A 505,361-nucleotide genomic window follows, 5' to 3' on the forward strand; every position below is an offset into this window, starting at 1 on the left:
ACGAAAGAAAATATGTATATATATATTTCATTATGATTTACATAAGTCTAAAATAAAGATTTAAATAATTGTTTTATGCATAAGCATAAAACAATTAAAATCGTGTGTTTCTGGGCAGGCCCGACAGATGTGATAACTTAAACAAATCTAAGTTGAACTATTTAATATTGATATAGTTTCACTTGAGAAAAGCTTAGGTTATTACTTGAATTTATAATAAACTAGCTGACCCAGCAAACGTTGTATTGCCATATAATGACATCAAAAAGAATTCTAAAGGAATCAATTTTGAGAAAATAAATGCCTTATATGCCTTTTAAAGTAAAAAAAAATTAGGGATGTAACTGATTCTCAGACCTTCCTATCGTTCTACAATTATTGTCTTCGATTGCCATCTTGCAACCCTATTGCGGATCTGTGGATGGAATAGAATGTTATAAAAATCGCGATACAAAAATAGGTGTTGATCGTAAAGGGTTGAAAATTTAGGGTTGTATGTATTTTTTTGTTGTATCATAAAAAAATAAAAACCAAAAATTACGACCAAAAAAAAAAAAATGAGGTGGACCTTAACATTTAGGGGGATGAAAAATAAAAAAATTTGGTAAAAATCAGTAAAGCCGTTTCGGAGGAGTAAGGTAACTAACATTGTGACACGAGAATTATATATATATAAGATTAACATGATAATGTAAGAAAATGTTATTTATGTAAGTATAAAATATTTTATTAATTATAAAATGTAATATATTCTTAGTTACAATTCTTGAATTATTGAAAATTAGATATTGGTGTATGTAAATTATAAGTATCATTATTTAATCCTATAAAAGTAACAATTGGCCTATGATAGCTGAAATAAGCAACGAAATTTTTACATTGTATGTCATCTAAAAATCTTGACAAAGACGGCTTTGACAATTAAATATTGAATATTAACGAATATGGCTGCATGGGCTTGACCCTTTCTTTACCTGTCCTAATAATAGACGGAGAAACAACAACCTTTTATATATTATCTATAATAATATTATAAAGCTGCAGTGTTTGTTTGTTTGTTTGTTTGTTTGAACGCGCTAATCTCTGGTACTACTGGTCCGATTTGAATAATTCTTTCAGTGTTGGGTAGTCCATTTATCGAGGAAGGCTATAGGCTAGGTTTTTTTTTCAAAATTAGGGATCCGTAATAAAATTGCTATTTTGTAACACAAGGTGTAAAATCGAAAACCTATTTTTGCGTGCGCTGCAAAAACTATTGACAATAGAACAAAATGATGTACATGCTATAATATAGGCAATATTTTATAACTTATAAAACTATCGCGTGAATTATACATTATATGGCAAAACAACGTTTGCCGGGTCAGCTAGTTTATTATAAATACACTACACACAATTTTTTTTTGAGGAGCGGTAATAAAAGTTTCACTTTAAAATATTACATTTTACATAGAAATCCATCTTTACAGGGTATAAGAGTTAATAGTTACAGAGTCTAAATCTTATAAAGTGCATAATAAAATAATTCAATTTAAATTAATTTCAACTTGATACTTCCACGGACAGACAGACAGAGTAAATCTCACATTAGAATGTTAGACTTACCTATTTAAAAATTTTAATGAATTAAGTAATCAACCAATATTAAATGCAGAATTCACACGCAAACATACATTCAGTATTTGTGCAAGAAACAGTGATTCATTTCAGTACAATCTAAAAGCTACTGACACGAATCGAAACATGAATCGAAGCCGAAAAACCTCTTTCAAACAATTTCATGTATAAGTTCAACACGGCCCGGTCTACTTACACTACTGTTGGTTACAAGTTGAACATATCTTAAATACTATCAGTTCATGTTTTACTGTTATTTTGACGTGGTATTTTAAGATATAATCTTATATATATATTTCTTGTGTGCGTGTGTATGTCACTGAACTCCTCTTAGACGGCTGGACCGATTTTGATGATATTTTTGGGTGTTCCAGTGAATTTGAGATTGGTGTGTGTCTTCAGGTGGTTTCGAGAATGGTTTAGATTCACAATTAAACTCCATCCTAAACGGCTGGACCGATTTTGATGATTGTTTTGTTTGTTTCAGTGAATTTAAGATTGGTTTAGATTCTCAATTCCGTCCATGTTATATAATTCTCCTGCTCATGTGTATGTTAGTGAACTCCTCCTAACGGCTGGACCGATTTTTCAAATTTAAGACGTGTGTACAGGACTACGTCTGTCGAGTCCACTAGTCTAATATAAAATTCTCGTGTCATGATGTTAAACATTGAACTCCTCCGAAATGGCTTGACCGATTCTCATGAAATTTTGAGTGCATATTGGGTAGGTCTGAGAATCGGACAACATCTATTTTTCATCCCCCTAAATGTTAAGGGTTTTTTTTTGACATTTTTTTTTTAATTTGTTTGATTATGAGTCAGCATTAAAAAATACAATTTTCACCCATCTACCATCAACAGCTACTTTTGTATCGCGATTTTAATATCGGCAATACAACGTTTACTGGTTCAGCTAGTTGTTATATATAGATATCATGTTCTGGGTCGTTAACTTTCAAATCAAATCAAATAAAAAATAATTGAGGTAAAAAAAACATGAAAAAAAAGTTACACTATCATAGTTTCTTGCGCCGCTTCTTCTCTCTCAGAGCGCCATTTGTTTCTAAAGCGGTATTAGTATGTAATATATTAGAAATGACATCAAAAAGAATTCTATAGGAATCCATTTTGGGTAAAATAATAATAATAATAATGACTTTATTTCCCAAACATTACAATAATTAATGATAGTATTACAAGTTAAAAATGTTTCTAAATTATATTATAAACATACAAAAGAGAAACATACAAAAGCAAAGACAGCTGTCAGTGACTTCTCGATACCAGACATAATTACTTACATTGTCAAATCAAATTATCAAAATCAGATAAAATAAAATAAAAATACTGTCTAAAATACAAAAGTGAGAATAAAATTATAATAAAATATATAATAACTTCTAAGAAGCGTGTGTGTGTGTGTGTTTTTTAATAATAGTATAATTTTTTAATAATGGGTGTGTTAGTGTTTAGATATGTTATTATGATTTGTATATATTTATTAAGATTGTATTAAAACAAATGCCTTTTAATAGTTCGGGGACTACTCTTCGGACTGTTACAGTAGTAATTACATATTATATCGTGTAAGTTGGAATTTGCTATAAAGAGAATATTAGGTACTTATACAGTTCTGACAATTCTGTCAATTTTGTTCAAAGTGTCGTTTCAACGAAGCAATTCAATTCAGTGTGAGCCGATTATAGCTTTCAATACGATCTTTACAAAGGTTGTTCTATACATATATACATTATATAAGGCCTTTATATCTAAGCTTTTCATTTTAGTCGCTCATCTTTTGTTATGTTTTCAATCCCAATATAATATTATGTAAACTATTGTGTAAATTATATTTAAAAAAAATTGTAAGATGTCTAAGCTGGAAATATTGATTTAAACGAGTGCAAAGATTTTCTTGCCACTTCTTCTGAATATCAACATTTTCAGTAGTTGTAAATGGTAAAACATATTATTTTGACTTTCATAAGTGTCTGTTTTTTATCTACCAACATAAACAATACGTTTCGGTTTATTTTTAAGATTTAAAAATTATAATATTACAATAAAACTTGATTTAAAAGTGTGATAATAACTTATGTAAGATGACACTAGGCTTTGATTAATTTCAAGATATATTTAACAAAACGAAACAGAATTTAAAAATGACTTATTGAAAGTTAAAAACCACCACCCATTCGAAATAGTACTAGTAACTATCGTATCCGAGGTTCTCGAGGGTGCAGAGAACGAATTTGGAATCAATTTTGATCCAAGATGGCCGCCGCGCAATTTTATGATTTCAACAATATGGGTATCGAATCCGAGGTTCTCGAGGGTGCAGAGAAGGAATTTGGGATCATTTTTTATATCCAACATGGCCGCCGTGCAAATTTATGATTTCAACAACTGGGTATCGAATCTGAGATTCTCGAGGGTGCAGAGAACGAATTTGGGATCGATTTTGAAATCCAAGATGGCCGCCAGACAAGTTATGATTTCAACAATATGGATATCGTATCCGAGGTTCTCGAGGGTACAGAGAACGAATTTGAGATCTTTTTGAAATCCAAGATGGCCGCCGCGCAAATTTATCATTTCAACAATATGGATATCGAATCCGAGCTTCTCGATGGTGCAAAGAACGAACTTGAGATCGTTTTTGAAATCCAAGATGGCCGCCGCACTAAATTATGATTTCAACAATATGGATATAATATCGGAGATTCTTGAGGGTGCAGATAACGAATTTGGGACATTTTTGAAATCCAGTGTCTATATGTTCCAATAAAGTTTCACGAAAATGTGGGGCGTTTATATCCAAGAAGAGGGAGAGGGAGATTGAGACCGATTGAGATAGAGTGAGAAAGGGCGAACGTAGGATGAAGCACATGGCACCGCTAGTAAGTAGAACAACCTCCCTACTAGAGTTATATTGTACATGTTCAGCGCGCGGTCTCGAAAACGAAAGAACATCTTCCCCACTAGCTTTGTATAGTGCAGGCTTAGGGCGCGGATGCGAAGAAGTTGAACATCTTCCCTACTAGCGTTGTATCGTGCAGGTTTATCACGCGGCCGTGAAAATGTAGAACATCTTCCCTACTACCGATGTATCGTGCAGGTTTAGCGCGTGGACGCGACTAAGTAGAACAATAATTTAGAAGGATAATCGATAAAATCGAGAATTAAAAATTAGTTTTCCAAAGAAGTTTCACTTCTGACATGTGTACTTTGTACGCACGCCATTTTTTTTTAAATAACATTTCGTCACAATACTTCCTACTAACCGTAGTCCCCCTGAAAATGTGCTCTGCCGCTCTCAGCTATCCTGCTGCTTTTAGGCCAAAATAGCCGCTTCACTGAAGAAAAAAAAATTCACAATTGAAGAATTACGACAAGCAAGACAACAAAATGTACGCTAAAAGCACCAAAGAAGCTTCAGAAAAAATGCGATGTTGTCATCATCCTGCGTTTGTCGTGGTTTGGTGGGGAGCCTTATCAAAGAGTTAGAAGTTTACATTTTTGAGACAAATTAGTCAAGACTCCAACCAATGTATATCAAGAGACTGTAACACTTAGACTTATGCAAAACTAAGCATCTTTGATTACGATTTTATATTCGGGCAAGCCGACAGAAGTGTAAAACATTAACGTTGTGCATTTTTGAAAGGTTTGGGAATAATTTCGCATGAATTGCTTTATTTATCACTATAAAAGTGCTAGCATTTATATGGTTAAATACAATATTCATTTGTTACACTATCGTACACAAAAATAACAATTTATATTTATTACAATTATTTTACATTAAGTTTATGTCTCAGAACAATCAACTTTCATCCATAATTTCAATGACTGTCTTACGAATTTTCGATCAGATCACGTGTCTGGACGCGTGTTTAACATTTTATACCCAACATTTGTAAATGTTAATCAATCTTTAAAATAATTTTACTTAAAATTTTAATTTTTTTTCTTTTTTTATTTTTATAGACACTACCTTCAAGCTTGTCTTCCTTTGTGGTTGTAGGTCAAAATCATTCTCTTAATGCAATATTTTGTGTAGGTATACGTATTGTAATGCAATACAGATTATTCGTATTATATTAATAATTATTTGTGAATAAAATAATGTATTCTTATTTCGAGCATTGTATGTAAACGTGGTGGAATTACTATTATTATTTTAGATCGAGTCAAATCAAACAAATGCATCTGAATCTCTACAGCTATCTAAGATTTACTCAGACTTACTCATGCAATGTTCCACTCAAAACTTAGTAATTGCATAATTCAAATTAGCACAACAGGAGGCAGGACAAGTTAGTTCGACTATAGCTTCAGTATTATTAAGTTAGCAGTGAGTTTATGTTACTGACTCAACATCACACTATCGTCTATTTCACGAGCTCAACATAAAGTTACAACTGCATACAAACACGTTGAATGCTTTAATGTTGTATTTTCTTTGATTGACGCGAGTGTTACTCTTTTAAATAAAACACTTCAATGAAAATGTGGCGTTCAATTAAATGTTCTTGGGCGTTGATGAGCTAGGTATTGATGTTCAGGCGTGAACATCGCGCCTTTGTCACTGACGTGAAGACGGCAGCGAGACAGCGCAATACGGACACCTATCGTGCACAACTTCGGCCCATTACGACAGAACTCTGGCGCAAGGCGCACGTACCTTTGTTTAAAATATAACCTTATGTAAAGATATCAAGTAGTTGTAAAACCATTGAAATTATATATTTATAAAGAATTTGTGGACGTTTTACTTATTCGCCCACTATTGATTTAGGGCTTGTCATGTTTATTGACAATAAGCACCAAGCTCCTGGTATCTTTTAAGTATACGCAAAAGAGACTCGAGATAAATTACTTTGTGTATTTGTATTATTATTTCACCGAAATAATAAACAGCCTTTTAGTTCTAACAACATGCGGCCGCCCGATTTTTACAGCTATATTTCACCGGGACACCATGGCGGCGCAACCAGTCGCCGCCATCAACAAAATATATACAACTCTATAGAGAGTTACTCACCTGGTCTCCGTCTGGCTGCGCGACCAATATGGTGGACCAGCTCGGACGCGTCCTGACTATGGTGTCTGTATGGTGTCTAATCTAGACATACCCACTTTGTACAAGGCATACACTGTAATTCTTTTTTCTTTATTCCATTACCTTATATTACATTTATAACCCTACACGCATACATAAATTTACATTTTTAACTTTGCCAAACAAAGTCTACAAATTAAATCTACAGGCTGTTAAAGTTGTTCCTAGATTCATATAAGCCTTTACTATACATACGATTGCGAATAGAGGCTTTGAAACTTTTAAACTGAACTCTTTTAATTATTTCACACTCGAATGCCGAGGATATTTCGATATGGAAATTGAATTAAAATCAATGTCTCATTTAAAGTATTTGTTATATAACTAAGAGTCATGTATTATATTGTTAGTGTCAATGGTAATATTATCTGCACAACGTTTGCTACAGACTATCCTTTTAAATTCATATCCGATCAATTTCGTCAATTTGCAATATTGTCCGCATATTATGTTCGTGTATATCCTTGTATTGCATCCACTGATATTTCAACTTAAGGTGCTTGATGGTGATGATCATCTTTGAGGGCCTAATACTCTGCTATGAGTTAGTTAGAAGGGAGATTTAAAAAAATATATATGTTAGGGACTGATATGTAATCTCCAATCCGAACGTGTAAATATTTTATAAAACGTAAAATACCATGTAATAAAAAATATTTAAATGAAGCTTTAAATTTGCTGGTCCGTGTGCGGGCGACTTTCAGACGAATTATATTTCTTTAGGATTGTGCGTGCGTCAATTGAGACAGCTCGCTCAAATGCTGAAGGTCGTTGGTGTGATCCTGAGCATTAATGCGAGATGGACTACAGTATTTACCTTGTATTGGATCTTACATTGCAATTTTTTATTTATGACTTGCATATTATTCTTATAAGCAGATTATACATTAAAATCCTATTGGCTGCGGAAGTTGGAGAGTTAAATTATTTCCTTCGACAACTTCATTGTACGTGGATTTCGCCTCTGCGCCGCAGTTTTCCATGAGTTATGAAAATCTTTATGTCTATTCCAATGTAGTCCAGTCCATAGACGATGAACACAAACTTGATACTGTAAAGTGTGCCATATTTTTTATTTCTTAAATATTTCCTGTTAAACTTTTGTGCAACTTTTAAGATCATTATTTCTGGAGTTTACTCTTCATAAATCGAATTTAATTGACGTAGCGCGTTAGCCTTAATCAGAATTTTGACACCTGACACCAGTTCAATCAACTCGTTTGTTCCTAGAATCTATTAGAAGGATAATATAATAATTTCATTTCTTCTATTTTATCATGCACTTTATTTTCATTTGTTGGTCCTATTGGAAGCACAGCGTTGGTTGAACTGGAAGATGATCAGCATTACGCTGTTGTTTTACCAATTTGAGACATGCACTTTATCTGTAATGGTTTGTTAGCCTTGTATATGATTAGTCTGTTAATATTGAGTTTGTTGGAAATAATAAATATACAAAACTACTTTTTTTTTAATTTTTTGAAAATACGGGCGAGACGAGAAGTACGTTTAGCTGATGGTAATGATAGGCCCTACCCATTACAATGCAGTGATAGGATTCTTGAAAAGGCTAAAAATTCTGAGCGGCACTACAATTATTGTGCTCGTCTTCTTGAGACATAAGATGTTAAGTCTCATTTGCCCAGTAATTTCACTAGCTACGGCGCCCTTCAGACCGAAAGACAGTAACGTTTACACATTACTGCTTCACGGCTGAAATAGGCGCCGCTGTGGTACCAATAATCTAGCCGGTATCCTATACAAAGGAGCCTCCCACTAGGGAGCTGAGTGAGAACCACAGAATAGGATTCCATGATTCTGAAAATATTGCTTTTATAAAAGTATTCCAAAGCATTTATTATACTTTTATAAGCACAGCCATAAATATAAAAGTTTGAACAATAATAACGGCAACAGCTTTGAAAAGCAAACAACAAACTTACACGCGATATTACAATTCAAACAGAAAATTGAAATAACCTAGTCGAAATATTCACGAACGTAGATTTAATGTTTTATTATAATATCTACTAGCTGACCCGACAGACGCTGTTCTGTCAATAGAAAAAAAATGTAGTCTTAAGGCCGTCGGAAATTAATTATTTTTATGTAGTAATCGCTCTTAATAGTGATTTTCATTATTATAACACTAGAAATAAGGGATTGCTTGTAACTAATTCTAGTAGGCTTCATGAGATACATAATAGTTTTAAGGGTAAATGTATACACTTTTATAATATAGTCCCAGCCACTGTTCTATCTATAAATAAATTTAAATGTTTTATAAAAAAATGGCTCCGTCGTAAATCCTATTACTCCACTGCTGAATATCTAAATGATCGGACAGCCTGCGACTAGATTGTGATTATTTTATAGCGATAGAAATTACTGTACAATATTGTATATTTTTATTGAAAAGAGCGCAAAAAAAGAATGCTGGGAGAGTTTCTTGCGCCGCTTCTTCTATCTCAGAGCGCCATTTGTTTCCGTAGCGGTAGTAGTAACTAGTAGTTATTAGAAATGACATCAATAAAAAAATCTAAAGAAATCAATTTTTGAGAAAATAAATGCCTTTTAAAAATGATAATGATTAATATCGTATTTGTGTAAACTGCTTTTGTATTACCGCCTTATAATTGCAATTTTTTTAACGTAAAAAAATAGATACAGTGTGCTATCCTTAATAGACATATGCATTCGCGGATTTTTCTGTAGAACTATGTAAGATACGAGTACACAATTCCATGATACATTATTTGTTATATTGTTATATGTATATCAAACTCTCCATTAGAATACTCTCTGATAGCAAATCGGTATTACAATCCCTTCAAGGTAAGATAATCAATTCCAGCCTATTACTTGAATGCCACTCAGCATTAAATAAGGTGGCTGGTAAAAACAACAACCTAACACTTCAGTGGATCAAAGGTCACAGTGGGGTCAGGGGCAACGAAGCGGCAGACCAACTAGCTAGAAGTTCTGAGACCCAACCGGTTGGACCAGAGCCTTTCCTGCCTCTGCCACATAGTTGGTTCAGGAAGCACTTAAATCAAAAGATAAAAGCACTACTTCAACAATACTGGGATAGCCTTGAGGAGTGCAGGCAAGCCAAAGCAGCTTTACCTTGCGCCGACTTGCATTTTACCAGGGAAATCTTACAACTTAATCGGTGTCGACTAAGATTAATATTATGTGCGGCCACAGGTCACGGCAATTTTAACAGGCATCTCTTTAATTTAGGTGTCACGGACAGCCCTCTATGCAGAGGTTGCCTGGGGGCAGAGGAAACAGCCGCTCACGTTCTGCTGGAATGCAGTGAGGTGGCAAACTACAGGGCGAAGCACCTAGGGTCACCAGGCGCTCTTCGGGAAGTCTTCCGCGACGTTAAGAGGTTGGGTGACTTCTTGGAGGAGCTTGCCTGGTTGGAGTAGCCTCTACCACCCTCGCACGCAAAATAGGCGCATATGGACGTCGAGTTGCGGAAAGCGCCCGTATGAAGAAGAAGATGTATATGACAGCGTTTTCATTGAAAGCTCCCAGACGGCCATTTTTCCGACACCTCAAATAAATATCGTTAATGTATACAAAAACTCAACAAATTATATACTAAAACCTTCATCGAGAATTATGCTATCCATTGGTGAAAACAGCATGAAAATCGGTGTAGTAGTTTATGAGTTCATCGCGAACGCGCATACGTACCAGAGGACTTTGTTTTATAACATATAGTGATAGTGATAGGCATAACTGACGTAACGAGTAGATGGTCGCAGCTGATGTAAAGCAATAAAGGCGTTACATAAAGATTGAAGGTGTAGCGTAACGCTATACTATGTACAAAACACAGATGTACGAGTCGAACATCGTTACACCCTGTCAGCGGTTGCGCTGGCACGTGCCGTGTTTCCACATTTTCCCCCAGTTCACATTCGAGCATCAACCGGTTCGCGTGTGCTCATAACCATTTACCATTTTAACCATTTAGCCCTCGTTAAATAAACCAATTATTCTTCAGTGTCGTTTAGTTAATGAACTATACATGAATTAATCTGTACGGCAACAATAACACCGTGTAACATACAACATGATCCTTCGAGCCGTGTACGAGTCGAACATCGCACAACAGCTGTTTTGTAACAGAAATATATAGCATGGAGCTATAATGGCAACACTAAGTGAACACATGGGTTACTGGCCTATGGACTTGCATCCCGTGCCACTAAATAAATTAAAAAAAAAAAAAAAAAACATGGGTTACTTAATCTTATTCATAAAGAAGTTAACTTTGAAATTTTAAACAAACAATCTTTAAATTTAAGAAATAAAATTTTAATCATGAATTTCACTTATGTCAAAGTAATTATTGTTCTGTGGTTACATAAGGTGTAATAATTCGGTCCTGTCCTTCAAACTAAAAAAAAAAAACAGATATAGGGCTGTCCAACTAGCTTATATTAATATCATCTACTTTCTTGAGTTTCTTTCTAATTTTGTGATAATTTTAAATGCGTTAGAAAGTGTTCATTATTAGTTGATTGTACACGAAGGTAGTAAAGCATTTAAAATCAAAAATCAAAATCACTTTATTCATGTGGGTCACGGAGATGACACTTAGTAATGTGAAAGGTTTACTTTCCTTTTTACATTTACCGCCACTTCGTAAAAGGTTGAGCTTTCATGGGAAGAAGTAGCAAAAAACTCATTGCCACTCTTTTAAATCAACATTTAAATTATAATATATTATGTAAAGTGATGCAATAAAAGTACTCAAACGTCAAATAGTCAATGTATTACACGAGTACGTAAAAAAGTCAATGTAAATTAATACAAAACAAACTTTATTGAGTACAGTAGCAGCTGCATCATCCACACACACACTGTAAGTAAATAAGAATTTTTTCGAGCATTTTAATTGCGTTTCGTAACTCAATTGTGCCGTCATAGATGTCAAAATTAGATCGTGAGCGTAGCCAAGGGCCCTAGAGTTAGCTCTTGAGCGAAGCGACGGTGTTGTATAGAGTCCAGAGTCAAGGGAGGGATTCGAGCCACCCAGGATGAAGACAACATATATTCCAGAAAAAGATATATTTGGTAGGTCTGCAAAGCAGTTCTAATCTATTTTTTATACCCCAAAATTATTTTTTACTAGCTGACCCGGCAAACGTTGTATTGCCATATTAATTGTATTGATCTTTTGCTTGCTAGTTGATAAGAGATGGCGCTAGTTGTATTCATTAGTAACAATTACACTTCTTTTATATTTTGTATAATTAACACTATAGTTTTATAAATTATAGCCTATTTGTTATTCTGGTGCGTAAGCTATATTATTGTAAAGTTTCATCAAAATCTATTCAGTAGATTTTGCGTTAAAGAAGTTCAAACATACATCCAGACATACAAACTTTCACATTTATAATATTAGTAGGATTGTAATTTTTTTATTTATATGAGAATATAACGTTTGTATTACATACTTGTCCTGTACACACGACATAAATTTTAAAAATCGGTCCAGCCGTGTTCTGTTGGAGTTACCTTACACATGGGCAGGAGAATTATATATGGACTAAATTGATAATCTACACCAATCTCAAGAAGTTGGAGGAACTCGAGGAAGCTGTGAGCAGATTACTATTGGATGTCGTTGGGTTACCTGAGGTTCGAAGACAGAGTGAGGACTCGATAATCCAAATTCCGTACATATGCTCTACTTCCGGGAGAGTGACCAACTGTCTCAGGGTGGTGTCGGGTTCCTCGTTCACAAGTCTCTCGTCATCAATGTAACTGAGGTGGGGAGCGTGTCGACTAGGGTAGCGTACCTAATACTCAGAATTACTAAACGATATTCGTTGAAGGTCATTCAGGTTTACACTCCGACTGCAACACACTCAGACGACGAGGTGGAGGCCATGTATGAGGACATCTCAACAGCCATTTACACTCCGAAGACCCACATCAACCCTGTCATGGGAGACTTCAATGCAAAACTGGGAAAACGTTGCAGCGATGAGTTGAGAGTGGGGAAATTTGGTTATGGACGAACGCCCGAGGACAGATGCTGGCTGACTTCATGAACCACATTGATTACTGATACATCGAAGCGTTGAAGTGTTTGTATAGAAACGCCACCATGTCAGTCCGTCCCCAGGATCAGATCTCGAAGCCTATCCCACTACAGCGGGGAGTCAGACAAGACGTATGACATCGTCTTGTCTAACTCGCCCAAGCTTTTCACCGCTGCGTTGGAAGATGTCTTTAAGCTTCTGGACTGGAACGGACTGGGCATCAACATCAACGGCGAATACATCACTCATCTTCGATTCGCAGACGATATCGTAATCATGGCAGAGACCATGGAAGACTTAAGCCATATGCTCGATGGTCTCAATACAGCTTCCCACGTAGTAGGGCTCAAAATGAACATGGACAAGACGAAGATCATGTCAAATGTCCATGTCGCACCTGATCCCATAACAATTGGGAACTGTATTCACGAAATTGTTGACGAGTACCTCTGACAAACAATCCAGTTAGGCAGGTCCAATTTCCAGAATGAGTTCACTCGTCGAATCCAACTCGGATGGGCAGCGTTCGGGAAGCTCCGTAAAATCTTCTCGTCCCAAATACCGAAGTGTTTGAAGACGAAGGTTTTGCAACCAGTGTGCCTTGCCAGTGATGACTTACGGTACACAGACGTGGTGTCTAACTATGGGCCTTATGAGAAAGCTCATGGTCGCTCAGAGGACAATGGAGAGGGCTATGCTCGGAGTTTCCCTGCAAGGTCGAATCAGAAATGAGGAGATCCGTAGGAGAACCAAGGTAACCGACATAGTCCAAACAATTACGAAACTGAAGTGGCAGTGGGCAGGGCACATAGTTCGACGGACAGATGGCCGTTGGGACAGTAAAGTCCTTGAATGGCGACCACGTACCGGAAGACGCAGTGTTGGCAGGCTCCCCACAAGATGCACCGTCGGTCTGGTCACGATTGCCGGAACACGTTAGATGAGGGCAGCGCAGGACTGATCGTCGTGGAAATTTGTGGGGGAGGCCTTTGTCCAGCAGTGGACGTTTTCCGGCTGATGATGATAAACTTTTTATTTTGGTGTTTATTTTTAATTTTAACATGATTACGGTTAACTAGCTCTATCGTTCATTAAACATCCGTCGTTGCAGCTGCACGCTGTGTATGGCGACAATATGGACGGATGAACACACATACCGTTACTTCTTCTGCTAATTATTGAAATAGCAGCCCGTAATATACTCTTAATTAGTAATATTCTTGTTCTACTTAGAACAAACTCGATACTAACACTAGCCTAGAGTTGATTCCATAAAGTGAATGTGAGTTGCAAGAAATTTCTGGAAAAACGCGCGGTTACCATACGTCAACGTGATGCGGATGGTATTTTGTATTTTGGCGTAAAATCTGGTAGTGTAATTCATTAAAACATAAGGCATATATTTAGTATCCACTTTTAAAATATAGGTCAGTGTTTATATGAAGGTTTAAAAAATCTAATTATTATTTGCTAATTAAGCACATGCGAATATTATTAATATCTAACGCGAATATAACATAGTTGGCTATGTTTTATATGTTAAAAAAATACCCTAGCAACTAAACTAAAATAGAGGACAGTGATTAAAAAATATTGGAAGAGATTTGAATTTCGAGAGTTAAAGAATAATTAAAAGAGCTGAACTCAAAGCTTCAAAGTTCTTTTCCGCGCTTTTTACAAAAGGCTGAAAGGGATGCTTCATTAAGTACAATTTTAAGCTGAATGTTCAAAGTGAATCGTGTTTTATTTATGCTTGTTGTCTCCTCGAGGTCTCAATTTGAAATGGATTCCGGAAAGTAATTTTATTTACTTTCAAGTCGAGCTTCGATCAGATACGAACTAGTTAGGTAACCAAAATGTGGAATGAGCTTGCTTGTGCGGTGCTTCCAGGACGTTACGACATGAGTAAAAAAAAAGCGTATATCTTTCTAAAATGTTGGCAACGCTCCTGTAATTCCTATGGTGTTGCAAATGAATGTGGGCAGCAGTGATCACCTAACATCAGGTGACCGTACTCTCGATTTTCCTTCTCCTCATAAAAAAATAGGTTTAGTGTTTACTAAAAGAGCCAAGTTAAAAGCCAAAATTATATTTTTGTTATACGAGTATTAAAATCTGTGTGATAAGGTTTGGTTTCGAATAGAATTAGAATTAGATCGTACAGGTCTGTGGATCTGTGGCTTGGCGAAACTCACTCAGAGCGGTGGGATTTGAAGGGATTGTCGGACTAGGATGTGAGGCAAATGTAGGGAGAGAAAATTGTGGCTAGAGTTGTAGCAAAATAACAATTAATCTAATCTAATCATGTAAAATGATCGTAAACAAAACCGCATCCAAGAAAGTACTTTATAGAATTTTTGTATGCCTCCATAAATCACAAATACTACTGAATAGATTTAATTCAATTAAAGCAACATATTATCACGCTAATTGCAGTCGTAGTATTTTTTCTGCAACTCGTGAAATAGCTTAAATATTAACAGAATAGATTCTTAGCCTTTCTAAACCAAGGAAATCGTACTTACAATATAAGGTCCTTTTAAATTTAAAATATAACGCCTACGAGAAATTGGATGCATAATTTGCTTTGAATTAATTCATGACGACTCTATCTAATTCAAACGCGTTTTATACGAAATTTGCTATGAAATCACTTATTGAAAGTCAAAACTACCACCCATTCAGAAAGTTATGCCTTAAAACTGCGAAGAATGGTAAGTTGAACATTACATTGGTTAAGTATATTATGGGGATGGTTATTTGGCACTCTAAGTTATCAGAAGGTACCATAAATGATAAGTGGCGTGTTTAAGTAATATTATACGTGTAATTTATTCGAGTACCAGCGACTGACTGGCGCAAAGATTATAGCCGTCACCTGTCAATCTAAAAATCACTGCACGATTTATCTTCTTCTTCGTTGTTACACTCTTGACAGAGCGATCGTGGTCATCACGAAGTGACATCTTTTGGGGCAGTTGTGATTCGCCCCACGAGCTTTCGCCACTTTTCCTTGCTGGCCGACAGTCTGGTGCACTTGTTCAATGAACTGCCCACAGCAGACTTAATTTGGTCGGTCCATCGCATGGGCGACCTTCTCCGCCCTCTGCTGCCCTCCACTTTGCCCTGCACGACAAGGTGCTCAATGGACTCACTCTCGCGCCGGTAGACGTTTCCGAAGAACTTAAGTATTGTAGTGTATTTCAGGTATGGATACTTTATATATATTATCTCCAACATACATATTGTAGGTACGGTAAAATACTCTTTCTGTATAGTATGCCAGGCATTGGTGCTCATTATATCAGGGTTTCTGAACACAGCAACAACACAGAATTTGGTCAGGTCATAATGTAATTTGAAAGTTTAATACTATTAATGGAAGAAATTGCTTAAAAGTACCTACGTCATAGGCTGTTTTATTAATCTGTATTCTGCAAGAAATTGAAATTGAAGAAGAGTGTTATGGATAGGTGTCTGTTCCCCTGCATGTCTTACGGTTCACAAACTTGGATATCTTATAAATATGAAAGGGATAAAATATAGAAGACCCAGCCTGCATTGGAAAAAAGCATCATGAATATAAAGCTGAAGGATAAGGAAAAATCAGAAAACATCCGCAATAAAACGAAAGTGATAAATACCCTTCATCATATGAAAAAACTGAAGAAGAAACGAGCTGGTCATGTGGACAGATTAACAGATGGTGGACAAAGCTGGTCACCAATTGGTCTGGACCACAAGGCAAGAGAGCCAGAGGACGCGCTAAGCAACGATGGCTTGATGAGATCAAAGAAATTGCTGGAGAAAATAGGACTCAGAAAGCAAAGTCAAGAACAACCTGGAAATTGTTGGAGGAGGCCTTTACCCAACAGGGGCCTTAGCTATGAAAATATTATTTAAATGTATATATTTCTTATTTTTTTATATTACTAGCTGACCTGGCAAACGTTGTTTTGCCATATAAATTATATATGTAAACCTTCCTTGAGCTTCAACGAAGCTATTACAAAATATTTCATTGAGATCGGTCGAATAGTTTAGGAGTTATTAGGGAACATACAAACATACATTCTCTTTTATATATATGATAATAGATTATGTTAGTTAAGGAAATAAAAAGGCTTTATTATTATTATTATGCAAGACGAAACTCTGACTGAAATTGGAAATACTCCATCTCATCCAGACAAAGTTGGCAGCTCTAGCGCTACGCTTCCGTGTTTACATACGTTTTTCGTTACAGAATTTCCTATATGAGTCTAGGATATCGTAAATACGATGAATAATAACAGAATATAGATAGCTCTACTTAGTTTTGCTAAGAAAAGTGAAGGTACCCAAAAATTTAACGCCTACAATAATTTAAAGACACTATGGTTATCATGAAAATTGCAATACTTAAATAATTTTAAGACTACAATCTTATAATGTACTGTAACAGACAACCATCAATAATGAACTAGGACGGTCAGTATATGGGGCTCTGAGGTAGTAATAATTATTTTCCGTTATGACAAAAAATCGATAAGGTTCGATAATGTTATGTTAGGTACCTACACAGTATAAATAACTGATATCAAATTATATGTCAGTAAATTAGTACTGTATTAGGTATTGGTATGAACAAGTGCAAAAGATTTTGCATGTACACTTGAAAAAGAGATTGGAACAGTCTTTTTGTTCTGTGATTTGATACAATGTACTCGATGGATATCGCATGATGAAACAGATTACCAGAAACGACTGCGTATAGAGTGGTGCTTTTTCTGATAAACAAATATAACGGATGACAATCACTGGCTGTGCCTAAGGGCTATATACACTGGGACTCCATGTTTCTTTTTTATAGAACTTTATTTTCTAACTTACATACAGCAGCTGTGATTCGAGGTACATTTTGGTACCGTCTCAGTGTGGTGTGATGATTCTTGTGTGCTGTATGGTGCCTAGTTTGGTAGCTTACGGACACCACGGTGGTGTGACTGGTTGCACCGCCATGGTGCCCCGGTGAGATATAGCCGTAATACTGTAACCGGAAACGAAACCTAGGTATGCTTTAAGCCTGAAATAATAAACCCAGTCGGCAGATTGGGTCGTTCCTTTTGGAAATTTTTATTTCCACAATTTACAGATAAGCTAAGAGGTATTGGTACGACTTACCTACAAGCCTTGAACATTGAACTTGACTTACCTACAGCGTTGAATGCGTTGCCATTCACGAGGTCCCTCAGGAGAACTTGAACAAGATCTTTACACAATAGTTCCAAATAAAAGCGTGTAATCGGGATGTCATACACTTTGAAAAATGTGTGGCATTATTACTGAAAATCCAGAAAATTAATAGTATGACCTAAGTACCATCAAGTCAGTTTGTGTCGACATAAACTTCTAAATATTTATTTTATAGATTTGTAGGATAGTATGAATGAGCTTGCTTTTTCTGTGTTTTTGTGACATTCATCTTCAAATAGAAACGCGTAGATACACTCACCAAAAAAACCAGCTCCTGTGATTCCTCTGGCGTTGCATGAGAAAATAGGCGGCGGTGAATACTTGCCATCCATTACTCATACTCAAAAATGTTAGAAGAATAGAGAAGGGGGCTAAATTCTTGTTGAAAAACATTCATGTTCACATTTTTCCTTAACTGATCGGAATACAGAAAGAAACTTATATATATATATAATATACAATAAAACAAAATATGAGAAATGAATCTGCGTAAGTAAAAAACATTAATTAAATGGACATATTTATTATAATACATCTGATTAGAAATAAAAACCAAATAAATTACAATTTCTTCAAATTATCACAGAAAGTTCTGAGCGAAACAATATAATAACAGATAAAATAATATAATTGTTATTATATAACAGCTGTATCTGGAATAAAATGAGTGCATAGAAATTAAAAAAAAATACTAAGTAGGTATATATTTAACATACATGTAAGGTATGTAGGTATGTCTACAACTACTTAAAAAAATTACAAGTACTTTAATTTTCTTCTAACAGTACGCCTTAACTTAGTCCAGGCGTCCAGATTTAATTTTAATGTACCATGTTTAACCTAGACACAGAACTTAAGTAACTAAAGGCTTATAGCGAATTTTCCACCGGGCATTGTTTTACGGTCGCTCAAGCCACAGTTAAGTAGTAAAACAGAACTTCAACTTAATACTAGCACAATACAGTAATAGGAAGTATTGTAGGTACTCTAGGCTCTTTTTGAACAAACGACAACGTTTTTATTAGAGGCAAAAATTATTTCGCTACTTAACATGTTAGATTTACTATGACACTGCGATGAAATGACGTGTATGTGGTATTTAGTTTATTCGTACATAGGTAGATTTAAGAACAAAAATTAATTAATACCTTGTAAATAATATAAGAATAACATTGAGACATTATAATAATAAATCTATAGGTAAGATGTATATATTCTGGAATCTATCCAACAAATAATCATTGCTATTGATAAATATATTATTTACGACTGACGTTTGATACAAACTGGGTGGGCGAGATAATTGTTATTACAATTTAATGTACTTTAGCAGATTAGCTGAAAAGTTTGTAATTTTTTAAGAGATACCCTTCACTTCTGGTATTAAATATACAAATTAAACAGATTACCTGATTCATATTTATAATGATTTATATCTAACGAACTTATGTAGATGCTTAATAGTACTGTTAAAATTTCTAGTTATAACCACCAGAACACAATCGCAACTTTTTGTAGTTAATTTCTGTAATCAGGAGACCCAAAGCGAAGGTAGTTTGAAGTTTTTTTCGTTCTAGTTTAGAGTTTTTTTTAAATCTCTGTACTAGACCACGGCGCACTGGCAGTCAGAACAGAGCAGCCATTAAAACATTATAGAGTATATTAAGGGGCCCTTGCACTTGGCTGCCACTTATATCTGGTTATGCGCAGCCAGACAGAGTGTTGGTCGCCGTCTCTTGGTCTGTTGGTCTCCACTCTTCGCGCGCTTGTGGTAGAAGCCATACTTAAGTTGTGTTCCGAATCGCTTGTTTTGTATAGTCTTAGTTTTTCCGAATAATCAGAACTGACTGCTCAAGACAGCGGCTGCCTAGTGCGCAGGCGTTCTTAATTAAAACTTATTGCAAAAATGGCAACCATAATACACAATTAATATTAACGGGAATAGGATTTTGTACATTTGGTAAAACTATCTGCAATCCAACATACTCAGCTGCCTATTAAGGGTATAATTAAAGATTACTTAATTAGGAACGGTTTATACAATTCTAAATGCCATATTGTTTACTACAACACGAATCCAATTCGTATTCTTTGGCATAAAAAACATTGGATTATTTATAAGTATACTTTTAAAACACAAATAATTTATGTCTAAGCTTATTATACTTAATACACACTATATTTGATATTTACGTATTCGTCTAGTAAAATAATAAAACATTTCTTTGATTAAAGACCGATGTTTTATACCGACCTCAGAAAAAAAGGAAGTAATTAATTTCTGTTTGTTAAAAAATCATGATTTGTTGCAATATTAGTTACGGGATACTGAGCATAATAATTCAAAAATTCAAGTTTCACGATATTTCAACGTTATTTCAAACGTCACTGTGCGATTAGTCCAATTTCAATCTACCCTCATAGTCAGTCTTTTACTGTGTCGAACTTCCGGTATCTCCTACGGGTATATAATGCTGCAATACTTGGTTTCTTTTCAAAGACAATTTCAAACCATTCTCGGGTGAAATCCATGTGCTAATAAATTCAGTCACCCAGTAAGCATAAGGTAATAAAACCACCGAACATTAAGTCAACATGGTAATAGATCAAACATCTGTAGGTATGCCTATCTCAAACTTCGTGGATTACTTTTAATTAACAAACTTGTTTAATATTTATTTGAGGTCGGTTTTTCAATCTTTACGTCTATAAATCCAATATAAAACTACTAACAATACCTATATTTTGCTAATTATAAAATATCTCAAAAAGTTGTCTTAGACAGCTATTTGATGTTCACATACAACTCGGCTTGAAGCCATTCCACTTTCAAGAGACACGGACATAATTGGAAAACTGAAATATACACTTACAGTTTTATTATATATTATATAGATTTACGCGGGTACTAATGACGACATGTAAGGGATTAACGTCACTAAAGTGGAAATTGCCAATAAGAGAACATTGAAGTGACTCGTTTTAGCGCCGTCTGCAAAACTGCATTCCTGTTCGCGGTATTCGGAGCAAAAGTTCTGCGAAAAAAAAATTATCAAACATACAGGACAATTATTAGTTCAAGTGTGACTTGCAACAAATTAGGTATATCAATTTCAACGGGTGAAAGCCGAGGGTATCAATAAAACCGAGTAGGGATATCGCAACCAACCACTATTTATGATAACCAACCATTTGTCCAACGTGATACGTCACGTAGTAGAAACATAGATACTACACCAAGAAATCAACCATGGAAAATTGTTACTTCCAACTTAAAGGACGGCAACGCATCCTTTGAATCATGGTGTTGCGGATAACGTGACCATCAAGCCCGTTTGCCTCCTTTTATATTAAAAATTGCAGTTATAAAGTCTAACTATCACCCTTTTAAGAATGTATTTTAAAAGCTGTCACATTGTTTTTAAATTGTAACTGGCCAGTATCGTTTCCCTTTAAATATTCAATTTCTTAATTATTACAAACTATTGTTCTAAATGGCGCAGTTTGTCTAGTTATCACTTTCAGTCACAGTAGGTGTAGTTAAAAACAGCAAATACGAGAGATAGCGAGACAACACGTCCTGAGGATGCCTCGTGTAGAGGCGAAACACGTGTCGAATTGTTTTAAAAACAAATATTGGCGGAATTAACACTAAAGAAAACTTAAATCATTTGTATAATTATGGATTTCCGCAAAGTAACGCCTAATTCAATAAATTTTCTTAAATACGAGAGACACTTTTCACATAAATATTTGTAGAATCTAAAATCTAACAAACTATCTATCTTTAACCAACTGCATATTTTTTATTAAATTATTAAAATAATATATTTTTAAAGAGAAATGTAAAATATTATTGTATTTGCATTGACTGCATAAATTTAAAAGCTTTTTATAGATTTGAGGGATCGCTGTTGTAAATATTAAATGTTAATTTCAAATAAATAACTCCAAGCATTCCTGAGAAAAGGCGTTTTATGAATCGGACGTATGGAGAAATAAATGATCATATTGTTTTCTTTTTTGCCTGTAGATGTACGGAACCCAAAAAAGAGTACAATATGCAGCCCGTGCTTAAATTAAAAATCTTTTATCTCTGTATCTGACAACATCAACGAAGCGAAAATGATTGTGAAGCTTCTTAGAAGTCGACTGTGATTTAAACTCCTGCCGAGCATTGAAATTGTACTTTTGTGTTTGGTAGTCGTTTTGTAATATTATTAGAGGTACGTCATATAAATAAAACGTTTTCAAATTATATAAATAAAACATTAAAAAAAAACCCGCTGAGTTTTGGCGCCCGTTCTTCTCAGGTCTGAGGCATTCGTTTTGGAATTGGTGGTATTTTGAATTTGAATTAATTTTCAAATAATCTATCTATAAATCTCGACAAATTATTTAATTTATTGATGTTTAAAATGTATAGAATAGAATATAAAATAAATATATCTATTTACCATAGGATTTTTTTATGGAAGAAGGGGACAAACGAGCGCACGTACATCTGATGTTAAGTGATCACCGCCACCCAAATTCTCTTGCAACACCAGATGAATCACAGGAGCGCTACCGGCCTTTAAAGAAGTTGTATGCGCTTTTTTTGAATGTACCCATATCTTATCGACCCGGCCACCGCACCAGGAAGCTCATTCCACAGCTTTGTTGTACATGGAAGAAAGTTCCTTGAATAACGCACTGAGGAGGAACGCCACACATTCAGATAGTGGGGATGATATCCTAATATGTGGCGTGTCATGAGAAGGTGGAATACGGAGGCAGGAATCAAGTGAAACAGTTCTTCGGAACAGTCCTGGTGATAAATGCGGTAGAAGACACACAATGCAGCGACGTCTCTACACAACGCCAAGTGATCGAACCGTTCACGAAGCACTGGTTTCCCGATAATTTTAACAGATGTGCGTTGTATTTTCTATGGGTTTTATACAATTACACTTCTTGCAAATAATGTATGTTTTCATTACCTTAATAATATTAGATGCCATTCGCTTGAGGAAAGCACTTGTGAACAAGGCCGCTTCATCTCCACACGTCCTCTGCACGGTCCTCTCCGAACACGTCAGGTATTCTTGAAAGGAACTGTAACCAGTCAATATCTTAACTAAAATATTCGAAAGCAGTCTTGTATTCAGACAAAGCCAGTTTAATTGATTAATGGTGCACTCGGTTAACGTCAACTATTAACTATATTAACTATTATTAACTATAACAATCCAACTATTTGTTCAAATAATGAAAAATAAATACAAAATAATAATAAACAAATATTATCTACTTTAAATACCAAATGCGTAAAAGTATATATTATTATGATATAAGGATCAATTTGTAACTATTTTTTATTTTATTTATGGTTCACTATTGTCGCAATAATGCCTTAAACATAAAAGATGGAAGATACATGCTGTCGCAAGCTTTTTTCTAGAATTATTTAAGATAAATACGTTAAGTATATTATACACTATAATATTTAAAAACTGTTGTAGTTTTTTGCAGTACACGCATGAATAGCTCGCAGATTGCATATTTTTATCCTACTTACTGATACTTATCGTATTATTTTGGATAATACACACTATATCTTTTTAATTTGTAGCCTATGTGTTATTCTGATCTGTAAGCTATACTACTTTAAAGTTTCATTACAATCTATTCATTAGTTTTTACAACCAGACATCCAAACATTCTTACAAACTTTTGTATTTATAATATTAGTAGTATATGTAGTATCGTAGAATAAAATATAAATGTATATTTAGTCACCGTGGGGAGTGACGATAACATGACATATTGCAACAACACTTGGTAAGCGTCATGAAACTATATCAGGTTGTAAAGGGTTACCACATGGGGAGAAGGATAAAAAACTGATAAGAACTGATAGGAAACCCAGACCAACTTTTCATTCATTTAGGCCCGGTATCCACAAAAGCGGAGAGGAGATATGTATTTTGATTACAACCAATCAGATTTTGTTATCTCCACACCTCCTCTCCGCTTGGCTTCGGTGGAAATGGATCAAGCGGAGAGGAGAGGAGAGGAGATGTCTCATTTCTTTATAGAATATTCTACCGCGTCGAGCAATCAAGCGACGCGGAAGTGCCATGATACATGCGGGACTTTCGTAGACATCACTTGACTGAGAGCTTGACATCATCTCACATTTCCACTACACACAGCTCACATCTCCACTGTGCTTTAGTGGGAATAGCCTGACAGCTTCGCGGCTTAACTCCTCTCGTCTCCTCTTCGCTTTGGTGGATAACGGGCCTTAATATCAAAATTACTTAGCCTACTTAATAAAAATATTATGCCATATTAGGAGGCCTCGTAGAATTTAGCTTTACTAGAGATCTCAAATTTAGAACAGTGAAATGGAATTTTTTGTCACATACAATATACATGCAGCATATAGTCACACAAAGTTTGCATTACTATTCACCAACAATAGTCCCCTTTGTACGTTTGCAAAATACTGTTATTCTGCAGTTCGCACAATTCGCTTTGCAAATTTTTAACTGAAATAGTTTTTGTTTTGTTTGTCTGCCCATTGTGCCAATGCGTGTCCAGTGATGTGAAAGTTCCGTGATACGGGTTGGATAATTTTAATGGACTCTACAATTTATTTATGAATTAAGAAATGTATTGTTTTAAATTTATTATAACTTAAATAAAAATTATATTTAAAATGTTTCAATGGTAAACAATTAAAGAGTTAGATTGTAGTTCAATGATAGAATTATATGTAAATAATAATTATAGTGTAAATGAACAATATTACAGTTTTTTTTTATTACACAGACAATAAACTAACCATAATATTTTTGTCAGAATTATCAAACAGTTTTATTTTACAATTATTATTAATATATGTAATATTTACATGATTAAAATAAAATTAAATATCTTCTACTAGATAATAATATAAAAAGTGCAAAAAATCCGAGCGACACATAGAGAGAAGACTCGACCAGATCAGATGAGGGATATAGTGAAAATACAGCAAGATAAGAGTGCAATAATAGCAGCTAAACTTGAAATTGATGCCAGTGGAAAAAGCCAGAAAAGAACATCAGAAGCATGGGTAAGGTAATCCTACCCCTTTGTGAGACAGGTTACATTAACGCCAGCGTGCGAACAACGACGGAACTCTCTCCTCATCATTTTAGGCCGAAGACATCCTCTACTGAACAAAGGCCTCCCCCAAAAATCTCCACGATGGTCCTGCGTTACTCCCATCCAAGGTATTACGGAGATCTTGACCTAGCGGTCCATCTTGGGGTGGGCCTACCAACACTATGTCTTCCGGTAAGTGGTCGCCATTCTTCGTACTATGTGCCCTTCGCCCACTGCCACTTCAGTTTTGCAAACAATTGGGCTATCGGTGACTTTAATTCTGCTACGGATTTCCTCTTTTCTGATACAATCTCGCAGGGAATCTCCGAGCATAGCCGTCTCAATTGCCCTCAGAGCGACCATGCGCTTTCTCATCAGGCCCATAGTAAACGACCACGATTGCGTACCGTAAGTCATCACTGGCAACACACATCACTGGTTGAAAACGTTCGTCTTCTGGCACTGTGGATTTGTTACGAGAAGACACCAGTTTTGAAACAGTACTTTAAATTGGTGATTAGTGAAGAGTATTAAGTTTCCATCTTAGACACTTTAGATCCAGGTATACCATACGAGGGTAAGATTAGAAAAACATTGTGACTATAAAAGTGAGAGACGAATCTTACCAACAAACAGTACGTAAATAATCATCGTGGCTTGCTCCATCCGTTTCGTACTGATCTTTCTTCTGATGGTTGCTTAGGGATGTTAAAGTAACCTCGTAGTTTTTGCTGCAAGTCTCGTACTCCGACCGGACGGTCTTCACACAATCAGCGTGCCTTAAATACTCGTCTTGATAACTGCCTCGAGTACACAGGTCTTGTACAACATCTGTTATGCCTGCATATATTCTTCTAAACATTATCTGCTCGCTTTTGTCCATACACTGTTCTATATAGTTATAGATACATTTGATACCCGATTGAAGTTCTCTGTAAACATCATTTTATTTTAATAAGACTAAACAATTTGTAATGTTTTTAAAGTGATATTCCTCACTTATTGGGGATTAATTATACAAATTAAACTGAAAACAAAATTTTATGAACGATGCGGGACTCGAACCCACGACCTCTCGCGTTCCGTGCGAGCGCTCATTGAGCATCAAATGAGCCAACCGTTCGAGTGACGTGTCCAACGAATGAACGAATGACGAATTTCCAGTCACAGACTGGATATCATTAAGAAAATAATTTATGTAGGTAATACCTTTACCACACAAACGTTTTTTAATAATTCTTTTAATCAAACTATTATGGAAATTTACTGAATTTGGCGTCAGGTGCGGATAGTGAAGACAAAATCGTCCCTGAAATAGGCGAGTCAACATGTACTGAGCTTAACAAATCTTACCGGAATTTGTAGTAAGATAACATTTACGATACATTTTTTTTTTATATAATTGAGGTTATATTGAAGGTAAGACGTGCTATTTAATAGAAGATTAAAATATTTGACTAATATTAGTAAAAATGATGTTCGAGATTGTCCTGAAAAAAATGTACAAAATGCAATATCCTGCAATTCAAGTTCTCTATAGAGATCATAGTTGTTAAAATTAGACTAGCAACAGCCTCTTGAACTTTATACTAAGATTGAGCACTGAAAGTTTGTCGCGAACGCTCCAAGAGACAAACATGCTGAGATTTACGTAATGCGTTAGCCCAAGCGAGACTATAACTATATTACGTCAACTTGGAAGTGTAAAAGTTTATCCAAAGGGATCATTTAATAGGTGTCCCGGTGGCTATTCAGCCTCCCAATCAAGCGTTAAGTAAAGTTAGCGAGTTGAGCCACTAGTTCCAAATTACTATTTACCGCAAACAAGAACGCTAAATTAAGATGAGCTAACTGCGTGGCGCGTGCCATTTCCTCCCAACTTACTCCTTGGTTGGTGCTGACGGAGATCTTTGCGAAACTTATTCTATTCGTTGAAGTTCTCGGACGTAAATGAGTGGGCGGTAAATTTCTCCCATGGTACCGAGAGCGAAGTCTAAATTAATTTTGTAAAATGTTTAGCGTTGCTCGTTAACTACATTTTCTTGGTTCTAAGACTTGATTTTATGTACAAAGTTTAGATGCATTGTACTAAAATATAACTTTTAAAGAAAACTAATTTTTCCATTTTATAAAAACATATAAATCTTAGGATGTAAATTATAGAAATACTGTAACAGCTGTGAAAACGTCGAAAAAATTGAGGTTAACAGTTAACCTCTATTTTGAGTAATTCACGCACAGTGACACAAAGTGATATACAAATCGCGCGTGTAAGACACAGCTTGTCACGCACTAAAGTAATATACCTGGCCTGTTTTCATCGTATGTTTAAACAGCAAAAGACTGTATCTAGACGTATAAATTTTCTTTTATTTCATACTTTACGAGGTTAAGTTATGGACGTTTTGTGTGGAATATACAATAGACTTCTTATTTTGTCGTAATACTCACATGCAGCTTTTGTCTAGTTCTTCTCTGGTAAGCGCAAAAGATATATCTGGTGAACTGAGTACTGGCAATGTCATTGCACATCTCTGCAGAAGATCTTCTTCCTTATTGCAATTTTCTTTAACAGCATCTATAACAATATCATAAGATTAATGAAGATAATAAACTGGTTATTTTATGTAAAATTATAAATTAACGAGAAACGTTGGCTGTTTCACATTCAAAAATTCAACAACAATATTCTCTGGTGTCTTTCATATTATATCTTTAAACGAGCAATTCTAATATATATATATATATATATATATATATATACCTATATATAATCATAATCTCGGAAACGGCTCCAACGTTTTTCATAATATTTAGTATACAGGAAATTTGCAGGGCGATAAATCGAAGCTAGATTTTAATATAAAAATGTAGTTTTATCCGTGTTATAATGAGAAACAGCTACAATAACATTAGAATACAAAGGTAAATATAGGGACCGGAAAGCAGAAGACCCCGGTTCGAATCCAGATGTCCTATTAGTTTGTTCAAGTTATGTGCTTACTTAAAAATCTGAGCAAGGCTCGGTCGCCCGGATATTACATATTTATAAAACACGAATTTGTTTGTAAAAGAGAAATCCTCATTTGATTAAATGATTGCGTTTTTTTTTAAATATCTCTGACAAACTTTTTGGCAAATTGGCTTGCGCTCGGTTTACTTATACATCAACCTTTTACTTATCATTAAATGTCCGTTATTCATCTCTTTGTTGATTGAAACTTTCACTAACAATATTTACATTCCAAATTCAAATCACTTTTTAACCTACGGATAAAAAAGATATTTTACTCCACAGGTGTACAGATAATCAACTCGGTCTTTTTGGTGTGATAAAAAGATATTTGGTAAATGTTAATTATAATATTTTCTTAATATTGATTAAAAAAGCTCTTAAATATCTACTACCTTCGGAATTATTCAATAACTTATCTCATGTTGCACTTCCTTGATGAGCAGGTTTGGGGAGCATTTAATCTTAATATTACAATTATTCTTGCTTAAATAACAATTGTAAAGTAAATTATTACGGGTTTGTGTTATTACAATTAAAAATTCTTATAAGTTATAAAATTATATATTATTATGTATAGAAAGATATTAATGTTATGAAGAGAACACTCTTTATTAATAGTGTAATAAAATTCTAACAAAATTTAATAGTCTGCAAATAAAAAAAAACAGGCAGATATGCAGGCCTTTCTACAAAAGAAAGCCCTGCAAAAGTACCGGAAAGGTAAAGAGAACCACGCGTGTTCGGGTAACCTCATGGTAAGTAATAGCCGAAGCTGAAATCATATACTCTCGTAACATTGGGGAAATCATAGGAGCCAGTCTTATAAGTAGATATATTTTTTTAAGGAACCCATGTCTTGTCGAGGTGGAAACCAGCTGTGTGTGGAATAAAGTTACATGAAAACCACACTGTGGAGCCACACATCCAGATGGTGTGGAAAATAATTAAGTTAGTGGTGCGATGGAAGAACTCGGCGATACGAAACAACATAAGGTCAAATACCTATTCGGAACAATCCACGTGTATTTAACAATCTCACAATATAGATCACGCCCCGTTGGTTTTCGGGTAATTTTATTGCGAGAAGCCAGTATTCGAAACAATTCACGTATATTTAAGAATCTCACAATATAGATCACGGCTTTATTGTTTTCGGGTAATTTTATCGCGAGAATCCGGTGTAAATGACTTATCACATATCAGTCATAGACTTGAAATATACTAGCGTATAGACTACGTGACCAATTTTGATTTGTCAGTATGTGCGTTAGCTAGTTTTATATTCAAATTACTAATTCCAAGTGTGGCTGACTGGTTACGACTTCTCAATCAAAATCGGTTACAGTAATTATTGATTCACTTTTTGTCAATGAGATGAGAATTTCTTCTCTTTTACCCGCTTTAACTGGCTCTACGCTAGTGTTTTGTAATTTGTTATGTTTTTAAAGTAATAACCCTCACTTTTTGGTTAGAGACCCGCATCGTTCCGAAAACAATTTGTTTTTCAAATTTTATTAGTGTACTAGCTGACCCGGCAAACGTTGTTTTGCCATATAAAGTATAATTCACGCGATAGTTTTATAAGTAATAAAATGTTGCCTATATTATAGCCTGTACATCATTTTGTTCTATTGTCAATATTTTTTTGCAGCGCACGCAAAAATAGGTTTTCGATTTTACACCTTGTGTTACAAAATAGCAATTTTATTAGGGATCCCTAATTTTGAAAAAAGCAGCATAGCCTATAGCCTTCCTCGATAAATGGACTACCCAACACTGAAAGAATCATTCAAATCGGACGAGTAGTACCAGAGATTAGCGCGTTCAAACAAACAAACACTGCAGCTTTATAATATTATAGTATAGATTATAAGTTTATGTTGTCAATCTTGGTATTTATAGTAACTACTAGCTGGCCCAATAAACGTTGTATTGCCATATAAAGTAATGAAAAAAAAAATCTATAATTAAAATTTTTGGGGTTTAAAAATAGTTGCAACACATTCTCAGACCTACCAAATATATCGTACTACAGTAATACAGTAATAATTATTATTACTGTATTCGATTGCCATCTTGCAAACCTAGCGATTGTGGATGGAACAGAATAAAATAAAAATCGCGATAATAAAATAGTTCTAGATCGTAGAAAATCATAGAAAATAATATATATATATATATTGGAGGTTATCCTTATCAATTATGGGAACATTTCCTAGTTTCCTGGATTCTCCCCCCCACAAACCTCATGTATTAGCTTTTTAAGCATAATAAAGTTTTATCCCTCAATACGTAGATAGGGTTGTAGAAATAAGTTTTCTGATACCTACATATATAAGGCTTAATTGTTAATTGCTTTAATAAGTAGATTATAAGTGATTTTGTATATATAATTTAATACCAAATATAGAAATTTTGAATTTTAATTTTTTTTTTTTTTATCAATGATGGGTATGAAGGCTTACCCGATATGCGCACCGGGACACGAGAATTTTACATACTAGATTATTTTAAATAGTTTCTATTTTGGTTTATATAACCGACACTGATTTATTTTCATTGAAATCGTATTGCAATGATATGTATGTAGTAGCAATGTAATCTATATTAAAAAAATCCACAGAAAAAATAATGTCTAAGGAAATAATATTTTATTGTCAACAAGCTAACTGTTATAACAATAAGCCTTAATGGTAAATTGTATTATTTTCAATTAAATTTTATAATATACTTTACGTGGATAGTTTCGTAGAGATATAACACTAGGTACTCTAAACCGCTTATTGGCGAGACACAAAGTTCCATTTAGCTCAGTATTAACTCGCTATTATGTTCGCTTCAGAGGCGATTGGAAAAATTCATCGAAGGTCTTCTCGCTTCAATGGAATCGTACAACGTTGTTATTGAGCGAACTGAGTCGATTGAAATTGTTGTTTATTTTGATAATTATAGCGCCTGATTCACAGGCGCCCGTCCAACTTGTACACAACAGCCATATTTACAGTCTGTGATGGATTTACACTATTCTTTTACATGACTTCCTCATATTTAATTAAACTTGAAGGCTGACAAATATTTTCTTTTATTTTTCCAATTGTCAATTAGTGCTCGACCGACAGGCCTGATTTTAATTGTATTTTTTATTTTTAATATTAAAAGCCAAAGCACACGAAACAATTATACCTTTGACAGATTTTTGCGGTTTTCAATTTTCTTTAACGAATAGGCAAGTGCAGCGCATGTCTGGCTGAAAACGAAATGGTCACTCACGTTATCCCGGAATGTGCAGGAGTGGCCAACCATCGGGCAAAACCCTAGTAAATACGATCATACGGTCGAAATGCGAACACCCCAGAATTGAGTGAAGCCATAACGTGAGAGTTGAACAAAGCATACAAGATTTTATGACGATACGTCACTCGAATGGTAAGTTCAGTTGGCATAGCACTGGCACGGAACGCCAGCGGTCGTGGGTTCGAGTCCCGCATCGTTCATAAGATTTTGTTTTCAAATTTTATTTCTGTATTAATCCTAGAAGTGACGGTTATCACTTTAAAACATAACAATTTGACTGACCCCAGAGATGTTCTGAACTTCTGGAAGGAGGTGGGCTGGTTGGAATAACTGAGAGATTTAGAACAAACAGGAACCCCTTTATCATTTAACATTTTACCAACGTACAACCAAAGTGCAAGTTGCAAGGGAACTCATTCTAAGTGTTACCTTGCAAAAAAAAGCCGCAAAGGGGTGTAAATACCGTCAGCTAGCTGGATGGCTGGTAACGCTGCTGAAAATCTTCTAGTATTGTTCAGGGTCTGAGCGGAGATAATTTTTGACTATCACGTAACGTGGCTGTACTTGTTTTGTTTTTTGATTCGATTAAAAAAAAATTCACTAACTATAATTACCTACTTACATACACCTATAAGAAATTAAGTAATCTTAGCATATAAATAGTGTTATTGGAACTGCAGAAGGTAATATAAGCATTTCTGTTTAACATAATATGGCGTAATCGACTGAAGCTTCTAGAAACACACATCTCTTTGAAACGCTCGTAATTGATCCCAATAAAGCCCTTTCACTATTATGTTGATAATGGCCTCAAATGTCGTATCACGTTGTGTGTTCCACTGTCTTGTTGGACGAGTTTATTTTTACCGGTGCCAGTCTAAACGTGCATTCCAACGAGAGTGGGGTGCCGAGCCCACCACGTCACCGCTTCCCATTGGCTGGTTCACATCGTACGATAATCTTCAATGTGTGTGTAATAATTTATACGTAACAACCGCTTGACGTATATCGACGATGTATTCAGAAGTATCTGTTGACTATTTAATTGATTTGATACCATAGGAAGTTCTTCAGCGTAACATCAATTGATTGATGATTTGACCTTTTTATATTAGTGCATGAAAACAACTGTTATTGATGAAATAATCTGTAGTCAAGGCTTACACTTAGGTACCATCAATGTTCGGAAAAAGAGCCTGTGGTTGAATAATAATTACTAGTATAAAAATCTGAATTACGAATGCTTCAGCACGTAAACATTACTGTATTATTACTAGCGACTCGAGCGACACGTAATCAAGGACGCTTACGTATTCAAAAGCTTATGATTTATGAATAACACACAGTAAACGAAAATACACACTCACTAACAATTCAGCAAAATTTTCACGAATAAATTTTCACAATAAGTAACGCACATTTGTCGTTAATACCCGTTGATTGCAAACATTATCAGTAATTCAGTATTAACATAATAATCCGACCGTAACAACCATTAAAAGTCCAGTGAGAATAATAAATTTGAAGTACTCGCTAACTGTGTGCGGCGAACATTTTAATAGGATACTAAGCTTTAAATAATGTTAGGATTAAGTCTAAAACACGTAAGCGTTGACTATTATAATAATTATGCTTGAACAAACTACGGGAATTATTACAATTTCAGGACGTTTTTGTAATTTGATTTCATTATATTAATTTTATTGTTATCAGGTGTATTATTACGTTATTGTATCCACAAAATCATTTGATTAGTTATGTCTGATATATCTGAGTCACCCTGTGCTTAAAAAGAATAGGGAAGTCCAAGGCCCAAGGGTGTTGGGTTAGGGGCGACGAAGGGCATTTACCATTGGGAAGATGCCAGATTAGTCAAATCATGAGGTAAGTACCCCCTTTTTTATATTTTTTTATTTTATTGATTTGACGCAAATGAGTCAATATTGTTGGTAGAGAACGTTAAGCCATGCCGCTAATTCCTGGTTAGCTTGGCTCGGATCGGCTTTCACCATCTCTTTCAATTCATCGTTATTCACCTGTGTGGGCTTCCACGTGGTTCGTTATTCAAATCCAAGTTTCCATCACGAAAGTGTTTAAACGAAAATGGTACGGTGCGTTCATTAACAGTCCCCTCTCCAAACGTTAACTCCAAACAAACAACATCGGTATTGCGAGCTGCCACGTTAGTTCCGCGTCGGAACTTGTATTCGTGTCGAAGCTGAATACAAAAACAACTAAAAGTCGATAATCGATTGTTGCACATTTTTTAAAAGAAGAACTACATAAAAAAAATCCCATGTCAATCCGGAGTACCTATTATAATAAAACGGCAATTTCAATTGCAATTTCAATACATAAAAATTAAAAATATCTACAAAAATAGAAGATATTCATACAATTGAAATAATTTGCAATAAACTGCATTGTCTTGCCTAACTAACGAAAATTATTTTAGTCGCTTTTATTATGATATTATGTATTCTTGTGATTTAAAAAGCAAACGCGTTATATATGACTATATCCGTTAACTTCACTGTTAACTTGTTCTTGTGAGGTACCTACTAATGCAACTTCTATCAAGTCTTATTTATTATTTTATATCTTATTATCATTTCGATATTAAATAATAAAAAAATGTCTATGGTAAGTCTTAAGCTTGTTCTGAAATTTTGGTTGTTTTTAATTGAGAACTAAAGTTTATTGATATAGAGGCAAGAGAATGAAGAAGACAAGAGAAAGAAAAAAAATAATGATTAATTATATTATCTTATCCACTGAACGAAACCATAACCAGTTTTTTTAAACTGATAACATTATATTTACCCACCCAGTTAAAAGGTAAAATATCAAATCAAGGAAACTATTTTCATGGTTTGAAGAATAAGACATCTTACTTTTGATGATATTTTAATGTTCCTGATAATAATTATACCAGTATAAGCATATAAGTCGGCGCAAAACAGGAAAAAAATTATGAGAAGTATTGTACAACAACATATGCTTAAGAAAAACAGGTTTCAGTCAATCAGTTATTTAGTTGTTGTACATTGCTCGAACCCGAAGCCCGTGAACGCTGGAGTTCCCCAAGGGTGTGTACTACGTCCTACATTGTTTCTTCTACATATCAATGATAAGTTGGAGGCCAAATAATATCATTGATATGCAGATGACAGGGCCCAGCAGGTCTCTCTCGGGTTTAGTGACCAGTGCCGGAAAAAACTTGTGTCTTTCATCGACTTCTATCGAAAAGGAGTAACATGAACCTTGTCCAATTTAACACCCCGAAAGACTCCACTTTTCGCATTAAACATATGCCACCGCTCTTCGAAAACACTTCCCTTAGTGCCTCGTCTAGTATCGGAATACTGGGTCTCGAAATCTCGAGCAATTGTTAAATCCGCGGTCATGCATTTGCAAGGAATTTCTTCCAAGTACAACCACACTAAAATCATTTTTGTACGTCGTTTCCAAGACAATACGATACGACACGGGTACCTTCTTCCAAAAATAGCGCGTACACTTGTGGCCGACAACCTGTGATTCCTCTGGTGCTGCAAGAGAATGTGAGCGGCGGTGATCACTTAAGATCGGGTACCCTGGTTTATCCTCCTCTCCCCTAACAACAAATTAAGTTAATTAATTATTATTTAGTATATAGATACGCAATAATAAACAAAATTATAAGGTACAAAAAATATTTTACATAATAATATAGCATCTGAGACCATTATCTTGATCAAAGTAACTCTTGCCTTGAGAGCAAGGTAACTGAAATACAATGCATTTTATTTTGGTAATTGATAATACCTCCGATAATATTTCGTTACTGAAATCGACCCACAAGAGTTTGTCTTAATTGTCTTAATTTACATGTGATTGCTTGTAACAGCGTCATGAGCCGGATCGTAAGGGGTCGTGCTACAACTAATTCATCTCACTCATAATGCATAAGAAGATAAAAAAAGATGTTAATGGAACATACTTAAAAATGGCAAATGCAATTCCACCTATTAGAACAAATTAGACATGCCACATTGCCACCGTTAGGATGTATGGCATTAGTCCACAGTGCGGTTTTCAAGGATGTTTCTTCATCGTACAACCAAGCTGTGGAATGAGTTTCCATGTGCGATGTTTTCAAGACACTACGACACGGGATTCATAAAAAAGCGCGTACACTTTTCCAAATGACCGGCAACTCTCATGAGATACCTCTGGTGTTGCAAGAGAATGTGGGCGGCGGTGATCAATAAACATCAGGATCTCTTCCATAAAAAAAAGGCCTGTATTAGTTCACGTAAATTCACAGCAATGATTCATGGCAATAAGTCTCTTGTGCCTCCTTCCTCTCAGCCCTTGTGAAACAGTGGCAATGGTAAAATGTATAATTTTTTATATCCATAAGTGGCATTTATGACCTTAAAAGATGACTAACTCAACCGAAATTGCCGGAACTAATAATGTGTTTGTAACATGTTTAACGTGTAATCATAGAACGTGTGTTTAAATATTTAATACCGTGCAGTTAAATATAAAGAAAATTGATTAAAATTTCAAATGTGTGTCAATGTAAGCTGATAATATTTTCACCGTTACATTTGATAACAAGATTGCACATTTTAACGTGTACACAAAGCCGTGTATCCGACGTTTCTAAACAGAGATTTTTTTAACAACATGGATTTTTGGAGCTTTTGATGGCACTATAATTTTATTTTACCAGTGGGAGGATCCTTTGCACAGGATGCCGGCTAGATTATGGGTACCACAACGGCGCCTATTTCTGCCGTGAAGCAGTAATGTGTAAGCATTATTGTCATTCAGTCTTTAGGGCGCCGTAGCTAGTGATATTAATGGGCAAATGAGACTTAACATCTTATGTCTCAAGGTGACGAGCGCAATTGTAGTGCCGTTCAATATTTTTGGGTTCTCCAAGAATCCTGAACGGCACTGCATTGTAATGCGCAGGGTGTATCAATTACCATCAGCTGAACGTCATGCATGTCTCATCCCTTATTTTCATACCTAACTCAGAACACCTATAAACATTTTTATAAATAAGAGGGGCAAACGGGTAAGATGCTCACGTGACGGGAAGTGGTGAGGCAACCGCCCATGAACATCTTCAACACCTGAGGTCTTGATGCGTTGCCGGCCTTTAAGTTAGGAGTATGAGCTGTAAGACGTATCAGTTCAGGAATAGTGCAGCTGATAATTGATTCCAAAAAGATGCTGTGTGAAGAAAAAAGTACACGCGGTTGTTGAATGCTGGACATCGACATGATGCAGGTGAAATCGGCTGCTGGTATCAACCTGAACAGCTTCTCTAAGAACTCCCCGTGCTATATATGGTAGAAGATTCAGAGAGGATCCCCATATATTATATATAAGACAAATCATTATTTGAACATGCTGTTGAATGACAGAGCGAAGGGCATCAGTCTTACAATCACTGGTACCTCGTTTGTCTGTTGTTATAAAGCTAACCAAAATAGAACTACTCAAATGTTAATCCAACCCCTAGACGCACGCTTGCCATAAAACTTCTTCACTTGGGAGTGCATATGGAGGCCAAGAAGATTATGATACCAGGTGAAGGCATACATATCAGACTAAATATCAAGAAACCGTACACAATGAAAATACTTATGAGTGTTAAAAGACCAAAAATATTTCAACAGATGAACGTATGGTGTACGAACGGATCAAAATAGGCGAAGATTTACGTTGCGTCATGTGCGGGAAGAAAACAAAGCTAAGCAGCTTCTGCACTGAAAGAGGGGCTTCAATATTTCAAAGTTTTTTTTTCAACTAACAAATGTGCTATTATTAGACTTGACAATTTTAAGACACCAACATATTACATCAATTCAGATGGAAAAGTTGCTTTGCTAAACCTTTCAAGTGTAATTCTAGCGTAAAAATGAGCTTAATGCCCTTAGATACCTGGACATAACGTAGATGGATGTGTACATAGAAGAGAACAATGCATGCCAAGATGTGAGTGGTTGAGTTCGCTCCCCAGTCCCAGTTCCGTTCTGTGGCACCACCAAACAAACAGTAGGTAAGCATACTCTCTGCGTAACAACTTTTTAAATACAAAGTTAATCTGCTAAAAGCTATAATCTTCGTGGAAGAACGAAAACAATCGTGAGCATTAATCAAAGGTTTTAATACAATGCTGTCCAAACAGTATCAACAATAAAACAAACTGAACAAACAATTGGAAAAAAATTGGTATAAAACAAGGGATCTGTAAAAAGGGGAACATCGTACAGACAGTCACTCAGCTCACTACGGCCCAAAGAATCTGGTAAGTTTGAATGGGCACTATAAGGGATATATTTCACCGGGACACCATGGTGGCGCAGCCAGCCGCCGCTACCAACAAAATATATACAGCTCTTTAGGAAGTTACCAGTGTCCGTTTGGTTACGCAACCAATTTGGTGGCGCGAGCAGCTCGGACACTTCATGACTCTGGTGTCTATATGGTGTCTAGTTTAGTAGCTTATGGACACCACGGCGCGATGGCGCGACTGGTTCCGCCACCGTAGTGTCCCGGTGAAATTATAGCCCTGATACTTCCTGGTCAAAGTGGCATATGTAAGTCCCAAAATAAATAAATAAAGCAAAATTAAGGACCGTAAGATCACATTACCAATATAGTTAAAAACTTAGGTACTTTTAAAAATCTATCTATGCCGCGGTCGCCCATAATCAGTTTGGCGTGGCAAAGTAACTTACTCCTATATTAAGTCCGTCATTAATATAAAATTTGGCAAATTAATATAAAGTACGTAGCCAAAGGACAGACATTTTCGTTAAGTTCCAATAATAGTATTTTATGGACATTAATTGCTTTGGAAATTAATCAATTAAATTAATTAATTACTAAGTAGTATTTTTATGGTGAATATCTACGCTCCCCCTAGCAGTCACTAATTGGTGATTATGGTGACATTGATTGCTTTGGAAATAAATCAATTACTTAAATGCTTTTCTTCAAGCTCTCGCGAACAACCTAACCTTCTTCATATGAAGGTTAAGATCATGTTACAATCGTATATATAATAATGTGGTATGGAATGTGCATTTAATAACGTTGTAATAACCACCTCTTTCAAACAGAAACCCAAAAAAACTATAAAAAAACACGGCTTTTAATAGTAGACCCTAGAAAGTAGAAAATCATTTTCGATAAGTTTAAAATATCTATTCTAAAGTGTTCAATTCGTCTTAAATGAAATTATTCTTTTTTAGATATTTTAAAGTTTTAGCAGTGACGCAGATAAAGTTTGAGGAAGTAAATAGATAAAATACTTATCTAATCTCTAAAAATACGTAACGTAAACTGAAGTGTCATATTATTTTAAACTTTGTCGCATAATTTTGTAGTACGACACACGATAGGGTTACGTATTACGTGTCAAACTGTAGAGTTCGGAAAACACCAGTATTATTCCGCAAATAATTTATTATACCTCTTAGCTGTCAGTCATACACTCTTTATTAGGTACCAATAACACAACTACACATCACATCTTTCATCGCTTAGTTACTAATTGAATCAACAAATCAATGGTGCTTCTATTTATACAAGTACAGTGTAAGTAGTGCTGAAAGACGTCCACTGCTAGATAAAGACCTCCCTCAAAGATCTTCACGCAGATCGGTCCTTCGCTGCCCTCATCCAATTTATTCCGGCGATCTTTTCCGGTTTTTAAAAATAATATTCAAGTTTGGAATTGAAGATTATCTCTTGTCCTATTCCAGTTCCGGTTCCCGTTTTCGCTCCCATTCCCAACATATTATATGAATCTTATTTCGAGGAAAATTGCTATGGCAAACTAAACCTACTATTGGTATAGTTATAGGTCATCGACGTGAATGTCAATTCTTCACAATGCCTGCGGGAACCATGGAATTTTTTCAGGGATATAATTTCCCAAGCTCTAGTCTATCGCTGTATCACATTTCATCAAATCGGATCAGTAGGTCCGGCGTAAGAGCGTAACAAACAAACATACATTCACATTTATAATACTAGTAAAAATGTGTAATATGGTAGTACTTATGTACCCAAATAAATAAATAAGACTGTCTATGTCGACATTTTGTAAAAATAAAACGAACAATATGTGGAACTGTATGAATGTGGTTGTTGCAGCATGTTGTACAAATTCTTGAACTTTGTAGACGATTGTTCGAAACTCCCAAACATTCTCCACTGCCATACTTCCAAATCTTCTTGTTAGCAACTGTTCCTGAAGCGTTCAAAAATTTTACTAAAATAATAGTTTATACGAGCCTGCTTTTCATGCCAATGTTTATGTTCATTAATATATATACATATATTTAAGATAAAGCTTCTTTAGGTGCGTTGGGCTACCGTTACCGACAACTATAATATGTACAAAGAGGAACATGCATGTTGGCATTTTTTGAGACGGGTAAAAATCAATGAACTCGCGACACTGTTACCGTTAGCATATACACTTCATTTAAAAAAATATATTTCCTGCAGAATAAATATATCTTGACAATTTAAAAAATACACACGCATTTTTTCAAGTTTTCATTTCTGCCGCCATTCCCGGAGTGTCACTGTTTATACGTACGTTACTTTTTATACTTTTTTTCTCTTTTTGCTTTTCTTTCTATCTACCGACCTATCTCTCATGTGTGATCAATTTTTATATGTTGAATAAATATTGTAATATGAAGTATATGAAGACAAAAATATCAGAAATTTAATCAGACGTAAAACTTAGGTACTCTTCCTACCTATCTTCCCTTTCTTGGCATGTGTCTATGCAGAATGGGATGTCGCTATGTCAACTTAATTGCTGACAGGATTGCCCTGCATGTTTCAGTAGGTATGACAACTGTTTCTGTTATCCCTACTTAAACTTTATAATGGGGTACATCGAAATACCGGTAGTAAATTCTACATGATTTTTTTGTAGACTACGTTTTTATTAGCCAAATAAACTATTTGTATTTGCTCATGTGACTAATAGCTGCCACATATAATAAGTACAATAAGAAAGAGAGCAGAACACCTAGTAAATATGCGGTGATAAAAACGTAATAAATCAGTGTTATCTCAATGAAGTCGGTCCCCAGTGAATAGCTGAGCCACACAGAATTACAGATCATCGTGAAGCAAAGCGGCCATTTGCTGACGTCTGCGTTCAGTCATTTGTCATCACAGCCGCACACGAAGGATAACTTTTTGCACGGACCGCTGAGCTCTCACAACTTTTGTCGGGTTACGAGTTAGAAGCATTATCGCGACAAACATTACTGCTTCACGTGTTATTTAATGACCCTTCATTATATTATATTTGTCTTCTATATATATATATATATATCAATTTAGGTATATTGTTCAAAACAACTTTATACTATACCGACGACCTGTATAGCCGAGTGGTTAGCGATCCTACCTACTAAGCTAGAGGTCCTGGGTTCGAATCCCGGCAGGTGCAAGCATTTATATGATGAATATTGATGTTTGTTTCCGAATCATGGATGTTTATATGTATTTATGTATGTTTAAGTAAGTATATTGTATTAAATATATCGTTGTCTTGCAACATATAACACAGGCTATATATATGCCTTATTTGGGACAAGATAATTTGTGTAAAAAGTGCGTCAATATTATTATTATTACTATGAACGCATCATGATTGATACTTATTTTCTCTATACATTTGACATTTCCTGGTTTGCAATCCAGTTCATAATGGGTTCTCCTACGAACTTGACGGATATCGTCTCGTTTGGTGATTTAACAAATTTGTAACTCAAGCTTTAACTTGTTTCCTGCCGAATTAATGTTTAGGGGATCACTCACTTCCACTGTTTTTACATCTCGAATACCATCGACAGTACCCTATAAATAAATATTTTATTCCAAATTGACATAATAAACTGTAATTGAAATATTTTTTATTCAAAATAGGATTTATAACCCCTCATTGAAACTCAAAAACTACCACACATTCGAAAAAGCATGCCTCAGAATAGAGAACGCACAACAAAAGACTGATTTTAGGCATAACGTCATCATCATCACAGTTTTTAGTAATTCGTTAAGATGTTTATATACACATAACATTATCAATAATATTGAGAGGCAACAAATTTTTCTTCTTTACGTAAATATTAAGATCAACAAAAACAGATTAAAATTATGACAAAGCTGTCAGTAAAATACTTTACTACGATAATTACACTGGTTTATTTTAGTTACGTTACGTTCACTGTTTTTTAATGAAGATATTCGAAAAACTTCGAAAATGGCGGAATCCGGAAGGTTATTTAATAAGTGCTTTATTTACATAATTGAAGGTCATTGAGACTGTCGAACTGATCATAATATGTCGTATTTGATTATTTTTTATAATCATTTTATTACGTTATCTTATGCATAATGATTTTTATCTCGTGTCTAATAGTGTTTGTGCTTTATCCGGGTAATAGAAGATTTTATTAAGGATAGACTTCTAAAATACCTAATGTTAAATGGCATTTATATTTATATTACACATACGGTTAAAGATAGTATATATATTATGTAATACATACAATAATGATATGCATGCCTTTTTCGAGTTTTTGTATCTGAAAATGGACAACTCTTTGTGTCAAAATTACCCAAACAGAAATTGTCAAAAATGTATACAAAGAAGATAATTTCAAATTTCCTTGGGAAGAATCAATTATTAAATACTGGGCTGATATTTCAACGCGTTATGAGGCCAGAATTGTTCCCTTGCCTTATGTGACCCCACCTTAATATAATAAACTGACTTACATCGAAAACCAATGGCAATTTATAAACAGCTAACCGATGTTGGATATCGTTTGCTATCAAGGTCTTAAAATAGGTTTATATAAGGTAGTTTATAGTCCTAGCTTCTTTAAGTTACATTAGAACTTTATCGTAAAAGTAATGAGTATTTTAGCTCTAATATGATATTATTAATACCATTTTTAACAAGTATATTAACGACGTTTTTAGCCTCCAAAAATGCATAATGAATGAGACCATTAGAACGCTTACGATTTTATCATATTTATATACAAATTAATGGCAAAACTAAATAATTTTAAATGTTACACTGAGGTACATATCGAGCATTCCGTTGCATTTGAGAAGGAATAAGGTAAAGAGGGTTGAAATAAATATACTTAGAACAAATGTATTACCAATTTCAAAAGAATTGCTAAAAAACGTTTGTGTGGTAAAGGTTACTATAACATAATTAATGATACCACAGACTGGAATTAGAGCGACATCCCAAAGGCTATTTAAATATAAATTTAACGATACTACATAATATATTGTAAAGCCCGGCTATAATTCTTGCGCCCGTTCTTCTCAGGTAAGGCATACTATTTCGAATGGGTGGTAGTTTTTTAACGTTCAATTAGTGATTTTGAATCGCATTTTTGAATAAAAATATTTTAATTTTAGCAATTATAGGTTTCGACATGATTAAGAGACATCGCAGGCGTGTTGACTCATTCGGCGAACCAAGAAAATCCATCAGTCTCTCAATATGGATAAATTAGTGAATTATATTGAACACACGCGTTATAAGACTTCCTACGAGGCCGCGGCCATACTCCGCGGTATACTCAAGGCTATATCTTATTAATAATTCATAGTTACGTTTCTACATAACCTAAACAGGCAATCAGTTTAATAATAATAGATTTTTTTAGCATAGATAACTTATACATCTAGACAGAGCCTCATGGTGATGAAACAAGGCCTCTTTTTATGAAAATAGGGGATGAGACGAGCAGGACGCTCACAGATGATAATTGATACGCCCTGCCCTGTATAATGCAGTGCCGCTCAGGATCTTGAAAATACCAAAAATTGCGCTCGCCACCTTGAGACATAACATGTTAAGTCTCATTTGCCCAGTATTTTCAAACGGCGCCCTTCAGACCGAAACACAATAATGTTAACACATTACTGCTTCACGGCAGAAATGGACGCCGTTGTGTTACCCACAATCTAGCCGGCATCCTGTGCAAAGGAGCCTCCCACTGGCTAGGTTTATTACTGTAGTGTGCGTGACAAACTACGTCTTACACTCGCGATTTGTATGTTACTTTGTGTTAATGTCAGCCTCATTTTTTTTGACGTATTCACAACTATCATAATTTATCTAGACGTTTTCATTCATTCATTATATTTTATGAAGCAATTAATAGAACCAAAACAATAAACGGTATCGATAAGTATATAATTTTTGAGGACAAAACATGGAAAGTAATTCATAACCCTAAACAGGACGCACATAAATAAAAGTATATCAGCTGACATAAAACGCAAGAACACATTATGGCTTCAAACCAAAAATAATCCTGAAGCATTGAATACAATTTGAAGAATATAAAGAATGTCGTCGTTATCAATATACCGACATTGAATGCGCAATCTAATATATAAAATTCTCGTGTCATGGTGTTAAACTTTGAACTCCTCCGAAACGGCTTGACCGATTCTCATGAAATTTTGAGTGCATATTGGGTAGGTCTGAGAATCGGGCAACATCTATTTTTCATCCCCCTAAATGTTAAGGGTGTTACACACGAATTTTTTTCATTTTATTTTTTTGACATTCTTTTTAAATTTGTTTGATTATGAGTCAGCATTAAAAAATACATACAATTTCAAATTTTCACCCATCTACGATCAACAGTTACTTTTGTATCGCGATTTTAATATCGGCAATACAACGTTTGCTGGGTCAACTAGTAATGTTATAAAATGATATCGAATTGTAAAAATAAACCTTTTAAAATGTGGACTGTAATAAATTGTTTAAACCATAACAAAGAGAAATTACACACTAAACTAAATCATACATAGAATACTATTATATCTGTATCAATGGAAATCATATTTGCCAGGCTTGTAACTGTTTAATTTTTATCTAATTACTCATAAACTATTAATTTCCAACAAACGATATTATAAATAATATTCATTTTTTACCAGTGGGAGGTTCCTTTGCACAGGATGCCGGCTACATTATGAGTGTGGTACCCATCTACCTTTACTAGTACTACTACCCAACGGCACCTTTTCCTGAGGTGAAGCAGTAATGTGTAAAATTTGTTGTATGTTTTTGTGTTTCGGTCTGAAGGGCGCCGTGAGAGGTGACGAGCGCAATAATTGTAGTACCGCTTAGTATTTTTGGGTTTTTCAAGAATCCTGAGCGGCAATGCATTGTAGTTGTAAATTAGGCAGGGCGTATCAATAGCAGGGCGTAATAATAATAATGAGCTGAACGTCCTGCTCGTCTCGTCCCTTATTGTCATAAAAAAACAAAATTTTGTTAATAATATTTTTTTAAGTACCTAAACAAAAAAATATAAAAAAAATAATTTTGCATTGCTATTGCAATCTAATTGCATTGAAATTAATTACTCAAATTAACTTTTATCGCGTGATCTTGCTAAGTATATCTTTGCATAGGAACGTGGAGAAGCCAAACTTAATAGATATAAGTATTATAAAAACTTTTATATTTAGTTATTTAAGATAACAGAGATTGGGAAATAAATTGTAAATGAACATTATAATAATAAATTCAATTAAACAATAATATTTAATTTTATATAAATGTTATATATACATTTTATATAAAATTTAATTTAATATAAATAATTAAAAAATTAAATAGTAGCACAATGAACAAAAATGTTTTTTCAACGGCGATTTAACAATTCTTTCGAGTTTTTGAGTGATACAAGAATTTAATAAAATTAAACCTACCTACTGTCGGCGTTGAATTAAAATTATAAATAATAGAGATAAATTTCTCCTCTTTAAAAACCTTCGGAATTCCTTTGAACATTTAATAGTTTCTGAGTCATTAACATGAAAATAAATACTATCCATTTTCATATCATTTGTTAATAACAATTGCACAAATGATTTGAGTTTTCTTTAGTGTTCATTCCGCCAATATTTGTTTTTAAACAATTCGACACGTGTTTCGCCTCTACACGAACCTCAGGACGTGTTGTCTCGCCAAAATCTGGCACGAGATAGAGGCGAAACACGTGTCGAATTGTTTAAAAACAAATATTGGCGGAATTAACACTAAAGAAATTTTAAATAATTTGTATAATTATGGATTTCCGCAAAGTAACGCCTACTTCAATATATAACAATTTTATTTCTTTATGCATACTTTACATTTTTGTAGATGCCATTCCAAATCGAATGAACAATCGCTCATACGGTCTTAAGGAAACGCATACCATACATAGCATGCTGAACAATTTACCCTCGCATATCAGACATGAAAGTAACAATAATAAATTTAAAACAAAGCTGAAATAATATCTCTTAAGTATTTTAACCTTGAAAACACTTCATCAATTACATATTTATACATTTGCGCACAAATGTCATACAATAAATATTTCATGCGATAAACACAGACGAGTAAAAAAAGAAGGAATCCGTGTCATCTTACATAACAGAGAAGCACCAAAACAAGCCGGTAAACGTGTAAGTACATAGCACCACACTTACACTAATACATGCCGATCGGCCGCCATTATGAGATTTGCCGTCATCTGTGACAGTTCAGTTTGCGGCGCAATAAAATATTTTAAAAATGCCATTGTGCGTTGTGAAAAAGTGGCAAAACGATGCCATAAAAGAATTTGTGGCCACAAATTATATATGATTATTTAAGGGTGAAAAAATTGTGTAACTAGTATCCCCCGTATATCACGGTGCGGAGTCCTTCTTTTTTTACTCGACCGTGGCGATAAATTGTTATGTATTTAATGTTTCGGATCCGGGACAGTTTAATACATTATCAACTTCATGTAGAAGTAAGAACACAGAATTACTTAAAAGCGATTAAAAAAAATAATTTAAAAAAACAAATAAACATGCTTTGGTTGAAAGATAATGGCTGACATTTAAAATGAACATCAATACCTGCCTTTTCGACGAAAGATGAAAAAATTATATAAATTAATAAAAATCTTATTTTGCAAATTGAAAACTGTAATAATTTTATCAAATTAATGTATTGTCATAGGTCCTCGACATATCTTCGAAATTTGAAGAAAATCTGGCCGTTTCAAGTGGGTCAAAATAGCGACCAAACGAGTCGTTTACAAACAAACATACATACAGGTGAAGCTAATAAAAAGCGTGTAAAAAATCCTCACATCTTATTATATTCTCAGCTCCATCCAAAAATAACACATAAGCATTAATATTTCAATTCAAATAAGTATTTTTATTCAAAATAAGTATTTTTCATCAAAAGCCTTGAATTCGAAAAAGAATGCTTTAGAGCTAAGAAAAATGAGCGCAGGGAAATGAGCGAGTTTCTTTTTTTTTATAGTATTTCGTAACAATATAATATCGTAAAATAAAATTAATTACTAAATAGCCTGAGTAGGTCGCTCCATTCCCATTCTGTAATATCATTAAGAAAGTCATATCATGTTATAGTAACCTGTACCACATAAACGTGTTTAATAATTCTTTTGAATTTCGTAACACAAATAAATAAAAGGCATTTAATGCAGGCATAATAAGACCCATAGTTACAAAAAATTTTAGACACTGTAAAGGGGTGCCAAGTAAAAAGTAAAATTAAAGTAACTAAAATGTGCTAAATTTGTCCTCATGGGATTGGGATCATGTTGTAAAACACTATATATATAAAGACTTACTAACTCAACTTAACTGAGTAGTAAGAATAACGTGGTTAATATGTTTGTTCCAGGTGTTAACATTATGATTATCACTGCGTTTCTAGCAAATTTGCTAATGTGCATATGAACGTAAATTATTATCAAGAATATCACTAATAAATATGTAATATAAAGTCACTCACTGACTGTCTGACTGACTGGCAAATCATCAAAAGTCAGAGGAACCACAGGAACGTCGCCAGTCTTTAAGGAGTGACTGAGGGTGTACGCGCTTTTTTTGAAGTTATCCATGTTGTATCATTCCAAAAACACAGTTCAAGGAAGCTAATTCCACATCTTTGGTACGTACCTACTAAGGTACATACCTACTAAGGTACGTGGAAGAAAGCTGCTTGAAAACCGCACCGTGGAGGACCGCCACACATCCAGATGGTGAGGATGATATCCCAATAGGTGGCGTGCGAAGGTGCAATTCCGGGGCTGGAATCAGTTGAAACAGCTCTTCGGAACACTCCGCGTGATCCAACTCAGTTCTTCTACCGGAAAAAGATGTGAGATCCATGTAATGCCCATTCGGTCAATTTATTTAGTATACAAATGATTTAAGTTTTCTTTAGTGTTAATTCCGCGAATATTTGTTTTTAAACAATTGGACGCGTGTTTCGCCTCTACACGAGGCATCCTCAGGACGTGTTGTCTCGCCAACATCTGGCACGAGACTCAAAGAGGCGAAACACGTGTCGAATTGTTTAAAAACAAATATTGGCGGAATTAACACTAAAGAAAACTTAAATCATTTGTATAATTATGGATATCCGCAAAGTAACGCCTACTTCAATAAATTTATTTAGTCCCTACTTGGGTCCTTCTGTATTAAGTTACAATAACGTATTTAGCTAGCCTAACAACATCTTATAGTGACCATATTAATATTGAAAATATTTTATGTATAAATAGAAAGATTTACTTCTACCGTCTTATACTATACGTAAGTAAAAAATCTTAAAACTATAAATTTGTAATTACTTGATTATATCATAAAAAACAGCTTAAACAGATTCTTAATTATTTTGATGATGCATAGTTTTTTTCAGTCATCACTAATAAATTTGGATTAAATTTAATACTTAAAACTTTAAAAATACTATTTGTGATAATATGTATTTAATTTTTTTTATATTATAATTATATTATGTAGCTACAAATTATGTTAGAAACCTCAATATCATTTTTGAAGACCTATCCGCAGATACCCCAAACGTATGGGTTTGATGAAAAAAAATTGAGTTTCAGTTCTAAGTATGGCAAACCCCCAAAATTTATTGTTCTATTTTTGTTAGTTAATGTTAATGCGGTTCACAGATTACATCTACTTATTCATCATACTCTAACCAACTGAGCTAACCGTTCGAGTGACGTATCGTCATAAAAATATCTTGTATGCTTTGTTCAACTCTCAGGTTGTGGCTTCATCTACAGGATCTACCTTACAGTTGATAACCTGCTCAACCCCAATATTTGCATATTAGGAAATTGATTTGAGATGTCGCTCTTGTAAATCTAAACAATTTATTATGTTTTAAAGTGATAACAATCACTTCTAGGATTAATACACAAATAAAATTTGAAAATTAAAAATTTTATGAACGATGCGGGCCTCGAATCCACTACCTCTAGCGTTCCGTGCCAGTGCTCTAACCAACTGAGCTAACCGTTCGAGTGACGTATTGTCATAAAATCTTGTTTGGTTTGTTTAACTCTCAGGTTGTTTTTCAAATTTTATTTGTTTATTAATCCTAGAAGTGAGGGTTATCACTGTTTATCTTTTTGGTATTCAACAGTATTGCTGTTCAGTTATTTGTTTTATATATGTTCGTATCATTATGTTATTTCGTATTATTATGAGATTATAAACGTATTACTTGAAACAAATAACAATACTTTTAAAGTATTGACCTTAGATTAAGGATTGGTCTCCGCTGCGCTACAACTAGATACCGCACCACCTAATAACAATTGCTTTTTTGTGGCATCTTTCAAATCTTGTAACACACGCTTCGTGTTATTTTTAATTTAAATTAATAAAATACAAAATAATTATAATCTGTTATGCCTGTGTGTTTCTTATTTCTTTTAGTATTCTTTTACAAAGTTTTATTTCGCAACCCGGTATTTTAGTTGCAATTATAATTTATAAGCAAAGTTTAACAGAACATGAGGCACGTTAACGTCACATACTGTTCGAGACTGGCCTGAGAATGCCCATTTGGGCCTAGTATTAGTTGCCGCACTTATACAATGATTCCAGAATTATGTAGTTTCGCGAAAGTTCGAAAGTTCATAACCACTGAGCAACTGTCATGGCGATAATTGTCTGTTATCACGTTTTCGTTAAGTTTTATTGTGGTGTCATAGTGCAAAATTTGATAATTACTGCAATTGATAAGGATGTGCTTGAGAGCAATAATTAAGCACACGATAACCTTTTACACGGGTAAGGTAATCAAATTGTTCTATGGCGCGACCATCTTGTAATTACTGCCGCCATCACAAATTATTATACTGCAAGTTTTAATTTGAACAGAATTTTTTCTCTGTGAAAAAATAATATTTTTATGCGTCATTGAAACTTGAATTCAAGAAATAAAAATTAGTATAACGATGCGACAGCCCCATTTCTTATTCTCAACATCAATATAGGTAAAATTTATGATTAAAAAAATGTTGACTTAAGGGGGAATGAATTTTCTATTATTCACATGCATTTACTCAATAGAAATTATTTTCCTATTGTAACAATCGAGAAGTTTTTAGTTTTAGATTTAAAACATAAACGTTCTATAGTATTTTTTAAACTTAGATCATGTATTCGTCTTGATACACTATGACAGCTGTGAAAACGTTGAAAAAATATACACTTTAGAACTAACCTCTATTTTAACCAATTCACGCACACTAACACAAAGTGTCATACAAATTGCGAGCTTGTCAGGCACACAACACTAATATAACAAGAGACTATCTAGACGTATAAATTACCCTTTCAAACAAAAATTTAGTGTTATTAAGTTTAAATTTACATAATTGGAAAAAATAAATAAAACATATTTGGGGTGCTTCATGTCACTTTCCTATTAATATTTGATTTAAAATATTGGTAAAATAAGAGTCAATTTGAAGATATCCTAAAATAAACCCCACACTTTTTTATGATAAAATACATTTTCGCAAATGATGTAAAGCACTACCGAATAAAAAATCGCTTAAATCTGGAAGATGTCGATACGAAAAATGGAACAGAATAAATTACTATATTGACACCAATACTTGTTAAAAGTGGAAAGTTTTACATTAATCCGACGTTTTGAAGGAGTCGAAAATCACATTCAAATATTCCGTTACCATGTCCACCTGCAAACAGCCCGCATTACGCGCGCGCGCTGCATGCGTGATAGGAAACGCGTCATGTATAAAATGAGATGAATTTGAATTTTTGAAATGAATTTGAATGTGGAACGTTTTTAGTGAGATCTGAGATTGAGGGATATGGGCAATGACGTTCTATAGACATATAAGGACATATCATGAGCAGTCTGATAGTGTAGCGGAAAATATGTGCTTTTTGAGAATATAAGCACACTTTTCTTGCTGTCATTTGTGGCATGTTACATATTTCAGCTTTGTTTTTATACGACGTGATTGGTCTGCATGTATCTAATGTCATTGCAGGCTGCTGATGTTTAACAGTACACTATATTTAATAACATAATAAACATATTATTATATTTTATTTAACAAATATGACATTGACATTACACATGACAATCTCCGTCGGGATCTCTAATATTAGGTATATATTATATATATGTAGCTGACCCAGCAAACGCCGTATTGCCATATAACATATTAAAAAAAAATCAATTATTAAAATGTTGATGCAACCGATTCTTAGACCTACCATATATATTGTACTACAATTATTGTATTCGATTGCCATCTTGCAACCCTATATCGGTTGGGTGGATGGAACAGAATAATATAAAATATTGATACAAAAATAGTTGTAGATCGTAGAAGGGCGAAAATTTTAATTTGTATGTATTTTTCAATGTTAATCATAATAAAATTAAAATAAAAAAAAATGGGGTAAGGGTAGTCCACCCTTAACATTTAGGAGGATGAAAAATAGATGGTAGCCGATTCTCAGACGTACTGAATATGCATATAAAAATTGACAAATATCAGTAAAGCCGTTTCGGAGGTGTAATGTAACTAACACGAGAATTTTATATATAAGATTAAACTACCTGATCCGACAGACGTTGTTCTGTTCATAATAAAAAAAAAATTAAGCCGACCTCTACTCAGCGAAAGGAATATTCGTACCATATTTCAAGTCTCTACGCCTTATGGTTCCAGAGATATCGTGATGAGTCAATAAATAGGTGGAAATCTCTTATTTAAAGATATCTAAAAACGTTAATGGTGAATGCTTACTAAGTACTGAGATGACGGGATTGACATTTAAAGTATGCACTTGAAAGTAGCAGATTAATTACTAAACCAAGAACATATTGTATAACTAAGTTATATTTAAACTAAGTTATACAGGTTGCATTGTAGCAGACTGGTTTGCTTCCGCATTTTAACTTAAATCGAATTTTATTGTACATTTGCATGTTTTTAAGGATACGTACGTACTTACATTAATTATTTTAATTTAAAAAAAAAACTAAACGAATAATTAACGCCAAACGGATATCAAATATTTTAGTGTTATTGTGCATTATTAATATTAAATTAACGTTCATCATAACAATTAATGATGGTTACTTATCTTAAGAAATTCCCTCACTAGTTGGGTTATAAATACAATGTGTTAACAGTCTTTACCTAAGGTATCAGCATATAAACTGTACCATTGAGTGTATTGGCTAATGCTACGGACACACTATCGTGATATGACATAGTTTATGGTCAAAATTATTAAAGCGACACCCACGTGTAGACACGATTTATGGCAGTAATTTAGCAATATCAATCAATAAAGCTCCAGCGGCGATATTCTTTCTCGTATCGACGAAAATTGACGCGAGAATCAATGTAATATCCCACAATACATTATCCCATATTGATGTGCATTCCTAAATTATCACCATAAAACGTAGACACACCTATGTAATGCTTTAATTAATGCTATAAACTTTAGCACTATCATGCTAGTGTGGATATAGCATAAGACATCGCCTTAACTATGATTTCTGAAGTAACGTCAGTATCGGTCACCGTAACAAAGCAGATTGATTAAAAATATAATCTGCGTAACACATTATTTTATTGCTGGAATAAAGTTATTTTCGAATACATCAGACAAAGCTTGTCTGAGGACACTGAAGTTTAAATAATTTTGTTACGAAAGATTTATAATTTTTGATATATTCGCAAAATCATCTATCATATCGTCGTTAGAAATTTTATTTATTAATTTTAACTCTGCACAATACACGAGAGACTATTAGTCAGATCTTCGATAATTGTTTACCCGTTTTAAGCAAGAAAAGCTTCTCTTATCTGTATAATTTTTCTGGCTGGCTTTAGATAGAGCAACGGAACTAATTTCAATTTTTAAATAAGAGTCTCGTGGCAGAATTTGGTGAGTCAAAATCTACTGAGGATGCCTCGTGTAGAGGCGAAACACGTCTCGAATCGATTTAAGACAAATCTTGGCTTACAAACAAGAAAGCTCACAAAATTTGGATAATTATGGATTTTCGTAGCCTGTACGCATAATTAATAAATAAATGTATTGCAAACTGTTTTTGCAGAAACGAATAATACATACTTATAGACTTTTCAAATATTCACAACCTGGCATGCATTCTCCACCCAAGTCTGAAACCATTCGCTTATCTTTCAAATATTTTTTAGCTTACAAGTCGATGATGACTATTTATGCATTTTGGTTTAAAATGAAAACTTTTCATTGAATCTGTAGTAGGCCCAATGCGTTTATTTATTTCAATTACTTCCGGATATTCTTGAGGGTATAGAAGGGTTGCCAACCCTACTATATATACATTATCTTACTACTATTTAAGGTCTACCTAGTATTATTTTAAAAATATGTATTTTATCGTCATAGAGAGCGCATATTTTATCCATGATGAAAAAACCTATTAATAAAAGGGCAAATCAGAAAAAAGTATACAAGGAAAAGATTTTAAAATATTTTGTTTAGTTAATTCCCTGTCTAGTATATTTTTTTGGTTAGTTACCGACTCCAAAAATACTATATTCGCACAGAAAAAAAAGGTGGCCGCCCTAGTTAGCCTGAACTTGCAGTTATAATATATATATTTCATCTGTATTTTGCGTACTAATACCTACTTTAAAAAGAATAATTTGATTTTTAACTATCTGTTTTAGTAAAAAATCCGTCGGTTCGTTTCGGGTTAAGGGTTTTTGAACTATATCTAGGATGATTGATTCTGAAGTTTTACTTGGATACAAGACTAACAGTTCTACGTTCCTTCTCTTTAACTTAACGAACACGTCAGTTATACATTCTTTTGCAATTTATTTAATTCTTGCAAAAGTGGCGTCATACTTTTTGTATCAACGGGTAAAAAACATTAATTTCTTTTAACAACATCAGAAAACAAAAAGCTAGTGTGATAGATTCATCAGCCACAGTTGCCACTAAATTTAACCTCTGATACGCCAAAGAATGAACAGAGCAAAAATTGATATCTACCCACTTATTCCCAGTGTTGTGAGTTCTGAATGGAAGAAAGTATTTTTCATTTTCAGGAGTGTAAATAGTTAGGAAATCATTCACACAAAAAGTTACCACGTAGGTACTAACTAAAACGAAAATTATGAGTGTAAGTTGTAAACATATTTGTATAAAGGTAGGTAATATAGGTACACAATATGAATCAACTAGTATCTGTTACATTATACAATTACTTCCATACCTACCAGAGTATAAGTCGCTTCTGAAATCTGCTGCTGCCCTAAGCAGTAAACTTCATCCTACGCAGTCTATTGAAAAACCGCCACTGGTTTTGCATAGGTGGGTAGGTAGGTACATCGTTTACGAACTGACTTCAATAACAGAAGGAGGTTCTAAGGTTTTAGTTTTAAAACAGCATCAATATTAGTGTAACATCAAGATCGTATAGGTACGTATATTTTTCTAATATATTAATTATTACTCCTACATAATATGGATTAATAAAATAATATCGGTTCTTGATACGTGCGAAACATTCGGCTGACCGAAGGTAGTGAATATTACGATAAAAGATTTCGTTTAATACCTATACCTAAACTAAAATTTCAATATTAATAATAAAACCCTCTGTATTATAATTAAGATATTATTACCTATACATATATATATATTATAGGCTATACATAGAACCTTGAGCCTATTTAGTCGTAAAACATTAATCTGTATAAATTAAGTGTCCAAATTACCTAAATATTATTGTAACGTAATACTGGAACTCAGTAATTCTTAGGATAAATAGGATATAAAACTATACAGTAAGTGAACTTTTTCCACTTACCGATTTTGGAAAACACTAACACAGTTGTAGAAAAAAAAATGAAAATATCTAAGAATGAAATCATATTAGGTATCAGTTTATTCAGATTTATTTAAAAATCCCTTCCTTGTGCTGGTAATTTATTTCAGTAGCAATTTCACTTTAAATACAAGTTAGTGTAAGCACACGTAAATGATTCGCACCAAAACTTTTATCAGGTAGAAACGTAATACCTCCGCAACACACGATTTCAGACTAAATATAAATTTGTGTTTTGAATTGTTGTGACATGTAATAAAATGTCAAAATAAAGAAAATAATTTTCGGACATGCAGTGTTGCTACTATAAAAAATTACCACTTTTGCTATTTTTCCCATGTAGATTAGCATTATAATTTAAAGCATTTATTATTTATTTAACGAAAGAGTATTATTTACACAGGGATATTTATTTTCATTGAATAAAATCTATCAGGAAACCAATAATATACAATACAGCATATTTTAAAGCTTAACAACTTGCATCCCTTTAAATAAACATAAAAAATAAATTTAAGACGACATTGAAATTTGACACATTTCCATTTTATATTGTAAATGTAAATAGTAGGTTCCTTCTACTCCTATTCTAATTTGAAATTTCTAACCTAAGAAATCTTCAATCTTACAATCATTGATATTTTGTTATAAAAAAGAGGCTTGTATTAATATTATTATAAATTTTTAGACATATAATTCATAGAATATTATGTCTTAAATTATTAGTCAAAGCAAAGGATGGCTGCGAACCTATTTAAAAACATTCTTAATGTGAGATCTTCGAACTTACTTTTTAAAAAATGGAAAGGTACAGACAAAAGTGTTATAATTCGTGACCCCTTTGGAAATAGACCTCAAAAGACAAAAGACTCATATCTGCAGGTAATCAAAATGTTTGAAGATGGAGATCCGAGACGACGAGGTCATGTCGAATTTATTTATGCTGCTCTTAGTCGTATGAAAGAGTTTGGTGTTCAGAAAGACTTGGAAGTCTATAAAGCTTTAATTGATGTGTTACCAAAGGGAAAGTTCATACCTACTAATATATTTCAAGCAGAGTTTTTGCATTATCCAAAACAACAGCAGTGTGCTGTTGATCTTTTGGAACAAATGGAAGACAATGGTACATTATATTTACTACTTTAGAACATGGTTCATTTTGATTAATTATAAATTTATTTTATGTTATATATGCAAATGATTGTAGCTGTAATGCCTGATATTGAAATGGAACAAATGCTTCTTAATACTTTTGGTCGACGTTGTATACCACTGCGAAAATATTGGAGAATGATGTACTGGATGCCTAAATTTAAAAATCTTAGTCCATGGTACTTACCTGATGAACTCCCAAGAGATGTCTTAGAACTGTCTAAGCTGGCCATTGCAAGAATAACATCTGTTGACCCAGATACTAAAATAAATGTGTGGCAGGTAATACAATTTTGTGATACACTATTATTTCACTAAGTTAGTAGCCAAATCATATAATAATATCTGGAGGACCGAGCCTTGCTCGGATTTTTAAGAATGTACAAAACTTGAACAAAAAAAACTAATAGGACATCTGGATTCGAACCGGGGTCTTCTGCTTTCCGGATCACCCAATGTCCCATCTGAGCTATAATAGTCTTGTATATAGTGGCGAAATTTACCTTTGTATTCTAATGTTATTGTAGCTGTTTCTCATTCAAACATGGATAAAACCATTTTTTTTTAATTGAAACCTAGCTAGATCGATTTATCACCCCCGATATCCCCTGCATACTTAATTTTATGAAAATCGTTGGAGCTGTTTCCGAGATTCAGATATATATATATAAGAATTGCTTGTTTAAAGATATAAGATATATATATCATAAAGCAATGTTTCCTACATTATTGCCAATCAATCATCATCATGTTTAATGTGTTGGCAATTTTAGTTTACATTTTAACTACAAGTATTCTCCTAAAAAAAATTGTCTACTTTCTTTTTTAATGTATAAAATTCACTATCTATATTATTTACATTTAATCAGATGTTTTTGTCAGACAGAAGAGATACAAGCTGCCATAGATAAAACTTGGATTATCAGTGCACAAAGCCGAACACAGCAAGTTTTATTAGCAGAGCAACCTCTCAGTGAACCCCTAATAATAAAGGGCCCATATAATGTCTATTTACGAGATCAGGTTGTTACATATTTTACTCTCTTAGGAAAACTCAGGCAAGAGCCTAAAGATGATATAAATTTGGATGGTAAGTATAATTTGGCTTGAATTATAATAACAAAAATAATAATACTTGTATGTTGAAACATGTGGAAGTGTATTGATGTAGAATATAATTGTGCTTAAACAGACTTATTAATTTCTTGATTTCTTAAAGTATATTATTATCCCAGAGAAGTAGCTAGACCATACACTTTTTCCTGAGGAAAATGTTCCCTGATCCGCACGAATTTTGTAGATCGGTACGATTTTGGCGCTCACACAGTGTCCTGTCAATGTGTGTTATTTTACATGTAAAATAGATTGCTCATAATTAGGATGATTTGAGTAAATGTATCTGAAAGCTTTTGGAACAAGCTATAAGACCTTGCAAAATAAACCATCTTATACACAAAATAAGGGTCAAAACTTTGTGAGGGAATAGGGTGCTCACTTGGTTTTGGTGTATCTGAAAAATCTAGCTCTATCTAATGCCGATTTTGGAACTTTAATAGTATTATTTTATTGTTACTCTCATCTCCAATTCAGTATATAATTTCTCAACTCTTCTATCCACATTCACTTTGTCTATTATGAAGTCCATCTGTACTTTCATGCATCTTATGACAAATCTGTCAAAATTTCATTTAAAAAAATCCCTTGTATAAATTTGACTAAAATAGTAACAAACTAAGAGCTTCTGTATAAAATAAAGTATCAATGATATAAATTTGTGGTATTAAGTTCTAGCTATGCTAGCCACATTATTTGTGAAAAAATTTCAGATGTGTCAAAAATTAATAAACCCAAAGGAATACCAGGGTATATTGGAAGAGTAACTTTACCATCAGTTAAGTGTACTGTTCATGAACAAGATGATGGAACTGTGCTGGCTGTTTGTGCAACGGGTAATGCTATTGTTAAATTATGATTATTATTACTTATTACCAACCATTAAGTAGATAGCCAATATAGTAATATAGGTTAAAGATGAAATGCTAGTCATTTAGGTTATAAATAACACAAAATAATCATGGTGACTACAGTGAACCACTATAGTTAATGTCGTCAATTGTGGCCATGGTGCATTGATAGCTTTTTTGTGTTCCAACAGTGTAAAACCAAATGAGCTGTAATAAAATATAAAGGTTTCATGTTTATCATTATTACTTTGTGATGAATGCTATTTTGTCAGTTACTATTTGTTAACACTAGTCAATCAACAGTATGTTGTAAAGGGATGATTCATTTTCTGATTATCATTTGTAATTCTATGGAACTCTATTACTGCTAAACTATTAAGGTGAGAATAATTACTGATTATAATCAGCCACCAAAGATGTATCAATAATTGCATCACTCATATTACCTCTCCTATTGGCAATCTGCATGATGCTCGCCCAACATAAGATTGTATATAACAATTTTGGAACTATTCTGGTTTGTTGTGCTAATAATTAATATTATAATTGCAGGAACTTCCTCCAGAGATTCTTTGCTGTCATGGATAAGGCTATTAGAGAAGAATGATAATCCATTATTAGCTAATGTACCAGTAATATTTACACTCCTTGCCCCATCTTCTGATGTCTCCTTACATGAGAGCCCAGATGCCATACCCGATGACAATACACAAATAGCAGAATAACATTAAACTTGTAAAGTAACACAAGGCAATTAAAACAAACTAGATTAAATGTGAAATATTTATATATTGAATGTTGTTTAATTTTAAAACTGAATATAATACACACATTTTTTAATAGTTAACACATATTTAATCGCTGACAATGTAGGCAGTGATTGTTGCCCACTTTCACACAACCATTAGCATCAGCAATACAGGCAACACATTTTGACTGAAGAATGGTGGAAAATGTAAATGAATTATCAATTCAGTTGTGTCTACTGTTAAAACACATGTTAATTATGCACCAAAGACATTTTTGAATATTTGCACTGTCACATTCAGATATCTGTCTACCATGAGCAATGCATTAATGTCAAAGATTGCTGGTTTTTGTTGATTTTTTTAAAATAAAAATCCCTATATATATATCCCTGATATATGTAAACTAATACACAGGTACGACTAACTGAGCAACTAAATAATATTCATTACTTTTTATCATAGAATTTGTGTTTATAAAATTTGTTGGATTGTGTTATGATGACATACAGGGCCTTGTTATCAAAAAATGAAGGTTAGGCTAACAAGGAGTCCTTTGTCTCATCAAGCTATGAGTTTATAAGTTTGTGTGAACTATTTCATAAAATATAATAGTTTACAATAAATAAAGCTAATCAGCAATGCTAATTAGTTTGTATTGATATCAAAGCAGCCTTTGGCGACATTGAAGGTCACTGAGTGAAGTAACCTCAGTATCATAACTTATTCTGTTATACTTGTGTTATACCTCAACCTTAGGATTAACTATTTACTTTAACATCTTAACACTGAAGTTATTGCTGGCAAAACAAAATATCTTATAGTGTAGTGACAGGTTATTGAAGTTTAATTAAAACTAGTTAGACTTAACAACAAATACCTCTTCAAACGCCTTATTGCAGTCTATGGATGAATGCGGTATACGAGAGCCTATTAAAATCTGGTTCCAAAACTATTTCAAAAACAGGCTTACTATTACTTAAAGTAAATTTCCTTGGAGCAGAGAGTGATCCAGGTACAGTATTAAATGGTGTTCCAACTGGCTCCATATTTGGTCCGATAGGATATATTATTCATGTGAACAGTATGAGCAAAGTTATAAAAAATTGTAAAGCATATATGTATGCTGATGACACATGTTTATAGTATAGTAGTAGAGACCCAAACCTTATTCAAACCATAATGCAACAAGATTTTAATAATATTAATAAATGGGCACATGACAATGGAATTATTATTAATATGGAAAAGACAAAATGTATGCCTATATTCTCACCATATAGTCAATATAAAGATATTAAAATTAAAATAATAGGACATAGTTACTCTTGCTTGCATAGCTCCTCACAAGTATGTCAATGTAGTCAGTTGGAACGGGTAACATCGTATAAATATCTAGGGCTCATTGTTGATAAAAATTTCTCATGGAATGCACATGTTAACTCAGTATGTTCGAAACTCCGCACAGTATTTGGTAAAATTTATCACTTAAAGTCATCGGTGAGTAAAAATATTTTGTACACCCTGTATCACTCTTTGGTCGAGGCAACAATTAGTTACGGATTGAGTAGCTATGGACTAACTTTTACTACGAATAAAAATAAAATCAAAACTTTGCAAATAACATTGAAGCTCTTAGTGAACAGAAATATAAAAAACAAACTTAACGGGAACTATGAACGCTTGTTTAAAATATGTAATATTATTCCAATTGATAAAAAGGTAAAATTATTAATGTTAATCGAACAATATCGAGATATAAATAAATTCGTAGTACAGAGAGTGCATACCTACTCAACTCGGCTATCTAACAAAAACAAGCTAGTGTCACCTAAAATATGTAATTATTATGGTACGCGTAACATGCAATGGGTAATACCTACATTAATAAATGAATTAACTACCCATATAGTGTCACAATTGTTGAATTGTAAAACAAAAAATCAGGTGAAAAATTTATTGCGAAAGTTCTACTTAGCACAATGTCCATAATAAATAGACTTAAGAAATACTAGTAGGGACTTTTAAATTGTCACACACAAAAACATAATATTGATTTGATAATTTGCGAAACACAAGAATTACTGCCGACAAACTGCTGGGCAGTTTGGTAGAATAATATGTATACATCGCTTTGTAATGTTGTATCAAAAATAAATGATTTAAAAAAAAAAAGAACAATGTAAATTTAAGGAATATACAAAATATGTTTTATAGTTGCACTTATTCTGCTTACATCATTTATATTCATATCATATATGAATTCTGAACATATTGTTAAAAAAATGTAAACAATTCACTAGGTCCATTCATAATCATCATCCACTTCAGAGGATGTGATGGCCCACCGTCAGGTAATGTTATGCCAATCTGCTTGGGGCAGCAGATATGTTTCATTGTCACTCCGGACTACAGAGATCCCAGCCCCATAATATGGTATTACATATGCAGAACCATCTGATGGTCCAACAACCTGTAACAGAATCAATTTTGATCATTTACATACAGTGATTGTGCCCCCATAATGTAGAACTAGAGCAATAGCTATACTTCTAGTACAATAGAAACTTGATTATCCAGCCCTCATTTATACGGTTTCATGATTATTCTTACTACTAACCGTGACCAATCACATACCTACAAATGTATGCAAACATGAACACCACCCCATATGAATTTGAAGTGATGTAGGACTAATCTCATGATGAAGCAAACAGGAGAGTTAAAGCGGCTTACAAGTTATGTTAAATGACAATTACCAAATGTAATGTAAAGAAAAAATATATGTACTGAAATAAGTGCCTACATCATGTTAGAAACTGTATCTCTTCAATAATTTCTTAAAAAACATTGATTTTTATTGATATGTATTTGTTTTTGTGTGCACAAACCCACTTTTCTTCATACATTTGATTATCCTATTGCCTAACAACAACAATTAGTCTGGTTAATCAAGATTCTACTGTAGTTTTGTTTTTAAAAAAATACCTAAATAATTATGTTCTTTATGATAAATTGGGTACTGTTTGGTCAAGAACCTTTGAATATGTCTTCATACTTTAAAACAGAGACTTCTATATATTATGTTTCATGCAATCAACATACCCTCTGTGTTCATTAATTAAAAATAGTGCCATTTGTCACTGTACTTACCTGTGCTGCTATTAAAATTATGTCCAAGAGTTGGCCCAGAAATAAAAAGCCCAGTGTACACATTTTTGCCAGTCCAATACCAGGATATCCCAAGTAGAATCTATCCAAACCAAACATCCCAAGGAAAACTGATAGTAATAGTGTTATTTCTAGTGAGTAACCATTCCTGTAACACATTGATTTGGTAAATATTGCATAAATGCAAATCATCCTGTAATAATAAAGAAATAATGAAAACTCTTACGTCCATTTACAAGGCATTTTTCTAGTAAAGGTTGAATTGTTTGTTTCATTGCAAATAATACCATCAGCAGCTATACATTGAACTGAAAAAAAATATATATTGCATTCTTTGGTATGATGCATTTAAGTTAACAAAAACTGCCACAGTCCCATACCTTCAGCTTCCCCCTCAGAAGGTTCAGCTTTTCCTTTAGTACATCCTTTTAATTGCTGTGTCTCAGGATCAATGTGATTAATACTGGGGTCAGGACAAATATATTGACCTAGACGTAAACTATTGCAATCCACAATGAAACTTTTGTCTAATTTGGCCTCGTCTGAAGCTACGGTATAAGAAAAAGCCACAAGAAAACTGAACGCTAAAACAGACCAGCCAAACATAATAATAATATTGCTAATTGACCCGTTTGTTTTAAAATATGTAATAAGTATATTTGACTCGTATTTCTCTAGCTCTAATATTACATGATTGTGCTAAACTACTGTTTATATTATAATATTCAAAGTGCTTAGAACTATTAAAAATTATTACATATTGCCATTTGGCATCTGCCCTGAGATATGAAAATGTTAAAGTGCTGTCAGTGTCAATGTCAAGAGCAACTGACGAGTGACATCTGACAATAATAGTTTATTTTTCACGTTCAAATGAAATGGGATGTACGACTAGTCTTGCATCACTAGTCAACTGTCACAGGAGGCCAAGATATTAGACGTGATTTTTAAAACCATTATAAACGATAGCTAAAGATATGTTTTTCAAAATGATTACAATTTCGAGCGTGTCTTTGAGGACAACATTTGGTAGAGATTTTACTTGATATAGGTACGTGTTTCTGGAGTATATCTCAGTTTCAACGATCATAATATGTGCGGATAAATTGAGACGGGTGGGGACAGGGACTGAATGAATTGATCGACTTGGTATTACACGAATCTCACAACTTTTTACGGAAGAAGTACTTAGTAGCGAGTTTTAACAAGTCTGCACGGCAAATGCTTCTTAGTTTATTGTATTCACAAATTGAGGATTCCTGCGCTTTAATACTTCCAAAGTCGATATTAAGTAAATGTAAGCCAGACTTCTCGATAGGGCCACACAACCACCAACTGCATAATAAAGTAAATCCCATATAAAATCCTTTTAAACTAAATAATATAATAATAACTAAATAAAATAAATCAGATTACAAAGTTTTTTAAGCATGTGGTGTATCTATCTAGAAAACTGGACTGAAATTGCAAAATATTTGAGTTTTTTATTGATTCATATACTAAATACTTATTGTTTTAAGATATTAAATTTCATATCAGCTCCGCTATCGTAACAAAATTAAAATTTCTCATCGTACACATTGTAATGGCATACCACCAAAACATACCAAAGTTTGCGCGTCTATCAGCACATCACGTAAATAAGCATGTACATTTGCCACCCTGCAGCACCACATCGCAGCGTCAATAGCAGATGTCGCGATAAAATAATCAGCAAACGTCGCACCTCACGATTCTCCATGCCTCTTCTGTAGAAGCTACTCATTACAACAGGCTAAGCAGCAAATGCAGTTTCCACTTTGTAGCACTCCGAGCCAGTGGCACGTCAGTAGATCCATTAACCATGAAAATATAAAAAAATCCAGGTGTTAAGTCATCACCGCCGCCCACATCCTCTTGCAATACCAGAGGAATCACAGGAGCGTTACCGGCCTTTAAGGAAGGTGTACGCGATTTTATTTTAGGTACCCATGTCGTAACGTCCCGGAACCTCCGCAGAAGGACTCTCAATCCACAGCTTTGTAGTACTAGGAAGAAAGCTTGAAAACCGCATTGTGGAGGACCGCCACGCATCCAGATGGTGGGGATGATACACTAATTTGTGGCGTATCATGCGAAGGTGGAATTCGGCAGCAGGAATCAGGTGAAAAAGCTCTACGGAACACTCCTTACCTTAGTGAACTTGAATCCATTATCCCTCTTCTGGTGGCGAAGAAAGTGATCATCGGAAGAAAACTGCACGAGTATTTGATCATCTTCGTATATTCAACAGGCAGCGTAACAACATCCCAGTGCGGTCCCTACCACTACTCAAGCACGAATGCATCGAGTTTCGAAATCGTGGCCGTATTTATAGGGTCTGGCGCACGTGCACATGTTTTCGATTAATACTTATTATTGATTTATATTATAACTAGCTGACCCGACAGATGTTGTGCTGTGCATAGTAAATAAGATTTATGCGTAAATAAAATACTATTTTTATGAATTTGTCAATAATATTTCATAACACCAAAAATTATTTTGTAAAGTATGCTCCCTGTCAATAACGTTCTTATGTATATAACGTCATTGCTCCCTGTTGTTAACTATAATGAAATTGTTTCACATCAGAACTGTCAAACCGTGCGCCAATAAATTTTCTCATAGAAAATAATATGTCCATACAAAATAAATATTGGAATTAAAAATAATGGGTCTCAAATCGAAATAAAATCTATCCTATCTCTCAAGTTGGACTAAACTGCACTCGATGTAGTAATTCCCATTAAAATCCGTTCATTAGTTTAGGAGTCCATCGGGGACTAACAACGTGTCACGTAATTTATATATAATAAGAAGAAGATAAATGAATTATCACTTATAATATTAGTAGGATTTAGATTAGACGCCTGACTATTAACCACATGGTTGCTTGCTCAAAATAATTATTAAACAGACGCTTAAATAACCAACCAAATTGAACTAACCGAATAACCTATTGCCGTGGGGTATCCGGCAGAGTAGAATAGACCTCCCTCACTCTTACCGAGGCGTCGTAAAAGCCGACTAAGGTATTTTGACGTCCGTAATATCATCAATTTTGACGTCTCCAATCTTAGAGAAGGAAAACTTGAAATAAACCCGGTATTCTGTCCCGCCGCTTAGGGGCTGGCTGTCAAACCCCAAAGACATCATACAGCCTAACAAACAATTACCGTCGGGAACATGTCTGTAGGAAAAAATACTGTAACTGTACCCCAGGGGGGTACCGGCAGAGCCGGAGAATCGCCATACGTCACGCCAAAACCTAAGTCAAAATTGTTCTCTCCTGGGCGGAATGAAAGAAAATTAGATGTGCTGTGTGTGAATGAGACAAAACGTAAGGGGAAAGAGATACTGACGCGCGGCCCGTTCACAGTCAGTAAAGGCGTCGGTATACTTCTTTCAGAGCGAATATCAGAATGCATGCATGAGTATGAGTGCGTAAGTCCCCGTCTTATCTGGGTCCGATTGAAAGTAGGTCTGACACCTCTATTTTTGGTAGGTGTATACGCTCCGGACTCTTCCCATATCAAGGCGATAAGAGAAGAATTTTGGGAACAAACGAGAGAGGTTCTGTTATTGCGTAAATTGAATGATCGTATTGTCATGCTTGGAGATTTCATAGCAAGGGTTGGAGTGAAGCGTGATGGGTATAAAAATGTGGTTGGGACGTATGGGGATAAGAGTGTGAATGACAACGGCGTATAATTGTTAGATGTATGTGTGGAGACGGGTCTGTCTGTGAAGAATACGTGGTTTCAGCATAAGATGATACATATGTACCCGTGGCAAAAGAAGGAAGGCAATGTTGTGTTAAGGAGTATGATAGATCTTGTGATAGTCGCTGAAGGAATGAAAATCAAAGTATAGTATAGTATCCACTACTAGAGCCTATCGTAGACCAGATGTCGGCACAGATCACTATTTTGTAATTAGCAGAATTATTGGTTTGTTTAAAGGCTGGCGGCACAGATCAAAAGGGTCAACTACTGAATTAGACCGTATAAAAGTGGAAAGATTGAAAGATCAGCGTATAAAAGTAATTAAGTGTAAGGCTAGAAAAAAGCTGGAGTGATGTTAATGAGGAAAGTATGAATGATGTATGGTCGGTATTTAAAACCAACATTATAAAATGTGCTGAAGATGTATGCGGTGTGAGTAAAAGAAGGAGCAAGAAATGCCAGAATGCCGACTTATTTAATTTATGTTGGAAACAGGGCCAAGTTCCAGACGATTGGACGACGGCAGTGATTGTCCCAATTTATAAAGGTTCGCAGCAGGAATGTCAAAATTCTCGCGGGATCAGCCTTCTTAGTGTTGTTGGAAAAGTGTGTGCCAGATTATTGATTGAAAGAGTAATGAATATGATTAATGACAAGGTATGGGATGTGCAAGCGGGATTTCGGAAAGGAATGGGATGTACGGATCAAGTCTTTTCCTTACGCTGCATCACTGAAAAATGTCTGGCAAAAAACCAGAAAGTATATTCCGCGTTCATAGACTTGGAAAAGGCATATGATAGGGTGAATAGAAAGGAATTATGGAAGGTCTTATCTATGTATGGGGTGCACAATTTCCTGATAAGGGCTCTGAAATCTCTGTACAGGGATTCTCAAGCCTGTGTTCGTATTAATGGTGCCTATACGGGCTGGTTTGATATCTCCAAAGGTGTCAGACAAGGTTGTGTAGCCTCGCCTTGGTTGTTCAACCTATTCATGGATAGATGCATGAATGATGTGAGAGAAATGCAATGTGTATCTTCGGTGTATGACCACCTTTTTAGCGCCCAGTCAGTACGCAAATTAAACTCATAATTAAATAAAGCTCCTCCAAAGAAACTGGTGGTCGCATACCAAAAGACCTACTTATAAAGAACGACTTTTACATCGCTACACCCTAAATTGTACAAGTCTCGTATGAAGCATTGGGATGGGGCAAAATAATGCTGTAGGTAATAATGGGTTTTCGATATGGCCGCACTCTATCGTTTTTGATAAATACGCATTTCGATCACCCACTGGATTTTATCTGACTGTCAAGCTTAAAAATAGCAAAAGACTACTAAATAACAATGAAAACTTATCGATTTTACAATTAAAGATATTATTTATGTGTAAAACATGAAAGCAGTACAAGTATCAGTTCAAATCTTACCTTTGAGCATCGTGCACCGTGTTTATTTTTCATCTCCCGCTACATTGAAACACCACTCAGTCAACAACTAATAATAATATACTTCTTCCAGCGATGGCCCAGTGAGTTAACTAATTTATTCCAAAATTCTCATTTCAAATTTATTTAAAAAACCTCGTCAGATTTTATTTTTACTTACGTTACTTACTTCTAGAAATACTGGTAAGTAGAAATTGGAATTTCACTAATGTATAAATAAAGTGATTGAAAACTATTTACGGTTATTTTAAGTTATTTGGATTTAAACAATTTAATTAGCAGTTTTTATTCTGAGTATTTTATAAACTGAGGTCTAAAAGATTTAGATAGGCACTTTTTAATTGAATCATCTTATCCAGATGATAGTGATCATCATAACTGACGTAGATACGGCGCGACTAGTTTACTTAAGTTATTTTCATAGTATTATGTCCTATGGTATATTGCTATGAGGCAATGCTGCCGATATCAATAGCAACTTTGTGCTGCAGTAGAGGGCTATTCGCGCTATTTATAACTTAGGTGTTAAATAATATTTGAGAGCAATATTTTAAGAATTAAACATCTTGACTGTTGCCTCACAATATATTATTCATAATTTTATGTATGTACGTTAGGCACATAAGTGAATTTGCTAGAAACTGTCATAACCATAATGTTAACACCAGGAACAAACATTAACGTTAATTCTCTTTATATTTAAATCTTTCTTAATCTAAATACAGATCGAACTTGAGATAAATGCAGACTAATATACGTTTACGTCAAACATAAACTTATAATGCCTAATATTCGGCTAAGTTGAGTTAGTAAGCCTTTTGTGGGGTGTTGCATATGCTTTTACAACAAGAAAATTTTCAAAAGAATTGTTAATAGACGTTTGTATAGTATACATACATACATACATGTATGTACGTTAGGCACATAAGTGAATTTGCTAGAAACTGTCATAACCATAATGTTAACACCAGGAACAAACATTAACGTTAATTCTCTTTATATTTAAAGCTTTCTTAATCTAAATACAGATCGAACTTGAGATAAATGCAGACTAATATACGTTTACGTCAAACATAAACTTTTATTGCTTATATTCGGCTAAGTTGAGTTAGTAAGCCTTTTGTGGGGTGTTGCATATGCTTTTACAACAAGAAAATGTTCAAAAGAATTGTTAATAGACGTTTGTATAGTATACATAATTAGTATAGTTTGTGAAGGTTATACATAAATGACTTTCTTCATGATACCACAGATTAGGAATGGAGCCACCAACAGGCTACTAAATAATAAATTTGATTGTACGATTTTACATTGTAACCATATTTTTATAAAATAAAGCAGCCCGCTGAGTTTGTTGCGCTAATTCCCGTTCTACTCAGGTCTGAGGCATACCTTTTGGAATGGATGGTAGTTTTTGACTTTGAATAAGTGATATTAAATCCTATTATAAAAATATTTGAATTTGGTAGTTTGTCGAGTAGTGCCTACTCGACCTAGTTTAAATCAATCAATTAGTTCATTATCAAATGATATTATATTTATTGAAAATATTTAGTTAGTATGATAATGAAACAGATGAGTTATATTTATTTTATCCAAACTATACTGTTATTATTTCCAAAAACTACGATGTAACGAAAGCTTTAAAATTTTTTCAGCTGTCAACAATATTAATAACGATAATAAATTAATAAAATTTCAATCAATGCCAACTTAAAGAAAAAAGTATGTGTGTGTAATCTTTACGCGCGATTGAAGTAAAACTTAATAACAATTAACTTTTGGAATAATTAACAAACGCATTAATATATTACATTAAATAAAGCCGTGTTACTGAAGAACTAAGAGCATTGTGAGATTTATTGCATTTTTTTTCTGGGAAAATCTGACGACATAATTTTATCTTTTGAGCAAAGTTGGCATTTTCTCTACCTAAAATAAAAAATGCCTTTATTACTATATAATATAATTTAATAATATTATTATTCATCAGAATATAAACATTTACACTTTTTACAGGTCAGGTTCTTGATTTTCTAATTTATTGATGAAAGAGTAAAATGTTCCTGGGATTCCGCCATTTTATTTGACTGATTATTATTTTATTATATATTCTATTTATAATTCAGTAATACCATTCGCACATTTTAAAATTTTTACTCATTAATAAAATAATTGCAATAAAATAGCAAGAAATTGAAGCTTATATTATTATTAGCACATATAAATGTGACGTTGTTATTGAATATTAACAAATATGGCTGTATGGGCTCGAACCCTTTGCCTATCCTAATAATGGAAACCCAAAACAAAAATCGAGAACAAATTAACGAATGTCAGAAAATTTCTGAAAACTTATATATTACTAGTGGACCCGACAGACGTTGTCCTGTACACACGTCTTAAATTTGGAAAATCGGTCCAGCCGTTAGGAGGAGTTCACTAACATACACATGAACAGGTGTATTATATAATATGGACGGAATTGTGAATCTAAACCATTCTCGAATCCACCTGAAGACACACAGAAAGTTTCATCAAAATCGGTCCAGCCGTCTAGGAGGAGTTCATCGACATACACACGCACACAAGAAATATATATATTAAGATTTATTGCAATAGTAGTAATAAATAAACAATAAAAACACTCGGAGATTTTTTAAAATATTACTGAGCAATTTGACATTTGAAATATTTTTTATAACCATTAAATTATAACGGCTTAAAAAATTCTTTCTATTGACTTTTGTACTGAGCGTTTCTTCCGTCAGAAAAAAATTCTGAGTTACCCCCAAGTCGCACCTTAAGATGTTTTACTTCAAAAAACATTTAATTTATAATTCATCATTTTCTGCAACTGAGTTGGTATCCATTGCACGTATCTACTACTAGGTTTTATATCGGACAATTATTAAACTATCACAGCGTAGATACTACATAAGTACTTATATTATAAAACGGTGTACATACGGTGGATGTCATTGGTTATGAATAAATAATTATTGTTATCGATTATTATTGGTATAGCTAAAGCAGTAGGTATTCAATAATCCACCTATTTAACAATTACTTTCTGTATTTGGTTGGATCAGTGGTTTATACTTTTAAAATTACTTACCCGAAATTAGTATATCAGAAACCATTACTGAATACTACGTCAAAATATAATCCCAAGAAAAAGCAAATCATTCGTTCAATTCACTATAATCTTATTCATAAATCGTTAGTTCTTCATCTAAATCACAATTCACACACTCCCCGGTACTCGCTATCGGCATTGATACACACTGTCACTAAATTATAATTAACTAAGCCTACCTACCTATAATATCCAAATTGTAATTTGAAGCAGGATTTTTAAGAATTGCATAGTAAGACTGTCTATATATTTACGATTCCTTAACTCTTTTATAGAACGACCTTTTTTGGTAAATACTTAATAGTTTCTCATGTATTTACTTCATTGTAAATGTACCTAGCTCCGTATCGTACAGTAAAACAAGTAAGTAATCGCAATGGCAATAAAACAAACTGCTGCGAAATTGCGCACATTAGTCTCGTCTTAATTACAACGGTCTTACAAGCTCACCTAGTAGATTGAACACAATTCTGTTCAAAATTGCATTCGCCGTAAAAGTTTATTGCGCAAAAACTTATATAGGTAGTGATCATTACAGACAGGATCGAAATTGTTTAAATATGTTAGTAAATACTTACCCCCTTATTAATAATAGTCTGCTAACTTAAAGCATTGCTAATTCTCACTCTGTCTTCTTCTATTGACCTAAGTTAGAATGAGAAAAAACACTCCTTAGCGGCTGTTTTAAGTTAGCGGACCATTATGAATAAGGGGGTTATACTTTAGTGATATTATATTTGTAATTTTTATTTTTGTCCTCTTAGAAAATATTTGTAAATCGTCGATGTAAAAAACGGCAGAGAAGATGAAAAACAAGTCATCCTGTGAGTCCTTATGAGTCCATATTACGCATCTGATGTCGGTTGAATTTTAGGTAGGTAATAGGTATGAACAAACTACTGTAGGACAGCTGTTATAGCCTAAACACATGGTCGGATTTGGTACGGGCGAACCATCGGACGGTCATGTGGGCACCTCGCAAAAATTGGTCCGGCATCGTACTCGGTACGATGGTTCAGACCCAGCCCGACCATCTGTTTAGGCTTTAAGTGATTTGTTCACACTAAACAAAAACGAAAAAAATTGAATCTCAAGCGAGGTTTTACAATTTTGGCAACATGGTTGTGTGTAGAAGCTTAGGACTCGAATCAAATTAAGAAAAAACTAAAAATAGAACATCTTTGCCATTAAATAGGCGACTGAAGTGGAAAGAGGAGGGGTGGGGGTGGAGGCGGCGATCAATTCGTTATAGTCTAAACACATGATCGGATTTGGTACGGACGTCTGTGATTGTTTTCAACAGAAAACCTACACAACAGTGTAGGTAGGTAGGTGATGGAGTAAAAAAATAATGTTAGTAACTTTAAGTAAGTATTAAAAATTCACAGTTTATGTGTGTCAACAACAACAACGATCGATAGAAGCTTTGTTCGTAGATATACGATGTCGAAATCGCTAAACGCGTCTCACGCTAGCAATAATAATTAACAATAATATTTAAACGACGTTCTTATGCATAGAATATCATTGACGAAACCCCATAAACAAAAATATAAGCGTTTCAGGGCGGGAGATTACCAATTATTTTTATCTGTGGTGCCGGTCACATACAACGATATAGCGTGGCTGAGGAGTGATCACAAACTTAAAAAACTTGCATTAAAATTTAAACTGAATATATGTCTATGTCTGTCAACATACTTCAATGTAAAATAGAAAAAAATAAATAAAAATAAGCATCATGACTCGATAATAACCAACATTAAAAACGAACGATTTCATTAAAGTTATATTTAAAAACCTCGACGCATCAAACATTTAAAATTCAATTAATTGCAGTGCGTCCTTAAGTGGCGGCTACAAAAGTATGGAGAGCTATCGGAGGACCCTCAATCATTCGAAGTACCGGCAATTTGATGAAGTATACTCTTGTTTTTCGTTACGCTCTCGAACGAGATGCTGCAACTGTACAATATAAATTAATCATTTCGGGTTCCATACCCAAGTTCCCTCTGCTGTTCGTGCGTCTAACAGCGAAAGCTGTATCCTACGTTATTTTATATCGCTCTTGATATATATATTGTATCGTTACAAGACCGACATAAAATAAACGCACGGGAGAGCTACTTACCCCTTAACATAAAAAATAAATCTTAAACTAGATGATGCATAATTATCAAACAAAAAAAATTACTATATGTACGAGTTTTTTGGAAACAAATATTTAATCACCATTAGATTACACGGTCGCACAAGTAAGCACGAAGTGGGTGTCAGTGTCGTCGGTAGCGCGCGGCTACTAAGGTAATTAAGTATTTTATTTAAATTACCTGTAAGCTGAAGTTCGTAAGCATTTTACGTATTATTATGCTTAATAACACAGTTTATTACGTTACGGCCATTATAAGAAAGTTACCGCACCATGGCCGCGATGTAAAGCTAGGCTGGACCCCACGGGCCAAGTGTCTCGACACCAAACGGCCTATTGTTATCGTCGATTCCTGTTTTAGGAAGTCAATGAAGTAGTCAATGAACCAATTAAAGTTGCCTGGAGTATGGTAACACTTAAGGCTCCTAGAAGCTGTTGCAAAACCAAGGTTATAAATCAAACTAATGAAAATATTTTAACACTAAACTGTACGTATAGAATCTGGCAAGTTTTTGAGAAACTTAATTTCCACGTACAACAAAATTATTGATGATTTTCCAAAAAAAAGTAAGAAGTCGAGGAAGCAGAGGGTATTGTCGGTGGTAATTACTTACCATTTGGTTACCCGATATGTGGAAAAACGAGCAAATGTAGCATCTATAGGTCTGATCTGTTGCTAAGTTTCCCGAACAGAACAGGGTCCGAGAAACACTAGTATGATTCGAAACTGTCAGTAAGACATTTCTTACTAGGTATCTACCAAAAACTCGATAGAAGCATTATGCTGACCACCGACACCAAATTAGCAGCTGTTGCAGCTGCAAAATTTTCACATTGAACGATCAGGTACAAATAATAAGTACTCGTATATAGGTTATTTTTCGAAAGGAGGAAATTTCACGCATTAAAGCTGAATGCTTGCAAAGCAGCGCGAATGTGTTGGCCTCGGATTGAAATCCATTAGGTGCCGACTGAAAACCTCCGCCTGTGGCAGTGGCTTCATAGCTTTTCCAGCGAAACGGGTCCTAAAAGCTATATGAGCTAACAGATGGCATTGAGTCGGGCCCCGGGGTCCCTAAGCTTCTCAAACAGGACCTGAAGTGCGCTTTGCATCTTATTTATACCTCAAAAGATTATTTGTAAATTATGTCGAACAGTGTGGTAAATAGTAGGTAAACAATAAACAAAAAAAAAATAAACAAGTTGCTTAGGTAACAGCAAGGTTTGTCGTACGTCGAGTACTTATGCTGCAAGAAATAAGGTCGAGATTCTCTTACATTGGTACCTATAATATTATATATAGAATTTTGACTTTCACGAAAATTCAACGTGAGCTACTGTAACAATATTATATACCTACATCCCTTGCATTAGTGGTAGACTCTTCACCACAAAATATCCTAATCAAGAATATCTCCATTTTTACCAGTGGGAGGCTCCTTTGCACAGGATGCCGGCTAGATTATGGGTACCACAACGGCGCCTATTTCTGCCGTGAAGCAGTAATGTGTAAGCATTACTGTGTTTCGGTCTGAAGGGCGCCGTAGCTAGTGAAATTACTGGGCAAATGAGACTTAACATCTTGTCTCAAGGTGACGAGCGCAGTTGTAGTGCCGCTCAGAATTTTTGGGGGTTTGAAGAATCCTGAGCGGCACTGCATTGTAATGGGCAGGGCGTATCAATTACCATCAGCTGAACGTCCTGCTCGTCTTGTCCCTTATTTTCATAAAAAAAAAAATATTCGAGAAACATCTAGAAGTTATTCTCCATAGATCATTAGGCGAATGAGCCGAAGCAATAAAGTTTTTCTAGCGGTCTAGTTTACAAACTTGACTGGACTCATTATACTTTCAAATAACTCGATAACAAACCAGATATCTTTTCAATTTTCTGCTCGGCTTTAGAGTGAATGCCTAACGAATGAAGTTTTGCGGATACGAATAAAATTACCAACGCCCAGACTTAACTAGGTAATAATAAAATTATCCTATTCTAATACAATTATTATTATGGGCACTTTGAATAGAATAGTTTGCTATTTGATAATCTGTCCAAGTAGGTATTTGTTTATCAAGTTTTCTTCAACTACCGAGAAGCAACTAATCTATTGCTAGGTACCTATATTAATGATTTCGTATCAAGAAAAAAACTGTTTGATGTAAGTAAGAAAATAAGATAGATTTTTAGATGTAAAATAACATTTATTTTTTTATTTTATTTATTTATACTTTAATAAAACGGCGTAAACCAATTACAATATTAAAGTAAGAATTAATTACAAACTAGACATATTACACAAATAATAGTTAATAAATACAAAGTTTACTGTAAATAACTAACAATTAATTAACATCCAAATACCGTTCATCCATTTCTCTCACAAAAACGCAAGCACTCAATTAAAATCGTCTGCCATCCATCCGCAAATAAATCACAAGCAGGGTTGGCTTCGAGAAGAGCGTTGAGAGCAGAGAGAGACCTCGGTATAGGTGAGTTGGTGCGAGCCACAGTACGATGTGTCGGACTTGAGAACAATCTATGCTTGCGCCTCGAACAGTAATTGTCCGGTTCAAAGATTCTACATAGCTCAACATGCAAACTCGGCGCATCTATATCACCTCTGAGAACTCTGCACATAACTGTGAGCTGCTGTCGTTTTCGTCTAACCTCGAGAGAGTTGTAGCCTAATGTACCCAGAAGAAAGTTTGTGGGATACATAGGGGTAGTATCCATGCGTACGTTGTAAAGTAACATAAGTAACTATTGTTTTTAAATATAAGTAGGTATACCTACTTACTTATATTTACTTACAGTATTTTACCCCGTCACCTACTGATTTAAATACCTACCCATATCCTTTAAAAATAAATACTTACAAATTTTACTTTATAGCTAGCTTGTGGAACGACTCTATCCCCGTAAATTAAGTTGTTAAATTGCATTGTTCCTGTTTGTCTCTCGGTAGCTCAAGAAGTTGGAACAGCTAATGTGCAGTTCTACCACTCGATAGCTTACGGATATAATAAGAAATTGTTACTTTTATTTAAATTGTTTATGTTAGTTTTTTTATTATTCAATGATCTGTACAATTATTATTTACAATGACTAAAAGTACCTATATTAGTTAAAGCGCAATCTCCCATAAATACACGCGTTTATAATGCAATTTGATGACGCGTTTTTTGTTTTTAAGACCCAGATTTTATTTCTGCTGAATATAAAAGAGTGAAAGCTATAGGGTAATTAATTTAATTTTAAAGTTTTTTCAATTCATATTTTCTCTCATTAATTTGTAAAACTAAACATAATTTATAAATACAGAAAATTGAATTTAGAAAATTGGATTTACCCAATGTTATTTCTGCTTACTTATAAAGATTTCAACGAGAATCATGATAATATAAATATATAGTAAAAAAATATAGTAAAAAATAATAAACTAAATAAACATAACATAATTATTAAACTCGCATCAAAATGATACCTTGAATATACCTATATACCACAACAAATTACGTAAGTTTTTGGAGATACTTTATCTCTTCTCACTGATTTTCTTTTTTTATGGAAGAGAGGACAAACGAGCCTACGAGTCATCTGCTGTTAAGTGATCACAGCCGCCCACATTCTCCTGCAATACCAGAGAAATTATAAGAGAGTTGCCTGCCCTTTAAAAAACAAGATTTTTTAAGGTACCTATGTCGTATCGCACATCACAAGGGCTTCCTTGTGATGTAAGCTTTCATTCCACAGCTTCGTCGTACGTGGAAGAAAGTTCCTTGAAAACCGCACTGTGGTAGAACGCCACACGGACGTGTGGTGTTGAAATATGGTGGGGATGATATCCTAATTTGTGGCGTGTCGTGCGAAGGTGGAATTCGAATGCAGGAATCAAATCAAACAGCTCTTCGGACTACTCCCCGTGATAAATGCGGTAGAAGACACTCAATGAAGAAGAAAGAACACACGTCCCTATGCACTTCAAGTTATCTAGTCGTTTGCAGAGCACTGGGTCCCCGACAATTATAGCAGCAATGCGTTGCACGCGGTCAAATGGTAACTGTTTACACCACTTTGCTCGGATTGTTCAGTCTCTTGAAACTAGAAACAATACTTTATCTAGTGCTCTTTTCGAAGTATTTTTGCATAGAGGCACCAGAAAATACTCTAAATAATACAAGCAGGTTTTTGCTTTGATCACACGGCCGAGTAAAAAAATAAGGACTCCGTGTCACCTTACATAACAGTGAGGCACCAAAACAAGCCGGTAAACGTGTAAATACATAGCCCCACGCATACACTTACACTAATACAAGCCGATCGGCCGCCATTATGAGATTTGCCATCGTCTGTGACAGATCAGTTTGCGTCGCAATAAAATATTTTAAAAATGCTATCGTGCGTTGTGAAAAAGTGTAAAAACAATAATATTAAAGTATTTGTGGATATATGATTGTTTAAGGGAGAAAAAATTGTGTAACTGATATACCCCGTAACCGCACACACGCTAGCATAAAGGTGCTTCACTTGCTAATATTATGGCGCGGAGGCCTTCTTTTTTAAGTGTCCGTGTTTGATCAATGATTTTATAAATCACAAAATGTAATTAAATTTAATACGTTTCACCAGAGTTATTACATAATATTTAGTTAGGTATACAAGACAAGTGCAGACCCGAAAAATATCTACCCGACGCCCACTCATTATATGAATTATCATATTGTAATGAAACTCTTTGTATTGCGCTTTTAGCGAGTTTATAGACTCGCAATACAAATAATATCTTTATATAGGTATATAATTCTTGTGTGCGTGTGTATGTCACTGAACTCCTCTTAGACGGCTGGACCGATTTTGATGAAACTTTCTGTGTGTCTTCAGGTGGATTCGGGGATGGTTTAGATTCACAATTGAACTAGCTAATAAACGGGTGGACCGATTTTGATGATATTTTTGTGTGTTCCAGTGAATTTGAGATTGGTGTGTGTCTTCAGGTGGATTCGAGAATGGTTTAGATTCACAATTAAACTACATCCTAAACGGCTGGACCGATTTTGATGATTTTTTTGTTTGTTTCAGTGAATTTGAGATTGGTTTAGATTCTCAATTCCGTCCATATTATATAATTCTTCTGCTCATGCGTTTGTTAGTGAACTCCTCCTAACGGCTGGACCGATTTTTCAAATTTAAGACGTGTGTACAGGACAACGTCTGTCGGGTCCACTAGTATATATATATATATAAATGAATTGCTGTTCGTTAGTCTCGCTAAAACTCGAGAACGGCTGGACCGATTTGGCAAATTTAGGTCTTGATTATTTGTGGAAGTCCAGAGAAGGTTTAAAAGGTGCATAAATAGGAAAATGCTGCTAAATTAAATAAAAACAACAAATTTGTTTTTCCTTTGACGTGTCCATACATAATTTCTGTGAGAGAATTTATTGAGGCACGATTTGACAGTTCTGCTGTGAAACAATTTCATTACGACAGCAGTGTGCATATTTTACAAAGTAATTTTTGATGTTATGATATATTATTGACAAATTTATATAAAAACATTATTTTATTTATTATATACAGAACAACAATATGTATATGTATATGTATACAACAACAGTATGTATATATAAATGTACCTTTGGGCACTTTGTGGCTCCAACGTGCCGTATAGATAGTAATTTGTTGATCCATTTTCACTTGTTGATCCGGGTGTCTTTTGTTGATCCAATGCCAGCTGAAGATAACTATGTAGCTCCGTTCGGAGCCACAAGTGTCACAATGAGTAATAATAATAATTAAGGGATTTTTATACAAATCTACCTTTTTGGCGAATAAGCAGTTGTTGATGCAATTCAAATGGGCCAATCAGGGCGCAGCATTTGCCAAGGGCTTCCTCATTGGCACGTTTGGGCTACTATATTACTGGCTACAGTAACTTAATAATGTCTCGCTAGTATTAAAAATTCTCCTTAAAATAATAGAGAATCTCGCCTTAAGAAAAGAAATTAATAATATACAGTATACTGGCTGACCCTGCAAACTTTGTATTGCCGATATTAAAATCGCGATGCAAAAGTAACTGTTGATCGTAGATGGGTGAAAATTTGAAGATGTATGTATTTTTTAATGCTGACTCATAATCAAACAAATTTAAAAAAAAATTATAAAAAAAAAATTGCGTGGACCACCCCTAACATTTAGGAGGAAGAAAAATAGATGTTGTCCGATTCTCAGACCTACCCAATATGCACTCAAAATTTCATGAGAATCGGTCAAGCCGTTTCGAAGGAGTTTAACTACAAACACCGCGACATGACAATTTTATATACTTATTAGATATGTCCAGAAACTTCAAACTAGAATCTAGATAGAGTTGAACTTTGGAGTAGATACTAGACAGTAGATAGTGTTTACTGTTTGTATTTAAAGTTAATATTTTAGTTTGTATTGTAAAAGCGATTAAAACAAACCAGGAATATTAGTTCAGTAATCTGTGTACTTGACAAGCTACGTATTACACTCGCAATTTGTATGACTAGTGTACATGAATTGCTCAAAATAGAGGCTAGTTCTAGACACAATTTTATTCGACGTTTTCACAGCTATCATAGTCTATCTAGACGTATAAATGATTTAAGGAAAAGCATATAATATGTTATATATTTGTATTTTATACCCTAAAAGTTCAAATACTATCGTTTACTATACTCCTTTCTTTTATACAATATATACTAAAACTCTTACTTGTAATAGGGATGCCCAATAATTTTAATTTTATCGATATAAGCATCGATACGCTACATTTTCGCTTCCGTTTGTGTCGATATCTTGCATTAAATCAATATTGCATGCTTAGGTTAAGGATTGGTCTCCGCTGCGCTCAAAAAAGATACCACACTACCTAAGAACAATAGCTTTTTTATTACGGCAACTATTAGATGCTTGTTTGCGTGGCATCTTGACACTCAATGGCATCTTTCAAAGGACAATATTATATGGAATCCCGTACAATCTTGCATCATCAAACATTGATTTTTAGAGACTACATATATTATATTAACACCCACAGAAGTTCTTTTTGTAAAAAAATACCCGAGTTTCGGAGTTATGGCGGTGGAAAAATAGATGTTGGCACACGAATATTCAAACAAATTGGTTTAGCCGTTTCGGAGGACTTTGCTAACAAACGTCAAACACCGGCCTGATTTTATCACTTGACTTTATGACTTAAAAGTTACATAATACAAAGTTACAGCAGTCAGCAAAATCTCTATCTAGTAGCGATGGGCGTTGAACAAACGGACCACGGATCTAAATCCAACCTAAGTAGGTACACAACTAAATAATTTAATAAGTACAAATTATTAAAAATACCATAAAGGTATCTGTCTGTTGATAATGTTACTAGCGGTGGGCGATTATGAGATATACTAATGAAATAATACGATTATAAAAATGTCTCGAGATATCTCGATTATAAAAATTAGTAGTTACTCATGAAGTAGGTGTCTGTGAGTCGACGCAGATCAAAGCAAGCAAACAGTTGGTCGGGTGATGGATCTAAAACCAACATAAGTAGGTAACTAAATAATCTAATAAGTACAAATTGTCTTTATTATTAAAAATACCATAAAAGGTATTTAGTTGTGTATTTCATAACACTAATTATTTTAATTATTTTCTAAAAATTACAAATCCAGTTTCTGTCTTAAAGTCAAACAGCTGTCAGCGACTCTGGACTTCGAGTCTCTCTATCTCTAGGTATTGCAACAGGAGTAGTAATACTAATTAGTAATGTCATTCGATTATGAAAATAAATTTGTTACTTATTTTATAATCGGTTATAAAATTCACACTAAATACTTCGAATCACTTGACTTTATAACCTACAGTTAGTATTTCCTAGCGGTGGGCGATTATGAGATATACTAATGAAATCATTCGATTATAAAAATGTCTCGAGATATCTCGGTTATAAAAATTAGTAGTTACTGATTAAGTAGTAATTGTGTCTGCGAGTCAAAGCAAGCAAACACGATGGTTGGTCGGGTCTACGGTCGAGTGATGGATCTAAATCCAACCTAAGTAGGTGCACAACTAAATAATTGAATAAGTACAAATTGTCCTTAGTATTAAAAATACCATAAAGGTAATATTTAATAATACTAATCATTTTAATTATTTTCTAAAAATCACAAATCCAGTCTTTAAGTCAAACAGCCGTCAGCGACTCTGGACTTCGAGTCTCTATCCCTAGTTATTGCAACAGGATTAGTAATACTAATTAGTAACGTCATTCGACTATGATAATAAATTTGTTACTTAATATATAATCGGTTATAACATTCATATTATATAACAATAAAAAACACGTACAGTTAGTAATAACACTTGACAGCGGTAATTATAACTATCTCTAGACAAGTATCTTTATAATTTATTTGATCAATAATGAGATCAATGCATTGAAGCATGACTCATGTTACAAAAAGTCGATTTCTTATTTTTATATTGTGTCGACCTACGCTAGAGTATCACTTACACCAAAGTGGAATAAATTATGATAGCGTGTTTTAAATCCAATGTAATTGCACCGTAGTTCTATACTAGCGCCATCTATGAATGCTATGCGAAATCATATCTTTAAGTTACCAAGTAGAACGAATAGCACATTTCAGAGGAAGTAGCGATATTAATGCATGCGCTATGACAATATTATCTGGTGTTACGCTTGATATGAAATAAGTTATATTAAATATAACTTAAATATTTTGGAAATTTGTACGATTTTTGGTTATTCCTACGTTACTGGATAAGCAAATCCCAAAGGGACTTAATAAGTATTTAATATATATATATATATATATATATATATATATTATTACTATATTATATTATTTCTAAGTCAAAAAATATAGGTTCCAGATACTAACATATCACATACTGAATGCATATTAATTTTTTAATTCAATTAGAATGTTTTTATCAATAACTAGCTGACCCGGCAAACGTTGTTTTGTCATATAAATTATTCTAAGTGTCGACCTATTTTTCTCCGACTTACTTAACAAATCCGACTTCTACGAAAAAGTCTTTTCATTCTTCGGGTTAATATATTAAAATAAATTCAAATTCAAATAATACTGTTATTCAAAGTAGGATTTAATATCATTTATTGAATATCAAAGACTACCACTATGATACTCAAATAATTGTAGTTTTCTATTGGTAACAGAATTTTAAATGAATTATAAACGCTATAGTTTCAAGGGATGGATAGGTAAGGAATGCAAAAGTTATAGGAAGCTACTGCAATATACTCCTATAAACTATGTTAAACGATTTATTTCGGTCAGCATAAACATGCAGGTTTTGCGATTTAGAAACGCTTGAGCAAGCCACGTAAAGCTGGCGTGGGAAAAACATGGCGTGCCCAAATGTATGCCTGCTATCTTCAAGGTTTGACCCTACGATTTGTTGATCGTCATTGAAAATGCAACTTTTAGTGGGCGCTGTAGGCTTCAAATTAATTGGTAAGTTATTAGGTATTATCAGTAATATTGCAGCGATCCCAGAGGAAGCCACTGCTAATGCAACATTAGAATCCTTACGAATTTTCGCAAGAAGCAAATTAAGCATAAATGTTTTGCCTGTACCCCCAGGTGCATCAAGAAAAAAAAGGCCACCTTCACCAAGCTCAACTCATTGTAATATTTTAATGTAAATATTTTTTTGCTCAGGTAGCAGGCGTGGCTCAGTTTCGCTTACCTGAGCATCTAATAAAGCGGTATCGTAGCTTAGCTCTTTGATCAAAACGGTCGACAGCTCTCGTCGATGCTGTGGTATGGGCATATTGAAGTCGGACAATTTCTTTCCAGAAATGGTTATTATTTTATCCTCTATAAGTCACAGTGCTTCATTCAAACGTTGTTGACTTGATCTATCCTTTCAAAATATCTTCTGATAATGCACTTTTATACTTATTCCATAGTTGAAGAGGATTGGATAAGCCGCAAGTACATATCAATATTGCAAATAGCTCCCTTTTTTGCAAAGGAGAGCGACACAGTACGGCCTCCTCCATTGTGGCATCCCAGTGGTTGTCATATTCCAACAATCCCAACATCTCACACGCTTGTCGAAAAGTTTCAAGTTCTTTGCCATCAACTGTTATTAGATCCGAGAAGTTAGTGGGGCCCTGTATTACATTTAGCAGCATTAGCAAACAGTAACATTCGAAGTTACTAACGTGCACTGTGTAAATGCGCCCAAGAGCATCTCCTGCCTTTACGCCTGGCTAGCCGTCCACAGGTGTTCCTTGTAAATGACGTTTCCATTATTTCAACGACACGTTCCACGTATAGTAGCGGGGTATGTCAACATAAAGTAATGTTTTTGCAAATGCGTCATTTTGGCAAAGAGGGAAGAATGCAGTTAGTGTCGTCGTAGGTGGTATGGCCATTCTCTCTCTAAAATTGGTTTCAGTGAAATAAATCCGCTGACCATTGGGCAGATGTACCGCCAGGTGAGTGACTGTTGGTTGTCTCTCATGGAGAGGCAGACCCAAAATCCGTCACGCTGCTTCGTTAGTACTAACATATCGACCGGCTCTTAATGTTTGCACCTCATCTCTCGGGTCAATATGAACGTTCCCTTGCTGTCGGATGTTAAAAATAGCCTGATCGCTACCTTTCTTAATATATTTACAAATATATTTTTTCACTCAATCGAATACATGAAGCACTTCATATCACCAAATATTTTGCCTTTTGCAAGTAGAGCAACTAATTTTTGAACTTTTATTTTAAATACTCTAGCAGTTAAGTCATGTCTATCCGTTGAATTTTTACCTGGAAATCAAATACCAACCTAAGTAATTAAATTCGCATTCAGGACATCACCTTCAACGCTGACTGCCCGCGGTCGACAATATTTACATTCTCTTGCATCATGCGTTGATGCAGCTATGAGCGACCCCTTAATCTTATTTTATTAAGCTATATTATTGTAATATTTCATTAAAATCCATTCAGTAGTTTGTGCGTGAAGACGTAACAAACATATAGACAAACTTTCGAATTCTCATTGAACTATTAACCACAAATAAATTTATTATATAAAAATCAAAACAAAACCAAATACTAACCTATGTAATTAAAATAAAAACGAAGTAATCCCTTATTATTCAATATTCTTAACTATTCAATACATGTTCAGATAAGTTAAGTTTTCATTTGTATAGATCTTTTGCTTGCTAGTCGATAAGAGATGGCGCTAGTTGTATTCATTAGTTACAATCACACTTTTTTTATATTTTGTATAATTCACACATAGTTTTATAAATTATAGCCTATTTGTTACTCTAATGTGAAAGCTATATTATTGTAAAGTTTCATCAAAATCTATTCAGTATATTTTGCGTTAAAGAAGTTCAAACATACATCCAGATATACAAACTTTCACATTTATAATATTAGTAGGATAGTAAGTAGGATTTGATGTGCGTGATAACTTTTATGATGTAAATAATCAAATTTGAGTACTTATATGAATGATTTTTATTACGACAACATCGACAAGTTTTTTTGAGCAATATCTTATACTAAACATTTCTGGGAATTAAAACATTTGAAAAGCGACACCATTGGTCAGGGCGAATTTGAGTTTTTTAACCAATCGTCTCTGCTTGTTTAGTATCGGTTTCTGTCACTATAGAACTTAGGTAGTAGGTATATTACTTCAAGCCGAGGTGACTGAAAATGTTTTGAATTGGCCAGTTAGAAATATTGCTAATGAAAACTCTTTTTGAATTACAATTTTAGAACTCTTTGATAACCTTATGTAGTATATTGCATTCATTTGTTATTTGTTTTGTGTATTGTCGGCAAATCTAAAACTCTTGATACACGTGAAAATGAACCTAACGCGAGAAAATTTTCGGTCAATGATTTAATATGACTTTCGTTGTGGGTTAACTCAACAACAAAGCTATGATAGGCTGCGATTAGCATTTTTTAATGAAGCCTCATCTCGTGCCACTATTTACAATTGGTTTAACGAGTTTTTAAGCGTGGACGTAGCAATCTCAATGATGATCTGCGTGATGGACGTCCTTAAACAGCGACTACTGAAGATAGCATCAGTGCTGTGCGACGCGTGATTGAGGAAGATAAGAGAGTGACCTTTCAGCAGGTAGGGGCAAGCCTAGGCATTGCTATGAGTCAAGTTCAAAAAAGATTACACGAACATTTGGGCGTCAGGAAGCTTTGTACCAGATGGATTCCCCGTACTTTAACCGACGACCAGAAACACCTTCGCATGGACTGGTGTCGCCAAATGTTAGATAAGTTCAACGGCGGTGACTCAAATGCTGTATTTGACATCGTCACAAGTGATGAAAGCTGGATATATTGCTACCAACCCGACACCAAAAGACAATCAGCTCATTGGGTGTTTCCTTTCGAGGATCGGCCAACTAAGGTAAAGAAAGAAAGAAGTCTAGGAAAAAAGATGATTACCTCATTCTTTGGTCGGAAAGGTCATTACGCGACAGTTGCGCTAGAAGATGGAAGGACAGTCACTGCAGTCTGGTTTGTCAATCGCTGTTTTCCTGTTGTCTTGGAAATATTCGACAGCAGTGCCCTCGAAGCAGGATCCTCCTTCACAACGACAATGCTTCAGCGCACTCTGCAAAATGGACTGTTGAATATTTGACTATGGCTGCAGGTGTCCAGATAATGGGTCATCCGCCATACAGTCCTGACCTGGCGCCCTGCGGCTTTTATTTATTCCCAAGAACTAAAGATAAAATTCGAGGTATTCCCTTTACATTCCTTGAAGATGCGGTGAAAGCGTACGAAAATGCCATAGAAGAGACCTCTAAGGAAGAGTGGGCCCACTGCTTTTCTCAGTGGTTCCATCGAATGCGACGATGTGTAGAGAGGAACGGAGATTACTTCGAAAAACAATAAAAGTATTGGCAACTTTCTACATTAAGCCGTTTTTCATTATCTAAACATTTTCAGTGTTACCTTGTAGTAGTACTTCGTCTTGTAGTCTACTTGTAGTATTGGACCACTTTTTTTAAAGCTCGATTTCTCAAAAAATCTTGATCAAAGAACTCCGGTAATTATCATGACGTTTAACAAAATGAACGACCTTAATTATTGAGATCTAGACTTTTTATAAGATTGAGTTAAAGTGACATAGATTGAAATTACAAACTAAATCACCGTGAAACATAAAACAAAACTTTTTTCAACAAAATTGACTCTATTTCTTATGGTGTAGGGTCCGTCTGAACCTTTTGTTACACTACCTTTGGATTTCGGTTACTATCTAACATCCTACAATGGCCTTTGGAACCCGTATACTTTTGCATCTCACAGCCTCGATAGCTAATTTCATTGGTCGCATTCTACTCGTAATATTTTCCTCTATTGTTCGATTGGGATCATTAGTTTCGTTGTAATCCATCCTGTTGAAAAAAAACCATTATGATTTTCATTTTTTTAAGACCCTATCATTGGACCGGTCCAATTGAAGAGATCAAAGGTAGTACAATGATAGCAACTATGTACGAAGTAAATTCGCTAAATTTAAAAAAATAAACGTTATATCTAGATATTCAAATTAAAATTTAAAAGAACTTCGAATCAATATAATGTTAGTCAATACCAAAACCATAGCGATAAATAAAATACTTACTGCCCATTTCGTAAACGTGACGTAATAATTTTTGAGTTCGCCAAGACACACTTAAATACGTACACTCTCAACGGCAGCCACTCGGTCGCTGGTGGTTACCAAGTATGTGAGGGGCCTCAGGGGGAAATGTTTTTTCTATTTCGTTTCCGTCTAGATACTGTCATTTGCGAGAAACTTTGGTGGTTCAAAGCGTCGGTTCAAATATGGCAACTTTACCCTATGTGTAGAACTCTAGATGGTGCCTCTTGCTGCTAGACAACCGATGAAAACAGGTCAGGTTTATTACTTCAGTGTGCGTGACAAGCTACGTCTTACACTGGCGATTTCTATGTCACTTTGTGTTAGTATGCGTGCCAATGACGTTCTATACATATAGATAATGCACCTCATACAAAATCAAAGCCGAAATATGGCACATGCCACAAATGACACCATAATAGCTTCGACAGCTATGTCTATATTTTTTTGCGTTTACTCCAGTTGTTTAAAATATTATTGGTCAATAGGCAGCAATTCAAATTCAAATTTTTTTATTCAAAATAGGATTTAAAATCACTTATTGAACGTCAAAAACTACCACCCATTCAAAAGAGACTGCCTCAGACCTGAGAAAAATGGACGGAAGAAACTCAGCGGGCTTTTTTTTTAAATATAAAATATGGATTACAATGTAATATCGTCCAATATACATTTATAATTAAAGAGCCTGAGGGTGTTCGCTTTATTCCCAGTCCGTCGTGTCATTAAGAAAATCATTTATGCTATAATAACCTTTCCCACACAAACGTTTTTTTAACAATTCTTTTAAATTTCGTAACACATTTGTTTTGTAATGTACAAATTCTGGGATCATATTGTAGAAGCATATACATCGCCCAACAAAAGACTTACTAACTCGACCCAACCGAGTAGTAGGCATAACAAGTTTATGTTTGTTCCTCGTGTTAACATTATGAATGTCACAGTTTCTAGAAATTTCCTCAATGTGCTTATGAACATACAGAACATTATCAAAAATGTATTGAGAAGCAACAGTCAAAATGTTTATTTCTTTAAATTTTTCTCTTAATGATTCTTTAGGACCTAGGTTATAAATCGCGCGAATAGCCCTCTTCTGCAGCACAAAGATAGTATTAATATCGGCCGCACTGCCCCATAACAATATATCATAGGACATAATACTATGAAAATAACTAAAGTATACTAATATCGCCGTATCTATGTCAGTTAATCGTCTTATTTTCTTAACCGCATATGCTGCAGAACTAAGGCTATTCGCCAATCCTTCAATATGGGGGCCCCACTGCAATTTGGAATCAAGAGTAATGCCAAGAAATACAGCAGATTCCACTGGTTTTACTACCTCTCCATTTAATAAAATATTAGACTCGACCCCTACTGTTGCAGCTGTCTATAGGCGGCTGCCTCACCACTTCCCACCACACGAGCCTCTTGCCCGTTTGCCCCCTCTTTTTCTTTCTTTTTACAAGAAATATATGCATGTTCGATATTATAGCACATTACCAATACGTTAATTGCAATAAAATCTATGGCTTCTAAACAAGGAGAAAAGGCAACCGGTAATGAAATTTAATTATTGCTTCGAACAGAGTTATACTTCATAGATTCTTCTCTTTTTGTATTATTTGTAGACGGTCACTTTTAAGACCTATAAATAAAGGAACCGTGTTGTCTACGGCTGCTGTCAACAGGACGACTTGGTAGGTACCTACTGAAAATCAGTGTTGGAATTGGGGTGATCCTTATTTCAATTCCAAAAAATGCTGAGTGGGTGTCCTTTTCGTGACGCCGTATTTTTAAATTTGTTAATTTTACTATGTATATATGTTTTGTGTTATCATGAATAAATGAATACTTCACTTTACTAGATATTAAATTTATTGTAATGTATTCTATTCGGCTAATTTAAATTATCATGCAAAAGTGTTTGTGTAAAATTAAAAAAAAAATCATTTTTTGTCTATTAACCATTTAAACAGCTGGTGTCCAGAAAATCGTTTCTGTGGTGTGTTTTTTAATTCTAGCGGTAGATGATTGAATAATTTTATACACATCGCGCTACTATTTAAGTATATTCTCGATGGTGTTTTAGCTGGTATGAGATGATTATAAAAAGAGTTTAGAAAAACATCCAGTAGATATAAAACTCAGCGAAGGGGAAAAATTTCTCCCACTACCATGCCTTAACGGCAGTCTGAGAATGGCAGGGGTACAGAAAAGGATACGTACAATATTATTATGTTTTCGGTATTTGACCCATCGCGTTGGCGACTAAACCAATTGGGACAGGCCGTACGACAGTGCAAAATTATGCAAATATCGCCCTGCGTAGGCTATAGTGCGTGACCCAAGGCATTCGGCATTGTGCCCGTTGAAATCACCCAAGATTACGATTTCAGCGGAGGGGATCTGTGCAAGTACTTCGTCAATTGCCGCTTGAACGCAGCCCGTGAGGTGATCCGTTTCTGCGTTACCACTATGGGACCTGTAGACACACGCACAGATGCGGACGCGGTCCTCAAAATAGGCAATATAGGCAGCCAGAAAGTAGACAGGTATTGAAATCCATAATATTATGTAGGTTCTTGTGTTAAACGCTTTTTAGGTCAGTAATGGTGTGTATGCATACCATGTAAGATACCGAGGGATATGAATTCCCACGCAGAAACCAGTTTTTAATGTTATGGTTAGATTCAAGGATACAAAGCAAAAAAAAACTGTCATTTAATTTATTAATATTCTTCGATTACTAAGCCATATAAAAATATTTTATCAACAGTTACATCAATATCATAATAACCCCGTAATTCGTTTCTTGTATCAGCCACGCCAAGCGGTGAATGATGGTGACCTGAAAAATATTACGATGTTATACAAAGCTTCGCTCAAAAAAGAGCGTACACCTTCCTTAAAGGCCGGCATTGCTCTTGTGATTCCTCTGGTGTTGCAAGAGAATGTGGGCGGCGGTGATCACTTAACACCAGGTGACCCGTACGCTCGTTTGTCCTCCTATACCATAAAAAAAAAACTAAGGCGAACCCGTGCGGGACACGAAATTTCACAAAATGACACGAATTTCTGCGTTTCCTTTCAGTTACGTAATCGAAAAAGATATAGTACTCCGGGAGCTACGGGCAATTTTGGCTCATGGAAGTATACACCATAATTTATGAAGTGAAACTTCTATATCGACGTATGAGAGAATTTTTATTACAAATCGTCACGAATTTCGGTTAGGCGCCATGTTGCTTTCTTCTGATAAGTCTATGTCTAAGTATGTCAGAATTAAAAATAAGAATTTATATTTGTACCAAAATTTATGGAAAAAAAATTTTATTTATGGAAATAAGGGACGAGACGAACAGGACACTCAGCTGATGGTAATTGATACACACTGCCCATTACAATGCAGCGGCGCTCAAGATTATTTAAAAACCCCAAAATTCTTAGCGGCACTACAACTGCGCTCGACACCTTGAGGCATAAGATGTCAGGTCTCATTTGCTCAGTAATTTCACTAGCAACGGCGCCCTTCAGACCGAAACACAGAAATCCTTCCACATTACTGCTTCAAGGCAGAAATAGGCGCCGTTGTGGTACCCATAATCTAGCCGGCGCGGGCGCCCGTTGCAAAGCAGCCTCCCAATGGTCATACCTAGCACCAAAGACATTTCTCGTCAGTTGATGACTTGCATAAAAGAGATGGGTTTATAGTTTATATGAAATACATTGTAAATTAATTACACCCGAGAAAAACGTTAAGCCATACCGATGGACTTCCGGAAGCATATTTATATTTTGTAAATGTAACTTACGCGTTGAAGCTAGGAGCGGGCGGACTGCTCGGGCCCGTCTGTTGCGCGAGGTTTCCGAACGTCAGCGTATTCTGTGTTGCCAGGTTCTCAAATGTTGCATTTGACTGTGTTGGAGGACTAAAACCTGCAAAAAAACATTACATTAAATATATTAAAACTCACGAAGTGGGATGAGAGAGTCGATTTATTATTATCGCTTTAGTATCACACCCTTACCTTACCCAACTATTTTATTCATCTTATTTATTAATACGGCTTTACTCACATTTTATCGGTGTGAGTACCGACTAGTTTCGGACCATTCTACTTGGAAATCAGTGTTACTAAACGCATTTCGCAATAATGGGCATAGGCAGATCGGCGATGATCACGTAGTGGACATTGTGAGTACATTTTGTGCACCCGTGGACACCAATAGTGACACGGTGTTAGTGATACCGTGCTTGTCATCACCACCGGCGCCCTCCACCCTGTCAAGCCGCGCACTACGACCCCAAGTCCGCAGTAAGCGACAGGACGTCATCGCGAACCCACTACACTCGCCCTAATGAAGGACCTCCAAATGGTCCGAGATTAGTCGGTACCAACACCGATAAAACGTGAGTAAGACCGTATTAGTAAATAAGATAATAAAGTCTTAATAATTTAATTTTATAAAGCGTGGAGCATGGCGTCATTAAGCCCGATTTCACCATTGAAGAAGAACGCGATTAGAACACTTTGAACTAGACTTACGCCTGTAAACGAGTTTATTGATTCAATTCGAATTTCACTAACACAAATTAAACGCAATTATAGACTAAACCCGTTTAATAGCTGACGTTCAACATATTTGATCGCATTCAAGAGCCGTCTCTTCTGTTGTTATTGTAATAGAAACATTGACACATACAAATTTTCAATTTGTTCATACTTATTATCCAATGGGAGGCTCCTTTGCACAGGATGCCGGCTAGATTTTGGGTACCACAATGGGTTCCGTGAAGCAGTTATGTGCAAGCATTATTGTGTTTTGGTCTGAAAAGTGCCATAGGTAGTGAAATTACTGGGCATATGAGACTTAACATCATATGTCTCAAGGTGACGAGCGCAATTGTAGTGCAGCTCAGAATTTTTCGTGTTTTCAAGAATCCCGACCGTTACTGCATTGTACTGGCCAGGTCGTATCAAATACCACCAGCTGAACGTCCTGCTCGTCTCGTCCCTTATTTTCATAAAAAAAAAACTTATTGATGAATATTTTGACTGGTATTTGATACATTTTATTCTTTATGACATGTAAACTCAGTTTACACCACACGCTCAAAAGGTATCCGTGAAATCGCTTTACGTTTATTCGAGATCAGGACTGGTATTTGAACTCGATTACGTAAAACTGAGTTTTATGAAACTCAGTTTAAAGTGTCAGTGGTGAAATCGGGCCTAAATGAATGCAAGGCTATAACTACTTCAACAAAAAAAAATACAACATTAACCTACATAAATCAATTTTCCGTCACCCACATAAGGGTGATTAAAATTTAGTTTATTAAATACAATTTTTTTTTTACAAATTCTTTGTATAAATTGTCATATTACGCAATGAAATTTCTTGTTAGAATTATTTGTATTGCCAATATATAGGTATTTCTTAGTCACAAATAAAACCTTCTCCTAAACACTCTCGATTCAGTGGTTTTCGCAGTACAGGAAGAAAAAACAGACATTTATTAGTAGTATAGATCTGTTAATCATTATCTTTCCGATTGTTAAAACTATAAGTACTTACTTGGGGAAGATCCACCGAAAGCTTTTGGTGATGTATTACCGAAAGCGGTCCCACCGAAAGTCGCGCCACTACCGAACGTGGCGGAGGAACCGAATCCAGGATTAGCGCTTGTGCCACCGAAACCTGAACCTCCAAAGCTGTAAACAATGTACCAATCAATTTTAGCCACGCGCTAAGCTTCTATCATTTTTGTATCAACCATTGTTTTGAGACGAGACGTACCACCCGGTTACATAATCTCTGGCCCTGAAGTCGATGACGTCACATCGCCGCTTTATTACGGTGAGCAAAATAAACATTACTAGGATATTATTATTCACTAGCTGACCCGATAGATGATGTTCTGTTCATAATAAAAAAAACTCTTGCGGGTGGAATTTCGTTAAATCTTAGCTGACCTTTACTCGGCGAAATGAATATTCCTACCAAATTTCAAGTCTCTACGCCTTATGGTTCCAGAGACATCGTGATGAATCAATATATAGGTGGAAATATCCTATATACTTAGTCTGGCCATAAATACTGTTACAATTAAAAATAAACAAAATATCACATTTGAATTTAGAATCTGTTATTTTTGTATGATTGTTCATTGAGTTTTCTCATTTTGGTGCCAATACATTGTGCAATATTTTGCGATATTAAAATGGAGTGGGGTGATAAAGAGAACCGAATCGCTGTGATTGCATTACGCAAAGTAGGTATGGAGCCAAATGCAATTTTTGAAACTCTCCATACTTGTTATTAGTAACACGTTTGTGTACCGGGCTATTAATAGGTACAATGAGACAAGGAGTGCCTGAGCCATACTTTTGTGAAAAAGGTATCAAAACATCGGCACAAGTGTATTCGTAGTGACCTTAACAAACCATCTTCAATAACCAAGAATGGTCCTTACAACAAGACTTGTTGCCGGGTCATAAAGCTCGGTCTACTCAGTCTTGGTTGGAAACGAACGTATCAGACTTCATCAGAGCTTAAGACTGGCCGACGTCTACTCTCGATCTCGTTCGGCTTGCTAAACGCAATTAGGAGTCCCTAAAGATTTTCCCATGGAGAGAGTGTGTGCTTCTATTGATAACTGGCCTCAACGTTTAAATGACTCTTTTTATATTTTAAATTGTTTTATATATGTGTTAAACTAAGACACTGTTAAAGTAATAAATGTTATTTGCAAATATTATTTTTTGTCTTTGTTTCATTATTTACGGCAAGACTAGGTATGTAGATGTAGTGGGGATTATAATAATCCCTTCACCGCCTTTCAAACCGATGTAAGCAGTATATTTGTATTAAGAATTACAAAAATATGTTCAAATAACAAACAATTACATCATTCTCCTACCGAAAAGTAAACGTGGACTTACCTAGGTGGCGATCCGAACGATGGTTTACTTCCAAACGCGGGTGATCCACCAAATGCAGGAGAAGAAGGCTGCGGTGAACCGAAAGCTGATTCACTTTGTGGATTACTGAAGGGTTGTGCAGTTGATGGCTGGCTGAAGCTCCCTCCTGGACTGCCGAACACTGAGGGCTGGCTTGATTGTTGGCCTGAAAATAAAAGCTTAAAGAGCTTGTCGCGTCTACGTTGATAGCACTATTCATAATGTCCTTTTTGTACAACCCTTAACATTCCACGTAGTTTATATATCTTTTGATATATTAGTACTTTTCTAAATCAGAATTATAAATTAAATGCGAAACAATGTGTACACTACAAAACTATTAAAACTTCCGCGAGAAATTATTAATTTTATTTGTCAATCGGCTTTCATCATATATATTCATATTTCAGTTCTCCCGAGAGCGTTATCACTCACTACATTCACCCTAATGAAGGACCTCCGAATGGTCCGAAACTAGTAGGTACGAACACCGATGAATCGTCAGTAAAGCCGATTTATATAAATAAAATCTGCTAACTAAATAAAAACCCTAACAAATATCTAAAACCAAAATAACCTAAACCAAAATTCAAGCCTATTTTGTTATTTTTTTTTATATATAATAAAAGGACAAACGAGCCAACCGCGTACCGCTGATCAAGAGTAGATCTTGCAACATCAGATTTTGTAAGAGCGTTCGTGGTTGCACGTATTGTCTTCTTTTCAATGATTTTTTAAGAATACGCGAAATTAGTATCGATGAGTTTTACTGAAATATATTGAAATACAAACCAAAACCAGATCCAAATCCACTTGTAGTATTACCGCTACCCCAGAAGTCTTGCGCCGGTTTCTGGGCAAAAGTTGATGATCCACCGCCAAATATATTTGTGGCAGTTGAATTTGACCCATTGAACGATGCCTTTCCTCCAAATACATTCGTACTACCGAATGCTGATCCAGGACTGAAAATATCCACCGTTATTTTAAATTACCAAAAAAACTAGTTTATCATATATATTAATGAAAAAAAATAATACCCCGAAAATAGCAAATCAATGAGAAACAAAAACTGTTGTTGTGTGCGTTCATACAATTCACTAATTCATTTATAAATCGCTAATTAAATGTAATGATATCGCCAACTTTACAGAGATATTATTAATCTCCAATGTATATTACTATTATTCCTTCTCAAATTAAATGTAACGGTAATTTAAAAAACTATTGGAGTACAGTATTCTAAATATAAAAATATTACCAACCTGCCAAAAATACTGCCCCCACTCTGAGGAGAAGCTGTTGTTGTCGATATACTAGCAGAAGCAAACAAATTTGCGCCACCATCGCCAAATAGGGACCCACTCTGAGTAGTTGTAGTTGATGTCCCAAAAAGTGAACTCTGTGTTGAAGAACCGAAAACCGAAGGTTGTGAAGATCCAAAACCTTGTGTTGGTGGCGTTGATGACCCAAACACGGAAGCTTGTGTTGCTGGAGTCCCAAATGCTGAGGCTTGACTGGTCGTTGTTCCAAAAACTGACGTTCCATTTGCATTTAATCCAAAAATAGACGTTTGTTGTGGTGCTGCACCAAAAATGGATGATTGTGTTGTAGTGGCTTGACCAAAAACTGAAGTTTGCGCAGGGGACCCAAAAATGGAACCTTGGGTTGTATTAGCTGACGCGAAGACAGCTGCAGGTGTGGTTGAAGGAGATGATCCAAATATAGTCTGAGACGTCGTATTTGGAGTACCAAATATTGAAGTTTGCTGGGTAGCCGTGCCAAATGGACTGGATTGGCTTGTACTTAATGTTGAAGCTTGAGTTGTGCCACTACAATCTGTCGCTGGTGCCGATGTTGTGCCAAAAGTTGATGTATTTGATCCAAAACTTGGTGTCGTTGAACTTACACTCGGCGCTTGAGAAACATCTGGCAAAGCTGGTATACCAAACACCACCTTATTTGCAGCACTAAATACACTTTGGGCCGACGTGGGGCTAGTACTATTCCCATTTGCTGGAGTTGGAGGTTCAGATGCAATGATTGGTGGAGATGGAGATATACTAGAAGGCTGATTCGTATTGGAGGTTGTTGAGGCTAACATAGAAGTTGCTACGGTTGAAGTATCTTTTACTACTTCTTCTTGGGTGGTTGCGGTTGTAGTGATTCCAGTTTCAACAGTTTTTTGCGAGGCTTTTTCTGTTTTTATTGAAATATCTGTAAATGCACTTCTCGCACTACTTGAATCTGGTTGTGGCTTCAAACTAATTTTTACTGTAGCAGAAGTCTCAACTATTGGTGAAGTTGTATCATTATTTGATGCCACGCTTTCAGCTTTGGAAATCTGCGGTAATTTTTCTGGCCCTGTTTTCGTTGCCTCTGGTGTTCTTGACGTAATAGTAGATGACACTGGTACTTTGAACGTATCTGTAGTCGACGTTGTACTTTTTGCTACTGAAGTTGCTGTCGATTGTGATGAAGGAACTCCAGTAGAAACTGCTGAAAAATATTCCAAAAAAATATTATAAATAATGACATCTAAAAGAAGAAAATTTATCATATTATAATAATTTAGACTTACGTGGTGTTGTGGTTTGGGTAAAGAAAGTAGATGGCAATGATTTTTCTATTTTAATTTCATTTGGTTTCTTTAGGTCAACTGCAAATTATAACGTTTGCTTAATTAATACGTTTTGATGATAAGAGCAAAACAAACAAAAAATACTAACCTACAAACACCGGATGAGCAGAGGATGAAGGAGGTAAGTTTGTCATAGATTGAATAGTAAAAGGTTTACTAGTTTCTTTCTTATCTCCACCCGCCTTTAATGAATGCAACTCTTTTTGATTTTCTTTAGAGGCTGATTTCCCAAAAATAACATTTTTATTGCTCTTTAAGACATCGGGAACATTTTGAATATCGCTTAAAGGTGACGATGATTTTAAACTTAATATATTTTGTATGGGTTTAATATTTGCAGCTTTAGGTGTTTCAGGTTTCGTTACGATAACCGACGGCTCTGTGGTTGGCACAGCCTCACCGGTTTCATCAGATCTCGGTATAACCTTTGAATCTGTTTTCACTTCTGGTGCCAGCTGTTGTGTAAATTTGCTGAACATATTTGTCATATCCGCGATGGGTTTTGAGGTGAAAATGTTTGTCTGGGTAATTGATGTTGGCGCATTGGGACCTAAAAGAAAACTTTTAACATCGATTACCTCAAAACATGAGACAAACAAATCAAATCGAATCTGTTTAAGCTGTGCTTACTTGTGTACATGCTTACAATGTGTTTTTTTTAGTGAAAATAAGGGACGAGACGAGCAGGACGTTCACCTGATGGTAATTGATATGTCCTGCCCTATACAATGCAGTGATTCTGAGCGACACTACAACTGCGCTCGTCACCTTGAGACATAAGATGTTAAGTGTCATATGCTCAGTAATTTCACTTGCTACGGCGCCTTTCAGAACGAAACACAGTAATGCGTACACATTACTACTTCAAGGCAGAAATAGGCGCCGTTATGGTACCCATAATCTAGCCGGCAACCTGTGCTAAGGAGCCTCCCACTGGTAAGTTTGTTGTATGTGTTTTGATTTAAGCAATTTTATGATTGATACTTACAGCTGAAAGCGAAGGGAGAGCATATTTTTCGGTTATCAAAGACATTTTCAGAATTTTTGTTATCATTTGTAGCCACTTTTGTGTTTCCAGAATCAGATATGGCTGCTGGTTTAGAATCATTTTTTGTTACAGGCAGCTGAGCTTGAGGTTTGAATTGCGGTTTTGCAACAAAAATATTTTCAGCAGGTTCTTTTATCGGCTCTGGAACTATAAAAAAATATCAACCCAAACTGTGTAATCAATGTAGAAGGGGAAAGAGGCTGGAAAAGTCGAGACGCATTAGGTACTCATTAAAAACATAAAAAAATAATACTATAATATTGACTCAATTTTTGCCATAATTTCCCGATCAGAATGAATGATTTGAATAGGGGATTCAATTCAAAATTAAATAATACATTATATAAATTTTCCTGTAAATGGCGGTGACGGAAATGAAGCCATCAATTTCTTTGAGTGTTGTGGTTTAACAAATGATTATAATTTAGGTACTGTGGACATTTACTGATTCGAATCGATGTTTTTGTTTTAGAATCGATTTTGGCAACACCATATACTCTGAAACCAGTCGCGTAAGTCTTTTTTAGGTAATCGAAACTAACTAAAAATGTTAATTTTTATCCATAAAAGCCTTGGTCCCACATTATGTGGAGTCGGCACCTCAAAGTCTCAAATAAAAAATTATAATATCGAATTATTATTTATGACAGTAAGGGTAGAGACGAGCAAAACGTTCACCTGATGGAAATTCGTCGATCATCGGGTTTTTACTCTCACCTCAATCTTCATAATTGTAAATATTACTTTGTTTTCTGGTGTGAACTATTTACAGTTTAACGTATTTACTTACGAAAGGACATATTTTCATACTTTAGGAATAGGATAAGACGTTTTAGTTTTATTTAGTTTGTGTGGTTTTTTAACAGTGACTGTATACATACAGGGTGTCCCAAAGTTATGGGACATGAAGGGAAAGTACCTTAAATATCGAAGATAGGCTATTTTACTAAAAGAGGACTTTATGTTATTTTTAAAAGTTAGTACTTCTGCATCCAAAGATTTTCTAAAATTTACTTGCCTCGTCTGGGAATCGAACCGACTGAAATGTAAAAAAAATACATCCCTACATTTATAATGCCAATCGAAAGAATGACCAAAAACTTATAACTCTTCTTAAGTAACATAGTATTTTAAAAGAAAAGAACAACGTAAAATGAATGTTTTTCCATCTTGGATTAGTACGAATGGACCGATTAGATGGCCGGCCTGATCCCCGGACTGGTGTAAGACCATTAGATGTCTTCTCTTCAAAAAACGATACGAGAACGTGGGCGAGTTACAAACTCGCCCACCATTGTGCCATATCATATCGAGTATTCACGATAAAATGATATTCTTATCATTTTATGAACAGGCAGCGGACTCATTAAAAGATTGGCGATAAGACAAGAGGGATCACATTTTGAGCATTTAATTAATTAATTTACAAAAAAATACCCACTTAATTGACTACTTTCTTTTAAAATACTATGTTACTTAATAAGAGTTATTAGTTCTTGGCCATTATTTCGATTGGCATCATAAGAGAAGGGGTGTTTTTTTCTAAATTTCAGTCGGTTCGAATCCCAGACGAGGCAAGTAATTTTTAGAAAATCTTTGAATGCAGAATTACTAACTTTTAAAAATAACAAAGTCTTCTTTCAGTAAAATAGCCTATCTTCGATATTTAAGATATTTCCCTTCATGTCCCATAACTTTGGGACATCCTGTATATATGACTGTGAACACGATCAATAAAATCTCCAAAAGTTGCACTAACTACCTGAGTAATAGTGTAACCCAAAACATGTTTTATCTTAATAAACGCGTTTTTATTCATGTACCATGCTGTTGCACATAAAATTGTAAATTATTTGATTATTAAGTATATTTTTATTAAATAAGCTATGTGTTTTATTCCACAGTAGTGTAGTTTATTTGTATAAGGAAAGTCTACTAAATCTGCAAGTCTGCTAAGTAGGTAGGTAAATATGTAATGTCTTTGGTTTGGTAAATCCAGTCAATTCTTTTCGAAATGTTATAAAATTAATTTAATGAAAAGTATTTCGTAGTTTATGGGTTCAGTTATGTCAACATATCATTGTACATAAACTAACGAATTGCTTTGAATTAGAAGTTATGTTACATTTTATCAAAATAACATCAAAACCCGGGTTTTGATTTCAAAAATAATAACTGGGGGGTAATCAGCATTCTCCTTTCGCTGTGATCGGAGTCGCTAATAATTAGCAGCTTTTTTTAACGTAAATTTGATAGAATATTCTTAAATTAATTAAAAATGAGGACTACTAAGCATTGAACTATGGAACTCGTCAAATTCGCCGCAGTCAAGTCTTTTTTATTAATGTGAACATGTAAGAATAATTTTAAATTAATTAACAATGATAACTTAACATTAAACTATGGAACGGGAGGATTCGGTCTACAGTCTTCAAAGGCACCGATACCCGAACACGAAACCCAACTCTAAGGTCTATGATATTGCTAATGCTCCTGTTGGGGTTCTCATTTTCTCTAAAATCTTATCGTTATCAGTATAAAGCTTCTTTGCAAAGGATGCCGGCTAGGTGGGTAACACAATGGCGCCCTTTTCTGTCAACAAGCAAGCGTTTCCGTTTGAAGGGCGTCGTTGCTAGGGAAGTACTGGGCTAATGCTAAGCTAGATAAAAATACTGATCGTTCCCTCACAATAAATATAATTTATGTTAGAAAAAATAAACTTTACGTGCCGTTTAATGAATTAACTAGAGTTAAAGGCTCCTTCATTCTTGTTATTCAATTTTAAAATAAAATACCAGAAAGTATACTAGGACTCGCTGAGCGCAAATTCAAGAAATATATTAAAGCTTCTTTGACAAAGAAGTCCTACTATAGTATAAAAAATTATTAAGAGGACAATGATGCATGGTTCTTGTCAGGTTCTGCGCAGGCCACCTAAAATTGTATATTATATTAAGTAGGCTAGGTTGTTATATGATTTAAAAAATGGGCTGGGAGTCCCTTTTCAGTTCTTCTCGCCAAGTCAAAGCCCCTTTATGATCTGATGCAGCTTCATGATATTTACCAAGTGTTGTTGTAAAATGTTATATTATTGTCACTTCCGACGGTACATACAATTTCTAATGCAACTTAAAAAGATGCCTGAAAAAGACGAGGGCGAATGCGATGAATTACATGTTTTTACAATAAACCTGAGCGGCACTGCGATAAAATGGGCAACGTCTTGTTTTCTCATAAAACAATCTTGTAAAAGAGTAGGAAGTTAAATGAACCAATACGTTATGGACTTACTAAGTGAAATATATAAAAATATAATACAAGTTCAACCTGCCTTAAAACCGTTTACACCTAAACATAATAAAAATTTTGGTTATACAATGGAATACAAATAATTTAAGTTTTCTTTAGTGTTAATTCCGCCAATATTTGTCTTTAAAACAATTCGACACGTGTTTCGCCTGAAAAAATCTATACACATCGTCTCGTGCCAGATTTTGGCGAGACAACACGTCCTGAGGATGCCTCGTGTAGAGGCGAAACACGTGTGGAATTGTTTTAAAGACAATATTGGCGGAATTAACACTAAAGAAAACTTAAATAATTTGTATAATTATGGATTTCCGCAAAGTAACGCCTAATTCAATAATTTTTTTTTTTATACAATGGAAGTTTTAGGGTATGCTTGATACCACCACGTATTAATAGTTCGAATCGTACATCAATATTAAAATTAAAATCTATACACATCCAATTTATAGCAAATTATAACTTAATATTATTATGCATAAATTTTAAAGAATAAAAACTTACCCTCAGTAAAATTCAGAGTTCTGACAACATTTGCTACTGCCGGCTTGATATTAGTCGCTGGAACGGTTACAGGATGTTGTTTTACAATGTCTAATTTCTCTTGCTTAATTTCTATAAAACGTTTAGAGAAAAATATAATAAAACAATAAACAGAACAACGTAAATAAAATAAATATAAAAAAAAAAAACAAAAAAAAACTCAGCTCTACTTTTGAAAATTAATTTTCAATAAAGATTGCTCTTGTATGCTCTATTAAAAACAAACTAACAGATATAGATCTGCTAGCATGCTCAGGTAGAATGTCTTTATGACAAGATTTGTTGATTTAGCATCAAGCTATTTGTATCACGGACACTTTATCATATTTACTATGTACAAGTAACTATGCTTCAAGCGTAATACAGTAACACTGTTGCACTAATAATAATAAAAATAAATAAAATTTAGGTACATAATTCATAAATTTTTAGATCAAAACTATAATGTTTTTTTTTACAATTTGAACAACCCTAGCACAGGCTTCAGTCTAATTGGACTATCAGTTGCAATCACCAGCCTTAAGTCTTAGTCTAATGCTTTGGTCTATAAATAATGGTCCAAATTGCGTTCACTTTTTTAAGTCTCTAAATAAATAAATTAAAAAAATTGATAAAGCAGATATATTGTGGATACGTCGTATAGTTTATAAAACAGATTAAAAATTCACTATAACTCTCACTCATTATGGTATCTAGCCGGCACCTCAGCGGCACGTGATGTTATGACGTCACTCGTATGAAATATTCAAATAATGCAGAAACGAATATTATCGTAACTCCAAAACCACTCTCATGATGTAAAAAAACTGTTATCTAGGTATATATATATATATATATATATATATATAAAGTATACACGCTCATTCGCTCCATTGACAATGAAACAGGGCACATGGGAAAGTCATTGGTGAATAAGTTGAATTTCGATACGTGCATATCTATCGGAATTGTATGGCGTTCTATATTATTATAATGTCTAATTTATCTTGTTTAATATCTATAAAAAATCAAACAAATGTACCAAACCAATTACATGAACAACATAAAATAACTATATTAACTCTATTGAACATAGTAACTACAAGGATTCTCTAAAGTTTTAAACGCATAAATAATTTTGAAGTAATTAGCAAAGACCCAAACGGTCTTATGAAAAAATTTGTGGAGTAGAGATGTTGCGATAAGGCATAGTTAACTATGACAGGTATATTATTATAAACACTTAGAGGCATTTTGGCGAAGGCTAATGTTAGAAGACTATTCAAAAGTAATTGCGGTTTAAAAATTTATAAAATAGGGTTTTGTTTTTTAAATTTTATCAGACTTTTGAGTTCGCAGAGCTCAAAATAACACAAATTATATTATATGCGTTTATGTATGGAATAAGCGAGAAGTTGCAGGGATGGCCTTTAGGGTTAACCGTTCTCCTAATATTTTATATAGAACATGAGAAGAAACAAAGCAAACCTGTTTTTAGTCCCGTATTTATCTCATTTTTTATTTCCTTTTGCATCGACTGTCTCTGCTTGTCTTGTTCTCGTTGATCTTGTATACTTTTCTCATATTTTTGTTGCATCTCTCTCTGAGCCAAGTGCTTATGTAATTCTATATTCACTGGTTTAATTTTTTTTGGCTTGTGGTTGGACAGAAAGTCGCGCAGTGCGTCTAATTTATGCGTTGAAAGCACTCCTTTCTTTTTGGTGTCCTGTGCCTCGATACTCATGTTTAGAATATTTTTTGTTAATTTCGATAGTGGATCTCTGAAAATATTATGTTTCTTATATTAGAATCTCTTTCATCAGAGCAAGTCATTTCTAATATACTAGATACTACTACCGCCTCGGAAGCAAATGGCGCGCGTAGAAGCGGCGTAAGAAACTCTCCCGGAATCCTTTTTTTTGCGCTCTTTTTAATAAAATATACAATAATGTACTGTCATTGATATTGCTATAAAATAATCATAACCCAGGCTGTCCGATCACTTAGATATTAAGCTGTGGAGTAGTACGATTTACGACGGAGTCATTTTTAAATAAAAAATTTAAATTTATTTGTAGATAATGCCTGAACAGTGGCTGGGACTTTTATGAAAGTAAATATATTTACACTTAAGGCTATTATGTATCTTATGAAGCCTACTAGAATTAGATACAAGCAATCCCTTATTTCTAGTGTTATAATAATGAAAATCACTATCAAGAGTAAAAAGGTGTTTCCCTCCCATTCCCCTTTCACCGCCTTGCCCTCGTCCTCGTATTAGTACAAATTCGTAACCGTTTATATTTTCGTGCTATCACTGCTTCATTTTGAAGTTTTCATTGTTACGTTTTGACTTTTGCTGTTAATATTTGCTTATATCTGCGTTGCTTATCTAATAGTTCTAGCAGAAAAATAAACACTATTTGTACTTAACCTTTAATTTTTCATCATTATAATAATAATAATTATAATAATCAACATCACAACACAAAACCGTTACATCAAACTATAATACTTGAAAAATAAAGAGTTGTTTATATATACATATAAATAAAATTGGAGTATCTGTTTGTAATATTGAAATAACCGTTTTTTACTACATATATATATATATATATATATATATATACGGACAAACGGATAAACCAAAATAACATTTTTTACAATTTTTGCCTGTCTGTCTGTTTGTTCCGGCTAATCTCTGGAATAGTTGGACCGATTTTGACGGGACTTTTGTCTTTTACATGTAGCTGATGTAATTAGGAGTAACTTAGTTAGGCTAAGCTTCAAAATCTTTTATTTTAGAAAAATACATAATATATTTATTTGCTAGAAACACAATACCTACCTACATAATAATACAGAACAAACACAAACAAATCATACGTTATAGTGTTTGTCACAAATTGGTCACACTTACTATCGCAACCAGCGCTGATCTTCCAGTGGGACTAATTAACGCCCCATGAAGCAAGCGCCTTTTTTAAAACGAAATAACAAAATAAAACAGACATTGAAACACATTTATGATGGACAAAGTTAAATTATTTGATTAAATGTGATTCACTGAGACCAACATTCACTTATTCTGTACAGTCCCTGCAATTCTTTTATGTCATACCTTAAAGCTCTGTTCAAACTGAGGCGAATAACGCGCGGGACGCGTTTTAGAGCAATTCGCTCGCTCGCTTAGACTCTCACACTGACGCGACATCCCGCGTGTCATTTTTGTTTCTTCAGTGGAGAAACATCATGTCTCTTGATTTTGAAGATGAAGTTTTACTGTTGTTACCAGTCGCAGGAGAAGAATCAAAAGATTCCAGGTAAGTAATACGCATTATGTAATTTGAAAGAGTAGTAAAACTCTTTCTCCAATACACATAATATATGCCAGACGTCTATTATTTGCGATATCAAACATTCCCGACGGGCGTCCCGCTCTTGTTTCGATTCAACTTGAGCGACTACTCGCGTCAATTTGAACATGTCCATACAAGTTAGCTGACTCAATCGGCGCGAGCGCCATACGTCGCGCGTCCCCCGCGTTAGTAGCCTCAGTTTGAACATAGCTTTACAGACACGTGACTCGGTCATTGAGTTATAATTATATTTCATATAGTTAGTCAATTCCGGCGTCCCTCTCCTAACCGCGACGTAGTCTGCCGTAACGATTTGTACTCGTATTTAGTGTGTTTTACTCGTATACGGAAGAAAATGGACGAGGCCTTCACCAAAAGTGGGGGCCCATACTATAAATTAAAACATTAATTACTAAGAAACAGACAAAAACTCTTTTTAATTCTTAAAATATTAGTCTAAAGTTAAGTTGAGGTTACTAACAATAATAAAGTTTTATTTATTTTAAAAGTTAGTTTAATTAAATTATGTGATTTAGTATGGGAACAAAATGCTTTTTTATTTTATTTACTCCTATTTAGGCGTGTCACATGGATGAATACAACTGCACGTGTTTGTTTGTTCATTCTACAACACGAATTTGCTACTTACCAACAAAATATTTAAATTTAAATATGCGTATCAACTGTGCTTTAAGTGAAAATGCGTCAACAAGTTATGTGTTTTTTGTGACAACCCTAGCATATTTTAGCGATAAGACTCGAGCACAATATAGTCATAGAACAGTATTTCATTTTCATACTAGAGAGCGCCTGTAACGACGCACGCAAACATACACATGATTTAGACAGCCGCTAAACAATCATGGGAAGACAAATATATGTAGAGCCATGTCATGCAGCGCTGAGACAGTCTAAGTCAAATTGGCTGCACCACGTCGTTAATCTTTTTGTATACAGGTACCAACCCTAGCACTCCGCCCAGACGTAGGTATATATTTCAAGGAGACAGCTAAATAATACTACTGTTCTATTATTGTATTGTGCGTCGAGTCAGAGTTGTATGTATTTAGCTGCAGAACATATTTGAATTTATTACACAATGGATCAGACAGATAAAATATCAACTTACGTGTTTTTAAAAGGTGTGCATCTAAACAACGAGGCGGTTTTTATGAATGGCATTGTGCTGCACTCCTTCAAAGTGTTCCTCAATGTTTTCAAAACTGCTTGATGTCGCGTAAGGATATTCTGTTGTTTTACCAGCGGCTGATATACATCATCTAGGATTGGATGGATCATGCGATGACCCGATCTAAAATGAAGAATAAGCTATTATTGACAAACTACTGCAATTAAAAATTGCACAATAATATTGTTGTGGTATTATTCGATATTTTCGTAACATGCACCTGTTTGTACAATTAAACACCTCAATAGGGTCCATTTTGTGAGGCACCCTACGATAGAATACCTAAAGCATATATCTTTCAAAAGAATTACCGCATTCAACTGTTTGAAGACGATGCAGAGTAGTCAGGAGTGAAAGAACTAAGAATTTACACAGACGGCTCCAAAATGGTAGCCGGAACTGGAGCTGGCATCTGCTCACAGGAACTGAACATACAAACACCAATACCCTTAGGCACACACAGCTCCATTATGCAATGTGAATTTGAAGATATCAAGGAAGCTGCAAATGCAATACTAAGAAGGAAAGTACGCCGGCACTGACTGCGTTAGGGAGCAATACCTATAACTAAGCGCTCATATATGAATGTCACCAGTCCTTGGAACGAGTTCCCTCTAACAGCTGGGTAAGTCTGCAATGGATCAAGGGACAGAGCGGTTCATTGTGTTGTGTTTGTTGGTTCGGGACCCAAGTGGCTGGCCCATTGCCACTCCTGCCGCTGCCCTTTAGCCAAACGCGTTCATTGATGCGCTCTCTCACCAACAACCTACACAACACCCAATGGATAAATGTCTCGAGCTGTAGACAGTCGAAAGAAACGTTTCCTGCACTATCACCCAAACTGACACGTCAGCTTATCAGCCTAAAAAGACACGATATCCGAATCATGGTGGGCACCCTAACCCTAACAGACACACACAGACAGTCTTAAATGCAGAAGTTTTCTCTGTTACATCTTCAGCCAGACATGCTCTGCGCAAGGGTAGAGTCCTACATCCAACATTGTGTCCCCAAAGGGCCGTCATAATGGCTCTGATGAAACGTGGCGATCAACACCACCATACTGGATTTACAGGTATAGTTAAGACAATTCTGAATTGACTCACCTCTTGTCTTGGTATTTTAACAACTCCGCCCACTTATAATCAATAGCTTTCTGTGCTTGTTCCAGTTGATTTTCAACATAGAAGGCAAGTTGTTTGATTGAGTTAAAGCGTTTAGTTGTAAGAGGATCAGCTTGTGTCCACTCATGTTCTTCTTGCACTCTGAAACAATTGTCTATTTGTATAACAAAAACATTTAATACTTTTCAGATATATGATTAAAATATACTAAAGAGTTACTAGATTTTATATTCTATTATATAAGTTCTAAGTATAGAATTTGTACTAAATTTTAAGATTAATAACTTATAACATTTTTGTTAGTATTTTACATGTGGTTCAAAAAAATGCAACAACAAAAATAAACAAATATTTCAATGATAAGTTTGCAAGAAAGTGCTCGAGAGATATTTTACCATATGTATTCAAAGTGTTGTTTTGCGTTCGGATACGAAATTACCAGCCGTGAATGAAAAAAGATTTTATTTCTGACATGGTCACTTGATGGTATATGATTACAGCGGCCCATACTCTCTTGTAACAATATAGTAATCACAAAGGCGTTAACGAACTTATAGGGCGTCGTATAAATGTACATATGAATTCGAAAAGAGAAAACGTATTGGTTCGTGGCGGGCGAGGAACCAGGGCCATGGTGGTGAGTAGTGTTGTCATTGTCAATGGCTCGGCCTGGTAGTGATGTCTATGATTTCTCAAATAGGCTATGAGTCAGAGTGGTGTTTCAATGACGTTCTATACATACACATTGTGTTAAATAAATAACCAAGAAAGTTATTGATTGTATTAATTAATTGACGACCCATATAGCCGAATGGTTAGTGACCCTGACTACTAAGCTAGAGGTCCCGGGTTTCGAATCCCGGTAGGTGCAACCATTTTATATGATGAATATGGATGTTTGTTACCGTGTCATGGATGTTTATATGTATTTATGTATGTTTAAGTAAGTATATTGTATTAAATGTATAATTGTCTTGTACCCATAGTACAGGCTATGCCTAGTTTGGGGCAAGATAATTTGTGTAAAAGAGTGTCAATATTATTATTATTACAACTACCTAATGGAAAGATACAACAAATAAACTGCTCTTGGATTGTTTCAGTTAAATAATTGTTAAGTGGAAGATAAGAGACAGGTGGTACAATGCTGTGAAAATTTCAAATCCAAAGAGAAAATATTCATACTCAGCCTGCGTCCTAGCCTCTGCGACTGCTGCGCAAGTGCGAACCAGCTCTAACTTCAACTGAATGATGAAGTCTCTCAGCTCTTCCATTTCACTGTCCTGCTTCACCTGATCCGGGCTTAGACCATGAAGCTCAATGTTGGGTTGCATGCTGTTGATCTCTTCTTGTGTCTATGAAATATATTTATGCAGTTATTATGTTACCAAAATAAATTATAGTTAAAAAAAAACACGCAATAATAACAGAGGGTAAAATTTAAATGAAAATCGACTTTTTGGTGAGAGTCTAATCGATGCATGAGCATGCGCCTTGGTTTTTGGCACAAACAGAATGCAATGTGTACTCGGTAGTGACCGAGTGTCGGACATACACTGCATGCATGTTAATCCTGAAAAAGAATGGCACTTACTATTTAAATTATTGTATCTTCGTAGCTTAATAAGTGTGCACAATTTCAAATAAATCGAACGATTTGAAGGGAACAAAAATAACTTTCAAAATTCCGTTACATATATACGAGAACACACATACCAAGCTAATATTATAAGCGTATTTAAAAGATTGGGTAAAGTAGAATATTTAAGAAATCGTAATTGATGAGATTTGAGAATAATTCGTAATTTTTGTTTTTTAATATTTTGTACAGGCACACATTAATGTTAATATGTTCGGCGGCAGATTAGGTACTAATTTTTACCAGGTCTTTTATGGTATTATAAAAATATATAAATAAAACTGCAGTGTAATGACAAATGACGAAATAACAGCTTCGTTTATAAGGCATATGTTTTTTCACACAGTAGTAATATCAGACAATCATAGGCTTATCTCCCACACGTCTTGATTAATGCCAGTTTTATTATACTTTTATTGGCATATAGCTCATGTCATAATAGGTATACGGTTTATAAATAAAGCATCCATCCACCCAGAAAATAGTGAATTTGCACTCAGTCATTCATTAACTTTGGTTCACTCTGGTAGCGCAAGTACAAATGCCACCTAATCCATTAATTTTATCACAAAAAAATTTTGGACAAGAAAATCTGTTTCAAATACATTTCGATAGGCATAGTTGACAAACAAATTCCGTCCAACAATTGAAAGCTTTTATATAAAAGGAAAAAAATATCGAATATCATAGACCCTTATTTTTTACTTACTTCATTTAGATTCTCCATAATAAACTTCCTAAACTTGTACAATTCCATTTGAAAGTCATTTACTTCTTTGATAAGCATGTTTTGAAGCTCCTGGTTCACTTTCGCCTTGTTAATTTTCTCCTGTTCACATTTCAAAGCTGCATTCATTTCTGCTTGTGCAATCAATGTTGATTGGACCACAAGAGATGTATCGTGAACTTTGTCTGGTACCTGGAATTAAATTAGTTTTTGAATTCCGGTACTTTAATGTTTTAATTGGAATTGTGTAACTATTACTACCAGTGCTTCTCAAGCCCCCACTTCGAACGCATCCCGAAAATTCAGAAAAAACCCCACAGGACAGACTGACTAATGATGCCAGTCCAAATGCCGGGATAAGTGTCCAGATAATATCTGGATATATTATATCTAATTCTATGAACAACAATAAGGCTAGAGTTTATTGATAAAAATTCCTAAAAGCTTCGCTGTAAGGGAATAGTCAATCTAGCAATATCATTTGATGCCATTCTAGGAGTGGGATACACAGACCCAGACCTATGCACTCTCCCAGATCATAAATGACATCCAAACTTATTCTATAATATTACAATTAGAAATTATTTACTTACTTACATTTCAGGTGCCTACCGATTATTTCCAAGCTATTCGAAAAGATCCTACAGAAAAGACTAAACAGTAGTTTGAAAGAAAAGTCCAACAAATTTTATAAAATCAATGCGGGAGTGCCTCAAAGGTCTATTATTTGATTTATCGCCGCCTCATGGTCACTTGCAACACAGAGCGCTAACGCGACCGTTAGAGCGAGGCGGCAAAGGTTTATTTTAAAAACACCCACGCGATTCCGACCACGGAATAACGCAAAAAGAAATTTCATTGTTTGTGGAAAAAAATCATTTAGCACTAATTTAGCACATTAATCAATATTGCACATGAATGGCACAAATATAAATGGCGAGATGGTAAACGAAGTTAGTGGATTGGTAAACTTACCAATTGCTTACTGATGCTATTATTTGCTAGAGGGGTAAAGGTTAACACGGCCTTCGTTATGCGTCTAGTGCTAATTTACAACACTGACATAAGGAGACAAACAGGCTCTCGGGGTGAGCGACCAGTTAATATTATTTTACGTATATTAGCATCAATTTGATGATAATACTTAATTAGATTGATTCCGTTAATTATATTTTTATTTAATAAAATTAAGGGACGAGATAAGCAGGACGATCAGCTGATGGTAATTGATACGCTCCACCCACATTACAATGCAGTGCCGCTCATGATTCCTGAAAAGCCCAAAAATTCTGAGCGGCACTACAATTGCGCTTGTCATCTTGAGACATAAGATGTTAAGTCTCATTTGCCCAGTAATTTCACAAGCGCCCTTCAGACCGAAACACATTAATGTTTACACATTACTGCTTCACGGCAGAAATAGGCGCCGTTGTGGTACCCATAATCTAGCCGGCTTCCTGTGCAAAGCAGCCACTGGTAAATACATGTCGTGGTCAAGAACATTGAGCACAAGAAGCGAGTAGAATACAAAGATGATTGGGTATTCGTTTTAGTTTGGGTGTAATTAATAGAGTGCGGACGAGCGTTGAGCAGGCAGTCAGGGAAGAACTATCGAGCGAGGCGGTTGAGTCGCACGCGCATGCCGGGAACACTGAGTTCTGATTACGATTATTATTATTATTAATCTAATTGTGTTAAGTGACAGATTCTTGTTGATTGTAAGACTGTATTTAGTTAAGTGTGTGTACTGTGTTAAGTGTTTCACTTGCCGTCGTGTTCAACATCAATGAACAACCATGAACATCCATCTGACCATGTGACCGACCTTGCTCATACTGATAAAAATTATACAAGAATATTGAACTCACCTGAGATTTAGATTGAGGTGTCATCTTTATTTCTTGAAACAGTGATGGTGCTAAAAATGAAACAATTTTTAAAACAATTATAACGAACAAACTAACCAAATGGAATTGCAACTTTTGTGGGTTATGTTATTTCTAGCGGCTAACAAATAAAATTGTATGTATTTCTATCAAACATGCTGATTATCTTTTGATGCATATTACTTATGGAATCATGTTGTAACTTACAATATAGTAGAGTCTACACTCTATTATATGTAGTATATTTATAAAATTTATTGAAGTAGGCGGCGGAAATCCATAATTATCCAAATGTTATGAATTTTCTTTAGTGTTAATTCCGCCAATATTTGCAAGCCAAAGTCTTGTAATCTCATGCCAGAGTTTGATGAGTCAACATCTCACGGCATCCTCAATGCCTCGTGTAGAGCCGAAACACGTGTCGAATTGTTTAAAGACAAATATTGGCGGAATTAACACCAAAGAAAACTCAAAACATTTGGATAATATGTACTATAGACAAATAAGGTATATTGTGAGAGTAGGTTATCTCTAATAAAGATACAGCAAGAAAGAAATGGAAAGCAAATCTAATATTACTGTAAGCTACTTTGATTGATAAGTCGTAAAAAGTGAGTCACACTTGGCAGTAGCTCCTTAGTATTTTGAATACTAAACAACTAGCTAACACACACATTGACAAATCAAAATTGATCACAAATTAAAATAGGTCACACATTATCGAGCTGTCTATCAGGTCGATATTCTAAGTCCATGAGTTACTTGTGGCACTTCGTCTCTCTCAGAGCGATATTTAATGATCATCAAAATTCGCCATGAAAATAAGTCTCGAGGAATTATTTTTATAGTCAAATGACATTCAGCGAAAATTTTGATGTAGTTCATTTAAGTGTAAGTGCATTTAAATGTACACCCACATGCTTTTTTAAAGTACCCATGTCATATCGTCCTGGAAGAACCACGCAAGTAGTTCCATTTGCGTGATGGCGAGAATAATAATTATGCTTATGGTTTGTGGTATGAAGGTGGAATTGGCGGCCCTCTGAACAAGTTAAACAGCTTCAAAACATCCCCTGATTACCTGGTGTCGTTTTAGCCCTAATTGGCGTAGAAGATTCCACTATAATTGGTTGTGAACTTCGTGGCATTTCTGGTGGAGTTACTGCTTGGTATGAAGGTGGCTGTTGGACTGCTTGTGGTTGTTTCGTAAATTGCTGCGTTGATTGCAGAGCCTGTCGGAGGTGGCTGATTGGTTGATTGGCTGGTTCCGGTGATGATACAACATCAGGGATAGCACTGTAAAAAGATGTAAGAAGAATCATTATTTATTTAATTGAAAGAGTGGCTATTTGTCTAGTCCTAATGAGTCCCAGTAGCACCGCGTCTTGAATTGAACTCATGTGTTCGCCCCTTATATTTATAGCCCATCGTCCAGCCCGCATGCAGTCGCATTTACGAAACGCAGTATCTTTTTGTACAAAGAGTACCTGGAAGCAGGATGTAGTCATCAAGGACGCTGTCGCCATCGCAGAAGAGATGAAAAGGCGTATCATCGGCCTCAAAGCAAAATCTGTTTTGATTCCGACCACACTGAGGTGCCTGTTTAGGCGACAGTTCCCAGTTACCATCCTGGTGAGTATGCACTTGTACTATAACAAGATCCCACTGCTCGATTCTGCAGGTACGTGATTTTTTGATAAAACTACTACTATAATTAAATGAACGTTTAGGGAGCAGTGTATTAGCGATAGGTTTCCTATAAATAAAAAATTGGCCGCAAGTACCTAGCATGATAAGAGGCAGATAGAGGCCAATAAACTAAAAAAAAGTTTATACATATATATTCTATGCACCTTAACTTATAAGCGATAAAAATTATTTAAAGGATACCGGATGATAATCCAATATTTTATTTTTGAGTGTATCACATACAGAGGCTTATTACAAATTAAAGCATTCACAGTTACAGAGTAGTATCGTAAAATTAAACTTATTATTTAATTGCCTAAGGGCGGTTGCTCCATTCCCAATCCGTGGTATCATTAAGAAAGTTATTTATGTTACGAATATCGTATTTTTTTTATGGAAAAGGAGGACAAACTAGCGTACGGGTCACCTGGTGTTAAGTGATCTCCGCCGCCCACATTCTCTTGCAACACCAGAGGAATCACGGGATATACGCTATTTTTTTGAAGGTACCCATGTCATATCGTCCCGGAAACACCGCAAGGAAGTTCCTTCCACAATATTGTAGTACGTGGAAGAAAGCTCCTTGAAAACTGCACTGTGGAGGATCGCCACACATCCAGATGGATGGGTGGGGATGACCTCACTTGTGGCGTGTCGTGCGAAGGTGGAATTCAGCAGCAATAATCAGGTGAAACAGCTCTTCGGAACACTCCCCGTGATAAATGCGGTTCACAGATCACTGGGTCCCCGACAATTCGAAATGCTCTGCGTTGCCCGCGGTCAAATGGATCAAGCTGATATTGGGGTGCGCCAGACCAGAGATGACAGCAATACTCCATATGTGGCCGGACCTGCGCTTTGTACAGCGCTAGAATGTGGGCCGGCTTGAAGTATTGCCGTGCCCTATTTATGACGCCCAGTTTCTTCGAAGCCAAATTGGCTTTGCTTTCCAGATGGCCGCGGAATTGGCAATCGCTCGAGATTTCGAGACCCAGAATTCCGATACTAGGCGAAGCTGACTTAATACTTTTGTTTTGAACATTTTCTTGGATCTTGTTGTAAAAGCATATACATCGCCCCACAAAAGACTTACTTACTCGACTTAGCCGTGTAGTAGGCATTATAGGTCTGTTCCTGGTGTTAACATTATGGTTATGACAGTTTCAGTTTAAGATAGTTTTTTTACATTCATTGAGTGATTTTAAATCCTATTTTGGGAAAATGTTTCAATTTGAACCTAGAAAAATCACCGCCGGCAATTGTCTTGATGGAAATAAAATGAAGCATAAATTACCTTGTTAATGAAGATGCAGGTAATGTCAGAGGCTGTATTGACGAACATACTTGGCTAGCATTTCTGTCTATATTAATTATGTTGAAGACCGTCAGAAGGCCAGTGTGTGAGAGAACCAATAAGAATGGCATTGGTGGGAGTACTTCGTTTTCACCTAAAATTATTACATAAATGAATTAGCTATATCTGTAACTAACAAAAATAATACCTATTAATCATTACATAAATTTATTTAGACCTACACCAGAGCAAGGAATATATAATAGTACAAGTACGGAAGTCTCACTCAGCAAAATAAATTAAAGAAAAGTGACTCTCTTGCGGTCACAATGAGGTGTAATTCAGATCTAGATTATAATTCACCTACAATTTGCTTCTCTTTCTGTCGCGTTACTCTTACCTCTTTTGACGACATTAGGGTTGATTTCTTTACCTAAAACTGTACATACCTAGTAAAAAGAGCTCAGTTTTTTTTAAATAATGAATTCGTAATTTTAAATCAATATTATTTCGTTGTCAAGCCTACATTAGTTGCAGATAGTAATGTATGCGTGTGAATACCACAACATTCCCAAACATACTTAGTCCCCCTTATTCATAATGGTCCGCTAACTTTAAACAGCCGCTTAGGAGTGTTTTTTCTCATTCTGACTTAGGTCAATAGAAGAAGACAGAGTGAAAAATTGCTAATTCAGCAATGCTTTAAGTTAGCAGACTATTATGAATAAGGGGGAGTATATATAGGAAATAAATAGGTAGCTATCATGAATGGTAATTTCATTAAAATAATTATCACTTTACATTAGATTGTTTCAGTGTCTTAGGGACGCTTAAAAATTTAAATTTTGTATCTCAATGATCTTTAATATGCTTTGCTTTATTTATGTTCATTATCCATTTTTAAAATATCGATCGGATCGGTCAAGTAGGTGACAACAAAACTCGCGCGTGCGTCACCGAGCGTGATCGATTTCGATACCTACACGGGGAGCGAAACAGGCCTAACCAGACACAGACTGTATTATGAGTGTCTGACAATGATATTTATAGTACGACGTACGACACACATAATATACGTTAACAGGACTCGAATGAAACATTCAAACTCATCGTACAAATGTGAAAATTAATTTATATATTTTTTAAGAACGAAAATGATAGATAGGCCCTTAACAATCTCGCTGGCGCGGAAGGCATCTCTAGCTGAGATAAATCTAAACTGAAGATGAGAATAATCATTCTAATCTCTATTATTTCTGTTGTCACAACGCATCAACGACCTGTAGCCTACCGCAATTTGAGGCACACTCACAACCTCAGTAGATCACAGTGCGCCCGTCATACCGAGACCAAGAGTTGAAATATCTCATGTGATACCAACTACTATACTAAAGGAATATTTCCTAGGTAACCTTTGATCGCATTTGTAATTAACAAGATGGTCATGGGATGCCTGGGAAATGTTTGAAATATCTGTTTTTTGGTTGCTTCGGAGATGGTTTCCGTGTTGAAATAAATATAAGTAAGGTACATAATATTATCTGTAGTTGATATCTTGTAGTTTATTAAGTAAGTAATGTACTTGCAGCCGGATGTTACTGTAACTTCTATAGGTATAGAATTTAATGTAAAGTTTATATTATATGTATTTATTATGTAAAAACTAACACAAGGCGTAAACTAAGATAGTCCATTGAGGTCAAACCTCTGTGGTTTTTACAAGGTACATTAATTGTTCACAATTTGTAAAATATGTATTTCGATAAGTAAATTTAAAAAACAAATTATGCACAAATAAAACTATACTTGCCCCATGGAAGTTGATGAGCAGCACTTGTACTGGTACAAATACCCACCGGATAATTTTCTATATTTTTATCTGTCAGTGGAAGTTCCGGTCTGGCTTCATCGTTCTGTAAAACAAAGCATTTGCTATCAAATTATATTTGATGAGCCTGCTGCTTGAGTAGGTTGAGAATCAACCTTTGAAGTAAAAGACTGCGGGTTTCATTGCCGCTTGCAGACGATCGAAACATTTTTATCTGGGTTTTCTTTATGACAGTAAAGGACGAGACGGGCGGGACTTGATGGTGATTGATACGCCCTGCCAATTACAATGCAATGCCGCTCAGGATTCTGGAGTAACCCAAAAATCCTGAGTGGCACTACAATAATTCGTCTTCATACAATATAAGTCGCATTTGCCCAGTAATGAAACTAACTTAACACAATAATGCTTACACATTACTGCTTCACGGCAGAAATAGGCGTCGTTGTGTTACCCATAATCTAGCCGGCATCCTTTGCAAAGGAGCCTCCCATTGGTACGGGCTGTATAACTTGTAATTTCATAATAATGTAATTTTTGCAGGATAATGACCACATACAACAGCGCTTTTGTACCGCCCATATTATCTTACAACACCATCGAAATTACAGAAGCCTCGCCTGATTTTAGAAAGGTTTACGCGCTTTTTTGAAGGTGTCGTATTATCCTGGAAACACCTCACAAGAAATCACATTCCACATCAAGGTTGTGTAACAATTCATTTGGTTAATATTTTATTTAAAAATCCTCTTTTAATTGTGAATTAATAAAATGACCGCCAAAACGCAAGATCACTTTCCAGTTACGTCACGGCTCAGTAAACATAAAAAATATTATACATCTGTCACCTCTACAATTAGGTAGGTTATCGACTTATTATAAAAGTACAAATGTTTTTATTAGAACTCATACTAACTATTTGTGAGCGCGCTCCATAGTCCAAAACAATTGCCAGCAAATACTGTACCTGATCTATCTAATATATAAAATTCTCGTGTCCCGGTGATGGTTACCAAACTCCTCCGAAACGGCTAAACCAATTTGTTTGAATATTTGTGTGTATATCGGGTAGGTCTAAGAATCGGCCAACATCTATTTTTCATACCCCTAAATGATAAGGTTCACCCACCCCTAAATTATACTATGATAGATAGTAGACATGAGTTATTATTACCCACCAATATGTAAGAATTATGTTTACACTGTCCGGAAGCCCTTAAACTACCATGGAATGGGAAACAATGGCGCAAAAAGCCACACATTTACAAATAAAAGAAATATTTGCACACAATACACAGAAAACAATTATACAATTGATTAAACATTATAAATTCATCTATTATTTTAAATATTAAAATCAATAAAGATATTTTTCCATGCAACAAGTTCAACCTCTAAATGCTATGGAACGCTGTGACCAAATTCCTATATTTAGCGCACTAATTATAGAAATGACATAAATGAAATAATATTCGCTGAGCGCTTTTTTGAGCAGTAAACAATTAATTTGAATATTTAACGCTGGAGTGTGCGATAACCAAATTACTCTACAAATAAGCACATTTACATTCTTTGAAATGAATGGCAAATTCGCAAACAACTGTAATAAACTTATATTTAATGCAATGCCAGAGGGCTCTGTAACCCAACTCACTCCAATAATAGTAAAACTGGTTGTGATAGTTTTTGCTATGACCAAGACGTCATGTCATAGAAAGTGGCTAATCGTAACTGAGCCAATTTTGCGGACCACCGCATAATGGCTGTGATATACGGGCGATAGCTGCACTTACACTAATTGTTTTTTCTATTCCATTACAGTGACGATTATTGTAAGAAAAATATACAACATTTCTATAACCTATATAAAGAAAAATTCACATTAATTTGTTTTACTAGAATGTTCCAAATTTCTAAAGAAAATATAATAACTTTGTTTTGTCTCGTCAAAAATAATTCTACTTACTTGACACCACTGAGTCCAAGTAGCACCATCTTTAGAGCCAAGGGTACCAATTTCAATACTGTTTGAAGAAGACGTTAATATTAAATTCCTGAAAAAAAAAGCATTGTTTTTAACTTTCTTTTTTATTAAGTCATACATATAACTGAACATACTAATAACTTCTACTAATCAATTAATGTTAACACGAAAGTAAGTAATCCAAACTTAAACTAAATAGTGAATAAGGATCTCATTCCAATCTATTTAATAAAAAAAATTGCTGCCCAAGAGATGAGTATAAAACCCAATATGTAAAAGAGTAGAGTAATGGTAAAATCTAGAGAAATTTTCGAATACAAGGTTTTAATGTATTGCCAAACATAAATACGAACCGAACCGAACTGAAAGCAGAACAGAATGTGAACCGAAGCGGAGACGTTATACTACAAAGTAGGCTCAGTAACTGAAAGAGGAGCGTTGCGGGACCCCTCTCGTGTCAAAGTTTTGTAAATAAACAGAACCGCCGCGATTCGCGTTCTGCATTCGCACTCTGTTTGACGTCGTGCATACAAAGCCAGCTTATACAACTATCTCGCTCACACCTCGCTTCGCGCGCTTTTTTTTGGTGGCGTAACACGCGTTTTGGGTTAACGTATTAGGTTTGCGTTCGCTTTTTAATGTGACTAGATTCAAACAATAATATACATAAGAAATAAAATTGCTACTTATTAAATTAAAAATTTTAAATAGTTGCCTTACCATTGTGTGAATCCAATGAGATAATAATACCATGGCCTATTAGAGCCCAAGCTATAACAAATATCTTCAAAATTGACGCATATTGGTGTCCCAACTTTTGGAGTGTTGACTATAGTCACCGCTAGAATTAGTATAATTGCATTAATAGATAATATGATATTAATTGTTTTATGAACTAGCTTACTTTTGAACACTATTAGCACTACTAAGAGAAAAAATACTATGATTCAATGATTGTTGAGTGACAATGAGAAAACCGGATGTGAAACATCACAGAGCAACTGGAGTCTCCCGTCTTTTATTTTATTCTCCTTTAAATTAGGTTAAAATTATTTTTAAGATCCCATTTAGTATAGACCTGAAAACACCGAGCTACAAAGTTCATTTCATAGTTTGGTTTTATGTTGAAAAACCGCTACGTGAGTTGTATAATTGTTTGAAATTTATTATTGTCGTGAATATTTAGTTGAAAGAGGGTAGATCAATATATCAACTACCCGCTAATTACTTCAGTGATTGTGATGAAACAAAAAACACATTTTATTTAATGTTTACAATAACAGTTGTCAATTTAATAATTAAGTACTATTAAATACTTTTATGATTATTTTTTATAATTATAATAACTTTCATGCAGCCACATTTATTTAATTGTAATCTGAAAAATATATAGCTTCTGGAAAAAAACGTTCTCCGAAATGATTAAAATGACGTCAAGATGTACCTCCAAAAACTTTATTTCGTAGAAAAAATGGTTTTTTATTTGGTGGTCATAACCAATTAACTGATGAATGACATGAACAATAACTGGTGAAAAGAACATGATGATGATTATTGTGTTAACACATTGCAATTAGGTTATAAACCTATTGAATTAATGGAACTATTTCATCCGCTCAGACATTTTTTGACGACATTTTAATAGGCTCTTGGGAGTCTAGTTCGTTATAGTATGCCAATGGCCCAACTATATAGAACAAAACATAACTACATATTGAATATGTATATTCTAATAGTGTCTTTATGAAAAAGTCAGTTAATATTGTTAAATAAAATATATCAAACTAACCTGGTCTGCTATTATCGTTCAGTTTCTTATACACAATAGCAAATTGATAAGTTGAAATCCAATGAATAGCCATTGCTTCGTGAGGAGCATTTTCAAAAATATTTGGGGCTGGCACAGTTTTCATTAGTGTAAGATCTGGTTTATATTGACATATTGTTCCATCCATATTGCCTGTTACAAGTTGCTTTCCTTTAGGACTCCAACATAGGCACCTGGTAAATGTAAGATTAATCCTTACCAAATATTAATATACCAACATTTGAGAGACCTGTTGCTCTTTAAACCATGATATAGTAATTATGAATACTGCTGGTATCTAATGAATAATGATATTCAAATATGATTCTAAATGTCCAGTAAACAAATAAAAAGAATCGAAGAGGCAAACTGAAGCTAAGAAATAAAATACACACAGTGCCATTACATTTGTCAATTCCAAGTATTTATTTAGTAATTTATAAAGGAATGGAATCTTCTCTTACAACATCAGAGGACTATGGCAAGTAATGTCAGTTTACACACAGCACAAGATACACACAGATATGTCAAACTCAAATAAACTATGTTCAAATAGGCTTTAACTACACACAATCCTCGTAACGGACAGTCCTAAGTGCAGATGCTGTCTAGCCCAGGACAGTCACTCATGTAATCCTGGAATTTGCAGGGGTGCCCAACAGGCAAAAATCTTAGAGCTGGGCTGGTTGGAATGACTGGCCAACACTGCACGCAGGTTTATAGCGGAAACAAGGGGCTCCCCAATAGGCTTAAGCTAAGTTCTTTTGAATAATAATTATAAATTTAAAATTAGAAATGAAGACCTGAGACAAAAAACAAGAGTAACCAAGATACTTAATAAAATAGATCAGCAGAAGTGGAGATGGACTGGCCACATGTTGAGAGATAGCCAGGAGAAATGGAGCAAAATTGTCACAAACTGATATCCAAGAGGTTGCACATGGAGCCAGAGGAGACCTCGAACAAGATGGGAGGATTAACTCAAACTCACAGCGGGCCCGAACTGGAGAAGAGTGACCCATGACAGTCTAATGGAAAGACCTAGAGTCAAGATCAAGTTCTAAGTTAACTTCAATAAAAGACTGTATAAATATAAATTATCGTATAAGTCATTGTTTGTGTAAGGATTTGTGAACATGATGGTTGTGGTTACTGTTACATTTAATAGTATTTAATAGCATCCAAGAAACACAATGATTTATTTTTATAGCAGGTCGACTAGGCACCGCAAACGGCACCCATTCATGAGTTGCCACATGATCATGACATCATAGCGCCTATTTTGTGTGGTGAGCTCCAGGTATTGGTATTGTATCAAATCAAATCAAAATCAGTTTATTCAAGAAGGTCACGAAAATGACACTTATGAATGTCAAAAGAAATAAAATATTTTTCTTATTGAATCTACCGCTACTTCGTAAAGGGTTGAGCTAATGAGAAGAAGTAGCAAGAAACTCGTTGCCACTCTTTTATATCAAGATTTACAGATCATTTCAATTACAATATATGTAAAATGTAAAATGATGCAACAAATACACTCAAACGTCAAATAGTCAATGTCTTACACGAGTAAGTCAAAAAAATAAATGTAGATTAATACAAAAGTTATTGAGTACAGTAGCTGCATCATCCACATACACCATAAATCAATAAAGGTATTCTGTGAGCATTTTATAAGCGATTATAAATAAATAAACATGTATATATCCATACATATATATGTATACACAATAACTTTAAAGAATCTGAAACCGAGTCCCCGGCAACAGGATCATCCCGCCACCACAAGCAGCGCCCGTTCACGAGCATGACGCATGAGCCAACTTTTACCAGAGGCTTCTTTTTCAGCTGTGATGCTATAATGTGTAAGCGTTATTGTGTTTCGGTGTGAAGTGAAATTACTGGGCAGATGAGACTTAACAACTTATGTATCAAGGTGACGAGCACAATTACTGAAGTGCCACTAAGAACTTTTGAGTTTCTCAAGAACCCTGAGCGGCACTGCATTATAATGGGCATGGCGTATCAATTACCATCAGCTGAACATCCTGCTCTGGTCCCTTATTGCCATTGTCTTAAAACAAATACTAGACTCACAATCACGCGTGTTTTAGCAGAGTTTTATACAACAGACTTTGAATATTACTGCCACATAATAAGGTTTCAATTTTAATGAAAATAATTTTAAATAACTACAAAATTATAAGAATAATACTCACAAAGTAAGCCCATAAAATTATTCTTATGTAATGCAATTAGATGTGGAAGGAACATCCTTCAGAATTATACAGTGGATGCACACTATTTCATTGTAAAGTTCATTGTTGTCAACATCAGTTTCAGATAAGCAGAAAAATATTTAAAATGTGTTGCACATTTGTAATCTTACCTGGCCTTAGATTGAATTTTTTTCGTCTGCATTGTATTAACTTGACTGACAACTAAAGTGCCATCAAAATAAACAATACCAATTGTATCGGATATACATGGATTCCACTGAATTGATGAGACAAATGTTGATGGTTGTACATCTATTCTAATTGTTGCTGAGGGTCGAACATTCTGAAATTGACAAACAACTTTAAAGTAATATGGTTGAGTGCACATTGGTGTAACTTGTTAATATATTTTATTATTTATATTTTTCTTTCAGTTAAACCAACCTCCTAAAGCTGACCAACATTATCCTGTGCTACACACATCTATCCATTTAGAAATTTTTAATTTTTTTGAATAAGTTGTAACAGTTTGGATAGTTTTGATGAAAATTTTAATGAAAATGTTATAACATTACATCAAATGTCATTAGATGTACAGTTACTACACATGGCATTGGAATTTGACCAATTGATATATTGTCCCAGGCCCAAGTGTGTCGTAAGAGGCAACTAAGGGCTTTTTAAAAGTGGGAGAGTCACGCTGCCGTTTTACGGCGTCAGCACAATCTCTCTCTTGCGGATAACTTACCACACTCGCACAGAATACCGGCCAGGCGCCCGCTATTTTTGGCATAGGTTAGTGTCGAGGACCGGATGCCATCCCCACCCATCTACCAAAATATGACAGGTACCGGCTCCACCAGAGTCGGAGAATCCCTCCCCGAGCATTCTCGCTCGGGCTGCCCATCGCTTCCTGGGGAGGGCACAGAACCGCGCATGTCAAAGGACAAACAGGGCAGTAACACCACGGCACCCCACTCCACGCTTAATGTGGGCTTTTGTAAGATCAGGGGAATTCACTCCAATTCAGATGCCGTCCACCATCACCTTGAGCCGTACACTTGTTTGTCCTCCTATTCCATAAAAAAAGCCCAGTTGTTCGCAACCTAGTGATCATACCTACCACACTGCAAGTGGATTACATTATGATAATTCAACAAGATAGTTTGTGCCGTTCTCAAAAATAGACACACCAGTTCACACCAACACCTCTTGCAAGATGAGAACAGAGTAATACCAGGTATGTTGTTCCTTACATTTGCCTGTCCTTTATTTCCCTTCTTAGCACAATACTTACCACACAATACTGTACTATATAAATATCATTATTATTTATCTTCAGTGCTTGTAGGAAAGTATTTGTTTTGTTCAAATCTATAAAAAAATACTTACAGGATTTTGAAAATCAGGAATATTAAATATCATGAGAGTGTGTCCACCAATTACTGCAAGCCATTCTTGATCACAGTTGGTACCAACATGTGTTGGCTCTATTGGAAGCTTTATGGGGATATGTTTTGGATTATTTTCGCAGTCAATAACTTCTTTGATGTTATAAACTGTAAGATACAGATAGAAAAAGGTTATAAAATAAAATTAGCAATGCTCCTTAGTATAAGATAGGTTATGGGTACCACAATAGTGCCTTTTTCTGCTGTGAATCAGTGACTGAAGGGTGCAGTAGCTAGTGCTTTTCTGGGCAAATGCGAATTATCGTCTTAAGTCTCCAGGTGACAAGCGCAATTGTAGTGTCATTCAGAATTTTTGGGTTTTCCAAGAATTCTGAGCAGCACTGCATTGTAATAGCAGGGCATTTTATCAATTACCATCAGCAAAACAGCCTGCTTGCCTCATCCCTTATTGTCATAAATATTTAAATTATCATAAACAAACAGGCATTAACTGATTTGTTCCCATCCAGTTTTAATATTTAAATATATAACCTTTCTTCTTAATTTTCTTTATATATAGTCAATATATACAATGTGACATGCCATAAAAGATTGATTGCTCAATGGCTAATGCCATCGTCTCACATCCGAGAGGCACTGTTTCCTATAGCCTCCATGTAACAATGACTTTCCTGAATTTATATATTTTTTTTTCTTAGGGACAACAAACAGTTCACACAATACATTTTACAATTTCAAATTAAAGTAGATATTAAATTAATTTTAGTGAGAACCCACACCGTTATCCACAGGTTAATTTTATAGTTACTGGTATCTTACATGATGAATAACAAAGTTTAACATTAATTAAAGAAATATGTACAAACATAAAGAGGAAACAAATATAAAATTAGATGTCTTAAAACTAAGTTATTTACAAAATTTACTTTATATTTAAACAAAAGAGTTACCTAATGAGATTTTATATATATATAAAAAAAAAAACTATATATATATTAATCCAGTTCACTTAAAATATCATTAACTTGCTTTTTAAATTTTGGTTTTGTTGAAAAGAAATTATATATTTACAATGCTAGAAAACTTCTACACCTGTAAAGAAATTCATTTATCCCAAAAAGGGTTTGAACCCAGCAGTGTTGTTTAGTTCTGGAAAACAGTTGCGAATTTGTATACTATAATGTAGTTATTATGATAATCTACATAGGTGTTTGGTGCCATTGACCTGAAATTGCTATTATAATGAAGTTTGAAATTTGGTCTTTGAAGTATCTCACATGTAGGTATATTAACTTCACATAATACCTAAGTAATTGATTTGTAACTGCTGATTTTTACTTAACCAGCCATATATTTATTGTTTATAATGCATCACCTTAAATATGATTTAAAGGAAGCCTATAATTTTTCCACTTATGTTTTGTATTAAAACATATTATATATATTAAGTAGGGAATTAAAGTCTTTACATTATATTTATGAGTTTTAAATAATTAAAAAAACAGCAATGAATACAGGCACCACCACTAATTATTAGTAATAATATATTATTTTATTCATCTATAAGCATTTACGATGTAAAGGTTTAATCTACTTTCATTTTAAATATGTGTGTATGGATATGGATTTCAGTGCAGCCTTGTTTCACTGCGACCTGCGACCAATGTGATCTATTGTGATAGTCATAGCCATGCTTACTATAACTGACAGCTAAGATAGATTCATTTCATGAATCCTTTTTTTTTTTGCATAGAGCTGATCACGTGCTTGAAGAATTGGACTTCCCAAATATGCTACATTTACACATTAAAGGAGATATTCAGAGAGAATGTGTAACAGGGTTTCATCATTACAGAATCTACACACTCTGCAAACTCTTTAGTGTTTGTTTAATCTAAAATATGTGTGTATTACTATTATGTTCTTGATTTTAAATGCACACTTTGGTATCAATGTTATCTAGGCACTTAAGATATTTATTGAAACATTATTTGCAGATAAAATAATACAATTATAGTAAATTAATTAAGACTAATACAAACTATAGTAATACATACAGTACAGGTCATTTAGATAAAATAAGTAATTATCATCTGAATACATTACCACATAATATTCCTTGTGGAGATGTGACAAACACAAGCCCAAACTTAGTAGATGTTGCTAGCAGATTGTAGCCACGATTAGTGAGATTGTTTGATGTATTGAACACTTTTAGTTTACGTTGTAGTTTGTAAAGGAGACTCTGAAATGCCGGCAATTAATTATAACCTTTTAATATTTCACCATTTCTTAAAACACATACATACATACAAATAAATTAGTTTAGAACAATATTATTTATATAATTTATTATCCTAATTCATACCGTTTCATCAACAGAAGATGGTGCCGATTGTACTTCCATTTTCAATAAAAATTATCACCTCAGCTTTTCAGCGCGGGTACATAATATTTTTATAACATAACTTATTGAAATAAATATTTTTTACGCAAAATTAATGGCCGATTTTTTCCTATATTGATTTCTATTAGTAAAAGATATAATAATTACTTGACTAATTCGAAATAAAACAACACAATAATATTAAATATCACAAGTTGTACAGCGCCAGCGCCCAGCCGCCAACTGCCAAGTTGCCAACAATTTTTTTTTCTAGTTTCTTTGTCCAATATTAAGACAGGCAAAGAGTTTAAGCCCATACAGCCATATCTTCGGCGATGTTATTGTTTTTTTTTTTATAATTTCTTCGAAGTATTGTCAAGTCCGTCATATTCTTTATAGGCAGTAGTGAAGTCTCTTGTCTTAAAATTCAGAGGCATATCAGTATATAATGCCGAAGGCAAGTCTCTAGTTAAAATTCCCTTAGAATATTAACGCTACAGAAGTAACGTCGGTAACTTCATCATAACTAGAGAGGACAAGCGATATACAACTAAGGCTGATATAGAACGGGACAAATATTGATTGATCTTGCATCTGTACCGAGAAACTAATTTATTTGTTTGGCCCAATTTCAACTTTGGGGCAAATAAACGAAGATCTGTCATGTCATCGAGTTGCATAGTATTTTTGTGATTTTATTGTTTTGAAACATATTTGGTGTGAGATACGGATGCCTTTCAACTTATAGAAATTAAGGTCATAGTTGGGTGTTATGTGTCTAGTTGCCAAAGTCGTAAAGCCGAAAAATATATAGGAATCGTGAAAAAATAAAACAAAGACATATTGTCGTATTTAATATATAATTAAAATTCATAAACAATAATAGTTAATCTTAAACTGCAAGATATATTTATATAATAATTATTATACTTATGTTAAATATGTGCTTAAAAGATTAAGCACTTACATAAAAAACGTAAACATAACGTAACAAAAAAATAAAATACGTGCTGCTATGAATATAATTTTCTTACACCCATCCAAAAAGTAGTTTGTTTAGAAAGGCAATAAGTATTCGCATAAAATACCAAAAATTACTACTTGGGAAAACACAAGAACTTATTAATAATCCACAAATAAATAAATTCAGGCAGCGGTATCTTAAATAAACTGTAGTAAAATGTATAACGCCAGGGCTCAACTTTATACAAAATTTTAGGTCTATCATCAAGTAAGGCTTTCATAAACGTTTCAATAATATTTTCATCTTTCAGCGCATCGTAGCTGTTTTCTTTTTCAGAACCCCGGCATAAATAATTGTTTAGAGTTCTTATTTTTGCTTCGTAGTATGATTTTTGCTCCTCAGAAAGAGCATCTAATATCTGCCTCACGTTTCTTGTCTGTGTGACCATTATGTTACTAGAGCCAACGAATCCACCTGTAAACAATTCCATTACACAATATAGTAATAATTAATTGCCGTACGCCATATTGAGAAGTTAAGGAGGGTACTCGATTCTCTTTATTACGTCATAAAATTAGGTACATAACTTCTTAACAAAATCCATATAAATAAATAAAATGTGGATACTGCGTCACACTTTCGTTCTGAAGCGCAAGTGTCGACGGGTTCTTTTGTCAGCCTCACCGCTTCATACTTCACGTCGACTAAACATTAGCATAATATGATAAATCAAATCATAAGGTTACTGTTTTTAATTAAATTACTTTTTGGTGCACTATATTCATTTCCAAGTTTCTAACTTGTTCAGATGTTCTAAAACGGAAAGTAGGCAAGAATTTTATATGGACAATACTTAACATGACATAATTAAGTACATTAAATTGAATGCGAACTTCCAAGTCTAATATACTATCTACTACTACATCCTGGAAAAATGGAAAGCTTAGTAAATAAGTAGCAAATGAATGTCCTTAACATAATTATGTTCTGTTAATGGTAAAAATTACAAAGGTTAATTAATATAGCGGATATGCCTGAAATTCCTAAAAATACAAAATTATTGAAGGCTATATTGAATTATGAATACCAGGAATAAAAGCAGTAACTCCAAGTCCTGTATTGGAGAACTCCAACCGCAGAGCTTCCGTCCAGGCTAATAAGCCAGCTTTGCTTGCGCTGTAAGGACCAAAACCGGGCAATGGATGCATACCACAGTGGCTGGAAACATTTATGATTCGAGGATGCACGACGCCCTGTAAAAATGGTTTTGTTATTTTTAACCCAAAGAACAGCAAAGGATCTTATACAAGAAATTCACAATTCTGAAGGAGATTCCGACAGCGACAGATACAAAGTACCTATGTCACTCTAGCTTCAGTGATCCCAAAGTGGCATCGAGATGGCCACTCCATTTTTTTTTTGACCTTTATTAGAGAACAGTTAGTGAATATAAAATAGTATGAATAAGAATATTCGTTTATTTGTTCTTATGGAGAGGAGATTCACCACCACATTCTCCATCAACACCAGAGAAATTACAAGCGCTTGGCCGCGTTTTTTTTTGTATCCACGTCATAATATCATCTTGAAAACACCGTACAAGGACGCTCATTCTGTAGTTTGGTTGTAAAAGGCATTTAGTTTCTTAAAATTGATTCCTTTAGAATTCTTTTTGATGTCATTTCTAATATACTAGATACAACTACTGCTTCGGAAACAAGAAGCGGCGCATGAAACTATCCCAGCATTATTTTTTTGCGTAATGATGCTGTGAAAATAACTTAAGTACTTACACTAATCTAGTGGTCACAACATTCTTGTTCTCTCTAATCTTTCTAACGGCAGCCGCAGAGCTGAGTCTATCTGCTAGTTGGGCAATATGTGGACCCCAACCCCAAGTTATTCATTGACTTACACTAATTAATATCGAGGCAACCCCTTGCCAGACATCCTTAATGTTTATGAAATTATAATTTTACTTACGTATATTATAAATTACGTATATATTACGTATAGTATAAAAGCTGATTTTTATATATCAGCTTACCTACCCTTCATTTTTGTCTGGCAAGGGGTTTGGAACTATCAAAAGTGTCTGGCTAATGAAACATCATCTACTTATTACCTAAGTATTATATATAAAAATAAGCTTTTTTACTATGATGTAATTAAATTATAATTTCGTGAACATTAAGGGTGTCTGGCAAGGGGTTGCCACGATGTTAAGTGTCTGGCAATGAATAACGTGATTTTTAATAATATTCTGAAGGTAATACCGAAAAATCGCATTTTACTCTCTGATGTATTTAGATCGGTATTTTACACACCTTTAGCACCGTTATATACTACTAGCAAAGCCACTGTAACCCAAACTCCATAATGGTCCTTCGTTCTTACCTGTGTTGAGAGCAGGCGCTGACAAAGTTTCAGCTTTTAAAAATGACGTGCTCTTGCATAAGAAATTCTAAACGAAATATTTATGCCTTTTCTCAAACCGTGGTTCGAAACAAAACAGGATAAAAATATCTTCCTAATGCAAATGTTCTGACATAGATGGCGTTGCACCTATAATGTGATAATTGACTTACTTCAATAGCATTTCGCCTAAGCTCTGGCAAAAAAACAGAGGCCATTTGCATGGGTCCTAACAAATTTATGTTAATAGTTTCTTCTATAATTTTTGGTGTTTGAACCTCAAAATCCGCTATAGTCATAACTCCAGCGTTGTTGACTAATGCGTACAATTCTGTAAGAAGAGGAAGATTTATATTAAGTAGGTAGTCAAATTGATATAAAATTACATATTAATTTAAATGTAAAAAAACAATACTGTAATTCTATTCGAATTTTGTACAGAAATATATTTCTCTTATTTATGTATTATTATAATGTAACGTAGCGTCCAAATAGTAATTCAGGTAGGGCCGATCATGAATATAAAATTATTTTTTTAGATTCAATGCATTTATTGAATAAAGCTCTGGCTTTGGTTTGAAATAACGTTATAATGTATAATACAACTATGAATAGCTATTAATTTATATTTATCCATATTTGAATTAGCTTTTTTGACTGTTCATAATTGCTAGTTTATTCATCTTTTATACTGATTTACCTGATGACGATGTTTTGTCAAATGTAGTGTTTTTCAACTACATTTATTTTGCGACCTCATTACAGTTTAAAAATTCTAGCAACTTCCATATCAGTCAAATAAATGATTTGTAATTTAACCTTTAAAGACTACCATAATTATGTTATGCACAAAATGTCGACTTGTTTGGAATGAAAAGAAAACAAGTATATCGAGAGCTGGCAAGGGAAGTTCCAGTGTGTACCATTCGCCACCTCATTCCTGTGTGAACTGACATTGTCTTCAATGGTAGACATTAAAATTAAAAAGAGAAATATACTACAATTAGAAAATAATTCGCTTCTTAACATTTCAAAAATAGCATCTTCATAATAAAATTGTTATTTTTCATTCTGCCGGCGACCTCCCAAGTAAGGCTTCATCAACCCCCTAGGAGTCGCGACTCACAGATTTAAACTAACACTGGATTAATGTAATGTGGTCCTTCTCAAGTTATATAATAAATCAAATCAAATTGAATAAAATTACTTTATTCATCTAGATTCTAGGTCAAGGATATGACACTTAAGAATATCAAAAGGTTTTTTTTTACCAGTAAAGTGGCAAAAAACTGATTGCCACTTTTTTTAAAACATTTTTTTCAGCTTCTTCGTGTTACAAATTATTTTAACTACACACAATACTTTTAACAGAGTAATGGATTCGTTTTCCTCTTCTATATTGCTTAATCTCCATTAGGATATTATTCTCTCTTGCACGCATTATTCGTCTATACGCTGCTATATTGTAAGTCTAGATATTAGCTGACAGAATTATTAGAGTGATCATCATAATCTTCAATAGTTTGAATTCATTGTATCTTGAGTAGTAAAACCATAAAAAATGTACTTTTAAGGTTCTGACATTGTCATTTTCATATTTAATGTAAAAAATAAGTTAGTAATAAAAAGGAAGTCTATCAAAGTACTTACTGTAGTCGGGATTTTTACTTAAAAGGTCTTTTATATATTCATGAAAGTTGGCGATGCTGCGAGGGTTAGTAACATCAAGTTGATGTGGATGAACACTTAAGCTTCTTAGAGCTCTGGCAGCCTCCGTGTCAGTCCCGTTGTACATTCCTGCAACAGGAGTATATTATATTAGGGCGATGTAGGTCCTTTTATAATATCGATAGAGAGACCATCAATATATAAAACATATACAATAAAAAATTGCATATTTGATATCCATTTACTACCTACTATGGAGTTAATTAAAAAGCCATATAAAATCGCGGAAGGCAAACAGTCAATCCCAGTGATTGTAACAAATAAAAAAAGGGCTATTAGTAATAAATGGATTTAATATTGTAAATAATAAAACCTGCAACTGTAATAAGACCCTCCCGGGACATCCTAGCGGCCAGAGCCCACCCAAGACCGCTGTCGCATCCAGTTATTGCAACCACTCTCTTGAAGGTTATCATTGGAATTCTATTCTAAAAAATAAAAAAATACATAAAAAAGTGTATTATCGCGCGAGTTGAATGCAGAGTTCAGGAATGCAATGCGTAAGTACGATAACTATTAACGATAACGATGACTATTTATTGAATAAACATTTATTTTCATTAAATACAAAAATTTACGAATTTATTTCAAATCGTGACTACTTAATTCGTTTAATCAGTGACTTCGGTAATAGTTATATTCGATGTTGCCTCTGAGGACGGTATTACTGTGACAAGGCGACGCGTCGCCACGGCATGCGTCGCCACGATAATTATTCCCTAACGAGCGAAAAAAAGTACAATTCAAAATAAAATTAATGTAATGTAAAGTGTTTAAATAAACATAATATGGATTGACGATAACACAACATATTGTGACGACACGAGAAGAATTGAAAAGAAACTCCCAGTCCCTCTTTTACATCATAAAAAAAATTGCTTAGCCAACTATGTATGAGCTATGCATTAATATCTTGTATACAATCTGCTTTACTTTACTTCTTTATCAAAGAACCTTTAATATATTTCTTAAATTTGTACTTAACGAGTCTCAGTATACTACTATCTATGCTATCTATTATAGAAGATCACTAACAAAAATATAAATATAAATAATTCGTTTTTAAAAATACAGAATAGGAGCACAAAAATCTGTGACCCGTATCATGATTAAAAAAAAGCGTTACTTCAAAAAGTTAACAAATAAAATAGCAAGTAAACCAAACACATCATTGCAAAATAAAATTCAATGTTTCATTTGCTCGATGCACGTATCGAGCCAGATATATCAATTCAAGTATTGATGTCTAACATAAAGCACGAACAATCAATGATTTCTTTAAACGTTTCTCGCAGCAATTATAAAATCCACAAGATTTTAATAATCATGATATTATTATGGTACATGTAAAGAAATTTCTAGAACAATTTTTGTACTTAAATCAAAATAAATTTGGACTTACGTGCGTCGTAGAATGAAAAAACGGTTCAAATGATCCAGTCCCACGGCGCTGACGATCTTGAATGATAAATCTTGACCGTGGCATATGAAATGGGCATCGCATTGCATATGTAAAATGATTTTCATGTTTAAATTATCACATGAAACACGAGATCAACATAACATCCTTGACAACTATCAAGATCAATTTTACACATTGAGGGTAGATGCTGTTTTATATTATATTCATTTATAGTGAATTTATTACTTGAATACACTAATGCTTATAACATGTAAAAGTATATCTATGCGTCTGTAAATCTTTTACAGCTAAATTAGACAACCGCTTTTTGATGAAATTTTGTAATAGACATAGTCTTGGGTAAGGGGATGAGTATTTAGAAATTTTGAAGAATTCCCTAGAGTTTTAAGTACTAGAGACATAGATTAAGTCTCAGGCATTCTTGTATTTTACAATTTACTACGAATAACTCGTAATGTACAGGTAAATAAAATACTTTTTGCTGACAATTGATGACAATGAAATGACAAAAATTCATTGATATTTTAAATACTTAGATCATTTATACATCTAGACAAAAATAGCGGTGAATTGTTAGCCTCTATTTTCAGCAAACCACGCACACTAAACAGAACAAAAAGTGATTCACGTATCACGAGTGTAATACGTAGCTGTCATGCATACTAAAGTAGTAAAACTGACCTGTTGTTATGCTTAGCCTAACAACAAGACGTTCTATCTAGACGTATAAATCATCGAAGTTCATATTGTGTGAAAACATAAATAAGGTCAAAATAAATAAATAATCTTATATTAAGGATTCGTCTGTGCTGCGGTCCAACTAGATACCGCAGGCGTAGTCGTAAAGTGCAGCAACTAATATTACGCTCAAGTGGGCGTACTCGATCCAGTCCCGAACAATGTGTAACGTTGACCGGCCCCATATTCTGTTAAACTTTGTTAATATTTTTTTTATGGAAAAGGAGGACAAACGAGCGTACGGGTCACCTGGTGTTAAGTGATCACCGCCGCCCATCCTCTCTTTGAAACACGAGAGGAATCACAAGAGCGTTCCCGGCCTTGAAATGAAAATTAAAACTAAATTAAAATTGCCGGGCTGCGTAGTAAAAACTGGTAAAAATAATACTACCTACAAGAAATAAGAAAGACACTGGGATCACATAATATCATCAGTAAGTATTTTGTATTTTATTAATTTCAACGTAAGATGTATGTTACAAAATTTTAAAGATACCATTGAGTGTCAAGTTGCCACGCACACAAACATCTAATAGTTGCCATAATAAACAAGCTATTGGTCTTAGGTTAGTTTTCTTTTTAGTTTTTGGTCTTAGGTAGTACGGTATCTAGAAGTCACTTTTTCGCACCTACGACTAACTGCCCCGGGACAAAAAAGGAATAGGTAAGTCCCAAGGCCAAGGTGTAGTAAGAGGCGTCTAAAACGCCGCGCCGGCTAGATTATGAGTACCACAACGCGACGGCGCCTTTTCTGTCGTGAAGCAATAATGTGTAAGCATTATTGTCTGAAGGGCAGTCTGTAGCTAGTGAAATTACTGGGCAAATGAGACTTAACATCTTATGTCTCAAGGTGACAGAATTTTTGGGTTTTTCGATAACACTGAGCGGCTTTGCATTGTAATGGGCAGGGCCTATCTATTACTATCAGCTGAACGTCTTGCTCGTCTCGCTCCATAAATTGATAAAAAAAACCACAGCGGACACCAATCCTTAATTTAAGTAAATAATATATCAACAAAGAGTCATGAAAACATTTGAGGATATTGTCACCCAGGGTGCTAAATTATATGAGATTTAGTCAAAGTTAGGTTATGCTGTGATTCTGCCAGCTTTCATTTGCCAGAATATCTCAGGTTAACCAGTTGAAGACCCGACTTATAACGCACATATGACAATATATACCGACAAGTCATACACTTGATGAAAACTCTACTTGATGCACTAAACTTTTTGCTCGGGTTATTGTGTTAGATTTAAGGAAACCAAACCGAAATGTTAAAGATTGATCAAAAAATCAATTAAAGCAAGAAGAAGAATAAGAAATCTGTCGAATGAGATAACTAGAGGGCAGGACGCGGTCCATTTTGGATTCCGTGGATTGCAGTGCTTGATCTACTAGAGTCTTTTAATACCAGCCTTAATCGAAATTTAATAGTCTTTGACATCTAAACAAGCATGCATGAAATTTATTAACCCTGCACAGCAATTTGCTGTCTTCCCGGACCCTCTAACGACAAAGGGCAGGCTTAGAGCAGACCCCTGGTATTGCTAATGCACATGGGCGCGACACCCACTTCCCTACAGATAAGTCAGTTCCTGTTTCTCCCCCTCCATCTAATAAAAAAGCAGTTGTCTTCAAGTGGTAAGTCAGCTAGTCAGCTAGAAGACGAGACGATCGAAAACGGTCGATGTAGTAGAACACTCGCAAGATGATAATCGGCCACCTTTGTAATGTCACAACTACAATGGGTAGTGGAACCTGCGGCAAGATAAGTTCGTGCGCCCATACTAATCCAAGCCCACACCATTATCATACCACCTTTATCAGAATGCACTGCGTGGGTGTTCGAGACGGCTTTCCCTTCCTTGAGTTCGCCAAACTCTTACTCTTTGTAAATCTGGATGAAATCAAAACCGAGACTTGTCAGAAAAGAGTATAATTGACCACTGAACGTCAGCCCATTCTAAATGTTCTTCAGCCTATAAAAATCTTCGTCGGCGATTGCCACACCGTAGAGCTATGCAATCTTCTCCGAACGGTTTGATTGTTGACTAACAACTGGTGGTCGGTAATGTAGTCTTTGCACACTTAATGTTAGGATCTCTTCTGGCTATATTATAAAGAAGACGATCCGGTTTGGGAGTTGTGCCACGATTTCTGCCCGAACGCCGTTTTGCGAAATCTCCCATGACACGATAACGTGTTCATAACCTAGAGATTACGGTTTCCTTGGTTCGTAAAGCCTCAGCCTCTGCCAGTTATAACATGACCAAAGCTCTAATCTTTTCTTCTCTTGTTAGATGTTACGTGATATAACTAGAAAAATTACAGGCTCAACTAAAAATAAACAAACAAAACAAAAATAGTCAAATCACTAAACTTTTTGCTGTTAAATTATAACAAGAAAGAATTCTAAACCCGGACCGTTTTTTCTTTTCTTATGTTTTTTCATTTTTTTATTTAAATTTAGAAAGAAGCTATTGAAGAGATTATTTTTTGCATAGCATTTTTGTACTCCAAATTGTTTTTGAGGTTTAGAATTTTTAATGAATATTTACAAAAAGTTGATAGTGTATCTTGAAATCTATCCTATAGGTAACATTAAGTGACCGCTACGTATACTACTGATACTCCTCCATAAACAAAATTTTTAATAACTTTCCTAGCATAATCTTCCTTTATAAAAATTTCATTTTTTTTAGTTTTTTACATTTCGTTCTGTGTTTATTCAAACGTATTATTAATTATAAAATATTATAGGAGCCCCAAATTATTTCAAAGAAGATAGATTGCAATGAAAAAGATTCAAGACATACTCAATAGCAATAATTTTAAGAGTCCTTTTAAGATTTTAACGTAACACGATGGCCATTCGACCGGTAGTTCAAAAGCGAATAGTCCTCTGGGAAATCTGTGCCCCCGGCTACATTTTGATAATAGTGTTTGCCCATTTAAGTGTACTGCGGCTCTTACCGAATTGTTTTTAGCGACGCTGTTTGCTTGAGTACTTGCTATATTTGTTCAAATCTTGCAAATTCTCTTTCTAGGCATTATTAAATTTATTTTAGATATATTTTGTTCCTTTAAGTGATATTAATGTTCTCAAATACTGAATGATGAATTACAAATTTATCTAACATTTTACCATTTTTTTTTCAATAATGTGTTTCATAAGGTCCCATGACAGTGTTTTAAAAGTCTTAATTAGTACCAATTTGGGTATTAAAGTCCCCATTACAGTAAGATTTTAATAAGCATAGGTTTTAATTGTTTTGTTGAAATTGTTGTAAATATATTCAACTTCTTTAACCTTATCTTTGTCTGTGGGTTATGTTTAATTATTGCTTTCTTATATCATGTTGAGGACTGCTATTCGTGCTGACACTCCAACTAATTCGGTTATATGATCTTTGCGTATATGTTACAATATACCAACTCCGTACTGCTCAGAAATTTGTACGATGGCGTAAAATATGAATTTCCCGTAGTCTTCGACTGATTGATATATCTACCTAAATATTAAATAAAGGGAAGGAAAACAGATCAGATCTGATCAGGTATGACGTATGATCAAAACTAAACATAATGCCCCATCGGCAACAATAACCCACTGTAGACAGTTTATAGTTTTTTGTGATTATGGAGCGACCGCTCTCAGGCTTATAAATGATAAAGTACGCCATTATATTCTGACGAAATTTTATTTAAAAAAAGAGGCTCGCTGGGTTTTTAGAGCCCGTTCACCGGTTGGTAGTTTTTGACGTCCAATAAGTGATTTTATATCCTACTTGGATAAATAACCTAAATTTGAATTTTAACTGGCCAAAAGACTGCTCAGTCTTTAAAGAACACTCAATATACTTGCCTTGAATGTGATAGACAGTCCATTGTGCAGGGGATGTCTGAACGAGGAAGAAACCGTAATATAAGTATGGAATGCTGTCTAATGGTCACAAATCTTCGGTAGGCGTAGGTTGATCCTAGAGGCCTCTGAGCGTCCCAGGAGACTTCTTGGCTTCTGGAAGGAGCTTGATTGAATTTTCTAATAGACTGTCGTTTCCCATGCATAACCGACCGCTTATAAGTCTAAATTACCAATTAGAAAAGCATAAAATTGCGCCAATCTTTGTTCGCGCTAATGCGCCATTACTAACTGTCACAATGCGTCCCAATTAGTACGCTATAGAGGCACGTGACGCGCGGACTGATAAATTATTATGTTACACACGTTTTAAAGATTATTGAAACTTGGACTACATGTTATGTACCTTACCTTATTTTATATGTACATGTGGTACTCGTTTACAAAATTCTTGAATTTGCTAAATAACTAATACGCAACTATAGGGTATTATATGTCCGGTGCAATATACCTAATCCAGTATAACTTAGGGACCTTCAAGCTAAAAGTCACGCATCTCTAAAGTATTAAGTTCTCACCTGCCATTGGATGCCCCCTCAAATATATACATATAAAAGCAATTGTGTGGATTAAATAAACCACGATGCGAGTTATATTTGTTTTCGCAATATTACATATTACTATCAGCATAATATAAATCGAAATAACAAAACACATTTACATATTATTTTATGTTAAAAAAATATTTATTCGTTGTGGGGTTCGAACCCACACTCATTCTCGACAAGCAGCTTAAGTCCGGCGGCAAAGACTATTCGGCCTACCTGACTTGAAAACAGTAGTTGAATTAATGATTCAAGTTCACCCCTACTCCGCGGTTGGCTGTTGCGCGACATGTGGATATGATAGATGGATGAAAAACTATGAGTCGACGTAATAAAAGTGTCACTTTAAAATCTTCATAAACACACATCGCACACAAATAACGCCATAAAAATCAACAACGATAAGTTATTGCCAAATATTGTAGCACCCGTAACAGTTCTAAATTTGCATACTGTCCGAACAAAATTTCAATATTAATATTCCAGTTAGTATTCTGAAAAGCAATATTCACATAATTTATCATCTCAAACTAAGTAAATAAGTTACTAACTAATTTTGAGTTTTCGTGCCGTATCCGAATTATTACAAGCAAAGTTGTGACGCCCCTTTAAAATGCGTCCTTTTTGTTAAAATCCCTACTAATATTATAAATGTGAATGTAAGTTTGTTTGTTACGCTTTCACGCCTAAACCACTGAACCGATTTTGATGAAAACGTATACAGAGATAGTATAGAGCTTGGAAAAGGACATAGGCTACCTTTAATTACGAAAAAATAATTGGAGGGGTTGAAATAGGGGATGGAAGTCTGTAAGGGAATTCGTCATTTTCGGAGATAAAACCATAAACTTTATGCTTAGGCACTTGATAAGTAGTAATTTATAAACATGTGTCCGAGCATTTTTGAAATTTTAACCTACATGGGGTATAAAAGTTCGTAGGGTTATACTTTTAAAGAGACTGTTCACAATGACAAGGATATCCCTTGTCTGTGGCTGTATCATATAGAGCGCCACCAGTAGTGGAATGAGCAGTTTGTGTATATATGTATTATTTGCAAAGTATCCTAAAAAATGAAAATGCTGCCCAAAGTAACCATTCAACGTGGAAGAAGTCGCGAGTAAAAGCTAGTATAATATAAGTAAAAGCAAGTAAATAAAATATCATATTAATTTGCAGTTTAAAAGCCTGAATTCAATAGAGTTGATTTTATCATTCTGGTAATACGCATTTCAGCGCAAATATTTATGAATCATTCAAGCAAAGCAAAATTGCCTCGCCACTACAAATATTATATTTTAATTTTGCATTTAAATAAAAATAAACAATTTTATAATTGGAATTGCAGCTAATATGACCACATGATTGTTGTTTGAAATTAATAACCCGTAAGCCTACGTATTTAACATTATTATAAGCTGGGCAAAGCAGCTATTATAAATTTTGAGGGAAAGAAAGTTTTGTACAATATCTGGAAGATGGAACTTGCTCGATGTCTGTTGGTCTTTTCCCGCGTGTCACACGTTAATTAGGAGATCAGATATTAATTGTTTACATTAATATTACTATTATCTGATATATATATTAAATGCACTTTACCTTTATATTTAACATAGTACCAACCAAATTTGGTCTCATTCTTCCCAGTTAGGTAGACATTTAACATAGTGCTTGAGTACAGAGTAAGGCTCCATTTTAATTCAAATAATAATAGGTACTAATATATTTTACGATTTTTATTGTACTTTCCGAATTTATCTCGAGGGGTGTTCCGAAGAGCTGTTTGACCTGATTCCTGCAGCCGAATTCCACTTTCGCCTCTCCTCGCTATTTGGTTGTGTGGCGTTCCTCCGCAGTGCGATTTTCAAGGGACTTTCGTCCACGTACAACATAGATATGGAAAGAGCTTCTTTGTGCGGTGTTTTCAAGACGATACGACATGGGTACCTTCAAAACAGCGCGTATACCTTTCTAAAAGGCCCGCAACGCTCCTGTCATTTCTCTGGTGTTGCAAGAGAATGTGGACGGCGGTGATCACTTAATATCAAGTGGCCCCTACGCTCGATTATCCTCCTCTTCCATAAATAATATTATGTTAAAATTAAAACTATAATGAAATTTGTTAAAGTAGGTTTTGTATGAGTTTCCAACTTAATTATATAGGGGTAATAAATAATAGGGATAAATCGCAAAATATATCGTCAAAAACACTCAGATCAGTAAGTAATGTATAGTTTATTTAATATAATACATTATAGGTCACATTAGTCACAAACTTATTTACAGTAAAATATTATAATTGTTATAAATAAAAAAAAATCTTCAACAAATGGTTAGGTTCTTATTGTTAATAAGTCATAAAAATGATTTAAAAAAATTATAAACGTACATATTATTTATAATGATATTTGCATATGACCCAGACATAATTGGTTTAATAACTCAGTTTCCAAATTTATTTGAATTTTCTGTTAACTTATACTCATCATACCTACCTTATATATGTATAGGTAAACAACAGAAGATATAGATAACTTAGCAGTCGGTGTTTTTAAAGCCTATTTGAATAACTATTGCTAATACTTTTTTACTACAGCTATCCAATCATATTATCAATCAAAAAATCCACGATGCGTACCTACTAACAAAACAAATATTTACAAAGAGTGGCGTTATTAATAAGAATACAGAAAACAGGTGCTATTTGTCACTGTTAAAATTTGTGTAACCAAAGGTTACCTTCTGTCAAAACGCGTACCGTTTAGGACGCGTTTGATTCAAGCGATGCGCACGCTATAAACATATTTTATTTAAGTATACAATAATCAAGTGACCTGTACAAATACCACTGGACAGGCTGTTCCATATGATTGACAGCTTATTTTATTGTGCCTATTTGAAGCGCCACTCGCGAGCGTCCAGAGAACTAATTTTGACGTATAATACAAATGGCTGCGAAGGAACGTACAATACTCTGAAGTATTATTGCATTTTGAATGGATTTCGGTCGCATTCCGTGTTAATTGAATCAACGTAAAAAAGGACACAATTTTTTTTCTAAATAGTTTCACACCATCTATTGACGTTTGCGGGGTTGTCTTTACTAGTTTTAGTACCGCAGTCTCTCACTACATGGCCAACAGCGCCAAAATGGCGGATATCAGGCACAAAAGCACTTTGACAGCCGCCAGTCCAGTGGTATAGAGTAAAGGTCAGTGCAATAATTCCAATTCAGCAATAGAACAGTACTTTAACTTCTTACTAGAGCGCCCGCACGCACACATATACATGATTTAGACTACCGTTAAGCAATCTTGGGTTGACAAAACTATTGGGTGCCACGCCGTACGCTGCCGAGACTTGTCGGTGTCCGAGTTAAATTAGCTGCGAGCCGCGCCGTGCGTGTCATTGATCTAGCAAAATATGTATGTAGCAACCCTAGTACTCCGTCCAGACGTAGGTATATATTTCAAGGAGACCGCTGAGATACGTTTCTGTTCTATTACTTGTATTGGTAGTTAGTTCCTTATAGTATTATTTATCCATTCCAAATACTGGTACACATTAGTGTAGAGCGACGGAACTTTAGAACCGCATGGGCTATCCGCTCGTTTACCGCTGACAATTCCAATCACGTAATAGCTTCCTCGGTACAGCATCATGAGCGGTCCACCGGAGTCTCCTTTACACGTATCCTCCCCGGTTCGGCCAGCAGCACAAATGTGGGAAGACGTTAGATGTGGATATGACTTCTCACAGTCATCATGAGGGATCAGGTGTACGACGGTGGATTGTTTTATATCGGTCTCATATTTTCCGTTTCGACCCCAGCCTGCTACAGCAAGGGGTAAGTTGGAATAGTCAGCCTTGTCAATACTGAATGGAGGAAGGCAGATAGGTCTTATGTATACTGAAATAAAAATTAAGATAATTGTAAATAGTACATTTATACTGATTTTACGAGCATGAATTTTTCAAAGTTATAGATAACAGTAAAGTATCTTTTTAGTTCTTACTATTCTTCTTTGAAGCATGACTTGAACAAATGTATTTTTTTTATGGAATAGGAGAACAAACGAGCGTACGGGTCACCTGTTGTTAAGTGATCACCGCCGCCCACAATCTCTTGCAACACCAGAGGAATCACAGGAGCGTTGCCGGCCTTTAAGGAAGGTGTACGCACTTTTTTTGAAGGTACCCATGTCGTATCGTCCCTGAAACACCGCACAAGGAAGCTCATTCCACAGCTTTGTAGTACGTGGAAGAAAGCTCCTTGAAAACCGCACTGTGGAGGACCGCCACACATCCAGATGGTGAGGATAATATCCTAACTTGTGGCGTGTCGTGCGAAGGTGGAATTCGGCTGCAGGAATCAGGTTAAACAGCTCTTCGGAAAACTCCCCGTGATAAATGCGGTAGAAGACACACAATGAAGCGACGTCTCTACGCAACGCCAAGTGATCCAGCCGTTCATATAGCACTGGGTCCCCGACAATTCGAGCTGCTCTGCGTTGCACGCGGTCAAATGGATCGAGCTGATACTGGGGTGCGCCAGACCAGAGATGACAGCAATACTCCATGTGTGGCCGGACCTGCGCTTTGTAGACCGCTAGTATGTGGGCCGGCTTGAAGTATTGCCGTGCTCTATTAATGACGCCCAGTTTCTTTGAAGCCAATTTGGCTTTGCCTTCCAGATGACCACGAAATTGGCAATCGCTCGAGATTTCGAGACCCAGTATTCCGATACTAGGCGAGGCTTTGAGGGAAGTGTTGTTGAAGAGCGGTGATACGACAAATGGGGTTTTTTTCGTGGTAAACGCGCAAACTTGAGTCTTCTGGGGGTTAAATTGGACAAGGTTCAATTTTCCCCATTCCGCGACCTTCTCAAGAGAGAACTCGATAGAAGACACAAGTTTCTCCCGGTACTGGTCGACGATTTCCCGAGAGAGACCTGCATGGCCCGTGTATATGGCATCACCAGTGCTGTCGTCTGCATAGCAATGAATGTTAGAGGTGTCCAACATATCATTGATATGTAGAAGAAACAGCGTGGGAGACAGCACACAGCCTTGGGGCACTCCTGAATTCACGGGCTTCGGGTTCGAGCAATATCCGTCGACAACGACCTGTATGCTACGCCCAGTGAGGAAGCTGGAGGTCCACTTGCACAAGCTCTCGGGAAGCCCAAATGATGGAAGTTTGGGGAGGAGCGCCTTGTGCCATACACGAGCAAAGGCCTTCGCTATATCCAGGCTAACTGCCAGGCCTTCCCCCTTGCTATCAATAGCCGCAGCCCATCTATGTGTCAGGTATACCAGAAGATCACCTGCCGACCGACCATGGCGAAAGCCGTATTGTCGGTCGTTGATCAACTGGTGACCCTCTAGGTATATAAGAGCTGACGGCTAATTATGCTCTCCATTATTTTGGAGAGCAGGGATTATTTATAATAACCATACATTGTTTTATAACAAAAAATATTACCAATTTTGAAATTATTTTTTATGATGATGATTTAGCTATACCTAATTTTTTGATGATATTTGTATGGGTGCATTAGCGTATGCTAAGATTCTTTAAAGTTACCTACTAAACAATTTTTGTGCGGCAGATAACTTATAATTGGCTATTGTTTTATTTATTCTACTTAAACATAATATTTAATGTGTTTTCTAATAATCAAATTAGAATAATGTTTAAATAAAAGATGCCTCTAGTAATGTTACAACATTAGAGGTTCCTACAGGAATCAGCAGTTCTTGAAAATAAATATACCTTTTTTTTTCTAAATTTGAACCTAATGATTTTTATAAAATCTCCTACATGCGATTTTTGAAGGCGAAAACTGATTGAGGCATTAGTTCTAGCCAAGTTTACTATATATATTCGTTAGCAGTTCAGAAAATTTTAAATTTTATGGGTTTTTACGTAATATCACTTAGTCAGAACAATTAAATTGTTTTAATGTTATGAATAAATCTTTACTATACTATATTACACTTTATACTTTATTATATATACTTTATTACATCACCCTCCCGCCCGCACGGCCTTGAGTTAGTAGTTAAACGCATTCTCCACCCAACTCTGGAAAGAGAGCCTCCCATGGAATTTCAACAGGGTTCCACGTTACAAACTAACCAACTAAATGATGGCTTTATTCGATAGATAAGTAGCAATTAGTAGCCTATTCGAAACTTTACTTGGACATTGTGAAACAGCCCCTATGTATATAATTTTATAGAATTTCGACCTACAATTTTTTATACGTTCACGGTCCTCAGGTCAAATTTGACCATGCGAATTAAACGAACGTCATTTGTTATTTTATTTGTTATCCTTAACAGTGGGAGGCTCCTTTGCACAGGATGCCCGTTAGATTATGGGTACCACAATGGCGACTAATTCTGTCTTGAAGCAGTAATGTGTAAACATAACTGTGTTTCGGTCTGAAGGGTACCGTAGCTAGTGAAATTACTGGGTAAATGAAACTTAATATCTTGTGTCTCAAGGTGACGAGCGCAATTGTAGTGCCATTCAGAATTTTCAAGAATCAGCACTTGCATTGAAATGGGCAGGGCGCATCAATTACCATCAGCTGAACATCCTACTCGTCTCGTCCCTAAATATCACAAAAAAACAAGTACCCACTGTGGTACGGTTGCATTGTTCTTCTCAAAGCCCAATAAATATTGAGTGATAAATTAAATACAATAACTTAGTAACTTTGAAAACCGTATGAAGGTTAAACATAAGTAACCCTGTTACTTATTCTATGTTAAACCGTTATACTTACTTGTATAAGGAGCCCATCCACGAAGTCTTATAAGCGCAATGTCATTGAGAAGCCTGTCGTCATTGTACTCAGGGTGATGGATCACATCTTCTGCCTGCATTCGGACATTCTTCACGCAGCTCTGCCTCCCCCCAAATACCATAACACAATCATCGGGGAATGTACGTTTATCATATTCGGCCAATGTTATTTCGACTCTGTAACATAAAATAATTGTGTAATTATCTTATATTTACAGAAATTTATTTTGTTCACCCGGCAAGCACGGTACTAACGATATATATTTTATTAGTTTGATGCCGATATATCGATCCAATTGCATGAACCGTGGTCTTGGCGGAACTGAGTTCATAGATAGATGGAACAGATTAAATTAATATTAAAACATATTGGTAATCGAATGCCAGTATAGTCAGTGGGAGACATAATAACTCTGATTGGTCAAAATTTAAAATAAGCTCAATAACGAAAAATACCTTTCAATAATTTGTATGAATGTAATAGAAGGAATATTTATGTTTGAAATCCTAAGTGACACTAGCTTATAAGATATTATTTACCCTTCTCATAATCACTCATAGGGTCTTGAGAAGTTTTCACATTTTACTAGTGGGAGGCTCCTTAGCACAGGATGCCGGCTAGATTATGGGTACCACGACGGTGCCTATTTCTGCCGTGAAACAGTAACATTACTGTTAAACATTTAAGCATTATTGTGTTTCGGCCTTATGGGCGCCGTAGCTAGTGAAATTACTGGGCAAATGAGACTTAACATCTTATGTCTCAAGGTGACGAGCGTCATTGTAGTGCCGCTCAGAATTTTTTGAGTTTTCAAGAATCCTGAGCGGCACTGCAATTTAATGGGCAGGTATCAACTACCACCAGCTGACCGTCCTGCTCGTCTCGTCCGTTTTTTTCATAAAAAAAAGTTTTCACATCCAAAATTATTCATAATCAGATCTCACGATAAGGATAGTAATATGTAATAAAGTAATACAAAACTTACTCAGAAACTTTAGCCTTAGGTTCATAGACACAGTGACCTGCTGTTAGAACATATCGTCGACTAATTAGTGATCCACCGCAACTGAACGCTGCGATCTTACTGCCATAATCAAATGTCGTTTTCATTAGTACGGTCCATGGGAATTGGTCCAGTTCAGTTTCTTGGCCTCCTACCAAAAAGAAAATCGTATCATGTACCTATCCCATCTACGTAAATATATAATTTTTGAGTCTGTCTTATTGTGTTGGCTTGTTTGAAACAGCAGGCTCAATTTCATGGGAGCTTTCCTGGCGAATAACATGAGCTATGTTCCAAGGTAGTAGGTAAGAAATTGTGTACAAAATGCAATATAATAGTAACGTCGGCTCGAGTGTCTATTCATGTTTAAATTAAACTGAGAATGTGCGGTAAAACTTATGTATCATTCTAAGTGTAATTAAGTAGCAAGAAACAAGTTTTATAAACAGATACATAATATATGAATAATAAGACCCTTAATATAATAGAGAATTAAGATCTTCTGTATAAAATAATAAAAGTAATTTATATAATGAAAAGCTCAAGTAATCTACGCATGTAGCATTCAAATAAACTAGTTGACCCAACAGAGGTGGCTCTGTTCAAAATAAAACAAACTCTTGCGGGTCGAATTTCCTAAAATTGTTAGCTGTCCTGTAGTCGGCGAAAGAAATATTCCTGCCAAATTTCAAGTGTCATGTCTTGATGAGACAATACATAGGTGGAAATCTCTTATATAATAAGGAAATGGATAAAAATTTATAAAAAAAAACTTGTTAACTAGAGAAGCAAGCAAGGACGAAGAAGCAACCCTTGGTTAAAAATTGTTCAAATTCAAATAAGAATCATTTATTTACCTGCTATTCTGTCCTCTAAGGTCACATCAACTGTAGCATTTTTTTGAGCGGAACGCTTGCGTCTCTTTTGAAAATATGAAGGGTTGTTGTAAGAAGGTGTTGGCCAATTTCTGCCCCTGGGGTATGTTGCTCTTGGTTGGTGCCGTGTTGTTGGTTGCGATGGGGCAAACATATTAAGCAAATATTGTAAATCTGAAAAATATAAAACTTTTTTTTTAAAAGTTTAATAAAGATTTAGTTTAGAAATTTAATATTGTTGGTACTCTCCATTTAATAATTTAAATAGTTTTATAATTTACCTGTAACTCTGGGCATATTTGACGCATCTTTTCCACAACACCCGGTTTCAGGATTTGGCGGAAAACTAGATTTTATTCTCGTACAATACTGATTCAACCCTCGCTCGTTTGAATTTTCTCCATTATTCGGTTGGCTTTGGTATGTATTTGGATTTTGTTGAAAATATGGATTTGGACTGGAAAGTGTTGTTTCATCTCCTTGTATATTTTGATAATCTGTTGGCACCTGATTATTCCAAGACCCACCATTTGTTTCAGGATATTCAGGAACACTTTGATTTATAGACGTATCTTGATCATTGCCATATGAATTTTGGTTCCCAAATTCGACTGGATTTTGTTGAACTCCATAAAGATTTTGTTTGGGTCGACGCCTATGATAATTCGGCGAATTTGATTGACCACCATAAATGCCTGGTCTATATGTATTCTGATTATCTCCATTTAAATAATTATCAGCGGAACCCGCTTGTTGATTACTAGGATAGTAGTTTTGGCTACCATAACCTCGAGTCACCGGATTGATGTGTTGGTTATTATAACTATTTTCATATTGTGGATCATTCTGTGTTCCGTAATAATTAGGGCTATTAGAATAATATGGTCGGCCGTAAAGACTCTGGTCATTTGGTTTTATTTTTGGATAATTCTTGGAGCCTGAATTGCCGTTGATATTATTTTGATTTGAGGTTTTGTTTGAATAAAGATTGCTTCCGCCAACACCCCAAACTTGAGAATTGGGGCAACAGACCTGAAATTGCATAAATCACTTAATTTCAAGATTTGCATGATTGTAAAAGGCATTGACTATATTTTTTAACAGTGTCACTGGCGCAATGGTAAGAACGCTTTTATTCTGGGGACGCCGGTTGGATCCTCATGGAACGAAAACACTACGAGGAATACCACACCACAGGAATTCACTGCGAAGGCATTTAAGGGTTGTGTGTGAAATGGACCAACTCGCACTGGGTCTGCATGAGCGTCGAGCTACGGAAAGTAATCGGTAAATACGTACCTAACATACTTTAAATAACAGTTATAACGAGTATTAGACCACGATTGCGCTCACGTGAAGTTGCATCGAAAGTTAGTTTGTGACATAGAAATTTTGATTCGAATTTGATCACAATTTTATAAATCGTGCAGAATTCTAAATCATTTTCTAAAATGATCGTGTTAGTAAAACTAAAAAGGAATTTTAAGGCCCGAATTGACATTGAATAACGAATATTTATAACTATTTTTATATAAATTAATGTAACAAGTTATTCTTAAAAATATTATTGTATATATTATGAAACGTCGGATGATTGTTGTTCATTTTACTTTTTAAAATCACATGCTGTAAACCAAATATATATATATAATATGAATATTTAAGTTGAAACCTAAATGTACTAATATTACTCTAAAAAACATTATTGTTTTTTCAATTATTTTTTAGTCATCAATTATTGTTTTTTTTTTTATTTTATTGTTAAGTAATATATAGTTAGTAGGCGCCCCCCACAAGATGGACCGACGATCTGGTCAAGATCGCCGGAATACATTGGATGTCGGCAGCGCAGTACCGATCGTCGTGGAAATCTTTGGGGGAGGCCTTTATCCAGCAGTGAAAGTCATCTGGCCGATGGTGATGATGACGATGAACATTTATTTTAAATCTCGTCACCTGTCGTGGCATAGAGAGAGTAAGGTTACTGGCATGTTTTAACGCCTTAATGTTGTTTAAACCGGATTTGCCAAAACCTAGTAGCGAAACAAATAAATATCGCAAAAGATGTTTTATTTGTTACTGAGACTCCATAGATACATACATATAAATTTACCCGATGTCTTAAAAATAAAATACAATTTTATCTGTAGCAGAATTTATAACCAGACTATACTGTGTTGTTAGTATTATTAATTCAGTGAAAAGCTTTTTTTATGATATAACAAACTTCAATTAATTGATATGAACGTCCAAACTTACATAAAAATATGTTGGCCTCAGTGAGTCAACATCTCTATGCCGTTTGGTGTCTAGACACTGCCCGTGGGGCCCAGAGGCGCGGAGAATGTTCAAAATACTATCTTCGCGCCTCAATAAGGCTACTGGAAACCCAAGCGCTGGCAGCTATTTCGGTCAACGGATCAGCCTTGCTATCCAACGCGGTAATGCTGCCAGTATTCTTGGTACGCTTCCACGTAATGATAGTTTTAATTTTATGTAGTCGTAGTATTGTAAATATAGTTATTAAAATCTATGTAATAAAATAATAATAGACTAACTTACATAATCTCCTTTGGCAACTGCAGCAAAACCGAACACTGTGGTTGTCCGGTTGTATTTGCTTCCATCGCAAGGAACATGCTGAAGCCAATTTGATTGTTCATCTAAACTCATTCTTAGGAAAGCTGGACATTGTTCTACGAGCACACATTGCTCACAGACTTCTAAATAAAAGAAAAGAAAGCATTTGTAAATAATAATCTTAAAATTATAATCCTTAAAATTTTAAAAATATAGCGACTATAATCTATTGTGACTCTGATTCATATATGGTATGGTAGATTATGATTATGCTGGCTAGATTATGGGTACCACAACGGTGCCTATTTCTGCCGTGAAGCAGTAATGTGTAAGCATTACTGTGTTTCAGTCTGAAGGGCGCCGTAGCTAGTGAAATTACTGAGCAAATGAGGCTAAAATCAAGGTGACGAGCGCAATTGTAGTGCCACTCAGAATTTTTGGGTTTTTCAATTCTGAGCGAGATCACTGCATAGGAATGGGCAGGAAGTATCAGCTCGTCACTTATTTTCATTTAAAAAAATATGTTGAAGCGTAAGCTTAGAAAAGTATAGTTTGTATGCCATCAAAAATATAACTTGTAAGAATACCATTCTCCCAACTCAGTTCCACTTCTACCGTAAAAGTTGTGCGATCCATGAACCTAATACCAACTCGGTCAATTATTCAGTCCCTACTTAAGGGTCCTTCTGTCAAATTATTACGTAATTAGCTAACTAAATGTGTTTATAAAATGCCCGCTTTGTTACTGAAAATACATAAAAACAGGCTTCTAGTTTTATCCACAACGAAGATATAGAGGATTGATAATGGTCTGAACTGCGTAGAGAAAGGGATAGTACGGCCGTATCACTTGTTTTTGCTCGACGAGGTACTTACGTACCCCCAGGTAATAAGACCATATACAAGCTTATAGCGAATTCAATGTCGTATCTCAGTTAAGAAAATGGATGAATGGCTGTGAGCTAGAGAAGATCATTGCACAACTTTGTTGTAGCTACGTGGAAGAAAGTTCCTTGAAAACCGCATTGTAGAGGAACGAATAATTGGTAATTGATTCCACAAAGTGGCTGTGCGAGGCAAGAAGTTACTCACAAAACGCGGAATGAAAATAAATTAAAAAATTAAGTTCGGTTTTTTTTTTAAATCTGATGACAAATAGTGGAACAAACTTTGGATTTTTTTCTATCAACCATACTATAACTAATCAATTATCCAAAGTGTACAATTTATAGAGAAAATCCTAAACTATCTTGTCTATAAATTACACAACGAATCCTTTAATAATAACTGGGAACAAATTTATTTTAAATTATCGTATCAATGCATCGGCCTAACTTTAAATTTGACGCGTCAGCAAAAAGAACAATTAATGCGAAATTTGAAATAAAATAATTAACTCTTTTACGGCCGTTTTCAATAACGTGTCTCTAGTTACGGATGCATTGCAGTCACCGTTTAAGGCGACACTAAATGCCAGCGACCTTGAGCGATATGAGTTCACGGCTTCCGGCCCGCCATCTATGTAACAAAGCCAATATTTTAAGAATTCTTGTGTGGAAAACAGTTTATATGCTCACAAACCTCGTTATTCATTACTAATCTGAATAAATATACCTACACAAAAATGTAAAGCTATAAGAATAACTTTTCTGAGAGTTGTACTAAAAAAATGCGTCTTGCCATGCCAAAAAACTTGTTTAAATGCAAGGAAAAGTAGTAGTTCAAAAAGGCTCTGGAGTGAAAACTATAACCAACAGCAAACATTAGAAACCTACAAATAAGACTTAAGTTCATAGCTCGAAATACTATATTTTCACCAAAAAACTTGTCTAAAAACACCTTGTTTGCATGTTTTCTGCTTACTCTTCGCCTTAATGACAAGATCTTATCTATGCATAGTTATTTCCAATATAGTTATAGTACATTGCTTTATGTTTATAGGTTATTGAAATGTAAGTAAGCGTAAAAGGATAGATTTGTCTTACCTCTAGTAAGTTAAACTATCATAGATAGGTTATTGAAAACGGCCGGAAATCAATGTACTTAAGTATTTGTAGAAAATATTGGAACTCTTTTATGGAAAGTTTCACCTACCTTGTCTCTGCCCAATAATTGTCACGACGTTGAAAGTAAATGCAGTAAAAATTAAAGAACACTTCATTGTTAACACAAAAAATACATTCGTAATTAGCACATCCGCGTTCCTTCTATAAGGCCTGATGGCAGATGACTGATGTAATTAATAATAGAAATATCTTTGTAATTATAACACGACGAAGGGTATTAATTTGTGGGTATTTGCCACTAATTGCATGACGTAATTTGTCATTCCACTAATAGTTTTGATGAATCGCTTATATAGCCACCAACTTAACTGTTCAGGTATACAAAATTCAAACTACCCGCGTCTTTCGCCTTTTTGAAATCGGCATTTTGTCATCGTTTTGTTTCATAGTGGAAAGTGAAAATAAAACGCTGAAATCTCTTGAAAGTGAATCGCGGCTAATTATTTTAAAAGTTTTATCATTTTGACAAAACTAAATTTACCACTTGATAGCACAATCCTCGTGTAATTACAAAGTTAAAATATTTCCTATTTATACTATAGACCCTTACATTATTTATTTATATTTATTTATAGAGCCTCTTGCTGTTAGGCAACGCATGACAGCAGATCATGTTTATTACTTTAGTGTGCATGACAGCTACGTCTTATACTCGCAATACGTCAGTCACTTTTAGTGTGCGTGAATTGCAGAAAATGGGGGCTAACTCTTCGCCGCTATTTTTTCGAAGTGTTCACAGCTGTCAGTCTATCTCGACGTATAAATAATATAAGTATAGACCCTAGCCATTGTGTAAAAAATGATTATATTATAATAGTTACAGCATATAATGTTCATTAACTTATATAAGTATAGTTTTAACTTGCCGTAAGGATAAGCAACAGACATTATCATCTTTGTTTCCCGTTTTCATCCAGCAATTATTTAGAAATCTATGAATTCAATATAAATTATTGTCACCTACAATTTTTAAGGTACTTCCCGTCCATCAGGCATAGCCGTGGGACGCCCTGCATAATATGCTGTGCATCAAATACACAAACAACCAATTATTAGTGATCGATATTTGTACACGAAAATGGGAAAACCGCACACACGGCGATACTGAAATTCAATTATAAGTTACATTAGCCCTTTCGGTTGACATACACTTAATTGAATAACTCTGACCGTAAGTACATTTTAACCTCTATTCGATGAAAGGAATATTCCTAGCAAATATCAAGTCTCTACGCCTTATGGTTCCAGGTATATCGTGAGTCAATACATAGGTGGAAATCTCTTATATACAGGGCGTCCCAAAGTTATGGGACATGAAGGGAAAGTACCTTAAATATCGTATCGTAGGGTATTTTACTGAAAGAAGACTTTACGTTATTTTTTAAAGTAAGTAATTCTGCATTCAAAGATTTTCTATAAATTATTTGCCTCGTCTGGGAACCGAACCGATTTAAATATAAAAAAAAAACACCCCTACTTTTATGATGCCACTCTAAAGAATGGCCAAAAACTAATAACTCTTCTTAAGTAACATAGTATTTTAAAAGAAAGTAGTCAATACATCAGTAAAAAGTCATTTACGATATTTAAGGTAGTTTCCCTTCATGTCCCTTAAATTTGGGACGCCCTGTATATATGTATATAGATTTAGCAAAAAAAGTTTTGGAGCGAAAGAAAAAGAGTATGTGTAGCGCGAATATGGAAAGCTATTGAAAATGTGAAAATCGTGTTTAGACAGACACATGGACAGCGGATTCATATAACCTTAAAAATGATTATGAATGAAAGATTGTATTTAAAAACTATTATATTTTGTATTATTAGGTTTTTCATAAAACACGCCAACATAAATAATCTGAAAAAACCTTACTTAAGTACAAAATTGCTCATTTAATGTCTGCTCTAAGATTGTAAAACCCAAAATACTAATGACAATAAAAAACCCTATCTTAATTGGGTTACTCGTTACCATATCTATCTCGTTAATTCTCCATTACATATCTACGAATATTAAATACAAGCGGCATAGCGTCATATAACTTCAATGACTTTACGTCTTACTTACTTGGATAATGTTTCCTACTTTAGCCTTAATCCAATTGTGTTTGCTTTTATCTTTACGATGTATATTATAATTAGATTAATACTGAAATATTGTAATGGAAGGGAACGTATATTGATGGTGAGAGTAAATAATAACATATATATATCTATATATTCATCAAAGGTTGTTTGATATCATTGTCTTTAACTGATATATTCCACGGGGACACCATGGCGGCGCAACCAGTCACCGCTATTAATTTTTATTAACATTTTTGTAAACAGCTCTATAGAGAATTAATCAACTGGTGTCCGCCACCAAATTGGTAGCGTGTTTGAGAAATTTAAAAAATAATACATAAAAATATTTCAAATCTCTTTTTTTGGAATAACTTTTAAAAGTGTTTACTGATCAGTTGCAAAAACTAATCGGCTTTAAACATAAATAAAAACCACCGAAAACGGTCAAAATCGGTTGATTTTTTCGAGAGATATCGTGAACGAAAGAAAACCGAAAGAAATGATTTTCGGAATTATTAAGAAATTCTTAGTTTGATCAATTCAAACTATGAGAATCTTTATGAAGCTTAAAAACTGCGTCGGTTAATTCATTAAGAAGTTATTTAGGTTTGAAAATTCAATAAATAGTGTTCAAAGAAACTTCTACAAAATTCTGAAAAAACAGTGTAGGTTTTGCGAAAAGTCATAAAGTTATATTGAAATAGTGAATCTAATATACATCTAGTGTACATCTAATATATAAAATTCTCATGTGGTGTTTGTAGTTAAACTCCTTCGAAACGGCTTGACCGATTCTCATGAAATTCTGTGTGCATATTGGGTAGGTCTGAGAATCAGACAACATCTATTTTTCATCTCCCTCAATGTTAAGGGTGGTCCACGCCAATTTTTTTTTAATTCTTTGACATATTTTTAAATTTGTTTGATTATGAGTCATCATTAAAAAATACATACAACTTCAAATTTTCACCCATCTACGATCAACAGTTGCTTTTGTATCGCGATTTTAATATCGGCAATACAATGCTTGCTGGGTCAGCTAGTATTGTATAAAATCTAGGTGTCTGTTTCTGAATATCCAATTGAGAGCATTTTATTAAATGCATGTCATTGCTTTCACAGTTTTTTATCAGATGTCTTTTATTTTAGTATTATTTGTTCCAGCTAATTTCTGCAACAGCTTGACTTTTTACTGGTAGAAAATTTATGTTGTAAGAAGTAAATTGGGTAATTTTTTTTTAGGAAATGCATTGCTCGGGTCGATAGGTAGCGTACCAGCAGGTGAATTCCATCACCGGATATTACGTCAAAATGCGAAATTCCACCCGATATGTATATATGATCATGTTGATATCCGGTATTGTACAATCAGGCGTTTTGCGAGACTTAGCCTTTATTTATTTATTGCACCAACAAAGTATACACTAAGTCATGCAAAAAAAAATATAGACAAAAATACAAGTTGAGTGCTACCTCAATTAGAGGCGCAAATAACATTCTTATGAAAAAGTACATTATAAAGTAAAAATTTATATGTTTTAAAAATTAAGTCACGATTATGTCATAAATTAAAAGTTAAAAATTAACTGCCACTTTGTGAAATCAATAAACGACTGCAGTTTCCTGAATCAATACGACTTAGGGACCTACAACCTTTACCAGAGGGAGATTCCTTTGCACAGGAAGCTGGCTAGATTATGGGTACCACAACGGCGCCTATTTCTGCCGTGAAGCAGTAATGTGTAAGCATTACTGTGTTTTGGACTGAAGGGCACCGTAGCTAGTGAAATTACTGAGCAAATGAGGCTTAACATCTTATGTCTCAAGGTGACGAGCGGAATTGTAGTGCCGCTCAGAATTTTTGGGTTTTTTGAGAATCCTGAGCGGCACTGCATTGTAATGGGCATTTCGTATCAATTACCATCAGCTGAACGTCATGCTCGTCTCGTCCCTTATTATCATAAAAAAAACCGTATAGCATAGTCATAGCCGGCAATGCATGTATTGACTCCTGGTGTTTTAAAGAAGTCCATGGTTGTCTCAACATTTCCCAACACGAGAGCCTATTACCCGTTAACTACCACTTAAAAAAATCTAGCAATTCTTAAAAATATGAATACCAATACCTAATCCTAGAGTATGATTGAAAAATGAAGATCAAAAAGATGTTGCGCTTAGCTCGCCTTTGAATTACGACTGTATATAGGAATTTGCCGTTATCTATAAAAATAAATTTGTTTTATTGAAGTGAAAACTTCTTTAATGGCACTTTTTGGTAGAGGTAAACCTTATGAGTTCGCGTCACCGACATGCTAATGACTGGCGCACTCGATAAATAAATTAAAAAAAAATATATAAATATAATATAAATTTAAATATTTATTTACTTAGACACTTTTTTGGTGGTTGAAATCTCTTGAGTTCGCGTCACCGAATACTTATAGCAGTATATCTGTTCTGCATACAGCTGACGTATTGTAAAATAAAAAATATAGGACTAGTATTAAAGTTAATTTAGTTTAATTTGGTTTCGTTATTTATAACCAAACTTCTATTGAACACCCCTTTTCATAAATTTTTTCCTTACGCTAGATACTAGATACCTACGGTAAGAAATCTTTGCATATTCCAAAGCTCAACTACGACTGACAAAACCAATGCAACATTAGTACTGTGTATGTGTTTGAAAAGTAAAATTTTAAAGGTAAATTGAAATAAATAACTTTAATTGCTAAGCATTATGATATTTTAAATCTCTCACTTCTATCGGCAGTCTCTACAACTACCAATAATATCATTGACTACCAATGTATTTATATTCTTCGTTCATAAACTTTACATGTTACTCCAATTTTCTGTTGATTAACTTCAGTTTGCGTTCAATTTGACAAGTGCCACTTATTTCTAATGGTTTGCCATAGCGAGGGTGCCTTGCAAAGGGTTTCAAGTACTTGCGAAGGGCTCCGAAGAGTTTGATTTTTGCCAAGCTTATTGAGGCTTGGTTATAATTACCTCATTTTATTAGTAAACTTATTTCTTTTTACTAGGAAATGTATGATTTATGAACAAAATCCAAATAAATAGTCATTTTACTTAGCCTTGTAAATGGCTTCTATGTGGGCAAAGTTGAGGGTTGAGGTTGAGTCGTATAAAATACATTCCTTCTGAGAGTGCTTTCGCACTACGTCCGATCAGAGTCCAATCCGTATGCGTGTAAAATACGGATAGAAGTAGTCATAGAACTATTTCTATGGTAGTTTACGCACTCGATCTGACATCCGATTCCTTTCTGTGAACCGTTAATCTCCATCCCGGAGAAGATTATTGACGAATCGAAGTAGCCATAGTATTATTTGTGTGAAGGCTCGCGCATTGCATCCGAATCGCATCTGAGATTCCAAGCTGCGTTCCTGTACAGAGGCAGCGGTTAAAACATTGATCTACGAAGAGAGGGTGCAGTAGCAAATTGCATTGCCAGAAGTTGACGGCGATTGAAAGCCGGAAAAGTGGCCCCGGAATTCTTTGCATTAGGATCAAAGATCGGACTAGTGCGTAAGTAATATTCGAATCCAGTCCGAGATTTCTAGACCTGTATTTTCACGGGTACGCATCGGACGCTGATCAATCGTAGTGCGAAAGCGCTCTTATTGTTAGTTCTTCAGAGAAATGTGGGATATGGCACATGAACGTCAGCGTTACGCAACAGTATGACCAGTTCACATTATTCCAGTCCAGTAATCCAACGAGTTAATCCAGTCCTGTCCTGGACTCACCCACATTATTCCAGTCATGGAAAAACTGTTAGATCGGTAACCATAAGTAACACTACTTTCAAGAAAGAAGTTTAGAAGTTTTTAGTTTAGTTTTGAAACTATTCAATTATAACTACTATAAGAAGTAACTGACGTAGAGGAAGAAGAACTAAAAAAAAGCGGATGTTTTTTGACATTTTCTGCTGTAAAACCTTCTATCTAGTATACCCTCGCAAATTCTTTGCGGATATCTTGTGCTTTTAAAATTCCGAAGTGATATGATATCCCACAAACACATATGATCTCTATACAAAGAAACAAACTGGAGAGTTTGGTTTCAGTTAACTTCATTGTTAGGGAATATCTATAGTTTTCTACAAAAAAAAATGCGTGTTCACTGTTCAACGTATTATCAAGCACTGGATTGGCCGTTCATACTACTCGTATGTCAGTGGCATTCGAATTGGGGAGCTGGAATAAAACATAGACCATCAATCCAGTCCAGTTAGGATTGATCACTAAAATGGAACATTCTAGTGCAGACTCACATTATTCTAGTAGCATTCCAGCACTGGACTGGAATAATGTGAATCAGGTAGTACTTTGCGTTACTGATTTTTGAATAGTATGGCTGGACCTGTCGTCACTATATAAAGACACAAGATGGCGGTGCGTCCGCATATTATCGCGCGGGGATCATAAGAACAGCAGAACCAGCCGAAAAGTAAATTGGTAATCCATTCTAGTGATTACTTATTATAATTATTGCTATCTCAACGAATATACCAGCAAACGTGCAAGTATAACTACACAGTTTCTACATCTTAACTGCACAAATCTATTATTGAAAACTATAACACAAACAAAATACATTACAATTTTCTAAATTGTAATACCGTTAAAAGGCAGTTTCAAATCGTATTTTACAAACAAGAGGATTTTCCGTAATATTTTGCCTATTTTTAGCTCCATTCGAACGCATGTGTTTTCAACACATTCACTGCTTCCACAAAGAATTCCGTCCCTTTTATTTTGGATATACCAGCTACCTATTATTATGCGCATAAAAGGACTTTATTAAAACGTAAATCTATTCCATTCCGTGGTTTTCACCAGTAATTTCTTTAACCCTCAATTTATTTTAAAGTGTAAACGTGTTTTAGCTAGGAAATGAATATTAGCTTGCTTCCGAATTAAGACAAACCGGTTTTGGCAGACGACGCAAAACATCAGAGAGTTCGCGACAGGGTCTTTTATTCAATAATCACCCTTATTTGTAGAGGTACTTGAAATTGGTTGGGGTAATAAAGGATTTAATATGTTTTTATTAGATTACAATGGCTAAACCATCGTTGTGGTAGATAAAAAGTCTTAAAGCATTTATTAAGTAAAATAAAGTATTACGGTGTACAAACAGCCATATAATGTTAAGAACAAATTTAAAATAAGTATTCATATGTACAATATGTACAATCTTACAAGGTTTATTACAAGTACTAACCCGGCAAACTTTGTTTTGCCATATAAATTAGGTAAATTATATAGAGTTTTCTTGTGTATTTAAATGTCATTAACTGAATTATTTGTGCGGCGAATATAAAGGTCGATGAGTAAAAAAACATAGGCACCAACAAACATTCTCGTACTAAAGCCCTTTCCGGAACACCCTGCATCGTACGGTATAAGGATTATGCCGATCGGTTCAGCAGTTATTGTAGTAAAACCGAAGGAAAAAATAGCTCTCCATTTATCAGTATAGATATGAAAACATTGTGATGGCCAATGGATCGCCGCACTAGTCGGACACTGTTTTATATAATCAGCAATGACGTTCTATACAAATAATCAGATAAAGCTATGATGACCAATAAGCCGTTTAGGCCCAGGCCTTAAACGGCTTATTGGGTTTTTTTAATTGAGTTTCAATAATGAAAATTCACTCCAGTTATAACTGTTAATCTATAAATTAATGCGACCATCAGTTCTAAAGAATAGTATAAAACAAAGTCGCTTTCCTCTGTCTGTCCCTATGTATACTTAAATCTTACAAACTACGCAATAGATTTTGTTGCGGTTTATTATGGCTACCTCTTAGGGATGACCCACAATTACATACAAACAGACATAAACTTTTCTATAAAGTTAAATAAAATTAAGAGAACGAGTGTGCGTTAGACCACACTACTGAGGTAAAACAAAATATTAATTTATAAAATTATTCATTAACTAAATGAAACCATGAAATAATTAAGAAACCACCGTTTGCGTAACGCTAGCGTTCGATCGTAACGCTCTCGTCACGCATTCACCACCTTACTCCCCAAGTCAAGAAATCACCGTTCGCGTAACGCAAGCATTCGTTCGAGACGCTCTCGTACGCATTCACCAGCTTACCTCACTACTCTTTACTTCTAAAACATACTAAACTTTTTGATTAAAACCTTCAATGACAAAATTAATAAACGTATGCCACAACTACTATTGTGTAAATGCTCTTATATTTTTTTATTTTGGCCTTGTCATTAACTGTATTAAATATTATATTAATAATTATTAAGAAGATCATTATATCAAATAAAATGGAATAATGAAAGAGGAGAATGTTTTCACGCACCATAAAGTCCCGGACGTAATTTGCAACACTCCACTATTCAACTGGGCTCGTCAACCCAGCTTGGCTACGGCGCTCGTGTTTTTAGTCCTTTCGTTACGTTTTCAGTGCAATTGTGAGTACAATGATCTTTTGACTGGCGCCAAGTCATACTGCAGCTAAGGTTCAAGTTTTCGTCGCTCGTTTAAAAATGTATAGAATTAGATATTTCCTGTTGCGAAGCATGATTAACGTGAGATTTTTTCACAAATATAATGAAGCAAGATTTCAGTTTATTGTGGAATATAGAAACTGTATTATAGTTAGTACAATTCACAATTAATATAAATGCGGTAAAAGGGTAAGAAGACATTTTGATAGGGCATTTATTATTTATTATGAGAAAAATTTAAAGAAATATATATTGTAACTGGTATACTATATTGCTATACTCTATACATACTTGATAATGTTATGTATGTACATAAGCATTTAAGTAAATTTATATACTCAAATATCATAAACCCTCCATTATGCTTTCTGGAAACTCACATTTGACTATGTTAGAACAAATTTCTTATCTTTTAGAATGTTATAATTGGTAAATAATAACATCGATTTTGATTTTACCTATCCTAATAACTGTCGAGATGACGAAATATAATAATTATTATAGTACGATAAATTTTATGTACGATATATTTGGTAGGTCTGAGAATCAGCCGTCATCTAGATTTTATAACCCAACAATTTTAATTTTTTTTTTATTACCATACAACGTTTGCTGGGTCAGCTAGTAACTATATAATATCGCAGAGTATGGATGGATACTTACGTATTAGCCAAAACACATAAGCACTCAAATGTGGCGATCGAGGAAAGCACCGGGGGCACCGAAGGGGGGACAATTTAAGAGCATTTCCGTGATCAGTCAACGGCTCAATCTAATGCACCAGTAACGTTTATTTTGTTTGGACCACATTAGCTCCTTATCCAACTGCCAAGCATTACGAATTGGCTCTTGGCGATTTAGTTTAAAGTTCGCCGCAAGTACCGAATTTACTAGGCGAATTAAGACTTAAGAGATTATGATACGGCTTGCTCAGATATAAAAATTCTTAATCTTGTATCTTTATCTTTAAACGAGCAATTCATATATATATATATATATAATCTGAATCTCGGAAACGGCTCCAACGATTTTTATGAAATTTAGTATGCAGGTACTTTCGGGGGTGAGAAATCGATCTAGCTAGGTTTAAATTTTATAAAATGTAGTTTTATCTTTGTTTTAATGAGAAACAGCTACAATGACATTAGAATACAAAGGTAAATTTCGCCACTATATATAAGACTATAATAGCTCAGATGGGACATAAGTAATAGCAAAGAAATTGAATCCAAATGTCCCATTAGTTTCTTTTTGTTCAAGTTTTGTACATTCTTAAAAATCCGTGCAAGGCTCGGTCGTCCAGATATTTTATATTTATGTCGCGACTGTTTCCTCCTCCAAAACTTAACCAAATGTGTTAAAATGAAAACTGATAGACTTTGTTTAAATTTGTCGGCACATTGCTGTCGAATTCGAATATTAATTCTGTTTGCGGCCTTTATGGTTTTAAGTTTGAAGTACTTAATTTAGCAAGGGAAAGTGCAGGGAAACACAGGTAATATTGATGTTATTTGGGAAAAATATTGATCGAAGGTATTAACCCTCTAACTAACCGTTCCTTGGATAACCAAGGGACGGTCGAAAACATATGGAAAAAATTCCCTAAGTATGTGCCTTATTTTTCCAGTGACGAGCGAAATCATAGTAGTGCTCATAGTGTTTAATAGAATAAGAGAACAAAGAAGAATAAGAGTGAGTTGAAGAAGAGTCATCACTGTCACCAATCCTCTCATAAAACTCCATACAAATATGCACCTGTAATTCTACAAAAAATCCGGACTATTACTAGTAGGAGTTTAGAGTTTTCTAGAATCTGAAACAGCACTTTAATAGGCAGTATAAAAGTGGCTTATAATTTGTGAATGTCTGGTTGTTTCTCCATTTCAAAGGAAAATAAATATATTTGTTTAAATCATAAAATATTCTATTCGAAGAAGCATTAACTCATAAAATCATGTTAAAATACGTTTTAAGAGACAAAATAAGCCGCCTTTGAGAATGTTCTGCAGCAAAACAAACAGAAAACAGCTTTATTATAATTTATAACTCAGCAGTAACTCATTCTAATACCTGTTTTCGTCGAGCAATCCATTTTAAGTTGCTCTCGAGTAAATAAGAAAGATTACTTTCTACTTGCGGTTATGTAATGGTTATAATATAGCACCGGCGACCCCAGCACCAATGTCAGGACTGTTTAGGTTGCACTTCACTTCGCTGATGGGAGACTGTGAGGACATAGTGATTGTGAGTCTCGGTAAGGGCCACAAGGGCATTATATAAATATTGTCTCTGCGTATTGATCAAAGACCAGCATATATTTAAATGGAAATTGTTATCTATTCTCGGTTACGGGAATTTTTATAAGAAGCATTATTTTTCCGTTTTATTTCGAGACGGAAATGAAACATAGTCTCATTATCAAAATGTAATTCAATTAAGTATTATTATTATTTTTATGATATAATATCAACAGTCTTTGTTATGTTGCGGGAATTTGGATGATAAGCTAAGCTCACACTATTTTCCCTATTTATTTATTTTTTATGAAATAGGAGGACAAACGAACGTACGGGTCACCTAGTGTTAAGTGATCACCGCCGCTCACATTCTTTTGCAACATCAGAGGATCGGTGCCGGCCCTTAAGGAAGGTGTACGCGCTTTTTTTGAGGGTACCCATGTCGTATCGTCCCGGAAACACCGCATAAGGAAGCTTATTCCACAGCTTTGTAGTACGTGGAAGAAAGCTCCTTGAAAACCGGACTGACATACATCCAGATGGTGGGTGGATGATATCTTAATCAATATAATAATATCTATTATCTAATATCAAAATGAAATTAAAAATTTCCATTCATTTATTTAACTTTATTATTCAAAGTCAATCTCATTTTCACATTCATTAATACCTTTTAAACTATTTATAATATATTATTTATGTATAGTTGAAGTTTCACAAATTGCGTAAAACTATCATTCCAAAAAAATGTGCATTTGATATCATCCAATTGAGGTGCCCCAGAAACGATATATTGGATTTGTAAATGATATCATTTATAACCAAAATAATTAATCAATAAATTAATTAATTTATTTTCTGCTCCCTGAGGAACCTTGGAAACGATATCAATAATGCTGGATATATAATTTGGCGCTGCGGCCATCTTGGGTAAAAATGATTCCAAATTCGATTTTTGCCACCCCAAGGAGATAAGAAACGGTATCTTTAAAAGATATTGTTTTCTTTACTTTAGTAATAGTATACTAAACTTAAATCAAAGTGTGAGAATATATGTTTTACATCAAAGAGCTCTTCTCAAAAAATTTCTTAATATATTAAAATTATTCTAAACGCAAGTTTCAATATGTTAAATATAGTTTTAGCATATTTCTATTTGAATCTGCTTTTCTCCTATTTTTTATCAATCACTGCAGTGCATAAATATTAAATTATAACGCTAATCCTATGAAGCATGTTAGCTTTGACTGCCGCTTTTGATTCGGTCGTGCTATTAAGAAATCTGTGTAATTACGTGGAGTCGTATCCCGGGAAAGTTGGTTGGTTTACTAGAGCGTCTAGCGGCGGACCGCAATCAAAATGATTCACTTTACTGCGAGGATATAGAGAGCAGATGAAAGCTCGCATATTTGAGTATTATACTGAATCTCAAATTATACAGATTAAACCTCATTATAGTGCTATTAAAAGTATCCTTCTTTTGTACAGTTAGTGTTGAACATATGAACTTTTAACAACTAATTAGATACAGTGTTTCAAATTATTATAACTATTAATTATTAAAAGACACAAAAGACTAAAGTGAAAGCCTTATGAAAATGTAAATATGGGTTGTCTATAAATAACATAATTAGTGCATATTCGTATAGTTCTAATTATATGTATTTCTATTTTTATGCTAAAGTACTTAGTTTTTAAAAATTATAATTCTTTGTGAGTAGATTAATTTTAACATGATCCATCTTTTTGTCTACGAAATTTCAAATGCGTGATTCCTCCAAGTTTTCTATTAACAGTTCAAAAATTACATCCAGAAGAATGTAGATACCTGCGGGAGATTTGAACATATGTTAAGAAACTAGCTATTTCCCGTGACTAGTGGGAGGCTCCTTTGCCGGATTGTAGGATGCCGGCTAGATTATGGGTACCACAACGGCGCCTATTTCTGCCGTGAAGCAGTAATGTGTAAAGATAAAAGATGTGTTTCGGTCTGAAAGGCGCCGTATCTAGTAAAATTACTGGGCAAATGAGACTTAACATCTTGTGTCTCAAGATGACGTGCCTAATTGTAGTGCCACTCAGAATTTTTGGGCTTCAAGAATCCTGAGCGGCACTGCATTATAATGGGCAGGGCGTATCTATTACCATCAGCTGAACGTCCTGCTCGTCTCGTCCCGTATTTTCATAAAAAAAAAACTTGTTCTGCGTTAAATGGGTATCGCGCTCTCGAGGGAACTCTTGAAAAAGATGTCACTTCTTATAGTCCCGGAAGGCCAGCAGTAGCCCTATTTTCCAAAAAAAAACGAGAATAGGATCGAAGTGATCTTGTGCCAGAAACTTAAATTTCGTATTCTTATAGCACAAATTGACGATTTAGTTCCGATTGTGATGAATTTCGTTACTATGCCCTTTTAACGGTAACCCTTTTAATCTTATTTTAATAATAATAGAAATATTTTAGATTTGGTTGAACAATATTGGTAACTTCATAAGAGCTTGTCTTTCAAATGTTGTTGAGGCGCGGCTCCTATTCAGCTGACATTCTAGGGATATGATAGCAGAATACGAATCTAAACCAAAATGTGGATAGGATCGAAACTTAGCGAAATTTGAAATAACGTGAATAGCACCGTGGATGTGAAACATCTTAATGAAGAATCAGCTAAGCTTACTACGTATCATACTGCTTTCATTTTTTTGATATCTGCCCTATGCGTCCATCTGAAAATCTCTTTGAGGTCTTTGACAAACTAGGGAGCCATATTGGGTGCATCATCCCCAAAGAGCAAATAAACTACATTTCTATGCGCAATGACAAGCATAATAAGAACATTATAGTTTCGGTGCATAACAGATACCTAAAAGATGACTTCGTTGCTGCAGCAAAGAAGCGTACATTGATACCCACCGACCTGGGCCTACAGGGTGTAAACAGGGTTTACGTGAACGATCACCTCACGTATACAAATAAGATGCTCTTAAATAAAGCAAAGAGGCTAGGTAAGGAGCGGGATTTTTCCTACATCTGGGTCAAGGGGTGCAAAATATTTGCTTGAAAAAACCCTACTTCTAATATTATACCAATTGCATCAGAATCAGATCTCAAAAAGATTTCATAATCAAATTAGTTGTAAGCTATAGTTTTCCGTAAAGTCTTCTCAACTCAAATCTTCTCATCCCATATGCCGCAGTGTCTGAAGACGAAGGTTTTCAACCAGTGTGTGTTGCGAGTGATGACTTACGGTACGCAGAAGTGGTTGCTATGAGGATGCTCATTGTCGCACACAGGGCAATGGGGAGATCTGCGAGATTGAATCAGAAATGAGTAGATCGGTAGGAGAATCAAAGTCACTGACATAGCCCAAATGATTGCGAAACCGAAGTGGCAGTGGGAAGGGCACATAGTTCGACGAACAGATGGCCCGTGGGGCAGAAATGTCCTTGAATGTCGACCACGTACCGGAAGACGCAGTGTTGGTAGGCGCCCCACAAGATGGACTGACGATCTTGTCAAGATCGTCGGAATACGTTGGACGAGGGCAGCACAGGACTCGTCATCGTGGAGATCTTTGGGGAGGTCTTTGTCCAGTAGTGGACGTCTTCTGGCTGATGATGATGATGATTATGATTGGCTTTGAATTAGATGTACTTTGACAGACAGAGGCAGAAACACACACAAATGATCCTATCATCCTATCAGGGTTTTTAATTTTTCACCCCCATTGCATCCATATCCTTACATAAAAATAAGTTACGTATCTTTACTGTTAGTTGCACTAAATATAATGAGCTATTTTCTAAGTCGAATGTTCTTTTTTTGCAAGAAACACTTATAGCTAAATATGTTACAAATACGCATAAGTTTCGTCTTGACAGACATGAGACATGCATATATTTAGTGGTTACTTTTTAAATGCCTACTCAAATTTTATAATTTATATAAAAAATATAAATACTTAACAAACGATATTAATGTATAGATAAATCGAATTACAAAAAGTGGACTCTGTAAGACGAAGTTAGTAAAATATAATGACGCCTAATTTGGTGTTCCCCGAACTCATAGCAATAAATCCAAAAGGTATGTTTGTTATGTGTGTATACTTTGTGCATGAGCAATTGGTTTCATGAAACTCTCTAAGTAACACATTGTATCTTATGTTTGTTTTTGTTGCTTTATTCAGGCTCATTACGTCAATATAACAAGTTCAAAAGCACCAAAAGATAACTGGTTCTTGGTAATTGTTTGTAAAGGTTACGATCATTGCTACAAAATAAATAATCTTTATCATTAAACCGTCATGATGGTGTAAAGTATTTATTACGGAACATATAGACGAAATTTCATTGAAAAATTTTAAATAAACAGCGAATGAAACTGCTTTTTCTGTAGACGTATCTTTCTAAAAATGAATATTAAGAGGAAACTGCGTTTTTTTTTGTATAGAATCAAGTTTAGTCAACCGTGTTTCGATTCTCATACTCTCATACCAATAGCTTACTCACTAGAATCCTATACTTATGATTTTCACCAAAACAATATGCAAAATTCAATGTTCATTTTCGTAGTGATTTTTCCTACAGTCAGACGTGGTTTTTCAGACTCATTTCACCTTAAGAAGAATTATCATTATATTATTATTATGCTTAATATATATAAATTACGTGACAAGATGTTTGTCCGCGATGGACTCCTAAACTAATGAACGGATTTTAATGGGGATTAACTTCATGGCGTGCATTTTGGTCCAACTTGAGAGATAGGATAGTTTTTATTTCGATTTTGGACCCATAATTATTTTTATTTTCAATATTTGTTTTGTATGGTATTTTTTTCTATGAGAGAATTTAGTTTTGACACGGTTTGACAGTTCCGCTGTGAAACAATTTCTTTATAAGAACAGGGAGCATTTTTTACGAAATAATTCTTGATGTTTTGAAATATTATTGGCAAATTCCTATAAAACAGTATTTCGTTTTATTATCTACAGAACAACGTCTGTCGAGTCAGCTAATCTATATATATATATATAAATGAATTGCTGTTAACGAACAACGTTCTTGCTAAAACTCGAGAACGGCTGGACCGATTTGGCTAAGTTTGGTTTTGAAGGTTGCAAATATGAAAATTCTCGGAATTAAATTAAAACAACAATTTCGTTTTTCCTTTGAGGAGTCTCCCGTCGTTCAGAAATCAATATGAAAGAATAGTTAAAAATGCAATATTGCACCCGATGGCAATCGAATATAATAATTATTATTTTACGATACATTATAATATACGATTTTATATTTGGTTGGACTGAGAAAATTTTATTTCTTATTACTTTATATGGCAATACAACGTTTGTTGGGTTAGCTAGTATATTTATAATATTAGTAGATATACGAGTAGCTATGTAATTTATGACAAAATCCACAACCTTCCTTGTGCGGTATATGCGGGACTATACGATATGGGTACCTTCAAAAAAAGCGCGTACACCTTACAAAAATGTCGGCAACGCTCCTGCGATTTCTCTGATATTGCAAGATAAAGTGGGCGGTGGTGATCACTTAACACCAGGTGACCCGTACGCTCGTTTGTCCTCCTTTTCAATATAATAAAATTAACATGAAAATCAATATAATTTATAATAAAAATTTATTTATTTTTTATTACAGATACGAACATTAAGTTTATTTTATAGTACGTAATAAGTATCTCCACCCGTCTAGTAGTGGTAAGTTACATTGATAGATGGTCTCATTTCAAATTACACGGTCTGATGTAAGTTTCGGGGTAAAAGGGTGACGGAACATTCCATTAATGGTATTGAAACAACTGTGAACCTTAATATCTTCAATGATACTTACACTCCCAAATCGTGCGAAACCATTTCTTAATTGACTTGGTAATTATACGTTGTTACTGGTTAAGTAATTATAAACATAACTAGATTACAATTTAATAAATATTCCGTTACTTTTTGATATTAACACCGAATTTTAAATGTTATTTAGGGAATGCATTCAGTATTGTTTAAAGTCGCAATGGCGTGGTTAAGCCACGTGAAAGGGGGTGCACAAAATCAATCAAAAGCATTTTATGTAAACGCTTTTTTATAATTTGAAATAAATGTCAAAATATTTTCTTGCAAAACATTGCTAAAGTTAAACAAGTATCTAATACTTAAAATGAAAAATGTAAATATTGCGTCGTTTAGTAATTAAACGGGAAACGGTTTTTATTTATAAAGAAACTTCTTTTATCGTTCATTTCTGCTTTCATTTCTTTATTACACCAAATACTTACTTAAAAACTAAAAAAACATCCAACTTTGAAGTTGCATGCAGCATGCATTGATATTTTATAATAAGGTAATTAAAAACTATCTGGCAATATACGCATTTTAGAAGATTATTTGGTACTACAAAACAAAAAATATTAAAAACTTTTATAAAGTAATACGCAATTATTGTCAAACAAAATCTAAGTTGCTGTATTGTTATGTTTTGACAGTATAAATTGCTATCAATGAAAATCATATTGCCGTATGCACACATCGTAAAAATTCACACTCATATTTTTTCAAATACGCCATCCGATAGATAAACTATTTACTGTAAATTCCATCTGAATTTTTTTAAGTTACTACGAATAGTATTTATTTAAGCTTAAACTATTGAATTTTTTAGTAAGGGAATAAATTTAAGAACATTCAAAGCTTTGTTTCGAGTTTCACATAAATTGGGTGCCATGATAAAGTCAAATATCGTTATCCTTAGATAGCTTGCCCCAGTTTGAGATATAAATATCCTTAAGCGGCACTTAGTCAGGGGTCCAGATGTAATACTCGGCAGAATTTATGTCAGTCCTTCGTAATAAAGCTGTTTCTGCAGAAAAGCCTCAAACCTCTCATGTCTTTATACAAAATACACGTATATTAAATCTTTCTTATACAAAAATCATGTAAATTAAATTTAAATAAAACACTTTTAAAAGATTAAAACGCGTGTAATTGTAATTGTTTTTGCATTCGATTTTTGCGTAAAAATTTCATTTTTTATTTTAGTTTACCCGACGTTTCAAGACCTTTCCAGATCTCGTTTTCAGGGGGACTGCAGATGAAGTGAGTCAAATATAGTATTTGTCATAGTTGTCATTGTGAATTTTAGAGCCATTTATTGCCTTGGAGGTGGTATTTGCTGTAGACAGATGGTTTCTGGCAAAATTTACCGACAGTGTCCTCTTCTTTTTTGGCATGTGTAGTTGTGGGTTTTAATTTAGAGATTATTGGATACCAGGTGTTAAATAATTTAAGACCATCTAGGGGGACTGACCACCTGAAAACGAGATCTATAAAGGTCTTGAAACGTCGGGTTAACTAAAATAAAAATGTAACTTTTACGCAAAAAATTAATATAAAACATTTACAATTACACGTGTTTTAATCCTCTAAAAGTGTTTTTTTTAATTAGTATTAAAAGTTTAAAGTTAGTTTTATCGTTAACATCACAAAAAACAAAAATCATGATCAACTCTTTAAGCCCAATTGTGATGTTCATCGTCAATTCTACTCACTTTTCCAATTAAAACTTTCTGTACACGAATGCTGATGTTGTTGAAGAAAACAAAACTTTTCAGATCCTTCCAGACTTGCAAAAAAGATTCCAATGTCCGAACTTTTTTATCAATTAGACCAATAGAATAGTGTACCCTTTCAAATGAAAAAACAATATTGCAGATTAGTCCATAAACGCGATATGACGTACCAAAAAGGCAAAAAAACGTGGGCGTCTCGGGACAGGCGATATAAGTGATTAATTAAAGTTTAAACTAATCTAAGTTGAACTATTTTATATTGAAATTGTTTAACTTGAGAAAAGCTAAGATTATTACTTAAATTTTATGTATATAAATATGATAAATGTAAGGAAAGGTTTAAATATTTTATTCTTAGTTACAATTTCAAATATGTACATTGGATTTTATGTATGTACATTATAAGTATTATTATTTAACCCGGTAAAAGTAAAAATTGGTGAGAGTGAGAGAGGAGAAGCCTGCTTACCGCTGCCGTATGCGTGAGAGAAAGGGAAGCCAGACAGACTGGCGCCGTAACGCGTTACGTTACGAAGCGGTGTACCCTCCCATAAGAAATTATCACTTCAATTCTGTAAATACACATCAAAATATAACTCATTTAATGATATACGATTGAACATAATAATGGCATTATTCAACTGTTTATTCAGAGAATAAATAACACAATGCATCGCAAACAATGTCAACAACTACGATTTGTTTTATATCCCCAAGTGGATATTACTGACAATCCGATTATTCTTCGTGTTACGATTTAGGTGAAAACATACCGGGAATAATATTTGCCACACTATTCCCTGCATGCAATTCATATTTTTCAAATAATAGGTACGTGTCATTTATACGTCATTTTTTGTATTTTTGTTACTATGTAGTTATATTACTACATTCCGTGTAATTAAAAATAAAATCCAGACAAATTAGAGAGCCGTACAAAATCCGGACTACACTCTGAAAGGATTTTTTTAATAAAAAAAAGGGACGGACGAGCAGGACGTTCTTCTGATGGTAATTGATATGCCCTGCCCATTACAATGCAGCGCCGCTTAAGATTGTTCTAAAACCCAAAAATTCTGAGGGGCACTACAGCTGCGCTCGTCACCTTGAGACATAAGATGTCAAGTCTCACTAGTCGTAGTCTTCACTAGCTACGGCGCCCTTCAGACCAAAACTCAGTAATGCTACACATTACTGCTTCACAGTAGAAATAGGGGTACCCATAATCTAGCCGACATCCGGTGCAAGGGAACTTTCCACTTGTTCAGTCATGTTTGATGGAAACAGCATTGGTAAATGACATCTAGTCAATCTGTTACCTACTTTCATAAAAAGTGCACATTTTAGCCTCAGTTTGGGAAAATCCCGGCCATCCTTACTAAAATAACTTATGTTTTATAAAATCGTATTAATAAACTCAAGTTTTATAACGAGTTGGAACTGAAAGATGAAATGCATAATAAAACACAATGTTCCAAGGCAATAAAACGCAAAGCCAAAGAAACAGTTCCCGAAGTTTCAAGTTAATTTTCCGTCCATGAAAGTTTTATCATTGAATTAATTGTCCCACCGGATAATATTTCTCATTCAAAAGTGCATTGCAAAGGATCGTTTACAAGTCGCCGACGTTGAATGAGTCCTGTGTAACGAGCAGATTGACTCCCAGACTGTCGGCGTCCTAACACTTAATCCCTAGGGAAAATACCCCCCAGCCACTTTTAACGTCTGGTTGGAGCTGCAAAGATTTTAACTAAACGATATTCATTTGACCGTTTTTCATATAGAACATTCATCGTTTTACAAATTATTTTAATTAGAATAAATTTAACGTGATGCAACAAATATACTTAAACGCCGAATACTCAATGCTTTATACGAGTAAGGTAAAAAAAAGTAGATGTATTAAGCATTATATTAAAGCCTATAAATATATTTAAAACTATAAATATATAAGTTATAACTTTAATCACATGAAGCAGAGCTGCCGATGACAGTACCATCTAGACACCACAAGAAGCGCCCTTTTACGAGCATGGACCAGCTATCACCTCCCTTGGTTATACAAAAACCGGAGCACGAATCGACACAAGCAATTGAATTGATTTATGCAAATACAAAAAGTACGTAAAAATATTATTAAGACCAACCGAATATCGAGCTGTATTTAAAAATGATGAAGTTTATAATTATTTTGTACTAGTCATAATTTTATATTCGTGTGAAATATATATGTAAAATTGGTTCTCTTAAACTCTGCTAAAGCAAGTCAGAAAAAAATAAAATTACATTTACCATTCGTTTTAAAATGATAGTTCTCAATTCAAAGCGCCGTAGCTCTTCGAAATGGCTTATAATTTCCCCCGTGATTCGGACATCGTTAACTTCTATTCATGTGTCTTGTATGTCCGAGACTACGTGAATGTATAGATATTATTAATATGATAGGTCCTTCATTATCGCCGTTATCTACATTATGTATACATGTTACAAGCTAAACTTGTAACCAAAATTTATGAACGATGCAGGACTCGAATACGCGAACTCTCGTGTTACGTCCGAGTGCTCTTACCAACTGAGCCAACGGTTCAAATGACATATAATTCGTGAATCTTGGTATGTCTTGTTCAACTCACAGGTTGTGGCTCCATCTACAGGATCTACTTTACAGTCGATAGCCTGCTCAACCCCAATAATTGCATATTAGTAAATTGACTTGAGATGTCGCTCTTGCAAATACAAACAACTTGTTATTTTTAAAGTGTTATCCCTCACGTGGGCAGTGCACATTGTTTGACGGACAAATGGCCTTGGGTCAGGAAAGCCTCAATGGCGACCACGTACCGGAAGACGCAGTGTTGGCAGGCCCTCCACAAGATCTGGTCAAGATCGCCGGAATACGTTGGATGAGGGCAGCGCAGGACCGATCGTCGTGGAAATCTTTTGGGGGAGGCCTTTGTCCAGCAGTGGACGTCTTCCGGCTGATCGTGATGATGATGATGATCCCTAACTTCTGGGATTAATTATACAAATTAAATTTTTAACCAGAAATGGTTAAAAATTTAATTTGTTTGAATTGAATTTCTTCTTCTTTCTGTCCGAGCGCTCGTGTGTAGAAGGGAGTACGAAGATATAATAATAATATATTTATTTATTTCCCAAATATTGCAATAAATAATAGTTTTACAACTTTAAAATATATTTCTAAATTATGTTATTAATTATTTACATACAATACAGGTGTTTCAGCTGTCAGTGACTTCTCGGTACCAGACATTACCTACAAAGTTGAAATGATATAAGATGATTCGGTATTTATCTTAGATCGGGTGTACTAGAAGTAATACTAGTACTAAAAGAACCACTAAAAACCCGGTATTGAGAGAAGTCCCAAGAGATCTCCTGCTATTCACATCGCCTTTCATCATCCCTTCTTCAGAGGTCTGTTATTATTGGTCCCATTGACCTGTTTTCAATATATTTTTCCCAGTGTGATCGAGAAAAGTGCACCTCGATAGCCTTTACTCAACACTTTCTATCAGGCATTCAACGTACATTTTTCCTCTCCAATATTGAAATGTATAACCAAAAATAAATAGTAATGTTAATAAGAGTTCTTATAACTTTCATCTTCTTTTCTTTAACCACTACTTATTGGCAATTCGATCATAATTCATTCAGTTTTAAAATTGATCTTAATTTGGGTTTATTTAGACTTATAATTATAAAGTATGTGTGTATGTTGTGTGTCATTCAAGCAGTGTGTAATATTTATTTTAATTAATTTAATGTAATGTTTTATAAGGCATTTTTTAAAAGTAGCTTTATGCATTTTTTCTCAACAACACAAGTTCACCCGTTCACGCAATTTTCTGATAAATAAAAGTACATAAATTTTCCCTTTACGTATTAATATTAATAACTTTCTCTTAAAAATTTGAATACTTATTCAATTTTACCATTAAACAGTGATACTATGGAAAGAAATGTTTACTATGTATTACAAACCATAATTTTATTAATACCCATTGTTTGTACTATTTCATCAAAAAAATATCTTTTTCCTTTTTACTTCAAATGCCGCTTAAACAGATAATCCTTCTAGTGATTTTTGACCAGAAGAAAAGTTCAATGACGATCTTCGCCAAATATAGTTGACGTGATAACAGCTGTGCGTGATAACTTGCCAATTGATTCGGATTTCGTTCGCAAATGAATGGGTTTTAATTCGAATTCGTTGCGATATTGATTATTAATGGCAAACCTATCTCCCAATCATCAAAATAAGATCAACCATTCTGAAAGTTTTTCAAAAATATATTTTGGACCTGATATAAAAATTCATAGACATTAAACAAAAAGTTGTTATATTTTATAACAAACAGATACTTAAACCTTAACCGTCTTACAAATAAACGTAGTATAAAGTTATACATGAGAATAAACCAACAATATGAAAACTGTTTACAAATAGATAGTTTGCTTGTTTCGCGCGTTTATTTGGAAGGCACCTTGAAATTCGAAAAAACCTTTAGAATTATCATTGTGTTGACATTGCTATCAGCGATGTAGTCTTCATTTAGCATATTCTTGGTTTATTCTCAGCTTTTATATTTTTAATACCATTACTAGCTGACCCAAACGTTGTATTGCCATACAAATTAATAAAAAAAATGAAGAAAAAAATGTTGAGCTATAAAAAATTGATTTTGGCTGATTCTCACACCTAAACGAAATGCTCACAAAATTTCATACAAATAGCTTCAGCCGTTACGGAGGAGTTTGGTAACAAACACCGCGACATGAGAATTTTATATATTAGATTTATTTGTAAGGCAGTAACAGGCATTAATATGTCCCCTCAAAAACTGCCACATAATATGAGACTTACAACTAACTACAGACACACCCTCACACTGACTCATTCACCTAATATTACACACAAATAGTGGATCTGACCAAAGACCACTATTGAAAAGCCCTATATAAGAGTACATAATTTCAAAAGATTGGCTCTGTAAGCCGTAGTACAGATTCTTTCTATTTCAGCTTTAGACGCTGAAACTTATATGAACATTTTTCTGTTGATAGCATTAATTTTCAAATATTAAAAATTACTTTTTGTGAAAGAAATAAATTACAATTATTATATACTTACTAATGTTTTAAAGAGGTAAAGTTTATGAGGTTCTAGGGGAAATCTCTGAACCAATTTTGAAAATTCATGTACAAATAGAAAAGCTCCATTATTTGTGGGAAATAGACTATATTTAAACCAGACAAATTAAAAGATTTTTTCGTGGTTGTTGGATTTGCTAAGTAAGTCAGAGAAAAAACGGTTGAAGGAAAAGTTTCTTACCAACGCTGCCGTAGCGATGAGAGATATATGATTGGCTTGTATTTATGCATGTGGAAGCATTAGAACATCGGCTAAATTGGTACCAAAATGCGGACGAATTCGCGGGTAAAACCTAGTTATAATATTAATTATAAATTTGTATTTCGATAGTAGCTGGGAAACTAATATACACTGCATGACTAGGGAAGGTCAAACATGCGTTTTCCAGACAAAGCCAGTCCTATGTCTATCTATTAACAGTTTCTAACGATGTTAGAATTTATGCTGAAAGCTTCGTGGAATCTCTGTGATGTTACTTGAGTTATTCAATATGGATATCATCTTGTCAAATTTTCATATAATATGAGGTGTTTAAAGTTCTTGTGGCTGTTATAGCTGGAACAGGTTGTTGGAAGTAAGGCTATGAAATAATATTTCACGAATATAATTATTATGTTTTCTTTTATATTACTTAAGGAAGATAATGATACTTTTCGTAAGTACTTACAATTTTTATAGTATACGAATTGGCTGGGATTTCTACTATTGAACACAGAAAGGTCTGGTCTGGCGCATTCAGGTGGAACCATTTGACTGCGTGCAACCCTGAGCTGCTCGGATTGTCTCGTATTCAGTGCTCTGTGAACGGCTGGAACATTGTGTGCCACACCTACCACAGGAAGTGTTCCAAAGAGCTGTTTGACCTGATTCCTGCCACCAAATTCCACCTTCGCACGACACGCCACAAATTAGAAAATCATTCCTACTATCTGAATTTGTGGCCTTCCTCCACAGTGAGGTTTGTAAGGAACTTTCTTCCGCGTGCAACAAGGCTGTGGAATGAGTTTCCTTGTGCGGTGTTTCCGGGACTATACGACATGGGAACCTTCAAAAAAATCGCGCACACATGCTGCAAGATAATGTGGGCGGCGGTGATAAATGCGGTAGAAGACACACAATGAAGCGATGTATCTACGCAACGCCACGTGATCCAGCCGTTCACAGAGCACTGGGACCCTGAAAATTTGAGCTGCTCTGCGTTGCATGCGGTCAAATGGATCGCTATACAAAGCAGACCTTCTCTTTGTATAGCGCTAGAATATAGGCCGGCTTGAAGTATTGCCGTGCTCTATTTATGACGCCCAGTTTCTTCGAAGCCAATTTGGTTTTGCTCTCCAGATGGCCGCGGATTTGGCAATCGCTCGAGATTTCTAGACCCCGTTTTCCAAAACTAGGCGAGGCTGTAAGGGAAGTGTTGTCGAAGAGCGATACGACAAATGGTTTAGCTAGTTTTTAATAAAAATAAATTAGTTACTCATACGGATAATGTGTCGCGTGGTACTTTGTATAAACCCAAGCATAGCCCGGGTACATGGTATTATGAAGGGGTTTTGATATTCACACCTTCCAGTTTAACCATCAGGTCAATTCAATGTTACTATTTCTACTCTTCGTAAGCGCAATTTGGTTAAAAATGGATCTAAAGTTCATGCAGAATGTACATTACATTGTATGTAAAAAATAAATTATTGCTAAAATAGAAGCGTTTCGTATTCACAAATAAACAACAAAACACGCGAGAGAGGTTGTACTAGACGTAATAAACTTGGCAAAAGTTCAGACCCAAAGTTTTTATGAAGGTTTTGCTTTCCTTTAGTAGTTCTAAGTTGGAATAATTCGGATATAACAAATGTTTGCTGGAAATTACTTAGGTTCCATCTCTGGTATCATTTCCTTTGTGACCTCTCGTATCGTGTTGTCTCTTAGAATATTTTGTTTGTAGAAAATATATTGTGTTGTTTTTATTTAAGGTCAGCTTGATTTTGTGGCATTATGTAGAGATGTGGACTCTTTCTGCATCCTCTATCTTCTTTTTTCTGCCGTCATCACGTCAAATATTTATGACGCCAAAGTTAATTGGTATTTGACAGTCATGTACACCTGATGTCTCTAATTATCACCGATTAATTTCAATCGTGTTATCGGTAGCGTAAATAACCTGGGCTATTTATGGAACATCTGAAATTAGACCACTCCCCATCACGTGAACCTCTTGCCCGATTATCCCCTCTTATATCATCATCACCCGGAAGACGTCCACTGCTGGACAAATGCCTACTCCAAGATCTCCACGACGATCGATCCTGCGCTGCCCATATCCAACATATTCCGGCGATCTTCACCAGATCGTCGTTCCATTTTTTTTAATGAAAATAAGGTACGAGAAGAGCAAGACGTTCAGCTGATTGTAATTGATACGCCCTACCCATTACAATGCAGAGTCGCCCAGGATTCTTGAAAACCCAAAAATTCTGAGCGGCAGTACAATTACGCTCGTCACCTTGAGACATAAGATGTTAAGTCTCATTTGTCCAGTAATTTCTTCCAGCTTCCTGTACAAAGGAGCCTCCCACTGGTAAAATCCATCCATCTTGTGGGTGGCCTACCAACACGTCTGCGTCACTGCGTCATCTGTCCGCCGAACTATGTGCCTTGCCTTCAGTTTCGCAATTATTTGGCTATGATTCGATCTCTCAGGGAAATTCCGAGCATTGCCCTCTCCGTTGCCCTCAGATCGACAATGATCTTATATATATATATATATAAAACGGGTGTATGGGTCACGTCATGTTTAATGCATCCCAGCCTAGATTCTCCTGCAATATGAGAGGAATCACAGAAGCGAGTAAAAGCGCTTTTTTAAGGTCATAAATACATATCACATCGTCCTGGAAACACCGCTCAGGGAATCTCGTTCCACAGTTTGGTTGTATACAAAGATAAGAGCCAAGACCAAGTGTAACAAATTAAAGTAAATCACCGCTCTACATAGCTGGCAATCCATCTAATTAGATAACAAATTAACGTCTTTTCAACAGCTAAAACTCTGTTTATTTTCCTCATCAGAGATTCCTTTGCACGACTTAATTGGAAGGCATTAACACAGTGATCCGACACGCGATTCCACTAGCAGCCTTAATTACGTACTCGTTGGACCAAGAGTTTAAATGAAACATATTTGAACATCTTATTATGAAATGTTGCATTATTTTTATTCTCGTAATATTTGTAGTACAAGAATTATAAAGATTATTTGCAAGAGCATCGGAAGAGAAAACAGTCCTCTCATCTGGTAGACGCTGGTTTGATCCCCCTTGCTTGCTAATGTGTTTATGATTTTCGTATTCTGCTCTCATGGTGAAGGAAAAATCGCAAATAATCCTACATTTTCGATGCATGGAAAATGTATATGTTTTTACATGATCCCAGAAAATGTACGAAACTAATATGTTAAGAAATTTAAAAGAATAGTCAAAAATCGTTTCAGTGGTAAAGGTTACTTTAACATAAAGGACTTTTTTTTATAAGAAAGGCCGCTGAGTTTGTTGCGCCCGTATTTCACAGGTCTGAGGTACTATTTCGAATAGGTGATTTTAAATTCTAATCAAAAATTTTGACTTAAAATATTTGAATTTTAAAATTATTTGCGAAGTATTTTGGCCGAATAAATGAGTTTGAAAATCGACAAATGCCAACAAATTCGATACCTGATAAAATGCGTGGATATTCTGTTAGTATAATGCTTTTCATTTCAACAAAAGGAATTCTAAAGCCACATCATAAGCTTAGAGACTTTATCTGCTTCGTCTAGACGCTGCAACTTTCAGATTACGTAAACAGGTGTGAACTATGCGCGTGTGCTAACAATAGAAGTTACTTTCAGAGCTACTCTCTACTTAGCTCAATAAAACTCTTTGCTTAACGTTAAAGCTAAATTGGTTGATGAAATTTTCAATCAAGTTAAAACTGAGAATCTTATAACTAACGTGGCGAGTGTTAGAGTGGGTCTTAGATTTTTTAAATTTGTTAGTTTAATAATAGTCACAATTTAACTCTCAAAGAAATCTTTGTAAATTGATTCTAAAGAGCGGCATCTCAAGTCAATTTCCTAGTATTCGATTATTGGATAGTTGAAAAAACTTTTTAAGGTCTAGATCTATGGATCATGTGTCATACGATGAAATGTCATTAATGAGATGATGAATCTTAACGGTTTAAGAGTAAGCGTCCATAAATCTTGGGTTAAAAAAAATCGTCAGTTTTTGGGGTTCCGTAGCCAAATGGCAAAAAATGGAACCCTAATGGATTCGTCGTGTCTGTCTGTCTATTCGTATATCACAGAAACTATAAGAACTATACTGTTCAAACTTGGAAACTCAAAACTCACCAAGTGTGGCGGTGTGGGGTATCTGTGTTTTATGATATGATAGGTCTTCAAAAATAATATTGAGGTTTCTAATACAATTTTTTTCTAAACTGAATAGTTTGCGCGAGTGACACTTCCAAAGTAGTTAAATGTGTGTCCGAAGTTACAGAACTTCTAAAATAAGCGAATGATAAAACTAAAAAAAATATATGATGTACATTAACATGTAAACTTCCACCGAAAATTGGTTTGAACGAGATCTAGTAAGAAGTTCTTAATAGGTCATAAAACGCACACGTACAAGAACTACTTACTTGCTGCGACAGAACCCTTCATGGGCGAGTCCAACTCGCTAAATAAAACTAAATATAAAATATTGTGCTGATAAATTTACACAATCAATTAAGTTTTTAAGGAGTGCTGATAAAAAACCACACCTGGATTTTAGTAAATTAGACCTATTCTAGCATCCTGTTACTGTGTCACAAACCACTACTTTTTTTTAATCACAAACTAGCTTCCAAACATACATACAACTCTAATTTAATTGTATAAATATAGTGATAAAATAAAGTACAACCGTTAAGTCTTAAAGATATACCTAAATATTTTCAATTCAACGTCAATAGGTGAAAATAAAAGAAAACAAATTAAAGTTTTAAGCTACCTCGCTGAGCTGCTGTCAACAAAACCCTGTCATTAATTGTAAACATACTTTTGCTTTCAGTAGATGTCATAATTCGCTAAAAGGAAGATATTATTTAGGGGAAGAAAGCCAAAATTTTTCCATTTCTTTCATTTAGAACGGAATATAAATCATCGTCAGTCACACCTGACGAGGGGGTGGGGTAGAGGCGAGAGATGTCAACTACCCTCGTAGATATCAACAAGTTCTTCTCATACTTCCGATTTTATACTAATTTGAGCACTTTCCGGTAGTGGAATCTTCATACTAGTTTTTACCGGTTTACTTTCTATTTTGATTTGTTTGGTAACGAATAATATTAAAACTGTTTAATTCATACAAGTGCTATTACTAGCACTTGTATGAATTAAATAAAACTTCAGTTCTTGCACTTACGTGCAAGTGCAAAAAGTCGAGAAATTATCATTCATTAATTTCCGTTCGTAATCCATATAACAATGGATCTCTAAATGGATGTCATATTCGTAATTGACGCTCCTGAAAACCTCAAAAGTGATACCCATGTTACTTTTATTGAAAGAGTCATATCGGCCATCTTGGATTTAAAAATAAGTGTCATATTCGCAATTGATACGTATTGATTTAATTGTGAAATGCCACATCCGCCATCTTCTTAATTCTGTGAGAATTTCAATTGTTCAACCTGTAGCGATTAAAGTAGTATGTATATACCCCCGAGACAGATGGATGGACAAACAGACACTGCTTAAATAGTAATAGCATCCCGTTGGTATCCTTTGGGTACGGAACCCTAACAAAACCGAGTAGCTTCCTTATATTTGAATTCAGCGCCTTCAAAAACTATTTAAAATATTTCTATTAATTAAAAAAAATCAGTTTATTAAATGCAAAACCACGCACTTCATTTTTGATGCTATACACACCAATTTTCGCCAATATATATAATGGTGGTCGAGGGTGATCGCTATAATATGGTATCATTTCACGCACACAAAGATACGCACAGATAGTACATCTGTACGCACATGCAAACACGTCTATGGAAATTGAGCTGTCTGTAACGCATCGATTTAATGACGAAGCTCAATCTAGACAAATATATAATCTAAGAGGTAATCTAAAAGCAGTTTTTATAAGGTATAAGTCGCTGAATTTTTTATTATTCCATAAATATTTTTATTTGGCATAAAACAACAAAACTACTAAAACAAGTTTCGTACTCAAATCCTTCCTACCCTAGCCAATGTTATTCAGAAAAGTTTGCGGATACTTAACGGATCTTAAGATGGCCACTCGAGGAACGAGACTGGAACTCAAATCCTTTCGAAGTGAAATAAGCCACTAGAATATGTAACTAAAACAGCACTTTAAGAATAAAATGCAAAACAATGATATATATCTCTACTCGATGCATTTTAACTGAATGATCTTGAAATAAAACTTAGACTCTGCGAGTAAAACTTCGCTAGAAGAATCTTGTATAATTAAATACAAAATTCTTCTCTTAATATATTTTTGTGTTTCGAATTTAAATTATGTTTTTTTTGGATTTTTCTTCTTATTGACATATCTCTTCTCGACATTTAGCAATTGTTTTGTGCATAAAAGTCATCTTGTACGGTGCGTGCCAGTACGTGCCTATTGGCACGTCCGTTTTCTCAATAAATTATCTATATTAGTGAATCATTTGGGATGATTTTTATTAGTCTCTGGGTCAAAGTTGGGTCTTCATTAGACTGTCTGTATACTTGATATTATATTTTGATGCTGTTTTCTTTTTTCGCTGTATGTTTTTGCTGTGTCTTATTTTCTTGTCTAACGGTTTTGATATTTAGGACATGATGGAGTCTTTCATGTATTGAAAATGGTTTCATATCTAGTGTCTCAGCTTTATAGGTTTAGCAAATTGGTTAAGAGACGATCATCTCTTGATATTTTGACCCTGTAGTAAGTGTTATGGATGAGAATGGTTTGACGATTGCTAGTGAATGAACATTTGAGACTCCTAACTCCATTCAACACTTTTTGTTAGTCTTAGATTCTTGAATCAATATTATAAATAAAAAAATTGTATTAGAATTCTTAACACTTATGATGTTTAATTTACTTTTTTATCCAAATGTTATGAGTTTTCTTGACTGTAAATTCTGCAAAGTCTTTAATCAACTCGACACATCTTTCGCCTCTGCACGAGGCATCCTCAGGAGATGTGGAATCGCTGATTTCTGGAACGAGATTGACTATTGAGAAACGTCTGAGTATTACGTGGAAGCGTACCAAGAATACTGGCAGCATTATCGCCTTGGATAGCTAGGTTTATACAGATTGTACTTAAAATAATTTGTAGAACGATCAAGCTGTACTAAATACAAATTGATTTTGGAGAGAGAGAGGCAAAGAGTGCTAAAAAGCTTACCACTTCTTCTCATCTTATGCCAGCTATTACTAAAATATACGTTCCAAATATTTACTTAATAGATATTAACACCCTGTATATAATCGTTTATCAAGATGGCCTATACTATAATTGAAATACAAAATGGCGTATCTAACCATGTTAAAAGGTTATTGCACATTTTTATCACAACACAGTAAGCTCTGTTAAAAAATTCCTTAAACTATCAGTAATAAGATTCAAATTCAGTTTTTTTGTAATAAAACATCAGAATTAGGTGTACAAGAGATTCGCATTATTCTCCACGTCACGGACGCAACTCCTGGACACTTATCCGAAGGGCCTGCTTGTTTGATATTAACATTTACTTTCCGTGAGTAAACATGCCGACGTTACATCATCTTGAAGTGAATGTATCACAATCAGGGGGTGATACTGAACATCGCCGAAAAAGACCTTTATAAGGAAACATGCATCGATAATAGAATTTTCTTGGGGGTTCTTAAATGAATTATATTTATTATAATAAAAAGAAAAGGAGCTCCAAATTTTGAAGTGGATACTTCTTTTAACGCGGTACGCATATTTTTATATGAGATAAAATCTCTGCACTCGCGACACCGTTACGAGACACAGTTATAGTGTGTGTATATATGTATGTACATATGGCAGACCGCGAACGCGTCTAAATAAATAAAATGTAGGTACATTATTATAATATAATATTACTAGCTGACCTGACAGACGTTGTTCTGTAGATAATAAAAAAATACTGTTTTATAGGAATTAGCTAAAAATTTTTCAAAACATCAAGAATTATTTCGTAAAAAATGCTCCCTGTTGTTATAATGAAATTATTTCACAGTGGAACTGTCAAACCGTGCGTCACTGAATTCTCTCATAGAAAATATGTCCATACAATACAAATATTGAAAATAAAAATATTTATGGGTCCCAAATCGAAATAAAAACTACCCTATCTCTCAAGTTGGACCAAACTGCACTCCATGAAGTAATCCCCATTGAAATCCGTTCATTAGTTTAGGAGTCCATTGAGGACAAACATTGTGACACGAGATTTATATATATTAAGATAAGAATCAAATTTCTTTATTTCCTATTTTAGTTACTATCAACCTATAGTTTCTATTTTAGATTGTAATAATTTTAATGACAATGATGATGATACAAGAGTTGTCGAAATTGTTAACGATGATTTGATGACGATCTTATAATTATTAATAAAATACAATTCATAAACAAAATGCAATTCATAACCCACTAACCCTAGTACCCATCTAAAAAAATGTCTAACGCGCCAAGTTAAGTTTTCGCTTCTGTCGGCACTCCCGGAGTGCAGCTTGTAATATTATTGTATAGTCTAAGGTTGACGGGCGCAGTGTGATGTTAACGAGGTCATGTCATAATATATTATACGTAGGTCATATATTTTTATAGTGTTTTGACACTGTTGACGCATGGACCAACCATTGTTCCCTTCGCAGATATCTGAGGTAAGGAGACGACTCTGCACACGACGCCGCCGCAAGCTTCATTAAGAATAATTAAATAAAATCATAGTCCAAGTTCTCTTTATTTTACTATACTTTTAGATAAATTATATCAATAGCGTAGATGTTAAATGGATCATAAAATCTGGGTTCTATGCAACAATTCAAAGAAACAATTTTTCGCCTGACGCGGCCGTAGTACTCCGCATCGCTTATAAGTGTTCGACTGTCGCATCTACCAACGTTTCTACTGACTTATGCAATATGTATAAGCTTTTAGCTTTGTCTCAACTGAAAACTTTAGAAAAGTCCTGTGTTTACGTCTCTTGTTCAAATGGAAACAGCTCTGTGTCGTGGCTTAAGAAATGTATTGTGTAGATTTAGTTTTTAGTAAGGCTGAACTTACATATGAAAGTATAATAGGTTCCATATAACTATTGGCAACAATTATGGTCATGACGCCGACCCATATAGCCACCCTGCCTACTGACCTAGACGGGATTCGAACCCGGGACGGGTGGATGGTTGTTTCGGAGTCATGAATGTTTAAATGTATTTGTGCATATATTGCTAAAATATATCGTTGTCTTTCACCCATAGTTACTGGCTATGTCTCGTTTGGGGCAAGTTAATGTATAACAGTATGTCAATTTTTATTATTATTCTCTTTATTATAATTTCATCTTATTTTATACATTTATATATCTAACATATTTATAAAAAAAACAATATTACAAATATAAATATAAGAATTAGAGTCCCGCCGGCGTTGCTTCACGACAATTCCGTCGGTGGTTAGGGCGACAGACTGAGGAACTTCCGCACGATGCGTGCCGTTCCCAAAACAGCTGCTCTTGAGATAATAGTCGAGGCTCTATTTATATTATTAGGGTTTTAGGAAGAAAAGCATGTTGGTCTGTTTAATGGTAATTGATACGCACTGCCCATTACAATGTAGTGCTGCTCAGGATTATTGAAAAACCCAAAAATTCATAGCGGAAATACAATTGCGCTGGTCACCTTGAGACATAAGATGTTAAGTCTCATTTGCCCAGTAATTTCACTAACTACGGCGCCCTTCAGACCGAAATACATCACTGCTACACGGCAGAAATAGGCACCGTTGTGGTACCCATAATCTAGCCGGCATCCACTGCAAAGGAGCCTCCCACTAACATTAAAAGTTTATTCGATTACACTGGAAAAAAAACAACAAAAATAGCTAAACAAAGATTGATAGCGGCAAAGAAACGACGAGGCGTCCAGGCGTGCCTATTTAATGCCAATCTAAAATTTGGCTTCGAAGTATCGCTTTTGGCTCGAAGTCAAGTGGGATGTTACGAACGAACATTCTCTAGGCAAGGATCGTCAATGAGACTACTTACTACAGGCTTATAGGAGGCTAGATAAATGCTATCCTGTCAAATACGCTTCATTTATTCGACAATAGGGTGTAGTTAATCATCAACTTTAAACATAGTAGCTAGATGAGAAGAGATGCAATGTTCACCCTATGATAAAATACAGGATTTTTACCATGGATTGGGAATGCAGCGACCGCCTACAGGCTATTAAATAATTTATTTTATTACACGATATTACATTGTAACGATATTTTATTTAAAAAAAGAAGCCCGCCTTTGAAGAAAAATGTTTCTTGCGCCCGTTCTTCTCCTTTTTCGAATGGGTGGTAGTTTTTTACGTATTTTGAATAAAAATATTTTAATTTGAATTCGTCAGCTTGGGAAATGAGATGTTAAATCTCAGTAAACTTGTGATTTAACGAGCTACGGCGCCTTTCAAACCAAACACAAATAGTGTACACTTTTTTGTGACTAAAAGGCTATTTAATTAAATTTTATTTGTGATGCTTTAGATTGATATAGGTAACTTTTTTATTAATGAACCGATCAAAATGGATCGAACACTAAAAGTTATGTGAAGCGAACCGCAACCTATTACTGAGAACTGCATAGTTACCACAGTGCGCCGTTAGTAGTGTGTGTCGTGAACTAAGAAGTCAAACACCGAAACGAACTAGACGACAAGTGGACAGATTGATGTACTATTAGTGTCAAGTGTCAATTTCTCGTCTCCGCAATTCTGCCGTGACCACGATTCATGCAATTGGTTCGAAATATCGGCTTCAAACAAATAATATATATATCGTGAGTACCCGTTTTAATTATACCTAAATCGCATCTAAGTTAAATTTTATTTTAAGAGTTAGGCAATTCAGCAAATATCTTGGTATACCTCAGTATGGAGTTCTTATTTTATGTTTTTACGAACACACACTAACCCAAGATTGTGAATAACACTCCGCAGTATAGATTCTCTCTCTCCACTTAGCAATAATAGCAACGGTTTAAATTTGGTTCAGTAACAAAATGAAGTCTTTCTTTTTTCTCTAGTACTAGTACAACACAAGAGCATACTTACCAGTTTTTTTGCTAGTCATGGGCTGATGACCGTTAGCAAGCTAAATAAGCAACTTACAAAGGTACACCAGATTTGAAAAACCGTGCAATTGAGAATTGAATTTTAAATTAAAGTAATATTTCTGAAAATTACAAAAAATCTGTACAACCCTGTAGATAATATTAGGTAAACGTAAATTGAAAAATTATCTGATAATACTGTATTGGACTGGTCTAAAGTAACTACACTGGATCTCTTAAAATTTTAGTTCTCTCCTCAGGCCATGTACCCCCTGATTAGAGGATTTCAATTACTTATATTTCTCCTATGTCACTCTAGTAATATTTTCTTCTTCAACCACACCTCGCTTGTGACCAACAGTGCATACGGTACATCAATAGATTACATATTATAAAACAAATCGATGTTCTTAATAAATACAATGGCGCTTTTCGGGAAAATATGAGAGTGATTTCTTATGATGCACGACCAAAGCGACACTTTTTGTCGACACGGTGAATTTATTCGATAAATCTTACTCTAGTATAATTTAAAGTGAATTTATATTCAACTTATTTATTTAGCAAGAGATGTTACAGCAGGTTGCTACTGTAACCAAAACGTAAGATTATTACAGAGATTTGTATTCTTTATAATAAGTATACACACACTTTTATCTCATACAATTTTAATTGTGCTAGATTTTTATTTGTCATAAAAATCTATTTATAAACGGTCCACTGCTGGACGCCTTTGTCCAAGTCTCCTCCACATATCTCCACCTGTGTCCTGTGCTACCCTTATCTAACCTATCCTGGCGACCTTGACTAGATCATCAGTCCATATTTTTGGGGGCTTACAAATATTGCATCTTTTGTACGTGGTCGGCATTCGAGGACTTTACTGCCCCAGCCGTCACTGTCCGTCGAACTATGTGCCCTGACCACTGCCACTTAAGCTTCGCATTAATCCGGATTTAATTTTTATTTTATTAAACAATCAAATTAAACATTAAGTTTATCAAGCAAATTAAATCAAATAAAGTGTTATATTTTTTATCTACACCCATGCTAGAAATCCTCTATTAAAGATTCTAAAACAGTTAGCCTTTTGCCAACATTAAAACACCCAATATCCTAATAACCATAACTTCATCCAAACGAGTGTTGTTATTAAATTCAGTACAAAATTACAACACTCGTTTGGATGATGTGCCTAATGGCTACTAGGACTGGCTTTTTTAATGTTTGCAGTAAGCTAACTGTTTCAGAATATTTTATAGAGGATGTATTTTACGGGTGTAGATAAAGTCTTGTATGGAACTGTTGATAATTAGGTATAAAAACACTCATGTGATACTATTACACTCGGCTTCGCCTTGTGTGATAAATCCACATTCGTGTTTTAATACCTCTTATTACAAAACAGTTGCATAAATAACTATAGCGGGATAAAGTTTTATATAATATTATCACCACTCGCAAACACTTCGGTGTTTATAATAGTGTTTAACATAAATTAGCTGCTAAAGTGGACAGTGCATGTAGGGGTCAATGTGGGCTGGCAATGGGTCGAGAGTTCGCCGCTGCCAAATTGGCCGTTCGCTTATCATTTGGATTACGTCTAGTGTAGCCACAATATACCACGTCACGCGAAAATCCGACATTTAAAATTTATGCATGAAGTGCTTCATAGAAAAATCGATTATCGGTACTCCTATTCGACACTTAGCTTATCATGTTCGATATTTTTATTAAGTATTGCGTTACTTATTGTTGGCATGTTGAAGTATTAATTATTGTTGATGTAGTATTTCGTGCTGTTTTCGGTGGCTCGTTTATCGTACTTTGAATTAAAAATTTTTTTTAGATTCTGAAATTTTAATGCAGTTTGTAGCATTCAAAACAACTCTTGATACAACTACATAAATACGTATTAGTGAAATGATAATAAAGTAAGAAAAACATTACATATTCATGTCCGTCATACAGTCGCTTTGATAACAGAAAAAGCAAACTATATTAACAAATATTGCATTCAAAATGCAAATATATGTCGAGACTTAATATCATTGGGCCACTTCATTTGATTAAAACGTGCTTGAAAAGCAAAAAAAATTGCGTGTAAAAATTGTAACCCTTTAACGCTTAAGAATGCTCCTGTGATTTTGAACTTGAAATTCCTATGGCATTGCAAGTGAGTTTGAACAGAAGTTATAACTAACCATTAGACCTGCACGCTTGTTTGTCCTCCCATTCTAAAAAAAAATAATAAGAAATACATGTCTCTTAACGTCCAACAGGACTTAATAAAAAATGCGAGCTCTATTTTAGCTCCCCTGTGTAACTGTATCGTAATATCTGTTAAGATAATTATCGAAAGGAATTTAATTATTCCGAAATAAGTTCACCTTAAGCCTTATTTAGTGTTAGAGTTTTCGCACAAACATTGCAGTTGTTTCGTTTCTGTAAAGTTAACAGGGTCCAGGTAAAACCGCAGCCGAATGAACTTTGCATTGTATGTTTGGAACGGCAGTTTTTATATTTGGATAAACAGTGGTTCTGTATTTTGCTACACCAATTTCCAAATTTTTAAGTAACAAATGAATTTACTTAATAGAGCCATACTATTTGCATAAATTGTGATTTTGCGTCATTCTCTTTATTAAAATAGGGAAACGGCACTGGTTGGTCCAAGATATTTTGGAAAGAAAATAAACATTTTGACTGTTGCATCTATATATATTCTTAATAATTTTGTTTATGTACATAAGCCCATTAACGAATTTGCGAGAAATTGCGACAATCCTAATGTTTACACGGTGAACAAACACAAACTTGTTATGCCCACTACTCGGCTAAGTCGATGTATATGCTCTTACAACATGATCCCAGAAAATGTACAAGACAATTAATGTGTTACGAAATTTAAAAGAATTGTTAAAAAACGTTTGCTTGGTAAAGCTTATTATAACATAAATGCCACACTGAGAATGTTACGAACACCCTCAGGCTACTTAATTATAAATTTTATTGCACGATACTACAAATATTGTAACAAATTTGGGATAAAAAATTTGCCCGCTGAGTTTCTTGCGCCCGTTCGTCTCGTAAGTGGTAGTTTTTTGACGTTCAATAAGTGATTTCTAATCCTTTTTTGAATAAAAATATATGAATTTGAATTTGTCAAAGTTCAGGTTAAGTAATTACAGAACCTCTGCCCACATCGCCATTAAATATGAATGCAACTACTAAAAAATATTTGACTGCATTTAACAATGAGTGTCAAAATTGAAGCTTGCACAGTGCAGATCTGTCATGAATATGTGAAACTCGTTACATATAGCACTCTAGTAATTGGAAAGTTGTGGCAGGCTTTTTAAATTGTGGATTTTTCCGGGCCAATACGCCTAAGAGGTGCGATGACTTGGAAAGCATTGGTCCCTGCGCTCGATTTGCACCGTAAATTGATTTTTATGTCGCGCCCTGCTTTTCCTATTTCTAAGCATTTTGTTTGTCATCGCTTAATATCAATTCTTTTGTTGTTTATTATCGATAAAAAAGATATGTTCTGATACTTGAGTATAATGGAGCTTGAATTTAGTGAAGGGGTCAGATTAAGAAGATTAAATGTTGCTTACTCTTGTAAGCAACATTTAATCTTCTGAGATCAAGAGATCTAATACATGAATTGAGGCTCTTTCTTGACATCAATGCTAAAAGTTATCATAAATGATAATTCCAGTAAATTTTCTTAGTTAACTACTTTCTTGCTTACTATCTTTTTTTTTTTTTATGGAATAGGAGGACAAACGAGCGTACGGGTCACCTGGTGTTAAGTGATCACCGCCGCCCACACTCTCCTGCAACACCAGAGGAATCACAAGAGCGTTGCCGGCCTTTAAGGAAGGTGTACGCGCTTTTCTTGAAGGTACCCATGTCGTATCGTCCCGGAAACACCGCACTCGGAAGCTCATTCCACAGCTTCGTGGTACGAGGAAGAAAGCTCCTTGAAAACCGCACTGTGGAGGACCGCCACACATCCAGATGGTGGGGATGAAATCCTAACTTGTGGCGTGTCGTGCGAAGGTGGAATTCGGCGGCAGGAATCAGGTTGAACAGCTCAATATGTGTAAAAAAATCAAATCAAATCGAAATCATGTTATTCATCTAGGTCACGGAAATGACATGAATGTACAAAAAGTTTTTTTCCTTGAATTTACCGATACTTCGTAAAGGGTTGAGCTAATGAAAAAAAGTGGCATAAAACTCATTGCCATTCTTTTAAATCAACGTTTACATTTTCATCGTTTTACAAATCATTTCAATTACAATATATGTAAAGTGATGCAACAAAAATGTTCAAATGTCAAATAGTCAATGCCTTACACGAGTAAGACAAAAAAGTAAATGTATATTAATACAAAACAAAAGCTATTGAGTACAGTAGCTGCATCATATCCTCACACCGTAAAGAAATAAAGGTATTTGGCGAGCATTTTACTAGCAATTATATATTAATATAACTTTAAAACCATGAAGCAGAGTTTCTGGCTACAGGATCATCCTGCCACCACATGTAGCGCCCGTTCACGAGCATGGGCCAACCATCGCCTCCCTCGACCATATTTTAGGGAAGGGAACGACCCGTCCCAAGTCGCCGCCACAAACAATGGCATTAGCCGAGCATGATGAATAGTGCTCGACCAAATAATAAAAAAAGAAAGTTCATCAACAATATATTTAGCAATACAGCGAGTATTGCTAAATATATTGTAGATGAACTCACCTCTACTCACAATTCAACAATTTTGTTATATTTGATTGAGAGTAAGTAAAGCTCAAATCCTTATAGGTAGATTGTGACAGCTGTGAAAACGTCGAAAAAAATCCGCGCCGCTTGAATGCTCGACGCCGCGAAAAATTCTATAGAAAACTGAGACATATCCTCTCCGTTTGATCCATTTCCACCGAAGCTAAGCAGAGAGGAGATGTGGAAATAATGAAATCTGATTGGTTATCAAAATACATCTTCTCTCTTTTCCGCTTTGGTGGATACCGGGCCTTAGGGTCGGTACATACAAAAAGCAAAAATACGGATTGACAATGCGGGTGGCGCGGCGCCGCTAATTTTACTCGGACAACCTCTAGTCTCGGCGGCGTACGGCGTGGCACTTAATAGTTTTGGCTTTCCAAGATTGCTTAGCGGCCGTGTAAGTTATGTGTGAGAGAGCGCTCTAGCACAGGCTCTAGTATGAAGTTGAACTACTGTTATCTTATTGATAACTGATAACTGTATTGTGCGAAAGAGCTTAGTAACTCAGGTAAGTAAGTTAAGTATTAAGTAAATATAATAAACAGAAATATATTGCACACTAGAAAATAGGATTCCGTTTAGTCCTTTGGGCCTGATATTTACATTTTTCGGCTGCTTAATTTTTGCATTGAAATTTATTTGTTTTATTAACACTCGAAAATAGTTTTATTTAAACTGAGCTTTGCTTAGAAAACCGACCAAAAGTTTTAGTATGTATAGTTATGGTAATATTCAACTTGTGAAGACAATGACTTGTTATATAATAACCGTATGTGTAAACATTATTGTGTTTCGTTCTGAAGGGCGCCGTACCTTGTGAAATTACTGGGCAAATGAGACTTAACATCTTGTGTCTCACGGTGACGAGCGTAATTGCAGTGCCGCTCAGATATTTTGGGTTTTTCAAGAATCTCTCGTGGTTTATTGTCAGAAAAAAATTACACATTTCATCTGTAATACTCGATGGGGGCAGTCCGATATGAAGAAATTCGTCACTATGCCATAGGTTTTTTAATGCGCTATGATTCAAATCACTTTTACGTTTACCTAAATAACACCTTCGAAGCCTATCATCATAACGAGAAGCAGGATCTTACTGGATTTCAAGAATAGTATGCCCTTGTTTAGGGTACGATAAACATAACAAAATACATGATTGCATAAAACTTCCCAAGCCAAGAGAAGAGAAAATATATTTTGTGAAATGTATGACAAAAGCAGTCCTTATTCAAAAGGCGTTATAGTAGTGTATAGTTACGGTGCCGCGCAGGTAAGGATATTCAGCAAATCTAACGATGCGTTGGTTTCGTTTGACGAAGCGAATTGCGATTCAGTTTCCTGAAGAACATGTATACTGGCTTTTTGCTGCCACTATACAGAGTTTTTTAGAACATTTTCAAATACTTTAACATTAATTCAAGTCAAATCCTTAAGGTAGGGTATACAGGGTACTTAAAATGTATTCATGAGTAAGTTTGATAGCATAAAAATCTCCCTGAAATTCGAAAATTTTTACCAGTTAATTACTCCTTTGCACAGGATGCCGGCTAGATTATGGGTCCCACAACGGCGCCTATTTCTGCCGTGTAAACTTTATGTGTAAGCATTACTGTGTTTCGGTATGGGCAAATGAGACTTGACAACTTACGCTCGTCACCGAGCGCAGTTGTAGTGTAGTTGGAATGATAATGATTTTTACCACGGACTAGTAAAAAAAGAAGGACTCCGCACCGTGATAATCGCCAGTAAAGCACCGTTATGCTATTGTGTGTGCGGTTACGGGGTATACCAGATACAAAATTTTTTCCCCCTTAAATAATCATATATCCACAAATACTTTTATAGTATTGTTTTTGCACTTTTTCACAATGCACGACGGCATTTTTAAAATATTTTATTGCGACGCAAACTGATCTGATGGCAAATCTCATAATGGCGACAGATCGGCTTGTATTAGTGTAAGTGTATGCGTGTATTGTAGGCTATGTATTTACACGTTTACCGGCTTCTTTTGGTGCCCCACTGTTATGTAAGGTGACACAGAGTCCTTCCGTGGATTTTTACTAACGTTTTGCTAGTTTACATTATAAACCTTTAAACAATACCAAAGTCTCTCCGAAGCAACGCTACATCTTCTCCGTCTATACCGATTCCTTTCATTGCTAATCGGTACTCGTATTTGACACACACAAAATCAGTTGCAACTTGCATGCGTTTGGTGTTGTCACGTTCAACATTTTGGATATTTTATCTAAAACCCTATTTGTAGGTGTTAATGGGAGTTGAACGTAAAAATACAAATTTCAAAACATTGTCCGTTTGCATCTCTTTTTGTTTCTTTTAAGAACTGAACTTTATAAGTAAGAATATTTAGAAGTAGACAGACATTTATGAAACCTATTCAAATGCTTGCATCAAGCCTGGAGCAAAATTTAGGCGGTACTTGATTAAAATCATTGCACGAAGAAAAAATTACATTTTTGTTAGTATGGTCGACATTAAAAATGTATTCATAGAAATGCACCCTAATTTTCAGAAATAAAATCACGGGCACAGCTAGTAAATTAATGACACAGACTTTTTTTTATGGAAAAAGGACGACAAAGGAGCGTACGGGTCGCCTGGTGCTAAGTGATCACCGACGCCCACATTCTCTTGCAACACCAGAGGAATCACAGGAGCATTGCCAGCCCTTAAGGAATGTGTACGTGTTTTTTTTGAAGGTACCCATGTCGTATCGCCCCGGAAACACCGTACACGGAAGCTCATTCCACAGCTTTGTAGTACGTGGGAGAAAGCTTGTTGACTTTATTAAATAATGCCTTTTTATAATTTTTTTCTATCGTTCATAAATATACCAGATAATTTGTTACACTTGGTAAAATTAGTTAGAGAATAAAATAGACAAATTAATTTTAGTCAAATTAAAACACAGATACCTACATTTTAACACAGAGATAAAATTGTATCCAAAAGCATTGTTTGCAGTATCTCTCGTTTTGATTCAAATTCGTGTTTCTGCTTGCTTTTGTGGACTTAATACATGAATGCATGAATGTTTTTCATTTACATGAATGAATTGGGTTGTGTTCCACGTGCAGGTTTAACTACCTACCTACTTGCCTTGTTTGAATTTTGTCTGATATTCTTGTTTTGATATAGTCTTTACACATTTATTGTATTTTAATTCAAATTTTAAACTTCAAATGAGAGTACTAATAAATATATACTATCAACTCTGTGTCAATTTTTTATATATATACTAGCCTATTCCAGCGACATCGTCCGCGTAGATAAAGGGTTTTTAAAAATAATAAGCAAGTTTTGAATTAAAGATAATCTCATGTCCTATTCCAGTTCCGGTTCCCGTTTTCAGTCGCTTTCCCAACATCGTATCTTATTTCGAGGAAGATTGAATGGCAAACTAAACCTACTATTGGTATAGTTATAACTCCTCGACGTGAATTTTAGTTTTTCTTAAATCCCGCGGCAACCATGGATTTTTCCAGGATAAAGTGTAGCCTATGTCCTTTTCCAAACTCTAGTCTATCGCTTTACCAAATTTCATCGAAAGCGGTTCAGTAGCTCCGGCGTAAAAGCGTGATAAACAAACTTACACTCACATTTATATTATTAGTTGGGATTAGCATTCATTTAGATACTTACGTTCAAGATCTCATAGAAATGTAAATAAAATGTAATTTGTCTTTGAATACGCTGTGTACACTTGTAATAGGCAGGCATGTTTAGAATGACTGAGTTTTTTTAGTCAATGTTCTGATGTGCATTGCTGTAAGTGTACCCAATTATTTAATAAAATAAATATAACACTAAAATTCTAAATCAGCCAAAATCAAATAAATTTAACTCAAAGAGGCATATTATATATATTAGAGTATTTTACAATAGTTTTATTATACTTACATAAATATATTACTTTTAAGCTGCTGCATCCAATAAATGAAAAGCTTTCAAAGTGAAAAGCGTTTTAAATATCAATTATCGTATAAAGTAAAATATAAATAAACTGCATAAACATAAATTATCGTATATTGGATGCATCAACCATTAGAGCTTTAATTCATTGTTTGTGTAAGGATGCTTCGTGAACGTGATGGTTTTTGGGATACCTCGTTTGTTGCAAGAGAATTAGCGCTTAAAGGAGATAATACATACTTATTATCACGTGATACATTTTCTGTCTTATCCTCTAATCCAAAAAAAAAGGGATACGGGATTTAGTCCGGATCAATTACTTACTGTTATACACATCTACCAATAATAAGTATTTTCCAGATTTATTATACTACTATCTGGTCTTTTCTTGGAAATTCGACCGGTGTTCATCTACCATCAAAGAGACCTTGGGGTCTGTCGTTTACTGTTCTGTTGATGACTGTTTTAAAGTCGAACGTTCATGCCATATCAGTCATTAGCTATGTATTAATAAACGCGGAGAAAGTTATTATTAGTTTAAAACTTTTTGTCTTTATTTTACCTTTGTCACTACAGAATTAAATGACAGGGATAAGTAATTTAAACTTGGTGTAACTGAACACTGCGTTTATTAATAAGACAGTAGGCGTCTATCTGTGGTAGGTATTTATAGCAGTTTTTTATTATTAGGTTTATTCAATGACAGTGTTATTGTTCACGACTCCCCACTAATATAAGTTTCTCTGAAAGGTCAGTTAGTAATAACCTACAGAGTTATTTTATCTCTGTAGTCTGAACTGGTGCACACTAGTATTAGCTGGAACCATTGGAGAATGCAGAGCTGCTCGAATCGTCGACGATCCAGTACTCTGCATCGGCTGGATCACTTGACGCTGTGTCGAGGGGTCACCTTATTGTGACACCACGAGAAGTTTTCTTACGATATACTTACAATACACAAGCGCATACACAAACAAAGCGCCAAGAACATCAACAATGGAGATACAGCGAGTTAGAAAAGGAATTTATAGTAACTGTAACTGATTTTGATTGACAAGTCATAAAGAGTCAGCCACTCTTAGCATTAGCTCCATGAATATTATGGTTTAATATTCAACGCACACATTGACAAATCAAAGTGTTCACGGATTATCGGCCTGGCACGATAGTATATTTTTTTAATGAAAATAAGGAACGAGACAAGCAGGATGTTCAGCTGATGGTAATTAAAACGTCCTGCCCATTATAATGCAGTGCCGCTCAGGATTCTTGAAAAAACCTCAAAAATTATGAGTGGCACTACAATTGCCCTCGCCACCTTGAGACATAATATGTTTACCATTAAGTGACTCGTACCCTCGTTTGAATTCTTCGAGTTTTTCGAGAAAATTTCTTCAGGAGCTCGGCTATAATGCTCGATCGCATGTAGAGTCCAGTGCACTAAGTTGCACAATATTAGTCAGAAAAACCAGACTTAAGATGTATACACAGTTAATATTATTATTTACTTTATGTTTAAAAAATTGTTGTAACTCGTTTATTTAATTTGCCATGTAGAAGTTTTCACTTGTGTCGTATGATCTTAAAAACACACCATTTTTCTTAGTGAGTGATGTAAGAAGCTATGCTACTACACAAATTTATTTTGTATTTTTTGTGTATATATTATAGATTATAATGACTAAAAAAACAACATTATATATATTTTTTTTCATGATCAAAATTGTTTATTATTATTGAGTAACAATGGTTCTATTTTATTTAAAATTATTTTGAAATCCCTACACAAATATTGGCTCACATAGAAGAGATAGATTAGATTCACAAATACTTGTCTTATTATAAATTTTGTACATCCATTAGTAGAAGTAAGTTCTACTATATATATATATATATATATATATATATATATATATATATATATATATATATATAGTAGTAACCGTATATCTTTAATATAAATGGCATCAGTCAGTGGCATATTCAGGTCGGTGGAATATTTGCAATAATCGGAGAACCAAAATCACCGACATAGCTCGGATGATTGCGAAACTGAATGGCACATATCTCGACGAACAGATGGCTGTTGGGACAGTAGAGTCCTCGAATGGCGACCACGTACCGGAAGACGCAGTGCTGGTAGGCCCCCCACAAGATGGATTGACGATCTGGTCAAGATCCATATAGCTTAGTGGCCCTGCCTTCTAACCTTGAAGTCTTGAATATTATATAATAGACGAATGTCAATGTTTGTTTCCGAGTCATGGATGTTTATAATATGTATTTATGAATGTTAAAGTAAGTATAACGTATCAAATATTTCGCTGTCTTGCACCCATAGTTATGTCTAGTTTGGGGTAAGATCATTTGCACAAAAAATAATAGGTTGGATGAGGGCAGCGCAGGACCAATCGTCGTGGAGATTTTGAGGGAGACTTTTGTCCAGCAGTGGATGTCTTTCGGCTGCGTATGTGCGTGGGTTAACGGAATCCATAAATAAGAAGCCTTTAACTATGTACTAACTAAAATACCACATCGAATACTATAATAGTAAATTAGTTTTCATTATAATATATAAATAGTTCGTGTGTGTTCTTTTGTGAATTTTTGGTTATTCAAGGAAAAATAATGAAATAAATGTTTACGCGAAACAAGTTGGCGTGAACGCCATAAGGAAACCCCTCAAGAGGAGAGTGTAATAAATCATAGGGAGTCCTCCCACGGGTTCAATTGACATTGATTTTCTTTGTTCAGCCCATCCACTTTTGGAAACAATATTAGTGTTTCTATGTCTGTTATATTCCATTGTTGTTTTGATATAGTTTAAAATATTCGATATTTTTGCTCGCTCTTAATAACTTAGATTAGACTTAAACAAAATATGTGTCACATTGCATTAGTGTGCGTGCGTTGGTAAAAATAGAGGCTAACACAGTGCACTGCTTTTTTTTCGACGTGTTCACAGCTGTCTATCTAGATGTATAAATTTTCAACGATTATGTATTTTAAATGAAACAAGAAATAAATCAGATCCATTTATTGTTAGTTTTGGGGTTATAATTAGAATAGGCAAAATTAACTTTCTTGGTGCTTCGATTATCGTGATGCCACTCAGCATTCCCTGTCATTTTGATTGAAGTTATGTTGTTGAGCAATTATAGCGATTGTGATAGTTATTTAAGTATTTTTGTGAGTTTTTGAGCGTTCATGCATTCTTCTTGGCGTGTACAAGAATTAACTCAAAAAAAGAGGTGCTTCCTTGCGAGGAAAGAAAGCAGATCTTGTGAAAATGTAAGGTCAACATATAAAATAGTTTGTAATTCAATTTCGGAAGACCATTACGTTTGTTGGGCTTAAAATGTTATTAATGGGGGGCCGTGGATCGTGATCAATGTGTAGGTAGACCCTATCCAAACTAAAGAAGGTTAAAGATTAATAAAGTACGATTAGGAACGATGGCTGGTCCATGCGTCAACTCGTGAACGGGTGCTGCTTGTAGTGCCAGATTGACCTGTTATAGTTAATAAATATTGTATTTGTTGGTCGAGATTATTGATTATGACAGTAATCACGACCATCATGTTCACGAAGAATTCTCACACAAACAATTAATTCAAGCTCTAAAGGTTGATGCATCCAATATACGATAATTTATATTAATACAGTTCATTCTTTATTATTTTTTATGACATATTTGATATTACTTAAACACGATTTATATATTGGATGTAGCACCTTACAAACTAGCTTGTTATAAACATTACAAAAAATCCAAAACAGCGAAATCCATAATTATCCATTTGAGTTTTCTTTCTATTAGTTCCGCCAATATTTGTCATTAAACTCTATTTTTCCCGAACATAAGGTAGATTCAGTAATTTGAAAGAATTATTTATAGTGTCAATCCAAAAGAGCTTAGTGTAAGCCTCATTGAATAAAGTTTAGTTGACTTTGAATAAGGTTATTTAAAATAATAAGTGAGACGCATATTTTAATAGAAATATGTATATACCATATTAAAAAGGTACTCAGCTCTTTGTATAGAGATCCACAATAGCTAATACTAATTGTTTATTATTATAATTTTTAGTGATTAATATTGAAATTTTAATAATATATTGTAAGAATCTCTCAGTAAAACTAAGTTTAAGATGGTTAATCTTGAATGGATTAATTATTAATTTATATTAGGTCATATAGTTAATTATAGGTACTACGTAGCTCTTGAAATAATTATTTGCAAGTCTGTCAAGACATAATATGTGTCAAGTCAAAAATTTGTAACATAGATAACTTTGAATGTTTCCTGCAAATAATGAACTTTGACATTGAAAAATAAAATTGTTATTATTGTTACCTTCATTACATGGTTACTTAGACTTGCAACGCTCCGGATATTAGGGATTTTTACATTGCGGCCTCAGATTAATTAAGTATATTTTATATTTTAATCTGTGAATGCGGCTATGTCACTACATCAAGTATTTATTATGTAGATTTGTCAAATTTTAAGAGTGCTTGTCACATATTCTATTTGCTATTATTGAGTTTATTTTTTAATTGATTTTAACGATAATACTTTTGTTAAATGTGGTTAACAACTGTTATTACCTGCACAATGTTATTTTGTCATGTTGTCATGACTATGATAATATAATGAATAGAGCCTTATAAACATGACAAAGTAAATTTACAACCTCATTTAGAGCTTATTTACGATTCCTGCGTGATGGCCTCCATACAGCTTCTCAAAATGAACACGGACAAGTCCAAGATCATGTCTAATGTCCTTGTCGCAACTACTCCCGTAACAGTTCGGAATAATTGTACTCTCTAAATTGTTGACGTGTATACGTGTCTACCTTGGACAAATTATCCAGTTGGGCAGGTCCAATTTAGGGAAAGAGGTCACTCGTCGTATCCAACTCGGATGGGCAGCGTTCGGGAAGCTTCATAAAATCCTCGTCCAAAATACGACAGTGTCTGAAGACGAAGGTTTATATCCGGTGCTATAGTTGATGCCAGTTATGACATACGGAACACAGATGTGGTCGCTAACTATGGGCTTTATGTGGAAGCTCATTATCGCTCAGCGGTCTATGGAGAGGGCTATCGTCGAAGTTTCTCTGCGTGATCGAATCAGTAATGAGGACATCCGTAGGAGAACCAATATCACTGACATCATAGCCCCGATGGTTGCGTAACTGAAGTAACAGTGGGCAGCACATATGGTCGTTGGGGCAGTAACTTCCGCGACCACGTACCCGAAGACATAATATTGGTAGGGCCCCCACAAGATGGATCAGGTCAATATCGCTGGACTAGGTTGGATGAGGGCAGCGCTAGACCGATCGTCATGGCGGTATTTGGGGGAGGCTTTTGTCCAGCAGTGGACGTCTTTCGGCTGAAGTGGTTGTTTATAATAACTTATATTAATGGTTTTTTTAACCACAGACTTAGAATATACTAACATATGACAGCCCGATGGTGCCTAACAAACTGGTTAATATTCAAAATACTAATGCCAATCGTGGCTGATTGTTAACGGCTTGCCAATCAAAATTAAAGTACAGTACCGTTACAGTAACAATAGATTCTTTGTTTTTCTTTTGTATCTATTTGACTACAATATAGTCCAGTGGGGAATTCACCTGCCTACTGAGCTAGAGGTCATGAGTTCTAATCCCAATAAGTGGAAACACTTATATGATGAATATGGATTTTTGTTTCCGAGTCATAGATTTTTAGTATTTGTGTATGTTTTAGTAAGAATATTGTTATCAATATATCGTTATCTGGTACCCGTAATACCATCTATGCTAGTTTGGGGCATGATAATTTGTGGAAAAGTGTGCCAATATTCAACGTGCAGGGCAAACTGGAGGGCACCGGAGGGCGGGGAAGGTCGCCCATGCGATGGATCGAACAAATTAAGTCTGCTGTGGGCGGTCCATTGACCGAATCTACCAGACTGTCGGCCAGCAGGGAAAAGTGGCGAATTCTCGTGGGGCGAATCACATCTGCCCCAAAAGTTATCACTTAACTTAATATATTAAAGGTGACCACGACCGCTCTGTCAAAAGCGTTGCGACGAAGAAGAAGTGCCAATATTATAAAAAAAAAGTACTGTATTATATATATGTACTATATATATCCGTTTGAGATGATTTTCTTTCTCGCACGCTTTGTTAATCTATATTCTAGTATATTGTAAGTCTATGGGTTTAACACGTCACTCATTAGTTTAGTAAATAAAACAAAATTAACCGTAAAAATTGTGATATATTTTTCTTAAACTACGAATAACTGTACAGAATACATAATACGATAATAATTAATTTACATGATAACACACATCTTTCAACGATTAATTTACTCAATGGCGGGCGACGAACGATCGTTTGTTAGGGTTTTTCTTAGTTTTACCGTCGCGAATTGTTGAGGCCTATAAAGATATATAAAATATTACTCAAGAAATAAATCCTAAATGAAATCCCTTAACACCTATATACTAAAAAAACTAGATTTTAATTTGGCGTAAATGTCTCTGATTGCGGCTACACTTTTAGGTTTGAGTAAAAAAAGAAATTTCAAGTTAATATAAATCAGAAAAGACTGTGTTAATAATGATCAGATAAAAATATATCTTGTAATATTTTGCAAATATAATCAAATATTCAAAAATTCAAACTATCAATAATATATCTACTCGAGAATAACAACTTACAGTTTGGCTTAAAATTAACAAATCTACTAATTTTGAGCTGTTTCAATATCAACATTAACATTAGCAACAAAATAATATTCAATAACTAATATCGCACATGAAACAAAACAACTTACAAGACATGCAAACTACTTAAAAACATACATATCTAAATGAATGAAATACAAAGAACAAAAGGACTAAACTTTAGACAAACCTTAATATAATTACTTATACATGGCGGTTTCCCGACCCCATAAATCGTACCACGGCCCAAAGGTATGGCCTTCTTCAGGTAATTCATGACCCTCTGTTGGTCGTTTAAGTAGTTTAGTACGCGGCAGTAATTGAGGCCTTTGTTGCTTTAATGCTTCGTTAAATTTTTGATCATCTGATTCACTGTATTGACTTTCATTATGGCGATCCATTATTCGTCTTCCTTCAAGCCTAGCTTCTTCTTGCCTAATTTTTGACTTTTCAGCTTTTTTGGAATCTGTCTCGTAATCATACCTTGAGGTACGCCTTTCCTGATCACTAAAATAAGATATATTCGTATCGTAGTACCGTTCTTCTTTTCGCCCATTATACTGTAAGGAGCTGTCATCGTAGCTTCTTATGATTCGGCTTCTAGACCTCACATCTCGATTTTTGGACTCAGTAAAGTTATCCGTCTTCTTTGACTGTCGTCTGTCAAGTGAATAATCTATTCTTGGCTCCCGAGTTTCATAAGATCTAATCTCTTTCTTCTGATTCCTTATTTCAGCTCTTGGGTAATTATTATTGTTATTGTTTTTCATATTTTCAAAATTGTTTTGTTGACGTATATTTTCATCGCTTGAATGCTTTTTGTACTTTAATGTGCCATCATCATGTCCATTGTATGCACCCTCCGTACAGATCTCATTATTATTTCTTTCCATCGGGATTCCGTATCTGTCTGTTAACTGTTCATTTTCTTTGTATTTTAAAGTTTCAGAAGATGCAGAAAATGTTTTTATATCTTTTGAATTATCTTTAAATGTTTTAAATTCCATAGTTTTAGGTGAAGCACGATCATTAGAAGATTTTTTGTTCTTTTCCGGGGGTAGATTACCTCGAACATGGGGTTTTATTGGAGTAACTTCAATTTCTTCAAACTCGGGCATATATGCATTTTCATTATTAACTTTTATTTCTTTTTCCATCATCTGAGTTTTTCTACGGCGTTCAAGTTCTTGTTGCTTTTTTGATGTCATATGGTCATCCACAATAATGCAGTCGTAGGGATCTGTACTGGAAGCAACTGAATTAGCATCTGAGCTACTATCATTGTCATACTTCTGCAAGATTTCTCTACGTTTGACTGTTTTCATTACAAATCCATCACCATTTTCGTCGTTATAGAAACTATTTTCAAAGTTTGTTTTTATTGTACTTGTATTTGTCAAATCTGAATGACGTGAGTCATTTCGTTGTACAACAACATCGTCTTGCTTCTCTTCAACAATAGATTTTTCAGACATATTTCTTTTGTTTACTTGGGATTCATTGTATTTTTCATTGATCTTTTTTGTTTGTTCCTCATAGTTCTGAATAGATCCCATACTTCTTGCATGGCGAATACCACCATTAACCTTCACATCTTTTCTATCAATTGTTTCCTGAGGGCGTGTTTTAGTGTTTTCTACCAGTGGTGGCTTATCTGCACTAATTTGTGTTCTAGGTTCGGGTACTTCTGGTGCAGGTCGTAATTCTTTCTTCAGCTTAACAAAAAGTTTCTTTTTATATTCTGGTACGGTATCAACAATATCCCGATGCTGCCAAAGGGACATTCCTTCCATTATTTCTTCAGATGTTGTTCTACCAAATTTCCAAAACGATTTTGTTCTTTTTATTTTTTGAGAATCTTTGTCCATGTCCAACATGTTACGCAATAATAGCTGTTGATCGTCTGTCAGGTAGCCATTGCTTGTATTATGTTGTTTTGGACCACGTTTTAAGCTTTGCGTTTTTAATAAGTATGCACGATTATCAGTGTTTCTTTGACCATGTTTACTAGGAAGAAATAAATAAAAATAATGAAAATATAGCAAAAAAATCATAGCAAAATATTCCACACAACTAGCAAATAAATGTAGGCAAGCATAACTCATAAAAACTCTCAATTGATATATTAATTACCTAATGGGAATACGATGTCGCTGAGCCTCTTCATCACTATAATCAACATCAGGCTGTGGAGGGGGTTCATTTGAAAAACCGGAATCATTAGAGCTATGTAGAGACACGTTCCCAACGGCTCCAACAGCTGATACGACTGTTTTAGCAGGCCCCTTGTTTTGCAGTACCTAAAATATATCCAGTTAATTTCAATAAGTTGGTTGAACATTGTAGGGTTTAGCATTGGTACAACATAAATCTAAAACTCTAAATAAATAAATAAAATATATTGTATGGAATATTTTGAAACTACTTGTTTTTTAATAGGGAACATATTATTAATAGCTCATAACATTTTTATAAAAGTATATTATCCAAATTATATTAACCAATAATGTAATAAGTTATAAATACCTGGGATCTCATTGGTAATGTTTGTGGACCAAAACTTCTGGTTTCAATAACTGCATGTGTTGTGAAGCTGGCAGCTGATGTGGAGTTCTTTATAGCACTGGATGCACCTGACGCGGCTGAATGGAAATTTGCACTGGCTGAAGAGCTTAGAGCACTGGGTGAAGGGGCGGGCAGAGTTGGTGGTAGACCTGGTGATGTTGGGGCGAGACGACCCTAAAATTTTGAATGTAGAAAAGTATTTTAATATTACGAAACAATTATACATAGGGATGAGATGATGGATTGAACTTGGAATTCGTCGATGTTTTCTGACTATCGGTTTGATTGGATCGCTGTACTAATGACACAAAATTGTACAAATGTAACTTAATTATCTGTCAGTAACATTTTAAAGACAAATGCTATACGATTGTGTATAAAACATATTATTAATAAGCTCGAAAGCGTTATGTGTCCTTTTTCAATAAAACAATTGCTATACCTAGTATATATATACCTTAGTAACATGATGAGAGGTGACAGTGTCGCCAAACATGCGTGTCTGCGGTTGTGAGTGAGTATGTCCAGATGGTGTGGTCACTTGCGCGTGCGTCAGAGGAGCTGGTGGAGGAGTCTCACTAGGAGTCTGTGCACTCCAACGTGCAGGTGAACTACTACTGAAAATATGTGTACTAAGTCAGAAGTGGAAAAAGTAAAAAATGTGTCTTTGCCTCTATTAAATCAAATAAACATCACTATATTCATCAAGGAAATGAGACTTATGAATGTTAAAAGAAAAATGAATTAAAGAATGAGCATTTTGACATAAATGTCAGTTCAGTGTCATGTTCAGTATACTGGATGCATCTATCTACACGCATAAATAAAGAAACCAACAGATTTATAATAAATATTTTGAAAAAAAATACCAAACGGTTTGCCAAAAACGATCAAGTTGAATTAGCTGAACAAAGTTACGCGTAGACAAGACAGATAGAGAGATAGCCTGATAAAATATAAAAAGTGGTCAATCACAACTAGCTGACAACAAAAATGGAGTTTTATAAAAAGGGTTATATAAATAAAATTAAATTACGTGAAGTGTGTATATTTTTTTATAATTATCTTGGACGAATTTACCACTGGACGCGTAACGAGGGCCGACGAGAGAAGTAAAGACTCTTCGCTTTTGTCACAAATTGGTTTGCATGTGCCTGCATTCAATTGTCGGCTTAGTACTTTCCCCCCATGCACATTATTTATGGATTAAACTCTCCCCTATAATGTATATAATATATATATATATATATAAAAATCAATTGCTGTTCGTTAGTCTCGCTAAATCTCGAGAACGGCTGGACCGATTTGGCTAATTTTGGTCTTGAAATATTTGTGGAAGTCCAGAGAAGGTTTAAAAGGAATAAATAGGAAAATGCTGCTAAATTAAATAAAAACAACAAATTTGTTTTTCCTTTGATGTGTCCATACATAATTTCTATGAGAGAATTTATTGACGCACGGTTTGACAGTTCTGCTGAGAAACAATTTCATTACGACAGCAGGGTCATATATTACAAAGTAATTTTTAATTTGACAAATTCATATAAAAACATTATTTTATTTATTATATATAGAACGTCTGTCGGGTCATATTAATATAAAAAATGTTACAATTATTTCATTTTAATATAGATGAAAACATAAATATTTTTTTCAAATTCTTTTAATTAAAAAAAAAAATTGCTCTCCAAAAAATTGTACATTTTAGATTTAAAAATATCACATGTATTTAGAATAGTAATAATATGCCTACCTATAATTAAAGTACACTAGCTGAACCGACAGAATTTGTCAATAATATTTCAAAACATCAAGAATTATTTCGTAAAAAACGCTCCCTGTTGTTATAATGAAATTGTTTCACAGCGGAACTGTCAAACCGTGCGTCACTAAATTCTCTCATAGAAAATATGTCCATACAAAACAAATATTGAAAATAAAAATAATTTTGGGCCCCAAATCGAAATAAAAACTATCCTATCTCTCAAGTTGGACCAAACTGCACTCCATGAAGTAATCCCCATTAAAATCCGTTCATTAGTTTAGGAGTCCATCGAGGACAAACATTGTGACACGAGATTTATATATATTAAGATTTAAACTAATTTATTAATTAAATTCTTAGTAAATAAGTGAATAAATTGTGTTTAGGTGGCCTGTTTAGCCTTTTTGATTAAATAAATTAATAAAATAAAAGGAACAAGCAATATGCCCTTGCCAGTAAACCCTTTAAACTGTTCTGTAATATTGTAAGTATAATTTCAAACTTTTATAGTATTTATTATCAATCATTATTTCACAATAATTGTTGTCGCCCCTCAAATGCCCACAGAAATTGGTCGATCATGTTTCTATACAATCTTCATGGATTTCGTGTCCAGTGGGTTATTTATCTCAGATAGTTAATAAATAAGGGATAAAATATATATTTTTTGTATAACGTGATTAAAACTTACACATCGTCGTCAATAATTGGTTCGGTGTAAGCCAGTGGGAACCATCCCGCGTTGTGGGAACGTAAGTTTTCTCCATACTGCCAACCCTTTGTTCTATCTCCAAGTAAAGCAAGCACATCTCCTTGCTGGAAGCTCAGCTGGTTGTCCCCTGCTGCAGCGTATGCGTACAGAGCTCGGGCGAGCGGCGGGTCGCGGGAAGTGCAGTTTGGTGGAGCAAGAGATGTTGGACGAGTGCTCGTTCGTGTGTCAGTGTCTAGAAATAATATAATTATAAAAGTATATTTATTATGTTTTGGTCTGAAGGGCACCGCAGCCAGTGAAATTACTGGGCAAATGAGACTTAACATCTTATGTCTCAAGTTGGCGAGTCCTGAGCAACAATGCATTGCGATAGGGAATTATCATCAGCTGAACGTCCGGCTCGTTTCGTCCCTTACTGCCATAAAAAAATATTCCAAAACAAAAATGCAATTTCGGTGGCATTTTGTAGTTATTGTTGATAAAAAAAAATGTTACATATAATGCTGCTTTAGTGTCTAGAAACTTAAATTCCCTATACAATCACGTCAATTTTAGTAGTATCCACTTAATACGTAAGGAGAAGTTCTCGTTTGCGTTCCCTAGTTTTTCAATTATTGTTGGGGGTACTGGATCTACTGAATCGAATAATCGAAAGATACGCTATTGGTGTCATAGGCTATATTATAATACAAACCCACGAAATGAAAACACTTTAGTGGTAGTCGGATTTTCAAAGTATGTTAGAGAAAATACGCCCGAAAGAAAACGTTGAACGATGAAAGTTACAATGGTAAATGCGGACGAATCTCGGGTAACGGAAAATAACAGCCAGTTGTAAACTTTGTAGTAGAACTTTGACAATAAATGGGCATCCGTCAGATCGCTAGCAAGTCTGAAGTGTACTCTAATCTCTTCCTACCCAATAGAAGATATGCACGATTGTATGTATGTATAGTAAACATGGTTATGGTTTGTACAGCGGCTTTAGTACAGTTCAGTGCAGCCCTGTTTCACTGCAACCAATGTGATCTATTGTGATAGTCACTGTTAACTATAGCCACTGCTAAGACTGATTCTTTTTATGAATCTTGTTATATCTTTTGCAGTGAGCGTATATCAAAGGATTGAATAATTGGACTTCCCAAAGAGATGCTTCGTTTCCGCATTATCACTTTCCGCAGGATCACATTCAGAGATGTTGTGTAGCGGGGTTTCATCTGCACTGTAACAGAATCTACACGCTCTGCAATTTGATGCCTAAGATTGAGAGGTGTTTGTTTGCTGGAGTACCACAGTCTCCTGGTTAGAATATGTAAATTTTCTCTACTTAGCCATGCTGCTTCATGCGCAGTCTTTTTGTTGAACACTTAGGGTTCTGAAATGGATTAAACCCAGATTATAGAAAAACATACCGTGGTCACTAAAGTTTGCTTGCAGATTCAAATCAGATTTGGCTCTAGATATTCCCTGGCTTGGCGATCCCAGGTCTCCGATGGATCTGACATCGAGGCACGATGCGTCCACCGATCTTGTCTTGCGTAGAGCAGACCCCACAGAGCCACGGTCATCATCATCACCAATGCGAGGACTTGCGTAGACTTCTTCATCAGTCCAAAATGATACTTGCTAAAAACCAAAAGATTTTATTAAAAGTAAATAATATTATCTCATATTCAAATTGACACTTTAAGGTCTTTAATTTTTCCTTCAGTATAGTTACATTTCTGACAAAACTATGATCATATGAAGGTTATTAAATATTACTACACACTACTACACTTACGTTTTGGAGTTCTATTTTTTCTTAATTTAAAATTCCTTAAAGTTCTATACACATACCTATATATGTAAATATGTTCGCAGTCTGATAGCGGAACGGCAAAAGTGTGCTTAAGCTTAATGACAATGTAAGCACACTTTCCTCCTTAGGCAATGAATCAAATCTGAACTGAATAAATATTTTACTTGCTGCTAAGACCAAGAATAATTTACACAACTGGAGTAAATGCAGGCAAGGCAGTCGAAGTTTAATAAGGTGTAATTTTTGGCATGTTCCATATATCGGCTTTGTTTTTATATAACGTGATAGTCTATATGTATTGAACGTAAAGACGTCATCAATGGATTAATACAGTATATTGACTTTTATCTATTTACAAATACATACAAAAATATTTGCACAATAAGACGAATTTACTCGTGGTGCGGTAGGTATATTCAATAGGCAGCGAACAACTGGGTATTATCGGTGTCTTCTTCGTGTGACAACGCAGACTGGTGGTGTGTTCACTCGTGTGGTGCAACTCGTGCGCTTGCACCGGAGGCTCTTCTCTCGCCACCTTCTATAAATTAGATCGTGTAGACGGATAAGGTTAAGGAATGAGAAGGATGGATATGTAAGGAATAAGGTATGGTTTAGACACTAATCAATGTTTTACATACACTAAGACTTACTCGCATCCTGCTAACAAACATTGCCTCGACATTGGGCGGCAGATACTCCCTGGTTCGAGACACCTCAAGCCACTCCTCCAAGCCGTTGTTGTAAGCCGTGGCGCCCGCTGAGTGATAAGCCAGCCAGTGTTTCGCCAGCGAACATTGTCGCTCGAGTACAAATCCATATCTGCGACGCTCTTGAGTCATCGCCTGATAGAATATACCAAAGATTTATTGACTACCGATAATTTGAATCAAACTAAGTTCTTTATTTGCATACATTGAGTGAGTACATTGGTGGTACATTATAATTACAGGTGCTTATTTTAATTTTATAATGAAACATACACATAAAATCAACGATATTTAAAATGTTCATCATTAAAATATTCGAGTATTTATTTGAGTAGTTATTTAATGCGAACATTAATTATTCTTGATACATTCAAGACACCAAAATATTCAATAGCGGATTGAGAGAGCTAAGAAAAATTAAACAAATGTTTATCTAGGACCCTTTGCCCTTCAAATATTCATTTAATATCTCTAAGCAAATTAACTATACTTATTGTTATAAGTAGTTTTTTAAGACAATAAAGGACGAGACGATCAGAACAGAATTCAGCTGATTGTAATTGATACGCCCTGCCCATAACAATGCAGTGCCACTCAGGATTCTTGAAAAACCCAATCTATCAATGTCACTAGCAATAAAAGTTGTTGATTATGAAAACTTTTTTTTCTTTGGCACTGCTATTTTAAAAACCTAAGAACTGGCGGTTAATTTCGTCAATGAAGCAGTTTAAGTATTAATTTAGAAATTCTGGTAAACTTATTGTTAAGCTACGACATAAAATAACATATATACTTATATTTATTGAGTATTATGAACAACAACAATTAACCAGTGGGAGGTTCCATTGCACAGGATGCCGGCTAGTTTATGTGTACCACAACGGCGCTTATTTCTGGCGTGAAGCTATTGCTTCACACTATTATGTGTAAACATTACTGTGTTTCGATCTCGAGGCCGCACTAGCTAAGTGAAGTTACTGGGCAAATGAGACTTAACATCTTATGTCTCAAGGTGACGAGCGCAATTGTAGAGCAGTTCAGAATTTTTGGGTTTTTGCAATAATCCTGAGAGGTACTGTATTATAATGGGCAAGGGCTATCAATTACCATCAGCTGAACGTCCTGCTCGTCCCTGATTTTCATAAAAAAACAATCATTATTGCGCTGTAAGAAAAAATATTAGCCCAACTACATTATTTAGATACAGTATCAATTCTAAAAATTATATAGTAAGCTATTAAAATTATAACTCTACAAATTTATTTTCACGAAAATTAATTTACTCACATTTTTCAAACTTTGCTCGCAGAAGGCATCCAACTTGGCCTTTTCTTCTTCCAATATTTGCATGCTCTGAAAAGATTTACTTATTAAATCATAAATAAAATGAATAGGGAGGAAAGATCTATCTGTAAGCACTTACTTTAATTTACAAGGGATAGTTTTAAAAAGTAAATCTATGAGTTTATAAAAAACATCTTAATTGTAAAAGATATAAATATTTGACAGTTTTTGTAACGCCCTTTATTTGTAAAAGCTAATGAATTTAAATTTTAATACCACGTAATAAGCAATTATTTATTTTTACTAAATGATTTAGAAGTAGAAGGAAACACGAACTAAAAACACTGAAACTTAAAATCAAAAAATCTTAATAATAAAGGAAAACAAACGAACAAAATAAGTTATAATTAAATATTGTTAGTTCAAATAATGTAATAGTTGAAATAATGCATACGTAATTGGAAAGCAATGCCGCAATTCAAGAAATATAGAGATTGTTTACAAATACTCGGAGCACAAAGAGGGTTGAGCAAACTCCTTTCATATTATGATAAAATAATAAGCATTAAACTACAGAGATTCTACAAACAGTTTTAATAAGAGTGTACAATGTTTATTTACCTTCATTTCCTTGTCCATCGCTGAACCAACTTTAGTTGCATTAGTTTTCTTTTTCCTTTGTTTTTTTATTGTTGCAGCTGCCTTGCTGTAGCTCTCAGAACGAAGTTTGTGTTGTTGTAAGAATCTCTTTTGCTCGGACTAAAAACAAAACAATATTGTTGCAATAATGTTGATATTCGAACTAACCATAAAATATTTAAGAAGTTTTCCGAGGATAATTAAAATGTTCCAGCCTACAGAGAAAATAATGTCTAATTTGGTTTTGAAGTGAATACTTCTTTAGGCGCTATGAGCACTTTAATTGCAGCTTTTATTTTAACTGTCGTGTAGACTACACGTTCTTTTTATTTAGACCTTAGAGCAACAATAGAACTTACTTTATGTAAGTACTGTACTGACTTTGAAAGATGTGTGAGGCACTGACGGACGCAAAACGACTCGTCGGAGGTCGTGTATCATTATGATCATATAATATCGATACCGTTAATATCAGATGAAGTGAATAAAATACAAACTTGTAAACAGTAATTTGTTAGCATTTGAACATGAATCTGCGACCCAGTGTTCCTAAGGCACTAATTCCAAACAACGATATATAAATATTTTTAATTGGTAGGGTACAAAAATAGTCGTATATAATCCTTAATTGGATCAAACACATGTCGTTCAATCTAATGTCTAATAACACCAAACCCAATTGACATTGTTTGGTGTTTGTTTAATAATTTTCCTCATTCGGTTCCCCAAGAACAATTCTGCTCATATCAATTCACGTAAATATTATTTATGTTCAAAACAATCTAACTTACCTGCACTACTTTTGTATCCTTTTCAAGGTTAGTCTCAAGTGGAACAAGCAGATCTACGTAGAACGCCTTCAGCTAAAACAAACATAAAAGTTAATTAAATGCTTTAATAATATAAAAGACTCTATTTTTATTTGAGGGGATTTCCCTCACTACAAAATTTATTTCCATCTGTCAATCAATCATCAAATTATATGCAATGAGAATAAAACGAATTATGAGGAAATGGGCATGTATCAAATACAAACAATACACGCACATACACACATACACACATACACACTCACTCGCACACATTTTGTTTATTAATACTGTATTGTTATTTTTAAGGCTTTCTCTTGCTGTAGTCCTGAAACTATAATATTGAAATGTAGCAGGGAGGGCCTGGGGATTTGTAGTACAGGGTTAGCCTACTTAAAACACCAGCTCCTCAAATGAGCATAGTTGAATGAAGCAGTCGAAGTCATTTGGACAGTTTATTTATGTACTTACGATGTTCATTTGTTGATCTTGAATTTCTCGATAGACCTCCACCACTTTCATCAGTGCTGTACCTGAAAAAAACATATAAAATTGTAACATGGTTACTTTATTCATAATTTTTTATAGCTATTGTTAAATGATATTTATTCTTAAATTATATTATTCAGAATTCACTAGTTCCTCGCTACTTAGTCTCCGCCACCACATTGTTAAACATTAATTAAAGAGTGTTATGTCCATAATTTTATGGATTTATGAAAATTTTAATACGTAATAATTCTATTATTTTCCAGTACAAATAATCCCTTGATTATGAAACTAATATTCTACATAGACCTACCTTTCCTTGGTAAATAGTAGCTTAAAAAATTGTAAATGTTATAATATGCCTAACGCGGTGGGTTAACACACAGTGTGAAGAAGTTTTATGTGGTAATTTGTCTTTTTTTTACTGTAAGAGTAACTTACCGATGTCAGCACATCCACCCCATGTGCCTTGCTGGGCTTGTCGCCCAAGCTTCCCCACTGCATCAACGTACATACGAGAGGCTGCCGCAGCGCCTGTTCACAATTATATATGTTAGACTTCGTACAAATATAATAAGAATGAGAAACATTTATTACATGCCACACACATAAATACAATCTAAATACTTAATAATATATTTCTAATCATAATTTAACTAAATATGCTGTGTTGCAAAAGAAAAGTCACAGCTTGTGCTGTAAACCCATAATGGCTGCAGCGCTGATTTTCAGCATGTGCCTGGGTAACTTATGGAGTGCCAGTAAGCGCTTAAATTTAAAAAAAGAAAAAATATACATTAAAACAATTACATGTCTGCCATCTTTAATATGAAAATAATGTTGTAATCATATATACGTAAAATACTATATTAAATGTAATGAATGTGATATATTTCATCAAATCAAATATATTTATATTAAAGTAGTGTACAGTGGATTTGCTACTAAGGTTGGGTGGTATATTGTTTCAACATTTAGTCGTATTATATTTACAACTACCTCTAAAAACCGCTGTTCTCCTTCACACAAAATCATGGTCACCCTACACTGCACATATGTAAATAAATAAACATATATTAAAATATTTAGAACAAAACTTATATTCTGAAAATAGCTGAATTCAAAAGCACAAAACAGCTGTTACAAATTAAAAAGCGTTGCCCGCCGAACATTTCAAGAAATACTTTTCTTCGAACTAATGGTTTGATAAGTAAATGGAATTATTTTTAATTCTGTTTGTGAAATATTTGATATTAATATGCTTTTTAACTTTAAACATAATTCATTTATTCGATGTAGAACTTTACAAACTTATTTGTTATGAAATCTTATTACAAACATTGTAAAATAGTGATTTAAAAGGGTGGCCTTTGAGTTTCTTGTATGTTCTGCCTTTTCTTTACCAGCTCTATCTTTTCCGATCAAATGGAAGATTCAGTAATTTAAATTTATATTTTAAATGACCATTAAAAAGCGCTTCGTTTAAGCCTATTTCAATAAAATTTATTTGAGTTTGACATTGACTGTGACTTTGAATGGGAAGAAAAGTATGCGACACTGAAAAAAAAAGTAAAAAGTACACTGAAGCTTCGTGATCATTGCGACCAGCACTCGACCATATTTATCTATGACCTTTATATTTAAAAAAATTACGCCAATACCTATAATCCGTATTTCAACACCATACCATAAATTAAGGGCGGTTAAGAATATACAATATAAAAAAGTGTATGCACTCAAGAAGTTATACTTCTTTGGCATAACAAAGCAAAAATTCTATTCTACGTGTGTAGAAAGAACAATATTGTAAAAATCTTGCAACGATGACTTTGAAAATTAATTATTAAATAACGAATACGGCTATAGGGGCTTGAATCCTTTGCCTATCCTAATAATGGAGGAAGAAATAAAAAAAAATAACGTTGCAAACGTCAGAAAATTTTAGGAAACAACTTCCCCTTGTTACTTTTGTATTACAGTGATGCAGGCGCATCTTAAAATTTCACTCTCGTCATTTTTTCATGAAATATAACTTTAATAAAGAACAATGTAAAATTTCTGTGGCAGTTATAAATTAAATAAATGACTCAAAGTTGACACAATTCGGCGTCTCGATTTAAGCCCGTATTTAAATATTTTTAAATGTCTTAAATAGCAAGTCAACAACATTCATCCTGCTATACAATGGGCAACTTTATAGCGTCTAGCAAACATTATAGTCTAGATAAGCCAACGGAGACAATTTGGCACAACCTCCGACCTACTTCTGAAGCCAAACATGAACACTACACAGAGGTTTTGCATATAGATGTACCCATTTGGCTTGTAATATATATATTAATTATTTTAGTCGCGCTAAATACTTACGAATTGTTTTATTCTATCTTAAGTTCAATATAACTATTTGAGGAAAAGTATTATGTTGGTTTCTAGAGGATATATAGGAACGTATTTAACGAATTAATATTGTTCTAATAATAATAATTAATTTCAAGTCGACTTGGTAGTTACCGACTGAAAATCAGTGTTAAAATGAGGGTTACCTAATCTCCAATTAGGAAAATGCTGAGTCTGAACATCATATTTTCTATTCTGTTATTTTTATTATGTATATATGTTATGTGTCATGAATAAATACTTACTTTACTTTAAAAATAAAAATAATTTGTATTTTCTTGGAAAGTAAAAATACTATTTTACACTTTCCCGAATATTTCTTTAATTATGTTGTATTGTCCTGCATCTTGAGAATTTCTACACAGATGATCTGGAATCGAACCAACTCAGCAGCAAATCCTACTTGCTACAACCACGCCACCGATGCAGTCAATAATTTATTATTACTATCGTAGTTTTGCCTGCGCGGATTTCGTTTGCGTGGCGATCTAATCTTTTTCTCGTTGGTTATTTTTCAACACTATTAATTTAGATGTATACAAGTATTTTTACGCTGTACATTACCTTATACATATTATTGTAACAGTAAGGAATACGTTTTTAATTCATACAATATAAGATTTTTGTTATTTTAACATACGAAATGTTAAAAAAGCTGAAATGTTAACAAGGGTTTTTTGTCGATTACCAGGATCGAATAAATTATTAGAAGACTTACCAGACTTACTATATGTTTATAATATAATAAATACTTGCCATGTAATGCTTTCAAATACGCCTTCCCAGCTGTTATCATCTGCCGCGCACCTGGATTGAACTTATCCAGGATATTCTGTGAACAAAAGAAATATTTGTTAGTGCGCCTTGTCATACCTTTTGAACAGTAGCTACAAACTACAAACGAACTAACTAAGCTCACTAAATATTCCTTCATGTACAGTGTGCAAAAAATTAAAATGATGTAATGTAATTTGAATTAGGTTGAAATGTAAAATTAAATTAAATTTCCTGCCTTAAAGACGATAGATGAAAATTATATTATAAATTATCAAAAATCTTATTTTATAATTGAATAATGGAATTATTAAAAAAAAATTATGTGTTGTCGTCGGTGCTCGATAAATCTACGAAGTTTGAATGAAATCTGGGCGTTAAAAGTGGGTCAAAATTGTGCCCTAATGAGTCGATTACAAAGAAACATACATACAGTTAAAGCTTATAAAAGCGTGTAAAAAGTTAAACAACCATCAGAGAAAAACGGTTATAACTAGATTAAATTTAATAGGATACAAAATTTAAGTATAATTTGTATTATGTAAAGGATTCCGAAAGCAACATATGATTTTAGATAAAGTATCAATAATGATAATGTACCGATAATGTTTCTTAAACAGTGAGTTGTTCATAAAATCGCTCTTCTAAATAAAAATATTAAGAAATTTTACGAAACTCATACAGAGACCAAATAATATAAAACAGTTTATTTCCACACAGCCGATTCAGTTTTCCCAGACAGTCGTTATAGAGGTGCCGCGGGTGCTTTTAAATCTAAAGGTGACATTTAAAATGCGTCCGGAAAATATATTGTTAGCATTCTTGAAATTTCTATTCAAAATCTCCACATTGCTCTCATATTTGGTTAAATATTTTAAAAGAGTTTAAATAAAATATAGTCCCACTGTGAGGATTCTGATAGTATATTATGTATGTTTTTATTATTTTCTAAGTTAACAGTTATTTATTTGTATAGCTATAGTGTTCCTGAGACCAATTAGTGTAGAAATTGATTATGAGATTTCTAGACGTTGCCAAATTTTGGTATAATTTCATCACGTTACCTCTGATTATACTAAGTTTATTCAATATTTTATATAAATTATTTTTCGGAATTTTAAAGGGATACAGTATGTTGCTCTGTAACTGAAGTAATCTGAAAGTCTACAAACACTGTCTATTCAAATATATTACTATTAATATAAGTATCATTGAAATTAAACTATTAAGAAACTAATTTTAGGATTCCACGATTCAAAAATTAATTTATTTCTATGAGCCCTATAACCAACCTAGATCCACTGAACCATTTGTCAGTGTAATACATACTATTATTAGTTATATTTTTAATTACTTAATTGTATTTGTAATTATTTGTAGTTTTATAAGAGAATAAGTATTGAAAAGATTTCTAAGTAAGATATATCTTTAAGCAAAAAATAAGAACAACACGATATTGATAAACCTTTAAGTCAAAAATAACCAACAAACGGTCAATAATGTGTTGATAGTAATAATATGCGAAGTCTTTATGCCTTATCCAATCGTATAGTTAAACCAAGTCTAATAAAGTATCGTGCCTGCGACTCAAGGTCAAATAGGTTTTCTAGTGCGCGGAGATTGTCTGTTATTAATAACATCAAGATTTCGACTGATTTTAGAATGACTATTTGATTTAATGTGAACATTTCCTTAACCAGAGCAAATCATATAACAATTAATTAAACAAGTATTATTAAAGTTTAAGTGACATAGAGCTACTAAGTAATAAACATATGTAACAAATAATTCGATGTGAGTTCTACAAAAAAACGAGTTATTACGGTTGCGCGATCAAAGTACAATATTCATTAAATTGTTTTTATGTGCTCAGCATTTTGTAAGCAGAAAATGAGGACTTAAAGTGCAAATAGACGTTGTAGGAATGTGGCCTTTCAAGGATGCTGGTAGCCTCGCAAAGGTGTGGCAAACTGCCGACGCCTAAGGCCCGACATTCCATTGTAAATACCTTCGTTGAGCTACTTCTTTGAACCTAAATTCTACGTTTATACCAAATATGTGTAATTGTGTTAATATGTGCTGCTTCATGCTACTTACGGCGTACATGTTTTTGGAGATTTAAGTTGTTACAACGAGTTTAACGAGTTTAGTATTTATGTTTTTAAGTTGGCGTGTTGTGAGCTTATAAATGATGCAAGAGCCTAGATTACTAGTGAAACGAACCTTCTTTACTTTGACGAGCTTATGACTAACTTACTTTGTAGTATCAATGTAATATTATCAATAATTCATGTATGATTATGGTGCTCACATAGCTGATGGCTCATACCCATAACATCGTTTATAATACTATCCAGTTTTACTTGAAATTCGAGTTCTGGCAAGACTTAAAATTAACATAATGAAATTAGTTTTAAAAAGAAATGCCAAATTGCCGTACTTATGATTACTCTGAAGAACTCTGTAAAGTATATTTTTAATTAGTTACTAGCATAAAATTTTTCCATTTATGTCTATCACAAGGCTAAACTTTTTACTATACTAAATATTACAATTTTAAGTCTAATTTAATACATGACTTTATCACCGTAAAAAACTGATGCAAAATCTAAACACATTATTAATGGTTAAAAACTTAAATATTTTATACGTCTAACCGGATGTCTATCAGTAAGAGACTCTACTTAAATAGAGCCTCTCGCTGTTACACAAATGCTGAAAACAAGCCCGGTTTATTACTTTAGTTTGCCTCGCGATTTGTATGTCACTTTATGTTAGTGTGCGTGTATTGCTGAGTCCAAATATAGGTTAACTGTCAACCTCAATTTTATTCGACGTTTTCACAGTCTATATAGACATATAGATAGTAAATAAAGTGGCCTTACTATTAATTTCATGTATTATATAAAAAGTCATAAAAGGTATTTATTTTCTCAAAATTGATTCCTTTAGAATTATTTTTGATGTCATTTCTAATATACCAATAATAATATTACCACGGAAACAAATGGCGCTCTGAGAGAGAAGAAGCGGCGCAAAAAACTCTCCCAGCATTCTTTTTCGCTCTTTTTAATAAAATATACAATATTGTATAACTGTAACCATATTTAATAAAAATTACACTTAATATAATAAATAATGTGAATAACTCTCTGATTTATCTGTTCACTTTTTACTGCATAATTTATATTGGACACAACAAGACACTTGATAACAACAATGTGGTAGAGATAAGTGCCAATATCGAACTTATAAATATAAAAGGCTCGTAACGACAGCTAAAGTCAGGATCCGGCCTAATCCTAAGGTTATTGCCACATTACAACAGCCAATGCATTTTCCTTTTAACCCCAATTTCTTTGGCGTGGCTCTGTCAGCTCGACTACGTGCTAATGTGTTTTATGATCCCGTGAAGTAATATTGCCTATGTATGCGTATTCTGTTCGCATCACACGTTATAAAACGTATGTTCCCTTGGGATGATCTCTATTTCAAATGACACACGCAAAATGTTCAAGAACAGTATTGGAAGAAAATATAGGTTTTAATATTAAACTAAGTGTGTTTTTACAAAAAAGTTAAGCACTTGTATTAAAAAAGTTTTGTTCCAAATCTTTGTCTGTCTGTTTTTTAGCGTTCAACAATCTTTAGACATTGCTTATTTATAAACAGGATCCAAAGCTTGTCTAATTGTCTAAGGTGTGTACACTATATGATGACAGCTAACTAAAATTGTGTTTCGTTTCTTTAATTGTTCCTGTACACTTCAGTTTACGTTGTGTTTACGGACGTTTTAGTTAAACACACGGTAAGCACTGTTTTGAAGTAGAAAAAGATATACTCCATTTGAGGCGTCGTTATTGTTAGGTCACTGATATTGTAATAGTTAGGTTAGCTTAAATTATTCCTTTAAGTGCGTGCAGAAACTATAAGTTTATAGAAAGAATGACTCTCTTTTATAAAATATAAATAATAAAGATAATATCAACAGCTACAACGGGTTTATCTCAATAAGAAATCTTGAACTACAGTATTCATATTATATTGATTTTAATAAAAAAATCCTAATGCTGGTTTAAAACTCTAGGTAAAGCCACAGGATAAAACGGCACTAACGGATGTCTTTTAGAGTCCTCTATCGCATGTTGCATTACAACTGACCGCGGAGTAGAAGAAGGTTGAATCATTAATATCAACTACCGCTTTCAAGTCACGTCGGCAGAGTAGTCTCCGGGTCCCGAGAGGGAGCGCGAGTTTGAATCCCACACTTGACGAAAAATTTTATTTATATTCAATATTATTTATTTTATTACATTCTATATTCATCTTATGAACCATTATCATCATCATCTGGAAGACGTCCACTGCTGAACAAAGGCCTCCCCCGAAGATCTCCATGATAATTGGTCCTGCGCTACCCTATATATTTATTTTATGAATACATATAATTTTTTTTCTTTCGATTATTATGCTTCTTATTATGTTGTTTTGTGAAGAAGAAAATCACTCGTTTCGAGGTTTCACAAAACAATACAAATTCTTTTTTTTTACGTCTAATTTAACCTCAGAGGTGTTTTTAAACTAAGTTTGCTTGATTGCTGAAAACCTTATTAAATTGAATTTATTTTATTTTTATAGATATGCATACAAATAATTCTTTTTATTTTATCACTTTCAAACTTATGTTTCATTATACTGAACTTTTATAAAAAAAGCAACATGGCGCGTAACCGAAAATCGTGACGACATTGCTGTAATATTTCTCTCATATGTCGATAAGGAAGTTTCACTTCAATAATGAAACTCGTTGGTTTTTCATTAACTCCCGAATCATTCACAAATTATTCTTGACACCCGTTCTATTTCCCTTAAGTCGGTACGATACACCCACACAGATATTTAGGATTTATCTGTCTCAATCTTCACGTTTCGCTCGTTCAATTCGAGAAGATGACTCAAATATATGGCTTCTCCGTCGGGGCGGACGAGAAGTAATATTTCACTTGAATCAGGCGTACATTTTAAAATAGCTGGGTCTTATGTCGTAGGCCTAGCAGTTATTGAGAGCGTCGAGCGTAAATCTTAGGGGAGGCTCCCATTCTAAGCAGGGATGCGCACTTACAAATATTAACTTCGGAAAAAAGTGATTAATCAAACGATAAAATGCACTTCGTACCTCATTCTGCTTAGGAATGTGCTATTTTTTTCAGTACAATAAAGGACGAGACGAGCAGGACGGTCAGCTGATGTTAATTTATACGTCCTGCCCATAACAATGCAGTGCCGCTCAGTATTCTTGAAAAATCCAAAAATTCAGAACAGCACTACAATTGCGATCGCCTCCTTGAGACGTAAGATGTTAAGTCTCGTTTGCCCAGTAATTTCACTAGCTACGGCGCCCTTCTGACCGAATCACAATAATGCTTACACATTACTGCTTCACGGCAGAAATATGATTATTATTGGATCACTTGACGTATAGTGACGATAATTCGCAATGAGTTATCGATAACCTATATACGGGTTGTATTTGTTAAATGTTATTCCAAAACTAATACAGAAAGAAAACTTTTAAACTGATATCAAAAGTACTTTACATACTCACTAAAATGACATCAATAACGTTGTAAAAATTAAACGAGATATGTTCAAAATTTTGTTATAAAACACTCCCATACATTTAGTATGAGATAAGTAGAAAGTCCATTGTATCGCAACGATGTCACTTCGAACATATGCTTCGAAAAGAAGGGGACAACATTTATATTATACAAGTGGACCCGACAGACGTGTGTACAGGACATGTACACACGTCTTAAATTTCAAAAATTAGTCCAGCCGTTAGGAGGAGTTCACTAACATAAACATGAGCAGGAGAACGGAATTGAGAATCTAAACCAATCTCAAATTCACTGGAACACACAAAAAATCATCGAAATCAGTCCAGACGTTTAGGAGGTAGTTCAATTGTGAATCTAAAACATTCTCAAATCCACTTGAAGACACACAGAAAGTTTCATTAAAATCAGTCCAGCTGTTTAGGAGGAGTTCAGTTACAACAGACGCACAAAAGAAATATTGAGATATGCATACAACAAACGTTTGAAGCTACTTATATTTTGGAGACATCCGAGGCTAATCCATTTTGTGATAGCGTAATACTATTATTAAAACGTAAGGTATTGATACTATAGTATAATGATTGTTTAATTGTTATCATATTTTTATGTACTATATAAGTCCTTGTTTAATATAAGTGCCCAATGGAAATGATTCTCATTTATGGATACACTGGATCTATTTTTGTGCTACATTTAAGTTTGAGAGCTTATGTTACATATTATGGTTATGTACATAGGCTGTCATGTTACGCTAGATCAAGCCATAGTATATATGCTACTTTAAGGCGTCCCCGCGGACATATATATGTATGATGTATAAAAATACATACAACTTCAAATTTTCACCCATCTACGATCAACAGTTACTTTTGTATCACGATTTTAATATCGGCAATACAACGTTTGCTGGGTCAGCTAGTATTTATATATATATATATATATATATATTGTATATATATATGTGCGTGTGTGTGTGTGAATAACATAACTAATAAGACGTTCATTCAGGATATTCTACTAAATTAAAAAAAAAACAAATGTAAAACTGCTTGAAATACTACAAATGGATTAAATAATAATAAATATTGCGTGTTTTACACTTCCGGGTTCCATCACCGCAGGGATGTAATAGAAACATTTTTACCAAGCTCAGGAATTTGGGGTGCTATGTACAAATGTATAATTTAAATTCTGAAGGGGTAACGAACGACCGTACCTAAATGATAAAGCCGTGAAACGAAGTTACAAATTTGGTTTCCAAAGTTTGTATGTGGGTACCTACTTAGATAATTAACAGCATTTGAATTATTGGTTTTATGATGACTCGTTCGACAAACGCAATTTAAATCAAAAATGTATTATTGAAAATTTATTGATGTGGTTAGGTTACACAACACGTAAAACTATTTCAAATCAAATCAAAATCACTTTATTCATGTAGGCTAGTCTCACTTATGAATGTCTAAAGTTTTCTTTTCTTTTATATTTACCGATAGTTCAGAGCTTTAATGAGAAGAAGAGCGGGAAACTCACTGCCACTCCTTTAAACCAATATTTACAGCTTCATATTTTTACAAATCATTTCTGTTACAATTTAATATTTAAAGTGATGCAATAAAAATACTCAAACATTAAATGCTCAATGCCTTTACACGAGAAGTCAAAAAAAGTAAATGTAAATTAGTACGTAAAAACACATATCACACATCACACACACCGTAAATTAATAAAGGTATTTTGCGGGCATTTTATTAGTGATTATAAAAAATATGATAGGTATGATAATATTTCCGTCATATGTTCACCACAATCACTATAAGAACTTAATTTTTCAAATTTCGATCAACAGCAAAATTAAAAAGTGGAATTTCGCTGGAGTAAGTTTTTTATAGAGCAGCCTATTCTTTTGATAATACACACTTTTATTTATATTTATTGATATAGAGACAAGGAAACAACATATTGTATAATTTCTCATGTACAAATCCCTCATTGCAAACTTAGAGCTCCTAAAGTTATCCAAGGTCCATTTGGTCCCCTTTATTTGTAGGGCACGTAGCAAAACGACATTTGGTACAAAATTGCCTCGGGCAGGCTTCGTGACACGTTGCCACCCTTCCATTGCGTGGCTCATCCTAATGTCTTACGCACTCGTACTCACGAAATTTTTTGTCACACTTCGTAAAGGAAGCACTTATAAATTATCAAACATGTGTTGGCTAGGGTATAGAAAGAGTCAATAAATATAAAGACCAGTACTTCTGTGTATAATGACCTTTTTTATTAATGAAAATGTCTATGTTCTATGTGCAGAGATATACTCTTCATTAATTTCAAATGTCACATAGCTAGAAGGCCAGATAGCCGTTGGTGCAGTATTGTCCTCAAAACGACGAAATGGACCGATGATATGGTTAATTGGTCAAGATCGTTGGATGAGGGCAACATAGCGGTCCTACGTCGTGTCGGCCTTTATCTAGCAGTGGATATCTTCCGGCAGAAATGGTGATGATGACATCTATATCAAACAATTTTATATTCCGGAGGGAACACGGTATAGCCGAATGTCTTACGAGCGAAGTTGCAAGTTGAAGCTAGGAATATGAAAATAAATTGATAAGAAAACGCTTAATACTTTTAATGGCGCTGGAGTTTAATATTATAACAAAAACACGCGTTTTATTAGAAACTTTTTGTCACACAAAGCCAGTTCTCATCTCACGGCTGCTGTGTTCGAACTGATAATGCTTTTGTATGATTTAAATTCATTCAATTCAAAAATAGGATCAATTGTACGTGCTGTGTAATAGGTTAGGAAGGGTCAAGTCTCTATATGAACTGTTATAATTTCATAACGTTTACCAAGTGTTACAAAGTTATGTTTTTCCTATTGTCCCTTTTGCGAATAAATATAATATATTCTATTCTACTAAGGGAAGCTAGAGCAAACCCCCACCTCAAAGTCCGGCAATTTATCTCTTGAATACTGATGCTTGTATTACTGATGTCCATAGGCGGATGTTTTGTTTATTTTCTATCAGGTAAATCCTCTATTACAAAAATATTTAATAGTAGTATAGAAGTGCCCCTTAGGCACATTCTAAATATAAAAAAAATACGCTTCATCTTAATTTTCAAGGAAGTTTTCAACGTAATCACGGCTCGCAATTTGTTACAGATTCAACAATGCACCTCTTAACTTCTCAGCTGAACAAAATAAAAGAGTCCCTCTTAAGTTCGCTAAATGAAAATGACTACAAAAGGCAGTACGAAGTAATTCAAATGAACGCGGCACAGACCTCTCCCAGCATCGATTCGGACTTTGTAAAGTTTAATTTTTACATAACTTTCCGGAGAGGTCTCGGCTAAAGTTACAGTCCGGATTTAATATTTTAATATGCCGTTTACATAAAATCAGGAATCTTTCATAAATCTTCGTAAAATTCAAAAGTGTGTTGAAGAAAAAATTCATAATGTCTAGCCTGTTAGGATTCGATGTTTGATATTTGAAATTGAAATTCAATGTTCTAGAACATTGAGTGGCGGAATTTTTAAATTTGGGATATTTTGAATAATGTTATAGTTTTCTTCGAATTTGAATACCAAACTGCTAGCTTTGATATTTTAAAACTTTACCTTGGAAATTAGTAAATATGATATATATATATAGGTAAATAATGGGCTTTACTAGGGGACGTTCAAAAGGATGCAGGTGTAATAATATTTTTAATACTTGGGAAGAATCGCAGAGTCTTCTCTGAGTTCTATTGTTGAGATATGAAATCAGAAGATCGAGCGCAGTTACTTTTATGCCATAGTGGCATTGCTTCCTGACCAGCGTTGAATGTTGGCAGGAGATCTCCTGGGACTCCTTTCAGTATGGTCAGAAACGGTCCAAGAATAGACCCTAGTGGACCCCACTAGGGTCTATTCTTGGACCGTTTCTCTTCCTTATCTATATAAATGATCTTCCTAATCTTATAGAAATATGCGGATGACACTTCACTGATATTCAGAGTGAAAAGAAATCAAGTTATGCATGACAGATTAAACGATATTCTATCTGACATCGTGTAATGGTTTAGCGCTAATAACCTATTGTTAAATAGCAAGAAAATGAAATATATAAAAACCTAACCAAATGTCAAAAATTTAGATGCAAGTGATTTTTTAAAAGGAGAGGTGATAAAACCAGTGGAATCTTCTATATTTCTTGGCATTACTCTTGATTCCGTATTACAATGGGGCCCCCATATTAAAAGATAGGCGAACAGACTTAGTTCTGCAGCATACGCGGTTAAAACGATTAGAAAATTAACTGACATAGATATGCCGTTAACACCATTTACAGACATAAACTTATAATGCCTACTACTCGGCAAAGTCGAGTTAGTAACTCTTTTGTGGGGCTATGTATATGCTTTTACAACAAGATCCAGAAAATGTTCAAAACAAAAGTATTACGAAATTCCAAAGAATTATTAAAAAACGATTTTGTGGTTACAATAACATAAATGACTTTCTTAATGATACCACAGATTGGGAATTGAGCGACCGAATCAGGCTATTAAAATAATAAATATGATTGCATCGAATTTTATAAAAAATAAACTCCCTAAGTTTCTTGCGCCTGTTCTTCTCAGATCGTAGGCATTCATTTCCGAATGGGTAGTAGTTTTTGATTTTCTATTAGTGATTTCATATTCTATTTTGAATAATAAAATATTTCATTATGTGTACATAATATACCTGAGTACTAAAAATAAAGCATTGTAGTATAATTTTTATACGCCATGTATTAAAGAAAAAAATTACACTATTTAAAAAAAATATTTATAATGTCAATGTTGTAATAACCATGCAACAGTTTTTCTCAGGTCTGAGGCATAATTTTCTAATGGGTGATAGTTTTCCACGTTCACTATTAATCCTTTTTTGAATATGCCTATTTAAATTTGTATTTGGAATTTGAATAGGTACAAACATAACAAATTGGAGAAGCAAATACGAAGTCAAATCGATTTAACTAAAGCCACAAATTTGTCGGACAAGAACTGAAAGAGCTCCAAATAACAAGGTTAACATGTTTTTAATATTACAATTAGTAATTTAATGCATTGTTAAATTACAAACGCTTGTCATGCATCTGACATCTATATAAGGAAGCAAGCAAGGTCGTTGGTTGGCTTTGTTTTGGTTACGGAAAAATATCATCTGAATAAATTATTCCTGGTTTCTATCAGTTGAAATTCTTGTGGTTTGTCTCGCAGCAGTGTGTTGTTAAGGATGTTATTCATAGTATTGTTATAAGGAATATGTTTTCTTTGTGTTTGACAATCTAATTGTTGGACCGATGTATATGGTAATTGGTAACTGAAGTTGTTACAATATATTTGTCTTTTGGACACTATTATTATGTGATGTTACTTTAATATATAATATATTACTATATACCATGGGTGTTGCTACCATTATTACGCTGACAATCTGTACTGCACAAACGGTAGCAAATTTTAAAATAAATATTTCCTATTATAAGAATCCTGACTGTACATTATAAGAAATTTGAAGTTAAATATTTCCTTGTGATCCCCACTGGGATCGTAGCAATACTCTGGATGTCTGGATATATGTGTTGTTAAAGTATATTTTTACAATTGTGATGCTGACTATACATTATAAGGAATTTGAAAATGATTTATTTCCTATTGAGTAACAGGTTTCACGTGTGATCCCGCTGGGATCAAACCAAAACTTTGGATGTCTGGGTGTATGTGTTTCTAAAGTATATTTTAACCATTTAGTATATTTACCACTGTGACGCTGACTGTACATTATAAGATATTTGAAAATAAATATTTCCTATTGAGCAACAGGTTTCGGGTGTGATTCCGCTCGGAGCAATGCAAAACTTTGGATGTCTGGGTGATATACACCCATGGTTATTACAGTTAATTTTTTCTCGTTATATAACTTTCATTTAGTAAATTCCAACGCGACTAGGATCCACCAATTAAAAAATTCAAGGTGAAATGCGTATAATTGTCCACTGAATATCTTAACTATATAATAAGTTGGGGAGTTGCATATTCGGTAGCTAAATTGATGGATCAAAACATTAGGAACTTTGTGTTTCTCTGACTGACATTGCTACAAACTATAATCATTAGTGTGCGTTAGCGGTTAGAGTACACTCGATAAAACATTTCCGCAATTCTGTTTGTACTCGTAATTGTAGAGAAGAGTTTCGCTTCATGGAAAATATAAAAGTTTTCGAGTGGCTGAACAACATATCCTCTCATAGGCGGCGGCTTATAATGAAACAGTCGAAACAAATTTTATTGTGGTTGCCTATAATTTGCGGTTCTCGTTCATTTTGAATACATTGTTTCGGAAATTCGTGATCATCATACCGATTAGGCACGTTTCGAGTATTGGGGCTAAAATGGACTTGAATATTGAGTATTCTAAACTCATTTTGGTCTTCTCGTCACTCTCTGTCCCTGCTCTTTAACAAAAAGAGAGATTTAATTGAGAAAAAGTGACAAGAAGATTCAAGTCATGGCAAGTGATCACCCTGCCGATTACAATGCAGTGCCGCTTAGGGTTATTGATTGAAACCAAAAGTCTAAGTCACATTGCAATTGCGGTCGTCACATTAAGTCATATGATCTTAAGTCTCACTAGCTCAGTAATCTAGTAATTGGAGACGTCGCTTCATTGTGTGTCTTCTACCGCACTTATCACGGGAGTGCTACGAAGAGCTGCTTGACCTGATTCCTGCCGCCAAATTCCACCTTCGTATGACACGCTATAATGGCAATTAAGATATCATCCCCACCATCTGGATGTATGGCATTCCTGCACAGTGTGTTTTATATGGAACCTTCTTCCACGTATAACCACGCTCTGGAATGAGCTTTCTTGTGCGGTGTATCCAGGACGATACGACATGGATAAAAAATCCTCCTTCCTCTCCTTCGTAAAACAATCTACTCTGTTATGTTTGCATGTTACAGTTTTATCTCAGGAAAAGGATTCTGTGTGGTTTCCACCGACTGACATCCTGAGAGAAAAAGCAACAAAACATCACTGCTGTGAGTTTAAAATAATCAGCACTCGAAAATTTAAAGGCTTTAATGTGCCTTATTTAGTATAATCCCCGCACGTTTAAACAGGGAAAGATGATGACAGTGATATAGAAAAAGAGAAAGAAATCATCAATTTGACTGGTGATTAGTGAAGTATCCCCTGGAGATTACTTTTGATAAAATGGCCACCTGACCCAGTAGCGTTATAGCACAGGATGTGTCTCTTACTGCTATAATCAACACCATGACACAAATATTCCCTTCTCAATAAAAATATTTTTCCAAACAAATGTAAAGAGAAATATATTAGACATAGTTGTTGGTACGCATTACGTAGTCCCTGCTCAGTTCGCTTAACAAAACCAAGTCACGAATTCGTACAGCCGCATTCCAAGCATTCTGTTCTACAGCCACACATACTAATATCTACAAGCACTTCTCTTATCTTTGATCAAGTAAAAATATTATTATTCGTACAATTTTGTCTATTTTTTACGTGTCTCTGTGGGTTTTTTGGTAAGGGGATTATATGTCGTAGCTATTTAAGGGTAATAAAAATTATTCGAATCCCGGTAGGGGCAAACTTTGATATGATGAGCATGGATGTTGCTTCCGAGTCATGGATGTTAATATGTATAAATGTATGTTGTAGTACAGCCAAAATTAGTTTGCACATGTTATTTATAAAATTAACATTAGGAATATTATCTCTAGAGGAGGCCTTCATCTTTGAGAACAAGGGGTTCTTACTATCACAATTTTTTTAAATAATATACTCACATTACATTATAACATTTTTTGTATTGAAGATATTTAAGGAAAATGTATAAATGATTTAATCTATTATTTTTAAACTTTATTTCTTATCATTTTATTAGACACAGTAACCAGAAGCTTACTTATATATTTTTTAACACTACAAATAAGGGATTGCGAGTAACTAATTTTAGTAGGCTTCATAAAATTCATAAAAGCTATAAGGTTAAATGTATAATACACTTTTGTAATAAAACTCCAGCCAATGTTCAGGCATTATCTATAAATTAATTTAAATGTCTTATTAAAAATGGCTCTGTCGTAAATCCTAATACTCCACAGCTTAATACCTAAGTGATCGGACATCCTGAGACCAGATTATGAATATTTTATAGCAATAGCAATGACAGTACCATATTGTATATTTTATTAAAAAAACAGCAAAAAAAATAATGCTGGGAGAGTTTCTTGCACCGCTTCTTCTCCCTCAGAGTGCCATTAGTTTCCGGAGTGTTAGAAATCACATCTATAGAATTCTAAACGAATCAATTTTGAGAAAATAAATTCCCTTTATTGCTTGCGAAATGTCGTAATGTTTACTTGTCCAATGAGCAATATGTAATAATACAATCTTACGAATGTGCGGATGAAAGCATTTTTAACCGACTTCAAAAAAGAAGGAGGTTCTCAATTCGTCGGTACGTTTTTTTTATATATTTAGTTTTATATTACTTAATAAGATCTACTAGCTGACACCCGTTCTGTTCATAATAAAAAAATAGTCTGCGGGTGGAATTTCATAAATTCCGTTCTAAGCTGACTTCTACTCGGCAAAAGGAGTATTCCTACCATATTTCAAGTGTCTACGCCTTATGGTTCCAGAGATATCGTGATGAGTCAAGATATTATATATGCATAGAATAGACTTGACTTTCTTTAAAATAGTTGCTGTCAAGAGTTACACCAGTCAACTTTCCAGTTTCGAATAGGGCGAGTCATTCAAATTTTCGTAGTAATTTCTAATATAAATGAGACACTACCAGAGACACCATAGACGTAGCATTAAATTTAAGTACACCTTGGGTTTCATGGAGTAATTGCCAGTTTGAAGCTGGTTTGCTTAGAATGGAACAAAATTTGGGTATAATATAAGTGATAACTTCTTATGGGACGGTAAACCGCTTCGTAACGTAACGCGTTACGGCTCTGTGTCTGTCTGGCTTCCTTTTCTCTCACGCATACGGCAGCGGTAGGCAGGCTCTCACTCTTACCAATTGTTACTTCTATAGAATTAAATAATGATACAATAATGTATATACACAAAATTCTAATGTACCTATTCAAGAATTGTAACTAAGAATAAAATATAATTTATAATACAAAAACAAATTTTTCTTAATAAATAGCCTTTCAGTTTATATCATATAAATATACATAAACTTTAAGTAATAACCCAAGCTTTTCTCAAGTTACATAATTTCAATATTAAATAGTTCAACTTAGATAGTTGTCACCTTCTGTCGGGCACCGAGACAAACACATTTTTTTATTCAATATAAATTTTATGCTTCAATAACTTAATGATACCATAATGTACTCAGAAAACAGCGATATTAAGAACTTATTTGCGCTTCTGGAACGATCTTTTTACATTTCAAACGTAATAAACGCCCGCACTGGCCGCTCTATGAGCTCTGCCATAATGAAATTCTTTAAATATTTATCTCAATGCAGATTAAATTTCATATCTTATTTCAAGTCGTTAGAGATCTGTTTGAATTAAAATGTTTATTAAATGCTGACTAATAATATATTTGAATCCATCGTTGTATAATACAATTAATCCAAATGTTATGAGATTTTTTTAGTGTTCATTCAGGTTGGTTTTGTCTTTCATCGTTTTGACAACGAGAGTCTCGTTTTAAAAGTTCGCCTCCTCCTAGCCAGAAAAATATAAATTACGTTTTATTGAACAAAATTAATGATGTTAAAGTAACTATGTCTTATTATCAACATAACTGTTTGAATACAAATAAAAAACTAAAATAATAATCTTATATTCAAGATATATAATATAAACCTAATATAAAACCTAGATCACGAAACTTTGAAGTAAACACTTTTCATTTCAGTTAGAATACAATTAATTATTGTTTTTGTATATATCGATGCCTGACTTTATTCATATTATTTAGTTGGGTGATACGTTCTGTCCATTACAACGCAGTGCCGCTCAGGATTCAATTCCGATGCAGTTCAGTTTAGGTACATGAACTGAATTGCTAAGATTCGTACCATGAAGTGACTATAACTGAATGGCGTTTGTATCGTTTGAGGAAGAATGAACGAAATAAATTCGTCTGTGGTACGCGGTGTGAGAAAGAGATGACGCTCTACAGTCGGTGGATAAGTCTGTTTCTCTTACTCGAGCCATATGCGTTACGTTTCGAAACCTATAATGATATGATTTTAGCTTTTTTTCGTAGAAATTACTACAAATCCATTTTAAAATTGTACTTCATAGCGTCAAATTATAAACAATTAAGGCGTTTTTAGTACTTATTAAATAGTAGTAATATATATAGTTCTGTGAATTACAAATCAAGGGTTTACTTAGGTGTTTTCGTAAAAATAAACTGATTAAAACGTGTTATGAACACATCTCCATTCATGTTTGATTTGACAGGAGGACAGAGTACATATTTTTTAATTCGTTATTGCGAGCAGGATATAGCCAGCGGCCTTACTGCCACGCATTTTCGGTATTTTTTACAGTATTTCGTTTAACATTAAAGTTCAATAAAGTATTCTCATTTCATCTTTCATTAATTCCATTTTCCTTTTCTGTATGTTTTCACTATTTAACAAAAGTTGTTAACAATACGATTCACTTTCCACTAAGAAAAAGGAACTTTTTTTTTAATCACTTCTTCTTCACATCACACACATAAGCTATCCAGTTTAGGTTGAAATATTATCTCATGCTAAAATGAACGAACTTAAACAGTTTGCGATACAGTTTCCAACTTGATTTAACATTAACCTAAATTGGAGCTCTAATGACGTCGTGGTACGAAATAGCAAAGCATTTTGGGTCGTCAATTGAGTCGCAATAAGAATTACGTGCGTCATTACGTGAGTTGCCATCGTTTTGTTTAAATATGACAGAAGTAGATTTTTTTATTACTGCTCTCCAAAAACGTCCCACATGGGACATACTAACTAAACATTATCACAACAGGTTATTATCGCACCCCAAATGGGAAGCTATAGCTAAAATAATTGGGACTATAAGTACCTAAGTACGACATATTTCTTTATTATTACTATTTAACACTCTTAACAAAGGATGTTGCTCAAAATACTGTGTAGAGTTTTCCTAGAGTGGTGGTGGTCCAGGGCATTTCTCGCACACGTAGAACAGAGTCGCTGCGTCGCAACGCACCACGGTAATTCGCATCGGATCGATTGGTAATCGTTGAGTCGCACACTCAGACTTTACTTACGTAAAACTTAACTGTGTTCAAGTTTAGCGCAGTCTTTGATTTTGATTGGACAGCTGAGATTATGCATAGCTTAAGTTAAGACAGCCCAATAGAAAGGTCAAGCACGCGATTTATTACAAACACTAAAATGTCGGTTATTATTAAACCAACTTTTACAATAGAAAGTATACTAAATTATAACAGTGTCCAAAACTTATCTGATTATTAGTTTTATTGATATAAGTGATCGATGAATGATTTATGCAAAATGCGGACTTGTTAACTTATTTGGTATGAGAAACGGAACGTATTATTAGATGAGTGACAGGTAAAGGTGACAGCAGACACGAGAATTTAAAAACGTCGAACGACAGTAATTCTGATGACGCAAGAAATTATTTATCTCCTTTTTGCTCTTCTTATAATAGTCTGAGTTTTTCCTCAAGCTTAGCTCGCACTCAAAGCGATGTTTATAAATACGGACTCCGACTTAACTCTCTAGATAAGCCCGAGCAAAGTTTAGACTTTATATACGCTTTAAAGATCAGTCTAAGTGGCAACGGCAGTCTCATAAGCCCAGTAATTTCACTACCTACTGCGCCCTTCAAACCATAATAACGCTTGAACAATTCTGCTTGACATCGCTATCAAGGCGGCATGTTATGTACTAAGAAGACTTCTACTGCTAATACGAACTTCACTCTTACAAAGAAAAAACTCTTAAGACTTATGATAACACAATTTGAGTCAACTTATTAAAGTGGGCTGAAAATAATTTTGTTGGAATCGTGCATTTTGTAACATATAGTTAGTCTATGGTAAGACTTTAATTAATGTCAGTGTAATAGCATTTAAATATGTTTACTTTAAATTTAATAAGAAGGTAGGTACCGAATAGTAACATAGTTTTTACTTGACTATTTTATGCATTCGCAAGGAGTAATACACGGTTGTGGATTATTTTATTAAATAAAAACGTATTTAAAGACTTTATAAGTCGTGAGGTCCTGTATAGATTGATAATTGCAAAATATTAAATTAAATAACACACGTTCATTCACATAACCCACTTCACTGTAGATTTGTATAAGTAGTCATTAAAATAACCAATATCTTGATTATGCAACTATCAATAAAATCAACAATCAAAAATATTCATAATCTAGTCCCATCGCTGTCCGATCACTTAAATATTCAGCTGCGGATCAGTAGGATTTACAATTGAGCCATTTTTTATAAAACTTTTAAATTTATTTATAGATAATACCTGAACAGTGGCTGCGACTTTATAATAAAAGTGTATACATTTACCTTTATAGCTATTATGTATCTTATGAGGCTTCTAGAATTAGTTACAAGCAATCCCTTATTTCTAGAGTTATAATAATGAAAATCACTATTAAGAGCATTGTAGGTTTGTAAGCTCTGTTAATATGTAGTGCCTTGTAACTATCGGTCGAGTAACGGTACATATCAATTGAAGTACCAAGCACGTACAGTTTACAGGCTGTCTGACAAATATTTATCCGCACTGGCTTTACCTATACGGAATGGTAATGAGCAATGATTGGACCCGAGCTATTTATCGCTCGGTTTAATCTAAGCAGTATCTATATGTAATCGCCAGAGTAGAACAGGCTCTGTTCTTACTTAGCTATATATACTTGAACGTTATAACTTACTGCCTTTTAAGTTCTTAGTTAAGATTTTTTTAAGAATTTTCTTTCGGAGGCACAAGTTGCGCTCGAATTGCCATATTTTTCCATATTAATTTGTTAGTCACTAACTAATCTACCAGCTGTGAGGTGTACATTGTACTTTTAGGCTTTAGTTTGCGAATGTCAAAGCCCCTTTTTAAACTGTTGTGCCTTCATGAAGTTTACCAAGTGCTGTTGCAATAGGTTATGTTATTACTGTAAATAAATATATTTCTATTCCTAAAGAGGCGTACGTGAAACGAATAGAAAAAAGCGTTATGTACTTTAGTCCTTATGACAGAAGTGGAAATTTCATAAAGGCGGTGCTAGTAAAACGAAATATGACTATTGTTTTCTTTATATTTATTTATTAGGTACTTCAATAGAAAACATATTAATACAATTTTAATTTTAATTAAGAGATAATTAAATTAAGTTACTAGGTTTATAATAAGTTTACAGTATGATTTGAAAGTATGTTAGTATTTTATTTTTAAGTGAGCCAGGCCTGCTAAATGTATTATGAATTTTACACGGATGCCTCGAAGGTACGGTGAAATATATTTAATCGAGTAACTCCGTGTTATTGACATAATTGTTAAGTACTTTGGATATTTTGTTCTATATTCATAAAGGCATAAACGACATAACATTTACAATATCAATAATTACTACCTGACGACCGGTGCGCTTCGCTATACCTAAAAATTTGTAGAAGTTCAGTCATTGCAACTGTGATGGAATTATTCAAACAGAAATAAAAATTCAAATTAAAAAATATTAACATTAATAGCTCATCATGATTAATTTGGATCTTGATCTTATTTAATGTCCTTTTCCCATCTACACCATCTGGACCTTACTACTTATTGAAATAAAATATTATACTTTTAAAATAATTGTTGATTATTGTTAATAAGATGGTGTTTGTCGATGATTTAAAATAACATATTTCACATCAATATCACTTTCGACCGTTACCAATATACTATCTACAGATAGAGTAGTAGCAGAGTACCTTCAACTGTCAATAATCTGAAGTTGTCCCAATATACCCGATAAGTCATTCTTATCGCCTTGTGCCGCGTGAATTGCAATTTCCATACAAACTTTATATCGCTGGTAAGCTATACGTCGTCCCATTGACAGACAGCGTGCACGGATAAGGTGAGTTACTGTCGATAAGTTTAATGGGTCAGAAAAGTAAATGATTTTTATCTATAGTAACAGATATACTGAATATTGGGAACGGCCGTTAATAAAATTAGCACTAACAGCACCTTGTCAAATGGAGGTACTTAAGCATTATGCCGTATTCCGGTTGCGCAGTAGTCTCTTTGTTAAGTATTTCACTTAGAAAGTGTCCGCAACAATAGGCGTAATGCTCGTAACAAAACATCGATTCGTCTTGTGTTGTAAATCGTACGTACTAACTGTTGTGAAAACGAAGTGAGTCGTCTATTTGATGTGAATTTCATGTGGCGGGTTAGGACATCTGTTCACGTGGCAATTTACATTTTACGACTGAGCCGTCACCTATCAATCCTATAATGCATATCTTTTGTTATTTTCATATTTATTTTTTAATCAAATAATGTAATAAGGCATTTTGAATAAATATATTTGAATTTGAATCATACAAATTAGTTTCGATAGTTCCAAACTGATAAGTCCCCGCGACTACTAATTTTTTTATTTTTGGATAGTAAAGATTCAAGTAATACTATTGTTAGTCTCCGAACTTAGCTTAGTATAAGCTTAGCATTATCTTTGATTTCGTTTTAATAGTCATTTTACAGCTGAAATTATGCTGAACTTAAGCTAAGACAGTCCAATGCAAATGTCAAATTCACTTTTTACCACACTTAGCTAAGTTTTACGTAAGTCTGAGCAAAGTTTAAGTATGCTTTATAGATTTCAGCCTAAGACTTAAGGTATAATGTCTCAATGTCAATACCAGCAACGACACCCTGCAATCATAAAAACAACTCTCCAACACTCCAATGCAGCTGTAAAAGTATATAGCAGTGGGACTGTGGGAGGCTCCTTTGCACAGGATGCGGGCCAGATAACGGCGCCTATTTCTGCCGTGAAGCAGTAATGTGTCAGCATTACTGTTTCGGTCTGAAGGGCGCCGAAGCTAGTAAAGTCACTGGGCAAATGAGACTAAACATCTTATGTATGAAGGTGACGAGCGCAGTTGTAGTGCCGCTGAGAATTTTTGGGTGTTCAGAATCCTGAGTGGCACTGCATTGTAATGGGCAGGGCGTGTCAATTAGCATCAGCTGTCTGTCCTGCTCGTCTCGTCCCTTAGTTTTATAAAAAAAAAGGTGTGGAACTTATATTACCCGAATAAACAATACTATAATAGTTAAGTTACGAGTACAAAAGATAATATATTTCGCAGTCGAATCTACATATTATCTTGCTAACCAAACACGCCTAATAGCCTGAGCAATTTCATTTGGTACTCATAGAGCCATAAATGACTAGATCAGGTAACCTAGTTTAATTATTTAAGTTTACTAAATTCCAAACCGAACAGAGCTGGCGACAAAATTTAAATCGAGGTGAATAGATTTGCTGATTTGTATTCATTATAAGTAAGCTTTAAGTATAGTTTTAACTATACTTAATGTATACAATAACTAAAGAAAACCGGGTTTTATTTCTTTAGATATTTCATGTACGTAAAGTATTTTTGTAGTAGATTTAATCTTCTTATAATAAAAATAATAAAAATTGCTTCTGCTCTTTTACAACCCAAATGAGTTATTGTCAAAATTAGTACAGCTTATAAGAATTGTAAATAAAACACTTTTAGAACGATTAAAACGCGTGTAATTGTAACTGTGTTTTTACATTATCATCTATTATCAAAATCGCTACACACGCCTAAAAATTTTCACTTCAACAAGAATTAATTTACATTTGATACATGTATTAAAGAATGGAAGAGCAAAGCAACTCAACAATTAATGTCAAGAAAGCGTGTCTTTAAGAGTGCTGCAATTAAGGAAATATGTCATATGTTGCGATTAATTTCAATTCGGGATGAGACACGGCAGAAAATGTCTTGAGTCGTGATGGTACTGAATGTAGGCAATTACATAAACGACAATAAGTGGTACAAAGACGTTAGGAAGGGAAAGTCGTAACGTAATTACACGGATATGCCACGTTAACGCCCTTTGTGAGGATCGTAATAAAATGCGCAGTAGATGGATACTAGTCTCATAAGCACATTCTCACAAATTGAAATCTTACTAGTAGGAATCACGTTTAGTTTTCTACTCAGAGATATGTACCTTGACTTTTGTGTACGACAACAAAGTTTCAGAAACTGTGATTGTAATGTTCTGTGTGTTAATTTTTCGTGTTATTGTTTTCTGATTTGAATACTAACTAGGTTTCTGTTTGCAGCCTATTTAAGGTCTGTTTGAAGTAACCAATAAAAATATTGATCTCTGCTTAGACACCAAGAAGGAAACTACCGAGAAAGTTTTTACAGAATTTATGGGGTTTTTCAAGAATCCTGATCGGCATTACATTGGCAGGGTATATCAATTACCATTAACTAAACGTCATGCTCGTCTTATCTCTTATTTTCATTAAAAAAACACTACTGTAAGTGTGGTGATTTAAATATTTGGTATTTTATAATTGGTAAGTAGTGCTGTGAAATATTGCAATATGTTTTTAAAATTTGTTACGTCACGCTTAGACTGCTTTGCATTTTTCCGTAATAGCACACAGTGTTGCATCAAAGAGTTACATTAATGTCGACGATCACGATTACGATATTATGAAACTATCAAGACACGGTACCAGATTTGACCACTTCTAAAATTTCATTACTTCCGGAACAAATAATAAACATCTCTCTGTGGAGCAACATTGAGTATTATATAACATATGGGTGTGTTTTATTAGAGTATATCGCAAGCGACGAACTAATTTTAAAAATGAGATTGAATTAAAGGAAACGAATAAATTGTTTTGAAATCTGGATTTTCTAATGGCTCTCTATATCTCCTTCCAATATCGGCAAATTGCAATCGCGCCACGGTATACCTTAGATCGGCGCCGATCTAAGCAGATTTGCGCAGTGATCTGTCAATACATATTATCTTACGTGTATTAATAGATTGCTGATAATTAAGATGCTTTGAGTGAATGTATAAGAAAGCTATTGAAACAAGCTATAAGACCATGCAATATAAACTATTTTATAAACCAAATGATGGGTCAGAACTTGGACAGGACAGGGTGTGCCGTACGGTTCTTCCGATTTTGGTGTATCTAAAAAATCTAGTGACATATGGCACTTAAATTAAAATTGATGGGTTATGAAAAAATTTTCAAAATAATTATTAAAAAACTTTGTGTGGTAAGTGTTACTATAACATAAATGACTTTCTTGATGACACCACAGATTGTAAATTGAGCGACCCTCATGAGAGCCTCAGTAGCATGCTACTCAATTAATACATTTTACTGTAGCGAAATTTTAATAAAAAAAGTGCCTGCCGTGTTTCTCCTTTGTATTATTCGTTGCATTCTGAGATGTTTTTGATGTTCAATAAGTGATTAAAAAATCTTGTTTATATACAAATCATAGACCAAAATTTTATCATATAAATGTTAGCATCCACCAAGATTCGAACCCAAGACTTCTAGCTCATATCAATATAGTTGCATGATAAAGTTAAGAGAAACACGAATAATTATTGCAGGATAACTTCATTAGCAGTTCGTTCGATAAAGTGAATAAATCATTTCATTCGCACAGCTTTTGTCTCATTCATTCGCAGGCCGCTCGAGTCTAGACTCCTATTTATTTTTTAGCAAAGCTTCTATAATCAGGGAGCTTCATTAAGCAAATGATGTTGGCTCTTAAGAACTTACAAGGGAATTGTTTCTTTGAGTGGGAACATTGCCGTAAATCACCAAGCCAAGTTCCTTTTTAAATTATTTAGTTTAGCTCAATACTAAGCTAGTTAATTAAACTAATATTTAATAGAAATAAACCTTTACTTAAATATTTTAAGGATGTTTTAGAACCTTTTTCGCTCTTTTTTGAAAGGTTTACTGGCGTGAATTTAACTTCAATTTGCTCATACAAATATTAGTGAATACACTTCAAATAACCAATCCTAATATAAAGATTGAAATTCGTTGTATCGATTGCATAAAAATCATTGGTGGCGGAAAAGTTAGTGTGCCGGTTCCTGCCGGTTCTATCCTCACCCGCCACGAACGACCATATCACGTCGAAGAGTGAGATGTGTAGAGTATAGAAATGCCAGAACCGTAAAATAAAGAAGGCAAAGCGTATGGTGCTACTTCATCAGGTACATCTGCAGCTAAATAGTTCGCGAGCAATGAAAATATCAACGGAAAGCAGCATTGTTAAATAATACTATCACAAACGAAGCAGTGGTCATTATTATAACACTGGAAATAAGGGATTGCTTGTAACTAATTCTAGTAGGAATTATAAGATACATAATAGCTTTAAAGGTAAATGTATACACTTTATAATAAAGTCCCAGTTACTGTTCAGGCATTATCTATTAATAAATTTGATTTTTTTTAAATTTGAAGTTTCACAAAAAAAATGTTTTTTCGTAAATCCTACTACTTCACAGCTGAATATATAAGTGATCGGAGAGCCTGGGACTAGATTATGAATATTAGTATAGCAAAAAAAATGGAGTAGAATATTTTATATTATATTAAAAAGAGCGCAAAAAAGAATGCTGCTTCTCTCTTTATCAGCAATATTATGTTGTCAAAACTATCTGTGAAGATCGATATTTGAATTAGATTGAAGAAAAATTGAGTGAACAGAAAATAAGTTTATATACAAGAAATTTGTTATTCAATGATTTGTTTTTTATTAAAGTATATATTCGATCGGTCAAATGGGCGCTCCTGATGTGTGATGTGAATAGTGGAGTAAAACCAATGACATTCTATAAATATAGACAAATCTTCTACACCATAAAATGCTTTGACTGCTATACAATACATTACCTCATTTACTCCAGTTGTTTAAAATATTCTTGTTCAAAAAGCAGCAATGTTTACTTGCTTTACGTTTAAATGTATTAATAAATATGAATTCTGTTGAAGTGTCGAATAAATAAATAAATATAACCATATAACCATAGAATTATATAGGGGAAAGAAAGAATATGTAACTAAACGAGTAATCAAATATCTGAGGGATAGAGTCGTATTAATTAAGGACACTTGTGATTATTGGATCCAGAATCGTGAACTCATAAACGTTTGCGTAATTTGAGTAAACATGAGAGCAGCTGTTTACTCTTATTGATCTTAGTGACTAGCGGTGGTTTATTATTTTATCTCCGTATGTGAATATATGTTATTACATATACCTATTTTTGCCTACCTAATTGTCCCAAGCAGCAAAAGACTACTCTGTATTAGGATTTAGAGATCCAACTCGCCCTTTGATTCTTCACTCTAGACCCTGCGGGCCGACCATGCACTCTTATTGCAATTCAATTGACAACCTAAAATAAACTGCTTTGCTATTTCGTACCACAACGTGATCTATCTAATTTAGGTTGACGTCAAATCAACTGATAAAATCGCAATGATGTCAATTGAATGTCAAAAATGATATCAATTGTATCGCAAACTGATTTAGTTCGTTCATTCATTCGTACCATGAGTTAATATTTCAACCAAAACTGGATAGCTTAAGTGTCAAAGTGAGTGATTCGAAATAAGTTGCTACTTCCTTAGAGGAAAGTGAATCGTGTTGTTATTAAGTTTTAAAAAATAGTGGAAACATACAGAAAAGGAAAACTTTATTGATGTAAGATGAGATGAGAATACTTGGACATAAAATTCCAAGTATTCTTATCTCATCTTAAAACATAATACTGAGAATTAATACCAAAAATGAAAATACTAAAAACGAGGCAGTAAGGGCCTAGCCTGTTCGCAAGAACGAATTAAAAAAAATGTACTCTGTGGTCCTGTCAAATCAAACATCAATGGAGGTGCGTTCATAACTCGTTATTTTTACGAAAACACCTAAGCAAACATTTAATTTGTAATTCAAAAAACTATATTTATTTATATTACTATTATTTAATAAGTAAAAAAAAGGGCTTAATGGTTTATAATCTGACGCAAAAAAGCGCAATTTTAAAATGTATTTTTAGTATTTTCTACGCAAAAAAACCGCTAAAATAACATCATTTTAGGTTTCAAAACCTATGGTTTAATATTGACAATTAAATATTTGTATGTCGATTGAACATGATATGAACCACAATCCAATTACAATATTATCATTTAAAATTTATCATCGTAAATACCTGCGAAGATAACTCTAGACTAACTTCCCCGAGCTTTTTTTCAACGTCGAGTTTCACTCTTCGTGTTCAAAGTTCGAATTATACGAATTCTCATTAAAATTTCTTCGCTTCAGATAAAATTTCGCACAAATGGTAATGTAATAAAACGAAAAATAGGTCTAGTACCAACTTTTCTGTTACTGTTTGTTTCGAAAACAAAAGTTAAACAAAACAACGCGATGGGAAACTTGTTTCGCAATTTCCCGGACTGCATTGAAATGTATTCAGTAAACTAAAAATCCAATATAATTGAATCTAGTCTCTCGTTGAGAATGCTACTTCCACTTTTCAGCAAATATGTGAGGGAAAACGGAAAAAACATTGTTTATTGTTAGATTACTGAAGGGGATGCTTGACGCGAGTTAGGCTAGCGTTCATAAAATAAATTTTCTTTTTAATTCAGCGAGGGGTGCGGTTGTTTTGGCCGTATTTCTTTCAACATTGTTTAATCTTTCATAGAATCGTGCCAGTGATCCTTTTCAGCTTATTTGCATAAAGACTTTAGTTTTGAAAGCCGTTTTGAATGCAAAACAAATAATTTTTAAACGGCCTATTGAATTCTTTTGCCGGATGAGTTCAGATTATTAAGCTTACATAACGCTTATATTCTCTCATATTTGTTGCAATTTCTTTAAATAGGACCTTTTAATACGATATTTATGTCCTTTTGAAAATACAGACAGTAAACTATAAGTAGGACTTCCATTGTTATGAATAATTAGCCTCATAGCTCAGTAGTTACTGGTTAGTTACTGATATTTTAAGCTAAGGTTTCAGTTTTCGAATCCCGGTTGGTACAAATAAGGTGTTTTAAACTCATGATATGAGCTTCTCCTCGAGGATAAACCTGTATTAACTGACCAATATTCATTTTATGTTATAAGGCATAAAGGCATTTATTCGTCGTTTTTTTTTTGATGTCATTTCAAATCCTACTAACGCTTCGGAAAGTAATGGTGCTCTGGGAGAGAAGAAGCTGCGCAAGAAATTCTCCCAGCTAGGTTTTTTGCACTTTTTTGAAATAAAATATTCAACTCCTATTTTATACTGTTAGCACCTACTTTTATCGTAACTCATACCGTAGCACATTTATTATTACAATTATCCATGAGTATTTTAAACTATCTCTACAACTTTAATTAAAAATTTTATTCTACGAGATATGGACAGAAGACCCTATCTCCAAGAGTTTGAATGCCTTTGTATTTTTTTGTTTAATTTTAATTTCAGTGTACAACTTTAGTTTCATCTAAATGTATTATAAAATACTAAAAAAAATGAGACATATACCCAATTATCGCATATTACAGAAACAAAGCAACAATTTATAGAAGTAACACATATTCTCTTAAGAAGTCCGTAACATAAAATTCCCCAGTTAGTTGTACGTAGTTGCCACTTTTGTTGGTTTTCTGCCAATCACGTCCGACTCCGGTCGGTAATTCTCCCAATCGCATCGGCTTGGCGGTTGAAGCGTGTATTTTTATTTTGGCAAACCAACAAGCCCATTCTTCAAAACTGTTCAAACAAAACTATTACAAGTTCCTCTTTTCTATCTACATACTTCTGGAAATATTTTATGTCACACTTATAATATTATTATAGTAAATGAAATAGTTTTGTAGTATGTAGGTATACGTATATGTTTGGTGGGATACTACGAAACTTAATTCGTGTACTCGGTAATCGATTTTCGTTCGAATTATGTAATAAAATTAATATATTTCCCGAACCAATGAATTGTGAATTAATTAAGCGCAAGCACCAACAGGTCCTGGTGTTGCCCACTCACTTCCGGCCCCGCGATTTGCGTGTAATCCGTGTGTCCGCTTAGAATCCATGCGTTGCATAATGAACTTAATACATACTTACTTAACTTTTGATTAAATGGTTTTTTCTTCATAGAAGTTTATTTATTTATTATAATATTATGATATCGATATTTTTTGAATCTTCAATATTAGCCTTAGTTCGAGAAGTGTGGCAATTCACTGACAAACTAAATGTAGTCATATAATATATAATCTCGTAAAATATCTAAGCTGATTACAATTTAATGATAAGCGTAAGAGAAAAAACATGTCGATTTAAATAAGTCTTTCTTTATTTGAAATTATTTTTTGCTGAGTTGAATTACAGAACGTTAAAAAAATTACTTTAAAATTACTCAACCAAACAATATTGTAATTTGTGTCCATTCGCAAAGCTCATCAAAAATATATCATGTAATTTTATTCTGAATTATTCTTACTCACACCAGTAATGTGAGTCCTAATGGCAGTCATACAGACTTAATATCACATCCCCCATTTTGTACAGCTTCCACAGAGCCAATTTCCTTCGTAAAATTGTATTTGGACGAATACGCGTCAGCTAAATACATGTGTGGCTTGAATGACAAATTTCATTTATTCACTCAATTTTGGTATTATATTCTTTTGTAAAAACGCAGTTGTGTTTTTTGCCTATATGAAATGATTATGTTTTACTTGCCTTTGAAAGTTATAATACGTATTTTTTAACAATATCGATAAGCATGTATTTTTAATCATACTTTATGAATTCTGCAACTGCAGGATTATAGTGAGTCTATTATAGGCTTGTGCAAAAGCACAGAAGCTTGTATATTACAATATCGATCTGTAACATAAGTAAACAATGTAGATGGAAAATAGAGATGACAGTATTGTGAAAAAACTTTGGAGTTGTTTAGTACTGTAGAGATTCTAGACGGAAGAAAGTTGTAAGGCAATTGTGTTCACGTCGGGGATATTTTGAAAAGTAAACAAGAATATGAGAGAATGTATAAAAGATCTGATGCTTGTGAAAAAGGCAAGTCCATAATCTCTACCCCTTTTCCTGCCTAATTCGGAATGCCTTATTCGGAAGGTCCAGCACATTGGTTCAAAAAAATTGTCTAAAAGATACACATTAACCTCCAAGAGGTTTTATAAACGAGTTCACAGCAATTTATCACCTTTCTCTTTACATAAAAGATACTAAAGAGAAAATAAAAGGTGTCGCATAAAATATTAAAGTTATCGGTTCAAAGTCGGCCCATCCAGTTTCAGAGAGTTCCGGTTTTATCTCGTCCATATTTTAACGTTTCAAACACTAGCAAATTTATTCAAGGGTTACCCTTATCGAGTTCCCAATCATTTTCATATTTAACAGAAAAAAACATACAGAACCAACTCTTTGACAAGTTTGGTAGTATTTCAACAACTTCGTAATAAATTTAGATGCAATTTAAATTAATTCAATTTAAGAATCATTGATGTCTTTTATGAGTTAAATTACTAGCAAATATGACAACCAAGAGACTATAGTAAACTTAATTTCTTCTTACCTACCTTATCTCGAGCATCTCGCATTTTTGGATGTCTTTATTTTTAAGAAATAAACTAAAAACTTCTTAGCTGATACCTATAGTTACCTTTACCACACAAACGTTTTTTAACAATTCTTTCGAATTTTGAATTACGCGCGAATTTTTTGAGCCTATTTTTGCCGTGAAGCAGTAATATGTAAGCATTACTGTGTTTTGGTCTGAAGGGCGCTGTAACTAGTGAAATTATTGGGCAAATGAGACTTGACATTTTATGTCTCAAGGTGACTAGCGCAATCGTAGTGTCGCTCAGAATTTTTGGGGTTTTTCAATAATCTTGAGAGCGACGATTCGAACTCGCAGAGAAACTCCGAGCCCTCTCCATTGCCCTTTGAGCGACCATGAGCTTTCTCATAAGGCCCATAGTTAGCGACCACGTCTGCGTACCGTAAGTCATCACTGGCAACACACACTGGTTTAAAACCTTCGTTAGACTTAACTTACTTTAAAACTTAGCTGACTGTAAGCTTAGCATGATCTTTGATTTCGTTTTTATTAATAGTCATTTGACTGCTGAAATTATGCTGAGCTTAAGCTAAGGTAGGCTAAACCAAAAGTAAAGTTTACATTTTATCACATTCAACAATTTTTTCCTAACTAAATTCTAAGCAAAGTCTAAGTATGCTCTATTGATCTCAGACCTACTGTGCCATATAAATTTTGTTGATGTCTACAAGGAATGTCCGAATTAGAACTATAAATACATAATTACAATATGAACAAATTCGTTAGATATATAGAAAACATATAACAACTGGTAATTATTCTAATTTGATTTAAAATCCAAAGAGAAAAAGAATTAATATTGCTTGCACTTCGTATTGTTTTCCAGCTCTTGAAACAAAAAGGGCTGCACGCGAGCCTCTCTCAGACATTCGTAGTCTCACAGAACGGGCATTGCATTTCATTTAATTGGCTTTGACTTGTTTAAGAACAGTGAAATAGTTTTCGAACATTTCGTTTGTAATGCGACCAATCGGCTCTTTCAAGGGATTTTATTTCATTAAATTGGAAAAACGCTGTTTGTTTTTTTCATACCCTGTGTTTGTTTGAAAATAATCATTCAGTTTATATTTACATAACATTCTTAAGTCAACAATTCTAATTCTCTAGGGACTCTATAATAGGATTCAGAGTAAAACTATTATAATATACTAAATTTTATAGATAAAGATATCCTATTTAGTATTTTATTTGATTAAAGCGAGCGTGACACACTTAAATAAAACACTTTTTAAAACTGTGTAACTGTGTTTTTACATTAGTTTTGCGTAAGAATTACATTTTTATTTTTATTTCAGCCATCCCGATGTTTCATGATTGTTCAGAGCACGATTTCAGAGAGACTGCGGTTGACAAGAGTCGAGATAGTAATTATCATATTTGTCGTTATGAAGTTTAGGACTATTTGTTCCTTTTGAAGGTGATATTTGCTGTATTCAGATGGTTTTTTCCAAAATAAGAAGTAAAAATTATTTTGCTCTTATCCTCTTGTATACTGTCAGTAAAAAGTAATGTTAGAAACACAGTTACAATTACACGCGTTTTAAAAAGTGTTTTATTTTAATCCTATGTTACTCAATTTATAAAGTGGAAGAAAACTGAGTGTACCTAATATTTTTTCGTAAAACATGCAGCCATTTTGCGTAATTGAGTTACTTTCATCCTTACGATCTAAGCTAAAATACTAGTCGACCAACGATTTGTATGGTGTCCTAGATATCCAATGTCAATTAAATTGTACTCATTTTATGAAGGACATAAAAGTGAAAGTATCAATTTTAATTATTAATAACATATAAGAAATACCTGTACCTCGAATATATTGCAACACTTAATATCGCGTGTACGTTCACTTGGAACTTGGTATAAACGATCGAACCGAGGCTATGACTATTGAAACTATTCCGAATTGATAGCTATGATAATAGCATATGAAGATAGCTGATAGCCGATTTAATTTGGAAAAACATCGTATTTTGTGTGGTGTAAAAACTGTTTGATTTTTATTTATAACTAGTTTGACTGGGCTCTAAACGCACTTAGCCTCGAGATTGGGGCTATGTGCATGTCTGTTCATCTTTTAACTCCCATCAGCCCAGATCGTTCCAGAAATATAGAAGCCTTTTCATGATACTATAAGGCTTCAGGAAGCGTGCATGAGATCGGAGGATTCTTGCACGGTATGACTTTTGTAAGAAATAAGACTTATTGTTATGTGATTTTTTCTATTAATCATTGTTTATATGTGAAAGACTTTGGTAATGATTTAAGGTAACATACAAATTAATATATATATATACCAACACATATGCAAATTATAGGAATAGGTAAAGACTAACAGAATACACTAATGCTATCAAATTAATTATAAATATTATAATTGTCGTTTGAATTCCATAAAAATTATGCTAAGATGAAATCTTATTTTGCTACTAGCAGAATCAACAATAAATTTAACAATAGTTTTAAGCTAGGTTAAGTAAACTGTGACATCACATTGTACCTGTCATCCTAATAATTAAGATGGAATATATTACCTTGTGGAATCTTGTAGCGAATTCTATATCGTAAAAATACTTCTATTCATTATTGTTTAATACTTATAGTATTATATATTTGAGGTAAGTATTCACGATTATTTTCTCGGTCAGAATAGTCCCTTGAGTACTGCGCCGTTCTTATTCTAATAAGCACAGCAGACACCTCTGGGAGTATTCTGGTTGCAAGCTCGCTTCACTTAACGGTATTCTTATTTGACCTATTTATGATATAATTCTCAGAAATGAATTAATTAATATATTTATAGATATAGCTTTTTAATTATATATTATTATTTTTCATAGATTTTTATTTCTACTCCGTTAACTATCTGCCACTGAAATTACCATTAAAACGTCCACACAGTTTAGGGATTACCCGATAAAAAAGGTCAAACTTTTTTCTTAAACAGGTATTCGCGTGACGGTATGAGAGTATTCATATGTATTAACCAAGCTGTTATTAATCATTGTACTAATATGTTCCCTTTCTTGGCGTGCGTCTGTGCAGAATGGAATGTCGCTATGCCAACTTAATGGCTGACAGGGTTGCCCTGCATGTTTCAGTATGACAACTCTCTCTGTTATCCCTACTTAGCATAGCCTGTACTATGCGTGCAAGACAACGATATATTTAATACAATATACTTGCTTAAATACATAAATACAAATGAACATCCATGACCCGGAGACGAACATTCATATTCATCAAATAAATTATTACACCTACCGGGAATCAAACCCAGGACCTCTAGCTTAGTAGGCAGCGTCACTAACCACTGAGCTATAGGGGTCGTTAAATATCGAATTAACATTACAATTTCTTTTTTATTTATAAGAAAATTCCGAGAAAACAATTATCTTTTGATCAAATGTCACGTCCAGTTCCTTCCGCGAACTATGTCACCACGTCATTGTGTAAAAGATGAGAGTCGTTTGTTTTGTTATCGTCACAATACCGTGTCAATAGATCGACGACTTTCACGTTTTTATATGCGATTGGGCTCCTAATTTCACTTGTCTCGCTTCACAAACACTGTGACTTCGAAATTGCGGCTTTTGTTATTAATATTACAAGCAATTCTTTTATTTCCCATATACAGGTGTTTTTGGGATGTGAAATATTAGTTCAATTTGACACACTTTCACAGATTGATGTAATTTCAAAATTACTCATAAAAATTAAATATATATCTATAAAAATAAACCAATGTCTTCCATGAACTGTTTCAAAAATAGCTACGGTGGATACAATTTAAGCCTCATTTTGGTTTCAAAATAAGCAATGCAATTTTTTCTCTTAGACTAGGGAATTACTAACATTTTTTTAGAATATTAAAACCATCTTTAGTAACAACAATGATATTGATATGAAAATTTATTTAAGTAGGCGTTACTTTGCGGAAATCCATAATTATCCAAATGTTTTCAGTTTTCTTTTTAATTCCGCCAATATTTGTATTTAAACAATTCAATTGGCACGAGACTGACAGAGTTTGGCGAGTCAAGATCTCCTGAAGATGCCTCGGGTAGAGGAGAAATACGTGTCGAATTGTTAAAAGACAAATAGAGTTAATATTAAAGAAAATCAAAACATTTGGATATCAATGATATATTAAATCTTTTCATTAATTTAGTGCGTCGCTCCAGATTAGATATCATGTAAAGGAAATCACGAATTAAACTAAAAGCAAACAGACGCAATATAACGACGAAAATTTACATTAGGCTGGCTTAATGTCTCGACGCAATCTCATTGGGAGAAATAACCGAATGAACACGTCCAATTTTCTCTGATCTCTTAAATCGGTATTCATCTGTAACTTAGTTTAAGAAAGGGAGATCTTGATAGAATGGATGTGTGTGATAACGCAACAGAGATAAATTTACTACATATCTTGAAAGCGTCGCGGGCACAACCTTGGCATTCTGATTTTCGCAAGAGAAAAGGCACGAAGGTGAATGTAACTCAGATTTAATTAAACCACGTCTTATTTTGACATACTGTGTGTGCCTTAATTTATAGTTTTAATTCCAAATGCAATCGTATATTTAACAATAATTAAAGAACAATAACGATGTATGAAACATATAAATTATGTTGCTAAATTTATATTAATATATTAAATTTATATATATATGTTGCTAAGAAATATAAATTGTTATTAAGTCATATAATGACAACAATATGTTAGTTTAGTCTTTTGTTAATTAAATGTATTAAAAATATAAGATTATTATTAGTTTTATTTTTCAATCTATATATATATATATATATAGTCACTCATCACGATATCTCTGGAACCATTAGAGCTAAAGACTTGAAATTTGGTAGGAATATACTTTTCACCGAGTAGAGGTCAGCTAAGAACGTATTTTCCAAAATTCCATCCGCAAGAGTTTTTTTATTATGAACAGAACAACGTCTGTCGGGTCAGATAGTTTATAATAAATCAGATACTGTCACAGATAATAAATGTATTGTAACTGATATGACGATTTCACAGTTATATCATCAAATTCAATATTTCTGTTCTCTATTGTTCAAATTCTGCGAAATCATTTGCTATATAATTACAATTGTTTGGAATATGAAAACAAACAAACATACAGGATACTTCAACGGTTAATGCTTATTGATTTTGTTAACACTTACTTTTATCAAGGTTTATAAGAAGTAAATTTATGATAAAACATTAATTTATGAGTTATAAAATTACTAAGCATAAGTAAGAATAATTCCAACGTTATCAAATTTTTAAATACAAAAATAAATAACACTAATGTTGCAATAAAGCACTTTCGTAAAATACTCTTAAGAATTAAATTCCAATGATACCAGCTAAGTCCATTTCAAACAGTCCCTTTACGAAACGGCCATAAAATAAATTAGGAAGCTATAAATAATAAGAGCAGCATGTATTGTAATAAAATGTTCAATATTGTTGTTTAAATTGAAGCGGTATGCGAAAGGAAATTGGTTGTACACATGATGCTCCCAAAGACATCAAAGTTAAACGTCATAATAATATTCTCCGTTCGTGTTTTCTAGAACAATCTATTTTAAATATTCCGTTGCAAATCTACAGGCCGCTATTGCTATTACTTTCAATAGATTATTAAACACAAGTACCTTAAAAGATTTGTATTGTAATTATAAATCAATGCGACAAATGTATTATAAATATAGATATAATATAATATTTCATATCCATAAATTGATACAATTTAATTTGTAATATCCTTGTTTTTTGTTCAAATATAAAGGCATTTGTGTCGGTGAATGATTACACTTCACTTATTCTACATAGTATGTGCTGATTGATCTTAAGAGCTTTCAATGCCGGAAGTTGCTACATTTCCTAGTCTTATGAGTCAATCAAGGCCGTTTGTTTTTGTTAGAGATATATTATGTAGTGTACACAGATTAATGGAACAACAACTTCATATATCTAATACACTGAAATAAAATACTAGCTATTAAACATATACCAGGTATGGTACAGGGGCTCCTGTTTCCGCAAATAAACCACTCATTTTGCGTGCAGTGTTTGCATCTCATTCAAACCAGCCCAGCTCCGTCCAGAAGTTCAAAATACTCCTGGGGTGTTCGAAGGCTGCACCTCGTATTTATAGGTTTTTGCCCGTTGGTTGCCCACCCGTGTACATCCCAGGATTACATGAATGACCGTTTCGTTGCGTTAAGGCTTGTTTAGTGATTTTGACCATTAGGGTTGCCACCATGATTTAGATATCGTATCTATTTAGGGTGATAATCGACGTATCAGTTTGGGCAATACTATAGGAATCACTTCTTTCGACTGTCTACAGTTTGAAACATTTATCCATCGGGTGTTATGTAGGTTGTTGGTGAGAGAGCGTATCCTTGAACGTACTTGACTGAAGGGCAGCGCCAGAAGTGGCATTTGGCCAGCCACTTGAGTAACTGATCACCGCTTTGCAAGTTAATTCGCTGCATCATTCCCCAACGAACCGCTGTGTCCCTTGATCCATTGCACAGTTATCTAGTTGTTAGAGGCAATTCGCCCCAAGGAATGCTGAATTCGCTGAATTGTAGGTATTGCACCCCAGCGAAATAGACAATATTGTACTGTCGTTGTTATTACTATAATATAATCATAATCTAGTCCCAGGCTGTCCGATCACTTGGATATTCAGCTGTGGAGTAGAAGGATTTTCGACAGAGCCCTTTAAAAAATAAAACATTTAAATTTACTTACAAATAATTCCTGAACAGTGACTGGGACTTTATTATAAAAGTGTATAATTTAACCCTATAGTTTAACATTTAACCTTAAAGCCATTATGTATCTTATGAAACTAATTAAAATTAGTTAGAAGCAATTCCTTATTTCTAGTGTTATAATAATGAAAATTACTATTAAGAGTAAAAAGGTGAACTAGTAAATATTGTATCTTTAGTAATTAGTCTCGATTTTTATGGAATTTCGCATTTTGCATTCGCATTTGGCATTTCGCATGGCGGTCATCACAACGTAAACATTGTTCAGTTCAGCTCCGTGATATTTTAAAATTTTAAATAGTCATTATCAAATAACTGAGTTTACAAAAACAACCCAATAAATTGTGTACAATAAGTTTTATTAACAAATATTCGATATCCTCGTGAGTTTTACGAAAACCAAATTAATATTGTGGTTCACAGTTAAAACATTGGCCTTTATTTGATGCAGCTGTACCTATTATTACTTGTTATTTTAATAGTGTAAATTAAAGATCTGACTTTGTGAAAGTAAATATTCCTAAAGATGTGCAAATAGTTTTTAACCAAATCAAAATGCCTGCTGTGGGCTGCAATTTAGAAATAGTCCTTCATTAAACCTAGTGATCTGATGTGGTCGTTATGTATAAAGTTAAGTAAAAGTTAAGTTAAAGTGTTATATAAGAAGGTATGAACCAAACTTCCTAAAGAAATCAAAGAGGTTAGCTAAATACGTATATATATATATATATACAAAAAATTAATTAAACATTATATTCTTAATACAAATGCAGTTAAAATCTAATATATACCCTAAACAAACTAGAATTATTAATACTATTACAAAGTTCTTTTTGTTTTTAAATTTATGAGTGTACCGGAAGTACTCTGTATCTTTGGCAAAAAATACATTTTCGCTCTAGGCGATGACAGAAATGTGCAAAATGTAGATAAATTAAAAATACCTTCATCAGCACTTACTGATATATTTGCGTATATATCTTACTACCTAAGAACAGTAGCTTTTTTATTATATTTATTAGTTATTATATTAAGTGTGTATTGGCTATTTGTAAAGATGTTTGTGTGCGTGGCAACTTGACATTCAATTGGCATCTTTCAAATTTTATAAATGATATACGCTTCGTGTTATTTTACATTGAAGTTAATAAAATACAAAATACTTACTGATGATATGTGATACCAGTGTCTTTCTTATTTCTTGTATTATTATTTTAACAAAATTTTAGTTTCAATTATTAGCAAAGTTTAACATAACATATGGCAAGTCAACGTCACACATTGTTCGAGACAGGCTCGAGTATGCCCACTTGGGCATAGTATTAGCTGCCACACGTTGCGACTACGCCTACGGTATCTAGTTGGAGCGTAGCGGAGACCAATCCTTGATGTAAGGTGCGGTTCTTGAACCCATCTTGGAGGATTTATAATATTTGAGTATGTTAACATTTAAGACGGTCATTTTCATTTACATATAAAAGGATCAAAATCCAAATTATCAATAAAAACCGCTATAAAAATGAAAGCAGCGTCTCCCATTGTTGGAATTCCATAAAATGTTATTTACGCCCATACAGAGGCAATAACAATGTGAGAAGAGAAATCTTAGTGCCGGTTTGACCGCGTGACCTTGACATTTAAAACAGGTGGGACCAGTGTAAATGTATAATTGTTAGTTTCTTCAGCTTCTATAAACGTATGACCTTTTGAATGGGATGTTAGTCGACGGAAGGTCAGATATTATAATTTTATGCTTCTTCCAAGCCTTCACTTATTATCCTATATTAGACTTTAAAATTTGAGAATATTTTACACAAATATCGATATATATATATAAATGAAGCGCCCTGTTAGGTACTGCTAATCTTTAAAACAGCTAAATCAATTTTGATAATATACTTCAGCATTGATCGCTAAAAAAACCTACATAATCGGAAACCTAGTAGAGTCAACGACTGGTCTCCGCTGCGCTCCAACTAGATACCGCAGGCGTAGTTGCAAAGGGCAGCAACTAATCGTACGCCAAAGTGGGCGTAGTCAAGCCAGTTTTGAACAATGTGAGGCGTTGACGTGCCACATGTTCTGTTAATATTTGCTTACGTCACAAATTGTTCGAGACTGGCTCGAATACGCCTACTTGGGCGTATTATTAGTTGTAGCGTAGCGGAGACCAATCCTTAATCTAAGAGGCATAAATCAAAATTGGTCTCGAAATATCAGGCTGCCTGGTCATCTATATGTTAGTATATTCTAGCTCTATGGTTTGTGATAATCAAATAACTTGTTATGATGTAAATACCATTCCGTCATAATATTACGAGCGCTTTGAATATGAAATACAAGGCGAAACATATCTAAGAGGTAATATTTTAATATTATGCTTGACTGGTTGCGTCGATTATAAAAGATAAAATAGTCTTTCAATTCAAATAAAATGAAAAAAACTTTTATTACTGACTAACATAATTTCTCATTAACTAACAAATATGCTATATAATAACAATTCAAATTAAATATAGTCTCAAATGTATATAATTTAAAAAATTCTCCAATTATGAAATATTTTGTGCTTAGCTTTTGAACTCCTGGAGATGCCCCGTGTAGAAGATTTAATGAAAGTTAGCGTAATTAACAATCACTCATCATTTATAGCGTTTTATATCACAATAGAATAAAAACCGCCGAAGTGCAAGTCAGATTTGCGCACGAAGGGTTCCATACCATTTTAAAAACAAAATCTATAAAAATCACGTTAGATGGCGTCGGCGACAACAGAAATACATTATCTGTGAAAATTTCAATCGTCTAACCATCGCGGTTCGTGAGATACGGCTTGGTGACAGACAGACAGACGGAGGCACAGCGGATTCTTAGTAATAGGGCTCCGTTTTTACCCTTTGGGTACGGCACCCTAAAAGTTAACTCTTAACCAAACTAACAATTAGACAATACGATGAAACCTACTAACACTACTAGCCCCTATTGTAAAAAATATTGATTTTTATAATATATTGTAAGTAGAAGTGGTATATTAAACGATTTTTTATTAATAATAATAATAACGTATATCTTATAACTATAGTGTCCTTTCTGCTCAATTCGTGTGTAAATATAATATAAATTATAGTCAATATGGAAACAATAGTAAATTCTTTCGACACAAGGTTTCTAGTAATTAAAGAAACAGGTGTAGATTCTATATATGTGTCTATCGAACATAAATACACTTATAAGGTCAGACCTGTCCGTAAACAGGACAGTCTGGGAGCTAACTTTCACTTTGTTTAATTTGCATTAACTATTAACAACAAGAATTTAGAAACTGATCAAAGTATTTTACCTTTTAAAGTAATGAAAACAGGATGTTACTTAGTAAAAGTATACAACGCATTTTGTTGTCACCAAGGAAAAAAGCTGTGAAAATTTAATTTCAGAACCTTTCAGACATAATACGTGTTGTTCTTAAAAATAATGTCCAAATATTTAAATAATAATAGTGTACTTTACCTTATAAATTCCATCGACGAGTTTCGTTAATTCTTCGGTCTCCATTGTAGTTGCAAACTTTTATTTATCAAAGAAAGTCACACACGTATCTTCATTTGTTATATTTTCACACAATATTCGGCACTTTTAGTACAATATTCACTTTCGGTTTCACAATGTTCTAGATTCTTTAACTTGGAACAGTTAAATGACTGAAGCAAACATTCACTTTGATGACATCTGAAACAAAGAAAACACAATAAATAAAACAATCGACCAACATAATTCGTGTCAGCATAACGTCGAATAGAATAATTCAATTATCACATAAATTCGATATGGAACAGAAATGGGTAAAGTTAATTTACGGTTATTCAAGTGTAGCCATAAATGTTATAAATAATAAAGCTGAACATTAGAAAGCGTTACGTAAATTTTAACTTGGTGAATAATTTTATTTCGTAATACCTTTTTAGATGGCATCGAGTCGAGCCGTCCGCTCGGAGCAAAGTGACTGAACGAAGTTACGATCACTTTGGCTCGATCTAACTGGTAACTGGTAAGTTGTTTTGAAACTCAGAACAGACCAGTCGGCATTCGGAGACCTTCGTTGTACTGTTAAACACCTGATTGTTAAGAAGAATTTGTGATGGCCTAAGTCCTGGGGTCAACGGCACACATATTTGTTGAAATATCACTAACATTAATTAACATGACTTCGATATTTTTTAAGGTTAACGCGAAAATATTTGCCTAATCTAAAAGTTTTTGTGTGGTTTAGATATTAAAACGTCAATTATCAATTTATGTGAAACCAAATAGGCTGCGCAGTCTAAAACAAATAGCCTCTTGACTCAAATCAACGAATTTTGATCAAGATTAAAACACTAAAAAACACTTTTTAAAGAAAAAGAGAAACGGGAGTAATTGTAACGTTGTTTTTACATAAGTTATTGCGTACATATAACATTTTATGACAAATACAATCTCAACTCCTGTCAACCGCAGTCCCCATGAAAAGGTACTCTGGAAAGGTCACGAAACGTAGGGTTAGCTAAATTAATAATAAAAATGTTACTTTCGCGCAAAATCTAATGTAAAAATGTAAGAACACAGTTATAATTACACGCGTTTTAATACTTTAAAAAGTGTTATATTTCAATGTGTAACACTGGTGTTAATCAAATTAACAAATTAAAAACTCGTGTTCAGGTTTGTTCTCAGCATAAAAATATGCTCGTAAATGCAATTTTGAGATTTCCAATCCAACAATGACGTCACAGCATTGTGTAGTTGTTAAATTTTACAATATTTAAGCAAAAATGTGTTGTTAGCAATCGTGAGTTGTAAGTTCGTGACATGAAATAATCATAAGCTTGTTACGAAATGGCTTCAATGCCAGTGAAGTAATTGCCAGTAATAGGCGCAGGTAATTTGCGTGGTCCGCCGTGCTTTGTAGGCTCGGATACAATAGATACACTTTCGTTTTTGACGCCTACAGATATACTACTGATGTTGAAGGACTTAAATATTACTATATACGAGTAGTAAGTAAAGACATCTTTTTTGTCCGCTTTATTTTATGTTCACCTGTTTGTATCTATGTATGTAACGTAACGTTGTGTGTGACTTTCTCTCACTTTAAGACTTTAGAATTTACTTGAGAATTTTGCAAGCTTGTCCAAGTTTGATAATAATGTTATATTTTTTATTTTTAGACCTTTTTCCTAACCAAAATGGAGTTTTAAGCTATTGCATAGCTTCTATCGCAGGCCTTGAGCGTGGAGACTGAATCAAGAAATTCCGTAACGAAGATAACCTAACACTTACTTACTAGATCTATATAGATATTTCACCACGGTCATTACAGTTGTCGTGGAACAGCGGTTATCACGTATGCTTTTTGTGCAGAAGGTCCTAGGTTCGAGCCTGAGGTTACGTCTTGATATTTATTTAATTTCTTTAATTTTTATTATTATGACAAGCATTTTTATTTAGTTTCACCTGTCCCGTTATCTGTCTGTAATCAAATCTTGCAAGTAAAATTTTACTCACTTCCCGTTTGCTTTTTTTTTTTAATTTTTTAATTTTATCAAAAAAAATACTGCATAAATAAAATAAATATATAATTATAATTGCATAAGTAGATAAAAAATGCTATGCAATAGCTTTACCGCGGCAGTCCCCGAGTGCCTCACGTCTTTTTAGTCACAACTGGATTTGATGCACTTTCATTATTAAAAAATAGATACAAATTATTATTAAATTATTAGAATAAATTGTAATTGTATATATTGTACAATTCGGTTTTGTCTTTTTGACCTGAAGCTAACTTATGTCCTCCGATGTTGCCCTCTTTCGAATCATGACATACTTTTGCCAATATACGAATGATTATATACGAAATATTATTATAAAAAATATTGAATTTATCATCAGCAATTTATATGATCAAATTATCTTTCCGTCATAAGAATCCCTGCCGCTGTTGTATGCAGAAGCTGCTAAGAATGCTTGGAAAATTGTCCATCCAAGTAAAAATTTCCCTTTAAAATCCGTAGAAAATATAACACTATGTAATTAAAATGTGCAGCCATTTTAATAGACGCTGCCATCTTGCTTTTGTATTTTTTTTTTGTTATAGCGACAATACTATTAATGCTTACATACTCTGTCATAGGACAGATATTAAACTTGGAGTAACTTTAAACTGTGTTTTTTTAATAATAAACGCAGTTTAAATTCTATAGTGATAAAGTTAAGTTACAGACAAACGGCCTTACAAATAAACTTTGTGTATAGTTATACCTGAGAATAAACCAAGAATATGCAAAAATGTTTACAATTAATAGACAACTTGCTTACGATTCATTTATACGAACGTATAACGTTTCCCGCGTATAAACGCCAGTAATGGCAAGGTTGCTTGACACTTGGAGAACTTCAGAATTATCATTGTATTGACAGTGTTTGTTGCCAGCGATAAAGTCACCATTTAACATATTCTTGGTTTATACTCAGCTATAAATGAATACTAATTTGTAAGGCCGTAAGCGTCTATTCCAGTCTAATATACAGACAAACAGACATAATATCCAAATGCAGAATTTAAAAATGTTTTTATATAATTAAACCATTTTCTTCGTCAAAGTGCCTAAATGAATGATTCGTGTTGGTGTAAAATTAACATAATTACACTTACACAAGAGATGCAGTTGGTTGATGTTAATCGTATGCATAGCTCGTCGCGACGCCAGACTTAGTTTAATTCGAATAATAATTCAACCTCAATGTGAGCGAGGACAAATTAGTTGTTAACACTTGGAAAATAAGTCTTCATTCGTAATATTAAATCAAAACACTAACCAGTGGCTCCTTTGCACCGGATGCCGGCTAGATTATAGGTACCACAACGGCGCCTATTTCTGCCGTGAAATAGTAATGTGTAAGCATTACTGTGTTTAGGTCTGAAGGGTGCCGTAGCTAGTGAAATTACTGGCCAAATGAGACTTGACAACATATGTCTCAAGGTGATGAGCGCAGTTGTAGTGCCGCTCAGAATATTTTGGTTTATTACTGGGTATAAAAAATCCTTATCGTTCACATCACTGTATCTTTATTTGCTCTATTGATATTATATGATGAACAATGAAGCTTATTTAATTTCAACCGACAGTTATTGAAGTCCAAGTATGCTTCATATTTTTCATTATACAAACTAAATTTATGAACGATGCGGGACTTGAACTCAGCTTCGTCGAAGCGCTGTTACCAACTGAGCCAAACGTTCAACTCAGGTTCATAAATTTTGGTTATAAATTTTATTTTAAATTTTATTTACTTTAAAAATAACAAATTGTTATTTTTTTATAGAATAGCAGGATAAAAAAGTATACATACAGCCAGCCAGGCAAGCTAATAATTATCACTATGGCTCATGCTATCTTGTATACAATACACTATAATATAGTTGAATACGTGGTAAACGAGTATTGGATGGTTCTACCAATTTCGCCAATGACGCCTTTTTTCTGTTTGGTGATTTGTCGTACTAAATCAATTTATATACCGAAGGCGAAGGGTACTGGGATCAGGGGTGGGGCATATCATATAAGCAATTGCGCAGTGCCTACCTCGTTATAAACCGAAATAAATATAGCACTAGTGTTAAAGTTGTATTATTTTAATTTGGTTCCGTTATTTTTTAACCAAACTATGGAACATCCACTCATAATTTTTTTCCTTACGCTAGATACCTACGGTAAGTAATCTTTGTATATTCCAAAGTTCAACTACGACTAGTTAGATCCACAGGTTGTGGCGTGGTGGTTGGCGTGCATTGGTTTTTTAGCAAGGTAGGCAACCTTGCTAAAAAACCAATGCACGCCCCTGACTGGGATCACATGATTATGCATATATCATATTTTTATTGTAATTATTATGACGGGTACTCAAGATATTAATTTTAATAATTTGATGCCGATATTTATATTTGCTGAAATATCTATAAATTATATAGTAATGTGCGACGGGTACGCATAATAATTACTTTGTTAAAGTTCCACGATAATAAAAGTTTCAGAAAATATTTTTAATACCAAATTCAAGATATCAATAAAATAAATTGAGTTAATATTAAAATTTATCAAAGTTTTATCATGATAAACACAGTTGTTATGATGCTGCATGCAATGTACCATATATATCTCGTTATATATCGAGTACAATCTAAACAACCATAAAACTGAAATTCCAAGACATTGCCGAATACCTGAGTCGTGAATACAAATCCGATTTATCTCAACAGCATTGCAGACAAGAGCAGGAGCATGAATATTCTGTAGTAGTTTGCAATGCATAATATAATACATTCGCGATAACTAGGTTCGTCAGCGGAACAGTAGGGAGGAATATATCCATTTGTGTTAACTTCCAGCGTTGTTCTGAGACTTGGCACGCGACTAACACTCCCACCATAACTCCTTATATGAAAATCAAATATTGCCGATTCAAAAGACAATTGGTAGTTCCTGAACTTACATAAGGAACTTTAGAGACGGTTTCAAACGAGGCTTTCGCCTGAAAATTTAATATTATCGCGTATCTGCTGAGGCGATATCCGTTTTGTATCGAAAAGTATTCGGATTCTGTTTGTTACGAGGGTTATACCTTTCAAACACATTTGCCTTAACTTTGTTACGGGATAAAGAAGTTTTAATGGAGAAAATATTCAGAAGTATAGTAACGATTGAAATATTTAAACGAAAAATCAATTCAACATAAATTCGATTTGAATCTTAAATAAAACATAAAGCCTATTCACAACTATAAGCTTTATTTAATTCAAAGGTTTCAATTTAAGCTCAGGATCTTATTTTTAGTCCTTATAATATGAGATATCTGCGATTTAAAGACCCGTCGAAATAAATCTAGCAATTTTGGAATTTAGCCATAGCAAGCTGGCAGACATAAAAATAAAATATAGTAAATAATATACAAAGCAAAAGGAAGTGCTGTCATCGCTTCCTCATAAGGAGGTGGAAAGTTGAAAATTAAATATTCTTCAACTTGAACAAGGAGATTCCTACAGAAGCCGTGCTAACGCTTAAATAATAGTATCAAGTGTAATTTTGCTTGAAGTGAAAGAAAAATGGTGCCATTTTATGAAACATTTTGCATTAAAACTGTCCTTTATTTATTCTTTTCGTTAACGTAACTTACAGTTATAGTAAATACTGTTGTTCATGCCTTTAATATAAATAAATAAATACTTTAATATTAAAACTATTACGGAGCTTATTCTATACGTGGCTGACTGTTTACAACTTTTCAATCAAAAATCGGTTGCAGTTTCAAAAGATTCGCTTCCCTTTTCTATCTTGCTGTATCTCCGTTAGAGATGTTCTTGTCTCTTACGTTTTGTTTGTTTTTACCACAATATGCTAGTATGCTAGTCTATGATCGCTACTCTAAAATGACAATATAATATTACTATTTCAATCGATTCCTGCTTACGGAATTTCTCTCGGTGATTTCTTTTTAACCACATTTATAGGTTGACGCCCTAGATAAGGCGTACTCGAGCCAGTCTCGAACAATGTGTGACGTTGACGTGCCACATGTTCTGTTAGTAAAAGTTTGTAAAATAATACTACAAGAAATAAGAAAGACACTGGGATCATATATTATCTACAGTAAGTATTTTGTATTTTATTAATTTCAAAGTAAAATAACACGAAGTGTATGATACAAAATTTGAAAGATTCCATTGAGTGTCAAGATGCCACGCACATAAGCATCTTAACAAATAGCCAATACACAATGCCGTAATAAAAAAAAAACTATTGTTCTTAAGTAGTACGGTATCTAGTTGGAGCGCAGCGGATACCAATACTTAATCTAAGGTTGACGCATTGGATCTTGTTTTCTTGATATTTGTATAAATGTGTCAGATAGATCGTCTTTTAAATTAAGTTTGAAATGCAAATTCATTATTTATGACGTTTTATCTAAAATAGAGATTCTCATATGTTTTATATGCCTTCACTGATTTCTTATTATCATAAACTACAGTTGGAATTTTGAAATCATCCGTAAGCATATATACAGAAAGGTACAATTAAAAATATAGCCATAACATTTTAAGCTTAGAATTTCGTCGCGTTATTATTAAGTGCGATATTAAATTGTGAAATCAGGCTATTGTAAAAAGAAGCATCAATAAGAAAAAGCATCGTTATAGCATTTGTATTATTTTTCATATGTAAATCTAGATCTACAAGATCTTGGCAAATTCACAAGATTAGAAGCGGCCCTGAATTGAATCCAAATGTTTACTCTGCGTTTAAGGATAAGTGTATTTATTTACAAGTCTAACACAAGGTTTGATTTGACATTTATCTTTAACGGCCTAACAAATTTAAGAATAAAGTTATACCTGAGAATAACCTAAGAATAAGAATATGCAAAATGGGTTATACCTGACAATAAACCAAGTATACTTGGAATATGTTGATTATATCACTGACAATATTGTGAATACAATGATAATTCTGAAGATTTCCGAATGTCAAGCAGCCCTGCAAATAAACGCGGGAAACGTTATACGTCCAAATAAAAATAAAAAAATCGTAAGCAAAATGTCTATTTGTAAACATTTTGCATATTCTTTGTTTATTCTCAGTTATAACTTTATGCCGATTTTATTTGTAAGGCCGTAATTCACGTCAATCAAACTACTAACTCGTAACTCTTGTAAATGATATATTTATATGAATTACCTAGAAATAATGTTCGACACTGGCTCAATCAAAATTGGTCACACATTATCTTGCTGTCAGTTCATATAAACCCTAGTATATTCTAAGTCAATAGTATATTTTATGCTACAATTATTGTACAAGACTCTTTGAGCATAAAGATGGATCTACCTTCTTAAAAATATGGTAACTTAAGTAATAATAATGAAAATTTTTATAAAGAATATATGAGTTTAAGTTTAAATCTATTCAGAGCTTCTCAGAAGCAATGCACCAGACTAATAAATGGGGTTGAAATACCATTGTCAACGCGCCACAAAGCGTCTAGAGGTAGGGAAAACTGTTTCACTTAGATCCCAGGAGCTTTGAAAGGAGAGATTTAATAATAATAGTAGTACTTGGAACACTATTCATAAATTTGATGCAGCACCTTATAAACTTATTTGTATTTAACCGACTTCAAAAAGGAGGAGATCCTCAATTCGATCGGTATTTTTTTTATATATGTACACCGATTATTCTGAGATTTATGAACCGATTTACGTAATTCTTGCGGATTTACGTAATTAATGGGTGACAGATGCCATTTGGTCCCATAAATACGTAACGTAAAATTTTACGTAGTTTGGCCCAGTAGTTTTTATTTTATGAACATTTTTCATGAAAATTTTAGTCTACGATGGATGGATGATATAATTGTTATATGTGTTCGGCTTTTTAGGAGTTTTAATTCTGGTTGATTATGTATTAAAATTATTAACTGACACTAAAAAGTAAAAAATAAAGAACTACGTTTAAAAAAACTGAAAAGTGTCAAATACTTAACTAAAAATTTAATTTAACACACCTCTTATGCAAACCTTTACCTTTAGTATTAATAGAATACTATTATTTGTATGTGCTACATATTGATAGCTTTGAAGTCGGTGCCAAGACGAATGTAATGGCAGGAACCTACACTCGCCACGTGTGACTTTGAGCGGGATAGCTTCGTCTACAACAAAACAACCCAAGCGGACAGACACGTGTGGCCAGACAACCTCAATAATTACAGTAAGTTTTTTATAATATTAAATTTTATTTTGTTTAGGGCTTGGCATTAACTTAAAACCTGTCAATAGGTAGCACAAATTAATAATAGTATTTATTTACTATTAAAGTTAAAGGTGTGCGTGCATAAGAGGTGTATTAAATTAAATTTTTAGTTATTTGATACTTTTCACCTTTGAAGTCAGTATTTTTAAACGTAGTTCTTTTTTCGTAAATTACAGTATTGATTGAAAACAGTGGCTGTTGAGTTTCTTATATTATGTTCTTCTCACGAGCTCAATTTTTCCCGAACATTTGGTAGATACAGTCATTTAAAAGAAATATTTACAGTGACAATTCGAAAGCGTTTAGCTTAAGCCTAACTGAATAAAGTTTATTTGACTTTGACATTGAAAAAGTAATAGCTAGCTCGTTATTCCAATATATAATTAGTCAGCTACAACTCAATGAACGATTTGATGATGCAGTGAGAATCATTGAACCGTCAGATAGGACGTGGACACAGCGCTAATGATATTCCGATACGCTCCTGGGAAATAACTCCAGAGTGCATGTCGCCAATTAAATGACGCAGTGGTTTCAATCATTCATTATAATCACATCTTAATAAACAGTATTATTTATAAGCCTTACTCATGACAATACTGTGTAATACAATACTAACTCGTATCAATATATACAAAGGTATAAAAGGTATTTATTTTCTCAAAATGTATTCCTTTAGAATTCTTTTTGATGTCATTTATAATATACTAGACACTACTACCGCTTCGGAAACAAATGGCACTCTGAGAGAGAAGAAACGGCACAAGGAGTTCTGCCAGCATTCTTTTTTTGGGCTCTATTTAATCTAATATATGTCTTTGCTATTGCTTTAAAATAATCATTATCTAGTCCCAGGCTGTTCGATCAATTAGATATTCAGCTGTGGAGTAGTAGGATATAGATATATATACGAAAAAGCCATTTCTTAATAAAACATTTAAATTTATTTATAGATAATGCCTGAACAGTGGCTGCGACTTTATAATAAAAGTGTAAGCATTTGCCCTTAAAGGTATTATGTATCTTATGAGGCCTACTAGAATTAGTTACAAGCAACCCCTTATTTCTAGTGTTATAATAACTAGCATGCGTGTTCTTATGGACGCAAACAAGAAGTTATTTTTCTTTCGCGTAATAAAACCAAAATCCGAAAAGAAAACAACCCTCGTGCTATTTTACGTTTGTAGTAAAAACACAATTGTTATAAAGAGGGTATTAAATACAACCAATGAAAATATTATTATACCGCATAATTAAGTTAAATAACGTGTCATTAAATATTTTCGTTAAATTATTTTTATACAATTAGAGAGAAGTTATTTGTTTTTATTTTAAAACTTGTATATAAAATAGAGATTATATTATATTGGAATTTATTTAATTGGTTGTGTTTCAGTAGACATATAAGTTACAAGAGGCTTAAGTGTCGAATTTACGTGAATAAGTTTCCCCTACCGTGCCAAAAGAACAATAAAATATTCATTAATACTAGTAATAATATTGTCACACTTAACACAAATTATGTTTCCAAACTTGGCAAAGCCTTATGCTATGGGTGCAAGACAACAATATATTTAATACAAAATACTTATATACTTACACATATACGAGTATATAATATAACAATAATGACAAACAGATCATTCAGATTGTGTTCAGTACTAAAATAAATTTAGTAAATAATAATATCATATATTTTACTATAGTTAAATTACTTCTACTCCCACTAAGTTGTATTAACGTGCCGTAAAACTTTCACCTTAACATTTGATGGGCTAAACTGGGTTTCATGTCATCTTTTCATTGATTATATTTTTTGGGCTATTTACAAAATACTATAAAATAAATACGTTAATATATCAATTCGATAGTCTGAAAATACATTAGACTTGATTTCTTTTCTCTACCCTTTATTGGAAACTCAGACCTAATTTAAAATATAATGGTGTATTCTGTGGTAAATCCGTTCAATAGATAATGAATGACAAACCCAGGTACAGTTATTCATATTTATGCGATACCAAGGAGACAGAGGTCTGCTCGGTATAACATATAAAGGGATAATGGATTTGCTGTTACATAAAAAAAAAAGTTTCAACCTGAATAGAAATAAAGTTCCATGCGAAGAAAAAAGATCTATTCCTAGAAGGTAATGAGTTAAAAAAACGCAATTTTAAATAGTAATTAATGGTATAAGTTAATAAGTTCATTTTGGAATTAGCATTCCAATTAAGCAAATTCAAACATTCCACAAAATCGTTTATGCGTTTGATATTCTATGATATTGCATAAATAGCTCCACACGTAAACATCGATACAGCGGCTGGTAATAAACTTCCAATCCCTTTATGGCAGTGTAACCGATTCTATGGTTTGGTACAGTTAAGCTGAATCACTTGTTTCCATTCTGACTGCGTTTGACAATCCACGAAATGGAATACATTACAATCAGAAGCTTGCAATGTTTAGTATTAATGCACCGAGTTTTGAATGACAAGTTTGAAAATCGAATGCATATTCAAATGAGATAAAAGAAACACACACACACAAAGTTAACAAAACAAAGTTAATAGGATGTACATACGCTAACATGTAATATATGTATAATATTCGCATTACTTAGAAATTGTTCTTTAACTTTGTATCTTTCTTAAGAAGATGAACACTCTCCTTAAAGAGTAGTTGTTTGAGAGCTAAGTTGACTAATATCGTAACGTTATGTCATGGGTTGATATACGCGATAGTTCATAGTTTTGACAAGGCTGTATGGTGTACATGCCTATGTCTTGTTGCTTATTGTTCTATGGTTCATTACGTCACCATCAAATGTGTTTTTAGGATATTAATATAATCTTATCGTTTTGTATATGTATGTGTGTTTACGGGCTGTTTTCCGTTTCGTGACATATACTGTACCTCCATTTCACATCCAAAATGCCCTAGTTTCAATCAAACTCTTATTCTTGAGTTTTTTTAAGAAAATAAGGAATGAGACGAGCAGGATGTTCAGCTATTAATACGCCCTGCCCATTAGAATGCAGTGCCACTCAGGATTCTTGAAAAACCCAAAAAATTCTGAGCGGCGCTACAACTGCGTTCGTCACCTTGAGACAAGATGTTAAGTCTCATTTGCCCAGTAATTTCACTAGCTACGGCGCCGATCCGACCGAAACACAGTAATGCTTAAACATTACTGCTTCACGGCAGAAATAGGCGCCGTTGTGGTAGCCACAATCTAGCCGGCATCCTGTGCAAAGGAGCCTCCCACTGGTAAAGTGGCTGCTTCACCACATCCCATCAGGTGAGACTCATGCCCCCTCTTATATATATAAAGATAATTTTCATTCCGATTACTGTGTACATACAATTACGTAATCCTAATTGAAAAAAAACCTAGTTTCCATATCAATTATCCTGAGGATAATTTTATATGGCATATATAAATGTTTTCTATAACTCACATATTTTCATTAACGAGTTATATACCTGAAACAAATTATTTTTAAATAAAAAAGGACATGCAATATAACCATATCAATATTTTCAACTTCACGTAAAACTATTTTTTGGCCACAAGAGAAAAAGATATATTTAATCCGGCTATAGTTTTCCTTTTGTTGATATAATATTTTCGTCAACAAAGATACAGTATCTTGCGAAATATTTCTTGAATACGTAGGGTTGGTGAATAATGCTGGTGTGCCCAGACAAGGGGGCTTCTATTGTGACATTTGCTTCTGTGTCGGTAATCTTAGCGGGTTCCTCGAAGCTATTACTGCTATGACAACAAAGCTTAACATTGTTCGAAAACCCTAACTCCCGTCGTATACTTCAATACAGGAATAAAGGCGTCTTACCTCTTATCCTTGTAGATATTTTCTGATAAAGAGACAACGATATATGAAGCACAATTATTGCGTTTCTTGATGGCTTGAAATAATGTAATATCGGCCTTCAAAAATACTAATTTGGTTCGAAAATTTTGCCCACTATTTCTTCTATAAAATGTCGCTTTTATTGTCAAATTTACAGATTTTACTGAGAGTAAATTAATGCTTACATAGTATCAATTTATACGAGAGAAAAATAAATTTAAAAATTGTTTTAGCAGTCTTTCTTGGTTTGCGCCAAATTTTCCGGCTATCTAGATGCCGCGCGCCGCGGAATTAAGCCCCATTTAGTATGGATAAGGTAATTGACCTTAATTTACCTTTAAAAAAAAGTCCGCTGAGTTTCTTGCGCCCGTTCTTCTCAGGTCTGAAGCAGTCTATTTTGAATGGGTGGTAGTTTTTGATGTTCAATAAGTTATTTTGGATCCTATTATGAATAAAAATATTTCAATCTAAATTTAATATTTTTGTGTCTTGATTTAAATGCCTCTATTTGATTATGTTATGTTAATATCACATACCATCCTAAATCAATGTTTTCTTTAGGAGTTTACGAACTTATAAAAGTATGAGTTTTGATTTTAGGTAACTTTAATAAGAGTCACAATTGTATGGACTCTATACAAGCTTTTTCATGATCTAAATATCTATTATAATAATAAAGCTCACTTATTACTAATCTACAGTCAAATAACAATTACAATTTTAATTTGTTTTTTTTATTACAATTACAATCTACACTTACATCCACTTTAATTAAATGTATTAATATACTGGAGAATGAATTGTACCTTCACTGTCCATCCAAAACTGTCCACTTTTAATAGTTTTGTATTGTTCTTACTATTATTTGCTCCTCTGTTCATCATCATCATCGTTCTAGTTTAGTTCCGTATCAAAGTACTACTTGAAATATTATTATAATTTCTTTTGTCTACCCTCAAAGTACTTGAAATTTTTGTCTACCCTCACTGAAAAACAAGGTTTGTATTGATGTTACTTGCCACTTGTGTAATTACCACTAATAATATAGAATCCATGTAATTGTTATCTAAAAATAATAAATTTATATTGCATAGGAAATAAGATGTAGGAATGTGTTATAACATAAACACTATTCACAATTTGTGGAGTAGAAGTTTGGTATTTTTGTGTAGAAAATGATAATGCAATGCAACAGGAATAAAACTATTCTACAAAAGTGCATGAAACGACAACTATGTGTCACGCCGCGAGTTTTCAAATTAGTGTCACGTGAATAATGTAAGCACAGACTTGTTCCCTCACGATATAATGCATGCTTGAGAGTCTAAGCGTAAGAAAATCTTGTTGCCGTTATTTACCCTCCTTGCGTTCCATAATAGGATAACATTAAAATACATATGAATATTTTTCAGAAAGTAGTTAACTATTTTTTTTTATGAAAATAAGGGACGAGTAGGACGTTCGGCTGATGTAAATAAATACGCCCTGCCCATTACAATGCAGCGCCGCTGAGGATACTTGAACAACCCACAAATTCTGAGTAGCACTACAATTGCGCTCGTCACCTTGAGACGTTAAGATGTCAAGTCTTATTTGCCCAGTAATTTCACTAGCTACGGTGCTCTTCAGACCGAAACACAGTAATGTTTACACATTATTGCTCCACGGCAGAAATAGGGCCTTATTATTATGGTACCCATAATCTAGCCGGCATAAGGAGCCTCCCACTGTTATTTGAAGTGTAAGTGACGATGTACTACGATTTATATGATCTCATTAATATCTTTTCGGTTTTTGAATTCATGTGTACGTTTATTCGAAGCTTTATAACATCGGAGACGCTTTTAATATTAAATTTTAATGCCTATCTAGCCTAAGAGCTTCGATAATTTATACGTCTAGATAGAGTCTCTTGCTTTTAGACAACCGATGAAAACAGGCACAGCAACACAACACAATCGCACACACTCGCGATTTGTGTGACATTTAGTGATAGTGTGCGTGTATTGATCAAAATAGAGATTAGTTCGAAACTCAATTTTTTTCGATGTTTTCACAGCTGTCATAATCTATCTAGCAGGGGCGTGCATTGGTTTTATAGAAGGTAGGTATTGTAGATATAACTGTACAGACAGTACTGGGTTTTGAGGTCCGAATATTGAAGATGTTTTTGTTTTGCATATAGTTTCCGGCCCATTTGGTCAATATAATGTTTTAGTTTAATGAGTGGATGAATTAATAGAAGTTTGGTTATATAATAATGAAACCAACTTGCACTAAAAAAGTTTCACACTAGTGCTATATTTATTTAGGTTCTTAACGGGGTAGGCACTGACTAATTGCCTATATGGTATGCACGCCCCTGCTACCTAGGTATAAATGACCTAAGCCAAAGAGTTACAAAAGTCAGACGAAACCTCAAACAAATAAGTAAAATCTATAACATCTATAAAATTTTTGGGATTATATGTCCCGAAAATGATGGTGACACAATTGTGAAGATGGGGTGCGGTAGGGCCAGAGGGTGCTTGCCGATGATCACTACGTGGGTGCTGGTAGAGCACTCGAGGTTACCACTTCTGAGTTATTAAATCTTAATAATAATTTTATTTCAATACACCTAATTAACTAAAGATATGTTCGAATAAGTAAAATATATAATATGATATTTAAATAATAATTAAGTTACCGGAGCTACAAAAAAAAAAAGATCGATCGAACATTTGTTCTTGGATGTAATGTCAATCCGTAGAAATTGTCATCCAGATTATATTTGTCTTATTTTAAATTTTTAACGGGTGCCAAAATGTAAATATTTATAGTAAGTATTTACTTAGTTTTAAATTGGAAATATATAGCAAATGTTCAATTTATTACATTTATAATCGGTGGTGGTACAATAAACTAAAATTTAATTGCATGAATTCAATTTATTTATAGATAGTAAGCTCAATTAATCCTAATATTTATTAAATTATATTTCTAATGAACGAGTAATAAAAACTAAAGTGTAAAATAAATATTAGTTTATTAAGTAATAGTAAGAGACTCAAAGGCTTGTCTGATCTAAGTATTTTTTCATAATTTTTAATCTTAGTAAATTTATTGGACGATACTAGTAACAATTCAATATTTTAGAATCAGTTTTAAATTGTTACACTAGGAGGGAATACGTTCTTCTGGCTCGGCGCCCTATAAACACTATGCCTAAACTCAGACACAAAAAAGCACAATTGGCACAATTTACAATATGTTGACACCTGTCGCGACACCTAATATCGTTCTAATGTGATATCGATAGAGTCTTGTACGTTTCAACATTGCCAGAAGCACCCCTTGATATGATTCGTTTGCCCAATTGGCGAGAAATTGCGTCGGGGTAAGCTCGCGTAAAATTGGCGATATCGTTAAATATTCACCCGAAACCGGTGGTTCACGTGGCGTCCACAAATAACGAGAAGACAGCTTCCATAGTCAAAGATTTATCAGCCGTCGCTTTAAGTGATATATAGGCCTTACGCCGCGCGCTCCGATATCGACGAATCTTTAATAACACTGAGGTAGCTGTTAAGTAAGATTTACTTACTTTCTTGTTCTTTTACATTTTCGAACGATACCCTCATTTACGGCCCTCGCTAAAATATACCTATCCTGCATGTATAAGTTGATTGGCGTGAGTGTTCTACTAATCAGGTCGCAGGTTCGATGCTTGTTTAAATCTCATCCATAGTGAGCTTTACAAAACTATTCATTGACATTACCTACTATATATAACATATGACTGTATTCGCAGTTTTTTTTTTAAGAAAATAAGGGACGAGACAAGCAGGGAGTACAGCTGATGGTAATTGATTTACGCCTTGCGCATTACAATGCAGTGCCGCTCAAGATTATTAAAAAACCTAAACATTCTGAGCGGCACTACAATAATTGCGCTCGTCACCTTGAGACATACGATTACATACAACTCATTTGCTATTGATAATATAACTCAAAAGCCAATTTATCATGTTCTGTAGTACAAGATAGATAGACGACACTCCTGATAAGGCTTACAAGAGGAGTTATTTTTATGAAATTAAGGGACGACACGAGCAGGACGTTCAGCTGATGAAAATTGATACGCCCTACCCAGTACAATGCAGTGCCGCTCAGGATTCTTGAAAAACCCAAAACTTCTGAGCCTCACTACAATTGCGCTCGTCACCTTAAGATATAAGATCTTAAGTCTCATTTGCCCAGTGATTCACTAGTTACGGCGCCCTTCAGATCGAAACACAGTAATTTTGCCGTATAACACATAAATAGGTGCCGTTGTGGTACCCATAATCTAGTCGGCTTCCTATGCAAAGAAGCCTCCCACTCGTAAAAGACTATCAACGGAGCTATACTTCACTATCTTTACATCAAAAATACCAAAATTTTGACTTTTAAATGAGAGGAATTAAATAAAAAAAAATAGCAGCTGTAGAGACTGAACAATACACATTGATCTTTTCAATAAATCCATTCAATTTCACTTATAAGATATACACATCACTAATGTTGCACAATACGTCAGCTGTATAGCTACAGATATACTGCTTTAAGCATTTCAGTGACGGGGACTCAAGAGATTTCACCCATCCAAAGAGTATCTAACTACTTATATATATTTATTTAATTATTAACTTATCGCGTGTGCCGGTCATGTGCATGTCAGTGATGCGAACCAGTAAGAGTTTTCCTTACCCAACGCAGCTTAACCAGTTTTCACTTAAAAAATTGCGACCCATTTATTATAATAGTAATTTTTTAAACTGGCATTATTGAATAAATACATACCGTTTTATTTACGCCTATTTCAGTTAATAAAATATTGTTTTGAATACTGTTAGATATTTACTATGAAAAATTTGAAAGCTAAAAGATTTCCGATTCAGTAATCGTTCCTCTTAATAATTTGCTTCAAATCACGACAATTACCAAACCTCAATTGTATCAAATACAATAGAACGTTTCAACAATCAAATCTTTATCAGAAATATACACGTGAGTGAACATTATTTTCATAAAATAAATTGCCAGACATGATCAATATTCAAGGTCTGGATTTGAAGGCAATTCATTTCAATTGTAAGAATAGTCATAATTAAAAAACAAGGCTTCCGCTAGTCAACAACTCCTGAGGATGCCTCGTGCAGAGGCGAAACACGTCTCGAATTGGTTTCAGCGGGGTTTCACGTTATCATAATATAGCTTTTTTTTCTGTTTTCTCTAACAGATACTACTTAAGGACCTTCAAGAGTAGATCATACTTCCACCTGAAAGGCTGGCAACGCATCTCTCGCCCCTGGTATTGCAGATGTCCATGGACGGATGTCTCACCACTCCCTATCAAGTGAGCCTCTTGCGCTTTTACCCCTTATATATAAAAATATGGCAGTTGTAGAGTGCTGATAGAAATAAAAAAATAGAACTTATAGTCTAAAAGAAATGTCATAATTAAAAAAATATATTAATTTAATTTATTTTTAAAATTGATTTTCAATAATATATTAATCAAACAAAAACACAATTTCAACAATGCACAGTATAAACACATTGAACTTTTCACTAAATCCATTGAATTTCACTTATAAGATATACACAGCACTAATGTTGCACAATACGTCAGCAGTATAGCTATAGAGATATACGGCTAAAAGCATGTCGGTGACACGAGATTTAACCCATGTTAAAAGTGTCTAAATATATATATTTTTATTTAATTTTTTACGTTTCATGTCACGAGCGTTTAGGTGACGCGAACCCATAGGATTTTTCACTACCACTCACTACACTACAAAAGTGGCAAACTCAGCAAAAGAAGTTTTCACATCAAAAAGATAAAGCTTTGGCCACTCAATATCATAATCACAAAATATTTATAAAACTATCAAAACCTATATGTATGTACTTGAATTATAAGAAGATAATCGCATTGTTAGGATCTTAGATTAATTAACCAACCAAATTGATACACTGCCAGACGAATAAGTTTATTAAAGCACTTTATGAAATTAATTATAGCAATCGCTTACAACTGCACTTGAAAGCTGCTAAGAAGTGCATTAAATCTACTGCGTTTTGTAATATCTACCATTGTTGGAGAGTATTGAAACTTTGAAACGAATCTGTATATTAGTTTCAACTCCTTGTAGAGTTCTGGAAGCTGTAAACCAAAGCAAACCCTATCAAACTACTTCGCAAAGTTTATCTTTGCTTCATAAGCGATGCTTGGCAATCTATTGTTCTATACATTTCGATGTTATCTAAATTCAGTCAATAAGTTCAGATCACAGTGAAGTAATATGTTTGTTTGAAAATTTATTAAGTAAAGAAGCTTTGCAGGTTTCAAGAATTATCTACATTTAATAGTACTACTGATAAATTATAACGGAAACAGCCTTACAAATAAACTTGGTATACAGTTATAACTGATGATAAACAAAGAAAATGCAAAATGTTTACAATATCGTTGACAACACTGTCAAAACAATGATAATTCTGAACTTTTCCTAATGACAAGTTGCCTTGCAAATAAACGCGGGAAACGTAATACGTCCGACCAAACTATTCGTAAGCAAAATGTCTATTTGTAAACATTTTACATATGCTTGGTTTATGCTTAGTTATATCTTTATGCCAATTTTATTTGTAAGGCCGAAAGACGCTTTACTCAAAACTCTTTCACTTTGTTGTTCGGCTCGCAATGAAATCTTAATTTTTTATAGTGTAAAGTGTCATTTATTTACTGATGTTTTGTCTCAAACCTTAATAAATGTATTTTTTGGTTGGTATTGGTTCGATATTTTTATTTACGGTGAAAATTTTTAAATTGACGTCTTGAAGGCGTTGAAAATATTGTTATTAAATAATCTTTTATACACATAGATACAGAGCGTGCTGATATAAAGCTTATAAAAAAATATGTATAAGAATGTTTTACACTCGCTTTAATGATGATAATACAAAAAAAAATAAAAAATAAAGTCCATCTATTAGTAATTGCTTAAGTACGAAATAAAACTAGAAAACAAAAAAATAAATAAAATTACGATTTTACACATAGTGTTTCACGAAATTATTTGCAATAATTTAAGTTAACATTAACACAATATTGTAGGAATATTCGAGAAGCTTCAGGTAAAGCTAAGTATCTTTTTCCGGGGTGTTAAGACGTCGACGTAAGGAAATTGATGACAAAGATATTCCGGTCATGTATGGGGCCTTGTTAAGAGGCGCGATGTGTAAACGAGAATTTTCCTCACTGACAGGGCTCGATTCTCAAGAATTCGTGATGTTTGAAGTTTTATACGCACGGGAAATATTGATCTCTTTAATGTTGTCAATAGGTGACCCCAAGAGACTGCTTGTAATGACATTTTTGATACAATATTATTATAAATATCTTGCTTTTAACACACTTGTATTAGCTTGGTATGTATTGATCTACCAACGTGTAATATATTTTGCTGAAATCCATAATTATCTAAATTTTTGTGTGTTTTCTGGAGTGTAAGTTCTGCTAAAGTGATTTTCTACTCCTTCAAAACGTCTAGTAAGTTTCAAACTTACCTAAAAGCGTAGGAATCTTAAAAAGGTATTTTCAAAACAACTCTACTTTCACCAATATCCGTTAGTAAAATATTTATAATAATCGCACCCACGCATTTAAACAATAGAATACATTTTTTTATTAACCACGCAATTCCTAATTTAAACTTATTGACATTTTTTTATAATTTTTAATTAGGTTTTCTATCAAAGCGTGTTTCATAATTTTTTTCACTATTTTATATCTGCCATTGAGCATTGTTCATTATAACTTGTTAATACCAAAAATAGCATTTAACATAGATTTTAAAAATGTTTGTGTAATTTGGTATTAATAATCAAATTTCTAGTCTTGAGAAATAATTATGGATTATGATGGTGGAATGAATCATTGAAAAAGTAGATTTTTAATTAAATAAATGTGGAATAATACTTGGAAATTAAACTCTAAAATTTATATTACCGATTATAATACCGAAGTGCGGTCCCAAATTTACTTGAAATTTCAACAAAAATTAAGCTTTATTTTAGTAAATTTAGCAGTGCAGAAATTCTTTAATAGAGATTTACTCTCTAGAGTGCATAATAAATTTGGATATAACTAAACAGTTAAAATAAATTATTATTGTTCAAGATTGAGATTTTAAATTGAAAATTCGCATATATTGGCTTTTGCGGTAATTAATGTGATAAGTACTGAAAAAATATCCTCAATTAACACGAAACAAATCATCGTTAACTATAAATCGTTGCTGGTTTTGGTGGAGATTTAAACGGCGTTATATTTTACCGTTACCGCACATCAAAACGAAATACCGCCATAAATATTTCACTTTTTGTTGCAATTTTTCGCATCAGAGATAAACAATACTTGCTAAACGATGTTTGATATAGCTGTGTACATAACAGCTTTATCAATAATATTTATAAATTAATATAATTTTCTAAGTATTGCAACTAAAAGTGTACAAAAACATTATAATAAAAATCTATAATTTACTAGATTTTTTTTCAAACTCAAATACACATATAAACATAAAATAAAATTACATAAAAGAAACGTAAAATGTACATGATAGTCTCACAAAGTACCTCTTTTTAATATTCACAGATATAGAAGATAATGTAATAGATTTAAATTTTGAATAAATTATACTTAACCCACCAGATACCTATAAAAACTGATATTAACGAATAGTTAAATTTTATCATCAACTATAGCCAGTTGGGTTACTTAAGAAGCCTTAAGGAGTTTTACTTTACTATGGAAAAGACATTCAAATTGTACATATTTTTTTTATTTTGCAGGCCACAATTGTTTATTATTATAACGTTAAAGATTTCTTTTAAAAATTCAAGTATCTGGTGGCTTAGATTTAACGCGTAAATATAATTTGTTAAAAATTTAAATCTATTTTATCTATATATCATCCATATCTGCTTATATTAAAAAAAGGTAGTTTGTGAGGCTGTCGGAGGCAATCTCTGGATCTACAGAACCGATTTAGAAAATTTTCTTACCAATAGAAAGTCACATTATTTGTCATACACAAGACTTTTTCGTGGTAGTCGGATTTGCAAAATGAGTCACAGAAAAAACGATCGAACAAAAATCTTTCTTATGAACGCTGCCTTAGCGATAAGAGATAAATTATTGTCTTCTATATTACATGCATGTGGCAACATTCTAACAGCAAATAATATGGTTGCACAGTTACAAATGGTAACTGGTAACTTCTATTATAAAATATTTTATTCTAATTCAGACGAAGTCACGGGTAACAGCTAGTTACTTATATAACATTGTAGTTAAATGCATAAAACGCTGTATTATTTAATAATTTACATAATCTATAATATGTAACATACTCTGCTCACTACATTAGATATTAGCACTTTCGATTCTAGCATCTTGTTGTTAAATAAGTTTTTAAAAACTTTTGGTTTCACGCTCTGTTTCATACTTACTCATTAGTTTTTACGAGCACTAATATCATACTTTCTCTGTTGAAATCGACACCAAACTGCCAGTTTAAGTTTTTATGATTTTGTTAAAAAGGTCGTTTTTTTATTGTGGACCGTACATAATCAGTTTTAGAGCAATTACTGTACTTATCATTGATTTCTTTCGCGTTTACTGGGCTACACTAAAGTTTTATTTTTAAACAGAGTTAGAAAAATTTTAGTACTGCTTAGTAGAATAAATTATAGAATAAATTACTAAAATGTATGTAATATATAAAAAGAGCAATGATCCTCAACATAAGCCTACTGGTAAAGAATATGATATTATAAAGGATAAAGAAGTATGGAAAATAGATGCTTGTGGTCTACCTAATAATAATGTTTGATATTAAAAGGCATAAAAGGCATTCATTTTCTTTAAATTGATTCCTTTAGAATTCGTTTTGATGTCATTTCTAATACTACCACCGCTTTGGAAACAAATGGCACTCTGAGTGAGAAGAAACGGTGCAAGAAACTGTTCCACCATTATTTTTTTGCGCTCTATTTAATAAAATAAACAATATTGTACTGCCATTGCTATAGCTATAAAATATTCATAATATAGTCCCAGGCTGTCCGATCACTTAGATATTCATGTGTGGAGTAGTAGGATTAACTAACAATTAACAGAGCCATATTTTATTAAAATATTGCAATTTATTTATAGATAACGCCTGAACAGTGGCTGGGATTTTATTATAAGAGTGTATACAAAAGATAGCATATAATCTTAAAATTAATATACTAACTGTAATTGCATAATATAAAATCATTTTTTGTGCTTGCTTTGTGAGCCGTCTTTTATAATTTGTAGGTTTCTTTCGTTTGCTATAACATGATTCGTCATGCTAACTAAAATTGCTTTATGTGCAGCGGCGTCCTGTATCGGGTCGTGGCCATGGCTGGTCCTTGCGCCAACTAGTGAACGAGTGCTGTATGTGGTACCATGTTAAATAAGAATTCATTGAACTTGTTTTATGCGATTATTATTATTATAGTAATCACGACCGACCTTACACAAACAATGAAATCAAGTTCTAAAGGTTGATGCAATGTACGGTAAGTTATGTTTTATGCAGTTTAATTTTTATTACTTTTAATTAAATATTTGATATTTAAAATGCTTTTAACTTTCAACACGATGCATATATTGGATGCAGTATTTAGTTATTTATTTAGCCTTATACACTAAATTAAGTATAAAACTAAGGATAAAAATTGTAAGATACTCAATAAAAGAATGGCCGTTGAGTTTTTTGTATGTTCTTCTCAAGAGCTCTACTTTTTTTTGAACTATTGATAGTGACGCTTCAAAAGCATCTGAATAAAGTTTAATTAACTTTGACTTTTAGAATCGGTTGTAGATTAAAAATTAAATGATGATTCTATCTCAATGTTTTCTCCTAAAGAATCAAATGCAATACAATAAATTTGCAATATTATTTAACTGCATATATCTCTTACAAAAATAGTGAATATATCAAAAAGATAAAAATATATAGCATTCCATGACAACAATAGAAATAAAATGGCTTATTTGATATCATTGTAATGAACGGCAGAGATCTCGCCGACTACAGATAGTCGAGAATGAATTAATTCGCTGACTAATATGTCTACCGTACACAGAATTTAATGTTACACTTTATATGTTAGTGGTTCTAGTGGAGCCTGTAACGAATGTTTATTGTCACAGTCTCAAGTCGGTGTCGTAAAGGAACATAATTTGATTGCTTAGGACTCTTTGAATTAATTAACAATGTTTTGTATTCACGAAAGTTTTAGACATCTACACTTCATAGCTAATTAGACTTAGCAGACTGTTTTGTACAAATAAAAAGATTTTGTCAAAACCAACAAAAATAAATAAGTGTAACAAAATTAAAAAGGCAAAAATTCGGTAAGTGTTATGTTGCGATTAAATGATTTGGCCTTTTGGTTATAATAACCAAACAATACTGATTCTCGCATATAAATGTCGATATTTCTAGTCTAACTTTATAGAATATTCTAAATATTTCTTTTAAATCAATTCAGATGTTAGTGCAGAATGTTTTTGATTTAATCGCGAATTTGGACCTAAAAATTATTTCAAATATTGGGAATTTATCAATTTATAACATAGTAAAGGGGTTTAATCTTTTAATTTTATAAATTTGAATTCCAGAATAGATTTGAAGTTTTTAGGTTGTAACAATATTTATGGCGGGACTAGTTTTAATATAGTGTCACACGATAACATAACTGTTTTGAAACCGTCCAGTGGGAGGCTCCTTTGCGAAAGATGCCAGTTAGATTGTGCGTACCACAACGGCGCCTATTTCTTCCTGTGAAGCAGTAATGTGTAAGCATTACTATTTTCTGGTACTTTATTATACTGGGCAAATGAACTTAACAGAGGTCTCAAGGTTTCGTGCGCAGTTGTAGTGCCACTTAGAATTTTTGGGTTTTTCAAGAATCCTGAGCAGCACTGCATTGTAATAGCAGGGCGTATATGCTCGTCTCGTCCCTTATTGTCATAAAAAAACCGATCACAAGAGTGGCACAATGTTTGATGGGTGATAATTATCCGTGACATTATGTTACCATTACTAATTAAAAGAAAATAATTCATGAAAAATCAAATATTAATACAAATACAAAAATAGCAAAATCGATCAAATTATATAATTGTCATAATATTAATAGGATAATCTTAACACATTTACAAAATTAAAACTCATAATGTAAAGTACGATAGACAAATAGAATAATAATAATATGTAAGGGAATATACATAAGGTGCTTAAGAAATACATCAGTGTTAAACTGTCATGATTCAAGGATTCAAGTCATCTTCTAATCCCATCCTATCAATCGAAAATGCTGACTTGTAGAAATTATCTTTCATCTATCACAAGGGAGACTCACTTGTTTTGTTTGTATTGTTGTAGAGATTATGACGACCTATATAGCCGAGCGGTTAGCGACCCTTCCTACTAAGCTAGAGGTCCCGGTTTCGAATCCCGGTAAGTGCAAACATTTATATGATGAATATGGATGTTTGTTTCCGAGTCATGGATGTTTATATGTATTTACGTATGTTTAACTAAGTTTAAGTAAGTATATCGTATTAAATATATCGTTGTCTTGCAACCACATACCACAGGCTATGTCTAATTTGGGACAAGATAATTTGTGTAGAGTGTGTCAGTATTTTTACTATATATTACATATTAGATTCATTGAAAATTTAATCTATACACTTTCACACACAATAACACTCAGAAACACTTTTCTAATAAGCTGGCAATGCACCTGGGATCGTTTGGTGTTGCATGAAAATGTGGGCGGCGGTGATCACTTAACATCAAGTGACCCGTTCGCTAGTTTGTTCTTCTCTTCAATATAAAATCCTCTACAAAAATCACAATGAACGTTGTGAATTAGAAAAAGCGACAACAGGGCCGCGCTCAAACTAAATATCAAACAAAACGTTAACGATCCAACAAACGGCAGAACAATATTGAACCAATTGAGAATGGAACAAAAACTGGTGGAGTATTAACGTCCAGTTAAATACAACGTTTATATCCATTAGGGGCACTTCCGGCACGTAGCGGGGTAATCATATTCCGGGCAGGCGCGGCATAAATCAAGAAGAGAGCCAGGGGCAAAAACAACAAAACTGGACTTAACGCAACACCCTCGCTGTCACTGTTGTAGCATTTACGTTTCAGATCATTGAAACTTTTATTGTTCACAGATAAATATGAAACTTAAACTGTATTACGCGAGCGGGATTTCTCGTTTGTTTTCACTGAACTGATAGTAACGGCTAGCTTGACAGTTTGACAGATGGTCCTTCGAACCTTTTTTCATTTCGTTATCTTAGCCGAGGTTATTTCTAGGAAGATTTTTCTGGAGAATGGCTTAGTTAAACCGGGTTTTATTAATGTTCTTTTATTGATTATTTTTTCTTTTTATGGGATTTGAGAACAAACAACCGGATGGTTAGTGATTGCAACTTGGGTATACAAACATATAAAACCAACTTATTTATATTTTGTCATATTTTAATAGAATACAATGGATTAGTCTTTTTTTGTTACAATTACTTCGTCTTTACTGAAAAATATACTGTTATGGCCTAGTGTATTTAAGCTCAAAATATTTTTTTTTTAATAAAAGATACTAAGCCTAAATGATCCAACTAACGCTAATAATCAGATAAATAGTAGATGAAATGTAGTTGTTAAAGTAAAACAACAACTTCATGATTAACTAGATACAAATTGGAATCTGAAAGCTTCCTCTTTGAGTATTTGTTAATATAAATGTAGCGGAGGTACGAATAATTGCTCTGCATAAAGTTGTATCGAGAGTAACTCTAAGCAGTCAGGATTACCGGCTACCAACTTAAAATCCAACCGGCAAAGCTACATTGTTCTACCGAGTTATAAAGTTTGTCTTAAACTCGCGTAGAAATTAATGAAAATGAGGATTGTCTATTTGTTTTGGCATATAAGAGTTTCTTTTAATCGCAGATTTTTACTTTATTATCAAGACATCTATAACTTTAATATATGCTTCGACTGCTGAAGACACATTTATGTACATTTACATTTTTGTGCCGTTTGGTGTTAAGACACTTGGCTCATGGGATTCAATTACCGTTGGAAATATCACATTTTTTTATCTGTGTGCTATTAATAGAGCATATTTCGTATAGAAGAAATGAATTCTTAGACCTCATAATATAATATAATAATAATTCCTTTATTATCTTACCAACAATCAAAATTACATACAATTTACGGTTAATAAAAGGGATACAAAAGTTTTGATAGTAGACCGCTGGTAGGCAATTATAAAATACCTATGTTATTGGTCACCAAGATTCTGCCAGGTCACCGCTATTACACAGAGAATAAAAGGATGTTTACTATTAAGGCTTCTTTGGCCATTCTTGATAAATAACATGGATAGCATACGTTATTTATAACTATTTACATAAATAATAAAATCATAACTACTATTTATATGTATAAAAAATCGTTTTGGAATGTTTACCTGTTTGTCTGTTCGTCTGTATGTTATGTAGGTAAGTTCGGGCAAAACGCAAATAATTACTGAGAGGTCGGAACAACATATTATAGTCTACATAGATATAGTATTTTTGCTGCTTATTAGCGTTCACGCGGAAAATGTCACGGCAGTAGCTACCTATAGTAAAGTCTCAGTCTAAAAACAAAAAGGCGTACAAACAATATTACCGATTTGAATTCATCAAAAATATGGGAATATATATAAAGATCACACAAATAAGGGAAAATAGACTTAGCTGCGTATATTAAAAGGAATAAATTATGAATACATTTAATTCAAACACACTAGTATTCGTGAAACAAACCAACTGAGTTTCAAACCTAAGACTTCTAGTCCAGTATTGTGAGTCACTAACGAATATACAATGCTGATATAAAGTTGTGAGAGTATTCCATGTGTTTACATTATTACGGCGTGTCGGCAAGCTGATGATATTGACTTAACATCACACTCTCATAAGCTGATGGACTTCAAAGTAGTAACAACTTTTCCTCGTGTTTTCTCTCGGTAAAAGCTATAATGATATATACAGCAAACATTGCTTAAGTTAGCTTAACTTCCATCAATCACGAACTCATTGTATGTATTTTAGCCAAAAAGTGCTCTGGAGCATTTAACATTATTTTATTAGACAGCGTTAACAGTATAGCACTTAATGTGTACCAATATTCATGGACGATGCGGATTAGAAACCCACGCCTCTCGCGTTCCGTCTGTGCGCTCTTACCAACTGAGCCAACCACCCGAGTGGCGCATCAATCAAAATGTCTTGTTCAACTCTTAGGTTGTGGCTCCATCTACAGGTAGATCCTATAGATGTATCCATTGATATGGATATATATTCTTTACCTGTTCAACCCCAATAATTGCATAATAGGAAATTGACTTGAGATGTAGTTCTTGCAAATCTAAATCTTGTTAAATCTTTGTTATTTTTATGTGATATCTCTCACTTCTTGTAATATCACTCTAGTATCTGTTGAATTATCGTATGAAAATCAGATAACGATTCTTATTTTAGAATCAAATATTTCTTTTCATATCTAGGAAATTTATTTATGTAAACAACTCATCAATTCTTTTAAAAACTGTCCGCAAGAGTATAATTTTTCAGTAGTTTCAGATCTCATTTGCCCGTACGAATAATTCACACGCAATCAGTGACACTGAAAAAAGTTAAATCACAAAATGACAAACTATTTTTCGTCAATAGCGGCAAACGTGACCATTACTTGAATCTAATTATTAAAACTTTTGTGAGACACTCACCGTGCTGAAGGACTTCCGAATGGTCCGAAAATAGTTGGATAAAACCCACATCGATAAAACGCGAATAAAGCCGTGTTAATAAATATTGTTTCAATCAATAGATTCGACGAAGAATTGAAGTTATGTCGTCCTCAAAAAGAAACTACTTTAAGCATATTTTGATTTTGGAAAACGTTAAATGTATCCATAACGTTAACTTCTAATAATATAATAATACTCAAACGAGACATAAGAGAGCCAAGTCAACAATAATTATTATAAATAACAATGCAATAAAGTTATATTTCTTTTCGCGCTACACGTAACAACATCGAGGGTCGTTCCCTGTCAACTTTATACCTGTGTATAAACCGCTTAAAATAAATATTTTACGTTTGCTTCGCGGAATATATCGCACAAAGTATTTTGCTATTTAACGTCCAGTGAACTTTGGCTGTCTTATCATGTGACGGCGGTAATGGGTACTGGGACACGTTAGCGAAGAAAATGTAAACTTTTAGTGCGTCTGCGAGTTTAATAAAGAAGATTCTGTCGCTTCGCTTAAATTCACATATTTCTTTATAAAGCGTTTCAGTACGAGAAACTGTATTCCATACTTGTTCAAAGTACGAACTATTTGTCGGATTAAGATAAAGTTTTTAGCGCTGTGTTTAATATTAAACTTGCTGTTTATTGTTCCTTCTATCACATTAATTTATAATCAAACTTAGATTAGATCACAGACTTACAATATACTAGCGAATAGACAAACGAAGTGTGCGAGAGAAAAGATCTCTAGCAGAGATACAGAAAGATACATATAGAATGCGAATATACTGTTACTGTAACCGATTTTTATTGAGAAGTTGTAAACAGTCAGCCACCGCTCCTTAATATTTTGAATATTAAACCATATATTGTCTGATGATGCCACAGACTGGGAATAGAGCGACCGCCCTCAGGCTATTAAATAATAAGTTTAATTGTACAATATTACTTTATAAACATATTTTTTGATGAAAATAAAAGTAGTATAAGTTTTTTGCGCCCATTCTTTTCAGTCCTGCATTCGTTTTGGGTGGGTAATGGGTGGTAGTTTGTGACTTTCAATAAGTGATGTCACATCCTATTTTGAATAAAAATATTTGAATTTGAATTTGAAGTGTCTTCCTTATTTCTTGTAGTATAATTTATACAAGGCTTTACTACGCAACCATGCATTTTAGTTTCAAATATTAGCAAAGATTAACATAACAGAACATGTGGCACGTTAACGTCACTCATTGTTCGAGACTGGCTCGAGTACGCCCCCTTGGGCGTAGTTTTAGTAGCCGCACTTTGTGACTACGCCTGCGGTATCTAGTTGGAGCGCAGCGGAGACCAAACAATGACAAATAAAAGATTTTTACTTTGACTGAGATTTTTTCATTACTTTAAAAGATTATATCCTTAAAAAAGTGCAAAAGATGAAACATACAGTTTATGAGAAGTAGAGGGTAAAACACTTTAAACTGTAATTATGGCGAAAAAATTGTGCTGATATTTCAAGAGTCAAGTACCAAGGCACGAGCTGCGGCCATAGACTTGAACTTAATTAATTAATACATTAATCCAACGGCCAATTTGAAATACTTCATTTCAACTCTAATTAAAAAATAAGGATTCCAGATACTGGTAAGGGTTTGCTGTTTCTAAATTGGATTTCTCGCGTAAACGTTTGCAATATTATTCTGAAATATCGATACAGTCTTTATATTGTTAAATCTTACTTGAAAATTGGTGTTTTAAATAATATTTTGGAGATTCCCTTTTTATGTTTCGTTAACTATATTTAAAAGGCAAAAAAGGCATTTATTTTCATAATTGACTTTAGAATTATTTTTGACCGCTTCGGATAGAAATGGTGCTCTGAGAGAGAAGAAGCGGCGCGTGAAACTCTCCCAGCATTTTTATATGCGCTCTTTTTAATAGAAAATAAAGTATTAGACTATCATCCGTCCGATGTCTTAGGTATTCAGCTGTGGACTATTAGGATTAACAACAGAGCCATTTTTTGATAAAACATTCAAATTTATTTATTGATAGAATGCCTGAATAGTGACTGGAACATAATTATAAGAGTGTGCATTTACCCTTAAAGTTTACTACTATCTTATGAAGCCAACTAGAATTAGTTACAAGCGATCCCTTATTTTTAGTGTTATTATAATGAGAATCACTGTTTAGAGCAAAATTGTGACGATTTTTGTGAACGTATATTATATTTTTATAAATGTACTGACAATGAACAGTCATAATATTTATTTCTTTAAATTTTTCTTTGAGTGACTCATTTTGAGTGAGTTATAACCAAGCTGATATATAGAGATCGCTCTCATTTTGCAGAGCAAAGACTATATCAATAACAATATCAAATTCAAATATTTTTATTCAAAATAGGATGTGACATCACTTATTGAGAGTCATAAATTACCACCGATTCCAAAACGAATGCCTCAGACCTGAGAAGAATGGGCGCAAAAAAACTCAGCAATCTTTTTTTGATCAATAATATATGTTAACAAAGTAATATTGTACAATTAAATTTATTATTTAATAGCCTGAGAGCGATTGCTCCATTCCCAATCTGTGGTATCATTCAGAAAGTCATTTATGTTATAGTAACCTTTACCACACAAAAGTTTTTAACAATTCTTTTGAATATTGTAATACTTTTGTTTTGAACATTTTTTGGGATCTTGTTGTAAAAGTATATACATCGTCCCACAAAAGACTTACTAACTCGACTTAAGACTTACAATAAATGGGGTTTTTTTAGTGGTGGTAGTTGGTGGTGTTTTCTTAAAGGTCTCTAAGTCGTACCGGTTCGGTAAAATGTGGGCGTCAGATAAGCACTACAGACCTGGGCAGTCCTGTAGACCTTGATGTCCTCCCTTAGCCTAGGCATGAGGTAAAAAACAATTTTCTTTTACCTGGGGTATGTTAAATACGCTATATCGCATCGTCGAGATACGTGGGTCTCCGTAAGGAATGAAAAAAACTTGGACCTGAGACTCCCTTATCCTTCATACGCCCCGGGGCCGCACAGGGCGATACAATGCAACTCTTTTATTATGAGAAAAATAAGTACTTTTTAAAGAACGAATCGCTATTGTTCAGTAATATACACATATAAATATTTACACTTTTATAATGAAGTCCCAGTCGCTGATCAGGCAGTATCTGTAAATAAATTCAGCTGAATATCTAAGCGATCGGACAGCCTGGGACTTAATAATGATTATTTTATAGCAATAACTTTTGTAATACTTGTATATTTTATTTATAAAAGAGCAGAAAAAAAATGCTGGGAGAGTTTCCAGCGGTGTTTCATCTCTCTCACAATAATAAATGGCGCTTATTTCATAAGTGGCGGTAGTGTTAGAAGTGACATCAAATTCTAAAGAAATGGATTTTGAGAAAATAAATGTCTTTTAATGCCTTTCAGGACCAACCTAACAAGATGGACTGACGATCTGGTCAAGATCGCTGAAATTCGATCGACGTTGGATGAGGGCAGCGCAGGACCGATCGTCGTGGAAATCTTTTGGGGGAGGCCTTTGTCCAGCAGTGGCCTTCTTCCGGCTGATGATGATGATGATGCCTTTTAACATGTAGTCTAGTACAGCCTTTACATTTTTGCGAATAATACTTAAGTTTTTTTATAGCTGGGTGGAAGCACTTTTTTTTAAGGTAGGTGGTACTTCATCCTGCTATTCAAATATTCATGTCAATTAAAGTTATTCTGATGAGAATGTATATTAAGAAGATTGCAAAACAAAAAATGGAATAGTTAAAAAAAACAATTTAAAGAATGATATTTTAGTGTATAGAAAATTAAATTGACTATCTTAAAATAACTATCCAATATGAAGCTAAATAGAGTAAAACACAGAAATATAATTCACCATGAAAAAATACTATAAATTTTAAAATCCTGCTTCAGTGGTAAGCACATGTTATGTAGTTTTGAAAAAAAAAACATATTTTTACCATATTATAATATATTCATAGAACTAAAGTTTTGTGTGAAGTTTTAAAAAAATATAACAATTTTCGTTCCATGTCCTGTACAGGGTCCAAACGACAGTTGAAAATCGTTGCTCCGTTATTCAACTCTACGGGATATATTTCACCGGGACACCATGGTGACGCAACCAGTCACCGCTACCAAATATATACAACTCTAGAGAGACTCTGCCGGCGCGACGCATGCACAGAATGCTACTGGTCACGCCGCTACGCTGGTCGCGTCACCTCTAGTTACTATAGATTATGTTACTAGTTTTGTTTTTTTTTTTTTTTTTTATATGATAGGGGGCAAACGGACAAGAGGCTCACGGGATGGGGAGAGGTGAGGCAACCGCCCATGGACATCCGCAACAACAGGTGTGTCAAGAAATGCGTTGCCGGCCTTTAAGGTAGGAGTATGCTTTTTTCTTGAAGGTCCCTAAGTCGTATCTGTTCGGGAAGACCGCTGCCTGTAGTTGATTCCACAAAGTGGCTGTGCGAGGCAAGAAATTTCGAACAAAACGGGCTGTTGTGGAATGCCAGACGTCTACGTGATGCGGATGGTACTTTGCACGTAATGTCCGGTGGTGGAATTCGGCCGCTGGAATCAACCCGAACTGCTCGTCTGAGCACTCCCCGTGATAAATGCGGTATTAAAAGGTATTACTACAAAGGTACTCTGTGATGTACGTATGCATGGTTTCTCAATTACTTGTATATGTGCAGCTTGATCTGTTTAATCTTATAATGTGTCTTAATCCAATATAAATCGATAAACAGTATTGTAATAAAGTAAGCTGTTTATCGATATCGCATCGCAGTACTCGATGTATTGTCTAAACGGTTACTGTTAATCGGATCTTCGCTGGCACGCGCCACAATGCTTCGCGGCGGTATACACACGCTAATGCAATTAAATTGAATGCAATACTCAGCTCATGTTAATGCCAATTGACGTGCATCAAATGATAATAATGTATAGTTTCATCATTCCGGTTTAGTGATATTGTGATATATCTAATGATGATCGCTCGTTGACCGTATTAATATGGATTGTCAATGTAATTTAATAATAATTACGCTGTATTTGAAAATGGCGTATAGTTTCGATTATAAATCTCTTCTAATTTTAGAAATATTAGCCTTTTAAACGTGCAGATTTTATGCAGGGATTTTTTAATACCGCAATTATAATATTAGCTTAGATAAATAAGGATAGTAGATGAAGAAATTTAAATATAAGAAGCTTACACGAAGTGGGCTTGTTATCAATAGAAGCACGCACTCTTTCCATGGGAAAATTCTTCAATGCAAATCGTACGGATTGCTTTAGCGACTCCAAATTATAATGGCATTTAGAGCAAGCCGTACTCCCTAAAACTGACCATAAATCATAATCCAGTGGATTAAGATCGGGACTAGACGACGGCCAGTCTTCATCTCTGATGAAGTCCGAAAGGTTCGTTTCTAACCAAGACTGCGTAGACCGAGCTTTATGACCCGGCGCTGCGGCGTCTTGCTGGAAGGACCATTCTTAGTCAAGGGACATGGTGTTGTTAAGGGGCTAAGGGGTTAAGGAACATGGTGTTCTCAAGAATCAAGGTATCTTGATACACTTGCGCAGATATTTTGGTACTTGTTTGACAAAAGTATGGCTCAGTCACTCCTTCATAGCTAATACCCCACCAAACCATAACTGAAGTCGGATAGTGCCCACGTTGCACTCACTCATAAATACAGTCATTTTGTTTGTTAAAATGTTGCTCAATTGTAAAAAAAATCTCATCCGTAAATTTTTTTTTTCTGTGACCTCCCTTTGCGTACCACTTCAGTAGTTGTACCGATTTTACCACCCTCTTCTTTTTAAAATTATCTGTTAAGAAATGACCAGTACGTCTCTTATAGGCTGCAAGTCCTAAGTCATCTTTTAAAATACGCGACATGGTTCTAGGTGCTATCTTCATCTCCCAAGATAATTATTTTTGCTTTCGGGCAGGATTTCTTCGAATTCTTTCCCTTGCTGCTTTGACCACCTTTTTCGTCCGAACACTACGTGTAGGGCCAGATCTTTTTCTGTGACAAACAGAGGAGGTCTCAGTGAACCTAATAATAGCCCGGTACACTAACATTTTACTGATACCAAGCGTATGGAGAGTTTTTAAAATTGAATTTGACCCATGGGAGTATGGACTTTTATATACTTATACTTTATGTAATGCAATCACAGTGATTCGGTTCTCTTTATCACCCCGCTCCATTTTAATATCGCAAAATATTGTACAATATATTGTCGCCAAAATGAGAAAACTCAATGAACAATCATATAAAAATGACAGATTCCAAATTCAAATGTTATATTTTGTTTATTTTTAATCGTAACAGTATTTACAGCCAGTCTAAGTATATAACAACAGATATATCTTGAAACAGTACACATGTTATAATTTGTGAGTATTTTCCAATAAGGGGAAGGCTAAAATGGCAATAAAAAATAACGCGTGGTACGTGTAGAGTTACATTAAAGTGTAGGTACACAATCTGTGTCGGTAACTCGTGTTTCAAACTGTATTTTCGTTGCGGACGCCTCTAATCCGTTTAGGGGCCTCCAACGATATACGTGCCCGGCTTACTGTGGACCAATTCTTGATTCTTTAATAAAAGACCAGTTTAAACTTCGGAATAGTTAATTTTTACGTGTACCCACCTCTATAGGTTTTATGGTAATCAGTAATAAAACGATGTGTTATATGACCTGCCTATTTTCTCTCTGGGGTCGGCCCCTCGAGCAGGACGTTCAGCTGATGGTAATTAATACGCTCTGCCCATAACAATAGAGTGCTACTCAGGATTCTTGAAAAACCCCAAAATTCTAAGCGGCTCTACAATTTCGCTTGTCACCTTGAGACATAAGATGTTAAGTATCATTTGCCCAGTAATTTCACGGCGCCCATAATCTAATCAACCTATAATCTATCCGGCATCCTGTGCACAAGAGCCTCCCACTGGTTACTGGTCTGTCTGTCTGTTGGTCTCTTATTACCGTGAAGAATTTGGAAGACGATCTTTAATTTGTTTGATCCATCTTGTTGAAGAACGGCAGTGCGATCTATTGCCTTCAGTTTTTCCAAACGTTCATTACTTCTGCGCATCGTGTGGCCAACATTTCGTATGTTGGAATGCGTGAGTTTCTTTTCTGAGCTGGTTCTGGATCGATACATTGGTGCGTTTCGAGGTCCAAGGTATTCTAAGGATTTGTCTCCAATACCACACCTGGAATACTTCCTTTGCCTTTCTCTGCCTTTTCCTTTCTGCCTATAATAGTTATAATATAATGATAAGTAATGAAACGTACCGCCAAAAAATCTTCATCAAATCTGGGTGTCTACACCAGTCACACAGATCCATAAAAATATCAGAATTTCATATTTATACTGTTGGCATTCCAGACCCTGCCACCCGAAGCACGTACGAGTAAAACGTTGTTTTGGGGCAGAAATAGAGAAAAGCGGTCTCAAGAAACTCAGCGGGCTTCTTTTGCAATATAGTATCATACCTACAATAAAATTTATTACGAAATAGCCTGATGATGATCGCTCCTCTCCCAGTCTGTGGTATCATTAAGAAAGTCATTTATGTTATTATTGCCTTTAGGTTTTACTACACAAACAGTATTTAAAAATTCAAATCTATTAACGAAAATTAAGCTGAAAAAGGCAGGCTCATTCAAAAATATTTTTAACGTATTTAATAATTGGCTTAATTTTATATTTGGAAATCTACTCAGTGTGAGACTTAATATTTACAATATATATATTGTAACTAAATAAAATGTGTGCTCTCTTTTCTATTAAACAAGTAGACTAATTTTAGTCTGATTTTGACTAAGAAAAGCCCAATTGATCCCGCAAAATGTTAAAAACAAAATAAATTGTGTACAAAATCCGACAGTTAAATTGTAACGTAAATGAAGTCCACGTAGTCATTAGTGTTATATACATATAATGATATGGTTACAAAACTAAAATTTCATGAAACAGTACTAACAACAAAAGAACTTAGCTAAATAGGCATTCCAAGCCAATCACAGAACGCAAACTAATGGGAGTTTTGTATTTGCTAGACTAGAACGTCGCTTTGAGCAGTGTCCATTGTTGGTGTGTCATACAGTCCCCTTGCACGATTAATTTTTCACGACACTGGCGGAACACAGCTGACGACTCAGCTTCACAATGAATACAAACAATATAAGAAAAAGGCCAAGACTGGAAGTATATTCTGACGAACTCTATAGCCGAGTGGTTAGCGATCCTACCTACTAAGCTAGAGGTCCCGGGTTCGAATCCCGGTAGGTGCAAGCATTTATATGATGAATATGGATGTTGTTACCGAGTCATGGTTGTTTAAATGTATTTATGTATGTTTATATGAATTTATGTATGTTTAAGTAAGTATATTGTATTAAATATATCATTGTCTTGTAACCCATAACACAGGCTACGTATGCTTAACTTGGGGCAAGATAATTTCTGTAAAAAGTGTGTCAATATTATTATTATTCTAGACTGTAAAGGGAAAGGACTATTGAAGTATTTGGTAAAACACATCTGGCTATTATAATTCGATTGTAAGATGTTGAGCAATTTTAAGATTGGCAATTATTGCAATATTGATTAAATTATTCAATAATTTTATAATCTTTTCATGTGCAATGTCGGGAAATCTATCAATTGTTATTGTTCAGCTGTTCATCAGATTCTTTCCATTCAAAAGATTCTATTTAATAAGTTTTCTCTGTGAATTAATTGTTGTAGCGAATAATAACGATTTTTATCAACAAAATATCATAAATTTAAATGTTTTACGTGATCAAATTATAAATTCGATCTTATTTGTCAAAGTTTTAGATTCCTTCACTTCGATGAATGTTTATTACATTTTCTCGTTTAATATTTCGTTGAGATCGAAACGGATCGTACAGTTTCGAAATATTAATAGATATTGAAGATTCCTCAATACGCAAAATATGCCAGCGCTAATTAATCTTTCAAGTTTTAGAATCGCAGTAATCCTAACCAATCTGGCTTTTGTATTAGAAACGCGTTCTTATATCAAATTTAACACTTTTTATTATGTTATCCTTTATGTATTATATGTAGGCCACTTTCACAAAAATATTTAATATTTTAACAATCCGTTTTATTTCGCTTGCTGTGCTTAACTATGCGTCAAAATTTTTTACTAATATTTTACTAAGGAAAACCTGACTAATTAATTTTTTCCAGTAAATTCAAGTTAACCGGGGCTACGTAATAGGGTTTGAGAAGACGAATACAGTATACTACGAATAAAATCCAAATACAATATGGCCGCAAAATATTTTGAAATTTAGTAAGTATTTCTTTATGTCAAGCAATTTTATTGAAAAGAAAAGTTCTATATAGCAGTTCATAACAACACTCTCATTAAACTAGTTCATTAATCAGGCTTAAAAATAAACATGTGTTCTTTAAGCGTTCTGAAATCATTGATCAGATTGTGATGAAACTTTGATAGAGTATTCAAATGAATTTTTTCAACTCTTTATTTATTTAAAGTTAACGTAATAATTCAACGCAGCTAGTTCTTTATATAAATGCTAATTAAATATAACTCAAGTTACGCCAATCTCTATTATTTCCTAATAATTTAGCTTTGAGTGCATTATCTACATCAGCTACATATAGTCACAATCTGAGGGGTGAACAGGACACACTAGATTTATCAACGATACGTCACTCGAACGGATGGCTCAGTGGAAGAGCGCTCGCACGGAACACAAGAGCGGATTCGAGTCCCGCATCGTTCAAGTTTAAGTTATGTACATCATTATCATCTTTCTTTTCAACATAACCTTTTAATTATGTTTTTTTGCATATTTTATTTGATACTTCAAAAGAAGACATTTGTACTTACATTATACATTATATCTTTTTGTTGCCTAAGGCCCATTGTAACTTTGGGTTAAGAAATAGTAATTTGATTATTCGCTCATTTAATATACCAAGAATCACTTAGAAAAATGAATCTCCTGTAAAAATTAAATCGACATAGCTTCTTAAACAAGCCAGTAAATGTGAAAAATAATGTATAGAGTATTCAAAATACAGAGTAACTCAAGAGAATAACATTATGTACATTCCCTAACATTACTCGCATAACAATAGATAACATATTGGCAGTAGCCCCGATTTGATTAATTCATTGATAGATTTATGATGATAATAAATCTTTTCAGTATGAACAAAACAAACGTTTCTGTGAACGTTCTGGTGGTGAGATTCAAATATTGTACGCGATTCATAATTTTAAATAAACGAAAGCAAATCATATTGAAATGACAATGTTTAATAGTTTTTTCATTGTTAGCGTTACCATCATATTTAAAATTTTAATTTATTTAAAATTTCGTTGATTTTATTTAATTAGCATCATTTAGTACGCGCTTTTTATTAGTTTCACCTGTATGTATGTTTGTTTGTAACCGACTCATTTATCGGTCAGATTTCGTTATCGAGTACCAATGACAATACATTAATTTGATAAATTTATTCCGTTTTTCAATTTGCAAAATAAGGTTTTTGTTAATTTATATATTTTTTTTCATTTATCGTCGATAAGACAGTAATCGATGTTCCTTTTAAATTTAAACCATTATCCTTTCAACCAAAGCGTGTTTATTAGTTTTTTAAACTACTTTTCTATATATTTTTCATAAGGGACGAGACGAGCAGGACGTTCAGCTGATAGTTATTGATACGCCCTGCCCATTTCAATACAGTACCGCTCAGGATTCTTGAAAAACCCAATAATTCTGAGCGGCACTACAACTGCGCTCGTGACCTTGAGACATAAGATGTTGTCTCATTTGCCCAGTAATATTACTAGCTACGGCGCCCTTCAGACCGAACTACAGTAATGTTTACACATTACTGCTTCGCGGCAGAAATAGGCGCCGTTGTGGTACCCATAATCTAGCTGGCGTCCTGTGTAAAGGAGCTGGTATATTCATTATCAATAAAAATGTTAATAATCTATTAAAGTGTAAATTATAGACAGTCAATTGACAACACCAAAATGACGTTGTCAATTGACCACCAATACAGGCATTCTAGTTGTAACACCGGTACGAGGTGGTCGATTATAATGTTTTAATTATAATCTTACAGTGATTTGTTACTAAATACGATTTTTATTATAAAGTTTGATCCTTTTGGAATGGTGAATATGGTTAATATCATTAACGTTTATAGATATTACACGTGATCTTAATTATATTAAGACTATTTAAGATAATATTGAAATACGATTAAATAATTTTGTAATGAGATATTTCATTAGCAATATTTTCGACCTGCCTTCCTACCAGATTCACTTCTAAACAGCCGATATAAAAGCCGGTAGAACTCTAGAAAAGGTTTACTAATAATGTGATTTTCATACCCTTTGAGTTACGTGAACGTTTGATCGGTAGGTTTGACGATCAACTTGTCTGAAGGACATTTCAACTACCGTATTTCTCAAGTCAAACAGATTTCTTGTAAAAAGATTTTCATTGACAAATAAATTTTGTTTGGACATCTCTATATAAAGAGATATTTAAGAATCTTTTTTCCATGGAAGTGTGTAAGCACAAAGAGTAGAGATCATGTAAAAAAAATGAACTTCAAACTGTCAAAGGTAAACATAACTACCTAAGAGGATGTACGTACTTGGTAATAAGAGGCGGGAATGCCTTAGTAAAAATTATAAATTTAGTTTAGTATGAAACGTGCATCGATTTGACATACGTTTGAAATAGTAGTAATGACAGTATAGCGATTGGCGACGAAGTATAATCCGGCTAAGTTTTAATGCGAACAGTTAAAACGTAGTGGATTTCGGCTATCTCTGTTTTTTACAAGATTGCAGCCGTCACTGCCTATCCCTATCAATGACTGCACGTTTCATACAATCGCGTGAATCACTTTTTTCCTACGAGTTTCGCTAGGAGCTAGAAAAGAAAACTTTTGTTATTCATATTCAAGTGTCATTTCCATAAGCTACATGAATAAGTGATTTTAATTTGATTTGGAAGACCAAAGGCGTCTAAATATTTTGGTATTATAAAAATTCATAATATTTGTGTTTTGAGGAAGGTCTTCTGACAGGTCAGCTAATATATATAGCGCGCTTCAGGCGTGTTTTTTTTCACGTGAGCTGTAGACTAATATAAGTATTAACTTTTATTTAAATGGTCAGAGATAGTTACTTCAGACCGTAGCAAGCATGTCGGAGGTTAAAACTCGGCAATGCTCTTATGCCCTTTCTCGTTGCTGAAACAGCGGTCATAGCTAACGATGAATAGATCCACACATTCATTGCAATAGGAGGGCTTTTGCAAAATAAACAATTTCATGCTTGGAAAATTGAATAAAATCTTAGATAATTTATAAATCTAGATAGAGCCTCTTGCTGGTAGACATCCGATGAAAACAGGCCAGGTTTATTACTTTAATGTGCGTGACAAGCTACGTCTTACACCCGTGATTTGTATATAACTTTGTGTTAGTGTCAGAATAGAGGTTAACAGTCATCCTCCTCATTTTTTTCAACGTTTTCACAGCTGTCATAGTCTTACTATAGGTATAAATGACTAACTAAGTATGAAAATTTGTTTCTTATACAAGTTTTGGCATTGGTTTGGATTTCATTTACAGTTGTTCGTCAGCGATGAGCTCCTAAACTACTGAACCGAATTTAACCAAACTATTTTTATGAATTTTAATATGTTTATTTGGTAGGTCTGAGAATCAATTGTTATCTATTTCTTATACTTTAATATTTATTGCAATTTTATTAGTTAATTTACATGACTATACAACGTTTGGTGGGTGTGTTTATTTTGATATAACATTTTATAAATACACGCATTTATTTTTTTTTATACACCGGGCACCAGCTAGTAACCTATAAATTTATAACCTAAATTCAAATTCAAATATTTTTATTCAAAATAGGATTTAGTCAAAAACTACCACCCATTCCAAAAATAATACCTGAGAAGAATGGGCGCAACAAACTCAGTCAAACCTAAAAAGTGGAAGTTAATTGAAATGGAAATACTAGTAAAAACGGGCAGCTGTACAGACAGAAAATACCTAATAACAATATTTGCGCGTCAGTGTGTCGCCAGGCGGTCATTGGCGTGCGATAGACCGTGAATATAACAACAACTTGCATCCCCGTCTTCGGTCTTATCTCCGACGTCGAGACGAACTAATCTTTTGAGGCGGAAATTAAGATTATATTGAACGATTTTTGTCTCCGGCTTCCTCTACGAGTATTCCTTGCGATTTAGCTGACAAGTTTCCAATCTGATAAATATAATGTTGATTTAAATTGATTCCATTTCAATCTTTGGACTTTGTACTTTCTTTGATTAACGCAATTGTTACACATTTATTTAAATAAAATATGTTATAAATATTAATCATATAATATAAAATAAATCAATAATAATTAAATCTTATATATAAAATTCTCATGTCGCGGTGTTTGTAGTTAAACTCCTTCGAAACGGCTCTACCGATTCTCATGAAATTTTGAGTGCATATTGGGTAGGTCTGAGAATCGGACAACATCTATTTTTGATCCCCCTAAATGTTATGGGTGGTCCACGTCTAATTTTTTTTAATTTTTTTTGACATTTTTTTTTAAATTTGTTTGATAATGAGTCAGCATTAAAAATACATATAACTTCACCCATCTACGATCAACAGTTACTTTTGTATCTCGATTTTAATATCGGCAATACAACATTTGCTGGGTCAGCTAGTATTAATTATATAATATAAAATAAATCAATAATAATTAAAAATCATACGATACCCGATTAACTTAATTCAATATTTGTACCGCCATTTCTTGCATAAAGACCCTATTTTATATGATTTAACTATAAATGTAAAGTTTTCAGACTTTTCTCTATACTTTTAGTATAAGACGTTACTACATATAAAAATTTTGATTCCCTTGAGAGTGTCGAAATATACGAAATTTATTTTGTTGCGGCTGAGTGACCATTGCGTGTGTGATTTAAAGTACTTACAGCAACTAAAATTGTTTTTCTTTTTATGTTAACTTAGAATTGTAAATTTTTCAAAGCTTCAGAAGCTGTCGACTTGAGTACGTCCTGAGTAATTTTAATTTAAGCTGGATAACTCCACGCGTCACGGTGATCTTTTGACTTGACAGACGGATGGACGGACAGACAGCAAAGTGAACCTACAGGGGTTTCAGTTTTTCCTCATAAGGTACGGAACCATAAAAATATAAAACACGATTATTATTATTGTGTTCTTTCACTGATCTCACTCCGAAGCGTTACAAAGTAAATCGTGACAGCTCACTCTCATTCAATAATAACCAAAACATAAATTGTTCTGCTCCCAAAGATGTTTTCACAACAATCATTGAACTACGACCAGGTTATATGTGCTAAATAAGAAAATGTTCAGGTCTATAATTCCATATCATTTTTATGAACGCGTAACAAAACTAAGCATTCAATAATAATGAAAGGTATTAATGATATTGTTGTTGCCTCATTGAATGCTAGTTCCCCGTTCGACTGACATACTTTCTATAGAAAATGTGTCATTCGGCATTATGTTTCTTGTGCATTAGAGACCTAATCATTAAAGACGTTTCATTTCACATGTTTACTCCCAACATTAATAAGAGCATTATAGATCTTTCGAAGTCGAAGTGAAAAACGTTATGTTATCACGGAAGTGAAAACTTTTTCCAGGAAAGGTGATCTCAATAAAAGTAATGTCTAATCGCTGTTTTTGAAGTGAAAACTTCATTAACCACCTTAGGCACTTTTGGTTGGGGAGAATCTTATGAGTTCGCGTCACCGGCATGTTCATGACTGGCGCATGCAATAAATAAGTAATTAAAAATATAAATATATATATGGTTAGACAGTTTTTGATTTGATGGGTGAAATCTTGTTAGTTCGCGTCACCGACATGCTCTTGACTGGCGCATGCAATAAATAAGTGATTAAAAATATAAATATATATATAGTTAGACACTTTTTGATTTGATGGGTGAAATCTCGTGAGTTCGCGTCACCGACATGCTCTTGACTGGCGCATGCAATAAATAAGTGATTTAAAATATAAATATATATATAGTTAGACAGTTTTTGATTTGATGGGTGAAATCTCGTTAGTTCGCGTCACCGACATGCTCTTGACTGGCGCATGCAATAAATAAGTGATTAAAAATATAAATATACTAGCGGACCCGACATACGTTATTCTGTTACAAAAAAAAATCTTGCAGTTGGCATTTCGTAAAATCTGTTCTTAGCTGAACTATACTCCTCGAAAGGACTATTCCTACCAAATTTCAAGTTCTACGCCTTATAGTTTCAGAGATATCGTGATGAGTCAATATATAGGTGGAAATCTCTTATATTATCTTAATATATATAAATTACGTGACACGTTGTTTGTCCGCGATGGACTTCTAAACTAATGAATGGATTTTAATGGGGATTACTTCATCGAGTGCAGTTTGGTCCAACTTGAGAGATAGGATACTTTTTATTTCGATTTGGGACCCATAATTATTTTTATTTTCAATATTTGTATTGTATGGACAAATTTTCTATCAGAGAATTTGGTGACGCACAGTTTGACAGTGCTGCTGTGAAACAATTTCATTATAGTTAACAACAGGGAGCATTCTTGATGTTTGAAAATATTATTGCCAAATACCTAAACGTCTGTCGGTTCAGCTAGTCTATATATATATTTGTTACCTGTTGTTTGTTATAATAAAATTGTTTCACAGCGGAACTGTCAATCCGTGCGTCACTAAATTCTCTCATAGAAAATATGTCCATACAAAACAAATATTGAAAATAAAAATAATTATGGGTCCCAAATCGAAATAAAAACTATCCTATCTCTCAAGTTGGACAAAACTTCACTCGATGAAGTAATCCCCATTAAAATCCGTTCATTACTTTAGGAGTCTATCGCGGACAAACAACGTGTCACGTAATTTATATATATTAAGATATATATATAGTTAGACACTTTTTGATTTGATGGGTGAAATCTCGTGAGTTCGCGTCACCGACATGCTCTTGACTGGCGCATGCAATAAATAAGTGATTTAAAATATAAATATATATATAGTTAGACAGTTTTTGATTTGATGGGTGAAATATCGTGAGTTCGCGTCACCGAAATGCTTGTAGCAGTGTATCTGACGTTTTATATATTTATATTCTTTATTGAAATACAAATAAAAAAGGTCCTATGACTTTTCAACATAAAGTTATTCTATTCCCCCTGGACTAATAAGTTCACTTGTATGGATTTAGTAAAAAGTTCCATATATATATTGATGAAATAGTGTTTTTGTTCGAATAGTATATTATTGAAAATAAGTTCTAAAATAAATTTAAATTAATAATTTAATTGTTCTGTCATCAAGTACGGACGACACTTTTCAGACTAAGTTAACATTCCATTCTAAGTTAAAAGGTGTTCGCCGGTGTAATAACAGGCAAACGAAAAAATCCATATTAAGTAGTTTAACTAACTCTTTTAAATCAATATTAACAGCTTCATCATTTTAGCAAAATATAAACATGCTTGCATGAAGAAGCCTGCCATGGAATATTAATAATTTAACTATAATATCAAAGTCAAAAACCACTTATAATCATTACTTCACAGCAAATGTGTTTCCAATGCAGATGTTAATTAAGCACATGATAATTAGTTGCCGAACACGGTTCCTGCATGCACATACGCAAATCTAGTAGATGGTGCTTCATTATCAGAATCGATGTAAACTCAATTATCTGTCTTGACACGGTGAGTAACAAGTATAGCGCTGAAGTTTGCTCTAGGACCTACGAGCAAGGCTGATGCTTTGATTAGAACGTGTCTGTGACGATCACATTTTGTTTGTACAGTCTTATACTGATTAAAACGGGAGCTAGGTGTTTCAATTTTAATAAAGGCACAAAAGGCAATTATTTTCTCAAAATTTCCTCCTTTACAATTGTTTTTGATATAATTACTAATTTATTGAATTAGGCGTTCATTTCCGGAAATCCATAATTATACAAATGATTTAAGTTTTCTTTAGTGTTAATTCCGCCAATATTTGTTTTTTAAACAATTCGACACGTGTCTCGCCTCTACACGAGGCATCCTCAGGACGTGTTTTCTCGCCAAAATTTGGCACGAAATCAATTGAATTGTTTTAAAAACAAATTTTGGCGGAATTAACACTAAAGAAGACTTAAATCATTTGTATAATTACTAATATACTAGATACTTCTACCGCTTCGGAAACAAATGGCGCTCTGAGAACGAAGATGCGGTGCAAGAAGCCGATTTCCCGGCTTTCTTTTTTTGCGCTCTTTTTAATAAAATATACAATATAGTACTGTTATTGTTTTAAAGTAATCATAATCTACTCCCAGGCTGTAATATGACTTACATATTCGGCTGTGGAGTAGTAGGTTTACGAGTGACGCATGATCCATCCATTTTGGAATGTTTGTTCAACTCTCGATTCTCAAGATCAGGTTCGATTCCCGCAACGTTTATAAAACTTGGTACAAATTAAATTTGTACAAATATTTAATTTCAATTTCCATGACAGCCATTTCATAATTTGTGTCGTGGATTTTACAATATAAATTCAAATATTTTTATTAAGAATGGGATATGATATCACTTAATGAACTTAAAAATAATACCACCGAAAATTTATGCCTTACTTGGAAAGAACGGGCGCAAGAAACTCAGGGGACTTATTTGGTGTTATAGTGGAATTTAACATTAACAGAAAATCGGTCAAAGTTTTAGTTTTATCATTGTGGAGATTTATGGGATGCAGCCCATTGCCATTAGTTACCCTTTGCATACGAAGCCTTATGAGTGGTATCCAAATATAGCCAAGTATTCATTCATTGCCACATTAATTGTGAGATCAAAAATATTCAAAAAAGTCTTGGTTAAAATTTTGGCATTCTTAAAACTGGCATACTTATAGTAAGTTTTTTTTAATTTGCAGTTGTGTCAATATTTTTAGCAATGTATTATTAAAGTTGATTTATGAGTTATGTGTCACAAACCCATGTCAATTAAAATAATATGATTTATTTTAGATATGTTAAAAATGTGTCGATATACATTATCTTTGTGTACATACAATGCTTCCAGGTGCTGACTGACTATCATATTATATTCTCAAAAACTCACAAAATATGTCAATAATATATTGAAAATAATAATAATAAATACCTGAATAATTATGTATTATTTGCAGTCCGCCAAACTTCACCCTGGTTGAATTACCTAAAATGTAAAAAAAACATTACAATGGTTTAATCAAAACGTTAAGTTTAAATTTATCACAAATATAAATTAAACAAATTAATAATAATATATAGTGCTTCAGTGCTTACAATTATTATTTAAAAAATGTTTTTATTTTGTAAGTTGACTTCATCATAGCGTTCTACTTCAGTTAGGTAAGTAATTATATTTTTCTACGACTTTATAAAAAATCATCCTGTATACACAATATTCACATCTCTCACAATATACAAATCTCGATTCATAAACATCCTCTCAACCATAGACTGTACTCCGTCCGTACTTAAATGAATGATACCTAATCAATACAGTTAGAACTCCGCATAGAGGTCCTTAACAAAAGCAACTTAATGAGGAAATCGTGTACTAGCACATCTACACTTACAATGAATTCGCGTCACTGATTGGTGAAAGTAACCTCTCAAACTTACACACACACGTACACACAATGATCAGACGTCAGTAAATAATAAACAACTTTTCGCATCATTAGTATCGAGTACTTTCAAGAATCGTATTGTTTAAAATTAACGTGACGGATTGTAAGAAAGCCATTATAAACAAAGTTGTAGTGAATTCCGTTTTAACTGCATTAAGCTACATTTCATGATATTACGAAAGTTTAAAATTTTAACCGTTTCTTCACATAGGTCAGTGAAAAAGTCTTCTCGCATATATTACATAGGTAATGAAATCTCTATTATTGCATAAACAAATTAGTATAGTAGTAGTTAGGATGAAGGTTAGTTTTATTTCGGTCTGAAGGGCGCCGTATCTAGTGAAATTACTGGGCAAACGAAACTTAACATCTTATGTCTCAAGGTGACGAGCGTAATTGTAGTGCGGCTCATTGTAATGGGTAGGGCGTATCCATTACCATCAGCTGAACGTCCTGCTCATCTCATCCCTTATATTCATTAAAAAAAAAGTTAGTATTATTTATTTAGAGCATCAGCCTACCGAAACTCTCTAAGAAAGAAGAGATAGCTGAAATCCACTACGTATTAAAAGCAGCTATTAGCTTTCAAACTTAGCCGGAACTTTATTTTATTTTACAGTATGGCGATGGGTATGACGAAGTTCCCATCGCCATAATGTAATTAGTACTATTTCAAACTTATGTCAATTCACTGTATGTTTCATACTAAACTAGATTTCAATTTGTACTTAGGCAGTCCCGTCTCTTATTACGTAGTATTGACACCCTCTTTGTAGAGCATTGGTAACAAAAACATAAACGAAAATACAATACCTAAAGATAAATATTTAATTCACTTTTAAAAACACTCGATTAAAAAAAGCCGCCGTTAAGTTTATGGGCAAAAAGTATTGATGTAGATTAGGCGGCACCTTGATTAGACTACTCTGTGGTTAGTAAACAAATTAATATCTAAAATGATGTTTCTACCTTTTATTCATTTGTTTTCATTTCTGTCAAGATTAATGAGTAGATTAAATACATTTTTAAAAAGACTAAAAAATACAATGCAAGCCGCGAAATATGTTATAGTGTTTGTGAGCTTAATGCAGTGTCAGTTAGAGTAGCACAAAGTTGGTTTAGGCGTTTTTAATCCGGGAATTATGAAGTCAGTGCTGAATTTATTGATGTGTGTATATCAACACATTAATAATTTTATAGATCCGGTTCGAATCACGGTAGGTGCAAATGTTTGATAACGAGTCATAGATAATATATTCAACATGAAGGCGATATGCAATTCTAATACAACATTGTTTAAATTGTTTATTCAAATGCATAACTTAGATTCATAAATTTACATAGCCCACACACGTTTTGCATACTTGCTCTTCTAGACACCTTATCTTAAAACATCCTTAACACAATTACTCTTCAATGAATCATCATTTATAATTATTTCACAATTATACTATCCTACTAGATTAAAAATATGTGTATTCTATTAGTGGGCTACAAAAATAGCAGTTTAATATGTCTTTAATTAAAATAATAATCTGTTTTTTAAATATGTTTGATACATCATCATTTATATTTATTATACAACTTATTTTAGGCTAACTAAAGTTGAGCAGCTTTGATCCTGAGGCTGGTTATGATCGAAATATTTTGTAACTTTTTCTTAACGGTATCTTTAAATTTACGCATTGATAGATTCTGGATATTGCTGGGTAGTTTGTTGTAAAAGCAGATAAACTGGCACATAAACAAGTTACTAATTTTATGGAGAAGTTTTTGATGTAGTTGTAAATTATGTTTCTTTCTTGTATTTATTTTGGTTCAGTTACTGATGTTTAGATTAGGAGCATATATGAAAGATTTTCATACATTAATTATTGGGATGCCATAGTTTATATTTTTCTCACTTTAGCGATTAAATATTGACTGACTGAAACTGGGAAAATGACAGATCAAGAAAGTTAGCCCCCAGATTTTTTTTTTATTTTTTTTTATTACATCGTTAGTTCGCCATTTGTTCTCTATAAACATTTGATTGTTCTCGATTTTTAAATTTGCAATTCATTAAAATTGGTTAGGTTAGGTTATGTTATAACAGTTAAAACAACGCACGAGCCGAGCGTAGCGTGCCGCGGCAGCGTCCGGCCTGTGCCAGAACCAAATAGTAGGCGTTTCCCCCCATTTTTAATTAATTGTTTTTAAATAAACAACAAAAGAACAAACAATTATTTATAGTGAACAATTAAGAACAAACTACGAACTAACGAAATGCGATATTGAAAATTCAAAAATAGAAAAAAAATTTTTTTGGGGGGCTATGTTTGATGAGCCGAAAATGACGATGCAGGATTTGAACCCGCTCCTTTTTTATAGAGGAGGAGGACACATGAGCATATGGGCCAGGATGATAGGTAAAAAATCATATTTAATGGTATGGTGAGTTCTTCAATAGATATCTCTATTGATTTATTGTTGTTTAAAAAATTCTCAGTTTTTTTTTCTGTTTATTAAATACAGCTTTAAGAGTACTTATAAATAGAATTCTAGAATTTTCTTTTATAATAATATGGCTCTCGAATCAAATTTCAAGTTAATTGTACGTTTGAATTGGATAAAAATCATTTTAAAATTTTGCGTCACATTCAAACACAGGCAAATTTCTATGTAAAGCGTATATATTTTATTCATACATTAAATTTGGCACTGCTTCGAATAAATTGAGCGTTATCGTAAATAGCTTAATAAAATTGATAAGGAAAACATAAAAATGTCGGAGGCTCGGGAATGTCACAGAATAAACTATGAGATGGGAATAGATGGGTAGAGAGAACACGAAGTTAAATTGGAAAGTCGCAACATCTTGTATCTCGCGACCGCATGGGAATCATTTTAATTGTTTCCATTTCATTCCCGACACGCACATTTCACACGACTTTGATATTACTTTAGCTTTTCTTTGTGCGCGCTTATGTAACAAATTACCTTGTAACCTAGTTTGTGTTACGTCTTTTTAACTTCACGTGCTTTACTGCAATAAAGTTGAATATCAAAAATTAAGCTTTGTAATAAATTATCTGGGTAATTCTGTGATGCGATAAATCGCATTAATATTTTGACTAAAATATTTCTAAATTATTTTCTTCAGTTAGTCAGTCAGAGAGTTTTAATTAAATAATCATTTTAACTGTAACATCTCAATATATTCTTGATGATGTTGTGAATGGTTACCGTTAGAAAATTTGCTAGAAACTGTGACAATCATAATGCTAATACCAGGAACAAACACAAACTTGTTATGCCTACTACTCGGTTTAGTCGAATTAGTCTTTTCTTAGGCGATGTGATGTAAAGCTTTTACATAGCCATTTTCTGGGATGATCCCAATAATTTATGCAAAAGTCATAAGAAATGTTAAAGACGTTTATGTCGTAAAGGTAATAACGTAAATAACTTTCTTAATAATAGTACTAACTGGAATGGAGCGACCTTCCTCAAATATATCGTGAAGAAATTTTATATAACTATAAAGAAGAAACCCACTGAGATTATTGCGGCCGTTCATTTCAGGTCTGAATTCGAATTCAAATATTTTTATTCAAAATAGGATTCAAAGTCACTTATTGCACGACAAAAACTACCACTGAAATATTAGAATCGGTGGTAGTTTCTGACGTTCAATAGGAGTTTTTAAATCCTATTTTGAATAAAATCAATTAATTTGAGAACTTACTTAGGTCGCCTCACAGATACTAATTAAATTTTTTTATCCGTACCCAGTACCTCTTTGTATACAATAGCAAAATAAGACAATATATTTGTTCCTTTTATGATAATAATCTAAGATTTATTATTTTTATTACAATCAAGCCTTAGGCTTATAAGCAATTTAATTTTAACTTAATTTACTAAGTAAAACTAAGAAAATATCCATTGGCACGACTCTTATTGTCATTTTTAAGGGGAAGACACTATGTTCTTTTTTTCTTTACACTTAGCATATTACACTAACGTTTCACTACACTAATGCAAAAGGTTTAGTTCTTAAAGTCTTCTCACTAGGTTGATGCTGTCGAGGAGTTGGATAGGCTTGTGTTCACATGATGGTGTAAGTCTAAGCTCATAAGATTCTCCATCTTCTTTTATATTGGTAAATTTTTCTTTCTTTATTCTTCAATGTTGTATTTTCTATGTATAAGTTATTTGGGTAGGTTTTCAGTTTTATATATGTGTTATCCTGTTAGTATCTAATTTTTTTTAAACGTTTTTAAACCATTGCGCGAGTTTGTCTCGTAATGGGCTACGCTGAAAACTAGCGCTGCAGCATTTGCTACAGCATACGCTGAGCGGTGTCCATTTTCGCATAATTCTTGATTATATTCTTGATTATATTTTTTCACAAATATTACTTTACTTTAAGCTATACTGTTATTAATTTAAGGTGTTTAATAAAACTTTGTAAATTAATTTGTGTGATGTGAAATAAAAATATGCCTATGTCTATTTTTGAACAATTTTTACGGCTAAATCTTGTAAGAGTGATCAACAGATTTGGAAAAGACAATAATAATCATATATAGGCTAAGATTAACTGTTTTATTAATATACAATTATCATTATTTTCCATAGATGTATCATAATAACACCATCGTTGATAGACTGATTGCAAACGAATATAAAACCTTCATTTGTTTCTTTATTACGATAACAATAAAATCATTATTAATTTATCGCTGACAAGAATATATAGCAATATAGTCGAATACTCTTTGTAATAATAATGTTTGAGTATCGGTACGTATCGCTCGGGATCAAACAGTCGAACGCACAACTTCTCTACGTGAGTTGAATGTTACCAAGTCGATCCGTTTCAATTACGAATTCGATTCAAACAATACCCAAAATAGGCATTTCTTAGATATCGTTGCTGTTTCTGTGTTTACTGCAGAATTAATTGGAATCGGTCGGCGTTTGGGATTTGCGCTCGGTGATCACATTACAAGAATTAACGTTTGTCTTCGTTTAGGGGCCTACCTTCAAATCATACAACTCGGTTAAATTATTTCTAGACCTGACGTCGATGACGTCACATCGTCGGTTTGTTACGGTGTGCAAAACAAGAATCACTAGGATATTATTATTAAGAAATAAACAACGATTTATTTTTTAAGTATTGGTGTTGTGTTGTGATGCTGATTATTATGAAAAATCAATGAATGAATCTGGATTCGGTAACAAAAAGAATTTGTTTTTCTAGCAGTACTATTACAGCGACATAAAACAATAGAAACTACAGAGCTATTATCAAAAGTCAAAACGTAACAATGAAAACTTCAAAAACAAAGCGGTGATAGTACGACATATAACGACATGTACCTAACAGTAATGAAACTGTAAACCGTATTGATGCAACAGGACGAACGCGAGGGGATGAAACGGAAATGGGAGGGGGTTTGACGTTCCAGCGAGGTCCAGAGATAATGAGGCCGTGCGTGCCGAGTACGAGAGTGGAAGTGGTGAGACAACCGCCCATGGAGATCCACAACACGAGGGGACTGAAAGCTAGCAACTGCCATATTTCACTAACAATTTTTTTTTTATGGAAAAGGAGGACAAATGAGCGTACGGGTCACCTGTTGTTAAGTGATCACCGCCGCCCACAATCTCTTGCAACACCAGAGGAATCACAGGAGCGTTGCCGGCCTTTAAGGAAGGTGTACGCGCTTTTTTTGAAGGTACTCATGTCGTATCGTCCCTGAAACACCGCACAAGAAGCTCATTCCACAGCTTTGTAGTAGTTTTTAGTGGAAGAAAGCTCCTTGAAAACCGCACTGTGGAGGACCGCCACACATCCATTCATTTTTTATTTACTTTCAACAATAATTTCAATAAATAAATTTAAAATAAGAACACTTTTATGAATCTGATACAATCGCACAATTTATAAATTTGAAATATAGAAAATGATTCAAATCAAAATGACTTTATTCATGTAGGTCACGGAAATGACACCTATGAAAGTCAAATAATTTTTTTTCTTATTGAATCTACCGCTTCTTCATAAAGGATTGAGCTAATGAGAAAAATTAGCAAGAAACTCATTGCCACTCTTTTAAACCAACATTTACAGCTTCATCTTTTTACAAAGCGTTTCAGTTACATATATGTAAAGTGATGCAACAAAAATACTAACTACTTACATTAAATATCAATAAAATTTAACAATAACCTCAAGGCTAAACAGAAACCAAAATTAAAGCAAATATATTAGGAATGTAGATGGACTTCTCATTTCAATTACCGAACTAGGATGAAACACCGCTAAACAATTTGCCTATTTAAATAAAGCTCTACTAACCAGAACAGTGTCGAACAAAGCCCTGTCCGATCAGTAATTAATTAAAATCAATTCAAATTCAGTTGCGATGCATTAAATTTCTCATCAATTCGGTTGCATAGTCTCGGCGTAATTGCAAAGAGCCGCGTCAGCTAAGATTTACCAATTAGGAGAGTCGGCAGCGGAACCGCTTGCCTCGTCAGCATCAGTGCTCCCGCCTGCAACGGTCTCTTGTACTAGCTTCCATTGCCGCAGCAGTTTTGAATTATATATAATGGAACCAAGCCAAATGAATATCTGTTTTAATAAAAAAAGGGCTCTTAAGAATATAGATGAAATGAAATAACATTTACATAACTTGTAGTCGTGATAGCCTAGCGGTTTCAAATGCGTGTAGGGTTACCATCCGTCCGGATTAATCCGGACTAATAATAACAAAAGTAACTTTTACGCAAAACTAATTTAACAATTATTATTATGATTATTATTTGCAGCTATGTGGCTATTTGGCTAGTCCTAATTGGGTCCTAGTAACACCACGTCCAGAATTGAGCTAATCTGTTCGTCACTCATACTTATAGGTCGTCGTCAAGTCCTGCCGCATTTACGAACCGCAATATCTTCTTGACACGAGTGTTACAAAAAATCATTTGGGAGCAGGATGCGCGATGCGATTTCGCCAAGGATGGTGGGATTGTGGGCCGCAATTGCAAAGCAAATGAGAAGGCGTTTCTTGGGCCTCAAGGCTTTTTATTCCAACCACACTGAGGTGCTTATTTAGGCGACAGTGCCCAGTTAGCATCCTGGTAAGTATGCATAGTTTTTTCCTGCTCAATGATAGGTCTTGATTCGCGTTTCTGTTATTATGCCTTTATCAGGCTTTGGAATGGCTTAAACCTGTTTATTTGCTCCAGCGTTTAAATGCTTCTTCTTGACATTGGTTCCTCAGGGTGTGACAAGTGGAGCTCTTAGGCAGTTCACAAATAGTTTCCAGACCGTATTGGACTGCTTAAGCTCCAGCTCTTGTGAACTCATCAGCCGTTTCATTGCCTATGACTCCGGTATGCCCTGGGAGTGATACCCATCTGAGGATCACACTATTTTTTATGCCTAATGTGTTTAGTCAGTCAGTACAATTTTTGACAAATTTTGACGCCGTTAAGTTTGCGTCTAAAGCCAACAATGCTGCTTGACTGTCAGAGTGAATGTATATGTTTTGTTTGAAGTAGCCTTTCTGGATATTGGTTTCCGCGCATTCGAAAATGGTGTATACCTCTGCTTGAAATATGGAGGCGAATCTCCCGAACTTTATGTTGGATGTAAACCTGGGGTTTTCTCCATAGACTCCACAGCCAACTTCATTTTCCACTTTGGACCCATCGGTGAACCATAAGAGGCTTCCGGCCTTCTACGAGACTTTGTTTTTTAATTTGACAATTACACGCATTTTTGTCATTTAAAAAGAGTTTAATTTGGATGAGGAACACTTGCGTTTTTTTTTCTGTATTCCATTTAATTAAAAATAGAATCCAGACATGTTAGAAAACCGGACTTATTCCGTGCTAGTCTAAGGCTGTCATGTACAGAGCGTACTTAGACATTGCTTACTTTCCAGAGAAAGTTTTCAGGGGGACAGGATGTAACTTAACGCAAAATCTAATATTAATTGATATCAAATAAGCCTTTACGAAAAACGATTTAAAAACGAAAATCTTTTTTTAAATTTAGTTACTATATATATGTACAATAATATTTAAAATTTGCTTGTGAGCGGTAGCTCCATTCCCAATACGTGGTATCATTAAGAAAAGAATTAATGTTATAATAACCACGCAAGCGTTTTATAACAAACCTCTTGTATTTCGTAATACATTTGTTTTGAACAATTTCTGCAATCATGCTGTAAAAACCATCGCCCAATAAAAGTCTTACTAACTCAACTGAGTAGTAGGCTTAAGTTTATATTTGTTCCACATGTTAACATTATAATTGTCCCAGTTTGTAGCTAATTTCTTAATGTACATATAACATACAGAACATTATCAAGAATACATTGAGATGCAACAGTCAGAAACTTTAATTAATTTAGTTTTTCTCTTAATGATACTTTAGGACCAGAACCCCTACTTTATTTATCCTCGTCTTCCATAAAAGAATAAAAGAGGTGTACTGAAGCGAAAAGTAAACGATTTAACAAAACGACTCCGTATCAGCTTTAGCTAATACGTGCATTCTTTAGAATACGAATAGAATTCATTTGATGTTTGCATAACAATGAGAAAAGGCGTTCTTTTTAAACTCATCCGTTTCAGTGTGCTTCGGAAAGAAATACAAGTAAAGAAATATCACAGAGGAAATGAAGATAATATAGATAAAGTGAACAGCGAGGTGTTTCGTTTCTCAGATACATCAATAATTTTAAGATTGAAATAAACACTTACTGAAAAACATTAACATTTACAAATTTATCTTTGAGATTGAAGAACTTATAAAGATTTAAGAAAATATAAATGCTCTCGAATCGTCACTTATGTTATTTTTCACTATATGGTGTATTATTATTATTAAGTAATTAAAATTAAGTAATGACTTCACTTATAGAAATATTTATGAATCGAAATAGCTCAATGGATTTAAATAAATGTTTGTAATCGTACGTACATTTTATTATTTTTTTATTAGTAATTTAACTATCACGGGTCATGATATACTTCCTGGTGGCAGACGGACAGACAGAGGGAGGCTCCTTTACCAGTGAGAGGCTCCTTTGCACAGGATGCCGGCTAGATTATGGGTACCACAACGGCGCCTATATCTGCCGTGAAGCAGTAATGTGTAAGCATTATTGTGTTTCGATCTGAAGGGCGCCGTAGCTAATGAAATTACTGGGCAAATGAGACTTAACATCTTATGTCTCGAGTGCAGCTCAGAATCTTTGGGTTTTTCAAGAATCTTTCGTACCTGATTGTCAAAAAAAAATGCCACTAACTGCCGTCCAAAAATATTTCCCTACTTAGAATTCAATGCGGAATGGCGATAAGCCCTCACAAACTTAATAACTGGCAATAATATCAACTATAATATCATGTAACTTGGGGGCCCCTGTCCGTTTTCCATATTGTTTTAATTGAATGCCCATTGTTTTCTTTATGGAATTTGTAATGAACCCAATTTCAACCCCAATTTTCGGTCCTTGTAAGCCTTGCGAATGTAATTTGAATATTAAAAGAATGCTATTATGCATAAATGACTACTGGATAGCAGAGATAACAAACATAAAATTATGATTTGTAACTATAATAATAATATGTAAAAATCTGAATAGGGTGGTCATAGGATGCATATATGTATGATAGTGGTTTAAGAATTTACCTACATTATTTTATTCAGTTCTTAAAAATTATGATTCCTAACTATAATAGATATTTTTAAACCTGAATAGAGTGGTTGTAAGCTTCTGTAGTGGTTAAAGAATTTATTTTAATTATTTTATTCAGTTATTAACAATTCGTAACTATAATAGATATTTTAAAACCTGAATAGAGTGGTCTTAGGGTTCCGTAGTGGTCAAAGAATTGATTTATACTCTTTTATTCGGTTTTGAAAAATTATGTTTTGTAACTATAATAGATATTTTTATACCTGAATAGAGTGGTCTTGTTTTTAAAATTTATGATCGTTACTATTAGAGATATTTAGAAACTTGAATAGAGTGGTCTAAGAGTTCTGTAGTGGTTAAAAAAATTTCCTTATTCTTTGACCACTACCGAACCCTGAGACTTTATTCAGTTTTAACAATAATAATATAAATTTTAACAAAAATAGAAAATACTGAATATAGAGTCTTAAAAGTATAAATACTATAGAATTTAAACTTGAATTTGAATTTAATACAGCCAGTATTTTAGTAAATTGTTTTGATTACACCTTTGTGTATCTATCTATGCAGATTTCCAGTTTTCAAAGCTCAAAACCACAGGGATGTAATATCCGTACGCTGTAGGTAGTAGAGACTTAACCCGGCAATGTCAACAGCAGCCGTGTTTGTGAACGCGTAATACAGCGCCGCGCCAGTCCTCTGTGTCTGATACAGGTGTCGCGATCTACGCGCAATCACGTCGAAACACGACTTATCCCTAACACTATTGCTTTGTGGTCCAAGCGATAAGTGTTATCTACAGAAACCTGAAATTTAATTTTCTTGTTTTGTTAGTCTTAGTTGCATCAAACGAGTCACGACTTCAGGCCCCTGAATTTATTTTATTGCGTTTTATTTTGCGATATCTAAAGATACTATATTATTTGAATTGTTTAGGGTAAATGGTAAATATGCATAAAATTCTTAAGGTAACTAACGTTCTTGCATATTGATTGAGAATTATAATGACTATTTCTCAGCGCCGTTGCATGTGTGAATTAAGATGAATATTTCTCAGCGTCGTAGGATGTGAGAATTAAGATGACTGTTTCTCAGTGCCATAGCATGTGAGAATTAAGATGACTATTATACAAATAAAATTTAAAAAACAAAATTTTTATGAACGATGTGGGACTCGAACCCACGACCTCTCACGCCAGAGGGCATGGGTTCGAACATCGTACATAAATATTTTTTTCAAATTTTATTTCTGTTAATCCTAGAAGTGAGGGATCATACATCACTTTAAAAACATAACAAATTGTTAAGATGACTATAGAATAGTCACGGCGCTAAGAATAACGCAAATGAGAATTAAGATGACTATTTCAAAATAAATCTTTAATGCTATGCACAACATTAAAGAATTGAAATGCATAATTGAGTGATGAAGTAACAGACCATTTCCAATTGGCGTGGTTCAGATTCTCCACAGCAAGTTGCTCATTTAGTAGAAGCTAATCGGTATTTTTTAAATTTCGCTGGAATGTGGACGAATAATATGTTAAGTCTCGTTAGTCTGTTAATATCACCTTTCAATAGTTAGTAGTTAGGTAGTCCTAACTATACCAAATTACAAACATACAAACTACTACTTCATGCCCATACTTTCATGGAAGTCATCCAGATGTGATGGGTATGAATTGGCGGCAGAAATAAGATCAAACAACGGGATAACATTTTAAGTAGTTTTTTTCAAAATTATGTGCCTATTCAGTAACAATGTAATACCATAAGCTGAGAACAGCGTCTATATCTAACACTTACATTGATTAGATATCGGAAGGAGTATGTATACTCGTTTATTTATTTGTTTTTTTTTTTGTGAAATTTATTTATTTAATCGTGTCAGTCAAGTTACCTTTACATTATATCGGGATAGCTATTCTCCTTTCAACCCACGCCCATGGCACTTGCAACAGAAATATTTCTTTATTTAAATTTTATTAAACTAAAATTAAATTAAACATTACCATTGAAGGTGAATACCGCATTCGAAAAAATATGTGAATTAGTTATATTTAAGTTGAATAAATTAAAAAACAATAATATTATGATCTAATGTAATTAAGAAGTGAAATATCAAAAGCTCCGGTACTTATCCGCAACTGACAATTTCAGTCAAATCAAGTAATTTTTAATATTTTATTTTTGTAAAAAAATAACTTTTTGTCATTATTGTTGGATATTCACATAGCAAAGAAGCAAATTCAAATCGAAATATTTCTATTCAAAATAGAATTTAAAGTCGCATACTAAACATTAAAACTCACAACCCATTCGAAAATGTATGCCTAAGACCTGAAACCTGAAAACCTGCTCAAGGAACTCAGCGGGTTCTTCTTTTTTGACGTGAAAACCTAATTTATCATTAAATAGCATGAGGGTCGTCGCTCCATTCCCAATCTCAGTGGTATATTTAAGAAAATCATTAACGTTATAGTAATCTGTACTAAAAAAAAGTTTTTTTCATTTTCTGGGATCCTGGGACCTTAACGATATTAAGCATAACAAGTTTATGTTTATTCCTAGTGTTAACATTTAATTATTGAGTAACATAACATATATATCTAACTGATCCAATCAAAATTTTAAAATAATTTAACAATTCAAAAACCAAAGTTTATAAAGCGGTTACTTCTAAAATAATTTTTAAACCATACACCTTTGAATGAACGATGAAAAATTGTTGTTACCTGTCCCGACAGAAATAGTTTCCGTGCCCGCAATAACCTCGATGAAAACAATTCATACGCAAACAGAACCGTCCAAGATAGCCCAAATAGGAAATGTAATGATCCCTGTGCAATTTACTCATGCAACTTTATTTATTTAATAGTAAAGGAGCTCAACTTACTTTTATTAAGCCTGAATTTCTTTGGCTGGAGTACATTTCCAAGAATCTACTTTTCTTACAAGGGTAAAATGCACAGGGCGAGGGTTGAATAGACCAAACATTCAGAGCCATTTTATTAAACGACTGCTCGCCATATCACTGCTGAACTACTACGAACTGTTTGTTGCTTTCGTTCCTTTGCTTTGCGTTTAGCCGCGCTTTTAATACGACTTTTATATTGGAATTCGTGGCTGCACTTCGTCAAAAAATAATTCATTCGGACTTTATATAACTTTCTATTAGCCCTTACTTTGACAGGCATATTTGATTAGTGAAATATGTGTCTTTTCTGAAATTTATGTTGTTTTAACCCTCTCCCGAAAGCAAAAAAGAAAAAATTATTCACTACGGTCAAAATGACACTTATGAGTAATGTTACCAAATTTTGTCAATAACGTTACCACTGCGGAAAAAGTGAGCTTTAATGAAAAGGAGTGGCAAGAAACTCATTGTCACTCTTTTAATATATATTTATTTAGTTTCAGCATTTTATTTTGCTCTGACTAATCGCGCTCTCTTTGTAAACTCGTCTTTATCTAAACTAATAAACTAATAACTAATAGCTCAATATCATTCAAGAAATTTTCACGCCAAAATTGTTTTAATATTCATATATCTGTAATGCAAACTCTTTATTAGATGCCACAGAACTGCGTGGGCCATGAGTAATTTAAATATTACATTCCAAATTTAAAATTGAAATAGGGAAAAATAGCGCTGTGCAAAGATTAATTTAATAGAAACTTATTTCTTGAATCACAAAGATGTAAATTACCTCTGTGGTATGCAGAAATCGCGACCGACAAGTAACGACTCAATTCATTTTGAAGCTAGTCTTTTACGTTCAATTAAAATAAGACTAAGGTCGTTACAATGATTTAATGGATTTCCTTTCATTTAAATTACGTATGTTTGTTACAGAGATTTGATCCTTACGATCGTCCGTATTGATTGATACTAGGAAAGTATTGCGTGCTATATTTTGTATTTAAGCCGATTTGATTTTCAGAGACAAGAGTATTTCAAAATACTTATTTATCACTACATATTATAAAACAAATTCCTCCGCAGCGTCTATCTGTCTCGAAAACTACTGCTCCCATTTTCATGCTGTTATCACTAATAGCATGGTTCTCGAGGAAGGCTTTGAATATATATTTTGTAAAGTTTTAGTAGACATTAACGATATTTGTTGGAGGTACTGAAAAAATATACCGTCTGGGAGCTTTCAACGAAAGCGCTGTCTATACCCTTCTAGATATAACATAATAATGTATGATGGGATTGTGTGTCTTATATAGGACTATAGAAAAGTCCACGATATCATGTGTCTCTTAAAAATAACATACTAGATCCATAGTAATATTTTCAAAATAGACAATTATAAAGCGGTATTGTAAATACCGTTTGCACAAATACGATATTAGTCCTTATTATTTTCTATTGGCGGAACAGCGCCTGTCGGGTCAGCTAGTTTCTTAATAAGAATAAAGAAGATTCCTTTCTACCTTCTTCCTTAAAGAAGAACCTTTCAGTCTATTTTCCTCTCGAATCTTAAGTACTTAGGTTCCCTTTTCCTTTCAAGTTGCATTTAAAATTTGCATCCTGTATACATATTTTGATTTAAGGAGTAAGTTGGGAGTGGACTACCTGTTGAATGAAGAATGAAGTACAAACGTTACAATAATATACAAATGAGTATAACAATATTCATTAACTAAATTTCGAAATATTAATTCCAACTATCTTTATCATTCAAGTAATCTTTCACATTATAATAGGCTTTAGATATTAATTTATTTTTTACGATACATTTAAATTTTATTAATAGGTAATATTTTAATATTATTTGGGAGTTTATTATAAAATATAACACAATCCACTTTAAAAGATTTAGCAATTATACGGAGCCCCGTAAATGGGATTGCGAGTTTATGTTTGTTTCGAATAAGAAGACGTTAAGTATAATAAATGAGTTGAAATAAAATCTAAGTTTACTTTAAAAAATTTAATCGTTGAAGATGTCAAAGAACCTCCTAGGTTTGTTGTCTATGTTTAATTCATACACGCAAGATAAGAACGTAGTTGTTTTATCATGTGAAAAAATTGTTACACAAAACGTAACAATGAGTTTCATTCGATTTATCTTATTATACCCAAAGGAGTCTCTAGCGGCAAAGTATCGAGAAATATTGGAGAGTAATCACAGTCTAGAGAAAACTAAGAAAATCAACAGCAACCACTTAACAATTTATTTCTTGTGGCTCGAATAAGAAATGGCAACATTTACATTTCAAGGCTTAAAATTTCTAAGCGTTTCAATATTTGCATAATAATAAATTCCTAACAATCATTTACAATAATTGAAAGCTATAACTCACTACTTAAAATTATTATGAATACAGTTTTTGAGTTAAGAGTTCTTTATGCCATTTTTTTGTAATAATTGAATGAGACTGACTTGCCACGCTCGGCTTTGTCACGCTCATTCAGGTAACACTTAAGTCGAATAAGGGCGATCAGTTAGAACAAAATTTGCCAGAGAACAGGTTGGAAAGTATGACCATAGGGTTGCCACTCGCCGCCTATCTATAGTTAGGTAAATATTAATTTTGCAAAACTAGCAATTCATTTAAATACCTCCAAACCTACCTCCACTATATCTACCTACCACCTCCACTAAATCTACCTCCTACCTCCACTAAATCTACTTCCTACCTCAATTAAATCTAACTGTAATGATTTGTTCAAAACCAAATATTTTTATTTAAAATAGGATTTAAAATCACTTAAACGACACATTATGCCTCTCTCCTGAGAAGAACGGGCGCAAGAAATTGAATTACTACTAACAGTAAAACAATAATTTGTCATCTTTCAACAACTTTTGGAATATTATAAAATGTAAATCTGATGCGTTCTTTGGTGTTTGAAAGAAACTTTATTATTTGATGCTAATTCAACATGATTCCTCTCTCAAAGTTGTCCTTTAATAATGAAAATAATATTCGATTTAATCTGGTCTATCTTTCTTCTTATTTATATGATATTAATAATGATAGAATTTGGAACGGCAAAAATTAAAAGTAAAGCGAGACAGGAGTTCAATTACCAAAATCGAAAGCCGAAGTTTCGCTCAAAACGAAAGAACGACGAACTTCAAATTAAATCTTATTACCAAAGCACTTCGGATCCGAAGTGCGGACAGATTTCGATACGGAACCATAGACATAACCATAAAAAGTGAAGTTGTAGTTACGACCTTATTAATCTCAAACAACGAAAAAGTAAATGTCAAGTGAATTTGGGAATAAGGTAAACGAAAGAAAAAATGTCTGATTGCGAACTTCGTATCAATCTTCGAATCCGAAAGACTTTCGTCATAGGAAAACGTACGATGCGTCAACCGAAACTTCGTATTTCGATTTTCGTAATAGGGCTCCAGGTTCTAGCAATCAATACCCGGGAAACAATAGTACGCTGGTGCAACGGACGTTCAATTTCAGCACGACTTTGTATAGCTTGTCAAACTATGAACTTGTATAATAAAATTCAAATATATGCTCTATTTCTTTTGAGCACGTCGGATTTATTCGTGATATTTGGGGAACATGACACTTCATATACTAACATATAGAACGATTTAGATTGGATATGGATTTTTGCAAAATAACGTCTATTTCAATACATTTTCTTAAATCGACGATTGAACACGTGAAATTATTTGAAGTTGACCAAGTTTCAGAGTATGGCAGCCAAAACATATATATCACTCAAATATATTAATAGCTACGAAATTCTAACATGTTATAGAACGAGAATCAGGAAGCTCCGTAAAATCTTCTCGTCCCAAATACCGCAGTGTCTGAAGACGAAGGCTTTCAACCAGTTTTTGTTTGCGAGTGATGACTTACGGTACGCAGACATCATTATTATGCTCATTTGTTCTCCTTTTCCTTAAAAAGCATAAAAGCCTCGTTGCCAGTATAAAATTTATAGTACAAAAGGGTTCACGTGGCTTGTACCGTATGTCCTAAGTCCAGTTCAATAAAAGTGGACTATTCAGAAGTGGGATGGTAACGGCGGGTTTAATTTGTTTTATTCGTAGCCGTACATTCCCTTCCCCATTGGCGTGAATCAAACCGAACGGACTCATTTATTCCATGCCAACCAGAAGGGCCACTTGATAGTCAATTCAGAGCTCAGCTAAGTACGGGTTCACAATTGAAACTATAAGGATTCTCTAACATTATTACTACTTGTGTAAAGTTCAATATTACAACTATGCCCGGTAGGTTTAACCGTGTTTAATATTTTTGAATTACAAAATACCTATTATGGCTTATGTTTAAGATGCATATGGTAACCAAACTTATCTTGGGAATAATATTTTTGTTGGATATTTTGTTTACGTATCTGTCTTGGTTGGATTATCCTGTCATCAGAAATTCTGTTTCATGTCGTGTAGAAGATAGTATCGTACATTACTATGTATGTCCTATGTCTTTATAACGCTCGTATAACATCTTTATTTATTTACAGTGTATGTGGATAATGTCTTAATAATACTGTTACTCTTGTGATTGTTTTTATGAATTAAGATTTTTTTTCTTTCAGTCTTCAGGAATAGTCAAAACCTTTGAGTATTTATTTATGTTGCATCATTTTTCGTTGATTTAGTAAAAAATAAATGCTGTAAATATTAATTTACATAAATCGCGATGAGTTAAAAATGGCAGTGCCATTAAAGGTAACGTTTTAATGGTGTTTATAATAAAACAAATAACTTTGATACTCATAAAATACACTTTAAGCCTTATACCTTGGGGCGCTACGCTAGTTTACCGTCATAGGGTACCTAATATTATACTCTAATGTACCCGGTATCCCTGAACGTCGCTTGTTCAAAACACTGATCAGTTAAGGCGTGAAAGCAGAACATACAAACAAACCAAAAAGAAAACAAATTCATGCTCGCATTTCTACATTCCCTTCGGAGGTTCGCGCTTTTATTAGCATTTTGTAAGACTGAAATACTATTTTTGTTTTCTAGGTATACACAATTAACTTAACAAGAATTTATTACCAATTCCTCCCTGCCTATAAATTCTACGTTCGTTATTGTATTATAACGATTTATTATAAATCTTCAATATAAATAATGCGAAACATTTCAATATTCAATAGAATTTCCATCGATTATATATTTGAAAACCATGATACCAACTAATTATATTTACAATTAAATTAAAATTACAATCAGTATTCGTATGGCATCAAATTTTAAAATGGAAAATGTAATAATCTACGGGTAGCTTAGATGAGATAAGAATTTTCCAACCGAGATCACGATTATCCTAATTTTCATATCTCATAATAGCGCTCTTTACGAAAGCTATCTGATTTAATTAACTTAATGAACTGCTTCCGGTAATCCAATCCTATATAGTAATTAACTTCAAGAACTCCTCCCGATTAAGAAGCAAAGTTTCACCTGAAAATGTTCGCAGTATTTCGTCAATAAATAATGTAAATGATAATGGCTTATAGCTCCTTTGGCTGAGCTATCAAGTTAAGACTTTGAAATTCTTGGGAGATATTGTAATATTTCGCAGATCTGAGCGAAGAATAATCTTTTTATAAACTTAAAAAATATAACTAAATGTTTTTCTATTTAAACAGTTATCGATATTAAACTTGATTATAAACCTGGAAAATCTTCCATATACATATATTAGTGATTTCCACGTATGATTGAGATTTTTGCTACTTCTTCTCATTAGCTCAACCCTTTACGAAGTAGTGGATTCAATAAGAAAAAATACTTTTTTTTGACATTCATAAGTGTCATTTCCGTGACCTACATGAACGTGATGAAGTGATTTTAATTGATTTGATTTGCTACCTAATATAAAGCGAAAGAAACTTAAAATTTGGTATGAATATTTCTTATGGCAAGTAGATTTTACAAAATTCCACCTGCAAGAGTTTTTTTATTATCAACAGAACAACGTCTGTCGGGTCAGCTAGAACATAATATTTACACGGCAGAAACCATTTTTGAAACCACCTTGTTTATGCTATGAGGAATAAATTGGGATATTTTGAAGTTTGTTGCTATTGAAAAGACTGATCTGTTATTCTCGGATATGTAACGTTTGTTAGGGTAAGTTTGCCTCTAGAATACATTGTTAAAATCCTATATCTTTGAACGAGCTATTCTTGTATATATGTCTAACCTGAATCTCGGAAACGGCTTCAACGATTTTCATAATTCTTTCGGGGGCGATAAATGGATCTAGCTAGGTTTCAATTTAAAAAAAAATAGTTCTATCCATGTGTTAATAAGAAACACCTACAAAAATTACTATTAGTTTTTTTCTTGTTCAAGTTTTATACATTCTTAAAAATCCGAGCGAGGCTCAGTCTTCCGGTTGTTTATATCTTTATGCATATTGAATAGAACAGAAAAAAGTGTTTTATTTCGTATTATTTATCACGATTTACTGAAGTTTTCAATTGTTCTGAAGCAAATATCGTTTTTTTTTTCACTCTAGTCAGAGCCCTACGTAATCGCGATCCAATCAAACGAAGTCGCGGGCTGCCGTGTAACTTAACAACTTCCATTTTATTTGTTTCAATTGTACTATTTGGCATGAGTTAGGCAATTTTTTCCAAATTAATTAAAAGTCCCCATCGACGTGCTCAAAATACTTTCCAACTTTCATTATTACACTGAAACTTTTTATTTCTGTCTGCCCAGTCTTAAATTAAAAACTAAAGTTTAAGCCTGTCTGTTGGAGCTTTCAAGTTCAGACAAGTTATTCATTAATTGTGAATCAGTTTAAATTGTACACTTAGGACTTTCATTTCAACTTTATTGTAAGAAATGACTTCCTTTGTTCAACTTGTAGGCTCGCTTTAGAGATAATTGTTTAGACTGTGAATACTTACAATTTTTCCACAGAAATTCACTGCTTGATTGTTTCAAGTATGTGATTACCTGAAAATAAAAACAATATTTATCACAGTTATAAAAATAAATATACATTCAATGATAATTTAACTGACAACTGTTCAGTCTTTGCATTATGTTTTAAGTTGTCCATTTAATTTCGAATAAAAAAATTTACACTAGGTTAAAGATGTTGTAGCTTCTCGAGAAATGAATCCAAGAAATAGAAATTGGGATTTAAAGAAAGCTTAGTGAAAAGTGTAGGTACGGAATAATCTGGTGAGAAAGCAGCGTATTAATAGTACCTATTTGTCACATAAAATAATACAAAATATTTTACATTCCAAAAAAATCATTAATAGATTTCAAATATGGGCATTGAAGCCTAATCCCTACATCCCTACTTATATTATAAATGTGAATGTAAGTTTATTTGTTACCAGATAGACAAGAGCCGAAGCTCTTGTCTATGGACATAAACTACCACTTTTTCTATAAAAAGGGTATAAACGGGTTAAAATGAGGGATGAAAGTTTTCATGGGAATTTCATGAAACTTTATATTAAGTTACTTGATAACAAGTAATTTGTAAATATTTGTTCGAGCATTTTTAAACTTTGGCCTAGGTGGGGATGAAATAAGAGATTAAAGTTATAATAGGGAAATGCTATATTGAAGAGACTGCCCACAATGACAATTGATATTCGCTTTCTCGAAAAAGAGCGCCGCCAGCAGTGGATGAGCATTTTTATGTTAATTATTATGAAAGTATCCTTAAAAATTAAAATGCTACCCAAAGTAACAATACCACGCGGACGAAGTTGCGGAAAAAAGCTAGTATACAGATACTTATATTAATTAACTTATATTATATTCCCCAATGATCTGGAATCATGAAATTTGGCTGATAGCAAAGTTAACAGAATAGGTATGGAGAAAGGTCTGAAAGAAATTGTAAGTAATATCACAAGTATGTCAAAGTAACTTAACTTAAAAACTTAACGAGCCTTTAGCAAACTAAACTTAAGTGAAAACGTGTGTCGAATTCGTCTACAGGTTGTTTTAAAAAAAAATATATTTTAACTAACGGCCAATATATCAGGTATGGAAAAAGTTCAAACCACTATTCGACATTTTGTCAGTTGTATTTTTAAATTTTATCTGAAGGCTTTATAAATGTCAATGCACAAAAATAGTTTTACGTTTTTCGTGTTTGAATCAAACATGCCGCATTTTACAAAAGCGGAAACAATATGCACACAAATACATCATATAATACATACATTTAAAAGTGGAACGGGAAAATCAGCGCTTATCCGAAACCGTATTTGGGATATAATAGGATAAAATTTTAAACTTGATATTGCTGTTGGTTTTACATACGCTCGAATAATTCCCCTGTAATGGAAATGCCATATAATTTTTAATTACTGCTCGATTCGAACAGACGAGTCATTGTTTCGCGTAAATAAATATGGTGCTATAAACAAAGAAAGTTTATTTATCGAGATGTCTATAAGCAACAAAGTACTCTTTTAAAACTTTTTAATAAAATATTAACTTACCCTACTTATTACTTCAAGACTTTTTTAAGGAAGACGACTTATAAAAATATGAATAAAATAATCTTTTTTGTTAATAATAATTACTTGCACTATTAAGTCTCAATATTTAAAATTTAAATAGAGAAACGGTCCAAGTTTTTTTTAAAGAAAATAAGAGTTCAGTAACGTAATTAATAACCCAAATATTCTGACCGGCACTACAACTGCGCTCCTAACCTCGAGACATAAGATGTTGAGTCTATATATCATTTAATATCACTAGCTACGGCGCCTTTCAGACCGAAACACAATAAAGCTTACACATTACTGCTTCACGGCAGAAATAGGCGCCGGTGTGGTACCCATAATGCGCGTTATGGAAAAATGATGAGTTGTTGGTTCCCAAAATTTTCTGACGTTTGCGTCATTCGTTAATATTTTTTGGTTTCTTCGTCCATTAATAGGACAGGCAAAGGGTTCAAGCTCATACAGCCGTATTCATTTTTTAATAATTAATTGTGAAAGCCATCTTTTCAAGATTTTTAAACAATCATTTTAATGATTTTTGCATCGTTGGGCCGAAGACTTATAACTTCTTCCGTGCATACATAAGTACACACACATTTTTTTTTATTTTAGCTTTATTTCAGCTACAGCCAGATCGTGGAATGAGTTTGCAGGTTTTTACGACATGCATCCATAAAATTAACTAAAAATCATCAGTATAACCTGGAACATCCCTTACATTGTCGGTCATATTGTTTTAATTCTACTAAAAGCTTGTATTACATTGCAACCTTAACGATGATCGGTATTTCCGTATTTCAGCTGCATTTCCCCGATAATATGAACATTCCGTGTTCCACAACCCTCCCAAGTGGTTCCTAACGAGACCTATCGACCTGTTCACATCATCTCGCTGCCTTTATGTGAATTTCGACTCTGCAAGCGTTATTGATATCAATGTCTCCAATTGGCTCAATAGTAAAACGGAGAGTTCCATAGTTAACTATTTGAAATTTATTGCAATATTTTCTTTGAGTAACGCGTGTGTTAGATATTCATTTTTAAATTACTTTTAAAAGGATTAAAACGCGTGTAAGTGTAGTTGTATTATTACATTAAGTTTTTGTATAAAAGTTATATTTTTTATTAATGTTTATTTGACTCTTTTGTACCCCCGAGAACGTCGTACTGCAAGGATTTTTTTAAAATGTATCTTTTACTCTGAACCCTTATGTAAAATACATTTTGATTCGATTTAGAACAGTGTCATTTTATGGTTGGTGTATGAGAGAGTGGTTCGACTGATACTGGAACGGTTTTTTATTTATCATAATCGAAGAGTATATACACAGTACATATGTATACGATGAGATAGAATAAGAAATATAATAGTGGGCGCACGTGATTGCAATGAAATAAGATAAAATATTTCGGGGATCTGACCACAGTACATTAGATTAAACACGGTCATATCAATTCAGTCGTATCTGAGGTAAATGTGGACAAACAAACAGACATTACACTATTGGGAGGCTTCTTAGCACAAGATGCCAGCAAGACACCTAAGTACCAACGCTGCGCCTTTTTCTGCCGTAAAGCAGTAATGTAAATAGTCCTTGCCTATTTGTGTTTCAGTATAAACGGCACCGTAGCTAGTGAAATTACTGGGCATATGAGACTTAACCATCTTATGTCTCAAAGTAACAAGAGCAATCGCAGTGTTCTCAGAGTATATTTGGGTTTTTCAATAAGATTTACGTATTAATTTACATTTACTCTTTTTGACTTACACGTTTAAGGCATTGAGTATTTTTGTTGTATCACTTAACATATTATATTGTAGCTAAAATAATTTCTGAAAAGATGCAGCTGATTTAAAAAATGTTGATATAAAAGTGTAGCCTTGAGTTTCTTACTACTTCTTCTCATTATAGCTCAACCCTTTCGGAAGTGGCGGTTAATTAAAAAGAAAATAAAACTTTTGATATTCATAAATGTCATTTCCCTGACCTACATGAATTAAGTGATTTTGATTTGATTTGAATCCTGAGCAGCACTGCATTGTTATGGGCAGGGCGTATCACCTACCATCACGTGAATGACTCGTGTCTTAGATGTAGTTGAACATCATTGAATTTACTTACATGATAATTAATATAAAATGAACAATCATTAAGTAATGCTTAATCAAATAAAAACGGACACAGGTGGAAGGTGTGTGTTTCAAATGAAATATTATTTGTTAACTGAATTCAAACTAGCTGAGGTTGAGTCAACATCTGGAAACCAATTAGCAGCGGAAATAGCATTTGAAGCGACGTTTAAAACAATTAGTTGAGTCGCGTCTACAGCTTACAGAATGCTGGAGTATTAATCAAAATACACTCCAACTTATTGTGGTTTGCTTAGTATAATTATCTACTTTGTATTACAATTTAAATAAATCATTCTATTTGTTGGATGCGACTATTAATAACGTAATTACGACTATCATGTTCACGAAGCATCCTTACAAAATCAATGAATTCAAGCTCTAAAGATTGATGTATACGATAATTTATATTTATAAAGTTTTTTTTTACAAACCAATTACTAAACTGTTTGGTATGTTACAGCCATTGCATATATATGAAGGGCGCTGGTGTGGGATACGACTTGCTTCGAAACTCTGGCTCCTTCTCATGAAGTGAGTCATACATCTTTGTGACGTTTGGTGTCGAGACACTTGGCCCGTGGCCCAGAGGCGCGGAGAATGTGCAAAGTTCTACTTCGCTAAATACTCTATTGATTAAAACGAGTGGCCGTTGAGTTTCTTGTATGTTCTACTCACAATATCTTTTTTTTTCAGCAGATTCAGTGTTTAGATTCAAAAGCGCTTAGTTTAAGCCTAATTGAATAAAGTTTTTTTGACTTTGAAATACAGTTTTCCCGAACCGATACGACCAACGTTCTCCGAAACTAAACAAAAACTGAATTTTGAATTAAACAGGGGTTAAGAGATCTTAACCCCTGTTCAATTCAAAATTCAGTTCAAAAATCAAATTGTAATTATTACCATTTATTTCAATGTAGTTAACACCAAGTGTAGAGTTAATGTTTCATATTTGTTATTTATTAATTTTATTTCAAATATAGTCTTATATAATTTTAATAACCGATTTGTCATTTAAATATTATATCCCTCATTTCTGGGATTAATTAAATTGAATCCTGTAACCGAAATTTATGAACGATGCGAGACTCGGGATCTCAAGTCTATTTCCTAATATGTTATTATTAGGGTTGAGTGGGTTATCAACGTTAAAGTAGATCCTGCGAATTTCGGTTACAAATTTAATTACATTTTAGTTATTTTACTATATTTTTCTGTAAATTAAGTAGGTAAAAAAAAATAAAAATTCTGAGCGGCACTGCATTGTAATGGGCAGGACGTACCAATTATCAGCTGTACTTCCTGCTCGTCTCGTCCCTTTGTGTCATAAAAAAAAACAAATAATAATAATAATAATAATAATAAAGTACGGAATCAATAGTAAATAAAGCATAAGAAAATCGTTATAATCTTCCGCGCATATTTTTGAGCAAATTAAAATTGGAATTCTGTGAATGGAATCAATTAAGCCGGTGAAAATTGATGAAAACGAGCCCATTTGTTCGGGAGTCGCCAATTTGCTTCCAATGCAGCCTGAATCTTAAATATGCTTCTTATATTGATTATTAGTTTCGAGTGTCCTAATGCATTAAGAGGAAATTTATCTCGAGTGGTATTTGTTTACATGAAGTTTGCGGAGTAACAATATAGGACAGCAATATAGACGAGAAGATAGGAACACACATACCAAAGTATTCTGTTTTTAAATAATCAGTCACGTCCTAATGGTTTAAAATTTAACACTGTTACTTTTGAATGTTATTATAGAAAAAAAAAACAATTTAGAATTTGCCATCAGTAAAGGTGGGGCAGAAAAGTCCTCGAATGGCGATCAGGTACCATAAGAAGCAGTGTTGGTAGGCCCCCCACAAGATGGACTGATGATCTGGTCAAGATCGGCGGGATACGTTGGATGAAGGCAGCGCAGCACTGGTCGTTATGGCGATCTATGGGGGAGGCCTTTGTCCAGCAATGGAGATCTTCCGGCAAATGATGATGATGAACCAGACAGTATTGCAGTAGACAGATGAACCGACCTCGGAGTCTTAGTAATAATAATCCCTTTGGCTAAGGAACCCTAAAATAATATTATTTTATTGTTTCTTCACACGATACTTAGATAATTGTTTAACAGTTCTAGCTAATGCGAATGGTATTCGCGCATATTTCTTCGACTACTCGCTTGCTGGGACGAAAAGAAACGACTCGAAGTTTGACATAATATGGGAACCTTCAAAAAATTGCAACATCACGTGACCCGTATGCTCGTATGTTCTCCTGTTCCATAAAAAAGTACCGTTAATTAAACCAGTTGTAATTATACCGTTCAAACATAAGTGAGCAAAGTATTACAAATTCACTGCTTTACGGTAGATTTTGCAACTTAAAGAACGCATCTAAAATGTGTTATTATAACATTTAGAAACTCTTAGCGAACATTTAGCGTACCTAGTTTTATTACGGACTTAAAGCTTACATCGCACACAGAAATGCAGTTATGCAAAAATACGACGTCATTTTAAAATCACTTTTATCTCACATCATTTCTAGCATTATCAACTTTTAGCCGGCGAAGAGTGCTCATATAACACAAGTTATTCACATTCTCTACCCACACTTTGCAAACTACACGCCTCTCGGAAATGTAGAGACTTTATTTTAAAAACGTATAATGTTTTTAACAGACAATTATTTCCTTTTAATATGGGCTTAACGATTTGAACTGAGTGGGAATTTATTTATTTAACAGAAATAATGAGGTACGAAGGCTTGCTATAGCTTGTGTGAGAAAAAAATGAAAGATGCTTGAAAGTAGATTTTCTGCACAAATTATTACATTTCACGATCTGATAGTGGATGTACTGAAAATACCTGGGGGGATGAATTGTTGACTGTGATGTGCTCGAATATTTACGCATAAATTTAAAAATAAATACTTATAATTTTATAATTAATTCCAGTGTCTTAAAATATATACTAATAAGTATGTTGTTCAAGTAAAAATATTTTTTATGGTTATGGCTTTTATAGCGACTTCAGTACAGTTCAGTGCAGCCCTGTTTCACTGTGACCAATGTGATCTAATGTGATAGCCACTGTCAACTATAGCTCACTGCTAAGATTGATTTTTTTCATGAATCTTATTATAATATTTGTAGTGAGCTGACTGAGGTTGAATTATTGGACCTCCCAAAGAGACGATTCTTTACGCATTAAAGGATCACATTCTGAGAGGATATGTAACGGGCTTTCATCTGCACTATTACAGAATCTATACACTCATACATACCGTTTTATGTCTAATCGTAGATATTTATTAAAACTTAACAAATTTAATCGCATAACTAAACATTCCATAATTTAAACAAACTTAAACTTTAAATGCGTTCAACAGTGACATTTTCAAGGAACTTCCTTCCACAGACAACCAAGCTGTGGAATGAACTTCCATGTGCAGTGTTTCCAAGATGATACTACATGGGTACCTTCAAAAAAAGCGCGTATAATTTTCTCAAGGACCGGCAGGGCTCCTGTGATTCCTCTGGTAGTGCAAAGAATATTGGCATTTGTGATCACTTTACATCAGGTGGCCAATACGCTGGTTTGTACTCTCTACCATAAAAAAGTATACATAATAGTTTACTAGAATGAGATCTGTTTTAATAGGTTTTGTATATATGTACTTGTACAGTGGGCATTTAATTTAATATCGAATTTATGATCGACAGAAAGAAATAAGCGGAGAATGGACAAATTACTATCTTCGTGCCTCAATAAGGATACTGGAAACTTTTAAGTCAACCGATCAGCCTAGCTATCCAACACGTAAATGCTGCCAGTATTCTTGGTACGCTTCCCCGTATTGAGAGTTTTAATTTTATGTAATCATAATATTGTAAATTTTGTTATAAGATCTGTTTTGTTTGAATAAATGATACATTTATGATCTCATCAAACACTTTAAAGATAATTGGAGTGTGTTCTATACAAAGTTGTAGCGAGCGTCCCTATATTGCGTTAGGTCAGACAAATTGGGATCAGCTAGTGAATATATTACGGTCCATCCCCCCAACCATCGGTAAGTTAATCGGTTCCTGTTATTTATAGGGATTGGGGTGACAATGACACAGATTGCACAATTAACAACACAATTTTACAACATACGGTAAAAGGTAAAGGTAATGTAATTGGTTTAATAAATATAAAAAAAAGTGTGACATTCACACGTGGTAGATGTCAAACCTTTAAAACAATTGGCTTCAAGATAAGAAGATGAATGTAAAATTTCGAGAAAAGGATAATTGTCGGTTTTAGTAATGATCATAGTGATATAGTTTGATAACTATTTTATATTTCGTTCGTATATATTACATAGATTTATTCAGACTAAGAGATTACATTTTCAATAAATGATACATGAGGCTTATGGTAACTAAAGTATGAAATAAATACTTTGGTTTTAATATGGTCCATATATCTTTGGAATACTGCGTCAAATACTGTTATTCGTCTTGTTGTTGATAGAGTGCGACTGCTGCACATTATTAAATTTAATTTGACTTTAAAATATTTCAATCAACGAAATCGCTGTATCCGATGCAAAATTTACACAAAGCCTCCAAAATGCATATGAAGTCCTGGTACATGTTGCTAGGATGACAGATAGTTTCAACCGCTACGAAAGACATTACTATCACCGCTACCATATTAATGTTGTCTATGTACCTGTTGTCTATGTAGTAATACGTCAAGCGCATTACGTCAGAAAATATTAAGGTATACTCGTGTCATACATAAGACAATCTCTTCTTCGACTATAGTATAATGCTTCCTATCTCATTCTCTCACCGACTGAATCCTATACATTTACCCGTTTTTGACTCCATCGTCTCGCTTTTTCGTTTCATCGAGTTTCAAATCAGGACGATTCTAACGACTTTTTAATTCAAAAATATACATTAATGTAAATTGTATTGTGTAGATACTAGTAACATTGATAAAGCTTTTATCCAAATCAAAGAATCCTGGAAGCTCGTATTAATGTATTGTGAGTGAAGGATTAGGATGTTTATCAACTTGAATGTTTCCTGAGGTGGTCGCATATTATAAATTGCTCTAATAGCCGTCTTTTGGAGCATAAAATCACATCCCGCTTTAGAAGTAATTACTAACCATATATGAACTATAATAATAAATACTGTACAATGAAATTTAGAAGAAGAAAAATAAATTTAAACATTAATCGTATTCAATTAACAATGACCATCCGTATCGTTTTTATTATGGCTTGATGTTCAACAAATTGGCACTCACCATAAATCAGAGCCTCGTGAATATTCATTAAGTGATATAACTTTTGTTCCTTTTTTCGTCACTTCTTTGCATAATATGGGCTGTGGGCATAAATTGTAGGGTTGGAACAAATTGCGTCGCGTCGGTCGCTAGTAACGTATTCAGTTCAGTATTACTCCCGCAAAATCGTATTTGTCAGCTGTTGGTCGAAATGAAACTTTTCAAGGAACTTTACGCTTATTTTCATTGTAATCAGGCTCTGTTTGGAATGGAAATCGTTAACATGTTGATTTAAAGAATAAATTAGGTTCCACAACATAGACTTACAAAATACTAGCGTATATATACACTAGTGAGAGAGTCACTTGCAAAGGATACCGGCAATATTTAGGGTACCACAACCGTGCCTATTTCTGCCGCGAAGCATTAATGTGTAAGCATTATTGTGTTTCGTGCAAAAGGTACCGTAGCTAGTGCAATTACTGGCTGCCATGCCAGAATTAACATCTTATGTCTCAAGGTGACGAGCGCAATTGTAATGCCGCTCAGAATTTTTGCAGTTTTTCAAGACTCCTGAGCGGCATTCCATTGTAATGGGCGAGACGTATCAATTACCATCAGTTGCACGTTCTGCTCGTCTCATCCCTTATTTTCATAAATAAAAATGACAGACAAACAAATGGTACGAGAGATAAGAACATCTTTAACGATACAGCAAGATAGAAAAGGTAAGGGAATCTATTGTTACTCCAACTAATTTTGATTGAAACGTCGTAAACAGTCCCACACGTTTGTCATTAGCCTAATACGGTAATAGTCATTTAACTTCATATTTGAGCGCCTGAATCGACGCACGCACACATTCACATGATTTACGCGGCCGCTAAGCAATCTTGGGAAGGCAAAACTATTGAGCCCCGCCGAGTCTGGTCTCTATCCGAGTTAATTTTGCTGCGCCGTGCCGTCCGGTTCGACAATATTTTTGTATGTACCAGCCCTAGCGTAGGTATAAATTTCAAGGAGACCTTTACTTGTATTGTAGCATTAGCTCCTTATTATTTTGTATAATAAAACCCACACGTTATAAATCAAAATTGATCATGCATTGTCGGGCTGTCAGGTCGTCTATACTCTCAATGGTCTATTCTGTCTATGATCCATAACAATATAAAGATTCAGAACGCGTTTTGCAATTGTGTTTTATTATATTATCCCAATGTCGACGAGACGAAATCGATGCCCTCAATACGACCAATAATAAAAAAACTACGTTTAAAAAAACCGACTTCACAAACTGAAAAGTATCAAATAACTAAAAATTTAAATGAATACACCTCAGCAATCCTTTACCTCTAATATTAATAAAATACTTTTATTTGTAACTGCTACCTGTTTATAGGTTTTTACGTCTATTCAGTTTTTGAAGTCATTTTTTCTTTCTTTTTAGTGTCAGTTAATAATAATATATGATCAACCGGAATGAAAACTCCTAAAAAAAGCCGTACACAAAAACCAATTATATCACCCACGTAGACAAAAATTTTCTTAAAAATGTTCATAAAATGAAAACTACGGGGCCAAACTATGTAGAATTTTTATGGGACCAAATGGCATCTATTCCGCATCGAACTAAAGAAGAATTTCGTATTTGACACAGTTTGTCCAAGTTGCCATTTCAATACTAAGAATTTCCGAGATGGAGTAGTATAAAATACATGTCAGGGGCTCGTTTTCATTCTCTGTCACTATGAAGAAGTGCAAACATTTAAAGTGGCGTCACCGACATGCTAATTTATTATTGCGTGTATGTATATTCTAAATGTAAGTGTCCAAAAATATAAATGACGTTAAATATATAAATTTAAAGTGATTTTTCAATTATATTTATTATTTAAAATATTATATTTTACAATTTAAAACTGTTCATGAAAGGACAAACTAATATAACTAATTTTAAATAAATAAGTTTAAGGTTTTCATTTCTGTCAGCAATTAGGTACTGCCTTTTATATCAATTATAATTTAGTATAGCTTATTTTCAGTACATTGAATATAGAATAAAGAAGTGATAAGTTGAAAATTTAAGAAAAAGTCTTAATAATATCTGTTATAAAATATTATATAGGAAAGTAAATATATTTCCCAAAAATAATATTGACTTTCTTCTAGCATAGTTTTAAGGGGTACTTAAACTGTCCATAAATCAAAGCGATATGTCTAAGAAATGCCCGGTTTCATTGGAAGCTTAACCGTAAATTATTACAAGATTACACTCGGCTAAGAAGATATTTTGTCCTCAGAAACACTTAGTTTAGTTAAACCCTAATATTTCAGCGTAAGTCAAGCATGCTCAATCGATACATATATAATATTGATAAGACTGAAGTAGATGTATGTAGTATTAAATATGCACTTATTAATATAAAATAAAGGGAATTAAAATCTATAATTAATCATAATAATAATATAATAATTATCTTTATTTCAATAAGAAAACAACTACAACAACAATGAGAAAATAACTTTAAAGAAAAAAAATTATTATATAATATTTTAGAAAATTTGTGTGATGTTTTTGTGAAATTCGCCTTTAATGCCCACACTTGTGTTTAATGCCCTTCATTATGTACAGTCACATAAACTTGTAAAATAATAACAACTCATTTAGTGTCAATAAATAGCTCTTAGTTTATCAACAACAAGACAGTTAGGGCGCTTGCGCACTACGTACGATCAGAGTAGTATCCGTGAAAATATAGGTCTAAATATCTTGGACCAAATTCGGATATTGATTATCTCTGATCCAATTCCAATCGTGGGTTTGGGTGGACGTTTAAAAGGAGCTTTTTACAATCACCACGCAGTGTTATGTTTATACGACAGGCAATCTTATAATTACTACAGAATTAGTGTGTCCAATTTCAATTTTATTTTACTTTACATCACATAAAGATAATATTTTGCGACAAGACAATATATATCGCCAGAAAAAATGCAGTCACATTAAGGTAAGTAAAACTCAGTTCTTAATCAGACCGTACATCAACAGTACACATTCCTGTAATTCGGATTTGGATTGGACGCAGTGCGCGAACAAATAATACGATAGCTACTTCGATCCGTTAATAATATTCTCCGAAACACAGATTAACCGTTGACGGGAAGAAATCGGATGTCGAAAGCCGGATCAAGTGCGTAATAGTCTACGCACGTTACGTTTACGTTTATGATAGTCCATAGAAATAATGTTACGACTACTCCGGACCGAGTTTTCACGGGTACGGATCGTAGTCTAATCGGACGTAGTGTGAAAGCGCTCTAAATGTATAAACAATTTTTGTTATTAGATTATCATGGCTTGTGTGAGATGCAGGCATACGGTTTTTGATATTCTTTGCACAACTACTAAGGGTCGATGACATATAATAGTTACATAGCTTTCGCCGTGTATCAAGTTAACAAAAATGATAAAATGTAGCCAAATATATAATAGAAAATGTGATTTAAGAAGAGATTAAGTTTATATTTATTAATTAAGGCTTAAAACATAAAAACAAAAAATAATGAATGTATACATATAAAATGAATTGCTGTTCGTTAGTCTCGCTAAAACTCGAGAACGGCTGGACCTTTTTGGCTAATTTTGGTCTTGAATTATTTGTGGAAGACCAGAGAAGGTTTAAAAGGCGAATAAATATGAAAATGCTCGGAATCAAATAAAAACAACAATAATGTTTTTCCTTTGATGTGTCCCCGTCGTTCAGAAATCAAATTGATAGAATTATTTAAAATGAATAACAAATTAGAATCTTATATCTTTCTAACTTTCTCAGGAGGTAAGAAATAGACTTAATTTTAGCTAACTATAGTTGGTAGTAAACTACAGTTGTTAACTATCTTACAGATTATTTTATGTAGATGGATAAATCTGAAGTTTTAATCTTAAGTCGACATCTATTTCTCATTCACCCCAAAAATTTTAAATATTGTTCTTTTTCTTATTACTTTATATGGCAATGCAGCGTTTGCTGGGTCAGATAGTTATAAATAAAAATCACAGTGGGATTTATGGAACGCTGTTTCATTTGGATTGCTGTTATGTCTTGCTTTGTATCTACTTTTAAAACAAAATTTTGATTTAAATCATAATAACATTCGACATCAAACTGCTGTATATTATTATTATTATTAGCAGCTGCAGTTAAAATACCTAAACGCTTTATAAAAGCTCTGCATTAACCTTCAAAGTAAATCGGTTTTATTATTCTACAACAACGACCAACGTTGACTTTTAATTAAAGCCCCTTCACATCGTCCATTATGCACGACATTTTTAACAACCCCTTGCCAAAGCACTGTCTATACATATAGTTATCTACTTTATGTTTCTATAAACACAGTTTATAATATTAAAATAGATCTTCAGTAGAATATTTGTACTGTACATGATAATAATCAATGTTGTTGATAAAAATGAAAGAAAATGGATTAAAACTTTATTACTTTTCCATATTTTTTTTAATAAAACAGCATTGACGTACAATATAAAAACAAAATAACGCTCAAAAATTGTCTGGAGAAAAACTTTGCCTACATGTCTCAAAGCAGAGTTTCCGTTTAGATGTGTTTCGACCGCGCTTCGAATACAACGCCAAGCAATGACAAAGTGTTCAGTGGAAAACTGGCCAAATAGCAACATAAAAAAAAGAGTGTTCGTATTTCAGGTAAGAGTTTCTTTAAATTAACAAAATTGTATAACTAACTTGACGTTTTTTATCATTTTTTTAAATTGTTACATTTCAATTGTTAAAACAAATTGCTAGTACAAAATAATAATAAGAAGTGTGCGTAAGAGACGAATGTCTTTTTCTAACATTTTTTTCTAGTTTTCTCCCCTCAATCGGTACAAATAGTTTTCTTTAACAAACGGCACGTCTAGGATGTTATTATATGTATAGATGATTAATAAAGAAGTAAGGAAAGGAGAACGAGTGTTGAAGTGGAGTTTGATGTAAGTGATGGAGAGTGAGTGATAGAGTGGAGAGTAATATGGGAGTCTGATGAAGTAATGACGGGTACTGAAATGATAATCCTGATGTGGTATGATCATGGTATATGAAACTAAAAACATTGCATGTGCTAATATGGTCACCCCAGTCCCACATTCCACAATCAAGATCCATTTCTTGAGGAGTTCAGGAGTACCAAGAAAAAGTAAATTTCCATGATCGACTTTATAACTTAGTAGACTCCTAATTTTTTTTATGATAATAAAGGGTGAGACGAGCAGGACGTTCAGCTGATGGCAACCGCCCATATAGGTACATCCGCAACACCAGCGGACAAGAGATGTTTTGCGCGCCTTTAAGGAGGGAGTAGGTATGATCTATTCTTGATAATATTCTTCTTTGATATTTTGATATTTTTCTTTTGATCTTCTTTTCTTGACATTTCATTTCTTTAAATTTTTCTATAAAGGCCTCAACGTGATTCCTCTGTGTGTTTTGTTCTCTCCCAAAAGGTCTCATTGTAGGAATAACGTATTAACTGTATTAAACGGGACATTAAGTACATTTTTTACTAACTCTATCATCATCAATAATACGTGTTTTCTTTTTTAATTACATTTTAAAACCAATACCGAAACATCATTTATAGTATTCAAAACTTTATAGTTTATTCCCCCAGGCTATTTAATGAATAAATTTTATTTTAATCAAATTTGAATAAAAGAGACGCCCGCTGAATTTATTCAATCAGTTCTTTTCAGTTATGAGGCATATATTTTCGAATGAATGGTTGATTTCGAGATTCAATAAGTGATTTTAAAATCTAATTATATAATTTTATAATATGAATAAAAGTATGTGAATTTAAACTTATATGAGTTTTAATAGTAATAATAATTCATTCAACACCAATGATTGTTCTTTTTACAAACGCAATAGTTCTAAATTGAATTCGAATTGTAAAAAGATATCTTATTCACTTAAGTTTTTATTTTAATTTCGCCTAAGTTGACTATTTCATTTATTGACTAATTCATTTGACCGCAGTCAATCTCTCGTAACTTTGTTATATCGTTTGATGAGCTGTTATTAAATGAACTCCAGTTAATGATGCGCTAATGAACTATACCGATAGCTTATAATGAATGTCTATTTATTATCGTATCGAATACAAGAAATGAATATTGTATTTAACCACATAAATGTTAGTACTTTTAATTCTGTTAAATAAAGCAATTCTTGCGAAACCATTACAAAAAATGCACAAAGTTAAAGATTTTTCTTCTGCTGGCACTCCCGGAGTGCAACCCATTATTTTTTATAGAATACTTGCTTTGTATTCTATAAACAATACTGAATTAAAAAACTAAATAGAATTCTTGTCTTGTCTGTTCCAGGCAAAATGTTAGAAGTAATGAATAGTTCTAATTCAAATTTTGTGTAAATATTAACAAGAGGTCTAGACAATATACCAATATAATTAACCATAGATCATTTATACATCTAGATAGAGCCTCTTACTGTTACACAATGAATAATGTCAGCTGAAAATTCTATGAAAAGGGGGAGATTTTATTACGTTGTGAATATTCACACTTCAACTATTACGTCTACACAAATATTAATTTAATTTTTATAGTGTATTTTTAAACTCAATATTCTAATCTCTTTCCCTCAAACGGCTAAGCTGATTTAGATGAAATTTGGTATACAGAAAGTATTAAACCCCGGAGGCCTTTGTGTGTTTTTGTTTATGTCTTTTCGCCGTGAAATAATGTTGTTCCTAAGGGATAATTCATAAACTTCAGTATTCTCTATAATATAACCGTAACTTTACATATTGTTAGGAGCTAATAATAGTTCAATATAAATTTAATGTCTTTTGTATGAACACCTGTAATTAATGTCACACCTTCCTGTTACAATTTTAATTTAAAATCCTTGAAGCATCCCTCTATTGAAAGGGACACTTCAAATTCTTATTTTTAAACATTTTTTACTGTATTTTTCTTTGTGAAAACAGCAAATGGAGATTTAATTGTTCGTTACCAGAAAAACTAAATTATTTTGATGAAGAACTCCGCATATGTGATCCGATGGTACTTGAAAATATGGCCGACCAATGAATGGTCTCATTATGCTGGTCTGTATTTCTAAGTATGAGGTTTTTTTCATCACCGAACCTTGTTTCGATAATTTATGGAGCACAAATTCTATAGCCTTACAAACCTCATATACATCGCTTAAGGCGTATATTATTCCACCTCCATCTCGTGAGACTACTACTTGTGGTTTTTTTTTATGAAAATAAGGGACGAGACGAGCAGGACGTTCAGCTGATGGTAAATGATACGCCCTACCCATTACAATGCAGTGACGCTCAGGATTTTTGAAAAACCCAAAAAATCTGAGCGGCACTACAATTGCGCTCGTCACCTTGAGACATAAGATGTTAAGTCACGTTTGCCCAGTAATTTCACTAGCTACGGCGCCCTTCAGACGGAAACGCAGTGATGTTTACACATTACTGCTTCACGGCAGAAATAGACGCCGTTGTGGTACCCATAATCTAGCCGGCTTCCTGTGCAAAGGAGCCTCCCACTGGTACTACTACTTTGTGGTACTCAAACTTTATCACAGAACATAAGTCGATGCAATCGATGCATTTTAAAAAGTGACATAGATCTCACCACAAAACCAGCTATATATCCAACTATTTGCTATATATATTTACAATCTTGGTTATGATCTAGTAAATGAGACATTATACTTCTATGTTCTCTATAATATAACCGTAACTTTTATCCTCATTTATATCATCAGTCCATGTAGATGGAGTAGTTGTATTCATATTATGCAATGAAGAAGAACACATTAAAATATTGACGTTTACAAGTGTTTCGTGTTCGTACTAACGCATACAGTTTCCTGATTTTATTTTATTTCCCGATTTTCTTTCCATTTAGCACAACAAATTCAGAAAAACGCATTTTGGATGTTTGCCATTAATTATAACCTACCACCTACCACCACCACATTATATCATTATAACCACCATGCATACGTGTAGCCCCAAAAATAATTTTGCGTGATTTGATAATGAGCGTTACATAGTCGAGCATGCCTGTTTCATTCAGTAACATACTAAAGTCCTCAGCACGCTGAAAGAATTACTTATTTCAATCTATTTTCAAGATTCTATCTAAAAATTAATTTTAATTAGAATGACGGTATAAATTTCAATTAACTAAGAGAGACATTAGGATATTGTTATCGCGCGAAGGCGACTGGATAGCATAGGATAGGGACTCGGAAGAAAATTGAGCATTCCACGGAAAACCCCGGTAATTTCAGGCTTATTCGAACAACGTAAACCGCTAGCAAATTTTATCTGGAAATTTTCCTTTTGCTGATCTTAACATAATTATAAGCGAAGTGACAAATCTACGACTTTTTTTATTATTTTTATCTTAGATAATTTATATGTCTAGGAGAGCCACTTGCTACTAGACAACCAATGAAAACAGGCCAGTTTTATTACTTTAGTGTGCGTGACATGCTACGTCTTACACTCACAATTTGTATGTTGCTTTGTGCGTGCGTTGCTCAAAATAGAGGTTAACAGTCAATCTCAAATTTTAATCGACGTCTAATCGTCGACGGATAGGCTTACGATACACTAACGTATAGACAAACATAGCGTGCAAACGAAAAATGAATCCATTGTTACCGGCACCGATTTTGATTAACAAGTCGTAATCAGTCAGCCACGCTTTGAGTTAGCTCCTTAGTGTTTTGAATATTAAACCACTAGCTAGCGCACAGCATGACTAATCAAAATTGGTCACGCATCATTGGCCTATCGGGTCATCTATAAGCTTGTATATTCTAAGCCTGTGGTTGTAATTGTTAATATGGACAAAAGCAAGCCAAGTATGTCAAGGCCCTATCAAATGAATTTAATATTAATAAAATTCCTTAGCCGCGTTGGGCACTTTTTGATAGGGGAAAATCTTAAGGGTTCGCGTCATGGACATGGTTATGACTGGCGTATGCGTAATTGAAAAAATAAATATAAATACATATTACAGTTCGACACTTTTGGATGGGTGAAAACTCGTGAGTTCGTCTCACCGAAATGGTTACAGCAGTATATCTGTAGTTATACAGCTGTGCAACATAAGAAAACTCAATGAACAATCATTTCAAAATGACAGATTCCAAATTCAAATGTAATATTTTGTTTATTTTTTATTGTAACAGTGTTTATAGCCAGACTAACAATATTGTGCTGTAAAGAAGGGGTTCTGTTTGAATATGATAATAAGAATAAGTTTTAAAAATAAATGGAGATTAATAATTTAAATGTTTTTAAACATTATGAAGCAAAACCTTCTTTAGCGGCGTCGAGCACTTTTCTTAGGATGGCTATAAAATGTTAAACTCACGTCAGGACACATGGCCTGATCAAAAATTCTTAAGAGAGTCGTTGAAATAATGGATGAAATATTTATATTTCTCACTAATTATAGTTCAGCTATTGCAACTTAATGATCTTACAGTCATTGGTCCAGTGGTTGAATCATTGTGATTGCGAAGCCGAAACACCGCGAGGTCGAGGGATCGAATCTCAGCCGTGAAATATCTTTACAGTATAATTATTTGGTTTTTAAGCGAAGACTCACCCTAAGGTGATAGTTATACTTGCATTTCTTTCCATTCCATTCCCAGGCTGTTCCGATCACTTAAATATTCAGCTGTGGAGTTGTACGATTTACGACAGAACCAATTTATAAAACTGCTGTTCGGGTTGATTCCAGCGGCCGAATTACTGCACCAGACATTACGTCAAAATGCAAAATACCACCCACATCAAATTGACGTCGGGCATTTTATATCCGCGCGTTTTGCAAGAAATTTCTTTCCTTGGACAGACACTTTGTGGAATCTTACGGGATGCTGTTTTCCTAAACCGATACGACTTAGGGACCTTCAAGAAATAATTAAACTCCCTTTAACTCCCACTTTAAAGGCTGGCAACGACTCTCCTGACACTTGTTGTTTGTGCGGTTTTCCATGGGAGGTTGCTTCACCACTCGCCATCTCATGAGCCTCTTGTCCGTTTTAACCCTCTCTTAAATAAAAAAAAATAGGCGCACGCTTTACAAAATCAGTACATGAATGAATGCATTCCATACTGGACAGAGGTTTAATACATAATTTGATTGTTCATAATGATAAATGGTTTCAACATTCGAACGTTTCATTAATAAACGTCATACCGTATGTAGCTCGTGCGAACAAATGTTATGGTCGCATTTAATTATGCGGTGTTCGGCGGAGAGTCTGCGTATATCGATATTATAAGCACTGTGACGAGTTTAGTTCATTTCAGTTTGTAAATTTGCGGTTGGTCGTTCTAATGAGTTATATCATTGCAATAGACGTGGATGCTTGATAGACTGTGTCATCGTCCCTCAAAACTGATTACAATTTATACTGTTACAATTAAAAATGAACAAAATATTACATTTGAATTTGGAATCTGTCATTTTTATATGATTGTTCATTGAGTTATCTCGTATTGGCGCCCATACATTGTACAATATTTTGCGATATTAATATTTAGTGGGGTGATTTAGATGAATGCTGGCACAGTCTATCTAGACATATAAATGATCTAAGTAATTAGGCACTATTTTTGGAGAAATTCATAATTATCTAAATGTTATGAGTTGTGTAAGTTTTGCAAGAATATGTCATAAAGCCTTAAAACTTCAATTTGATTAATTTCTCATGGTTGCACCCATTGACACACGATAATGAATGTCCAATTTTGATTTGTCAATGTGTGCGTTAGTTTAATATTCAAAATACTGAGGAGTTATTCCAAGCGTGGCTGACTGTTTGCGACTTGTAAATAAAAATCGGTTACAGCAAAAATATATTCGCTCGCCTTTTCTATCTTGCTGTATCTCCGATAGAGATGTTCTTCTCTGTCGCACGGTATGTTCATCTAATCCCTAGTATATTGTGAACATATATTAGTAACTCTGTCTGCCATGTTAATATTACGCTCTTTTATTAATATTTTTATAAAATAAACAGCACGAACATGGGGCTTACCCAACACTAGGGCTGGGTTTTTTTTTACTTTTATCCTAAAAGATGTATAAAAAGCGCACACGCATCCAAAAGGCAAACGATTATGTACTGTAAATATAAACCTGCACAAATTTTTTAACATAAAAATAAGTATCTACAGCTCATAGAAGATCCCTGAGCAACTCTTCATACGTCATTAACCCCATACATAATTCCCTAGAAGGGATGAATCACAGCCTCATAAAAGGACTCTTATCACATCATTAAAAGCTACACAAACGATTCCCCATCCTTGCTGACGCTGACATCTTGTTAAGAACTCCATAATTAATTTATGCCAAGAAGCTGCATTTTATTTGAAACATGTATGTATATGCACAAATCAACATGAATTTGTTTACATTTTTTTATGAAAATAAGGGACGAGCAAGGACGTTCAACTGATGGTAATTGATATGCCCTGCTCATTGCAATGTAATGTCGCTCAGAATTCTCATAAAACCCAAAAATTCTGAGCGGCACTACCATTGCGCTCGTCACCTTGAGACATAAGATGTCTCATTTGCCCAGTAATTTGACTAGCTACGGTGCCCTTCAGACCGAAACACAATAATGCTTACACATCACTGCTTCACGGCAGAAATAGACGCCGTTGTGGTACCCATAAACTAGCCGGCACCCTGTGCAGAAGTGCCTTCCACTGGAACACTTTGAACTTGCAGGTCAAGTCGCTGGGTTGTATTTTAGATAATTTCAAACACACTCGTTTGGCACACGTTAGTTTACAAGAGAATTTATTACACAGTTAAATAAAATACATTTGATAGTATTAATACACATGTAATTATAGATGAGTTTTTTCTTTAGATCTTTATGTAAATGTAATATCTCTGTTAAATTAAATAAGTAACTAAAATTTGTGAACAATGTGGGAACACATTTAACCTTAAAGCTAGTATATATCTTATGAAGCTTGCTAGAATTAGTTATAAGCAATCCCTTATTTCGAGTGTTATAATAATGAAAATCACTATTTAGGGCTAAAAGGTGACAATTTTGTGAACGTATTTATAAATGTACTGAAAATGAATAGTCACAATATTAATTTCTTCCGATTTTTCTTTGAGTGACTGTCTATAACCAAGCTGATATATAGCACAATTCACATTAAAATTTAACATCAAAATCATACCGATGCAAACTTTGTCATAACTTATTTATTATTTTATTGAATAGAGGACTTAGCAGTTAAACTTTTTCCAACTGTGAACAAACTTTGCCTGAACAATTTTCCCTTTTTCTTTAAGTAGCTGGTTGCGATGATGGCAAACTTGGGAATTTCTAACTTCTGGTCTTTGCTTTAAATTGTTGTTAATGTAATAACGCCATAATAAGAAATTGCACATAAAAGTAAATCGACGAAAACTCGTTAATTTTAAACAGTGTTTAAAAATAATGGGAAAAAATAAAATTACGCATCATTTCTTAAGAATGAATACTTTCTCTGTAATCTCTTTTGAATCTTGAGTTCCGAGACAAAATATACGAGCAAATGAACAATTTTAATCAGATAAATACCTAATACGGTTAACGACAACAGGCTTATAATTCGATTCGTTCATTCCTCGTAGCGACATCTCGTTGATAATTCAATTTGTGACTCAAGTATTTTGCTTCTGTGAGCTAATCGGAATCTAAGCCATTAAGAATCAAGGATCACTAAGGATGTTACCATTTGGGAAGGAGTTTGCTTTGACGAAGAGTCTTTTCAAAGAATGAAGTTTCCAGGATAACATCTGCTTGATATGATTAAATTTGTAAAGAGATTATTATTCAAACAAAACAAAATTTATGACTATATTTACAATACTATGACTACATAAAATAAAAACTGTTATTACGTGGTTACCGCGTTGGATAGCACGGCTGCTCCGTTGACCGAAATAGCTGCCAGCGCTTGGGTTTGCAGTAGCCTTGTTGAGGCGCGAAGATAGTATATTGTACATTCTCTGGGCCCCACGAGCCAAGTGTCTCGACACCAAACGGCACAAAGATATATGACTCGAGCTTAGAGCTTGATATTGAGTGTTTTTTTTTGTTGTTGTCGTGGTCTGTTACTGTTACTTAAATTAAGCCTTAATAACTCAAAGGAACTCAATTTTCTCGGTAACCTTATCTCAAAAATTAAAAAAATAGGAATGTAAACTTGTAAAACTAGATACTTCAACGTGCCCCAACTTTACTTTTGTGACCTGCTTAATCTGGCAGGATTTAATATATATGTAATAAGAAGAATAAAGAGTACATATAGTTCATATAGTACCGACATAGCCCAAATGATTGCGAAACTGAAGTGGCAGTGGGCAGGGCACATAGTTCGACGGACAGATGGCCGTTGGGGCAGTACAGTCCTCGAATAGCGACCACGTACGCGGTGTTGGTAGGCCCCCCACAAGATGGACCAACAATCTGATCAAGATCGCCGGAATACGTTGGATGAAGGCAGTGCAGGACCGATCGTTGTGAAAATCTTTAGGGGAGGCCGTTGTCCAGCAGTGTTAATCTTGTAAAAAACGGAGAACAGAATTCCACTAAGCTTTAAGCAACTTTCAAACTTAACCCGATTATATATATATATATATATATATATATTACTCAGGCCTCTTATTACGTAGTACTTACATCCTCTTTCGTTACAAACAGGAGACACATCTCCTGTTTGGTGGTGTCGTCCACTTTAAGTAATAAAGCCTATAATAATTATAGTTAATAAAGCAAATTTATTTTGATTTTTAATATATACTTGTTAACAGAAGTTAAGTGAGACGAGTAAAATCGTTTGAGTGCCATGATACCGCCCCGATATTGCGGCCGCGACGCTACAAGTTACAACCTCTTTGATAAACTTACCCGACTAACTTAGACTGCACTGGCCTGCACGCTAACTTGCCAACTTACGGTTTGCTACTTAATTGAATTGTCCAGAAGTCAATTATTTCTCCATTGCGGTTTACTAACAAATAACTGAGAATTATTGTATATGAAATGGGGACTTAAAGTTTTATTGGGAAATTAATAAATGATATTTATATATTCACTAGTTTTTACTAGTGAATATATAAATTTTTATAATATATAAACTTCATTTTTTTTAATAAGAGTGGACAAATGTTGCCATTTTAACAGTTGTGTTAGGGTTATTAGGCGATCTTATCGCTAATCATCAATCTATTCCAGGTGTAGGAAATTTATATAGGTATACTAGCTGAGCCAGCAAAACGTTGTTTTGCCGATATTAAAATCGCAACACAAAAGTAACTGTTGATCGTAGATGGGTGAAAATTTGAAGTTGTATGTATTTTTTAATGCTGACTCATAATTAAACAAATTTAAAAAAAATGCCAAAAATATTTTAAAAAGAAAATTGGCGTGGGCCACTTAACATTTAGGGGGATGAAAATAGATGTTGTCCGATTCTCAGACCTTCCCAATATGCATTAAAAATTTCATGAGAATCGGTCAAGCCGTTTCGAAGGAGTTTAACTACAAACACCGCGACATGAGAATTTTATATATTAGAAAGCTAACTTTATAATTAGATGTACATGTACATACATAACACACATAACCAATGTTAGAGATGTACCTACGCACAAAGGAGAAAAAAAATTGGTGCTAATAATTGGTTGCCTACAGGACCGGCTATGCCCTAGTGTAGGAACTAAATAATCTGTAATATTATGCGACCTCCGTCTTAGGAACTCTCGTCCCTTATTGTCGAACAAGACATTGAGCTGAGAGTTATCGATAAGCCCTGTCCATTACAATGCAGTGCCGCTCAGGATTCTTGAAACACCCAAAAATTCTGAGTGGCACTACAATTGAACTCGTCTCTTTGAGACATAAGATGTTGAGTCTCATTTGCCCAGTACCTTCACTAGCTACGGCGCCCTACAGATCGAAACACAGTTATGCTTACACATTACTGCTTCATGGCAGAAATAGGCGCCGTTGTTTGTTTATGAAATAGTAAATAAATAGTTATTACAAAAAAAATCTATACGGGAATGAAGCGGCAGTACACATTAATTACAAAATTAATAAATCTTTTTATAAAACACCTCTCTTCTTACACAAGTGCAACGGTTTATTTCAGTCCTCTGTGTAGACAACGTGATATCGAGTTTCTTAGTACGTTGTAACTTGAAAGGATACCGCGCGCCTTAGGCAAATGTTGTTAGACATGAATAAACAAAGCATCTTTAACTTCATTAGCTAACTTTTACCGGAGAAAGCTCTCAGCTACAGATACAATACATTTATAAAACCTTAGCTTACTTCTATGATAAAAGTTTTACATATAATTCTAGTATAAAGGGAAAGGTTAACTTAAGGTATTTTTTTGTTATATACAATCTAAAACCACTTGACAGATTTGCCGGCGAAAGTGAAAACTTGAACATTAACGTTGTGCATTTTTGAATATTTTGGAATGGTTACTAAATAATGCGCATGAATTGCTTTATTTATCAGTATTAAAAAAAGTACTAGCATTTATGTGGTTAAATAAAATATTCATTTAATGCGCTACCGTACACAAAAATTACAATTTATATTACATAAAAAAAAATTACACTTCAGAATTATTACAATTATTTTACATTACAAAGTTTATCTCAAAGAAAAATCAACATTCATCCATAATTACCACGACTGTCTTACGAATTTTCGATCAGGTTACGTGTCCTGACGCGAGTTTAATATTTTATATGAGTACCCATCCGAAAAGTGCTCAACGCACCGAAAAGAAGTTTTCCCTTCAAATAAGTCCTATGGTGGGAACTAATAAACCTCGTGTAAGAAAATCTGTTGCATATCAATAAACACGTAAGTTCCCTGTATTTTATTTAGTGAAAGTAAAAAATAACTCATCATTCAAAACAAAGTAATGTAATACAATCTATGAAGAGTACTATTAAATCGTTTAGATGGTATCGCGGCCGGCGGTGATCGCGCGAAGTGAGCAGGTGCCTGTAAATAACTGTAATTCACAATCTTCGGAATGACCCGTGTCACGCAATATTTTACATTAGCAATATTAAAGATGAAAGGAGTTTGTTTATGCTTTGATATTTTGGAGCTTAATATTGAAGAGAAAACTTCAAATGCAGTATATCTGTAGCATAACTGACGTATTTTGCTGTGTATATCTTATAAGTGAATTTGAATGGATTAAGTGATAAGTTCAATGTATACAGGGTGTCCCAAAGTTATGGGACATGAAGGGAAAGTACCTTAAACATCGAAGATAGGCTATTTTACTGAAAGAAGACTTTATGTTATTTTTAAAAGTTCGTAATTCTGCATTCAAAGATTTTCTAAAAATTACTTGCCTCGTCTGGGAATCGAACCGACTTAAATGTAAAAAAAAAACACCCTACATTTATGATGCCAATCGAGAGAAGAACAACGTAAAATGAATGTTTTCCTACTTGGATTGGTACAAATGGACCGATTAGATGGCCGGACCTTACACCATTAGATTTCTTCTTTTGGGGATATGTGAAAGATATGCTATACAAAAAGCGATACGAGAACGTAGGCGAGTTACAAACAGGATTGTGCCATATCATATCGAGTATTCACCATAAAATGTTAAGAAAATCAACAGGCAGCGGACTCATTAAAAGATTGGCGATTTGCGTAAGAAAAGAGAGATCACATTTTGAGCATTTAATTAATTAATTTACAAAAAAACCAAAAAACCCACTTAATTGACTACTTTCTCTTAAAATACTATGTTACTTAAGAAGAGTTATTAGTTTGCGGCCGTTCATTCGATTGCATTACATCATCGCAGTAGGGGTGTTTTTATTTACATTTAAGTCGGTTCGATTCCCAGACGAGGCAAGTAATTTTTAAGAAAATCTTTGAATACAGAATTACTAACTTTTAAAAATAACATAAAGTCTTTTTTCAGTAAAATAGCCAGTAAAATCTTCGGTATTTAAGGTACTTTCCCTTCATGTCCCATAACTTTGGGACACCCTGTATATTGTGCATTGTTGAGATTGTGTTACCAGGATTCATTAGGACAAATAGCCACCCTCTTCAAATAATAATAATTGGTTAAATAGTTTTTTTTGATTGATTAAAGTATTGTTGCTATAAGTATGTGCGTGACAAATTTAGGAATAACTCAATATCGCGCCAACCAATTTCGATAATTATTTTTTATTGGAAAGGATATACTTCAAAGTAAGTTTGGTAAGGTTTTGATTATGGGATACATGATAATCTAACGGAAATCTTCAATTCTTAGGAGCTAATTAACGATACTCGACCGAATCTTTTTTATTCTATCCGGATATTTGTCACCTACCGTAACGATAATGGAACTTCTAAGCAAGTAACAGTAGGGTATAAGTTGCTTAGTTGTCTGTAATAAAATTTCAATGCGTTTATTGCTGCATTGCAAAATTTAGTAGGTCTACACAAATTTACATAAATTATTAGTTAGTGTAGTTTAGATTCACAATAAACTATAATAAAAATTAAACAAAAATCAACCGACTTCAAATAACACAATTCCAAAACAAGAGATATTATATATATAATGTGCACTAAAAAGTATAAAAATAATTGCGTATTTTTCCCTACATACATACGCAACGCCGAAGACTCAAGCCAATCAGATTTAATTTGAGTTTTACGTTAGGTTATATAATAGCCTCTAGCTATCACAACATTACCGGTAGAATGTCTTTTGATCGGATATTTGCAGACCAAAAAATAAACACACGGGACATTCTCCGGCCTTACGAGGAGCTGCCAATATTTCGACTCTATTACAACATCTATGATTGTGTGATAAGAGATTGGAAAACATATACGGCTTTACACATAAACTGGATATAAAGTTATAGAATAATCTAAGAATATGCTATATGTTTACAAATAGACATTTTGCTCGTGATTGGTTTATTCGGACGTATAAGATTTCCCGCATTCATTTGTATAGCTACCTGACATTCGGAAAACTTCAGAATTATCTTTGTATTGACAGTGTTGTCAGCGATATAGTCAACATTGTGTATATTCTTGGCTTATCCTAAGGTACAACTTTATACCAATTTATTTGTAAGACGATAGAGTATATAATACATCAGCTAAGTATTCATGCTAACCTCTGTTTTTTGACAATATACTCTTAATATTATAATCTTAGTTAGATTGATTTGATTTTGATTAGTTGACCCGACAGACGTTGTTCTGTATATAATAAATAAAATAATGTTTTTTATTAATTTGTCAATAATATTTCATAACATCAAGAATTATTTCGTAAAAAATGCACCCTGTTGTTGTAATGAAATTGTTTCACAGCAGAACTGTCAAACCGTGCATCAATAAATTCTCTCATAGAAAATACGTCCATACAAAACAAATATCGGACGACGGGGGACACATCAAAGGAAAAACAAAATTGTTGTTTTTATTTAATTCCGAACAGTTTCATATTTATTCACCTTCTAAACCTTCCCTGGACTTCCACAAATAATTCAAGACCAAAATTAGCCAAATCGGTCCAGCCGTTCTCGAGTTTTATCGAGAGTAACGAACAGCAATTCTCTGAGAATCGGACAACATCTATTTTTTATCCTCCCAAATATTAAGGGTGGTCCACGCCAAATTTTTTTTTAAATATTTTTGACATTTTTTTTTAATTTGTTTGATTATGAGTCAACATTAAAAAATACATACAACTTCAAATTTTCACCCATCTACGATCAACAGTTACTTTTGTATCGTGATTTTAATATCGGCAATACAACGTTTGCTGGTCAACAAGTTATAATATAATACTCTTAATATAATAATAAGTAGTTCGGTGATTGTAGAGTGTAATGAAGCTTAAGGCTCTAAACTGTCCTACAGAATATTTCTCACGGCAAATTTAATCAGTAGAGTCTGAAAAATCACCGATTGGCATTCATTTATGAGCTGCCTCGAACCATATTTGGCAAAGTTTCAAACGCCGCGGGAATGGGAGAATATTTATTGTCATTCCATTAATATAGGAGGATTATATCAATAAATCGTGGTAGTGGGTGAGTGTGCATTGGTTTAATATTAATTGTTCCGTACAATTTTTCTGGGTTCCGTACCCGTAAGGTAGCTATGTAAAAGGAAACTTGTTCGTCAGCGAGCTGTTTCATATAGCCCGCAATAATTCGGCTGGTTTGCATCGTATTACCTGTAATAGTTAATGTTTAAGTAAAATTTAACGTTAGCAGTAACGCTGACATTAACATACACTGCGGAATATTAAAGTAAAAAGTGAAGTATTAAGGCAATATCGAAAATTGATTTAAAAAAAATTAGAGGTCGCTAATTAGCTATTTGATATTAACAATAGCTTTAACAGGCGATGATTGAACTCTGACGCATTACAGTTAAAGTTATTACGTCATCTAAAAATTGTCAAATGGTGGAACACATTTTTTTTAAAATGTCGCAAACAAACCTTACAATTCCGTCACAGAATCTGTTTATACCATGCACTTAGACATACCAGCGTATAGACAAAAAATCATACAAAAGAGACGAACACTTCCAACGGAGATACAGCAAGATAGAAAAGGAAAGCTAATTGTTACTTTAACCAATTTTCGATTGACAATTCGTAAACATTCAGCCACTCTTGGCATTAGCTTCTTAGAATATTCAATATTTTAATAATAATGGTTTACCACTAGCTAACGTACATATTGACTAATTAAAATTGGTCACGTATTTTTCGTGCTTCTATACGCCTTTGGTTCCTTATGATAATACAAAAAACCCTCAAATTTACAGTCGATAAAGCGATAAATCTTAAGTGTTAGATCAACGGAGAGTTTCTAAAATACTATATAATACATTTTTTTTTTATAGTAATTCAATATATAGAGATCTTGAGCTCAATGATCTCGTCTTAATAAGAGAGGACAACTTGCCCCCATTATGTAGGCGCATGGGCCACATATCAAAACTATTTCCAGGCAACGACGGTATTCCTCGCGTTGCAGATATTTCTACCACCCAAGGAACAAAAAGAAGAGGCCTCAACAAGAATTGTCCACTACCTACTTCAGAGGAAATTTGTTAAAAGCTTAAAGGAGCTTTCAACGACCGGGAGGATGTATACGCCAGATTTCCTATCGTCGACTGTATTACATTAATTTTATTATTATATCGAGCTATACATCTAAACCCATCAAACTACTCAAACATTACTTCGTTTATCTACTGTCAATCTTCATCTTTCATTTAACTGTCAAATACAACCTTCATTCATTCACTCCATTCTACTTCAACTACTTGCACACGACACCTGAACTACACAAGAAACTATAATTATTGTAATCCTGTTAAGACAGACGAATATACATCTTTAAGAAGATATCAATCTTTCTTTTGTTCATCGCGAACAATTATATATTAGAAATGATAACTTGAATGGAAGTAGAAATTTATATTTTGAAACGTATAAGTAAGTAGTTTTGTACAAATACATAACATAAAAAAATATAAACTTAAGATTGATAAACAAGCAAAAAACAAAAAATAAATATAAAATTAAAAAAAAATGGTCCCAACTCAACATGTTGCAGGTTTGAAAACCAACGCTGGTCTTCAAACCAGTTGGCCGTCACAAAATGGCCCACCAGTTCTTCCGTTGGGCCATTTTGTGACGTCACGAAAAATATTTTGATATGAAATAAAAGCAAAACTTTATTTATTTTTAAAACTTTTATAAAAACTGAATCTTATAAACTTAAATAAGGTTACCTAACTTAAAATTAATTTCTTAAGTGTTTCTATCTGATTATAATTAACGATGGGTAACGAATGAGTTAGAACGTTCTACTTGTATACTCAGTGGCTGCATGTAAATAAATAGATAACTCTGTTCGCTTGTTACGTCAACTGTCAAATTACAATTTATCCCAAAAAAAAACTAAAAAATGCAAATGTATAACAATCAACATTATATGTAGTTCGTAAAACTGCTAACAGCCAAGTATAAATAACTGACTACACTGTCCTTGAATGAAAGCTTAGTAGTAACTACTTGGATTTGCTTGAAGTAAGAAGACAAAAGAAATTGAAGAAATGTATTTTGTTAACGATGACTCGTAAAATTATCATAATATGTTTAGTCTATACAATTGCGTTTGGATTTTGGCACTCCAGTGCACTGTGTATAAAAAGTAGTCTTTGGGGTTCCTCGTCAATAAACAAACCGTATTATAAAAGGTATTCTCAAGGGAGCTATCCCTCTTCTGAGGAAAACATTCAAAAGAAAACATTTTTGTACATGTACATTGCATGATAATTTATGTACCGAAGCACCGAAATCTTATAATCAAATATGACTGATGATAATCACTTCTGTATTCATTCATCCATCAAAAATCGAATCATAGTCGAGATCTAATTGTAAACATTCTTGCTTCTTGATTATTATAAAAAGTAAAACTATAAACTAAAGAAATACAAAGATTATAAGATCACTTAATTTTTTTTAAATTAATATTTTCTACAGCATTTAATTTATTGATTTTTAAATTATGACTGTTTACCTGCTTTAAATATTGATTTAAAAGATTGGCAATGGGTTTCGCCATCGCTCATATTTGTTCAAATTTTCCGAATTGGTGGTAGTTTTAAAATTATTTATTTCTACTCTAATTCTAATTCTAATATAAATACATTATTTATTAAGTCTTTAAAAAAATCTATACTCTATGGCCTAAAAAATAATTGTTTACAGTACTATAATGTCGCCAAAAAAGCATACTTATGTTCGAGCCACAGACAACGAAATCCAAAACGATAAGTAATAAAAGTATATTCTTTATTAAGTCTTTGAAAAAGGCTTACTCTATGGCATTAAAAAAACATTGTTTACGGTACAATATTGTCGCCAAAAAATCACCGTTATGTTGGTGCCACAGACAACGAAATCTATGTTAGGTATGGTAGGTTCATAGAAATATTAGGTAGTACATATTATATTACATACATAATATTTTCATGTTTAGATCATTAGACTTTCAAATTCAAATATTTTTATTCAAAATAACATGTGACATCACTTATTGAAAGTCAAAAAAACTAAAGATTTTGATGTCAACTTAAGAAAACAACTTGTTAATAAGACAATAATTAATATGCCATAATACTGTTATGTATATTTTGTATTCTTTTAATTTTCCCGCGTTAGTTGCATCCTTAATGAAAAATAACGTGAAATAAGAAAGCAAGCACTAAAGTCGAAAAAGGGTGATCATTACCGAAAAACAAAAAAATACAGCAGAATACTATACCAAAAAAATTAAACCCAAATCTGTTAGAAACTATGAAAATTTTAGTTTTATTATAGAAATGTTAGTAAAATGTGCTACTACATACAGTATGCATAATGCCATCCCTCAAATGAAATATATTTTATTGTATTTTCAAGTATAAGCACCACTTTATGTATGAACACATGAATGTATTTTAAATTGTTGTTTGATCTGTTTTTAAAATCCCGCCCGACCAAAATCCGATCGTGCTCACTCGCCTAGCCGAACTAATCCGCGTGCCCGGACAGTTTTTAAGCCCCACTAACGGTATAGGTTTAGTTGCGCTATTTGAAAGCGTCAGAAATGGTTCCATGTTTAATATGCGTTCACTAGTTAAAAGTGAAACACGTTCTATTAAAACAGCATTGTTTGATAATCAAATAAAAATATTATTCAAATATTATTTTTCTTCAACACAGGATGTGACATCACTTATTGAAAGTTATAAAAAAACTACCACTCATTCCAAAATGAATGCCTCAGTCCTGAGAAGAACGGGCGCAACAAACTCAGCGGGCTTTTTTTTCATCAAAAAATATATTTACAAAGTAACATCGTACAATTAAAGTTATTATTTAATAGTCTGAGGACGGTCGCTCCATTTCCAATTTGTGGCATCATTAAGAAAGACATTTATGTTATAGTAACCTACCACACAAACGTTTTTTAAAAATTATTTTGAATAACGCAATACTTTTGTTTTGAACATTTTCTGGGGTCTTGTTGTAAAACATATACATCGCCCCACAAAAGACTTACTAACTCGACTTAGCCGAGTAGTAGGCATTATAAGCTTATGTCTATTCCTGGTGTTAACATTATGGTTTTGACAGTTTCTAGCAAATTCACTTATGTGCCCATAAACAAACATTACATTATCAAGAATATATTGAGAAGCAACAGTCAAGATGTTAATTTCTTTGAATTTTGCTCTCAATGATTCCTTAGGATCTAGGTTATATATAGCGCGAATAGCCCTCTTCTGCTGCACAAATATTGTATTAATATCGGCAGCGCTGCCGATAGTATTATGCTAGTAATTATTATGACAATTTTTTTTATTTTCCTAATAGCTTGTAAATATGACAATATATCAAATTAAAGCAGTCAAAACGAGTTAAATAGCGTTACAAATCTTACGTATCACAGAACTACCAAGTTATATCCAATACCAAGGCAATTAACATAAAATCGGGAAACGATATCAAAGAAAAACGAGTGTGGTGCTTCGTGTCTCGTAATGGAGTCCCTACGGATGAAGATAAGCCACTAAAAGGCGGGGGCTTTCAAGGGATTTAACATTGGAATTGTTTTCTTAGGCTCATGTTCGTTATGCATTGTGAAACTCTGTATATATAACTGAATACTGGAAGTACTTTACTTTTATATTGTTCGGAGTCCTAAGAACAGTGATGAGTAACAATTTTGTCGTTAAAATTTCAATTTCTTTTTGTTATAAAATACTACCTTCAATTTTTAGAACAGATTAAGTAGCTGACAATTAGAAATAATTTTATTCTGCAATATTTTGCAATAGTTAATGCCAAATGTAACATAATCATTAAGAAATTATATCTACATTTTGATTTTAACTATATGCAATACATGTACAAGCATACGAGGTCTAATATGAAAATTCTTTTTTGTAATGTATGCATATTATTAATGTTTGTTTGTTTCTATATCAGAGGAGGGCAAGGCTATAATGGAAAGTGAAAATCTCATTTTTTTTTTATAATTTTACTTTGTCTGTCTTTATGTTTTTGACGCGACTTTCATTGGCGTGTAGCTTAGCTCATATAAAGGGTAACTAAAGCAGAAACTCTTAATTTATAAAATAATATTATTTATTTACATTTTACGCAGAAATGACAGATGGGACGTACTTAGTCTTTCTGGACAAGAATCATTCATAATTATAATGTTGACGGTCGGCATATTGTCAGAAATTATGCAAAACCTCCAAGAGTGGGGTAAATATATTAACAAGGCTTAACCCAAATAAGGTTAGCATGATATGCTGAGCTTAATATGATTTAAAAGGCATATCGCCATTTAAATGAATCACTCAAGTTGTTTTAATAATTATGAAAGGACTAAATATAAAGCTTACATCATAATATTAGCACGAAACGTCTAAAACTCATTAATTAAATATATAATATGTTAGGATGAATAAATTTACGATTCAATTAAAATATATTCAAACGTTTAACATCATGCAGCAGAACTTGAATGCAGTTATCTGGTTGCCCTTGACATATGCTTCACTTAACCACTAATAGCTTGCTCAATGTGATTACATCTTTGAATTATTGCATAAAATAATCTTTATTACTTGTGAAATAAGAGCTATATCTGCATCTAATTAGTTGGTAATGTTTGCGTAGCTTTATCTAGAAGCTTCTAGATCGTGAGTTTTTTATCACAGACTCGTAATCGAAACACGTACCTACTTAGTACACTCTAATAAAGACCCACCGATCATAAATCATTTAAAAAATCAGCAATAATTGGGTTTTAGTTTTCAATTTAAGATGCTGGAAATCTCAATCAAATATGTTTAATAACTATAATATTTTAAATAGCTGACGACCGGTGTACTTCGCTTCATCTAAAAATGCGCGTGCGTATTTAAAAAATTTAAATTATTTTATTGTTAATTACAAAATTTTTAGAAGTTCAATCTTAATAATAATCATCAGATATTTTTTTTTCCCTATTCTTGTAATGACATAATGTTATTGGCAGAACTGTGTACGAAAACTTTTCCCATAACATTATTAAAATAGAAATAAAATTTGAAATTAAAAAACATTAACGGTCATTAGTAGCAACAAAAAATATCCTATCTCTCAAGTTAGATCATACTGCACACAGTGTACAAAAGTTTAATAAAATCGGTTGAGTAGTTTAAGAGTTTATCGCGGACAAACAACGTGACATGAATTTTATATATATAAACTAGCTGATACCCGCGTCTTTGTCCGCGAACACACATGACTAAGAACGTAGTAATTATAAAAATCTTTGTTTCTTAAAATTTTATATTTAATGAAGATATCGCAATATTTTTTTTTCTAGATAAGGGACAAGTGTCTGAGGAATCAAACTTAGAAGACTCAATTATTAGAATATATCCAATATATTTTCCATGCTGCGCGCACAAATTAAAACCTCTATCACTTTATTTTATTTATATTACTTGGTTGTTTTTTTGTTTGAGTGGAGTTTGGTGTTTGAGTGGTTTGAGAGTCATAGGATAGATATCATACATTTATTATCTCATTTCGTCCCAGGTCGTGGGGCGGGTCATTATGGTCTGTGTGAAAGGTTGCTGTTTTGTGTGACTTGTCGATCCTGTCATAGCGAACTACTACGGTGATAGAACTTTCAAAAATCGCTTACCGTATTTATTAAACAGCTTGCCTGACGAAATCCGAGTAGGAACCAATAAAAGAAAATTTAAAACGAAACTAAAAACGTATTTACTATCTACACTGCCTTAAAATTAGTTTTTTTTTCTTTATCTTTATCAATATTTGTTGATTACACTTATATAAAATATTTCGTTCATATAAGCAACAATGTGTTACAAGAGACAACTGCAGGATCAAGTCTCTTGTAAACTGTTTAAACAGTATGCGGGTCAAATCAAATCAAATCAAAATCACTTTATTCATATAGGTCAAGGAAATGACACTTATGAATGTTAAAAGTTTTCTTTTCTTTTTAGATTTACCACCACTTCGAAAAGGGTTGAGCTTTAATGAGATGAAGTGGCAAGAAACTCATTGCCATGATTTAAATTAACATTTACAGCTTCACCTATCTTGCTGAATCTACTTTAGAGGCATTCTTTTCTCTCGTATCCTTTGTTCGTCTATACGCTGGTATATTGTAAGTGTATGGTCTAAAAGCATTGTTTGCAAATTATTTGTATGAAGAACATTAGTTTAAGCATAATTTTGAGTACAATACTGTACCTAACCATTCTACGATGGTCATAACGTAATATGTTAATACCTCCAAGCATGTTTATGTCTTAACACACTGCTATTACAACACATTTTTCTTTACATGCTTCGAACTTAATAAAACATGCTAAGGTTGCTTGTACCACTTAAGAAAAATGTCTAGCATTTACAGAGTCACGACTTAACATGTCGTTAATGACGCAACAACTCTTTGAGTACCTTACTTCTTAATGTTTAAAAACATTTAATTTTATTAATTTCATTTTAATTTTAAAACTATTTTGATTATGTATTATTTACATAGCACTAATTTTGAACAATACGTCAGCTGTATACCTACAGATATAGTGCTAAAAGCATTTGGGTCACGCGAACTCAAGAGATTACACCCATCAAAAAAGTTTCGAACTATGTAAATTTATTTTTTTAATTATTTGTTAATCGCGTGCGCCAGTCATGAGCATGTCGGTGACGCGAACCCATAAGATTTTTCCCCTACCAAAAGTGCAGTTTTTACATTTCATTTATCTAAAGAAAGGGTTTAATCTCTTACAAATGTCAGTTATCACAATGATGACTGCGTTAACAAAATGGCGTCGAATAAGCGCCAAACAAGCTTAGAATAAGTAACAAACATTTAGAACAGTAACAATTATTGAATATATTTTTAATTTGAATCTCGCCGAAATCATCGTTCGTTGAATAATAATGAATGTAATAATCTTGAGGGTATTACTGCATTAAGAATCTCAAGATTGTTAATTAAAGTCAACTCTTAATAATTATATAATATACCGTAATTATAAGAAGTATAAAATAACTCACAAAGGTCTCGTTTCAATAATTATGTGTAAGTATTATTATTATAAGTTTCGAAACTCATTTTCAAAAGGTTCTCTTAATTAAAATCTCTCGCATCCGCGTGAGAAGAAAATCCCACGCATATGCAATAAGTATTCATGTAATTTCGCTTTCATCCGTCGTATTCTCGTCAAAAGAACTCGCCGAGACGAAGATGAGCTCTTTAATGCATATAACGACTAGCAATTTGAAAGTCGTTGCCATCGGCGCAAGTAAAATTCGCAATTTGCAAAATTGCAGTAGCGTGAGGGTCGAACAGTAATTGCGTTCTCTTGCCAATATCATCGAAAACTATAAATAAATATGAATAGATTTCTTTTATTGCCACAGCGAAGTATTCGAGTGGAATGCGACGGCAGTAGCGCTTAGTAAACAAACATAAACCTCTTCAAAATGCAAATAATATTTACATACTATTGCAGATGTGGGGAATTAGTTTTTATGTGGGTACTGAATTGATACGTATTTTATGATGAAAGCGATGTTATTTACAATCTCTAGCCGAGCATTAGTCTCAGTAAGACAACACTAACAATCCATTCATCATTATGAATCGTGGATCGAATTTATTTTAATTTTATGTATAATCAACGTTTACCAGCTGTTCTGTCAGGATAATGTCTTAAACCTTATTTATGGCTTAAACCAACCCTTTACAGAGCAAGGACTGATACTGCAATAACGATAAATAGGCTCGATAAAAACTCATACAATAAACCATAACCACAGCAACCAAAGTAAAATCATTAATTCAAAAGTGCTGTGCATATTTAAAACTTTATTAAAAATAAACTTTTTATCACTTTGTCACTGAGTAATTAACCCATCAGACGATTAAAAAACTGGTTTCCGCATATTGAAAGCCAATCCTTTCATACTGTTTGAAAGAATCAACTGCAGACTCCATTGATAAAAAGTCTTTTTTGTTTCGTTGTGATTGATAGATAAGTGGTCACCCAGACACGATTTGACAAGGATTCTTTATAATTTATTATTTTTCATTTGTCCCATCTACGGCAGGCAATACCGTACCGCCTCGTCAATCGGAAACAGATTTTTGTTTCAATTTTAAAATATATACTTTGCAGTTAAAAGAAATTATTACCTGAGTTTAAGCCGTTTCCAGTGCGTCTTTTCCGTTCAAGGTTTGATTTGACTCGGCCAAATTTTCTTATTAAGATTATAATTTGATAAACAAGTACGTTAAACATTTCTATAGAAAACTCTGTTTAGGAGAGAAGCACGTTTGAGTGGGACTGTTTTCGTCTGTCAGTGTTTGGTGTTGTGAACCAGTGGTACTTACCGGCGAACGAAGATGGTCTTCTTAATTTCTGACAGTTGGCGCCGCCTGGTGGCACTTGGAGGACGTGATCGATTAAAATTAGTTTTTCATCATTTTATTTACTATTAAATCTAGTTTCAAAAATGGATTTAGAATAATCAATATTTTTATTTTGAGAAAAATTAACATTCCGTGTTCGATTATAAAGTTGGGCAAAAGCTCTGCTAGTTTCCATAATGTTAGTTTAAACTTTAATGTGTTATCTTAGTGTTTGTTCGAGACCGAAAATTCATTAGTCGATTAACTGTCAGTTGTAAGATTGTAAAGGTGTGCGTGAGGTAATGGCTTAATATACAAAATACTGAGGAGCTAATGCCAAGAGTGGCTGACTGTTTACTACTTGTCAATCGAAATCGGTTACAGCAACAGTAGTTAGTTAACGTGCTTCTCTCACTCGCTTCTTTGTCTATGATCATCATTTCGGCCGGCAGACGTCCACTGCTGGACGAAGGCCTCGCCCAAAGATCATGACGATTGGTCCTACGCTGCCCTCATCCAACGTATTCCGGTGATCTTGACCAGATCGTCGGTCCATCTTGTGGGGGACCTACTAACACAACGTCTTCTGGTATTTGGTCGCTATTCGAGGACTTAGCTGCCCCAACAGCCATCTGTTCATCAAGCTATGAGCAGTGCTCATAGCCACTGCCACTGTTTGTCTATATGCCAGCGTATTGTAAATATATGATTCGAACGATGTTAAAATCGCAGAACGAAAGATACGTCCCTGAAATAAAGTAGTGCCTTTCACCAATATAATATTACAATACTTGAGTACAATTTTGAAGATAAAATATTCCCAAGTAGACCTTCTATCAAAGTTTATTTGAAGTATTCATGCGTATTGAAATATACACCAATATTTAAATAAGTTAACATTTGTAAGCAGATGTTACTGGGTGAGTTAAGTTCGAGACGATGATGTATTTTGACAGGCTACGACTCTACAAACTTGGACGTCTACAAATTGGCGAGTGACAAGTTCATGCTAACGAGAAAAGTTTCGAGAGCAAACCGTCCTCTAATACCTCCAAATCTCTCCATTTTTATGTACAAATAGAAGACTGATGATAAATTAGCGAGACACCGAGAGCTATCTTCGTGGATTTTTTTATATTTATTTAGAATACAATTTAGTTTATAGCTCGTAATATAAGTATTTTCTTAGATTAACGCGAGTGTTACACATTTAAATAAAACTTTTTTATACGATTTAAACGCGTGTTATTGTAACTGTATTTTGAGTCCCCCTGAAAACGAGATCTGGAAAGGTCTTGTAACTTTTGGTTAATTGAAATAATAATAAAAATGTAACTTTTACGCAAAACTCTAATTTATAAATACATTTACAATTACACGCATTTTAATCCTTTAAAAGTGTTTTATTTAAAGGATAATAACACAATAATAATTTTTATAATAACACACACAAACTTTTCTGCGTGTGAAGCCGCTAAATTACATAAATAATTAAAAGAAAAAGAACAATTATTTTCAATTACAATCACTTCAACATAGATCTTAATTCATTTTGGCGAATCCAAAATTTAACTATATTTATGAGATGTATTTTGAATACGATACGATAGGAAAAGAAATCGAGGCATGCCTAATAATAGATGTAGCGATGAGATAATAGAAACAACAAGAAAGTTGTAGGCAAGAATTGCAAGAGATAGGAACGAGTGGAAATTAATGCAAGAGGCTTTTACCACTAAAGGCTCTTATAATATATATAATAAACCATTATAGGTCCTTATATCGAAAATAATGAATAACAATACTAACAAAGTACATTTATTTAAATCAATGAAACATTAACACATTTAATAAATACTCTAAATTCCTTTATTTAGTTTGTTCATGATTCTTGTATATAAATTGTAAATACTGTCTGTTACAAATCAATACTTTTCTTTCTTCTATTTTTATCCATATTTTAAGATATGTAAGTTTCTACAAAATATACCGACATACAAAAACGTTAAAATCATTTGTAGTTTGTAGTTAATGAATACTTGTGACCAAATAATTATTTCGCAATAGCTATAATTAGTACAATGCTCAAACTACATTTTTGCAATAATATAATAATAATAAATCATTTTATTTCAGGCTACAAGACCCATAAAATAAATACCTTATAATCTAACATACACATTTATATAATTTAAATCTACGTCACATTTTCGCGGTGATGTGAGGCGCGGGTTCGGTAACTTCCTGCGGTCGGTGACGTCCGCCATACTTGCGGAACACGACCCCCTTCGACCACAGCTTCACGTCCAGGAAGGTCGATATATGTTCTGTCGGGACGCGAACAACAAAAGAGTTAAAGTCTACTGCGTGACGCGTCACCAACTTTTCGACCCCCAACCGGAACCTTGTCTTCTCCACCAAGTACTGAACAATGTCGGAGGCCTTAGTGGTGTGTTGAAAGTGAGAGATGTAAATATACGTCGCTGGGATGACGGGACGCAGGAGCTGGTTCTGTCCTATCGGTGCTGTGCCACATTGATTATGACTAGGAGGCCTCCTCTTCTTCCGCGCCACCTTAATGAAGCCATCCTTGTCGGTCAGACCCTTCGACACAGCAATAATAAGGTCATAATTTGTATCAGCTATTTATTATTTTGGTAGAGTCAGAGGCCTAAAAGTAATTAGTTATTAATATTATATTATAAGAATTTATTAATCCTTTCAGAGCATCATGTATATATTTATAAAAATACGTCCGTACGTATGTTATGCGTCTTTTTTTAAAGTGCACTCTATATCTACCGAGGCTTGCCTGAAATACTGAAACAAAGAAAAAAAGGATTTTCTATAGCAAAAAATATTTATTCGTTTTACAGTGTGAAAAAACCAATATATTTAGTATTGACGTTTCATTAGATATAATATTATTATTAGTATTGAACTCAATACTTTTTATTTTTAACCCGGCACTCGAGTTCGTTTATTCTTTCTTATTTCTGAAATGACTGGATCGATTTTAATGTGAACTGGAACTCTCATTGAATGACAGCACGTGTTAAGAGGCATAATTTCGATTACTACTATTTTAAAACGTCAAATTAATATGCATTTCGTGTAAAAATTTATATATGTGTAATAATATATTTTATAAATTCATTCAAATTTATGAACAAAAACGTACGCTGGCAAAGTGAAGCATCACTCTTTGAAAACTTCATTGCTTAAATATCTGCTCTTAATTATTCATAACCAAATTAAGCCTGAATAAAATTCCGCTAAAATTCACTATGAAACTCATAATTTCTCTATTCACTGAAGCATATAAAAAAGCTTTTACAAGGAAGTTGAAGTCATAAAATCAACGCTGTTTTACATAATTTTCAAAAATTTCCGCATTCTTTCTTTCAAGTTAAATGACTTATTTCAATGAAAATATTAATAAAAGCGCTTTACATTTACAACTTATATAGACAAGGAAATTTATTTGTGTATAAAATTTGATTGACAGCTAGTTGCAATGAAGCAAACGTGGATGAATGATTGACCGAGGTACACTGCAGCCATCGAACAGGACCTCATCCGCTCCCGGGCCGGTAGCACAATAGGTCAGTACTCTAACTGCATACTAGAAAGTCCAAATCAATGCACGGACACATACACGAATTTACATGTTTAACTTCATACTAGTGCGAACGCACACATACACACGTTTTACATGGCCGCTAAGCAACCTTGGGATGACAAAACTATGAGTGCCACGCCGTACGCGGCCGAGACTGGTCGCAGTTCGATTTAAATTAGCTGCACCACGCCATCCGCGTCGCCAATCTTTTTGTATGTACCAACCCTAGCGGTCCACCCAGACGTAAGTATAAATTTCAAGGAGACGGCTGAGTTACGCTACTGCTCCATTACTTTTATGGTGCCGGTAACAACTCGCGTTTTTGCCCAATCACGTCCTTCTGCGAGGATGTCATCTTGCAGAAGGAAGACGATGTCTACTCCTCACTACTCATGCGGCTCTACTGCGAGCCTTTGTGTGATTTTCCTCTCTACCTGCCTTAATGGCCAACAGCAAAGGAGTGACTATCACATGTACTTAAAGAAAGTATCCAAGCAGAATATGGTGTTAGAGCATTTGACGGCAGAAGTCAGGATGGATGGAAGCCTTTCTGCAAAGGTGCGGTATGGTACACCATATAGTTTGAGTCAGTTCGATTTAACACCCCAGGGGGGTCATGGCCTATGAAGGTTACCACACGAAAAAAAGATTCACGATCAGATAGTGATCCGAACAGGAAGTGATTGCACGATATTGGATGTGCAACGAACGTACAGTGCGATTTTTTTTAATGATAATAAGGGACGACGCGAGCAGGATATTCAGCTGATGGTAATTCATACGCTCTGCCCATTACAATGCAGTGCCGCCCAAGATTTAATAATCTTGAGCGGTACTGCATTGTAATATAATTTCTATAAAAACCCAAAAATTCTGAGAGGCACTACAAATGCGCTCGTCGCCTTGAAACATAAGATATTAAGTCTCAGTTGCCCAGTAATTTCACTAGCTACGGCGCCGTTCAGTCCGAAACACAGTAATGCTTACACATTACTGCATCACGGCAGAATTCGGTGCCGATATGGTACCCCTGATCTTGCCAGCATGTGCAAAGGAGGCACTGGTAAATCTCTCCCGCATACAGGTAGGTGTGTTGTATGTACCTGAATAAAAGGCAGATTTCTATATAAGAACAAACATTCCATAATAGTTTAACAGAATTTCGGACCGGATACACCTACTCTCGCACTGCTTTAACAGTTTTTGATTAACGACCCATAAATGTTCACGAATTTCAACCGGAAAATTCCGCCGTTTCCAAACTGTATGCAACGTTTGACGGCAAATGTTCACGAATTTTTTATTTTGTACGAAGTGGATTCTGTATTTCACGGATGGACGTATTTTCAATGCATCTCTTAATTAACTCCGATTCACAATAAAAATGCATGACATTTGACCAAATTTAATATTAAACACAAAGTCCACAACTCAGTACAGAAGTTATACTTACAATTATTGTCCTCGATTATTTATATCATAACTTCATAAAATACATAATAGCTTTAAGGGTATATGTATACACTTTTTTAATAAAATCCCAACCACTGTTCACGTATTATCACGTGTTATCTTTAAATAAATTGAAATGTTTTTTTTTTTAATGGCTCTGTCGTAAATCCTACTACTCCACAGTTGAATATCTAAGTGATTGGAAAGCCTGTGACTAGGTTATAATTATATTATAGCAATAACAATGACAGTACAATATTTTATTTTGTATTAAGTAGAACGCAAAAAAAGAATGCTGAGAGAGTTTATTGCGCCGCTTCTTCCCTCTCACAGCGCCATTTGTTTCCGTAGCGGTAGTAGTATTAGAAATGAAATCAAAAAGAATTCTAAGGGAATTAATTTTGAGAAAATAAATGCTGTTTGTGTCTTCTTATGCCTTTATAGTTAATGCCTTAATGTTAATGATTTTAAAGACGTAAATTAATCGTCTCGTCTGAATTCACGCTCTTCTTATAGAAATATTATAAAGATAACTACTATAATTGCTCCACTACTATTGCCAATAAATAATGACAATATAATCATAAAAAATCACTAATATAAATAAGAAAAACTATGATTTTTACAATCTTCAATCAAAATAATTTTCGGGGACTTAACACAATATATATATTGATTGTTGAACCACCCTTTTTTCAATATCTTAATAAGAATGAGGTTTAACAATTTTTAAAAAATGTCTAATATAAAAACAAAACGGACTACGTAAAGTACACCTATCATATTTAACTATAAGGTGATGACATAAATATATTAATATAACAGATGGCCGTTGGGGCAATAAAGTCCTCGAATCTGCCCTCAAGATGGACCGACGATCTGGTCAAGATCGCCGGAATAGGTTGGATGAGGGCAGCACAGGACCGATCGTCATGGCGATCTTTGGGGGAGGCCTTTGTCCAGCAGTGGACGTCTTCCGGCTGAAATGAATGAATGAAATGAAATTAATATAAAGAAAAAGAAATTATAAAAATCAATCAAACCGTATAGAAAGAAATATTAGAGTTTAAGAGAAATTAAGACTAATAGTAGGTATTATATACAGTATTAATTATATTATATATATTATATAATAAATTATTATTATATAATATATTAAAATTATACATAAGCTATACTAATATAAGTATTCTTGGCACGCTTCCACCTAATGATGTATGTAGTCATAGTATTGTAAATATAGCTATAAGATTTGTCTTGTTTGAATAAAACTATAAAATAGTAAGTGATTGGGTGCTTAAGTCGAACAATTATTTATTAGAGCATAGACTATATGTACCAATCAATTTGCTATATCCTTTTATATTTCTGGTTGATGAGGCTAACAAACATCAAAACGCATATCTTGTGGCAAAATATAAATAAGAAATCATTCTCTTGTTCCAGAATTCGGTGAGTCAACATCTCATCAACTGAGGATGCCTCGTATAGAGACGAAAAACATATCAAATTGGTTGACGCAGAATTTTAAGTTGACGATTAACCCGGTAATTCAGTCGGAAGTTCAGCCTGGGATTTGGGTGCATTTTTTTTATGGAACATGAGGTCAAAGAAGAGTACGGGTCACTCGGTGCTAAGTGATCACCGCCGCCCACACACTCTTGCAACACCAGAGGAAGCCATGTCGTATCGTCCCGAGAACACCGAACAAGGAAGTTCATTCCACAGCTTGGTCATAAGTAGAAGAAAGTTCCAGCATGTAAACTAACAAATCTTAGCACAAATAACACTTTAGGTTTCTCATAAATGTAAAATCAACGCTTATTTGAATTAACATTTTAAAAAATCTCCTTTTATTTAACATGTCAAAAATGTTTAAAGCTGAAAATTTCTTTAATATTTCCATCTACATTAATATTAGGAATATTTTAAAATAGTTTTCTAAAAGTAAAAATTAACATAGTAATCGGAGCGTGAATTAATCGTTTAGATCCGAGCGAGAACTCTCGACAGCCAACCCGAAATTAAACTCGGAATTCGTAACCGACTTATTTACATTTTATTTCCGAAAATATTATCTTTTAGAGTTCCTTTTTGTTTGAGGAACACATTTAAAATTCTGCCAATTTGCTCGCAAACATAATATCTCGATTAATTATGGAGTCAAAACAAAGAGTTTTGATAGAAATGTTATTGTATTGCAAGTTTAAAAGAAATCTTCTCGGTGTAATTGCTGGTAGTAGTCTCTAATGAACACAATTATATATATATATTTATAATATATATATAATATTTTTACCTTATGATTTTGCTTAACATTACATTTTTATTTAACCCGATGTTTCGTGACCTTGGTAGAGTACGTTTTCAGGGGGGCTTGTCAAAAAGTGAGAAAAAGAGATAAGGAAAGCGAATCTTTAGTTACTGTAACCTATTTTGATTGACAAGTCGTAACCAGTCAGCCACTCTTGGCATTAACTCCTCAGTATTTTGAATATGTAAACCACTAGCTTACGCACACATTGACAAATAAAAATGGTCACTATATATATTCTAGTATATGGTTTAATCTGATATTTAGTCCATTTATTAATTGTTCTGTGGGGAGAACATAGGTTAGATAGTTATGATAATAAGCTATTATCTAGTACTATTATTATAGAATAGTTGAGAATTGTTGATAAAGCAACGGCTCAGTTTGAAGCACGCTTGTTTAATAATATTGACACAACTGCAGCGTTTCCGTGCCTTCATGAACTAACTATTATTTAACTATTCTATATACATAAACTTCGTAGTTATACGAGTAGGTACCTAATAAGTTTTAATAGATATTTTGTGCCCTCGTAGAATTTATTTACATTTTTTGGTTTACTCTTTGCTTAATAAGGTAAAAATTCTTACTTTAATTAAGAAAACGCAAAAACTCTATGTCAGTGAGAGTGGTGCGTCTGACCTTCCATTTTAGAGAACACCCGATAAAAAAAATCTGGTATGAGTACTTTTAGTTGTTATTATATTTGAATGTATTTTACATGTGCTCTTGTTTAACATCATTTTAGAAATGTATTGGAATATTTTAATTATGTTTGCTTTTAAAAATCTTATTAAAAACGGATACTTAGTTTTCGCTTTACATTATTTAATATTTATAAAAACATACTTGGTATATATATATATATATATACATATATATATATATCATAATAGTTGTACTTCAGATATAGATAATTATGTGCCTCACACATCCACATTGTGTAGTTAATTACCGTCTACAGTTTTCCCAAACGACTTATGCAGCTTCAAGCATTGAACATACTCCCAACTTAAAGGATGGTAACGCATTTCTTGACCCCTGGTATTACGGATGTCCATGTGAGGTTGTCTCGCACTTCCTTTACGTGAGTCTATTGAGCATTTGCCTCCTCTAATATAAAAAAAAACATGAACAGAAATACAGGAATGTTTTAAAATCAAGTTAAGATATTTATGAATGGATGGAGGATGATATTATGGATCTTAATTCTTTGATAAAATTGCTCTCAGTCCTTAAATCCAGCGATCCAAGATCCAGAATGTACGCTCAAGATATTTACTTTGTAATATCCGTCACCAGTGCCGAAGCGAGGCCAGATTAAATGATTTCGGCCGAACAATTTTCCAAACATTTCATTAGCAGCGCAGAAAGTCAAGAGGAAATAAACCAACTCTTTAATCTGTGGACGAGTTTTAAAATGTTCAGCGTAAAGTTTTTTCATCAACATATATTACTACATATATTTCATTGAACGTTAATGTGGAAGTTGCCTAGTTTAATTGTTTGAAAAAAGACTATGAGAATCATCTTATGCACATTAGCGAGCTTACTAGAAACTGTGATAATCATAATATTGGCACCTCGAATAAATTAGAACTTTTTATACCTACTACTCGGATAAATCATTTAAATGATAAGCATTATATATTTTCGAAAGCACCCTATTTATTTGCCTGAAAGTAGTCCTTTCGTTTCATATATCAATGTTTTAAGAAAATTATATTTAAGAAAATTTAAGTTCCAAAATTGATATCTACATATTGTTACTAAAATCGTTACAAAGTTAAACCTGTGAACAATTAATATTCTTTTATCATTAAAGTGAAGCTATGTCAGAAGTCAGAAATCACCAGTGGGGGGCTCCTTTGCACCGGATGCCGGCTAGATTATGGGTACCACAATGGCGCCTATTTCTGCCGTAGTGTGTAAGTAGTAATTATTGTGTTTCGATTGGAAAGGCCCCGTAGCTAGTGAAATTACTGGACAAATGAGACTTATCATCTTATGTCTCAAGGCGACGAGCGCAATTGTAGTTACGCTCAGAATTTTTGGGTTTCTCAAGAATCCTGAGCGGCACTGCATTGTCATGGGCAGGGCGTATCAATTACCATCACCTGAACGTCGTGCTTCTCTAGTCCCTTACTGTCGTAAAAAATAGTAAGATAAAGTTGTACCAGTCTGTGTAATTTGGTAATATGTACCAAAACCCAAAAAAATTATCATGGATTTAGTAGATTCATATTCACCTTTCAAATAAAATATTTATTTAATCAAAACAAATCTTATAACTATATTTACAATACTACGACTACATAAAATTAAAACTATCATTACGTGGAAGCGTACCAAGAATACTGGCAGCATTACCCCGTTGGATAGCAAGGCTGATCCGTTGACCGAAATAGCTGCCAGCGCTTGGGTTTCCAGTAGCCTTATTGAGGCGCGAAGATAGTATTTTGAACATTCTCCGCGCCTCTGGGCCCCACGGGCCAAGTGTCTCGACACCAAACGGCACAAAGATGTATGACTCACTGAGACCAACATATTTGCGACGCTTGCTGTCTTCGGCAGTCGAAGCAGCAGCCCCAGCACCAACTGACGTAACATGGACATGAGAAGGAGCCAGAGTGTCGACGCAAGTAGCGTCCCACACTAGCGCCCTTCCCCGTGCCCAAGCCACCAGCGTCATTCCATCAGGATGCTTGCCATCGCGGCGGGTAATACCATTTGGCTCTAAAACAGCTGGTATATTAAGAGCGGCAAATGCCCTGCGGATGACTTCATTAATGCTGGCGTGACGACTGATACGGCCTGCCGATTTTAGGCAGGATAACCCGTGGCGTCCAAGAGCGTCTACCTGAACGCCACATCTACATTGATGTGGTTCATTCAGTTTTATACCTAGCCGGAGTGATACGCATATTGACAATGTCATATTGTCAAGTAGCGTTCCAATCGGCGCAGAAGGCAAGGCTTGTAACCAAAAGCCCGACTCATTTTGTGTCACGGCCAAAAGACGAGCACGCTCTGTTATGTCAGTAGATGAGATCAATAGATCATCAAAGGCTGGCTTACAAAGAAGTGCGTCCCATGCTTTTTGACACTTTAAATCGTCTGGAAAATTTTGAATGTTTGCAATATTTAGCCAAGCATTGTTAGCTTCGTTCAAATACACAATCTCTGAGTTACCTGGTACATGATTTACAATTCTAGTAACCAAAGGCTGCGCACTATGAACTGAAGATAGAAATGCTGGTAAGGCAACGCCCGAAATTTTGCGAGTACCCAAACCACCAAACCGTATCGGTAAAGAGGCTTGAGACCATGCCTTTCAAATTATATGAAAAATACTCTTTAACAGTTACACAAAAAGACTTAATTACAACAATACATATTAATTATTATAACCACACCATTATTCACGTGTAGGTTTAAGTGAGTTACTCGATATTATATCATTTCTTAATAACAGAAGCTTCTTACATAGTAATGCAATCATATCAGACCAATAGAATAAGAAAAATGACAGAAAAAATTAAAATACAGAAAATTGAGTGTCAGTAATTTTGTTTTTACAATTTTCTGACAAATAAGTAAAGGATAGAAAGACAAACAACATCTATGCATTTGCAACCAAACACATAATCGTATTCTAAGGTTAAAAATACAAATTATAAACTTTAAAAATTATTGAATACATCCACACTGTATATGCAAAATGGTTAACTTTCAAACAAAGCAATACGGGACTGAGGGTCTCCGTAAACAACTTATGTAGCTGAAAAAGTTTCTACCAGGTTTACATAAACGTCAGTAGGTTTCTATCGTGTACTGTCAGTACAAACTCCATACATTCTCTACCACAGAACACGACATTGCTATTACCGTACAACGTACTCAGCCGTTTCACATTTAGCTTTTTTTAACGTTCCGCCAACGAATACCTTATATATGTATTTACTTCTAAATCAGCGCCTTGTAGAATATAAGTCTTAACCGGGATTAAACTAATTGAGAAATTATTGGGCAAATGAGACTTAACATCTCATGTCTCAAGGTGACGAGCGCAATTGTAGTGCCGCTCAGAATTTTTTGGTTTTTCATGAATCCTGCGGCAATGCGGCAGTGCATGGTAATGGGCATGGCGTATGAATTACCATCAGCTGAATGTCATACTCCTCTTATCATTTATTTTCATAAAAATATATATTTTGAAGTAAAACTGGAAAAAGCTCAGAATTCATATGATAGATCTTTAAAAATTGAATCATATTTATTTATTTCTTGCTTTAGTAACCATTAGACTAGTGTATCAGCCTTTGCGTATGATGATAATAAAAATAGAATTGCTGAAATATTGGATGAAAATTTATGAAAGTAATGTTGAAATTGCGATTGATTTACATCTTTGACTAATTGACTATTATTATCATTATTTTCCATGTAAAACACCGCCATATATGAAAATCTTGTTACAACTGTAATATTAAAAAAAAAATCAATAAAAATTCTTCCTAAAATCATTTCAGTACACTACAAGATTGTGATGCTAAGAGATTTTCACAATTTTCACCAAAAAATTAGCGGGCGAGTGGTCCTAAATCTTTACGGCAAAACAAAGTTTGTCGGGTCAGCACGTATAAAATATTCCAAAAAACCAATAACCATATCCCAGAAGACTTAAAGTTTAAAATACAATGTGATTTTGTAATTTTTTTTTGACATCATTAAACGCTTGGCACAGAAGTCAACAAGAATTGCAACTAAAGCAAAAAGAAATCCCATTAACTAGTCCATCCGCGTCTTATCAGGAAAAGGGAAAATCTTGACCATCGCCGCTTTAGATATTCGCTTTGCATATATTGCACAAAATCGAAAACCGCTCACAATTCAATAAGGCCAACTTTCCCGGCATCTTCCATATAAAACGCATCAGAGATTTCCGCTTCGGAGTGAAAATGATTTAATAAAGCCATGTACTCACATAGTTATTACATGATTTATTACACGAAACGGAATGCCCCGCAAGTGCTCCCGACTTTAATAAACGAGAATGTTGAATAAAGAGTAATTGGGTTTTACAAATTAAATGTAGAACACTTATCAAATCAAACACGTGCATTACATCGCGCCATGTATGGGTCGTTCACGAACAAAACAGTTGCTATGCATTAATTTAATATTTGGCTTGTGGCGTTTCATACGATTAACATCATTTTTTGTGTAGTAATAACAATAATAAAATAACGATACGACAAAGATTCTCTGATGGTATATAGTATGCTCTTGAAGTCAATACTCATTATTCCTAAAAACCCATAATGCATACTGATTAAGCTGAAGCAAAAATAAACACTGAATTTTGCGCCGGGCAAGACTCAAGTGTCAGAAAGTGGTGAGGCTACCTCCAATAGACGACTGTTTAACCAGTGTTCAAGGAATTCGTTGCAGACTTTTTGTTGCTAGTATGCACCTTTAAGGTCCCTGAGTTGCATCGGTTTGGGTTAACTGCAGTTGGTAATTGATTCCACAAAGGGGATGCCCGAGACAAGAGGTTTCTCGAAAAATGCAAGGTTGTAGAATGATGTCAACATGATTTAAATGTGCATTTCCCGAACACTGAATTCGATAACTATTTCAATGTACACCAATTACAAAATACTACACAAATCAAAGTGATAACCTCTTTGTTTAAAATTAGGCTCATGAGGTGAATTTTTCGCCTGCTCACTAACGTAACATCTACGTATCATCCGTTATGTCGAGGCGCCCTCAAAACGACTAAGGCTTAAGGTTATTATAACTGAACCTAAGTAGTTCTAATTACAACTTTAAATTATTTCTTAACTTTGTAATAGCTTAATTACATTCTAAGCATATAGCATAGACTTAAAAGGAGGTTACATATACGGAGAGAAACACTAGAAAAAAGTAATCGTAACCTACTACTTCATTAAGTCGAGTTAGTAAATCTTTTGTTGGGAGATGGATAATATGCTTTTACAACATTTTCAAAAGAATTCTTAAAAACGTTAATGTAGTAAGGGTTTTATAGATATATTCAAATATTTTTATTCATAATAAGATATAATTATTATTGAAAGTCAAAATCATTCAAAAAGTATGAGAAAAAAGGTCTCAACGGGTTTCTTTTTTTTTTTTCAGAATAATATGCTTACAATGTAATTCATATAATAAAATTTATTACTTAACTGACGGTGGTCGATCCATTCCCAATCTGAAGTATCATTTTAACAATTTTGAATTTCGTATTACATTTATTATGTACATTTTCTTGGATGACTTTCTTATTGATACCATACCACAGGATGGGAATTCAGCGACCGCTTTCAGGCTTTGGAATAATATATTTTTAATTTAATAATATATATTTTATTAAAAAAAAAAAAGAAAGCCGTTGAGTTTCGTACACCCGTTCTTCTCATGTCTGAGATGTCATATTTCAATGGGTGGTAGTTTTTGACCTTCAATATTTATTCATAATCCTATTTTGAATCAAAATATTTGAACATGAATTTGAATGCAATTATTAATATAATATTTCTTATATTATGTACGTATGAAATCCTCTTATAATCCCGAGTAGGTTCGTGGTTCACAAACATTGAGAATATCGAGTTAATCTATGGCTTATTCGGTAGCTCCAGATTAAGGGATCCACATACGTGGAAATCTATGCTAATTTATAATTCCAAGGAGGATTGTAATCCTGTCTTATCTCCCATTTAAGCGCAGAGTTCCGCTGTGTAACGCACCTACGTCGGGCCGTAAAGATCTGAAACTCGAAGCGTTGTCATCTACACTTTATCGCCCCAGCGCTATCAACTCTTGTACTGCGACTGTGTTTAGTGCCGAGCTATAATTCATGCACGTTGTATGAATAAAGATAAGTGACAATTAACGTGGTAACTTTTAACCACACACGTGTATAGCGACCTAAAGCCTGGATGTATGGAATGATTTATTTTACAATTACCAGATATAGCCGGTTCTTACCGAATCCGAAAGAGGTACTGAGTTGTGTATTATACTCAATCAAATTAAAGATATATGAAATGAAATGAAGAAAAACTAAATCGATCGATCAAATAACCAAAGAGTTATAAGGATTTTAATATTTCTGATTAGACAGAGACAGTCATAATAAAATGTGACATCACTTCTTAGTTTTACCTTAAAGATACAATATTTAATGTTAAAACGTACAGAATATATATATAGCGAAGCAGAAACGCTAAGCGTATCTAGTGTTACAGTAACTGTTCTCATTAGTAAGGGTCAGAATTACTTAAATACTTAGGGAATTAATGACACGTCTTCCTTCGATATTTTGTATATTGTAAACTAGTTTAAAAAAGCTATGGTTCTTAACTTAAATAGAATACACAAATAAAATTTGAAAACAAAATTTAATGAACGATGCGGGACTCGAACCCACGAACTCTGGCGTTCCTTGCCAGTGCAGAAGCCACAACCTGAGAGTTGAACAAAGCATACAAGATTTTATGACGCTACGTCACTCGAACGGTTAGTTGAGAAAGCGCTTATCCTAGAAGTTGCTAACAAATACCTACTTATATTAATTTAGATCAAACAGTAACTACGTAAGTCAGCCACGCTTGGCATTAGATATTTAGTATTTTTACCATTAAAGCTGGAAATAATTCATATTCTACGGTATAACATTCTTAGTCTATGGTCTCATGGTAGCTCTATACAAAGTGTTATTATGCGAAGAGGGGACAGAAGACTGTCCGTGTGTCTGTGAATGTTTTTGTTTCATTTCAATTTCATTTTCAGTGTACATGCTAAGTATTATCTGAGTTTATTATAAAATAATTAATTCGAGTCAAATACCCAAATCATCTGATTACTATTACATATTTATATAGTATTCTATTCCTTCACACTGTATTCGGTTTCATTGACAGTTCAGAATTTAATTGAAAAAATATACAAGTTAAGATTAATTAAAAGTTTTAATTCGTTATTATTTGTACTACATACAACTGCTTCACGGCCGAAAAACAATAATTTCATAATTTACTTTTTTTGCATATAATATAATAATTTTATACGCTTTAACAACAGCATCCCATAATACTCCGTTTTTAAAAAACCTATAATACATTCACTAATACATCTTACTATTTCATAGAACGTTAAGAATGTTATAAAAAATCTTATTTGAGATCACAGATAAAATAAATTTTAATCAAGGGTCAGCATGTCGGGTTGCAAGAAAGCCTGGTTGAATCCAATCTTAATAAATTTCCCAGTTATTATAGAATTACGTCACATTAAACTTGAGGTTTAATGATAATCTCAAACTCACGGCTTTCGGACGCTTTAAATAAAATGCTAGGTACTGTAATAGTATTAAACTATTACAATTTCGAATGATTTAATAATTGTATATTATTAAATCATTTGAAATAATATTTGAATAGTAACGTCACCAGACATAGCAATTTTTACTTGACACTTTCGCCTATATATGCATACATTGACACCTTACACCGTTACTACCACTTCTCGCTCGTGATAGTACAGTGAAAGTTTACATGGATACAAAGTGCAGAAATCGGCTCGAAGGACCAAAAAACGATGAAGAATCCTTATTTGACACTACACGTTACTTAATTTAACGTACGTTAACTTGATAAATGCTACTTGATTGTCTTGCTATGGAATGAATACTCTTGTAAAAATTGTTTTATATTATTTATTAAATTGATTATCTTTGCACGCGCGATCGCTTTGCTGTTTTCGTTCGAACTTAGTTCGAATGTATTTCTATTTCTAATAGTCTCGACTGTTTATTTTTAACCCTAGATTTTATTAAATAAATTTAATTTCCTCCTTATCTAAGTCACTTCGTTAAGATATTTGTGTTTTAGTAAGGGCTAAATAACTTCAAACACCACTTAAAACGGCTAAATCAAATAGGCCGCAAACAGAATTCCCACAAGTTCGATGAAAAGATAGATATATCTTAGATCTTATACGTCAAGATAGACTGTTACAGAAAACGTCGAAAAATAGATGTTAACATTTAACCTCTATTTTGAGCAACGCACGCACACTCACACAAAGTGACAGACAAATCACGAGTGTGAGACGTAGCTTGTCACGCACACTAAAGAAATAAACCTGGCCTTTTTTCATCGGTTGTCTAGCAGCACGAGGATCAAGACATAAAAATTATCTAAATTTCAGTTTCTCTTTTGATACAAATATATATATAGTTGATAGTTTTAATAAAAGAGTATTATTGTCAAATTGATCTGTTTCTGTGCGGTGATCGTCTGTCATCAGGTGACTTCCATGCTTATCCTCCTAATAATACCATAAAATACGAGGTGTTCCGCGTACACGTGGCTGGAATAGCTCTTAAGAGGGCAATAAGCGGAAAGTTATTGCTGGGTGGGAATTTAACGAAAACAATGGAGGAAGGAAACCCTTTTGAATGTAAGTTGGAATAAGAAAAGTTTGGAGGGATTGAATGAGAGAATCCTTTCAAAAAATAAAGAATACGTCTTGGAAGAAATCTTTTGTAATAAGATATCAATGATCTTAAGTATTGTTTGGCTTTGCTATATAATTATTGTAGGGGAAATGACTTTTTTTAGTTGACGGTTCGGTACTAAAAAAAATTTGTCGTGGACTGTATTGGACTGTTTTAATTTCATATTTAGCTACAAGTCACCGACCGCAACTTCTCCGAATTTTGATAATCTTACGGTTAAATCTGATTGTGTTCCAAAACGAACTGTTAATGATTTTCTTAGTTAAATTATCTTATGTTTACGGACATCTACTGGTAGATAGTTAGCTTGAGCTGAGAAACTTTCAAATATTAAAAACAAATGGTTTTCTGGTGAAAAAGAAAAAGCTATTTTGGTTGCATAGACCCTCTAATGTTTGTATAGATTTAAGCGAGAATACTACTTTTTTATAGAAATCAAGCAAATTACTGGAATTGCAATGCAATGAGGAATACAAGGTAAAAGTAGAGACGGATACTTAGGTATTGTGTAAAAGTCATTGTTTTACACATATTTGAGTAACGTAAAAACAATAATCATAAATAGCTTTTTTATATAACAAGCAAACGGAGAAGAAGCTCATGTTATGAGGAGTGGTGAGGCAACCGCCCGTGGACATTCGCAATACTTGCATCTGTTCGGGAAAAGTAATTGATTCCATGATGTGGTTGTGCGTGACAAGAAGTTTTCAGTTTGAAGAGCTGGTTGTTACGGTTCAAATTCAGTGACAGTTTGTATAAATTCACACATAAGACAATGATTAAGCGAGGCTACAGATACGGTATGTCGTAATAGGACTGTGCAACTTTCTGTTGAACAGTTTGTTCGGACAGCACACGGTACTGAAACTCGGACAACACTCATTTGTCAGACGTGGCGCAGATGAGGAATTACTCTACTTACGTGTACTTTATCGTTTTGTGAACAGTACGTTTCTATTCGCACATCACTTTATATACAATGCATTATTTTCACGCTCAAGCAAACGAACCGTATTATATGGTAGCAAAATGGTTGTAATAAACATTGAGTTTTTACTATAATGTAGGAACACTTGTGCAAGAAGCTCTTCTATATTATATGGATATTGTTACATAATACATTAAAACTATAAGTACCTATGTTTACAATTTAATGTAAATAAAAATATATTATTCTTAACAGGATCTAGATCTGTTGAGTATATTTTATTTCTTAGTTATCCAAGCTGTTGACTTAATAATATTAAGTAAACCAGAAACAGGAATGGCAATGGTTAGAGCGCTCATCACGTATATACATGTTACAGGCAATGTGTATATTCAGGTATTTTATGTAACATCTAGGCAATCTATGTATAATTTATTTAGTGCTGTACATACCAGGATTTTAAGCAATCCAAACCTGCTGATTCTCTGGCAATGTGTAAAAAAAAGGGTATATTTAGTTACCTTGTTACGAATATCATTAAACTTAGTATTTTTTTAATATTCCGCCAGACCCCTCCATCAGTAGAAATCCAATTTGTGACATTTAACTATAGCTAATCTTAGATAAGAGATAAGATTGTGTCCTAACTATCCTGTACTTTATATCAGAGAGTCAATCATTAAATAAACTAATAATTTTTTGCATAAAATTTATCATTTTACATCGTTGCTCGTCTATTAGCTCGTCTATAAGAAAAATATTTCATACTTTGTCTGAACGTTTGAAGGATTCTTTAGATTATCTAATTGCCAGTAATAATATATGTAATATTATAGATAATTTGGATTTGCTAGGATTTTTTTCATCCCTCACACTTACACATTTGACATTATTTAAATCTTGCCTATTATTGTCTTCTGCATTTCTATTTTTAAATTATGAAACAATGAAAGGGAAGATTTCAAATTGCGAATGCCTTTAGCATTAATTTGACATACATTTGATGATAGAACTCCACAATCATTCATTACGAAAAGACAATAACGTTTGGAACGTATTTTTGAAAAAAAAAATTATTGAGTAAGCAACTGTACTTAATCAATCAAATATCACAATTAATGTATGTGTGAGAAATAAATATTTAAACTGAAAATAATAAGGCAATAATATTATATTTAAACTTGGAACAGGTTATTCTCATATGAATATTCATATTATTTTTACATTTTCACCCCTATTTTTGATTTGATTTCTCCCCAATTCTCGTATGGGGTGATAAAGAGAATCAAATTTCTGATAGCATCACACAAAGTGGTTTAATTAAAGACAATAATTAAAGTGAAGGCAATTTTCGAAACAATCCCTCCAATATGGAAATTAATATACCATACAGAATCATGTTTGTAAAAGTGGTATAATTAAGTAGGAGCGCGCGCTTGCGATATTTTATAGTGATTGCCCGCATGTGGTTCCGGCGTATTATTTCAAATTACTTAAGTTGTTGTTGCAATACATTGGTCAAAATCGCCTTCAAATCGGTTGAGTCATTTCATATATGAGCGTGCACACAAGCACCGTAAAAATCTAAGTTCGTTTACGTACATGCAATTTTTAGCTACTGTTTAATGTATATGTTACCGGCCAAACCCGATTATTGGACAAATTAGTTTTCCTTAGGCTAAATCAGTTTATTCCTCAGGCGATAAGATAAACCGGTACATACTCGGTTAAACGAGTTTCTCCTATCCGCCTTTGGATAAACTCGTTTCGCCTAGACTGAACTAGGTGAGTCTAATATGATTACTACGCCTAAGGATAAACTGGTTTGGCTTAGTCGATACTGCCTGAATAAAAATCTGGATTTTTATGTAGAACTAGTATATAAATATATATAAATAAATAAGAACGAATAAGAAAATGTACAAGATACCATAGAAGTCCCTGCCGTGAAGCAATAATCTGCAAGTAATGTTGAAGTGCGCAATTGCTAGTGAAATACAATTATAAATCAATAATTAAATACATTGTTGTAAATTTTTTTCAAAAACCTTAAGTGACATGTACAATCACGACATCATAAAGTCGAAACGCCACTAAGGCTGGATCGCATTAAAACGTCCAAATATGATTTTAATCATTTCGTATGGTGCGTGTCGCATTAGAGCGGTGCTGCATGGCGCTTAGCTAAGACTTGCGTCAGAGTTTTTTTTATGAAAATAAGGGACGACACGAGCAAGACGTTCAGCTGATGGTAATTGATAAGCTCTACCATTACAACGCAGTGCCGCTCAGGATTCCTGAAAAATCCAAAAATTCAGAGCGGCAATACAACTGCCCTCGTTACCTTGAGACAAGATGTTAAGTCTCATTTGCTCAGTAATTTCACAAGCTACGCGTAATGTTCACACATTACTGCTTCACGGCGGAAATAGGCGCCGTTGTGGTACCCATAATCTAGCCGGCTTCTTGTCCAAAGGTCCCTCCCACTGGTAAAAGAGAAGCAAAAGAGTTGCCTCCGAGAGAACATTTTGACGCGCACCGCCGCAACCAGCAGTACTACGACGCTCAGTGCGACACAGTATGCGGCACTTCGCCCAGTATTAGTAATGTAAATTGTTATATTCATAGAATTTTGTATTCGACATTGTGAAGTAGGTATGTCTGAAATTGTGGAAAGTCATTAAGAAGGCGAGGACACAAATACTGATATTCGTTTTCTTGACAGTGTGACCTTGGTCTGTCAGCCATTCTTATTATGCAGCACCGCTCTAGTGCGGTCAGACCTTAAGTACTTATTATGCATACTGTGTGTTTAATCTAAATTGCATTACCACGTGTTTTCAGCGGTTGTGGCTCATTATTGTCATATTGTCACGGCATATAATTATATTGGCGATATCAGCTGTTCAGTATTCGGAATGTGTCATTACTTGCTAAGTACATATACACTTTGTTTTTATGTTGTGAATATGCCGTTATTGCAATTATTAATTAGGTGTCAATTGTCATATCTTACTCAACACAATATTTAAAACGTATTTTCATTTGTGCCGTGCTAGTTTTCGTCAAGAGTAGATCAAATAAATGGATGTTATCAGGTTTTAAATATTATGCGACTACTTGATTCATTTCTTTCAATGTTTAAATAAGGTAATAAATTTCCGTGCCCTACCATTTATACATAAAAATGGGCATATACGCTCATTATTGTGTATCATGCCGTGATCTAAATGTACAAAATCTTACGTTGTCTTGTTTATTCAGATATTTAATTTGTAATTTATAGAAATCCTTTATCTCAAAAAGAGAGAGCAGAAGTCGCAATAAAACTCATTGCCGCTCTTTTAACTCCAGTATTACATTTTCATTGTTTTACAAATCATTTCAATTACAATATAATAAATAAAGCGATGCAACAAACATACTCAAACGTCATATAGTCAATATAAGTCCCATTTAACATTGTTTGCTCAGAATTTTTACTTTTCCTTTTATGTTTTGTATTAGTTTCAATCTGCAAATTTTCAAAAATGTTGATTGTGTAGTGTAATCTTGTATAACACACGTGATACTATTCTGATTCTATATTTATTATACTTATGTTAATGAGTGCCTTGCTTCGTAATTTTTATTGTTTTTGTTTTTTGTTGTTTTAGACGTTAAACAGCCTCTTTTTTATCGGTGCGTATTTTAAAGTTCGCTCTAATTATTATGTGATTACTATTAAGCAGAACGCTGCCTGCCTGTGAAGAACACTAACCTTAACAAATAAATAACCAACTAAACTATAAAAGAATAATAGAATCAAATTGCCTTAAACAATCAAGTCGTATAAAAATTATGAATTGTGAGTATATGTACTAGCAAATAACGATTTTTCACTCTTTTTTTTGCCTGTTGTACCAATTCATTACTGACAATCAAAAGTGTCATAATTATTAATTTTATTAATAAAATGTTTTCACCCGCCTATTAAAATATGAGACTTATATGGCTGTACCTTTGAATAGGTTTTACTTTAAAGTGTCGACTAATAATGCTCTTGGCAGACATCGAATAAAAGGTTTTGTTTTGCTTAAAAATAACGGTAGCCCAGTATATATAAATGAGGCAAGTAAAAATATTACAAACAGTATTTTAATAAACTTTGTCAAAGGCATTCAAATGTACAACAAAATTCAATCAGCATATATATTATGGTAAAGTTGAATTATATTATCATTCCATTTATTCTCAAAGGTTGCAATAATATTATTCGCAAATATATTAATATTTTTAATACATTCTTGTATTATTCATGCACGGAGTGCGAGAGCATTTTAATATAAAAAATTACGTATAATGTATCTGCTTATTGATGCAAGATTATATAACATTTAACTATATTAAATAATATAAACAACTTCTTATTTTTTAAAGTGATAACCCTACCTTCTGGGATACACAAATTAAATTTGAAAATTGATAATTTGAAAAAAAAAATACAAATTGCTTAGATTTGAACTTTTGCGACATCTTAAGTCAAGAAGACCCTAATATGCAAATATTGGGGTTGAATTGGTTACTAACTGTAAAGAAGATCCTTTAGATGAAGCAACCTGAGAGTTGAACAAGACATACAAGATTTATCAACGATACGTCACTGGAACGGTTGGCTCAGTGGAAAGAGTGCTGGCACGGATCGCGAAAGGTCACGTATGTGTATTTATCTTAATATATATAAATCTCGTGTCACAATGTTTTTCCTCAATGGACTCCTAAACTAATGAACGGATTTCAATGGGGATTACTTCATGGAGTGCAGTTTAGTCCAACTTAAGAGATAGGATAGTTTTTATTTCGATTTGGGACGCATAATTATTTTTATTTCCAATATTTGTTTTGTTTGGACATATTTTCTATGAGAGTATTTTTGACGCGCGGTTTGACAGTTCTGCTGTGAAATAATTTCATTATAACAACAAGGAGCATATTATTATGTTACAATGAAAAATTATTGACAAATTCATCAAAAACGGTATTTTATTTATTATGTACAGAACAAAGTCTGTCTGGTCAGCTAGTTAAGGTATAAATAGTATTTTCCAAGTGACCGACTTAAAAGGAAAATTACTATGTTGGAAATACAAACAGTTAAGCACAGGTAAGCAATACATAATGAGACAAAATAACACAAAATAAATGAATTATTGCAGTTATTTTTACAGAAATTAACAAAGTAGAGCATATTAATAAGATCAACAAGATAAATCAATACTTTAATATTTTTTAGATTATTAATCACTAGAAATAAGGGATTGTTTGTAACTAATTCTAGTAGGCTTCATAAGATACATAATACATAGCTTTAAGGGTAAATGTATACATTTCTATAATAAAGTCATAGCCACTGTTCTGGCATTATCTATAAATAAATTTAAATGTCTTATAAAAAATGGCTCAGTCGTAAATCCTATTACTCCACTGCTGAATATCTAAATGATCGGACAGCCTGGGACTAGATTGTGATTATTTTATAGCGATAGAAATGACTGTACAATATTGTATATTTTTATTGAAAAGAGCGCAAAAAATGCTGGGAGAGTTTCTTGCGCCGCTTCTTCTCTCTCAGAGCGCCATTTGTTTCCGAAGCGGTAGTATTTATTAGAAATGACATCAAAAATAATTCTAAAGGAATCAATTTAGAGAAAATAAATGCCTTTTATGCCTTTTATACAAAAATATTTCGTTGCTTCTTGCATTTAGGTGTTTAAAATAAATGCCAATAACTTAGCCAAAATATTTGAACTATATTATTAAATTAAAGTATATGATTATATTGCAATGACATGTGTTTTACCTCAAACCAATTAATTAATAACTAATATATTTTTAATACCCCAGACATATAATAAATAACATATATCTAATATAATAGAATAATAAATAGTTGTTAAAAAAAACTCAAAAACACGCTTTTTATTTAATTTTTAAGTCAGGTTTATTCATAAATGCGTGTTTTTTAAACTTGCACTAAATTTTAATTAGATCAATTAACCGATTTATCTAAGTATCTTTATCCAAAGATAATGGTTGAAATTTAAAATTAACATCAATTCTTGCTATATAGACGATAGATTAAAATTATATACCTAAATTAACAAAAATTGAAAAATACAATAATTTTATCTAGAAAGTTTGAACGAAATCTGACAATTTAATGTGGGTCAATATCGGGCCCAAATGAGTCGGTTACAAACAAACATACATACAGATGAAGCTAATAAAAAACGTATAATAAAAGTTAAATCACAAAAGCCTTCAAGTAAAACAAGTATATGAGAGCGATTGCATATTCTACATACTTGTGTACACTTTTACAAATAATAAATTTTACTAAAGCAAATGGCGGTGTACTTATGGATTTTCCAAGCTATTTTGTTTTTATTTTAAACCTGTAAATTTCTGTACTGTTTAATAAACGGCACTATTATATGCAAATACTGTACAAAATAAATAATAATGAAACATTATTATACAAACGATTTGAGTTTTCTTTAGTGTTAATTCCGCCAATATTTGTCTTTAAACAATTCGACACGTGTTTCGCCTCTACACGAGGCATCCTCAGGACGTGTTGCACGAGACTCGTGCCAGATTTTGGTGCGACAACACATATTGGCGGAATCAACACTAAAGAAAACTCAAATTATTTGTATAATTATGGATTTCCGCAAAGTAACGCCTCCTTCAATAAATTTTATGAAACATAATAACAAGAAGCCAATAGGTCTATAACATTACGGAAACAATGTACTTGAACTATCGAAGTAATAAACTTTCGACAATAGCACTTCAACTAACAATACATTCAAGATTGTTTGTTCGTCTAAAGTAATGTTATAATAATCTTACTTTTGTCATCAATATGGATGGCTATTAACTCCAAGACATATTATTAACGAAGAACTGAGTTTCCCTCTGACCCCATTTAATATTTTCATCTTTATTCAAACAACCCCATGAATAAAACAACGACACTTGTGAGACGTCGATATAAAGAAAGCGACATTATTTTGTTCATTTTGTTGTAAAAAGCCTTCCTCGAATTTCCTCGTAACCCAGTTAACACTCAAGATTAGCTTTAACGTCTTATAATACTTGATTTATGCATTAAATCATAGATATTATTAACTATTAATTAACTATATAACTCCAAATACATATAATATATTCATAATGTTATCCATCCCTTGGGTTTGAAGTGCATCCTTGGGTTGGTAGTGCAGGGCCAGGTGGAGTGGAAAAGAGCAAGAAGACGCTCACCCACACAATGGACGGATCTGATCAAAGCAGTGACCCAGACAACTGTGGTGGAGTACTCCCGAAATGCTACACACCGCCAAAAGTGGAGGAGCATCTCGCGGGAGGCAATGCGACCCAGAACTAAAGAGACCAACGACGAAATGTCTAAAACCAAGCTGATATACAGGAAGAGCTCTCGTCTGCAACACCAAAACTGTATTCATGTCAGCAGCATGACATAGTAAAATGCAGTTCGTCATGATGCTGTGAAAATAACTGAAGGTAGTCTGGAGGTAATAAAAGCAAAACAGAAATTATTTGAAAACAAAATTTTATAAGCGATACGGGACTCGAACCCGCGAACTCTCGCGATCCGTGCGAGTGCTCTCTCCAACTGAGCCAACCGTTCAGTGACGTATCCTTGATAAAATCTTGTATGCTGTGTTCAACTCTCTCAACTCGCACGGACCGCGAGAAGTCGCGGGTTCGATTCCCGCATCAATCATAAATTTTTGTTTTCAAATTTTATTAGTGAATTAATCCCAGAAGTGAGGGTTATCACTTTAAATCATAAAAAAATGTTCAGAACTTATCTGCTATTTGGGCAATATATGGAATCTATTGGAGTATTTATCTAACGTGACACTTCAGTAGATCGTTCTGCAGAACTAATTAATTCATCAAAATAGATCATGCTGGCTCCTTACCCGACAAGATTACAATTATAAACATTAACTTACTTATAAAGATAGACACTGAAATGGATATTGTTGTCTTCGGGGAACGATTTAGGGCAGAAGATAAGGATACGACATCGTATACTCTCCAGCCTTCAAAAACAAGTGATTCAATTCTCACGAAATGTTCGATTAAGCCTGGCGGAATGTAATTGATAGCCATCGCCTCACAACACGTTGTGTTGACTGACTTATTATTACATAAACAAAACGAAATAGACAAAATTATTTACTATAGGTGGTATGGTCATGTGTAGGTTGAGATGGTGTATGGAGATATATTGCATGAATAATACTTTCTTTAAAATACTTGATACAAGCTGACCCGACAGATGTTTTTCAGTTCAAAATAAAATAATTAATTAACTAGTCTCTTACTGCCAAACTACTGACAAATATTTCAAATTACATTTACAGTTACATTAAAAAAGCGGCCAAGTGTGAGTTGGACTCGCCCTTAGTAAGTTAGAAAGGAAAATGATATTATTTAAATGGAAAAGGCAAAAATTCTATGCTCAAAATGATACAGTACAAAGAAAACTTCTTACAATAGTAATAATAATATTGACACACTTTTTACACAAATTATCTTGCCCCAAGTTAAGCATATATAGCCTGTGTTATGGGTTACAAGACAATGATATATTTAATACAATATACTTACTTAAACATACATAAATTCATATAACATACATATAAACATACATATAAACATACATAAATACATTTAAACATCCATGACTCGGAAACAAACATCCATATTCATCATATAAATGCTTGCACCTACCGGAATTCGAACCCGGGACTATATCTTGTCCAAACCAATTTTCAGTGGATGTTTGCATGGTAATGTACATCATATATTTTTTTTAGTTTTATAAGTCCCTTATTTTAGAAGTTACAGGGGGGACACATTTTACCACTTTGGAAGTGTCACTCACGCAAACTATTCAGTTAAGAAAAAAAATGATATTAGAAACCTCACTATCATTTTTGATATCCACACGTATGGGTTTGATGATAAAAAAAAATGTATTTCAGTTCTAAGAATGGGTAAGAGCCCAAAATTTACTGATTTTTTTTTCGATTTTTGTGTGAATATGTTAATGCGGTTCACAGAATACATCTACTTACCAAGTTTCAACAGTATAATTCTTATAGGTTTGGAATAAAGTGGCTTTGGCATCTATATGTCTGTCTCTGTAGACAGACAAACATGACGAATCTATAAGAATTCCGTTTTCTGTCATTTGGCTACGGATCCCTAATAAGGTTTATAATACAGTAGTAAAGGTAGTCGTTAAGTTATTTATTTTTTTTAAGGTTCTGGGCAATTTTCTTAATTTTTTTGAATGTTAGAACCTTTCGACCGAATCAAGAAGAAGTTTATTTGATTTTGACTTTAAATGAACGTATAAAAGCTGTAGTGTTATTTGTTAATATTTAGTTGCCATGTTTTGAATTTTTTATCTGCTTGAAGACGGTATTTTTATTTGTATTTTTGTATAATATTTTTATATAATTTAATATAATAATTTTATATAATATAATCTAATGCGGCACACAGTATCTCTGTCATCAACTGTTTATACCAGAAAATCTCTGAACAACTGGATCAATTCTGACGGGACAGTTTAGGAATTTAATTCCGCTTTCTCACAATCATCATGATATTAAATAGAATGTTCAAAACAATTTGAAATCCTTTGAAATTTCTTTTTACTTCTACACAACGTTCTTCTGAGGTATCTCTCAAAAGATCGTTGTGTAGATAATGTCCAAGTAGTTAGTGGATAGGCTCAGGTCTGCTGTTGTTACTTCAAATAGATAAGTGCATTTCCGTTATTTTCATAGCATCATGGGGTCATGCTGCAGATATTAATATATTTTTTGCGCTGCAGAAAGGCTGTTTGTACTATATCTAGCTTGGTGTTAGACAGTCACTCAAAGAAAAATTAAAAGATTTAAATATAATGACCATCTTCCTTTTCGTATTTTTATAAAAACGTAATAATATACGATAATTTTAATTATTATAAAACTAAAAATAAGGAATCGATTATATCTGTGTTTTAATTAAGGATTAATAAAATACAAAATAGCTTTATTGCTAGGTGCCCCAAACAATTTCCAATTGTTTTAAAATTTCTATTTCAGATCAATTGGTCTGCGGAGATTTAGGTTTCATCCAATGAACAAATGAATTCTATTCTGTTAAAATTGTATTGATTACACGACCGGCCACTTACATATTGGGGTGGCGTATAGACTATAGACGCCTCAAGGTATGTACAGAAACAGCAACTTTATTACATTGTCTATGGAACATTTTTTATTTTACTGTCTCATTCAATTTGTTATGGCGTAAGTACTCTTTGTTTTATTTAGTAAAGTGGACTGTATTGTATAGAAGGTAATATATGATAACGAATTTACTTTTGCCTTTCATTTGATTTTATACATTGTAATTGACAAATACAATTTGAAAACACAATTTTATTAACGATGCGGGACTAGAACCCACGACTTCTGGCGTTCCGTGCCAGTACTCTGCCAACTGAGTTAACCGTTCGAATGACGTATCGTCATAAAATCTTGTATGCTTTGTTCAACTCTCAGGGTGTCGCTTCATCTACAGGATCTACTTTACAGTTGATAACCTGGTCAACCCCAATATTTTCATGTTAAGAAATTGACTTGAGATGTCGCTCTTGCAAATCTTAACTCTATGCGAGAGTCGAACCCACGACCTCTGGCGTTCCGTACCATCGTTCATATTTTTTTTTTCAAATTTTATTTGTGTATTAATCCTAGAAGTGAAGGGTTATCACTTTAAAAACAAAATAATATGTTTACATTGAGTTTTGATTAAATTTATTAATAATGCTCTTACCATAGACATAGAATAGAGCGTAAAGACAATCTGACACCTCCATAATGACCAATTTCGATAGTCAATGTGTACGTTTGCTACATTCATATTCAAAATATTATGGAGCTAGTGCCACGCGTGGCTGAATGTGTACGAGTTGTCTATGCCGGATTCTGTAACATTAGATTCGCTTTCCTTTTTTATCTTGCTGTATCTCCGTAGTTCGTTCTCTCTCGCACGCTTAGTTAGTCTATACGATACTATATTGTAAGTCTGCGGCTCTTTCTGTCCTATATCAGGGTTTAACTCTAATTTTCAGAGAACATTTCTTTCTGCAAATTCTAAGTTGTTATGTTAGATAATTAAGATATCTAATAACACCTCGTGCTGTTAGGCAACGCATGACAACAGGCCGGGATTATTACTGTAATGTGCACAAATAGCTACGTCGTACATTCGCGTTTGTTTTAGTGTTTTTTTTAATGACAATAAAGGACGAGATTAGCAGAATGTTCAAGTGTTGGTAATAGATACGCCGCGGCCGTGCCCATTACAATGTAGTACCACTCAGGATTCTTGAAAAACCCAAAAATTCTGAGAGGCACTACAACTGTGCTCGTCACCTTGAGATATAAGATGTTAAGTCTCATTTGCCCAGTAATTTCACTAGCTACAGCGAAAAACCGAAACACAATTAGTAATGCTTACACATTCCTGTCTCACGCCAGAAATAGGCGCCGTTGTGTTACCCATAATCTAGCCGGCATCCTGTGTACAGGCCTCCCACTGGTGCTGCAATTTTCAAAATGTGAGAACAAACACTGAGATAGTTCAAAACATTTGACAAATGACTTTTGCGATTTTTCAATGAATGAACAATGTGGTACATATGAAATGAAATTATTATATTACGTACAAATATCAGCCTGTTTTTCTCATTGGTTTCATCTTTAAATTGTAGAATTTCAATACGGTCCAATCATATAAATATTTTTTGTTAAACAAACAAAACTTAATACAAGCTATGTTATCTTAAGTTGTCTGATGTTTTGTTATTCCCAATAACTTTAACCTAGTGCCACATCTGTCACAAACTTTTTATAGCACCCCTAGCAAGGGACCAACATAATAGACGAACGTCCGTTGGTCATGGATATTGCGATAAATTTAAAATATTGCGCCACATTCAGATGAACATATTTATTTAACCTGGTTAGTATCTGTTTAGTAACACCTGCATATCATAAGATACATAGTAGCTTTAAGGGTAAATGTATACATTTTTATAATAAACTCCCAGCCACTGTTCAGACATTATCTATAAATAAATTTAAATGTTTTATTAAAAAATGGCTCTGTCGTAAATCCTAATACTCCACAGATGAATATCTAAATGTTCGAACAGCCTCGGACTGGATTATGATTATTTTATAGCAATAGCAATGACAGTACAATATTGTTTATTTTTATTATAAAGAGCGCAAAAAAAGAATGCTGGAAGAGTTTCTTGCGCTGCTTCTTCACTCTCAGAGCGCGAGAGAGAGAATTCTAAAGGAATTAATTTTGAGAAATAAATGCCAACCTGCCATATTATCATAACAAAGTGGTAAAATATACAAATTGAATTTATATTAAATTTATGAATGATGCGGGACTTGAACCCGTGCCTCTCGGGTTCTGTCCGAGCGCTCTTAACACCTGAGCCAATCGTCCGAGTGACACAACGACCATACATTTTGGTATGGCTTGTTCAACTCTCAGGTTGTGTCTCAAAGTTGTTTAAAGCTGAAATTGTATGATAAAATATATTTGGTGCCACGGAGCAATGTAATATTGGTATTCTTTTATAAGTAAACAACTAGGACTAATGCTAAATGTAAATACTAATTACTAAAAAATACCACGATGGCATTAGAGTTGAGTACAATAATATCTTCCGGTATCTTATGGGGTCAAAACGTTTCTGTAGCGAGATGCCTCTGAGATATATACATTATAGGGTGAACTCATTTCATAAAAAAATATATACTCAATATAGAGTTAACTCTTTTAATACTGTTCAGAGAAACCGATTGTCAAAAATGTGGCGGAAAAACTAGTTGCTAGTTTAATTTCTAAAAACGTGGTTGACTATAGCTGCTTAGCTATTACATTATAGTAAATTATTATTAAATATTATATCATCACAAATTATCTTGCCCCAAACTAGGCATAGACGATATATTAAATACAATATACTTACTTAAATATAAGTAAGTATATTGTACCCTGAAGCAAATATGAAGATTATGAAGCCACAGCCTGAGAGTTGAACAAAGCAAACAAGATTTGTAACGAGGCGTTACTCGAACGGTTAGCTCAGTTGGTTAGAGCATCGGCACGGAACGCCGGAGGTCGTGGGTTTGAGTCCCGCATCGTTCATACAGTTTTGTTTTTCAAATTTTATTTGTGTAAATATACATAAATACATATAGACATCCATGACTCGGAAACTAATATCTATTATTCATCCATGGAGGCAGACTTCGTATGCCTCCATGGATGAATAAAAGACCTAAACTTTTGAATAAAATAAACTTAAAACAAACAAAAGGAATCCTTTTTTTATTAAAACATATTACAAATACTATGAATGAAATTTTATTATTATTTTCGATTAGTTACACATGATGTTGCTTAGTTCCAAAACAAAGTTTTCCTGAAATACTGTCTATTTATAAGGTTTCAATTTGTTATTGACAGACACACACAGTTGATACAGTCTGTTAATCAATTTAAAGCTCTCTGATAAACTATATTTTTTTTTTGTTTTGTGGTGCGGTTATTTGAGAAATTTTATAATTTTACCAAACTTCAGATTTATCAATCTACAAAAAGTCTGTTGTCAATTGTCAAAAAATATTGTTTGCGTTCAGAAATTTAATTTGTGACAAAACTTAAGATTTATCAATTTACATAAAAATAATCTGATAGACAGTTAACAACTGTAGTTAATCTACCCACCTACTACCGAAAGATAATATAAAAATTCTAAGTAGTTATTAATTTTAAACTATTATTTTAATTTGATTTCTGAACTACGGGGGGACACATCAAAGGAAAATCAAAATCTTTTTTATTTAATTCCGAGCATTTTTATAGTTATTAATTTTTTAAACTTTCTCTGGACTTTCACAATTAATTGAAGACTAAAATTAGCCGAATCGGTCAAGCCGTTCTCGAGTTTTAGGGAGACTAACAAACAGCAATTCATATACATATATAGATTAACATTGTATAAGTATAATGACCTAAATGAATAAATGAAATTTGATTAGATTTCGAGAAAGTTCTAGACACTACACAACATATGAAGAAAAATATAATATTGTACTAGATATAAATATAATATTGCATAAAAATGACGATGAAAATATCAAGCAAATTAATAGAGATTTTGCTTACGTTAATTAAAAACCAAGTAATAAACATTTTCAAAGGTAGCGACCCAGATATTTTGCAAGCCTTCGAATATTTCGCAACTGAAATAAATATATAGAAGTGGAACAGTTTGGATTAATACATATCTGAATTTGGCTTGAATACATGAATATCGAAATATCAACCGGTGCCAAATAAGATTCACTTAGTTTCTCTCATGATAAGAGATACTTTATTCCTATATTATTTATCATAGACTTTCAATATACCATACAAGGTTCGCGAGATAGAAAACGTCTCTAATAAAGATACAGCAAGATAAAAGAAAGATAATATGTGTGTGTACTCACACAGGTAGGAAGTAAAAATTCTATATGACATATCATTTACAACAGAACTTGGGTAAATAAATAAAGGTAAGTGAAAAAAAAAATCCATTTAAGATAAATGCTATTTTATTATTGCATACAAATAAGTATTTCTATTTTATCACGTTCGAACTAATATATTATTCTTAAAGTCACTATACTGAAATTTGATAAAAAAAAACAACATGGCGCGTAACTGAAAATCGTGACGACATTGCTATAAAATTTCTCTCATGCATCGATAAAGAAGTTTCACTTCAAAAAGTGATTATTTTATTACTCTAACCTATTTTGATTAGCAAGTTGTAAAAGTAACCTTCTCGGTGTAATTTCTGATATGAAACATCTACCAGCACATAGTAGCTTGACAATGAACACAAGTATTACATTTAAATAAAATACTTGATATAGGATTAAAACGCGTGTAATTGTAACTGTATTTTTACATTACGTTGTTGCGTAAATTTACATTTTTATTCAACCCGATGTTTCGTGATCTTTGCAGAGGGCCTCGTGGAAAGAAGAAAAAAGGAAAGCGAATCTTTAGTTACTGTAACCTATTTTGATTGATAAGTCGTAAACAGCCAGCCACTCTTGGCATTGGCTCCATAGTATTTTGACTATTGAACTACTAGCTTCCTGTCTCTTCGTTAGAGATGTTTTCTCTCTCGCAAGCATTGTTTGTCTATAGGCAATATTGTATATATTGTAAGTACCAAGATATCAATCAGTGGCACTGCGGAGAATTATTGATAGATATAATATAATATAGACGTATATTTTAGTGTAAAAACAAGAGGCGGGCTACTATAATATGTAAAAATGTAAGCATTGTAATTACGAGTAAATTCGTAGATTGTTTGACAACATTTAGTTATGAGGCACTATATCTCATTCAACGGATCCTTGTTGGTTTAATTAAGGTTTCCTCGGGTGTCACAGTAAGTCGGCACAAGTAAAACAATACAGCAATGAACCTTTGTTTTGTGTCGTTGTTTTACTATCACCTATCACAATTGACTCCCACGAGGGTATATCACCTCGGGGGAGTCAATTCCGCGATGTTAATTAGAATCAGGATTTCATCCGATACGCGACACTTGACTGTATATTTTGTCATTATGTCTCCTATACCAATTACGTCACTATACAGGGATTTGATTCTTTTTTATCTGTCTGCTGTTTGTCACTCCACTTGATTGCTACAAACAAAGCACTTGTTTAAAAATAATTGATTTTATTCTCGCACAACAACAGAGCTGTCGGAATGCTAATAAAATAAAGGGAATAGTCGTTATATTTTTGAAACCTTTTTGTTGATTGATTGTTTTTCATGATTGGAGCTAAGCTGGCTTTTACTATAGTGCCCTTTACTATACATACGTACAGTAAGTGATGTTAATTTGTATGTGACTAAAATATAATCTCAATAAGATAATAAAACAACTGGGCAAATGAGACTTAACAACAAATGTTTTAAGGTGACGAGCGCAATTGTAGTAGTAGTTAAGTTAAGAAATTGTAGAAGATACGGAACTGCATTGTAATGGGCATGGCTTATCAGCTGAACGTCGTGCTCGTCTCATCCCTTATTTTCATAAAAAAATGCCTTCAAAAGCATAACTTGCACATAAAAACCTCGCAACTCAGTTCTTTTAACGTAAAAAGATCCATGTAATAATACTCCATAAATCCTCCAAGATACCTCCTAACCTAACCTTGTAGAAAAAAAACACAAGGTGGTATTGTTTGCGGATGACACTTCACTTATATTTAAAGTGAAATGAAGCCAAGTTTTTTATGACGTAGTAAACAATGCTCTATCTGACATCGTGTACTGGTTTAGCGCTAATAACTTATTGTTAAATAGTCATAAAACCAAATATATTAAATTCACCGCGACAAATGTCAAAAATGTAGATGCGAATATTTTATTAAATGGAGAGGAGGTAAAACCAGTGTAATCTGCTGTATTTCTTGGCATTACTCTTGATTCCAAATTGCAGTGGGGCCCCCATATTGAAGGATTGGCGAATGGGCTTAGTTCTGCAGCATATGCGGTTAAGAAAATTAGACGGTTAACTGACATAGATACGGCGAGATTAGTATACTTTAGTTATTTTCATAGTATTATATCCTATGGTATATTGTTATGGGGCAGTGCGGCCGATATTAATACCATCTTTGTGGTGCAGAAGTGGGCTATCCGCGGGATTTATAACCTAGGTCCTAGAGAATCGTTAAGAGAAAAATTTAAAGAAATAAACATTTTGACTGTTGCTTCTCAATACATTTTTGATAATGTTCTGTATGTTCATAAGCACATTGAGGAATTCTCTAGAAACTGTGACATTCATAATGTTAACACGAGGAACAAACATAAACTTGTTATGCCTACTACTCGGTTGGGTCGAGTTAGTAAGTCTTTTGTTGGGCGATGTATATGCTTCTACAATATGATCCCAGGAAATGTACGAAACAAATGTGTTAAGAAATTTAAAAGAATTGTTGAAAAACGTTTGTGTGGGAAAGGTTATTATTGCATTTTCTTAATGACACAACGGACTGGGAATAAAGCGAACACCCTTAGGCTCTTTAATTATAAATGTTTATTGTACGATATCACATTGTAATCCATATTTTATATAAAAAAAAATCCCGCTGAGTTTCTTGCGCTCATTCTTCTCAGGTCTGAGGCAGTCTCTTTTGAATGGGTGGTAGTTTTTGACGTTCAATAAGTGATTTTAAATCCTATTTTGAATAAAAATATTTCAATTTGAATTTGAATACATAAATTGATCAATTTATGTAGTACCTACTTAATGGTCCTTCTGTCTTAATTTATAACGTATTAAGCTAACCTAACAACATCTTATGGTGACCATATAACATTTAAAATATTTAATATTTTAAATAAATCGATTAACTTGGCCGGACAGATAAACGGTTGCATGGTAGTAGTTGAGTAAGTATTTTTAGGCCTGACGAATTAATTACTGATACATTTTTGTTTTTCTGGTATATGCGTTTTTGCTAGTTCAAGTATTCAAGTATTTATAATAAAATTTATACTGTCCGATATATATCCTTTTAAGATATTTGAGAAATACTAATATAGTTACAACCTTTTTAGTAACGCAATAGATAACATTATGTTACTATGGTCAAGTATAATTATCACCAAAGTTATAGAATTCGATAGGTACGCCGGTGCGTAAGGAAATATCGACCTTATGGCCCACGCACTAAGATCGAATATAACTTGCCTTAACATAAACAGCGTTTTTACAAGTTTTTGTGGATAAGTAATTAATTCATAAGAAAGTCTTTTATGGCCATAAGAATTACTGGTGTATTTATGTTAACTGGTCTATGTGTTTATATTGTGAGTTTGTAATATTATTTAAGTATATATTTATAATATACTTGAAACTAATCGGTATCACAATATAAGTAATAGATCAGTAGCGTAACTGAGCGGTCTCCTTGACATTTATACCTACGTTTGGGCGGAATGCTAGGGTTTGTACATACAAAAAAAAATGACGAAACGGAAGGCGCGGCGCAGCAAATTTAACTCAGTCTGTGACCAGTCTCGGTGGCGTACGGCGTAACACTCAAGAGTTTGTCTTCCCAGGACTGCTTAGCGGCCGTGTAAGTCGTGTGTATGTATGCATACGTCGATATGGGCGCTCTGAATATGAAGTTTATTTATTTATTTATTTATTGGAAAACAAACAGCTTAAGTTATATACACATTGTAACACATAATTTATATTACACAAGCCAATAAAGTTTCCACTTAAATATAAACAAAGTAGGAGTGAATATAATACAAAATATAACAATTTTATATACAATTATACATAAGGCGAAAAAAGTACACAAAAATACAAATGAAACAAAATTTATCAAATTTATCGGTTGGACATATTTTAAGAATGTTTAAGTTAAAGTACTATTCCATGACTGGATTGTAAGTAAGTAAGTATATCTTTATTTGGAACAACCACTACAAGTACAGGTAAACATTTACAAAATATAATAACAAATAATATGAAAGACTTATCTAAATAATTACGAATATAATATACATGCCTAATCTAATTAATACTAATATACATCAAGAAACAAAGAAGAAAAAAATTAAAGTAAGGCTTATGCAATATCAATATAATTAGCCAGTGTTTGCAGTGTTTTGTCCCAAAAAGGTTTGCGACTAAGTATATTAGTTGGGTATAACCTAACACTGATTTTCAGTAGCTACTTTCAAGAAGGCGGCCGTCGCGATTACCGCAACAAGTGCTTCGACTATTAAATGCAATAATTATATAATAATAAATGATAGTAGGTACTCAAAAACATAAGGTAAAAAAAATAATGTTGTAGTCGGCTAGGTCGTAACAATTATTACTTACATATATATATTTATTTATCTAATATATACCATACTCCTCTCAAATGTGTGCACCAATTTGCATGAAATTTTGTGTGCATATTGGCTGTTTTTTTATTAATTTATATGGCAAAATACTCGTAAAGTATTTTGTCTATATCTGTTCTTAATCTAAAGTTGTACCGGCAAGGTTGCTATGAAATTAGACTTAGGTGTTAAGGAAATGGTATGAGGGAATTGCAACTGGCGTTACCAGCAGCAATGGTACGATCGAGTCGTGTGATGGACAACCCTGGCCACCCAACAATAATCTTTTGATGATAATAATCAACTTAAAATACCGACAAAAAAATACACTTTGCACAACAAACAAATCTTCAGAAATTTGGCTAAGATTAACGTTTGGCCTTTTGAATTTTAATGAAAAAAGAAACTTTTCTTATTTTTCAGATACAAAGAACTTCGGAATGTTAAAACAAGCGAGAACGGCAAAAAATGAACTTATTACACTTAGAAAGTTGGTAAAGAAAGCAATTTTTCCTCAGTCTAGACCGCAACAATGAGGAAATCGTTATAAAAACTATCAAACAGATGAGAGAGCGCTTAGATGATCGATACCATGAATAATTTCTTCAGAAACTTTAATATCTAGGTAACATTAAAATATTGTTACCAACGTTAAAAGATTTATTACATTATTATAAACGTATAATTATTTACTTACATTCGATTGCTCTGGATGCATTGCCCTTATACACCTTTTTTGAGCAAAAATTGCTCTGTGCTTTTTCCCCCCTAATATAAGCCCGTAGCGCAGTAGCGATTCTATATGTGCATGATAAGTCATGATAGCAGTTTTTAAGCTTATTACGTTTTTGACTTGGATAAGAGCATATACAATACTTATTTATTCTCTAAGAAATATTATCTGCTTGCTCTTTCCAATTAAAATTCTCATCTACTACTACTCCTAGAAACTTTGTGTGTTTCTTCAATTGTCGTTATACAAGTATTTAGTTTAATATTATATTTCGAATCCCAACATTTATAGAAATTGATATTTACGGATTTACTAAGATTTATTTTTAAATTATTTTTATCAAGCCATTGTATTAGTTTATCCATAGTGTTATACATTTTAATGTCTCTTTAATAATTTATGATACAGTTATTATTTTTTAGACGCTACAACGATTGTGATATTATCAGAAAATAACACACATTGATGCTTGGTTATGTTAATAATATCATTTATATAGTAAGAATAGGATAGGGCCTAGCACACTTCCTTGAGGAACACCATTTTTATTGTGCTTGTATAGAATAAAATAATAATAATAATAAAATAGAAGTGTCTGCTTGAAATGGCAAACAGATATTGATTACGTGTATTTACTAAATTTCCTGATGGAATTACTCTGGTGGCTTGGGCACGGGGAAGCGCGCTGATGTGGGCCGCGACTTGCGTCGATACTCTCACTCCTTGTCATGTCCAAGTTACGTCAGTTGATGCTAATAAATATTTATAGTGACGATTTAAAAGTGGTAAACTAACCCCTTTTAGATCTTCGAATAAAGTTTATTTGATTTTGATTGTTAAGATAAAAAGCGTAACAACCAAATTCAATTCAATGCCTTTTCAATTTTAAGTTCCTCATCATCCATGATAGATAGCGATTTGACGAATACAATTTTTATCGCGACGCATATCTTCGTAAGCTGCCCTTCCTTATCTTGACTAGCTGTGGTAAGGGATACCTATTATGAAACGAAAGAATAGAGAAGTCATAAACTTGGCGACAAGGATATCTTATTTGGCAGTTGGTAAAGATGGTCTAATGGCTCACAAAAATGTATAGAAAAATTTAGAGGTATTTTTATAATATTCTATGTACATCTTAAGTTATAATGCTCGAATAATAAATACCTTTATTTATTTACAGTGTGTGTCGATTGATACATCTACTGTACTAAATAACTCTATGTTTTTTTTTTAAATTTAAATTTATTTTATTATTAACGTACTCGTGTAAGGCATTGAATATTGAAGATTGAGTATGTTTGCTTCAATACATATATTGTAAGTAATGTTGATATATAAGTGTAGTAATGAGTTTCTTTCACTTTTTCTCATTAATACTCAACATTTTCCCACATCAAATTTATAAGTATCGTTCCTTTAACCTTATTGAATTAAGTCATTTTGATTTGATTTAAATGAAATCGAAGAGTAAATTTTTTGATGAAAAAATCTCAGCTATTCAGTAATATTATGAGTCTAAGATACGAATACACACACACGTGACAAAGATTTTTTATAACATTATATTATTATTTTATGAATAAGTAAAGCATAATTTTCTATAATTTTATATAAATTTATATATTTTTTTATAATTATCCTGATATTAATAGGTTTCTTTATGAAAAAAGTTTCACTTGTATCGAGGTTACATAAAAACCACACAATTGTTTTTTAATATACAGATTATTTGAAATAAATATATAAATTATAACCACAGTGCGGTTTTCGAGGAGCTTTCCTCCACGTAATACAAAGCTGTGGAATGAGCTTCCATGTGCGGTGTTTCCGGGACGATACGACATGGGTATTATCAAAAAAAGCGCGTACACCTTCCTTAAAGGCCGGCAACGATCCTGTGATTCCTCTGGTGTTGCAAGAGATTGTGGGCGGCGGTGATCACTTAACACCAGGTGACACGTTTGTCCTCCTATTCCTTAAAAAAAACCCTTTTTGATCTACATGTAACGTAACGTCAGATTTTCACCATTTGAAATGGTGAAGGATATATTCAGATACATAAACCACTTTCAGGTAGAAGGAACATATACTCACAAAACTAAAAAACTTGCTGGCAATAGCAACATAAAAACATTTCAAATAACAACAAGTACTTTTCAACTTTATGATGGAAATGCAAAATGTATTTAATGTCAGAAGCATGCATAGCCTGAGTGACTGTGCCATTTTATTCATACAATTTGAATACATTCTAACCTTAACTTAAGGCTTTCAATTTGCTTATATGACTTGGCCATGTGACGCAATATACTGTAGTATATTCAATGCAAATTCAATGGACATTCTCGTTCCATAACGTCAAAGTATTGAGTAATTATTTTGTGATTAAATTAATGTGTATTTTAGTAATTGTAACCATATTTTTTTATTAATAAAATCCAGCAGAGTTTCTTGCGCTCGTACTTCTCAGTTTGAGGCATAATTTTTGGAATTGCATCATTTTACATTTTACATATTATATTGTAATTGAAATGATTTGTAAATCGATGTAAATGTAAATCTTGATATAAAAGAATGGCAATGAGTTTCTTGCTACTTCTTCTCATCAGCCCAACCCTTTACGAAGTAGCGGTAGATACAATAAGAAAAATATTTTTTTGACATTCATCTGTGTCATTTCCGTGATCTACGGGACTTTATAAACTGATTTTGGTTTGATTTGAATGAGTGGTACTTTTTGACTTTCAGTAAGTGATATTATATCCTATTTTGAATGAAAATATTCGAATTTGAATTTATTATGAGCCAGTTAAAAATAAATTCGTTCTACACATAGTAGTACTCAAATGCCTGCCATTTGATTGAATCATTAAAAATATACTAAATGGCAAATTTGTCGGCATTGTGACGAGAGTTTTCAATTGTTTGTAAGTTGTAATGCTGTTGTGGTCTCTCGCAAGAAGCATAATAAGAATAGCTGTCGGGAAATCAAACAATACGGAAACAACCGTTTTATTTAACGTTTGTTTTTTTATGAAAAAAAAATTAAAATAGCATGACTGTGTAGGACGTTGTTCTTTTTATTGTATCATCATAAGAGGACCTTTCCCAATTCAAGGTAATTGTTACATTCTGGGACATCCTGCATAATCTTTGGCATGGCGTAGAGATGTAATTAATTCCAGAAATATATTTATTTTTTATTGAAAGTTAGATTGGTACTCCCATTAATAAAGTTAGTTGTTGTGTGTACACTTTGAGTTACTTAATTTTAAAGTATATTATGCATGTTATATTGATGAAGTCGATTATATTTTTTGTTATATAATTTTCGTCTTTAAAATCTTTTCAAAGTAATATTATTGTAATCAATATCCTAAAAACTATTTACTAGATTGTAAAGTTGATTGTCGGACAATCCATAAAAAGTATTGGAAGTATAAAAACGGTAGTCATTTCGAACAAAACGATTTGTAGAAAGATAATTTGTGGTTACCTCTGTGGTTATAGCATAATTTTATGTAATTAGTTTTTTGTAAATATTTTGATTTGTGTGAATGAGATGCGTAAATAAAACTGTTTTATAACTCTTTTATTTTCAATTAAACTAAACATTCTAATCACGTTTTAATCAAAGAATGTACTCTTAAATGTGTTAATAAAAAAAATTGCTTAAACCGATCGATTTGTCATAAAAATAAAACGGTTTGATATAAGTCCCATGATCCATATGATGAATTCGTGCAGAGATCCGAGATAAGGAAATCTATCGATGTATTTAATAACCGTATTATTTTAAAACACCAGTTCTAATGATATTGAAAAATATATTTATTAAGTCTATTTGAATAATAAATTGGAATTATAAGAAGGAAAGTTTTTTAATTAGTAAATTTAAAATATGAGTTAGCGAAAAGTTAATTAATAGTTTTAATGTATATAACATAATTATGTATTACTAGGTTTAGAAATTGTTGGGTTGAATCGGTAAAAAACTCAACAGCACGTTTTCGCTTTTCGAGATATGTATGTAAAAAAAGTAATTTGATAATTATTATTGTTATGATTTTCAGATACCAATTCACTATAATAAATTTCACAATAAATACTTCTCTCTAATAAATTTCTATTTATCGCAATTTACATAAAATTGAACTGAGAAGTATTTGTTTGAAATAAAAGATAAAATTGTATATTTTACCTCTGAATTAGAATTTCTGAATTTACCAACTTTATGTACCTATACTCTCTTTTAATACTATAATATCTTTGACCTATACTGTAACTAAGTACTTATAATATACTTAACTAAGCATATCCTTCGTCAACGCCGGGATTATATAAATGTCGCCCAGTTGACTAACTGTTCGAGTTTGACCCATATCTTCTAATTCCGTCGTCGATCACCGGACTAAAAGTCATATAGGGAGTTACAGAACTCATTCCTACTGTATAATTAAAATAGTTTTATTCGGAATAATCTCTTGCGGTAATATGAGCCGACGACAGTCTTACTTAACGTCTGCCGTAAAGTGAATATCATAGATCATAGATATTCACGTATTCAATTACAATATACTAGCGTATAGACTATCAAAGTGTGCGAGAGAGAAGAACACACTGACATCTACTATACCACTCGACTGGCGGCTGTCAAAGTGCTTTTGTGCCTTTTTGATATTCGCCATTTTGACGCTGTTAGCCATGTGGCGAGAGTCTGCGGTACTAAAACTAGTAATGACAACCTCAGCAAACATCGATAGATGGTAGGAAACAATTTACAAAAAAAAAATTTGTACTTTAAAATGCACGGTGTACTGTACTTTATAATACAAATTTACGTTGATTCTTGAAGTATAAATAACACAGAAAACGACCGAAATGAATAATTCAAAATGTAAAAATACTTCAGAGTTTTGTACGTTTCTTCGCAGCCATTTGTATTATTCATCAAAATTTGTTCTCTGGACGCTCGCGAGAGGCGCTTCAAATAAAATTTTCTGTCAAACATATGGAATAGCCTGTCAAGTGATATTTATGGTCAGGTCAGTGGACATCTGTAACGAAGATACAGCAAGGTAAAACACGAAAGCGAATCTTTTGTTATTGTAAACAACTTTAATTGACAATCCGTAAACAATCGACCTCGCTTGGAATTCGATCCTTAGTGTTTTGAACATTAAACTAACTAATGCATATATATTATTAAAGGTTAATATACTTAGATATTTAGTAAAATATAACTATAAATAGTTGACGATGCGGTTTTGATATTTTTTTATCATTTCCTAAAGAAAGGCTTCCATTTCGCTGAAAAATATTCGAGGTCTGTGACGTAAAATTATGTTAAGAGGGCAGATGTTTTACATTTTCACACCACGTTGAGGAATTACCTCACTTTCATATTAATATGATATTATATTAGTACCTTGAACATAGAGTTTATTTAGTATATGAAACCAGGAATTTTGAAAATAAGATAAAGAGCAAAACAAGACTAACTTTTAACTTAAATACTTGTACTTTTCGAATATAATCGAAATATTATCTAGAATTGTCTACATTTTGTTACATTTCCAGAATGTATAAGTTAATGACATTATTAAGATACATTTTCCATTGATGGAAATTATAAGTGTAGTGAATTTAGTGACTGGTCACTAATAGTGGATAAAAAATATTATATTTTAACCAGGTTTAGCTTATTTTTTAGAGTGAATTGTATTATTAACTACAGTATCTTTAAAAATTAATTAAAACCTTTTTAAATATAAAATATACCTATAGCTGCTAACATTATCAGTACCTACGAATGATATCTAGTGCCTACTAGATATCATTACACTTTCACAGTGAAATCATTATGGACTTGTGAGTGTTGGCAACTACATGAACTATCCACTTCATATTTTCGGCGAGATTTTAGGGAGATTTTTCTTTTGAAGGCTTTTAGTGAGATTCTTCTTCTTCGTGACACTCTTAGCAGAGTGGTCGTGTTTATCACGAAGTGGCATCTGTTGGGGCAGATATGTTTCGCTTCGCGAGCATTTTCAGAGCCACTTTTCCCTGCTGGCACTCTACACTCGTTCAGTGGACTGCCCACAGCAGACTTAATTTGGTCGGTGCATCGCATGGCAGATCCTTCTCGCCCTCTGGTGCCCACCGCCTTGCCCTGCACGATAAGGGTCTCAATGGACTCACTCCCGCGCCGGGATACATGTCCAAAGAACTTGTTTTATGATAAGTTTAAGGAGATATGTTTATGTGAAAGTTTTTTAATCTTTATTCATTAGTAGAGAGTCTGATTACAGAGTGAACATACCCTAAGCGTATATTAAACGTATATAAAAAATAAAATGTCTTATCGCCTATCTCAATCAAATTAAAAATACTTTTAGCCTCCTCTCAAGGAGGAAAATCCAATATAAGATTACAGGCTCTTATTTCACATAAATTAATTTGGAATTTCAGAGAAAAAGCTTTTCTTTCAGCCTCGATTCGAACACTTTCTGTCATAATATGTTATGCATGCTGTATCTTACGGCATTCAGCTCAAAAAGATGAAGTAACCTTACGGATATAGTTGATAATGTCACTCCTGGTCTTATTTACATTTAACTCATAAAACGAAAACTAGCTATACTATAATATAACTATAAAAACGTGGCTGTAAGTATAATATATATATATATATATATATATATATATATATATATATATATATATATATATATATATAGTTTGCCTTTAACCAAAGTTTTTCTTTGTAAGTTCATCATTCATCAATTACTCATTCCATATATTCTTATTTTGATTTCAAATGTTTTAAATTTTCATTAAGAAACGGTAAAAACTAAACTACCTTCTTGTTACATACAAGGTCAAAAAGACCAGGAAGCCACTGTAACGATTAAAGAAAATTATAAAAATTATTTATCTCAGACCCTCGATCCACAGTAAACACACAATGAAAATTAAACAATATAACTTAATATAAACAATATAAATTAGAATAGAGAACATAAATCAGAAAATTGTAAAGGTCAGAAGGGAAAGTTTTCCAATTCCTTAATTCTTCCATTATTTGTAATTAACACAAATAACCAAGAATCGAATTGTTAGGCTAACAATTACATAATCCACGTTAACAAAATATTCAATGAATGAAAACTACTGGGCCAAACAATGTCACCAAACTTTTTATGAAACTAAATACCAAAGTTTTCTTCTTAAATTAAACAAGAATCACGTAAATCGGTTCATAAATCTCAGCGTAATCGGTGTACGTACATAAATAATGCCAATTGAATTGAGAACCTCCTCCTTTTAGAAGTCGGTTAACAACCACAATGACGCAAACAAACCTAAAGAAATAAAAGAAGCGAAACTATTAAGATAAAAGATGATAGTGTCTTTCCTGGCACATATTTATGTGACACGACACCTTTAAAGAGGTTTTACATAAACAGGCCACTGGCAATTATTTGATAGTACAGCTATTTAGAACCACCCCTTACATTTTCATATGACAATAAATAACCCTGTAATTGTCTGGAGCAACCCTCTATTATTTGATGAAGTGTAAAGGGCCAGAATTTATGGCATTAGTTTTGACTTAGGGTCATCCTGTACATATAATGCAAATTTATTTTAAAACGACTGGAAGCCTGCGAGTTAGCTTGCGTTTAGTTTTTTAGTTTGCATCAATCGCATTTAAATTACAATTTCACAATTTTTCATTTTTACCTACTTCACTAGCCTCATTCAAATTCTTTAGTAAAGATATCCTTAGTTAGATCTTCTAACTCAGATTCAAATTTAGTAATTTTTACTTACTTCACTACTCTCACTCAGATTCTTTAGTGAAGATATTCTTAGTTAGATTTTCTAACTCAGTTTCAAATTTAGTAATGTTTACCTACGTCACTACCCTCATTCAAATTCTTTAGTAAAGGTATCCCAAGTTAGATCTTCTAACTCAATTTCAAATTTAATATTTTTCACTACTTCACTACCCTCTTTCAAATTCTTTACTAAAGGTATTCTTAGTTAGGTCTTCTAACTCAGGCTATCTGCCAGTTATTTCGTGCCTTTATCTCTTTCGGAGATTAGCTGGACCAAATATTCGGACGGAAACTATAATTACTCTGGTGACCCGTACGCTCGTGTGTCTTTTAAATTAAATGTAATTAACAAACAGTTTTATTAGTTTGACTTAGGTGCAAGTAAAACAGAATTGTTATTATTACACACATAGATTGCAGTTTTATTTAAATATATACCCTCGCGAAACTTCTTTGCAGCTATAAAGTTGTCGCACGTATGTTTGCGTAGTTACAGAAACGCTACACACTCGTATGACGCTGGCATGGCGTACGTACCGCTTTCCGCATGCTTAACCGAGATCGTAGTTTTTGTTACTGCTTTAAGAGGATAGATTAGCAGATAATTATTTTTCTATACAAAAATGTTTGACTGTATTTTCCGCTGGTTTTGACCATAGATAAAATTATTTTCAAATAAAATCAATAACATCTATGTCTCTTTATTGTTTTATTTGTTTTTTTTTGTAAGTTCTAGACTACTAAAACAGTGCATAGAAGAATCATCTCCAATAAGCGGAAAAATTTGAACAGTCTGAGACAGCATATTTTCTTTCCATTCAGTTTCCAAGTTGTCCTTACATTTGGTTAACTTTTGGAGGAGGAACTAGTCGAGAACGAAACACTGATTTTTGTTTCTTTACTTATGATTCTTTGTCGGAGCTTCAGTTGTACTAATCGCCCTTATCCTTTCCTCAGAAATTTCAATTTATAATTATTACATCTGAGCAGGCTCCCGCTAATGTCACCTGTACTCGCAGCAACGTCAGATGGAACATGAATTTTGGCGAGGAGTATAATATCGTTTATATACGAAATCACAATATTATTATTAAAAACTTACCTTACAAAAAACTCAAGATTCACCAATTCATGAGTAGACTTACCTGAAAAAAAAATAGATATTTGAAAATAAATCTACTATGTCTGGCGAGACGGGAAAGAGTATTGCGTCATTGCAAAAAGCAAATAAGAATGAATCGAGTTGACAATAAAAACTGGTATCACAAAGAGACCCAATTAAAATTTATTGCTGTTTATCTTTTTCTCGTTCTTCATTCTCTTTTAAATTATTATGTCATTTTACACAGTAATAACAGTGTTTATAATTGTGCTCTAGTATTGCTTGATATTGATCAGTTATGGTTTGCGTTTTTATGGAATAGGAGGACAAGTACAGGTCGCCTGGTGTTGAGTCATCACCGCTGTCCACATTCTATTGCAATATCAGAGGATTCACAGGAGCCGACCTTTTAGAAAGGTGTACGCGCTTTTTTGAGGTTCCCATGTCGTATCGTCCCGGATTCATTCACCAAACATTCCACAGCTTAGTTGTCCGTGGAAGAAAGTTCCTTGAAAACTGCTTTGTGGGGAGCGCCACAGATCCAGATGGTGGAGATGATATCTTTATTTGTGGCGTGTTGTGCGAAGATAATAATAATATTTTTATGATTTCAGAATATTTATTATCTCAAAAAGAATACAAATTCACTTACTGAGATACTTAAAATAACATGATACATATAATAAGCGGCAAATCGTTATATACTATACACAATTTTAGACGTTATATTTAAAGTTACAATAATTACACAGAGTTACAATAAATACTAATTAGGTAGATACATTAATAACGAAATAGGTGGGTAACGTATAAAATAAATGTTTACAGTAATGAATAAAATACCTACACTATTTTATTATTTATTATAATGACAGCTATGAGGGTATTTGTTTATTAAGGTCTCGTTCATGGTCATAGCCGGAAGCGGTCTAATAAAATATAATACTAATAACTTTATTTTCTCACCAACAACCAAAATTACAATACAACGAAAGCTTATTACATAAATAAAAAATAATTAATAAATAGAAGGGATAAAAAAGTTTTGGTCGTCGATCGCTGGTGCCTGTGGTAGGTAATAAAATACCTGTATTACTGGTCACAAGGATTCCACTTTTACACGGTGACTAAAAAGCTCTAAATTCAAAGGTAAATCATATATGTGTGTATGCATGAGAGGGAGAGAGGGTGTGTGTGTGTGAGAGAGAGAGAGGGTGTATGTGCAACCAAAAATGGAATCTAGCTATGTATCCTAGCCGGAATAATTATATAAAAAAATATTTTGAGTCAATAATGTTTGGGACTTAAAACCAGCTACATTGGCGCCCAGCCAGTGCAGTTTATTCTGAGTTAACTCTATTTGGAGACAACAATTGCCGCACAGTACCTTTTTTTTCCTTTAATTTCTAAGTAATGAACTGTAAGATTTAATTTAATTTAATTTAATTTGCCTTATTATCTAGTGTACTCTATTTCGTTGTATAATTGTGTGATGGTGGTTTCATATTAAAAAAAAATATTCGATTCTGTTCTTCTATTCTCATGTAGCTTATAGATATGAGATGATAGAGTTAGATATACCAGGGTATACACGACCTGACAGCCCAATAATGCATGACCCATTATATTAGTCAGTGTGTGTGTTAGCTATTGGTGTAATATTCAAAATACTGAGGAGCTAATGTCAAGCGTGTCTCTTTAGGAATTGTCAATCAAAACTGTTTTTTTTAAAATGATAATAAGGAACAAGACGAGCAGAACGTTCAGCTCGAAAAATCTAAAACTTCTGACTACCATTGCGCTCATCTCCTTGAGACATAAGATGTTAAGTCTCGTATACCAAGTAATTTCACTAGCTACGGTGCCCTTCTGATTGAAACACAATAATGTTTACACATTACTTCTTCACGGCAGAAATAGACGCCGTTGTGGTACCCATAATCTAGGCGGCATCCTGTGCAAAGGAACCTCCAACTGGTAAACATCTGGTTACACTAACAATAGGTTTGCTTTTATTTTATTTTCGCACACTTTCTTTGTCTATACGCTAGTATATTGTAAGTCTATGACAGAGATAGTACTTTTAGTGATGACGAAGTCTTGAGTAAGAAATAAGGAAAATTAAAAATTTGTTTATTAGAAACCCGAATTATAAACTAGAAAATAATTTATTATAATAATAGCATTTTCAATGGTCTCTATATCTATAAAACAGACTCTTAAATTTAAATTTAAAAATTTAAAATTAAATTTGTTATTAATGCACGTTTTAGTTGTGTTTATAACTTATTTTAAATACTCGTATTTGTGATTGCAGCTTTTTTTATTTTGGCTCCATAATGCCTTTATGAGCCCAAAGCCTCCTTTAGTTCATCTCCTTTGATAAGTCTATCACATAAGATAAGTATTTCAATCCTTTGAAATAGGGATTTTAGTTTCCTCTTACTAAGCTGGTGGTTTTCCTTTACTTAAAGTACGAAATTGTGTATGTAATTGTGTTCGTGTTTATAATAAGTAACTGAATATCATTAAAAATTTAAATTTTAGATTATTTAAGAATAAGCTATGTTATTGGCTAAATACTTAAAATTTCTACAGTCTTAAGGAATTCTATAGATAAAAATTTCTGTTGTTAATTATTGTATTAAGTTAAATAATTGCATGCTAGATAATTATAGTGCTAGGAAAACATGAAAGCTCATTTTTGTATCGTAACACCGTTATAACACAAAATATATTATTATTTTAGATTAATGAATGGTCTCCGCTGCGCTTCAACTAGATACCGCACTACCTAAGAAGAATAGCTGTTATATTACGGCAACTGTTAGATGCTTGTGTGCGTGCCATCTTGACACTTAATGGCATCTTTCAAATTTTGTAAGATACGCTTCGTGTTGTTTTACATTGAAATTAATAAATCACAAAATACTTACTGATGATATGTGACCCCAGTATTATTTTTACAAAGTTTTACTACGCAACCCGGCGTTATAGTCACCGTTCTTCGACAACACTTCCCTTAAAGCCTCGCCTAGTATCGGAATACTGGGTCTCGAAATTTCGAGCGATTGCCAATTTCGTGGCCATCTGGGGGGCAAAGCCAAATTGGCTTCTTCCTCTGGTGTTGCAGGAGAGTGTGGGCGGCGATGATCACTTAACACAAGGTGACCCGTACGCTCGTTTGTCCTCCTATTCCATAAAAAAAAAATAGTTTCAATTATTGGCAAAGTTTAGCAGATAATGTGGCATGTCAACGTAACACATGGTTCGAGACTGGGTCGCCGCTCCAGTACGCCCACTTGTGCGTAGTATTAGTTGCCGCACTTTACGACAACGAATACTACGCCTGCGGTATCTTGTTGAAGCGCAGCGGAGACCAAGCCTTAATCAGAGATTATTATAATTAAAATATGACTCGACCTTTGACAAATACAAAATCAAACTTATAACATAACTGAAGAAATTCTTGTCTTACATTAGTGTCATCTCAAGTCAACATGGACCCATTGAGCAAGTTTGACTCATAAAAGTTTCCATATAACTAAGGCGAGTAATATGCGAACATTGAACCGTAGAATTGAGTTGACTAGATTGTGGGCACACATTACGCGTTATTAGTGAAGGTTCATTTCAAGCCTATATTGTAAATTAAATTACAATTCACTGAACCTCAATGTGTACTTTAACCCTACACACAGACAGTATTATAGGCAAATGGAGCGCTTTTGATTAAAGAGTGAAATGATTATAAATTCTACATAATTATTAAATAATAACTAGTAAGGATTTAATTTTCTAATTGCAGGCTATATGAATGGAGTCATGTTTTAAGCATCCCTTCTAATATTATAAATGTGAATGTATGTTTGTTTGTAACGCTTTCACGCCTACACCATTAAACCGGTTTTAATGAAATTTTGTACAGAGATAGACAAGAGCTTGGGAAAGGACATAAGGCTAACTTTTATCGTGAATCTAGGCTTGGCAGGGTTGCAATAAGGGTTGAAGTTTTTATGGAAATTCGCTGTCATCGAAGATAAGACCATGAATATTTAAGCGCTTGATAAAAAATAAATAAACATTTGTTTTGGCTTTTTTCAAAATTTACACATATGTCCCCACACATGAAAAAAGGGGATGAAATTTCTATAGTGTGTAGCTTATAAGAATGTATTACCCACAGCAGTTTATAAGTGTATTATTTGAAAAGTGAGTAAGTATATTGAAAATTAAAAAGATGCTGCCCAAAGTAACTATTGCACGCGAACGAAGTCGCCGGTAAAAGCTAGTATAATTATATATAAGAGTCAAGCTATAGCGGTTGGATCTAGTAGGTACTATGTTTTTTAAATAAACCCAAAACTTTGCTTTTTTTCTGAAAATTATGTATAACAGAAAATAAAGGATGAGACGAGCCGGACGTTCAGCTGATGGTAATTGATACTCTGCCCATTACACTGCAGTGCCGCTCACGTTTCTTGAAAGACCCAAAAATTCTGAGCGGCACTACAACTGCGCTTGTCACCTTGAGATATAAGATATTAAGTCTCATTTGCCCAGTAATTTCACAAGCTACGGCGCCCTTCAGACCGTAAACAAAGTAATGCTTACACATTTACTGCTTCAATGCAGAAATAGGCACCGTTGTGGTAGCCAAAATCTAGCCGGCCGCGGCGTCCTGTGCAAAGAAGCCTCCCACTGGCATTTAATCAAAAAATATCACTCTCCAATAACAAACATTTTTTGTTTGTATAAATTACGTAGGATCAGACAATGTTCAATTACTTTAATTACTTGACTGTCACTCTACAAAATGTTGAAACATTTTTAAATTTAATAATACGTTGTGTAATACTAAAATAGTTCAAATCAATAATTTTGTATGAATTGCGCTGAACATACAAGAATGCTCTACATTATATTGCAATTTGTAACAAGTGTTGAAACCGATTGCGGTTTGCCTCGGGTGTGCCGCAATACCTTCATTATTATCTCATTTTATTGCACCTTCCATAGGGCAATGAACTCGTAAATATTTGTTCCAAGATTGCTATTGAAATGTTGCCATTAAAAGTTAATCACATTTTAGTTTAATTTATCTCGCTACAATTAATCTTCTTATAGTTTTTTAACATCTATATTTTCTTTACATTTTTTGTATAAAATAAAGAATGGAATACTGAGATTAAGGATTTGTTTCCGCTGAGCTGCAACTTGATACCACACTTTCTAAGAACTATAGCTTTTTTATTACGGCAACTATATAATCTTGTTGGAAAGAGCGGTCTTCCCTAAAACAGGTTCTGCGAACTTAAAAGTGAAGTCCTTCAAATACTATTTACAAAAATGCTAAATAAATAAATTGTTGATATTGATTCGATTTGATTTTTGAGTGTGCTCGGCATCTTGACACTCAATGGCATCATTCAAATTTTGTAACCGACTGGCTGGAGTACGCCTACTTGTGCGTAGTATGCGCCTTCAGTATCTCATCTTCTCTTCCGTATTTTCAGTTGGAGCGCAGCGGAGACAATCCTTAATCTAAGATGGACTATCAGTCACTGTAATTTGTTGTAAAATTTTGTAGTTTGGATTAGACGACCTAACAGTCCTATAACGCGTGACCACTTTTGATTTGTCAGTGTGTGCGTTAGCTTAAATTGATAACAGTAACAATCATAGGTGATGTCAATCTTAATATATATAAATTGTGTGACACGTTGTTTGTCCGCGATGGACTCCTAAACTAATGAACGGATTTTAATGGGGATTACTTCATGGAGTGCAATTTAGTCCAACTTGACAGATAGGATAGTTTTTATTTCGATTTGGGACCCATAATTACTTTTATTACCAATATTTGTTTTGTATGGACATATTTTCTATGAGAGAATTTAGTGACGCACGGTTTGACAGTTCCACTGTGAAACAATTTTATTATAACAACAGGGAGCATTTTTTACGAAATAATTCTTGATGTTTTGAAATATTATTGGCAAATTTATATAAAATAGTATTTTTTTACTATCTACAGAATAACGTCTGTCGGGTCAGTAGTCGTAGTCAGTAGTAGTGTCTGTAGTAGGATAATATATCTATGGTAACAACACATTCGCTTTCCGTGTCTTTTTTGATGTATCGACGTTGGAGATGTTATTGTCTCAAAATAAAATAAATGATGAATGAAATAACATCCTTGAACAATACATGAATTAGAATTAATTTTAAAATTGTTATCACTACTTGATATTAGAGCGAAGAGACAGCTGTCCATCGACATTCGCAATACCAGAAGTATATTGTTATAGATGCGTTGCAGGCCTTTTTCGAGAATATGATATAGACTTGAAGGTCCCTAAGACGTGTCGGTTACGTCTTAGCTAAGAAAAATATATGTAGTAATTTTAAAGAATCGGAATCAAAAAGGATTTTTTTTATGATAATGAAGGACTAGACGAGCAGGACGTTCAGCTGATGGACGTTCATTACAATGCAGTGACACTCAGGATTCTTAACAAAACCCAAAACATCTGAGCGGCACTGCAATTGCTCCCGTCATCTTGAGACATAAGATGTTGAGTGTCATTTGCCCAGTAATTTCACCAGCTACGGCGCCCTTCAGACCGAAACACAGTAATGTTTACTTTTACAGTTGTGGTACCCATAATCCAGCCTGCAAAGGAGCCACCCACTAGTAAACATTAAGCTTTAACAAATCATTAGCTGACGGAACAAAGCTTCCAAGCTTTAGATAACTATAGTTTAAAATGTGAATTTATTTATTAACATTAACCGTTAACTAGAACTTAATCCCGATAGTTCTCTGGTGAAACTCTTCTCTTTGTAGAAAGTTGAAGCATAACTGGTTACAATGAGTATAACGAAACAGAGATGTCAAACTAGTATGTCACCAGCGGCCATTTTCTAGGCGCATAGAAAACTTGCAGGGCGACATTTTTGTTCGGTTTTCACTCTCGAACACTTTCACTGCCCTGTAACTACTATATTTCCTCCACCATCAATATATTCTGAGCAATATTCTATTTCAAATCCATACGTTACTTTTAACTTGACAAGTTTATGTTACTATTATTCATTAACTTTCCTCGGTTAATTTATTAGTGTCTTACATCTTGAATGTTAACTAGGCTCTTTCTATTTCGTTTGAATTCTATGTTTGTTTATTTACGTAAACGTGTGGCTCTAGTATTATGTGATTTTGCAACATTACTTTCTATTATAACACAACAACAAGCGTTTCTGCTATACGCGGTAACCATAAATAATGGTTATTTTCTTCTTGTTTCCTTTAGCCTACATCTCAAATGGTGTAAGAAGAGATAACGATGGCCATATTGTTATTTTGATCTACATGTTATGAGAATATGAAAGAATTAATATTTCTTATCAATATGTAGTAAGTATATGAAAAACCATTAATATGTAATGACTGCTTTTTCTTTGATATCAGTTCTTCGAGCTCTGAGGAAATTCATAGAAACGTTATTGTATGACGATTTGTTTTGTATGAAACGAGTTTTTATATTATATCTTAGTAAATTTATTGAAGTAGGCGTTACTTTGTGGAAATCCATAATTATACAAATGATTTAAGTTTTCTTTAGTGTTAATTCCGCCAATAATAATCTAATTTGTTTTTAAACAATGCGACACGTGTTTCGCCTCTACACGAGGCATCCAGGCACAAGCTAGCCATACGTTTTGATTTAGTAAAAGTAAAATTAAGTCTCGCTGAAGCTACTTTTATTGCATAAAATTACAGTAATAATATTTATAATATAAACATATAATAATAATTGTGTATCAATAACTCTGGTAGATTTTACTCTTACTGATTGCACTCTCTTACTCGAATTGGGCTAACTTGCCTGAATGAGTTATACATAGCCAATCTTAACAGTATCATTCACCAGTAGCCGAATTCCACCACGAGACCTCAAGTCAAGATGAGATATTCCAGCTGCATCCTGTTGACGTCTGGTATTTTACAACCGCGCGTCTTACGAGAAACATTTCGCCTCGCACAGCCAGTATGAAATCAATTATCAGCTGCAGTTTTCCCGAATCGATACGATTAAGGGACTTCAAGCTTAGAACATACTTCCCACCTTAAAAGCAATGGCAACGCATCTCTTGACGTGTTGCGGATGTCTAAGGACTACTAAGGTTGCCTCACTACTTCCCATCGTGTGAGTCTCTTGTTTGTTTGCCCCCTCTTATATATATATTTAATAGTCAAGAGCGTCAAGCCAAGAAGAGAATACAAAGATCATTCGGTATTCGTTTTAGCTCGGGTGTTATCAGCGTGCGGTGCGAGTGCGGATGAGAGCGGGCACCGGGCGAGCGCCGAGCAGTCTGTCAGGGAAGACATTTCGAGCGAGGCGGTTGTGTCGCACGCGCATGCCGGGAACATCATGTTCATATTACAGAATCGTTAATTTTATATATGTGAAGTAAAACGTTTCGTATTCGTGTTTTTAAGACTGTGTTTTACTTGATGTCGTGTTAAATACCCATAACAATGAACAACCACGAAGATCCTGACCCAGTGACCAGCCTTGCACCGTAATAATATTATATTAAAAAAACTCACAAAATTAAGTGCCCAACTCGCCTAACGATGTATGCAAATCAAAAAATCCCGCGAAAAAGATGCTTTATTTCATAGACATTTATATTAAGAATAAGAAGAAAGAATAGATATGATGGGCACTCGAGTGGCGGGAATATTAACACGAGATGAGTCCAAAAGCTCTGAAAGCTTTCACATAAAGTAGGCCGAGCTTATGTTGTGTCCATTATGAACTCTATCGAGAAGGAAAATATAAATTAAACACTCCCATAAGCACTTCATTTTTCGTGTAATTTCGAGTAAGATGTTAAAATTCTCTAGGGATAAATTTTGCTTCGTAGAAAATCTTTGGGGATTTATAATTTACTTAATACGGACAAAATATTATTTAATTAAGTGATGGCCTGAAAAGATATTAATAGCGAGAAAATATCAAGTAAGTTGAATTATACTGAATTATTTTATTATTTTATATAACCATTGTATCTACGTCAAAACCTGTATACCTGTACTATTTTAAGATACCGTAGTCCGTACCCCTTTACACGAGAATGAAGTGTTGATATAGATGTTTATAGATATCTCAACAATTAATAAAAACTATTTCATTCTACCTACTGAAATGACCAGTACTTTCGTTATGTCTACTAAAACTGACTATAATTGGTAGTCCAAAGAGTTGAGATATGGGCTAGGCGAGAAATTCTTTAGATAAAAATGTGAAATGGCGGGATATGATCAAAGTTTCTAATATTTATAATAAAGGCGTTACATTTAACGGGCATTTTAAAAATATATATAATTTCGAAATTTTTAACTTGTAATAATTTTTTTTTATGGCCAGACTAGCTATATTTATTATATTCATAATCGCGATTCTTATAAAATATTATTAATATTGTATACTTTTTTTTTTCCACGGCGACAAATAGATTTTTTAATGCATTTGCTCGTAAAATTTTCAAAGAGATAGTTATATTAAAAAACATCAATTATTCATAAGCAAACGCGCTTTATGAGTTAATTACGAATGATTTTTGCATACATATTGCACATATGTATATCATAAATAACTATTACACCATCCTCGGCCAGAACAGAGGCTAAGCGACCCCTCCTTAATATTTATTTCACTTCAAACCAATTTCCTCAATTATTTGGATCAAGGAGAAGTAAATGAAATAGGAGTAATCATTATCCTGTCTTTTTCGTTGTATTCCAAGTCGGCACGTGGCTCTGTGCCGCTCCCTAAATAAAGCATTAAAAGCCTGCTGCAGATTATCACACAATTTATTCAGGTGCTTAATTTGAACGGCTATTCCACTTTAGGAATAATTAAATTTTATTTCGTTGAACACAAACGCTTTTATGCGAGACGGCAAGTTTTGAAGTAACAAAGTGAAACACTAACCGCTCATCAATATTTCCAATATTATGGATGCTTTCCTCTTCGAAAACTACAGCCAACTTGTTATAACTTGGGCGTGTATATGAGAGTTCATTCTAACTTAAGTGCCTATTCGTCACTGACTGGAAGTTACAATTATGTATATCATATAATAGTTTTGCCGTGTTAAGTAGTAGTTTTGGCACCAATAAATTGAAACGGACAACCACTGGCACCTTATGTATACAAATATTTATATAATTTTATACATAAACATGCCTATACATAAAATATGCCTATATATAAAAAGGTATATTAGATCTAGATTTATGAGAAAAAGTAAGTGTAACGAGCAGAGCGTTCACTTTTTGTCATACAGAAAAAAATTACATTTGCTAACTTTTTCTCAAGAGTAGAGTTGTTAGTAAATATGTACTGCAATTGTAATAGCACTATAACTGGTATTTTAAGCGAAGACGTGCAGCTAAAATATCTCCTCCATTTATTTTTCATATTATACCCTCTCAGGCCAACATAGGACAGTATTTTCCTTTTACTCGCCTTTTACTTGGTCTGACTCCGTTATTGCATGTAAGACCTCTCCATTTCGTTATCTGTATCCTCCACCTCTCAGTCGTGATGTATGACCAGCCCATGCCATTCTAGTTTTAATGCGAGGGTCAGCGCATCTTTTATTTTTGTTCTTTGGCTGATGTGATCATTTTCGATTAAGCTCAATATCTAGAAGATTTTGGCTTTATTCATTCAATCAAAATGTCAAAATAAATATTCCAGGTCTATAATAAAGATTTTTGAAAAATAGAGGCTTTTAGGTACTTCGAGTTAGTTCAGTCGCGACTGATGCTTTGATATAATCGATGAAAGGTGAGTAAAGTAGTCTATTGTACTGTTTATATTTCTAAAGACTTGTTCTAAGGTGTGAATATTTTGTTTCTTGTGGAATACGCTCCCACTGCTCAGCAATTAAATAATCTTACTCTTCGTTTTAAAACATCCCAAATGTTTTCTATGGGATTGGAATCGAAACATCGAGCTGGTCTTGAATATACGCTTCCGCACTGCCATAACACTGTGCCCGCGCGTTATCGTTCATAAAAATAAAAAATCTCCAAGAACAGTTAATGGGGGTTGTACGAAGGAATTAGGACTTCTGATATGTACCGGTGTGCATTCAAAGTTCCGTTTTCTATAAAGGCTAACTCCGTACGGTTAAATACATTAATCGCTGCCCAAAACAAAACTGAGCCTAAGCTACACCATAATGGGTTATTTCTTCAAAGGAAACTTCTGCGAAACGTTCCCCTTGCCTTCGCAATACTCGCCGACGTCGGTCCTCACCATATTATAGTGATATTCTGGCTTCATCCGAGAATAATACTCTACCCCAGTCCTCATGAGTCCACATCGCACAATTTCGAGCGAAGCTAAGTCTAGCAATCTATGCTCGCGGAGTAATTTAAGGCCACGGGCTGGACGGCGACTGCATATATTGACAGCGAGAAGTCTCCTCCTGACAATCCATAAGCTGTCTTTTTGAGGTCAACATAAGAAGATTTGAAATTATTCAATGCCAATGGTTCACTAAGAAGTGGTAATCTCGAGCTTCTGTGCATGCTTTTCTTCCAGAACCAGGCGTTTTACTGACGCAGCCAGTCTCTTGATATCGTTGCCAAGTCCTCTAGGCAGTCAACGACTCACATTGGCCTCTGGGACACATTACATTGACTACACCTTAGATCATTTATACGTCGAGATAGATTATGATAGCTGTGAAAAAGTCGAAAAAAATTGAGTTTAGAAGTAGCTTCTATTGTGAGCAATTCACACACACTAACACAAAGCGTCATTCAAATCGCGAGTGTAAGACGTAGCTTGACACGCACGCAACACTAGTATTCCTGGCCTGTTTTTATCGTTTGTCTATCAGCAAGAGACTCTATCTAGAGGTGTAAATTATCTAAGACCTTCCTTAAGTTGGCCATAATTTTGCTTGCAGCTATCAACGATTTTAGAGACCGATAAATAATAGTATAGATACTTAATAATAACAAGGAAATAGGACTTCTCAAATGATAAAAACCTCTTTTGGTAATGTATTTTCTAAAGAGACGGAAAAAATTAAAAACGACCGTATTTTTTGCAAATGAGTTTAAAATATGAGTAATATTTTTTTGTAATCCATCCATTAAAGTAAATGATTATAATATTATATTGATGAACTAGAAAGAAGTTAGAAGAACCATTTCACGATACTATTACAAGTACTAGCTTAGGCATAGATATCTCTCTAACTCAGAAACGAATCGTTGCTGAGTGGAAAGTTACGATTATGTAGGCGGGGATAGATATTAAATTGTTCACACAAATCTGCTAGAGCCATTATAAGCGGACTATAGCAACCCTCGATTGCACTCAACCGAATAGCCAGAAGTCCAATTGAAACTTTTGATTAAAATCAAGCAAACCTAGAGCAGTGTTATTCAGAACCCGGATATCTTTATTTGAGCACCGTGACACGCGCGCTCATATCGGAAAGTTCGATTAAACTTCAATATTTGCGAAAACGATTATTCCGGGCTGATTAAATATTTGTGTCGCTATGATTGTTTCCATATGAATGTTTTTTTATAAGTAATCATGTCAACTCTCCCTAACTTTGCACCAGAGTACCATAACTTTTGACATTCGTAAGTGTCATTTCCAGCCCAGCAAAACTATTTAAGAAAAGAGTGATTCACTCGCTTGTATGTTACTTGCAGTCATTGATAGTTTGATAGATGAAATCCACTGCGTTTGAAGCAACTTTTCGCTTTCAAACTTAGCCGGATTATAGTTTGCCGCCAATCGCCATACTGTAATTACTACTTTTGCAAACTTATATCAAACCACTGCACGTTTCATACTAAACTTAATTTCAATTTTTACGTAGACAGTCCCGCCTCTTATTACTTAGTATTTACATCCTCTTTGGTCATTTCCTTGACGTATGTCATGTATATGAATAAAGTGATTTTGATTTGTTTTGATAAAACTACTGCAGGCCAAAAGCTATTCATTCAATCAACTTTATAAAATCAGGAATACTCGCTTAATAATATCTTTGATGTGAAAAGAAGCTTTTCAATCTACCTACAACATTTTCTAAATAGAATATTAACACTATTATATTATGGAACCTTTAAATAATACTTTTTATCGTGCACAATTGTGTTTCGGTGTCTTGTCCTTATACAGTAACATAAAACTGTTGTCTTTAGGTCTCAGAATACCAATAATACGATGATCAAGATCATCCAGCATAAAAATAGAAAACTAACCCTTAGAACATTTTGTTATGTGTCTTAGATCATGGTCGAAAAATGAGACCAGACGTCGTTTCATTGTGTGTCTTCTACCGGATCTATAATGGGGTTTCCGTTCCGAAGAGCTGTTTGACCTGATTCCTGCCACAGTATCCACCTTCGCATGACACGCTACAAATTAGGATATCATCCCCACCATCTGGAAATGTATCGTTTCAACATAGTGCGGTTTTCAAGAAACTTTCTTCCACGTACATCAAAGCTGTGGAATGAGCTTCCTTGTGCGGTGTTTCCAGTACTATACGACTTAATGCCTTCAAAAAAAGCGGAAACATTTTTCTAAAAGGCCAGCAACGCTCCTATGATTCCTCTGTTGTTGAAAAAGAAAGCGAGCGGCGGTGATAACTTAACAACAGCTGACCATAACACTCGTTTGACCTCCTCTTCCAAAAAAAAAAGAATAACGAGCGTAAGATTTTCTCTATTATAAAAGCGATGTTTGCTTCACACACCACACAACTTCCTAAATCGAGGGTAACACACGAAATACAAAACGAAAGCAAGTATCCCTTAGTCCATTCGAGTCGACTTTGACGTGATTCCACATTTCGCGAACCCACTATATAAAGTGTTCAGAGCATGTAAAAAAGTTTTATTGGCCTTAAAATAAAACTGCATTGTAATTCAATTCATTCATAAAATAGCTTCTGGACGATAGCTACTTTCAAAACGATACGTTATTTTACATTTCTTTATAAGTTCGCAACACATGCACTGTGGGATTCTGTTACTCACGGATAATGACTTTGGCGTCATCATCATCATAGCCTGATCTGCTTGTTCCATAACTTATTCCAATTGAAACTCACCTTTCATCAGAATTGTGTTAAACTGATTCTACATTTAAATAAAATCACACCAAAGCAAGACGTATTCTAATCCAAAAAAGGCTCCTAATTTAAATTGTAATTTGATCAAGGGGAGACTGTCAATAATATTCAGATTTGATTGTTATATTAATATTCATAGCTCATCGAAAACAAAGCGAAGAGCTCTAATTACGCTCTCGCCGTACGAAAGGTGTTGGGGTCGCGAGGTCGCAGGGCTCTGGGGTCGAATGTCAAAATGCCGCATGCAAAAATCATTTAAAAACACGCCCTGATCCATTGACGCGTGAGATGCCTTTAGGATTTAATCCTATTAATGTAAGGGTTGGGAACAAGCGGGGTTAAGGGAATGTCCTGGAACGGATTTAGTGTACTCGTAAAAACTTACTACCAAACTGGGTAATCGGTACTTACTTTTATATTACTTTTTTCATATATTACTTTCCTGAAAATATTTCTATTTTTATCCTCCAATAGATTTTAATATATTTCTTTCTTAACGTTTTTCATTACGCATCTTTCTAAAAGGCCGACAATGCTCCTGTGATTCCTCTGGTGATGCAAGAGAATGAGGGTGGCCGTGATCACTTAACACCAAGTGACCCATACGCTCGCTTGACCTCCTCTTGCATTAAAAGAATATATAAACATGTTTTTTTATGTTTTTAAACCATTACGGATACATATTGAATATCTGTATTTATTTTTTATTACTTTACGCGCGGCTTCCTTTACTTTCGCCTGCGTAGGCTTTGTTTCAGCGGCAACCGAGCCATTTTAGCGAATAACTTTAGTTCATGGGCTACACATTTACAACTTTGAAAATTGTAAAAACAACAAAAAGCATAACAGGTCGAATAACTTTTTTAAGCTGCCATATGATCATGACTAACAGAGCGCAGACGTTTAAAATTATTGAAGTGAAACTTCTTTGCGCGTATGAGGGTAAGTTCTTTAACGATGAAACGCAATAAATTGAAACGAAAATGTGGAATGTTTTTCTCCAAGAAGAGGGAGAGAGCGACAGAGACCAATTGAGTCAGAGTGAGAAAGTGCGAACGTACCAAGAAGCACATAGCGCCGCTAGTGAGAAGAACATCTTCCCTACTGGCGTTGTATCGTGCGCGGCCGCGAGTAAGTAGGATCGCCCTTTCTTACTCTCTCTATAGTTTTTAGATAATAGATTAGTATAAATATAAACGAGAAATAAAAATTAATTAGCCGAAGTAGTTTCACTTCTGACATGTGTACTTTGTAAGGACGACTTTCTTTTAAATATCGATAAATCTCTAAAAATCCTTGAATCATTCAACAGATCAAAAAAGTATCGAAACAGTAACTAAGCACTTAAAATGATGTGTGAATCGTGGAATGAAATAGTGCTTGCAGACTTTTATTATTAGTAATGGTTGTTTACTGGTCTTTAAAGGTCAACAGAGATCATGACAAATGACCTATAAGGTTTTTATACAGGGTGGATCTTATATTTGTTAGCATGTTATTGTTTTAGTAAAAATAAATAAAAAATATGTAATTATTTATCACAATTTGTAATTACTATGAACTTATATTTTATTTGGATGTGAAATAATATTTAAACATAGTACTAAACTAAAAAAGTATTAATAAGTTAATTTTTAATATTAATATGTATATTATCTTTGAACATTTAAATTATGGATGTAATTAAACATATAATTTTCTCAATACATTTTTGATAATGTTTTGTATGTTCATAAGCACATTGAGGAATTTTCTAGAAACTGTGACATTCATAATGTTAACACGAGGAACAAACATAAACTTGTTATGCCTACTACTCGGTTGGGTCAAGTTAGTAAGTCTTTTGTTGGGCGATGTATATGCTTCTACAATATGATCCCAGAAAATGTACAAAACAAATGTGTTACGAAATTTAAAAGAAATGTTAAAAAACGTTTGTGTGGGAAAGGTTATTATAGTACAAACGATTTTCTTAATGACACCACGGACTGGGATTAAAGCGAACACCCTCAGGCTCTTTAATTATTAATGTTTATTGTACGATATTACATTGTAATCCATATTTTATATAAAAAAAGAAAAGCCCGCTGAGTTTCTTGCGCCCATTCTTCTCAGGTCTGAGGCAGTCTCTTTTGAATGGGTGGATTTTGACGTTCAATAAGAGATTATAAATCCTATTTTGAATAAAAATATTTGAATTTGAATATAAAATACATACTTGCACATTCAAATAAATATCTATAAATAAACAAAATAACTATAATCTAACTATTCAAATGAACTAAACTAAATTAATTTGTATAAAAAACCATTAAAATTCAATAAATGTAATGAGCGACCACTGATAGTAAATAAATGATTTTCTTTGAGAACCTTTATCATTTTCGCGTGGAAGCGTCAGACCAATACATTAATTCGCAATCCATGTATTCGTATAGCATTGATGATTCCAACGGTCTCGCCGCCCCTTACGCGGAAATTCCATTAACTGCCACGAATTTCCTGTCCATCGGTCTATTTTAGACCAACTAGGTTTTACACACTAATTATCTCTGGTATAGCCGGCCCTTGATTAGAACGACTGTCAATTTGGACATGTGTTTCGTTTGTTAAACGTGGTTAAACGGATATGCTACGGTTGTGTTTTCGACAGATTAGTAATGTTGTGGAATCGGCCGATTGCGGTGAGGCTATTCGAATGATATCCTATCTATTGCTTTGCAACACAATGGTTACAGTACACTCAACTTATTATTTCTGGTATCACCGTCGCTAGTCGCCTACCTAAATAAAATAACCGTGCATCACTTGACTTAGAAGTAGGTTGTAGGAAAAATCTATAAAATCCAGAGACTTGATGTTTGTTTCCAGTGAACTCCTAAACTAATGAACGGATTTTAATATGGATTACATCATGGAGCGTAATTTAATCCAACTTGACAGAAAGAATAGTTTTTATTTAGATTTGGGACACATAATTATTTTAATTTCCAAAATTTGTTTTGTCAAGACACTGACTTGCTACAGTTTTATATAAAAAAACAAAGCAGTTCAAGTTTAAAATTAGTAACCAAATTGATGTTCCGTGCAGAAAACAATACTACCGGAAGACGTCAAATTCTGGGAGCAAGATTAGACATGTTTTCTATGAGAGAATTTATTGAAGCACGGTTTGACAGTTCTGCTGTGAAACAATTTCATTAGAACAACAGGGAGCATAATATTTTACCATATAATTCTTGATGTTATGAAATATTATTGACAAATTCATACAAAACAGTATTTTATTTAACGACTTAATATATTTACAAGGAAGAATTATAAGTATTATTTAGTACAGTAATTATAGTTATAAGATTTGTTTTGTTTGAATAAAGATTAAGAATTATAAGGAATTAATTAATTATTAAGAATGTATAATACTAAAGTTAAACTTTTCGTGTGTGTTAAATAAGAAAAAATGTATGAGTGGTTTTCTTTACACAGGATTGAAGTAAAACTTTTTGATTCATTTATTATTTTTTTTAAACAAATTTCATTTATATATTGAAAATTTATTACCCTCAACTATTCTAGGTAACAAGTGAGATATAATCTATTTTTCACAAAAATTATGAAAGACATTAGTTTGTTGAATAATTTAATAAACATTTACGTTTTTTACAAGTTAAGTCTTAACACTTTCTTTTATTTTTATTTAGGAATGAAACAGTAAAGTATTTCAGGGACGCTGCCATTTTAATTAACTTATAAATGTTTTATTTTATGATTTAAATAAAGTTTTTTAATACCACCACTACTGTAACTCTCACTTTAATATACGCATTATTTTATCAATTATAAATAGTCTTTTATCTTATTGTCATAATCACGCTGCCATTTTTCAATTTTTCAATGTATGAGTGTGCCGCGGAGAATTTTTTTTAACATATTATATACACTTTTTGCGCCTACATTGTATTAGGGCTATATTTCATCGATACACAACACACAACCAGTCGCGCCATGTAGTGTCCATAAGCTACCAAACTAGATACTGTAACAAGGAGTTCTTATCAGCATATAGCAACTCATTTTTCTAAAAGTAAAAGAATATTTTATTTTAAATTTAAAATAATGACGCCGATGAGAAGACAATCGAATAAAACAGATAAAGAGAAAAGATTAGACAATAAAGTAAAGTAAGAACGGTCAGCCTTCGGCTTATATTATATAATAAATAAAGTTATGATTACATAAAATATAATTATATAAAAGATAGTAAAAGAATATACTTATTAAAAGAAGAAGAATGTTTTTTGTATAACGATCCCGCGTGTATAACAGACACCAGAGTCATGACGCGTCCGAGCTGGTCGCGCCGTCAAATTGGTGTCCACGGTGTCCCGGTAAGATATAGCCCTTACAATAAAAATATCCACCTGCATCAAATGTCATTGTATTGTTTAATTAGTTCCAAAGGCAATTTATTTAACTTAATACACGGACAAATCAGAGAGACTTCAGCTTTTCAATTTTTCAAATGTATCTCTGATACGAGTAAATTTGACTCGAATTAATATTCTTCGTGATGTGTGATAATTTAGCCTGCTACATAATTATATTTATATGATTATGAAGCCGGGACCATGAACTTCGCCAAGAAAAGGGCAGAATCGTGACAATATGTTAAGTTGTACGGAAACCATTAATCACATATTCAAATTATAAAGGTAGACGATTTATGCCTGGGATATCATACTAACGGACAATAGCTGTTGTAATCTTTTTATCTCTGGAAAAAGAAACAATTTTTTATAATTCTCACTAAAGTATCGGTTTCTTATAATGAGAAATTCAAATACAAATATTTTAAACCAAAATAGGATGTGACATCACTTATTGAAAGTCAAAAACTACCACCCATTCCAAAATGAATGCCTCATACCTGAGAAGAACGGGCGCAACAAACTCAGCGGGATAATGAGACAAGCTCAGTAATGAGATAAGCAAGACCTTCATCCAATGGGACAGCTGACTACAAACGGAAACCACTTAGGATTCTTTTTTTTTGCAATTTTCAATGAATACCTTCAAGAAAAAGGACTTTTGAAAGATTTTGAGTACTTGGTATTTATTTATTACCTTATGGATGGAAAGAGGAGGCCAAACGAGCTTAAGGGACATTTTATGGGAAAGGAAAGGAAAGAATGATCTCTGATGCTGATGATAACTTCCAACACAACATCACTTTATGGGTCACTTGTATTCAATTCAATTCAAAAAATCTTTAGTCACTGTAAATCTTTACAGGTTATTAAGTGCAAGTCAGGATGAAGTACAAAAGTTGAAATAGCATTCAAATGAGTATAACAATATTAATTAACAATAAATTTAGAAATATTAACTCCAACTATCTTTATCATTCAAATAATCTTTCACATTATAATAGGCCTTAGATGTTAATTTATTTACGATACATTAAAATTTTTTAATTGCTAATATTTCGATATCATTAGGGTGTTTACAAAAATGTAAAATGTAACACAATCCACTTTAAAAGATTTAGCAATTTTACGGAGCCTAGTAGATGGAATTGCGTGTTTATGTTTTGTTTCGAGTATTGACATTATGTACATAACTACTCTTTTTAAATTGGCTAATATGTTTATGAGCGTACAAGAGGTTATCGTATAGGTACTGGCAGTGTACTGTCATAATATTAATTTCACTAAACTTTAATCTCAATCAACCCCTTGAACGCATTTTATAGACTGCTCGAATTGCCTTTTTCGTTATTATTGATTAACACCGGTCTTTATCTATTATTTCGATAAATAAAATCACTCGATCCCTTAAATATGGCTATAATTGTGTAGTAATAAATTAAATTATTGCCTACAAATTTATTATGTTAGATAGTGTTGTACTGACATAAAATATTGCACAAGTTGAACACTATTCAACTTAGTTTGACATAGTGCTTAGTTGTATATTGTCTTATTTTGCGGTAAGATGCATCGTGCAACTCCATGATATGTCAAAATTTTCTGATTTAAACTTGCTAACCCTACTTAAGATTATGTACACGATATCATAATTTAGCTTTCACTGTGGCAAGAACAACAATAATTTGGAATTTCTTTGACGAGTTTTAAGTGTACCAACACTACATGATATTATCTTTATTATATTCTTATTTCTGGTTTTGAAAGTGTGCCGTAATAAGAAGGATATAAAACAAAACAAATAGCTGTTAATCAATATATTATATTTAAAATATCATTATTCTTACGGTAACAGAAGAGGCGATTTTTTTCTATAGTACAAATGCAACAAAAGGACCTGAATATATGGACGTCGTCAGTAGTGTGTCGTGAATTAGGGAATCAAAGACCAAAACGAATTAGGCGCCACGTGGACAGATTGATGTACTATTAGTGTCAAGTGTCAATGTGTCAACAGTTTCTCGCCGCATTCGTAGTTCTGTCATGACCACGTTTCATGCAATTGAATTGGAACATCGGCTTCGAATAAATAAAATATATATCGTGAGTACCCGTCATAGTAATAACTAGGTTTTTATGTACTATTATAGATCAAGGAAAACATAAGCTTTTTATGTTTGTTAAAATATGTTTCCGCGTCATGGATGTTTATATGTATTTATGTATGTTTAAGTAAGTATAGTGTATTAAATATCTCGTTGTCTTATACCCATAGTACAAGCTATGACTAGTTGGAGGCTCAACAACTGGATGTATGATGACCCTCCACAGGTTTTTGTGTTTATTTTTTGCGGCTTTCAAACCAAACTATGGAATAAAATTCCTTGCGTGGTATTTACAGTACTGTACGCGTACGCAAATGAAAAAGACTGGTAATAAAGGCTTGAAACTAATCGAGTCTTGCAAGAGCCACTTTTTCATAAAAAACAAAGTAAGCTACAGGTATATGTGAGGAAATATTTTTAAGTCTTCAAGGGTATGGAATGCATTGCATCAGCATTATATCACCATTGTAATAATCTCAAATGCTTCATCGTCAAAAGATAATTTTTCAATTAACAATTTAATTTAAATTTGTTCTTACATATTTTTCTTTTTATTTACATGAAAATAAATATACAAACATCTAAGCTTCACACAGTGTCAACAAATTAAATGACGTTTGTGATCTGTTCACGAAATAATCCGACTTACTTTCACTCGTTCTAGTACTAAATAATAATTCACCATATTATTACGTAACTGAAAAATGAATTAAGAATCGCCGGTTTTATTGTTGTGTTCACTTTCATAAAGTACTTACTCTTTTTATTATATTTTAGCTGCCATGCCGTTCTTAGAACTGTTATTGAACATATTTTTACCACCTCTGATTTCCAACGACGATGGATGAGGAAAATTGCTCTCATCAGATAATAAGTACCTGGACGATCGACATTTACAATGATTCAGCCACTGGTTCAATGACTAGTAATGAAGTATAAATCTTTCATTCATAATTTCAATTGCTATCTTACAAATTTTCGATCAGGCCACGTGTCCTGACGCGAAGGAAGCTAACATTTTATACCCATCCCAAGTATAAGTCCTTAATGCCGCAAAGAAATTTTCACTTCAAAAATAAAGCCGAAATATGGAACATACCACAAATTACACCATAATAACTTCGATTACTATATAATACATACATTGCCGCATTTACTCTAGTTGTTTAAAATACTCGTGGTAAATAAGCAGCAATGTAAAACATTTATTCAGTACATATTTGCGTCGGACAATGACAGTTGACACGCGACTAAGCAGAAAAGTGTGCTTAGATTGTGTTTAAGCACACTTTTGTCGTTCTTCAGACTGTAAATGATAGGTAAGAGTTCTGAAATTTAAATTACTTTTAAAGAAATTGATATACCTAGGAATATTATATTTTATGATTTATTGTAATGCCAAATTTAATTACCAAAACGGCAGGCGCTTAAGCTTAGATCTATAGAACATATTTAGACTTTGCTCAGAGATTACTTACTTAAAAGTTAGCCGGTTGTAAGCTTTGCATCCGAAATTATGCTGTGCTTAAGCTAAGACAGCCCAATGCAAAAGTTAAGTACGCATTTTATGACACTCGGGTTAGTTTTAAACAATCAAAACAAAACACGTTAAGTCTGAGCAAGTCTTAGTACGCTCCGTACATCTCAGACTAAAACATAATTACTAAAAGTGTGCGCGTTACCTATTTTAAACGTTTTTTTAATAAAATTACGTAAACTTATCACAAAAATAGTAAAAAATACATACGTGCTGTCTATTTCAACGATATATTTGTTAAATGGTTGAAAGTGAAGTGAATTGAAATGTCAGAAAAGCGATATAACAGCCATTCACTAAACGTGCAGTCTTGTTTTCTAACAGCCTTAGGACCTATTTAGAAACTAATTATTGTACCGTTTTACAATTATAACAAACATATACATTACCAACATTTACTTTACCCGGAGATTATATTATTATTAACCTAGCATTTAAATAATATCCGTAAATGTAAACCTTTTGAAGCGTAATCTTTTTTTTATAATTTTTGGGACTGATTTACAAACATGTACACCTGCTTCCCAGAAGGGTATTCAGGTGGATAACGAACACGCATTTTCCACTTTCTTAATAGGACAGATTAGCGGCCATTCTTCCATAAATGCGTTCTCCACTATTCTCTCCTTTTTTCCTTCTCTCTCAATCTCTCGTGTTGTGTAGAAACTTACATAAGAAGCAATTCGATACAGGAAGTTAGGCGTGCATTCCATCAGTTTAATACCAACAATAGGGGTCACGTACCAAATCGTATAACTTTTAAAACTTTTAAATGGCGTAAAAATGGTTCTGTACAAAATTGGAAAGAAGCCTGGACGTCGAAGAACAGTTCCTACACCAGAAAATATTGAACGAGTAAGAATTGCGTTTACGAGAAGGCCTAAAAGGTCTGCTAAACGACAAACCCTAATCCTAAAACACACATTGTTGGACTGAGTAATCCATAAAAGTTCAAACGTATGTTGAAATGTCTGAAAAAAAATTAATTAGTTATTGATGAAAACGAAGAACTTTTCGCAGAAAAATGACGTTCCACAGGCACCTACGTGGTTAATAATAATTTCCTTAAATCCCAAAGACTACAGAAAATAATACTACAGAGAACAACCTATTTAGTTATCTCATAGGGAATTTATTAATGATATAAAATGGGTAGTCTATTATGGGGCAGCCAGGATAACAAAAAATTGTTGCTATTTATATCGTTTCACTCGCCTTTATGTCATTTCACTTCTGTTATGAGGACTGTGCTTAGTTAGCACACCACGTTCTTCATTTATTAAATTTTCGTACTTTTATCCGAGCTTTTAATCGTTTCTAATCGAGACAACTCAAAAAAATTTACGTAATATAAGTCAGACCTTCAGCAAAAGCTAAAACTAAATTTAACGACTCCGTGTATTGCTCGAATGTGTACAGAACAAATTGACACCCAAACTCGGAACCCTGCCGGCAAGTAAACGGTCAATAAAGGAGAAACAACCATAAACACATGATGTTACTACCATGTGAATATATACATTAAGCGCACCGGACTCCATATTAAATTTTAGTGCGCACTAAAATCGGCCGTGTCATAGACATCCTCTACAAATGGCTACTTACTTTGCTTGGAGAACGATATTTACGTACTTAGTTATAGATTATTTTTAAAGGCAAAAAAAATAGTTTCCTTAATTTTTTTCCGTGAGGTTGTAATGATTTAGCTGAAAAACTAGCTTTTACTAATGTTTATAGGGAAGGCAAGATGAGAGCAAATTGATGATGATGATTTCTATAATTATTAAAGATACCTAAGTCTGGAGTAAGTAGAATGTTACGATGAGCTGTTTCACCTGATTCCTGCCACTGAATTCTACCTTCGCACGACACGCCACAAGTTAGAACTTTCTTCCACGTACTACAAAGCTGTGGATTGAGCTTCCTTGTGCGGTGTTCCCGGGACGATACGAAATTAAGGGTATCTACAACGGCAACGCTCCTGTGTTTCCTCTGGTGTTGCAGGACAATGTGAGCGGTGGTGATCACTTAACACCAGGTGACCCATACGCTCGTTTGTCCTTCTTTTTATAAAAAAAGATTAATTGGAATAAGGAGTTGAGGTGAAATAAGACTACTAGAAATTTGATGATGCGAAAACTATTTGCAAAACAATAAAGTAAAATAGCGGGCCGAATAACATAAGAAAATCAAGTGGACAAATTTACAACCATGAGATAGCAAAAAGGTGACAAATTAATTCAATGGGAGAACTAAACAAGAAGAATATCTGGCCCAGAATGAATGGGAGAAAAAGAGAGATGCAGACTTCTTTCTAATAAAGTTTTTAGGCACGCAATTAACAACACAACATTAAGGATAAGGAAACTGCTAACATTATTAATAGCAAATAAAATAAAAAGGTGTAAAAAGGGAAATAACATTATCGGGCATAATTTTAAATGTTTTGTATAAAATATTAAAGATTTATGAAAGAAGTGATCACTTAACCATGCGACAGATATATTTGTTGTAACAACGACTGCATACAAGTTGATGAGAGCCGATGTTTAGCAAATAACGCGCTTGTATTCCTAACAACAAACCTCTGATACACTTAGCGATAACAAGTTATGACTCTGTTTACATTCTGAATAATTACAAAACAACATATTATGATATGTTGTTTTGTAATATGTAATATAATTCACAACTGGTTCTGTTTCCACTTCACTTATCTGACATTGAAGCCGGAGAAGGCAAACGAAATGGAATTTAATAAGCAATCAGGTGAAAAAGGGTTACAATATACTATATAATGTCTATCATTTCATTCGTAAGCCAGCTTGGCTTAACCGAAACCCTATTAACTGGTCTAACAAATGAAATGTCTATCAAGTCGCATTGATTGTGCGGTTCATGTATGATGGAAATAATTGGTTGCTGAGACCAATAACACAACAATTCGCATCAATGCCTTTGTTACTTGGGTCTTTCTATCTACAAGGTTCTCCTGTTGTAGCCTGTACAAAGAATATTAATTTTATTACTTTCCTTACACATGAATGATAAACTGTTTGTTTTATATTTATCAAAGAAAATACTTATTTCAGCTTTGATATTAGTAACAAGCGCGCGCCCCATGACTTTGACGTGTACGTGACAATCTGACAGTAATCAATTTGTTCACATTTTTATAGATTATAATTAATTTTGCATGGAACCTTACCTCTTTTTGTAATTAACTCCTTAGTACACAAGCTAATTGGAAAGTTAAAATTCCAGCTATACTTTTCTGTTAGCGAACTGATTGTAATGAAACGAACTCTAAATAATTTGACGAGCTTGTCAAACTACGTCATACAAACGACCGCTTTCATTTGTCGACAAAAATATATTTTTTTAAAGTATTAAAAGTAGAGATGTTACCGGTTATGTATAATCCGGCAATCTATGTAATGGCTAGGCAATTTACAGAATGCCTAAAGCGTTCAAGTTAAAGTTATTCAATGAAATATTATTCACTTTTTACTTCACGCTATTCTTAACGATTGCAAATATGCAGCCGGTAATGTACAGTAAGATATGATAAAGAGTACAACACATAAAATTGATCAATATTTTTATAGCGAGTCACTAGCAAGCGATAGTTATATGCATAATTAAAATAAATTATCTGTTCTTGTTGTTGTTTGATATTGTTGAACTGTGACAGCTTTATTACATCAACCTGCATGTAAATCTCATAACACATTATTGGAAAATGTAACACTTGAAACAGTATACTATCGTAAAATATTTGATTACAGTTTACCGGAGATTGATCGCTGAATGCATCCACAATATGTTAATAATTTCGCGCGTTATTGATTATTCGCAGATGCCAAAATGGATTGATGTATGCTGGCCCCAGGTAACTGTATTTGGTGAATTCCAACACGTTCGTACCGGTCAATCCTCCTATCCACAAATATCTCTCATTACATCTCCAACTCATCTAGCCAACGACACCCAATTATGTCGTGAGAGATAAACGTTTTAAATGCTATAATTACATTGATCGTTTCATTGTGAACAAAATTAAAAACCACAACACAAAAGCAGTAATATATGCTTTGTTTCTGTAAATTACCGTTACAATTGATTACAGCAATTTTAAAATCAACTTGAGAATGAATGAGAGATAATATTCAATAACTAACCAATCAAGTTCGTAAAATATATTGCGAAGAACAAAAGCGTAAATTAAAAGTATGGTTTTTAAATTAAACGTTTATTACTTAAACGTTTGTGACTTCATTCATTGCAGATTTCTTTGGTATGCAGTCTATTAAAACTTGCATATATTATCGAAGGACAAAAAATGCAATCAGTGAAGACTGCTCACAGAAGCGATAATTCAAAAACATTTAATAGGAAGGATTTTTTATGGAGGAGGCAGACAAAGGAGCATGCAATCGAAAATAGATTTGTACAATAGTTCTACATATTGTGCCATTGACACTCAAAAGCTTCAATCAAGATTGAATTATATAGTTCAGTTCAATAATAAAATTAATGAATCCTGTTATTCTTGTTAGTTTTAATGCAGCGCTGGCAAATTTATACTTGCCATTACCATAGGACTAAAAATAGAATTTTTATATTATTATATGAACGTCGTAAGCTGGTTCACTTAATAACTGCAGATCTTTATCTGTGTCCGGTATTCAGAATTAATTTACATAGTAAACTTGTAACCGGTAAGTACCAAGCTACTACTATATTTCGCAGTGTCTATACACAGATAAAATCAACAGTCTAATTACGATCTTGCGTTTAGATTTAACAGTTTCTGATATTGCTATCGGTATTCATTTTTTGAAATGCTAATCGACTTTGAACTTGATGGATCTGAAAATTTTCTTTTTAGTTCAATTTTTATACGAGATTTCTACGAACCTATTGCACAACAATTGTTCCTTCCCCGGTTCCTAGCACTCATTTTATCTCCTTTCCATACTTAGAAGGATGTGTTGTTTATCGAGTACCTTTATACCGGACAGTTGATGACAGATTCATTATTAAATTCAGACGTTCATTTATGTAAGACCCACAAAAGTACTCGTACTCTATCTCGATAGAGGCTTATCATCTTGTTATTATATATATATATTAAATACATAAATCGTCCTAATACACGAAATTAATAATAAAAAACATGAAAGACGCTTTAAAAATTATGTATATATATAAATATATATCGATATTAAATATAGATAATATAGAAATTTGTATTCGAAGCGAACTTAAGTCGTTCTTTGAAATTTCCATAAAATTAATTATAAATGTAAATGTAATGTAATGTAATATTAAATTAAGAAACGAAATTAATAAAATTTAGAAACAGTAGTTTATTTCTATTTAACACTAATAAGGTGTGCATGTGTGTGTGTGAATGTGTATGTGAAAGTGTATTGTGTTCGAATATAACTAAATTCTTCTTGCATATTAGGTTGGGCCAAAAGTTTATCTCATTAACCGACTTCAAAAAGGAGGAGGTTATCAATTTGATCGGTATTTTTTTGTGTGTACACCGATTACTCTTAGATTTATGATCCGATTTACGTAATTTTTTGATCGATGAGATGCCATTTGGTCTCATCAAAATTTGACATAATTTGGTACAGTAGTTCTCATTTTATGAAAATTATTTTTGATTTTTTTTTTCCTCTATGATATAATTGTTTTTTGTTTACGGCTTTTTTAGGAATTTTCATTCAGGTTGGATATATATTATAATTATGAACTGACACTAAAAAGTAAAATATAAAAAAAACTACGTAAGACTTAAATTTACCAATAATTGGTAAATTTAAGTCTTACGACTTATTTTTGAACCCAAAAAGAGTTTCATAGGTACAAATATGTTTACAAAGCCGTGTGATTGGTAAAAATTATTTTTAGCCACCCTCATTACGTACAAATTGAATAAAGTGTTTGAATTTATAAAGTTCACGCTAACGTCAACATTTAAGACTTAGCTTTTGTGTTAGTAAATAAAAAGATACAGTGTCCAATTAGTGTTTATCTACTTATTTGTAGCAACACTAACGAGAATTAAATTGTTCAGTGAGTTGCTATTTTGTGATTGTATTTTCTGTAAATCATAGTCGTATTACGCATCAGTAAACTTAGTAGGTTTACTGATGCGTAATAAGTTATTATGTCTGGGATATTATTATTGCCATATGAAATGTCATAACTTGCAAGTTTCTCGAAAGTAACGAGTAATAAACTTTAATTATGATATACTTTTAAATGAATTTTGATTACATACTGGACCAAGTGTCCTGCAATGCGTAGTGCAGAACAGCGTGTGATGACACGTGATGCACTGCGCAGTATTCACATGATACAAGCGAGGATCAAACGATTTAAGACCACTGGCGAATGTCCCTTGGCTATGAGTCTGTGTGTCAGTGACATAGTTTGTGAGATCTTTACATTTACTAGTCAGGGACTATATATTTGGTAAGGTTCGATCGAACAAGAAGATAACGGAAGATAACACGATGTTAAATTACATAGTGTTTACGTTTTTATTGCATTTAATGAAATAAGTTTTAATGTTTTTTTTTATATTTTCATGTTAAATGGATCCAACGGTGTGCCACACCCTCTATTATATTAACCCGAAAAATGAAAATACCTTTTTCGTGGTAGTCGGCTTTTTTTTAAAGTCGGAGAAAAAACCGTTGAACACTAAAAATAATTTATATGGCAAAACATCGTTTGCCGGGTGCCATCAGCTAGTAGAGATATAAAATACAATTACAACTAGGGCTGCCATATTTTTTACACAGAATAAAATATTTTTAGTTTCAGTACCCAAAAAAAAGTAGATAGGGAGTTCCTCAAAAAATATATTATATATTTTTAAATCATTACTGTGAATATTTGTTACAACTCCCAGTTTTTATTTATAAATTTTAATTTTTAAGAAACCCTTCGTAATAAATAGTCAAAATTTATAAACATCATTAACTCTACTTTTATCATAACTGTATAGCGATCATCTTTCCACTTCGTTCATCACAGAAAATATGCGCTGATAAAATATAGTAGATTCGCTTACTATATTACATTTATAAAATTATCGTAGGTAAAATAAGGTGTCTTCAGTAGTAGGGTACTACATTATATAGTTGGGTTAGCAACCCTAAATTACAACAGTGCTCTGATGGGTAATTCGTTCAGAAACTAGTTTCTCAGAGGTGTCTCGATCTCAATAAATTGTTCCGCAATGATATCACCGTTACAGTGTATTATCGATGGTATTGTGATAAATAGCATTCTAATGTGTCAGTGGAACTCTCTATCAAAATCTATTTGAGATCAATATAAGTGATCAAGCTGCCTCAATAGAAATAAATCGACTTACAATTAGTGTCAAAATGCTTATAATAATATTCGGGTTCAAGTTAATTATATTACACTACTTAATTTTTTTTATATATGCAGCACATATAAATAATAGTATTATCAATATTAAAGGTAAAGGTGTATTAAATTAAATTTTTAGTTATTTTATACTTTTCAGTTTTTGAAGTCGGTTTTTTTAAACGTAGTTATTTTTTTATTTAAAAGTCAAGCCTTTTTTTTCTAAGTATGTACATTATTATTTAAGTACCTACATTTAGGATGATTTTTTGCCATCCCGTTGCTGTAGAAATTTTGGGGCTTTTGATCGAAATAAGACGATAACTAGTTTCTGGATTCCTATGTTGATGTTAACCGGGCACTGACTGTAGGCTTATGAACATTTGTCCTGTGCTTCCTCAGGGCATAATAAAAATATGGAAGTCCCAGGCCCAAAATCGTCGTAAGAGGCGGCTAAGGGCATTTACCAATGGGAGGCTCCTTTGTACAGTAAGCCGGCTAGATTATGGGTACCACAACGGCGCCCGTTCCTGTCGTGAAGCAGTAATATGAAATTATAATTGTATTTCGGTCGAAGGGTGCCGTAGCTAGTGAAATTACTGGGCAAATGAGATTTAACATCTTATTGACAAGCGCAATTGTAGTGCCGCTCAAAATTTTTGGTAATTCTAAGAATCATGGGTGGCACTGCATTGTAATGGGCAGGGCGAATTAATTACCATCAGCTGAACGTCTTACTCGTCTTGTCTCTTATTGTCATAAAAAAAGACTGAAACATGTGGAAATCCGAAGGTTTGGCAAAGTCAGGATTATATGGCCGATGCACAAACCCTTTTGCTTTTGATTCTGTCGCTTTCTATCACCTTCTTGCTTTAATCTAATCAGTTATTCACAGTATAAATTATCATCCCCAACATCTGGATGTGTGGAGCGTTCCTCCACAGTGCGGTTTTCAAGGAACTTTCTTCCACGTACAACCAAGCTCTGGAATGAGCTTCCTTATGTTTCTGGGATGATACGACATGAATTTCGAAAAAGCACGCACTCGAATCGATGATTCTGCCGGTGGTTACGCGCATAATGAACAATACATTCCAATTTCACCATACACACAGCATCACCTTCTTACGAGTCCACCCTGGTCTTGCCACAATCTGTGGATCAAGACAGAGCTTATCAAACGTGATCCACTTTTTATCAAAGTCAAAGTCAGTTATCAATCTCTTCAACAGTTCCGTTTTATTATGTGTCAATATAGAATAGCAAATACGTACATGGTTCATTAGGTTTCATTCAGTGAACTCGTATAGCATACGAATATAGATTTTTTTTTCAATTATTTGAATAGAAAGAAAAACAGCTTGACACAACATTGTACAATTTTATTTCCTTTTTCTCAAATCTGTATCTATAATCTTTTTAATGACATCAATCCGATAAGGTAGAAATACCATAGGCAAAGAGATTTTGCTACAAGTTTTTACATAGGTACTATATTCGAAAAGACCTTATTCCGGCTTATTACGTTTATTTAATTTCGCATTTATTTTAAAATTAATACTCAAAATTGCAATGGCACTTTCAATTACTGCATAGGCTTGTAAATACCGGAGAAGTTTTTATTGATGGATATTGTTACAACGAACAGAATAAAATAGAAATTATTAGATAGTCTCCTTACACGGAAACTATCCATTACCGTTTCTTAAATAGTCTATTCAATTCGAATCAATCTGAAACGAACCAAACACGAGAATGATTTGTTTTGATAATCGATTGTTATAATTAAAGTTTTTCCTCCTTTTTCTATTAAATAAACTGGGATGACAGTGAGGACTTCGAAAAATTTAATGAAGACTTATTGGTTTTTCGAACTTATTTTAATATTAAAAATCAACATTATATAATTTGAAAAACAATTTTAGTTTTACACCTGTTGCCTATGAAAGCAGTAATTATCAAAAAAAATTATAGTTTTTTTGGAAAAGTTGGTATGAATGTGTTTTAGAACAATTTTAATGACATTCTATAACCACCGATTTGAATAAGTTTGATTATAATTTTTGTAAAACCTACTCTGCAAACCACGCTGTCATATTATTTATATTTTCAAATTGTTGTGTTAGCAAATGAAAGAAGGCCCTTCACGACAAAAAGTATTTAATAAGTTTTGTAAAAAATTGTATTTTAATTTGCGATAACTAGTTATACATATTTAACTCCTTTGCTTACAGCTCAAAATGTTGTAATTAACCGTCACGTGAACCTAACGCAATGATATGCATATTTTAGCTACGTAATAAAAAAAAATAAGTAGTGTAATATAATTAACTTGAACCCGAATATTATTATAAGCATTTTGACACTAATTGTAAGTCGATTTATTTCTATTGAGGCAGCTTGATCACTTATATTGATCTCAAATAGATTTTGATAGAGAGTTCCACTGACACATTAGAATGCTATTTATCACAATACCATCGATAATACACTGTAACGGTTATATCATTGCGGAACAATTTATTGAGATCGAGACACCTCTGAGAAACTAGTTTCTGAACGAATTACCCATCAGAGCACTGTTGTAATTTAGGGTTGCTAACCCAACTATAAAATGTAGTACCCTACTATTGAAAATACCTTATTTTACCTACGATTATTTTATAAATGTAATATAGTAAGCGAATCTACTATATTTTATCAGCGCATATTTTCTGTGATGAACGAAGTGGAAAGATGATAGCTATACAGTTCTGATAAAAGTAGAGTTAATGATGTTTATAATTTTTGACTATTTATTACGAAGGGTTTCTGAAAAATATAAATTTATAAATAAAAACTCAGAGTAGTAAAAAATATTCACAGTAATGATTTAAAAATATATAATATATTTTTTGAGGAACTCCCTGCCTACTTTTTTTTGGGTACTGAACCAAAAAATATTTTATTCTGTGTAAAAAAATATGGCAGCCCTAGTTGTAATTGTATTTTATATCTCTACTAGCTGATGACACCCGGCAAACGATGTTTTGCCATATAAATTATTTTTAGTGTTCGACGGTTTTTTCTCCGACCTTAAAAAAAAGCCGACTACCACGAATAAGGTATTTTCATTTTTCGGGTTAATATAATAGAGCGTGTGGCACACCGTTGGATCCATTTAACATGAAAATATAAAAAAAAACATTACAACTTATTTCATTAAATGCAATAAAAACGTAAACACTATGTAATTTAACATCGTGTTATCTTCCGTTATCTTCTTGTTCGATCGAACCTTACCAAATATATAGTCCCTGACTAGTAAATGTAAAGATCTCACAAACTATGTCACTGACACACAGACTCATAGCCAAGGGACATTCGCCAGTGGTCTTAAATCGCTTGATCCTCGCTTGTATCATGTGAATATTGCGCAGTGCATCACGTGTGATCACACGCTGTTCTGCACTACGCATTGCAGGACACTCGGCCCAGTATGTAATAAAAATTTATTTCAAAGTACATCATAATTAAAGTTTACACGTCACTTTCGGGACACTTGCAAGTTATGACATTTTTCATATGGCAATAATAATATCCCAGACGTAATAACTTATTACGCATCAGTAAACTTACTAAGTTTACTGATGCGTAATACGACTATGATTTACAGAAAATACAATCACAAAATACCAACTCACTGAACAATTTAATTCTCGTTAGTGTTGCTACAAATAAGTAGATAAACACTAATTGGACACTGTATCTTTTTATTTACTAACACAAAAGCTAAGTCTTAAATGTTGACGTTAGCATGAACTTTATAAATTCAAACACTTTATTCAATTTGTACGTAATGAGGGTGGCTAAAAATATTTTTTACCAATCACACGGCTTTGTAAACATGTTTGTAGCTATGAAACTCTTTCTTGGGTTCAAAACTACTTTAAAAAATAACATTGAATAATTGGTAAATTTAAGTCTTACCACATGAAGTAAACTTGAATCCTTTACCCCACATAAGATGACGAAGAGAGAGCCTCCGGATTGTTTAATAAAGGAGCGACGTCACAATTGTCTACTTGACTCATAATTCGGTCATCGAAAGATAACTGCACGAGTATTTGATCACCTTCGTACATTCCACAGGCAGCGTAACGACGTCCCAGAGAGGTGCATACCATGACAGCTCGTGCTTGCCACCTCCTGTGTGAGGGCGGAAGGAGGGTGATAGGGCTGAGCCCTATACCCTGGCACTTTTCCTTGCTTTGTTAGGCGGTCAGTCTTTTGCCGTATTCGGCCTCTTGTTGGATAGTTTTCCTCATCTGCGTTTATGACGTCTCTAGAATATGCCTTCGTTTTTCTCCTACCCTCTTCATCTGGGGGTCTTGCGTGTAGCGGGATAATTCCTACCAGGTGATGGTGTGAGGAGGCATCTGTACGCCAGAACAAGTCTGTTATATATATATATATATAAAGCCTTCGTATAAAGGCGTCTATATTTTCTGTTTTGAGGTCTTTAGCGATTGTAGCATTTCTTACGTATCGTGGTGCCCCCACTATGGCACGCAACGTTTTGTTGAGCTTGCGGGCGATCCTGGTTTGTCGTGATAAGAAACAGGTACCAAGCTACTGCTGCATAGCTCAGTCTGGACCATAATTTGTAAGTTTTGTAAATCATTAATTTCGATCCTATTGACAGCTTGAACCGCAGGATGGGCTGGAGTTTGGCACCCTTCGCCATCCCTATGGTGATGTCTACATGCTTCTTGAAACTGAGTCTCTAGTCAATTGTTAATCCCAGGTATTTGAAGTCAGGCTTCAATGGGAGTTCCTTCGACATCAGCTTCAAGGGTGAGGGTAGTTGTGAATTACCGGTGATGATCAACTGCGTTTTCGCTACGTTCACCACGATTCTCCATTTCATCATCCATTCTGGCAGAGCTAGAGTGGGTTGGAGTCTCTTTACTGTGTACTCACGAGGTCCGTACAAGGATCCGTAGAAAGCCGCATCATCCGCGTATAATGCGAGCTTTGCCTGCCTAAAGACCGGGAAGAAGTGCGGAGAGAAGCAGCTCCCTTGAGGTACTCCGGCTCTCACTGGCCTAATACTCGACTGGCGATCCTCCACACATACAGGGAATCTTCTTTAGAATAGGACTATATGTTATTCTGATATGTAGGTTATGTTATTGTAAAGTTTCATTTAAATCCATTCAGTAATTTTTGCGTCAAACTCACAAACTTTCGCATTTTTATAAATTTATAATATTCGTAGGATTAGGCACGCATTTAGTTCATGAAGGAGTTAGTTCTTAGATATTTTATATGTCTAGATAGAGTCTCTTGATGTTAGACAACCGATAAAAACAAGCCAGAAATATTAATTGTGAATAGTGTACGTGACAAGCTACGTCTTACACTATTTGTATGACACTGTGTTAGCATGCGTGCATTGCTCAAAATAGAGGTTAGTTCTAAATTAAAATTTTTTCGACGTATTGACTCACTGTTATAGTCTATCTAGACGTATAAATGATCTAAGATTTAATTAAAGATTTGTGAAGCAATAATCATTCGCAAACATAGCAGGTTGATTTTATTTCTTATAATTAGGAAGAAGGTTTTAATCATTTGAACTTCCTTTGTATTTAAGTTGGTTCATAAACAAAACAATATTTTACTACATTCGCTGGTGTGAATTCCCGGAAGTTAATATCGTCTCCGGAAAGATATACAACCTAAAGCCAAAATGGGCATTCCACACAACATCTTTTGTATGCAGCTCAGTGAAAATTTTCAACTCAAACAAAAACTCTGTTGAAAAAATTGTCTAGCTTTAAAACACGTTTAAAAATTCATAAGCAGATTATATATACTGATTAATGTCATCAAGTGTAATTCTAAATGGTAATTGTGAATAAAATTTATATTTGTGTAAGTTGGTACCGCGCTCAACAATTTTGCATATTTTGACAAGACACCCTTTATTATGATAAGTAAAACGTGTCGTTTAAACCCGATGCAGATTGTTGAAAATTGCTAATGACTAATTTAAAACAATTTTAAACTCGTTTTGTATGCAAATTGGCTTTACATGTCCGATTATAACAATATAATAATACTGCAAAATTTAACAGGTATAATTTCAATGCAATTCGTAATTGGCGTTAAGACTTATGAAACAAAATATGTAGGTACTTAGATTGCATACTTCTGTTGTGTTTATGTTTTTTATATTTATTTGTGCCTATTTATATTACTTCTAGTCTTGATAAAATAGTTTAAGGATGCACTACAAAAAGTTCCATTCTTACATACTTCTTTCGCTGATTCCAAACTGAACTGAAACAAAAGGTCTTCCACGTACTATAAAGCTGTGGAATGAGCTTCCTTGTGCGGCGTTCTCCGGGATGGGCACCTTCAAAAAATTCGCGTTCACCTTCCTTAAAGGCCGGCTTCCTCTGATGTTCTAAGAAAATGTAGGCGTATGTGATCACTTGGCACCAAGTATCCCATACGCTCGCTATTCGTCCTTTTTCCTCCAAAAAAAACTACACAACGCCAAGTGCAGGATTTTTACCTACCTCTTTAGTTGATTCCAAACTACACTCCACACACAGATACACATAATCAAGTTGCCAGATTGTTACATACTTCTTTCGGTCATTCCAAACTCACTGTCCGAAAAAGGTACACAACAGCAAGTCGCAAGATTACATACTTACATACCTTTTTTCGCTAATTCCAAACCATCCACAAAAGAGCCATTTGTTTCCGAAGCGGTAGTAGTATCTAGTATATTAGAAAGGACATCAAAAAGGAATGGAAGGAATCAATTTTGAGAAAATAAATGCCTTTTATGCCTTTTAAAGGAACGCAACCCCAAATTGCAAGATTCTTACATTTTTCTTTAGTTTATTACAAATTTATCAGACAGGCTTCTTAATACAAATTAAAACATAGATATTTTGGAACATAAATAAATGATTTTATCCCTTCCTCATAACACAAGCACACACACATCTAAAGATATATTTATCTTCAAATTACTGCTGTTACACTTACTTACTGTTCCAATCTATTTAAATAATTGGACAATATATATAATATTTGGCCTAGTATCAAACATTCATAGCAGTCATAGCTGAAACATGCTAGCTACATTACGAAACAAATAGCTGTTTTTAAAATATATCTTATAATTGAACTGTAGATTTTTTTTCTTTAATGTTCTAAGTAAAGATTATTACATATTGTTATTATTTAAACACAGAACGCCGGATAGCAGCAGTACATTTCCTGTCGCCAAGCAATAGTTTGCTAATGCCAGCCTGCGAGCGAAACTCTCCAAGAAAAAAGCAATTGTATGAAACACGCAGTGATTGATAGACCGACAGATGATGACTTTAATCTTGTAAAAAACGGAGATAGCCGAAATCCACTACGTTTTAGCAACTGTTCGCTTCCAAACTTAGCCGGATTTATATTTCTTCGCCTAATACTGTAATTACTATTACAAACTTATGTCAAATCTCACTGCACGTTTCATACAAAACTGAAAAACTTCAATTTTTACTTAGGCAGATCCGCCTCTTATTACGTAGTATTAACATCCTCTTTGGATAATGCTATTTGGGGTTCAATTGAAGGGCTCCGCTTAATATTACTGGAACTATATTACTGCTACTAAGACTTGACATCTCATGTCAATCTTTTCACAAATTGTTTTTATGACATTGAGGGTCGAGACGAGCAAGACGTTCAGCTGATGCTAATTGATACGCCCTGTCCATTACAATGCAGTACCGCTTAGAATTCTAGAAAAACCCAAAAATTCTGAGCGGCACTACTACATTTGCGCTCGTCACCTTGAGACATAAGATGTTAAGTCTCATTTGCTCTGTAATTTCACTAGCTACGGCGCCCTTCATGCGGAAACAAAATAATGTGTACACATAACTGCTTCACGGCAGAAAAAGGTAAAGTTAGACCGTATGAAAATCTGTGTAGTATTTGCGGAAATCCGAGTAGAAGTAGTTGAAAAATTCTCTCAACATGGTATACTCTTAAACAAACAATAACATTCATATGGTTAGTGATGCCTCAGTTATAGGCGAAAAATACATATTATTCAACTAAGCCACAAAAGAAAATATGAACTTTATATCGTTTGTCTATCTATGAACTTATACAAATATAAACTAACCCAAAAATGGATCGAGGTCATCCCACCCTTGAAAGAACCGCTTTTATATTTTTTTTCATATTGCGATCAAAAACTGTCTACAAAATGTAGTGGGAACAAGATATTCTACCTTAGTAAAATGTTGTGTATATTTTATATCAGACCTACTAGAAATACATCGCAATATGGACAAAAATTCTAAAAATTGTAGTTTGTTCTGTTGCTCCTGTAATTTTTTTTCAATATGTATGATGTACTAATATCAGCTTGGTATAGTTTTATTATAACTATCTATAGATGTATAATAAATACTTGATCCCACCAAATGCAGCATACGAAATAAGAATGCGGCTTCATCTAACGTGGTTTGCAATACCGGGACAATGTTTTGAAAGCAAATATCAATTAATTTAAATTGTAAACGTATAAAGTTGAGTTCTTGTAAATATTAGTAATTCCGTGAATATCAAACCACATAGGCTAAGATATACAGAGTGTACTTAGACTTTGCTTAGACTTTACTTACGTAAAACTTAGCTGAGTATGATAAAACGCGGACTTTCGACTTTTGCATGGGGCTCTCAGCATAATTTCATCAGTCAAAAGACTATAAAAACGAAATCAAAGATTCTGCTAAGGTTATACTCAGCCAAGCTTTACGTCAGTAAAGTCTGAGCAATGTCTATGTAGGTACGCTCTATAGATGTCAGCCTTAGACTGCAAATGTACTTGTTGAAGACAAGTATCTTTCCCGAGGTTCTCAATATTTTACATAGTTATAATTAAAGTATCTCAGAAATATTTAAAAACTGAAGATTTTTTTTTACTCTATACACATTACTCGAAATATATAGTTTTGGTTATAGAATTGAATATGAACTATTCATACATACATACATTTACCAGTGGGAAGCTCTTTTGCCCAGGATTCCGGCTAGATTATGGGTACCACAACGGCGCCTATTTCTGCCGTGAAGCAGTAATGTGTAAGCATTATTTTGTTGCGGTCTGAAGGGCGCTAGCAAACGAGACTTAACATCTTATGTCTCAAGATGACGAGCGCATTTGCGGTGCCGCTCAAAATTTTTGGGTTTTCCAAGAACCCTGAGCGGTACGTCATTGTAATGGGCAGGGCGTATAAATTACCATCAGCTGAACGTCCTGCTCGTCCCGTCCCTTATTGACATAAAATAAATACATATACCATACTAAAAGGTTTAATGGCAATATTAAACCTTTAAAATTGAAAAAATGTTTATCTTAGAAGAATCATATTAGAGTGCAGTTCAACTCATTGGCACTCTTTCAGCAACAGTAAATAATTTTTAAGAGCATAAATGTAACGGCTAATAAAAATTACGTGCGTAAATCAAATGACCAACAATAATCTAAATACTACTTAGTATAACATACATACTTATGTACCTGTATGCCTAGTATTTATATCGTACAGAATTTACGCATATAAAATGGCAAATTATATCAAAAAGCATTCAAGAGTATGTCTTTTATATCCAAAACCATTCACACGTATGCAAATTATTAACCCGAGGCTATTATTATGCAGTAAAAATAAGTGCAAGCTGTTAAAAATCCCCTTAATGTTAAGGGTGAAGGGCCGCTGACCTAATGTTATTTCATTTTTTGCTATTTTCCTCATGAATACTTCAACTAAATCCCCTTACCCCTCCGCCGACGGAAATATATATCTTGCTAAAAAGCAATTTGCATTCATCTCAGAATACATCAGTTTGTTATTCACCCTTAACTTTTACGCTTCGATATTTAAAAATAAGTTTAATTAAAAAAACACTCACCGTAAATGGAAAATAGTAGCTGCGCCTCAATAATCGAGTAACAGTTCTTTAATGAAAACTGCACTGATATTGGACGAGTCTTAAATTGTTTGTTTTCACTTTTCAAACGTCTCACTAAGTATCTCAGTTTGTCACAAAGCCTGATATAAAATTCATCAAGTAATGTTCGTTTAATTTCACTTTCAACTAAGTTTAGGAATAATTCGCAAAACGGCGCGTCATGAGAGCTACAAAAGTTGAACAGAAGTCGATCTCTTGGCAACTTGTGCTCGCATTGCAACCTCACCGCCCGAGAGTCGTACAGCGACTGATAACGAGTAACGACACTTCTTTCGTATGAACCTGCGAGCCCTCTCTATACTCTGTAGCTTGCGTATAAGCTCGAGTCTCTCAGTCTACGCAACTAGCGTGTCTCTACGCGGAGCAAATTAACTAAATTCAAACCTTATAGTTCTTTAAACACGATACAAATTAAATCGAAACAGATTCACGAACACGATTCGTTCATATCGCGTAACGAGTTTACGGTACGTAAATCGTAGTAGATTTGTTTTTATGTGTAGCCACCGTAATCCGGTTCTTGGCTCGTGCACTCAAAGTGCTTTTTTCCAAATCGTTTTCCGTTAAATAGAGCCTTCTTTTTGTGCAACTACCGGCCGGTAGTCTATGTAGAGGCATTGAGAACTCGAAATAACCGCTATGGACAAGATGCCAACTTTCTAAACTAAATCTATAAGATAGTTGTATCGGGAAGGTGTATTACGTTACTTTTATTGGCGCTCACCTCATTTGGCTAAATAGTTCAGTAGATTGGATGGATGTTAAATATGGTGATGTGTTGTAAAATAGTAACATACATGCACACTTATATACGTTATGTAAACGTGTATGTATGTTTTATACATCACCGCATTATACATACAGTCGCCGCGGTGTTATGTCTTTATCAAAAGTCCATCGGACTATCAGGTAATATTAGATCGTAAACGATCTTCTCTCCTACCAACAAGCACACAGCCGGTCCGAGGTTCAAGTCTCCTTAAGAGACGCCCGCGACTGTTGTTGGTGGTCCTTTAAAAAGCGAGGCTGTTGACTGTCTTTATATTATTAAAAGCGCGCCAACGTGCCCGGTGTCAATTACCACGCTGCGGTCGAAGCCACACAATGTCGTGCGCAAATTGGATACCAGTCACTTGATCCAGATTACACTACTTTCCGAAGGCTGCGAGTTATTGTGTAACACGAGAGCTCTATACTCTAAATGGGTCATGCATTCTTCCAATACACAAGCTCGACAGTAATACAAGTTGAAATCGTTGAGATATACAAATGTTGAAAACAGTGAACCCTTCCCAGATGATTCCGGTCCCAACTGGGTCGGCAATGCGAGAATATAAAGTAAGGGAAACTTCACACTCGAAACTACCTATGAAATAGTTGAAGTTACTGCGTAGAGCATGTTTTAATTACTTTCATGGAAATAATTATGAGAACTTGTGTCTTCTAAGCACGTGTTTTATAGGCTAACGCTGTTGATTTTGTGCAAATTACGCTATAAATAGGACTGGAAATTACTCCTCTTTGGTGTCTCTAACTAATGTTATAAATCCAAATGTGAGTTAGTTTGATTATTATGCGTTACGTCAACAACTCATTAATTCATTTAAGTTCCTGTAACCCCTAGGTGGGGCAGACGACATAAACATCTCCAAGCAAGCACCTCAGTGTGGTCGGCATCAGAAGCGACAAAGCTTGCAGGTTCTGCCTTGAGGATGATGAAACACCTATTCATCTACTCTGCGACTGCGGCCCACTAATGCATAAGCGTAACACAATCTTTGGTAACTACTTCGTACCACCAGATAGTGTTTGCAACACTCGCGTCAGGGAACTACTGCGGTTCGTAAAGGCGGCAGGGCTTGACGATGAGCTTTAGTATGAGTGGCGAACACAATAGTCCAATTCTGGACGCAGTGTTACTAGGAACCTTTTAGGACCAGGAAATAGCCACCCTCTTCAAATAATAATAATAACCCCTAGGTGGGGCAGACGACATAAACATCTTCATCGCGATCGGTCCTGAGCATCTCTCTTCATTTCACTCCAGGTCTATCCGATGTCTTTCGCTTCGTCAATGACAGTCCGCCGCCAAGTTTGCTTTGAACTTCCGGGAGTGTGTTTGGGGTGTTCTGGCACCATGCAGGTCCTGCACAGGGGGCTGTCAATTACGCCTATTTTAAATAGATGTTTATTATAGGACTGCGACCAGTTAGGGCCGCCGATATCTGTCTAAATTGAATTATATTGAGCTTAAAAAGGCAATGTTATCAGATATTGGCACCAATGTTTGAGAGTGTCTCCCGTGCTGTACTTGAACTATTGTCTTGTGGTTTGTAGGGTATCGTGATGAAGCCACATGAGACATTATCTTATGTATACGGCTGTATTACGTATGACGGGTGCAGATACTTGATGGATTATGTGTTAGTATCTAAACGATCGGACAGCGTGAGAGCAATTTATGAATATTTTATTATAGCAATATCAAATGTTACAGCTAGGCAAATATTTATAAGTTCAAAATCGTGTTAATTCTTGATAAAGCTGTTAAAATATGAATGATAACTCATTCGATACGGAGTGACATCCACAAAAAAATTGTAATTGTGCTTAATTGCCGTGTTTATATTAATACTGAATGGGACTCAGGCATCATGGTATCTCATGTAGCGTTCACCGAGCCAGTCTCCCTCTCAAGCTGACTTTCTCGAACGAGCATTACATAAACGCGCACTTCTCAGCCACGTTCAATAGCAACAAATAAAAGTAATCAACGCGCCTAAAGAATATTGAAAGTAAAAAAAAATCAAAATGAATTTAAGTTATTACAATATTTATGGCCAATCTAGCTATGCACAGATTTTTTTTAATATTGAGACACTTTTAGATAAATTATCTTACCCCAAACTAGTCATAGCCTGTACTATTGGTACAAGACAACGATATATTTAATACTAAATACAAATAAACATCCATGACTCGGACACAAAAATCCATTCTCATCATATAAATGATTGCACCTACCGGGATTCGAACCCCCAATTTTTTTTATGGTAAAAGGAGTACAAACGAACTTACTGGTCACCTGGTGTTAAGTGATCACCGCCGCCCACATTCTCTTGCAAATCCAGAGGAATCACAGGAGCGTTGCCGGCCTTCAAGGAAGGTGTACCCGCTTTTATTGAAGGTACCCATGTCGTATCGTCCTGGAAACACCGCACAAGGAAATTCGTTCCACAGCATTGTAGTACGTGAAAGAAAGCTCCTTGAAAACCGCACTGTGGAGGACCGCCACACATCTAGATGGTGGGGATGAAATCTTAACTTGTGGCGTGTCGTGCGAAGGTGGAATTCAAACCAAAATTCAAAGGTCGGCGGCAAGAATCAGATGACTGTTTCACCTGATTCTTCGGAACACTCCCCGTGATAAATGCGTTAGAGGACACACAATGAAGCGATGTCTCTACGCAGCGCCAAGTGATCCAGCCGTTCACAGAGCACTGGGTCGCCGACAATTCGAGCTGCTCTGCGTTGCACGCGGTCAAATGGATCGAGCAGATACTGGGGTGCGCTAGACCAGAGATCACAGCAATACTCCATGTGTGGCTGGACCTGCGCTTTGTACAGCGCTGGAAGGTGGGCCGGCTTGAAGTATTGCCGTGATCTATTTATGATGCCCAGTTTCTTCGAAGCCAATTTGACTTTGCTCTCCAGATGGCCGCGGAAATAGCGCTCGAGATTTCGAGACCCAGAATTCCGATAGTAGGCGAGGCTTTAAGAGAAGTGTTGTCGAAGAGTGATATGACAAATGGGGTTTTTTTAGTGGTAAACGCGCAGACTTAAGTCTTCTAGGGGTTAAATTGAACAAGGTTCAATTTACCCCATTCCGCGATCTTCTCGAGAGAGGACTCGATAGAAGACACGAGTTTCTCCCGGCACTGGTCGACGATTTCCCTAGAGAGACCTGTACTGTCATCTGCATAACAATGTATGTTGGAGGTGTCCAACGTATCATTGATATGCAGAAGAAACAGTGTCGGAGATAGCACACAGCCTTGGGGCACTCCAGCGTTGACGGGCTTGGGATTCTAACAATAACCGTCGATAACGACCTGTATGCTGCACCCAGTGAAAAGCTGGAAGTCCACTTGCAAAAGCTCTCGGGAAGCCCAAGTGATGGGATTTTGAGAGAAGCGCCTTGTGCCATACACGATCAAAGGCCTTCGCTATATCCAGGCTAACTACTAGGCCTTACCCCTTGCTTTCGATAGCCGCCGCTCGACCATGGCGAAAGCCGTACTGTCGGCCGTTAATTATGCTCTCCATGATTTTGGAGAGCAGGGAGGTTATGGCTATAGGCCTGTAGTTTGCCGGATCCAGACTGTCTCCTTTTTTTGGGATCGGATGGCCTCCGGTCCTCGACACTAACCTATGCGAAACATAGCGGCACTAGGCCGCTACTTCACGCCGGTATTCTGTGCGAGTGTGGTAATTAACCCGGACGAGTCTGGCCCGATTGTGCTGACGATATAAGACGGCAGCTTGACTCTCCCACTTCTAAAAAGCCCTTAGACGGCTCTTACGGCACTCGTGGGCCTGGGACTCCCCTATTCTTATTACGTCCCGGGAAGCACTCCTCCGGAAAAAATCCTCTTGCTTAGTAGTCAGGGTCACTAACAATTCGGTTATAGGGGTCATCAATCAAAATGTTTAAATATTATGTTAATTCTTATAATATTAGGCCAAGAAATCATTTGCAACTACGCAAACTTGATCGCATTGAGTAGGCTTTACACCCACGCATTCTATTCAATTCATTATATTCAATGCACCGATTTTAATAGGATTGTTATTTATAAAGAAGACTGCAAAGTTAGCACCGTAACAATACCACGAAGCCCACAAAATGCATTTTAACTCGTAAATCCTCTTTTGTCTCTTGGATCGTGACATAAATACTTAGAAGGAAGTTTCAAGAAATATTTAAATGTTTTCTATTTAAAACATTATTTCTGTTGCAAAATTGCGGTGAATGTTTGTTGAGCTTTCATTTGAAGGGTAGTTGAGCTTCTGATACATTCATCTTTAGATCTCAGTTGGTGTTTATCGCAGTACGCTACGCCACTGTTGTTACGGTTTACAATAGATGGATAGACTTCCATATTGATAAAAATAAAAGGGATTTTTTTTAAATAAATAATTGTATTTCTTTTGATTTAATTTTTTAGATCTTGTTATTAGTATTAATTTGATTTTCATTTTAATTTTAATATTGCATTTTCTATGGGTTGGTTATGACTGAAATAAATTATTTTTTTATAAATTTTTTTATGAAAATAAGCTGCTGGCAATTGATACTGGTAATTGATACACCCTGCTCATTACAAAGCAGTGCCACTCAAGATTCTTGAAAGACCCAAAAATTCTGTGCGGCAATACAACTGCGCTCGTCACCTTGAGACATAAGATGTTAAGTCTCATTTATCCAGTAAATTCAGTAGCTACGGCGCCCTCCAGACCGAAACACAGTTCTGCTTACACATTACTGCATCACGGCAGAAATAGGCGCCGTTGTGGTACCCATAATCTAGCCGGCATCCTGTGCAAAGGAGCCTCCCACTGGTATTTTTATTATTAACATTATGTGGGTCTCAAAATTCTGAGAATCGGAGAAGTGCAGTAACATCTTATAGATCATATGACATATCATATGAATATGGAAATGTTGTGTGCATGAATGTTTAGGATTTTTAGTTTCATTTATCACTCGGAGTTGCGTAGAGTTATTGCGAAATTGTGTGAAAAAAAATTGTTTCAATTAAGAATTGATAATATGTATTATTAATTCTTCAATATCCTTCTTTTTATAGCAGAAGAATCTCAGCTTTGCCGAACTAATTAGTTTTTTTTATTTGGTATATTATGTGTGAGAAATATTTTCGGTTTTTTGCGATTTTGTTTTAAATAGTATTGGTCTCCGCTGCGCTTCATACAGATACCGCAAGTGTAGTCGCAAAGTGTGACTTTACGTACCACATGTTCTGTTAAACTTTGCTAATAATTGAAACTAAAATGGCGGACTGCCTAGTAAAACTTTGTAAAAATTGTAATACAAGAAATAAAAAAGACACTAAGATCACTTAACGTTAGTAATTATTTCGTATTTTATTGATTTCATTTTTAAATAACAATGTTACAAAATTCGAAAAATGCCATTGAGTTTCAAGATGCCACTCGCACAAGCATCTGATAGTTGCTGTAATAAAAAAGCTTTTGTGCTTAGGTAGTGCGGTATCCAGTTGGACCGCATTGGAGACCGATCATTTATCTAAGATTATTGGTTTATCTAAGATTATTGGTTGTAATAGCTAAGCTTCTTGCTTGTGGCTGCGTGATATCAGCCGTTGTCATAACGACATTTGGTATTTACTTTTTTTATTTTTTTTTTGATTTATGACATTGCTACAGTCATCAATATACAATTATTTCTGTAAATCACTTGTTTGTTTAGGTTCACACCCGCCTCACAGCGAAGGGGATAAGTTTGTGCTCTACACTCGTCTTACAAAAATCAAGCGATTTCTTGAACTTAAATTGTCTATATTTATTTATAATATTTACATATAATTTTAAAAATACTACGTTCAATACTTACGACATCTTTAAAAGACATTTTGCTTTTAAAATAAATAAAAAAAAATGTTTAGTAAATAATTCCGTGGCTGTAAAATGTATGTATGAAAACCGGCGTGGTCAAGATAAATGCCGAAAAACTTAACTGATCAAGTCCATTTATTTTTATACGCTTCAGTATGATTTAAAACTAGGCACTTACCAAAATCACGGTCTAATTCAATGTAGTTTATTAATAATTAGCAATAAACTTAAAATCCACTAAATCTTTGTATATGTTTATTTTGTTATAACATCGATACCAGAGCAATTATCCAAGTAATACTGCAATGTGCATTCTGCATTTCACAGTCCTTATCAATGGTAGCTACAACGTCAGAATACAGTAATTAAACCAACTAGAACCTGGAATATATTCGAATAACAATACATGCAGATGTTAACTATGTCTATACTCATCACAGATCAAACAACATAAATTCAAATCAAAATCAAGTTATTCATGCAGGTCAAGGAATTGACACTAATTATGAAAATCAAAATTTTCTTTTATTTTTAAATTTCGGTAAATATCCACTTCGGGTTGAGATTTAATCAAATCAAATCAAAATATTTTATTGGAAGTCTCATTTTACAGTAGGATGGTTGGTACATTAATGGACATAGACAATATGTGACGCCTTGCAAGGGCACAGCAACGTTATACATAAAATAAATAAGTCTTATACATTTTTTACATTCTTATACTATATTGTAACTAATTCTCACACTTGTAATTAAAAAATTCAGATAAATCGTAGAAGCATTTTGAAACTAAAACATTTTTAAGATGTCTTTTAAATAGAGAAGGCTTCTCTTTATTTTTAATTTCGTTTGGGATGTGATTATAAATTTTTATTGTCATGTGGTAAGGGCTCGATGACACTAATGACATACTTGTTTGGGGAATTTTTAATTTGTTTAAATTTCTATTATTTCGCTTTAATGAGAAGAAGTGGCAAGAAAATCAACATTTACAGATTCATTGTTTTACAAATCATTTGAGTTACAATGTATGTTAGTTGATGCTACAAAAACACTCAGACGTCAAATACTCAATGTCTTACACGAGTAAGTCAAAAAATTAATTGAAAATTAATTCGTTATAAACAAGAGTTATTGAGCACATTCAGTAGATGCATCAATCCACACGCACTGTTAATAAATAAAGGGTATTTACGAGCATTTTATTTGCGATAATAAAAAAACTTAATATCTTCAATTTTAAAAACATGTTGAAGCAGAGTTTCTGGTAACAGGATCATCTTGCCACAATGAAATTTTTATATTTAAGAACTTACAACTGTATAGATAGCCTTAGATATTTTCCTATGAGATGTATTCGACTCAACTATACCACAGAATAAATGGCCGATTATATTACAGAAGTGCACTTAGAAAACTCAATAAAACTCTCCTAGATTCGAGCTGACAATGTTTTCCGCGTACAAATAGCGTCAGCTAGTCTTGTTATGTAAGGCAAAATAGATTAGCTTTATTCGGACGTAAAATAAAAAGTTTTTATTTGTAAAAGTAAATTTTCCCTTATGGACACATTATATAAAAAAGTTGTACTTTGCGATAAAAAACATCTTTTTATGGCAGAGAACTTGAGCTGCCATATGAGGGCTATGCTGTGTTTAGGTTGATATTTAGATCAAAAGTTTTTAAGGTACGGTATTTTAGTGACTTAAAAAATTGCAATAATAGCTTTTCCTACTTTAACACGGGAGTTATACCAAAACATTTAGATAATTTATATATCTAGATAGAGCCTCTTCCTATTATACAACGTATTTAATTTAGTGTGCATGACAGGTACGTCTTACACCCGTGAAACGTCAGTCACTTTGTTTAAGTGTGCGTGCGTTGCTGAAAATAAGTGCTAACTGTTCGGCACTATTTTTGTCACGTTCACAGCTGTCAGTCTATCTAGACTTATAGACCTAAGCCAAACTACTAATTATTTTATTTTGTACCGGCTAGTAACCAAAACGGATAGAACTATTTTCACGGTATACTTCTCTTAACAGATGGCAGATTTTTTAAGGAGTATTTTTTGCCAAATAAATATTAGAAATTTTCGTGGTTGTTGCCGCTGGTGGGTGGAAAAAGATATCAAACGCCTAAGTACTACTAATAACAATTCGATCGTCCAATAATGTAGAATATTATTGATACTTATTATTATATTTAAGTAAATTAATTCAAATTCTATGTTGGACATATTTATTACTTTTTGAAGTTCAGAATCTCCAATAGAAAAGTTATGCTAGAGAAGAACAGGTGCAAAAATCTTGGCTAGCTTAGGGAATCAAATTATTTAAAAAAATAGATTTGTGCATAATACAAATGTGTGTTGCCAGTGATGACATGGAACCCAGATCTTGTCTATAACTATGGGCCTTGTGAGGAAACTCATGGTCAGTCAGAGGGCAATGCTATGCTAGTTTTACTGCGAAATCGAATTAGAAATTATGGTTGTGAAACTGAAGTGGCAGTGGGCAAGGCACAAAGCCCGACGGACAGATGGCCGTTGGGGCAGTAAAGTCCTCGAGTGGCGATCACCTACCGGAAGACGTAATGTTGGTAGATGGACCTTCTAATGGACAGTCTAATCAAGATCGCCGGGTTGGATGAGGGCAGCGCAGGACCGATTTTCATGGCGATCTTTGGGAGCGGTCTTTGTCCAGCAATGGACGTCTTCCAGCTGAAAGATAATGACCTGTGAAAACTTCATTAAGGCGATGTTAACAATACCTATACAATTTTTTGTTTGTTTTACATTCATAAAGTAATAATATTTTATCATCATCACCATCATCAGCCGAAAGAGGTCCAATGCTGAACAAATTTACTAACGGCACCCTTGCAACTGAATACCAACAAATATCTGCAGATAATAAATACTGTTGCTTTGGATTAAATGAAAACCTCCTTGGTACTAGATTCCATAGTGAAACTTTTTTCAAATGACTATTAGAACATTCTAGATTTTGAAATGTGCATCATTGTTTGACTTTCATTTTATTGCATTCGTCTTGATTTTATATTCAAACTATTCTCATGTGATAGCTACAACCAAAGAGGATGTAAATACTTCGTAATAAGAGGCGGGACTGCCTAAGTTACAATTGAAATTTATTTTAGTATGAAACGTGCAGTGAGATTTGGCATAAGTTTGAAATAGTGATTACAATAAGGCGAAGATCTGTCAGTCTATCAATCACTGCACGTTTCATACAATCGCTTTTTTCTTAGAGAGATTCGCTAGGCTGGCTAAAACATTCTAGATGTAAAAGCTGTGGAATGTTGGATCGTTTGACTTTTAGTTTATTTTTCATTCAGCTTAATATCAGAATGAAACTATGTTCACATGACAGCTAGAACATAATAAATGTGCAACCTTAGGTTAAGGATTGGTTTCAGCTGCGCTCCAACTAGATACCGCAGGCGTAGTCACAAAGTGCGGCAACTAATAGTACGTCCAAGCGGGCGTACTGTGACATTGTCGTGCCACATGTTATCTAAATTTCACTATGATGTATTTTATTAATTTAAATGTATATAATAACACGAAGCGTTAATAGTTATTTATGCAACTGTTGTGTAATAAGGGGTATTAAAACACGAATGTGAGTATAAACTATGATAACATACGAGGCGAATCCGAATGTGCTAATACTATACATGAGTGTTTTAATACCTAATTATCAACAGTTGCATACAAGACTTTATCTACATCCATAATATAAATCTTCTCTAAGTTTCTGAAACATTTAGACTACTGCTAACATTAAAACAGCCAGTCCTAGTAGTAACCTAATATCATTCATTATTGAGTATATAGAAATAAACTAAGTATTAATGAAAGAATTATTTATTTTAGTAGTAATTTATATTTTGTATAGTGCAATTAATTAAATTCACTTGAATATTATGCTCTTTTGCAGCGTTTAAAATATCTGGCGGTGTGCTGTCAAAACTTGAATCGCTCATTTTTTGTAAACAAAACAATAAAAATATCGAAGAAAAATGGCGGAGATTCGAATAACCTACTTTTTTTACGGGTCGCGTCGTTCTGGTAGTGTGGAACGCGCATAAATGATTTTTTTTTTTTAATTCATACGGATACCACGCATCGAGCAATAAGAATGTAGTTGTCTGTTGAAACTCTTTGCACATGAAAAGATTGTAAAAAAAACAATGGAGTGTTATTATGAAATTCAGCCCTCGTTTAGTTCAGTACAACATAACAACACTCGTTTGGATGATGTAATGGTTATTAGGACATTGGGTGTTTTAATATTAGCAATAAGCTAACTGTTTTAGAATATTTAATAGAGAATTTTAAGCATGGGTGTAGATAAAAATTTGAAAGATGCCATTGAATGCCAAGATGCCACGCACACAAGCATCTAATAGTTGCCATTGTTCACCTAATTGTGGTTTAGGACATTTTTCTAATTTTTTTGAACACTTTTAGATTGTATTGATAGAATTTTATTGTTGATAATTATTAACTAGTTGCAATAACCACATAAGAAACTATGAATAGCTTAGACAATGCGGAACTAGTTTAGAATTGAGTCGTAAGTTCAAGATAACTGCTCCAGCTAAATTCATGAAAATGTTCAAGTTATCAAAAAAAAAATGGGGAGCCTTTGGCTTGTATTTTAAAAAACTTCCCACAACATTGGCTAATAAAATGAGCCAAATTCAAATTGTAGCTTTGGGTGTCAACTTCTCTGCCACCAGTCCCTTAACTAAAATATATATTCTTGTAATATTCTAACAATTTCAATACTGAATAAATCATATCCAACACACGTATATAAATTAGTACTCACAACACGTAAATTAGTTTAATTAAACTCATGATGAAATGAACAAAATGAGTGTTAGTTGCCCAAACGTTGCTACAACGTAATTAATTTCACTTGCAGCTCATCTTTAAGCTTTAATTGGTACACTGAAACCATTCCATTATTAATTTGCTGTTAATATCTGTTCCGGTAATTAAGTTCCACAAATTAAACTATGTAATTAAATGACACGAACAATGAACGAAACGATAAATGGTCCAAGCGAAATTAACTTGCTCTGTTTCTCTACGCCAAGAGTTATGGTAAATATGGCACAAGTGTTCGAGGTCGGTTCGTTACTTATTTAATATATTATTATGTCATAGTTAACAACGTTGAGCATGAGAGGCGAGTATGAAAATTATTCGGTATTCATCTTATGGTATTCTCAAGTGTAATCGGCGTGCGATGCAAGTGCGGACGAGAGCGGGCGCCGAGCAGGCAGTCAGGGAAGAACTGTTGAGCGATGCGGTCACATGAATTACATGCGTTCTATTCTTAGCTTAAGAAGAATCTTAATCTACATATTGACACGGGAGTGGGTCAGGGATTGGAAATAATACTCCGCTTATAGATCCGAGTCTTTATTTGCGTTCACTTTTCTGAACGTGCACTTCGCCGGTCTGCCGCTGTCCTCTTGTCGGCGGCGATACCTTTAACGCGTCACACCACACCGAACACTAAGTCTCTTCTATCTGCTTCCTCCTTGAACACTTCCACTGTTCACTACTTCTTCTTCTTCCTTACACTTTTGAGTCAGAGCTAGAACTGCCGTAGGCCACGCTTAGTACGGCTTATATACCCCCGGATCTGTTCTATTTTCAAAATGGTTCTCCCATTCCTTCTTTAAATTTAAATTATACTAGAAAATTCTTTTAATTATTTTTATCCTGCTTACATATTTTCCATTCCTTTTTTTTCTGTTCGATTTGATCCTGAACTTACTGGAAATTTCCATTAACTTTACAAAACCCAAAAAATTCCATACACTGGTAGGTGTATCGAACCCGGGTCTACAGCGTCTATAGTAAACACTTTTACGCTAAAGCTACGAGTATTGCTGACGGAGCTATTGAAATTATCAATTTTTTGAAGTTTGACAACTCTCGTCATATACGTCGAAGCGTTGCTACGCGACAATATCATGCAATACTCACTAAACACCTCTACTTACAATTTGACCATTTTGCTTATAGTATAATAATTCATAATTATAAATATTATTATATTTAATCAAGGGTAATTAAAGCTCAAATCTTTTAGAGCAATTCATAGCTTTCTTATCATCTAAATAATCCTTTAAATTGTAATACGATTTTTCTATAAGTTTATGTTTAATATAGGCTTTGAACTTGTTGAGGGATATTTCCATTATGTTCTCAGGAAGCTTATTATAAAATCTAACGATTTTCGTGTCTTGCAGTCGTGTTCAACGCCCACAACAACGACTACCATGAAGATTTTTACCATATGACCGACCTTGCCTCGTCAAATATAATATTTCATTCATACTACAATAAACAATGAAAGTACGTATGAACTAGGCTCCCCCGACTTCGTCCACGTGGACGCTATAAAGCAGCAAAAGTGCAAAAAAAATATGTTGTCCCGACATTTTGTTAATATTCATGCAGAATTTGAATTAATCTATTTAATAAATTTGTTATTTTAATTTTAAAGTAACATACCTCAGTTCAGGGTATAATTTGGATTAAGCAGGTTTTCTATAAACACGTTACCCTGTAGTTGGGGCCACAACCTGAGAGTTGAACAAGACATACCAAAAGCTTACAACTTCATCGTTTTAAACAAATATAAATTCTTACCCCCTTATTCATAATAGTCTGCTAACTTAAAGCATTGCTAATTCTCACTCTGTCATCTTCTATTGACTTAAGTCAGAATGAAAAATAGCGAACCATTATGAACCTTATTCATAAATGGGTAAGTCATTACTCTTCAAACACATTACTATTTCTTCTTCACTTATGTTCGCCTGGTACTAAACAAATCGAACGTTACAAAGTGTGACAGTTCAGTCTCATTAAAAAGAAATGTGCTCATTGCTCCTAACAAATATTTCACTCCAGACGTATTTTTTTAATTATGTTACTTGAAATTAATATTTTAAAAGATAGTTAAATGTTCGAGACAGATAATCCGTTAAATAAAGCTGCATCGGACGATTTTTCCGGCAAACGCCTATTTAGGGGAAATTTCCCCTTCTCAATGCAATTGTTATTTTTCACGTCCGCTCTTTCAGTAACTTCAGATCGATAAGGGATATTCAAGCGGATGACTTGCGCTACAATAAAATGTAAGGAGACAATTTATGAGGCCAATGGCGGTAATAATTCACCCACATGTCACTTTTATATCGGCAGTAAAACTTAATTAAGACTCATTCAATTACGCCTCTCTAGCTTTTGCCTCGAGACTTTTGATCTCGCAGTCTTCAGTGAAACAATTAATTAGCATGAAAACAGGCAAAGGCTAAATGATAATTGTTTTGTGCTAAAAGATTACTTAATGTAAATTTAACACTTATTTCTCCGCAAAACAGAGGCATGGCTTGTGAATTCAATAGTAGTAGCGATTGTAGAATGGCTTCAAACCTTATTTTAAATTTGACGGTTATTACCAGTTAAAATCGGTTTATTATTTTTATAAGTAGTCTAATATCAGTACGGGAGCTAGTTTTATAACCCTTACATACGTGCATGTATCCAAAGCCTGTTGGGTCCAGTGGATGTATTATTGAACAAATATGAGCTACATGTTTATCATCAAAATAAAAAACCTTGCTCCGCAAAGTGACTCTGCGTCATAAGAACCCGTTCTAAACCGCTTTATTAAACAAAATCTTTATAATAAATTTAAAATAACAAAAAACTGAAATTTCCCTTGAAGGTAGAACAAAACCGAATAAATAGTTTTCGGTGTAGGTACTAACTACGTAGGTATATTTTAAACCGGTTATGTAGCAGTTTATTATTTTTTCATTTACAAGGGCATAGTTTGTAGGCATTCTGTTTGTTTCAAAACTTCTTCCGATTAAAATATGACATCTATGTAATGACGATTAATATTATCGACAACGTTACCATTAAAATTGTGAGAGAAATGCTCAAAATTACCTAAAACATAGAGTATATAAAATAAACGTATGTACTTAAGTACTCTATAGAAGTGAGCACTAGTTTTAATTAATATTTCACTACCAGTTGAGATAAGGGCGGGAGCTTACAAAAGCTAAGTGCGGTTGTGGTGGGAATCGTTCACAAACACAGAATTGGACATTATTCCCCATGGACAGAAAGCACTTGGACAATCTAGAACATTCCTTTGTGTCTTCGAACTCAGATTGTTTACTCTATCTCTTTTGTTATTAAGTTTTTATTATTTTAGATGATGTTTAAATGTAAAAAGAATTTCGTTTACATAAAAGGTTTTGTTATAGTGATGACTTAGCGATTTGTTGTTAGAAAAGTTTTACAATTTAATCCTTTATATGTTGGGCGAAATTGAAAATATAACAAAAGTTATCTGGTGTCAATCAAAAAAATTTAAAGTCCCTGTAACTTAATAATGTTCGACAAAGAACACCAAAGACTCGAAAAAAATTATCGCTTTGTTTTAATGTTAGTTCACAAGAAGCTATTGTATACGCACATTAGAGGATCGAACTTGAACACGAGGCAAGAATATTTTGTTTTTGCAATTCAAATATAATTATTTAGCAAAATGATACCAACGATTCGGGACTCGAACCCACGACCTCTAGCGTTCCATACGAGTGCTCTGTCAACTGAGCTAACCGTTAGAGTGACGTATCGTCATAAAATCTTGTATTGACCAAGCGTCAATAGTTTTGTTGAAGCCTCAACTTGAGAGGACACTCGCCGACCGTACCATACATATTATTAGGAACCTATACTTATAAAATAGGGTAAAATATTATTCTTTCTTCGTCGTAAATCGAAAAGTTATTTAAAATCTGTATAATGTCTTGTCCAAATGAATTCCTTTCATACGATACCGCACATGACACGGTTAACTTAAATCACAATTTGGACCGACGTTCCTTGCATAAAGACCCTGTTCTACATGTTTTAATTACAAATGTTTAGTTGTCACATTTTTGCCCATATTTGTAGTTTAAGACGGTATTATTACTTGTCTTTCATAGTTCTTAATCAGTGGAAAATACCCTATAAATTTTGATTCCCTTGGGAGTGTCGAAATATACGTTTAAATATTCGTTTGCGGCCGAAAGAACAACTATCAAGGAATAATCCACGGAAATCTGAAATAACCATTTTGACAAAGGCATGTTGAATCGAAAAAAGCCATCAAAGAATATTGGAGTTTTAGGCATCTTACTTTTATTTATTGGAAGATATTAAATTGTTCGAGTTATTTAGTGTTTGATCTCAAACGAAATGATCATAAATCTTGTTATTTACTTAAGTCCCTAAGTAAGAAACCTTGGCCTCTTTTTCCAAGAAAACTTTTTGAATTCTCTATGAAATAGACAGACGCTACAATCTTGTTATAAACTACGCAGGTTTTCACTTTGATCATACTAAAGTTGTAAATTTGGTTTCTTTTCGTTAAAACTTGTGCCTATGAATTTGATTGTCTAATAAAAGTTAGAACGTAATATGATATGTAAATTACGCGACGAGTTTCATTAAATTTTGTAAGGTTTCAGAAGTTTTGTAAATTCAGCTTATTAAAGAGTCCTGTTAGAAAAAAGGTTCGTTGTCATAAATATAGTGTTTTCATGGAGGTATTGGCCGGCTGTTGGTAGGTTTACGTGGTTTTTTTTTAATGTAGTCAATTCGGTTCGAAGGTTAGTTGCACTATGAAGCTTCACAAATAAAGGCAAGCAATGCAGAAAGACACTTTTTGCATCAATATATAACAGGCGCTTAGATTGAATTTGCTTTATAATTCAACGATCTTGTAATTCTATTCGGGAATAGAAGACAAAATAAGGATCACCTATGGATTAAAAGGCCTGTTACTGTAACTGTACAACTGTACTTTTACATTAGGTTTTTCTATCTCCCTGAAAGCGTGAACCAGGAAAGGCCACGAAACGTCGGGTTAAATTTATAATAATAATGTTACTTTTACAATGAGCTTCTCGTCAAATTTCATGAAACTGGTTCCTAGATTTCCATTTTAGATACTGGTTGCGGTGACATCGTGTGCCGGGTCGTCTCCTTCCATCAAATATGTGCGAAGGCGACAATGCCTGGTCCATGCGTCAACTTGTGAACGGGTGCTGCTATATATAAAAATGAATTGCTGTTCGTTAGTCTCGCTAAAACTCGAGAACGGCTGGACTGATGGCGCTAATTTTGGTCTTGAATTATTTGTGGAAGACCAGAGAAGATTTAAAAGGTTTAAAATAAATATGAAAATGCTTCGAATCAAATAAAAACAACAATTTTGTTTTTCCTTTGATGTGTCCCCCGTCGTTCAGAAATCAAATTGAAAGAATAGCTTAAAATGAATAACTAATTAGAATTTTTATATCATTCTAACTTTCTCAGGAGGTAAAAAATAAAACTTAATTTAAGCATACTACAGTTGGTAGATTAACTACAGTTGTTAACTTATGTGATTATCCTTATGTAGATCGATAAATCTTAAGTTTTGTCACAAATTAAATTTCTGAATCTAACCATAACATTTACCTAACATTTGACAAACAATATGTCGATCCATCTTCTATGTCGATCGACAGATCAAGAGAGGCAGATCAAGAAAATAGTCGCATTGCTATGTCAAAATTGCGATCTTTAGTGAGTGACTATGAAATAGGCTTAGAATGCAACGAGTTCGTGCACATCAAACACAACAACAGTGAGCACGACATAATGAAATTGAGCGAATCCGCAGACGCATTGCTCCTGTGATCCTGGAAAGAGATGCATTCCACTATGGTCCGGCAATAGATTATTGTGCCGACAAATCGGTAACAATTGGAGAATTTTGGCGTTAAATTGCAGTGCTAAATCTACTGGATTATGTTGTGCTGGAGGCACAGTGAAATTGCTACTGTTGTTCCCACCACCAAATTTGTTAGCAAACTACTCCGAAACGGCTGAACCGATTTGTACGAAATTTTGTGTGCATATTCTATATAGATTAGGGTAGGTCTAAGAATCAGCATGATCTATTTTTCAGACGCCTAAATATACTTTATTTATTTTTTTTGTCATTTTTTTATTTTATTATGATTCAGAATTAAAAAATACATACAGCTTCAAATTTTCGCCCTTCTACGATTACAACTATTTTTGTATAGCGATTTTTTATTATTTTGTTCCATCCACAAATCCGCTATAAAGTTGCAAGATCGCAATCGAATACAATATTTATTTATTTATTAAGACTTACCAACTAGATACATAATTTAACACATACGAATAAGATAAACATTAATAATTGTTACTATTTACATATCTAAATTAAAGGTATGCAAAACATTACTAAACTAAATAATGCTAAGAACAATGCTAAAAACAAATTTAAAGTAAAGAATTTACTACTAATTACTTACTTACTAATCTAATTACGATAATTTATATTTAAATAGTGTATTCTTTATTACTTTTTATGAAATATTTGATAGTAATTTTTTTTTAATAAATATTGATAAAAATTTAACACGATTATTGGATGCAGACACCTTTCAGACTAATTTGTTATGTGTATTACATACAGCCATTGTAAAATACTCAATTTGATTGAAAAGATCTATCACAACGAGTTTTTCCGAAAAAATGATAGATCAGTAATTTAAAAAAAAATATAGTGACGATTCAAAAGCGCTTAGTTTCAGCCTAATTGAATAAAGTTCAATAATTGAATTTTACTTTATATTAGATACACCGTCCTTTACTAGTTACAGAACCGCTTGACCGATCTTGATGAATAATAGTGTTAGTGAGGAAATTACATTGTAATTGTAATTAAATATACCTACAATGTGTAATTGATAAGTGTGACCAGGCGATTATTCCGTTACTATTACAAAAATCAAAAAACTTTGAACTGATATCGAAAATACGTTACCTAATCAGTAAAGGTCGTTTTCAATAACCTATCTATTCTTAGTTTAACTTAGTAGAGGTAGACGAATCTATTCTTTTCATTCTAACTTACATTTCAATAACCCTTTAATTAATTGACAGATAGCATTGGACTATAACTATATTGGTCATAACTATGGATAGATAAGATCTTTGTAATGAAACGGTGACAGCAATGTATCCGTAAGTTAAACTAAGGATAGATAGGTTATTGAAAACAGCCGTAAGATGACATCAATAACTTTTTAAAAATCATACGAGAGGTAGGTATTCAATATTTTGATATTAATCCCATACATTTAGTAGGAGATGGTGTTGCGTGCTAGTAGTTACCTAGATTAAAATACTTTGGATTTAATTCCAAACGTGGCTGACTGTAAACGACTTATCAAGCAAAAACAATTACAGTAAGTATAGATCCACCTTACTTTTCCACCTAGTTGTGTCTTCGCTACCGTACAAAAAAAATGATTCAAATTCCAAATTTCTATATTTGATATTAAGATATATATACAAAATTACTTATAATCTACTTATTAAAGCAATGTACAATTAAGCCTTATATATGTAGGTATCAGAAAAATTATTTCTACAACCCTATCTACGTGTTGAGGGATAAAACTTTAATTATGCTTAAAAAACTAATACATATGGTTTGTGGGGGAAAATCCAGGAAACTGGGAGAAGCTGGCTATTTGCCATCTCGCTACCCTACATCTTCCCTCTCGCACGTTTATGTGATAGTAAGTTTATTGTAAGTTTATGATACAAATTAACACTCTCATAATATTAAGCTGGCTTACTGTTGTGGTTTTAACAGCCCGCTGGCAGATTGACAGACGGACAGACGGATTAGGTTAGTATATTGTAATACTAACCGTGTTACCGCTATAACACAAATGGTTAAATTCAATATAGCCAAATGCATAGCGGACTTATATACATTTTGTTTTATCTTATTAAATGAAATGGTTATGACAGTTTGACACTTTACTTTTTATGGTTCCGTAGCCAAATGGCAAAAAACGGAACCCCTTATAGATTCGTCATGTCTGTCTGTCTATCCGTGTATGTCACAGCCACTTTTTTCTAAAACTCAAGGAACTATACTGTTGAAACTTGGTAAGTTGATGTATTCTGTAAACCGCATTTTCATACAAAAATAGAAAATAAATTATTTTAGGGGTTCCCCATACTTACACTACAACTGAAACTCAAAAATTTTTTTTCAAACTCATAGGTGTGGATAGGTCTTCAAAAATGATATTGAGGTTTTATTATATCATTTTTTTCTAAACTGAATGGTTTGCGCAAGAGACACTTCCAAGTTGGTAAAATGTGTGTCCCCATAATAGATTGATAAAACTAAAAAAATATGATGCACATTACCATGTAAACTTCCACCGAAGATGGGTTCGAACAAGATCTAGTAAGTATTTTTTTTAATACGTATAATTGATGAGAGCTCATTTGCACTGTATGATTTTGAGCAAAGATTTGTTCGCCTTTTCCATTTAAATAATTTAATATAATTTTCCTATCGACTCGCACTTGGCCGCTTTATATTTAAACTGTATGTGCGTATCAAAAATAGATCTACAGTCTTTCTTATACTCAGACTTATATATATAATACGTCTAAATCGTTCTTGCGATGTACATTGGACACTAACGAGGGTTTCCGATAAGCATTAATTCAATGCCCGTTAGTAAGTGTTTGCTCGCTGTTACTGGTTTCGCTAAACAGCCAACTGAACTAATACGCTTAATCTTAATGAACGAGAAAATAAGAAGTTTTTGTTTTATTCTCGCACTAGGATCACTTCGGATATCATGAAATACAGACTTTTTTATGTATCATCAATCAAGCATTTTGATGGCTTCAGTAGAGCTGGTAACTTTCTCTGAAAACGTAGAGTACATTTGATATAATGATGCAGATTTAAAACAATTGGTTGTCTGTAAAGTCGGTTCACGTTCGATAATTTAACGTAAAACATATTTTTTGATCGCTTATTTGAGTCATTATAATTTTTTAGTAAAGTTTTTTTATTTATTTTGTTATGGCAAATAAGGACAAACGAGCGTACGGGTCAACTGGTGTTAAGTGATCACCGCCGCCCACATACTCTAGCAACACCAGAGTAATCACAGAAGCGTTGCCGGCCTTTAAGGAAGGTGTACGCGCTTTTTTGAAGGTACCCGTGTGGTATCGTCTTTAAATCTATTAACAACTTTACCTACTTAACATAACATTCTACAATTTCAGGAGGCCTGACAAGAACCATGCAACATTATTCTCTATATAATCTACTATAGTACAGTAAGCCGTCTTTTTCATATAAGCTTTGATATATTTCTGTGTAATTCAAATCTTAATTTTTGTTTCATTCGGTATTATTTTTTGAAACATACATAATAATATTACTAGTAATAGACTGTTCTTTCAGTGAGCTCGCGCGGCACCCAAATATCGAGGTATTTTGTGTACGAAGTCTTTCAAATTGGATCAAAACAGTATTGTGGTTAATTGTTAGTTCTCCGTGTTGTACTGATATCCACATGGCGTCGATTATGTCCGCAACAGAGCAACCAGAGCGAGGGGCATCTTTGATGTTGAAATACCCGGATTGAAAAAGCTTAAACCAACTCTCTACAACTTCTCCTACTGCCATTGTATTATGTCAATAAACCTCACAAAATTTTCACTGCTTTAATTGCATTTTTCCTTTTTCGTAATATAATTTGACTTGTTTCTTTTTTGAAAAGTTACATTATGGTTATTAAATCAGCCAGATACAAATAGTTAGTCTATACATGCTATATACCATAATTTATACAAAGTTTATGCTATATACTATAAAACTTTTTCCCCACTAAATTATAATTTTGAAGCCATTTTATATTTTACAATCATCTTGTTTAGCTAAGTATTTGATTAACTACTAACTACTAAGATGCACTTAAAAGTGTCATGGCAACTGGGGTTTGATCAAATCCTTTGAGTCAAAAATAATTTTAAGTTGAATTATAAAAAAAAATTATAACGCCTTCAAATTTAAGCTGAGCAATACCATACAGTGATAGTTTTACCCATCAACCACAATACAGAATGGTTGGTTTTACGTGATAGTACTTTGGCAAGTTTCACAAATTTTTTTGAAGTGAAAACTTCTTTGGCTGCGTTGGGCAGTTTGGTAGGGGGAAATCTTATGGGTTCACGTGTACGACACGTACATGACTGGCGAACGCTATAATAAATTTTGAATCCTTGTGAAATTTGGTTGCTGCGGGCCTACCATGAACTCTTATTGCGATTCAATTGACAACCTAAAATGAACTGCTTTGCTATTTCGTACCACGACGTGATTAGAGCTATCTAATTTAGGTTGACGTCAAATCAACTGATTCAATCGCAATGATGTCAATTGAATGTCAAAAATTATATTAACTGAATCGCGAACTGATTTAGTTCGTTCATTCATTCGTACCATGAGGTAATATTTCAACCTAATCTGGATAGCTTACATGTCAATGTGAGCGATTCGAAAAAAGTTGCTACTTCCATAGAGGAAAGTGAATCATGTTGTTAATAACTTTTAAAAAATAGTGAAAACATACAGAAAAGGAAAGTTTCATTGATGAAAGATTAGATGAGACTTTTTTGTAAAACAAAATACTGAAAATACATACCAAAAAAGAAATAACTAAAGACGCAAAAACGAATTAAAAAAAATGTACTCTGTGCTCCTGTAAAATCAAACATCAATGGAGGTGCGTTCATAACACGTTATTTTTACGAAAACACCTAAGCAAACATTTAATTTGTAATTTAAAGAACTATATTTATTTATATAACTTTTATTTAATAATAACAAAAAAGTACTTAATGGTTTATAAAATGACGCTATAAAGCGTAATTTTAAATGCATTTTTAGTATTTTCTGCGCAAAAAACGCTAAAATCATAATATCATTTTAGGTTTCGAAACGCAACGCATAGGTTCGAGTACGAGAGACAAACTTATGCAACGACTGTAGAGCGTCATCTCTTTCTCACACCGCGGACCACAAATTTATTCGTTCATTCTTCATAAGCGATCCAAACGCCATTCAGTTAAAAGCACTTCATGGTACGAATTTTAGTGATTCAGTTTAGGTACCTTAATTGAACTGCATCGGAATCGCATCGCTTATTAAAAGTTGATGGTAGGCCCTCTGGTTGTTATATTAACCTGAACAATTCATGCGCATACTCCCCTTGAAACATGCGGTGGAAGATGCAAGGTTCTCTCGACATCTCTACGATTCAAGCCGATCTTATATGACTTAACTATCAATAATTCGACCCACGTCGTTATATTCGGTGACCTGTCAAATGTATGAAACTATTAAAAACGTTATAGGCATATATATGTACGTTATTAGAATAGGGAGGGGGAATAGCGCTCACTGGGTAATGGCGCTCACCTCTGTAACTCTGTTAAAATAGTTTCATAAATATTTATTTAATTAAAATGAAAGTATAAATAAATAACAATTAACAAGAAATATATTCTTGTTAAATTCGATAAAACATGTTTGAGCGTCATTACCCCATACCCTGAGCGGCATTACCCAAAGTCAGGGGCAATGCCGTCCAAACATGTTTTTTTAATAATGTTTTCCTACTAGTACTACAAGTAGGCTAAAGATATATACTTTTGATGTTAAATTGAGGATTAGTGGATAATTTAAGATTTTGTAACTTTGCTTAATTTTGATTTATAACAATTAATTTGAAAAATACACCATGTTTTCCCTAAGAGAACGCCATTCCCCCTACCTACTCTAATTCTTAACCTCTTAGAACTGTTTATTGGGAGATCTTAAATTATTTGGAGGAGTAATCTATATTATTTTATTTTATAAGTGGAATCGACTCAATTCCCGCGTCGTGTATAAATTTTGGTACGAGTAATCATTTGTATATTAGATATTTTTTCTTCATTTGTCAATAACATAGATTTTAGATATTCTTAAACTTTGTAGAGCGAAAAACACTTATGGCCGCCATAATTATTAGTACCATTTTCTAAATACTATTACGCGCAGTAAATTTAATATAAGTATGTATTTAGTTTTATGACTAATTTACAATACACGCTAAATCCAGTACACGATGTCAGATAGAGCATAATAATTTGGCTTCTTTTCACTTTGAATATGAACGAAGTGTCATCCACAAACAACACTTACTTGTGATTTTAGGAAGAATATTAATTACCTAAAACAACATACAAGAATCTTAACGGCCACTCTTAGAGTATTTTACAATGGTTGTTTTAAACAAAAGAAAATAGTTTGTAAGGTGCTGCATCCAACATATGAATCACGTTCAAAGTTAAAAGCATTTTAAACATTTTCCTGTCCAAATAATATAAATTCTAAATTCTCGAAAATATAACAACAAAGTTGATATATAAGCGTCCATATATAAACAAATTTCAAATGTTGAACGTATCTGGTTAGGTACCAATGGAAGGAAAGTATATCTCCTGAACAATGTTGCATTATTAAACATGAATTTAAAAATAATGTTTATCGTAGCCCGCCAATGTTATCAGTAACATGACCTTAAGACTTGCGGTCAGTAAACAGTTATTGTTTCACCCTATCATATTTCAATACACACAAGCACACAATAATTATAATTATTACTCTGCGCATGAGTAACATGAAACATCCGACGCGCGGTCAGGCCACGGCCCCCGCAGTAGCAAGTAAGTAACTCGGACATTCAGTTAACGTTCATTGTTCACTCCTCAGTAAACACTGGTCATTCGGCCGATCGCAACGTGTTAGCGTTGCCCGTACAAACGTGAAAATGTACTTCTATCGAATTATTGCACTAGTGTTCTTCTGTGGTGTTGCCTTCGCTTCTGAAGAATTGCCGAGCCCTTTCTCCGATGCCTTCATAAATATCATAAACAGGAAACAAACGTCATGGAGAGCCGGACACAACTTTCCTTTGCATTCAACGCTACTAGGAATCAAGAAACTTATGGGAACAATAAATGACAAGTTTTATTCTTCTCTTTTATCAGTGGAACATGATGACGATGCTTTGAGGGACCTGCCAGAAAATTTTGATCCAAGAGATAAATGGCCTAACTGTCCCACGCTGAATGAGATAAGGGACCAAGGGTCCTGCGGAAGTTGTTGGGCGTTTGGTGCTGTTGAAGCTATGACGGACCGTGTTTGTATTTATTCTAATGGCACACAACATTTCCACTTTTCAGCTGAGGACTTATTGAGTTGTTGTCCCATTTGTGGTCTGGGGTGCAACGGGGGAATGCCGACACTTGCCTGGGAGTATTGGAAACATTTTGGACTTGTTTCTGGAGGTAATTACAATTCTAGCCAAGGCTGCCTTCCGTACCAAATACCTCCGTGTGAGCATCATGTTCCCGGTGACAGAATGCCATGCAGCGGTGACACAAGTACCCCGAAATGCACGAGGTCCTGCAGAAATGGATACAAAAACACATATAAGGCTGACAAACGGTATGGAAAGCATGTGTACAGCATCAGGGGCGGCGAGAGGCATATAATGGCAGAATTATCTAAGAACGGACCTGTGGAAGGAGCATTTACAGTTTATTCCGACCTGCTTTCTTATAAAAGTGGTGTGTACAAACATACTGTAGGCGAAGCGCTTGGGGGACATGCGATTAAAATTATAGGGTGGGGAGTTGAAAACGGAAACAAATATTGGCTGATTGCAAACTCGTGGAACTCTGACTGGGGAGATAACGGCTTCTTCAAAATATTACGTGGCGAAGATCATTGCGGTATTGAAAGTTCTATAGTCGCTGGAGAACCGCTTTTTAACTAAGATAATATTACAATGTAACAAATTTAGTTCTTGTATTTGATTAAAACTTCAGTTTTGTGTATAATAAATTTATGAAACATTAATATTTTGTTTTATTTGTGTTCTTATTTTTATGGTACAATACGAATAGATAAGTATGTAAAGGATATTGTATACGTAAATGGGATAGTAAATTACGAAACGTTTCCCGGAATAAAATGCCGTTTTCCTGTCTTTATTAATTGATGCATTTCCTTTTGATATAATTACTAGTAAAAAATAACTTGTTTATTTTTTTTTATAATTTCATATAGTTTCCGTAAATAATGATAATTTGAGCAATAGAACTGTCCATTTATTCCAATGGTTGTGTACATATAATAGGTTTGCTTTGTTTATTAGTCACTGACAAAAGTTAAAACGCTCGGTACTGGTAACGTTTCATTTTTCTTGATGCTTATGATGTTAATAACTGCATTATCCTGAGGGTAAATTAATATTTTAAATGGTATGACGAAGTATTTTCAGAGTTAAAAGCATGGCTTGTGAGCTTGATAAAAATGAGAATTCAAAGTCAAAAAATCTTCTATTCTGCTGCACGGTAAGGAAAATCTGAAAGCTCAGAAACGTTTTTAAATAAAGTAGTACATACATATTAATATCTAATTATATATGCACTTAAAATATAATAATACCATCGTAAGGAAGAGTATGTTGAAGTGTGTCCCACGCTCTCCCGTCTTCGATGAAACAAAAACTTACAATTTCGATCGATCAAATCCGATTCGTAAACAATAGGATAAGGTTCTAGTTTATTTTTAATGAGTAAGTAGATAATATTATTACTTATTATTAAGTAGATAATTTTAACTTGATAAAATGATAGACCAACTAACATATTTCTACTGTTCTTTGCACATAACATTAAACACCACTATAATTGGTAATAACTTAAAAAATAAATACCCTACGGTTTTTTTAAACGAAAACAAATTAAAATAGTGATAACCTATTCAAAGATGAAATGAAAGATTTTAAGTTCCGATTGAACATTTATGTAACTGCTGCTGAGCAGTCAATTCGATCTTCATAAGTGCTACCCACGTCCATTAATTCCACTCATGCGCCTCGGGTCTATTTGTAATTCTGTTCGACTTATTTTCGTATCTATACGTGCTGTTTCTATTTCTCAAATATTACAATAAATAATAGTATTACAAGTAAAAAATATGTTTCTAAATTATATACATACAGGTAGCAAAGACAGTAACTAAATTGTCCGTTTTACGCAGTCCAACCGAGTGTTTTAATGTAAGTAGTGTAAATTAAAAGTTACTTAATATAAATCGAGGTCCTGCAACACCAGAGCAATCAAAGAAGCGTTGCCGGCCTTCAAGGAGAGTGTACGCGCTTTTTATGAAGGTAATGGGTACCTTCATTGTATGTGTATAGTTATATCGTTAGTGATTTCTAAGTGATTCTCTAGAATTCCGATTATAGGTGGCCCTAATCGCCCTTTTTTGCAAAACAATTATGGTTTCGAGATCAGCTGCTTTCCCCTGTAGCAAATTTCCTTATGACATAATGCTATGAAAATAACTGAAATAAATCAATGTCGCTGTGTTAGTATCAGTAAGATTAATAAGTTTAATTCTTGCACTTCTTCATGCATCAGATGTTGAACGACTTTTCGTAAAACCAAATTGCTTAGAATGTAAGATGTTATTGCCAGAGAAATGGTTTTATAATTGATTTAAAACATAGATATTCTTAAAAAATTTACTTATTGTAGGTAGAACATAAACAGGTCTATAATTGTTAGTATCTTCATAATCCCCTTACATAAAACTGGTATAAGTTTACTGTACTTTAGATAATCTGGAAGAATTCCAGTATCGCAACATTTATTGAAGATTAAACATAATTGGGGATCAATATTTTTGATTATCTTTGCTATAATAACCACAGACTTGCCCCATAAGTCACATGTTTTTTTTTACATTCAATGAGTTAAATACTTTGATTATTTCACCAGAAGTAGCGGAAATTGGCTGAAGGAACACTTAATTTACAACGCTCAAAAATAATAGAAAAAAGTCAATGAGAAAATCAACTTTTATTATAACCTAAGCTTTGCTTATTTGTCTACATAAAAGTGACAAAATATTAAAAAATCACGTGTTATTAGAAATATGAATGAACACAAAAAATATTGTCATTCCCTATGGGGTAATTGAGTTGAACCCGCGGGGTAAATGGGAATGGTATGGCTTAATTAGGAACTAACGTGTATTCAATATTATTATTATTATATTATTATTAATTTAAATGAAACTGTGCACCTCTAAGTATTGATTCAGCTTGTTAAGAAGAAGAATTTAAAGCAGTGCGTGAGCAGGAATATTAGAAGAAAAGTCATCAAAAGTTTAAGCGATATTTCTAATATTTTCGATGACCGCCTCGCTCCATCTTTTTAAATACAAATATAATCTTTATTTATAATAAAGCCAATGAATATGAAAAATACTCGTAAATGTAACAGAAGTCGGAAGGTTATTAACAGTAGATAATCTGAATTTCTCGACTTGTTTACATCATAATATTGATAAGAGTCATGTGAGCGTTTCGTTTTGGTTATTGTTATTTACTTATTGTAATTATTTACGAGCATGACCAGTGAACGCGAAGATAATAACATTATCTAGGGTGCTTGTTATACACATTCATGAAGTACACACAACAACTCTTTCCATAAAATCTACATTATTATGATATTATATTCCAATTCCGCTTTTAATAGGTCAATTTCACATTTGCATCGTGTGACTTTTTTGATATATTTCCGACTTTTTAAAATTAGGAAAGGAAATCAATGGTAAAAACAGTTTAAACCTTGGATAATTACAATTTGAACTATTGTTGAGGAAATAATAGCATAGAGAAAAATAGAAAAAAAGCACAAGTGAGGAAAAAAATATTTTTTATAAATACAGTAATAATAAGACACATGGAAATACAACTTTTTGAGGAAATGTATTAAAAAGCTTCTTTTAATACTATAATGTCATTGTTTAAAAGTTCCAAAACCCCAATTTCCATTAATTAGTATAACTAACAATTCAATTAAGCACTATAGTCCTATAGCATGGAAAATTCTACTCCTCGAGTAAATCTATTAAAGGTTAATACATTACACTACAAGGGCAAAAAGTTTTATTTTGACACTCCACAAATCAAATCAAAATCACATTTTACATGTAAATATTCATGAACATAAATTCATTATGTCAAAAAAATGACACATGAATGTCAAAAGTTTTATTTTCTTTTTAAATTACCACCACTTCCGAAAAGGTTGACCTTTAATGAGAAGAAGTGGCAAGAAACTCATTATCGTTTTACACATCATTTCAATTACAATATAATATGCAACAATAATGTATAATATGTAAGTTAAATACTCAATGCCTTACACGAGTAAGTAAAAAGAGTAAATGTAAATTAATAAGTAAAAAAAACACAAGATTTATTGAGTACACAATATAAGGGCGTCCCTTCAAACGCCTGCCTGTGTGGTGGTGGTGTATCTATTTATCTTTACAGCCAGTTGGTCGAGAGTACAGAGAAAATTGCCTTAAAAATTTGATGCCTGCGTGACATCGAGTTTGGTGTTTTTAGACAAGTTTTGTGGTGAAAATATAGCATTTCGAGCTATGAACATTACTTAATCCTGTTACACATATCCTTAAGTCTTGTTTGTAGCTTGCTAATGCTTGCTGTTGGTTATAGTTAACACTCCCGAGCCTTTTTGAACTACCACTTTTCTTTGCAGTTAAACAAATTTTTTGGCATCGCAGGACGCATATTTTTAGTACTACTCTCAGAAAAGTTATTCTTATAGCTTGTACTTTTTTGTGTAGGTACATTTATTCAGATTAGTAGTGAATAACGAGCATTTTAAACAAATAAACAGTTATCCACGCAAGAATTTTGAAAATATTGGCTTTGTTACATAGATGGCAAGCCGGCAGCCGTGAACTCATATCGCTCAAGGTCGCTAGCATTTGGTGTCGCCTTAACATAACATTATACTTTAACCTTTTATTTTTAAGATCGGGACAACATAAACAATAATTAGAATATGCAAATGTGTTACCTATATAATTAAAATGTGGTTAATTTTATGTCAATTGATGTAATTTTTTTATTTAATTTGTGAGAAATAGAAATAGGAATATATTTATTAACCATGGGGAGTGACAATAACTAATCATATTGCTAGAATCATTTGGTAAACGTCATGAAGCTGTTTGTAAATGTGCTATGACATGGAGAGAAGAACTGACATGAAACTGCCAGCCCATCTTTTAAATCATATAACAACGTAGCCTATTGAATATAATACGAGTATTATACAATTTTACTGGCGTGCGCAGAACCAGTCAATAACCGTGCATCATAGACCACGATCTGTATAGCCGAGTGGTTAGCTATCCTACCTACTAAGCTTAGAGGTCCCGGGTTCGAATCCCGGTAGGTACAAGCATTTATATGATGAATATGGATGTTTTTTTCCGAGTCATGGATGTTTAAATGTATTTATGTATGTTTATATGAATTTATGTAAGTTTAAGTAAGTATACTGTATTAAATATATCATTGACTTGTAAGTTTTGTAACCCATAACACAGGCTATATATTATGCTTAACTTGGGGCAAGATAATTTGTGTAAAAAGTGTCAATATTATTATTATTATTATCATTATCCTCTATATAAAATACTATATTATAGTAAGGCATCTTTGTCAAAGAAACTTTATTTTATCTTTAAGAATAATCTAATAATTTTAATTATTTATTTATTTAAAAGAATCTTTATTATCTTTCTTGAATATGTGCTCAGTGGGTCCCCAGTATACTGTCTGTTATTTTATTGTAAAATTTAATACGAAGACCTATGAAGGAGTGAATAAATGTAGATCTAGCAAGGCTTATCATCGAGTACAGACAATACCAAACATAATGACTCAGTTGAAATTAGAACAAACTATAACGTAGGATGTCACCATTAATATAAATAAATATATTTTATTCAATTATTTTGAGCCCTAGAAATAAAAAGCCAAAGGTAATATGGTAACTAGAACCTAAAAGCCGTCGCAAAAAAGTATATTTAAAAACTGCTAAGCGTGAACGGATATCCGACACTGCTACGAATGACGTAACTTGGAAAGAGGGGGTTTTTAGGCTGCGGTGGTCGGAAGCGGACTATTAGGTGTCGTCCTAATTGACACTGATCGTACGATGACACGATGCGATCTCGTCGTACGATATGTTCAAACATACAGTTTTCTCCTGAAGTGTCCAAATTATAGCTCGTATGAGTCGTAAGCCATCGCATGACCATAGAAAATGTTTAGTAAGGATGGAACGATGTCCGATCATGTAATAAAATACACCGAATTTTTTTAAGTGTCCGGATTGGTAACGTAATTAACGTTCCTTTTGACATGGACAAAAAATCGTAAAAGTTTTCTTCATTATTTCGTACATCAATACAATGGTTGAAAAATTCAGCGCGCTTGTTTCTGAATCTTGGACGTTTCCTTTGTTCAATGTTATTTACAATTTTGTCCAAAAGCAAAAACTGTGCAACTGTGTAGAGTTAAAATGGCAATAGCCTCACGCGATCTATGAGGACACCCCTGATCAATCATCGTACTAACTTTATGAAGATTTGCGGTCCATATTATATATAGGTAAGTTGTATTAAATATGTATTAGATATTGAAATAAGATTTACATGAATGTATATTAATGCTTTTATTACGTGATCTTAGCAAAGGTTGAAAACCTTAATAAAAAGTGCCCTTATATTACTCATGCGGGAAAAGTAGTAACCTTGACACTCGCTGTTGCGGTTGAAAAAGAGCCGTTTGCCCATTTTAAAATTACGTGCGTGCAATTGAGTGCGAAAAGTTTATTAGTCGCACGCAAATTATACTTGGCACACGCAAATTTCGAAATATCAAAACTGAATTGAGGTTGACGCGTCTGACATTTTATTTTATAAATAAAAATATAATTTAAGTTACACAAGTTTAAAAACGAATATGGAGTCGGAAATAATACATAAATCGTCGCATTTCTTATACAAAATAGTATGTGCAACTCGTGCGACGTTGTCGATTACCCACTCAAACGAATGACCGCTTCAACTTCGCTTTCGTGGCCAAACGACAACTTGTCGCACTTGTTCCACAATCTTAATATATATAAATTACGTGTCACGTTGTTTATCCGCGATGGACTCCTATACTAATTAACGGATTTTAATGGGGATTACTTCATGGAGTGTAGTTTAGTCCAACTTGAGGGATAGGACTACTGTGAGACAATTTCATTATAACAACAGGGAGCATTTTTACAAAATAATTCTTGATGTTTTGAAATATTATTGGCAAATTCCTATAAAAACAGTATTTTTTGTTACTATCTACAGAACGACGTCTGTTGGGTCAGCTAGCATACTATAATGTCATTATATATATCAACAAAGAATAATAAACACTAGATAGAAAAACAAAAGAATTATAAACGCGCGACGTAAAAAGTTTAAGTTAATAAAAACGTGTAACCCTTCTATTTAAGCTGTATTAGAGCAGTTGGACGATTTGACGAGCGAATATTAGTGTATGAGGAATGAAATACGTAAATAAATTGCGGAGGGTCAATGAACTTGGGTCAAGAACCGTAAATTACGATGAAGATAATAATATCTTGAAATAATTGTATTTATACCTCATCGATAATTATAATAAGAACAAAAGCTTTGAAATACTATATATAGCTATTATAACTTATCTATAGTTGCTCTTATTATAAGAGATTGATTTAATAACCATACAAATTATTGACTAGAATTTAATTATACCTATTTGAATAGGTAATTTAATACTCAAATATAATAATAATAATTATAAATTTTATTTTTCCAACAAATACTTATTCTAGAGTACTTATTCTAATGTTGGGAAAAAATGAATTGTATCTAAATTAAATAGCTATCTAGGTACTTCTGTCATCAATACCAAATTGTAAAATTATTTATATATATATATATATATATGATACCAGCCCATATAAAGTAAATTCGATTGCAATCTTGCAACTCTAGTGCGTATCTGTAGATGTAATAGAATAATATTAGAAAACGCGAAAGAAAAATAGGTATTAATTGTAGAGGGTTTTATGTATTTTTTAATGTTGTATCATAAAAAAATAAATAATTTATCTAAAAATTAAAAAAAAAATGGGGTGGACTATCCTTAACATTTAGGGGGATGAAAAATAGATGTTGTTCGATTCTCAGACCTACTCAATATGCACATAAAATTTCATGAGAATTTGTCAAGCCGTTTCGGAGGAGTTTAACTACAAACACCGCGACACGAGAATTTTATACATCATAAAGGTGCAACAAGCTATACCCACCTACCTACAGATGTATTATCATTTAAAAATCCTTATATGCTACGTTACTTATAATTTCAAAGTCATAAAAATACCAATTTCAATTATTATTCACAGAATTAAATTTAAATGGCCAATTAAAGCATAGATTCTCGCCTAGTACTATATACTACCAAATTCCAGCAATTTTAGTACCTACGCATACTGGAACATTAAAATCTATACTATAATATAATATTATAAAGCTGCAAGTGTTTGTTTGTTTGTTCGAACGCGCTAATCTCTGGTACTACTGGTCCGATTTGAATGATTCTTTCAGTGTTGGGTAGTCCATTTATCGAGGAAGGCTATAGGCTATGTTTTTTTTTTCAAAATTAGGGATCCGTAATAAAATTGCTATTTTGTAACACAAGGTGTAAAATCGAAAACCTATTTTTGCGTGCGCTGCAAAAACTATTGACAATAGAACAAAATGATGTACAGGCTATAATATAGGCAATATTTTATTACTTATAAAACTATCGATTCTTGAGTATAAATGAGTTATGCGATATATTGTATTAATGTTGTATACGTTAGATTGTGGTATAACTTTTATTTTGACACGTGTTAAAACGCACGGCTTGCATACAATTACTTCGTTCAAGATGCAAATTAGCATGCTAATTTAACAAGCATTTTTTAATAGTACCACACAATATTACTTACATAGTTAGTTACGTTATTGCCATTGTGTTCGATGCATCAAGAAGTTACGGTTACGCTTGTTGCATATACAGATATTATATTATGTTATAAAAACAGCCACCACTTTCGGCGCCTTTTTCTGCCGTGAAGCAGTAATGTGTAAACATTATTGTGTTTCGGTCTGAAGGGTGCCGTAGTTAGTGAAATTACTGGGCAAATGAGACTTAACATCTTATGTCTGAAGGTGACGAGCGCAATTGTAGTGCCGCTCAGAAATTTTCGTTTTTCAGGAATCCTGAGCGGCACTACATTATAATGGGCAGGGCGTATCAATTACCATCACACGCTACCGTGTACGCGCTTTTTTTGAAGGTACCTATGTTATATGGTATCGGAAACACCGCACAAGGAAGCTATATTCACACCTTTGTGGTACGTGGTACGCTCCCAGAAAACCGCAATGTGTTGGAACGATACATTTCCAGATGGTGGGGATGATATCCTTTTTTGTAGCGTGTCGTTCGAAGGGGGAATTCGGACGCAGAAATTAGGTGAAACAGTTATTCGGAACACTTCCCGTGATAAATGCGGTAGAGGACACTATGAAGCACCGTCTCTACGCAACGCCAAGTGATCCAACCGTACGCAGTGCACTGGGTGCACTATTCGAGCTGCTTCTTCTAAAGACCACGCCATGGGGTTATTTAGGTTTTACGATAGATATTTATTCTTTAAAAGAAAATATCACTTAGATGAGAGGAACACCAATAAAGAAATAAATATGTACTTAAATAAATAAAAGACACGCCACAGAAGTAGATACATAATAGTTAAATATAATAATAATAATACATAATACTTCATAAAACTACTTTACAATAAATAGTAGTTTAAAAACTAAAAAACACGCTTTTTATAGAAAAACGAACGAAAAAATTTAAAATATTTCCTGCTTTTTACTTTGGTCTATTTATAAAAGCTGTTTTTGTAGTTTTTTTTTTTAATTATTGGCATTATTAAATCAAAAATTCTCTTTGGTATTTGAAACCTTTCTCTAATATTAGATAAATCGGTTAAACATTTATTACACAACTATTCCTGCCTTAAAGACGATAGATGAAAATTATATAAATAAAAATAATCTTATTCTGCAAATTGAAAAATGGAATAGTTTTATCAAATTAATGTAGTGTCATCGGTCTTCGATACATCTACGAAGTTTGAACGAAATCTAGCCGTTTAAACTGGGTCATATTCGAGCGTAAATGAGTCGGTTACAAACAAATATACATACAGGTGAAGCTAATAAAAAGTCTGTCCGCACCCAAGAATTTATAGCTTTATGTCATTGGCATAGAAAAATATGACGAATTGCTTGTCTTGACATATCGCGACAACGTAAATCTTCGCCTTATCGCGACTTTGTGGCCGCAGTATGTAAAGTCGAAACTACTTTAAATACAAAATTCTGTAATTTATAGTTTTAGGAACAATAATTATTGCAATGTATTAACTAACCGTGTCACTTGCTAAATACATAGATATTTTTTTATGACAATAAGGGATGAGACCAGCAGATAGCCGTTAGATGGGCACCAACCCATAATCTAACCGGCATCCTGTGTAAAGGAGCCTCCCACTGGTAAACATAGTGTGTGCGAGAGACAAAAACATTACTAATGGAGATACAGCAAGATAGAAAAGGTAAGCGTATCTATTGTAACTGTAACCTATTATTATTGACAAGTCAAAAACAGTCAGCCACGCTTGGAATTAGCTCCTTAGAATTTTGAACTAGCTAACGCACACAGACAAATCTAAATTGCTCACGCATTAATAGGTTGAATAAATCCTGAAAGTTATGCGCCATGTTATGAACCATATTTCGATTCGATTCTCAATTCACAATACTTATAGAAAAGGTGATACTAACAGAAGACCTACAAACAATTCGGCTGTATAAACTATAAATAAATCCGTTGTTAGTTTGCAAATTATCTACATATCAACGAAGTTCACTTCGAAACTGATATCTTTACATTTTCTAAATTTTTGTTTTATTTATTTAGAGCATTACCAACGAGACCATAATCAGCTCAAACTGAAATACAATATGGGAAGAATATTACAAGAAAAATTCTCTTTAGTTTTATGGGCAAGAAAATATCGTCATGTAGGTTAGGCCTTGTGTTAATCAAATAGCCTAAACACATGGTTGGATTTGGTTCGACCGGACCATGAGACGGTCCGGTGGGCGTGGGTGGGCGCCCTGCAACAATTGGTCCGGCGTCGTACTCGGTACGTTCCGGACGGTAATAATATTAATTTTGTTCAATGCACAATGCGTCATAGTCAATTTTTTACCAGTGGGAGGCTCCTTTGCAATGGATGCCGGCTAGATTATGGGTACCACAACGCTTATTTCTGCCGTGAAGCAGTAATGTGTAAGCATTGTGTTTCGGTCCGAATTGCGCCGTAGCTAGTCATATTACTTGGCAAATGAGACTTGACATCTTATGTCTCAAGTTGACGAGCGCAATTGTAGTGCCGCTTAGAATTTTTGGGTATTTCAATCCTAGCGGCACTGCATTGTCATGCCCATTGGCAGGGCGTATCAATTACCATCAGCTGAACGTCATGTTCGTCTCGACCCTTACTATCGTAAAAAAAAGTCGTCGAATAGATATGATCCGGTACCGAATCGAGTTCGATGGTTTGGCCGTACCAAATCCGACCATCTGTTTAGGCTATAAAGATTCCGAAACTTTTGGCGTGCAAGTCTTAGGCTAAGATGTATACAGCGTACTTAGCCTCTGCTCAGACTTTACTTAAGTAAAACTGAATTGAGTGTAGGATTAGCATACCTACTCTTTGATTTCGTTTTATTAGTCATTTGACAGCTGAAATTATAGTGAAATTATGCTAAGATAGCCCAATTCAAAAGTCGAGTTCATGTTTTATCACAGTCGGCAATAAATACCTACCGACGTCGTATAATTTAAATATTAATAATATTATTGTCTATGTGTCAGGGTGCATAGATAAGCTAACACACAACTGCCCAGACCTCTGTGATTTAAAGTACCTACATTGGTAATTATATACAGTTCGATAACGATGTTTATTATAATGGAACTAGTTATCTTAATTTATTGTTTTAAGTTTAATTATTAACGTTCGGAAACTTGGTAAATATCTTAAACATTTGAAACTTTATACAGATTCTATGGGAGTGACAGAAAACTGAATGTAGATAAATGATAATGGGTGATATAGGAAAGTATCTAAATTCAGAATCAGGTTTTGATTGAATATCGCCAATTATATTGAAGAATGTAGGCTACAGTAGTGTTATTTAATATAAAGTATACTGAGAATATATAAAAAGAGTGTATGTGTAGGTACCTATGCATGCACCCAAGAAGTTATACCTAAGTCTTTGGCCTAACGAAGCAAAAATCATTAAAATGATTTATTCTTCGTGTTATTAATTAACAATTAATTATTAAATAATGAATACGGCTCTATGGGCTTGAACCCTTTGCCTGTCCTAATAATGAAAGAAGAAACCAAAAAAAAAATAACAAATGACGCAAACGTCAGAAAATTTTAGAAACCAACTTCAACATGTTACTTTTATGATACGCGCACATCTTAAAATTTGACTCTCATAATTTTTTCATAACGCGCCTAAAGCATAAGTAACTATAACTTCAATAAATTTAAGGCTAAGTACCTACTTACCTTCTTTGTTAACGAAAAATCAAATACGAATATTCCAATAAAGAATATTAACTTACAAACGAAACCGTAACACACATTTCTGAAAACTACCCATTACTAGACGCTAACGACATTTAATGTAACTGAGATTTTATAAAAACGTTGACAGAATAAAATAGTGTAGAAATATGTACACTGCAATTTAGTCATTTACGTAGGTTCATTAAAACTGCATAGCTAGGCTTCTCACGATTTCGTAACATGAATGAAAGAGATTTAACCCAATGGCGCTTGAAGCCTCCAGCCCATTCAGAGTTTAAAATTCTCGTGAAATGTTACCATTAACGTCTGAATCAACTCAAATGGGATCAAGACCTGAATTTGCATTAGAATTAAGCTTTGATTGGAAGTCGAGTTTCTAATACGCATAATTAACTTAAATTATTACAAATATTTAAGATGTAGGTATTATGAAATTTAAAACCTAAGGCGAATAATTGAAAGTAAACTACTTAAAATCCACTTTTACGACGAGAAATTGTACTTTATCTTACTGTACGTTATGACATTTGGGATAAAAATATTGGGATCAACTTGCAAATGCTCAGGCATACAGGCAAGAAGTTGGGTTTGACAGAAGCGCCGTGTGCTATAAGTACATACCTTATACTATATTATTTGTTATATTGCCACAAAGCAAATTCAACCATCTCCAGTAGAAACCAGTTTGAGCTAGTTAGGTACGTGAAACGATTTTTTTAAATGCTTTGCCTGTATGAATGTGTGTAATTAAATATTTACCTTAGTCCAAGTCCGACAATATAATATTTTCAAAACTTTAGCATAGTATTCTAACTATGATCACCATTATATATATTAAATATATATTATCATGTACATGAAGAAATAAAGCCTTCAATAAAATTCGTTTTAAACCTTTAAAAAAATTGGTGTATTTCCACGCTTTCTCTTGGTTAGGGTAAACATCCGTCCGGATAAATCCGGACATGTCCGGACTTTTAGACTGTAGGCCAGATTTTGTCCGGCTCTCTAATTTGCCTGGATTTTGTTTTTAATTATATGGAATATGGTAATAAAACTTGCTTGACTAAACATAGATTTTGAATAGGACCGATACGGACCAGTTGATTTTAAGAAATCTCAAAAAAATTACAAAAAAAAAATTTTGGGTGTTTTTTTGGAATAACTTTTAAACTTCTTTACCGACCGATTCCAGACACTAATGAAAATCTCTTAACATCAAAAAACCAATTCGTTTGTGAGTTATCGTTGAAGAAAAAAAACCGTAGTGTTTTTTTTCGGAATTACTTCGAAATTCCAAGTTCTACCAATTTAATCAAATTAATCAAAATTAATTTAATCAAAGATTCTTTAGGAGGCTCAAAAAACTGCGTCGAATGCCGCCAGCCGCGTACAATACATTTATTCAAAAGTTGCCCTTAAAGTTCAAAAAATAGTTTTTTGTTAAATTTTGTTTGTTATAATTGTTGTTTTAATTTATCATTTTAAGCTCGAAAACCATTAGAAGACTGCCAGTAGTGAGCAGTAGTAACAAAAATAATGTTTACTTAGGTCCTACACGCGGCTTCGAATGTGCTGTAGCTTTGTCATGATATTCACACAAGATGGCGCTTAGCACAACTTGTTGTATATAATATCACAGAGTAGAGAAGGATACTTACGTCTATCTCCTACACAGTACAGCTATAAACTATCATCGCATTAGCTAATTCTCAGGTATGCATATAGCTATAAACTGTGTTACACTCATCTGGGTAAAATCTTTTTGAGGACCGCTGCCTGTTATAGTGATGGTGAAATCGAGAAGACATGGGTACCGGTTCTCTCAAGTGGGTTCTCTACACTAACCCTGCATTATAGTTTTCAGATGTTTGTTTTCTCTTCTTAATTATAAGCGTGCGCGGTGTGGACTTTCAGATTTACATCCAATTTTTAAATTTTCAGAGTTTTTTCTATAGTGATATTAAGTCAATTCTTAACTTGCTATCAGTAGAGGTCACCAACTCATCCTTATATCGTAAATAAGCCAGTGTGCGAGTCCTATTCGCACACGAATAGGTAAACGTCCCATAGTCCAACCTTAATCATCACTCTCTCAGGTAGTTAGTTTGTGTGTTTTGGTGCCAAAACGGATAAATACTTTCTCACCAAATTAGTTTAATGGAGAATTGTAGAAATGAAGCTAATTTCCTTCTTATTGTATGCAATAAAAATGAAATCCCTACTAATATTATAAATGTGAATGTAAGTTTGTTTAGTTACGCTTTCACGCCTATACCACTGAACCGATTTTGATGAAATTTATTACAGAGATAGTTCAGAGCTTGGGAAAAGACAAGGCTACCTTTTATCGCTAATTAAAGGCTTGGTGGGGTTGAAATACGAACAGCGATCGTCTTGGAGATCTTCCGGGGAGGATCATGTCTAGCAGTGCACGTCTTCCGGCTAATGATGATAATTGTTGGTTTTTTTTTCCAAAAGTTTGATTTTGCTTTAATAACATGATCGATACAATTATAATCTCGGGTCGAGTGATGTGTCAAGGTAAAAAGCCGTGATACGCCATTCTGTGTCAAAAAGCCACGGCGAATTCAGCCTGAAATTCCTGGTTTAATATGAATAAAATCGTTAATTATTATGATAAACTCACGCTCACAAATAGTAAATATAAAGAGGTACTAAATAGCAATAGGTCCAATCTATTATTCTATCGATATTTTGCTGTCACAGATTTTCCCGAATGTCGAGTTGGGAATGCGACTAAATGGACCAAAGATAGACCTGTGGAAACCACGAATTTTATTTAAATCGACAGCACCAAAGCGGCCCCTTTTTCTGCCGTGAAGCAGTAATGTGCAAATATATTGCGTATCAGTTTGAATGTGCCGTAGCTGTTATTTTTGGGCGAGTGAGTCTTAACTCTCACAACTTTGAATTCAAGAAAAGAAAAACTCAACACATTTATTTAGTAACATTTTAATAACTAATTTATTTCAGGTTCTGCGATTTAGAAGCATAAAACTATGACTATGATTAATATTTCCAATCCAATACATTGTTATCACCTATTTAAAACGTCTACTTAGAATCAATCTTCGAAGTCACTGAATGTTAAGCTGCAGTCCTATGCTTCTAATAAACAGTAACAATACCTATAATTACACCTACATCTCTAATAAAATAATAATAAAATAAATAACTCTATATTATATCACAAGAAAATATGACTGATCACTTTCAACCTTAAAGTATTTAACCAAAGAAAGACGCCATTCATATGAGGCAGACAATTACTAGTCTCTTAATTATACGGGAGAGTAGAATTTTTACTTAATCATAATTAATTTAATTAAACGTATTAATTCAGTGCTTTGGTTAACCAACTCATTAATGGCTAATGAAAAATAATACAAAAATATTTCATTTCTATGCGCGTGAGTATCTATATATAACTATTATAATGTCACAACACTCAATAAATAATCGTTACGTTAGGAACAATGGCGTCTGGTAAAGTTAAAGGAATTATCAATAACTATTATCGACATATACTTAGAATAGAGAGATTTCTCTCGCATACACATCTCTCTCTTGTATATTGTACGTAACTGAAGTTACTGTAACCATTTTTGATTGACAAGGCAACGTTTTTTGACTTACAATAAGTGATTTCACATCCTATTTTGAATAAAAATATTTGAATTTGAATTTGAATTTGAATAGACGGTCAGCCATATACGTTGGTATATTATCATTCATCTGACCTCTATGAGCATGAGTGTTTGAAGAATTATTTGACCCTATTCCTTCTGCAGACATCCAAAGCATTACCCCTAGTTACTACAATATAAAATACCATATTCGCCATCTGCATACGTGGAGTTAATCTACATTGTAGTTTCCGAGAAACATTTCCCCATCGATAACGTCTTCACTAAGTTAAATACTCTAAGCCTTTAACATACTTTTAGAGATGCATTTGCTTATATACTAACTGTATTAAATTATAGTATGTAAATATGACTCAAAATCTTTGTTTTATTATACATACAAGTAATTAATAAAATTGCATTTTTTATACTTCGGCAATCTATGCTTACATAAACGCTTAGCATGGTGCCAAAAAAATTACTTGTAACTTTCGCAAAAACAATTTAATTATATTACGTTGTGTATCTTTATACTTATATTCAAACAAGCTTTTGATTTTGTATCACTTGCTTTACTTTTAACTTCTTTTAACTAACTTTTAATATTCTTGCTAAAAATAAGTTTCAAAAGCGTGGTAGAAAAAGGCACAACAATTTTCGTAGTCCAAGTTAATTTATAAACGACGCAAGTTTGTCATTTAGATGCAGTGTTAGGCATAAGCTGATAAAGTCTGTACGATACCAACACACATAATATAGTCTCGTATATTAGATATATTGTATTTAGTTAGTTCATGTTATTGTACTAAGTATTAACTATTTGATAAGCCGTATTGTAACCACATCCTGTGTCATTACCAACGTTTATCTATTATATATATATATTATGTTCAACTACTAATTTAGTTCAATTATATTTATCAGTCTATTAAAAAGCTTTTATGCCTATGTATCGACGGTAGTTTCATGAATCGCATTTTTTCATATTAGCAAACCCATTACCTATCGCATGGAAATAGATTTCTAATCAACATATCCTAAACAATATGATAGAAAACAAGTTATAAATTGAAAATGCTATAAAGCAAATATGCACAATTATTATGAAAATAACAATCAATTTAATGGAATAAACAATTCAAGTATAAAAACACAAAGAAATCCCTTTTTGCTATCCGGTTTAAACAGAAAGATAAATCTAGCGGTAATGGAACCAAAAAAAATCCGGTCATCGACCTATAATTCAACCTACTCACTCACACAAGGGTGGACTGTAACTGGCTTTATTCACTACAATAAACAAAAAATACAAAGTATTCTGACTGTTTAGACAAATCTTATAGTGCTAAACGAGCAATTATTGAATAAATCAAAATTTATAGACAAGTTATAGGATCTGATACGTATCCAACTATTTGTATTAAATTTGGCATAGATAGATTTTTTCTTTTTCAAGTTCAAGTTTTAGTTTCAAGTTCATAATATATTATACAGAGAACAATGTCTCTTGAACCATTTTTGGCTCAAATCGGATCACCATTTGTCAGCCAATTAGAAGGTTATTTTTAACAATTACGTGCTATGTGACTTGATAAAAACATTTTTTTTAGATTTCTATGATTTCAATTCAATTTATTTTTATCATATGATCATAATATTACCATATATATGCACTCACATAATATTTTAAAGCATTTATTTCGATAAATAATTACAAAATCGTACGAGGCAGTTTACTTTTGATGATTAATCCATTCTATTTTGCACTGTTTACTTTAAGATATTTAATTCAGTACAAACTTTAGAATATAACGATGATATTAATATAATTTTCTGACACCAAGCGATCATGAGACAAAGTCATACTACTAACTAATGTTTCCGTGTATTATAAATAGCAATTTGTTCTTCAAAAGTATTTTTAAGACGTAACTAGTGGACAATGTCATGGCCTGCCACTACTTTAAAATCAATATCCGAAATTAACTTTTCTCTGAACCGTGTTCTTAAAATAGCGAGAAGTACTCCGGTTAAAACTTTCACAGTAACAACGTTTAAGATTGACAAAGAAATCAACAGTAAACTGTCACGTAATCGACTTCTTTAATACTATTATTGTACTTATAATAACTATGCAATTCAAGCTATGATAAAGTATACAATACAAATTATTTAAATATACATATACCACAGTAGATACACTATACAAGAAACCTTTAGAATAAGAATGAATATTATTTTCTATATAATATAACTGCATATAGCTTCTGGGCAAAACCAGAAAATTATATGACTATCTTAACCGTAACAATCGTTTAGTTTAGTTTTGAGCGCCATCTTTTGACGTTTTTGGACAACACGTATTGATGTGCGAAGGGACTAACCTAATACAACTTACTACATGGAGTCATATCTAGTGTCGGCTGTAAGTGGATCCGTGTCGTCTCGGTATCGGAAGTTGAACGCATTCCTGAAACTATCTCTAAGTCGCTCCATGAACGTCTTGTAATCCAAATTCAATTGTTGACCGAAATCGAAGTCAGCTACCTCTATCGTGTATCTGAAACGAAAAAGAATACACGTCAGCACCACAAAAACTTTCTATATTACATAGAAAAGAACACTTTATTTACGTAGATATTGGAATTGATGAACTATACACCTAACACCAAAGAATCTCTTCTAACTGTGATTGGTACGGGTAGGTCACGTAAGATAGCGAATGCACATGTACTAACCAGTAAGGGTTAACAAAAGCTAGAACAGCCCGCGGCAGATAGACAGACCAGTACATTCTTGTAAACCAAATTAGCAATCACTTTAAAATTTGCCTGCAATACCTTTTTCGAGTATCAAAAAAGTAAATTGTCAATTTTAACGTATTCGCCTCGCGAGGAAAGTCTAAAACAGTCCCAACTGCGCACGAGCGAACGACAGAAGCTCATTTCATGGGGTCTCAAAAACCGACAGCGACCGGCACCGTGGCACGCGCAAGCGCCGTAATACTCGCGTACGCTATGTTCGATGGTTTGCCGCAAATCCGATTTCAATATCCTTAGTTTAACATACTAGAGGTAGACAAATCTATCTTTTTACGCTTATTTACATTTCAATTGGACTATAACTATATTGGACATAACTATGAATAGATAAAATCTTGTCACTAAACAGTGACAGCAATGTGTCCGTAACTAGAGATACGTTATTGAAAACGGCCGCTTAACAATAACTATCCACTGAATGAAGGAGACCGAAGAGTACTAAACACGACAGTAACTGGCTACTGAAGGGATAAATAAAAGATAGGGAAGCTGACTGCTCAGTGTACACCAAACCTTCTGTGAAAAGGACATATTATTGAACTAGCTGACCCGATAGACGTTGTTCTGTTCATAATAAAAATACTTTTGCGGGTGGAGTTTCATAAAATCTGATTTCTACTCGGGGAAAGGAATATTCCTACCAAATTATAAAGTCTCTACGCCTTATGGTTCCAGAGATATCATGATGAGTCAATACAAAGATGGAAATCTCTTATATATTATAGATTACTTATATCCAAGAAACACACTTAAGTACGACATATTTTATCTACAAGATATATTAAACATACCACCACAGACCACAGCACAATCCAATACAAGGCTTTAAAAAGAAAGATTTTGCGGTAAGTATTTATCTGCAAAGAGATAGCTCTTCGTCGTATCATAGGATACGACTCCTTTTCATTTTATGCAAAGAACACCACATATACTGTTCCTTAAGGTGAGCGAAAATACAAGACACGCTTTTCTCATATTTTATAAGTAGCCGTTTCCGCCCGTTTCCCTGGGCAAATTTTATAGAGAAATAAATTAAATTTTATTCATCTTATACAAACACAGTAAAAAAACTAAGTAGCCATAAACCATCTAGGATAAATTTCGCATAGAATGATGGTAGTTTCATGTCGATGCGATCAGTGGTTTAAGCCTGGAAAACCCTCAAACAAAGACCATTTTCATTATATATATAATGAGATTGCATTATAGAGATATTGATGCGGTAATACTGGTGACCTAGTTCATTAACATTCATATATTAAACACCTACTGAAAGAAGAAAGGGCGCAAGAAACACATGAGGCTTAGAGTATGAGTGGTTCGGAAGAAAGAAAATTTTATACACGCAAATAGTATTAGTAATAGTTTTTCTTTGGCCAAATAGAACAAAAATCTAAAGTATTTTATGTTTCTAGAAAAACAATATTGTAATAAAAAAAAGAAACAATATGGTATTAAATACAACCAATGAAAATATTATTGTACCGCATAATTTAGTAAAATAACGTGTCATTAAATATTATCGTAAAATTATTTTTTTACAATTAGAGAGAAGTTATTTTTTTTACTATTTTAAAACTTGTACATAAAATAGAAATTATATTATACTAGTGGACCCGACAGCCGTTGTCACATGAGCAGGAGAATTATATTATATGGACGGAATTGAGAATCTAAACCAATCTCAGATTCACTGGAACACAAAAAAATCATCAAAATCGGTCCAGCCGTTTAGGAGTTAGTTCAATTGTGAATCTAAACCATTCTCGAATCCACCTGAAGACACACAGAAAGTTTCATTAAAATCGGTCCAGCCGTTTAGAAGTTAGTTCAACACTGTTAGTTCACAAAATATATATAATAAATTTTAAATTTATTTAATTCTCTTCCATTGGTTGTGGTTTAGTAGACATATGAGTTACAAGAGGCTTGGTAGCAGAAGTATGATACAAATGGTCTATTTGACCAGCTAACGTCAGGGTGTCGAATTTGCGTGAACGCCGTAAAAATTCCCTCTGATATTTTTTGCCTAACGCGCCAAGAGAAGTATAACTTCAAAAAAGAAAAAAAAATACCTTGATCGATGTTGATAATATGCAACTCCAAACACAACCAAAATAACGGCTAGGAGACAGAACGCCACTGGGACCACGATCACTGACAGTTGAGCATGCACCGAAGCTGAAATTATTACAGATTTGCACAATTTTTATACTTCACCATTAACTTTAATAATAGCTGTAATAAAAAAAATATTATGACAATATGGGACTAGACGAGCAGTACGTTCAGCTGATAGTAATTGATACGCTCTGCTCACTACAACGCAACGCCACTGAGGATTCTTAAAAAAAAAAAAATCTGAATAGCAACCGTCACCTTCAGGCATAATATTTTAAGTCTTATTTGCCCAGTAATTACACAAGCTACGGTTCCCATGACACCGAATCACAATAATGCTTACACATTACTGCTTCACAGTCTGCCATGGGCGCCATTGTGGTACCCATAATCTCGCTGGCATCCTGTGCAAAGGAGCCTCCCACCCTTAACTTAACTTTAATAAATAATTTAAATTTAATAATTCACTTAAATAAAAAAAATAATAATAAAGTGCTAGCACATATTCTATGAAGCAATGTTAACCTTGTACCATTACCTAAAAACAACTTGTAACTAGTTATGAGTTTTATTTTACCTTTAATATCGATAAATATAGCGTGTGAGAGAACATCTCAAACGAAGTTATATCAAGATAGACATGTTAAACTATTTATTGCCCTCGATACAGGTTGAACTAGTGCATCCATTGTAATACTTTTCATGATTTTTTTTATCGTATTAATAGATTCTTGTGATTTTTCCATTTGTAATAGTACATTTCAGTACGAGTGTGGAAAACCTGTCATTGCGAAGAGTTCCGACAAATGTCTACCCGAGCCGAGGCGCAACTGAAGGTGAGGGTTGACAGTCGGAACAAGTTGCAATGACGGCTCCGCACGTGTACTGAACAACTATTTTTAATACAGTTGCGAAAAAACGAAGCATTTTAATAGAATAATAAAAACACAATAAACGCAACTAACTAATCTGAGAGAGCAGAGATTTTTTCCTTTTTATTCACGCATTCAAGGTAGGCAAAGGGAACTATGCCCATACAGTTGGCTGTTAGTAAAAATCTACTGAAGACCCAATTCTTCAGTAGATTTTTTTTATTGATATCAAGTGAAAATGAAATTTAATGAGATGAAATAAAAAGAAACCTAACCTAACTCATTGAAACAAATTAGGCTCGGGACGTGCTTTCGTCTTGATTTCTTTTTAGAAATAATTGCATGAATCATAGAAACTTCTATGTTTTTTTTTTGTAAATACTTCGTGGTTGGTTTTTTCTTTTTAAAAGACATTATTTTGACAATTGGGAAAGAGAACCCACGAGTTCGGAAAAGGAAAAGAAAAAGCTCGAGTATGTAATAGACCACATCCCGAACGGTATACATCCCTGCTATAACACCACTTTTTCAGCCTGTATTAAAAAATATTTTACGGCAGTTCTTTTGGTAGGTAATCATCGTAATATAAATAAACTGCTATATTGATAGGTACAGCATTATTTACTGTTCAAAAAAAATACATTTATTGTAATATTTTAGTTCTGCTGTTACTAAAATAAGTTTTGTTTATTTTAACAAATTTCCACTATAGCTATATTAATAAATATATTTTTATATCTTTCTTAGTATTAGTACTCAATTAAAATTTATGTTTAGGTATGTAATATTTCATGTGGTCGTTGCCTGTGGGTGCAATAACACATAGATTTCGATTTATTATATTATTAGGGGGTGGCTTCTTTTCACATGATGCCGGCTAGCTTATGGGTACAACAATGGCACCTTACTCAGCCGTGGAGCTCTAAAGTGTAAGTGTATATTGTGTTTCGATCTAAAGGGCGCCGTAGCTAGTGAAAACAGGCCAGGTTTAATATTTTAGTGCACGTGTCAAGCTACGTCTTACACTCGCGATTTGTTAGACACTTTGTGTTAGTGTGCATGAATTCCTCAAAATACAGGTTTGTTCTAAAACTAATTTTTTTAGACGTTTTCAAAACTATCATAGTCTATCTTGACGTATAAATGGACTAAGGTTTCAAGGTGACGAGCGCAATAGTAGTGCCGGTCAGAAATATTGGTTGTTTCAAGAATCCTCAGCGGCACTACATTATAATGGGCACGGCGCATCAATTACCATCAGCTGAAGTTCCTTCTCGTCCATTATTATCATTAAAAAAATGTAATTAAAGTGTTGGCGATGCTTACATAGAACTTTATGCAATAGTTGTATAGTGAGAGTCAAAAAACACGAATGGCGTCGATTGCTCACATCGCAATTAATGATGCCACGAGCGCTTTTTGACCAAGTTATACAACGTGTTGCATACAATAATTTTTCAATAACCAAAATACCAATAAAACAAAAATTAAACAAACAAATATCACAAGTTTTCGAGGCACCGCTTAAATGGGCGGGAAATATATTATATACTTATCTCCTTTGAGTGGCTTGATTTATCCTTCAAGGAATGGCAAAGGTACATCCATACAGCAATCGCGGGAAAATTAAAAATTACAAAATATATCGAGCAGCATCTTGGCAAATTATATATACGAGTTTTTCCCTTAAGTTGACATAAAAATGTTTAGTCTAATGATTTAAACATGTGAATATTGTGTATGTAAAATAGTATGTACTACGTATTACCTAATATTTATATGAACCTGTTATACCTAACATAGATTTAGTTGTCTATGGCACCAAAACAAACATACTTTTTAGCGACATTATAGTAGGGTATATAATGTTTTTTTAAGCCATAGAGCATACAACAACAGTTTTAATAATAATAATATGTCATTTATTTCAGGCATTTTAAACCCATTACAGTAAATTGAATAAGACGTACTCAAAAAAGATGTACTTAAAAATAAAATTGTATACATCACAGTACTTAATAATTAAATAACTTAAAACTAAGATTACCCCAAAGGGGGTTCGTACAAAAAGTAATGTACTGAGTATTCTTTGCGGTAGATGACCTCAGCAGTTAAAAATTGCTTGCTTGTACATTCACGAAACCCGCTTTTAATAAAGGAGTTGACGAATACACACTCGTCATTGCGTCAATGCGCCATAAGCCTAATAATAATAATAAAAGCTATGGAGGAATAGAGAAAACAAACAATAAGACCCAAACAAAAGCCATTACAAATTAAAAAAATTACCTTTATATATATTTATAGTAGCTCTCGATACACTCTTTCCCACATCATTTTCTAAAACAACAACAACTGTGTGAAGTTCGCCGTCAGAAAAGTAATGGACCAGTGGGAAAGTGTTTGACATGGTTCTTGATTTGGCTGTTGTGCACGTCTCATTGCCGGTCACATTGTATTGACCAGATTTATAAATGGCACAGTAGTCAAATGGCGGCGAACCCGTGTACTTTACTTGGAGATTTAGGAGGTCGCCATGTTGTAACCAGTTTAAACCGGTAATGTTGATTGTAGATATTGCCTCTGAAAAATATTGAAAAAAATTTTATAAAGTGTCAAAAAATGCTTCTTTTCATATTAATAGAACAATTCTACACAGTAAATTAATATAATGATAACCTATTTTCATAAGTGGGCGCGGACTCCCAGGGGTTCTATCAAGACCAGCAAAGAGGCATTCCGTAGATAGGAAAGGCCAGAAACATAGTTTAAGTCCTGACGTGGAGATATTGCCTAAGGATTACTAGGTAGGTAATTCACAAATCTTTTTCGCTCTACCTCCCATCATTATTTTATGTTAAGTTTAAGTTACTTCGTTCATAAGAAAATATTTAATTTGATCTCAGTATGTTTTCATGTGTATTATTAAAGTCATGTGTACAAGTATGGTTTTCCTCCATTGATATTAATTGTATAAAAAGTAACATTTACTAAACTCAAAAATAAAATATATAAGTGTGTGGTTTAAACTGGTGCTTATCTATATATCCTAGGATTTAAGTACAGTAAGTAAACTGGACTGTACACATATCAATAATAATTGTTACACCAATTTATATAAATATGATCCCAAATATTGTTAATATGACAAACACAAGCCTACCAATAGACAAATACACAGAATTTAATAAAGGCTGAGAATAAATGACTGAACTTCAAAAGCTATCGAAAACATTGTTGGAAATAAAAATCTATTGTTCCAATATCCCCAGTATAAATTAAGTTAAGATATATTTACTGATATAATTTACAAAATAAAAATACCATTCGTAGCATCCGGAATTTTTAGACATTTTGACGCGGCAACTATAATAATTGATTCCAACAACTAAGTACTGGCGACGACATAGGAATTTACGAGTTTGATAACCAAGCGAATATCTTTGGAATAGCGTCCCGAAACCGAGTCAAAATCCAAAAATCGAGAGGTGTAAAGAATCATTAAGAGAAAAATTTAAAGAAATAAACATTTGGACTGTTGCACCTCAATATATTCTTGATAGTGTTCTACATAATGTTCATAATCACGATAAGAAATTTGCTAGAAACTGTTACAATCATATATAACATGAGGAATAAACATAGACTTGTTATGCCTACTACTCGGTTGAGTCGAGATAGTCTTTTATTGGGCGATTTATATGCTTTTACAATATGATCCCAGAAAATGAGCAAAACAAATGAGTTACGAAATTCAAAAGAATTGTTAAAAACCTTTGTGTGGTAAAGGTACTGTAACAAATGATTTTCTTAAGGATAAGTATCACAGACTGGCAATGGAGCGGACACCCTCAGGATCTCTGATTATAAATGTATATTGTACGATATTACATTGTAATCCATATTTTTATATAAAAAAAAACCCCGCTTAGTTTCTTGCACCCGTTCTTCTCAGGTCTGAGGCAATCTATTTTAAATGGGTGGTAGTTTTTGACGTTCAATAAGTGATTATGAATACTATTTTCAATAAAAATATGTGAATTTGAAGACTCATAGTTTCTCCTCCATGATAATGAAACATCACACATAAGTAACTAATTGTCGCCTGGGTTTTTTACAAAACAACTCAACAATGTCATTGAACATTTCTCACGTTAACATGCTAACCTCACATTATGAGTTAAGGAAGGCGTTTTGAATTTTATAGAAGGCAACATCAAACAAAAATTTCCTATTGGGACTGAATGTTAACCTTAAAGAACCCACCAAAAATGTGTGGAGTAGCAGGTGAAGCTCTGGCGTTGAAATATTGTGTGAAATATTGAAAAATAATTTTGGTTAATAGGTTTTTGGGGTGCTATTTCAAAATTCAGTATAAGTACATACTTAGTACTCTATATTGTAAAAAAAAACGTAATTGAAGTAATACCTCAGTATCAATATTTATTTTTTAATAACATATTAAATAAAATATTATTATTAACAATAAATTACATTATTAACAATCACTCACCTCTGATACTTATGGTTTCCTGGTAATGTCCATATGTGTATGTATCACCAATAGGCACTCTGCTAGTATTTTGGCATATAAAATCATTCACCCCATGTTGTCTGAGAACTTTTCTTAATATTTCTCGCTTTGCCACTTTGTGGGTCATATTTTCAATATTTATAGTTTCATTTGTTGATGGTAGAACAGAATTTGTTGAGTCAGATGCTTTATTTTTTTTTGGTTTAGGCGTTGTCGTAGTAGTAGTAGTAGTAGTAGTAGTAGTAGTAGTAGTAGTAGTAGTAGTAGTTGTTGTGGTTGTGGTTGTTGTAATTGGTGGAAGCGGTTCATTGTTCGCAACAACCAAAGCATCAATATAATGATCATTCATCACATCCTGGTACGTATAATTTAAAGACAAATCTGTTGTCTGATCAACATACATGCAGTCAATAAACCAATAAGTGACAATTGATGATGCATTTTTCTTCAAAAATTCTATCTCATTGTCTGGCAATTCTATACGGTGAATGACAGTTTTATTGGCTGCTACAAAACTGTTAGGGCGATCAACATTGTTCTGATTTAGTATAAGATTACCATTTAATGAATCTGAAATGTAAATTCAAATCATGTATTAATTATGCAAGACAGATAAACATTTAATATCGGGAGATTCTTCCAATTGTATAGTAACTGTCACACTATTTTAATATTGTAGAATTGGTGTATGTCTCAGTGCCAATGTCATCTTTTGGAAGACCAAGGAAATCAAATAAGTTAATATTATCAGTCTTTGTCCATTATAATCTAACAGCATGTATATTTGTATCAGGTATAATAAGAATCTGTTTTGAATCTGGGCTCCGGTCATTACTATAATCACTTGTAAATTTGTTAACACACTCTAAGCTTGGTGGTCTGCTGAAACATTACATTAGCGAAATGTGGTGCCCCTTCCACAGAAGCCACTAGAACAAATAGAAGTTTACATGACTTCAATTCGATTCAACTCAATCTATAAGCTTCATGTCCTTTACTAGGTTGTAGATATTTTGCTGGTACATCTTATCCAACTTTGTATAAGAAGAAGTTATTTGAGCCACATATAACAACGTGAAAAGCAATTCAACCTCAAACTACTATAACCCACAGTGGAAATAGTTTTTCCTTGGGTTTTTTATGTTTATTGAATTTAACTATAAATTTTTTAACCATAAGTTACAGTGTTACATAAGCTCACGAAAACTCTACATGAAATTATTAGGAATGAGATGAATTCGAGGTGTAAAAACAATATCTACTCTGTGGTAATATGTCTAGATAGACCCTCTTGCTGCTAGACATCCAATGAAAACAGGTCAGGTTTATTACTATAGTGTGCGTAGCAAGCTACGTCTTACACTCGCGATTTGTATGACACTTTGTGTTAGTGTGTGTGCTGAAAATATAGGTTAACAGTCAACCTTAATTTTACTCGATGTTTTCACAGCTATCACAGTCTATCTAGACATATTAATGATCTAAGCTGACACACATTATCCATATAATTTCCTTGTTGTACCAAAAAATAAAAGACTGTTCCGATTTTCAGATACATAATATAATCATAATAAATACCCAAAAACCAGTTTTTCAACTTTAGTAATTAAGACAACATGAATATGATAAAAATATCTGTTTCAATTTCACCACAGCAGACTTGGCCTATGACCTAAGAAGATATTATAACCCCCATGAGTCCCCCTGTGGTCCCTGGACTTGCCTTTGTGTAGAAAAACAACATATCAGTGGAAAAAATATATATCATATACTTGTTCAATAAATCAAGGAATTTACCTGTTATTTGAAATGTTGTGCTTGATGTTGTCTCTTGTATCCAAAACCCATAAAAACTCTTCATTAAATGCACAGACACAGTATATTCACCTGCTTCATACAAGTCACGGGGATATTCCACAGTCCATCTTGACACATTTGAATTGACAATAAACTGAGAAACAGAATATTTGTATTTACTACAAGCAGTACTATACATGTTTTTGAATGTAGAATATATTAAGCTTGACATAAATAGAAAGTAAATGGAAAAAATTATGTATAATATGAACACTTTTATATATATTGGATATGTTTCTTCATAACATTATATTAAATACTTTTGTGTCTACCATTGACATAAAGAGACCTTGATAGTTGGTTATCGCTAGAGACTGGATTATGCTACATAAAAAGCTTTAAATATGCATGAATAATGCTTGAAGTATGCATGAAAACTGATAGAATACGCAACATTAAATGATAAGTTTTAGGAACAAAAAGAAAAAAAAGGAAGTTTAATTTTTATCTATCCATTGATAAACTTTTTGTGTGTTAACATGCCACATGTTCTGTTAAACTCTAATAATAATTGAAGTTAAAATACAGGGTTGAGCAGTAAATCTTTATAAAAATAATACTAGAAGAAATAAGAAAGACACTGGGATCACATATCATCAGTAAGTATTTTGTATTTTATTAATTTCTATGTAAAATAATATGTGTATATAAGTTACAACATTTAAAAGATCCCATTGAGTGTCAAGATGCCATGCACACAAGCATCTAAAAGTTGCTGTAATAAAAGATATATTGTTCGTAGGTAGTGTGGTATCTATTTGGAGCGCAGCAGAGACTAATCCTTAATCTAAGCCTGACATTATAAAACATTTCCATGGTCCATAACAAATAAAATGAAAAAATAAAAGTAAGTAGATGTTCCAGGAAAGTCACTTATCCGCAAAGAAACAATTTATTATGAGGAGGCATGGTACCGTTTCACTCCAAAACTTTGACTGCAGACCAATGAGCACACTCATCCATCAACATTGGAAGCATTAACATGCTTAAGAAGGTTACCACCTTCTACTGTTGTTAAAAAATGTTTGTGTGGTAAAGGTTAATAAAACATAAATAATGCATATTACATTGTAACCATAATTTTAATGAAAAAAAAAGAAGATGCAGAAGAATTTTCTTGCACCTGTTCTTGTCAGGTAGTTTTTAACATTCAATAAGTGATATCATATACTATACACATCAAAAAAGTCTAAGCAACATGCATGATATTAATTTACCATTTATATTAATTAATTTCTAAGTGTTTATTCACTCAAAGTGCATAGGTATGTATGTACTTTTTTGTTATTGATGACATACTGGCTGGTAGTAAAAAAAAATCAATTATGTTTTAATTTTTTCATAAAATTAAATGAAAGAGAATTTAAGTGCGTTTTTATTGGTGTGTTTAGTCTTGATTTTATAATTTTACCATCCATTTAAATAAAATTAGCAACAAAATTGAATTGTTAGATATATTCTTTACGTCATGACGACATTTAACGGCAAATGAAATGCAAAGAGCTGTAGGGATGTTGCAAGTGGGAAGTAATCAATCAACTCAAGTGGTGTTGATGTATGTCCCTGTGCGAAATCGACTGCATGAGTACGGCTCGACGCCCAATTAGGTGCCCACCGATACGTCACGGGAATCGCGCTCGTCGAAATTAATGGTGTAGAGAACGCAGAACATTGATCCAGGAACAATGGGAAAAAATTATGTTTTCCGATGAGTCGCAAATTCGGGTTTAGGCCTGATACAAGACGGGTGCGAGTGTACCATCGGCCCGGTAATACTGACAGGCTCAGGTGCATTCAGGAAGTTCATCCATACAGCGCCTCAACAGTTATGGTATGGACGGGTATTATGAAGAACAGGCGAACTGAGCTCGTTTTTGTAAATGGAAACATGAATGCTGAAAATTATGTTGAGGATATTCTCAGTCCATGTTATGTCCATCCATTTGCGCAAACCTTTGGCTCCAACTTTACGTTACTGCATGACAATCCATGTTCACATACAGCTCGGAGATCCAGTCAATACTTGGCCAGACCTGAGCCCCGTCGAGCATGAATGGGACATGCTTCAGAGACATGTTTTCAAGGACTTAGATGGAGTGACAACAACCCAAGAACTGAAGGATTTGCTTTAATTCAATTGGGAGAGAATACCGCCAGATGACAAACAGTTTCGTTAATTCAATGAATAATTGTTGCCAACAAGTTCTGAATAGCAGAGGAGGCCATACTTAGTATTAAATTATCCTATTCTTTCACAATAAATTCATTTTCTTTAGAAATTTCATTTTGTTAAACAAAAATGTTTAGTTGCTCATGTATCTTAGTTTCTGCAGCAAATTCTAATATTGTTTATTTCTGTTATTAAAAGAACTTAAAACACCAACAGCTGTTACTTTTACATCATACTACTTATAAGGGATATGGGATATGGATATATAGGGGATAGGATTATTTTAAAAATAAAATACATTGTTATAATGTGAAAAACCATCCAAAAAATTTAAATTAGTACATGTTGCTTAGACTTCTTTGATATGTGTCTTTTGTGGGCAATGTGATCACATAACATTGGGTGACCCATACTGAGAGTATAGTGAGGAAAACCAACAGTAGAAGAGGCTCTACCATAAAAAAATAAATTATCTTTTACTGGATTTTCAATACAGTAATCATAAATAATAAGCAGATAAACCCAAATAAATTAAACAGCAATTAATACATAAATAATACATTTATTTTATGTAAGAATACAAAAAGACATACCTCAGCATTATGTTGAGGTTGGACATCATCCAAATAGACAAATTTTAGATATTCCCCACCATAGCCTAGTACAGAAGCAGTAAATGTAATATTTGAACCCCTTACTGCAGGTCCATCATTTGTGACCAACAACTTTAAGGCTAGAACAGCTGTAATATACAGAAAGAATAATATCAATATGCATAAAAAGCTTTTTGTATACAAAATGTTAACAACAGAAGAATCAAATAATGCGTACCATTATCAATGTAAACTAGAAATATAAATATAAAGTACAATCGATTCATATTTTTGTAAGCCTTAGATTTCACAATTGGCTGTTTCGTAACGACCCTACTGCAACAGTAATGGAATTCAGATGTTTTTAAAGTAACAATTCAACGACACAAGGAAACAATTTAATTATAATGCTTGATATTATTTCAATACGAAATAGGAAAACTTTTAGCCAACACAATACGATCGTCTTTTGAGTTTTACTTTTAACTTTGAATTTGAAAGCAAGTTTGAAGTTTGTGACTAGTGTGGTAACTTCAGAGTTTTTTTTTTTCACTCCTTTTTGGAGACATTGGCTCGCATATTTCATGCATCCGCCAGCTTCAAGTTTTCTTTCATCGATTCACATTAGAAGTTTTGTTGTATGTTCTACTTCAAAATATTTTTATTTATTTTAAAGGAAAGGACGTTACAGAAATTTACAATACGTGAATTTTGATATTTGATATGGTTACGATAAATGTAGGTAAATAAATATATACAAAAAAATAGATGAAAACTATTAATTTCAAATAAAATATATTAGGTACTATACATAATTTACAATTTAATATTATTGATATAAATATATCTAGAAAGTATACTATACAATATGGGATCAACAGAACTCAGGAGGGTTTTTATAGAAGTGAAGTCCAAATCGACAACAATTGAAACATTGTATAGTTGGGTATATGTATAGCTCTACTGGTAAGGAATTAAAACAAACGAATATACATTTCGGAGTAGGTTTGACAGGAGAACCCTACACTATAGTCTTATAATTTATTCGTCTAACCTTGAGAACCTTACCACAACCACTAGGCACTGACACATTTTCAATAACATCCTCAATTGACCAGTCCGAGGGCACTCTTCGTACAAAGCCCATGCGCATTATTTGGAATTATTGGATTATTTTCACTAGTGATATTAGATATTTCTAAAGGTTTATTAGTAATTTCTATTGAAGTATCACTAATTTCATTGCCTCCACAACGACATCCAGGCTTACCACCCACCGCCTTAGCGTGCTTCCTCTTTTTCATTCAGGTTTTGCAAATTTTATGTAAATGAGATCTTTTGCGACTTGTACGCTTGGAAACAGAACTATCCGTGTCCATTTCCGATTCATTAGTTGTCGATACAGTAATAAAATTAGCCGCCGGGGGAACTATCTCAGCCCCCGGGGCGGTCAAGTCAGGCGGCTTGTTCATTTTATTATGATATACATAAAAACTTACCTGGACTCTAGCTAAACACTAAACATCATAAATAATACATAATAATTAAATAAAACATAAAATCAGTAAATTCAGCGAAAGGAAAAACGACCAATCGATTCAACGTCTCCCGCGCTTTTCAACTTGATAGTTCAGTCCATTTCACACTTCCACAGATAGAATAGAGTGGTATAGACCGCGCATTTCTATTTTTTTTTATGGAATAGGAGAACAAACGAGCGTACGGGTCACCTGGTGTTAAGTGATCACTGCCACCCACATTATCTTGCAACACCAGAGGAATCACAGGAGCATTGCCGATAATTTGTTAATAATTGATCTCGTATATTACTTAGAACGTTTTGTACATGATTGGATAAGCAAAAAAGATGAAGTTTTATCACAGTAATAATCTGAATGCTTTAGAAAAAAATACAAATACGAGATTTAGTGCTATATCTAACTTAATTTTATTGCTAAGGCATAAGGATCTAAATTATAATAATATCCATATGGATAATTCACATTTCACAAGTAGGTAGATAACTAAGAGTCCAAGATCCTAGAGCGATCTGACATAAATTATATCACATAAATGAAACCTACGGTTCTCTGTAGGGTCTCATGTTCTTTGAACCTTCGTGCTTGTGGAGCTCGCCTTCTGACACCTGGGCAGGTACCAGGCAAGAAAGCTATCTAAAAATACTAGTTACTTAACTCAAATTTACATGGCTGATTTTATATATGTTCTATAGAATATTATTCCAAAATAGTACCATAAATGTCAGACACGGGCGCTAATTGTGGTGGCGGTATGATCCCGTTACTGGAAGCTCTGCTTCAGATTCTTAGAAGTTATTATATTTTTTTTATAATCGCTTATTATATGATTGCAAATTACCTTTATTTATATACAGTGTGTGTGGATGATGCAGCTCCTGTATTCAATAACTTTTGTAATAATTTACATTTACTTTTTTGAGTTACGCTTTTGACCAAATCTCTTGACAGAAGCTGATATTGATATTGCAATAATTATGTTAGGATATATGCATATTTTGAACATGATGATTCAAATGTATGGTTATACACAGGCACTGAACATAACCAAAGATACATTAATTTAACAAAAGTTTCCATAAAGTCTTCGTTTTTTGATCTGTTTATAAAGAAGAAGCTGCCAACAACGGCAATATAGCTGATGATGATAATCAAATCAAATCAAAAATATTTTATTTCATAGGTAAATTACATTATATTGAAATATGTAATTTTTTCATACAGCTCATTCAGAAGGCAGTTTTCCTTGGAGAACTTGAACGAGCAAGAAATTCTAAGGTTGCCCTTTTCACAACAGAATAGTGTTACAAGTTCTTATTTTCAACTAAATTTACAAATAATTTCAATTACAATATATGTAAAGTGACGCAACAAAATACTCGTCAAATACTAAATGCACGAGTAAGTCAAAAAACATAAATAAAAACACAAGAGTTATTGAGTCCATATAAGGATGATGGCTCAAATGGACAATATCATGATTTGGTCAATGATTAAGATTCCAATGATTATGACGACGTTAATGACGTTTAAAAGTAAACAAATATGTTCATTACATTTACATAATGTAGATCCCAATTACGGGAGCGGAAAAATGAATCGACTCCGAAAAATGCTGTTCGAGACTCTATTTCACGTTCTTGTGAGATAATGAACTATCGTGAAGAATGTTTGTTAGCTATGCAGCAGTATGAATCACAGGTAAATGCGCTGCGCGTCGCTTGACATCGCTACACCGCACTGCACCTGCAGTAAGCGGCAGCTCCCGTTATTTTTGTACCACTTCACGTGCGAGAAACATTACAAGAAGAGCGATTATGACGAGATTATTAATGGAAGACAAAAATAAATCATATCATGTTCGGAAAAAGTAGAGCTCTTGAAAAGAACATACAAGAAATACAACGTTCAATTTTTTCACTCAATAGAGTATTTTACAATGGCTGTAATAAACAAAATAAATTCGTTTGTAAGGGTATGCATTATATATATATTAATAAAATAATAATTAAATTGAACTAATAAAATTAATAGCTAAATTATATTTATTTAGTTATTAAAATTAATTAAATTATAAGACAAAATTCTATAGACCTAACTGTAGCGACGCGCCGCCGGCTGTGTCGCACTGAGCGTCGCTGCACTGCGCGTCGCGGCGTTGCGCGTCAAACTATTGTCTCGGAGGCAACTCTGCAATTATTCCACATTAAAATAAAGCAGAATCACGTAAATTGGTTCATAAACCTTAGCGTAATAGGTGTACTTACATAAAAAAAATAGACTCGAATTGAAAACCTCCTCGTTTTTGGAGCCGGTTAAAAATAAGAGAACACTGTCAGATTTTGCAAAAAAAAACAATTTTTCTACAGCAAATACCAACCACCTCCGAAGCAACAAATAGCATTTTTTATCAACTTATACAATTATAATTATTTATTTATTCTTCTTTGATAATAATTCAAGTTTTTTCTTTGATACTAATACAAGTTACACTTTTTGAGCGTGGTGACCGATAAGAAAAATTTTTTTTTCTTTTATTGAATATATAAGAAGTTACTTAATATTGTTTAAAATATTTGGTTAGGAATTTTTGTCATTGAAAATATAGGTTTATGGTAACTGAAAGAAGAAATATAAGTTTGAGACTTGATACCCTCTAAATATCTAGAAAATACCGCGTCAATCATGGTGGTCCCATATTTTGTTGTGTATTCTTGTAGCAATTAGTTTTTATTAATTACATTAATAAACAATCTACCTACAAAGGTTTTACGTATTTATGAATCAGTTACTGGGTGCAGATCACCCACTAA

The 505,361-nt window shown here is 33.7% G+C and overlaps 9 protein-coding genes and 1 pseudogene across 20 annotated transcripts; 3 read left to right on the forward strand and 7 right to left on the reverse strand.

The window, feature by feature from the left end:
- The first annotated feature begins 10,831 nt into the window (after window positions 1–10,831).
- LOC126979012 (uncharacterized) lies at window positions 10,832–13,833 on the forward strand (annotated as a pseudogene).
- Window positions 13,834–18,557: 4,724 nt separating this feature from the next.
- Window positions 18,558–55,016, reverse strand: LOC126978487 (uncharacterized). Its single transcript, XM_050827318.1, has 5 exons — window positions 54,797–55,016; window positions 27,636–27,762; window positions 25,811–26,116; window positions 23,033–23,147; window positions 18,558–21,085 (listed from the first exon to the last, which is right to left on the reverse strand). Exons 1-5 carry the CDS (start codon window positions 54,858–54,860, stop codon window positions 20,948–20,950), a joined length of 750 nt encoding a protein of 249 aa, XP_050683275.1. The 5' UTR covers window positions 54,861–55,016; the 3' UTR covers window positions 18,558–20,947.
- A 358-nt stretch (window positions 55,017–55,374) lies between these two features.
- LOC126978481 (evolutionarily conserved signaling intermediate in Toll pathway, mitochondrial) lies at window positions 55,375–58,726 on the forward strand. The gene is made up of 5 exons (XM_050827304.1): window positions 55,375–55,937; window positions 56,022–56,248; window positions 56,849–57,056; window positions 57,793–57,915; window positions 58,483–58,726. The coding sequence occupies exons 1-5, from the start codon at window positions 55,553–55,555 to the stop codon at window positions 58,653–58,655; spliced, it is 1,116 nt and encodes a 371-aa protein (XP_050683261.1). The 5' UTR covers window positions 55,375–55,552; the 3' UTR covers window positions 58,656–58,726.
- LOC126978490 (TM2 domain-containing protein CG10795) lies at window positions 58,700–62,629 on the reverse strand. Its single transcript, XM_050827323.1, has 4 exons — window positions 62,228–62,629; window positions 62,074–62,155; window positions 61,830–61,995; window positions 58,700–61,149 (listed from the first exon to the last, which is right to left on the reverse strand). Exons 1-4 carry the CDS (start codon window positions 62,451–62,453, stop codon window positions 61,027–61,029), a joined length of 597 nt encoding a protein of 198 aa, XP_050683280.1. The 5' UTR covers window positions 62,454–62,629; the 3' UTR covers window positions 58,700–61,026.
- A 26,143-nt stretch (window positions 62,630–88,772) lies between these two features.
- LOC126978455 (nuclear pore complex protein Nup214) lies at window positions 88,773–125,325 on the reverse strand. Of its 8 annotated transcripts, none has more exons than XM_050827257.1 (26): window positions 125,070–125,325; window positions 124,808–124,946; window positions 122,682–122,848; window positions 121,460–121,632; window positions 119,053–119,264; window positions 117,984–118,104; window positions 117,246–117,333; window positions 115,262–115,364; window positions 113,452–113,605; window positions 111,550–111,764; window positions 110,451–110,500; window positions 108,565–108,774; window positions 107,402–107,571; window positions 106,199–106,357; window positions 105,033–105,215; window positions 102,033–102,325; window positions 100,527–100,583; window positions 96,657–96,857; window positions 95,757–96,218; window positions 95,609–95,686; window positions 94,293–95,526; window positions 93,820–93,992; window positions 93,010–93,193; window positions 91,643–91,779; window positions 89,875–89,998; window positions 88,773–88,910 (listed from the first exon to the last, which is right to left on the reverse strand). In XM_050827257.1, the coding sequence occupies exons 1-26, from the start codon at window positions 125,106–125,108 to the stop codon at window positions 88,880–88,882; spliced, it is 5,157 nt and encodes a 1,718-aa protein (XP_050683214.1). In that variant the 5' UTR covers window positions 125,109–125,325; the 3' UTR covers window positions 88,773–88,879. The 8 variants fall into 8 exon arrangements, with proteins under 8 accessions (XP_050683214.1, XP_050683213.1, XP_050683212.1 ...); XM_050827256.1 differs by having other exon boundaries at window positions 96,657–96,863; XM_050827255.1 differs by having other exon boundaries at window positions 100,527–100,637.
- A 664-nt stretch (window positions 125,326–125,989) lies between these two features.
- LOC126978993 (D-beta-hydroxybutyrate dehydrogenase, mitochondrial) lies at window positions 125,990–131,643 on the reverse strand. The gene is made up of 6 exons (XM_050828132.1): window positions 131,597–131,643; window positions 130,508–130,622; window positions 130,117–130,263; window positions 128,640–128,797; window positions 127,139–127,304; window positions 125,990–126,525 (listed from the first exon to the last, which is right to left on the reverse strand). The coding sequence occupies exons 2-6, from the start codon at window positions 130,608–130,610 to the stop codon at window positions 126,185–126,187; spliced, it is 915 nt and encodes a 304-aa protein (XP_050684089.1). The 5' UTR covers window positions 130,611–130,622; window positions 131,597–131,643; the 3' UTR covers window positions 125,990–126,184.
- Window positions 131,644–140,341: 8,698 nt separating this feature from the next.
- On the reverse strand, window positions 140,342–156,007 carry LOC126979015 (uncharacterized). The gene is made up of 8 exons (XM_050828159.1): window positions 156,002–156,007; window positions 155,635–155,668; window positions 148,081–148,241; window positions 145,800–146,550; window positions 145,501–145,692; window positions 144,626–144,794; window positions 143,620–143,816; window positions 140,342–140,733 (listed from the first exon to the last, which is right to left on the reverse strand). The coding sequence occupies exons 1-8, from the start codon at window positions 156,005–156,007 to the stop codon at window positions 140,342–140,344; spliced, it is 1,902 nt and encodes a 633-aa protein (XP_050684116.1).
- A 44,106-nt stretch (window positions 156,008–200,113) lies between these two features.
- LOC126979200 (brain-specific angiogenesis inhibitor 1-associated protein 2) lies at window positions 200,114–445,201 on the reverse strand. Of its 5 annotated transcripts, XM_050828449.1 has the most exons (18): window positions 444,906–445,201; window positions 320,934–320,982; window positions 300,821–300,874; window positions 254,279–254,497; window positions 214,512–214,587; window positions 211,800–211,892; window positions 211,341–211,402; window positions 210,852–210,923; window positions 210,043–210,180; window positions 209,425–209,490; window positions 208,081–208,272; window positions 207,039–207,252; window positions 205,606–205,858; window positions 203,607–203,766; window positions 203,111–203,323; window positions 202,718–202,884; window positions 200,775–202,591; window positions 200,114–200,296 (listed from the first exon to the last, which is right to left on the reverse strand). In XM_050828449.1, exons 4-17 carry the CDS (start codon window positions 254,321–254,323, stop codon window positions 200,785–200,787), a joined length of 3,558 nt encoding a protein of 1,185 aa, XP_050684406.1. In that variant the 5' UTR covers window positions 254,324–254,497; window positions 300,821–300,874; window positions 320,934–320,982; window positions 444,906–445,201; the 3' UTR covers window positions 200,114–200,296; window positions 200,775–200,784. The 5 variants fall into 5 exon arrangements, with proteins under 5 accessions (XP_050684406.1, XP_050684407.1, XP_050684408.1 ...); XM_050828450.1 differs by having other exon boundaries at window positions 200,114–202,591; window positions 203,607–203,763; XM_050828451.1 differs by lacking the exon at window positions 200,775–202,591.
- Window positions 445,202–469,345: 24,144 nt separating this feature from the next.
- On the forward strand, window positions 469,346–470,569 carry LOC126979235 (cathepsin B). The gene has a single exon (XM_050828509.1). The coding sequence runs from the start codon at window positions 469,476–469,478 to the stop codon at window positions 470,484–470,486; it is 1,011 nt and encodes a 336-aa protein (XP_050684466.1). The 5' UTR covers window positions 469,346–469,475; the 3' UTR covers window positions 470,487–470,569.
- Window positions 470,570–485,351: 14,782 nt separating this feature from the next.
- LOC126979219 (uncharacterized) lies at window positions 485,352–501,484 on the reverse strand. Its single transcript, XM_050828486.1, has 7 exons — window positions 501,249–501,484; window positions 501,011–501,159; window positions 498,188–498,341; window positions 496,370–496,960; window positions 494,146–494,439; window positions 490,939–491,044; window positions 485,352–488,601 (listed from the first exon to the last, which is right to left on the reverse strand). The coding sequence occupies exons 1-7, from the start codon at window positions 501,295–501,297 to the stop codon at window positions 488,439–488,441; spliced, it is 1,506 nt and encodes a 501-aa protein (XP_050684443.1). The 5' UTR covers window positions 501,298–501,484; the 3' UTR covers window positions 485,352–488,438.
- Window positions 501,485–505,361: the final 3,877 nt, after the last annotated feature.

The sequence above is a fragment of the Leptidea sinapis genome, chromosome Z (genome assembly GCF_905404315.1).
Source record: "Leptidea sinapis chromosome Z, ilLepSina1.1, whole genome shotgun sequence".
NCBI lineage: Eukaryota > Metazoa > Arthropoda > Insecta > Lepidoptera > Pieridae > Leptidea > Leptidea sinapis.

Bases quoted from the DNA above. Each gene is read 5' to 3' on its own strand.
- LOC126978490 (XM_050827323.1), bottom strand. From the start codon at position 62,453: ATGTTTGGCTGGTCTGTTTTAGCGTTCAGTTTTCTTGTGGCTTTTTCT. The intron at 61,996-62,073 runs GTAAGAGTTTTC...AATGTGTTACAG, and splicing joins AAAATGCCTTGTAAATGGAC to GAATGGTTACTCACTAGAAA. The intron at 61,150-61,829 runs GTAAGTACAGTG...ATTCTGTTACAG, and splicing joins TAATTTTAATAGCAGCACAG to GTTGTTGGACCATCAGATGG.
- LOC126979219 (XM_050828486.1), bottom strand. From the start codon at position 501,297: ATGAATCGATTGTACTTTATATTTATATTTCTAGTTTACATTGATAAT. The intron at 501,160-501,248 runs GTACGCATTATT...TGTATATTACAG, and splicing joins TCTAGTTTACATTGATAATG to CTGTTCTAGCCTTAAAGTTG. The intron at 498,342-501,010 runs GTATGTCTTTTT...TCTGTTTCTCAG, and splicing joins AACCTCAACATAATGCTGAG to TTTATTGTCAATTCAAATGT.
- LOC126979200 (XM_050828449.1), bottom strand. From the start codon at position 254,323: ATGGAGACCGAAGAATTAACGAAACTCGTCGATGGAATTTATAAG. The intron at 211,893-214,511 runs GCAAGTATTTAT...AATTGTGAACAG, and splicing joins GTATTTGAAAGCATTACATG to GCGCTGCGGCAGCCTCTCGT. The intron at 203,324-203,606 runs GTATATATATAC...TCAAAATTTTAG, and splicing joins CCTCTCATCATGTTACTAAG to GGTCGTCTCGCCCCAACATC.
- LOC126978993 (XM_050828132.1), bottom strand. From the start codon at position 130,610: ATGATAACCTTCAAGAGAGTGGTTGCAATAACTGGATGCGACAGCGGT. The intron at 130,264-130,507 runs GTTTTATTATTT...CTCCTGTTGCAG, and splicing joins GGGTCTTATTACAGTTGCAG to GAATGTACAACGGGACTGAC. The intron at 126,526-127,138 runs GTATTCATAATT...AATTGTTTACAG, and splicing joins AGTTACTGCTTTTATTCCTG to GTGGATTCGTTGGCTCTAGT.
- LOC126978481 (XM_050827304.1), top strand. From the start codon at position 55,553: ATGGCTGCGAACCTATTTAAAAACATTCTTAATGTGAGATCTTCGAAC. The intron at 56,249-56,848 runs GTAATACAATTT...TGTTTTTGTCAG, and splicing joins CTAAAATAAATGTGTGGCAG to ACAGAAGAGATACAAGCTGC. The intron at 57,057-57,792 runs GTAAGTATAATT...AAAAAATTTCAG, and splicing joins AGATGATATAAATTTGGATG to ATGTGTCAAAAATTAATAAA.
- LOC126978487 (XM_050827318.1), bottom strand. From the start codon at position 54,860: ATGATTTCATTCTTAGATATTTTCATTTTTTTTTCTACAACTGTGTTA. The intron at 26,117-27,635 runs GTGAGTATTACG...TGATGTTTACAG, and splicing joins GAACTAGACAAAAGCTGCAT to AGAACTTCAATCGGGTATCA. The intron at 23,148-25,810 runs GTAAGATTCGTC...GACTGGTTACAG, and splicing joins TATTTACGTACTGTTTGTTG to TTCCTTTCAAGAATACCTGA.
- LOC126979235 (XM_050828509.1), top strand. From the start codon at position 469,476: ATGTACTTCTATCGAATTATTGCACTAGTGTTCTTCTGTGGTGTTGCC.
- LOC126979015 (XM_050828159.1), bottom strand. The intron at 148,242-155,634 runs GCAGCTTGGAAT...TCTTTTATTTAG, and splicing joins CGCTGCCTCTGTACAGGAAC to AAGTCTGTGAGCAATGTGTG. The intron at 140,734-143,619 runs GTAAGTATAACG...TTTTTATTTCAG, and splicing joins TGGATGGGCTCCTTATACAA to TATACATAAGACCTATCTGC.
- LOC126978455 (XM_050827253.1), bottom strand. From the start codon at position 125,108: ATGGAAGTACAATCGGCACCATCTTCTGTTGATGAAACG. The intron at 100,638-102,032 runs GTTTGCTTTGTT...AACGTTTTATAG, and splicing joins AAATACGGGACTAAAAACAG to AAATTAAGCAAGAGAAATTA. The intron at 91,780-93,009 runs GTAAGTCCACGT...CATTGTTTACAG, and splicing joins TCGTTCGGATCGCCACCTAG to CTTTGGAGGTTCAGGTTTCG.